Below are 571,660 nucleotides of genomic sequence, written 5' to 3'. Positions count from 1 at the left end.
ACTCCTATAGGAACACTGTGCTCAGCAGAATAAATGTTGCCCTCCCCGACCAACCTTGCCTAAGCTCAGAAACTAAGGAGCATCAGGTTGGTTAGTACTCGGATGGTAGACCAGCAGAGAGTATCAGTTCTGCAGGGTAGATGAGGAAGTTGGAAAAATATCCCAAAACCACTGCTGTATTTTTGCCAAAAAACCCTATGTGGATGTATGCATGGAATCACCAGGACTTGAGTGTGACTTGAAGGAGATCTTACACTACTTGTCACCATACCTTTCCAAGCATAAACAAATCCCTTAAACATATATTAATTCAAATAGCTGGTTACCTTTTATTTATAGTGCATGTGGTGGTGGGGGATTCAGCACCTCCCAATGAATTACTGATCAGTGCTTCTCTAGGCCACACAGCCCCCCTTACAATGGCTCAATCCATTTCCTTCCCTGGACATTTATCCTGATTGCTGCAAAGCCTCTGTGCCAACCATCCACTTCTCCGTGCTTTCCTGCAGCCTGCTTTTCTGTTAGCAAAGTGCTAGTTCCCCCTTGAACTATTGATCAGGCCATTGATTCTGCCATTACACTGCAGCCTCAGGCCAGGAGTGAATATCATCAAAGAAAAATGCATCACTGATTTGCTGGGCCTGCCACTAATCTCTTTACGAAGACAGGGCACTCTTTTTTTTCCACTATATGGTATTTACCAAATTTAGGTTTGTACACAAAGACAATTTTGATTTGGTTGAGTGTGGCTCCTAATGTATGCTCTACTTCACAGAAATAAATAAATAATGTTTCTAAAAGCCATCATTCAAGAGCAATTTACATTCTAACATAAAGATTAGCCAAGTTTATGCCACACCCAAATACCAGAATGCTGCAACCAGACCAAGTTGTTCCATCTTGCTGATAGCTTAATTTGCAAATGGGCTTGTTTTAGTCACACTTAGAAAACCTTAGGAATTCATGTAAAAAATACAATCTGTCAAGTGATCCAAATATGAAAGGCAGCTATGAAATAACTAAGACAGAAGAGATGACCAGTTTGGATAACAGGCAGGAGAAACAAATTCAAGACAAAGCAGGACAGCTGATATAGACCAATATTGAGTCTGCAATTCTGTTGGCATTTATTCAGATGCTCTGATGATGATTTATGAAATGTCTAAAGTTTATGCTGGACACCTATTAAGTTGTAAACATTTTCAACAAATTTCACTTGGTTTCAAGGAAGTATGTTAAGATTACTGACAGAAACAGATCCACACATCCTCCAATTTATGTGCACAATTTGTACATTATGGTTACAATTGCTGTACTAAGTCCATGCTGATGTTGGCTATGTACTGGTCTCCAAACAAGCCTCCCCAAACACTGAACCAATTTACACAACCATTTTATCAACAGCATTACAGTGTATGCTGTCAATGTATCACCATGCCACATGTTACCCTGCCCATCCTGTTTTTGAAAATATTTCGATTTAACTTTTTAATCTATGTCAAAAAAAAAAAAGGCAATGTAAGATGCTTCAATTTATCAGGACTGTTATGTGACTTAACTTTCCCATAGCAGAAAGGTGGTCTCCTGCTCCCAGACTGCCACTCTCTTGAAGCTCGCATTGGCATCAGTAGGTACGCCAGCTGTAGTGCTTACTGAAAAAAGTCACCTCAATTTACTGGTGTTTTGGTAACTTCCATGTTAAGAGTCTAGAACAATACATTTAGAATGCCTTAATAGGCCTGGTAAATTTATATTCTAATAAGTTTATTATATTAGCCCCATTCTACTCTAGCAGTGACAGTCACTAAAACAATAGTTAATTAAGCGCAAAAGCTTAAGGGCTTCAAGCATGCATGGGAAGCATTCCAAAAAACAGGAAGCAAATGCTCAGCCACTGTCTCTGAAGAAAAGCAAGGCTGGGCTGAACGGCATCACGCTGCCCACTGTTTTGTAATGGTTCTCTGATTATTTTGTTTAAACTGTTTGGAAGCCAACTTCAGTTCATCCTGAAACTGAAAGCTCTACCAGACAATGGATCTATTATGTTACCCAGCCACCCCTGTGGTGATAAAAGGCCTTTCTGCATTAGTGATTTCTTGCTGGATTGATAACCAAAGGAATTTAAATTCCCAGGCTAGAGACCATCTTGGCTCAGACAACAAACATCCCACTAACCATAGTTTAAAAGACCAGAATCAGCTACAGAGAACCTTGGGCTTCCCTGTTATCCCCCTTCCTCTTACAAGGAACATTTCATGAAAATGGCGAACAGAGGCTGAGATTAAGCATGCTAACCACAATTAACATGAGCAAGAGCTTGCTAAATAATAAGCAGTAGTTTAAAAACTAGAAGCCATCACTTCTGAACTTCCTGCAGCCACACTGGAGACAGAAAAGGAAGGGCAGCTCTGAAGCCCCAGGCAAGATACAACTGCTCTTGCAGTAAATTCCTTAGAGAATCAACTCTAAATCTCCTTCCTTTCTAGTCTCTTGAAAAGGTTCCTCAGTTACAAACCAGAGGCCTTGAAAGAAAGGCTACCTCCATTCTAAAGTGCAATACCCTTTTTACTTCTAAAATGATTTATTTTCAACTGCATTCAAGGAACTGCCAACCCTTCTTGGTCTCTTAAAGCTGCTAACAGAATCACATTTTCATGCCAGCATCGTCCTAGCCAGGTCCATTTGGACATTAAGTCCAGGAGTTGTGTAGAATCTTGGTTTAACAGAAACTAGATCCAAGCGTTCTTGTTTTTTCTGGATATGTCATCCCAAGGAAGAAACTTGGCTCCTTGTTATCGAGCAAGTTAGAACTGGCTGACCGGGAACAACTGGGTTTACGAAGGCTGGCTTATAAAGAGCACAACCAATGCATATGAATAAACAAAGATCCCCATTTTAGATGAAATTGTTAAATAAGTTATTTCTAGTTTATTTACCCACTTCAAATAGTAGAAGGAAACTATGAACAGAGTGGATGCACTAGGACAGCACTAGTACAGAAAGCCCAAATGCTCAGAATCCTGGCTCCTGCTGTTCCATGTGAATAGGTTCAGCATGATTGACTCCGTGGTCACAGCACCTAGCCAACCCTGGCTAAACTTGGAAAACGCTAAGCAGGGCTAAACCTAGTTATTGCTTAAATGGGAGGGCACCAGACATCCCCAGACTGTAGGCTAGACTGGGAAGTTGGGAAAAAAATCCTGCAAACAATACAAATCATTTCGTATTGTTGCCCGCAAAATTACATATGGACATGTCCAAGTAGCCAGTAGGAATCAAGTTTGACTTGGAGTCTTTCCCTTAAGTGCTTTAGAACTACAGGCTTAGTTAGTCTATTATAATCAGTAGTTAAATAGTAGATTATCTTAGTCAAGGTCACATTGCACGTCTACTTGAATGAAACTTATTTTCACGTTCCATCATTTCTGTCAGTCTACGCTGCACCCACTTTAACTTACTAAATCTAAACTTTTTCAGGTCTTACTAAACACAAAAGAATGTCAACTGCTCCTCGGTACAGAGGCATATGTAGAAGAAAGAAAATAATCTAATAAAATTAATTTCATAACCAGAGAATGGCAAGAAGATTGTAAAGAGTCACTTGCTGAGATGGGCGGCTATAGAAATGGAATCGAATGAATGAATGAATGAATGAATGAATGAATGAATGAATGAATGAAGCCTGTATCTGCATATGTGAGAGTGAGAGGAAGATAAAAGGTGAAATGGAAAGAGAATGGAGTTGATCATAGTAACTTCCTTGAAAACTCTGCAAATTCAGTTTCAACCTATTTGGACCAACAAACATAGAGGCCAAAGTACTATATACTGAGAGCGATATCTGACCTTTCTTGTTTCCTCCTGTTGCCTCAGAGATGGTAGCTGCTTCTTTTGAAGCTTTCAGGGCAAGGACATGTTCTACAGATAATGATGGATCTGTAGAAGCAGCATAACCTCCCTTTTTGATGGGTGCTATGTATCACAGAGTGGGGACGCGGTGGCGCTGCGGGTTAAACCACTGAGCTGCTGAGCTTGCCGATCGGAAGGTCGGTGGTTCGAATCCGCGCGGCGGGGTGAGCTCCCGTTGCTAGTCCCAGCTCCTGCCGACCTAGCAGTTCGAAAACATGCAAATGTGAGTAGATTAATGGGTACCGCTTCGGCGGGCAGGTAACGGCATTCCATGCAGTCATGCCGGCCACATGACCATGGAAGTGTCTACGGACAAACGCCGGCTCTTCGGCTTTGAAACAGAGATGAGCACCGCCCCCTAGAGTCGGACACGACTGGACTTAATGTCAAGGGAAACCTTTACCTTTACCTTTATGTATCACAGAGGTCAACAATACTCCAGGATTCCCTCTCAGGCAAAAAGAGGGAAAAAGAGAGAATTCATAGATGCGGTAAGGAAGAGATGGAAGCAGCTGAAAATGTGGATTCACTGCTTCCACACAATTATTGCAAGGTTAGGAAATCTTGTTGTTCTCCTTTGCATCTACATAACCTAACCACAAAGCAGAAACCTCTGGCAGAACAGATACAGCAGTATACATACGCACAATTCCTTCAGCTGGAATATAAAACCAGGGTGAAGCAGTATAATGCATTTTAAATTAGAAACCCCAAATTCCTATTCATTTATGAAGGTCCCTAGGCAATTGTTAACAAACCACTAGCATTTAGCATCATTATTTGTATTCCAAGAAAAAAGGAAGTTACACATTAAATTATCACAATTTCAACCAGGACAGGTATGTTGCAAGGCTGAAACATGGTCTGAGTCTCTTGGAATGAAAGGTGGAATAAAAACTTAACAAAGCAACACAAACTCTCCAAGCCCTGGGGAGCCCCAGCTGACAAACCATCACTGCCCTAGTGACAAAATGCTATTTATAAATTGCATAGGAAAGAGATTTGCAAACCAAGCATACATGAGAGCAGGGTGAGGAGGTCAGGGCATCTGATCCTCTCTCCTCCTAATACTTTAAGGAGCTTGATTATTCACCTAAATAAACCCTAACCAATAACTAAAGATATGCAATTAGATCGCCAGGAGGAGTGTAGGAACAATCCAGTGTATGGTGCTGTATAATATGTATTCCTTTTGGGGAAGAAATCATGGTAGTGTAATTGGTATAATGAGTAAACCCATCCCCCTAAGGTAGCTGGGCTGGAGAAGCAGAGAGAAGCAGGAAGATTGGCAACAGCAGCATCTCACTTGATCACAGAAGTCACAGATAATTAAGCTTTCAAGGTAGGAAGAAACCCCTCCAAGGAAAAGGGAAAAGACCTCTAGAACACAACAGTCCTTGGAGGGCAAACAAATATTTTCATGCACTAAGAATATGCCCCTGGGCGGGGGTAGAGGGGTAACCTAACAGTGGGAGATTCTATTATTTAAACTGAGTTTAGAGAAAGAATATCCTAGCAGATCAGGGTGAAAATTTTTGTAATTGTTTCTCCGGTGTGTATCTGGAGAATGAATGTATTAACAAGAAAGCCACAAGAGTAACGATGCACACCACAGAAGACCCAAATGCAAGACTGTATATTGATGCCTACATGAAAATGTCAGGAGCTTCTAAGCCAGAATGGGAGAGTTGGAGTGCTTAATGTTAGAAGAAAACATAAATAGAGCAAGTTGAATGTAAACAACAAAAGTGTCAATCCCTGGACAATAGAAAACAAGGTGATCACATAGTCTTCTTTAATCTGATTTGTTGAAAGAGAAAAGGGATTAGGTTATAAATATCAGATGAGTCTTTAGACATGCCCAATAATTGGAGGGGTTTAGACTGAGGAAAATACAGGTAGTCCTCAATTAGCAACTGTTCACCGTTACAACAGTGATGAAAAGTAACGTTAAGACCAATCCTTGCATTTACGATCTTCATAAAGGAATGCTAAAGTAGGATCCTAAGCACAGTTGTAGTTTCACTTAGCAACTGCTTCGCTTAACAACCAAGCTGCTGATCCCAATTATGGTCACTAAATGAGGACTACCTGTATTGTAAATGAATCTGATGGAAAACCCAGAGTGTATGAACATCAGCAGTAGCTTCCCAAGACTTGTTAGTTGCCTTTCCAATGAATCAAGTATTCCAATATGTCCCTTACGCATCTGGCATCCAACAAAAATCAGTCTTCTCTCCCCAACAGAAATGAGTGGGAGTGGAGGAAGGGCAAAAGGCATAGAGGGCATGAGGAAAGAGTAGGCATCAATGAACTGGGTGGATTTTCATCCAGACCTACAGTTACAAGCAAAAAGCAGCTAGGCTAATCCAAACTGATTCAATCAAGGGATCAGTAAACCTTTAATTCAGTTTCTTGCAGGGGCATAAGGAAGGTAAAAAATCAATGGAAGGCCAGAGCTGATCTACCACAGCAGTAGGAAATCTCTCTTGCTGATGGCAATCAGCAGCACGTTTATGAGAAGCCTTGGCAAGACCCAGCTGTTCCTTGAAAAATAGTTGCCCTGCTTCCAGTTCTTGCAGATATTTAGGGATCTGAGGAACAGGAGGAGGAAGGGGTGTTGTGGGCAAGTGATAGGGATGAAAGCCAAAGAATTCTGGAAATGCACTGAGTCATTACATGCAAATTCAGCTAAAGCCAACTGTCCTGATGGTAAATAACCCAGCAGTGAAGATGTTGCCCTTGACTTGTGTTTTTCTGCTCTGTTGTATCATCTGACTGTGGGTGATGGGGGAAGATAAATGGATCTTAACTTCAAGCAACTGATACAAACTTTCCAAACATGGTACCAAGTATACACCTCCATCTGAAATGATATGACTAATCATACCACTGTAATAGAACAGACTGTCAATAAACCACCTCACAATCTCTGGTGCAGCTGGAAGACCCTAATAAGGAATGAAGTGAGTGTTTTGTAAAAAGATCCACAGCAACCAAAACAGAGGCCAGACTTTTAACACTTGGAAGGTCACTAATACAATCCAAAAGAGACAGGATGTTCATGCCCTTTAGAAGGGGGAGGAGGATGTAAAAATCCAACAGGCTTGGTTATTGACTGACAAATGTCACAAGAGAAAACACAGATCTTCCTCATATGAAACCAAAAGGTTAGGTAAAGGTAAAAGTTTCCCTTGACATTAAGTCCAGTCGTGTCCAACTCTAGGGGGCGGTGCTCATCTCCGTTTCAAAGCTGAAGAGCCAGCGTTTGTCTGTAGACACTTCCATGGTCATGTGGCTGCCATGACTAAACGGAATGCCATTACCTGCCCGCTGAAACGGTACCTATTAATCTACTCACATTTGCATGTTTTTGAACTGCTAAGTTGGCAGGAACTAGGACTAGCAACAGGAGCTCACCCCATCATGTGGATTCAAACCGCTGACCTTCTGATCGGCAAGCTCAGCAGCTCAGTGGTTTAACCCGCAGCGCCACCGCATTAAGTAGTTTTAAAATCATCAAAATGTCAGCAGTCTGTGATGACTGAGTTTCAAAACTTTTTTGAGGTCACAAAGAATATAGAGATGACCACTGTGTGGCCATCCCTGTTCCCAGGAAAAAGGGGAAGAAACATCAGAAGGACCCCCAGAAGGTCACCCAGCAGAGCTCACCAATATGGATCCTGTTCTGCTCATTCTTTAAATAAGGAATGTATCTTTCCATCTCCAATAGTAGCCAAACTTAGGCAGTGAGAGAGGGGCAGAAATTCTCTGCTTTCAAGACTGTAGCTTAGTTTGTAAAAAACAAAATACTCAGGTCCACCTGATATGAATTTGTGTAAGCTGCTGTAAAGCTTATATGATTTCCAGATTCCTATGATCAGGTTGGACTTGGATGGAGTGTGCCAAACCTTCCAAAAGATGTTTCCAGTGCTGAGACACACACACAAACACACACACACACAAATATTTGTATTTATATAGCTGCCCATCTCACAGAAAAGTGACTCTAGGCAGCTACATAAATACCCTTCACCACCAAAGGCACGTTATTAAAGGCACTTCTTTCAGCAGGTAAAAGCAATTGGGGATAAAAGGCACAAAGCAATAGATCTTTTCTCCCATCAGTGATTGCCTGAAGAAGGGCAGTCCCTTAGGCAAAGCCTATAGTGTCTATGTACACAATGGAAGAAAGATGGGCGTTTGGATGAGGCAGTCTGGGAGATGAAGGCTGGTTTCATATCCTGGAAGGCTTCTTGTGCCTCTGCGGTGCACTTTAAACAAGCCCCTTTCTTTGTGAATACAGTCAGAACTCTGGTGGAGTCTACAAATTAAGGTATAAAGCACCTATGAAAGTTACAAAATTTCTAAAAAGCACTATCCACCCTTAACATTCTCTAGAGCAGAGATTCCCAAACTTTTCCTGTTCACAGTGCCCCTAGTGGTTCCCACTGTGAACTAACAGTTCTGTTTATTAAATAGTTAAATATCCCACAGGCCCCTGTGAGATCACTGTGGTACCCCAGGGCACTGCAGCATACAGTTTGGGGACCATGGCTCTAGAGCATGCCAGGATAGGAAAGGATCCACATTCATGGGGTCTACCTGAATGCCTTCTAAGGAAATTATATAATGCATAATCAGCCAAGGACTGGTGATTACAGGCACATTTTTCTAGCTTGGCAAACAGCTTATGCTTGAAAAGCTTGTGGCAGAACAATCTTGGCATGTTCAATATGGGCAGATGTGGTTTCAGAAAAAATCAGCATGTCATCCAAATAAATCACATCAAGGGTGGTATTATGGTCACAGAAACAGTGGTGATGGGCAATGCGTTGCCTCCTTGTTTCCAAATACATTAGTAGAAACTGATTATTTTTCTGGTAAAATAGAAGGACTGACTTGCTGACCAGTGGGAATGACCCTTTTAGCACCTGTAAACAATGATCAGGTCATTTCTGAGATGTAATTGACAGAATTCCTTGATCCCTGTAAATTTCAGGAGTATAACTCTGTAGGTAGTCCATACCCATGAAAGTGGGAATACACAAGAAGCTAAAAGAATTGCAAGTTTTCGACAAAGTCAAAAATGATAAGGTAGAGATGACTAGAGTGTATATGTCTTTTATCCATGCTTTCAACATGTACGACACAGTTGGCTGTTTGAGTGGGTAAAGCAAACTGCTGTATCACAGCATTATGAATGAAATTTGTCATTGTTTCTGAGTCTAATAATGCAGAGATATGTACCGCAGAACCATTTTGCAGGATACCAAGCAAGATAAAATTGTTGCTTCTTGGTGGCAAATGTTTTGAGTAATCTTTAGTTGCCAGATGCCTTTCCCCAAGTTCTTGAAAGGATGATCTTCTTTTGTTTCCCAATTCTCAGGCTTGGAACAATTGGGGCACTTGCTAACAACGTTCTTGATTACACAGGTACAAGACTTCATAGCTGATTTCAGGTTTCATAATTTAATTTCATAATTTGTTTAACAGGACAAATTAAAGTGTCCTGAATTACCACAATAAGCAAACAAACCTCAGGCAGTGTTGTTTTTACGTAGTTGACAAGGAAGGTTTATTAGTTCCAAGCTGCATAGGTTCAACCCCAGGAGGGTTGCAGGGGGAGGGAACAAGTGTGGAGAGAGTGTAATATTTTTTCTCCTTCTCATCCCCATCTGTCTCACTCTTCTAGCTTTCCATCTGAAGTCATGCAGCACTGAAACAGCTCCCCTAAAATTGTCTGGTGTGCCCTGTTGCACTAGTTCATCTTGTAATTCAATGTACAAACCTTTCACAAATTGATCAACTAAAAGTTGATTCATTCATTATTTCTGACATTTATTTATTTATTTATTTTATTTATCATGTTTTTATTACCACCCATCTCCCCCACTCGGGGGCCCCTGGGTGGTTCACAATAAAACAGTATAAAATACAATAAAATCAGAATAGTATCAATAAATATACATAGAAAATATAAAAATATTTCTGACATATGCTTGAAACTTTCCTATATACAGTATATGTCCCTTCCCTTCAATGGTGGCACAATCTGTTGATTTCCTGATTAGCAGTAGCAGGGTCATAAAAGGCAGCACTCAGTTTCTGCATAAAATTAGCATACTTATCCATCATGGGAACACAATTATCTGAGAGGAATTTGCCCACTTGGCAATTCCATCTGTAGAGACCAAGCATAAATCCCATTCAAGTAGAATCCATAGGAAACTCAGCTGGTATCAAGGAAATATATAACTCAAATCAAATGATAACTTGGCAAAGGATCCATCAAACATGTCCAGAAAAGAGCTTGGAGAGTGAAGTAACAAGGTGGCAGGAGCACAAATGGGAGGAGGTGCAACCGACAGCCCCTTGTGGTTGCTGTACTTGGCCAAATTGTTGTATCATTTGAGTAACAACATTAGTCAATTGATTGATCTGAATATCTATCTGTTGCTAGTGTTGAAATAACACACTAGTGATCTGTTAAGACATCAGCAGTATTCCCAGGGGTCAGTTACCATGATCTTGGCCAAGAACAGGAAGATAGATAACCTCCTTTATAGTGGGAGTAGATTACTGTCAAACTCTTGGCAACCGAAAACAAGATTATCACATTTTTTTTTTTAATCAGCATTATTGAAAAGGAAAAGGGATTCAGTTACCAAGTATTAACAAGTGGATACTTAACTTTAACACCCAATTTATCTTCTAAGTTCACTAGGGCAGTGTCCTCTTGTTTGTTAACAACCATTTGATAGGTAAGGGTAACATGGCTTATTTCCTGATAGTGGAGGAAAGTGCAAATGTTCTAAGTTAGCAATGTTCTGCAAATTGTTACCCACTTTCTCAGGTTCAGAGAAGCCCACAACACATCTAGATATGGCTATTTCTGGATATGAGCACCACAAATAAGATGAAGGGTATACTGGGAGCAGAGTTGGGAATGGAAACCCATAAAGAGAATTCACAGATGGAACCGTAATGCTGTAATTTCCAGTATGAATGTAAATGGATTCTTGCAAAGAAAGTTCAACAAGGTCATGTTTGCCTTCAGAAGAGCAAGCTTCCAGAAATAAGGGGATTGCTGAAAAGAGAGTCAATTCTCTCCACAATATTTGAATATTCATTTATTCAAAATGAACATTAAGACAACAACTAAATCTTCAGGTATACTAGGGAGAGGAAACTGCTCAGGGAGGCTGTTGTGCAGCTGGATGACAGGGGTGTCATCAATGTGCTAAAATAGCAGAAAAACTGGATTCTTTGTTTCTGTTTTCACTTCTGAAGACATAGAACAGGTGCCCATGCCCAAGCTGGCTTTTGCAAAGGAAAACTGGGCAAACTAAGACAAATGGACATCATGAGAGAGAGAGTCGAACTCAACATATTAGACTGAAAATAAGTAAATGCTTGCATCCAGAACAGTATCCAACCCACAGATTTTAAATAAATTTAATATGAAATTCCTGATCTTTTCATGAAAATATGCAACTTCTCTTTAATATCAGCATCTATTCCCGAAGACTGGAGGTTTTTTAAAAAAGAGACTGAGCAGTGGTAAAGGAAACCATAGGTCAATCAACTTAACATGTTTCAAAGAAAATGGCTGAAATTATCATTATAGAGAAAATAAGCAAATATGTAAGAGCCGCATGGCTTCTGCAAGGTAAATCTTGCCTCAATTATCTTCTAGATTTTTTAGGGTGTCTGTAAGCAAGTAGATAAGGGTGGCCCAATAGATATTGTCTACTTGGATTTTGAAATAGATGTTGACAAAGTCCATCACCTTTTGAGCTGTGCTAACTCAGCTGCCATGGGATAAGAAGACAGGTGTTCTCATAGACAGGCAACTGGTTAAAAAACAGGACATGGTTGTATAAACTGGGGTACCTCAAGGATCAGTATTGCAACCATGTTTTAAACCTTATAAATAAAGTATCTGGAATTATGACAAAGCACTCAAGTGGCTTTTTTTGCTGATGATCCCAAACTGTTCAGAGGAATGAAATGCAACATACTGTGAAGATCTGTAAAAGGAGATCCAAGTGAGGTGAACGTTCTTCAAAATGGCAAGCACAGTTCAATGTAAACAAGGGTAAAGTTATGCATGTTGGCACAAAATATCCAAATGTCCCCTCTTCATAAATGGGATCTAAGCCAAAAGTGACTGACCAGGAAAAGGGTCCTGGGGTCACAATGGATAGCTCTGTGAAAATTCAACCCAGAATGCAGCTACTGTAAAAAAGGCACATTGTGTGCTGGGAATTACTTAGAAAGAAGCTGAAAATAGAACTCCTTATATAATGATGCCCTTATACAAGTCTAGACTGAGATCATATTTAGAGATTATTATGTACAATTCTGGTGATAACACCTGAAAAAGGATATGGGGCTAGAAAAGGTGCAGAAAAGGGTAACAAAATTATTTGGGGGATGAAATACATGCTTTGGATGCAATTGGGATTCTTTACCTTGGAATGGAGGTTAAGGGGAGATAAGAAAGAGGTATGTAAAGCATGTACAGCTTAGATAATGTGAGTAGATACAAGTTTTTCTCCTTCCACAATATTAGAGTTCAAGGCCTTCTGTTGAAATTAGATACAGGAAGATTCATTACCAGCACAAGGACATACTTTTTCACACTTTGCACTGTAGAACTATGGGATTTGTTGCTAGCTGTGTGGCACTGGCAGCTAATTTGGACGGTTTTAAAAGCGGACGTCTCAGCAGGCAGCAGCACCTGGCTGACCTCGTCCAGTCATGGGAGCAAAGTAGGTTCAGGCTTGGTTAGTGCTTGGGTGGGAGACTCCCAGAGCTACAGACTGGAGTGGTAAGCTGAAAAACACTCTGGAGGAAGGCAATGGCAAACCACTTCTACAATGTTGCCAAGAAAACTGGATGGGTATGTGCATAAAGTCACTAGGAATTGAGTTCATGGAAGATCAAGTTCTCAATGGCTCCTAACACTGAATCATAGGCAGCTTATCTTACACAGTATACTTGCAGCAGACCTATCACAGGCAGCAATGACATACAAAGGGAGTTTTAACCTCCAGGCCAGGCCAGTGAGCTTCCCCAATGCATCCCATTCATCACAGTGTAACACAGAATGCTGAACAAGTTGGGTCTATGGCCTGATCCAGCAGGGCTGTTCAAAGATTCTTAAAATAGGGAACAGCAAAATGGGTAGATGTACAGCAAAATTAAGGACCTAACAGAAGAAGAAGAGATCAAGAAAAGGTGGCAAGAATATACAGAAAACCTGTATAGGAAGGATAACAATATCGGGGATAACTTTGACGGTGTGGTCGGTGAGCTAGAGCCAGACATCCTGAAGAGTGAGGTTGAGTGGGCCTTAAGAAGCATTGCTAATAACAAGGCAACAGGAGACGACGGCATCCCAGCTGAACTGTTCAAAATCTTGCAAGATGATGCTGTCAAGGTAATGCATGCTATATGCCAGCAAATTTGGAAAACACAAGAATGGCCATCAGACTGGAAAAAATCAACTTATATCCCCATACCAAAAAAGGGAAACACTAAAGAATGTTCAAACTATCGAACAGTGGCACTCATTTCACATGCCAGTAAGGTAATGCTCAAGATCCTGCAAGGTAGACTTCAGCAGTTCATGGAGCGAGAATTGCCAGATGTACAAGCTGGGTTTAGAAAAGGCAGAGGAACTAGAGACCAAATTGCCAATATCCGCTGGATAATGGAAAAAGCCAGGGAGTTTCAGAAAAACATATATTTCTGTTTTATTGACTATTCTAAAGCCTTTGACTGTGTGGACCATAACAAATTGTGGCAAGTTCTTAGTGGTATGGGGATACCAAGTCATCTTGTATGCCTCCTGAAGAATCTGTATAACGACCAAGTAGCAACAGTAAGAACAGACCACGGAACAACAGACTGGTTTAAGATTGGGAAAGGAGTACGGCAGGGCTGTATACTCTCACCCTACCTATTCAACTTGTATGCAGAACACATCATGCGACAAGCTGGGCTTGAGGAATCCAAGGCTGGAGTTAAAATCTCTGGAAGAAACATTAACAATCTCAGATATGCAGATGATACCACCTTGATGGCTGAAAGTGAAGAGGAACTGAGGAGCCTTATGATGAAGGTGAAAGAAGAAAGTGCAAAAGCTGGTTTGCAGCTAAACCTCAAAAAAACCAAGATTATGGCAACCAGCTTGATTGATAACTGGCAAATAGAGGGAGAAAATGTAGAAGCAGTGAAAGACTTTGTATTCCTAGGTGCAAAGATTACTGCAGATGCTGACTGCAGTCAGGAAATCAGAAGACGCTTAATCCTTGGAAGAAGAGCAATGACAAATCTCGATAAAATAGTTAAGAGCAGAGACATCACACTGACAACAAAGGCCCGCATAGTTAAAGCAATGGTGTTCCCTGTAGTAACATATGGCTGCGAGAGCTGGACCATAAGGAAGGCTGAGCGAAGGAAGATCGATGCTTTTGAACTGTGGTGTTGGAGGAAAATTCTGAGAGTGCCTTGGACTGCAAGAAGATCCAACCAGTCCATCCTCCAGGAAATAAAGCCAGACTGCTCACTTGAGGGAATGATATTAAAGGCAAAACTGAAATACTTTGGCCACATAATGAGAAGACAGGACACCCTGGAGAAGATGCTGATGCTAGGGAGAGTGGAAGGCAAAAGGAAGAGGGGCCGACCAAGGGCAAGATGGATGGATGATATTCTAGAGGTGACGGACTCGTCCCTGGGGGAGCTGGGGGTGTTGACGACCGACAGGAAGCTCTGGCGTGGGCTGGTCCATGAAGTCACGAAGAGTCGGAAGCGACTAAACGAATAAACAACAACATATATATATATATATATATTAAAATATTAAAGAGTGTATAAATTGAAAGACTCCCAGAAAGTTAGAGAGAAAGGAGAACATTATATAGGAAGGATCTGGATACAGTTGCATCTTCTCTCTTTCTTAGTTCTTAACTTAGGGACAGCTACCGCCTGTTGTTCCTCTAAACAAGATACCATTCTCCTTAGCTAACCACAGGCTGGTATCACACAGCCTAATCTGATATCAGTTTCAAGCTCTGGCTCAGCTCAGCCTTGCTAAGCCCTTAATTGGGTTGATCCTCACTCTCTATCCTCTTTAGAGCTACAGAATGAGATTTGCCTTTCTTCCTTCTCCATTCTTGCCAACAAACATATGTTGATAGGGGAAAACATGGGGCTGAGAATTGGATTGCGATATGCACCCTCCTAGGATTTATTCTCTACCCCCATCCATGGGGACCATCTGTCCTAGGTTGCAGGTCCCAGGAGTCTACAGGCTTGGTTGCTATGGCAGCCATTCACTGAATGATGCTTAGGCAGCTTAAGCTGCTACCCCTAATCTGGTAAAAGAGGGAGGGGGCCTACAAGGACCACAGGTGCAGCTGAAGCAGTGATTAAGGACTGAGATTTAAACTTTCCCTCTCTCGCAGGGCCCCCATGGGGAAAACGTTAACATTTATGCACTATTTGGGCAAGAAAGATCAGGTGCCGTAGAAAGCAAGGCAGGAAGTAGGTGAAGTTAAAGTTCTCTGGCTACCGTCTTACAGAAAACTGCTAGCCCAGGCAGTCAGAACTGGCCTAGATGTTTCAATATGTGACTCAATAAAATATGTACAGCATTCTTCCTATGCTTCTTAATATACATAGCAGTTTTGAATACCATAGCTTCTCTCTCTCTCAATTTCATATGACATCCTCTTCATCCACCACCATACAGACCAGTGTTTCTCAGCCTGAGCAGCTTCTAGAAATCCAGACTTCAACTCTCAGGATGCTGGCTGGGGATTTCTGGGAGTTGAAGTTCAGACCTCTTAAAGTTGTCAAGGTTAAGAAACACTGGTATAGATAGACAAAGAGGTTTAAATATTTTGCTTTACGCTTCCATACAGATAAAGTAAATTTTAGGAGAAGGCCTGGTTCTTGATGGCTGAAATCAACAGGATCAGGCCGCAAATTTGTTTTGCTAGCATACCTGAGAATACAATGTTATTTTCCCCAATACTAATAAATCCCAACATGTATCAGTACAGTGCATGTATCTCCCAGATGGTGAGTTGCAGGCAACATTATGTTGGCTTGCATGGTATCTAGATTAGATTTCATAGCTTGCATAGAATAATATAAGCATTCTTGATAAAACTGGGCTTTTGTTGTGCTTGTATTATTTGTGGCCCAAATATGCCAAAACAAACCAGATTGTGCTCACCATTAGCCGGAAATGCTGTATGTGGCATGGATATAACTAAAACAGGTAATTACAGGTAGTCCTCGCTTAACAACCACAACTGGGAGCAGAATTTAGGTCACTAAGTGAATTCGGACATAATTTTATGACCATTTTTGCGGCAGTCATTAAATGAATCATTGTGGTCATTAAGCAAACCACATGTCATTAAGTGAACCACAGGGTCATTAAGTGAATCATGTGGTTCCTTATTGATTTTGCTTATTAGAAGCCTGCAGGAAAGGTCAAAAATGGCAATCATGTGACTGCAGGATGCTGCAACCAGTCATAAGTGTGAATCAGTTGCCAAATGCCCAGATCATGATCATGTGACTATGGGGATGCGGTGATGGTTGTTAAGTGCAATGAACAGTTGTCCGTTTTTTCAGCACTTCCATTACTACAGATGGTCGCTAAATGAACGGTCATTAAGCGAGAACTATCTAGTCTACACCTTCTCTAACTTCCTAAAAAGTTAAGATGTGAATGTCTTGATTGACCAACCCTATGGTTAACCATGGCATGTGAATGACTGCAACTTGAAATGTAAGCAGAATAAATGGTAAAGAATATGAATTAACAAAGAAAATGAAAGAAATAATGTACGTTGTGTCTCTCTGAAACTTAGAAAATGGGAAAGAATGTAACATCTAAACGAAGGTGGTCTGATCTTATAAAATGATGTATATATGCAGAAGTGAAGGTGTAGTTTTAATTATGAATTAAAGGACTAAAATACACTCAAGAAACTATGAATCTGTGTTATCTGGAGTGCTGTGGGAATGTATGAAAGTAGGTATCTATAGATTGGTGATTGCTGCATATTATACTCCTGAGAATGATGATAGTGGAAGAACATGAGTTATGAGAAAAACCATGCAACATTCTGAAATAAAAAACATTCTGAAATAAATGGTGGCATGAATGGGAATGAGAATATAGAAAAAGTTACTGGCCCCTTTCGAGAACCAAGAAGAGATCAGACTGAATACCCTTTGGTGAGTATACATGAATACATTTATCCATTCACACATGTAGCAAAGGCATGAATGTACATCTAAAAGCGTGATTGATTCTATTATTTATGAGGAAATATTGAGGGAATTAGGAAAGGATGCAAGAGTGATATGAATGTGAGCAAGCTCTTCTGATCATGTTCGGAATGGACCCTGGGAAAATTGTAGACATGTAGGAAAAGGAGAGGAGGGAAAGAAAGTGAAAGCAGAACTGCAGAAAAGTAAAATACGATTTTCTGTATGAAAAAGTATGAGAAAAATGCATATAACAATGTTTACTCCAAAAAAAGAGGTTGATAGGAAGATAACTGTATAATAAAGATAGGTGCAAAGACTGTATCAATGACAGCAAGATTTAAAAAAAAACAGAAAACGCAGAAAGATTTCTATGGAAATATAATTTGTTTTAGAAAGGGTGAAGAGAGTTAAACAAGGAACCTCCAGCAGACTGAATGGAATTAAAAAGAGAAGTGGTGAAATTATTTGGGATGAAACTGAAGTGAGGGAATGCTGGAAGGAATATTTTAGAGATTTGCCTGGGAATGATAATGAAGAGTAGCATTCAACTACCAATAGTGTTAGTGCCAAAGGAAGAAACTGAATCATACTGAAAAATTGTAAGGTTAGGGGTATAGATGGTATAACTGGAGAAATATTAAGATACAGATTGTGCTTTGCTTATGGAGTGGCTTTGTGATTTATTTAACAGGTATGTGAAGACTGCACCTGTGCCTAACAATAAGGAAGTGTTGTCACTGTTGTTCTATAAGAGAGAATTAAGGCCGATGAGACATCTAGGACCACATCATCCATAAGAATAGCCCATGCTTTTTCCATCCCATGCCTGGCCTGCCATGGGTCCATATAATCCGTATCCTCCACAGTTCTTCATAGGTGCAGCCCCACCACTTCCTCAACAACCTTCCCCAAAAAGACATGGTGGAAATAGGACAGATGTCATTCATTTCCATTGGTCCAGGCCTAGCTTCTTGAGGAGTTCTTTCAGAGGCACTGGAACCTCCCCTTCATCCAAAGAAGCACTGGCTGCAGCATGGATCCAACTCCTTGTCCCCTCCTTGCCTCCTTTCATCAGCCTAGTGAGCAGGAGTCAAGTCTACAAGCAGCAGTCTTAAGATCACAAAGAACTCTGCCCACCTCCTCAAGATACAGAGCCTCAAAAACTTCCCAGGTAACATTACAAGACATTTCTTCTCTCATCAAAATGGATTCTGTCTATCCAACTTCCAACTAAGAAATATAAAAGTAAGTTGTCTGTAGTGGTAACAGGGTACTTACGAAGTCTTTGTGGTCAAATAAAAAGAGAGGTCAGGAATAATTGGTGTTGAACGAATGTGGATTGAATACAGAACAGAAAGACCAATGAGAAATAATTATGTTGAATAAATAGAAAGAATGAATAAGGACTGAACCAAAAACCAAATATATGGAGGAAGACAAAATGGGTTGAGAGAAAGGGGAAGGCTGAGAAAGTATGGAGTTGATTCTTGAAAAGAAAAGAGATGCTTTAGGAACAAAAGGCAACCTATGAAGCAGTTTATGGGCATGGTGGAAGAAAGGATCATTTGCAAACATAAAAATGTATGGATAAGTATAGTGAATAGTGCTGGTATAAACTAGAGTTAGCTGTATTTATTTTCTCATGCCTTTACTTTCTTTGATTAAATATTTCTTAGTTCCTTTCTGTGCTTTGCATAACAATAGTTGCTCAAAAGGGAACAGCATGATCAGTTGTATTCATGTATATATGAATTAGTATATAATATGTATCAAGCATCAAAAATCAAATTGCTATAAAAAAAATCTATAAAAGACAGAAAAATTGCCCAGATAATTGAAAAAAATAAAGATGGATAAGGCAAAAAAAAAAAAAAAAGCGGGGGGGGGGGGACAGAAAAATGAAGGCAAAAAAAATCCCCATGTACATAGTGAACAGAAAATACTATACTACTTGATTGAATGGAATGGAATTATTCAAAGGGGGAAATTTCACAAACAGTTGGGAGCAGATTCAAAAGATAAGTGAGAGTGGAGTCCTTGCTGCTCAGTTCAACCCTGAGCTACAAATATTCGCTTCGATAGCTGAGAACAAAAAGGCAAAAACAAGATTTTGGATTTCAAAAGAGCAGAATCAAAAGATGGAAATGGAAAGAATGAAGTGTTTTCAAAGACAGGAGATACCAAGAAAACTTAAATAGGAGAAACAAAAGCTTATGTGAATAAGAAACAGAATGGTCTTTCATGCTTACAACTATGAGAAAGATGAAATGTGTCTTTCACTTTTTTACATGAATACAGAATATTTACAAAGAATAAGAAGCCCAAATCATAACAAATGTTTGTTTATACCAAAAATGTACAATAATGAAGGAGACAAGGCAAGGCTGTCTCCCCTTTCCTTATTTTTATTGATATTAGAGCCTTTGGCAAAGAAGGTATGCCAAGAAAACAAAATTTCAGGAATTAAATTAGCAGCCCAAGAACATAAACTGAAATAATGATGTTATACTTACAGTTACTCAGCCAAAGGACTCTTTAGAATTGATAACAGAATACGTACAGCAGTATGGTTTGGTGTCAGGATATCAAATTAACATGGATAAAACTCAAATGTTGATATGGAATTTAACTGAAGAAGAAAAGCAATATTTATACCAAATAACAGGGTGTAATATCACTATTAAATAGGTTAGATGCCTGGGAATCTTCTTCACAATTGCCGTTAAAAATGAAGATTCTACCAAGGAATAATCATTGAAAATAGGGTATTAAATGACTGGCACAAGAAAGTAACCAATTTTATACGGTCTAATAAAAGACTGAGGATTAAATTTAAGATACTACAGGATTTGAAAAAATGAGGCAGTCTGGAGCCCCAAGCTATAAATTGTATTATCAAGCTAGCTGTCCAACTTGGAATATATCACCATACGGTTTGGTCACTTCTACTAAGGAAGCAGCTCTCGTAGAGAGACTGCACAGATATCTTTGATTGATGTAAACAGAGACACCTTATAAGAGATTATGCAATAATAAACATCATATTAAAAGTTTGGGATAAATGCAAGAAAACCATCAGCCCATACTTATCACCTCTCATCTCATTATTGAACATTTATTTTTATGAAGAGGAAAGCACAAAGAAATGTACTCAGTTAAGAGACAGTCAACAGTATAGGTTGCAAGACATATTAGTATTAAGACAAGATGCAATTTTTTTGAGACTTTCTCTTTGGAATAGTTGGAACTATACAATCAGTTTCAGTGCCATCAAAAAAGCAGTATCAGAAAACAAGGGGAAACACTCTGAGATCTGACTGAATTTGAAAACCTTTGCACACAAAATTTGAAGCATTTGTTGGGCCTTATTTATAAACTATTGGTAAAATGTGACTCAGAAACTGAACAAGTTAAAGACTGTATGATTAAATGGATTCAGAATTCAGATATATGCGACAACGGGAATTTCAATGTAAGAAAGACATAAGAGTCATACCGAACCTTATACTCAGAGAAAACTGGTGTAAGATGTTTTACTCCTGGTACAATACTCCAGTACCGACTGTTAAAATGGACAGTTCAATTGTCTAAAAATGGCTGGAAATGTAACAATCAGGCTGAGTCATTTTTCCATATTTGGTGGCAATGCTATAAAGCTCAACAATTTTGGAAAATTCTTTATAATAGAATGAAACAAATTTAAAAGCTGACTTTCCTTTCCTGCCTATTTCTAAATTAAATATTACTCAACTTTATATTCCCACAAAGTATACTGAATTAGCTTTCCAACTGGAAGCACAGAGTATCCTTGCAAAGTATGCTCAGCTCCTTCTGCAGAAAAATGGCTGATTAAGCTAAGGGAGGGTGCCTCAATCTCCAAAATAAATGCATCATTTCAAAAGTAAATCTGACCCAGAATTTAATTCAATAAGGAAACCACTTTTGAATTATAACTCCAGATATGGGCTTGTCTTAACATAAAGTCTTTAATTACTCACATAGAAATGACTGTAATTCTTAATCTCATTTTATGATTTACATTGTGTTGACTATTGTTCTTGGATTTTAATAATGGTTTGTAATCTTTAAAACAACATAGTATATTCAGTTACTTAAAGCAGATCAGTGAAATACTGGAAATTTTAACCTAATTCTATGATGCTTGTAAATAAATACTAATATAATGTAACATTTGTTAATTATATTAATTAACAAATTACATTGTTAATTACATTATACACAGAAAGCACACTGCAGTTGTTGAACATTTTAAGAGAACTGCATCATGCTGAGGCAGGCAAGTATGTTGTTATTTTTATATACTGACTTTTTAATATACTTTTCTCATCACTGATTTTGTATCTGTTTTAAGGAGAATATACTGCTTTGGCACCTATGAATATAAGGATAGAAATATATATTTTTAAATGAGTAAGAAATGGAAAAAGGAACAAATGGAGAACAGCAAGTAATGCACTCAAGGAAATGCACTCAAAAGAATGCAATGCATAATTACTGATAATATTATTTGATTATTAATGTGCAGTTTCCTTTCCCAGAAAGAGCTGTGTTTAAAGTAGTTTACAAAAACAAAGTAGTAGCTTCTGCATTATTCAGCAAAATACTCAGAAATTCAAAACTGTTTAGTTTGTAAACTGAAAGAAAAAGATTATCCACTTGTTTTTGTTCTGTTTATTTGGTCCCTTTGTTTGTTTTGTTGTTGTTTGAATTGCACTTATTAATAGGCATCTTCCATGAAAATTAGAAGAAAACAGTTGTTCTTACAAAAAAAAGAAATCCAATGTTCAGTGACTTCCAAGACTTATGAACTCTAAAGGTTAATTGAATGTGTCATGCATAACAACTGGGAGAAGCAAAAGGCTGTGGGGTTTAAGAAGAGGATTGCCCTAGTCCAAATACCCAGGAGGTGGGATTAGGAATTAGAGTTGGAAGGGAAAATTTAAACTCTCTTCCCATACAACATTTGGAGGTTTCCAGATGACCCTTTTCTTATGTACTAAGTGCTCAAGTTGAAGACTGAAGTACCACCCAAACCTGCAGCTGCTGCAAGTTTCCTACTCCAGGATAGCTGCGGCTCAGAAAAAAGTAGCTGCAAGATTTTGTTGCCAGCCTAGTCCCCACCTGGGTAGTTTTATACCACCTTCCCCAATCTGGCACCCTCTAGGATTGCTAAGATTGCAGTGACCACAACACCTAGCCATCACGTCTGACAGCATGACTGAACATAGTGTTGACAATACGTTGACAATTATGCACACAAGGGCAATTTATTTGTTTGTTTATTAAATTTCTCTGCCGCCCATCTCGTGTACAACAACCCTGGGCAGCTTACAAATAGTAAGAGGCAAGGGCCTCCTTCAGATTGATCTCACTTCAGCTTGGGGAGTATGCTCTGCATTAGTATTACTGAGGGGCCCTTTATGCATTTATGTTCTCATCACATTCTACCATGATCAATGAATGGACCCCAAAAGGTCATGCAGGTATACAGAAGAGGTGTGGATATGCACATAGGGTCTCTCTTGCTTCTCACTGAGTTTTTGGCTAAAGTGAGATCTAAACTGAGGACTTCTTGGTTCACTCGTTTAGCCACAACATGACATTATCATCATCACAATCTCAAGTTGGAGCTGAAGCACTGGAAGTTCAGTTCACTGACAACTTCTGAAAGGCAAAAGAGATGACCCATGGGATCTTTCTAGCTGTGTATGAAATCTAAAGATCCTTTTTATTTTCAGAAAGGAGTTCGATTACAGGAAAGACACCCTTGGAAGTGCAAGTCTCCAGATGTTCTGCTCCAATAATAAAAGAATAGGAGGGATGAGATGGGCCTTCCCACGGATGTGAGTCACAAGGGCGAGCAAGGGTGCCTATACTAAGCAAGGGCTGAGGAACAGCCATGATGCTCTTCTACGACAGTAAAACCAGTCACTTTATCCACCCTTGTTCTGGATCACTAGATTTCATGCTGCTACAGCCTCACTTGGTAGATCAGCTCTGCCATCCACAGAAGGCCAAGGTCACATGCCTTCAAGGCAGAGAGTGCAGAGGCTTAGGCACTGCATTTTCTCTTCCTCCTGCTGTGTCATGCCCAGACAGATGTACCCAGCCACTTGCTAAATGTGACTCTGGCATGTGCCCTACTTGTTCAGTCACCGAAAAAAAGGAGAAGATGATAACAGATTTATCGTATTTCATCCCTATCAGCTCTTTAATTTGGGGTTAGTGAAAGCATTCTCTACAGGTTATGGCAGCATAACCTATCTTATGCCATTTTAGAAAGGGAAAAGTCCCCCGATGGGAAGAGATGGGTAGGGACAAATTGAATAAATAAAATAAATAAATAAAAAGTCCAGTTCCAAGCAGTCACCTACATTTCCTCCTCCATTCCCTACAAGCAACAGGTGGTCAACATTCTCCAATTTCCTACATCCCAAGCATCAGAGAAGCCAATATTCCCCACCTTGCCCATCCTGCCGCTAAACTCCAGAAATCCTGAATGTGATTCCATCGCTGGAGCAGAAACGAGAATATAATAACAAATATAATATTATGTGAGGCGGGAAATATAAAGCAAAGGGTTAACAACATGCACAAAACTACAGAGCGCCAGCCATCACTCCCACTGGCACCTTCACTTCCTTCCCTCTCCCCACACGGAGACAAGCACGGTATGCTAAACAATGCCTGCCCAGCCAGCCCTTCAGGACAATGAAGCATTGAGTGCCCAGGCGACAGGAGGCCCAAGGACTGCCAGCCACCGAAGGCTGCTATTCTTACATGCCTCTGACACGCCCACGCCAACAATGACACACACAGTTCCCTCCTCTCCAAAAAGGGCAAGGGGGGGGGGAGGAGGAGGAAGGGAAGTGTGCACTACTTCAGATCCTAGAGGACTGTGTCCTTTGTGGCTGGGCTAGATTGGGAAGGAATGCTGCAACACCTAGGGTTTCTTTCGTTTCTTTCTAAATGTAACTTATTGTATTTATGTATTTATTGGATCTGCAGTTTTTCTATAGCCGCCCTACTCACCACATGACTCAGGTGTACATCATTAATAACAACAATGAATTAATAAAAACCACATAATAAAACAAAATATAAAAACACAATAAACAAGCACGTAAGTGTTGGGAGAAGATTCACCCAAGAGGTCACACCGCTCCCAGACCCAATGCCTAAGGGGGAGAAACGAGTCTTTAATGCCTTCTGAAAGACAGGCAGGGTCAGGGTTAATCGAGTCTCAGGGGGACTGCGGTCACAAAGGGGGAAACAGCCATAGGAACAGGAAACAGCCTCCTGAATCCTGCTGGCCTGACACCGACTAAGCGACAGGACCCAGATGACATACCAACCCCGTCAGACAGTACTGTCCCACAACCTAGCCCTGCACCATGAGGGGCTTTATAGGTAAAAACCAGCACCCTGAATTACACCCAGAAGCACAATGGCAAGCAGTGCTGCTGCCAGAGTAGAGGTGTTACATGGGCACATGAATGTACAGCCACAACCATCTGTGCTGTTGTATTCTGGACGAGCTGAAGCTTCCAGGTAGTTACCAAGGGCAGCCCCATGTAGAGTGCATTGCAGTAATCCAAATGCAAGGTAACTAAGGTGTGAGTGATTGTGAGGAAGACCTCCCAAGAGGCAGGTGCAACTGACACTCAAGATGGAGCTATGCAACACCCTCCAAGCCACAGCTGCCTCCTGCTCTTTGAGCAGACAGGCATCATTCATTCAGAAAGTATATGGAAGCCTAGACTTCCTAATCTGTAAAAGGTGTGTGCATGAGTAGACAGGGACACCTGAATTGGAGCAGTGTTTTGACTGTTTCAACTGATGAACTGTTTTATAATGTAGCATAAAGTATATCCATAAAAATGTGTGACTCCTCATGCATGATATAGCTACAATAAATAATATAGCATAACATCCAAGACTCCTGAGGACAACCAAATATGCCACTCTTAAGATTGTACAGATGGTACAATCTTAAGAGTGACTTAAACATTTTGATGTTCCCATCTTGCCCCATACCACATTCTGTACTTCATCTTTTACTCCCAATTAAGCAAATAAACGCACCCTTTTCAGAGCACCAAATTTGCTGAAGAGATTGAAATCGAATGTTTCTTCATAATCAAAAATAATGATTGCAGATCAGTTACATGGACTTACAATGCAAGACAAGTTTCAATGTATTAAATCCTTACATCTATCCCTCTCTATCTACTGAGCATCACCCATAACTTTTGATTAACTTTTTGTAGGTCACATTAGTCCTTAGGTAGGCATCATCCACAGATAAGAAAAATCAAACATTTATCTTCCATCAGAATTTATATTCATGAGAACAGGTTTCCAAAATCAATTCCCAGAAGAGTTTTGTCTTGTTTGGGAAAAGGCACAATATATTTTTTTGGCAATGAGTGCAAACTTAAGATGAGAATATTTATCCCTGCATTTGTACATGCAGAGGAGACAATGACATCTCTTAAATAAATGTCATGTTTACTACATTTTTGCAGAAGTGGGAGGCAATATCTTATATGGTCTCATACATATAAAGATTCCACTTTTCCAATCAATAAACCATGTTCTAATTCTTTGGACTGTCTTGTAAAAAAATTCCAGTCTTCTTTTTCTAGCCAAAGTGACTGAACAGAACAAGACAAAACTCCAGGAAATATTGATTGAAACATATTATCTATTTCAATGCAGTCTTTAGGAAAGAAAATATACCAATTCTAATGGTTCTGCTCCAAAACACTTTAAAATAGATTTTTTCTGATGTGGAGTAAGAAATGTTCCATGGAAAAGTAAAACCCTGGACATTTTTCAATTCCAAGTCCCTGGTCATATCACCCACATATACACACTTATGGTAACAGTGATATACCAGCATCACAGCAAACACTTGCTTTACAGATTTCATTTGTTCTACCTAGTCCCTGGGGCAGAACCCCAGCTTCTCAATGCAGAAAGATTCCTAGCTTTGATTCAATCAAGATTCCACCCAACACACCCTCAGCCTTATTACAAGCCCTAAAGTAGAAACTTTTAAAATGTACATACTTAACAGCTCCAGTCCTGGGGTCTTGTGATTATGTGAAAACTCTCACCTTATTTTTAAAAGCAACATCCTCCATTTCTCACCCTTTCTTTTTACAGAGGAAACTCTGAAATGAAATTGCTCTTCTGCCACCATACCCCCACCACCTCCAGCAGCGCAAAATACAGGACATGAATATAGAACTTGATAATAACACCAAGGAGTTAGAAAGCTGGTGCGGGTGACGCCATGAATTTACCATACACTTGGGAGTCCACACTAGACATTTTGGAAGCTAAAGGAAACCAGGATGGAAAAGGAAGTAATTGTCTCATGATCAGAACCAGGGCCAGTTCCACAAACATCAGCAGTTGGGATGCTCAGCCTGTCTCTGAAGCATTGAAATATTACCTGTACTTGTATCATCAAGAAACATCCCATTTCAATGGATGCAGCTGCCAATAAACTTGGATCCCCTCAAAATCTTGCCAGCTCTTGTCTCCCTCAGCTACTGCCCTTGACACAAGTCCAAGTTGTAAAAGGTGCTAACTATTCTGATTAATTCTGTCATCAACAGGCACAGATATAGTTATTCATTAAACCAATGGGGGTGGGGGGGCAAAGACCTGTAAGTTTGGAGTCTGAAAAACTCAACACCCAAGTAAATAGGAGGGCTTCAAGAAAAAAACTGAATCACAGCTTTGGAAAGGACAAACTGAGTAGAAGTTCTAACCCAAGTTTCTCATGCAGGGTGGGCAACCCAAGACTCAATCCATGGTTACATATGGCCCTTGGCCTATTTTCATATAGCTCTTAATCAGATTTCCAAAGTTCCCTAAAGGACAACGTTCAGGTCTCCATCAAGAGTTATTTGCCACCCTTGAATTCCACCCCATCTACCATTTGCATGAGATCAACAACTTACCCCTGGTGGAATATGGCAGGGAAAAATGAAACACCACTCCCTGCACTACCACCTTTCACATACTTGCAAACATACTGTACTTTTCCAGACGGGATCTGTCCTCAACCTCCAAGCACTGCCACTCTTGATTTCTTTTTAAATAAAAAGAAATTGGGGTATATTGCTGCCTTCAATTCCAATTTGCTGAACCCCATATTACAAAAGTAAATTTTCACTCCATCTTCTCAATACAAACTTCCTCTTGTTAACTAGGAAGGGTCTGTAACTCTGTCTCCCTAAGCGTTAACTGTGCAACTGGGAATCTACTGTAGATCCTGTGATCCACAATTTACAGGGAAGCATTTCTAATCAGTTCTCATTTAATTAATCCACAGTAAAAAGATCCTGTGCATGCATTTTTGCTTTAGAGCACTGAAAGTCAAACTACCTGTTCAGATACCCTTTTCCCCCCAGGACACTTTAAAATTAGCCACTTTCACTCTGAAGAATAAACAGCTGCAGGGATTAAGATGTAGAATGTGATTTTCATCCAGGTTGGGGATCCACGGCAGTTTCATGCTGAGAATCACCCCTCACACCAGGCATCTTTAAGGACAAAAACAGCCAAGGTGAATGTGATTTTCACCAGGGAAATGATGCACAACACCTAATCAAATCAGGAGTACACTGTGAATCAAGGTCTCCTGGCTAGCTTTTCTCTACAACTAGGAAGAACATTAAATGTAGTTGATCCTATTTACTTTCTAAAAGTTACCTTCCAGAAAACACCCACCTGCAGAATATGCTTTTTTTTCCTACAAATTTCAAATGAATGCTTTAATTTCCAAGGGCATGATCTGCGCTTCTGGAAGAGATGAGGATGTTACTGCTTAATCAGTAGTGGGGAAGTAGGGAAATCATGTTCTACCTGGATCAATTTTGACCCATGCAAGGTGGCAGGTTGGGACAGTCTGGCGTTTTTAGTCTCCATTCCAAAACATCAGTACTCACAGGCACTAACAGTGGTTCTGGCAAAGTAGGAAGAACCTATTTCTGGCTCATCCTGCTCTTTCCTAGAGCAGACCCAACTGCACTAGTAAACATGCAGAGAACACGACATTTTAGGGGCATCAGTAAGCAGCAGTGGGAAACCTGAACTGTGAAATTAACAATTTCTCCTGTCTGTTCTGGAGCAGTACAAATGCCAGGTTTCCTCTGATAGATCAGTTCGAGGAGTGATCAGGAAAAGAGTAAGAGCAAGCAATTCTTGAGTCTGGCTTATATATGAAGTGTCCACAGGGTCTACATCTTAGTGCCCTCAGAGGAATCTTGGAGGGCTCTTGGCTGGATCAACCCTGTCTTTGTTCCACAAACAAACAAACAACACTCTGAGAGGGTGACTGTCAGACCCTTTCACTCCCAGACCAGATCTCTCAAGAAAGCTCCCTGAGGAACACCAAGATCATCTTGAGAGTCTGATCTGTGACAATGAAATTGTTCATTCTATTGCCTCAATCACAAGCAGCCAATTCACCACCCAAGGCTCTTCCTTGAAAGGACAAAATCCACAGACAATGATTTTACAATCTCATTATCACATGTGAATTTTAAAAAGAGAGAGAAGAATACATCCTTTTTAAATTGCTTTGATCATAACAAGCAGTGCTTATGTAAGAACTACTTCCCCCCCAAAATTGCCTTTTCTTTTTAAAACAAAGAAAAGCATGGATTCTAGCATTCTTCCCAATCCCTTAAGAAGAGAACTGCTCTGGGTCAGGTGACCAAGAAGGGGCTTAGAATGAAGGAGTCAGCAGCCTTCTGACTTGCTGCCCAACTACCTTTGCCATAGGGGCATTTGTTTCTGGATTTTTCCTCCACAGGCCTAATTATGCATGTATGTATTTATTTTATTACTCCAATTTATATAGCTGCCCTCTCATATATATGACTCTGGGCTGCTTACAGCTAGATTCAATCCTTTTTCAAACTCAATGCTTCTTTTGCCAGCTTCTCCTGCCAGATCAAACTTGGCCCTGTGTTGCTTTGTTTTTGGAGAGCAATTAATGTATGTGCACTCCTTTGTAGGCTGATTGAAGAAATGCTACTCCTTCACCTGCATTCCCACACAACAGTACTTCTGAAATTATCATCTGGTCTTGGAAAAACCAGAAAACAAATGCGGTGGTTTCACTAAGAGAGTGGGAGACACAATGTTCTCTTGGTAGCTGACAAGAAGAAGGGAGAGGAACTTGTGGCTTTCACGTGTTCTCCAGATGTAGCAGTCCAGCCTGCTGCTGCTTGGAAAGATAAGTTGCTCCCTTGAAATGTAGTCCCTCAAACCTGTCAAGAGTCACACAACCTCAATCCAAGACCACAAACCCACAGCTGAGGCATATTATTCATAGTATCCTTAGCTTGTCTAATGTGGTCCCACAACTCCAGTAAAGAAATGGCTTTTATCACTTAAATTTTAAATATAAGTTAGTTTGGTGGGCTTCATGAACTCCGTCCTCTTGTATTTTAGTCGGAGTTTGAATCTAAACATAGATAGCTGAGTCATCAACCACAAAACACTGAGCATATAGTACTACCACAAACCATGAAACCTTCACCACGCTCTTCCCATGCAAAGACAGTGCTCCGTCTCTAACCCATGCTTCTTTCACCCTTTTTCCTTTCCAGACACACATAAAAACTGATGGAGAAAAAAGCTACACAATGCCTTTTAAGTGGGAATGCAGAGCCCTAGGTGCTAAAACATTTGTTACTTAACAATCCAGTTTGGAACAATGATTTACAAGTTTGGAATTTCTATAGATGCAAATTCAAAAACCAATCTAGATGAATATTCAGACATTATCCTCTGTCACAAAGGCAAAGCGGACTGTAAACTGCAAGAGCAGCTCAAGGTAATCGGGTGAAGACGGAGATGAAGCAAAGAATAAACACCTTCCACTTATCTTCCTACGGCCAATTTCTGCCTCTGACTGCCATCCCAGGGGCTCTTATTTGGGCACAGACCCTACTGAATGCAACGCGCCATTTATGAGTAGACGTGCACTGAACCTACACTATCAGTATTTAAGACACAAGCACTATAATACTTCCCAGTATGTGCTAACTGAATACTACATGAAAGAGGAAACCAGGGCCTATCTGACACTTCAGATTTGAGTGTAACCGCCATCATGCTAATGTACTAATACACCTTAGCATGGGTGCATACACTTTCTGCAAACTGCATGCTTATATAAACGAACTGAAACCAGCAGCAAGGCTGTACTTTCAATATCCCTGCTTCTCTGACATGCTCACTCACACATGCACAGATACAGCCTTGAAGGGGAAAAAGCCCAATGACACCAATCTCATTTTACAAAGGACATGTCTACATACAGGAAGACTGTTCTGAAATTTCTTGAGAAGCGCTGTATCACATGACATGTGCCAGTTTGAAATAAAACCAAGTTAAATTTGTATGATCAAAGTTCAGTCATCATTACATTATATGCTACCATCATACATGTAGGGGATTTGCACAATGAAATTATAATCTGACCACGCACCTTGCAGTCCGACCAGTGTAACAGGAAGAAGGCTGTGCTAGCATTTCAGCAGCTGGACAGAGAGTTGATTTCTTTTTTTAAGGGACTGCATCTCCAGCTCAGTTGGCAGTTCCCACTGAACAAAGCCTTATTATTTCAAAACTTATTTTCAGAAGGCTTTTGCAACCTTTTCCATAATCCTGTGATTAATTGGTAAGATGAACTGGTTGAAAGCCAATGCATTTTTAAGAATTGATCAGCCAATGCATTTTTAAAAAAATTATTTCCAGTAGATTATTTCCAGTAGATTCAGTGTTTGTTGGGTGATCCTGTAGCTTACACGCCTTCTGCCTACCTTTTTGGTAAGCTTATCATAAATGGTAACTCCACATGCCAATTCCCTGAGATCTTTGGGAAAAGAGCAGTGTAAAAATGCAAAGAGAATCCATTACAAAAAAATTACAATCACATCTCCAGATGAAGACCCCCACACACAAACACAAAATGTGTAGAGTGTACAACTGGCCCCTCATCACCTTGTGCACCTGAAATGCATGTATGTCAATCCAGACATGGTTATGGTGCTATCTAGCTCCTTTTAAGAATGGGGAAGACAAGCTGCTGAGTCATTTCAATGTGTCCAGTACAGCTTTGCAACCATTATATAACAAAGAACACTCTTTCCCTGCCGACTATTGCTGGAAATAGAACTTCAAGTCATGGCTCCCAGACCTCTCGTCCCTGGCTCTGCCGGCAGCGGAGCTCATTTTCTTCCTTGCATCTCAAGATGGAAATCTTGCAGTTTGCATTAGCAGAGGAGGCCAGATGGAAGAGAAGGCATTTGTTCTGCCTATTCACAGTGACAAAACAGCTAGCGGGAGAGAGAAAATAAAGGGAGAGATTGGAAGGCCCGGGAGAGAGGAGGGACGTTCCTCCTCCTAATCTAGGTGACCTTCTGGTGAGCTGAGGGAGGTAAGGAAATCATGGATAGGTTGGAGACCTCGCACATGGGAATGGAGCACCAGTCTCTTCTCCTGCAAAAATGGCCGCTAGCACCTAATATTGTGTGCACAGTATGATGCTGAACATCCAAGGAGACGGGTAGTCTGTGTTACCCTATGCAGCAGTCCCAGCTGCCCTTCTGCACTTGAATGGGGTGTACCTTTAGTAAGTTAAAATGGAGATGTTGTGCCAGGAACAGCAAGAATAATTTATTAAACTTGTATGCCACCCGACTCCCAACGACTCTGGGCCGCTCACAACAATTACATAAAGAAATTACAATAAGATCAATAAAAGGTAAAAGGTGGCAAGCGCAACAGTCCAGATGGAATGAAGCAAGGGGTCTCCCTCTCCCACAGCAAAGGCTTGGGTGGAGAGCCGGGTCTTCACTGCTCTTCTGAACAACAGCAGAGTGGGGGCCATGTGGATCTCAGGGGAAGCTCATTCCAGGAGGCAGGCACTGCTACAGGGAAGGTATGCTTCCTGAGTCCTGATAAATGCCAGTTTAATCAAAGGAACCCAGAGTGCGCCAACCATGCAGGTTTGAATCAGCTGGGCAGATATTATGGGAGAGAGACAAAGATGTCCTGCATCATGGTACAACTGGCTTCCTGAACTTGGCACCTTTCTGTGTGGCTGGTTGTTGAGGGGTGGGCTGCTGCAAATGACCCAAACCAATGGCCATGTGGACACATTGCCACAGGACAGCAATCAGAGTCAGGAATTTCTTGGATTTGAGTGCTATGGTTGTATCTCTGGGATTAACTGCAGGGACAGCAGCATGGGTCCCTTAGATCTAATTCTGTCAATTAGATTCCTTAGATCTAATCCAGTGAGCTTCTAGACTCACTGATGGCAAAATAAGCCATATCCCTGAAAGTAGAAGGTTTGAATGTCAATTTTAGTAAGCTGCTAAAAGCAAAACAGGAAAAAAGTTACTTAAGTACAGCATCGGAGTTGTAGTTCCCTCACGTCTTTTGCAATTGCAACAGAAATCCCATCTTTGCTTAAATACCATGTTCTAGCTCCTGTTACTGCAGACACCAACATAAAGTATTACAAGACTTGTGTCACCTTAAAGTTTAATTAGCTTACTGTGGCACCAGCTCTCATGGACGAATACAGCACACCTTCCACTGGATGGATGCCCCCTTGAATTACACAGCCCTTCATCCATCTGACCGAAACGGATCTTGTCTGATCCAGGAAAGCACATGCCTCATTCAATCTATTCCTATTTAAAAGTGCCACAAGATTTTGCTGTTGTTGTTTTCAGCTGTATGACTCAACATTGTCACTTGCAATTACATAGGCAGAATCAAGTAAAGTAAACATCAGAAATCCAAAGGACTGAGCCACTCACACAGTGGCCTGCAGCGACAGTGTGCCATCATAATCTTTTTCTAGGTTTCTTTTCTTCAGCCATCCAGGAATATATCAAAAGACACCCATTCCAAAAATCAAAGTCCCAGATAGAGAACCAGATATTTAAAATAAGCAAAGTTGACTTGATCAACATATTTGCTGCATTCATAAAATTTGGATTTCTTTGGACATTACAGAATTTGAATGCCCTGGTACAGGAAGAAGTGGTTAGTCTGACAGGAAAGGAGCAGTGAACACTGTCGCTATTAACTCTATTCAGGTATATGTCCTTCCCCACCGCTGCCACTTTTACTACCTTCATTTTATTTTATTTTTGCTTACTGTACTACTAATTGCTCTCTTTCTGCCCTTTGTATACCGTCGCATACCCCAGATTGGAGTAACTTGATGGGTGTGTATGTATGTAAAAAATATAAACACTCATGACTGAAAACTAAGGGAGGTCAACCTGTGGCCGTAGGACTACATGTTCCTCTTCCCCTACTTCTGAAAGCCTTTGCAAGCAAGCAGTTCAGACACTTGGCCAAAGGAAAAGAGGGTGGCAGAAAGAGAAAGTCACTCTCTGTGTGAGATGGGCAGGGAATTAATTTGACATATAAATAAAATAAAAAACAAAACAAAATAAAACAAAGAAGATACTTGAATGTGGTCTTGCCCACAGCCAGCTCCAGCTCACCACCACCATCAGGCAGCCTTGAGTAGAGAGAATGGGTCTATGCTGTGACTGTCCAGACATCCTTCTCCTTTGGGAGCAGCCCCCGTAGACAGAACGCTCTTATTAACCTTCATTTCATTCCGGTTACTTAATATGAAGTCTGGATACACCACATTAAGCAGCAAGCAAGAGAGCACCACAGAGTCCCAAGAACAACAGACCAATCCAGGAGAGCAATTAAATACCAGAAGCATCAAGAGCGTTACAGGCTGCCACCAAAACAGAACAGTGGAGGTCAGCAAGTTTAAGAGATTATAAAGCAATATGCTGGCAAAGACTGCACATAGCAAAACGTAGTCCTTCACAGAGCATTTACTAAAAAGCTTTAGAACACCACACAACTGGAAAGCTTCCTGACCAGGACAGAACTTATTACAGGTAATGATCCTTTGCATATAAAGCATATTACAAATGCAGCATTACCCTTCGGTAAAATAAGCCAAGGTTCCTCTATTTCTAAAGAAATGATGGGACTGATGTCTTTGGAAGGACTCAAGGAGAGTCAGGATGGCCATTCTTTGGGTCTGTTTTCATCCCAAGGTGCATAGCCAGGCCAAAACACCTTGGGCACAGTCTCTAGAACCACTCCAAAAATTGCCACCAACTATAATTTTAATGTGTCAGAAAGGGAAAATTATTACATACGTAAGAAATAATCACACATCAACTTTATGAGAATATAATTAGATTAAGACTTAATGTAAAATTAAAATGAGAATGTAAATAAAATTTAGTTTTGACCAAATCCCTCCTACTTTTACAAATGCAGTTTCAAGTATGCCACTCAAAGAATAAATATCAGTTCTCACTCTAAAAAATGTCTACATCTTCCCTTTTGCTGTAGACCAGTAAATACTAGACCACATTATACAACCTACTGGCTTCCTTGCAGCCATGGTTCTAAGATCTGGGATAACAAGCAATCATCAAAAACTGCTGCTGCCAAGATTCATCATCTGCACAATCAATCACCCCCAAATCAGCCAGAAAACACATTCTCCTAAATAAGGGACAGAAAATCTCTTTTGTAGCCAATTGCTATTTTGGGGAAAGCTGAGGGGGTGGATCCATGTCATACCTGTTGGCAAGCCTTGGGTTTTCTTTCTTTTTTAATGATGACATGCTTGTTTTAAGGCTTAGACTACAGTATTAATCTGTTGCTCTGATGATGGCAAGAAACTGGGCCATCACCATTTTCAGGAATCGCAGCCAGAAGGGTCCCAAAGGAACTGCAGGCTGCCCATCCTGCCCTCAGAGGTCAGCCAGAAACAACCTGAAAGATGTACAACCACACCACAGAGCAGCAAGAAGCATCTAGAAAGCCCTATGAAGAACTAGCTCCCAAGTCAGCTCCTTGATTTTCTGGAAATTTAGTTTCTCCTTCCATTGAGCAGCGCTCCCTTCCTAATGACAGCTTTCTGATATTTTCAAAATTTCCAGCCAGCATGCTTCAAGAAAGCAACAGAGATAAAGGTTACCTTTTCTCCAATATAATGTATCCTCTGCTGTGAATGGATATTTCTGAATGGATGTGGAAAGTCACCAAAAACTACACAATTCATGAGTTTCCATTTGTTACTGTATAGATGCTAAAAGTTCAGGGTACAGGAATAATTTGAAACGTGGAAACATCAATTTAGGGTGGGAAGGCTTCTGAGAAGATTTAGGGGGTACAACCAAGAGGCAAAAGTATATGCCCACAAGGAAGTAATGGTGGAAAATAGCATACGTGTTGATGTAGAAAATCCAAAGGTACACAGCTACCATTCCAAATTAAGCATACTAGAAGCAGAGCTAATCTTAATGTGCTTCAGGGAGCATTCTTCAGTCTCATCTGTAAGACAGCCAAATGGATTCCGGAGCAGAGCTCAACAAATACCATGCAGTACTGTTGGATCTTTTATGCCCCACCAAGGCAGATGCCACCCAACCTCTCAAGAGGGTATGTCAGCAGCTTAAACAAGCCAGCTAGTGTTTTTACCAGAGGCTGCCTTATACAAGAATAAGCAAAGGCAGACTTTTTTTGCCCGGCACTTTTCAGAATGCTAAGAGAGAGGCTAAAGTGCTCATGGAATGCAAAATTCAATCCTATGCCTATGCACTCTCACGTGTCCTACTAACTTAATTACACACTCAACTAAGGACTTACAAGGATTGCAGTCTAGTCTAACTATGAATGAGCCAAGTCTTTTTTCCATGCAGTACTTTTTGGAGTTTGGCATTTTATTTGCAGGATTATCGTTCATTCATACTTGATCTATGTGTCTGTATTCAAGGTTCCCTACAGAACGCTGTCCACTGATCCAAGGGCAGGGTTGTGTATATTCAGCAGAGTTTCTCAACCAGGGTTCTGTGGAAGCCTAGGGCTCCACGAGAGGCCACTAGGGGTTCCCTGGGAGATCACGATTTATATTAAAAATTATTTCAAATTCAGGCAACTGCACGTTAAAGAGGTTTCATTCTTTATTTTTATTTTAAGAGCACTGTTAATGCAGGTATAGAGGCCTACATATGAAATGCATATAATGATTTCTTAACGTCTGGCCTGTATTTGAGCCTGAACGGGCAGGGGCTCCCTGAGGCCTGAAAAATATTTCAAGGGTTCCTCCAGGGTCAAAAGGTTGAAAAAGGCCGATATACAGTATATGGTTGGGTTTTTTTGGGAAGCATTATGAAAGAGCCAAGATGAAGTGGAATACGATGAGACGTCAAGCAACAAAGTGTTTTCCAAATAGAATGTGGATACTTTCCACTCCTCTGGAGTTTTTGTAAGGCTGGGTTGAGCACAAGGGAAAAAAATAAGGGGAGAAGAAAGCAGCAGCTGGTGAAGAAGCCACCACCATTCTTAAATGAATGTATTGAATGAAGTCTTCAGTCTGAATAAAAATTGGGAGACAGAATAAATACACAAATAGGCTGCAGATATTCCAGTGAGGGTTTGCTAGGGGCTGTCATTGTTAGTTTTCAGGACTAACATTCTTTGGAGAATGTCCCCTTTCTACCAGATCCAAGGCACTGCACAAGAATCTGTGGAAAACGAGTCAGGCTCCTCAAGCAGTCGGAGTCACACCCATAAAAGTCCCTGTTGGCAGAGGGATTTTCAGCAATATCAGCCTGCCCTCAGCCACACCTACTGGCAAAGCCTGACAGCTGCTTGGTCCCACCCACCCCAAGCAGCTCATATTAACTAATGGGACCCAGGAGTCCTGCTTCCCATCCCTTTTGGTAGAAGAATAGGTAGGGCCCCAAAGGTCCAATTTCCTGCCACCAAGCTCATTTTAAAGCTGGGGGCTAAGCCTGCGACTTCCCACTCAAACCCAGTTAAAGACACCCTTCCTGTAACGAGCATGTGTGCCCACCCACCCACCCTTCTGTCCTGGCAGCTAAAGGAGGATGCCATTGAAAAAAAGTATTTTGACTGGAAGATCCTAGAGGCCTCCTATATGTCAGCTGCCTTCCCCAAACATCCTTCTCCTCATTTCCATGCTCCCTTGTTTCTCACCCTGAATGATCCAAAACTGGTCCAACAGTCAAACCGAGTGGTATTTGCCAAGAACTGGCCTTTAGGTGAGGTACAGGAAGGAAGACAGGGAAGGACAAAACCTAGAATCAAAGGGATGGATTGGAAAAGGATAGTATTTATATGGTACTAACTGGGAGAAGGGAAATAGGGATTGACAGAAAGATACACCGACCTTCATTCCCATTTGAAGACAACACCTTTTCAGACTAACACGTTATATTAAGAGGCATAAGCCTGTGTGCGCTGCAGCTGACTCCATCAGACCAAATGATAAAAGCTGGTGCCTTTCATAAAGTAGGTGCTGCCAGGCTCCTCCTGGTTTCTGGCTACCAGAGACTAACCCAGCTTTCCCCCTACAACAGCTATTGGGGTCTATATGAAACATTTTAATGCTGCTCTGCACGGATGCCTGTTCTCTGTGACCCATGCTTCTCCTCACAGCACCAGCAAGCTCAGGGAATAAAACCTTCCAGCTCAGCTTCACTCAACCCCATAACAAAGGCCACTGTTAGAATCCAAGCAGTGCTATTTTGTTCCAATGGACTGTATACTGTCCCAGCCCAGAGTTCAAGTCCAACCCAACCTCAATTCACCCTTTTGTAAAACGGAAAAGTGACTCTTCCAGCTGGCCAGGAGGATCAACCCACTAAGGACGTCTAGGTCAAATTTCAGATAAGTAATTTTATTGCTGTTACAATGATGAAGAAAGATGTAGCAACTTAAAGGCCAAAATAAGTGTTATTACTCTGTAGTTTTTCTATGTCAAAAACTCTGTTTTTCTGTGTTAGTGATGATCGGTGAGGCCACCTGCACAACTTCCTCCAACATAAATCCAAGCAGCTCAAGAGGGCCATTTCAAGTAGCACATTGGTAGCTCTGTCAGCCCCATTTTGGAAGAAAACAGCTTCTTCCTCTCCACCTGTGTTGATGCAGCATCACTCAGTCACTGTTTCTCACCCCTTTACAACCTAAGGGAGGGCAGTGAAAAAGAAAAATCTTGGTCCTTCCTGCCAGTGAGAGCGCTGGGGACGTACAATAATGAATGGAATAACCTACCTGCCCCCTTCTGCTAAATCACAGCAACTGAACAGCAAAGGCACTCCGCAGTTGCAAGAGCCCCCGAGTCCTCCCCAGAGCCTCCCTCGCACACACCCCATCCTTCTGCTCAGCAACTTGACGAATCCAGCTCCCTCTCCAGCGCTGGCTCACCAGCTCTCTGCTGCATTGCTGACCCTGTGGCTCTTCGCTCTCACCCCCTTTCCAGCACAATGCATGCAGCTCCTGCATTCCTTGCAGAGAAGAGAACCCACATCCATAGGAACCACCCCATAAGTCCCCCCCCCCCGCCCCACTGCTCTCTCAGCAAGCCCTGTTTCCAAAGGGTGGGGTATACATTGCGGCAAGGGAAAAAAAACAGAGCAATTGCGACAAGGTCAATGCGGCTTTGTGTCAAAAGGGTTTGTTTCTCTTTTAACTGCCCCAAGTATTTGTTAAAAGTATTTGTCTTGCCTCTTGCAAAGGGAGACATTTGGTCATTTTTGCACCCACCCTGCCTGCCAGGCTTCGTGGGGCACAGCCAAAGCCATTCAGGTCTTGCCACCTGCCTCCGAGGTTCCCACCATCACCACCCCATGCCCTGGGTTTTCCCCCACCTCAGATCCACACGTTTCTTCCTCCCCACCCCTTCTTTCACCTTTCCACCCCCTCCCTCCGCCTCATTCCTCCTCTTTGCAGCCACGGGGTGAGCATTTGCAACGGTTTAGTGCGAGCCGAATGGGCGCGGGGGAGGCACTTCGACCTCTCCCCAAGGCTGCTGCCAGCTCCTATTGTTCAGTTGCAATGCTCCCGTCGGCAGACCCTCTCTAGCTTGTGGGGTGGGGCCGACGAAATGGGACCATCTACGCTAAGGAGAAACGGCGGGGCGGTGGGGGGAGGAGGCGGCTTCGCAAAGGAAAGAGCTGGCATTTGCAAGTACGCCGCGACTCGCAACGCATTCGGGAGGAAGCTCCGCGTCCCTTCCCCGCTCGCGCTCTTCTACGGAAGGGCAGGGGCGGCGGCGGCAGCGTAGAAATGCAGGTTCTAGACTGAGGCACATTGCAACGGGATCGGTTCTGGCAGCCTCTTTCCCCCTTTCCTGTATCTCAACTCCAAGCCTCTTTCCCGTCCCGCCCCCGCTTCAATGCGCCGAAGGTGTCGGCCGTTTGCTGCGCCTCGGCGCCTGGAGATGCACGTCTGTGAGTGGGACTGGAAAAGGCCCCCTCCAGCCCCCACTTCCGCGAGCCGCCGCCTCCCTGTCAAGGCAGCCCGAGGCGCTTCGATTCCGCAGAGAAAGCGCCTCACCTGCAGGATCCCGACGTGCGCAAGGCACAAACGGTTGCCCGCGGGAATGTGCGGACAGCCCAAGGCGAAGAAAGTGCACAAAATGACCCCTCGGAGCTCTGCGGAAATGCGCAGCCGGCTGGGGCAAGGTCTCCATGGGCACCCCTCCCAAAGAGACCCTCCCCCAAAGATCTCAGCTGTCTTTCTCCCCTCCCCCTCCCCCTCCCCCTCAAAACACGCAGAGACGGGAAAAGCGACACACCCTAGTCCGAATTTCACGCCGCCTGATTAGGCGTCAATGGGGGCCCTGCTGCTCCTGGCGTCAAGGGGGGAGCAAAATGTCCTTTCTCTTTCCTCCTGGCGTGACCTCGACTACGATGGGTGGAGAAGTGAATGGGCGATAATTTTATCCGCATAACCATTCTCCTTCCCTACCCCCAGCGCGGCAAGAAAAGCCTACAAGAAGCCGACCCCGTCGCGTTAAAAGGGAAGCGGTCGCTCTGGCTCGCGTTCACACGTAACCAGTTCCTCTTCGGCACCGACAACAATTCCGAGGAATCCGCGCTCGCTCTTCCCAGCCCACACGACGCAGCCCGGTTCAGGTGCGGGGGTTAATTCCCCCAGCACACATGCGATTTTCATCGCGGGGAGAAGACGTCCGGGGGGGGGGAGATTTTATGCTACACATCTCGAAGCCCGCCTCGTCGAAACGCAGCGAGGGTGCGAATCTGCTCGCCCGCTCCGCCGCCCCCAAGATCTTGGTTTCTCTCGCCCTTCCAGGCCAAAGAGCCCCACGGCGTGGGGGTGGGGGGGAGACACCCCCGTCTACTCCTCACTGAAGGCATACAAAGGAATGACAGAAACGCGAAATACCTACAGTGACCATGCTGGGGGAGCGCCGGGGTCCAGCCGGGCGGCGGCGGCGGCTCCTCGGAGGACGTGGACTGCTGTACAATCGGGCTTCTTCGTCCTCCCCGGGTGGGGCGGGTCGGAACGGATTGGTCCCGCGTGCGGGAGGGGTCGCTCTGCCTTCCCGATCGATGGCGATCTGGACCCCCCCCAGCTGCAGTGGCGCATACAAAAGGGGGGTCCGCCCGTGCGGAGGGGAAGAAAGAGAATAAAAATGGTTGCGCGGTAACGGAAAGAAACCCGCTCTTGACCAAACCAATTCCCTTCTTCTTGGGGTAAAGGGAGGGAAGGAGGGAGGGAGGGAAGGAAAGAAGGAACCGAAGCGAAGGGGAAATCGCGGGCGTCAAAGCGGGATTGAGGAGAGCGTGAGAAATATCTGGAAAGAAACAAACCAAAAAGAAAAAAGAAAAGAAAGAAAACGCGGGAGGGAGGAGAAGAGAAGAAAACGATTTGGGCGGTTTTTTAAAGGAAAACGATTTAAAGGCAAAGGAATAGAGGAAAAAACGGAGGAGGGACAGACGCAGGCGACCGACCCGCGAAGGAGCACACAATGCTCCTTTAAACGCCCTTGACTATTTACACCGGGGATATTGGCGAGGGGGGAGGAGGGGGATGGGCGGGTACTCTTCTCCCCAGGCCCCCCTCGAGGCCTGTCTTAGGCTGCAGGCAAGGCGCTAGTCCGTGGGGGGCGCGGCAGCTGGGCTCGCCTCTTCGCCCCCGCAGCCTTTCAGTGCCCCCCCCCGCCTGCCGGGCCAGAAGCTTTTATGAACCCCACACCGGCAGAGCCCCCACTCATTGGCTGGCGGATACGAGCCATCGCGTAGCCGCGCCCCTCCCCGCTTCTTTAGAACCCCCCATCTCGCCGAGAAGAAGCCGATAGGGGAGGGGTAATACTAGGTAGAGCCTCATGCTCGGGAGAAAGCGTCCCCCGCCCCAGCATTGCCCCTTCTTTCCCTTATCTTCAGATGCCCCCTGAGTGTCTTAAGAGCATTCGGGTGGGCGTTCAAAGCACTAACCCCCCCCCCCCGTCGCGGGGAGGAGATAAAACCAAGCAAGACGCCATTTAGGGGAAGACGGGGGGGGGGGCGGATCTTACATGTTGCCCCAGAAAGCGGGGTGGGGGGAACGAATGCGGGGAGAAGGACTCTATAATAGAGTCCTGGCAAGCCTGAAGGGGAAGCTGGAGCGCCACATTCAGACGCAGCAAGTGCAGCCATGAATTGCCCTCCGGCGTCCATTGCAAGGGCGGCGGGGATGCTTGGCACGGCAAGCGGGGCTGCAAAATGAGCGGGGCCAGGCCTGCCTGGCAAGCAGACCGAAGGCGAGCAGAGGGCGCAGCTTCAGCACGCCTTCGCTCTTTGGCTGTCGGCGTGGGGTTCTCGGGGAGACACAAAGGCAGCTCCCGCGGAGGGGCACGCTCAGTTGCCCCAAGAGAGGACCTCGCTGATGGGGGCGCCCTACAGTGATTTCCTGATTTTTCTTTCTAGTTAAGCGAATGGAGAAGGAAGATAGCAATTGGGTTGTGAACAAATGTTACACCCATTCCAGGGGAATCAGAAATGAACACGAAACTTAGGTGCCCTCCCAACTGAATTGGGTCTCACAGCTTTTACATTAGGGAGGTTCCATCTAAGCTGTTGAGCGGCACAGCAAATCAAGGCATTAATCCCATTCTTGCATTTTTTCCAACTAGGCTCTAGCTACTTACAGATCAAGGCATTGCTGCTTTATCACTGACCCAACCCTTCTGGTACCCTGTAGCATTATAGCATTATAATTCCATTGAGGGTTACTTGCCTGCAGGAATTTTTCTAGCCCTTCTTGGAGACCCCGGGATTGAACCAAGGAGGGAGTTTCTTCATGAAAGGTCCCATTGGCAGGTTCTGCTCCCTCCTCAAAAAACGGACATAGAAAAGAGCCATCCAGCCTCTGCTCAGTTGGGGAGTTTGTTCCGATGTTTGGCAATGTGAAACATCCCTGTTAACTCACATTAATCACTCAGAACTTGAACATGCAAAAACCGTGAAGGTTGCAGACTTCTTTTATCACAGCAACAGGAACGTGTTGGCTTTCTTTGTAGTACTGTCCCTTTTTCATTTGGCTCTGGAAGTACTACGGTCAACTGAACCACAGTACAGTACTCTGGTTAAACATAGTATACCTAGAATCTGGTGCCTCAGAAACCTGCTGGTAGGCTTTGATTCAGGGTCTGTGTCTTCCGAATGCATTGCTTCTTGCAATTAATTCAATGAGCTGGGCCTATGAATAATTCTAGAATTAATGTTAGATTTGATGAGGGCTTGTTAACAACAATACTTAAAATATTCCAGACTGGCCTAAGTTTTAACTTAGTGTAATCCTCTGAATATTTACATGAAGTCATGTTGTGTTCAATCAAATCTGCTTCTAGGCAAGTGTAGGATTTGTAGGTTCAAATTTATCTTCCTTTTCTCCTTTGCAAAGGTAAACTGTGGGAGCTATTCGGGTTTTGCTCTGGAGCCCTTGTGGTGCTATGCCAGTGCACATAGCAAATTCTACTGAGAACTTGAGCCAGATCCCTATAGTAAGATCTCCATTTTAAGCATGTGCAGATTTCTTGTAGAGTCTAAAATAGAGTCCCTCAGTTTAATTTTGGCTCTTAGTGACTATGCAGACATATCCATGCTGTTTTTGTGGCAAGAGGATTGGTTTACTATTAGCAGACTTCTTCCAGGATATTTTCTCAACTTCCCAGTCTAGCAAACAGCCCTGGAACTTCCTGGTGGTATCCCATCCAAGGACTAACCAGGTCTAAATTTGTTTTGTTTTTTTTCAAAATTAGTCAAGGTCAACAGGATGCTAGGATATTAAATATCTGAAGTCATGTCCTCATTAGCTTCAGTTTTTTGTTGTTTTTGTCCTTGGTGATACATTTGTAGTGTGTAGGCTACATTTTTATAGTGGAAACTCTTCTTAGAGTAGATATATATATTCTGAAATCTGTTTCCTTATAGATCTTTGAATCATATTAATCTCTCATCCACAATTTAATCTGGTTCCAAGTGTGTCTGAAAAGTGCTTGCCATGATCACCAAACCAAATTGAACTGTTTGGACTGAAAAATAGAAACCTACCACCCAAAACCTTCCTCCAAAGAGGAAGAGGGTGAATAAAAACCATCCTGGTTTTGACCTCATACCATCACGTGGTCTTTCCAGTTTTTTCAGACCTGGAACTGAGGTTTTGCTCAGTTTTCTCCTCCATGATAAAAATTGCTCCACAGAAGAGCAGATCTACTTCAATGCAAAGGATGGGGCTTCTGGCTTGTCACATACTCCTATTCCCCCAAATACTAGGAATGGGGCCTAATTTGAGTAGTAATTTAGGAAAAAACAAATAGTCGGTGGCTAAATGTGAAGCCCTTTTGTGCTGAAGCACAGGTCGAATGGCCCTCCTGGTCTGCCACTTCTAAAATGTATATCTGGAAGTACTCCATACAACAAGGAATACTTGCTGCTGCTCCTGGTGGTAGTAAATACATTTCATCAGCTGAGTTCCACTATCAGTGACTTGCTATCATTCATATAGAATTTCTTAAAGGAATGAAGACTTTTTGCAGTCATCATCTCCATTTCTCGCCTGGGGTGGGAAAGGGAATAACCATTCTCGGGGATGCCTCACACCCTAGAGTCCCTCCCACCAGCCTGAATTTTACATTTCTCTTGGATTTTATTTATTTATTGGGTTTTATTATAATTGTTTTATGTGATTTTAATGTTTATGTTTTATGGGGAATTTTATTGTAAACCACCCAGAGTCCCTCTTCTGGGGGAGATGGGCGGTGGCTAAATATGAGTAATAAATAAATAAATAAATAAATATTTCCTGTTCCCCTTTTACAGACAGAACAACTGGGGCTGAAAAAGCAAGATCTGCAGCAGCCTAGCATGTCATTCAGCAGCTGAACTATGATTTAAAATGAGGCCTTCCATCAAGATTTGTCCATAAAACTGCTATAACATGCTGATTCATACCTTTGTTTTCCTTAACCTTGGTTTAGTTTATTCTCACCAAGAGATTGCTGAATTGGAATTGAAGGCTGAATACAGCAACAACGAAAGACATTTATTCTTTCCTGGCAATCATTATAGTAATGGAGGAAGCCCTGGACCCATGAACATACATGCTCTTTATCATATCTTCTTCCAACCTTAGAATAGTCCTTTCTTATTAGTGGGTCCGAATGCTTTGCATTTTCTCATGCGAGCACATACCCCTCGCAAAACTGAACCCAGGAGTTCTACCAGCAACAGCCCCTCAGCTCTTGGGAGACCATTTTGTTTTCAGACGTTCTCTCTCACTCCCTCCCCTGCTTCTAGAAAGTCTCATTAGAGGTGTGTTTCCCTGCTTTTTTACTCCCTCCCACCTTGCTATGCAACACTGAGCAGCCTGTTTATGAGGGATACCACCCATGGCTTTCAGAAAACTAACATCCATTTCTCTCTTTGCTTCCCTGTGGACAGTTTCTCCCCTGAGATCTCATCCCCCACCCCTGTCCCTCCAATGCCTGCTTGCCCCACCAACCTCTATGCAAAGGAGCCCCTCTGGCCTGCCAGGGATTTCCACCCATCTGATACCCCACAGCTGAGCTTCTCCCTGCTAGGAGACCAATGTGCATCCTTCTGAATGGATGCCACTTCTGATGGCCCCTGAGTACTGACCTCTCCCACTCCAGCTTCTCCGGGTCTCTGGCCCTGGTTTCAGGTGGGTGGGGACATTTGAGGAAAAGGTATGGGTTTCAGGAATGCCAGGCATGGCCCCTACCTCGTTTGCACTCAGGAAGTATCGTTCTGGATCTTGTGGACATCTGCTCATTTTCAGTAGTGTTGCCATTTCTAATGGAGGGTGAGAGAGAAGAGAGGAGTGGAGAGGATTACAGCTAGTCCCAGGGGAGAGAGGAAGAGAGACACACACGTACGCATAACTAGGTAACGGTTTGGTATCCACGTCCGGTGATTTATAGCTGCACTGGGCCTATTCCACGGGGAAGATCTGCAAGCCACACAGATCATACTGCAGAGGGAGAGGAACCAAAACTGACTGCCTCCACCCAGTCAGTCCTCCTCAGGGAGTTACTCCCACATCTGAAGAGATGTACAAAGAGGGAATTTAAGCCAGGACCTCATCCTGTGGAAGGGAGCTCCAAGAGGAAATGGACCAGAATAGATTGTCAGCAATCCTAGACCATCCACCAAGGCATCACAGCCAGCCAGGCTGGAGAAAATCACTTTCAGCTGCAAGAAAACCGATGACAATAGTTGCCAAGACGCAGCTGCTCCTAGAGTGAGGACCTGGCAGTCATTTTAACAGCCTGAACAACTCAGGAGCAGAAGAGAATTCCACAGTCAGAGAGACATCATTTTGATCCAAAGGGCCGGGAGTAACAAAGAGTGTGAATGGGAGGGGGACAGCACATTTTCTGCAGCCAAGAGCACGCCCTGTCATGTCATTAGGACCCTTTCAGGCTTCCACAGTGGAGTGTCCCGCCATGGCATGGTAACTCACCAGGCCGATGCACAATTCACGAATAGCTGCAGTTTTGTGATGTGGCCAATGCTTTGCATGTTGAAGGTGTCAAGTCTAATCTCTAGAGTCTCCACCAATCAGGATATCCAGTAAGGAGGCTTAGGAGGAAGGCTCCTTTCTAGAGATCCCCAGAGAGCCAGAGAAGACGCCGTGGCTATACGATGGTTCAGGACCCAACATAGAAGGCAGCTTCATACTATCAAATTTAACCACAGCTGACATTCTCGGTGATTTTGAAACTGCACCCAATATGACTCACTCCAAATATCTCCCAGAACTTGGGTGTATCAGAGGAAAACTGGTTTGATTTTGGATTTGAATGCTGCCCTCATACCTCCCTCCAGCAGGGGGAGGACTTCCTTTCTTGGATCTCCTTCAGGCAAGGATTTAGTGTTACTTGTTCCAGCCTCTAACTTTCCTCCTCCTCCTCAGAATAAAAAACTGTAACAAGCATCACCTTACCACACCTGTTAAATAAAACATTCCCATTTATGTAGCTATAGAAATGCTTCACATAGGAAGTCAATGTTTGGGCTGGCTGCTCCTTTTTCATTTGCTTTAGGGGATGAGAGAGGGAAAGGCCAGACTGGACATTTCATTTCCAGATTATGAGTGGTTTTTGCCCTTTGCACCAGCCTTTGTTTTCTGTCCCACCAGCATGGGACACAGCTACTCTTCTTGAGTGTAAAATGGTTCAACTGCATAGTTACTTTCCCAATGTAACCAGCTTGCTTGGTTTCCTCCAAAAACAACCTTGACTCACAAGGATACTCATAATATGTGAAACAAACAAACAACCCTTTTTATAGTGAGCTATGGCCTTCCCCAACCTGGCAGATGTTGGTTTGCCAGGTTGGGAAAATCTGAGTTACGAGGTTGGCTGTAATTTAGGAACACAGCAAATTAGGACACACCAAAGCCAATTCTGGGAACAAGACCTGCTTTTGCTTAGGCTAAAAAGTCCAGACCATGGCAGAAATGTAGTGATTTTTGACGGATGGCATAACTGCCCTGTCACCTTTGTTCCAGTAGTCAGCACCCATGCTTCTATGCCAGATTTGCACCACTTGTGGACTGCATGCACTCCCCTAATCTTAAGAGATCCCTCCAAAATTTAGAATTCACTTGTTCTTTTAATATTGCAGGAGGACATGGGCAGTAACTGTGTTGACTATAATTAAAATTTAATTTTTAACTTTTATTTACTTTAAATTTAATGATACTCCCCCTGCCAGCTTCACTCACTTTTTGAAGTGCAGCAGGAATAAAACATTCTGTCTCACAATGGCTGTCCACCACTACCCTGTGCTTTCATAGGCTGACAGTTTCCTATTTTTTTATTCTGTTACCTGCCTCCAACTGTTCCAAAACATCCCACCAAGGCAGGACATGAGGGCTCCCTAAATCAAAACATGGAGGCTGCTGCTGCTGCTGCTTCTCAGTTGCCCTTGCAATTTATTCTGAGCATTCCTGGGTTTCTGGTGTATCCCTGCCCCTCTGCCCCCTTTAACTTCTCCTCCTGCTTCATGTAAACTCTTGTTTCCTGCCTCTCACATGAGTTGACAACTTTCCCATTTTGTTCTTCCATACATATAAAAAATATTCAGTGTCTGCCTCCTGTATCCTTTCCTTAACTCCTCCAGCCTTCACTTTTGTGCTGGCATCATTGCTACTCTCATAACTTTGACCCCCTTCATTGGCTCTTACCCAAATACCATTGTGCCTTTAAATTTTGCTTTGGAGAATTTCCCCTGACCATCATAGTTGTGCAATGAAACCCACCAGCCGTGCTTTGCCTACCTGAATTGGAGAGGAAGAAGCCATCCTTTACTTGAGGCTGGGCTGGGCTGGGCTGGGCTGAAAGCCCATACAGTATGTGCAAATAATGTTTCGTTACACTTCTGCAGACTCGCTTCTGTGCAGAACATCTTGTGGGATTTGCTGGAGCCAGTCAGGAGCAATGTTAAAATGGAACTTGTGGCATTAGTTACAGGCAATGGGTTGGGGAGAGAGAGAGAGAGAGAGAGTGCTCAGGAAACTCTACAGCAGTCTTCTCCAATTTACCCTCCAAACATGCAGAGACTTACAGGACAGTCCCCCTCTTCTATGGAGATCCCCTGATTGAAGAAAGCTACTCTGTGTCTTCTAGCTTGAGAAATAGATCTACCACTGTGGGTGAAGTATGCTCTCAAGAACTGAAAGTCTCAAAGTTCAAAGGCATATGGCAGCAGGAGGAAAAGACACACCTCCAAATAATCTGGGGCATTTCCCCCCAGAAACGGGAAACCAGTGCTGCTACGAAGTTTAGGCTATAGTGGCTTTAAGCCTTTGACTTCTAGGAAGCCCCAAAGGATTGACCTAGAGCTCAGTACTGAGAGGTCATTGATAATTCGCAAATAATTAATAATATGCCAACTGCGGGACCAGTTTCTCTAATTTAAAGTATAGCATATTGTATGCAGTGATTCAGAAAACCAGGAGAGCTTACATTTATTTTAACAGTTATAGTGACTTAATCTGAGAACATTTCAGTTCATGGTTTGTACCAAAACAGGAATTGCCAAAGCAATGATCAGCCAGTTATTATAATGTTCTTAAGAGTTACCTCCTTGTGTTTCGGTCTGATTTAGGCTCAGCCAGAATAGGTTTTATTTTCAATAATGCACCATATATCTGACATTCAAACTGAAGCTTGAAATTGTATTTGCTAACCACTTGCAAAACTATAGTAATTAAAAGTTGTTTTAATTATTCAGTGTGCTTCTTCAGTGACTGGATCTTCCTCTGAAGAAGATTCATTTGAATCCTTTTACTTCCAGCAATCATTTAGTTTAATCATTTCCTCATGATTATGAACCAATAATATGCTGGGATGTTTAAGACTAGCACTGTTTGCATAAAATGGGAAGACTTCTGCTCACAGAGCAGGAATACTTCCTGTTACCCTTCTTTATTCTAGAGATCCCTTGTTCACTTCAAAGTCCATTCTGCTCTGTCCATTCCTCAGAGCAGAATTTGAATGCATAGGACATACAAGCAGGAGAAGGATTTATCCCATCTATTCATGAGTGGTTGTACTGATCCATTTAGTTTTTCTAGGTGTGAAGATTACTGCAGATGCTGACTGCAGTCAGGAAATCAGAAGACGCTTAATCCTTGGGAGAAGAGCAATGACAAATCTCGATAAAATAGTTAAGAGCAGAGACATCACACTGACAACAAAGGTCCGCATAGTTAAAGCAATGGTGTTCCCCGTAGTAACATATGGCTGCGAGAGCTGGACCATAAGGAAGGCTGAGAGAAGGAAGATCGATGCTTTGGAACTGTGGTGTTGGAGGAAAATTCTGAGAGTGCCTTGGACTGCCAGAAGATCAAACCAGTCCATCCTCCAGGAAATAAAGCCAGACTGCTCACTTGAGGGAATGATATTCAAGGCAAAACTGAAATACTTTGGCCCCATAATGAGAAGACAGGACACCCTGGAGAAGATGCTGATGCTAGGGAGAGTGGAAGGCAAAAGGAAGAGGGGCCGACCAAGGGCAAGGTGGATGGATGATATTCTAGAGGTGACGGACTCATCCCTGGGGGAGCTGGGGGTGTTGACGACCAACAGGAAGCTCTGGCGTGGGCTGGTCCATGAAGTCATGAAGAGTTGGAAGCGACTGAATGAATAAACAACAACAATTCATGAGTGGAAACAGATTTTGGACTTAGAAAAGCAAAACATTATTGGAAGCCCAAAATAATAATAATAATAATAATAATAATAATAATAATAATAATTTATATACTTCAGAAGAATTTAGCAAGTGGAATGCAACCATCTGATTGAGACAATTACAGTCCTAGTTCTAAGATTCTAAGCATGCAGCCTTGCCACCCTGAGCAGATTCAGGGAGGCAATGAAAGCTTACGGATGATCCAGAGTTACCAAGGAGGATCTTGTAAGAATGCATTATCTAATTCTGCCTGGCAATGAATCATTAGCCAACTTCCTTCAACATCCCAAACTGCAGAGCAATGGTGTACCACCCACATTCTCCACATCTGAAGATAACTAAAATGTTGTTGAACTATCCAGCATAGACCTGTGTGGATGGATAGGCTGCCACAGATTTAAGATATGCTGCAGTGGGAAATATTTCTTCATTTTTCTCCCTCTGAGAATGCAGAGAAAGAGAGGAATGAGGTACGTGGGTCAGCAGTACAGTATGCCATAAGGTTCCACCCAGATGAAAAGCAGCTGGGATTCCTGGACTGTATTTAATTGGGAGAGACAATTGCAGGTTGAAATGAGATTTTGTACTGGAGTTAAAAGAAAAAGGTGGGCAATTGCCTCAATACCATTTCTCATACACCCACCAATACATGCCACACCCCTCTCCCAGAATTCCTTTAGGAAGATGGGCAGCTATATAAGTTTGTTTAATAAAATAAATAACTAAAAATAAACATTCTGCAGCTCAAAATCTATCTAGCCTATTAGAAACATCTACTTTGTGAAGTAAGCAATGAAGATTAACATCTTTATCTTACCACAATGGTTTTACTGTGTTATTACCTTATTATGGCATAAGACTTGATGAACTAAAATATATCGCACTGTACGCACTATGTACTTTCTTATGACGTCACAGAACTCGGCTTAGAAAATATATGTGATTGTATGACTTTACTTAAACTGCCTTTCAGGATACAAATCCTTTTAAGGCAGCTTAAAATATACAGTGCATTAATGAATGACAAAGATAATTCACAGTATTAAACTATGATGATGACAGATGTTTCTTCAGGGCTGTATGGACAACTACCCACTATTTTGACATTTCCCTGGTAACAATCTACAGTACTTTTCCAGAGACATTCTAATGATATCCCAGATCCTGTTTATCCATCTTTCCCATTGCCTTCTCCTCCTCCTTTATTTATTTATCCAGTTTCAAGGCCACCTGACTTCTTAACACCTCTGAGCAGCTTATCAATAAAGAAGAAAAACTGTACATATAAAAAAGAGCATACCTGAGCAGGAGAGCCATACAACCACTATAAAACCAAACTTAACTAATGGGAACTCCATAACCACCCTATCCCAAGACCTGGGAGAACAGCCAAGTTTTTGTGATTGCCTGAATGTCATTAGGAATCCCATTAGGGTGGGAACTGTATAAATCTCTGAGGCAATGTTGTTCCCAAGTACAGGCACTGCAGCGGGGAAAGCATGCTTCCTGGGTTGCACAAGATGAAACTTAAACGGTGACGACACCCAGAGCACACCCACTCCACTTAATTGTACCAAACAGGCAGAATCAGGCAGAGATAAGTGGTCCCTCAGATACTTCTCTCAACATTGCCAAGCATAATATTTTTTTTTAGTTATCATCTACTCATTTTACCTACCCAAAGTATGAGTTTCTGCATGCTCATCATTACTCAAGGAGGCAGTCAGCCTTTATTTTTTTCCAGGATTGATTGTTTGGTACTTCTTGTAATCTAGACTCTTAATAATGGTCTCCAAATCCATACTGTAATTTTGAAGTCATCTATCTTCTTTCTCTTTCTCAGGGTCCAGCTTCGGCTGTACATAGCCATTGGGAAAACTTTGCTTTAAATGACCTGTTTTTTATTGTAATAAAAAATATCCTTATCCTTCAGGATCAGGTTTAAGTGTCATTGCTTCTTTATTTCTCCAGCATACAGTCCATCTTTATGGACAGTATGCTTAGGCCCCCACAAAGCAGAACTATCTACTGCTTTTGCTTCTTTGCTCTCATTATGAATTTACTTAGCATGCTGGTTGGCATTACATTTGTCTTCTTAACATTTAACATTAAACCAGATTTTTTACTTTCCATTTTTACTTTTCTAACAAGCTCTGCTAAGTCTTCTTTACTTTCAGTTAACAAAGTAATGTTATCTGTATATTATGATAGCTTGTTCTGAATACCTCTTGGATCTTTCCTTCTTTGAAATTATGAGAATATTTTTCTGTTTCCATGGTGCCTGTTGTCTTACACACAAATTAAGTGTACTGATGTGTTCCTTACACTGATCTTATATTCTCACCATGTCCTTCAGGTCAAATCTTGTTGGCACACTGATCATCTTTAATTTTCTAAATTTAATCCATATATTTAACAACAACAACAAGATAATCACAGTCTAATTCACAATCTGGATCTGAAAGTGTCTGGACTGACTGGATTGTATATCTCAATCTTCTACTTTCAGTTTGATTCTGATGCTGTCTCAGTGATGTTCAGATTTGGAATACACATTGAAGTCATTGTCAGTAAACAAAGAATTCCCTTTGCAAAGTGCTATTAATCTGTTATGATGTTTACTCAATCCAAATTATCCTGTTATTCCAGGCATCATTTTTCCCCCAGTATTGATGTTCCAATTCCTCATTCATAGTACTACTGTATGTCCTCTCTAGAGGCTGCATTTATTTATTTGTTTATTTTTCAATTTGTTATAGAATTCCTCTTTGGCTATCATATGGACATAGACCCATGTAAAATGCACGTTCATTGGATAACATCTAAATGTACTTGTGAAAGTAACTTTCTTACTCAGTAGCTAGAGGAGTATTTTCTAACCTGCCTGTCTCATTATCTGGCACCCTGGTTTATACACATGAGCCATCCACATACAGTTTCTTTGTCAAAATACTGAAATGATTCACCGTTGTCATTTTTCTGGGTTTGATTTTGGAGTTCTTCTCCTAATTATGCATCTCCATCATGCCTGCAGAACCACCTGCCATTGGCCTCTTTAACCAGCAAAGCTGATCCTATCAGTTACTCATACTTCCACCATAACTGTCTAAAGTCATTGGAGATACTGAGCCTTCAAACTAGGTCAGTGTAACAATCCCTTAAGAGGACTCCACAAGAAAATGCAAGTGGTTCTGGGCTGGTCTTTTTACTCATTTTCTTGTCTCTCAGAATTTGCCCCACAGGGCCACTGGGGACATTGGAACTATGGGGACCTTTTGACATTTATTTATTTGAATTGTATTCATAAGTTTTACTGCTTGTGCCCTCTCTCATTAATAGAACAGAAACCAGGAAATTTGACTCTTATAAGATACAGCCACCTGCTCAACCCAGATTAAAATGCCACTTTCTTAGTTCCTAATATTTTAATTACTACCTATATTTCCTTTCAATCCAGTGAACACAACTGTTAATATTCCCCCTCCCTTAGAAACTCAGAAGAAAATTGTGTAGGATTTGTTTTCGTTACACAGAACCAATTTCAGCACCAGAGACAGCTCCATTAATTTTTTGGTGATGCTCTGCAGTGCTATCATTATCATTATTGTCATCGTCATCACCAGCTTGATTTTCAGGTAATCTGATTATCACTAAGAATAGGCATTCAACTGGTGCAGAATTCAGTACTCCTTTTGCATGTCATTTACACAGTGAAGGCTCCCAAACCTATTGTAACCATGGGATCATAATTAAGCAATACAAGTATTGGTGAAAATATTCCAGGATTTTGACTCTCCTTATTGTTTTCCTGAATAAATAATAGTTTGAAATTTAATTTTATAGCATGCATTTTACATATTCTGATGGATTTCACATGTTCTATTTACAACCACTATTTTTCCTCTTTTTCTTTTTAATGTACAGTTTCTCCTGAAGGAACATACTGGAGCAAGACAAGAAGTCTAAATAAGTTAATACAATTAAGACACTGGTATCAGTCTTACTTCTGAGATTAGAACAACTATCCAGCCCTCATTCCTCATTCCAAGAGTGCATATATATTCACAATTATTTTATAGGAGTTTGCTACACTTTAGCCATAATCAGAAATTACTAGTGCATATGTAACATTGAGTTTGGTAAAACTTCTGAGTATATAAGATACCCTGTTAATATTCTTATTTCCTAGTTCCAAAAGCTTCTCATTGAATTGTACAGAATCTCATAGTTTAAATATTTAAAAATCAGTTTCAATATTCCAATAAATATTTATTTAAACTAATGAAATTTAAGGGTGGAGAATCAGACCAATAAGGATATGAGAGCCATTCATTGCATAATCTATCCATATGAATAGGGGAGGTTTTCATAAGAACTAGATTAATGTGTCTGACTGAGGGTCATGTAGTTCAGCACCTTGTGTAAGATGCATCTGATGAACCCACAAACAGGTCATGAAATGTGGGGGTATATTGCTGTTAAACATGTAGTTTGTGTCAGGGCCAGCCTCTCTTCGCAATAAGACACAGACTCACTTAATGGGTATTAAGGATTTCTGGTTTATTGGAATGATAGCTGACAGATCGAAAAACGGGAACGGGGTAGGTAGTGTGGGGGTGCCCCTTTTATACCCTCCTGTATTGCCCCGGGCTTCCCCACCCCTCAATGCCCCGATCCCTCTTGATGGGATCCTTGATGGCTGCGTGGGCGTTTTCCCCGGTGTCCTCTTTGTCTTCCTGCAACGGTTGAGTTCTCCGGGGCACCATGTGCTCCTTATCTTCACCCCTCTGACGTCCCTCTTTTCAGGTGTTGATGGGATCATGGGTGTGGGTGTCTTTGGGTGCTTGTTTTAATCCCTGATTGGATTATCTTCTTCCCCCTTTTCCTTAATGATCATGATCCACGTTGTGAGGCTCTTTGTGCCTTGCAACGAGGTCATGACATGCTGCCCCCCCAAAGATGTTCTATGGTGCTGGTTTCTCTGGGTATGCCTCATGGAACTGTCTTGTTAGTTGTCTAGCCATGACGTGTCGTGCCTGGACCCACTCTGGGTGTGAGAAATGTTTCCATCTCACGAGGTATTGGAGTGTTCCTCTTTGCTTTCTTGAGTCCAGTATTTCTTTTACTTCAAAATGTTGTTGGTTGTCTATCATTATGGGTGGGGGTGGAGGTTCTTCCGTATGCCATTTGGATGTGCTCGTTGGTTTCAGTAGTGCACAGTGAAACACTGGGTGGACCCGTCTCAAATTGTAAGGCAGTTCCAATTTGAACGTAACTGGGTTGATTACCTGTATGATTTTAAAAGGTCCGATGAATTTCGGTGCCAATTTCTTCGAGGGTTGCGAGGTCTTTATGAACTTAGTGGAGAGGTAGACCCTATCTCCCACTTTGTAGTTCGGTGCCTCCGCCCTGTGGTTGTCCGCATATTTTTTGTACGTTGTTTGTGCGTCTGCTAGGGCCGTTTGAATGATAGGCCAGGTTGTTGCCAGCTGTGCCGCCCAATCGTCTGGTGAGCAGGGCAGGGTTTCAGGTTGCGGCAATTCTGGTATCGGTACAAAGTCCCTTCCATAGACCACCTTAAAAGGGGTGTGGCCAGTGCTCTGGTGTACCGCGTTATTATAGGCCACCTCTGCAAAAGGTAGTAGGTCTACCCAGTTGTCCTGTTGATAATTTATGAATGCCCTCAGGAACTGTTCAAGTGTTGAGTTTAGGATCTCTGTTGATCCGTCTGTGTTTGGATGCCACGCAGTGGACAGTGCTTGCTTGGTTCCGATTAGTTTTAAAAATTCCCGCCAAAACTTTGACGTGAATTGTGTTCCTCTGTCGGTCACCAACCTGTAGGGGGCGCCGTGGATCCTGTATATGTGTGTTAGGAATAAACGTGCCAGCTGCTGTGCGGAGGGGATGGTTGCGCACGGGATGAAGTGTGCTTGTTTCGAGAAATAGTCTTTTACCACCCATATCACAGTTTTTCTTTGGCTGGGTGGGAGGTCCACAATGAAATCCATGGAAATTTCTTCCCATGGCCGGGAGGGGCTGGCTACCGCCTGTAGCAGCCCGTGGGGTTTCCCTCCTTTACGTTTGGTGGTGGCACATATGGGGCAGTTGCCTACGTAGTCTTTTACGTCCTTTCTGAGGTTTGGCCACCAAAATTGCCTCCTCGTTAGGTGGAGGGTTTTTACAAACCCAAAATGCCCTGCAGATTTGTCATCGTGCGCTCTGTGTAAGATTTCCCCCCGCAGTGATTCGGGCACGTACAAGGCTTTCTCTTTCCAGGCGATGTTGTCTTTGAAAGATACATGTTGTTGGTTATTCTGCAACCATGTATCTTGCTGTAGTGCTTGTGTGAGTCTTTGTTGCCAGTTCGGTGAAATTGAGCGTCGGCTCCGCTCGCTCCCCGCCGTTCGTGCTGGCGTGCGCTGATTCCTTGTCTGGCTCCGCGTGACCGCTGGGCAGCCGAGCTGTTTCTCGGTCCATACTGTTCCTACGATGTCGGAGGCTTGCGTGTCGTCCTGTGGCCGTCGGGAAAGGGCGTCTGCCAAGAAGTTTTTCTTGCCCGGTATGAATTTCAGCGTGAAATTGAACCGGCTGAAAAACTGAGCCCATCGCACCTGCTTCGGGCTGAGTCGTTTTGGTGTGCTGAGTGCCTCCAGGTTCTTGTGGTCCGTCCAGACCTCGAAGGGGCAGGAGGCCCCCTCCAGCAGGTGTCGCCACGTTTCCAAGGCTGTCTTCACTGCAAACGCCTCCTTTTCCCATACGTGCCATCTCCGCTCCGTTTCGGAGAATTTGCGGGAAAGGTAGGCGCAGGGCTTTAGGTGGTTGTCGGAGTCCTTTTGGAGCAGGATGGCTCCGATGGAAAAGTCGGAGGCATCTGCCTGCACCACAAAAGGCTTGGTGGGGTCGGGGTGTTGTAACACTGGCTCAGCTGTGAAGAGGGTTTTCAGTCTCTCGAAAGCCGTTTGACAGTCAGCTGTCCAATTCAGTAGCGCCCCCGGGTTCCTCGATTTGCGCGTGTCCCCCAAGCCCTTAGTCTTTAGCAGGTTAGTTAGGGGCAATATAGTCTCTGCCAGCCTGGGCGTGAACCCCCTGTAGAAATTAGTGAATCCCAGGAGGCTTTGCAGCTGTCTCCTCGTGCGTGGGCGTTCCCACGCCAGGATGGCTTGGACCTTGCTGGGGTCCATTTCTATCCCTTTAGCAGAAATCCTATACCCTAGGTAGTCAATTTGTTTTTTGTGAAACTCGCACTTGGAGAGCTTTACAAACAGCTCTGCCTTGCGAAGTTTCTTGAGCACGTCTTTTACCAAGCGTTCGTGCTCACGTTCTGTTTCTGTGTAGATCAATACATCATCCAGGTAAACCAAAACCCCCTTAAAAAGGTGGTCACGCAGGACCTCATTAATTAACTGCATGAATACCCCCGGTGCTCCTGCCAATCCGAATGGGAGTACTTTATATTGAAACGCCCCCAATGGGCAATTGAAAGCAGTCTTCCACTCATCCCCCTCCCGTATCCGTATGCGGTAATAGGCTTCCCTTATGTCCAGTTTGGAGAATACCTTACCCTTTACCAAGTGGGACAAAATGTCCTTTATTAAGGGTAAGGGGTATTTATTTGAAATGCTTGCTGCGTTTAATCCGCGGTAGTCTGTACAGAGCCGCAATGCCCCGTCCTTTTTCTCGCGAAAGAGGACTGGCGCTCCCACTGGAGAGTTTGCTGGCTCGATAAAACCTCTCGCCAGGTTTTTGTCTATGAAGTCCCTTAATGCAGCTAGCTCTCGCTGGGTCATAGCATATATTTTTGGTTTTGGTAGGGGTACCCCCGGGACCAGTTCAATGGTGCAGTCCGTCTTTCTGTGGGGGGGGAGTTTGTCCGCCTCTTTCTCACCGAAAACGTCGGCGAAATCCCCGTATTTGGTCGGCAGTCCCTCTGGCAGTGCTGTCTCTCTGTGTTCCACAGTCGTCGTCGCCCCCCCCATGGCTGCTCGGGGAACCCTGTTCCCTGAAGGTGCTTGGTAACGCCCGTCAGCAAACTTAATCTCTCTGGTTCTCCAGTTGATGACTGGGTTTTGCTGCACGAGCCATGGGATCCCCAGTATGAGTCGGGGTTGCCCCACCGGTGCCACGATGAAAGCCAATTTTTCCTCGTGGCTGCCGAGCCGTAGCGCGGTTTCTCCGGTGTATTGGGTGACCGGGCCCCCTCCCGCTGCAGATCCATCGAGCTGCGAGAACACCAGGTGGTGCTGAAGTGGATAGCAGCGGAGGTCGAGTGCGGCTGCCAGGTCAGGGTGCATGAGGCTTTTGGAGCAACCCGAATCAATGAGTGCCCAGACCTTTTCGGTTTTATTTCTATGGGTGAGGGTGACACGGACGTAGAGGGTGGGGCATTCCTCACTCACCCCTTTGTCGAAGCGCCTGTCAGTGTCCTCCACCTGTCCTTCGGCGCCCCTTAGGCCAGGTGGTTGTCGTTTCCCGCCGCCTCATCGGGGTTGCTTTCCTCCTCCTCTGAACTGTAGGGGCCGTGTCTGCGTCGGTACTCCCCCTTTGCTGCTGGTCGCTTTCTTGGCGCTGGGGTTGGTGCTGTTTGTGCCCTCCTTGGGCTCTCTCTGGGCGTCGTTTTGGGGCATGCGGCTGCTTTGTGATCTTCCCTGCCGCACGTGAAGCATTGCCCTTTTGCGAAGCGTCTGTCCCGTTCCTCCTTCCAAGGTTGGGGTCTCGCCCTCACCTGCCTTGCGTTGGTGCGTGGGGGTCTCACTGTCTCCATCTGTTGCGTTTCCCTCCTTGCGTGGAGGAACGTGTCGTGGGCGTTCTCCGCTTCCGCTGCCAGCTGGATCCACCCCGTGAGGGAGCTGGGGTTGTCGCGGCCAAGTGCCCACCGGAGGACATTTAAGTTGAGTCCATGTTTGAACTTCTCAATCAGTGTCGATTGAGACCAAGTGTCCACTTTTCCGGCTAGGGCTTGGAACTCCATGGCATACTCAGCCACGGAGCGCGGGCTTTGTTTAAGTGTCTCTAGCGCCCTTTTTGCCTTTTCTTGCTCCAGGGGGTCCCTGAAGTGCCTTTCTAGTGCCTGCAGGAATTCAGTGCTGTCCTGCAGCGCCCGGGCGCCTGATTGGCACAATTGGACGTACCAATCGGCGGCCCGTCCTTTTAATTTTATGGCCAGGGCATTGATTTTGCCCCGCTCAGTTCTGAAGCAGGGACCCCATTCTTCGAGGTAGTACCTCGCGTTAGTCAAAAAGAAGGAGAGTTTCGAGGGGTCCCCATCGAACTTTATGCCAAAGTCTTTGGCGGGTGTCCTGGTCTGGCTCCTGGCCCCCTCTGCGTCGTGCCTCGGGCTCTGCAGGAGCTGCTGCGGGTCGGGGTGTCTCCGGTTCTCTTGCGGCATTGGTGCCTCTCTCTGGGGCTCCTCGCAAGGTCGTCGTCCCATCGCTCGGGGGGGAGGGCGGGGTGTTCTCCCTCGGTCGGGCTCCTGGATCCAGGCTCCGCCGTCGCCGTCGCCGCCCGCCGGGTCGTCCCTCCGCCTCTCAGCCTGGCGCATCTCCCGTCGTGGGGTGGGCTCCTGGGGCCGGACGCCGCCGCCGCCGAGGTTGTCCCGCCGTCTCACGTCCGGGCGCGCCTCCGCTCGTTGGGTGGCCTCCTGGGGTCGGGTCCCGCCGTGGTCGCCGCCGTCCGCTGGGTCTCCGCCCCGTCTCGCCTCCCGGTGCGCCTCAGGTCGTCGGTTGGGCTCCTTGGGTCGGGTTCCGCCGTCACCGCCGCCCCGCTCGCCCTGCCTCCTTTCGACCGGGGGTGCCTCTGCGCCGCCTCCGTCGCAGAGTCCCTGTGCCGCCGTCAGCTGTTGGAGCATCTGCCGCACCGCCTGCATCCCTTCCTCCAACGCGTCGAGCCTCTCCGCCGTCCCCGGCTTCCCGCCGAGGTTTTCGCCGCTCCGCTCGCCCTCGCCGTTGGCCGTGGTAGAGGACGGATCGTCCCTCGATCCCGCCGCGGTGCCAGGCGCGCCCTCGCCTTCGAGCGCCCAGGGTGGCGGTTCGTCTCGCGCTTCCTCCGGGGTTGCCTGTGGGCTTGGAGAGGGTCCCCTCGTCTCGCCCCCGGTGCCTCGCGGGCTCCGGGGCGCCGGGGTGGGTCCCTCCCCCGCTGCTTCCCCCCAGCTGGGTCCCATACTTACCGGGGCGTTGCATCGCCCGGACCTCAGCTGCATCCCGCCCTGCGAGAGCGGGGCTTCGTCGCCGGGCGCCGAAGGGTTGCGCGTCCTCGGTTCCTGGTTCTCCATGCCTGGCTGGGTCCCTCACAAACGTGTTGGATAGGTACCAGGTGGAAAAAAATTTTTTGCGGTTCCCGTTTTTATGTCAGGGCCAGCCTCTCTTCGCAATAAGACACAGACTCACTTAATGGGTATTAAGGATTTCTGGTTTATTGGAATGATAGCTGACAGATCGAAAAACGGGAACGGGGTAGGTAGTGTGGGGGTGCCCCTTTTATACCCTCCTGTATTGCCCCGGGCTTCCCCACCCCTCAATGCCCCGATCCCTCTTGATGGGATCCTTGATGGCTGCGTGGGCGTTTTCCCCGGTGTCCTCTTTGTCTTCCTGCAACGGTTGAGTTCTCCGGGGCACCATGTGCTCCTTATCTTCACCCCTCTGACGTCCCTCTTTTCAGGTGTTGATGGGATCATGGGTGTGGGTGTCTTTGGGTGCTTGTTTTAATCCCTGATTGGATTATCTTCTTCCCCCTTTTCCTTAATGATCATGATCCACGTTGTGAGGCTCTTTGTGCCTTGCAACGAGGTCATGACAGTTTGTATAAACAGAAATAAGTCTATTTTTATGTCTCTGATGTGGATAATCCTTTCAACAGCTGGCTAAGTTAGTAGGCATTAGCACATCTTGTGGTTTATGTTTTGCCTAAAAAAGTGCTTCCTGAATTAGCCACCATATATAGTTACCCAAAACGGAAAAATTATCTCTCCTTCCTCCACAAAGAGGATCATTTCATAAACACAACCATGCCCCCTATTACTTTTCTTTGCCTACCTTCACCCCACCTAAAAACTTCCAAGAAGGTGTTCTACATCTTTGTTGATTTTAGTTCTTCTTAGCAACATTTCCAAGTTGTGCCCTTTTACAAAAAAGATATTTCAAACCATACACATGGTCACATGGGTAATCATCTAGCTTTTCTTTTTCATTGCTCCAGCACTCTGAATTACAGCTGACACCATAGTCCCAGGTTTTCTGCTGGGGATAGCCATGACTTCTGACCCCATCGATGGATAGGACAAATCAGGGTGATTTTCTCATGAGGTGTGTCACTTCACAGTGTGTACTGGAGTGTATGGTGCTCATTTTTATATTGTGGTTATCCTGAAATATTTGCATACAGTTTGGGATATTGCTGGGATAAATAAATTTGCTCATTTGTTTGCACCAATGAGTTGCCCTCCATATACTGAACTATCAATCTCTTTACTTTGGTTTTGGCCACAATATCTGTGATGGATGGAAATGTAGAGCAACATGTTTGGACTATGTCATGGAAGGCTGCACTAGCAGCTTCCTTCCTTGAGACTAAAATCTAAATACTTTGCTTTGGGCGAGCAGGAAAAAGTCTACACACTTCTGTTCCTCCCCCCAATTTCCTATCTGCTGCTCCTTAGGTGCTGCATTGGTTTCCATCCTGTGAAACTTGGATGCTTGTGAAAGGAATCCATGTGCCATCCCAGCAGCCAGGGCCTACCTGTCCATATCTCTTGTGGATCCTGAGATTAGAGTGGGAGCAGGAGGAACATACGTTTTCCCTAATGAGGAGGCTGTGCTTGTACCACATCAGAGATTCAGGAATTGGTGGTGACCTCCACATTTAGCTTCGGTAACAGTTTCCCTGACCAGAATAGCCATATGGCTGGATGGGAAATACAGGGATGAAAGGGCTGAAGGATTAAGAGCTGCCTGCAGTGAAGGATGGTAGGATCTGAGGGGGACAGTTGGGCTGTTCAATTTTTTTAGGAAAAAAGCTCTGTGAGCATTGTGGGGATATGTAAAGGCTCTGGTTTATTTTGAAGCGGCACAAGAGTTAAAGACTATTTATCTGGACTGCTTTTAGGGTTTGGCTGATTTCATTTCTCTTTAATGATCTGGATTAAGATCATTAAGGTATAATAAAAAAATAATAAATGTCTATCTGGATGGTTTTGGGTTTAATAGGATTAAGATTATTTAAATTGTTGTATTATCAAGTACAATGGCAGACAACTTATATGTTTTTTAGTTTGATCTTTATTATAGTAGACAAGAATGTAGAGAATAGTAGCAGGAAGGAAGTATTAAATAAATGTTATCTTTGGGGGGGAAGCCGAATAGGAGGTTTATATAATTTTTTTTCTTTTAATATAAGGAGGGGAGTAACTGTATTTAGTGATTCTTACAATGTGTCAATGGAATGATTTATAGAGATAACGTGATTTTGGTTTAATATGGAGTAAGGGATTGCTTATGGAAATTTTTGTATATACTTGCTGTTAAAAGTTGGAAGTCACCTCTTTTTGTAATTTTGAAAAACTTTTCTCTTGCATTTCTACACATTTTTAGTTTTTTTTCTTTTTTCTTTGTAGTTTTTGTTTTTCTGTAGCTTTTATCTTTGCTTGAAACTTAATAAAATTCTTATTTTTTAAAAAAAAAAGGGATGGTAGGATTTAAGAAGAGAGAAATCAAATTCTAGAGCTCTGGAAAACTAAAATGTCACCCTGAGCTCACTCTTGTCCCTGTCCTTCCAAAAACTGAAGTGGCTTCAAGGCAATCTTATTACAAAATGTTACAGTCATTATCATACTTGACATGCAAGGCATGACTGTTTCTTTTGTCCATTATGTGAATATAAATGCTGCTTGAAGTATCGGCATTGTTGGCCATCTCTAGATCCATTTAGCTATGTAAATCTATCTTTTCCCCCCACAGATTATTTCCCCCTTCCCAGCATATTTAAATACATACTACTTTTCCCACAATATCATCCTCCACTTCCCAAATAAAGATGAAAGATAGTTGCCAAGAACGTATATTTTTAATTCTTGTGCTTGTTTCAAATTAATTCCTCCAATTCCAAGAAACCCCCAGTCCCTGACCATCTATCTCACAAAAGGAAAATCCTGGGATCCTATGGAGTACCCCATGGAAACACAGGAAGTGGGAAGGGGAGGCAGCAGGAGTGATGGTCGACTTCATTTCTCCCCATCCCCTGCACATCATAGCAGGAAAGCAAGTCTCACTGTCACAGATAGGAATCCAGTTACCAGATACAGCTAAGGAATAATCTGGCTGCCCAAGTGCTTCTACAGGGAAAGGAGGTCTGAGAACTTTGCCCAGAAGGGGAACTCCAGAAGCCCCCTTGAACCTTGAAGGCTGGATTTGTTAGCTAGGACATTTGGACACAGGACATTCAAGGCTTCTCCCCAGTTTCCTCAGCCAAATCGAAAGCATATAGCACCAGAGATCTTCTTGGGGGAAAGATTGTGGCTGTTCTCCCTCGCTGATATAGGAACAAGTACTAAAGTGGACTGGACTCATGTGAGAATACTAGATTTAGATTTGGGCGACAGAGGATGAACCTAGGAAGCTGTGTTAACCCATTGGTTCAGAGAGTCCCATATTGTCTATTTGAAGGCTGCAGCTAGACAAGGTTTTCAACAGGAGCTTCTCCAGCCCAGCTGAAGATTCTGAGAAGTGCACCTGGGAGGCCCCATGTGCAGCCAAGGCCATGCTTTACACTGAGTTCCAGTCCTGGCCCTCCTTGCTCCTTACCCCAAGCAGCAGCACCTCCCCTACATGTACACCTCACATACTTTTCCACTAGGAGTTTGCCCTTTGTAGCCCTTTCCGAATATTGTGACTGAGACAGGTCTTCTGGAAAATGTTGCTGCCAGATGCTGATGCCTAATGATGTAGCACATTCTCACAGAGCTACTCTGCTGTTGCGCAGGTAGTACTATGGGTTTTTCATCTCAGTGACAGTGAGTGTGTGCAATTTCTTCCAAGTGCCTGCTCCATGTCTGTTCATGGGCCATGCTGCCACCCATGTGTCACCAGGCAAGGGCATGTGTTTGCAAATATATACCACAAACCTTGTTTTTTCCTATTATTATAAATGTTGATTTTCCTCAAATATCCTTTGATACCAGTCAAATTAGACTACAGTTTCCTGTATCCTGCACTGACCAAATCAAACTACCACCAGGTGGGGATGATGGGAATTGTAGTTCCACTCATTTAGTAAGGACCAAATTGGACAAGAACTGGCACAGGCAGCTCTCTTTCATGGCTTAACCTGGAGAAGTTGGTGCTGGAACTTGGACCTTTAAATGCCAATGACATTTGAGACTATCTGATTCTGGGACTGCTGTTTGTGTAAGAAGGATTTTTAAAAATCAAGGACTTCTAACCATTTCTAAACCTAAGCCACATCTGCTGGTGCATCAGATCGTGACTGTTAAACCATTTCAGAAACATCCAATAGTAAGCAATTAGTTGCTGTGTCGTGAGAGATCTACCCATAATCTTTGTTCAGCTAAAGCAGTAGAGTCCCCTACCAGCTGGGTTAATGAATCCCAGTCTTTTAACTTGTTCTTTCAATTATCTGTTCATGTAAATTAACTCTTGAGAAATATTGATGTGGAAGTCAGTGCTTGTGAATGGCCCAGGCCTCAGTGTCCCAGGGATGAGGGGTCAGTAAAGGGTCCAAAAAGCTGCAAAGATCCTTAGATGAGTGGAGCAGAAGAATTGGGAAAGGATGGCAGTGACCACAAGAGGAGGAGGCAAGGGAAGGATGACTCTAGGAGAGAGAGGGAGAGAGAAGAGGAATGAAACAGGAGCCTGAGAAACAAGGGGAAGATCTGCAGAGGCTCACGTATTGATCTGAGATTCCAGCCAAAAAAGCTGTGCTGCAGGCTTCTTGTTTGCACTGCTCAGTGGGTAAGCTTGAATCAGAGGTAAAACATCCAACAAGATATCCCTGTTCTCCTGCAATTTTGCCTATATTCCCTTTTAACATCCGCATCCTTAATGCAGAAGGTGTGCGTGTCACCAAAAGACATCATTTGCAGGGAAGGACATATCTGATGCCCTAAGCTGTGCAAATGAATGAGCCTTCCTCAGTATAGCAGACATTACTTGATTACTGCAATGGAAGTGGGAGTGGAATTATGCTCCAGAAACAGCAGCGTATCTGCTATCGTGCATTGCTGGAAAGGGGTGCCAGAAACGGTAGCACAACACGTAGGAAGGGCTTTGGGCTAAGGAATGTTGATGCATCATCACAAGAAAAAAAGTATGAAATGAGCGGAGTTTTGCCAGGGACGGGTGGCTCCCTTTTACCTGGCTTGCTTCGCCTTCTGATCCTGAAAACACTTTAAGCGATGAAGGGAACGTTCAGGAGGATGGCAATCCAGAACCATTCCCATGGATTGAGCGAGTGTGCTGCACCCTGGATACTGAGCCAGACCTAAATGGGTACGCTCCTTACCAGCACAGGGAAGGGAGGAGGCATGGATCCAGGATAAATATGAGGGTGGGGTGGGGGGAGTAGGTTCCCATCAGCACAGATCCGGCCTCAGCCGAATGCAAAGCAGCAGCCCCTCCTCCGGGGCCATTTCAATTGCAGAGACTCTGGCTAGAATGGCCCCTGTGGAAAAAGTCCAGCACTGGACTTCACTGTCTGGCAAGAGCACCAGGGCCTCATTTCCATACAAAGCTGCCAGGCTTGATCTTCCATTGGCAAAGACGTGCAGTGCTGGCTGAACAGAGGGCTCAGGGAGGTAGCGGCTGCAGCATCCTGCCCAAGCGCAAATTGCAGAGCCCCACAGGCCCTGGGGGCTTGCCACAAGGCAGGCAAATGCAAGGTAGACTCAAAAAAGGGGGTTTGTTAAGGAATTGTTTCCCCCCTTCACTAAAAACAAGCAAACCAAAAAATCAGTCCTAAATAATATTGCTTCATCACCAGTTGGGAGAGACCATTTCAGTGTATCTGTCACACTCTGGAACCATTCCCCAGCAATACCCAAGGATTCTGATGCCTTGAAAGACTGTGCGATTCCATCAAGGCTAGCCGAGATACTCTCTGAATCAGCTGATCCTGGCTTGCAAAGGAGCTGACCGTTGTCTTAGGGAAACGATTTATGAGAGTTTGCAGAACAGAGCAGCAATGATGCCTGATGGGGTCCATGCAAAAGTGCAGGAGGAGCTGCAACCAGCCCCTGATTTGGGGAGGCGGGGGGCGAATATGGAACACGCACAGAATGTGTCTCCTGGTGTATTTGGGGGCCTGAGAGATCATGCCTGTTCTGAAAGGACAAAAGGACCTTTGAGCCTGCAGCAGACTTTCTTAAGTCTTTCCGTTGGTCAGATAGAACCTAATTTATGGAAGAAAGGGGGTGGAAAAAAGAACTGGCTTCACTCAGCAGTGAATTATTTAAATTTTTTATTCAGTGAAATCCTGTTGTTTCTGCAAATGAGCAATAAAAGCATAATATAAATGTGGCTTTGGTGGTTCTCTTTTGCATGAGCTTCAGAGAGTTTCTTCCTCTTCTTCCTTGCTGGTTCCCAGTTCCAAAGATGACAGTTCCAGGAATTCCTCAATACGAATACTCCCCAGAGAGTTGGTGGCAGGGACAGTCCTAGGCTGAGGCCAAGCTGGACTCCTTCCTCAGCCAGTTGTTACTAGGAAAGGCTCTGCAGCCAGCTGCTGCTCTCCTCCCTGTGCCAGGGAGCATGGCCTAACTTCTGGGAATCACCATCATCACCCACATCACATTTTTTGCTCTATTAATATGAACTAAGGATGTTAAGTAGCATCAGAATGAATCAGCAATTCTCGCTCCCTGCCTCGCTCTTGCCAACAAGTCGCTACTGCTTGGCGGAATCTTCCCCTTCCGGCTCTTCTGCAGTGGGGTGGAGTAATCTCATGGAGGTTGTTCTGGCATTGGTTTGAAATCAATCTGGTGAGGACATCTATTTCGTGAGCACGGCTTGTAGCAGCGTTTTGCCTTTATCCTTGCTATCAGTGAAATCATTGATCAGTTTTGTCTGGTTTACTTGCCCAGGTATAAATGGATCACTCTTTTTACCTTTCATGGCAGAAGCAAAATCACTCAGGCCAGCCTACCTAGAGATGGCTCCAAGTGTCAAGAGCACAGCAAGGTCCTAGATACCTTCTCTTCAGACTCTGAATGAACTTCTGGAGCTGAAGGCTACTTTTTTCACTTCAAGTCTTGGCGTAATATCTTTTAAGATTGCATGAGACTTGAGAAGGATGCAGCATCCCATCAATTAATTATGGAGAATTCTGCAAGATGCAGCATCCTCACCTGGAAGACCATGAGGCTGGGGGAGGGCTGGGATGTTGTTGTTTATTCGTTCAGTCACTTCCGACTCTTCGTGACTTCATGGACCAGCCCACGCCAGAGCTTCCTGTCGGTCGTCAACACCCCCAGCAACCCCAGGGACGAGTCCGTCACCTCTAGAATATCATCCATCCACCTTGCCCTTGGTCGGCCCCTCTTCCTTTTGCCCTCCACTCTCCCTAGCATCAGCATCTTCTCCAGACAAAAACACCTTTATTACATAAAAATGATGTTCTTACGAAACATGCAACACTATTGGGAATGTTGATTAGTTTTCAGAACTTGTTACTGAAAGTACCAGCTGAAGAAATCCTAGATAGCAAGCACCATTTTAGGAGTATCTCTTAGAAAAACAGGCTTCTTCTGAGAAGGCACTGCTGTGACCAATATATATTATTCCACAAATGTTCATTCCCTTCCAAACTAACAGATTATTCATATGCGTATAGGTGGAATTGATTAATCAGTGAAGACACGCCAATTCAGATTTCTTTAACTGGTGAATGTTTTCAAAGTAAGTGCCATTAATGCAGCTCAGGGATCCTCTGTTTGATCTTGTCCAGTAAGCATTCAGCACAGAGAAACTACACTGTCCTCCTTTACCAGCCATAACAACAGGATGCCACCTTACCCTGCCTTGATCACCAAAGAATAACAGACACATAGACACATATGCACATACAATCGCAATCACGGGGAAATTCTCTGCCAGTGATCTGATCAGGTTTTGTAAAGAGCAATCTATATCTCTATTAGCAGTTCATACAGCCAGGTGGAAGCAAGTGGAAAAAGATTTTTGGAAAGAGAAAACGGGGGCAGGAGTGAGCAGAATATTGTCTGGCCTTGCCCATTTAGGGCTTGGCTTGCCCACTTTCAGCATTAGATTGCCCTCAAGGGAATATGACCTCTGATTGGGAAGATTGCATACCCAAGCTTCCACTGAATATTTTTCAGAGCAGAGATAACGGGAGATGCAAGATGATTACGTTGTATTTCATAATTAATTAATCAAGGAAAAACAAATAATCATATGCTTGTTTCATACACACCATAACTATTTCATGCACATGTAGCTATTGCATGCCTGTAACCCTTTACTGCTTTTAGCAACCATGAGTGTGTGCACAAAGGAGTGGATGAAGGGTGTCAGAGGGGAGAGAAAGGACACATCTTCTCGTTGGCTCTATTCCTTTCTCATCTGAGTCAGGAAAAGGCCCAGAGAAAGCAAAAGAGGAAGGGGCAGGAGGGATCTCAGAAATCTCATTTGGGCAAAGGGCAACTATGGCTTCCTTCTCTGTGGTTGGCAAAGCAACCAGGTGATAGTGCTTATAATGTGAAGGCATTGGAATAGCAAAAAAAAAATCTGGGCAGTGAAATTTCACTGGGAGCAGTTCAGGCTCATGCCAAGGCCTCCTGCCCTGGCACCAAATGGCCAGTAAGTGATGTTGATGGCTGGTTGGTGGAAGCTTAAAATAGGCACAAACAGCCCTATTCCAGTGTCATGCGCTGCCTACCTCTGAATAACGTTCAGACACTGGGTTGCAAAGCAGGCTCTGGTTTATTTCAGGATAGGTACAACGTTGTTAGAAAAAAGCTGAGAGTGACAGGAGCGCGCCGGTGCGGGGTTTAAATACCCCGCGCCGGTCAGCGCCCCCTCGCTCTCGGTCACGTCACCCCCCTTTGTCCCATGCGTTGCCCTGCCATTGGTTGAGGGTTTCTAGGATCGCCCATCCTCAGGTTTTCATTCTTCTGCTGATTGCTTTCAGCTGGGCGATCCCCGTGGTATTGCTGCTGATGGCTTGGGTGGCTCCGTGATCCGTTTATCTATTGTTTGTTAGCCGTTAGTCGTTGTGGGTTGATGGCTACTTAACTTGTACCCCTTCACCTATTTCCTTGTCATTGTCATGAGTGCCATTGCGCTGATTACTTTAGCTCAACGGCACTCATGACATCCAGGTCCAGATTTTCTGCACCACCCCCATAGCTTTTGCTTGCAGACTTCCTGACTGGTCTCTGCTCAGACCTACTAATATGCTCACCCTCAAAAGCCTGACCTCCCAGCATAACCAATTTAAAGTCAAAATATTTAAATCATGACATTTTGATGCCAAAGCAAGCTGTGGGGAACATAGCAAAACCATCTCTTTCTGATTAAAAAGCACCACACGGGTTTCTACCAAGCTTCCTTCAGTGTAATCTGACTATGGAGAAGGGCAACTTTTATATATGCACACACAAATAAATAATAAATTTATTTATTTTTTGAATATTTTTTTTAAATAAATAAACTTTTATTAGAAATTATAAGAACACTAATAAGAACTACAAAAACAGAAAAAAAGTGAAAAAGAAAGGAAGAAATAACATAAAGAGCTACAAGTGCAATAAGAAACAAAAATAGAAGAAACCAGAAAGAGCAAGATATAAAGAAAAATAGAAAGACATAAAGCAGCAGCTTCCGATATTCTTCACAGCAGGTATAAGTACAATTATATTTTAACCTCTCTCTCTAAAGTTACATCATGACTCTCTTCTTTCTATAATCTATACTTTCTAATAATCAGAGTCACAAATCACCAGTTCATTTTTTTCATTTTTATGCAAAAAGTCCACAAGGGGTTTCCAGTCACCAATAAAGGTAGATATTGTCTTTTCTTTAATCAAAGAAGTCAATTTATCCATCTCAGCAGGATCCGTCAGTTTCACCAGCCTTTCCTCCATAGTGGGTAGTGCTGAATCTTTCCATCTTTGTGCATATAATAATCTCGCCGCAGTAATCATATAGTGAAACAATCTTCCATGATTCTTTTCTGTGTATCCATCAATCCTAAAAGGAAAAGTTCAAATATTATAACAACAAAAAACCACAAATGTTTCATGTAGAGATGTTAGAAGCCTTTAACAGAGTGTGGTTCTGCCCCTTTCCTTAAAAGGGGAGATTCATAAATGACTACTATCTGGATCTAAGGAGGATTTCCTTAGAAGTGGTCCGCTTCATACAAGATCAATGGGGCCATTTTCAGTACAGCATCCACAGGTATTTGAGTGGAAAACTGTACCTCTCCAAGTTAGCTATCTGTATCCATAGGTCGCAGCAATTAAAATAGATCTGTTGCCATCCATGAATTATACTACATCCCAAGTGGAAGCAAGTTAGAATAGAGGCACACTATTTGTATTTGCCAAATGCCCCGCAAAGGCTGCCAAAAGTTCATGGTGGTCACTGCAAGCATAAAGCAGAGTCTGTACCACTCTAATGGTACTGCTAGGACTCTCTATGGGCAGCATAGGAAAGAGGCTATTCCAAGCCTTTTGTTGAAGGAAAAATGGGGACTTCCCATAGGTGTGCCCCTATGGCACTCCTGAACATGCCTAAAATTAATTTTAAGAATGTTTGCTTTTTAAGAACTACTTCCTCTTCCCATTGCCATATCAGTTTCAGTACAAGTACAAAGAATTGAGAGAGCATCAGAAATACTATTTACAGAGTACATTATATTTTACTGATTATGCAAGCTTTTCCTACCCAGCTTTTTGTTGCATTGATCAAAAAGGAGTATGTATGATGCCTGATACAGTACATATAGGGTGGGGTGCGGGGTTCATTTTGCCAAATAGTAGGTCAACTTGGTAAGAAAATAATAGATTTTTGCCATGGTCCCTAATACAGCATAAACTAAATTATGGGCTTTATCCTGAATTTGATCGTATTTTATCTTTTTGCTCTTGTGCTTTCACTTCAGCCTACTAAGCCCGCCCAGTTGTGAAGATATAACTGGGTGCTAACTAAACTCTAATCAATGGAAGGGAAAGCACAGAAGACATTAGGTCAACCATCCAAGGCTTCAATACCAATACCAATTCTTACCAATATCTAGAGAGTAATTAGTTTATCTTCAAAGACCAATTTTGTTTCCATAGGAAAGTTGTAATACCAGATAATTTTATCTGAATCAGTATTTATTTATTGGTGATCAGAATATGGAATGCAAATCAACATCTGTACCTTTATCTTACATTACTGCTATAGAGGTATGGACTGGCAGCAAGAGGACTGGACCCATTCCATGGTCTCATCCTAGCTCTATAATGGAGCAATCCTCCCTCTGCGAAAGATCAGTCTCAATCTTCAGTGACAGCACTTCTTCCATCCCTCAGTATTCTGCTAAGAAAGAAGAGAAAAGGAAGAGAAAAGGTAAGGATGAGAGAAAGAGGAAGGAAAGAAGACTGGATGTGGTGGAAGAGGGATGAGTTGCTTGCCTTCCACAGGGGTCAGCACCTACACCTCTAGCCTGCGGCACCCAACACATCACTCTTGAGAAAATCCAGCCTCAGCTGGACAGAAAGAATAAAGAGTCATCCAATATTGAGTGTTATGGGTTGGGGTAAGGGTTAGCAATGAGTAGATGAAGCAATTATGCTTAAGACAGCCTACGCCTTCCAGCCTACCTCCACCTCCATCCAAAGGAAAAATAGGAAGAGTGCATTAAAACAAGAAAAAAGCAAGTGTGTAGAAGTTATGCTGCTTCAAGTCCCACTGTCTGGGGCAAAAATTAGTTTGCTTCTTTGTGTGACAGATGAGCAAAGAAGCAAGGCTAGCTGAAAGGAAAGCCAGGACGTGAGAATTCTTAGCCAGTGAAAGGCCCTTTACTTTTTCCCTCCCATCATGTAAATACCTTATTTATTTTTTAAGGTGGAGTCCCTCAGACTCAGATTTCTTGAGAGAAGGAAGGCTGAGGAGTTTCTTCCTCCTTCCTTCCCTCCCTTTCCTTCCACCTTCCTCTTCTCTCTTCTACCGCCCCCTCTCTTCCAACAATATCCTCCCATGCCTATGAGAGAGGCTCAAATGGATCAACTGTTTCCATTAGGAATGGGAGAATCCACATTGCTCTTCATGCACACATACTCCATGGGCATTGTGGACAGGAAAAAAGTCTCTGCCTGCCCAGTCACATCTCCTCTCCTGCATGCAGAAAGGCATCACTCCCCTGCTGCTGTGGGCCTCCCATGATTCTATTTCCCACCTGGTACTTCATTTTCACTTCAAAGAGCCACTTGATGTCAGTATGGAACCTCATCAAGGGCAGAACAGGCTCTTATGGGGCTCTGGAGTCAATGGGCACTGGTTACTTATGCCTCCCAACCATGATTAAGAACAAGTGACCATGCCAAATGACTGGCTGTGCAGGGACCAAATGGAGCTAAGCCAAGAGAGGGCTAAATGTGCAGTCTCTTTATTCTGAGTTTATGTAATCCACTCTGACATTTCCCACTCCAATAAAATCTGAAATCATCCAGTGACATGCACAGCAATCTGATCCCCCTCCCAATGTAATAATGCAACTTCCCTATTATTCCAGAACAGTGATGGGCGGGACAGTTAGATCCTTCCAATTGTCCTACTCCAGCATAGCAGTGCCATAACGGCCAATGTGGAGTTAAAAGAGCACTGATTCTCCTTTTAGCCTGAGTTGCCTTAAGAGCCCAAGTTGATCAGGGAGCTCGGGATGTTTCCTTTGTCCCATGATCCAAAAGGCTTGATCTTGGATCCTGCACAGAGAAGAGCTCCAGTCTCTCCCTCTAGTTCCTTCATGGTCCACAGTGGTTTAAGGAGTGGCCTGCAGGATAAAAGTCAGCCTCACCTAGTGGTTACAGTATTTCCCTTGTACAATTCTGTTGCCATTCCTGCAGTCCTTAATGCATTAGGGTGAAATGGCTATCCTAGGCAGCTGACTTTGAGAATCAGTGCAGCTGGCTGGGGGGATGAATTATTGATGGTGGCTAATGACTGGATAATTGAGGCAGAGCAGAGAGCAGCAGGTATCAATTATACATGGGGTGGTGGGCAGCTGGGATAGAGCAAGAAAGGAAGGAGGGAGGAAGGGATGGACCACGAAGGTCAGTCCCAGGTCTTGTGGAGAACATGAATTACCAGAGAACCAGAGTCACTTCTGACATGGGACTACCTGGAGTACATGACTATAGGTTGTGCAAGGATAGCCTGAGTGCTGAAGCCATCAAAGTGCTGCTTTGGCTAGCAATTTTTCAGAGGCACCAGCAAAGCAGCTATAGGTAACCACAGCACTGCATTCTCTGAAACCCAGCAAGAATCTTCTGACTCTCAGGCTTAAACCTGAATGGACAGCCCCAGCCACAAAGGCCCAGAAATCTATAAACCAAGCTCCCTCCACTACAGCTTCCAAGAAAGGAATAGCCTTACCTCAACACTATGGAGACAAACACCCCCTGCTGAAAAGAACACAGCCTCCATGATGTCATAAATGTGGAGAAGTAAGTTACATTGTAAGGGATCATAGATGGAAACATGGAGGTCAGCTAATCCAAATGTCTGCTCTGTGCAGGATCTGCTGTGTAGGATGTTGCCACAACATTCATATAAATGAATGTCTAGGGAAGTTGCCAGTCTAAATACCTCCAACAAAAGAGACACCTCCCACCCATCTTTCTAGGAACTATGTCCTATTGTCAACTGTTTTTTTTTAAAAAATTAGGAACTTTCTTCTGATTCTTGGTCAAAATATGCTGTCATTTTCACACATTGGTTCTGGCCCTGCCCACCTAAATTAACAAAAATTAATTATATTCCATCTTTTGCATTCCTTGCAAATATCTGAGAACTCTATTATGTCTTCCTTTAACCTTCTGTTATCTAAACCCTAATACAGTCATGTGTTTCAATCATCCTTGAGACTTAGTTTCCTGAGCCCTGCGTGGCAGCTATGGATGCTACACTGGAGTTTCCAGATTTATAAAAATGTTGAACACAGAACTGGTTGCATGGCATTCTAAATCTCCTTCAAGTCTGAGCAGAATTCATCAAAAATGTTTCCTTGGTTAGAAAACTCCATCAGCCAACCTAAATATTATTATTATGATCTAGCATGCTGACTCTAAAAGTAAGTGTTCTTAGAAAGAAATATAAAGGAGATTCTGGCTGTTTCATTTGAAATCAGTGTCCTTCAAAGGCAGTTCAATTTAGCCATAAAGCAGTGCCCCAGAAGAAAAAAGAAACATCCCATATGATAAGATCTACATCTAATAAGCCAACATTTTCTGGTTCAGGAGGTTTCTAACACTGAGACAGAACGCATAAAATAGAAGCATTGCAGGACTGATATACTGATTAGGACAGTCAAGGAGTCCAGTATGGGATCTTGGGACAAGCTTATGGAGCCACTTGCATCATCTGTCCCTGGGAAGGTTCCTTTGCCAATGAGCCCCAAGCCATGTGCTGCTCTTGGCTGGAAAGGAACAAAGTACTGCAAAGCTCAAGAAGCATTCACCTATCATTGCCTGAAGCTAGGGGCTAGATTGGAAGGGGAAGGCCCTGCTTTAACTAAAACCTAGGCGTGACTGTCAGACTAAGCATCCACAAAGCTGCCAAGCTAGATCTGGAAGGTAATCGAATGTCCTTCATTTGTCCTCTGCTATGTTTCTACTTTCCTGCTCATTGCCTCCCTCCCCTTCTCTTCTTGCTCTTCCCTGCAAAGGAAATTACAATTGTTATTTATTCAAACTCACCCACCCCCTTGCCTCTAATCTCTGAGCCTGCAGCACTCAGAGTAAATTGAATCAGGGGAATGCTTTATAACCAAGGAAGGGCTCTTGGCTAGGCACCAGGAACTTGGAAACCTCACCACCCAACAGGAGCATGAGAAACCAACATCCATAGGCTTGTCTGTCATCCTATAGGCAAGACTGTGGCTCATTGATTTTGTGTGGCATATTCTGACAGTAGACAGATGGGGAGAGTGCCTCAACAAAGGAGGTGCTTTCTCCTCTCTGTGGCTTTAAAGTAGATGCTACATATATGGTGCCAATCCCAGTCTCTGGTGTGGACTGACTGCCACAGGACAAAGAAAACAGGCATACTGTATCTCTACAGCTCTACTGCAAAGTATCCTGTCTGTTAATTGTGATCACACCTGTACAAAATCTCTGTGCACAGACCCTGGTGGGTTCCCATTTTACAGAGGACCTCTGGAAGATAAAGCAGCAGAACAGATGCTTAGAGCACCACTGGAAGAAGACAAAGAGTAATGTTGACTGCATACAGGTAAGAGCCTTTATTAGGCATTACCTTATAGCAATGAGAGCAATGAAACATGCTTATTCCTCTGCTCTTATTACATCCTCCAGGTGTCGGCTGGCTGCCCTGTTCAGAGGAACCCAACCCTTCCTGGGTCAGGAGGGCCTGGGGGAGTACCTGCAGAGCAATTGTGAGGGCTACTCTCATTAGATAGAGTTGGATTTGCACTGAGTTGGATTCCAGCTTGCAGGTCCTATGGACTTGATTTGTGTTGTGATCTAGGAGGAGTTCAATCCTCTTGTGAAAGGTGAAAGGCCCCCTGTGCAAGCATCAAGTCATGTCTGACCCTTTGGGGGAACGCTGCTTTCGCGACATTTTCTTGGTGGGTGGTTTGCCATTGCCTTCCCCAGGCATCACCTTCCCCAGCAAGCTGGGTACTCCTTTTACTGACCTCAGAAGGATGGAAGGCTGAGTCGACCCGAGCCGGCTACCTGAGAATCCAGCTTCCACTGGGGTCGAACTCGGGTTGTGGGGAGAGTTTTTGGTTGCAATACTGCCGCCTACCACTCTGCGCCACACGAGGCTCACTCATCATCCTCTTAGTCCTAAGGAAATTGACAGGGTCCTGGGCATCATGGGTACAACCACTTATGTTTTAAACCCATGTCTCTCCTAGATGGTCAGGAGAGGGTGTGTGGGTGGATCCATATGATGGTGAACGTTTCCTTGAGAGAGGGGGTGGCTCTGACCCCTCCTCAAGAAGCCATCACTGCATCTATGGAACTGGACAATTTTTCATCCTGTCTCCAATCTTTCCTTTTCAGAGAAGGGTGTTGAGAGGTGGTTGGTCTACAGCTCCAAAGGATTCTGGAAGAAGTTGATTATATGGATTCCTTCTAGTCTGGATTCAGACCAGAATATAGTACCAACACAGTTTTGGTCGCATTTGTTGATGAACTATTGCAGGCTCTGGATGGGCATAGTACATCCATCAGTGGCCCATCTGTGACTTTTCAGCAGCCTTCAGTACTATCAACCATGGTGTCCTTCTGGACCAGCTTAGGGAGTTGGGATGCACAATATTATGGTGGTTCTCCTCCTTCCTCTAGGGCCAGTTCTAGTTGGTTTAGAGAGATGCCTAGCCCTACTTTATGGGGTATCTCAGGGCTCCACCTTCTCCTGGCTTCTTTGAACATCGACATGAAACTGCTGGGTGTGTGTCATCCATATCATCTGTATCTTGATGATACTCAATTATATGGCTATGGTCAATCAAGTGAGGTTGTCAAGGTTCTGTCTGGAGGCTGTGGAAGTATGGATGAGGAAGAACAGGGTTTGGTCCAACCATACCAAGACCAAATGGCTGTTGGTTTTAAGCCCCCGATCATGGGTCTGGAGATGTTCCATCCTTGCTTCTGCACCAGGTTGCACTACTCTAATCATACCCAGTTGCAGCTGTTCATGCATCAGTAGACCCTGCTTGTGGCCACTCATTCCTTAGTCACTTCTCAGTTGGACTATTGCAAAGCACTATACATGGGGCTGTACTTGAAGAGTATCTGGAAGCTACAATTGGTCCAGAATGTAGTGGCATGGGTAATTAAGGACATGACAGTCTGCCCTTGTAGCATCACTACATGGTCAGCATGACTACAAACTGCACTGGCTTTTCATAGGCTTCCAGATGCAATTAAAGGTGCTGGTTATCACCTATAAATCCCTGCACGGCACAGGACTGAGTTATATGCAGAACCACCTTTCTCCAATAGTATCTGCCCATCCCAGATGTTCTGATAGGGTAGGCATGCTTTGAGTCTCTTCCATGAAACAATGCCATCTCACTGGACGGCCTCTTCCACTGAGTTTCCATCTGGAATAATCTAAGGGTTGTCCTTCATCACTGATTGTCTTTTGCTTTTAGCTGATATTGTTTATTTTGTTTCTGTATTTTTGTTCCAGTGGGGTAGCCATATAAATCTTAAATAAATAAGTAGTGCTATCAAAATTTCCAGGGAGCTCCATTCACTAGGACATAGCCACAGTTCAAAGGAAACTATGGGACCAACCCATTCTAGCAGGATTAACAGGACACTCCAACTTAATTTTGTGGTCAAACAACAACCCCCCCCCCCAAGTTTTGTAATGCGGAGAATTAATGTTGAGATCATCACAAGCCAGAGGAGCAGATGCTTCCACCTTCCGGCCTGGTCTATTTCCCATCTTAGTCTCTTGAAAGCTTCCAGCAGATCAGAAGATGGGGAGCGGAAACATCCGCAGGGAGGTGGAAATCATCTCCCATTTTCTCATCCTCTGATCCAATTTCCTCCCAGAAGAGGCAGCGTCTGGTATTCACTAATGGCCCAATCTGTCTTAATTAGCCAAAGAGAGGGAAACCAGCAAAGGAAGGGGAGGTTGCAAATCTCCAGCCTTCATAAAAGAAACAAAGGAAGTGTTCCTCACCCAGGCTGGCTGGAATGTATGCCCCCTGCCTATGAATGGACAGACATGGCACTTTGCAAGCAACAGCCAGCTCCTCATTCCCCCAACATTTACTTTCTCCTTAATGAAAACCCCCACACTAAGTAGAATTAACTTATATTGTAATTTGGATGTAAGACCGTGGACAAGGGGAATGAAAGGCAACTGAATAATGCCCTTGCTTAAAGCCAACAGTCCAGTAGAAGACTATGGGCTTCTAGTTAATGGATCAGATGGAGACTATTCATAGCTTGCAAGATGCTTTGGAATGCATACACATGGGGCACAGAAACAACAATCCTTTTCCACTATTTGCTGAGGTATATAGAGACAATTTGCCTTTATATCTTCCGCGGACTACCTTATCTAATTGCAGTCACATTCATTCATTATGTGTTGTGTGAAGCCCTGAATTTACAGTCAATTTTATAAGTGATTTACAACTGTGTTTTCTGCTTTTACAATTTTTAAAAAATCCATTCAATCATGTCCAATTCTCAGAGACTGCCTGGACAAGTCCCTGCAGTTTTCTTGGCGGCTTTTCAGAAGTGGTTTGCCACTGCCTTCTTCTCAGGGTTGAGAGAGTGTGACTGGCCCAAGGTCACCCAGCTGGCTTTGTGCCTAAGGTGGGACTAGAACTCATGATCTCCCGGTTTCTAGCCTGGTGCCTTAACCACTACACCAAACTGGCTGTCGTGTTTTTCCCATACCTTCTATCATTTTAGAAATCTCAATGTCTCCCCAATTTTTATTTCTAAATTTTTAAAAAATGTTGCTTTGCCATTGGACAGTCACAAATAAGCATTCTGCACACGGTTCAGAGTCCTCTTTGCTAATATCTAAAAAATAACCCAAGAAAAAAGCTCAAGCTCTTCCTTGGGATGAGTGACTTCTTTGAACTAGCTGGCCATTTGGGACCATGGAATATAAATAACCAGATATAACCAACTTGGAGTCTACTCTGTAACTATCTGGGCATCATTCATTGCCCACTGCGGCTCATGCTCATTAGCAGACAGAGGAGGAAATAGCTATGAAGGGAGCATTATTATGTTCTTGAACCTATAGAGCTCTCCCTGCTGTAGCTGTTCCCCCTATCATACAAAATGGAAGGCTCTAAACTTCTCCGCTGCGGGTTCCTTCGACTTCACCTTCACCTTTATTCTCCTGTAGTTGCCAGTGGGAGGTGTTACCCTATCTTCTTGGGAGAGCCAGGGCAGAGAGCGCCTTCCTGTCAGGCAGCAACATGAATGTACTGGTTTACACAGTGGGACCTTCTCTTGACCTGCATGGCTTATTGTATTTGGTATCAGATGCTATTGGCTAAATTGCTCCAATGCAACCTGACCACATAAGTGACTCCTTCTTTTGAAAATTTAAGAGAACGCAAGGTGGAAGGTACAGCCTGGATTATTTTAGTTAACAGGTCAGAGGGGGCATCTGTTAAACCAACTCATGGCAAGAGATCTCTTTTATCTAATTTATTCCCTCTTCTATGAATGGAGGCTTTTGGAATTATTCTTGGTCCCCTAATACATCCCATATGAACACCTCCTGTAGGTGCATATGTAGGTAATTGCTAAAACAAACAAAACCTCACCAAGGGACTCTGTGTTATAACTTTAAACTCAGAATTGGTATTTACTTCACAACTTGATTTTTTTTCAATTCATCCCCCTTGTGAACTCAACACAAGATGTCACATAGCGACACTCAGCATTGTACAGTACTGTGCAGTATTCGCCTGTGGAAGCTTGATGCTTAACCAAAATGCTTCTTTAAGCTGCTTTTTGATGCTTAATCCAAATGCTGCTTTAATCCAAAATACACCAATAGCTCCACCTGCTGGCAATGCTTAAAACATGCAGCCCAGTTGTTCACTAACAATGAGAGCTGCTGTAAGTTGGGCAGCTTTATAAATCTGAATGAACGAATGAATACATGTAAGTTCTGAAACATAGGTAGGAAAAATGCTTACTAATTCTACTCAAAGTCTGTGAAGAAAGTGACTGCCTGAGTTCTCACAGGATGTTAATAGCTTTAGAAGAGTAGGTTAAAAAGCTCTTTAGCAAAAACGTAGCTACAGTTCAAATTTTCTGCAAAGTGAGCTCCTCCTGCTCATCAGTGCATCGTCAGCTCTTCCTTTTATGATCACACACTTCAGTGTTACAGAAGGTGGCCTCCTATGTTTCAAGAGAACGCAGGACTGGAGTGTCCTCTTTTTGGCAATAATGAATCCGAGTGATTCTGTTTCTGCACATAACTCAAACCAACAAAATCTCATCAACGCAAGCATCACTGAGCCGCTCCCACCACGCTCACAAGACACGCTCCTTCACAGTAGAAAGTTCGGCTTTTTATTAGCTTTGCTCAATCGCTGGGCCCTCTTTTTCCCAAGCAAGACGGACGGCAATCTCTCATCTGCGTGAAAAGAGGAAGGTGCCCTGAATGCGAACTGTCAGGATTCATGAAACGCTTGCGGTTGCAAAGGGAGAAAATCCAGGTTGCAGCCAAGGGAGAGGCGCTTTTGAGATGTCCTTGGTGCTGAGAACAGTTCCCTAAGCCTGCATTATTAATGTGGCCTTGTCGGGTAATGAATTATTTATTTAGCACTATTTGCAGGAGCAGCGAGAGGCACCAAGGCGCTTTTAAAATAAAGGGTACAGAAATGATATGGGTTATTAACCTCATCCCTAACTATACTCCAGAAGAGGCTAGAAAACAAGGTGAAGCTTGTAGGATGAAACTGTTTAATTGGGGCTATAGGCAATGACCACGGTACTGTTTTTACTGGCAGTATGTAAACTATTGTAGGAGGTTTTCCAGCTGCACAATAGGTAAAATATGGGATACTCAGGATGCTGAATCTGACATGGGGATTGCACGGCACATATTAGAATTCCTCAACAGTAGCCTACAGAGGCAGCAATTCTTTCCTGGTGGCAAGACTCTGAAGTTGGCCTCACAAGTGGCACAGTAACTCTTTAGGCCTTCCATATCAAGAACCTACCATTAATCTCTCTCCCAGTCCTTTAGAGAAAAAAGTTTGTAGCGTTTAGTGCCTGACAGCTAAAAATAACATGGAAACACTTCTACTTCTTCTTTAGATTAGAAAATGGAGTAAGATTAAGCTCAAGTAACATGTTAGAACAGGGCTCAGCTTGGCTTTATAGTGGCTAAGAGTGTTATCAGCATTGCTCAGATAAAGAAAGAGTGCTTAGAGCCCTTCCTTTGGAGTCACTATCCTGCATTACAAGAAGTGACCTTTGGATCTGTGCCTAACTCAGAAAATTTACTATCTGATGTTGTTCCATGGGTGAACAAACTGGTATCCTTCATCTTTTCCAGCCACGTTACTGGCTGGTAGTATCTGACTACTGTGAAGTTACATCCCCATATGTAGGTTCTGAAGCTCTGCAAAGCCCACTTTAGGGCATAACCTATGCCACCCCCCCCCATATGCTCTCTTTAAAGATGTTTTTTTTTAAAGGGGCACAGTACCAGGCGCTCCTCACCCTCATGTAGTGGCGTAAAGGCTACCTCTGGCCCTGCATCTGAAGTGCTGTTTTATAAAGGGGGGGGATCAAAATGTGGTCCCTTCAATACAGATTGAGTGCATAAGGCTGTCTTCACTTCACTGAAGACCTTCTGAGCTCAGCAAATCTAATTCAGCTCATTTTGCTTGGTTAAGTCCAAAGCACCATATAGGACATAAAGTGCCCATAGTATCCTCCAAGGCCTCCAACAACCAACCTTCTTTCTTGAGGGGTGGGACTTTTCTCCTCCTCCAGTTTGTCCTCCTGGTAGCCTAAAACATATCCCAGGTATCTCAGTTCTGTGTAATCCAGATGGCATTTTGCTAGGTTCATGGGCAAAACAACCTTGAGAGCACACCACTGTACTTTCCATGGAGTACTGTAAATTACAGTATCATCCAGATATACTTCACAGAACTTTCTTCGTTCTGGAGAACCTGTTCCCTCAGCCTCTGGAAGGTTGCAGAGGCATCATGTAGACCAAATGGCATCTTTACAAAATAGAATACCCTTTCTGGCCTTATGAAGACTGTCTTCCCTCTAGAGATAGCCTCCAAGGGGATTGCCAATTATTTTGTATTAAGCCAAAGGTGGAGAAGTACCTACTGAACTTACTTAGCAGATTATCAACTGTGGACATAGGATAACTATCAATCTTCATGACCTGATTTAACTTACTTAGGTCCACAAAAATCTAACCTCCCACTTAGCTTCTGGCGCCAAGACAATATCCCACTCATCAAGAGGATTCAATATTACCGAGTTCCACTATGTGTTGAACCTCCTTCTCCAGGGTGCTTCTTGCCTGTTCAAGTATATGATAATGCTTTTTCCTAATAGGTCTTGCATCTCCAATGCTGATCCTGTGTTCTACAAAGGTAAAGGTCCCTAGTTCATTCAGCCCCAAAATTCATCTCTGCTTGATCCCTGGTTTGCCTGTGCACACACACTGTGCTCCTTTAAGAATTCCTCCAGACCTACCTTTTGCTTTCTTCTCAGACCTGGATCCCTCTGGATTTCAGAGTGATCTTTGCCTGGGTTAAGAGATGCAAGAGGATCAGCCAATTTCAATCAGCCAGCTTCCCTCTCACACCACTAAGTTATATCCTGTCTCCAGACTACCATGATCCTTCACCATTGACAATGATGGCTACTAGAACTGATGGGGAGCTGGAGTGCAACATTTGGAAGGTCTGTCCATTTTAGCACCTGCAGCTCCAGGAAACTGGAAGCAAGAGTCTGGCAGGCTTTAAATCCAGTTCAACAATGACTTGTACATCTTTGAAGAATATGGCAAGAACAGCCACACAAAGGAACCTCCAAAAGTACAACTACCCTAAACTGACAGAAAGGAGCTCTTCCTGCTCATCCCAGAATGGCAAACCCCACACAGAAGCTTGACCCAACTATGCTCTTTTGCCTTCTGACAGTTTCATATAAACCGGTTCTTCAAAGAGGGGTTTTTTTGGGGAGCAGGGAATGAGACGCTCCCAGATATGACTGCTCTCACAGAACGTCAAGTTTCAACTATAGAAAAAAAGATCTCCATCAATTTTCACACAATTTCATAACTTTTAACTTAGTCCTAAGGATTAAATGGCATTTTTAAGGACAAGAGCCACATTTCTTAATATTCAATATAATAAAAAAGCATACACCTATGGCATTAAACTTCAGCAATTCCTTATTTGCAAACAAGACTGTGAATATGGCAAACTATAGAGGATGGGCACAGATAACCAGAATAATAAAGGAACTTGGAGCTGGAGCATGGGTATACCCAGTATCAGAATCTCTGCTCTACAGGACACAAATATTGTGAGAAAATGGGTACAAATGCTAACTCTGGATTGTCTTCCAATGCAATAGCCCTGAAGGTTGAGGGGGAAATGGTTCCTGACAGTAGAACCATGTTTAGGCCAATTTATGACTATCATTCAACCAACTTTTTCGAGAAAATTTAATTAACGCATTATCAGCCAGTAATTTTCTTACACTGTTGTCAATAGATATAAAACAGCCACATGAACTAGGCCTGGAGTTTTACATCGGAAGTAGTTTCTCCATACTTAAATGATATGGAACTGGACCTTTCACAGCTGCACTCCTCCTTCAGATCAAGTATCAGGCGGCTAAAATGTGGAAGGTGCTGCTCATCAGATAGCAAAGTACTGATGCTTCAATTGGGTAAGATTATTCTTGGCTATTGTTTCCACTGTTCTTTCCCCCTTGGAGAAACAGGACAGCTTAGCACCATAATCTCCAGTTATAGGATGATTTGATTTTATGCTGTCCAAACACCCTGAGCACACTGACACTTGCACATCAAACTTGAAGCTTTTTATGTCAGTCACCAACTGGTCTAAAAAAGCTACCCCGTATCATCCTAACAAGAGGGACAGATCCTTGTGCAGTGGGAAGCACACACCATGTCTTCAGCTGTGCATGTGCAAGACATGCCCGCAGCTGGTTTAGGTTACTTGGAGGAACAATAATTAAAATGATTCAGTATCAAGCAGCCTTCTGGTCTGGGTGGCTCTTTAGTTTGTGAAACTTGACACTGTCCAGCTTCTCAAAACGCTTGCCACAGTACTCGCAAGTGAAGTTGTACTGGACTTCTGAGGTATGCTTCTTCATATGCCAGTTGAGAGAAGACCTCTGTCGGCACTGATAGCCACAAATCTCACACCTGTGGAGAGAAAGAGTCATCACTCCTCTGTACTCCAGCAAAGCACTCACAGGCACCATCACTACCACCAGCTATTGCTGTCTATTCAGCATGTACAACCCATAATCAAGTAGAGCATGTATTTTGACCAGCTGCTATATTCCACCTAAAAGCAGCTTCCAACTAAAATGGGAATACTACTTTTCTGAGCAAGTCAGCCCTTTGAAGTAGGCAAAGTCAGGAAACAGGAGTCGCTAAGAGCCTTGGAATATACTTTAATGCAGTTAGGGTACTGTAAAAGAATCCTGAAAGTCTGTCAAAGTCCCTCCCTGTTTCAACTTATACCTAACACAATCAAGGCGGAGTTTTTCTGAACTTCTTTTGCTCACTTTCTATTTCCCCAGGACTCAGATATCTTTTCTGAGATATCTGTAACAGCTCCCTTCCCCTTCGTCAAACTCACATAACCTTCACAGAGCAACAGACTGTATTTAAATAACACAGTCTGTCAGGCCAGGTCACTGCTTTCACTCTGTGGTCATCGGTTTTAGCTAATGCACATGCGTAAGAACAGCTGAAAGTGATCTTCATACCCTTCCTGACAAGTACTGAAAGTAGCTTTTCTTAGTACAATTATTTGGCCTCAAATATATCAGATGTATTAACAGTATGCAACAGTTACTCAGTGGTTCATTCAGGGTTCCCATTTTAAAAAATATTTAGATACTTATTCCCCATAAGTGTTCCCTCCCAATCAGAGAATGGACCAAGTGGCATCTGGTAAACCTAATCAATTAAAAGCCATTGTTTAAAAACCATATTTAGCAGCTATTCAGCCTTCTAGCATTTACAACCAAGTTCTGTTAGCAGAAGAACAACATCAGCCAGACTGAGCCCTTGCCAACTTGCACAAGGAAGGCAACAGCAAGCAGGCTTCAAAGACCTCACCCTAATGCTCTGAGGCTAGAGAATGGATCAGCCCAGACTTTCTAGTCATGCCCCAGGTCACTCACTGGAGCGGTGTCTCTCCTGTGTGCGTTCGGCGATGGACTTCCAGATGGTTCTTCCGCTTGAAGGATTTCCCACAAGTCTCACAGGTAAATTCACGGACTCCTGGGAAGTTCGAGGAATAAAAAGGAAAGATTAGCAAAACACATCAATAACTAACATAGGGGTCTCTGTCCCCCCAAAATGGATGTGTTCTAGGGACATCTTCCAAAAGAATCTTGCTCGAATAAGCAGCCCTGCCATAGGTCCTCAAGTAAACCTTGAGACCCCATGCACAAATTAAGGAGTATAAAGTTGCTTTAAACTTAAGAAAAATAATAGAAAAAGAGAGTCCCCAACCACACTCGTCAACTGAAATTCAGTACTTAAAGAAAACCAATAAGAGTAAGTTTAGTTGTATAGTTCTACACAACTTCCAGGAATTAACAGAAATGCAAAGAGAACAGAACAATGGACTTCCTATAAAGGTTCCTTTTCTACAGTGAATTGAGGGAATCCTGAAAACTGTCTTGCTCTTCCCACTTGCTCCAGTAGGCAGGAGTAAAAGGGATTATATAATAATAATAATAATAATAATAATAATAATAATCCCTAGACTGATAGAGAGCATCTATTCCCTTCTAGTTATGGGATTGTAAAGCAATAGGAGCTCCAAAAAAAAAATCAAGAGAAAAATCAGACAGAATAAAAAAACACAATAGGAAAATAAGCTTTCCCAATGGCAAAACTATTGTCTCCTCCATCCACTGTAGAAAGAGGACCTTCAAATCCAGTACTTCATTTTCCTACAGTAGAGAAGCAGTTCCTAGATGGGTGGGAGATATAATCCTGCAAGACTTAGAAACTTCCTTTAACAAAGGAAGATGCAGAAATCCATGTAGCAGCCTTACATGCATCGCTCGGAGGAGCCTCTGGAACAAAAAGGCTGAGGTGGCTGTGCTGTTTATAGAATGGGCTGTGACTCCCTCCAGAGCAGCAATCAATAATGTTTCATAAGAGGGAAACAGAAGCCTGGATCTACTTTGATAATATGGCTACGGAAAACTTTTGCTACATGTAAAGTGATGTTCTGAAAACAAATCATTAAGTAGTTATAGAAGATTAAATCTTTATTGCTCTGCAAATGTCCAAACTATTCCATGCCCCATTCAGAATGGTCTAGGCTTAGGAGTGGACAAGGTAGAAGCAAGAGAGGAACAGATAAAATACTATCAGACTGAGATATTAAAAAAATGTAAGGGCTGCAAAAAGGCCACGTAACAGTTAATTAAAAGACACATGTCAGTTCTGTAAGTGACAGCATTTTTAGCTTTTTGGCATCTGCTAAAAAGGTTGCTAGACTGGGCAGATAGCTGTATTGTTATATTCTAAAGTTTAGCCAGAGAAACAATGGCTTGGGAGTCTTTTCAACCTAGATAAAAGATTTACAGTATTGACAGCTTCCGCAGATTTACTGAAAAACTAAGCTTCCTAAAATATATCCTCCAAGGTTGTGCATACATGAATTGCGTACCATTCCTTCCTTTAGAGCATTTAGTATATCAGAGAACTGAACACGTCCTCAGACAATCTTCAAGTATTAACACCAAAGAAAGGTGATTGGAGGAGTGCTAAAAACACGATATAACACTACCACAAAAACAATATACATGCATATTTTAATAGCACATAATAGTCTTATCAGATTACAGCAGTAAATTTAATAAACAAACACTATCAAACATTACCATCCCAGGGTCAGCTAACAAAAAGATCCCTTTTTAGTGGACTTAAGCAGTGCCATTAATAATTTCCTTTCTGGGAAAAGTGAAAAGCATCTACAGTCAGCTTTGGGAACAGCTAATGGGTCTCTGATCAATGAAAACACAACCAAGATAAAATTACAAGAGATAGAAAACCTGCAGCATGAAAAAAATGGAAACAAGGTCCATGCACTATGTCTAGTGCAACTGAAAATGTACCCTCTTGGCCGGTGAGGGTTACCTCCACCCATGTGCCCTGACTTCTCCATGAGAAGTTGAAAAATGAGAGATCTTCCAAAATGTCCAATTGCAGCGCTGTTGACGTGTTCCCCCAGCCTGAAGAAAAACACCGAAAGAGAATCCGATCTTTACTTAAGAGTGAGAAAGCAGTGGAGCTCTCAGCGATTTACTATAAACCTGGATTAGGGACATATCGGGAAGGGAGAAATCCCACCCTAGGGACTGCTGCAAATCTTCTACTCCTGCCTCCCGGAACCAGTGGGAGGAGCCACTTTCCTCCTCCACTGTAGGAAAATCAAATCCTGGTTTGGACCTCTCTGCTTCAAAGCTGGGCTACGTGTTGATGCGCAAGGGAAACCATTTCATCAGAGTCACCATATACCAAGATACCTCTGAAGCGATGAAGACATATTGCAGTAGGAAAACTCAGAGGCGACAATATACCTGAATGAATTATCATGTGTCTTCGAAGATGATTAGACAGGTAAAACTTTTTGCCACAACCTGGGTGCGAGCACACCTTCGTCTTTCCTTTCCGATGAACAAGATTAACATGATTCTGAGGACAGAAAGAAATAAGATGAACCTTGTTCGTATAGAGTACGAATTGGAAAGTTCTTACCACTTCTTCACAAACAGACAAACCTACACTAAATTAGAGTAAATCACCACCATTCTTCAGTGTCAAACTGGGAGAAAATGGTTTATTATACCCTCTTGGTTGCATTAAATGTTATTATTGGGTATAATCAGGCCATTTAGGCCCCTGGAGTCTAACCCCATGTTCCACGCAGGAATCCAAATCAAAGCATCCCACCACTAGCAGGGGGCTGTCTAGCTTCTGCTTCAACATATCAAGGGCAATTGGTTCCACTACCAAAAAAAAGTAGCTCTATCACTTTTGCCATTTTGCCTGACTCTTCAGCATAGAATACAATTCAGCAGTCAAATTAAAGTCAGAAGCTCTTTTACTCTACAACCGTAAATTTAATCAATCTATCAGGTCAGAGGAACTATACCTGGAAGCTACTAAGCGCTACATAGACTTGGGTGCATCCTTCATAAGGACAGTGGAACATCTCCAACATGCCATCTGCATCTATGACACGACCTCTTTTGCTCCGCCGCCTCCTAAAAGGAGGAGAAAAACTATTCGAAGGAAAATTGCCATACATTGTCCCTAAGCCACAAAACTATTCTACTACCCTGCTGCGCTCTACAAAAAGTCACAGAACCAAAAGGGCTTTACCACAGCATCACGATAAACAGAGATTGTACAGAATCTTAAGAACACCAGGGCTGCAGAAAAGCCTGGAAAAATAAGATCTGAGACACTCATCTCTGGAAGTCTAGGATAGACTTCCAGAAATGAGGTACTAAGTTCAGGCAATTGATTTGCCTCTCCCAGAAACCTCAACTACCTACCACTTCCTGAAGCTTGATCTAACAAAAATCAAATTAATCTACATTTCTCTGGTTTAGATTATCACAAAATCCATGCTGGACCAGGCTAAGACCCAACTTAGTCCAATGTTCCCAATTTGGAGGTAACATTAAGTCTGAAAGACCAATAGTCCTTGATAGACCTGATCTTCCTAAATTTATCTAATCCTCTTAAAAACCATCTGTGCTTGTGGCCATGCCTTGTGATGATAAATTCCAAAGAACGATGAGGTGCTGCATGAAAAAGTACTTTATTTTGTGTGTACTAAATCGTTTCGTCATCAGTTTAATTGGATAGCTCCTGATCCTAGTGCTGGAAAGTTTCTTACGGAGCACTTCATAATCAATTTTGGTTTTACTATCCAGAACAGTTTAGTATAATCTGCACATTTGGCCAACTCACTGCTTATCTGTAAATTAAGACTATTTATAAACAAATTAAATTGTACTAGTTCCCACAGAGATCTTGAGGAGTTAATTTTTTCTTTCATTTTTCTCTATTGGGAAATTGCCAGTTTATCCCAATTCTGTGTTTCCTATTTTTTAACCAATTAGCAATCCATAAAAGGAGTGGTCCTCTTATTCTATGACTAAGTTTCTTCAAGAGCCTCAGAGGGGTTCCTGAGGGAAGATACAGCTTTGCAGAACCCATGCTGATTCTCCTTCAGCAATGCTTGCTCCTCCGTGGGCTTATTTATGTTTGCATAGATTACTATTACTACAATCTGCTTGCCATGTCTATTAAGCTGAATGGGTTATAATTTTCTGTTTTTCCCCTTGGTCCCTTTTAGAGGTTCAATTGAATCACCAAAGTCTGTTCAGGGGTGTCAAGGTAGAATATTAATCATTTAAGCAATGGTAAATCACATAGCAGCAACTGTGGAAAAGCAACCAGAATCTTCAAAAGTTGGACAAGCTGCATTCACAATACTCTGTGGAACAAATAATAAGCATTTCCCATGCTTATGTTCCAAGAAGTAGCACCCAGATACTTCCCTAAACAAAGAGATCTAGATGGCCACAATCTCCTGCTGCTGCTCACTCACTTTTCAGGCTCCTTTGGAATCTCATAAATAATGGATGACATGTTGTTTCCATCCGTCTCCTCCTCAGGTTCAGGCTCTGGTTCCTGCCCCTCACCTTCATGGGCTGGTTTTGAGTCACAGGATGCTTCTGTTTCTGTTGGAGGATGATGCTCTTCTTTTTTGAGTTTAAAAAGCGCTTCGTTTTCTGCCATCAATCAGAAAGCATAATTGTAAATGCTGAAATACTCTATCTGAAGTTACACAGGCATGTTAGCCAAAAACCAATCACTTCTGAAATGTGTTCCAGCCTAAAATATTTTGCAAGTGATTGGGCAAGAAGGGAAACAGCAAACCAAGTAAGCTGGAAACTTACTGAAGATAAGCTGGAGAGCCTCCATGGCAGGAAACAGAAGGCAGCATCCTACACACACCAGTCCAGAAAGGAGTTTGTACCGCTGTTTCCTTACATGGGTCTCACTCTTGAAGAGAAACTTGCCCATAAAACTAACAAGTACTACCAAAAATGGGACACAGAAAATTTAACATCAAAAATATGCACACACGAGTGCATACATTTTCATGTCCCAAATATGCAGATATCAAATAATCGATTTTATTTTAAAATTAACATTATCCTTCCTAACAAGAATGCTTAATAGTGGTAAACCCTCCAATTCTTGATTTTCTCCACTATTAAGTACTTCATAAGCAATTGCTGATATATTTGTAGTTCAGCTCCTATAGCATGAGACACAAAGAATCACAAATGGGTTATTGCAAGATGAGTGAGAAGAGTACAGATCTGCACCACAAGCCCTCAGAGGCACATCACTTCTTCACCAGAGACTGCACTGACAGCTGGAAGAACATTTACAGAAAAGAATAAGGAAATAAATTTGCATGCTATAGTATGCAGATTGGGATTCTCCCCCCACCCCAACTTCTGAATTTTGAAGCACAGAGCTGGAGGTTCCTGCAGTCCTTCCTCTACAGCAGGAACTGCCACTCTTACAACGTATTAAACCTACATATTTTACAACTGGCCATTTGTGAACAGGCAGCCAAGATGGATAGTAGAAACTACCTTTTTTGGCTTTGATGTATTCCACGCTTTCGGTGCTACTGTGCTGTCCATTCTCAGGCTCAGCCTGAGTATAAGCTGCTACGCCTTCAATCACAGCACAAGGCAGCTCCTCTCCTCCTGTGCTGGTGACATTCAGCTGGATTCCCTCTGCTGTGAGAGAATCATAGCCGGGCCCAGCAATGATGATCACCTGCGAGCCTTGCATCATCCCCTGCACAGGGCAGCTGGCTACTACTTCACCAAGTGTCTCTTGTGAAACATTCTCAAACAGAGTTCCATGGCCTGAACTCATCTGCATGGGCACTGGCACGCATACCACAGTCTCCATTGTCTCTGGCCCATTGAGGGGTGGATTGTGGCACATGCTAGTACCCTGTTCTGCTCGTAAGTTCTCAATATGGTGTTCAAATGGAATATGGATGCCATCCTGCGTGATGAGCCCACTGGCATTTTCTCCTTCTGCATTTGCTGAGGGTTGCTGAACCTGGGACTTGTCCTTCTCATTCTCCAGTTGTTCCTCTGTCTCAGAGCAAGAGTTTTCTTCTGAAGATTCAGAGCTTCCAACTCCAGTGCCATTGGCAACTACAAATTTCAACGAAGATGAGAAAATTAGCAGATAGTTTTGATCTACACAGACAGAGGAATCCTACAGCTAGACTCCCACTTACTCTCCACTGATAGCTGTATCCAGGACTCTACGCTATTCAGCAGAGATGAATTAGGGTATCTAAACACCCGCAGAAACACAGCTGCCCTATTTGCCTCCATCTAAAAAGGCCTCCTCCTCACACACATTGAGAATTCTAGATCACTTAGTAAGGCCAAAACCTTTCAACACAACAAGTGCATATTCTTGCCTTCGGTTTCTTCCACCACTGCTCTCTGTACAGAGACCAAGCATATCAAGCACTGCTTTTGCTGAGAAGAGATGATTAGAGTCATCTTGATTTTCTCTCCACTGTACTTCCTCAACCTCTGTATGAAATGAATATAAACAACAGTATTTTCTGGATGCTATCCTGCAGTCTAATTTCTGTAGTACCTGAAATCAGATAGTCAAGTCAACTAGCCAAGAAAACTTGTTGGAAAAGCAATGTTAGTGTGCTACAATCAGAGATTGTAAATATCAAACTAAAAACTAAAATAATTTCCAGCTGGCACTAGGAAATGTTCTAATGTGGCATTTAAAAAAAAACCTTTAATTTTTTTTAAAGGCACATAACATTATTTGTCACAAACTATCAGAAAAGACAGGCTTGAAGCAGGGAAAAATATGAAAAAGCACTCAGTGTGGTTAAAATGATGCAATATTATACAGACATTTTAATATAAACATTTAAAGACAATAATATCTTGCCTTACAATATTCAATCTGAAAAAAGGAAAATAACTGAAAACTGTAGATATACTAATAAAGCTTAGGAATTCAAAGAGCTGTCCATGATGGGTTAATAACTATTTGTGATGGTTGCCTTAATTCCGATAAAACTCTCAGACTCAAAATGACAATTCAGGTTCTGAGTTTATTTAGAAAAGGGTGCGAACAGGTAAAAAGCTGAGAATGAGAAAAGCGCGCCTAAACTCAAACTAAATAGCATCTTACAAACAGCAACCCAGCCCCTCCCTCACATACAGTTCACCCCACATTCCCAGGTGCTCCTAACGAGCTCTGCTGCTCAACGGGCAAAAAGACCTTGACATTTCAGAGATAGTCTAAACACATTCCTCCTGGCACAGATCAGCACGTCTTCAGTACAAGGCTCGCAGCAGCACCCTCCCAGCCAGGACACATATCAGCACCATGGCAAGCGAACCGTTACGATGCAGAAACACCGGAACGGTGAACATGACACTATTCATTTATTCCAGAAATGAATTTTTTTTCATTAACATTGTGTGGGCCACCTCCAGCTTCACGGTCATAACTTAAATTGAGTTCATGTACTTCCAAAGTGATCCCTGCTTGCCTGGTTTCCAAGCTTAGTTGCACTAAAGAATAACTCAGAAAGCAGCTAGCTATATGAGTTGCAAAAGCTACATCGAAATATTTGCTACATTTAACTGCAAAAAAAAAAAAAAGTCAGATTAGTTTTAACGTTCAGGGCACTCTGCACACTTACCATTGTCACATTCTTCTTCAGAATCACTGAGTGGTTTAAGTGGCGAGTGTAAGTCCTGGAAATAGCGGTGCCCTGCATCACACTGCCACACAGCTGTGGTGTACATCCCAAAGTTGGGATCCAGCTCAGAGAGGAGAGGTTCATATGGGCAGCGGTTCTTGTGATCTTCATACCAGATGACTGTGTTCTTCAGGCAGTTCACATTCCGCCTTCTTCCTTGGGACACGGTAAGGATGGGAAGGAAAAAACGAAACAAAGCAAAGCAAAAAAAGCTTGAGAAACTTGGAACAGATGGCATGCTCTCTCTGAAAGCTAAAGACAGAATCCATCTGTCTTCACACATTATGTAACTTTATGTTAATTCTTTCTTCATTTAGAGAAACAACTAGCTAAATCAATTTCAGTCAAATAAAATAATGCAAAAAAGAAAAGAAAAGAAAAATAGCCTCGAAGGCCCACCTTATGACTTCAGAGCTATTAAAGTAAATATGGTTCAAGCCAACTCAAAGATAGTGTATTATAATTGCTCAAGGTGCCCTTTATTGTTAATGATGATACAAGAGGAGCTTTTTGAAAATACTCTCTGAGTATACTTGTTTACATTTCATCAGAAGGAATGCGTAAATGGAGTTATATTCTACACTTTCCTTTGCAGTATCAGCACTCTGGAGTAGTACAAAGTCACAGAATGCCAGAGCATCACATGATACTAACTGCATCCTCTAGTCACTAAGCTGAGCATTTACTTGACTACTTCCTGAGACCACTTCAGCTTGCACGTGATACCTTATGATGACAGAGCAACCCTTTGCAGGCTGCAACTTACGTAAGAACAGTGCTGATATTTAGGTTGCTTGAAATAGAATATGCATTTATTCCACCTTTTAGAAAACTCAATCCTTCATTCATTCTGTCTAATTTTGGACATCGATTAAGTCCTACATACAGCTGCTTTAGCTTAGGCAACAAAATTACCTATCTGGCTATGATCAGCCCTGAAAATTATACAGTGACCAGTATCAATCTCTCCCATATCTAGTTAACTCACAAGATATGGAAACGTCTTATAACAGAAACCAAAATTCTTGTAAATGAATAAAGAAAAATATCAGTTCCAGTGACTATAAAGCATGACAACTATTTAGTTCAACGGGATTTATTCCAGGATTATATAAGACTGCTGTCACAGTATATCAAAACTGGTCTTTATTAAAAGGTAGCAATATTCCTGCTTTAACTGAGAATTTATAATTTGTATTAAACTAGAAGCATTTAGGCTCAATAAATTCAGCTCTACTCTAGGTACTATTGCAGGCTAAGAAAAAAGCAATACAGATTGGAGCTTTTATTTTATTTATTTATTTAATTTGTCCCTGCCCATCTCCTCCCATCGGGGGACTCTGGGCGGTTTAAAATAAAATAATTGATTAAAACAACATACAGTATAAATATGATATATAAATATAGCATTACTCTTAATAAATCAATATCAAAATAAGAGTAAAAATAAGAATGAAGTCCAAGTGGCAGAAGAATCCGATACAGCCCGTATGTGGGAGGAGTGGTCTAAGATACCAGCCTTTTAAATATGATAAAAGGGTTATTAATAATTTCTTCATTTCACTTTGAACAGACATTACTCATAATGCCAGCTCTAAGATTGTACTTTCAAAAAATTGAGATTTCTGCATGAACAGGGCATGTCATTTTTCTAATTACTGGAAGGATTATTCTCATTACATGTTGAAAATAACAAAATGAACTATCCTTCAATGCTCATGTCAATACATAGAGGCCAGGTTTTTAAAAATCAAACAGCTAACTTAAATAAGCGAACATTTGAATTATTGGGTCAATACAAGAGCTATAAAAGTTTTTTACAAAAAATATGATGCAGTACAAAGATATATATATATATATATATATATATATATATATATATGGATATGGATATGGATATGGATATGGATGTAAATAAAATCCCTGTTGATACTTTTAAAAAGACAGAAAGCAATGTAATTTCAGGGAGTCAGTGTGATGTGTGTCATATGATGAAGTTTTGTGATATGTGACATATGATGAAATTTTCAGCACAAATACTCATTTTGGCATTTTAAATAAAGTTGTTTTAAAAATATTTGAGCCAGTGATATGAAATAAAATCCATAATGGTGTACAACAGTTTCAGTGCGAAGTTTAGTGTGGTCAAATATAGTACAATTAATAAAGAAGTTCCAGGTTATAATGTGCCCATTGATCTCTTGGTTCTTTTTTGAGAGATGCAAGGTGATTACAGCCAAGAAGAATCTTAACTGATTTTTAGTTGAATAGTAAAAATAAAATAAACAAAACACAGACAGCATTAAATGCAAAGAAACTAATACATCTAATTTGGGTTAGAAGTGGGAGAATTTTAAAATATTAGGAGACAAGTGAAAACTAACTATAGTCCATTGGAGTTGGGTGGCTATAATAAATTTGAATACATAAATTAAAAAATAGATTATTTCAAGAATCATTACATAGTAATTTATGCTAATAATTATCAATGTCCAGCCAAATTCACTGAAATTTATTTTGCACAGAACTGCTGACTATTTTTGTATCACTATAAATTCATTCCAGACTTTCCATTAGATTTTTTTATACTTTGTGGCATTCTTTTTAATTTAATTTTAATTTAAGAATTGGCTGCAACTGATTGTCTGCACTTTTAAAGTTAAGAGCATGAATAATGCTTGACATATCAATACATAAATTACACTTACTTTTCTTTCGCTGTGGCTCATAAGGCATCTGTTCCCATGGTTTTCTGCAAGTAAAGACAGCAGCATATCATGGTACGCATGTAGATCTCCAGAAGTGAATGCTAGGACTTGTTTGCCAAAAGAAAGCCTTATCCAAAGGAGGTTCTAAAAGCCTTTCAAAAACCTCTTCAAAGATATTATTTCAATAAGACTGTCATTCACAGAAAGTGGTAAGAAATAAGGAAATTATGTTTCTAAAGCCACCGAACCAAGTTTATATCCTAGTCAGCACTCTATTCTCTAACAGCCTTCATCAGAGCAACAAACAACGAAAAACAAAATTCAAACATGCTGTTGCACTTTCTCAGTTAGAGCAGTCACTGCCAATGACCAACCAAGGACTCCATCAAGAAGTTATCCACTATTACATGATCTGGTATAATTCTTGGATCACCATGCATAATAATATGGATTAGGCTCTAATTTTCACAAACAGTTTTGAGATCTAAATATTACATTTCCAGAGAATACATGCATCCTCTATCATAAAATTAAACTTAGGATATGACTGATAATTTTCAGGGAATGTTTTAAAAGATTTGATAAATTATCCTTGGCTGCACAAATGTAGCTGGGGATAGATGACTATGGAGAATGCAGTATTCATATGTGACAGCCAAATTATAGTACTTCATTCTGAAAGAGCCATATAAGTGCCCTAGCCTGTTGATAATGGGAAAAGAAAAAACCACTGGACGGCAATAATTTGCCAGGTATCCACCTGTTACTAACTACCCATTTCTAAATGAAGTTACAGAAAGAGGAGTTAGGAACATCATCTGGAATCCAAGATGACATAAGAAAACGCCCACTTGCACACTGAACCGTCTCATTCTCCTTTCCTCGAATGCCTTGAAGTCTACTCTAGAGAGAGAGATCTTCTGGAGCAGCAGACTTCGAAGGCACACAGGGATAGCAGAACGAACCGGAAATCGCCCTACGCTAATCCCCGAAACGTAAGGCAATTCTGCTGGCAAAACCGCGCCATCAGCCTCCGTGTGCAGAAAGAGGCCTCGTACCTCTCCCAATTCCTATTTTCGAAGAACCCTTCGTCTTTGGCCCTTGCCTCCTTCGCAACTGCCCTCGGAGTGAAGGCCCGCGCTTCTCGCGCCCCGCTCCTTGTCCGATCACGGAGGCCCCCGGGGCGCGTGCGGCCGGGCACTCCCCCATTCGAGTTAAAAGTCTAGCCATCTCCTCCCTCAGCCCCTCCTGCCGGCTCTCACCCGCGGCGCCTGGCCCGCTGTTCTCGTTCCAGTTCCAGCAAATAAGCCGCCAGCTTGGCGTCACTCCAGCCACTGCGCTGCCTCAGGTCCACCCACGGGCCGTGAGACTCGCCCAGGTAGACCCGCCGCTCGTCGTATTTCTTGCGGGATTCGAGGCGTCGTCGTACCCGGTCAGACTCGGTGAGGCGAGGCCTACCCCGGGCCTTCCGCCCACCACGAGCCTTCCGCCCACCCGGCGCAGTCTCGGCATCCACATCCCCAGCAGCGACCTCTTCTTCCTCCTCTTCCCCTTCTTCCTCGGGCTCCCCACCATCCTCCTCACCTGGGGCTGGGCCGCGCTCCGAATCACTCATCCCTGCCTCGTAACCAGGGAACCCGCCACTCGAGGAACCTTGTTGTTAGGAGCGGGCTGGGGCGCGCGTTAGTGACGTCAAGACTGCGACCACTCGCTTGCTCGCATCCACTTCCGGGTGGGGGAAGCCCCTCGCGCGCGTGGCCTGCAAAGCCGGCCGGGAAGGGTGCTTTGGCCGGATGACTTTCATCAAGGTCGCTGATAAGTCAAGTCTATACTCTTGGAGTCAGGAAGCTGTGTATTTTGGCAGAGGTTGAGCACTGCCGGTAGAAAAAAAAGTGCAACAAGCTTACCTATCGTAGGGGCGATTAGACAAGTTGCAAAGGGTAATGACTCTTTATATATTTTTTTTATATAACTGCTGACTCTGATGGACATTCTTTTGCCAGGACTGTCCTCAATAGCTGTTCTTTGAGTTCTTGTGAGCTTCTGCCTGTGCTCTCAATCCAATCACATCTTTGGTGGTCTGCCAAGGACATTTATTTATCAAATTTGTCACCGCCCATCTCCTCCCACCAGAGGGACTCTGGGCAGTTTACAGCAAAATAATAATAATAAAAAAATATATACAGTAAAAATACAATATCTAAAAGTACAATTACAGTCAGCAATAATTATAAATAAGAATAGAATCCAAGTGGGAAATGATCTAAGTCAGTCCTAGAGTGCACTAGCCATCCCCAAACATGACGACTCCCCTCCCTGCCCCAAGCCAGGTGGCAGAGCCAGGTCTTCAAATTCCTCAGGAAGGCCAGGAGTGATGGGACTAGCCTCACCTCCAGGGGCAAGATGCTCCAGGGGGTGGGAGCTACTGCAGAGAAGGCCTGCGACTCCGCCAGATGGAATTTTCTTAACAACAGGGTCTGCAACATGCCCTGTCTGCATGATCAGGTGGGACAGGTTGATGTAACGGGAAAGAGGTGGTCTCTCAGGTAACCTGGTCCCATGACATGTAGGGCTTTAAAGGTGATGACCAACACCTTGAATTGAACCCAGAAGCAGACTGGTACCCAATGCAGCTCGCGCAACAAAGGTGTTACATGCGCCCTTCTAGGACTGCCTAGAAGGGATCGCCTCTTCCCCGTTACATCAACCCGTCCCACCTGATCATGCAGAAAGGGCATGTTGCGAACCCCGTGGTTAAGAGAATTCTGTCTGGCAGATTCCAGGAGGTGGGCCTTCTCTGCAGTAGATAGCCCAAGCGGCTGCATTCTGGACCAACTGTAGCTTCCGCATACTCTTCAAGGGTAGCCCCACGTAGAGCACATTGCAATAGTCTATATGGGAGATAACAAGGGCATGAGTGACCGTTTGAAGGGCATCCCGATCCAGGAAGGGGTGTAACTGGGATGTAACTGGGTGTAACTAAAAAGTTGCGCAAAGGCCCTCCTGGCCACGGCTGCCACCTGCTCTTTGAGCAGGAGCCATGAGTCCAGGAAGACCGCCAGATTACACACTGGGTCTGTCTGGGGCAGTGCACCCCATCCAGGACCGAAGGTGACAATGTCCCGGCTACCAAAGAGCCATTAACCCACAGCCACTCCATCTCACCAGGGTTCAGCTGAAGCCTGTTGTTCCCCATCCAGACCCCTACAGCCCCCAGGCACCAAGAGAGGACGGTCACAGCATCACTTACCTCACCTGGGACAGAGATGTATAGTCAAGTATCATCAGCATATTGATGATACCTCATCCCATGGCAACGGATGATCTCACCCAGTGGTTTCATGTGGATGTTGAAAAGGAGCAGAGAGAGAACCAAACCGTGCGGCACCTCAGAAAGGAGCGTTTGAGGGTCAGATCTCTCGCTCCCTATCACCATGGATTGGGACCGGCCCTGGAAGGAGGTGAACCAGCGCAAAACCATGCCACCCACCCCTAACTCCCTGAGCCTCCCCAAAAGGATACCATGGTCAATGGTATTGAAAGCCGCTGAGAGGTCAAGAAGAGCAAGAATGTATACACTACCACCATCCCACTCACGCCAGAGATCCATAAGTGTGACCAATGCCATTTCTGTCCCATATCCAGGCTTGAAACCTGACCAAAAGGGGTCTAGATAATCCACTTCCTCCAGAACCCTCTGGAGCTGTAATGCCACCACTTTCTCAACCACTTTCCCCAAATAGGGGAGGTGGGAGACTGGACGAAAATTGTCCAGTACAGTAGGGTCCAGCAATGGTTTCTTGAGGAGAGGGTATACCAACACCTCCTTAAAAGCAGTTGGAAACACCCCCTCCTGCAAGGATGTATTAACCATTGCCTGGACCCAACAACATGTCACCTCCCTTTGTTCCTTTGTCCCTTCCTCCTCATTGTATTGGTAAATTGGATTTCATATACAAAGCCAACTGGGTGACCTTGGGCCAGTCACTTTCTCTCAGCCCTAGGAAGAAGGCAATGGCAAACCACTTCTGAAAAACCTGACAAGAAAATTGCAGGGACTGGTCCAGGCAATCTCCAAGAATTGGACATGATTAAACAGATAAAAAAATCTGATGTTTTTAAAAAAATAAAGTTTGATTTTGTTTATCTCTTGCAAAATTAATGTATTACCAAAAGGGACAGAGGGAAGGCTGAAACCTTTAGTCACATGCCTATAAACCTCGGGGCCAAAAGGCTGCATCATATAAATTTGCTCGTTTTTTTCACATTTACTTTTTTACTGTAAGGCAAAACAGGTAGTAAGAACATGCTGCCACACAGATGGGGGGGGGGCAGGATGCCAGGTGAGGTGCCTGCTAGAAAATAGGTGGTGGCAGCAGAAACTACCAATTCTTACCTCAAGGCAAGGAGGCATGGCCAGGGTGTGTACCCCATAGGGCTTCAGGAAGTGGAGACCATCAGCTGTTTACCCTAAGGGCTCAACCATGCCACTACAACTTCATAACCTAATTCAACGTTATCATTAAGCCTAAAGGTAATGTTGAGACTGTATTCAATTTCCTACCCCACATTTTCTTCAGGTTACAGGAAAGATCAGTCTACTTAAACAAACTCCTTATTAATCAGTGATTTCAGACAATAGAATGCCTATTCCTTTAAAAAGTTCCACCAAACAGCAATATTATGGATTCTACACACTCAGGATCACATTCAGAAATAAAATATCTTAGTATATTAATGGAAAACTATTTTTAAAAGAAATTAGAACTCAGAAATATGAGATGATATAATTAAGCTACAGAGTGAGGTGGAAAGGATCTAATTCACATGGCACACTTAACTGAGTTATTTGGGATAAGCATGTCATGCAAACAACAAAACTAAGTTAATTGACCCAGCTAATTACCATGAGGGCATTAGTTTTAACTTGGGTTGTTTGGGTCTAAACTAATTCTTCTATAGCGTCTATTTGCCTTATCTTTTCTAATGTCCATGATAAATACAAAGTCCTAGAGAACCCCCACAAGAGCAGAGTTGCTCTAGGCATTCTGTTCTTTCTTGTTGTTTTGGTTCTCCGCACCCCATCCCAGCCACTTGAGAGAGGGAAGAACTTTTTTTCCCGAGGTGGCAGAATGAAGAGGCCTGTTTTCCCCGTCCATGGTGGCCTAGCCCTCAATTGTGCCACAGTGGATTTTTACTCCTCTAGGGGAAATAAAAAAAGGCACAGCCTCCCAGCTTCTTTATGTGGCTGGGAAGACTAGCATCATGTCTGCCACCTGACTAATCCAGTCATCCCAGATTGTATGTTGCCAGTACACCAGAGTGAGTAAATTTACTGAGAAAGGAAATCACTGGATTAATTCTGGCATATGAATAGTGCCTAAAGAAATTTGACATGAGGCAGTTTCCAATAGAGAATAAGTTAGATCACAGGAATATCTGTGAACCTGATCCTATGTCCATCTGTTATCAGTTAAGGTTCCAAGGACTTGACAAACAAGTTTGGCAGCAGCAAGAGATGTTCTCCCGTTAGTAACAACACATTAGCTGTCTTTCTTCTTCATGCCATATGGGGAATCTTAGATCTGAGTCCCATTTAGGTTCCTTCTGTTGATATGTTGTTCCTATGTCTTTTGTTACAAAAATTCTATATTCCTATGTTCACCGTTAGACTGTATGCTACTGTAGCCTTAAGGAAAAAAAAGGCCTTGTTTTACTGATGGCCATCTTGGGTTTCAGAAAAGGACAAGCGTACTTCCATATTTTCTTCCTTCTTGTTCCTTGGATTTCTCTCCTTGCTTTTCCACTGTTATTCCAATGCATCCCCAACTTTGGTGGATCTTTCCCCTAACACCGAGGAGATAAATTCTCTCAGATGGAGCTCAACTGAGACCAACTTTTATCTGATTACGAGCATACAGGTAACCCTTTAAAATCCTTCCTCTTTATACTCAAGACTTTTGTTAAATGCTGTATCTGTGAATTATTTTATCTAGCCCTGTTCCTAATTGCTGGTAATAATTCCTCCTGAGTACAAAAGCTCAAGATGTTCCTCTGCCATTGTTCCTATAAGTACCTTTGTTTGTATTGTCCTGTTGATTTTCAAGCTTACCTATTACAAGAAATGTATAAACTTCTCTATCAAAATGCTGAAGGGACAGAGGGTGCAGCAAGATAAAGATACCTGTGCTACACTTCTCCCAATTTTTGAATTTAAAATAAGGTCCTATTGCTTTTCATGCTGTCTGCAAGTAATGCTAATTTTCTTAACAGTTCTTAAGGTCCCACCAAGATTTGCTTGTTAATATGGATAGGAAGAAGGCTTACTGGCCCTAGCAAAGTCCTGCTTCTTTGTAGCTACATTATTTTAATGTTAAAATAATCTTAGTAAGAGGGACTTCTGGGTGAGGATGGCGAGCTAGCATGTCTCCCAACAAGCAGAGATGATGTTGCGGCCACCACCAAAGGACCAATGAGTAGACCGGTCCCACGGAACCTCTCCAGATACCCACTTGTGGTTGACCACTTGTGCTCTGGACAGCTGCTGCTTGTAAGGAGACTGCAGGAGCGGTTTCCCATGGATTTGAGTGCTGGGAAACAAAGGGAGGTCATCATGCTCTCAACCACGGCACAGCCTTAAGGACACTGAGTTCACTAACTTCACTTTCTGATCATTTTAGGAAATTACCTATTCAAGGCATAACAGGAAAAAGGAAAACAAAGAGAGAGAGAGGCAGGCAGGCTTGCCTTTGGTCGGCTTTGGGACAAAATGACAGAAAATGGTATGACATTTGAAATACTCCAGGAGATATTTGAAGAATGGAGACAGAAACTAGCAGCTATGATGTCAACAATGATGTCTGCTTTTATTTCCAGAAGATTTTAAAGAAATGACAGATATGAAAGAGAATTCCATGGAAGATCTACAGGAAAAGAAACAAACTGAAACAAACAAACCTCATCAGATGCAGAAATATTAGAAAATAAAGAAATTGTTGAAATACTGGAAAATAAAAAATGTGGATTAAAAAACAGAGATGACAGAAATACAAATGATAAGCCAAGAGAATGACTCCTTACTGGATTTACAAAAGAGGTTTGCTAACTGTAGTTCAGTTTTCACTGAAACTGAAGTTGTTCCAGTTTGACTGCAGTTCAGATCAGTAAATGCTCAGTACCATTTTTGCATGCATGAAAGAACTACTATAAGCAGATGGTGGCAATGTTGCAGAGCAATATAGACAAATTTAATGGACCTAAAACTGGTTTGTCTAAGTGTCAGCAGTAAACACTAGGAATTCGTCTATTCGTCATACCATTCAATTTTGGTGAACCTGGAGAATTTCCTTATACAAGGCTGGTAAATGTAATGTCTCCTTCAAGTAGAGTTCATCTCCTGATGACTTCTTGGATGTGCCCTTGAGAAGAATAGAGTTACTTCTTTTTTTGTACTGACTAATACATGCAGTACTGTGCAGCAATCCCCTCCAGCACATACTGAAAAGATGGGGAACCCAGATGAACATATAAAGCATGATGCAGAGAGAAGGGGGATTTCCCTCCAGATCTGGTGATCCTAGAAAATGTTAACTATTATCAAAGATTTTTTTTTTAAAGGAAGATAAAAACTAATACAAACTAATATAAAGTAAGAAAAAGAAAGGAAAAAGAAAGAAATCAAAGAGAAAGCTAAAAGTGCAAAAAAAGAAAAAAGAAATAAAAGAAAAAATAGAAAGGAAAGGAAAAAGATACAAAGTAGTAGCTTCTGATCTTCTTTACAGCAGTTACAATTATAAATTTACTTCTTACTCTATGGTTACAACATAACTCTCTTCTCTCTATAATCTATCCTGTCTAATCATCAAAACCCTGAATTATAAGTTCATTTTTTTTCTGTTTCCACACAAAAAGTCTATAAGCTTTCATGCACAAAAACAAAGTTCCATAACTTTTTCCTAACTGTTTGTCCATCAATCCCAAAAGAAAAAACTCTGGTCTCAATTGCATATTAATCTTTAAAACCCTCTGAATCAGTGTATGCATTTGAATCCAGAATTTTCTAGCTTTTTTACACATCTGCTAACATAAAATGTCCATTCTTGTTGTTCATATTTCCAACATAAATTTAAAGTCCCTTTACATATTCTAGACAATTTCTCTGGTGATAGATACCAATGGTATATCATTTTGTAAAACAACTTCTCTTTATAACATAGTATAAATTTCAATCCTTTCAGCCATGTATTTTCCCATTGTTCCATCTGTATATTATAATCAAATTTTTAGCCCACTTTATCATACATTCTTTCACTTGTTCTTTTGCTGTTTCAAATTTCAATAGAAGTTTATACATTTTAGCAATTACATGTTCATCATTTGTACCCACTTCTATTCCAAAGTCAGTCTTGCAATGTTCAAAACCATAAATTATTTTGTCTACTTTAAATCTTTCTACTAATTGTAAATAAGAGAGCCATTGACAATTATATCCCTCTGCCACCAGTTCTTCTCTTGATTTTAAGTTCCCCTTGAAAAAATTCTAGTATCTTGCAATAAGTTAGACATTTGTGAGTGCCTATTATTTCTCATCTATAAAATGCTTCTCATGCTGAGATCCACAAAGATGTTTTTTGGGCACAACCTGGGTTTCTATCTATTCCATATCCTCAATATGGCACGTCTAACAAAATGATTTTTAAAATCCACATTGACCTTGACTTTGTCATACCGCCCAGAGTCGTCGTAATACAAGATGGGCAGTAAAGAAATATGACAAATAAATAAATAAATACTGCAAATATCCATGCTGCCCAAATCTCAGGTCATGTCCACCTAACTCCAAAAACCTATTTCTCAGCAACACCCACTCATTCATCAAACAGCAAGCTGCAAAATACAATTTCAAATCAGGTAAACTCTATCCTCTTTCCTTTGCATCTTGTAGCACCTTATATTTAACTCGTGTTTTTTTCCCTGCCACACAAATTCAGATATATCCTTTCGCTACTGTTTAAATGGTGCGTCAGTTGTCAAAACAGGTATTGTCTGAAACAAAAACATCATTCTAGGCAAGACATTCATTTTTATCACAGAAATAACAGAAATGTTAACTATTATCTACAGAATTAAGCTTGATTGTGGCGCTGACTGTGATGAATTACGTTTTGAACATTCTTAAGGTTTGTTTGCTTAATCTATAGCTATCCAAGCCTGAAATTAAGTATACACGCAAGACAGCTGGAGATTTTATTGTGTCAGATATTATTTTACAAATCCTCCACCATCTGCAATATCAGAAACATATTTTACTAACTTGTTTCTTAATCTGATTTACTTTCCAGGTAACTCGTTGGCTCAAGATGTCCTCAAAGCCCTTGTATAACATGGCTGAAGCCTAAAGCACGATTGGTGGTGTTCAAACTTCTTGTTTGAAGAATTTGGCCTGTGTTCGCGCATTATCCTCCTCTATTTCCTTGTTGGGCTGCAGCTCCTGAGTGCTACTGGTGAGGCGGAATATGACAGCTATGTCGTGCAAAATAGGGTTTGTCTCCTGAAGGCTCACAATCCACTTGGCCAAGGTCACCTTGCTTTCTGCCCCAGCCATACACATGGCAAACACAGGGCCCTCCTCAACTGTGGGAGAAGCACAAAGTACAGTGTCATCACTCTGAGGCAGCCCAAAAAAGATTACAAAGAATTACTGGTGGGAAGTGTTCAGCAAGCCTCAGAGTGGCAAATACAAACACCCAAAAGCCAATTCTTCATTCACCCACAGTCAAAGCCCAGAATACAGCTTACGTTACTTACATGCATGCGATTTATGTTACTTGCAGCTTGTGCGACTTATGTGCGTGGGACTTTACAGAGATCCCAGGTCCTGAGAGTCTACATTTTCATGAGAGAGGCCATAGGCAGGCAGGTGAATGTTTCTCTAAGGAATGATCATGTAAGACAATGGGGCTTAAACTAAGAGCATCCCTTAAGACTTGATTTTCCTATCCTTTCCTAGTTTTAACTTTTGGAGGGATTTCATACTACTTGCTGGGAATGGTCCAGGATGTTTGTTACTTCTACCATACTAAAGATAATACCCACATATACGATGGCTACCTTTATCTGTGTAAAACTCATAATCATCCAGAACATCCCGTTCCAGATCAATGTCCAGATGCATGGGGTAGTAGAAATTCCCTTCTGTGTTAATCACTTCCACCGTCTGTGAATAGAAGCAGGGAAGTAGTATTATTTCTTCAACAGCAAATTAAATGATCTGACCACAACCCCACTATCTCTGGTTAGGAGGAGTGAGTAGAAACCTCGAATCAGACTTATTCCTGTATTCATCTCCATGAAAGCTACATGCATCAAAGGATATGGCAGAGCAATCTGTATGATGTATTTTATTCTACCACTTATTCTCAATTTTCAGCAAAGTTTTAGACATACCCAAAGCATAGTAAAGTGGCTGGTCTCTACTAATCCTGACTGATACTAGTGCTCCAGGTGTTCTTCCTGAGCCAGCATATCCCTTCAGATATGCTCTGAAGTATTAAAAACATTTTTCCTATATAAGCAAGTTATAGCTTCCTGTTGTTTTTTTCTCTGCTATCACCAGGCAAACTGTTCCTTACTAAGCTAAATCCACATAAAATGAGCCTCTTTTTTCCATTTTTTCCTGTAGCTGGAAGCTCCCTTTCCTCTCCAGTCAGAACTTTTGGGATCTCCAGTTTCATTTCTTTTGGCTTCTAAACACTTGCTCTGGAGCATTTCCAGCAGATATTTTGTTTAATGTACTTGATGTTGGACTACTGTATTTAAACAAAAACATATTGTCCATCATTCTGTTGCCCTTCCCCCCTCCCCCCTCACTTCCCAGTAGCTGATCAGAAGTGAATGGAGGTGCTTTATTGGAGCTTCAGAGTGTGCAAGCCATAGCTTGCTCTTGAACAAGATTTCAATCCTTACCTTCCAAAACCACCAATACATGCTTACTTTTCTATCTCAACTAAGACCTTAACACTAAAGATAGCCCTTAAACATTCAGTTACCAAATCCCTTTGAAGATACCCTGTTTAATTATATTGCTTCCATCTCTAAAATTTCTAGGCTGCACAAACTTTATAATGTAGGGATAAATTTCCATGCCCTGAATTGTTTTTTCCCCTCCCCACATGACTAACTCATCACATGCCCATTTAGAGTACAATCACAGTTCATCTTTTTTTTTAAAGTACATTTTGCACTGACACATGCTCACACAACTCCGTCTAGTGCACTTCAGCACAGCAATTACATGCATCCTTCCACATGTAGCTCAATGTTAGAAGCAACCTTTAGAGAAGATAGCAAACATTAATTTACGTGTTCTTCTGAAGGCTCTGCTCTGAGAACATAGTAATAAACACACTTGCTCTTGAGCCATAAGCGAAAGGGGCCTTCAAGGAAAATGGGCTTTTCAGTGTTATGAGAAGCCAGCAGTGACTGCTGATCAGGGCTCTGGATTCCTGAAAGGCAGAGAAGAGCGACAAGAAGAACAGGTTATAAAGTAAAGGTTAACCACCACAGTCATTTTAAAAGATAAACTCTAGAAAGAGTACATTAAATTAAAAATGAGATTCATCATACAGTATATATATCTTTTCATTCAAAACAAGAATTCTCAGCAAATCAGTGATATCTGATAAAGAGTTTAGACACCAGATTCCAAGAGATCCAGGCTGAGATTTCTAGATAATTTCCAAGAGTGTTTCAAATCTTAGATCCTCCTTTCCGTTCACATTGGCTCCTGCCAACCTTTAAGCTGGCAGCCAAAGCACTATAACTTGAAGAAATTTTATAAATCAGTATTTCAGCATTTCTGCACTATACAATTCTCCTGTGGTCTATTCCTAGAAGAGATGAGATAGCTAGAAAATGTGGAGAATTAAGTGTTAGCTATCAAAAAGATAAGCAGAGAAGAACATGCATGCAAAGAAAATTCCTTATTCTCTCCTCTCCAACCAACCCGTTACCATTCCATTTTCAACATTTGTATTTCCGTTCTGAGCTAAAGAATGAGGATTGCACAATCTACCCCAAATGGTTCAGACATACCCATGCTTCCCAAGTCTATTCAAGTCAAGCAATACAGAATGCCTTGTTGCATTCTTATCTATAACTCTTCTTTTTGGATGTACGAACAATGGCTGCTGCAGGGATATTGCGAGTCACACTATTTTTGAGGAGTTTCCTGTTTCCTATGACAGGGAGTGAGGAGGCAGGCAGGCAGGAAGAAACCAGACTGGTCCACTTCCCATATGCACTTGAAAAGAGGAAATCAATCAATTTGCACTGAGAGGAAAACCTCTTGTACAGGAGAAAATTATCTGGTCCTGAAGATTTACAATCAAAGTAAAGAGGCATTTTCTCACCATGGGCTTGCCAGTCAGGCTTCAACCCTTCATCCTGCCCTTCACAATTCCATTTTCGTCGGAGAAAACTGAACCTGCAATTAAATAGCACTGCCCTTTTGTTGCCTTTTAGCCTTTTGCCTTCTTCATTGAGCAGCTGGTAAGATTCTTTTCCTTTCATTTTGAACATATCTAAAGAAGCTCCCTTGTCTTACTTGTAGGTGCAATGGCACCTACGGGAATTGTGCTGGAATTGTTGCATGTTCATTCAGTCCTCAAATCTGAGATTATTTATTTATTAAATTTCTCTGCCGCCTATCTCGCACACAACTCTGGGCAGCTTCTTTTTTTTTTTTTTGGTGCTGACTGGAAGACACAAAAAGATCAGTACCTACGATATGTGGATGATTAATTACTTTTCCAGAGTCCAGAATTTCCGAGTGGGGGATCTGTAAACATTAGGATAGTTTTTATTCATTAGTGACACAAGGGTTAGGAAAGGAGCAATATAATAAATTACTGGAAGCCAGTAACAGACAGAAGATAAGGAGGAGGATGAAAAAGGAGGAGGAGATGATATATGAGTAGAGGAGGAGATGGGTAGATGGGTAAGGGGAGGAAGTATATTTCTTTTAGACTTGCACTTTATACAGGATATTTTCAGATTTAGCTTTTATTTCCTTGAGAGTTCCAAACTTTGGAGCTTTCTCTCTTAAAAAGTTAAGATTTTTGCATTTAAACCTAACTTGCTAAAAGTCTGCTCTGATTTCAGGAATAGAACTATACATTCCACACAAAGCCAATGGCCCATCTATCATAAAAGGCCAGGAGCTCAAGGATTTTGAGCTTTGCTACTAAGGAACTTGAATGTTTTGACACAAAATGGTAAAGGAAAGGTACTACATTCAAAGAAAACACCAGTACTTCAAATCAGTGGGGAAGCTAATCATTTCAAACTGCAAAGTAGATAATCTCCTATACTAGCAGGATCCCAAATTTCTCAGTTTACCTGATATACTGTAACCGTCGCATTCAGGTCGGCTGCAATCCTCTGCAAACTCAACTTTGCAAGTTCGATAGGATCTTCTGGCAGAGGAGTTGGGACTTGGTAAGGATTGATATGCTTAAATTTAGGAAACCAGTACATGATCCTTTGGTATTTTCTTACAGGGTAGCTTTTCTCGCCAAAGATCTCAAGCAGCAAAAACCTGGTCTCCTGGTTTGGCATGACACCTTTAGGGCAAGAGGAAGGACAAACTTGTCAGGGATGGGAAGAAACTGTTTTTTATTTACACATTATTGACACTTAACTAAATATATCTGCAAAGAATGAAGTATCAGTGAAATAAACCATGGACAGAGACATCCCAATTTGTTGGTCCCACCACTGACAGAAAGAGCCAAGGGGAGAAGATTGCTCAGTGAAATCACTAGCACACTGCTCAGAGCCAGGTGCAATTCCAAAAACATCTGAATGCCTTCATGTCAGCAACTGACTTCTGTAGAACCAACTCGTTGGTTCTACAGAACTCAACAGCAAGTACAAATGGTAGTGCTCCACCACTTTCTTCCCATAATTGTTTCATTTCTTCACATTAAGATGAACAAAAAATACACAATATCCCACTACCACCAATGAATTATGTTGTAAAAATCTTTCCAAAGCAAAAATCAGAAAAAACTTCTCCAAGTGACTGGAAAGTTCTCCATTAATTATTATTTTATCAGCAGTGTTGGTCAACATCCTATGCAAAGATTATTCATGTAACACATGAAGCATTTTTTAAATTAAAAGCCGATTTGTGGGGATGGAGGATCCTATGTTTTTTCATATAAATATCATTAAAATTTCCCCACCTTTGTTTATGTACCTACCATAGTGCTCCATCTGTTCAAGCACGTGAACACCACAATCCTGCTGCCTGGGGTAATGTTTGAGCATTTTTTGATAAAAATTTTGAGGAATAAACACTTTCTTAGGGAAGACATCCAAGATTTTGTTGTACACATCAACATCCTTCTCCACTCCAAATTCTGGCATCTTCCTCAAAGCTGCATAGATGAAGTCTACATGACCCTTGCGGCGGACATCCTGCTTGCAGAAGATGTCCACAGCTTCCTGAAATGTAGCTTTAGTTTTTTCATGTTCAGATCTTGCCTCAAAGAACTCTTCAATTTTCACTAAGGACTGGTTGGCAGATTCTTTGTGACGTTTTTCATGAGCCTTTACAATTGATGTGCCAAGAACTGTGCTGGTTTGGATACTTCTCACAGGAACCAACCTGGAGTTCTAAGATCAGCAGACAAAGGTTATAAAGAGATGTAAGGACTACAGACCACTGTATCTGTCATAGTATTGCAATTAAAGAGACTCACATTTTTATGCAATCTCAGAAATTAAGAGAAGTTCTTAGGATTTTTTTGTACCTGGAGAGAAGAGTTTCTCTGTAATTGTAGAAGATCCTTCTTAAGGATGGGGCCTCTTCTTGCAGAGAGCTCCCCAGCCACTAATAATGCCCTCAGGCACTTCATGACAGGCCATCTGTTTTCCAGAATCAGAGAACAAAAAATCTGGGATCTATCAACTCTCTACTACAGTGCCTCCAGAAAAATCAAAGACCTAAAAATAGAAGAAGACGAAATTATGGTTTCATTCAATGTCACAGCACTCTTTACATCCATAGGTCCAGAACTAGTGAAAGAATCCACGGCAGCAGTACTACACAACACACCTGACCTAGCCAAATACACTAGGATTGAAATACCCAGAATCATGGACCTTATTAATCTCTGCCTCACCACCTACTTTCAGTTTGATGGACAAATATACCAACAAATTAGAGGATTACCCATGGGATCATCACTCTCAAGACTCTAGCGGAGACTGTAATACAGCATCTAGAAACTATAGCATTCCCACACATACAACCAAAAGTATGGATCCAGTACGTAGATGACACCTTTGTCATAATAAAAAAAAGGAACAACTAGAGAAGACACATGAAACAATCAACAACATCTTCAAAGGAATAAAATTCCCAAGGGAAGAAGAAAACAAAAACATATTCCCCATCCTGGATAGGAAAGAGGAAAGAGGGCAAGTCTATCAAAAAACAACCCATGCTAACCAAGTGCTCCATTATCAAAGCAATAACCCAACCTCCCACAAGGAGCTGGGTAAGAACATTATTCAAACAAGTACAAATGCACTGCAGCAATCCAGAACACCAGAAAAAAGAACAGACTGCCTATACAACGTCTTCCAACAAAATGGATATCCACACAACTTTATCAAAAAGTGCCTGACCACTCAATCCACTACAGCATAATCAAAACAAGCTATGAAAAGGATAACACTGCCATACATCAGAAACATCTCAGAAACAACCAACAGACTATTACAACCACATGGCATGACTGTAGCACATAAACCAACTAAAGCCCTCCAAAACATCTTAACTAACCCAAAAGAGCCAGTAGCCCAAGAAGAAAAAACAGGAGTCATCTACAACATACAGTGTAAGGACTGTAACAGCCACCATGTAGACAGGCAGAAGACAAGCAAAGCACATCCACGAACACCAACTAGCAGTCAGAAGACATGATGAAAACTCCTTCATCTCACAGCACGTGTACAGACTCAACCATAGTTTCAACTGGGAAACTGTGAGCATCCTAGACCAAGCTAAATCCAAAAACACTAGGGAATTCCAAAAGCTTGGCATTCAGGCAAATCAGCCATGAATAGACACATACAAATAAACCATATTTACACACCATTCAAAAAAGGCAATAAAAAAGCTAAGAAGAAAACAAAAAGACCAGAACACATCCTCTCCAGCAGCCAACACCCAGATAAGCAGGGATTAACACCAGGCAAACAATCAAGCAGAAAACAATACACTAATCACAAATCAAGGAACTACCATGAAGAAAACCACACTCCCACCAAAACTGGCAGGGCAAGCTACTGTATATACAAAGGGAGCAAACCCCACACTCACTCGCATTGATGGTATTACCTAGTTGGGTAATGAAATGCCTGCAAGCAAACAACCAAGCTCAGAGAGCACCAGGGACTCCATAGTTTGGGAAAAGCTAGCTGTACTGAAAGGCCGGAAGCCATGCCCATTAGTTACTCCTGGGATGCAGAGCTTGCTAAGGATAGAAGAAACACATTAATATTCCTTAGGTGAAGGAAGTTACTAGGATATTATTACCTTTCCATCATTCTCATACATACACAGTGTATATCCCTTCCACATTTAGAGACCAACTACATTCTGTAGCTTCCTTTCAAACATTCCAAATTGCTTTGTCCCAAAATTTTATTGTTCAGACATTATAACAAATTGAATTAACAGAGGAACTGTGTTGTTTTGATAACTTATTCCTTGATGTGTGCACTCTATAGTCAAAGTTCATCACAAAAAGTGTTCACAAACCAATCCTGAAGTCAAGCAAAACATATAAAACTATGGAAAGAAAGCAGTCAAAACTTGGCAGGAAAATTCACATGAAGTAGTAATTACAGGTTATCTATATTCTACTAAAACTCTCCTGCTTCTCCATTTGTAACCTTCAGTAGGGTGAAATGGCGCATCATAGGGCAACGATTTTTGAATCAACGTACCTCAAATGGGCTAGCTTAAAGAATGTGTCCAAAATCCAGGACCCATTACTCCCATGGGGTTGAAATCTGGAAAAGTTGTGGCTGCTTTAGTGCAGCCGCACTGCTGCGGTCAGCCACAGTCACATGATCATCATTTCCAACACTCCCTGCCAGCTTCCAGCAAGTCAATGGGGAAGCCAGCAGGAAGTGTGAACATTTCTGAGGTGATGACAGCACCATACAGTATTGTGGTAATAAATAAATAAATAAATAAATAAAAAATAAAAAATAAAATAAAATAAAAATAATATTAAAATAAAATTTAAAAAATATTGTCAGCCTAATTATGCCACGTGGAAAGAGAGGGGGGATATCATGGTCACCAGATGACACCAAATGTCATTGGGAAGTGGTGAGGAGGAGGAGAGAACATGAATCGGATGAGGCCAGGGCCACACGACTCCAGGATCAGTCAGGACAATTAACATGAGGGAAGGAAAGACAGAGGAGGAGACAACAAGAGGCAGAAAAGGAGGAGAGAGGAAGACCCAAAAGAGCAGAGGAGTGCATGTCTTCAGGATGAGAGAACAAATAGCAAAAGATATGAACAAACGGAGGATGAAAGGGCTGTAGGTCTCCAGAATGACAACAAAAGCCAAAGAATGAGGACACAAAAAGAGACGGAAGAGGAAAGGGAAGACCAACTGGAGAATCTGTGGCAAACAGTAATTACTATGAGAGTTCCTCAACACGGTAATACCCATCTTCGACAAGACCTCAACAGAGAAAGAGCAAGGGAAAATGCACGACTCGCATGGCATAATATTTCTGCTGATGTCGGTGCAATGGTCAAAATCTGCCTTCACTGTTGTGCCTTCCTATTCCCTCGAGAAACTGCCAATTTCTGCTGTATGAAGGGAAAGGTCAGGATAGGCAATTTTCAACCTCTACCTAATGAACTCCTTGATTTATACAGCAATGATGAACCTACTGCAAACAAGTTCAGGAAGAACAATACAACTGCCTCTCCTCGTTTGGTTCTCTTGCTATGCATCTTTCTTCTTTAATAAAATGATGTTTTCAAACCAAACCAATAGCAATTCACCTGTGGTCATTCTGTTTCTCTGTTTAGGTAAGGAAATATTTCTGAAACGATGACCCAGTGGGTCACAGGTTGTCTAGTCCTATTTTTCCATGTGTAGCTCTGTTATGACCTACGTCCCCAACTTTAATGATGGAGAAGTGATGTTTAGAGACCATCATTTGCTACAGTATTTTAGGATTTGAAAAATATCAGAATTGCGCAAGACATAGTAGTCCCTGTGGAAGCAAAGGTTGGACTTTAAAGAAGCAGGATAGGAGTAGTATTGACTACTTTTGAACTTTTGTGTTGGAGAAGATCCTGAGAATAGCATGGACAGCCAAGAAAACAAATAAACGGATCATCAAACAAATCAACCCAGAGGGACAAATGACCAGACTCAAATTGTCCTACTTTGGACACATTATGTGAAGACCTAGCTCTCTGGAAAAGGCTCCAGTGCTGGGAAAGATTGAAGGAAAGAAGAGAACGACCAGCAGCATTACAGTGGTGGTGAGGGTGCCATTGGAAGACCTGAAAAGACCAGGTTAGGGACAGATCATCCTGGAGAAAATCTATCTATGAGGTTGCTAAGCATCAAAAATGACTTGATGGTCCAAAATCAATCAATATAGGATTTGAAATCTGTATTATACTTCAGTTTCCAACTCAGTGGCCTATACTGACTCTCATCTAGCTTACATGTAGCACAAATATATCAACACATAATTGCCCATAATTCCAGAAAACTTCCTCGCATTTCTTTTGCCCCATTCCACCTACTTGTGGCTCACTTTCAGCACTCTGGGCTTCAAAAAGCTAGGAAACATTAAATATACTGTAAAACCCAGAGCCAATAGGAAATAAACACATATACATCTTGGTCATAGAGATATAAGAATATATTAAATGTTAACCGCATCTAATGCATGTTTGTCACCCTCATCCGTTGTTTTAACTAGAATAACATGGGTATGGACTGCCACGACTACTATCAGACCTTTTCCCAGAATTTTCCCAGTTCTAGCACGTGCCTCTATCCCCCCTCCCGCAGCTCCTTCTTACTCAGCAGCCCCCCCAACCCGTTCCCTCGAAAGGCGTTCGCGTGCCCCCCTCACCTCCCTCCGTCTGCACCGCCATCCTGGAGTTTCTCCGCGTGACGTCTTCTCCACCAATTGCTCGGATTGGTGCTTAAAGTCCCGCCCCCTCTCAGGCTCCCCCTGTTGCGTTAGTGCAGTCCTTCTTAACCTTGGCAACGTTAAGAGGGGTGGACTTCAACTCCCAGAAGTCTGTAGCCAGCGTTAGCGTGTTCGGGAGGCGCCAGAGCGGATGGAGCGCGTGCGCGGATTCGTTCGTTCGGGCTGTCTTTCGTTTCCCGGCTGGGCTTCCGCAGAAGGAGGGTGGAAGTCCGTTGTTTCTTGGCGGTGAGAACTTTCACCTGGCAGGATTTTTTTTTTTTAACCACTACTAGTAAAGTGGCTTTTGCGGGAAAAACCCTATGCACATTCGACTGTGGCTGGATCCTGGTGACCGGATGGACAAAGGCTCGTCATCTTGACCTGCCTTTAGCAACCATCCGTAACTCTTCCGAGGGCATTCCAGCCACCTCTTTTGATCCCGGCCATCCACCTTTTCTACTGTTCTTCCTTCCTTCTCGCAATCTTAGCTCGCATCATCTGTTTGCATCACACGTCCAAAGTGCAACCTGCAAGCTTCTGTTGGCTGATCATCGCCTCAGAGGAACAGTCAGCCTTTATCTGCTCCACGATTGGTCTGTTCTTGTTTTCCCTTGCAGTAGGTACTCTTCGGGCATATCCAGATAGCCGATTTAAGGTGCTGTCCTCCAGCCCATGAGGTGGCACGCAGAATATCGCCATGAATTTCCATAGTCTACCTGGTCACTCATGGGATGCATAGCCAACCTCATCTGCGCCTCCCTGGTGTGGATAGAGGCTGTCCTGCAGAATGCCTTTTGGAATGCCTTTTGCAGTTGCTTTGGTGCCCTGCATGTTCACCTCTGCCCATCTGCCTGGAAGGAGCTGACAGCTAGGAGGGTGACAGGCTGGGTGCTATAGCAGACCTGTTATGCCAGGCATCCGCTGCCGACCTACCTGTTTGTGAAGGGTTTACCGGCCAAATACTCAGTGCAGTGCTTTTGCTGGAGAAAACCTATGCTGGTGAACTGACATCATTGAGAGTGCCCTGCTGGGTAGGTGCTTGGCCAGATGCTTTTGCTCCAGCACTGGCCTGGCAGTGCTCTGCTTGCATGACCCAGTTGGGTCTGGCAGGGAGGATGCTAGGCATGGCACTGGTAAAAGTTTGCATGAGCTGGTGGGTAAGGTATGGAAAACAGCCACTTGGCGTGGATGCAGCAAAAGCACCCCTGCACCCCTGAGTCATGCGCTGCAGTAACTGATCTACAAGGTGGGGTAACTGGGGTTGCCGATCTCCTCCCATATCCCTCGTGTGACTTGTCAGCGTGTCATAGGGGGAGACGCTGGCTGATCAAACTTGCTGGGCTTCCTCTGGTTCCAGCCAGTTCTTCCATTCTGTGTAACCCCTGAGAGCTGATCTCCCGCTTCAGCCACCAACCTCCACGTGCAACTGGCTAACATGCTGTGGGGGGTCTCTGAGAGGAGAAAATGAAAATGACTTCGGCCACCACCCACCGCAGCAGACTGGAGCAGAGGAGATGTTCTTGCAGCGGCCAAGAGCAGGGAATAGTTGCGGAACAGATCCTGTTCCATAATAGATAATAGATAATAGAAATAGATTATCTGGATTCCTGCCAGATTCAGACCCATCACGAAATTGAAATGGTATGAGTTGTGGATAATCTTCACTGGGACCTCCATGGGGGGAATGTGCCCTTCCAGTTCTTCTAGACCTCTCAGCAGCATGTAATGCCATCAACCATGGTATCCTGCTGGGTCATCTGCAGGGGTTGGGAGCTGGAGTGAGTTAGGGTTACGTGTGGTTGTTAAGTGAGGACTACCTGTACTTGATTATCAAACTGCATGTAAGAAGACTAAGATGGCATCATGCGTATACTAATTTCCTTCTACACTGGCACAGTATGTCATATTAATATAACTTAGCCATGTGGTATGAACCAGGTCCTAATGTGACATGTTTAGTTTTAGGATGCCAATCCAGTGATTATAGTTTGTATCCACAGTTTATGGTTGAATGCAATGGGTGAATCTAGCCAGTTGCAGCTTATTCAATTAGCTTAATTAAACATAGCACAATTTAGCATGATGCACAAGGCCAGTCAGTGACCTGGTTTGTGCTAAACCATAGGTTTTTTGTACTGGGACATCACACAAAATGCTAAACCAAATCCAACAAACCACAAGATGTCTTAGGCAATGTGTGCCAGCATCATAGTAGTTTGAACGTTGGACTGAGATAAGGGTCCCCTATTCAAGTCCCTCTTGAAATGTAGAGTTTACTTGGTGACTTGTTTTCACTCACTTTTTCTTGGCTCAACCTACCACACAAAGTTGTTGCAACGGTAAAATGAGGACTGATCCCACATACCCTGCCATGAAATGATCTCCTTAGTCAATTATGCGATGTGGATCTAATAAATAATCATATCACTGTGTTCACTCACACTCAGCCAAAGTGTACTGTGCTTGTTTGCAGTTGAGTGCCTTGTGTAAACAGAACCTCTGTTTTGATTTGTGACTAAGCAGGTGCCTTGAGCCCAGCTGAATCGATTTATTTAAACCCAGACTCACCATGCAGTGAGGAGGCAGACCGGAGCCTTTCTGTGTGAAAGGGAAGATACCTGTCTGCTAGGAAAGGTGACAAATGTCAGCCCCAAGCGTGGTAGCGGTGCTGAATTTAACTGCAACGTACGTCCGCGAAGGCAGGGGGCGTCCTTCCTGCTCAGAACGGACTCCGTTTACATGCTGGCTGCGTTCGATGGCAAGCCAGGGTCACATGGGGCAAAATGGGGGGTGTTCACTCGAGCCTACATTTGCTTCTATTTAGCGTCGGTCGCTGACCTGAGAGATCGGAGGGAAAGAAAAGCTTACATGCAAACGTGTTACCTTGACTGTGTGATTTACGATTGTCGCAGACTGCGGGGGGTGGGAGGCAGGGAGGTGGAGTATTTTCTCAGGAAAAGGGGAGAGGGGAGAACCGAAAAGGAAAATAAGCAGCCTCGGAACTGAACGTACTTTGTGAATTGTGGAACAGAGCTTTCCTTTCGAATTCGTGGCAGCGCGCTCGCGGGGGAGGGGGGGCAACTCAGTCGCCCCACCCAGATTTTGGCTTCTCTGTTTCCCCCTCCCCGTCTACAGGGCGGGACCCAGCGCGGTATGGCAGCGGTCGATTGGCCGAGGCGCAGGGGGGCAATGATCTGTTGGGAGGAGGGGAATGGCCGTCGGATTGGGGTCCCACCTGGGCAGGCTCCGCGTCGCGCGCACTTGTCGCCCCGGCCGAAAGAGCGGCGCCAGGCAGCTGGAGGGAGGTGAGTACCCCGCGCGGACGGAGGCGCGGCGGGACGAGCTACGAGCTGGTCGCCTGAAGCCCCTCCTCTCCCAAAATGCGGATTGGGAGGGGGGAATTGCTTTGAGCAAAAGGCTTCGGTGGCTTGTCAAGTCAACCCGACCGCCAGCTGGCTTGCTACTTCGCAAAGGGCAGGAGGAGCGTCGGCTTTGCGAGGAAGGAAGCTGTGTGGGTAGGTATTACTGTTATGCTTCTGGAGGTCGCGATCCTGACCGGAGGAGGCACCCCGCGTTTCTGGTCTTGGGGAGTAAGCGTGGCGCGTTCGCACCTTCCCTCGCCATAATTTTTGCGGGGAAGGAACCGAGCGCGGTCGCCCTCCTGTTCAGAGCGGAGAAGGTGCTTGTCCATAGCAGGATGCAGCCCGTCGTGTGGTGGCGGTCGCAGCACAAGCACCCTGGGCAGGGTGTTCTGTTCGCACGTGTATGTGTGCCTGCACAAATAATAAGAGTCGAAAAATGGGACACCACAACTTACCCCCAAGTGTTATTGGGGAAATGTGGCCAGACCAAGTCCAGAGAATTTGGGAAAAGGAACTGCAGCCTCAAAGGAAACTTCAGTGCTTAATTGAGGGCATCAAACCTGTTTAACTCAAGGCATAACTGAGCAAAGATAGATGAACTATAGTCTAAAGGTAGGAAGAAGGAATATATTTTAGAGATCTAGCCAAAGCCTCTTTTTAATTTATTTATTATTTTAGGTAAGGTCAGCAAGGGAACAGATGAAAATGAATGGCGCTGCTTCACCACTGGAAAAGCTCATTTGGTCCTGAATTGGATGAAACATTATCATAATGTGAAAAAGTCCCTGCAGCCTGAAAATGTTGAGGCGGCTCCTGGATGAAGCACACCTGCCACATTTGATGTTAAAAATTTATATCCTATAATTGGAAATGGCCATTTGAAACCACCCAAGCTGAATTATGTAACAAATACAATGCATTCATGAAACAGGACCAATAGCTACAATATCAAAGTTAAAATGACCCAGATGTAGTAAGCCATGTTTAAAGACCCTTCAAAAGGTGCGGGGGGCGGGGAGAGTTCCATTGGCAATAGGCCACTGTCTGAAAAGAGGCACATGTGTCAGAACTGTTAACTGCAGGTTAGTGGTTATGGCTGAGCAGAAGATTGTCATTTCCTATGGATGTTCCCTGGAAGGAGGCAAGAGGCAGAAACAGGCCTACCCAGATGGCCTTGGTGAATGGGGCAGAAGTATATGAGAGGGGAAAGACCTATTGCACTGCCTGTTGCTTCAGTCCAAAGTTTCTTTAGACTGAAGGAAGCTGTATAAATGTCTCTGATCTGGATTGTGTAGTTGGGTGAGTCAGTTCCAGTTTAACCTGAAAACATGTCTTACAGCTGTTTCTCTGGGGTAGTGGCTTTGTATAAGGGCTATTGCTTCAGGAATCTGTTCAGCTTCCAGATTGCTGTGTACACATCACAGTAAGTCATGGTTTGAATTTGCATCAAAGAAACAAAAAATATTTTGCACGTTGTGATATATGAATCCAGAGACTGCAGAGTGCTAGCATATTCGGAGGGCCATTAAACAAATCAGGCTGGCTAATGGCTGTGTTTATCCAGCTGCCTTCTCAGCCTCATCCCAGGCCATACCTTAACTGCAAGGTGGGCTTTCCTGAGGTTAAGACTGTTGCCTGAATTTGGAGCAGCCATCATTTCTGATGTGTTCACACAACACACAGAACTACCCAATCACATTTTAGCCTAGTATATTGCACGAATGCATCTTGTGTGGTTAACCATGATTTATATGTGTATACATGTGTGTATCTCAGAAAATTGTATACATTGAGGAAATCATGGGAAATTAACCATGGGTAAATGCTGTGAAATGCCTGTTGCTGTTGCTGCCTGTTGAAATCCTTTCCATCTGTGATGGAAAACTAATCTCTGACAGGCACTATTATATCATTTTAATAATCCCCAATTTTGGTTTATGTTGCCAAAATACTTATTGTAGATCCAAGTCATCTGTAGACTGTTGAAACAGATTGCAACATGTGAATGCTCCCCATATAAACTACATTTCCCTTTCAAACTTACAGTGTTTCCATTTGAATGGGCTAAAGCAAACAAAATTACCCTCTGCCTGAACAAAAATAGTTAATATAATAAAGACTTGATTATATTGCAAGATACTGTGTTTTTCTGATTTGTACTGTGCTTTGGTAAGGATAATACTGATGCATAGGAATATATTTTATGCCTCAGTAAGTTGAACTGTTTGTTTTCTCTTTAATCTGTAAATCTTTTGAATACCCATATCAGTTTAAGAGTATTTGTTTTGTAACAACTGGCCAAATCTAACTGTAAAATTGGACTGAAGCAACAGGCACCTTCGTTCTGCTGGGAGACTGGTGAGTTTCCTTGTGCAGATGGGCCAGGGGTCCAATCCAGCAGGGCACTGCTTATGTTCTTAAATATTCATATTTAATTGTTCTGGTCTAAAACTATAATGTTTCATGTATGAGGGTTGAATGAGAAGTAATGCCTCCAATAGGCAGTGACTGGGCTCCTGTCTTTATAGCCAGGCATCCTGATTGGCCTGACAGGAGCCCAGTCAGTCCCTGCTCAGTTGCCTGTGGTCTGTGTAGCAGACCACTTTGCCTCCGAAGATGCCAGCCACAGTTGCTGGTGAAACATCAGGAAATCTGTTCTCTGGTCCATGGTCACTAATTCCTGAAGCCCAACACTGCCCAACAGGTGCTGGGCATGAAAATCTACACCAGTATAATGCCTCCCATGTTTATAAGTCACCAACAGATGGTAGAATTGACATATTAGAAGCTCTGATGTGTTCTTTAGCATTTGTTCTTTCACTGCAGTTGCTGTGAGAAAAGGTTGTGTTGCTTTTGTTTGCGAAATGGAAGCCTGCAGTGAGTACTCATCAGTGAACTTTAAGCAATGCACCATGATTGCATTTTTGACTGGTGAAGGAGTCCCTCCAGTGGAAATTCACCACTGAATGCAGATCGTTTATGCTGATAACTATGTTGATCTGACTACTGTGCATCTCTGGACCAAAAAATGTAAAGATGGGAAGCTGATTTGTATGATCAAGAACAAAGTGAATGAATGACCTGTGACAGCAGCCTAAAGTTTCACATGAGAAAAATCGATGAATTGATTAAGGACAATCAGCAGATCACCCAAATGGAAATTGCTGTCAAACTTAGCATTTCACAGGAATATGTAGATCAGATTATTGATGTTCTTTTATATTGGAAAGTTTGTGCAAGACGAGTTCCTCACTTGCTGATGGCAAAGATGGAAGCTTCAAGAGTTGAAATTTGTCTGCAATTGTCATGCTACAAGAATGAAGGTGATGAATTTCTTCATGGCATCATGGCAGCTGATGAAAGATAGGCTCATCATTATAACCCAGAAACAAAGTGTCAATCCATGGAATATCATCACATGGCTTTACCCATGGGGGGGGGGGAGTCAGCAGGTAAGGCATTAGTAGGAAAGCTCATGGTCACCTTTTTTTGGAACACAGATGGCATTAATTATATGGATTTCCTTGAACCTGGCACTATCATCAACTCAGAGCACTACACTGAAACTCTCAAAACTTTGAAAGAACAGTTAAGCAGGGTTCTGAAGCACAAAAAGGAAATTTTGCTGCAAAATACCTCACAAGCCACCCAAGAGGCAATTGCGAAATTGGATCTCACAGTCTTAACCCCTTCCACCATGCAGCTCAGACTTGACGCCACGCAGCTTTCGCCTATCCCCCAAATTGAAGAAATCTTTTGTGGGTATCTGTTTGGCTCAAATCAAGAAGCCGAAAGGACCATCAGACCTGGTTGAAGAGACAGAGTGTGAAGTTCTTTAGTGACAGCCTTAAGAAGCTTGTCCATCGTTGGCAGAAGTGCTTAGGGCAGTGTTTCTCACTTGCTGGCTGGGGAATTCTGGAAGTTGAAGTCCACACATCTTCAAGCTGCCAAGGTTGAGAAACACTGGTTTAGGGAATGGTGGTGTTTATGTAGAGAAGGAAATACAGGTAACGAAAGAGCTCATTTCAAGGATTACTTCCCTGTTTGATCTATTAGGATATCCCTATTTAAACTAAAGTTGTGGTGGTAGAGGCACTGCTTTTCATCCAGCCCTCCTCTGCCTGTATCAGTTCAGTTCAGTTCAATTTTATTACGGTCACTGACCAGCACAAGATACAATTCTATAAAGATATACACATTAGCCTTAAAATATGAACCATCTGATTTAAAATAATTTTAAATTTGAATTTACAAGTTCCAATTAAATGTTAAAATACGTTTAGATCACAATGTAAATGAGCCCCTTAATCAAATTTAAAAACAATCTTATTAATTTACATTATCATGACTAATATTCTATCAAATATAACAGACTGACTGACTGACTGGCCCTCTTCTGCCTGTATCAGTGTAGCTTCTCAAGTGGGGTTTTCTTCGGAGCAGTTGTGTATGGAGCTGTCAACGCACTGACGGGATTGGGAGGCTAATTGAAAGATTAAAGCCTTCTCTTGGAGTCATATTCCGGAGGTTCCTGGGTAACAAAGTGCGCGCTCTCTTACTGAACGTGTCTAATGCTGTGAGTGCTCCATGGCTCTGCATCTCCGTCCAAAGAGGTGCAAAGCCTTAGAGCACGAAGGCCAGTCAGGATAGCCATAGTGCTCTAAGGCTTTGCTCCTGGACTTCTCCCAACAGTGCCCCTTATGATCCTTCAGCTAGGGAGCCAAAGGCTTGATCCTGGACCATTACCTTCATGGCATGTACTCTGCCACTCGAAAAGGGGATTTCTTAACTGCGTTCCCATAACCAAGCATCTGCACTCCAGCACGTTCATTCACTCCACTTATTTATATGCTGCCTTTTGAGTAAGAGTCCTTCCAAGGTGCTTGAAACCATAAATTCTGAAACAGTCCTATTACAGTTTCAGATGTTACGAAACCAGTACAGTGACACAGAGAAAATAGATTAAAAAATTTAAACAGCAGCAACAGTGACGGTTTAAACTGCCAAAATAAAAATGAAAAGCAGCAATGGTTTAAACAATACCCTACTAGCACTGTAATTACAGATACACCTTATTTTAGGAGGTGCTGATGTGTCAAGCAGACATTCCCCTATAAATCTTGAAATTTAGTTGTATGGTCAGCTGGAGTTTGTGGCATGCCTGAACATGAGTTGAAAGAGCTTTGGTCTAGCAGAGTCAGATAAAAAAAGAACCCTGCCTGTCTTTTTGTGCACTTCTACATTTTCCCAGTGAGCAAAGATTAGCATTGAAGAGGCAGTTTCCATAGGACAAACATCTCTTCCATCCTGCAGTTCACAGCCTTGCACATGCTTGTTGTGAAAATCCTTGTACCTTGAAATTCCAATATCTCTTAATAGCTGGCTGGCTTCACCTATCTTGCTAAGCCATAATCTAGTTTGTTTTTGGCTGAGTGGGATATGTGAAGCCATCCAGTGTGGTATACATATGAACCAGCCCAGCTCAGGTTCACAAAATCTTGACTTTATGCAAAGTGCAAAGCCAGGCACATCTGCATTGCCCCCAAGAGAGCCACTGAAGGAATGTACATCAGCCGTCACTGTGCAGGAGGAGGCTTGGAGAATCACTGGGTGAGAAGACAAAGGCTGTGCAGCACAGTCAATCCCAGGTTTTGAGGAGGGGGCTCCCCTCTTTGAGTGAACTATCCTGCTCCATGTGGTCCTCACTTAATGGCTGCCCTGTTTAGCAACAGTTCAAAGTTATGATGGTGCTGAAAAAATAACTTTACAACCAGTCCTCACACTTACAACCGTTGCAGCATCCCCGTGGCCACGTGATTGAGATTCGGGCGCTTTGCAGCCAGTGGCCGTTTATGATTGTCACAGCACCCCACGATCACATAATTACCATTTGCGTGCTTCACAGCTGGCTTCCGACAAACAGAGTCAGCAGAGAAGCTGGCAGTAAAATCACAAGTCACGGTCACATGATGTCTTGCTTAATGACCACGTTGCTTAGCAATGGAGTTGCCAGTCCCAATTGTGGTACTTAAGCAAGGAGTACCTGTACTTGGTCCAGTGATTGTTGCCCATTCTATATAAAGAGGAGACTGACAATGATGGCAACGATGACGATGATATGATGATGATTTCCCCTTGTGTCTGTTACAGCTCAGGAGTTCCTAGAAGAGAGGTCCAGGCAGTGGCAGCAAGGGCCAGAGGTTTTCTCCATTGCTAGCCCTCTGGGGAGGAAGGGGTGGAAGTACTCTGCACATTTAGCAAGAGGAAGAAAGATGAAGGGAGCTGGATTAGGCTGAAGGTTTAGAAACACTTAAAAAGATTTACGAACAAAGAATGGGAACAGCATATCTTTTGGTGAGCAGCAGTAATGTACAAGAAGGCAAACTTTAGAATAAATTTCCTAGGAAAACTGTGACTCTTCCCATTGAGTTTTCAAGAAAAGGGTAGGCAAACCCATCATCCACTGACCAGCAGCAAACAGTTGCACAGCTTGGGAGATGTGTTCCTTGTGAGTGGGGCTGTTGTTTTACCCTTGGGAGCTGGGGGTTGTATGCTACGATGTTGCATTTTAATCTTTGTACACTCAGAGTCACCTGCGTGAGATGGGCGGCCATATAAATCATATAAATAAATAGATAAAATGAATTACAGGGTTTTAAAAAATGAATAGACAGATGGATTTAGCTGTATACTCATTTGCAGCAAATAGTAACACTACACATGCACTTACTCTGAAGTAACATTAAGGAAGGAAGGAAGGAAGGAAGGAAGGAAGGAAGGAAGGAAGGAAGGAAGGAAGGCAGTCTTGTAAACCTGCCAGAGTCATGCTCAAGTGAGATGGACAGTGATGAAATCTGAAAAATAAATAAATAAATAAATAAAGGTGATGTCCACAATCCAGCCTGATTGCTGGTGACTTAATGGACATATCCATGGAGTTTTCTTGGCAACAGCACATTGTGTTTTTTGATTTCCTTGTCTGGCCTATAGCCTTGAGATTCCTGAAGGTCTCCCCTTGAAGTACTGAACGAGCCAGGCCCAGTACTGCTCAGCTTCCAAGCCCAGCAAAGTTGACTGGACTTTGTTAAGTAACAACGAATTCAGTGAGAGTAATTCAGAGGTGCAGGTAGGATGCAGCCTTACTCTCTAGCTGTTTTGTTGCACAGTGGCAGCCTTTTGGAATATGAGCTTTGAATGGGTTGCTCCCTGAACGAGGTGGCTGGCTTGTGAATGCAGAGGGGACATTTCTTGTCTGCAGACGGATCTCTGGGCAAAGATCTTGAGAGCACATTGCAAAAACAAGTTTCAGTGTTTAAACTTAATCTGTTGGCATGAAGAGGTGTGTATCTGTGTGGAAACCTTTCCATTGCAGCCCATAAAGGAAAGTCAGAGATCTGTTTCCTCATACTCAGATATGTATGTTGGCATCCAGCCGGCTTCACCTAACACAGAATCATGTATGAACATATATGCATATAATAGGTACCTATAGGAAGCTCTCTGGTATTCAAGCCATTGTGCCATGTTGCTCAACATTGCCTGTGAACTCCACTCAGATACTAATGTTTTATTCACGGAAATCATCATCCCAGAATATTTCATTTTCATGGGGACTGAGATTCCATATCTGATTTTCTGTGAAAAGCTGCAGCTGGTGTCTAGCAGAGTTCCTTCCCCTACTGAGTAAAATGGTAACCACTTCACCCAGAAATAAACTCACTTCCCAGATTTGATTAAGATTAAAATTTGATTAAGATCCTGAATAAAGAAAGCTTTTGGGGTGGGGGGCAGGGTAGAATGAAGACTAGTTTGCATGCAGAAGATCCAAGATTTATCCTGCAGCATCTCTACTTTAAGGAGTAGAGTCCTTGTTCTTTTTTTGCCCACCAAAAAGTTTTAGCCTGCCAGTGAGTTTTGTGCAGCAATCACTTAGCTGTCTCACACCTTTTTCCACCTGAAATGGGTTAGGGTTAGGGTTATTGATTGATGGTTGACAGTTACCTCTGCAAATTTTGTGCCGACCCTATAATCACAACAAGGATGCCACACCAATTGATTATGTCTGTGGTGGGCAAAAACTTTTTGGAAATGGGATTGTGATACTAGTGGTGGGCAAAAAAGAAACAAGAGTCAAATGGTCCATTCTGTTAAATAATTTCCTCCATTTGTTATCTTTCCTCTAATAATAATAAAAAAAAATTTAGAAGGGGCCTCCCTTCTCTTTTTCCATGTCCTTAGTCTTACATAGAACTGGATTCTTCTTTGCAATATGGTGCTGTGCCTATTTTTGCCCATCTTTTGGCTTGTGTAATGGTTTTTATATATTGTTAGTTCTCCCAACCTTCTCCCTTTGGAATTTATTCAGTGTTCTTATATATTTTTTTATACTGTAGGTATTGTCTGCTGTCCCCATGTTTCTTTGTCCTCATTCCTCTCTTCTGAGAGAATCTGATTAATCATACGTTTGCCACCTTCTTGGGGAATTTGACATTCTGGTTGAGGTCCAGCCCAACACTCCCAGATTCTTTTTCAATACTTCTTTTTTTTCCCAGCATCCACTTTTGATCCACCTCCCCTCCCCAATATGACAAAGCTTGTTTTAGGGAGAGTTTTTCCATCATTCAACTATTTTTTTTCTCCTTTTCATTTTATCATTATGATTTTCATTCCTTGATTCTTCTATCTCTTCTCTCTTTTTTTTAAACCTGCGTCCTCTTTTATCTCTACCCTTAGTTCTGAGGCCTTCTGCTGGAGGTAGGTACAGCAACTCTGTTCTCCCTTCCAAACATATGCTTTTGTCTACTTGCAGGTGCTACTGAAACTCAATGGAGGACTTCACCCGCCTGGGCTACTGCATTGTGGCTGGCAGCTTCGTAGCGTTCCAGTTCTCCTTCTCAGCCCTCAGCCCCCAGCTGTCCTTGTCGCTGAGCCCCAGCTACTCCAGCCTTCCTTCAGTCAAGCAGAGTGAATGGAATTCCAGGTAGAGTGTCTGGTGGAAGAGGTTGGACAGATGGCTGTGAGGTCTGCAGTTCTTTCTCATATCCCATGTAGGAACCTCCATGGAACCTGATAGATTATGTACCATACCTGGTGTGTTTTGCACAGAATAATAGCGTGTGCATGTATATTACAAGAGAGAGTTTGTGTGGCTAGTGCTGCAATCATGGAATAACACTTACACGTTCTCCTCTTTAGATGTGTGTCTACTCTCCATGCAGTGATAGTTGGCCTCTTCTGCCTCTACATCCTTTGGTTTGATGATGCTGTAAATGCCAACCCCATCTGGTAAGAAGGAACAGCCTAGTGACTTGCTTACATGCTTCCTGGGGCAAACGTGTAGATCTGGCAACCTGCTCTCCCTGGCGCACGCAAGAGAGAGAGAGAGAGGGAGAGGGAGAGAGAAGAGGAGGTGCCTATGAGCATGACTGGTTTCATTGTGCTGGGAAGCACAAGGACTGTTTTGTGCTGCAGAAGAATAAGCCTTTGTTTTCCTTTGATTTTAGGATGTGAGGGGTGGAAACAGGGTCACTCCAGGCAAGAGGATCTGAACTGGCCCCGGCACTGGGCCTAAAAAGGTGCATACGCTTCTGCCCAAGCCATTTTTTTAAATCTGTTCAATCGTGTCTGATTCTCAGAGACTGCCTGGACAAATCCCTGCAGTTTTTTGGCAAGATTGTTGCAGAAGTGGTTTGCCATTGCCTGCTTCCTAGGGCTGGCAGAGAGTGACTGGCCCAAGGTCACCCAGCTGGCTTTGTGCCTAAGGCAGGACTAGAACTCTTGGTCTCCCAGTTTCTAGTTTGGTGCCTTAACCACTACACCAAACTGGTTCTGGCCCAAACCATAGTCACTCCCTTAATCCCATTCCACCTGTGCTGCACAGAACTATGCCTCCTTTTTCAGTGAATGGGCTGAGCTGATAGGAGGCTCTAAAGCTCAGAAGGCACTGATAATATTACTTTCTTTGTCTATACCATACCTTATATTTCTGTTCTTGCTCCCCAACTCCTGCTTGATACTGCTTGGCCAGCTTCCTTTTGGTTTGGCTTTGCACATGGCATGGCTGACAGTCAAAGCACTCTAGATTCTGAACTCCTCATTCAAGATTTGACTGCAGAAGGCTCACAGACCCAACTTGACTAGAGTAGTTACTTTAAAATAAAGCCTAACGCAGCAGTCAAAGCATATATGTTTGTCTGTGCTCCAGGGTTTAAATCCTAGGACTTTTCCTTTGACCTTTCCAAGTCAATGTATATTTCACCACTCTCTTCAAGGGAGATGCAGCTGAGAGGTTGACATAACGGTTTTCTCAAGCCTGGGAAGCACTGGTTCCTGCTACACTGACTTCATTCCTACCACCTATGACATTTTGCTTACAAGTGTCTGGAAACTTGGCCTTAAATTAAAATGTCATGGAAATATATTAATGCCTCTGCTATCATCTCTTATGAATTACCATTTCTCATGAACATTTTGAATTAAAGACTAATTTTCTACCTTGAAAAAAGAGGTGGGAATTCTAAGGACATTTGAAATAACAGAAACAACAGAACTAACCATAGTTCAGAACCATGTCATTACTAGACATGGGAGCGAAGAAAGACCATGTGTGGTTGGATCCAGGAGAAGGCAAAAACCATCCTGAGTGTTGTTTTGACAGTTCCAAATCCAGTAACTTCACACAAGTTGTTATTGCATTGTTTACAATAATTCTATTTCATCCTCACCAGGATCTTGTGCTCCTGTTTTATATCTGGGGGGTGGGGGGCAAATGGAGCAGAAAAATGAAAGCAATATTGTAGCATTGTGAAATAAACCTTGCAAGTTTTGTATGTGTGTCATGAAGTCACACACACATACAAAAAGCCAGAACTTCCAGTACAATGCTGCAACAGTGCTGGTGTCATTCTGACAAAAGCAGCAAGCTCCTTTGGATGCTGCCGGATATGACATTTTTAGATAGTGTGGTGTGTGTGTGTGTATGAATGAATGTGTGTGTGTGTGTGTGTGTGTGTATGTAAAAAACCAAAATCATACACACAATTACTTTCCATATCGCCCAAAACACTGTTCTGCCTATAAAGTACCAGCTCTTCTTTTCAGAAAATTCTGGATATTTAGTCTCCAAGTGATCCCTACTTACTATTCTTGCATGTATAGAGAAAGACCGAGAGAAAAAATTGTCCGTAACCAGATCTGTAGCGTGTGTAGGCTGCATGGCCAAAGGGTTTGGATTAAGCTCAGTATTAATGTTTTACTTAAGGTCTGTTTAATTACAGACAAATAAGTTGTCATTGTAGCAATATTAAATTCCTGATTTAAATGTTGATTGGAATGCAACACTTAAATCTGACCTTATTCTTGATTTGTAAAATCCCAAGAACTATCTGGAAGTAGGCAGTGTAACAGTTGGTAAAATAAATGAAATTCATTCTCATTGTAAGCAGTGAGAGCAAATTTTAGTCAAAGACACTTCAAATTAAAGATCTTGTGTGCTTTTGAAGGTATTTTGTTTCTAGTTTGTGTTAATCGGGAATGAAAAGAAAAGTTAAGAATGGGCTTCTCTTAATCCCAAATCCATACTTGGGTATAATATTGAGGGCCAACCAAAACAGTGTACCAGTTTTCCATGATTCTTCATCCTGGACTGCTGAGAGTAATTTGACACCAATAATATCTATTACTGATGGATGCATCCAGTTTACCCTCTCCATCCTAAGACAGACCTGGAACTGTAGCCCCCAGGGCTGAAACATTTGGCTTAATTTTGGAACTTACTTCCTTTTTCTGCATGCCTTGCTTTTTCTAATCCCTTGCTTAATGACAGATTTTGGAGACTTGATTATTCTTTTGTGCCATTTTGCCATCACACCATTATGGCTCCCCCATGCCCCATGGTCCAACATAACCCGTTTTTTTTTTCTTTTATTCATTTGGTAGTACTGTATAGAGAATGCCATTATTAACATTTGTTTTCATTTCCTGCTACAAGGCACCAGAATTAGAGTAGCCACAAAGATATACATAAATTCTTTAAAAAGTATGCAAAATGCATAAGTATTGCATGAATAAAAAAAAGGAAGAGCTAGTAAAGTAAGTATCTGGTCATTTTCTCATTAATGTTTTGTAGTGTCTTACAGCATCATCCAACCATGGCCGCATCAGTTTAACATTGAAAAATATTGCCTCAGTGCTAGGCTGGTTGATGCTAGAAGTCATTTTTAAGGTCATTTCCACCCTAGCCAACTCTGAATGGCTAGGGTGGAAATGATCTTAAAAAGTCCTCTCCATAATGCCATATGATGTTGCCTGCAAGGCTGGAGGGTGGGGAGAAACGGGCATCTAATGAATCAGAAATGGGGTTCCCGTCTCAGTGCCAGAGCTTTGCCTTTTGACATTGTCCTTGTTCATTCATTCTTGCAGGGGAGATCCTTGGTTGGTCAAACTGAATGTAGCTGTCACCTGTGGCTACTTGCTCTATGGTAAGCACCACACCACTGTGTTTCACCAGGTAGGCTAGAGGGTTCAAGGCAGCTTTCAGATTTGCTGGGAAGACTTTCCTTGCCACAGTAATCCTGACACACACCCATCATCTTTCTTTGGTATATGCTTTTCTTTTCCCTGTCTCCCTCTCAGCCAGTGCCCCCAGGAATGCCTCCAAATGAGACCCATTACAGCATGCTGACAATGAATTCTTCCACTAAAACATTTCCAGTGGCTTGTATCCAAAAGAATTAAGTAAAAGCAAAACTGCCAGGAGTGCATGGCTCCCTCCTCTTCTTTGGTCATGGTGCGGTGAGACGTAGGACTCCTTAGAAGGGAGAAAACTTTGCAGTAACTGAGGCCAGTTGACATGTAGAAAAGCAGGGTACAAAAATGGATGTCTAGTCAGCTTGCTTGGTGGTTGCATTTTATCGTTGCACTTTTGTTTTCAATAATTTTGCCACATGCTGCTTTGAACTACTTTCAACTTGGCACTTGGGAAATGCCACGTTTTCAAGTGGGATCAAGATGTCTAAATCAACATGAACCCAGGTACAACTGCCCCGTGATGTGCTCAGATGTTGTATGCCTGTCTTTCCCCTGTCTTCCTCTCAGCCAATGCCTCTGGGAATATCTCCTAATGTGACCCATGATAGGAAATGTACACTGGACATTTTCCTGCAAGTGGGTTGACTTTGACCATTAGAGAGGAGCAACTGGATTTAGACCCAGAAGAGCTGGGTTCAGTATCCCATTTCTTAATTGATTTTATTTTACACACCTTTCCATCCATCGCTACAGTTTTTAAAAATACATAAATACAGTTTACAGATCACAAGAAAGTAAATAAACAAATAAACAAAACAATCGAAAGTTGGTCATGTAGAAGGTATGACAAAATAAGTCAGTTTTTATTTGATATTTGCAAGGGGGGTTAGTGCCAAATAGAAGAATTTCAAGTATAAATATCCTGCAGATTAGAAGGGCCACATAAATAATACATGAACCCTGATGAAAAAATAATTATTAATCCCTCTGTTCTACAATGTTTGCACACATGCCTGCTGTCTTCAGACATTCACGCTGATGGCACTAAGGCCAGCCATTAATCTCCACACCCTTTTCAGGCCATATGAGGTACTTTGCCACCCACCCACCCACCCACCCCACTTCTAGGAGGAAAAAGCAGTTGAAATATTGGCTGCGGCACTTGTGCCCTGATAGGTCACTTTGTCATTGAAATTGGGCAGGACTTCCCAGGTTTTCAACTCAACTCTTGCCTCCTAGTCCTAAAGAGACTGCTAGGGCAGCAAGCTCTATGGCAGCCTTTCTCAACCTTTTGAGGAACCCTTGAAATATTTTTCAGGCTTTGGGGAACCCCCACACATTCAGGCTCAAATATAAGCCAGAAATTACAAAATTATTCATTTCATGTGTAGGTCTGCATATATGCATCAACAGCCTTCTTAAACTAAAAATAAAGAATGAAACATACCTCTTTAATGTGAAGTTGCCCAAATTTGAAATAATTTTTTAAATAAATCTCCCAGGGAACCCCTAGTGACCTCTCGCGGAACCCCAGCGTTCCACGGAACCTGGCTAAGAAACCCTGTTCTATGGTATGTATGTGTGGAGTGTATGAATATGGGGGTGGGGTTACTATCAAAAGAGAGTGAGCACCAGTGTAGGTGATATTCACTTAATTACCTATCAAACAGGATTTTAAAAAATGAATCCAGTTCGTCTCCAGGGAATATCTGATTCTCGTAAAAATGGGACCAGGGCCGGGAGAACGCATCCTGTTCAGCATTCCATGTTTTCGATGCCCAAGAAGGCTGGCACAGGTTGCAGGGCTAACTTTTAACTACTTTGGGAGCAGACTATGAGGTGGACATTGGTTTGTACAAAGGGCTTTTCCCCCCAGCATTTGCCCTGAGGAATTACTTTCTTGTCAAGCCTTTCCCTCAGCCTTTGTTTTCTCATTCAGTCTTGGCTTGGGTTACTCTATTGTCCAGCTGACACCCCAGCTGCCTTCCAGGGGCTCTTCTTTGCTGTGATCTTCTGAGGTTGGTTTTGACTGGATCCTCTGAGTGAGGTTTTGATCTCACATGTTCAATCAGCTGATGAGATCTACTTACACAGCAGGGACTCTCTGTGTTAAAGCAAATTTTGTTACAATTCTTTTTCCCCTTCTCCTCTACGTTTGGTAGGAACAGAGAAGATGGTTTGCTAAATCAAGGTTTGACCAAATGTTTTGTTTGTGGAAGTTTAACTAGTTGAAATTATTTGCTCAGAGGAATTTGTGGAATGCTGAGTTCTTGCTGAGTCAAGGTCTCTTAAGGAAAGGATTGGGGCCTGTGTACGATGTTTGCCAGTGTGGGGGCTTTTTGTATGCAGGATATTGGTTGAGTTGTTCATGAATGAATAGATGATCTCAGCGCTCGGTGTTTGCCATGCACCTGTGCTGCTAACAGCAGCATTTAAAAAAAAGAAATTAGGAGCCAAATTTTTATATCCACACTTGGAAAAGCCTCAACTGCTAAATTCCTGCCGGTAGCACAGCTGTTAAAGTAAAAGAAGCAAGGCCATAGAGGAAAAAGAGATCACCTTACCCTTGTGTTTCCTTTCTTATATACGAAACTATTTTCTGTTTATTTCCTAGTAAATCCTGCTTGTATATGTCTATGTGTTTGCTCTGAATTCTAGATCTGTTGCTGCTACTGCGCTACTGGAAGACGTTGGGGGATTCTCTTTTCGTCTGCCACCACTTGGCGGCGCTATACGCTTATGGATATGTCTTGGTTAGTTCCAGAGTTCTTTAGCTTTTCTGACGGGGGCGGTTGGTTGCGGGGAGGGCTTTATTCTTCATCCTTTTAAAATAAGCTGTGCTTCTTCAAACTGCTTCAGTGCATTCTACTTCTGCAGCTATCCATCACCTCAGCACCCTCCAATCCAACCTCCATGAGCAAACATTTTCTGACATTTGCCACCTGCTCCCTCCCAGTCACCTGAAGGGTGAGACGTTTAACTTCTGTATGTCAATTTAATTTCACAAGCCCCAGACCTGCAAAAAGGAGACCAGATGCAGAGCAATCCTAAGAATGAAGGGACCTAGGTTTGTTATAGAACTGAGATGTAAAGAACAGCTAGATGATGATAAATGCTGACTCTTTGCTGCCATCTGGTGGTCGCCTGGCTTTGTGTTGTCCTCATTCAGAAGACGCTTAAGGGGGACCTTTGGACTTTTAGAGGAGAGGATGTTAGAAGTTCTGAATTTCTGAGGTTATGCAGTTTAAGGCCATGTTCATGTTACAAGGTTCCCTACCAGAAATGTGAGATGTCTGACTTCCTTTAAAACTACATTCATTCATGCTTCTAAGATGCAGCAGGCAGAAAATGTTGCTTCTGGAATCTGCTCCACTGATACATTTTGTGGTCCAGAGGGAATTCCCTGTTTATTAGTAATAAAATGGCATAATAGACACCTAGATCTGAGACATGATTTATTCCAAAAATAAAACCTACCCTAGGTTAATATTTATTTTAGGGCAAAAGCTGTTCCAAGGTGAGTCACAAAGATAAATATGGCTTATAATAAATATTTATGGTGGTCTGTGACAGTAATAAAGATTTGATTTGATATAATACATATTAGGAATAAAATATGAATGAATGAACCCAGCATTTAAACCTCCCTATGCCAATTTTAAAAAATCAGACATCACTTCAGAGTAATCATATAATGTATAAAGCCAAGTCAGGGAAAAGGTTGATTTAATAATTATATTGCCAGGCTATGCCAAAACCTAGGAGCTATTGACCTGGTGCACCACATCACACTTGGGTGTGGAACCCCTAGGGGAAATGTTCTCTCTCCTTGGTGATAGAAGCTTGCATTTTCTGCTGGAAAAGAAATTTGGCACAAGTTAAAAACTGTCCCCACATCGGTCATATAGTTTGGATCAACTATGTTGAGCCCAAATGTTAAGTCAGTATAGCAGAAATTATAACAGTTTCCTGAAATCCTCTTTGATTTCATGAAAGAAAAGAAAGAGCACAGGTGGCTTTGTGAGTCTATCATACAATCAAAACTGATTGAGGCTAAGAACTTGCCTTCCCAATCTCCAGTTGTCTCCAATAATCTCAGAACACACATTTGAAGTTACGGGGTGTGTGTGTGTGTAGTCAAACCAATTAAAATGAAGAAAGAAAAATAGCATATATAAACAGACAAAATAATGTAATATTGAAATTTACATTTAACAAGGAAAAGAAGAAAAGGAATTTTAAAATATATTTCATGTATAAAACCAACAAATTAACCCAATTGCTCAAATGTCCCTTTTATGGGAAGGGAAGGGAAGGGAAAGGAAAGGAAAGGAAAGGAAAGGAAAGGAAAGGAAAGGAAAGGAAAGGAAAGGAGATTCATGCTGACATACTTATCAGCAGTCCTCTACTGTGAATCAGGTGTAGATTTATTCTTATATAGTAATTCCATGCATGAGAGATCCACAGTTCTTGATCTCCTGATAAATTCTGAAAGCTGGGGATCTACCAAGCAGAATGTATGTATCCTTTACTAGCAATGATCGATCTAAAGTCATTTTAAAAATCCTGTGAATTTCAGCCCAAAACGTGTAACAGTAGGGCAAGTCCAGAGCACTTGAATTAGTGTTCCAATTTCTAAATTGCCTCTCCGACAGCAAGGTGATTGCATCCCCTTCTTATTTAACATTTTCTGAGGTGGAACCTCCGAATAGTTCAGTCATCTCATTCCCACTTTAAGATCAAATGAAGTAATGTCACACACTTTAAGGTTATGTTCTACTAGTTTACTCATACAGAATATTCGTGCTTATTATTCAGTAGTTTGCTAAATAAAGTCAAGTTTCATAAACTTCCTTCAGTTTCTTGTAAAAGTGGATAAATGATTTAGGACTCAAAACTGTTTCCTACAAAACCCCTAACAACCATGGAACTTAAGAGGGAGCAATGGCATCAGACTAAACAGCTCAAACAAGTGCTTAAGTTGAATAAACTGCCAATAAACATACTTCCAAATATTTGATAAACCACATTCTGATTTAAGTCAGACAAAAGTTTTAAAAACAGCTGTGCTGAGAAATAAGTTTATTTATCGGCTGTTTTTCAATTGGAAGTGCCCATCATTTCATGGTGAAAGGATCCCTGCTATGTCTGCAGCCTAAACTTCTCTGAATATACTTCGTGGCATTAAATGGTGATATTGAAACTGATCCCTGAACCAAGAAGGAACATTTGAGTGGCAGCTACGTGTCTGGCTGCGTCAGTCATTTTGCTTTTCTTCCTTGCTGGGAGAAGGGGAGATTTGAGATCTCTGCTCAGCACTTTAAAGATTCACTGAGAAAGGCAAGACCTTTGGGATGGCCATGGGATGGTAAAACCAGAATCTGAGATATTTCTTTCTGTTGTTGTAGAGCCGTGGGGTGCTTCCCTATTTTGCCAACTTCCGTCTCCTTTCGGAACTCTCCACACCCTTTGTGAATCTGCGGTGAGTTTGGTGATATCAGAAACGACATGTGTGGATTTAGAAGCTTGCCCAAGAACATGTGCCAGCTTCTTCATAAAGGGGCCCTTGGTCTCTGTCCTAAGGAGGAACATGGAGGAAGGAGAGGAATAGCAATCGTCCATACCCCTTCCCCACTAAAGCCGCAGGGCTGAACTCAAGAATCAGCACCTCAGGCCTGCTGCATGCTCATGTCTAACCTTTTTACTTACTGGTATAATCCTGAGGGTGAGTTTTATGCTGTTGCTGTACTGGAGGCAGTGGAGAATCTGGATGGACTGACACACAGTTGTTTTCTTTTATTTTGTGTTGCCTCAGGTGGTTCCTTGATGCAGCTGGCTGGCCACGTACTTCAAGGCTTGTTTTGGCCAATGGCTTGGTCATGATGGTGGTGTTCTTTCTGGTGCGCATTGCTGTCATCCCCAGCTATTATATGCAGGTGTGCTCTTGGTACGGAACTCCTGAATATGAGCATCTGGGCTTGGGTGTTCAGCTGGCCTGGATTGGGCCAAGCATTGCTTTGGAAATGCTCAATTTGGTCTGGATGTACCGCATCATCCGTGGCTTCTGCCGAGCATTCTGCTGGCCGAAGACCTACAAGGCGGCATGAAGATAGAAAAGTGGTGGGACTTGACCTGGAACACCAAGTTCTGCTGGACAAAGCTGGATTTCCTCTTCCAATTCCCTTAGAAGCCAGTAGCCCTGGGAACAGCTCCTGACTATGTCCTTGGAGAAAGAACTCTAGATTCATAAAATGGGAGCATTTAGTTTTCCATACCATCAAAGAAAGGTCTTGGCCAAATTGACCAGAATCAGCAGTTTGGTTCTGGAGAATGACCCTCGTCCATCTTCTAGTGATGGAGCTATAGAAACACCTCACAGGGCTGGAGATAGGCAGTTTTAAAATGGGGGCATACTGGCCTAGGGATTCCTTTGGCACATATGGGAATGCTTGAGTGGTACAGCTGTCCGCAGTTTCCTCGTTTGGGGGACTCTGCTGACACCACACAGGGCTTTTGAATGGAAATTCATGTAGCTTCAGGTAGCTAAACAGGTGGCATTTCTAATACTTCAGGAATTTTATCCCTTTCAACTGTCAGTCTGTCCATGATGACGATCAGGTACTGCTGCCACCTAGGAAGAAAAGTCTGCCTCTGGGGGAAGAAGAGGTGGGAAATATATCGGGAAGTTGTGTTCCTTTGACTGCCAGTTTGCTAGGGGCTTCTGGGCCATGTTTAGCAGTAAAGTGGAAGGAAAAGACTGAAAGAAAGTGGGAGGGATGAGGGAAGAAATAGTGCCCAGTTATGACTGCAAACAGTGGGATTACCATGACCCAGTGGCAGGATTTCAGGACCTTGGCCAGGAGGACAGCAGTACTGTAAATAGCATCCTTGTTCTACTAAATCAATTGAAACTTGGCATTCCATTGAAGAACTTGCTTATACAAGAGCCGTTAAACTTCTAAAGGCATGAAAACAACAGTTTTAACAAAGTTAGAAGCAAGGCACACTTGCCTCTGCTCAGTGGTTATCATAACGCAAAACTAAAGTGACAGCTGGTGCCTCTGGAAGTGCCAGGAATACAGTTCCCAAAATTCCCATCCACTATGACTGTACCCCCTTTTCACTCTGGTTTCATCCCTCCTTGTGGTTGCAGTTCTTATGTAGGACAATCACATCTTCCCAGCTATAGTTTACAGTGAAAGTTTCTTCACTTCCAAATGTATGCATCAGTTGTAACTGTGAATGCAGCCATGTGGAAAGGTATACAGTAGGTATTACCACACTAGGCAGTTTCCTGAACTTGTTGTTTTATTTCATTGTTCTCTAGCTGGTGCAAGATTCCCCCTCCCCTAGAGCAGTGCTTCTTGCTTTCCCCTCCATGTTTCTATGCCCTTTCTCCTTCTGTTATAATATAGTTGCTTTTCATCCTGATACATGAAAAGACAGCCACCAATACAGAGACAGGATACCATGATGTTGGCTTTGTATTGGATTTGGCAAAAGTGTAATGGTAAGATATGGCATATTTTAGTAATAGAATTCAATGATCAATTTTGAAATCTGTGAATTCCAATAAATGTCAGGGACAGGGGACTTGTTGGAATTTAGGTAGCATCAACATGAGCCTAGAAGATCACCAGCATTGTAGAAAATTCCACAAACCTACTAATGCCTCATGTGCTGTTGCAGAACATCATATTCCACTGGTGTGCAAAGGATATGCTCATGTGTTGCATGGATAGCCATTACTAGTTTTTGAGAAAGATAGGTCTTGTCTAGCTAAAGTCATCCTTAATATCAACAGCATTTAAAGAAAAGGTACACTGTTCTGTAATAGGTGGTAGGAAGATTTGAGTTGAATCCATTAGTCACAGTACAAAGGGCTGTGACTAATGGATTCAACTCAAATCTTTGTACCACCTTTTTTTGTTTAAAGTATATTGATAGAAGGGGAGGTAGCTATTTGTGAAAAACAGCTGTGCTGTGATTGGTGGATAGTTTCCCATCAGCTGATGGTATTTAGCAAGGGGAGGGCAGGAAGACCAGAGGGTTTAACCAACAGCTTTGCTTAATATGCCCTGCACCCCTGGAATCAGGATACCACCATAGCGTGTCAATGCTATAGAGGCAGAATATGGATCAACAGAAAACCTTATGGTTGCATCATTTTTGCCAGCTCAGGGATGAGCGGATAGTAAAGTTCAGTCAAACCATGAGGAAAGACCCTAGATTCAGACACCATGAGATGCTTGCTTAACCTGTTGGTTTAAAAGTTGTGTTCAATGGGTTGGGAGACACTTTGGCTTAATATGTAGTGTGAGCATAGTCAATGAGAGATTTACATACTCAAGCCATTGCTGAAAGAGTCTTGATTATGGAGCTCTAGAACCACTTGACTTCAATTGCATGGCATCCCTGGAACCATATTTGGCTTTACTGAATGCAGTTTTTCCTCAGATTTTAGATTGCTCAATATTCCATACTCCCTCCAGTACAGAATGTTGATTCTTTTTTTGTGATGAAAGCCTTTGACTACTCATTCTTAAAACTACCTTACTTAGATACCAGATCATTATAACTTCTTAGCCCTTGGGTTAAATCCAAGCATATTATACAGGTCTATCCTCCCTTCAGAGCTAAAATCTCCAGAAGACTTGCCTCCACATGGCCCATTGACCTCCCAGTTGGTTTCACTGAGGTCTGCACAGGAGAATTTCCTGATGGATTGGGCTCCACGGGGAGTCTGAGCAAAACAAAACTGACTCCAGGTGCTAAACGCCTTAAATTGTTTGAATAAAAATGTGAGTGCTCTAGGATTATTTCTTAAATTTATATAAAAGTATTTGGTGCTAGAAGATTGAGCTGTGATCTTAAAGAGAAGCTGAAGAGCTTTGTTTCTAAATATGTGCCTTAAAGCAACTTTGCCGAGCGGTCAATGTTAGCCTAAAATAGACTGCCTCATCTTGTCATCCAATTGTGTTTGGACTGGAATTCCCAGAATCCCCAGCAGCATGGCAAGCAAACAAAGAAACAGACAAACAAAAACCACACGCTGCTTGACATTTTTGGAGTTGTAGTCTCAATATGTTGGGAGGCTATCAAGTAGAGAAGGCTATCCTAAAAACCTGAAAAGCCCTCTTAGATTTTAGATCTGCACAGCGGGCAACATACATTATTCTACTCAGAATGGTTATGCCTCATATACAGCAGTGAAAAATGTATTGATTTTTTTCCTGCAGTTTAGGACAATTGAATCCTTGCAATGCAGTGTTTGTAATTTTCTAACCTCTGTATATTAACTGGAATCAATAAGTGTTAATTTAATTAACATAATAAATAATATTAATTTATTAAACTTTCCCCCCCTCTGGTTTGGTCTGACATGAGCATCTGTGAATTGTATTTTGTGGATGTTAATGTTTCAGCTTGGGCTGTGTGGGTGGATGCACTGGCGGAGAAGTGTGCTGCTTGTACCATATATGGACAGATGGATCTTAAAGGCCTCGTCCCGCTGTATTTCACTGAATTCCTTCTTAACATATACCTCATGTAGCCTGCCAGGCATCTGTGCTGTGAAAATGAGAGGAAAGCTGATTCCAGGACAGATGTGCCGTGGCTACTACTGTATTTTGCTCTGTTTTTTCCCTTCCTTCATGCATTACTTCACCATAGCATTGGATTTGTGTTTCTATTCAGAGTTAAGTACCTGTTGTGTAGTAAACTTACACAGTGGACCCAGCCTGGCCTCCTGCCAGATTTGATGCCTACAAGGTCTTGGGAATTTCTGCGCCTTCTGCAACAATTGCGATGGGGCAGGCCGGAAGGAGAGTGGAACTGGATTTGAAACTGCTGGTGGGGGCTGTGGCGCAGGTTTCCAGCCCAGGCAAACTCCAGACAAGATGTCCTCTGTGGCCAAGCTGGTTCTGGAAGGGGATAATAATACTCAAAGCTCAGTTTTCCCTTTCAGAGATTTATAAAATCAGGTGAACTTGGAATACATTTGTAAATTACAGGGGTTTTTTGTCTATGTTTTTATTTGTTCTGCTGTTTTTTTCGCCCTTGTTTCTTTGTGTGTGGTGAGTTGTTCCTTTTTATTTTATGTATGTCTGCTTGGAAATGGACTTTTTTTTTTCCTAAGTGGGCAAAGGGATCACTTTTGGAAGCTACTCCTGGCAATTTAAAGGCAGGGAATGACCTTTGGTTCAACATGCATCCCATCCATAATTCCACTGTAAAGGTGCCGTGAGACGTTCTGTTAATTTTGCTGCAGCAGACTGACATGAGGAAATCAGGAATCCCTGAAAGATCATACTGCAACAATATGGGTCATTACAGACATAGACAGAATCTTTCTGAGGCTTTGACTGAGTTCACATGCTGTCCTGCATCAGGGTTAATTTATAGAATAAGCCAACTGACTAGAGTGCACAGGATATTCAGGTGGAGCAGCAGAGCGCGGCAGAGCGGAGGAACGCGGCGGACCTTTGGGGCAGCTGTTCTCTGGCCTTGACGCCTGCAGCTGGCATTGGAGGCAGCAGGAGCCCCCCTCCCGGTGGAGCAGCAGAGCGTGGCAGAGCGGAGCAGAGGAACGTGGCGGACCTTTGGGGCGGCCGCTGACCCTGTGGAGCCTCCGTGGATGAGGGAGCCTCCCGTGGATTCGGGGAGACCTCTGCTGACCCGGGTGGACCCTGGATGCCTGGTTGGACTCGGAGGCCCTGGCAGATGCCTGATAGAACGCGGCAGTGTGTGCAAGATTCTGGAGAGAACGTGGCAGGCCCTGGGGCAGTCTCCCTTTGTGGGAAACGGTGGACACAGCTTCCTTGGGACAGCGGTGGACCCAGGTTGACTGCAGGAGATCTTTGGTGGGCCTGGGTGGACCCTGCCAGATCCAAGAGACCCTGGCAGATCTGGATGGCCTCCACAAGGTGGCAGAAGACTGGAGGCCTTGGAGGTGGAGTCCCATGGTGTGGACCAGAGGACCGCGGGCCCCTGGGTGGACCTTGTGATCTCTGGCAGGACTCTGGTGGAACACTCATAGACATCGGTGGACTGGGGATTGTCGGGGTTCTAGGGCTCTGTGTCTGGGGGTCTGGGGAATGCCTGTTTGTTAGAAGCGGCAGAGTAGTTTGGTGGGCCCCTCAGAGTGAGTGTGGGCTTACCTCTGGGGGTGATAGTACACGGAGGGAGCCCAAGATTGAATCGGGTGTGTAAAAGTACCCACCGCTGAGTGAGAGACAGGAGGTGGGTAGGAATGGGTGGGGTGCCCCCCTGTGATCAGTGAGAGTGGTGGCAAGGTGGACACAGTGAGTGAGTGGATGGGGGGGTAGGCTCCAACAGCGCCAAGAGCAGGACTGGTGCGCTGGAAGGCCTGCCTCCACCTGAGGTTGACTGAGGTGCATGGGGGAGGGGACCCTTGCGTTATCCCATGGTGGCCGGTGGTTCGGGAGTGGAGGCAACTGGGCCTGGTGACTCTGGGGGTTGTAGGGCGGGTTTCACTATTGAGGTGGTGATGGGCCGGGGATGTTACGATGGGAACTGGAGGGCAGGCCATTTCTGGGGAAGACTCTCCCGGTGTCTGTTACCGGTAGCGTGTTCTGGCCCTCCAGGTTCATACCCAGGTCCTGGTCAGCAGATCCCTGAGGGGCCTGGTCTCTGGCTACTGCTTCTGAACGCCAGGTCAGTCAACAACAAAGCCCCCCTTATAAGTGACTTGATCGCAGAGGAGGGGGCAGACCTGGCGTGTATCACTGAGACCTGGCTGGGTCAGGAAGGGGGGGGTAGCCCTTTCAAAAATGTGCCCGGCTGGGTTTCAGGTATGGCACCAGCCGCGATACCGGGGCAGGGGAGGTGGGGTGGCAGTTGTCCTCCGAGAATCTCTAGTAGCCTTGAGGGGCGCTGCTCCACAGGTAGCCAGTTGTGAGACCCTGTTTCTCAAGTTGGGCACCCAAGAACAGTTGGAAGTGTTGCTGCTGTACCAGCCTCCCTGCTGCATGGCAACCTCCCTGCCTGAGCTGCTTGAGGCCGTCTCAGGGTTGGTGGTGGAGTTCCCCAGGCTTATGGTCTTGGGGGACTTCAACCTACCTTCCCTGGGGCATGCCTCGGATGCGGCTCAGGAGTTCATGGCTACCATGGCAGCCATGGGCCTGTCTCAGATCATTCGGGACCCAACTTGAGACAGTGGCCTCACTCCGGACTTAGTTTTCTTGTCGGAGCAGTGGCAATGTGATCTGAGGGGAGAGGTAGATCTGTCCCCATTGTCATGGTCAGACCACGCCCTGGTGGCCCTGATATTCTCTTATGCTGCCCCCCTCCGCAGGGAGGCAGGACCCATTCAATTGGTCCGCCCCCAGTGACTGATGGACCCAGTGAGGTTTCAGAAGGAGCTGGGGGTTATACCCGGGGATCTACTGCATGGTCCAGTGGAGGTCCTAGCCGCAACCTGGAATAGAGAAGTGGCTGGGGCCTTGGACAGGATCGCGCCTGTGCGGCCTCTCTTGCCCACTCAAACCCGGCACTCCCTGTGATTTACGGAGGAACTGTGGGCTTTGAAGAGGGTGAAGAGATGCCTAGAGTGCCGCTGGAGGAAGACAAAGACTGAATCCGACCGAACACAAGCTAGAGCTGCTATTAAGGCCTACCTTGTGGCGGTAAGAGCAGCAAAACGTCAATATTTCTCCACTCTTATTGTATCTGCAGAATGCTGCCCAACGGCCCTGTTTAAAATTATGCGATCGTTATTAGGTGGGGGGGCTCTGTCTCCCACCTACAGGGCCGTGCGGAGGAATTTGCTGAGCATCTGCAGGGTAAAGTCGCTCAGATTCGGTCCAAGTTGGACTCTAAGCATGAGGCAGAGCCTGGGGAGATGCTGAGGGAACGTACTTACCCGGTTATCTGGGAACAGTTTGATCCTGTTGGGCCTGAGGAAGTGGACAGGATCCTCCGGATTGTAAACGCCACCATGTGTCATCTAGACCCATGCCCTTCCTGGCTTGTGAAAGCAGCCTGGGAGGTGACATGTGGTTGGGTCCAGGCGATGGTTAATGCATCTTTGAGGGAGGGAGTGGTTCCAGTTGCCTTTAAAGAGGCACTGGTACACCCCCTCCTCAAAAAGCCATCGCTGAACCCTACTGTCCTGGACAACTTTCGTCCAGTCTCCCACCTCCCCTTTTTGGGGAAGGTGGTTGAGAAAGTGGCGGCGTTACAACTTCAGAGGATTCTGGATGAAACAGATTATCTAGACCCCTTTCAGTCAGGTTTCAGCCTGGGATATGGGACAGAGACTGCATTGGTCGTGCTTATGGATTATCTCTGGCGGGAGGGGGATGGAGGCAGTGCATCCATCCTCGCTCTCCTTGATCTCTCCGCGGCTTTTGATACCATCGACCATGGTATTCTTCTGGGACGACTCAGGGAGTTGGGGGTGGGCGGCGTGGTTCTGTGCTGGTTCACCTCCTTCCTCCAGGGCTGGTCCCAGTCGGTGGTGATAGGAGATGAGAGATCCGACCCTCGACCCCTGCTTTGCAGGGTGCCGCAGGATTCGGTTCTCTCCCCTCCCCTATTTAACATCTACATGAAACTGCTGGGTGAGGTCATCCGTCACCATGGGATGAGGTACCATCAGTATGCTGATGATACTCAGATATCTATCTCTATCCCGGGTGAAGTAAGTGATGCGGTCAATGACCTTTCTCAGTGCCTGGGGGCTGTGGGGGCCTGGATGGGGAGCAACAGGCTTCAGCTGAACCCTGGTAAGATGGAGTGGCTGTGGATTGATGGCTCCTCGGTATCCGGGAAGTTGTCATCTTTAGTTCTGGATGGGGTTGCACTGCCCCATTCAGAACCCATGCGTAACTTGGGGGTCCTCCTGGACTCACAACTCCTGCTCGAAGAGCAGGTGGCAGTCGTGGCTAGGAGGGCCTTTGCACAACTTCAGGTTGTGCGCCAGTTAGCGCTTTCCTGGATCGAGATGCCCTCTGGACAGTCACTCATGCCCTGGTCATCTCCCATATAGACTACTGCAATGCGCTCTACATGAGGCAACCCTTGAAGAGTATCCGGAAGCTTCAGTTGGTCCAAAATGCGGCTGCGCGAACAGTGATGAGTGCTCCAAGATCAGCACATGTAACACCTCTACTGCGTGAGCTGCATTGGGTTCCAGTTTGCTTCCGGGTCCAATTCAAGGTGTTAGCTATCACCTACATGGCATGGGGTCAGGCTACCTGAGGGACCGTCTCATCCCTATAACATCAACCGGTCCCACCAAATCATGCAGAGAGGTCATGTTGCAGACCCCGTCTGTAAGAGAATTTCATCTGGCGGGGTCCAGGAGGTGGGCCTTCTCTGCAGTGGCGCCCACCCTGTGGAACATTCTACCCCCCGAGGTGAGGCAGGCTCCTTCGCTCCCAACCTTCCGGAGGGGCTTGAAGACCTGGTTTTGCCGCCTCGCCTGGGATGGGAAGGGCAATAGCTCTTCCTGGGGGTGGCTGGTGATGTAGAGTTCTCCCGACGGAATGGAAATCTCCCACTTGGATTTTATATTTATATTTTTATTATTTTAATATTGGTGATTTTATGATGTTAGGTTTTAAGGTTAATTTTATTGTAAACCGCCCAGAGTCCCCCTTTTAGGGGGAGATGGGCAGTGATAGAATTGTGAATAATAAATAAATAAATAAATATTCATCCAAGGATGGCCCTGAGCTCCTTTCTGGACCTTCCAGCCCTCTCTGATTGCAGCTGTCAAAAATCAGTGGTGACGTTTTCTGCATTTTCAAGTAGGAAAGGAAGGTATCCAAGGGGGTGTCAAAAAAGTCAAGATGACAGCTGTCACCACAGACCAAAGCCACTATTTTGATTTTTTTTTACACATATCCAAATGTTTCTGGTGGGAAATAAGGAAAACTGCAATGCAAATCCTTACCAAAGATTGCTTTTTTAAAAAAGAAACTGCTGACTTCAAACAGGAAAAGATAAGAAAAATCTCTGTCTACACAAGTTACTTGCTATTACTGAACTATGGTGGCATTGCCCCTTTTTTTCGGTGGTGCCCTGGCCACCGACCATTGCTTATTTCTGCTCTGAGCCATAAATCATGGTTTATACTTACTATTAGACCAGATATTCATACAATTAAGTGCATTATGTACATATCTATACTGAAACTCTGGCAACTCTTGATTTTTGACTCTTGCTATTGCTGTTCCAGGATTTCAAACACAGGGAAAGAGAAAAATGCTTCTTCAGATCACCTGAGTATCTCTTCTTTCAGTCTAAAACGGCCTGATTTTCAGAAAAAGGAAAATATAGGCTTACGCAGATCAGAATATGATTATCAATCATGGACACTAGGAAAATAATCCAAATGTGTGGTATAGTGGACACATTTTCAGATTAGGACTTGGGAAACCAGAACACAGCTTCATGAAATCCACTCTCTTCAGAACTGTTAGGAGAATAAAATTTGGGAGAAACCCTGCATACCATCCTGAGCATCATGACGGAAGATGGGTTAAAACGTGCATTTTCAAAAAAGAGTTTCTCTCCTGGTTACAAGCAAGGGTAATTAAAATTACCCTTTACCCCCTTCTTTGTTAACTAATGGATAATTTTGGAAAGGGAATTTGACTTTTTTACTAACTTTATCAAACTAATTGTGCTTGTATATGGGAGAGTCAGTAGCGCCTGTTACCGCATTGGTTACCAATAAGTTTCCAGCTGAAATTCAAAATGCTGTTTTTTTAATGGCCTGGCAAGGTACTTGACTACCCACTTCACACAGAAGCAGTCCACCCAACTTCCAGGTCATGTGTCTCATCAGCATCATTTGATTGTCCCCCTTGAGGTGAAAGGGGAATGGTGCCCACAGGCAATGTTTTTCATTGTGGCTCTTGCCCAATACTCTCCCTTTTAATTAGTCTGCTTGCTTTCTGGAGGGCATGGGGGGAGTAAAGTTGGTGTGCTTACTTGTATTCTGTCTGTGTATTGGATTATTCTAAGGTGTTGGTAATGTTTTATACTTTATTATGCAGATTGCCAGGAGATGATTTTGAACTTTGCAGATTAGAAATTCAATATAATAAACACACACACACACATACAGGTAGTTTAATGCATTGTCCAATATATTATTCTTAAATAGTGGGGCAATGGCATTACCACTGATATTTTGGCCACATTAGCTAGTGCCCTCTACCCAGTGGCTGATGCATTTGGCATACCGTACTATCCAGATTTGCCTTTTGGAATGGTGCGTCATCCACATACAACTTAGTACACTGACTGCAATGTGATGGAACAGAATAGTCATACCATGGATCCCCTTTCTGCAAGGGAGATCCCCAAGTGATGAGACCTCAGCCCTCTTCTCCTCTCTGCCCAAACTATGAATGCTACATGCTTCACTGCTACTGGATCACTGCTGCTGCATCCCATTCGGCATGGCCAATGTCCACAGTGGACATTGGCCATGCCAAATGGGATGCAGCAGCAGTGATCCAGTAGCAGTTTTGCTCTCTCGCTAGGAAGCAGTGCAAGCGCGCACACACATGCACACACACACACACAGGGGCTATGTTTACCAAGCTAATAGACAGTGACATCAGCCCATCTACCAAGGTTCTATAAATGGAAATGCTTATTGTTAGAGAGACACCGGGGGAGAGGGGGAAGCTCTGATTCAGCCTCCATGCATCCCAGCCTCACATCATCAGCAAAAATTAAATTCCTAGTAGTTCCCTCAGGAATTGATGAGGCTGTGTGTGCGCCAAGTGACACAGTAAGCTTTGAAGGCTACTGCAGTTAATTGTGTGGGTGCAGTATCTCTCCAATGTCTCTGTCTAACAAAAATCCTTTAACAGGAGATGGAGCATGAGATCTCCCCAGTGTAAAGTGTGCATCGTGTAAGGCATGCTTCCCTTTCTACACCATTTCTGAAGCTGGTATTAAATTAATTGAATGGCTCCAAGAATCTTTTGTCATAATTCAGCCAAAGTTGAAAGGAAGAAAGAAAGGATCTGGATTCTTGAATGGGTATTCAGGGTCATTTGGTGTCTCCAGGGCTCTCTTTTCAGCGCTGTTGGCTTTTCTATTTTTCCAAGCTTTTAAAATATTTTAGCATTTATTTGTTTTTATCTACCAACAGCTGATTTATTTGTTTCATATTACTTTTATTCCTCAAATTTAGTTTCTGACGGTGCTATTTAATTTTCTACTTGTATGATTTTATTAATGTTATTGTGCTTATACTGTGATTTTATTTTACACAGTACAGTACTTAAAGAACTTATTAGATGAGGCATTAAAATTGATAGAATACATGGCATATACCCCACTGATTTCAACAAAATCGTGTTGCGGAAAGATCACCATTTTACAACTTTTCTCATTCATTTTCCATTTTCCTGTGGCACAGTAGCCTTATGAAAATTTCCCTATGTAGTACATTGCCACAGCTTGAAAATTATTATCTTAGTGAATCTTCTGCCTTAAAAAAGACCATGTGAGCTGGCAATTGGATCGGGGGTCCCCCTCCTTTCCTCCTAAAACCGCTGTTAGGATTTAACTCAGAAACTTCCAGTTAATGTTATGTGGGCCTTTTGTATTTGCCTCTTTTTCTTCTGAAGAGTTGATTGAAAAAGTCTTTAGAGGCAGATTTCCTGAAACAGACTTGAAGTATTTCTTTCATATTATTTTTTTCTAACTTTTCACTTCAAACAAACACAGTTCTTAGAATGGGTATCGTAACCACCCCAAAGGTTTTGAGGCATGATGCAGTTGTGAGATTCTCATGAAGATCCCCTACAATCCCATGCAAATCTTGTGATTGTGAGATTTCTCTGAAGATCCCCTACAATCCCATGCAAATCTTGTGATTGTGAGATTTCTCATGAAGATCCCCTACAATCCCATGCAAATCTTGTGATTGTGAGATTTCTCTGAAGACCCCCTACAATCCCATGCAAATCTTGTGATTGTGAGATTTCTCTGAAGATCCCCTACAATCCCATGCAAATCTTGGGATTGTGAGATTTCTCTGAAGATCTCCTACAATCCCGTGCAAATCTTGTGATTGTGAGATTTCTCTGAAGATCCCCTACAATCCCATGCAAATCTTGTGATTGTGAGATTTCTCATGAAGATCCCCTACAATCCCATGCAAATCTTGTGATTGTGAGATTTCTCTGAAGACCCCCTACAATCCCATGCAAATCTTGTGATTGTGAGATTTCTCTGAAGATCCCCTACAATCCCATGCAAATCTTGTGATTGTGAGATTTCTCATGAAGATCTCCTACAATCCCATGCAAATCTTGTGATTGTGAGATTTCTCATGAAGATCTCCTACAATCCCGTGCAAATCTTGTGATTGTGAGATTTCTCTGAAGATCCCCTACAATCCCATGCAAATCTTGGGATTGTGAGATTTCTCTGAAGATCTCCTACAATCCCATGCAAATCTTGTGATTGTGAGATTTCTCTGAAGATCCCCTACAATCCCATGCAAATCTTGGGATTGTGAGATTTCTCTGAAGATCTCCTACAATCCCATGCAAATCTTGTGATTGTGAGATTTCTCTGAAGATCCCCTACAATCCCATGCAAATCTTGTGATTGTGAGATTTCTCATGAAGATCCCCTACAATCCCATGCAAATCTTGTGATTGTGAGATTTCTCTGAAGACCCCCTACAATCCCATGCAAATCTTGTGATTGTGAGATTTCTCTGAAGATCCCCTACAATCCCGTGCAAATCTTGTGATTGTGAGATTTCTCTGAAGATCCCCTACAATCCCATGCAAATCTTGGGATTGTGAGATTTCTCTGAAGATCTCCTACAATCCCGTGCAAATCTTGTGATTGTGAGATTTCTCTGAAGATCCCCTACAATCCCATGCAAATCTTGTGATTGTGAGATTTCTCATGAAGATCCCCTACAATCCCATGCAAATCTTGTGATTGTGAGATTTCTCTGGAGACCCCCTACAATCCCATGCAAATCTTGTGATTGTGAGATTTCTCTGAAGATCCCCTACAATCCCGTGCAAATCTTGTGATTGTGAGATTTCTCTGAAGATCCCCTACAATCCCATGCAAATCTTGGGATTGTGAGATTTCTCTGAAGATCTCCTACAATCCCGTGCAAATCTTGTGATTGTGAGATTTCTCTGAAGATCCCCTACAATCCCATGCAAATCTTGTGATTGTGAGATTTCTCTGAAGATCCCCTACAATCCCATGCAAATCTTGTGATTGTGAGATTTCTCATGAAGATCTCCTACAATCCCATGCAAATCTTGTGATTGTGAGATTTCTCATGAAGATCTCCTACAATCCCATGCAAATCTTGTGATTGTGAGATTTCTCATGAAGATCCCCTACAATCCCATGCAAGTCTCCTCATAATACGTTCAGTGGTACTCACATCCCCACACAAGTGTAGATAGCATTGTAGCTTCTGTGTATGAACTGCAGTGGATGCAGCGCATGCTTGCTTGGAAATAAATTGCCTTGCTCTCAGTGGGATCTTTCTCTGCGTCAATATCTCTACATAACAGGGATTGAGAACTTCTGGTCTGGGGGCCAAATGTGCTTTCATTAGTAATCAGGGCTCTCAAACTGGGAGGGCCACACACTGAAACCTTTTCATGCATTGATACAAAAGTGGTTGGTGGGTCAAAGAAAGAGGAGGAGGACTAGGATGGTATGTTACTAAAATATATTAAATAAAAAAGCTTTCCTGTGATTCAGACCTCCTTGTTAAACAGAGCTGGGAAACAGGCATTTGAGTTTCACAACTTAGCTGTCAGCATTTTTCATTAACAAGATTGAAACGTGGGAGGACGGGTCCACTGCTTTTCATCCGCCTTCTTGTGTAATTTGGCCTTTTTGGTGAGGCTGTTGAGAATTCTTTTTACCTGGTTGTCCAGTTTCTGTATGGGATTGGTGTTCACTGGGGTGTGTTTCTACGGACGCCCCAAGATACACAAGCCAGGCGTACCACTTTGGCCCATTGTATCATTACCAGGGACTCCCACATATAACATAGCTAAAGAGCTTACAAAGAAACTCAGACACCTCACAGAGGAGAGTGAACATTCGATCAACTCCCCACTACAGTGCCTCCAGAAAATCAAAAACCTAAAAATAGAAGAAGATGAGATCATGGTCTCATTCGAAGTTACAGCTCTCTTCACATCCATAGACCGGCACTAACGAAAGAATCCATGGCTGCAGTTCTGCGCAACACGCCAGACCTAGCCAAATACACCAAAATAGAAATACCCAGGATAATGGACCTCATCAACCTCTGCCTTACAACCTACTTTCAGTTTGATGGAGAAATATACCAACAGATCAAAGGAACACCCATGGGATCACCGATTTCAGGACTTATAGCAGAGATTGTAATGCAGCGTCTGGAAAGGATAGCACTCCCACACATACAATCCAAAGTATGGATCCGGTATGTAGATGACACTTTTCTCATAATACAAAAGAAACAACTGGAAGAAACCCACAAAACCATCAATAACATCTTTAATGGAATAAAATTCACAAGGGAGGAAGAAAACAACTCACTACCATTCCTGGACATCCTCATCAGTAGAGGAAATGAGGGTAAGTTAGAAACACAAGTCTACAGGAAAGCTACCCACACCAACCAAGTGCTCCATTACCAAAGTAACAATCCAATCTCCCACAAGAGAAGCTGTGTAAGAACATTATTCAGACGAGCACTTACAACTGCAGCAACCCAGAACACCAGAAAAAAGAAAGAGAACATCTGCACAGCATCTTCCAACAAAATGGATACCCGCTCAACTTTATCAAAAAGTGCCTCACCACCCAACCCACTAAAACCCAACCAATGGAAATTATGAAAAGGATAACACTGCCATACATCAGAAACATCTTAGAAACCATCAACAGACTGTTACAACCACATGGCATCACCGTAGCACATAAACCAACTAAAACTCTTCAAAACCTATTAAGCAACCCAAAAGACCCAATAGCTCAAGAAGGAAGAACAGGAGTTATTTACAACATACAATGCAAAGACTGTAACAGCCACTATGTAGGACAGACAGGCAGAAGACTAGCAGAGCGCATCCACAAGCACCAACTAGCAGTCAGAAGACATGATGAGAACTCCTTAATCTCACAACACATGGACTATGCTCATAGTTTCAACTGAGAAACTGTGAGCATCCTAAACCAAGCCAAATCCAAAAATGCCAGAGAATTCCTGGAAGCTTGGCACTCAGACAAAGCAACCATCAGCAGACACATAGAGATAAACAATATTTACATACCATTCAAAAGAGACAATAGAAAAGCCAAAAGACCAGTATACTCCCTTGCCAGCAATCAACACCCAGATATGCAAAAATCAGCACTAGGATTAACACCAGATGAACCATCAAACAGCACAGTACACCCTAATCAAGGAACTATTAACTCAGGCAATCAACCAAGCAGCAAACAACAGCCCAATCAAAGAACTCCCAAGGAGAGAACAACACCCCTACCAACATAAGCAGGGCAAGCCACAGTATATAAACTGAGAGCAAGGCCCACTCCCTCTTCGCACTGAAGATGTTGCCTAGTCTGGCAATGAAACAAACAAGGCTCAGAGAGCACCAAGGACTCCACAGTTTGACCCTGAGCTACAAATATTTGCTTTGATTATTTGATCATGCCCTGTGGACAACCCTCCCTCCTTCCCTGCTTTCCCCCAGGAGAGAGTTCTTGCTTGCTTGTTTCTAGCTTGTGAGCACATGGTCTCTGCCACTCCCTGCCCAGCAGAGTGACCTTCATGGAAAGACTGCCAGACCTGTTGGACCTCTGCCTCAGCCACCTCCTCCTTCCCTCCCTCAGGCAGCCCCAGCCTCCTAGCCTGTCTCCCCTGGCCAGGCTGGGCCTCTTCTCCTCAAGGCCTCTGCCGCTCCAGAAGCCAGTCCCATCACGCAGCACAAGAGCTGGCCCGGGTTCCTGGACATCAGTGCTGCTCAGCATGAGAGGTGCGGGCTCTGTGGCCTGGCTCAGCAGGCTCTGCTGTTATGAGGAGTCCATTGGGTCAGGCTGAGGATGGCTACCAGGCTAACATCCCAACCCTCTCTCTTCCCAGAATACTTCTGTGTCCCAGCCTGTGTGTCTGTTTATTAATTTGCTTGTTTGATTAATAACCTGCCTTGCATTCAGGAGCTCAAGGCAGTATATACATGAGGCTGCCTCCTCCTATATTCCCCGCAACAACCCTGTGAGGGAGGTTGGGCTGAGAGAGAGTGACTGAACCCCAAGTCCCTATCTGGCACTCCGCACCCTCTCCTTTCTAGGCAACACCTTCAGCTGCTGCAGAGCATTGTTGCAGCATGCAAAAAATGACTCAGGGTCTCCTGTGGTCCACAGGCCATAAGCTGCTGTAAATGAACACCAATTCGAAACCATGTACACGTTCATAGACCAGAATTAATACTCAGGCATATTTGTTTGTTACCGTTTTATCCTGACTGTCATCCAGAAGCTCAAAGCAGCACACATACCATTCCTTCCTCCCATTTGTCCCCACAGCCACAGCCTGGGAAGGAGCTTAGAGAGAAAGAAAGTGGCTGTCCCAAAGCCACCTGATGAGCTTCCACAATTAAGTACGGAAGAAGGTTTCCAGAACAACTCAGAACGGAGGAAGAATGATCTCGTAACAGACAGCAGCAATGCAAAACCAGGAATGCCACTCTGATGTAAGCAATCCGTAATAAATTAGTGTGAATCTGTAACTACCTTTTCAAAGTAGGGATAGAAAAGCTAATGTACATAATACATAGCAAGCCAGGGTGGACAAATATATAGAGGTGAGGATTATATCTCAATTCGTTTACCCAACCCTCAGAGGCTTGTGCTGCTGCCCTGGATTGGCAGGCCCTGGATTGGCAGGCCAACAGGACTGGCCCTCTCAAGATGTCAGCAGAGAACCCCAACATCTGGAGGCAGCCAGATGGACTACCTTTTTCTAGCTGGCTCTCAGAAAAGTGACCCAAAACCAAGAAGCGTAGAAGTCAGTGGGGCTATAAATGACTGGGAAGGTGAAAGACAAAGATGCTTCTTTTACTAGTAGAAATCAACTAGCCCGGCAACCAAATGTTCCTTGTAAGGAAACAGGTGCCATGATAAAAGTTGGAAGTGTTGCAATGTGGATATCAGAAGCAAAGTATTCCTGTAATTCCTGTGGTTTCTGAAATCTATAATACCTTTACAGTATTATATTAATAAAATGTTCCTTCAGCTGTACTAATTGAAAACTTCAGTTGCACAGTATATATATTTTTTACTGTTTTGTCACCTTCACATATTTACTTAGTTGTCCCAGAGTTGATTTTCCCTAATTTTATCCATACCGCTGTTGTCTGCATGCATAAATAATTGGGTTGAGGTTTGGGGCAGGGAAGAATATTCTTTTGTTTTATTTTTCCTGACATCAATCCTGTGATAGAAGCCATTCATATTTCCATTTTAGAGCTGCAGGACCAGGTCGGGAAAATTGGGGATGTGATTTCTCCCAAAACACAAGTTGGGTGGTGAGATCTTCAGAGGAGATATTTCCCTCTGAAGGAAAGAAAGCCTGAAGATATCTACCTGAGGTAAAATTGAAGGCTATGAGGATGTCTAGCATATCTGATCTGTGGGTGGGGAGAGAGCAATGAACTTTTATAGGACTAAAGTTTGTATTATTCCATAGTTGGTTAGGATGAGAAAGAGTAATCATGCTATCATTATGACTAAAATACAGTCTAGGATTGTTAATTACTTTGGTTTATCATGTAACTTTACTTGTTCAATATGAAGCTATTTGGTGGCCTGTTAGAACCACTGAAATGGAGCAGAGCTTAACACAGCTGAGAAGCTGGCACAGAAAAAGAATATTATCTTAAATAACTTCAATGAGCATGTCAGAGAAACACAGGTTATTGATCTTACACACTCAGCCCTCCCAAGCATAAAAAATCACACACTTAGACAGAGAAGGTTAAGAAGTAAAAGGAGTCTTACTGACTTTATTCTTTGTTGTTCTGTTACATCCACCTTCTGTGGAAAAGATGAACTCTCTGTTCTTCTTTTGTCCCTAAACATAATTCACCCTTAGCCCTACAGCTGCCAAGAGCTGCATGGAAGAAAGGGGAAGAATTCTTCATCAAGGCCCGAGCACATGGCCCTGATGAAGAGAGCAGCATCCATGCTGCCTGCTCGATCGGTGGAAGAAGGAGGAGGAGAGAGAGAGAGGAAGTGGGAGTGGCTACAAACAGCTTCCTCGCACATAGGGAGTTTGCATCCAAAAGCAACCATCCATATGCTAATGAGGCATGCTGGATTTGCCAGGACTTCCAACGGAATAACTATCTTTAATTTTGCCTTGAACTTAGGATAATTGAATGCAGAGTGTTGACTAACACTGGAGCCCATCTCAGGAGAGACATTTTGCTGCTTGATGATGGCTCTTCCAGACAGCTTGAGTTGCAAAAGAAGATTCTTCTCCTAACTCTCAGAAAATGTCTTGCTTGTTCTCAAGGGCTGGCCCAACACCTTTGCTGACCGATCAAAGCAATCCTCAGTTCATGGTGTGGGAACAGAGTAAATTGTTGGTTGAATTTTACTAGTGGCAACCAGATAGCCTCCTCCATCTCCCAGAACAGGCTAATTGAGGGAACACATGATGAGCTGCACCATACATCCAGTTTCATCCAGTCTTGCTGGTAACCCCTGTTGTTCTGCTTTGCCGCTCTTGAGTAATGGTTGGATTGGTACTGCTCGTTCTCGAAGCCACAGAATCAGGTCTGTGGAAAAGCTCATCCCTGCCTAAAGCTCATGGAAGATGGAGAGAGAAAGGAAGAGGAAGAGGAAGAGAGAGATTCTGACTTTCCCATTCATAACTAGACATCCTTATTCATTCTTATTCTCATTCATTCCTCATTAACAGGAGCATCAGCTGAGATGCAAGAGCCATTTCCAGCGTCAGTCAGCATCGACCTGAGGACCCATTAATACCTGAAGGGTCCTGCTAGGATGCCTTGGCCCCATCATGGACAAGAGCCTCAAGGGTTCTCAGAGGCCCCATTTCTTTGCAGTTTTCCCATATAAAGGCTGAAAATGTGCAGCCCTTGGCTTAAGGCAAACATGTTTATAAAAGTCCTGTGGAAACTGGCATCTATGCAGGCCCGCGCACTCCTCCCCCCTCCCTCTCCTCCATTCCAGCCTACACAGCCTCCCTGGCCCACTGCTGTTTGCTTCTGATTGTTACCAGATTTATGGACAGCCAAGGGAAAGAGGGAGGGAAAAAATACAGAAAAGCAATGCAAGTGAGGAAGGATACGGGACTTATAAGGCAAGTAAAAAGCAGGACTCAGTCTGCTACAGCCAGATATTTGGCTTGTGAGCTATAGCACTGCTGAGATAAATTAAAGACACGCTCCTAACCCTCCTTCAGCTCCAGGCTAGATTTGCAGAGTTAAAAAAAATTCAGTAGGAGTGTTCAGGGTGAATTAGCTTGCAGCTAGAGCAGGGGGCAGAGAGCCAAGGCTATTTTTTGTTTATCTATTCTTATCATAAAATTAGGGCAGCAAATTTCTCTTTTGTATGCTAGAAAAGTTATGAGGGAGGGGACTATGAACCAGACTATCTGGATTCTGCTACCTTTTCAGTTCTGGTCCAGTAAGGGAGAATCATGCTTGCAATAGAGCTACCAGATCTGGACTGCAAAACATAGGACAACTCTGCTGTATGCCACTGGCCCAATAAAAGGAATTTCTCCCTCTAACTGGCTATTAACCTTGCTGGGAAAAACACTGATATCTGTATTATGCTTTTATTTTATCTGTCCCCTCCTTACAACTGGCACTAAATACTATTTCTGTTGCCATCTAGTGATTGCTTGGATTTTTGCAGCCCAGTTCCCTAGACCAGTTCCTCAACCTTAGCAATTTTAAGATGTGTGGACTTCAACTCCCAGAATCCCCCCAGCAAGGCTGGCTGGGGAATTCTGGGAGTTGAAGTCCATACATCTTAAACTTGCCAAGGTTGAGAAACACTGCCCTAGACTATAATAAAGCAGGTATGTGGGTTACCACATGAGGCAGTTCGCAGAGTGTTCAAGCAGCTGAGCATTTGGGGGAAAACCAGTATCCACCCCTGGGAACTCCAATCTTGCAATTTTCTGAATGGCTATTAAGCAGATCTTGGCTCAGCTGCAGAACAAAATGAAACAAAAACAAAACCCTAATAGGTTGTGGAGATCTGTTTGTGGGGTAACACTGAAGCATCAAGCAATCCAGTGTAACTAACAGTGACTTGAAATATTGCTAAAGTTACTGGAGCTCAGCATCTCTGTGACCTTGCTCTGGGAAGCCTCAGCATGCTCTGCAACCTTGCAGATGCCCTCCTTGCATTCTTTGAGACAGATAGATATTCTAGAAGCAGCAGATGCTGCTTCAGAAAGACTGATTGCCAGGAACCTTTATCACCTTTTTAATTCCAGCATGCTTTGCTTAACTGGGGGCATGTGCACATCTCTATAAGCAATCTAAAAACCTTTAGGAGAAGAATGGAGTTAAGATCCATGTTTTTGTTGCTGTTATTAACTGATAGGAGAGCCAGTATGGTGTAGCCATTAAAGCATCAGGCTAGAAACCAGTTCTAGTCCCGCCTTGGGCACGAAGCCAGCTGGGGGACCTTGGGCCAGTCATTCTCTCCCAGCCCTAGGGAGGAGGCAAGAGGAAACCACTTCTGAAAAACCTTGCCAAGAAAAGTGCAGGGACTAGTCCAGGCAGTCAACAGGAGTCAAAAACTGACTCAGAGATACAAACACACACAAATTAACTGATAGACACATATACAGCATATAAAGCTTTTGATATCAAGAATTACTGATTCAGCAGCTAATCAGCTTCTTCAGAAATTCTCTTGATACAATTTAAGAAGCCCAGCATTCTGCCCCCCTTCCCAATCATCTAATTGTTTCTTTCTTTTTAAATTTGCTCCCCAAGAACAAGAATGCACCCACAGTAGATGCTGGGCAAACCACTTGTCTTTTTGTGAGAAGCTAGTTGCCAGAACCTCCTGTAGGAAGACTAACCACAGAAATAAGAAGAAGGAACATCCTGCATTAAAAGAACATGCATGACTTTGGTGTACATGCACAAGCTGTTATTGAACAGAGTCCTAAATGTACAGAGACCATGGGCTGGGCAAAGAACAGAAGTAATCTAGATCTATTGCCATATGCCATTTGTGCTGGAACATCTATGGCAGGAGATCACAGAAGCCATCTGTTAAATATAAAATGTTCCCTAGGAACCAGTCTCTTTTAGTTAACTCTGCAAGATTCTCCTGTAGTAGAAAACTGCTCTGCACTGTTTTATAAATGTACGCTCCTTTCTTTTTCTCTAAAATTTAGATATTGCTTGCTTAATGCCAGTTAGTTTAGGAAAGGCCACCTTTAGATTTGACTACAGTCCGTATAGCCTGTTCAACCATTTCTGCCTATAGTTTGCACCAGGAAGACATTACTGACATTACGATCACAAAGAAACGAACGGAGACAAATTCACAGATACACTGTTTGTAGGAGAGATGCCTCTACTACAGTAGTATTGGGCATCAGCTGACAACAACATTATTTAATTAACTGAATCTGAATAGTTTAAAGTAGTGATTTTAAACACACCCTTCCATTATTAAAAAGTATTCCAAAACAGGAAGGTTGTCAGAGCACATTTAAGGAGGAAGGTCTGATAAATATCCCTTGGAAGTTACAGTGGTGCCTTAGGGCAGAATTAAAGAACTTGTGAACAAAGCATATCGCAACTCAGGAGAACCGCAAAGACTGCAGTGCTGGCTCACCACATTTTGAAACAGGTGAACCTGTTGTAAGATCATTAAGTCTGGATTTTTAAAAGCTTTAAATTACTCTTAGTTTCAGAGCCATGTGGGATGTTACTGAGATTGGTTTAATAGATAGGTGGACTTGTCAATTGAGTTGTAGGAATCAGGCAAGTACACAATCATATGAAACTATACAATGGGATTTCCTCAAAAGCGTACATTGTTCACTGCAGTGGTCTCTTCCACACCCTTTTTTTCCATATTTCAAACCTTATTTCTCTCTTCACTGGGCATATAGCAACTCCAAACTGTTTTTATCAGTTTCAATGCAATCACGTGTATAGGAAGAAAATCCTATATTAGAAGCTTGCCAGCCACTTTTGTACATATAGTAAAATCTTCATGTTCTAGTTATCAAAAGCCTTAGAGGAAAGAATAAGAATAAAGGAATAAGAATAAGTGACTATTGGAGAACAGTCAAATAAAACAGTTATAAACTTGCAGAATATTTCTGCAATTGAATTTGATATATTCCTCTTGAGAATGAAGTTGCTCTTCACAGCCACACAGGAAAAATTAGAGAAGAGTTCAATAATGATTTCAGCTGAGATGTATATGTCAATGTTTTTCCAAGCCTCTGAATAAGATTGAAATCTGAGAAGTGGATTTGGTGGTCCAGGAAGTCAAAAGACAACTGGGAACATAATGTGAGCAATCTCCCCTATTTTGGTACCCCCACAGATGTGTCGGAGTTCAATTCCCATTGTTCTGAAATTACTCACCCTTTGTTAGCCGAGAATTATGGGAGCTGAACATGTTTGAAGAAAACCCATTTGGTGAACGTTGAAACTGAGAAAGCAGTTGGCTTAATTCCTTTTGCATTCATTCTCCCAATTCCTTACTAAGCTCAAGCAGCAGTTTAAAATTCTGTAGAGGTAGTACAAGGGATCTAAATGTCATCATTTGAAAGCTTTTCTCCATTAGTGATCCTCAGGAGAACCCAGCCCTTTTTCTAGTGACAGGTATGGCACAGAATAATGACATGTTGTCCTGTCTGTGAAAACAGCAGAATAAGACTGCTTGAATCATGGCCTAGAGCAGTGTTTCTCAACCTTGGCAACTTTAAGATGTGTGGACTTCAACTCCCAGAATTCCCCAGCCAGCAATGAAGTCCACACATCTTAAAGTTGCCAAGGTTGAGAAACACTGGCCTAGACATAGGCCAGGCTCCAGTGCACATCCAGTAAGGTTGTAAATACCAGTGAGTAAAGGTTCTTATCTAAGACATCTCAGCTATGCTACATGTGGCATATTGGCTACAGATGCAGCCAATATGAAGTCTTGATGATGTCAGAAAGATAATGGAAAATTGTCAGCCAACGTTCCAATTTGCAAGAGATCACATACTATTTGGACTGACTGAAGAATTATTATGGAGTTTGGTTTGTAGCATATGCAAGTTGGAATATTGAATATAGAATGTGATTAATGATTCCCACAATACTAATTAATAACTAGTATGAATATTTCTGAATATGGTAGTTATAAGCCATAATCTATGTTCAAATCTTCCCATGGTATGAAGCAAGAGTATTGATTTAGGTAGTCATGGGTGTGTCAGGGGTGTGTGTTGGAGTGGGAAGAAAGATGGGTAAAATAAAGTCGCAATACAGAATCCTGTCTTTTTTTTCCTGAAAGGACCAAGAGGGAAGAATTTCTTTCACTGGATCAGAGGCATGAAGAAAGGGGTTTTTGCAGTTCACATATAGTAAAACCCTTAAAACCACAAAGACTGCAGTGCTGGCTCACTGCATTTTGAAACATGTGAACTGCAAAAATCTAAATGACCACTAGATGGCAGGAAAGCATGGTCATTTGCTGTATCTCTTTGCTGTCATCGCTTGATTGTCTCCATATTTGCAGCCCAGATATGTAGCCCTGAAGCTTTACAGGTAGTCCTTTTTTAGCAACCACAGTTGGGACCAGCAACTCAGTCATTAAGCGAAGTGGTCGCTAAGTGGTTTGTAGCATATGCAAGTTTGAATATTGAATATTCTACTGGGCTTACTTACTTCTACTGGGCTTATGATCTTACTTTAGTTTGCCTTTGCTTTACATACCTGTGAAGGCTATAAATTCAAGGATTGTTGCAAAGTTACTTTTCATCACCGTCATAACTGTGAACAGTCGCTATATGAAGCAGTCGCTAAATGAGGACTACCTGTATATCTCTCTGCAGAAAGATAGGGACTATTCTTTCAGCCCACCCCAGCTGACTGATGGACCCAATTAATTTCCAAAGAGGACTTCGGGTTTTCCCTGAGGATCTGGCAGGTATTCAGCTGCGGCCTTGGACCTTATCATCCCTATGCAACCTCTCCTTGTGCACCAATCCTGGCATGCACCTTGGTTTATCTGGCATACACCTCCAATCCTGGCATACACCTCCAATCCTGGCATGCACCTCCAGGAGGTGACACACAAGAAGAGATGCCCAGAGTGCCATTGCAGGAAGACCGGGGGCAAGTCTGATCAAACGTGGGTAAGAGCCGATATTTGAGATTACCTCATGGCAATAAGTGGGGAGAGGCAAAACCTCAATATTTCTCTGTCCTTACTGAGTCTGCCTATAGTAACCCAGCAGCCCTGTTTAGGGTGACCATGTCCCTGCTGGGTAGGGACAGATCACAGGACCATCTGCAGGGCCACTGTGAGGAATGTTCGAACTATCTGGTGGATAAAATCAGTCAGGGCCGCTTGGAGTTGGATTCCAACTGGACAGATCCAGCTGTGATGCCTGCGGCTGAGTCTTGTGGTGTAATCTAGGATGACTTTGAGTTGGTGACTCTTGAGGAAGTGGACAGGATTTTCTGACCCGTAAGTTTGGCCACTTGTTTGTTATCCTTCCTGAGTTGTTAAGGTGGCCTGGGAGGTGACCTGTAGTTGGGTCCATGCTGTCTTGTTGGCTTCTTTGAGAGAGAGGATGATGTCTTTGGCCTTGAAGGAGGAGGTGGTGCACCGTCTCCTCAGGCACCATTCTTGGACCCAATAATTCTGGGCAATTATAATCCAGTCTCCCTTTTTAGGAGAGGTTGTGGGGAAGGTGGCCAGACTGCAGTTGCAGAGACCCATTTCAGTCAGGCTTCAGGCCAAGGTTCAGTATGAAGACAATGTTGATTGCACTTGTTGATGACCTGTGGCATCCATCCTTATGCTCCATAGCCTAGTGGTTTTTGATAACATTGATCATGATATATTCTGGACTGGCCGCAGAGGTTGGGAATCGGGAACACCATTTTACAGGGGCTCTCTCCCTTCCTTTGGGGTCAGTTCCAGTTGGTGTTGATGGGGGGGGATTGCTTCCTCAGACCCTCTTTTGTGGGGTGACAGAGTTCCATACCCTACATGAAACTGCTGGGTGAGGTCATCTACTGTGCAGGGTTTGGTATCATCAATATGCCAGTGATACTTGATTATACTTCTCAGCCCCAACCTAGCCAAGTGATGCTGTCAAGTTCCTGTCCTAGTGCCTGGAAGGTCTGTGGGTTTGGATGGGGAGAAACCAATGTTGACTTAATCCTACCAAGGCTGACTTGAGTGGCTATGAATATTAGGACCCCCAGAGCCAGGGATTTTAATCCTGGATGATGATGCACTTCCCTGTGTCTTTGTACATGTTATGTATTGATTGGTTGGATGCTAACTTGTCTATTTATATTGCATTTTCATTTTCATTTTTTTTATTTATTTATTTATTTATTTGATAATATGAGCTGCCCAGAGTCATACTGGTGTTGGGTGATGCCTAAATCTAAATAATTTAGATAAATAAACAAACAAACAAACAAACCAGAATCACAAGCAATTCTGCCCAAACCAATTCCCCAGCCCACTTTGCAGCAACATTTTTAAAAAAGGAAACTACGGTTTCAGATCCACCATTTCACTAAAGTTGCCATGTCTTGGAATGCATGCAAGAAGGAAAGAACCTTCTTCCCAGCAGAGTACTTTATCTTTTGTTAGGCTTCAGGGCCAGTTGTCAGTGCCATTCATCTTTCCAAATGGTTTGGATGCTGTTCACTGGAAACCACAGCTGCATAAGCAACAATGAAGTGAATAAGCCTTCAGCTGGAGGGTGATTCCAATGAGAACAAGAAATATTCCTTGTGAACCTCACATTTAATCTGTTGGACTCTCCCAATTGGTACTAAAAGTAAAAAGAGTGATGCGCTGTGTCCATTTGTTACTGTTTGTTGAACTTATACTGCATCTTCCTGTTCTATATGAGAAGGCAGACAATGCAGCTTACAAAATATAAACACCATAAAAATTAAGGGCTATGCTTCTGGGATGAACGGAAAAGGATCCATCAGCAGACTTAGATGAAGGCATGGGCAGATGGTTCATGAGCAAGTGGCCTGCTTCCCTCCCTCCCTCCTTCCTGTCAAGGAGAAAGTCAATGCAGAAATGTTCTTCCTATCAGTCCATTTTTCATTACATCTCCGAGGAAAGGGAGAAGAAACCAGAATGGACTGTCTAGAACAGGGTTTCCCAAACTGTGAGGTGAACCTTCCTTGGGGAGGTGCAGACAGAGTCCAGGGGAGGTGTGAAGAACCCTTTAGTTACAATACATCCACCATTCCAAAAGTTCCATTATCTTGTTTTCATTGTTCATTTGTGTTGATTTTGCTGTTCGGATTTTTAGGGGAGGTGTGTACATTAAGATTACACTAAAAGGAGGTGTGATAGCAAAAAATTTAAGAACCCCTGCCCTAAAGAATAGAGTTGTTCCCTCACAACTTTATCTTTCCTCAGAATATAGGTTACTAAATAAAACAACATCATTTTTTATGTTTTTTATTTCTTAAAAAAAGCCCCTCTGCTGCATCTGTGATTTAATAAATAAATGCACACAGCAAACCTAAATTCAGTTACTTGAAAATTCCACCACCACTGATGCACATGGCATAAAAATATACAATGATAAATGCAGTGTGACATTAAATACTCCTTAGTCCATTTTAAAGAGGATGAGGAAAAGAAAATTACATCAATGTGAAGCAATAGAGGATCATGTCAGACTATGACAATAGGCCGCATGCAGTTGTGATTCAAGGTGACATTGTGTGAGGGAAAAGGCCAAACTGCTATGCTGTATCACAAGATTACAAAGTACTGGAAAATATTTAATAAGTAGTAAGTGTCTTGTTCCAATCTCTGATTCAGTGAATCAGAATCAGCTGCTGGAAGGAAGCCTTCATGAGTCAGGCCAGGAGATTCCAGCTATAGATAAAGTATGCTTAGCTGTGTGGAGTATGCTACATTTTTTTGAAAAAGTGAAAAATAGTATGGTTCCCTAGATCTATTATGTAGTTCATTCTTTTTTTTTCCTGTTGTTGTTTCTTGTCCACTTTGTGATTATACATATCCAGACGCTTTTGGGAGGCCCATGAGATGCATATAAAAGGAGATGTTTTTTCTTTGAGCCTTTCCTCACTTGAACTTCGCTGTGGCACAAACATGCCTCAACAGCATCTTTTTTATGCCATGTCCTCATGATGTTGCCTTTATCTGATCACCAGCCCATACCTGAAGCAGCCTTAAGTGATCCTTTCTTGTACTGGTCTTAGTGTTTTCCGCCATCATGACACTAGTTTGCTGTGGATATGTTCTGTTAGTGGCAGAATGTGAGATTATTTATATTTATTTATTCTCTTAAATGATTTATATGGTTGCCTATCTCACAACAGTGCACAGAGTTAAAACCAGTTTAAACAATCCAAACCATAACATCCAAGGTGGCAAACAACAATTTGAACTGATCAGTAAACAACATAAACCAGTTAAGTTTGCTTAACTTCATAGCCCAAATTCCTGGCAGGACAGCCAGGCCTTTAATTCATTACAAAAGGCTAAGAGAGTAAGGGCCATCTGGATCTCCGGAGGGTCAATGTTCCACAGGGAACAGATTAGCTTGGCACTTATTGATCACTTTAGGTGGGCTCAGGCACACTGCCTCCCCTTGAATCCCTGGGCACTGTCTTCCAGGGGTATTCCATTTTGGACAGTGGGAGAGTCCAAAATGGACTTGATCTCTGTTCAAGTCTCTGATCTAGGTAAGCTTGATATTGAATGAGGAGACCTAGATTAGCCTAATAGCAACAGATCAGTGGAGGCGAATAGGAGCGGTCTCTTTCTTTCTCCATGCTGCTTCATGGCCCAATTCTACCCCCACCTGTCAGTTGTTCTTCGGGCTGCTTTTCAGCACAGTTTGAGCATTCTTCTGGAATACCACTAAACCCATGTCCAGCTCCTTTTGAACATGGGAATAGTGTGTTCTGGAATAGCATTAAACCTGTGTTCAGAAAGAGCCCAACTGTCAGCTGATACCAGTGGATGGTCAGGCTCCCTTTGAATATACCCACTGGGACAAAACCAGAGCAAGTCTAGATAGACGGCTAAACCCACCAGTCCAGCCACCTGCTGTGGCTCACTACCTCCTCACCCCAGCAACATCTCAGTTAAGGAGAGTGATTGGTATATATTTTCTACTTACAAATGATGTATGAGGGAAGAGGGAGGAATTAAATCCACCAATCACTGTTCTTAATTGTAGTGAGTAAAGAGGATGGCCTTGAAGGACAGAAGAAAGATCTGCTACCAAGGCAATGATCAGATAAATGAGACTCTAGGCCAAATAAGTGGTTTTTCAAAATGCCCCAGGAAGACTCTTCCCCCCCCTGCCCCCAGTTCTCATGCAGATAAAAAGGGAAGAAGGGAAGCCCATTCAGACTTGCAAGATTTTGTTACTGCAGCTGTTTTAATAAAAGTAGCTTTAGGTGTGCACAGTGTCTGTTTCTTAGTCTAGCGTGCCTTATAGGGCTAACATTTATATGCTCTGTAATCTCCATTTTATTGCAGTGGCCAATGGCTATTGATATATTGTTTATTTTCTAGTTTTTTAAAAGGCAACTATCAAACATTGTAACTTGTAACATTCACTGCATACTAATGCTATACTGTGTGAAAAAAGTTTTTTTTTTTTACTAAATCTATTGCTACAAAAGCTCATTGGATGACTCCATGTTTGAGTATGATAAGAAAAATGGTTATCTACTTTCTTCACACCATGCATGGTTCTATAAAATCCTATCAGGCCATTTTTCTCATTCATTTTTCTAAACTAAGCTAAACTAACTGATTTTAGTGCAGACAACCAAGTAGAAAAACTTTATGTAAGACAAGAGTTCCTTCCCAAATTCTTGGACATGAGTGTGTGTGTTTAATCTCAGAGTATGCACAAGTTGCAATTCAGTTCATATACAGATGGAAAAGAAATATATAGTATCTTTAGGATTGTTTAGATATTACTATATGGGAAGCTGTGGTTCTGAAATCATGGGGAAACTTTGAGATACAACATAACTCATGGGCAAATACTGGATTTTAAAATTAAATTCCGCCATGGCTTTTAAAAGCCTCCTCAGTGATGATTTGAGATTTTAAGTGCTTTGAGTTTCAGCAATTCCATCTATAAAAGAGAAATTGCTGTGACCCATTTGAATCAATCCCAAAGCGTTAGACAATTTGGCAGATGGATAGGATGCTACTAAATTTATAAAGTGAAGCCCAGCAGCATTTCAACCTCTTCAAATGGGCTGTGTTGTGGAAAATCACAGAGCTGAGATGTGTTTCGCTAAATATTGCAACAAGCCTTTCTTCAGTTATGGTTAATTTGCACATCACCAATTATGAAATTTCCTTTTGGATGAAAGCCAGAGGGGTATAGGTTGGATTAGGAATGGGGAGACCCAGGTTCTAGTTCATTTTCAGCCATAGAGGCTCGCTGGGTGATTTTGGGCCAGTTATTCCCTCTCAGTACCATCCATCTCGCAAGGTGGTTGTAGTGAGGAGAACTATGTATACCACCTTGAACTCCTGAATGTCAGGAGGAACATAAATCTAGTAATTTATTCAGAAAATTTGCCTCTTCTTTTGGCTCCCCTTAGTGAATGGACTACTAGATCTCTGCTGCAAAAATCCAGATGACCGTTAGATGGCGGCAATGAGATACAGAAAATCCTTTGTTGCTATGTTTGTGATTGTCTGGATTTGTGCACCCCAGATAAGGAAGCTCAAGGAAATACAGATGTATGAAGGGTAAGCCCTTTATGTGCTAAATCTGAATTCATTCTCTTTTTGCTTTCTAGGAACCCTTCAGATTTTTGTAACCCAGATCGGGTAGCCCTAATTGTTTCTTCCCAGCAAAGGGCTTTTTTGTAAATGGCTGCCCAGTTTCCTTTTCTTCCCACCATGAAACCTCTACGCTGATCAGAGAAGAATCTTTTTCAGAGGATGCTGGTCCTTAGCCTGCCCTACTGGCACCGTGGGGACCATCTGTTTTGCAGAGAGAGTTTCACAGATGTCAGTGTAAGGGTTACCACAAAGAAGTTTTGGAAACTGCTACGAGGCAGTCTTATTTTTAGGGCGTTAGTAAAGGACCATGATAGTCTCCTGTAGCTGTAGGCTGCATGCAAATCTAGGAGAACAAGGGTGCTGGTCTCAAATCAGGTACTCAAAGGGAGTGAGGGTGGGATTAGACAGAGCATCAGGCTCAGTTCACAAGCACTGGCCACGGATTTTCTAGCAGGTCCCTGCCTTGAAAGAGTTGTAGAGGCAAATGGGTGATGACATTAGAAACTGCCAAGGAATCGTTGCTAAAAAACACCATGCTGTTGGTGACTTCCCTTTCAAAGTGGCTTGAGTGTGTTCCTGTTGTTTCTGCCATGACAAATGTTTGGTTTGAATCTGAAGCAGCCTCTATCAGTCCCTGTGGATGGGGGGAGAGTATGGGGAGGGCCTTTCAAGCTTTCTCTTATTAAAAAGGCTGAATGTTATTACACCAAACTCCCCTGATGCCCAACAGGCATCAGGAAGTACTTTCCTGAGTTATCAGCTGGAATTCAGGAGACTCAAGCTGCCTGGATCTAGCTGTGGGAGAAGAACTGGCTGTTTCCCATCCATTTTTTGGGATCTGGAACCAATAGCAAAAGTGTAGACATTCAATACTTGATGGCTTAAACTAGGGCGAAAATAGTAGTATTTATTGATGGGGTGTGAGTGTCTGTGAAGGAGTGGTAAACTGGTAGATAATCCCAGCAATACGCTACTAAATTTTCTTTCCTGTTCATGCTAATTTCTTTAATCTCTTTACTCTTGAAGTTCAGTTTCCACCCAGGTCTAGAAGATTACGGCAGTAATTGGTGGTTTCACTGAATCATGACAAGTGATTAGTCAAGTGCAAGTTGTGTCTTTCTATCTGACTGCTCTATTCTCACTAGCAGAATTAGAGCCTGGTACTTAAATTGTAAAGCTTTTAGGACTACAAACTCAGATGGGATCAGCAGCTGCTTGTTGCTGCTGGAGAAGAATGAGGAGTTAAACTTTGGGGTTTCACATTTTAGTTTGCAAAAGTCTTTTGTTACAAAAACAAACAATGCCAGCTGCCAGAAGAAGAGGAAGAGGAGGAGGAAGAGGAAGAGGAAGAAGACAAAGCAAAAAGAACTGGTGCAGAAAGGGTCAAGGAGGCTTGGCCAGACAGTGCTGCCCTCTGAGTGACTGGATTCTGTTTTTCTAGCTCATTCTTTTGAGGCTTGGATGCATGAAAAGGAAAGTGAGTGGTCTTGGTGCTTTCCTTAGGGAAGCTACTAGAAAGGAGAAAGGGAGGGAACTGTGGAAGACAGGAGGGCTACACAGAAGCAGAAAGTGGAAATGGAGTAACACAGAAGTAGTGGAGCAAGCGAGGCAGCACTAGTGGGGAGAGAGAAGCAGAACTGTGGGTAGGGGATGCTCTGCCAATCAGATCCATCAACATTTCCCCATTTCTCACATGCTTGGGCTTCTGTAAATATTTAGAACCCCCATCCATCAGGGAGTCGAGTCAGCAGCAGAACTGGATGCCCCCCAAGCCCCTCGAGGTGGAAAAAATGACACCATTGCTTCTTAATACCATCAGGCTGACATCAGCATCCTTGGCAGGCGGTGATTGGCCACGCAGCCCGGCCAATGGAAGAACTGCTCCTCAGATAGGAGGAGGGGGAGAGTGCCAGAGCGAAGAGTTTTTAAACTCTTGCAGGGAAAGCTGTGGAGAGTCAGACCTGACGTGCAACACGGAAAGCACAGACCTGCACTGAGCAACACCGCCACACGCCCCCGTCATGTCTGCCACACATTTCAACAGGGGCCCAGCCTATGGCATGTCAGCTGAAGTCAAGAATAAGGTAAGGGTAACCAAGATGCCTTGTGTGTGTGTGTGTGTGTGTGAGAGAGTGATTTTGAGAACCACACCCCATGGAATGGTGCTCTTTAATCTAGGGGATGGGACTAAATCAATTGGATGACTGCAGAAGTGCACTGGACCATTTGCCCCTATGAAAAATCCAGGCATGAAGGTGCATTGTTTTGATGCAGCTCCTCTCGAGCATTGCAACGGCTTCACAGACATTCCCTCCTCTCAGCATCCATGTTTCAAGCTAATATTCTATCCTAATATTAGGCAAGAGTTGGGCTGAGGCGGGGAAAATTGTGGCTTGCCTATGGCTATGTAGAGTGTTTGTGGCAGAAGTAAACTTTGAAGCAGGCATAGAAGGAATAGAATCAGTGAAAAAATTGTTAATAACCATGCGCTGCATTCTTAGCAATCCTATTCTATGTATGGAAGGTTACAGTTATACCCATTTTACAGATATAGAACTGCTTGTTTTACAGATACGGCACAACTTTTGGCCCTTAACAATATAAAAAGAGAATTCTACACATGAGGGCTTTTGATTCTCTGTTTGATGATATTTATGAAAAGGTCTGCTTGTTGAACACTCAGAGGATAGCTTTTTGCCCTATGAATGAGCATTCTGGCCAGTGGAGGTTTATAGTTTTGCATTAAGTCAAAAGTAAAGGCCATTGAATTCAATAAGCCTCACCAGGTAAAGCCCATGGCTTTGCATCAACATATGATTCCAATCCCTGGTCTAGCATCATCCCACCCTTGGGAGTTGTTCCTGAGTATGAACAACATATTTGGAGGGCACCAGGTTGGGGAATACTGGGCACCTGTCACTACAATAGCAGGAGCTTAAAAGAGTTGTTGCTCCAGATACCCGTCTTTTCCAAGGACATCCCCAATTATTATTATTCTCTTTTTGCTCTCCTGATAAATCTTTTCCTTATTTTTCATAGTGGGCAGTGGGCACTTAATTCAAAATAAGTCAGCCTTAGACTGCAGCTCTGATTTCTTCTCTGTTGGCCTTTTTATTGATTTCAAAAATTAATTTCAATATAGTCAAGCTGGTATATGTAGAATCCCAACCACAGCAAAGCATTGACCAGACTGAAACCTGCTTAGATTGAGCTGTGACTTATGAGTTTTTTTACCTTTACAATGCTTGCTTCCTACCTTAATGTATACAGAGACCTCTGTCTCCACAAAATCTCTCCCTGAATCACATCAGTTAATTTGGGAGAAGAGAACCAGCAGGATTCACACTTCTCTTGGGAGCTGATTGATCTCCCTTGCTAGAGTTGTTTAAAAGAAGTTGAAGGTTCATCTGTTGGGGATGCTGCAGTAATAGATTCCTGTCCTAGGCAGGGGGTTGGACTAGATGATCTCCAAGATCCTTTCCAACTCTTACATTCTATGATTTTATGAACATGCTAATCCATAAGTCATGGTTTCCAACCCATAGAGTGGTAACATGGCCTGGCATGTTTAGTGAACCCTGTCGCCATGTGCATGAGGCCTTTCTTGCCTCAGATCGCAGAGAATTGGGAAGGCCAAGACAAAATGCTGGGCTTTCAGTGGATTAAGCTCCTGAGCATGGGGTGCTTAAGGTGGATTAGCAAAATGGAGGAAGCCCAGGAAGCCATGATGTGATGGGACTCCCACTTGTCATCACTGACTCTTGACTAGAGGCATAGTGAAGCAGCCACTTCAGATTATGGGTCTTGAGGTGGCATTTGGTGGGTAGAATGGAAAACAGCCTGCATAGAGCTTACACTTGAATTACAAGGGGGGGAGGCAAACCCCTAATCTTTATGGGGCCCTTAGCTGCTCTTTTAGGTGGTTTCCAGGAGGGAGAATGTGCTTAATTAACATAAAGGAAACTGAGGGAATGGGAATGACTGATGTGGTTATGTCCTCCCCACACCCTTTCTTCCCACAATTGCAAGTGTGACGCAGATACAATCCAGCAGAAAGCTTCCCTGCATAAGTTCGACAGAAGTAAATGCTCTTGTGTCCTTCCTTTCATTTTAAGATTTGTGAGGGAGAACTTCCCCAGGACCGTGACGACTGTGCCCAGGTAATTAGGCAGGAAAGTGATGCTCTTTGTATTTTCTGAGTCAGCAAAACTCACAGCGGACAGCCCTGCATCTCGGCCCTTTGCAGAAACAGCTGCGAGACATTTGGCAAGCCTTCAAGTTAGGACTTGATTACCTTTTGCTGCCTCCCTGCCTGTGTCACGGCCTTTTATCCTAAACAATGTTGGGAGCAAGAGATGACATACAGTATTATAAGCAGGCTTTTTCCTTTTAACTTAGCCTGACCATTTCCGTCTCTGTGGGGAGCATTCATCTACGGACTGCCCTGGAATTAAGAGCATCTGTCCAGCTTTGAGCACAGTAGCCTCTAGATACTGGGAGGGTTGCAGTGCAGACAGTCTTGAGTTGCACATCAAGGGTCCCGGGTTTCAGACTTGGCGTCTCCAATTGACTCCCTAATCGGTCAGGAACCACTCAGGAAGCTGTCTTAGCCCCAGCCGCTGAGCTAGATGGACCATGGCTTCGCTGAGCATAAGACAGCTTCCTAGTAGTTTTTGACCGATCAGGGAGAGCAGAGCTTCTGTTGACTGACCAGGCGGCCTCGCTTTCTCTCCTGGAGCCCTGCCTTTCCCACAAGGGCTGGTTCTAGCAAAAGACCAGTCTCTTCCCTCCCCCTCCACAGCTACTCTCTGGCCTGCGTTCCCCACTGTCTCGCTGGAGTCTCAGCAGCCACAGACTCACCATATATGGTCAGTTTTGGGGTTTCTTTGAAGGCTAGTTCTAAATAAGGGCATGGCTAGGCAGGGTGTACATTTTAACAGGCAGTAGGGGGGCTGCACTGAGATACCAGGTGAGAGAAACCACCATCATTGCTATCACACACACATGTACACATATGTGTGAATGTGCACGCAACCCCCCCCCCCCGAGCCCTTCCCTATCCTTCAGGATATTCTGTAGCCATCAAAACAAAATACTCTTTGTGAATTCTGGAATAGGAGAATCAGGCTTCCTGAAGGAGAAATGGGAATATTGTCCCTTTCGTCCTGTGCAAGTTGGTTCCTCTCAAACATTACCACCTTTAGACGTAATAATATTTTTTCTGTTCTTAAGGAAAAATCAGTATCCTTTCAGGACAATTGTGGATCCTAAAATCCAGGTAGGGTAAAAAAAAAAAAAGCCATTCAGTTTTTAACACTTCCAAACTTTCTTCCAGTTACATAGTTGTCTGGTACCCTGTGCACATATTTTGAATACTTGTATTTTGCTGCAGTCTTAGTCTCAAAGATCTACAAGTAAAGAAGCACCTAACAATTTCTACTGATGTAAGTTGAAATAACTGAATTGTATAGAACTTTTCAGGCAGAATGAAAAGAAATCCACTAAGAAGCCACAGAAAGAGCACTTAATTAAAAATTCAAATATGTTCAGGTCTTTCAAACATCCCTATAACAAGAAAAAACATGGAAACTTGCATACTTCCTTATCATCAGATTGTGATTACATATAGAGAAACGTAAACATTGTGCATCTGAACTTCAAATTAAGTACACATTGGAGCATCCATTTGCAGTAACTTTGGAACACTACCAGACTAGATCTAATTAGTGCAAAGACTAGACAAAAATATCCTCAGATCCTACAAAGAGTTACTACTGTATAGCCTTAGAGGTTGTTTAGAGCTGTTTCCTGTCTCCAGAACCTGGAAAAAGATTGCCAAAATGGAAGTGAGTTATAGTAATAGAACTTAGTAGAACCTGTAGATCTGCTAGTTAGTTGCTGAACTTCAGAGTTCAGCTGGTTTGAAATGGTAGTGCACAAAAGGCAGTTACTTTAATAACTCAGGGAAATGTGCAAAGGAGGTTTTCATCAGTACCCCTAAGAAAATCGGACTTGTATATGTTTCACAGGCACTGCTAGATTGCGCTCTGTGCAATAAATGGAGGACAGAACTTGTAACACCAAGCGTTAGCAGTCTTAACTGCGCCTCTGAGAAAACTTCAGCTCTGTCCAGTTAGGCTGCTACATTCTCAACAATAGCCATGGCTTGCAGAAATCATCTTACTCTACTCTTACTCTATTAATTGCTTCAGGCTTTTCTGCAAAAGTTTTTGTTGTTGTTTATTTTATATCATGGTTTTATATTTGTTGTGTTGTAGTAACGTCTTCTTTTAAAAAATAGTCTTGGAGTGTAAATAAATCATTAAAGAGTATCCTTCTGTTGGGAAGGCAAGAGATGAACCTGGTTGCTGTTATAAAGGGACCAGGAGGAGCGTTACTTACACCAACTGCATAAGGCGTCTGTTCTGCAGCTAAACAGACAGGACTAGGAGGGATTTTTTATTAGAAGAATTGAAGGAGTTCTGTGTAATCAGATTGGGCAAGTATGGAAGGATAGGAATCATCCTCAGCCAAACCAAGCACACAAACTGTCATAATTATTAGAAATCCTTCAATATGTATGGAAGTTTCAGATACAACCCGGAGTTTATCAGGACAAGGCAACAAGCAAGCATGGAATGGTTTATCTCGGAAAACATCCCTAGACCCAAATCTCCTTCATCAGTATCTGATACAGAGAGATATAACTCTTCCTTTTATTAACACTGCAGACTCTAGCCTCCTTACACATAAAACCTTTCAGTACTGCTGCCTTCATTTTACCAAACGTGGCATGATCCTGGCTGTGGAGCAGAAGAAGAGGAAGTATTACTTTTAGGAATGCAATAGTTGTTTCTAGCACATTGTTTACAGTGCTTGGCATGAGGTAAACTGCTGCTATCGGCAACATGTATTTGCTTGATCTCCATGACTTGCAATTGTTTGCATCTGTGAAGCTGCTGTCAGAGATCGCCTGTTTGGAATCCGTCCTGATCCAAATTTGCTTCCCTTCTTAGGTCAAAAGCAGAGTTTAAAATGCAGAACAATCTGTGACAGGGATTCCTGTTAGAACAGTCTCCCATTAACACCATGTGATAAATTCAGATTATCAGTCACACAAGCTGAAGCTTCCAAGAAAATTAGTATTTATTGTCTCTCTGAAATTGCACCCAAGCCTACTTTGTACAATGGGAATATCGCTACAGCAGCTGACCTGAGCAGAGTCCAAAAGAAAGGTTTCGCTGTGTTCCTTCTGCACCCCACAGAAATTAGTACTAATCAGCAATATGTCAGTGAGGGACTATCTGAACCCAGGGATTGATGGTAACTGATAAAGGAAGAAGAGAGAACGGCATTTGGCTTGATAGCTAGTTCCTGCTTGGTATCACTAAGTTGTTAACAGCTATCTTGGGTAAATTGAGAGAATTAAAAAATTAAAACATGAATTCAGATTTAATTAAATATGCTTCTCCCTTGATGTGCCTATATTCCCTATTGCTATCATATCTGGACTGCAAACATTGGAAAACCACTAGATAGCTTGAAATAATTAGATGTTTCTATAGCTCTTTACAAGAATCTAGTAATGACATCTCAGTTTCTGCAGTTCAACTATGGTAGCTCTAATACTGTATTTCCTGTTTTAAAGTGTTGTCAATAGGAGAGCGGAAGAATTACATTCTAGTTATACATTTTAAGCTTGATTTTAGAACTGATCCACTTGCTTGATAGCTGTGAGCTTAGTTATTTACCCAATTAACTATTTTTAGGACACATAATCCAATCTTCAAAATTCCTCCCAAGAATTAACATGCTGAAAGTAGATGCAATTGCTATGTTCAACTTCAAACTGTAATTTGCATGGATCAACTTGGCAGTTGAAACCTGAATTTGGATTAGCCAAAAAACTGGTTACCTAGTTCCAAATAAATGTTTTTAACATCTTTAAAAGCAGAGGCCCATATCTTCATTCTTGGATCTAAGTTTTCCTTCTTTCTGTCTGAACACCCTATGCAAAAATAAACACACCTTTTTCTTCTTCCCTTCTATAGGCAAGCCCCAATTTTTCCTTCTATTCACAGAACCCTGGGTGCACATATTTGCAATTGCAATTCACTTTTGCAGTATTTGCAGAGGGTCATATGAACACATGTATTATTTAATACAGGCACATCTGACAGTTTCTACCCAAGGTGTGCTTTAGAATTGTTTCAGGCACCAGCAAGTTCTAATTAGGAGTTCATGATAGTACCCCAGGGATTTCACTTCTCTTGGTTGTTAACAGAAAGTCTGACTAATGTCCCATCCTTCTAAATAGCCCCCGCCTCCCAGAGTACAACTGAAAACACTCTAGACATTTTAAGGAAAATACAGCTCCCAGAAAGTTTGGAAAGTTCCATGATTAAGTTCAGTAAAGGGCTTGAAAATTCCAGGAATTTAGTGATAAATAAATCCAAGTACAAAATACTTGAAGTATTCAACTTTCTTCTCTCTAAATCAAAACAGTGGAATGAACACTGGTTTAACATGGATTTGATTATTTTTTAACACTTGTGCCTCCAGTATTCTAAGTGTTTGATATACTGTATATCAAAAGATAAAAAAGGTTAAAGTGCATGATACAAAATGAAAAAAAGGAGAGGGAGGGAGGGAAGGAAATAAAGCATTTGACTGAACAACAGCATTTCAGCCAATGTAAGGTGTGATCTTCCTTGGAGGAATGAGGTAGTCATAGGTAAGCATGTTGCTTGTCAGACTTTCAGACCTAAGCAAAACAGTAATCTCATGACATTCAATTATTGCAAGGAAGTGATATCATAACTCATACATAAAGAATTTGTTGAAACACACAATGTAATTTTTTCCATTAATACTGTCCCCACTTCCCCAAATATCAATACAATTGCAGGCTAAAAGGCATGCCAGAAAAAAAGCATTTTGGCAATCCTCTACAGTATTTCTTTAATAGTTTAATTTTTAATGGCTTTGCAGACCATTTCATAGTAAAATTTTAATGTAGAAATTACCATATAAGATGGTAAATACGCATGGATCTGACCTCAATACTATATTTACTTTAACTTTTGTTAAATGAGCACTGGGGGACTTCCACTGAAATATAGCTCCATCCTGATTCTGCAAGACTTATAAGTGAAGGCAAACTGGTTGTACTACAGTATTTTTTCCACAGCTTTTGTGGTTAGTTTATTGATTGATTGATTGATTTGATTTGATTTGTATGGCTGCCCATCTCACCTAAGTGACAGTTAAAAACAACAATCCAATTAAAAGTTGCTAAAATAGATTTCCCCTTCGGCACCTTGGAAATTCCTAGGTCAGCTGCTGCTAAATCCAAACCTACCTGCATGATAAATTCCTACAGTTAACAGAGAAAATAACTTTAGCTGACTCACATGAACAAAATAAGACACACATCAAAACAGAATTCCTAGCATTGTTTTTTCCAGTCTAATCATCTGTTACATATACAGATAACAGAGGGAAGTGCAAGGTTGGTCACAGCAGTGAAAGCTGTTCTAATAATGTAACAGATAAAGTGCCAACACTGTGCTACTTTCCCTCCTCCCCCATTCCATTTCTGTAAGATTTAGCTCTTTCTCTGAGGAATATTACAAAGGAACATGGAAACAAATAAGCAAATATTGACAGCAGGCTACATACATAGTCCTCCATTTGCTAAACTTCCACATAAGTCCTGCCTCTGTCCAGCTAGTCCAGATCTTTGAAACATCCCAACCAAGGATAAATCTTCGTGGATCTGTGACAAGTATGTCCTCCATTTTTCTCCCAAGTTTGGTGAATTCCTTGTAGAGGGGACACAGCCTGTTTGGATTGGCAGAGCTCCCTGGCACCAGCCAAAGGTATGAAGCTGCCTCATATCCAGAGAGAGGAAAGGCCCCAGGAATGCACATGCGTTCTTGTTCTCAGCTAAGACATTTATGCCAAGCACCAAGAATGGAGAAGACCAATGCTGCAGAGGGTTGCTACCAGGACATCTCTGAGATAAAACACAGACTTCCCTTTTGCCTAAGATGAAACAGAACAACTTGCCTTTTCCTCAGTCTCCTAATGGCGACAGTATCATTTGGGGATTAAGGATATTGCTAGGAGAGAGTTATGCCTCTTGTTTATACATTCCTTTCTAGACATGATGCCAGTGGATTTATACTGATCTTTCAACTCCCTTCTGATTCTTCCTCTGATTCACTAGGTGACCTCAAGACTTTCCCTTCTCTGTTTCTAGAGAATGTTCATGCTTACTTTTTAACTCATCACTTGGATTCTACTATTAGAGCATCTGTCTGTGCCCTGTAATTTTGTATTTTGTATGGCACAAGCAAATGTTTATTTACAAATCACTTTAACATTCTCCCTCTCTCAAAAGTGAGGAATGTACATCTGTAACTAACTTTCAAGCTCCAGAGATAGATAGATAGATAGATAGATAGATGATAGATAGATAAATGTGCCATTGAGTCATTTTTGACTCTTAGTGACCACATAGATAGATTTTCTCCATGACAATCTATCCCTAACCTGTTCTTTCAGGTCTCCCAATGGTGCACTTATTGCCATCGTAACCGAGTCCATTCACCTTGCTGCCAGTCGTCCTTTTCTTCTCTTTCTTTCTACCTTTCCCAGCATTAGAGCCTTTTCCAGAGAGCTGGGTCTTTGCATAATGTGTTCAAAGTAGGATAATTTGAGCCTAATCATTTGTGCCTCAAGTGAGAACTCTGGGTTGATTTGTTCAATGATCCATTAGGTGGTTTCCTTGGCTGTCTATGGTATTCTCAGGAGACTTCTCCAATACCAAAGTTCAAAGGTGTCAATACTCTTCCTATCCTGCTTCTTCAAAGTCCAACTTTCACTTCCATGGAGTGTCACAGGGAATACCTTGGCTTGCAAGATTCTGATCTTTGTAGGTATAGACACATCACAGCATTTGAGTATCTTTTCCAAGGCCTCACGGCTGCTCTACCAAGTCCTAGTCTGCAGCTTATTTCTTGACGGCTTGTTCCTTTACTGTTAATAATTGATCCTAAAAGGCAGAAGCTGTCTACCACTTTGATATCTTCATTGTCAATTCTAAAGCTGGTTGTTCTACCTGTTGCCATTAGAACCCCTAATTTTTTCCAGAGAGACCACTATGTGCTCTGGAGGATTCCATGACAATGTTTAAGACAGACATTTATACGATAAATTCTCCAGGCCTGCTAGGCATCTTGGATGACCACATCTTACTTTATAGAGGACAGTCCTCTGTCTGAACAGATGCAAATCCAGTTTAAAAATAATGAACCGTAAGAAGGAAGACCAAGATGCTGGAAGCCCCTGGATAATTAACTGAGCAGGCAAACAGATTATATGATGGTCATAGTCATCACACTATGTTGAGACTTTATGGCATTTTTATCTCTAAATTCATCTGAACATATAGATTACTACATTCAAAAATTATATATTAATGCAGCCACCATTATATTCTGTACTGAACATCCAAGGAATATGACATACAGGAGATGCATTTCAGAAGATCAGTAATGGTTAGCCATCTATCTTTCAGGGAATGTTATTCACCATTATTAATAGTCTCACACCTGAACTGCTTCTCAGGAGCGCAGAACTCTTAAAGAACAAAAAGATTTCTACAACACCACACAGGATCCAGCAGTGCATTTCTGAGGTTTCATGTTGCTTAATTGCTGCTTCTAGAGCATGGCCCTTCTAATCAATTGAGAACTTGTGCAGCCGGGATGGGAGCAGAGGAAAATGGCAAAGGAGGGACAGTTGTGCTTTGTGTTGGAGCCACAGTTTCCAGTCCTTCCTTAGGCATGAAAGTGGTTGGCTGGCCAGCCTTGGATTAGTCCCCATATCTGCAAATCTTGTGAACATTTAGAGTGATTTACATATAACTTTTAGCAGAGGTTATCTAGGGCTGATCTGATGTCACGCTACCTCTGCATCTGCTTTCAAGCTGTGTTCAGCTTTCAATTTCACCTTGTAAAAACAGTTTTCCTTTCACTGGAGGCCATGTGTGCATAAGGGTGTTCTTCCTCAACCACAAGGCCATGCTATTTTCTGCCTACTTTATCTATTGTAACACATAAAGCTTGTGCCTACAAAAATTCGGAATATGATCAGTTAGGTGGTCTAAATTCATTTGTCTGCTTTAGCTACATGCAAAGGTAACTTTATTTATTGGATTTAGATACCGCCCATCTCACTATGAAAGTAGGCGGTTTACAGATAAAAGATCATAAAAACCATTATAAAAAATACAAAAAATGCGAAGTTAAAAGAGAAAAACTGAAAAGGCAGAGAAAGCATCTTCAAACCACCAACCACCCCCAGGGCCGCCTACCACTCTTGGATCCCCAAGCTAGTTGGCAGCGCCAGGTCTTAACAGTCTTCCGGAAGGCCAGAAGAACAGGGGCCAACCTCACCTCTGGGGGCAATATGTTCCATAGGGCAGAAAAAGGTCTCCTCCTAGACCCTGCCAGCCAAATTTCTTCAGCTGACAGGGTCCGTAACACGCCCTTCCTGCCAGACCGGGTGGGACAGGTCGATGTAATTGGGACTTTAAGGAGCTTTCCTTTCTCTCTCCATACTACATATGGAAAACCAATGTGGATTCTTGAAAAGTCTCTAGGCTTCGCTATGTGAAGGCTGACTAAACTCCTTGTCCCTTACTACAGATCATCTTCCAAGCACCACCCAGTTTTGATGGGAAGATTTCGATACTAATTTAACTTGGGTCAAAGAACACTGGCCACAGTTTTGCTGTGCATACCAAACAAGACATGTACAAGTGGAAGCATTTCAATTCATCACAGCATCTTTTAAGAGTATTTCTTCTTCACTTTTTAATCACCCCTACTCTCCCTCATAATGTATACCCTCTTGGCCAGTCTTGACAATATACTAAAGCTGCCATCTAGGCTACTTATTTTTTAAAAATGCGTATTTTAAAAAACGTATTGTTCCCAAGAAAATATCATGGATGTATCCATGAAGATATCAGGAGGCAATCTCAACATGGAGGAGACTTCATCCATTTAGGAACTGTTCCTGTTCATTAATCATGGGTCTCATTGGTTTCTATGACTTTGGGAAAAGATGTGTAGAAGAGTATTCCATGCATACTATACATGCTTAGATCTTCATTGAACTGTTTTGGGCCTTCCCCATTTGATCATGATTTTTTTTTTTTGTACTTCAATAAAGATTTCTCCAAAGACTGCTGATTCCATTCTTGAGGATGAAGCTTTTTAGGCATAAGGGTTCATACCCTAAGAATAAGGGTACATCCAAGAAAGACCTGCAAGAAAATAGGCTCTATTCCTTATTTTCATATTCATGGTCAGCCAGCACTGACCCAATTGATTTCTCTCCCCATTTTTTAAAATTATGTCTTACTACTATTATTATACTTCTGCAAATATTCATGTTTTCATTCCCCTTTTTGGCATGAATGTTTTTAAAATTATACTCTGTGGAACACAAATGTATCTCAAATAACTTCAGGGTATTCTGCAAGCTGGTTTCACTCTGCCACCAAGGATTTCCTAGGCAGGACCTGTATCCTGAGCTGCGTAGAGTCACAGGCTAAATCCTAACTCAGTACCCACAACTAAATGGTTGGATATGCTGCAGTTTTTAAAAATCTATATTCCCAGATGTGCTACGGCTAACGATCATATTGAGAAATTGGAAATGTGGTATTATTCCAGATGTTGAGGAATGGTTGTTGGCAATATGATCTGTTTTGGAAAAGGCAGTATTTTTTACTAATCAAAGGATGCAGCAACAAGTGTTACTGTGGAAGAGACTTTGTGATACTGTACAATAATATTTTGTACTGATCATATTATAGTAGTGTATTCATTAGTAAACCAGTGACTATTAATAAGCATAAAATATAAGGTGGATTTTTTTCTTCTTTCTTTTTTTGTTGTTTGGGGTTGGCTGTTTTCTAATGTTTTTTTTAAAAAAAGTTTGCTTTGTTAATTGTGTATACATAAAATAAGAAAAAAGAAAAAAGGGCTCTGACTAAAAGATAGTAAGCTTAGTCCACCCCACCCAGATTTATAATCAATGCAATTAAGTGTAAGGGAAAATGTAGAGTGTTATCCAAACATTTTTTCAATATTTCTTTTAATCCTTTCCCCCTCTTTAAAAGAATCAGTCATGTATGCTCTTCATTTAAAAAAAAAAGTTTTTACAGTCTTGAGAAGATTAAGAAACATGGTATCAGAGGACTGGAGTCACTTTTGCCAACCCAGTACAGGAGGCATAGTCTGAAGGCCACTTGGCACGAGAGAGTTGGGTACATTCCACATATTCTTTGTATTGCTGAATACTGCTTGCTGCCATAACATCACATTTAGTTGCTGGTTTGTGAGGAATAATAATAATAATAATAATAATAATAATAATAATAATAATAATAATAATATAAAGGTGGGATAAAAAATAAATAAAATAATGGTAATAATATCTAATGAACAAATAAAGATCCAGGAGAGACCACTTAGACAGGAAAAGCCTGCAGCAACCTTGTCTCCCCCACCAATCAAAGCAGAAGTCCCCAGGCTTTTGCAACAGCCAGCCAAGAGCACTGGATGAGAGCTTTCTGAAAAAAACATGGTCAGAAGTTCAAGCATGGCATTACGCTTTCTTTACCTGCCTCACCAATAGCAAATGCTGTTTCCATCAAACCAAAGTCTTACCAGCGAACAGACCATACTGTTGTCGTACTGGCCAGGTCCAGATTCTAGTCCAAACTCTGAGTCAAATTACACTTGAGAGGAACACTTGCCCTTAGTTTCCTGATGCATGCATGCTGGTTTTTGCTCTTTAAATACCCAGCAGCTGCAGGAATTCACAATCTGAACCAAACTTTGACATGTGGAAACACTCTAATCAAGATCCTTCCCCAGCCGAACGAGAAGTCGCAGTAATAAACGTTTGCAGTGAAAAATATACAGGAGTCAAGGAAAGAGAGAAATAACCTCTTTTTTAGGTGTTAAAGCCTGATGCAGATTTCAGCTGCCTGCAGATACTTAAAAGGGCTTTAAAAGGGGTGGGGAAAACCTTTGGAAAATATTCATAATGGCATCTCCTGTAGTTTGATCTTGCTACATTGCTCATTCTAAGACATGGTGATGAAGCAGAAACAAACAAACGAATGAAAAAAATAGCACTGCTCTACTTCTATCCAGGGCTAGCTTTAGCTAAGGCTGAGTAGGTGCTGACCTAAGGCACCAAAGCTTAGGAGGCACCAATGCTGCCTCTCCTTCAGAATCATTCTAAAAATGCAAATCTTCACATTGGTGAGAGGTGGCACCATCAGTCCTGTCTCCTATCCAATGCCACTTCAGCTTGCAGACAGGAGATGTCACACTCAAATGCTTCTTTTTATCTTTCTCTTTAAACCAAAAAAAAATGGGTTGGTTGTTTGGGTTTGGAGGCAGTGGGGGGGGGGGAAGCAATCTCAATTTGTTCCCTGCGGTGTTAGATAAGAAGCCTTGTTTATTTGCTGTATCATGACAGAATGTTCAGAAGCATAAAATGGCAGAGTCCATTCTCTCACCTTAATCCACTGGATACGTAGACCAGGCTCCACTCTAATTTTATCCGTCTCTTTGCATAAATGAAGGGATGCTATTTTTTTCTTATTATGACAGACTTGAATTGGCATGCATTTAAACTTGAAAACATTCAGTTTCTGAAGAGTCTGTGCATAGTAGAGGGGCAGAGGGTCCAAGGAGGTCAAACTAAATTTAAAAATACCAAAGCAAATATACTTAGAGATGACAACCAGGAACAAATAAACCATATTATGAATCCTCCTTGGAGCAGATTCAGGGGATTTTATTCCCATTAAGTTTGTGGTGAGATGAATACTTGCAGGAATAAGATCTCTCTAGTGCAGTGTTTCTCAGCCTTGGGAACTGGAAGATGTGTGGACTTCAACTCCCAGAATTCCCCAGCCAGCCTTGCTTAAAGTTCCCAAGGTTGCTCTAGTGTGTCTCTTTCCCTCCAAATAATCTTGTTTACTTCTGTAAATGCACAAGGTGGTAGAGGCTCTTGGCATTCCCTTCCTTTCTTTTATGGGAAGAATAGCCAGTGTCCTCAGAAGTACGATTTTGAAATTGGGTGTGTTCAGATGGTTCATCCAGGAAAGGTGACAGAAGAGAAGCAGCCTCTTCAGGGGGCTGTGCAGGGCTGTAAGTGTGGAGGATGTTCTTTGTGGAAAAAAAAAACCCTGAGAGACTTAGTGAAAGCAAGCAATCCCATCTCCCTATGCCAAAGCAAGCTAGTTAGTTTTTGTCCAGATTTTAAAAAGAAAAATGAACAAAAAACGCCTAGCATGGAGATCTGCCCATCAAAGAGGCAGTAAGTTGGATCTGATTTACTTGGATCTGTGTGTCACTTTTTATCAAAAAAGCATGTGAAGTTATTGTGTGTAAGTAGCTGCCCTTGCCAGAAAAAGAGAATTGCAGCTCACAATGGGATTTAGCAATTGCAGTGCTGGAAAACAGCTATCCCCCTGCAGGTGCTGTTCACGTTGCAAGCCTAACTGGGTCGTTGGGTAGTTGGTGAAAACTGTGGACCAAGTCAATCTACGAGGGTTATACTTATCCCAGGTGTCGTTGGGGCTAACCCCCCTTTGAGGTCTCCCATCTGCTGTGTCATCTGAACAATTTATTGGTGGGTTAACTTTGCCTTGCTAGACGAAGTCCTAGAGTTGCCCCATGAAAACTGGGCCTCTCTAGACACTTCACCTGCTGTCATTTTGTTTTTAGTTGGTACATGTGTCCTGAAGACGTGCATGCTGGGAGCATGTGGCTGAAGTAAAGGGAGGTGGTAGTGCTTGATCTAAATTTCACAAAAACGGGGGGACAAATGGGATTGTCTGATATTCACAGGAAGAGAGTGGATGATTATGGAAGCCAAGAGAAGATAAGGATTCCAGGCCAGAAGCTCAGAAGGTTCTTGCCCCTCATTTTAATAAGTTGCAAAATGAGGACCCCTAACAAACAAAAAAGGAGATAGCAAATCAGGTTTCCAACTTTTCATACTGGCCTTGCGGTTTTGCTTTTAGCAGCAACTCCTAGCTGACCTTGGCTGATATTACAAAGCTAAACAGGGCTGGTTCTGGCTAGTATTTGGATGGGAGATCAACTGGGAATATCCCGGCGGTTGGCGAAACTGAAAAACATCCGAGAAGAAAGCAGTAGCAAGCAAACCACTTCCATAAAACTGCAGGGCTGCAGTCAGCAGGATTCAAAGTTGATTCAAGTGAACCTTTGGCTTTTTAAAGCTAAACAAGTTAATACTTTCCTCTATTTGCCTCCATGCCCACCCAAAAGGCTTTGTCCCATTACATGTGGCAAACTGTTCATAAAAGACAAAGGAGTAACATCAGCAGAGAGCAATTCTCAAGACAAGAAATTGGGAGTAGGATTGGAGGGTATGTGTGTAATGCTACATACTGATTTAAACAAACCAACAGGTTATTTGGCTAAAGTCTTTTAATAGCCTAATTACCTAATACACACACTGCGTTTTCTTTGCTTCAAGTGATGTTTCATTCGTTCCACATTCCTGCCTCCCACCTGTGCTGTTATTTCAGAGTACCTTAGGTCAGCCTTTCTCAACTTTTTGACCCTGGAGGAACCCTTGAAATATTTTTCAGGCCTCAGGGAACCCCTGCACGTTCAGGTTCAAAATATAGGTCAGAAGTTACAAAATTATTATATTCGTTTCATGGGTAGGCCTGTATATATGCATTAACAGGTTTCTTAAACTGAAAATAAAGGAACTTCTTTAATGTGAAGTTGCCCAAATTTGAAATAATTTTTTAAAATAAATCGTGATCTCCCAGGGAACCCCTAGTGACCTCTCTTGGAACCCTGGCTGAGAAACCCTGCCTTAGATGTTTTAGCCCAAGGAAGTTTCTCTTCCATGAGCCCATTTTTGGGAGCCTCATCTTGAAATAAGAAGTTGTTTGTGTGACACATGTCCACCTGAGGATTATCACGCTGAAGCAGGAACACCTTTGCTCCAGCCTCTTTGCTGGGAGATAATGAAGAAAACACAAATGTCAGTCTATGAAGCTGCCTAATCTTAATCATTCCATCAGCTGACATTTTCAACCTTTCACAAGGCTGAAATACTGTTTTGGATTTTTTTAAATTTTTTTTTGCAAGCCAGCAGGTCACAAACTCTTCAGAGCTGTCTCTTCTCAGGCAAGCAGCCTCTTCCCAGAACACCAGTCAAACTGGGGCCTCAGCTGCTTTGGGGGACTGCAAAAGCCTTAGAAGGAAGGCCAGTACTTGGCTTGCAAGTATATTTCCAAATAAAGTGGCAGACTAGTGCCAAGGTTGCTTTTCCCAGTGGTGTAATAAAAAATAAAACACTGGGGATGTCAGTCCCACAGCTAAGTTTTTGTAGCATTTAACAGATGAAACTGTGGACTTGTGTTCTCAAGGATCACTACCTAAGCTATAAAGAGGCTAAATGGGATTTAGCTACTCTCAGAGTTTCAGTCTGACAGCAAAAATAATATTTTTTGACAGCATGATTCTTTCCCTCTCCTTTTTTTTCTTCCACAGTAACAGCAAAATGAGTGCATTAAGCCTCTGCAATGTGGCCATCTTGCTTTTCAAACACCCCCCCCCCTTGTGAAAATCAGCATAAAAAGAACAAAAATGTCAGTGCAATCCATTACGGAGGGGAAAAAAATCTTAAAGGTGCTGCAGCCCCCAGTTGTAAAAAATAAAAAAAAGTACGTCTAAGTATCTTACTCCCTATTATATCTAGGATCACATTTACTTGAACGGGATGGTAATTTACTCTGCAGTACTTTGCTCTGTTTCTTTCTGACTGATTACAACATTTGTCCAGGAGAGTAATTTGAATTCAAAACTCTGGAGTGTGTACACTAAACTCTTTCTCAGATTAGGGGCCATACCATAACTTCCTGCTTTGTGACAGAAGGTGCGTCCAGCAATGCTGTATTATGGGAATGACCAAACCACATTTTTAGATTTTGTTTTTGTTTGGAAGGTTAAGGAGTTAAGCTGGTGCCTTACTTAAGATCTTACTAAATCTTAAGCCATTTGTTTATCCCTTTATCCCATCACAATGAGAAAAACCAAGCCAAGGGTTTTTAAGGGATGCACATGGGTGCCTTAAGCCAATTCAGGTTTGCTACCTGCTTTCATGGGGCTAATGGCAAAGTGATTCTTTATCTTTTCTCTTGCTGGAACACTAAATCCATAATGCCCTAAGCATACTGACCTTATAGTTCAGCGACATTTTCCCACAATTTCTCTGGAGGATCCTGTTAGCTGGGTTTTGAGTAATAGCTTGTTTTACTAGGTGAGGTCTGAAGGTTTGCTCTTTCCAAAGAAGAAGTTACTCTTTCTGAATCTGCAGAAAATATCTATGAAGGGCAAATTTCAGGTCTTTCTGGGAGCAAGATTTCTTTGCATTACCATTTTGCATTCTTTCTGAGCAAAAGTTAGTCCTAAAGGGAAAAAAGTGGCTGAGTTGTGGGCCTCTCTGGATCAGTCAATAACCTTGGAAAGAAAAGCTTGAAGATCAGTACAGTAACAGACTTACTAGTTGACATAAAGAAAAAAATAGTAGAAACCACCTTTAGGTGAACTGTTAATGGGTTTCCATAAAAAAAAAATCCTGCTTGGGAAAGTTGGTGCTTGAGATAGAAGGAACTGACAAAGGAAAAATAATGATCTCTCTAAAATTTTACTTCATTTACTGTATTCTGGGAAACTACATTTTATTAGAACATGCCTCTGGATACCTTGGAGAATGTCTATATACAGTACTTAACACTTTGCCTAAGTATTTAACCAAGATTTTTCCTGCTGAAATAAACAATTTGGCATTTATTTCTTCAGCAATATAAAGAGACTCTTAGATAATACACAGACACATCTGATGTTTCCTGCGATTAGTTTACACAATACTGCAACATACAACACAAACTAAATAAAGCACAACTATTTGAAAAACACATTAAATCATAAATTGTGGTTTCAACCACAGTAGCTGGGTTCATACAACATACGGAACTTCAAACAAGCAGACTATATTTTGGCGTAACATGTTATGTATACTTAGCATGAAATGTATAATTCAGCTGTAGTTGAGGTTCCAAAATAAAATGCAGTTTATAATACATTTAAGCAAGAAACTTAAATGAGAACTCTGCAGTTGTTGTTGTTATTATTCAGTCTAATAAGGGGCTTCTCTACAACAATCTATTTTTAAATAAAGAAAACCATCCAAATCATGAATAATTACAGTATGATCTTGCAGGAAGAATACACGATTTTAAGACCAGCTTAGACAAAATAAGCAGAATGATGGAATAAAATCTATCAGTGCTGCTTGCCAGTTTGGTCAGAAAATATGTAAGACATTCAGCCTTCATAGTTTGTCTTATTTTCCACTTTTCTTTGAAACAGGCACTATTTGGAGCAATAAAGATAAATGTTTACAGTAAACATATCTCCTACATCATTTATACTGCAGGGCCTTTTGTCTTGGAAAACACCATTGCTGAGATCCAGGGTAGGATATGAAATAAAAATATTAGCTGAGACAGCAATATTGAACTATGGGTTCAGCAAAACTAGCAAAAGATATATCTTGCCTATAAACCAATCAACACTGGAAACTTTTTTCCTAGTCTACCATAACTCCTAGACAGAGAGACTGATTACTGTACTAAATTAATATATTCAGGTAATATAGAAATATCCATAATGTTATTGAAAGGGATAAGTGTATATTTAGAAAAACAAATTTGGAAAATTGATTACAAAGCGTGGAGTGACCTAGAACTTTCACACATGCTATTTCCTATGATTAAAATAGAAGATTTCTATTGCTACAGGGACTTGCCATTGTATCTCCCACATGCATACATGCTGACTAGGAATTTGCTCAGTGTTGAAATATGTGGCTAGTTATTTTTTTAGTGATACTAAAGAGAAAGAGAAGAAAAAGGTAAGGTGTTGTCTTTTTTTATCCTCTCCGTTGCTATCTGTGCCTTATTCTGTGGCTATTTACCCTTCCTTTTTTCAAAACAATAAAAGAATATGTGCTCCCCAATATACAGACAGTGCAGAATGGAGTGGAGTGTTTTTTAAAGTCAGGGTGAGACAGAGTCTCCATCCTCCACAAAGCACTGGTTCCAAAGTACAGTTCAGCACATACACTTCTACAACAAATTGAACTTCTTTATTTTGATAGAGTAATTTTTAAACTGTACTGCATGTTTACTTAATCCTTCCTCATACATTTCCCCCTGTAATCATTAGTAGCTTTTATTTTTAGAGTGCGTAAATAACTGCAGTTAACATGTGGTGGTGGTACAGGTGTGAGAGAGAAAAACTTGTCTTTTAACCTTGTCAGCAGTAGATTTGAAGCATTTTAGATTGGATCCAAGACTTCATCTTAAGAATAAAGCAGTTGAAATCCTTGGAACTTCAAATCATGACTAAATCAGTATCCTGATCAGCTCTCTTTCTCTGTATCATCCAAGTCTGGCAAGTCTGTGCAGCCACTTAACTGCTGCCAGATGAGAGCCAATAAGCTGAATCCCAGCAGAGCTTCTTGCCTGGGAATTTAGGAAGGTCCCTATGATGCATGGGGTTGCAGGTTCAAAGCCTTCAAAGCTACTGAGACACAGCTGGCTTCCATAGCAAGGAAAACTTTTTTCCAGCTCTGATAATTCACAGCTGTGACTGGTCCTGGGCAAGACAGCAGCATAGCTACTAAGGCAGTGCACATTTCAGTAAAGCTTGGAATAAATGCTTTGGGTTTCACACAGGTGCAGCATCTTTGTGCTGTTCCTTAAAGCAACCCATCTTTTGCCAGTCCCTGAAAAAGAAAAAAACAGTTGTCAATCCCATTAAAACCTATGTGATTCTTAACGCAACTGCTACTTTTATTTCAAGGCTCACAAAGACGCCCAGGGGAAAAAAGACAGACTGTTTTGATGAATAAATGAGAGGTGACGTGCTTGCACAGGGTCTGAAGAATTTCATCCAAATAATTTCTGGATTGTGCAGAGCCTTAATGGCTATAGTCAAGATAAGATTCTTGCAATGTGCATATGTGGATTGCTTCTGAGATTGGCCTGAAAACTATAAAAGCCAGTTTGGTCTAGTGATTAAGGCACCAGGCTAGAAACCAGGAGGCTGTGAGTTCTAGTCCCGCCTTGGGCATAAAAGCCAGCTGGGTGACCCTGGGCCAGTCACTCTCTCTCAGCCCAACTCACCTCACAGGGTCATTGTTATGGGGAAATAGGAGGAGGAAGGAGAATTAGGTATGTTCCCCACCTTGAGTTATTTATAAAAATAATAAAGGTGGGATATTAAATAAATAATTAATAAAGCTGCACCATCATAGCTAGAGTGCTAAAGGGAAGCAATCTATTGTAAATATGTATACCTGCTCTGAAAGAGTGTGCTAGTGTGCTGCTGACCTATGTTCCAAACGTCCATGCTGACATAGAGAGCTTTACCCAGCTAGGGCCCTGGATGCCTGGTGGCTTGCATTCTTTCTTACACAGTACCCAGTCATTAAGGTCTGATGGGGATGCCCACTGGATGGTGTGACATTTGCCAAGAATTCACTAGGCAACAACCTGTAAAAGGGTGTTTTCTTTACAAGCATCCAGATCTGGGATTCCTTCTTTGATGTTTACAACTGAAGCAAAGCCTTGAAAAGATCCAACACCAACTAAAATGCTCATCCAACTTTTAATTGAATATATGCTGTTTTTTGTTGTGATGGCTCTTGCTATACTGATTTAGTATATTAACAGCTGTATTATTTCAACCATATTCTAAGTTCCTGCCTTCAGATTAACCAGATAAACTTCTCTTCTTGAAATCAGTATTCCACTTCATTTAAGCCTAAATACAATCCAATATTGATCCATTATTGCTTTCAATGTATTTTCTGTTTCCTTGATTATGCATATGGGCGGTTCTGGACTATAGTGATTATAGTATTAATTATACCCTTTTAAATTCTTGTACTTAAAATTCTTGTAATTCTCAGAAGTAATGAAGTCCATCAAATGAGATGGCACCACATCATGCTTGTGAATGGATCTTTGTTTACTCTTTGGTTTAATATTCCAAAATACTTTGTTTCTCTCTACAGCTAGCACAGAAATATGATCCCCAGCGGGAACATGAACTGCGACAATGGATTGAGGAAGTAACAGGGAAGCGCATTGGAGCCAACTTCATGGAAAGTCTGAAAGATGGAGTCATCCTGTGCGAGTAAGACAACACAGAGGGAGCGGGAAGCTTGTTCCCCAAAGACTGAGGGTGGACAAAGGGGGCTTAGTGCTACTTAGACAGTAGTATTAGGTAGCCCACAAAGGACTTGACATAGTATGCTTAACCTATTCAGAAAAGAAAATGCTTGCACTCTTCCCCCTGGTTTCACAGCATTACCTCTTTTAATTCACATTAATTTCATTAATGACCATCTTTTTATAGATGGGCATTTTCAGATATATGGGGGGAGGAAAAGAAATAATGTATCTCCTTTTAAAAAAATATGTCTGTAAATGTCTGGGGAGGAACATTTTTATTGATATTTACAGCCCATCCTATGCCAAAGGCTCAACAGTTTTGTGAAAGACAATGTATGACTTGCAATATAGATAATTTGAAAAGAAACTTGGATAATAAAACAAGATTTAACAAACTAAATACTTGGCTCCCCTGTACTCATACTCTTTATACCTAAGTATCATCCCCAAATCCAAAGTAATGGAATTAAGGATGCTTTAAATTTAAGAAAGAGGATTGAAGCACTTCGCTTTTGGTGTCTTAGACATAATGAAATTCATCAAGCATGGATTTTTTTTTCTGGTTATTTGGCAATTCTATTTACCATCTCAGCCAACTGGCAGAAAAGCAGATGTACCACTGTTTTCCATTATACTGCATTTGTTTTTATTACTATGAATATTAAACAATTTAAACATTACCAGTATTTGTACATACAGGTCTAAGACTATAATGCCAGCTCTTTATGTTCAAAGCAATCTCAAAATATTTGTAGTAATCACTGAACAGAGATCCAACCTCATCCCCTAATTTTTTTCTTTGTTCAATTAAAAAAAGCATCTTTGAATCTGTATAAAAGAACTGCCCTCTGGGCATTATTATCTAACTTATCCACCCTTGCTAGATGTGTAAATAGCCAACTTCTGTTTCTCCACATTCTGTCTCTCACACACTTATGTGCAGGTTAATGACCACAATAAACTCATTCATTCTCATTCTCATTCTCACACACACACTCACATATGGCTTTCCTTGTCCTTTATAATATGTACTTCTGTCTTCCATTAATATTCTGTTCAGTTGCCACTTGGTTCCATCAAGAATCAGGACTGAAAAAATCTCCTAAACTGCCTAATAAAGACACTGTGCTTTTTTGGAGACCAATTAATGAGGAGCTTGAATAATAAATTATATGATTTCTACTTGTTTGCAGCTTTTAATATACTTAATTTTTAGTGAATGCCTGGGGTTTTAAAACTGAGATTACTGGGCTGCACTGGGTCTTTTTTGAAGATGGAAAAATAGTACAATTTTCTTCTAACTAACCAGTTCTTACTTGACTACATTCCATGGACAAGCACGGATAAGTATTTTTGTTTGGACAGAGATAACCTTTCAGTAGGAAAAAGCATGCATATTGCCACTTCTGAATTACATGGTATTCTTGCATCAAAGTAAATATGCAAAAGGAAGTCTACATGCAGAAATAAAGTACTGTACCCCATACACCTTGGGATAAAATTCCCCTCTTCCCCTCTCTTTCAGACTTATCAACCAACTCCAACCTGGATCTGTGAGAAAAGTGAATGAATCTACCCAGAACTGGCATCAGGTACCATTCTCTCTTCTCTGTTCACTAATTCGTGTTAGTCTTTCAAAATTTCAAAATTCTGCTTTTGTAAGTAGGGCAAAAACAGTAAGCCAGATTCTACATGACAAGTCTTCTACACCATCTATAGATGTTAAATTCTTCTTCCTTGAAGCCTGCCTGAATGTCCACACCAGTGTTACCTTTGTATTATTAAGAAACTTTTACTAAGGTTCATGAAAGAGGTTAGCATTGTGACAGCCGGAAGTAACTGAGCTCTTCTCTTTGCTACGTAGCTGTTTGCTACAAATAGTAATGGATTGGTAATGTAATGAAAGAAATATCTCAACTAAAATAAAAAAGGTTAAAGAAGAAGTGAGCTATCAACAAATACAAATGCATTGGACAGAAATAAGTAGCCATATTCTATATTCTATTTCAAAGCTTGTGAGCAAAAATGTGCAACCAAACACTCTGGGAGGAAGACTGGCTGATAGGGAAGGATGCATTTGGGAGTATGAAGACTAGTCGATGAGGAACGACCTGAACTCCCTTCTCTGCTTCTTAGATCCAACTGCTCCCTCTCAAAAGTAGCTTTTACCTCCAGAGTTCTGCTATACATGTTGGTGTGCAAGTGGAAGTTGGTGTGGCTGTTTTGATAGTAGATATTTAGAGGCACAGGGTAAATACCAAACAGGGCTCAACAATAACATTCATCTTTCTACCTTCCCATCTTTTTACTAGCTGCCACATCTTTGCTGACTCTAAAAAGAGGAGGAAACACTTCTGGCTCATCAGTCCATTCATTACTAGAAGAGCTATGTAGTCTTTATGTTTGCCATTGTACCTAATCCAATAGACTGTTTCATGTCTTGTTCAGATTTGATTCTGTGGATGGCTATAATTTTTTCTCCCCTTGAGCTAAAAATGAACTTTGAGGTAGTACTAAACCAGTCTTCCCCACCTTGATGCTCTCCAGACATGCTGGAATTACAGTTACATGCTGGAGGATACCATATTGGGGAAGACTGCCATAGACCTTTAAATGCCATCATCCACTTGTTAGGAGAACCATTGTAAAGGAAACCATTGCCTGAAAAAGGCTCAGTAAATGATTAGTTGACTCTACTGTTTTGCAGCTGGAAAACATTGGCAACTTTATTAAGGCTATCACAAGATATGGGGTGAAACCCCATGACATTTTTGAAGCTAATGATCTCTTTGAAAATACAAACCACACCCAGGTCCAGTCAACCTTGATTGCTTTGGCTAGCATGGTAAGCAGATTTTACCCATTTTTTCCTCAATGAAACCTGTATGATAGTGTGAAAGTGTTTCATAGATATTATCCCAATAATCTAATATTGGATAACATGATCACCATATTGCAAATGTGGGGGGAGGCCAAGAGGACAGGGTGGCCTAAGATTATGTTTAAAATGAGAGTCTCATAGCTAACTCTTCATTGCTAGAAGAACATGCCTGGCATAGTGCCCTTGATATTCCTTGTTGGTCTATATCTCTTTCTCCAGAGGAATTATACTGATGGGCAGGAGAAGCCTCATTTCAGTATGTACAGCTAATTTCTACCAAGAATCCTTCCCAGAATTTTACATGCCAGCAGTAAGCCCTGAACTATAGAAGTACTAAGAACAAGTATAGAATCTTTTTCCTTTGTAAGCTCAGCCTGATCTTACATACTTAGAATGAAGGTGCTGAGATTTCAGATTGGACATCATGGAAATGCCTCAAGGAAATAATTTGCAGAGTTAAGTGCTGAGCCCCAGGGTTTTTGATCCAATTTGGAGTGCAGTAAGCCAGGAGGTTTAAGGCTGGGGGTGGGGGTGGGGGTGGGGGGGGGACTTCCTGTTACTCTCAAGTCAAATGCAAATCAGGACCTGCCTCATTCTGGGCAAAATACTGAAGGGAAACATCTGATAGGATTTCTGATTCTTGTCACACCACAGGCCAAGACAAAAGGCAACAAGGTGAATATGGGAGTGAAATATGCTGAAAAACAACAGCGGAAATTCCTGCCTGAAAAGCTGAAAGAAGGAAGGAACATCATTGGACTGCAGGTGTGTGGCTTCAGTCACAGCAATTGTTTCCCCAAGATACAGATATTTTGTATCACTGTCTGCAGGGAATAATTTAGGATACCTTGCTATACATTCAAAATTATAGTTTTTTTGTGCAAATGTGTACTGTGGCCAAATATATAATCAGTGTAGCACTTCCACATGAGCACTTTCATCCTTCTGCCCAAATTTACTGAAACAGTTTGAGATTGATCTGCAAAGTTTCTCACCATAGTCAACCTTGAAATACTGAGGACCAGACAATGCTTCCCCCAGCCAACTAATTGCAGAGGAGACAAAATGGTGCCAAACCAGTGTGCCTGCTATTCTTAGCTCATTAGGTGCTAGACTAATACAGCAGGATGCCCACATATGGATCAGCCAGGTGTGCATTAAGCAGTCAGAAATGCTGATGAGAACCATGAACAAACCACTGAAAATTGCAAGAGGGAGAGGAACAATAGAAATTCCCTCCCATCTTACACAGCAGGGAAAGAAAATTGGATGTTAGCAGCCCAATTTCCCCCTCCAAATAGACAGATCCACAAGCTGTTGCTGGAAAAAAAAAAAAACCCAAGCAGCAGCAGGGATGCTTTGCAGCCCATTGCTTAGGGAAGAGAAGAAGAAAACAGATACATTTTTGTCGATTTCATCCGAGAATTGAAACGATTTACTGTAAGCTGGAATCAGAGTGATGTGATTTGTTCAGTCATAGGCACCAAAAATATAGAAGCAATTGCTGTGAAGATATGCCTGTAAAGCTCTTAAGTCACTGCTATTTAAGGGCCCATTGAGTGCTAGTGATATCTGCAGGATCGAGCCCCTTTTGTCAAATTGACAAAAGCAATGTTGTTTTGTAGGCTCCACCACTTAGAGGCATGCATGCGACATTTCAATGATGTGCAAAAGGAGTAGGGTTGCAGTGTGATGCTACTTGCATCATTCTGACCCTTGGCCCCACTCTAAATGCCATTGATGCTATGCCAGCTGAAGCCTGGAGCTGGGATAAGACAAGAATTTCTGCCAACAGACTGGAAACGTATCACTCACAAACCCTTCAGTGCTTCATCACTGGAAACATATTAGTATTTTACATTGCAGCTGAGCTAGAAATTAACAGGCTCAGCTGGCAGATGAAGACAGTGGTGTAGGATATTTAATTCTGGAAAGAATTCAGAAATGGTACAAAGACTGTGTGTGAAGTGCCCTCAGTTCCATTTTATTCCATCCCTGATCTTTCCTCATGCATTTCACTAAAACTGGCATCTTGTTGTCTTTCTACGTATTTATATTTGCCAATGTGATCTTTGCCAGATTGTTCCCAAAAAATTATCTCTAGGAATGTCATTAGTGCTTTGAACAAGAGTTTTTCTGCAGCATTATAAACACTGCTGAATAGGTAATGGAAACAGAAGGCATAAAAATGGCTAATTCTTCACTTGTGATTTACAGTGATACTATAAAGCTGTCTTCACACGGAGTATTTTGATACCACAGTCATAGCTGAGTGGTGTTGTAAGATGATATAAATCACTAGTGAGAAAATGGCCCTGGAAAGGCCTAAGTGACAGAATGAAGTGGGAGCTTTCAACCTATTCATGAAACAGAAACTTGGCAAAGACAGAATGATGAGTCTAACTGTCAATACTGCATTCTTCTTAGATGGGCACCAACAAGTTTGCCAGCCAGCAAGGCATGACAGCATATGGCACGCGTCGACACCTCTATGACCCAAAATTGGGCACAGACCAACCTCTAGATCAGGCCACAATCAGTCTACAAATGGGAACCAACAAGGGGGCTAGCCAGGTAAGAAATTTGAATGGAGAAAATGGGTTACTGGGATTGTTTTGATACTCTTACCTCTATTCTTTCCCTTATTCCTCCACTGGAACACCAACAATTTATTGACAGGAGAATTACCATGACTGCAGAGTGTAGCAGACACACTGCTTCCACTATAGCAGAGTTTCCATGGAGAAACAAAGGAGATAGTGAAAATCTTGAGAAAAGCTTGAGATAGAATGAAGCACAATGATTTCTGCATCTATGGAGACTTACTTAGATAATACTAGGCTCTTCCGAGTTGAAGACAAACAGGTGCTTCAGAGCACATGGCTCCTGTTTGCAAATCCTCAAACAAAGTAAGTCTCTTCCATGCAGCAACTCCAGCGTGGATGCTTTAAGAAGCCACAGATAGGTGCTATGCTCATGTCCTTGCATGCTCCAAAGCACCTGTCTGCCTTTGACTCTGAAGCACTTCAGATCCTATAGCCATTCATCTACATGGCTAGGAAATTCCTAAGGGTTTCAGACATACAGTATTACTGTGTGAAACTAGGTTTAACTATGTTACTGGAGCACTTTTATATAGCTTGTTTCCAGCTTTTATGAAAAAAAAACCCTCATATTTTTTGAAAGGTAGAGTTTCTGTTCTTTTTTGTTTGTACATTATCATTTAGCTTGGGAGCACATGATCGCTTGGCTTTCTAAAAACATGTGAACTGAAGCTGAAGCAAGTTCAAGCTAGGCAAAGACCATTATCTCAAGATAGGTTTGACATAAACAAGTCCTGGCTTCTTCTTTCCTCTAAGAGTAGGTACTTCTAATCTCAAAATGTCCATTTTTAGCTCCTAAAGTTCAAGATAAAGTAAATAAATTGTTGAAGTACGCTAGAAAGCAAATTACGGCATTTTGAGGTGTGTCACATTAGAAAATAAGTATCTTGGAAGGCAAAGAGAAAAAGAAAGCCAGATTTTTTCTTTGGATGGTATATTTGGATTTTCTTCAGCATGGAAGTTTAGTAATCATGCTAAATACTAACAGGCAGGGGTATGTGTATGTGTGTGTAGATCACGTATCAATTATTCCACCCTTTGCAAGCTTTCTCCAAGTAACTACTTTTTACGTTTCTGTTCTTCCCCTTCTTTCCTCTACTTCACCCACCTCAGGCGGGCATGACAGCTCCTGGAACAAAGCGACAAATCTTTGAACCCACCCTTGGCATGGAGCACTGCGACACCCAGAATATTTCCCTGCAGATGGGCAGCAACAAAGGGGCCTCACAGCAAGGCATGACTGTGTATGGGCTGCCGCGGCAGGTTTATGACTCCAAGTATTGTCTCACACCCACCTATCCCATAATTGGAGATGAGGAGGACCAGTACAACCACAGTCATCATAACTTCTACAACTCTGAATAGCCAGCAGGAGTCGTGGGACAGATATAAAATAGAGACACCAGCACTGCAAGGCGCTTCCTAAAAGATCCATCGTCAAGTGGTTATTTTCACCCAGGAATATAAGAAGATTCAGACAGTTCCCTAAATTGCTAACTGCTCACTAAAGACTCCTTAAGCCATGCCAGAGCCAGGCTTCCCCATCACTGAGCCTTAAAGCTTCACCTTGATATCCTTCACGCTTTATTTGACTTATCAACTACTGTCACTGCTTTTGAGCATGCACTAATATGGCTCAAAACCCTCAGGATGGAAGGTCAAATAATAAAAGCAGTAGGCTGAGAGAAGTAGAAACAAGAGAATGAGTCCTCTTAATTTGGCTTCTCAATTGAAAAAAAGCCCTGGCTGCTGTCAGTCTTATTTCCCAGTGCCATGTGCCAGGTGCTGCTACTGTTTTGGATCAATGCAGAAGCAGGCAATGAAGGTACAACTTCTTTGGTAAATTATTAGCTCCTGCACTCCATTTTGTATTCATTAACAGGACAAGCCACTTTTCTGACCTGCTTAGGTAAAAAATAGCAAATTCTCCATATGCTAACTTTGCCAGAGGCTCCAATCACTTCTCTTTCCTACAACACACAAAATTTGTGCAAGAGCACTGGCAACCTGAGCCAGCCATTGACTTCTTGGGAAGCAAACAAGTTATGTTGTGGTAGAAAATGTGTATGGGTGGAGAGTGATTGCTGGAGGCTGGACACACCAGCTAGGCAACCAAACTAGATTGGCTATGCCCATAAATATACCTTAAGATCTGTAGATATCCAATAACAGATCATTTGGAAAGGATGGCAGAATACCAATTTGCAAATTTAAACCAAGCCTCTTCAATTTCTACCTTTGCAGGCAGAAACTCTGTCAGGAAATTGAACAGCTAGCTGCCAAAGAATACAAGCTTCCCTGCAAAACAAAAGGTTTAACCCTTTTTAATTCTTCGTCTAGTCCTTTAACTGCATAAACTTGCTTCTATGTTACATATAGGTATGTCTTGGCGATATACAACTGTTTCTTTGTACTTGCCTTACTTACCTCTCATTAGTCAGCATGCCACTACAGTACCTCTGATCTCATTCATTCCACTCATACCCACACACATATTACTATGCAGTAAATAGTAGAAGTTTGTGTATCTGCATACAATCAAGGAAAGAATTTAAAGGTATGGGTAACTGGGTAAAACTAACAGTAACATAGGTTATGCAGGAACCCAATTTATTTTTAAAACATTCTTCTCCTGATTTATGTAAACAATCATGTGCCTTGTGCAAAGACAGAATCATGTACCATAAAGCCAATACTTCGTGAAGATCAAAGTCTGAGTTATAAGCCTAACACATACACACCTCACTAATCTCACTAAGATTCACTGGTACTTGCCTGTGCATCTAGCTGGGTTTAGAGAAGGACTATCATTTGATTAGAAATAAATCATAGTTGATTAATTATAGAGGTTTTAATCAATTCAATTTGTATACATTCAGATATAATATCACAACTGTTCTGAAAAAAATTGCTCAAAAGAGGTACTTTCTCCTATGTAAATGCAAAAGACTATAAGGAGACATTTGTTAGATTTCTATCCTGCCTTTTCTCCGGGAACTCAAGGAAGCACACTGTACGTAGCATCCTTTCCTTCAATTTCTCCCACAACAACATAGACCTGTGAGGTAGGCTGGGCTGAGAAAGAAACTGGCTCAAAGTCACCGGAGTGAGCTTCTGTGGGCGGGGGTGTTCCTACTCCAACACCTAGAACACTACATCACATAGGTCTCACTTTTTGCTGCCCATGAATCTGTAATTATGCATATTAAAACATTTTTCTATTAACTGATCACAATTTTGTTCAATTAGATTAATAATCTAAACTCTGCACCTGTAGTTCAGGGTTGGTGTGCCTGTCATCTGTATGTATATTTAGCTGAGGAATGGCTGACTTCACTATTTTTTTCTATTGCCATGTTGTCTGGTAATTATCTAGAACTAGTGAAATATTTGCTCATTTTCCAAATCAACATTTGGGAAAATGGCAAAAATATATACTACTGAAAAGCTAATACAGTCAAGGAAAGCACTTGCCTTTTATCTGCCTAAAAATCCACATCCTCCCTACAGTTGCAGGTGTTCTGCATGCTGAGCAGCTAAAGGCACTCTTTCCTCAAAACAAAAAGGTATGTTTCATTGTAATGTTCTGCTAACAAATACTTCTTCATTTAACTGTGGCACAATAAAAAGAAGAAAAAAGAGGGATTTTAAAACCTTGTTTTAAATGTTCCTTAACATATACTTTTGACACGTCTATTTAAAAACAAAACAATATGAAGATGCCATCATAACCCTTCCTATTATAACACGTCAGATCATAAGCCCACTTAGCTTAGTGGTTCTCCAAGATCTCCAAGCAGAGGTCTTCTGTAACCCTTGGATCGAAGGTACTTCAAGAGAAGACAATCAGGAACCTTCCCACACAGAACTTAATTATTCCACAAAACACATGAAAGACAGGCAACGTTTATCAGCCAAGCCATGTTTCCCCAAATAATGTTTGAACCTTTGTATAAGCATCTCTTGTCTAATGGAAAGCAGTCAGCACCACAGAATGTGCTAAAGGCAAAACCGACTAGACCTGTTACTCTTTGTGTGAGATATGAAGCTACATGGTCATGACTGCATTCTTTAAATTGCAGTAGAATCAACCCTTTTGGCAAATGAGCTATTGTATTAAAAGTTTTCATTCCTTTGGAAACCAAAGTCTGAACAGAGAGGGCAGTCTCTGCTCATTTAAATAGTCAGATTTCTGCAGAAAAGGATCACCAAGATACAGCAGGTCTGTAGGCGAGGTTGGGAAGTTTGATATATCTGTGTATCTATCTACTTATCTGGAAAATGGCAATGGCAACCATCACTGCATTGTTGCCGAAATCATCATGGATGTGTCCACATAGCCACCAAGAGTCAATTTTGACTCAAAGGAGAACTTGCTTACAGTATATACCATGCTATATTTGCATATTTGGAATAACTGGGAGTATTCTCAAATCAAATCAAATCATACAGTATGACCAGCAAAATTTAAAAGGAGAAAAGCAAAGTAAAACAAAGAAATGCAATAATATACTACAAACTAATAAGATATATCACATAATATAGCGTTCACTCTGCTATTACTGTATTAATACATTTGTTACCTTAGTGGGGTGAGTCTAGAACATTAAGAATTACAAAGTAAAAGCAAAAATATATATCCCCCGACAAGTTATTAATTAAAATATTTCAAATTTAAAAGTACTTTTTAAAGTAGGGAGTTATTTGTCTGATTTTGTCTTATTTTCATTGCAGCAACACAGAATTTAGCAACTGTACACGTAACGTATGGTTTTAGATCCTGAAGTAGATAGCTCACATAAAAATTAACTGGATACCCAGGGAATTTATCTATTAGGGGCAAAATGGAGATTAACCTGATATCCCTATAAAATTTACAGCGTAGCAGTACATGTGAGATGGTTTCTACTTCCTCTTCACCACATGGGCAGATACCCTCAGCTATATGGACTTTGTTATACCTGCCTTGGAGTAGTGCAGATGGAAGAATATTGAATATATGGACAGAACTGCAAATAAAAAAGCCTATTTAGTGTGCCCTGTCATTGCTGATGTGCAGTTCAAGGCAATTCCCAAGAGTGATCCTGTGAAGACATGCTGTCTCTGTATACACACTTCACTACATAACATACATAGGCCAGGCTCATGTAGAAGATTAAAACAGATGGCTTCAGGTTAACAATGAAACACTTGTCTGGCTGTGTTAAGTAGGTTCAGCTCTGCCATCATGCAAGGCTTTCCATTTTTACTGACCAGGAAATACATTAAAGAACTTTAACATGACAGTCTTTTACCGAAAGGGAGAAGGATTCTACTGTCAAAACTCCAGGGTGAAGCAAATACTGCCAAGTATGTTGTCTACCCACATAGGAACAAAACCACCTAAAAACTGCCAGTAGAGGACACCTCCATGCTTTGGCTGTGTTTCCAATATTTTATATAACAATTCTGTGTGGTAATACCATTAGTCTCATAACAAGCTGTTGATTCAGTTCCATAATGACTTGGGATCCTGGAGCAGAGTTAGACCCACTGGAAAGGCGGATACATTCACATGGCAGCTTACAATAAGAAGATAATGAACAGCTTATTATTAAACAAGGTTTAATGCTAACGTAGGGATGCGGTGGCGCTGCGGGTTAAACTGCTGAGCTGCTGAGCTGTCGATTGGAAAGTCGGCAGTTCGAATCTGCGTGACGGGGTGAGCTCCAGTTGCTAGCCCCAGCTCCTGCCAACCGAGCAGTTCGAAAACATGCCAATGTGAGTAGATTAATGGGTACTGCTTCAGCGGGCAGGTAACGGCGTTCCGTGTAGTCATGCCGGCCACATGACCATGGAAGTGTCTACGGACAAACGCCGGCTCTTTGGCTTGAAACGGAGATGAGCACCACCCCCTAGAGTCGGACACGACTGGACTTTACGTCAAGGGAAACCTTTACCTTTACCTTAATGCTAACAATCACTTAGCTCCATTCAATGCATCCTGAGCTTCCATTTAAAAAATATCAACCCAATGGTTTATACAGGCACTGGAGAAAAGGGTGACCTCTTGGCTGCCCTAGAATACTCTTTCTAAAGTATCAGTAACTGCCTTGGAGATTGGGCAACTGCAGTTTCTTAGATCCATTTGTTCAGTCTGACTCTCAGAACAAACAAGCCCAGTCAGCTGATTTGCCACGAACACACCATTCTATGCTCCCAGGTCCTTAGATTACTTAGTTCTTCCTGAAATAATGAAGAATAAGGTGGGTTACTTTACCCTCACTTTACAAAGCACAGGATGATGCTAATAATGGAGGAGTATATATAATTGGCCAGTGGGGGCTCAATTGTCCAAAATCTCCGAGGCAAGGACAATTAGCATTCACATCTGTTAGGGACGTTAGGGTGCTAGGTAACAAGAACAGTCAAAAAAGGAGAGTCAGGAATGCTCTAGAGTGAGGCTCAGTTGGAGAAGAAACTTTTAGCATATTTCTAGAGAGTTCAGTTAACTGTGATCCTACAATATTTGAAAACTCTGGGTAAATTTCTTTAAGATGGGACCTCTTCTCTTGGGGAGTGAAAAACAGGGTTACCACACCCTTTCGATCCCTGCTTATCGCCCAGTCTTGGCTGAGGAGTAAGCCATAATGGTTAATTTCCCACAGCACACTTTGCTCAGCGTAGAGAATAAAGATGCCTGTGAGTTGAGCTGGACTCCTCCTGACTACATGGACATATTTATTGTGTGTATATATATGACCTCCCTATCAAGAAGAGAGATTTTGCTCTGCAGCATCTAGGCCATACTATATCATACAACGATTACTTACAGTAGTTGGTTATTTGACTTATTGCCTTTCTACTTACTCAAGGCAGCTATGAAAATATGAAAAGTGAAATATAAAAATTAAAAGCATAAAGATTATATGTTGCAATTGGGAGGCAAATGCAACTCCAGAGCATGTGTATTTAACAACCAGAGGGCAAGGTTGAGAAAGCCTTTTTGGGCCAGAAAAATGCACATCTTGACAGCAGAGGCATCTTCCAAAAGGCTTTTCCTGCAAATCCTAACAGCCAGGTCAATTTGCAAAGACAGGGCCATTCCTTTGGATAGTTAGGCTCTAAGCCATTTAGAGCTCTAAAGCTTAATACAGACTTCCTCAAATTAAGCTCAACTCCAGGTGATTACACAGACTTCCCCATGAAGTCTGTTCCCACTGCCTTCTGGATGTTTTCCCCACTTCCTTGTCTAGTCAAGGGTCCTAGTGTTCTCCCTTCCAATTTTGACCTTGATTAGCTTTTTTGAGATCAGCCAAGGCTCACTAGATGCTGTCAATACCTTAAAGTGCATCTTAAAGCAAGCTACTGGCAATTATTGCCTCCAAAATTATATGCAATTTATGCATCTTTTCCCCCCCAATAAGCATGAAAAAGTACAGGAACTAAGCATATCAAACCAGACCTACATTAAAACAGATCATCTAGGAAATCCAGCAAGACTTTGCATTATCTAGTTGCTTTTAGAACTATTATCCCAGCAGAAAATTCAGTTTTCCCACAAATAATCCACTGTTTTTTGGTTTTTTATATCCTCTGCTTTCTTCCAAGAAATTCTGTAAAATGGTATGTTACTCTCAACAAGACTGTAGGGTTGGGTTGAGCTGAGACGGTGATTTAAAAGAGTCCACATGAAACACTCCAGCGAAATGAATCTTGGACAGCCAAAGGAAGCTAAGCATAATGGTTCAGCTATACTGGCTTTGGTGCAGTACGATGGTAGTGGAGCAATCAGCAAGACTTGCAAACCTTCCAGAATTATGTGCAGACATTGGAAGTATGTTATGTACACTTCACAATACTGTACTGGATTCACACTATGGGAAGATACTTGGCAAAAGACCTGGTTACTTGAGGGACCACCTGTCTCCCATTGTATCTACCTGGTGGATTCAATCTTGCAGGGTTGGCACACTCCTGGTTCCTTCAATTAAACAATGCCATCTATCGGGACCCCAGAAACATGCCTTCTCTGTAGCAGTGCCTGCCCTCTGGAATGAGGTTCTCCCCGAGATCTGGATGCCGCCCCCCCCCTGCTGTTGTTTAGAAGAGCTGTGAAGACCAGGCTCTTTGCCCAGGCTTTTGGCAAAGGAGAGTGAGACCCCTCGCTTCATTCCATCCAGTCTGTGGTTTCTGCCATCTTTTAATTTTTTCCCCCTTTTATTGTAATTCCTGTTTTGATTTGTTATGAGCCACCCAGAGTCATCAGGAGCCAGGCAGCATACAAGCTGAACAAATTATTATCTTCCCCCTCCCTAATAATTGCCTGAAGCTGGAGAACATCCTTACTATAAAAGCAAAGAAATGCTATATAGGTATAGCTATTGTTGCTGTGGATGTCTCTGAAGATTAATTATTCTTATTCTCTTTCTTCCCTATGCAGCTACCCTTTTACCTGGGTTGGTTAATTTGGGGGGGGATGGTTGCTAAGTGCAGGTGGGGGATCAATTATAAATGGGGTACCTTATTTTACAGACAATACAATTTCTTTTCTGTCCTGGCCCTGACCTTTCGGAGCATGGTTTCTGGCACATGTACGTAACACATATACATATTCCATGAGTCGGGGAGACAAATTTGGTTTCAGACTGGAGCTAGCAAACTTCGTTTGTCAAGATGAGGTACTATGTAGGTTTTTCCCTGTGTTTATAATTTCTTTCTCTCTACTCTCAGGAATTATCTCAAACTGGGGATTGTCTTCTTTGAGTGATATAATACTTTGCTTTTGACCTTTCATGCAGAAATTAGGATTATGCTTATTTACTTGGGGCATCAGGAATAATTTAATCTTGTAATACTGTCTTACTAGCAATTCACTTTAAAAAGTTAGTTATGGTTCAGGCCTCTTGGCAGACTATAAGTCTATTGATCTTAACTTTCCCAACATAAACATGGGCTGATACATACTGACAGAAGATAAACAACAATTACATAGTCAGTGAAAAACAAAAGAGGAAAAGAATTAGCACAGATCAAGGTAATTTGCACACGCCTAGAATATGCTGGGAAATGAGCACTGTGAACAACAGAGAAGTTGGACTTTGTGTCATCAGCTCAAGCTAGGAGCCTGAATACCTAATGACATGAAAAACTAAATTAGCTTCTACACACACACACACACACACACACATTTTTGTTCCCCTTTTTCTTCAGCATATGGGGCCCAGCATTTTTTGTTGTTTGTGTTGTATTTGCTTTTTTTTCTCCAAGAGAGTCTAGACAAGGCAGTGCATGGAGGAAGGAGCTGTGGCACAATCTTCGGCAGACAGACAGACATGGACAAGGAGATCTGCAAGGTATGTGCCATGTTTGTGTTCCTACTTGAGGACTCCAACTACACCTGCATCAATTACCAACTCACTACACTGCTGGAGGAGAAAGCGGAGGGTCTGGAGGCATAACTGGCCACTCTGCAATGTATCAAGGAAAACAGATTTCTGGACAAGGCAGGAGGAGGTTTGCAAAACGAACACAAGGAGGAAGAGACCACTTCAAAAAAAACAGGAGCCCAGAAGATGAGGGCTGACAGCATGTAACTCAGAGGACCAAGAGATAATCCCTGTTGCTGAGCTGCCCAATTTCAGGTCATCCTCCCTGAACACTTCTGGAGAAGGGTTTTGCCCAGCATTCCAGGAAAGGGAACAAGAGAAGCTCAGGCTTTCATAGAGGTGAGGAATCCAATGGCTATCCCAAAGAGGAAAAAGCAGGAGGTGGTGATGGGTACCTCACTGCTGAGAGGAACGGAGCCAGCAACCTGCAAACCAGACATAATTTTAAAGGAAGCATGGTCTCCCAGATGCAAAGATCCTGCCCTAACTAATCAAACTTACTACTATCTTTTATTTCATGCTGGAACTAATGACACTGCTGGAAGAAACCTAGAAAGGGACTAAGAGGAGCTAGAGTTTGGAGCACAGGTGGTGTTTTCATTCATACTTCCAACTGAATGTTATAACCTGAGAAGGGAACAGAAGATTCTGGAGGTGAACCACTGGCTCAAGGGATGATGTTAATGAGACAACGTTGTGCACTCCTGGACCATGGTCTATGCTAGCTACAGAAAGATGGGAGATCACAAAGAAAGAAAGATTCACAAAGATTAGGAAGAATCTGTTTGGAAGACAGCACTAAAGGGCTGAGGTGCCCATGCCTGTACACCAATGCACAGAATATGGCTAACAAACAGGGAGAACTCACAGTACATGGGGAAGGTGGGGGCAAACATGATATTGTTATCACTGAAACCTGGTGGAAGTCATGACTGGACTATAGTAATGGAAGGTTACAATTTGTTCAAAAGAAACAGACTCAACAAGAGAGAAAAGGGGGTGTCGCATTATACATAAAGAATGACATCAATATGGATGTTTGTGACACGTTGAAAACCCTGCCAAAAGCATCTGGGTGAATATTAAGGGGAAAAGAATTTAAAGATTCTATAGTACCGGGGAGTAGGACCAGAGCCAATGGGTGGAAGCTTCACAGAGAGAGCACCAAGCTTGAAATAAGAGGCAATTTCCTGACCATGAAAGCTATCAAACTATGTAAAGCCTGCTTCCTGGAGGGTGCTCCATTGCTGCAGATTTTCAAAAAAAGGTTGGACAACCATTTATCTAGGATGATCTGACAATTCCTGATCTAGGAGGGGGTCTGAACTACAAGACCTTCAAGGTTCCTTCCAACCCTATGATTCTATGTGTTCTATGAGTTACAGTAAAAATTAGGAAAAGCTGTGTCTAACAACCCAAAAGAGCAGCTTGCAAGTCACAGCACCACAATAACACATTGAACCCCTGCTTTTACAGTATGACATTTTTAAGAAGAAAAATATTCAGTTCAAGACCTTGCAGAGTAGTTTAAAAACAAGGAGTGGGCATCTGCTTCTTCAAACATTATTATATACAGGGGACTTGAGAGCTGTTGTTCATAGATTAATTCAGGTTTAGAACTTATACAGAACTTGATAGAAAAGTGGTTTTAACCTGAAAAAATAACCTAACAATCTACAGCAGAAGTCTTTTAAATAAATTTTAATGCTGAGGAAGATAAACTGGGAATAGGTCAAGATAGCTTCTCTTCCTTGTATACCAGATTCAGACTCAAGCCACTACCTGCACTCCTATATGCATGGACATATGCATTCTAAAATCATAAAAATGACAGTTACTGGGATTTATGTATTAGAAAAAGAAAAGCAATTGAGTGAAATGCTCTGCGCAGAATGTATACTCATTCCACACATGGTATTTTGCTAAAATTAAAATGGTCAAATAAATGAACTAAAGGCATTACAATATACTGGTAAAATTCTCCTATGTATATTACACCAACATACGTTTGTCAGATGATGGCACAATTTCTCAATGAGGCAAGCAGGTTTGCTTCTCTGAATTAAACTTTATTACATAATACAGTTCTCAAAATCCCATGCCCAGTGCCACGGAAGAGACCTGCACACAACTTCTGGCATGTTAAAACAGAGGCAACATGCTGCCATCCTAACTGGAGACACATCAAGAAAAAGTTGTCTTCATGATTCTTGTTCCACCAGATAAATCTAAAAGCTTGTATCATGGGACCAAGACAGGGCTATTTTTTCTTACATTCCATGTATTCTTGCTAACTATACTTTGCAATTTAACATGGCCACAAGGGATACAGTATCTATTTACAATATTCCAGGAACTATCACAGAATGGCAGAGAAGCTTGTGTGGAAGCCCTTCCGTACAAGCCCAACATAAATCAACAAAGGTGGAGCAGCAGCGCTTGAGGCACTGAACCTAAGACTTCAATCTTGAGAGGAATTTCCCAAGCACCAACCTGAATAAAAACTGACCCTTCCCATGCTTGCAGGTCTTTTTTGGTAGTCTTTCGTCTCTAAACTCCACAATATTCATATAAAAGGACAGGTTACTGGATAGGAAAAAAAGGGCACAAGACCCGTTTCCTAGTCACTCCAACTGTATCTCCAACGCATTATGAAACAAATAGCCCCACCCGTGAATTAAGAAACATTGTTTAACTTCCAGTAAGTTCCTCTACAGTTGCTGTTATTGATTGGCTGCCTCACAAGCATCTATCCAATCACTGTAAACATCCACTGGTTCTGAAAGATCTTTAAGGTCAAAGGTCAAGGATAACAATAAAGATAATACATTAAAATGTCTCCTACACTGGAAAAATATCTGAGTTCAGAATAAACATGCAATGCCAACATTTCTATTATTGCTATATAGGCACTATGGAGCAAGGAACAGTATACAATTGTGCTTAATATTTCATAGGATCTTGATGAAGGTTCATTGACAGGTTGTTATTACTGGGTAAGACAGGACATGCAAATATCAAGAGTCGGTTAAAAGCATTTTGCCCCAAAATAAAAACTGGAACCACAAAATTAAGTTCAGATTTACACAGCAAAACAAAATCAAGTATTACCAAATACAATAAACCCTCAGTTTAGTGCACCTCAGAGCATGTGGACAATTTTTTTGTTCATCCATTCCACCACCACTTAATGGACTAATATCCATTAGTTTGAGAGCATATTGGCTAAAATAAGATTTTATTGCAAATAATACCATTTATGTCAATTATATATCTTGATACAAATTTGGATTTAACACACATTTGTATTTAATGGACACTCCTCCCCTTGAATGTTCCATTAAACTGAGGCTTTAGTGTAGGTAAAATCCAAGCACATTTTTCTTAACTGCAAACAATAGCTGGGACAGAGCAGAGCAATTACTTGATACTTGAAATGAATAAATGAGCAAAGGATACAAGTGATAGGGGTCTGAAATTCTTCCAGACATACAGTACAAGATATCACCCCAGTATTCCGAGCTCTTTCCCTGGAACAAAGAACCATATTGTAATTTCAATTAACAATTATCATTATCAGCCTAAATCCATCCACTGCAGGATGAAGGTCTCTTCACTGAAGGTTATAGATCATAATCTACCACACTGGTCCAGTGTTGGTTGGCAAACCAATGTTTTTCAGTTTCACAGTCTCGCTGAGAAAGAGAGTAACTGGTGTAAGTTGGCTTCCATGCTAAAGGGAGAACCTGGGTTTCCCTGCTCTTAGTCTAATATCTTAACTGTTACACCACACTGGCTCTGATTGTATGTATGTATGTATGTATGTACGTATGTATGTGTATCTCCAAAAGCAAGCAGAGATGAATGCATAGTCCACCCAATTTTGGGATGTAGGGTTTTAAGGGATGAAAGGAGTGCCTTAAGTTTAAGGCAACTATTTTCCTTCTAAAAAAACTACAAAAGGGGGGGCGGTTGGCCCATCTATTTAGTTGAAAGACTTGTTGGGGTGCAAAAGTAGTGTTGTGTGTCTTCTTTTTGCCCTCCCACCACTACATTTTAATTATGGAGGAATCTGCTATGCAGCCACAATTTTTAATACAATGCTTTCTGATTGCATAATGCAATGCAAATAGGTCTTATATTGCAGTTAGATATAAGTATACCAAATAAAAAATACTATACTATTAATGCTAACTAGATTACTGTACTACTAACATTCCACACTTTCTCAATTTTAAAACTGCCCTAGCTAGAAAAATACATCTTTCTATGCTCCTGTTTCCAAAAACTTTTCTTCTGAAGACTTAGAGCCCCAATGGCTGCATCATATTGGATTTTATTTTAAACAATTTGTATATAAACAAAAATAAATTTTATTAGATGGTTGTACGCCGCCCTTTTGTGAGATGGGCAGCTGCATAAATTTGATTAATAAACAATAAATAACTATCCAATTCTGTCTGCTGTCAAACAGAGCAGCTCTGCTTTCCCATCACTCATCTAAACAGCTTACATTTTAACGTCACAGGATTTCTCATGGTTACAGAAAGGACATGTAAACTGGGTCTCAAGTGTCCCTGTCATCTTTTTCTTAGGTGGAGGCTTGCGCTTTGACTTCCTACGGCCCATCTTCGCCTGGAGCAAAGAGAAACAAATGTTAAGGAGGAGGATTTGGGGGGAGAAGCCGGGGAAATTCATCAAAAATTCTTCTATCTAGTCCCAACCCTTGTAAGGATTAAAGGAGTAAATCCTAGCAGAAACTTTTGTACAGTTTGTCATCACTGGATAAGTACATTATGATTCATTATCTGCAACAGGTGGAACTCAGAGCAAAGAAAAGATGCACCACTGGAATTAGAACCTGCTGGGCCGTAGCAGAATCCCCTCTGACTGTGAAAAAGGCAGTTTCCTGCTACTGTACAGTGGACAATATTTTGCACTGTCAGATCTCAAACAGACATTTAGGTTGTATGTGGGTGCTACTAAGAATATTGTAATTATTGTGATATTATATTGATGCTGCATATTAATAAGCTGTTCTGGGTAGTTTATTGTATACTGCTTTTGTAACTTGCTTAGATCCATTTTTTAAATTTCAGTGGCATAAAAGCACTTGTACTAAATATAAGGTGTGGCTCCACCCACTTTACGGTCCTCAACCATCCCAAAACATTAAGTATGGCCCCTCAGTTACCAAAAGATTCCCCACTCCCACGATAACAATTTCGGAGAACTGTTTTCAGATAATTTGGTCGCTCCTAAAAATAACAATGCTTAACAGTGAATTGTGTAAAGGTTTCTCTCTCTCTCTCTGAGCTCCCCACCCCCCATGGTTATGGGCCAATAATTATCTTCCTTTTTTCTTTATTACATGCTCTCCAGTCCAGAGAATGGCCCTGAAACAACCATATTCTTGGATACAGAGATTCCTGCAGAGACTATCCCTGCCGCTGTACAGCTGACACTCAACGCAGCTCTATCTTAAGCGGGGAGGAGCGAAGCCGGGAGGACGGAAGCCCACATCTAATTAGAAAAATTAACAGGCCTCCATAATACTTATACGTTGTGGGAAGCGTATATATAGCCGGAAGTCCAGGAAGAGAGAGACGGAGCTGCAGCAGCGGCCTGCCAAAGCAGTACCGAAGCCCAACCATGCCGCTGTCCCCATCTCCTTTCGAAGGAGCAACAGGGTCCAGCGCGGCTCCGGACGGAGACCCCAAAGGAGGAGCGGTACCTCTCTTTCCTCCCTCGGGACTCTTTCCTCTTCCAGCACGAGTGCCAATCCCGGCTCAAAACGTCGCCCCGCTCGCCGAAAAACGCGCGGCTACCACGTCCCAGCTGGTCGCAGAGTTCCCCCAGACCTCGTTTCCAACGGAGACCAGCACTTCCGGCGTTGAGCCCGGAAACGGATATTATCGTCTGCCGCTCTCGCCACAGTAAAGAGAACAGAAAGTGTAGAAGCACGATAGCTTTAATGCGCAAACAACTTCCGGGTTCCCCTGTTCTTTTCGGCGCAGAGAAAGGTTTTAGCGCTGCTTTCAGGCGCTGCAGCTACAACACGGTGGTAAGAGCGGGTTTTTCCTAATGTAGGAAAACCTGTAGCAGTACAGATTTGGCGCTGCTGTTCTTTCCAGGACAGCCCGGCTGGAAAAGCGCTCCGAAAGCTAAGCTAGGCGGTCTCCCAGCCAAGGATAACCTTGCCCGAGATCAGCCCCCGAAAGGATTCATACAGGTGGAGCCAGCCCTGATCCTGATGCAGGATATAGCGGGCTTCAACAGCGGATCACTACTTAAACCCCTCTCCCTTTACTCTTCCTTGCAGAGCTCGGGGAGGCAGATCGCTTTCACTTCCAAACAGTTCCTTAGAGATTAAAAGATCATCTTTTTTCTTATGGCGAATGAACTGAGTTTAAAAGAGTACGACTGCTATCTTTTTGTGTGTTTTTGCCTGCGTTAGAGAAAACGTTGCTGCTCTTCCTGCTGTTTACCCTTGCAGTAAAATCTTGTTTCTATTGAGTTATGTGGGCAATTCTGACTTGCGCCCTTGGTGGAAATCTGTTTTATTTTTAAATAGATCTTTTCCAATGGAAAATATATGCAGTATCCCTCTTTTTCCTCTCTCTCTAGTTTTTCCTGAACTGTCTTGTTTGTTCATTACAAAGCCGACGAAATGACCAAGAAGTGCATCGCAAGGAAGACTAATGTCAGTTCACACAGATGCAGAAGCCTCCCAGTTCAGCATCTGACTCACTAAAGGCCTCAAGAAGGAGGGCAGCAGTTCCGGCTATGGTTGACATCACTGGGACACTTTGAGCCTGCATTCAATTACTGTATCATGGTCATCCTCCCTTTTAAAATCACCAAGAGTGGCCATCGCCATATCCTTTGTTGCTGCTGCTATTTTTGACAGTTATGTATGTGAAAGTAAGAAAGAAGCAGCAACTGTATTTAGGGAGGGGAGGGAGCCGAAGTGAGGATAGAAAAGAAACAAATACGCATCTGGTTCAGCTACGCCAAAGATCAGCAGCTATTTTGAGTTCTCATAAAGTGGCTGCCATGAGACAACTTGCTGATTTCCAAAGCACCTCTGCAGCAAATTGACGAGACAGTTCCTTCCCCCTCTTTCCCTCTACAATTCTTTCCTTGTTTAGGTGGGCCTTTTTTTTCTGGGCAGGTAAGCATACTTCCACCCAAAGCTCTGGGCTGCAGCACTAACTGCTTTTCTAAGAACTTATATGTTTGGCCCCAGAAGCACTTTTGTAAATAAAGATGCTAGGGGTTGATGGTTTGATTTGTAACATGCCATCTTTCCTCTCCTCCTGTGCCCTCCTCTCTCTTCCATTTTCTTTCCAAGTTTCTTTAAAACGTATTCAAGTGGGACAGGGAACTTGGCAAGAAGCAAGGAAAGCATCTTCAGACACAGTGCGGTATCTCTAAGCCAGATATATTAGGCTTGGAGCTTGTGCATGATTTCTTCAGGGTAAGGTAGAGACTGTACAGTAGGTTGTACTCCCTAGATGATGGTGATAACAACAACATTCATTTAACGTGTATGCCACCCGACTCTCTCTGGGCGGCTCACAGCAATCAAACGAGATTACAATCAAATCAATAAAACATAAAAGATGGCAAGCGCAATGAAGCAAGCGGTCTCATCTCCCTCACCAAAGGTCTGGGTGAAAAGCCAGCTCTTCATGGCTTTTCGGAACACCAGCGGGGTGAGGGCCATCCAGATCTCAGGGGGAACCTTGTTCCAGAGGGCGGGCGCTGCCAGAAAGAAAGTGCACTTCCAGGGTCCCAATAGATGGCATTGTTAATCAAAGAAACCTGGAGAACGCCAACTCTGCAGGATCAAATTCACCAGGCAGATGCTACGGGGGATAGGCAGTCCTCAAGTAACCAGGCTGTACGGCATGTAGGGTTTGATAGGTAACAACCAGCACCTTGAATTGCACCTGGAAGCCAACTAGTAACCAGTGCAGCTTGCAAAGCAGAGTTGTTACACTGCTTGTGCCGCCACACTGTGGACCAGTTGAATCTTCCGGGTGGTCTTCAAGGGCAGTCCCATGTACAGCACGTTGCAGTAGTCAACAAGGTGACTAGGGCATGAGCGACTGTGTGAAGGGCCCTTCAGTCTAAGAAAGGGTGTAACTGGTGCACCAGATGGATTGTAGAATTAGTTCTGTTCATGCTGTTCAGTGTTTTTAAATTATATGGATGAGGTAGTTGAGGGAATGCTTACCAAATTAGCAGATGATGCAATACTAGGAGGGGTGGCTAGAACTTGGGAGCAGAGGGAAAAAATTCAGAAAGACTTAAGTAGGCTAAAACAGTGGTGGAAACAAATAGAATGAATATGACTGATATCCAGACCACTCTCTGTGTCTACTGGACTTCTGTGTGTTTATTGGGGCAAGGAAGGGAGGGAATTCTAGTTTCAATTCTTGTTCTGAATCCAGAGGATCAGCTGACCCATTACAGTAGTTTGGGGCTACAGGGTGAAGGTTAACACCAGGAAAGCATGTTGAACATGCAGTATTTATTCTAAGCATGGTTTGTTGAACAGTGGTTTACAGGATATGACAGGATAGGGTTAAGTCATACATCAGAAGCAAAGTTTTTGCTCTATGGAATAAAGAATGGTGGATGCCATTTACTTGTGTCAGTTTCAACTTATTTCACGGCAAATTGGGATTCTTTGGGGAAACATGGAGGAATACCAATACTTTTGGCTGCATCTGTAATATAGTTTCTGTTTGTGTGTTTGTAATGTAGTTGGTATGAGAGCCAGTTTGGTGTAGTGGTTAAGGCATCAGGCTAGAAACCGGGAGACAGTGAGTTCTAGTCCCCCCTCAAGCACAAAGCCAGATGGGTGACCTTGGGCCAGTCACTTTCTCTCAGCCCTGGGAAGGAGGCAAGGGCAACCCACTTCTGAAAAACCTTGCCAAGAAAACTGCAGGGACTTTTCCAGGCAGTCTCCGAGAATCGGACACAATTGGATTAAAAAAAAAGTAGTTGGTATACTTTAAGTGAATTATACCCTCCTCCTATGTGCTTCTAAAATGAATACATATTATATACCCAAATTTAAAAAGATACCCTAACATAAAAAATGAGATACTAATAGAAGTTATATGGGGAAGGAAGCAGATATTCTTTCTCCAGCTGATTCTTCTTTTGAGGAACAGTGGTCTTTGTGGTCATGGAGAGGTTTATTATGAAGCTCCTTCTTCCATGACATTTTTTCTTTCTTTGCATAGGATACTCATCCTTGTCAACATCTGCTGATGTCAGGAGGTGTTGTTCAGAGAGGCTGAGAGGTTAATCCACACTTGTTTGCCATTGCTAGTTACATGGATTCTGGACCTAAGAACTGCTGACCAAACAGTTCTTCCAGATGTTGGATTATAAATCAGCTGAAACATAACATCTGATGTTGGACAACGTTTTATGTGGTTCACTTCTGCTGTGTAAATAATTCTAAATTGTGCATTATGTGGGAGTTCTGGGAGCAGATCTCCCCAAATTTTGTCCTTCTATGAATAATTATAGGAAAACCCTGAAAAGATTGCTAAATACTCTCCTCCCTTGTACAGACACATTTCCATAATAGCAGTTGCAAATGGAGAGCAGAGAGAGAGACTCCCTGCAGTTTTCTTGGCAAGATTTCGGAAGTGGTTTGCCCTTGCCTGCTTCCCAGGGTTAAGAGGGAGTGACTGGCCCAAGATCACCCAGCTGGTTTTGTGCCTAAGGTGGGACTAGAACTCATGGCCTCCCAATTTCTAGCCTGGTGCCTTAACCACTGCACCAAACTGGCTCTGCTTTTTCATATAGCAGGCAAAATAAGCAATTTTAACATGAATGCAAGGTACAATACGCAGTGGGCAATTGGTGTGCAGAGAAAATTTAACTTCCCCTACTCCATGTCTCCCGATCTAAGACATTTACTTTTAAGAAGAGAAAAGATCATCAGATGGTCCAGTCGTGGGAGTGCTCTTTGGTATTTTGATTCATTTGCCATCAGTCATTTTGTTTGTATACCTTGTAAGGTGATGCATTAATACTGTCATATCCTGTAAATAACTGACTGTAAATAACTGTCTAGTGTAAGTAGCACTAGACACCCTTTGTTGATGAAGCTGTTAGAATGGAAAACAGAATTGGCTTCTCAAAACAAGAATAGTACCTTCAGTAGTTTTCTCACTATCTAGTAAAGCATATAATAACCTGTGAAAATACTGAAGTAGGAAAGCAAGTGAACCATAGGTTGATGCAGATACAAAATAAGCTTGAACTCATACTTCAGGTGGTTTTAGTGGCATATGCTGTCCACATTTCTAGAAGTCTAATGTTTATAAAAAGGCAAACAGTAGTGCAATAGCATCAGAGTTGATCCTTTTAATAAAAGCTTTGTTCTGGGCTGTTACGGCAAGCCATGTATGCAAACAGATGCAGGATATCCAGGAAAGTGGTGAAGGAATTTTACATGAAGTTAGCACTGTGTTATAGGCATGAATTACTTACATGCCCTTTATTTTTATCTTGAGAAAAAACAAAACTTTTCTGATGTAGCCAGTGTTATTTCAAATCAATATATCAAGCATGTGAACTATGGCAGGGAACATAAGCCAGTACATATTTTGTATAACTGAAAATCTTTCCCTATGGCAGCAAATTATGGAATGTGAGATCTCCAGAACAATATCGTTGCTAAGGAAAAGACATCTGCTGGACTACTGTTGGCAATGGGATTCTAGACTGTCCAAGCCCATCAGAAATTGTTCCAGACCCAGCTTCTCCAGAAGAAGTATTGCCAGCCCACCAGAAAGAGTGGAGTGACAACTCCTGCATGGCTGCAGGAGGCAGGCAAGCCATCTGTGGTGGCTGCTGTCGCCACAGAGGTAAATGGATGTAGTATATAAATATATAAATTCCTCAAATAAGTACATAAATGAGGCACAGAGCCCCTCTGGCAGCCAAAATAGAAATCGCCAAAGAGGCATGCAGCCCTGTGGCTGGACAGGATGCTATGGTCCTGCAGTGAGCCAAGAGGAAACCTGCAAATCACCAGCGACCCTCCATGCAGCATAGTTTGCTGTGCAAGAAAGGCGTGTTCTGTTCTCCAGTGGAAAATCCTATCCTGCCAGGGCATAGCAGCAGGTTGGCCCCAGAACAGAACCTCCATTGTAAGGGTATGTCCTCCACAAACAGTAACAACCCAGCTCAGAGCTGGAATGGGGACAGAATATGGATGAATCCAAAGAGAGGCATGTTGTCTTTTAGTGCAGCATCTAGGTGGTATATTTTGACATATAAACTACACTGAAAATTGTGTGGAGCAAAACAAAGTTAACAAATCAACTAGAAGTGGGCTACTGGGATTTATTTTATCCTGCAGAGTAGCTATTTAAGCTTGGTGGCTTCTTGGGGAGACTTGCAGGCTTATATTCTAGAACCACTTTGGAAACCACCTCAACGCACCATCTGGAGGATGGTGGAGGAAAGTTTCTCAGAAGATTTGAAAACTTTCACATGCGTTCAGCTCCCATCTGCAGTATTTTGCTGGGATGATTAAGTAAAATACTCTCTTGGCACCAAACATCTGCACACACAACATAACTGAAATTGGATTTTATACGCTCACCCTTTGCCTTTGCTGGATTTTCTTCTCTCACGTTCATTTTTCTTTCTCAAAGGCAAAGCCCCATGCCTTTTACCAGCTACAGAAATCATCTCCCTACCATTCTAATGTGGAAGTTGCCATTTTATTTCCTTTAACATGGTCTACCATTACTTCCAATTAGTTTCTGGGAGGAATTCAGAAGTGCTGTTTTTGAACTTTAAAGCCTGGGTTCCTGGGGAGGTGCCTGTGGACAGCTCCCTTGGTGTTCACCAGACTTACTGCACTGCCTGACTTCCCTCCCTCCCCCCACTTTTTAAAAAAAGGACCCTTCTAATTAGATAAAAATTGACAGGCTGCAAACAGTCCTCCAGTATTATTTTTATCTCCCAGTAGGCCTGTGGGCACCATAAGTGTTTTCAGAAAAGACAAGTGGTGGGTAGCTGCAATCCAGTTGTTTTTTCTACCCAGAAAAAAGAAAAGTTTCCCAAAGGAATGGGAAAGTTGATATGAAGCATCCTCACCATTTTGCCTTCTGGTAAACGCCTGCTTTTTGACTGGCAGGGCCTACCGTGGCGATCATTTTATGACCTGTTTGCAATACAGTATTCCAAATGTTTGGATGACTTTGGGCCAGGGTCACTTATAGCCTAGAACAGTGTTCCTCAACCTTGGCAACTTTAAGATGTGCAGACTTCAAGGTTGAGAAACACTGACCTAGAACAACAAAGTTGTTTCAAGACTAAATGGAGAAAGAGCAGGAAAAATGCCATAGTTGAATGGAAGATGCATTTTCCCCCCTAAAAACCTACACACTCCTCCCCAGTTTTAACACATCTGCAGCCTTTCAAATTCCATGGTCAAGATTCATGAATAAGAGCACCTGGATTCCTTGATGGGAAATAGCTTTCAGGGCACAATTGCTCTTTAGCAGAGAAGCATCTGACTGTAGAATATTGGTGTGAATCGGGAGCTTCTGCAGTGAAGGTACAAGCCCTGGATATGCACATTTGAGATGTTCCATTTTATGATCTGGTTTTTAACTTTCATTGCAGCTATGTTGTAGAATTCTCTGCAAGTTCCAAAAGAACCAGTTAGCTGGATCCGCATACTCTCTTTAAAAGAGTACTTTCCTAAGTTACGGAACCCCATCCACATGCTCTCACAGTCCATGCTTCTCAGAGTTTATTAGCCTTTGTTGCCACAGAGTATTGCAACATCACATTTCCTTGGGCCAGGATGGGAGTTGAGCCCAGCCAATGTGTATTTGGGATGGGTGTGTTATGGCATCTTAGTTGTATGTAGTGGTTGTAACTTGGCTGAGTTTTATTTTTGTATGTTGTTGACAGATGCCTGTGGCTGTATTGTGTAAGATAGGCGGCCATATAAATCTTTTAAATAAATACATAAATACATTTCCCTGAAAGACAGCTGAACAATGATCTGCCTTTCAAATGGGTGCCTACAAAGTCATAGGAAACCCAGCCCATGAACAGGGCTGCAGCGTTTTAAGGAAACCACAAATTTTCTTGTGGTCTCAAGTATGCTACAGCAAAGCCAGAAATGTATCAGCTTGGCTCTTACACATTGCTAACATCATGGCAGGTGGTCCAGAGCTGGTTTCAAACTGACAGTGTCTTCCTGGGCAAGCACTTAGAATTCATTTCTCCTCTAAAGCAACTCACATGGCACCTACTGTGTTGGAATACACCCACCCACCCACACACACACACATTTGTGAACAAAGTCATGTTCCTAAGGCAGCTAATTTTAACTGAGGATGACTTATTAAAAATTAAAGCTAAGTTGATAAGATACAATAGCTTTTATCCATACTGTTATGGAAGTAAAAATTACTTCTTCCATAACAGTATGGAAGAAGTAATTTTTTAATTACTGTTGTGATAGAAAAACAGTCTCCCTTTTGAAATATTTCTCTGCGTTCTTTGAAGACTAATGCATTACACCCCCACCCTTATTGCCTAAATATCACTGATATTCAGCTGGCATGTTCCTAGTGCACCTAAAATGGTTTCCATAGGTTTTTCTAACAATTCCCTTGATAATTGACAATTACAACTGATTTGGTAAAAGTGGAGCTGAAGACATAGGCAAAGACCCAATCTGAGGTTCTAAAGAAAAGCATGCTCCTGCTCCCTGGCATTTTACCTATCTACTAAAATAGGGCAGGTAGAGTTTTAGCAAATTGGATTTGTGTTGTGTGGTTTGTTTATTTATTTATTAGATCAATATGCCATTCTACTTGCAACCAGTTATCTGGGTTTAAGCTTTTATTCTGGCGTTAAGTCTAACTGCTTTTTAAAATTGTTTTCCACTGGACATTTGTAAAAAACATCTTTAGTTTCTTATTGGTTTACCCCTGAAATTCACCAGAACAATTTCTGGGTCCAGCTTCCTTCACTTTTTGTAAACACTGGCCAGCAGTCACACTTTGTCAGCATTAAAATCAAGCTTTGTGGAACAAGTGAAACCTTGGAAGATATTGATGATCTTGCCAAGCAATGTGGAGGAGCATCCACTGCCCAGTGAGTCAAGAATCTGCAACTCCAAGGAACCAGATTTGATAGGCAAACTATTTTTCAGAATATCCTACAGAAATTAAATGAATGAAAAAAGCAAACACTATCCCATAAGAAATTTATTGAACAGTCATTTGCAAGAAAAAAAAATGAGAAGATTGTATTCTCTTGTAAAGCAAATTAAGAATGCCACATGCAGAATAAAATTGAATTCTGGTGGTACATAATAATAGATCTCACAGGAGACTGAATTTTCCCAAATTGTTGGCAAATATATGACTTTAAATACATAACCGCAGCTAACATTTCAAGCAAAATCAAACACAAAACAGGTAAGTCATAAGAAAGGAAGTGATCTATTATCAGAAGTTCATTCACTCACTGTATTTGCAATGCCAAATCATCATTAGTCAGATAATCCATTTAGAATACAAAAAAGTCTCCTGGCCCTTTGGCACATATGTCATGACATTCTCTAAGTTTGCAGCATTGAGGCATCAACACCTTGGGTGGATAAGTGAAGGAACCATTAAGTCCAATGCCTTGCAGAACAAGTGGCTAAACAGTATAATTGCTAACATGATCAAAGCATAAACTCTGGGACCTTATGCTGTTGCAAAGAGGGATGTCCTCCATGCTGTTCTTCCTCAACCATTACTATCTCCTCCTCTACAGGACTTGCATGCAAAGAAGAGGAAACCCTTTGCTGCAGTGCTTCAACTCATACTACAGAGTGCGGGATTGTGAACCTAAAATAGTAGGAAGAAAAAGATGGATGTACAATCCTAAGGTGGCAATGGGGGAAAATGCCAACAAAGCCTTTGCTATTCTTGGACCCAGCTTTATCTCTTCTCAAAAACTTCAAACTGCAGTAGGTGTTATGCAAAGACAGTAAAGTTAATTTCTGCCCTAGTCCTCATCTTGTGGAGTCCCACTATCTTCACCTGAAGCTGACAGCATTTAATCTTTCTTAAATGAAAGTTCATCTCTCTTTAATGTGATCCTTAGAGTTAGTGGCATCATCAGGTCTGATTACTGCTTACACAGTGCTCATGACAAGGTCAAGTTTTACCATGCTGCCGGGACAGACTACATAACCAAATCAAGGAACTGTCCTCACTTTTCTTTTACAGTGTTGGAGGAATGATTACTCAGTGCTGCCCATTCCTCAGCGATTGGCACCTTTCCTTGTGTGTGCATGACAGGGAGATGCTAAAAGCCCTGCCAACAGAAACTGCCTTCCCTACTTTAGCTAGCAGCGCAACTTGCATACAGCAGGACTGTAACAATATCCAGCAAAGGCCAGGAATAAGAGTGGGATTAAGCTCAGCAGGGGTTACACCACTGGCTGATACTGCGAAGTCTTCAGTTCCTATTGTGAGCCTATCCTAAAATGCTGAAAACCTAAACTGTATTACTATTCAGAAACAAATAGGAATCACCAGCCATACAGCAAGTCAGCTGGACCACTGAGTAGTCTTGCCCTGCTGTTACCAAGGAATGGCAGGAGCCACAGGCATACCCAGGGGACTTCAGAGGTTACATTCACTGGGAATGTTTGGAACGTTGAGTAGAGACAGGTTACAGGGTTCCAACAGGAGTGACTCTCAAAATATGAGAAACAGTAGTACACTCTCTAATAGCCACACCCTTCTTACACTTGCCAATTCTCAACCTAAGAAAAAGAAGGGAGGGTGTATGTGAGCCAGAGAAGCCACCAGTGCCCCTCTCTCTGAGTCACAGCATCTAATGCACAAGTTAGCAAGACTGCTGTCTGGTTTCTCAGAAACGTCTCCGCCTGGGCAGTGAAGTCTTGTAGAGTGACTTGCCTTTGGCCTCAATGTAGATGATTCGCATTTCTTTGCCATCAACCTCAAAGTAGGCAAAGCCTCCTTGGGAAGAGGTCTGGCCGTAGAAGAAGCGAAGGTAACCATTTGGGACTTTGTGGAGGTGTTGCTTGGAGTCATCCATGAAGTTTCCTGCTCCACTTAGCACATGGCCTATGCCACTTTTGTCCTGTAGGTACTGTTCAATAGGAGAAAGAAGAAGAAACAGATTTATATCAGGATTACATCACACCATTTGGGGGCATCTTTGCCCATTATGCTGTTGTTGCCCATTATCATTCCTGTGGGGAAACCTTATCTAACTAGATTCCTATTCAGAAAACATGGGTTCAACTTCTAGCTCAGTCAGGGACTTGCAGAATAACCATGACAAGCTCAACCTGATGCCATGGTCACAGCAATGGAAAAAAATATTAGATGCTCCAGCCAGACTAAGCCTGGAGAATAATTGCTGTATTTAATGCTCAGAGTGTGCTGGGTGACACGGCTGTGCTGAAATAGCTTTCAGTGCATGTTAGATGAACAAAAGAGTGGATTTGGGGATAGAGCATTTGACCTTAGGAAATGCACACAGGGAACCTAAGCTCATTCCAGAAAAGCAGTCATGAAGGAAAGACCAGATGAGAACTTTCAAGAAACCAAAAGAGCTGACTAGAAAGGCAAGGATAGGTGCAACACAGAACCCAGGACAAACATGAGAGGATCAAAGATAAGTCAGGGCAGGAGAACTCTGCTTCAGGTTTCCCCTCCCAGTCCACAATGGAAAGCAGAAACCTTCTGCTTGAGATTGTTATAAGAAAGAAATTGGAGAAAAACAATAGAGACTGTAGACTGGAAAGCACATCAGAGAATTTACAAACACACAAGCAGCTTATGAAGAATTTATTTTGCATTTAGTGCCTTCTATAAACCATTTACAATCTTGGTCATCTCCAGAGCAATTATAAGGGAGCCTATTATCCTTCCCACTTTACAGGTTAAAAATAAAAGTTGAAAGACAAGTTTCCTGATGGACCTGGGGCTCAGGCTCAGACCTCCCTTTCCTAAGTTGGGCTTCCTTTCCAGGAAGCATTCAATAGCACATTCAAGCCAGTAGCCTTCCAGATGTTTGTGTGCTACAACCACAACCACCTCAACCAATATGGTCAGTGGGGTACTGGAAGCTGCAGGTCAGAAACATCTAGAGGGACACAGCAGAACTCAGGGATGAGGTTCTTTCTCTCACCTGCAAGTTGTGATCATGGCCACACAGGTAGGCAGTGGCCTTGTATTTCAGCAGCAGTGGCTGAAGCTGCTTGACCAAGCATTCAGTGGGGCCATGCTTTCCCACAGACCATACTGGGTAGTGTCCAGCCACCAACAAGTAGTCATCCTGGGAACTGGCCATCTGTTTGCGGAGCCAAGACAACTGGCTACGGGCCATGCCTGCATTCTGCGGACGCAAGGGCTGCTCGTTTTGGAAGTCATCCGAATTTCCGCAGATGGTCACTGTGTCTATCATGAGGATGGCAACAGTAGTATTGCTGCCAGGCACCTTGAACCTCAGCTTGTAATAATACTTAGGGAAATGCCTGCGTAAAAAAGGTTGGAGGAAGAAGTGTTAGAGGAAAGCAAGAGAACATGCTTCTACTTCACAAGAGCATTGTCAAGATACTCCAGGATCTGCAAAAGGTATACCTTCTAGGTTACTTAAAAAAAAAAGATCTCAGTCCCAACTGGAACACCATAGCAAATGCATGAACAAAATATATTTGCTGAAATTATCACTTTGGATAAGTGATGACTGTCTAGCCGCTACAAAGGTGGTTGAGTTTCTGTCAAGATGGCTGCTCTCTAGCAAACAGGGACTGCTCTCCGCTTGACTGTTATCTGGCAAACAATCAGTGAGCAAGTCGCTTACCCATAGTTTGTGCCAGATGTGGTCAGGCACATCACTTGAACAAGCTCATAATGTGATTTGTTTGATTTTGGCTTAATTGTGGAGACCTAGCCACAATGGTTTGTAAATCACGGATTACAGCTTTGTGTGTTGTGGAACCTGACAACTACAATTTAACAAACCATGGTCAAACAAATCATGACTTAATCCATTCAAGGGCCAGAAAGGGCTTATGACTAATAATCTCTGCTGGAGCCAAGTGTTGTTGTTGTTTTTAAACCTAAGCATGGGCATATAAAGACAGGATATAAAATTGTAGGAGGAATAAGTTAAATGATGTCCCAGAAGCCTCTACAATATCCAAAATGTCCCTTGGCAAAGAGGAACACTTCCACAGCCAGGACATCCATGGGGGAGGCCAGTGACAAATTGTGTACCGTGATGTATGATGCGAAAACCGTGACTGACTTACGTCAGAATGCAAGTACCTAAGAGTAGCGTTTGAATCGTGACATTAATCTGTGTGCTGCCATTTTGATACAAATCTTGGTTGGCTGCAGACATGTATGAGCCAAAGAATTAAAGTGTTATGGCTGAATGAGTTTGTTGGTAGGGCAGGACACAACTGTTCAGTTAGCATAATTGGGGTGTGTGTGTGTCCTGTTTAAGAAGAAGGAAATACAAACTTAAAGGAAGCACACAAGTCTCTGTATACCTTTTGTTCTCATACCTCAAGGATAATAAAGGGATTTTTGTTGTTATTGTAAAAGGGAATTGAAAAGAATTATTCATGCCTTTTAAGAGATAGCATAATCTGGTAGTCATTGATATTTAGTGTTTGGGGAAACAAACTTTTTTTTAATAGTAAGAGCAGTTCAACATCCGAACCAATGCCCTAGAGAGGTGGTAGCCTGCCAACAGTGATGGCGCTCAAGTGCAGGCTAGACAACCATCTCTCTGAGATGCTTTAATAGGATGCCTGCACTGAGCAGGATTGGCCCCAACAGCCTCTTCCATGATTCTAGTATGAATATTCTAGCAGCTAATGCATACTTCAATGCAAGGTAATAGCACTTCTTGCGTACTCTTCCCCCCCCCCCAACACCTGCACATACAGCAACTGCATTTCTTTCTATAGGTTAAGAGACCACAGCCTTACCAACGCTTGGAGATTTTGCTGTAGGCAATCTGGGCAGAGACATTCCCAGAGTGATCATGGTTTCCAGCCACAACATACCAGGGCAATTTATGCAGTGAGGGTGCTTGGAAAACTGATTCAAAGGTTTCCTACAAAGGAACAGGAAACTTTTATCTATCTGTGATCTGCATGGAAGAGGAAGAAATGCTGGTAGAAATGTCAGTGTTTTTCCAGGTATCACAAAAACCGGCAATCGTTTTCGTACAATAGCAGGCTGGGGCCACGTACTGAAAAAATAGGCCTTGACCCAGGTGCTTCTTCTTATCTTTGTGACTTTACAAATTGACAGCTCCATCACACCCCCTAGGAAAAGCTAGACTCTCTGCAGTTGAACTTAGGCGGAATCACTGATCACCCTTTTTCCTCTGAGGTTTAATTAAAGAGAAGCATGCTGCCTTTCAAGAGGTGCATCACTGCCTACAAATCCCTGCAAGGGGTCTTGTCCAGTTCTGCTCGCAAGGAGGACTTGTCAGAGGGCTGAAAAGGAATTCTTTCCAAATAGGAACCTGCTCCAGTTATTTATCACCCATGTCCCACTCTCTTTGAGGTGTTTAGTTGCAAGCAGCCTCTCTTTCAGGCCTGAAGCTGAATTCCCCCTCCCAAACAGCTAGGCTATTCATAGGTATACGAACCCTGGTCAGACGGAGTGGCTGCGGATTAATGGCCTCTTGGCTTCCAGGAAATTGTCATCTTTAGTTCTGGATGGAGTTGCACTGCCCCAGATAGAACTGGTGCGTACCTTGAGGGTCCTCCTGGACTCACGACTCCTGCTCAAAGAGCACATGGCAGTCGTGGCCAGGAGGGCCTTTGTGCAACATCGTGTTGTTCGCTAGTTACGCCCCTTCCTGGAACGAGAGGCCCTTCAAACAGTCCCTCATGCCCTGGTTATCTCCCATATAGACTACTGTAATGCACTCTACATGGGGCTACCCTTGAAGAGTATCTGGAAGCTACAGCTGGCCCAGAATGCGGCTGCGCGAGTAATTTTAGGTGCCCCAAGGCACACATAACACCTTTACTGCGCAAGCTGCACTGGGTTCCAGTTTGCTACCGGGTCCAATTCAAGGTGTTGGTTATGACCTTTAAAGCCCTACATGGCACGGGGCCAGGCTACCTGAGGGACCGTCTCGTCATCACATCGACCCGTCCCACCCGGTCGTGCAGAGGGGGCATGCTACGGACTCCATCTGTTAGAGAGTTCCATCTGGCGGGGTCCAGGAAGCGGGCCTTCTCTGCAATAGTGCCTGCCCTTTGGAACGTTCTCCCCCGGAGCTGAGGCAGGTCTCCTCGCTCCTGGACTTCCATAAAAGATTAAAAACCTGGTTTTGTCAGCATGTCTGGGGTGGGAAAGAAAATAGTTCTTCTAGGGGATGGTCAGCTCCTTAGAATTGCCCTGTTTTGCTTGAGGACACAGAGAGTACCTTAGGCATCTGGTTTTTATTATATTTTAACATATATATATTTTACTGTTATTGGTATTATTCTATACTATTTATATTATATTGTGGTTAAGCGTTTTTATTGTGAACTGCCCAGAGTCCCTCCTTGCCAGGGAGATGGGTGGTGATAAATTTGATAAATAAACAAACAAATAAAAACAAACAGAAAGGAGCCCAGTTTCCTAAGGCAAACCTATTTGCGAGTAAAGATTTGTCCTCTGAGGGTAGAAGTTGCACATTTCTAAATAGTTGAAGAAGGAAGTCCCAGGAAGGGTCACTTGACACCCTTCTTCCTATTTGGAGGAGAAGTTTGCCCAGCGTGCATGCACCTCTAGAGATACGCCTTTTTCTTGTTATCGTTCTCAGTGCACACTGAGCAAACTTTCCCCCTAAACAGAAGTAATTCCTATCATTTGGTTCCTTGTGGCCACAGACATGAGCATCAGCGACTCTTTTCTTCCCCTCCGCCAGAGCAAGGTACATTGCAGTGAGTTTTCCTCATTTTTCAAGCCCATCCTTTGTACTTTTGATTCCGTACTTCTCTCATTTGCAGTCTTTCTATTCTCTGAACACAGGAAACAAACACATCATCCCAACTTCAAGGTTCTTAAACCTTTCATTTTTATCATTTCTATTTCTTCATCCCCAAAACTCTGATCAAAGTGAGCCTCTCCAATCTTTAATTATCTTTACCCCACCGTCATTCCTACATAATTTGCTTGCCTTTTCTATTGATCTGGCAGGATGTAATCTATTTAAATGTGTATCTTCTCTGTATAATTTTATGACATGGACCATGTAGGCTCCTTTAACCAAACTAGTAAATCTTTTCTTTCTCATCTCTTTCTTCCCCTTCTCACTGACCCATCCATACTGCTTTTTGAAACATCTTGTTTGGTGGAGACAATTGGAGGTCTTGATGCTTGCTCCCACTTATGGAACATGACAACCCATTGAATGTTGTTGTTTAAGTTGATTTGGGATGAGTCTGCTTCCCTGACATTAACATGCTTCTGACGATTGACCGTCAGCCAAACATTCCACAAAAGGAGTATCTGTAATGATAGTTCTGCAGTGTGTATAATTCTGAACTTCAAGGTAAGTGTTCTCCTAAGAGCAGGACCTTCCACCTCATTCTGCTTCCCAACGTCCTATCCCTGCCAAAGTGAAGACGTCATGATGCTTCACCATTTCAGTCATCTTTTGTGTTGCCACTCCCCACTATGTGGATAACTTCTTTTTAATTCACCATGGAATTAAAGGCCAGCATGAACATCGGGAGGGGTGGGGAACACTGGCTGGGTTCCAATTATTGTGCTTATTTTGCACTAAAGGGAGCACTAGTTGACTGATGGGGAGAACTCAGCGGTAATGATGAGAAAATTTGTGGGGTGGCATGACAATGCTTCAGTTACAATGGTGCCTGGGTAGAAGTATCCTAATTGTCTGACAATGGTTTATGGAATCATTTAGCAAAGACTTCCTTGAGCATTTAGCTTTATTTTCCAATTTCTGTCTTCACTCCTCAACTATCTTCTACCACCTCATACTTACCTACTGTCTGTGCTATCTGTAGAATGAGAAACATCTACATAGTGCTAGCCAAGTGCTCAATATTAGCCCAGAAGAGGATGACCTTGCAGAATGCCAACTAGATGCACACAAAGATTGCACATGAACCAGGGAATACGTCTAAGAAACTAAGAATTGCTATGGCGCCATACTTAGTGTAGGTATGATCTTACTACATTTTAAAAATAAACTGGCTAAAGTAATTCTCAGTTTCAGGTATCTGAAGTTGTAATGCTATTGCACTACATCTAATGATTAGTTGCATCTCATTCCATCATTCAGAGAGCCGTGATGGTGTTTTCATGCTCCTTACCTGAAAACGCTTGTCATACACATCGTTCACCCCGTTGTAATAAAAGTTGTCTCCAAGGGATAAGATGAAATCAGCACCCAGTGAAGCAACAGTTCGCCCCATCTCTTTGGCCACAGCTGCTTCACGAGCCGTGTAGAAAGGTGCATTGGGGACTCCACCCCAATCTCCCACAGCAATGAAGCGCAGGGAGGCACCAGCATGAAGGCTTGGAAGGACAGCCAAGAAAAACCCCAGGAGGTACAAGAAGCTCATCCTCTGAAAATGAGGGAAAAGATGAAGCCATATTATGTATTTGTATGGTTACATACACATGCGCAAGGGTAGGAGGGGGAATCCCAGAATTATCTGGGAAACTCCAGCTAAGATCTAGTCCTACTTCTGGGTTTACTTATTTGTTAGATTTATATCTTGCAGGACAGTATTTCTCAACCTTGGCAACTTTGAGATGTCTGGACTTCAACTCCCAGAATTCAGCATGCTAGCTGAGGAATTCTGGGAGTTGAAGTCCAGACATCTTAAGTTGCCAAGGCTGAGAAACAATGCTCTAGCTCCTCAAGGGATGGAGCCTGAAGCTAATCCTGCCCTCTCTATAGGTCACCTGACTGGGATTCTGACAGCATGGTGACATCATTCATACTGGACCATCCACCCATCCAAAGAGCACTGCAGTTGTTCAGTTATTATGAGATAAAGGACACAGCGGTATCATCCTGCTCTCTTTCTCCAACTCCATACAGAAGCCAAGCTGGACTAGTGGTTGAATTTTCCCTCCAATAATCCTGGGAGAAAAGCATTCACTAGCTTTATATTCCAACATGTACTATTCACTCCGCAGCACCTGCTACGTTGTGGTCGTTTCTCTCTACCAAAAGGTACAGTATATCTCTTAGAATGGTAATAAATTATGCTAGGAATTCCTTAAGCACCACTCACTGGTTTTTTCTACCAATCATGATAAGCTTTCAGATGGCAATCACAACTGGGAATTAGTCTCACAGACTAGTGGTTTTACTCCTAAAGAGATGCAGAGCACTGCAAGATCAATGGCTCTAGCAGCCAACTAAGTGGTTTTAAATAAATTAAATTGATGCTCTCAGTGCACCCGGCTCATTTTTACAAATATAATTTCAGTGCCACTTCAATGTCACAGTGTAAACAGGTTTAGAGCAAAACATATACTTACCTAACATTGTATTTGTATTCTTAAAAAAAATAACAAAATCCTGCCATTAATCACTCCAAAATTACATTAACTAACTATTGGTAGTTACAGTGCAATCCTGCGCATGTGTTCAGTGGGGCTACTCTTTGAAAGTTGAAATCTTAGATGTGTAATGCAAGGCTAAGCTGAACAGCACAAAAGAAATAACAGCATCCAACTAAGGTTTATTGGTTAAAGAAAGACACACTCACATTCAAGATAAGGGGGTTAATTTTGTTTCAGCAGGGAGGACTTTAAGATGACATAGACACTAAATACTGGCTACATTAATAATTCTACAGGACTCTTAGCCAGCTTCCATGGCTCTACATTGATCATGTACTGTTTACACTGTATTATTTAGGGTCCAAAATTCAAGTTTTCTTTGTTTTTCCACCAAACAAAACTGAAATAAGCAGCTCTAGGATGAAGGCACACAAGGAGAGAATATCAAAAAGTTGGGGAAGAAAATAACAGATTCAAGGTCACACAGCAGGGCTATAGAAGTATTTCTATACCAGCCCCAAATTAGTAATCGTATCTGATTATCAGAATAGATTAATACAGTTGCACACATTCTGAAGCTTGTAGAATTGCTGAAGTAAGGACCAGACACTAAAAAAATGCCCTAAGTCCATTCTTGAATTATCTGTCCTGCTGCCCAGTCACCACAAATAAGGTTGTCCTGGCATTATAGTGTAATAATTGTGTCCATTATGGAAAAAAACTTCCTTGCAGCATTTTTTTTTTGCATTCAGTATTTTGCAAAGTGATCTTGCATTTTCAGGAAAAAAGAACAAAGGCTTTTTCATTATATATTTTTCTTCTCTATTAATACTTTACCAATTTCTTACATTTCCCCACAGACTCACTGGTTTCTTAAACTAAGAATCTCAATTGTTTTAGGTTTTCTGCAGAGGAAAGATTCAGTACTCATCTCCATATTGATCACTGATCTGAGTACATTTTATTCTACCTTTTCCTGGTCTATATAACCTTTGAAAATTAATCAGTAATAACCCAAATATTTGTGAATAATGCCCTATATGTTTGATGGCCCTAAAATACACTATTTTCCATTTCACTTCTAAATTGCACAAAATCTCAAGATGATACTGAAATTTTGAATGCAGCAACCTATCTATCTATCTATCTATCTATCTATCTATCTATCTATCTATCTATCTATCTATCTATCTATCTCTGTATGTAAAATCACTTCCTGAGTGTCAGTACACTCATATACTTCCTAATTAGTGAGATGCAGAAAATAATACGTTAGCTTGTAAGGCAATCTCTAGATTAGGGATCTTAGCTTGTAGAAAATAGTACAAGCATGCTTGGGGTCGACCTGGGCTTTGGTTGTCTGTCTGGAAGACTAGCCAAAACATTCAACCTTGTATTTCTCCCAGCACAGCATTGAACCATTTGCTAAACATTCCATTCACTTTCATGCTTGTTTTGCTTACATCATATACACACATAGTGCATTCAGTAACCAACCTTCAACTTCATAGTTGTGCAAAGCATTCATTCAGTGCTGTTCACTTTATTGTATACTTTCTCTAAACCAAGTACAATAAACATTCTCACTTTCATATGTTTCTCAATGACTCTGACTTATTCAAAAGTGTTAAAAACCTCAATTGACCAGAGTTATCAGGTATGGCTGAGGTCAGTATCTATTGGCCCATCTGTGGATGACCATGTCTGAGTTCATTTTTTATATGGTATTACATGCTTTTTTATATGTTTAGGATTGTATTTTGTTCTTTTTGTACTTTTTAAATTGTTGTAAGCCACCCAGAGTTATGCATTTGAGATGGGTGGCTATATAAATCAAAATAATAAATAAAGACATATGTACAGTATGAAAAATTGCAACTTGGAATGTCAGGTATAAATGGTAAAATCATGAATTAAGTAGAGAGAGGCGTAGTGAATGGTAGTATAAACTACACCTAGCTCCATTTCTCTGCCATGAGACAGAAGGAACATTCTACCTTATATGGTAGATGTGCAAAACTCCCCAAAAGTATTGGATAGGGGCAACATTCAGAGAATCTTAAGGATTAAACTTGAAATGAAACCACATTGCTTTTTAATAGGTATAATTCCAGAACTTATCAATTAAAAAAATGCATAATTTATTAAGATACATATTTATGGCTGCAAGGACAAACTCTGCAGAACACTGGAAAACTCTAACCCTTTCCCCCCTTCTAACGTTTATAAATAATATTATAGTAGACATTTTGGCATTAAGCTCAAAAAATCCATATTTTTTCTTATATAATAAAAACAACTTAATGTATTTTGCTTGGAATCCTTCACCTTTTATTAATTGAGCATTAACTGTATAACTTTAGTAATTTTCTATTTATTGGTAACACCTTTTCTGAAAATACACCTTGTTTTAAATAAAAATAAATTAATTTAAAAAACCCAAAACACTACGGTACTACAACTGTCAACCTTTGCTTTCTTGCTTTAAAACTGATAAGGAGTCAATTCTATTTAGAATGTTTAATTAGTGTCTTTTTAAATATTGCTCTCAATATACATATTCAGAAAGTCTAAGTGTCCCACAATTGCTCATGCCATTGGAAAAGGTTTCCTGCATAACTACATAACTGCATGAGAAAGAATAGGAACTGCCTGGAGAGGCAACCTCCAGGGCTCTTCAGGGAGACCCTGCTTTTAATGGGACAAGATCGCTCTGAAGGACAAAGCTTTCCAGTTATCAACCTCTCTTCCATATTTAAAAATGGGCTTAATTTTGAGAACAGGTGAAGAATAAAACTCTTCCTGTGGCTTTCTTTGCTTCAGCCTTCAAGATCCCTATGCAGTCCCCTGTCCAAATATATAATATTGTTTTAAAAATAAGACTTGCCAAGTACATAAGATGATATGTACTTGGCAAGTCTTTCCAAGCGGGAAAAAACTGAATTATTGTTTTCCAGACTGGAGAAATATTGCATGCAAAGCAAAGTATTCATCATTGTAAATCTGCCTGTGGCTGCACCATTAACCTTGCTGTAAAGCACAAGAATGAACAACTGAGCAAACATGCTGAATGTCATTAATAACTATATATTATTGCAGTAATAACAAACCGACCAAATAGTAAAACCAAATAAATAAGACGGATAAGCGCTAAGAATTTTCGGAGCAGGACATGCCCTTTCTCTCCGAACTCACATTAGCAATGAGTTAAAGAACAGGTGGTATAATCAAAGTATTTTGTCTTATTCCCGAGGCCGCAGTATTCCATACGAGAAGCATTATTGCTATTGCAGTTAAGATAATCTTGAATGTGTAAGATTGCTACTCCGTTTTAAACTGCTGCTTTACTTAAACCGCTGTAAGATTGCTACTCCGTTTGCAACTGATTATCCTTAGCCATCTCCCATTTTAAGATGATGAACCATTCGGGAACCATTTGCACCAGCTCAGATTGCACAGATCTCTGTCTCGTCTGCACGCAGAGGATAACTGCAAATGGGAACCTCATTCGTTTCCATTGCCCTGTATTCATTTGCGGGAGAGCATATACCCCTGAATCTGGAAGGCCTTGAATGAGAGTAAGCATGGACAGACCCACCAATGGAATTGCCCCTCTGGCTGGTTTGCCACATAGTATGTACGTATTCTAGACTGTTACTGTTGCCGTTTGTTTTTCAGAACTCATTTTGCTGTAAAATTAAATTTGGTTTTCTAAGCTTTGCGCTTCCCTCTTCGTATGGCCTGATACCCTCCCTGCCTCTGTTATTTAGCTACGCCGGCATCCCAGTATCGCTCCATCTTCGAGGCCCCTTTTCCAGCTAGGAGCCATCCATCCACCCAAAGGGCATTGCCTCCAGCCACCTGCTGCTGCGGCGGCGTTTCGCTCCAGGAAGAAGGAAGGGACGGCAGATCCTGGCGAGAGAGGTGAGAAAGCCCGCAAAAGAGTTGAGAGAGAGAGAGAGAAGTAACTTCAAGCGGGACGTAAAGCGTCGCTGCCCGCAAGCCGCCCCCCCCCCAATAAGCGAAAGGGACACCTTACGTCCGCCGGTTTTCTTGGCCGAAGAGGCTGGGCGCGCCCGTCCAGGAGTTCTTTCAGCGCCGCTCGCTCCGAGATGTATCGGCCATCCCAGGGCAACTGAAGCGCCTCCGCCGCAGTGGGCAGCGGAGCATTTATCAAGCGCTGGAAACGGGAAACGGGAGTGGGTGGGCAGTTCCCTCCGGCACCCCCCCTCAGGGGAGTAGAGGCGAGGCAGAAAAGCTGAGTGTAACTGAGGAACAAAGCACACGTCTCTCCCCCCCCGCCATGTGACGCTCCCTCCTCCTCGCAGGCTGGGGTTAAAATCGTTCTTTAACCTGAGCAGGGCTGATAAGAGCAGCCGCCGCCCGAAGGCTTTAACCCTTCTCAGGCGCCCAGACGTTGGGCCCGAAGAGACACCACCCTTCAGTTCAAGGGAACCTTGGAAGGAGAAAGGGTGACCGGCGGTTGTGCCCGAACGATCCCCGCGGGGCGGGAGGAGGAGCGGGCTTTTCAGAGTCAAGCTGAAGTTAGACGGCAGCAGTCGCCCCCACCCTAGCCACCAGACGGACCCCCAGCCTGAGGCCTTTGGGAGGCCCTGTGCAGATAGGGGTGATCTTTGGATGTTAAAACATAAACTGGAAAGACTTTTGTGTCACTTAAGGCAAATAAAAGGTCAAATGCTGCTGACACCCCTGTAGAGATAACAACCAAGAAGGTTGGGTCTGGGCAGTGACACTGAATTCTATCTTTCAATCTTACTGGATCCTCTTGAGTCAGACAGGCAAAACAAAGTTGGCTTTTAGTATCTAAAGAAAAAGTGATAGGCAGCCATTAATTATAATACTTAAACAGAACCTGCATACACAGAGGGAAGACCATCAACAGAGTATTGACATCACTTTCAGGCCCTGAGAATCAACTACAGATAGATTATCATACCCTAAATAAAAAAGGAAAATATAAACAGCAGTCTCTTGGAATGCATTAATGGTTACCTAAAGTTTTCCAATAAAACACTCTTACAAAATAGATAAAAATGCAGCGTATCTCTGAGAAGACTTGCCATTACACCACATGCTCAGCTGCCTTCCAGCAGATCAAAAATGGCCAGCAAGACGCAGGCAGGGAGTTGGAGACCTCTGGACATAAGAGACGGCTGTGGGACTTTTCCTTCCCATGGGTTAATGCAGCAGTGCTCAACCAGGGTCCTAGGATATTAAAAGGGGGCCACGGGTGAAAAACATGTAACAGGGCGACGGCATGTGCCAGGAGGGCTATAGAAAAGCAAAGTGCACTATACAGCAAATACTGTCTTGTTGATGCCAGAAAACACACCAGTTAGTGTTCCAGGAGGTCACAGGAGGAAAACAAGGTCTGCGGGGACCACAGGAGAAAAAAGGTTGAGAAACCCTGGTTTAATAGATAAGAGAGTTTGGAAGTAGGAACCTTGATTTGGATTTCACGCTGCTGCAACCCTCCTTGCAATTAGTGAAACACTAATTAGGAATTAATTAGGGATTAATTTCTGAGTGAGTGGGGGGGGCGGAGAGGGGGGGATTGCACCGATGGGTCTCACTTTCTAACACCTCTAGTGAAATAATAATACCTCAGCACTAAGGCAGCAGGAAAAAAATCACTAATTTTTTAAAGGCTTTGTTAGTTGACAAATGCTCAATGTTAGTTCAAATGCTCCCATGCTTGAAGGAATGTTCCATGAAGAACCAGAAAAGGCAGAGATGTGCAGGAAGTGGATTGGGTCTGCTCGTCTTTGGCATGAGGTGCAAAGTTCTTTCATTTTCTTTTTAAGCTACCCATTCTAGCTCAGTTTGCTTCCACTGAACACATAAGCCCATTTGTGACCAAGTCAGAGTCAAAGCAACAAAACATCACATCTTGGTTGGGACACCACATTTAGGAAGAACCTGAGATGCAAGCATGATTCAGTGGCTCACGGTGAAAAAAAAAGCTTGAGATTATGATTTGGTATAGACCTGAGTCAATAGAGAATCTTAGTCTTAATTTTAGGGCAAACCACTTCTAAAATCTTGCCAAGAAAACTAGAGATTTGGCCAGGCAGTCGGGAGGTGTCAACACTGACTTGAAGGTACACACACAGACACACACAATTGACCTTAATAGCTCCTACTGTACAGTCTACAAAGATACACACACACACACACACACACACACTTTGTTCATCAGAATGAAATGGCACTACTTTGAATAATTCACGACTGATTTCTCCAGCAGAATGAACGAATGTAAAGCAGATGATCACTTGCAGAATGACCAAAAGTTTATGTGCAGTGGCGTGATGGAAAATTTTGAAGCTCAGTGTATATACAGCACATAGCACTTGTACAGTGATTAGTATCTGCACAACAGTAGTCTTATGCATAGTGAGCTTAGAACAAGCTCATCTGACCTAGCACGACTTATTTCTGAATCAAAAAATATGAACATATTCAGCCATTATTTGATTGTTTTACCCCTTCTCTATAACAGTCAAACGAAGCTTGGTTATCGCCTTATGGATTGGGTACAACAAGGGATGTGTGTCAGTTAGCCTGGTACCCTGGTACCACTGATGCCTTTGCCCCTGTTCTGAAAAAAAATCTTGGAGCTTTGCTGTCCTCCCATGCTCCTCTATTCCTCTCTGTAGGTGGGGCCAGCAGGAGGTAGAAAAGGAGAACAGTGGTCAAGGCCCTGATTCCCCCTTTCCCAGCTTCCTCCAGTTCCAGGCTTCCACCAGCACCGCCCCTGACCTAGCCAGTCTCTTAGTCATTAAGCATCCATTGCTGCCCCACCTTCCTTCTCACCAATATGCAGTAAATGTCTGCTTCTTGTGCTCCATGTGAAGCTTTACCAACTATCACTTTTTATTGGCTTATCTCTTCCAATGTGCATATCTGAAGGCTGCCCAGGCCTGCATCCAGCAACGTAAGGTGGATCTCATGGGCCTCCAAGATCATCCTCCTTCTCCATCCCTCCTCTACTTGCCTGGTGAAAAGTTCTAGAAACTCTGACACTTATAAAAATTTTGTAAAAAAAAAAAAAAAAAGTAATTTGATTTGGCCTAATAACAAGGAATTGCTTCTGTCATGGGGGGGGGGGGTTCTTTTCAGCAGGTGGCTGTCTTTTCCAGTTGCTTTCATCTCCAGTGCATAATATCCCAGGTAGAGCCCTGTTTGGGGGGGAAGCGCCTGCTGCTTTAAGAGAAGGCCGTTCCTACCTTTTGAGGAACTGAGGACTAGAAGAAAAATACTGTTTATGCGGAAGGCCACTAACCACTACCCTGGCGCAGAGTAAACCTGCTTTCAGCTTCTACGCAATCTGTTGGTGGGTCTTACATCAGTCATTTTTTAATTATTTGCCAAAATAAGCAGATGAATAGCCAGCAGTCTCTTAACTTCTAAAGATACTTTAAATAATTAAATACAATGAACATTCTTCAGATACATAAAATATGCTATCTCTGCTGCAGAAGGGGAAGAAAATGGATTGTAGGGGGAGAGTTGTTTGTTCAAATATTAACATTAAATTGACACCAACTGCCTTAGCAGTAAGCAGCGGCGTATTGCCACCTATCTTCTATCCTTCGTGCCCACATATCAGCTCCAGCCCCTATCGAGAAACATATAACCAGAATGAGCTTTTATCTGTGGCCCAATTGCTCAGTCCTTTTTCCTTAGCTTCCTGCATCATTTTCCTCCTTTGGGTTATTAGTGAGCAAAAGGATCAGAAAGCATCAGATGATAAGTGCTTTATTGCTGCCTTTGTCACTGCACGGTCCATTGCAGACCAGTATAATCATGATACATACCAATCAGATCCCAACAACAGAAATAGCGTGGTTTGCCATGCCAGCATACTGGAGGGAGGTAATTCTTGGGCATCTATTCCCTCAACAAACCCTTACAGTTTGACATTTTTTCCCTGATATGGATCTAGAAGAAGGGATGACATTCTCTTGTACCATCCCCTTCTTTTCAAGGATTCCCTCCAACAAAATGGGTCCAGGGGGTGCAGCCGCAGTGGTGTGGGCAACATTCCACCCATTTTTATGTGATGCGCATTAAAGGCCAGCAGAGCTTCAACTGTACTGTTGTTGACTTTTTTAACCACACTCTGCAGACACTGCTGGACATGGTAGGCTTCTCTCAGTCAGGTTGAACTTCCTGACATGCCTAATCTCTCTGGGTGAAGCTTTAAGCCTTTCTGCCAAAATTACCTCAACTCATTTTAAGGAGTAATTAAAAGGCAGGCCCACTGGATTCCTTCCCACAAGGTCCAGGGGCCTTGCTAGAAAAGTCACAAGTGGTAGCTATGTGTCCCTACTGTCCTGCACAGCCAAACATTAATATAGTCAAATGACCAAATATAATAAGGAGTTTACTTGGCAAACATGATTTAAAAAGGAGCAGCACCAATCACATATACAGAATTCCACATAAAATCAATAAAATCAGTTGCAACTTAGCTAGTTGTACATTATCTGTCTCAGTATGAACCTGACTCTCACATTGGGGTATGCTGTAGAGAGGTTGTTTGAAGGGAAGCGTTTGACCTTCTGCTTAGATCTTATTTGCCAAAAACTGAAAGCAAAAGGTCCTTCAGGAAGGTGAACAATATAAAAATAAAATTAATAATAAGTTCTTAGCCATAGTGCCCAATCTGTGGCCTATGGGATACCTATGGCTCCCAAAACCTCCATCACAATATGCTGAAATGAAGTTCAGTTCATGAAACAGTGACTCCACCATGTTTCACTTTAAAAATGATAAAGGGCTAAAATCAATGCTTATGGCTTAGCTGAGTTTAAGAAATCTATTTTGCTTTAAAACAGCTCTCCAAATTACAAAAACATTTTGAAAAGTTCATTCCCCCCCGCCGCCATTTTGTTACAGTATTGCTCTCTCCCCATCATCTTCAGGAGCCTAAAAATATTTTTTTTAAAAGCGTGGTCCCTGGACACAAAATTGTCTACTCCTGATTTTAGGAAAATAAATGGAACTCAAACTCAGCAAAGAGTGTTTGGTGCAATAATTAGATATACTTCATTTCTGATGTCAAAAATCAAGTTAGTCTGATGTATTTGTTGAGCTATAGGATTGGACTTTTTTTACCCACTGTATTTTTTTAAAATTAACTGTCTGGGTTCAGAAGTATCACCAATACAGTTCCAACATTACAGTATGATCACTCCTATAAGTTGCCAGCAGAAGCAATTAGATAAATCAGAAAGCTTCCAGGAATGGGCAATCTTCCGTACATGCAACATATGTGAGTAAAACACACCTCCCCTCACACTAAAATAGATATAATCTCAAATATGCCCACACTCACAGAGGACTTTTTCTTCCACAAACACACATTTGAAACCCGCTTGTCTTCATAATATTCTACAACATCAGCTATATGCCAGGCAAACTGCAGATATTCTGTATCTGGATTCACTCATCTGGTTTGAATCCCCATCATACAGAGGAGCAGATGCATGCTCACATTTAGAGGCAGTTTATCCAGAAACCTCTCCTTTTGTATTAGATTCAAAAGATAAAGGACTTTTCAACTGAGCAAAAGTTGAGAACCAAAGACTCAGAATTATCTAACTGGAATCCTCAGGAATCATCTGGAGGAAGGATTCAGGAATTCTTGAGACAAAGGGAAATCTATTTCAGGAAGGATAAGATAAAACATCCATTGAGATATGACTGATTGATGATGTGCCATCATCAACTCTTTGTCAATTCTTAATGACCACATAGATAGTTTTTCTCCATGAAAAGTATACCTCCATTTAGGAATAGTTTTCATTTCTTTTTCTGTGAGTTGCTAAGATCTTTGTTGTCTCTGATGTTTATGCAGACTCAGTTATTGTATGTTTGATGCCTCTTGGGACCTTTGAGTAGCAGATCCATCACACTTTGTGGTCTAATTCAAACTTAAATTTTCCTTGATATTTTTTCTTTTTTGAGACCATTTTTAAATTACTTTCTGTTTTGAGCAGTTCTATTTTTTTATCTCAAAGGCCATTCAATGTTTTGCATGTGACTACATAAAAAAAACAAAAGGAATTTTTACATTCTCTTTTCCACACACACACACTTTTTAATAGAGTGATTTTTAATTATTTCTTGTGGGATTGATCTGTCACTACCAGACAATTCATCGCCCCACCATTCATAGGGGGAATTACGTGTGTAGTACAGATGTACCCTCATCTGTACTACATTTACAGACATTTACTGTAGTTTTTCAACATCGTTGTATTTCTCCTCCTTCCTGGAATTGCCAACCATCTATGCATCTGGCAAGGACAAACCTGCCATGCAACAGCATGCCTCAGTTCAACAGAAAAGAAAGACTTCCTCCTTCAGTTGTTTTACAGCCAGAGCTGGCAGCCAGCCCTTCTGGACAAGTAGCAACTTTTTCTTGCTAGGGTTCCATTTCAGTTTGATTTGCTCTGTCCAGATACCAAGTCTGCATGCACATGCGTGTGTGTGTGTGTCTGGTAGTCTCCTTTGTTTGATGGAATATATCAATATAATTTGGGATGATCAAATAAATATGCTAAGGTGAAGGTGGAGGTAAGCAAAGTGACAATAAATCTTCTTCCTCCTAGTGTTTTCCCACAGGTGCAGGGATTTTAGGTGAATTGGCATGTGCCTATTGCAGAGCACTCCAGTGATCTCCCACTGCAACTGTGTTGCATTCACCCTCACACACACTCCCTCATTAATGCTGCTGTCACTTTGCAGATGGGATCCTGAATAAGGGAAGGAGTTTGTCTTCACTAGATCTTTGCTGCTGACCTGGATGGTGGAGGTGCTCAGGATAGGCTCTAGATATTCTAGAATATCTAGAGCAGCCGTTCTCAACTTTCTGACCCTGGAGGAACCCTTTAAATATTTTTCAGGCCTTGGGGAACCCCCGCACATTCAGGCTCAAATATAGGCCAGAAGTTACAAAATTACTATATTTGTTTCATGTGTAGGCCTGTGTGTATGCATTAACAGTGTTCTTAAACTGAAAATAAAGAATGAAACTTACCTCTTTAAGGTGAAGTTGCCTGAATTTGAAATATTTTTTTTCAAATAAATTGTGATCTCCCAGGGAACCCCAAGTGACCTCTCTGGGAACATGAGAAACCCTGATCTAGAGTATCTACAATCTCTAGATAAGCAATGTGACAATAAATGTATAGACAAAATTAAAATGAACCTTTTAATTTTATATAGGAATAATATAGCCCATGATGCAAATACTTATCGCCTCTAGATGCGATGGACTATAACTCAGTCATCCCCAGCCAGCAGTGTATTGCTTGTAAACTCTGGGAGTTGCAATCTAATCCAGTTTGAAAGGGGTATAAAGGTAGATTTAACAATAGATTTTATTTGCCGTTTTAATTTTGTTGTTATGATTTTTTATTTTATTTTATTATTTATTTTATTTTGTGGTGACTTGAAAACAAAGATAGATACTCATCAGCTGCTAGATCCTATTGTATCTATCTGAAGAAATACTGAAGCTACCTAAATAAAGACTAGGCTATATTTGGAAAAGCCAAAATTCCATGAACTGGCCTATCAGATAAAAATAAAATAAAAAATAGGGTGAGAAAGGAGGAAGCAACAAATTCTCACAGAGGACAAGTCATCTTGTCCTGACTGTATTATTATATAGAAGTTTAATGTAAGAGGGGAGGAAGGTGGCCAACCAGTTCTTCTTACTGTTAGGAGTTCTAAGGGGGTGAGAAATATTAATGGCTAAATATACCTCTTCGCTGGTGAACACTGTATAGCTCTAATCCAGCCAAATCTAGGGGTCTGCCCTTAAAGCCTCAGATTGCAGGATGCAATTCCTATGTTGAAAAAAAAAATGAGAGAGAGACTGCAACATCATACAGGATTAGCACTGTAGGGAATCATGGCTTGGCTCCTCCTTGCCCCCCTCCCTAGTTATCCCACTTAGGAGAGGAGGAAGAAGAGAGGCAACAGCACTGTTATGGCTGCTGATGAGGAAACAGCTGATGCAGGAATAGTGGCAGCCCCTTCCCCTCTCCCCACGGCTTCTCCTCCATTGGCAAGGAGGAGCCTAAGCTTGTGGGCCCAAGGTGGCTACCTCCCTGTCCTCCCTGTTTCTGGGTTTCTCTACGTTGCTTGGCCTGCCCTCTTCCTGCACCCCATTTGGACAGCTCCCCAGTTTCAATCATGTGAAACCAATGGGAAGACACCAAGGGAGGCATCAAGCCCAGGGTGGAGGGATCCACATGCTTCCATGAGTGTTCAGTCAGCTGGGTCCTGTGGAGGGGAGAACTGGAAGTGGTTAGCTGCTGGGCAAACTCTCTCTTCTTCTGTCCACTTTGATACTTCCCCATTTGTTGGGTGCTGCAAAGAGGAAAAGTGGGGCTGTTGGAATTTAGTGGAGACATACTCAGAATACTCTTAAAGCAGAGTTGGGTAGTATAGTGGTGAAGGTGTTGGACTACGAGCAGGAAGAGCCAGCTTCTAGTCCACCTGCACCCCTGGGTGACTCTGGCCAGTTACTCTCCCAGCCAAGCCTAGAGAGGGCAAACTCTAGGAGAGAAATGGTGGCAGTGGAGGTCCACTAGTGACCGGAGGGGAGGGATACACTTGTACCTCTTAGCCCTCCTGTGTGAGGACAGCTAACTACTCTTCTAAGACAAGGGACAACCAAGTATTATCAGTGTTATACACCTTGAACCTGAGATGAGATGGTATTGGCTTAAAGGGGAAAGTACTACCATTGTGCAAAATAATTTGGAAAGCAACAGCCCAGCATCTGCCTGCCATTCAAGTGAGCCTGAAAAAAGTGGCTCCTTTGTCGTGCATGAACAGTGGCAAGTGCACAAAATAAAGGGTGAGAGGACTAGGACAAGGCTCCCCCACTGTTCAGTGTTCACTTGGGCTTGAAAATAGTGTTTTGTTTTTTGATTTGGAAATATAGATTGGGTTTCCTTTTTCCAGTTTCAGAGCTGTACATACAACTTAAAACTTTACACCCAAGAAGCTGCAAGGCTTGTTTATTTCAGGCAAAGCAGTGAGATGCAAGTTCAGCACTGCAGGCACCCAACTTACCTTTTAAAATGGGACACTGTTAGTAGCTGCCTTGAACTGCAGCCTGGAATACAGAAGCTGAGCTGCTAAGTCTTTTCCCACCACCATTTTCAGGCCCCTAAAACCCCTGTTTCCTTAGTTTCTGCTCACCAGGCCAAATATGGAAGGCAAAGATGAGGAATAGTGGATGAGGGTAGGTAGGGGAGCACCTCGGCTCTGTATCTGGTCTCTCACTTCCATTTTTTCTTCTTAACTCTTGTGTACAATATTCTTCCTTTTAAAAAGAGATGTGCTAAATTCTCCCCATGACACACTGTTTCCATACCTAACAGAATCTTATGGGCTTGACTCTGTGGCTTGTTGGCAGTAGTGAATCATGGAACAAGACAATTTTCAGCCAGGCTACATCTGCTAAAGAAGTGGCCTGCATCCATTCATCAGGTCACTTCCTGATTAATCCTGAAAAAATATGATTTGCTACGGCCATCTATGCTATTCCTCATCATTGGCCATATTGCTAGGGCTACTGGGTATTGTATTCATATCTTCTAGAGGGCCACCCATTTCTCAGTCCCAGTTTAAATTATCAGAATATTGTGCTTTTTTGATATCTTTATCCCTTTAGGAGATGGACCTGTATATGGCACCACTTGAAGCTCATTCCTTATAAATCAAGTAAGTATTTCCAAGTATAGTGATATTAAAGTTGGAATACTGTATAATAATGCAATTGTAAACAGTTATAAAACGATTTAAGTTTGCCATCATTATAGTAACAGTTAACGGTAGTAACTTGAACCCTGGAAGATGACTGAATGGCAGCAAAGGGCTATAGAAAACTCTAATTCTCTTCTGTCATCTAGTGATCACCCAGGTTTTTTCAGCCTAGATCTGGTAGCCCTACTACACCAAAGCCCAGAGTTTCTAAAAACACAGAAATATAGTGCTGAGGGCATTTACTCTTTTTAAACTCTTTTTTTTTCTTTCTTCTAAGACAGGAGCGAAGACTCAACAGACCCAGCCAACTTGTCTTGACTTTCCAAATGGCTGTGGAGGCTAAACCATTGCTAAACCATGGGTGAAGGGAGTGAAGGAAAATTGGTTCCAAATGATGCATAGTCAACACCAGGACTTGGCAGCTCTTTCAATTAACTACTGAATGATGGCGAAAGAGGAAGAAAAGATTAACTGCAGATGCTGTTGATCCACCCTGGTTTCACACAGAAACAGTTTAGTGGGTCCCCACAAATGGAAAAAGCACAGAGGTGATTTATAGGCTAACAGTATTAATGGATACACAATGAAAGTGAATTAAACATGGGAATATGTAGCTGAGAAGCATCTGTAGGATCAACTAACAAGGCAAGTTGTGAGTGCATACTTCATGTTAATGGGAACAAGATGGAATTAGTAATAATATGGTAGATTAGGGGACAATGGATGTAGAAGCAAATGCCTAATTCTTACTCTGGCCTCCTATGCAGATGCAGATCTTGTCCAAGATGCTGTATTTTTTGAGGACTTTAGTCTAAATCTTAAGCCTATCCCATGAGCAAACAGTGAAAGATGACCATAAAACCATTGAAATTAGGCTTCTCTGTGTATTCCTATTTATTTTTCCATTTGATAGAGGGCCCCAAAATACTCTTTTTTCTTGGTCAAATCTTCAGTGCCACTAAGGGTTCCCTGCTTGCTCCTAACCATGACAACAACATGCCCTGGCAATATTTTTTTTCTTTCTACGTTGTTTCCTGGAAATTGTCTTTATCTCATCACATACCATGACTGAGACAGGCTAGAGTCATCCTTGGTAGTATTTTCTCTCTTGTTCTGATGCTGTCCAACGATAGCTTATAGTGCTTAATATCTCTTTGGCTTTGTCACCCATTCCCTTGGAAAGAAGTCAGGAAATGCAACGAACAGAGGCAGGAGAATTATTGCAATGGGGACATCAGATTTCACACCAGTAAAGTATGTGTGTGTGTGTGTGTGTGTGTATACACACGGACACACAGTCACACATATACATACAGTATATATATACTCTGTGTGTGTGTGTGTGTGTGTATTTAAGAAGTTTTAAAAATGTAAAAATAAAAACTAAAAGTAAGAAGAAAAAAAAGGAAGATATAAAGAAGTGGTTTCCAATCTTCTTTACAGCAGTTTTAAGTACAATTGTAGATTTACCTCTTTTTTTGAAGTTATGACTCTCTTATTTCTATAAGCTATCCTATCTAATCGTCAAAACCGTAGATCCTAAATTCATCTTTTCCTGTTTTACGCAAATGTCCATAAGGGGTTTCCAGTCAGCAATAAATGTAGATATTTTCTCTAATCAAACAGGCCAATTTAACCATCTCAGCAAGTTCCATCATCTTCACCAACCATTCCTCCATTGTAGGTATGGCCAAATCTTTTCATCTTTGTGCATACAATAATCTCGCTACAGTTGTCATATTTATAAAAACAAAGTTCCATGACTTTTTTCCAACTGTTCATCCATCAGTCCCAAGAGGAAAAGTTCTGATTTCAGTTGTATATTAATCTTTAAAATCCTCTGAATCGGTGTATGCATATGCATTTGAGCTCAAAATCTTGTAGCTTTTTTGCACATCCACCAAGCATAGTAAAATGACCTTCTTGTTGTTCAGATTTCCAACATAGATTTGAAGTACCTTTATAGATACTAGATAATTTTTCTGGTGTCATATACCAATGGTACATCATTTTATAAAAGCTATCTTTAAAATTATAACATAGTGTAAATTTCAGTCCTTTCAACCACATATTTCCCATTGTTCCATCTGTATATTATAACCAAAAATTTTAGCCCACTTTATCATACATTCTTTCACTTGTTCTTCTTCTGTTTCAAATTTCAATAAAAGGTTATACATTTTGACAATCACATGTTCATCATTTGTACCCAACTCCATTTCAAAGTCAGTCTTAGAATATTCAATACTATAAATTATTTTATCTACTTTGAATCTTTCTGATAGCTGTAAATAGGAAAACCATTACCAGTTATTTCCCTCTACCATCAGTTGTTCTCTTGATTTTATTTTGTATTCCCCTTGACAGAATTCTAGTATCTCACAGTAAGTTAACCATTTGTGTTTGCCTATTATTTCTTGTCTATAAAATGCTTCTTGTGCTGAGAGCCATAGAGGTATTTTCGGGCTCAACATGGGTTTATATCTATTTCATATTCTCAATATGGCATGTCTAACATAATTTTATTCATTCATTCATTCATTCATTCATTCATTCATTCAATTTGACTCTGCCCATCTCCTCCCATCAGAGGACTCTAATGATTTTTAAAATCCACATTGACCTTGACTTTGTTGTACCACAAATATCCATGCCACCCAAATCTCAGGTCATGTCCTTTTAACTCCAGAAGCCTTCTATTTCTTAGCAACACCCACTCTTTCATCCAAACCAAACAGCAGGCTGCAAAATACAATTTCAGACCAGGTATACCCTGTCTTCCTCTTTCCTTTACATCTTGTACAACCTTACATTTAACTTGTGTTTTTCCCCTGCCACTGTTTAAATGGTGCACCATTTGTCAAAACAGGTATTGTCTGAAACAAAAACATCAGTCTAGGTAAGACATTCATTTTTATCACCAACGTTCTCCCCAACAATGACAATTGTAGTTTGTTCCATCTTAACATATCTTTTTTAACTTTGTTCCATATCTTAACACAATTATTTTGAAATAACATACTATTCATATTTGTCAATGATACCCAAGTATTTTATCTTCTTCTCAATCTTAAAACCCATTTTATTCATTGGTTCTATTTGACCTTCTATTTTCATATTTTTGTAACATCTTTTTCTGTTTATTAATCTTAAAAGCTGCTAATGCACCAAATTCTTTTAATCTGCCCATTAATATTTCAATTCCCTTTAAAGGATCTTCCAGAACCAACACCAAATCATCTGCAAAAGCCCTTTAAGTTTCTTTTTTAATCTTTACTCCCACAATCCCCTCATTTTGTCTTATATCTCTATTCAATATTTCCAGAACTCAAATAAATAAGAGAGGGGACAGTGGGCATCCCTGTCTTCATTTTCCCCAATTATTTCCTCAATACGTTCATCAGGATACAGCACAAACTCTGCAGCAGAAACATTTATAAAGCATAGCAGCAGATTTATATTTTAAACATTTGGTACCAAAAATGAAGCTGGGTCTATCTTAGGGTCTTGGGCTGCCCTAAAATATAAATGAAGGTAAAATATGTGTATATATTATTTCATTCATGGTTGAACTAAACTTCAGCCTATGCATGTTTGCTGAAACAAACAAACAAAACAAAACAAAACACCCCAAACCCTGTATTTGCTTCCAGATAATTCAGATAGGATTGGAGCATTCTGGACCACCTGAAATTCTCGGAGCAGATATGGGATGCAATAGAAATATTACAGTGCAAAAAAGATCTCTCACTGGATCAACTTTGGCTGATGGGACCGTAGTAATTTGTCCACTTTGGAATTGGCCTCTGCCCCTGTGCTTTTGACAGCAGCTTGGTCTGCTGATGAACAGATCAGCATGCAGGTCTATCTGCATGCAGGGAAAAGCTCCACCTGGCGGTTTCAACAGATTCAAGGACCAGGTTGGGCGGATGTCTTTTCCTGGCATGTTGAAATCCTTACAGATATGCAACCCTTGGGGCATGATTAACCCATTCCTGTGGTATCTACAGCTAAGCGATGCCATGGCCAGGCGCAACCGTAACCAGAACCTTATACAGTCACTAGCGGCCCATTCAGCAGACAGTGGTACTGAATAGGCTTAGCTCAAAGTTGACAGTGGGGCTGAAGGAGTTCTCTGAGCTTGGTTTTCCATTTGCAACATTTCATTATGTGAGATTTGTTGGTTAGTTGTGGAATATGTTGCTGCTTCTCCAAGAGCAAAGCACTGAAGGTGTAACCAGGCAGGTAATGCAGCATCTGCAGATGAAAAGCCAAACTCAGAGAACTCCGTTCATCCAAATACATGTGTGAGTAAAACCAAATCCATTAAGAATATTCAGAGGTATTTAAGAGTATTCAGAGTATTTAGTCTGCAGTCTAAAAGGGTAAATAAAATATATTCCGGACACTAAATACTCTGACAGAAAGCCTGAATCCATGCAGGTTTGGTCCTCATGATGGGGAAACAGAAAAAAGTATAGAGAAAATGGGCAGAAACAAAGGAATCCCTGGCTTGCTAGCTCTGCTCCCAGTCCCTCTAGTGGTCAATCAGTTAAAAGGCACAAAGAATGACTTTCTTCTGCAGATGATCTCCAGCAAAATCACTGTATTACACCAGACTTAAATTCCTTGACTCCCTTCCTGAAAGTGAAAAGATTGAGGGCCAACTGCAATTCCCAATGGGGTGCATTCCAGAATTTGGGAGCAACTGTGGAGGGCCTTATCTGCTGAGCTAGATGCCCTGTCACCTTCAAAATGGGAGAGGTGGTGGTCCTCAAATTGTGAGGGCTTACGCCAGTTATGCCTTTAAATATTAAAACCCACACCTTAATTGTACCCAGAAAGCAAATGGCAATCTGTATAGATATTTTAATACTGTCAAAATAAGCTCCTGGTAACATGGTTGGTTTGCCACCTAAGTGTTATGTTTTGTGCCCACTGAAATTGCAAAGGAAGTTCCACATAAAGTGCCTTCCAGTAGGCAAGTCAGGATGTGTCCAAGCCCTGTGACAGTCCGAGCAGCGTAGAGAAATGGCCGTAGTTGTTTTATTTCAAAACTTATTTCAGAATTTGGTTACCAGATTATATTGGCCATTATTCCAAAGCTATTTCTTTACAACCGCTAACCAACTATAACAACAAAAAAGATTTCAGACATCTGTATTTCCTGGGAAGATGTGGTATTTGCAAGTTGAATGCTAAAATGTTGCTTTCTTTAAAAAAAAATTAAAAACTAGAAGTTTGCTGGCAGTAAATTGAAGGCTTGTCATTAAAATTTGAGTGCAGGCTTGCCAGTATCTGAAGTACACCAGATGCTTGATTTGAAAGATGCCAGGACTGCAGTTACAGCTGGAAACACTAATTTGGATGGCACAGGGCTGGGCTGTGGACAATCTTCGGAAAAAACAGCCAATCTACAGCATGCCTCCCATTTTCCAGAGCTGACCCCAAGCACTCAATCCTAAGTAACAGAGGGAAGCTATTTTACACACCCAGAGAGGGCTGGACTATCTAATTCCATAACCTCTCTTGATATAATGAGTTATTATTGTTTGACTGATTTGATTATTGAATAAACCAGAACTGGCTAGATTTGTGCATCACATGAAGCCATTATATGGTTTGTTTAGTTCTTGGCTTGGCATATTGTGTGAATTAAATCTTTGTGCTATGCAAACCATGATTTGTAGTATAGCACAGTCTTTGAATCTAGGCAGTTGTGGTTTCTTTCAGACTCACAGTTAAGCAGACCATGTTTTATTGTGTTGTGTGAATCTTGGCCAGATGGGATCTTAGGAAAGCATTTTTTCCAACCCTGTCAGGACTGAGCATGCAGGGTAGGGCTAACCACTGAGCTGTGCTCCTTCTCATGAATTAGTTTTGGTTTTTTTTTTATAATGATCCAGGCTGACAAATTAACTCCTGAGTGCAATAATTCACTTATGTCATAAAAACCAAGTGCCTGTTTGGGAAAGGAAGACAGGACAACTCTGTTACAAAGAAGGACCCGTGGGACTGAACTCTGTATTAAACAGCTGGCTTCTTCTCTGAATGTTCCAGGTTTCATCTTGTGTCTATCTCATCTTGACATCATCAGGAAAGATGCACAGACAGGATTCTTCCTTGCTATCTCTACCTAACTTCTCTGACAAACATTAGGTGCATTTTAAAATGTTAAATATATTTATATTTAATATAGGTTAAATATATTTAAGCAAGTCAGGCTGACTGTATTTACAATCAGCTGTCCCTATCGCATACCCTTCTAGCTCATTTCTGGTCTGTTCTTGTTGCCAGAGAAGAAGTTCTCAAGTGGATTCAGGTGTATTATTCTAGGTCTTTCCCCCTTTCTCTTCTAACAGACAACTCTGCTGGTTCTTTGTTCTTAGTGTCTTAGAAAGCCAGGAATCTGTCACAGCAGGACAACTGGAGAAGGATCTAAGAGGACCAGCTTTCCAAAATGCAATTGCTGCTCAGTAGCCACCCGATCAAAAGTTTAGAGCAAAAGTTGTTTGGTTTAGGACAATGTTTCTCAACTTTGGCAACTTTACGATGTGTGGACTTCAGCTCCCAGAATTCCCCACCCACTCACCCCATGCTGGCTGGGGAATTCTGGGAGTTGAAGTCCACACACCATAAAGTTGCCAAGTTGAGAAACGCTAGTTTAGGATATAAGTGCAAACGTCATAGGTGCAAAAGAATTCAAAAAGCCATGCCTTTTTCACCACCAGTTCCACTGGAATTTCCGGCATCAGTTGTTTTGACTGATTTTGCACAGATTCTATTATTTTACAGTCCATTCACACAGTCTGGCTCTTTGTAATTCCTTTTTTATATCACTTTGCACAATTTTGTGCCCTTAGCAAATATGGCCATTTCACCGGTCACCATTAATGATAAAAGATCTATCAAATGTCTCTTCATTTACCAGTACAATACATAATGCATATGCATTTTAATTAGCCCATTTTTCAAGTCTTTCCCATTTGCTGAGTTCATGTGCCAGGCAGCCCTCCTTAACCAGCAGAAATCTGCAGTCCCTGCTTTGCCCTGTGGTCCCCTGCCTTCCCTCCAAGGTAATAGGTGACAAAGCTGAGAGATTGAGGCTGCTTTTGGACAGTGACAACCCTTGAGAATGATCTTGGTCAGCACTGGGGGAAATAAAGGGGAAAATAGTATGTTAATGCTTGCACAACTCAGATTGACTTCTGACGTTTCACTCGTGGGTTGGGGGTGACACAAGGGAAGATCATAAGGGCACAGCAGAAAGTCGATGCTGCCAGGGCACATTTGTAAGCCAGAGTTAGATGCAAGTGAGGATCAGCCGTTAGAGACTAAAGGCATCCTTATAGGTCCAGCTAGAGCTCTTGGCTGCCTGATTTGGCTGAAACCTGTAGAACCTCAGTTGCTACAGTTCCATCCATCCCTGAAGGCTGGTCCCAAAGGATGATGGTAAAGTACAGGGTTCACTGTCATGGGCTGACATAGCATACCTCTGCCCTCCACAGATACTGAACTATTATTGCCATTTGCCATGCTGATGGGATTGTGGGGAGTCCAAACATCTGGAGGTTGTCTACCCCCTCGGGAATTTTGGCAGGTGCTGCTTAATCACTCAGGGCTGAAGAAAGTTGCATCTGCCAACATTTCCTCTTCTTCACAAGTATTAGAAACAAGGACATCTGGCATACTGGCATGAGAGAGAGAAAGAAAAGAAAAGAAAGAAGAAAGGAAAGGAAAAGGAAAGAGAGAGAGAGAGAGAGAGAGAAAGAAAGACCAAATTCTATGCTCATTTAAATAGCAGTGGCCATTACTTACATTTAAAGAAAAAAGAAAACTTGTAAACCTAATTATAGAAAGCAAAATCTTCCAGCATAATATGCTTTGTCCTAGCCCTATTCCTGAACCTTAATAGCAGCCTGATACATGAAAAAGAAGGGGTGTGGTTTTTCTGCCACTTGGTCTCTACACCAAGAAAACTGTCACCTATTTAATATCTGTGGGTGCAACTGCAGGACCAGTCTGCCCAACCCACCTCACAGGGTTGTTGTGGGAAAAATAGGAGGCAGGAGTATTAGGTATATTTGCTGCCTTGAGTTAACCAAAAAGCATTTTTAAAAGGGATAAAAATATGATGATGATGATGATGATGATGATAACAACAACAACAACAACAACCAACAACCACACTGACCAGGCCTCTACCTAGCCTGAAGTCAGAGGGAACCCCTCTAAAATATAGGAGGAAACTTTTCTGGACATTGTAAAATTTATATCTGAAGAGGACCCCTATAGACCATAGGGAGATGCCACCTAAGACTTAAGTCTAAGCATTTTCTCAGAGGCTGATTCATGTGGAACTCTTGTTTTAAAATCCTGCCCACCTTTTATACTTGTGATATCCACCTAGTGTTGTCTGAACTGTGAACGGACTATAGCAAATGCCCAAGAACCAAGGAATGATGGTTTGAACCTGTGCATGCTTGAAAACCTGACAAGCCAATGGGACAGCAGCTGGAGCCTGCAGCTGTAATACCTCCGGTTCTCCAAGTCGACAGGAGGTTCTAATCCCCTTCCACAGGGAGGAGACAAACTCTGATTCCGAACACAGCAGAGAGTGCTCTGTGTGATCCATCCTGGGCCAACCATTACAGATGTACAAACCGTGGCCGCTGTAGTGCTTCACAGCACTCTAGTGTGACTCTTGCCTGGACAGGAGGAATGGCAGTGAAGTGTCTCCCAAGTAAAGTGCCCAGCTCTGTAATAATTCCTGAGAGGCACTGCTGTCAGAGGGGAAGATTTATCTCTTGAAGTCTGTCGTATTTTAAAATCAAGTAAGGGTCAGTGGAGTCAGGGAGATCCAGCCACCTGTACAGTGGTCACTTCTGCATATATCCTGTTTGGACAGAGGGCCTAAACCGCCCGTCTTCTCCATTCCCCCCTGCACTAGCCTGTCTCCCCCACTTACGACAGGAAGAGCAGGAAGCAGATGGAGCCGGCTGCTTCCGTCAGACCGGCCAGGTGCTTCCTGCCATTGGACTAGGAGGCAGCCCACGCAGGCCCCCAGATTGCTTCTCACTGTCTCTCTGTGCCTGTGCGTGCATGCATGGTCAAAGGCAGACACATTGCTGTGTGCCTAGGTGCCATGTGCAGAGGTGGGCGGCTGCTTCTGTGTGAATTTAGCATATGGGATATACCAGAAGAAAATATTGTGCATCTGTGGGAAATGCCACTAGAGGCAGGGGCAGGATTTGGAGCTGCACTGCCTGACGGTCAGCACACCTCAGCCACTGGGGTGGCTTCTGCAGAGTCTACAAACTTAGTTTGCCTTTAGAGTGTCACCCACGTCCAGGACCACTGTAGGATTAGAAGAGCCAAAAAACAGTCTGTGCTCCAATAAGCTTCCAGCCTAAAGCTTAACAAGGAAGACCGGCTGTTTATTTACTTCTGCTAAAATTATCTCTTGCCCTTCTAACAATAAAAGGAGAAGAAAACTACCTTCAGACACATATTGGCTGTTACAGCAAAAGCTACTGAGGAGAGAGCCTCCCCTGCCTCACCTCTTTGATTCATGCAAGGAGATCCTTGCTTGGAACTCCAACGACTGGTGGCAAAAATGTGTGGCTCCTAGTCCAAGGCTAGAAGAGGACCAGACCCTCTTCACATCCTCGGAGGTGCTATCCGTGGGTGGGGGTGGGGCCGGGGTATGTGGCACAGCATAGCTCCACAAGGAAAACTGCGTTTGGAAGACTGGGTGGTGCCAGGACTGGTAGGGTTTTCTCATTGTAGGTTTGTGGACACGTCTGTTCCCTCACATTATGCCTGCATGTCCACATTTCTAAACTCTGCATCAACCCCATTGTTTCTTTGTCTGCAAAAGATCCTGGAATCCTCAGTCAACAAAAGCTGGCTGCAGCCGGCCCCCTGTGCTGCTGTTTGCCATAGAGCCATGTCCTCCCCCCACCCCTTGTGGGTTAGCTTACTCAGGTTTGGATTTCTATGATTGCAGAAGGCTCTGGCAAAGCCTTTGCTCCAGGAAAGTCAATTCCAGGACAGAGCAGGAAGCAATGAGCGCGAAACAACTCTATTGCTCTGTGTGAAGTGGCCTAATGGTTCTGAGTAATATTTTCCTGAGCAGTGGCTCCAGGAGAAGCAGGAAGTGAAGACATTTCCTGCCATTCAAGGCTGCCTCTCCCGCTCCGCAGACCTAGCCCTCATCAACTTTCCACATTAATGTGAATATTCTTGGGTAGCCAATGCACCCGCCTTCATCTGAATCCAGGTGCTTTCGCAGACAGCCGTCAAGGCCCGGCTTCCTGTTCTGTACAGCGGCTCCCCAGAATTCTGCAGTCAAAGTAAAATGGTGCTAAATGACTAATTTGGCATATATCTGATAGTTTCGTTTATTTTGTTGCTAACAGCCAGGTTTTCAAAGAGCTGTTTACAAGGAGCTTAGGACCAGTCTTCTGCTAATAACTATTGTAATACCCATGACTGTTTATTGGTAATGGGGATTGTTTCCAGACGGGGTGGACAACTGTTTTGCCATAGATGGCCAAGCTGAATAAAGGGTGAGGGAGGGGCAGTCTTACCTGCCTGCCTTTCTGGGATCCTGAAGCCCAGTGGAGCTTCTCCCTTGTCAAGGTCTCTGGGGGAGTGTTTCGCAACCTTGGCTACTTTAAGATGTGTAGACTTCAACTCCCAGAATTCCCCAGCCAGCCTTGCTGGCTGAGGAATTCTGGGAGTTGAAGTCCATGCATCTGAAAGTGGCCAAGGTTGAGAAACACTGCTCTAGGAGGAAGAAAGGGGCTCTGGTCTCTTGAGGAGGCCCGCTCAGCAGTCAGCCAAACTGCTGCTCGGCTGCTAGGACTGTTAGCCTGCTGGCACAAGGGACACTAGCAAGGACAGTGGGCCCCACAGCGGCTGTACAGGACCTGGCTGTCTTGTGGATGGACATTCCTGTTTTCATTGGCAAGAGTTCCAGGTGGTATTGTCATCATGTGGTCATCCTGCCAATGTTTCCTTCTTTTCTCCTCAATTTTTTGTTTGAATAGGAATCGTTCGATGAGCTAGAGAGTTGTACAACTTCCTCCCCCTGTTGATTCCCATTGGTTTTACGCGGGTATGGTTTCAACATCAGCAGCAATGTACATTGCCCTTCCTTATTCTGCCCATTCCCTGCTAAGAGCAGACAGACCAGTGTTTCATTCACTTGGACCTGCACTTTTCTTTTTAGATAATTATTTAATACCAGCATTTGGGGATTTCAAGATACTTTCAGTTCTATCATTTTCAAATGTATCCAGGACCTGTATTCTCAACTTTTCTACCCCAAGTACCAGGAACATTTCTGTGGGAATGTATAGAGGTAGTTGTTCTACCTACCTATTTTATTCCTTAGAAATATGTCTTCCTGAATGTTTCTATGTCAACCAATTCCGAGAGGGGGAAAGACGTGTGGAAAATAATGCCATTTCTCTCTAGAGACAATTCATTTATATATTACAAACATGGGAAAGTTTTCAACAAGAGATGCTGAATACTTGGGATCATTTTAAAATCCTGAAATACAGCTCAGGTGTATGAAGAACTTGGTATGCATACTATGACTGATGTTTTCAAAGGAATTGGGGTGCAGGGCAAAAGAGAAGTCGACATGTACAGGAGAAAAACTTAAAATGATATCCTCTAACCCTTTGTGTATTAAGTAGCATATTGCAGGTCATGCTCTAACACTATGCACCACTGAGATTTTAATGGGTTCTGCAGTGGTTAGTGGCACTTGCCAAGTGAGTTGGCACAGTATTCAGCTATTAAAGAGTCACATACTTATTCACTGGGGCTGTGCATGTTTCAAAAATGATTAGGAAAACAGTTAGGACCTGACAGGAGCACCTCTCCCTGCCATTAATTCAAGCAGCCCATCTTCTGATGCAGCTTCTTTAATGAATTGATCAAAGCAGCGACGTCTTTTTTTCAGGTTCCAACAGAAACCTGAAAAAAAGATTCCAGCATATTTTATGCTTCTAGTGACATGCCTGTACAAACCTTAGGTGTGGTGTGACATGGCTTCTGGGGGGGGCACACGGTCTCCTTCACTTCAAAATATGCAAAGCAAGGGAGGCACCATCACGCCACTTGCATGTATTTGCATTTGGAAATTGAAATACGTAAAATGAAATATCAAGTGTGCAGTAAGCCAGAAATAAGCAGAGTGAGCGCAGATGACAAGAAGGCCTACTGCTGCGCATGGGCCTTTCCAGGGGGGTGGGTGGGAGGGCTTGTTGGTTGGTGTGTGTCTTGCACGCTCCCTTAGTTCTTTGGGGCACTTAGCCTGTTTCATGCAGGTGGACGAAGCCTCCAGGGAGACAGGGGGTGCAGCGAGGAAAAGCAGGAGGGGGAGGAAACTGAAAGCAGTGCAAGCAACCCAAGGGGTGACCAGGAAGCAACACTCTCTGGCAAGAAGGGGAAAAAACATAAGATGGGGAAAAAACTGAAATGGAGAGGGGAAACCTCAGCAGTTGCTCTCTGGCAAGCGTGATCAGCCCATCCTCCTGCAACTTCCTCAAAAACAGAGAAGGGATGACCTTGCTCCCTTTTATCTCCAGCCCTACCCATTCAAGTCCAACTCACTGCATGTATCTCCAACACTTTCATCTCAAGGCAAAGTGGCCTATCTCTATCTGTCATCTGTCTGTGAAACACGAGAGAAAAGTCGACACTGAAGAGTGATAACATAATTTAAAAAACCTAAATATATTATTGTAGTTAAATGAACTAACCATTAAAAACAATTAACAAAAAAATCCATGGGATAAGTATAAATACTTACGTGTGATTCAATTGTCCAATTGTTAGGTTTTTATTAAAACTGGACCATGTAGCAACATCATGTGTCATCATCTTTTTTACAGCCCCAAGACTTTAAAAAAATGGATAACAAACTCATATCCAGGACCCACTCCTTAAAATCAGGAGTGTCATTTTCTTTCCAGCTACATAGGATGACCATCTTTGCTGTAGCCCAAGCACAATAAAGCCAATGCTTGTCCTAAGATGACACATTTCCAGAGAGGGAGGGAGGGAGGGGAGAATGGTTAATATGAGCACAGACCGGCAGACATAAATTACAAACAGAAATACGATTCCCATACAAACAAGTTAATAAAAATAAATAAAAAGTACATTTACACATAACACAGAAATACAAATAACCAGCTAATAAACAACTACACCTAAAATAGATGATCAACAGAGCCAGATGAGAAATATCAAAGAGGTACTTCAAGAAGCGCCATGACACATTGTGCTTACAGGGGTGTAATATTTAGGGATGGTCTGTGAAAGAGAGTCAGACTGATCTGACAATAACAATGGGAGGTTAAAAGAGTCGGAGCAACCAGAGAGCTGAACAACATCTCCTGCTAAGAGTCCTGTAGGAGACAACAACTGCTAAGTGTCATTGTTAAATGCGCACCAAACTGCAACGTCATCCAGTGTTGCAATTGCTTCTCCACCATAGAGGTACAGTCCCCACTCAGATGGGACATTCCGATACATCCCCTCAGTAACAACATTTGGGAGGGTGTTGAATCTGGTCTTCTGAACTTGGGGACTATTATAGAGCTAAGGCACCTATAATAGGTGCAGAATAGAGGAGTAGAGCAACCCCAAAACACATTTCTGGGCAAAACGGACAGATCCATTTTCTATCTCCATGTCTGTAGCATGCTGCTTCAGTTTGGCCAATACATGTTCATAGCCCATCTGGGAGATTGTGGGCTATGTGGGCTCCCATATAGCCCACAAAACCCCCCAAAATTTAATTTCTCAGGAAATTCAAGTTGTCAACCAAGATTAGAAGAGCCAAATCAGCCAGGAGAAAAGGTAGCTTAAGCCACAAAGAAAAGAAGTGAATGTGGACAGATGTTTCAATTTTAAGTAAACTGGCTTTACAGTGCAGCATCACATTAGTGCAGCAGGGAGCTTGGATCTTAAAAATCAGGATTGTACTCTTTCAAGGGGAAGGGATGACCTGGAAGGGCTCAACTGGACTCTGAAGAGAACAGACCTTAGCTAAGAAGACTTTAAGCATTGCAGGTACAAACTGAGCTCCTGGTTGTAGAGCTGAGGCTGATTTCCACACATTTCGGACAGCATAATCAGCATGGGCTTTATGGTTACCAGGGACGTGACAAACAATACCTGAATACCTTGACTTGTAACTTAGGGTGCTTAGCACACAACATAACCTTGGTTTTGGAGGAGTTGATTTCTAGCATTTCTTCCCCACTGTACTTGGCAAGCATGTAAAGTGCCTGCCTCAGGCCACCCGGCATCTGCAAAAGCCGTACAGTGTCATCTGCATAAAGGATGATGGAGACAGGTTTATTTCTCGATTTTGGCTGATAGAATGCTGTATTTGTTCAATTTGGCTACAAGAGGATTGAGCAATAGATTGAAAAGGATGGGTAACAAAATGCACTCTTGTCTAACGTCTCTTTTGACAGGAATTCCCATGATGTAATCTCTGTACACATTATACCGCACCTTCATCTGGGAAGTCTCAAGAAGTTTACGGATAAGCAACAGCAACTCTCTTTCCATTGAAGAGTTATTCAAAGTCTTCCATAATTTCTGTCCAGAGACGAGACTGAAAGCGCACCTAAGACCAATAAAAGTGGCATAAAGTGCTGAACCAGCTAAGGTGCAGTATTTCTCAACTACTGTGCATGTTGAAGAATTCAAGCATGATCAAGAAGAGAGTGACCTCTGAAGCCTGTCTGCTCCTTGGCCAGGTTGTTCTCACTTTTAATCCAGTCTGAAAGTGTATTATACAATTGCCTGGCATGAAGTTTACCGACAGTAATTGGCAGATAAATCTCTATTCCTTTTTTTATAACCAGGGCTCACCAGGGCTAGAAACCAATAATCAGGAATCCGAGTTCTGCTGACCTTCAGGGTGAATATGGAGGACAAGACAGCGCTCCAGTGCTAGTGTCACAGCCTGGAGCTTTGTAACTGCTTGATTAAATTGGCAATCTCAGAGTCTGACCCAGGAGGCCCTGGGGGTAGCAAGCATTTTTCATAGTCTAACCCCAGTTTTGGGTAGAGTGGCTCCTTCTGTGTGTGCAGCAGCCCAAAAGGATCCTCCCTAGTGGAGGCAGAAGTGGAAAATGGAAGTTGAAAGGTGGAAGGCATCAAGTGAAGAGTTATAAGTTGCCAGAACATGGCTGAATTCTTGGACTGAGAGGCAGATATGTAATTGGTTCCATGTCTCTCTCAGGGCCCACCTCTTCTTAATCTGTAATCATTGTTTATATTCTGTTTCAAAACATTGCATGGAATAGAATAGAGGGTCATTTTTATATTCCCTAAAGTGGACTATAATTCAACCACACATTGAGATCCTTAGATATAGTATTTACTTCCAAAATTATATTAAGAGACATGTTAACTGAAACCAAAACAAAGTTACAGCAGAAGAAGACTTCAGCTCATGTGAGTTGAAGAATCTTCAAATTTCTTACATCACCAGCATAAGAAGCCTGAAGTCCATCCTCTTTTAAACATTATCTGAGGGGTCCAAGAGACCCATAATAATAGTTTCTGTTGAATGAGTTTCATTTTTAAATTGTAAGAAGTGTATCTCACACTTCATAATATCTGGACTCATTGATTATCCATTGATTATCCAAAATCAGATATTATAATTCTTCCTTCCTTCCACAGATCAAATATGTAGCTAACTTTTATTTTGCTTTTTAATACCTTATAAAATCGAATGGTTGGTTTCTGTTCAAGGGCAGCATCTCTTAAAGAAACTAAAATTCCATGTACTTCAGAGGCTGCTAAAACATCTGCATTGTACAGTTTAGTTAATACAAGTTTCAATTGTTTATATTGCCAGGTGTATATTAAAAGCAAGTCTTACTCAAAAAACAGTCCTTCAAAATCTTTAACACAGCCTTAAAAAACAAATGATTTAAAATATTAACCCCTCGTTTAGCCAAGCATTCCAATAAACCATCTTCCCCACTAATTTGAGATTTTAGTTATTCCACAGCGTCAACTTCTCATGTGATTCGGGATCAAATTAGCAACAGCTTACCTAGGAATGCAAAGGAATCTGACCTTTTGATTAAAAGGTGCCCTCCAAATTGCCCCATTCTGCTGATACACAGCCACTAGATGGTGCTAGAGGTGGGTAAGCATAGTAGTTGTCTCCCATACCTAGGCAGATCTCTCCTTCCACACCCGTTGGTCTTTTTGCTTTTCTCTTACTTTTGTTACAGGAACTCCCTGTGGTTTACGTTCCCTGGTGTCATTGGAGAGTATCTATGTAGTGTTCTGCTAACTTTCTTTTCTTTCTTCTTATCTTTTAGCCATGTTGTGAACATTTTTCTTTTATCCCTAAGCACCCATTAATCGCTCTGGTGACTTAAAGAGATCAAATACAAGCACAACTGTCTAACTGAAAATGAGAAGATCACTGCCAGATTCTGAGCCAGGCTGGAAGGAAACCTAAAGAAGTACTTGGAGCAACAATACAGTACTCGGGAGGAGCTCTACAACAGTTGCTCTGGGGACCCTGGCAGATGCTCCTGCTGTACTCTGTGGTGCACCAAGCATTTTTTTCAATACAATAGACGGACTGTTTATAGTTGTTAATTTAGACTGTACTGTCTGGTTTGTGAATTTTCATAACTCTGGAAAACTGATTTGATCCTTGCATTCTGGAGGGGGGGTAGCTTTCTTTCGTTAATCAGCAGCAGCAGCAACAAAACAAAAATTATTTCATCGGAAATAATGTGTGGTACTAAAATATTTGCAGTTGTCATACCCACAGTTGTGGAAAGGCTACAGTTGTAGGGGAAGAGGGCATTGGAGTAACTACCTGGTGATGTTATACATGTATCACTGAACTCTACATTCCTTGATTCTGGACTAGGGTTGCAAGAATTAGTTAGGCTGGAAATAAGTCACTGGAAAATTCTAAGATGAATTAAACCATATGGGCAATGTGGCCTGGCCTCACATCTTCAGGTGTAGATGGATGTGCATCCATTGCCTGATCATTTTTAGAAGATGATCTAACTAACTAACAGGTGCTCATGAGAGGGTGAAGATAGACTAGAGAAGAGAGAAGAGGGACTGCAGGTAATGTTTCATCATAAAGAGAAACTGAAAGTTATTGTAGTCCCATAGCTGGCATCCTGATCTGACTATCTGATTGTCTTGTTCTGTATTTCCTGAATATCTTCAAAAATTTCCACAACCTTTTGAGGCCAGGTAGAATCAAACATACTTAACTTGGCTCAGTCCTGCTGTGTACAACCTCTACAATTGTGCTGTCAGTAACTCCTGATCTGTGAAGTATGGCTAGCATTGTATGCAGGGATCTTGTATACTGATCCCCCAGGTGCCTCTTAATTAGAATAACGCTCCATCAAGCTATTTTCACAAAGTCAGGAGAAGATGGTTCCGTGACAGCAGGAAGGGTTACCTCAGACCATCACCATAATTGCTAAATAACCACTAGTTCTTCTGGGCTAAAGCTATAGTCCTCACCTCTACCTTTGCACATCCCTAAATTTAGTTGAAAATATTTTCATATTTGAAATCCAGCAGCTCAGCACATGTGATTATGATTTTCCATTTCATCATTTGAATCCTTAAACAAGAACGTGTTTTCTCATGTGTTGGCTGAAACTAGCTCTGTTAAAAAGAAAAAAATGAGAGTGGTGGTGGTGGTGGTGGTGGGGAGAAGTAACTTATCCTTTATTTTTAAATAGGAAGAAAATTCATAGCTGTAACTGCACATTGACCAGGCATGGTTGCATATATGGTGGCATATTGTTTTGCTTAGAACTGAGAGAACACTGGAGGAAATTATGCAGCAGTATGGACAGCTACTGAATGCTTCTCCGCCTGCAATGGGTAGTTGAACAGAATACACAGATAAAAGTCCATTTTATGGACACACTGAAGATACAATATCCAGAAAGTGAACTTTTCAGAGGAGAAACCCTACTACTGCTGACAATAATGAAAAGACCTAATACCAAGTTGCCTGTAGGTACTTGGAGCATGCACTCGTTGCTAAAGGGCACACCCTCTCCACACACACAGACACACAAACAAACGAACACGTACAGCCATCTTGACATTGTTAGCATTCAGGAGTTCCAGGAAAAGTTTCTCCAAATAGTTTGTGGTGCCAGTATCAGTCCATGGAAACCTGACAGGATAGCCTGTAATGATAGGTTGTTGAAAGAAGATTGTGCAATGAAAATCGTGTGCGTTTCATCGTGGACTGCCCAGGGTCCCCCAAGTGGGGGAGATGGGCGGTAATAAAAATATGACAAATGAATCAATAGATAAATAAATTGTGGCTTCTGAAACTAGTCTCAGCTATTAAGGCAACAGGTGAGTCCATGTGTGTGTGATGGCTGCTCTCCCTTTTGTGGATTTTCTGTTTAAAACTTGGGGCCAACTATCACCTACAACCTTGCTCATGGACTTTAGTTTTTATTGATTTGCTTAGTTTTTGATAATATCTTTTCAGGGATTGTTCTCAGGACAGTTCTGCTCAGGGATACTACATGTTCCAGTGCAGACAGGGGAAAAATATTTATTTATTTATCAAATTTCAAGGGCACCCATATCGTAAGCAACTCTGGGTAGCTTATAATTAAAGACCCCAACCATATAAATAACACAGCCAACCAGAAGAGCAAAAAAAAAAACCCCATAAACATACCAGAATCACACTGAAACAAAACAAGACAGAAAAACAAAATGGGGGGTGGGGTGTCCTACAATCACCCTGTCCCCAGGGCCTGGGAGAACAACCAGGTTTTCAATGATTTCCTAAACACCATCTGGGTGGGAGTCTATAGTAGATGCAACTTCCTTAATCTGCATGCAGATGGGAATAATTTTTAGGTGACTGACCACCTAGATTGACTGTACCACATTCACTGTCCCTAGTAGTATAAAGTCATACAAATAACCCTTCCATGTAATTGTGGCTGGGCAGAAAGAAGCTTCACCCCACCACTCCATGACAGTCACACAACGATCATCTTCCATGTGAACAGGACTCTTGATCAGCTGCATTATATTATAGTCTGTCTTGCCTTGTGTCACTCACAAGGAATCCAGTCCAAACGGGAAAGCTTTCTACAAAGGTATTAACTTTCCTAAGATGTGCAGTTCTGCCAGTTTCCTTTAGACACGCTATAAATGACACGGCTAAAAGAATGACATCAAAATGGCCTCAGATTAGATGAGTCCCTACCAGGCTAATAAGTTTGTGTTGGTCCATGTAAACATACTTTCTTTACAGGAAGTGCTAAGGTCTTTAATTGGCCATTGATCTTGCTGCCAATGGCTCACGGGCTGATATCCACATTAACTAAGGCTGAAGGAAGTGTTGGCTTTCAACCAAGTCAGTGGGATGCCCAGCTGGAGACAGATAGGCACAGTATCTGGAAGGAACCCTAAGCCAGCAGGCTGGAGGGACAGAACCCGGTTTCTATTCTGCTTCTTGGCTACCCTCACATCCAAGGCCTGCTTCTGGTCGCCAATGAAAGCGCTCCAAGGATTGCTCAGCCACCTCCCTCCTGTGTGTGCTGTGGAGCTTTCAGTGCTCACTGGCCTATGTTATTCTAGCGTGTAGACGCTGGGCTTCCTCTTGTTTGCCTTGCAAGTCCTCTGGCTCAGACTGGGTCGGACTCGGGAGTTTCCTTATCAGTCCTGTGCAGGCAGCTCCTGTGCGGCTTATCTACAAGCTGCAGGACATCCCCCGTCCAAAGAGGGCAGGAAATCTCTCTCATGCAGGGGAGGGGAGGGGAGCAGGAGGGGGCGGGAAGGGGGAGGGGGCTTGGCCCAGGCTCCGTCTTCAAAGCAGCTCTTTCCAGTGGCCAAAGACAGCCTGTCAAAAAGGAGAAGTGGCCACAGGGGGGATTCAGAGGGAACAAGTTGGCAGGAAAAGCTGGAGCCTAATTGATTTGACGTCCCCAACACTACCGCGAGTAACAATAATAATTATTCGCAAGCTCTGGCTGAGGGAAGCAGTGGAGAAGAGAGGAAGCAGCCGCGAATCATGGCCCCCAAGCATGGCAGCCAGCAGCAGCCATGTGGCTGACGTTGAGGGTAAATTCCTGGATAATGCCAGCGGGTTACATCCTTTCCAGACCCTAGAATTGGACCTCAGCACCTCGTGTTTCATCTTCAGGTGGACTCTGGTGGCACCCTCTCTACATGTCCCTCCACCTTGCCATCCAGGCCTCCTTGCAACCAGCAGTCAGGTGACCCTTCCTTTCCCTTTGAAGATCCCCAGCAGTCACCCGGAATATTTTCATCTGCCTGCTCATCAGCATCGGGGACTCAGAGATGTCCGTCTTTGACCTCTGGAAACTGAAAGATGGCTTTGGTCAGGTGCAGTCGGACAGGTGAGGAATGGGACATTGAAGGGCTGGTGGAGAAAGCATGTTTTTGGGCAAGGAAGAGCTTTTCAGCAGGCATCTGATTTCAGGGAAGATTCTGGTCCAATGTCTTCCCATTCGTGGATTCCACATAGGCTGGGCAGTTGGAGCTGTTTCCCTTTCTTGCAATTATTGTTGACCGAAGGCTAAATCTCCTTTTTTGCCAGTACTGTACATAAGGCTTTGCATGTTTTCCTTCTGTGCAATGCTATGTCTTTTTTTCTTTTAGTAGTAAATGGTGTCTGTGTTTTTATAACTATTTCCTTATTGTATCAAGCAATCTACAAAAAGGAGGCTTAGGGCATCTACTGAAATAATATGTTTTCTTAAAACTTTTTACTTCTTTTGATTTGCCTTTTTCTCACTCTCTCTCGGTTTCCTTAAACGCCCAGTTTAAGAAAAGCAGTAGCCTCTGTACGCTTTAGAACATACAACTACAGAATGAAAATTTCACACTCCTTCTCTATAATCACAAGCCAAATAGATTTTGCATTAAAATCTAAATATTTTAAAAATTAGAATAACATCCTGCTGGCAATTATAGCTCTTACACGAGTCTTCATAATTTCCATACATCAAGAGGTTTACAACTTCCAATTACACTTTTCATTTGAATTTCAAACTCTCCTGAATTCTTTTAGTTTTTCTTAGAACGCATCCTTTTTATCATTTAACTTACAGTGATATATCTAATTGGTCTGACAATTACATCCCTTATCATGTCATATCAGCCTCATGGTTTCCTTCCAGGGTGCAGTTTGTAGTAAAATTGAGTGATTTACTTGGTTCAATGTATTTCGTAAGATTAAATTCAAAGCCACAGCTTTTTCAAGAATCCTATCAGAATGACACTCAGTGTTCTTTTATCCGTAATTCTGACTTTCTCCACACTAGTCTACACTGGACTTCTGTCATTATATTCTATAAGATGAGGACCCATATGATCATTTATGTAAGAAGCGTGTTTGATATAATTGCAGAATGATACACTGGTTACAGAATATAATCTACTTTTAAAGATACAGTTGGTATATATACCCTAGAGTATAAAGCTGACCTCAATATTTTGGGAAATTGGAAATATTAAATAGGGAAAGTTATTTTTTTCCCGCTTGTTTTAAGGAAGGGCCTTTACAACCATTGCATACTTCCTCTATGACAAACACTTCCGTGTAGGAAAAAGAATAAAAGATGCCTGTATATGTGACATGTGACATTGCACACACATATCTCCTTTGGTATGAGCACATGTGCTGGAAGCCTGACGATCCTTCTATATGTTCCTTCCATGAACATGGAAGATTAAGTGTGTGTGAAATTGTCCCAAGTGAGAATCAACACACGTGAGAAATGCATACACTGGGCCTTTCTTCTGGGAGAAATTGTAATGCCGTTATGTCACACAAACATTGTTGAGTCTTATGTAATAAAGTATCATTATATACATAATAACAACCATTTTCTGTGTACACACAAACACAAAGAATGTGTTATTTTGTATGCAACTATTCCACACACACTTATATGCATACATGCCTTTCCCAGCTCTCTTAACATCTATGTCTATGTCTATCATCTATCTCTCTAATCTATTTCTCTATCATCTATCATCTGTCTCTCTATCATTATCTATCTATCATCTATCTATCTGTCTGTCTGTCTGTCTGTCTGTCTATCTATCTATCTATCTATCTATCTATCTATCTATCTATCTATCTATCTATCATCTCTTTCTCTCTCTCTCATCAGCAAGCCTCAGGACCACAGAGCATCACAGACTTACTTATCTCTGCTTTACACACTTGAATTTCAAATGGATTGTGGCCAAGCTGTATTTTTATGTTGTAAACAAAGGGTGCAAATTGTAGCTCAGGAGCTTATCAACATCCCTTTTGTAGACCTAGAAACCCACAGAGAAAAGGTAGGGCCAACAATTTGTGCCCCTTTTCACATTTTGGGGATGTCTTAAGGGGCAAAATGGGTGCCTGACACATTATAAAATCTTAAGGTTTCTATTTTACCCCTTGAAATTCCTACACCCCGCCCCCCAAAAGGGCTCCACCTTCCTCCATTTTTGGAGTGAGCCTCTTGATATGCCAGGTAAAGCTTGGAGTAGGTCAGTATTGTGCATAGTTTAATCAGTGCTTTTAAAAAAACAAAAAAATAAGCGGTTGTGCTAGCATTAGCAAAAAAGACTCATAATCCACTTAATTGGAAGTATTTTGATTTTAGTCAGTTCCACTGAAAGTTAGAGAACAAATTTAGTAAAGACTTACCTCAAATTAGTTGTGGATTGACTGTAGTGAAATTCCCATAGTTATTTAGCACTCATAATGTATTACCATTTTCCACTTTGCGTAATGAAGCTGTCCTAATGAAGAGCTGCAGCCCCAGAACTTGTTAATTTCCAGCAAGGCTGATGTTCAGCTTCAGAGTATATGATAACTCATGTATTTCAGTTGCAGAACTGGCTTTTCAAAAAGCACTTTCTGCTTTAAAATTATACGCCTACCCAAATATACACATGTAAAGGGAGCTCTTCTTCCCTTTTAACTCAGAGTAAGAATAGCTTTGAAAGAGCCTTGGATTCTGCTGGTTGGGAAGCCAAGCCCTCCTGATGACATTTGCAAAACTATTTCCTCAATTTTTCAAATATTTTTATTGCCTGATACTGGAACAAAGGGCTGAGACAGTGGCTTGGCATGTGCTTTGTTGTTATTTTATCTCCTTCTTTTCAGTTACCTGCTTTGCAAAATGTCATCCCATCTATCGCAGCCATGAATCAGAGGAGTGGGAAGGGAGAGGCCCTCTAACCCCCATCGCTTTTGTACTGAGTAGCTGATGAAGAATTTGTCCCTCTATTTGTTGCTTCACAATCTATTCAAAAAGTACAGTTTATTTATTCGTGTCAGAAGCATCACAATTAAAGTAAGGCATACTGTAAAAGATAGAATTTAAAATATAAAAGTTAAAATACATAAAAGTTAAACAGATCTTGCCCAGAAATTGGCAACATTAACATTAATACAAAAGTACAGTTGACAGTGAAATTCTGTTATCCATGTACGTGTTTTAATATGCACTCGGGCTGATAGAGTTTTGACTAAAGACTAAGAAGCTGCTAAAAAGGAAGTGGAGGGAAATACTTTAAAATAAAAATTCATTGGGGAAAAATGTAAGCATTCTCTGAACATGCACTAAAACCTCCAGAACTGTACTAGGCATTTTTCATCACTGAAAGGTTAGAACAGTCTTACCTAATCTGTTACCATCCAGATGTACTGGACTATATCTCCCATCATCACAAGCCAGCATGATGCATGATGGGATTTGTAGTTCTGGAAGGGTTGGGAAGGATGAGGTTAGGATGAGCTTATGGCCAAGGCAGGTGCGAACATGAACCCATGGCAAGTCCCCCCATTCACTATATTGTTAGGCACACTCATCATGGGACATAGTCATATAACACTGCTGACCCATTATCTCCTCCCTGCTCAGCTGGCACTGTATGATCCAGGATGACTGGATTAGTTGTGTATTGGTCATTTTTAAGCCTCCAGACTGTCCCAGATAAGGCTGGGAAGTTGCCACATTCTATCCCCCCCCCAACATCATCACCACGGCTACCACTACAAAACTTTGGAGACCTGCCCCAAATTCTCTGGTTGCCCCTTTTCAGTTACGTGTGGCCACAAAGGGGAGTGAGTGAAAATTAAAGCAACAATATACTCAAAGAGGACTGTCTTTGTCTTGGATGAGGAAAGGGCAAGGTAACTTACTGGTCAGAACCAGTTGGAACATTTTCTTTTCTCATACTATAGAGATTTTCTAGGGGTAGGCCTCTTAGGTACCTATCAAAAGGCATTTGCCACCTTAATAGATTTGCTACTATTATTATTAATTGAATTTATGTGCCACCTGACTCCCAGGGACTCTGGGCAGTTTACAAATGATTTAAAACATGAAAACATGACAATAAAAAAAGAAAGAAAAAGAAACAAGAGTAGAGATGGCAGAGTAACAAACCGGGTGGAAACAAAAGAAAGCAACCTAAGCTAAAAGGAGGCTTCAGTCATGCCCACCAAAGACCTGGGTAAAGAGCCCAGTCTTCAGGCCCCTTCGAAACACTAAAATTGGAAACTTTGTGACCACCATGGGCAGCCTATATCTGACTAGAAAACAAGAAGCAGAGAGTCGTGGTCCTTGCCTGTCAAGCATGTGAGATACGTGGCTGGCAGAATGCTATATTTGACATATTTATCTAGTGATGGATCTCTTAAGTCCTGCTTTCCACTTTCTCTCTTCATTAATAAAAGAATCTAGGTAGGAATAAAGCATCTGTCAACTGGCTTTGACCAGTTATCTCTTGTCTCTTGGAGAACAAATTTAGGAGCACGCTCTGAACTAGCTGAACTTTCTGGACTGAAATGTCAGTTGTACTCAGCTTATTGTTTCTTTGGTGGTTATATGATGAATTCACTTTTTCTTGGCCTTCTTCTAAGACAAGTGAGTGCTGAAGAAGAAGCATTATTTTGATTGTGACCTTGCCTTGTCACAGCTGTTACAGGGACTGGCAGCAAATTAAGTGCAAAAGGAGTACCTTGATGAGAGGTGTTGAACTTGTCAAACCTGCCAAATTTGTCAAACACAATTTTTACTTTGGTGCAGTTTGACACTTCTCATTCTCTCCCATAGGAGTTTGATGCTGGAAGAGAACTTAGTAACAAGAAACATAGCCAGTGAACGGGGTTATGTGAATGTAGATAGCTCAGCTGCACTCATCCACAGAGCCATCAGACGCCACACCAGGCGAATATGCTAGTGGGACAGATGTCATTTTAAACAAGTAGATGTCCTATCATCATATGCACTCTGAGCTTGAGGTTCGCACTTGGGGCTGAGGGTAAATGGGAGAACAATCAGTCCCAGGTCTAGTGGCTGGCTGGCTGGCTGGTTAGGGCACTTCCACAGAGCCACGTTGTCTCCCCCCAAATATTCCCCGAAGCCTCATAGCCATTCTTGCAATGGATGGTAATTGTACCCCACGTAGCTGTTGGGACAATGACCCCAAGTGACCTGTGTTTGCTCCAGAGGACCAATAAAGGAATACAAAAATTAGCCCCTAATGATTTCTGTCACTATATGCCTCACTGCATTAGTTTCATGTCTCATCATCTGAGGAGAAAACGTCAAAGAAAGAGCCATGGCACTTGGAACCAGGAGGTCCTGCCCGGAGGGAAGCTGCAGGCCTGCAACTCCTGCAGAGCTGAGGCATCCCAAACTGGAAAGTGGAAGATGCAGGATTTGAGAATTTGGGCAGCCAAGAGAGAAAAAATCTTGGCTGTCAAGGACAACACTACTGCGGCAGTGAAGGGTGCAATGTTGTGGGAGGGGTGAAAAAGCTCTTTGTGGAGGTTTAATTTATACCCTGCATTTTTATTCAACCAGATGACCAACATGTGCCACAGAAATAAAATAAAATAATTACAGCACAACTCAGATAGTCACCTACTTTTAAAGCATTCATCTGGAAAGGCTTACATTTGCATAAAAATGGCATGTGCTAATTGTAGGTTTTGGGGCAAATGTTTCATCACAGTGAGGGCAGAGAGACTGTTATAGGAAAGGGGCAGTGTCAAGGTCTCTACTCTCTCTCTCCCAATGGCTATTTTTAAATCAAAGTTGGATTGGATGGAGCTTCAAAAATGGGACTGCCCTTAGTGAAATAGGATATAGGATCAGCCTAATCAGCAAGTAGATTAGATTTCTTTTCCCTTTCTCAAGGGCTTCATAGAATAGAAAATCCTTGAAGTCCTTACCCTGGATACAAGAATATGCTCCCTCCTTGAGGCTTAATTTACGTCAAGGTTCAGCCTCTGCATTGTTTCCAGTGCCAAGACTTAACCATGGGACAAATGAATAGATGAAAATCATGGCCTTAATCAGTGTAGCAAAGCATGTGGACTTATCTGGGTGAGGCAACAGGGCTGCTGTCAGCCATTTTGGGGTGTCAATCTGCTAGAGCTGTTCCAACAATGTTTGTTGTTAAGGCAGGAGAGTTTCATGAAGTGCCTAGATGACATGGTCATCTTTTCATCATCAAACTGTATTCTATCTTGGCTGTTTTTCTTCCCCTTTGTATAGAGAGCTTCTGCTTAAGCAGAAAAACCTGAATCCTTAACCCTCCTGAGCCATGATACTCACTGACCTTCTTAATTCCCTCTTCAAAACTGTGGAGTTGGTTTTAGCACTCATCAGCTATTCACTACCTACCTCTTTGTCCATCTGTCCATGCAATTGTCCAATTGTCCATTCCATCCAATATCTCTGCACAACACACACACCTACACACATACCAGCAAGTAAGCAAAACAGGAATTCAGAATGATATGACTGCAGTTTTGACACTTGCTCTATATAACACCCCTTTCCTTCTACTCACATTTCATGTTCATGGCTGAAGGAATATTTTTCTTTGCCAGTGCAGAACAAGCAATCTACTTGTAGTAACACTATACACATATGTTTTAAAGGATGTTGTTTTGCACAGTTTGCAGTAAATTGTTTGTCACTTGTGGAATTAATCTGTGGGGGGAAAAAGTTCTGAGGTGCAATCCGGTTCGGTATGAGAAGATACTGTTTCCTCTAGCACACTGAAGCACCAATTTCCCCTCCCACTCCTAGCTTCTTATGCTTTTTCACTTTCTGCTCTGGGGGGCCTCTTAACCACCCAGAGCACTTTTTGTGGGCATGTACGGAGTAGAAGAGGAAGAAAGAGGTAAATACTCACCTTCCAACTGAACAGCATTTTAGCAGGATTTGCACTTTTATAATTGCAAGATTGCTGGTATGCATTCTTTTAACTCACTGCTACTTAGTAAGGCTGTGTGGATATGAAAAGGAACCCAGGCAGCATCTGTGGGCAGCTCCTTGAATGAAACAGGTCCCTTCCTGGAGAACAGCCACACGATCCAGGGAAAAGACACAGGCAGGTGGTCTGGGAATGCCCTCCCCCCATATGCTCAGAATACGCCTCTCACTTTTGAACCTGAAGTGCTGCACCACCCAGTGCTTCAGGAATTCCAGAATTCAGCGGTTTTTTAAAAATTCACATTGTAGGGAGAGAACTTAACGTATATTATGTTGAAGTATGTGGATAGGGCAAGGAAACGATGCCAAGGTGGGTCGGTCAAATATGTAGGAATAACTTCTTGTTGAAATTAGGTCTCCCTGAAATAAAACACAGAACAAGGATATGTTTGGGCCTGTAACTTCTGATTGCCATTACCAACAAAGCATGGAAGAGAAGGCTGTGGGGATCCAGCTTCAAATTCCTGCTTTGCCTCAACATTCAGTTGCAATTGCTCCACTGAGCAGTTAGTGATTGCATAAAAGGGAAGCTGTCTGACCTATTGGCATCCTGGAGTGGCTCTGGGCAGAAGGGCACAGGCTAGGATCAGGGTCTCCCATGTGGTGTCTGTAAGCATTAATATGCCTGTGCAATTCTCTTGGTGCTTCAAGGTTTCCCACTGCACCTGACATTTTTCATTAAAAAAAATGTTGTTCTTTTAAATATAGGAAGCTGCCATATCCCCAGCACCAGATATGTGATTATTTCCAGGGTTATCTTTGGCCCTGACAAGCTTTATGAGAGCGGGCATGACATGAGACCATTGGTGATCAAATGACATTGTGATCAGGGGCTTGCAACTGTGAGACATCTTGTTATTATCCCTTTTGCATCTTTAGACAGAAAACATCCAGTTTAAAGGAGTGTTTGCCACTTCAGGCATCACTTGCTGGCAAAGTATGTTTTGACTCCCATGCAGAGGATTGACTCATCTTGCCCCCCAGCTCACAGTAGCTGCAGGATGGCATCACTGGGGATGGGACCCAAGCACAAAAACTGATGGGAATGGTACAAATTTAGTTTATTTTTTAAGGAGAGGAAGCAATGTCTGTTAGGGAGAGATCTGAGCAGATAGCCAACAAGTAAGCGCTAACTGACAGGCTCTCTTTGCTTAGTTACTGGTCAGAAAGGCTCCCAATGATTGGCTCCCAGTTCTGTGTGAACCTACAGACTTGCAATCTTTACCTTCTGAATCAATCTGTGTTTTAAACCAGAATCAGAAGGCTTTGGGACTTTGATTTTGGTGGTGGTGGCCTTAGAAAACTAGATAGAAAAGGAGGGCGATTGCAGTCTAGAGCTTTCCTTGGAAGAATGCCCTCCTGCCCTAAAAAGAAGAAAGTTAAACTGGGATGAGATGAAAGGCAAGGTCTAGGCCTAGAAGGTCAAGGAGTAGGTGGCAAAAAGTGATCTTACAGTTTTGTCTTCTAGTATTTTGGTGTTCATCTTCCTTCCCTCTCTCATACACATGTACACACATGTACACACATGTACACACATGTACACACACACACCAGCTATTTTGTGAATGAGCAAGTCCACCAACCCTGTCGGTCATTCTGCAGCACCTCCTTCTGATATGCTTTTCAAATGAGAAGGTCTAATTTCACTGGTGAAAAGTGCTTTCAGCCAATCCTAGGCTAGATTGGGGCCAGTAAATGCAAGCAGTGAATCAATGTTTTAAAAAGAAAAACAGTGCCTGCAGATACTCCTTTATAGATGAGGTTATCGAGAGATATAATGGGAAGCCAAAGAAATCTCAAAATATTGCTTACATGAATATCAACAATCCCATTACAAATATATTAATATCAATTTTAGTTCTTCCAAGGGGCCATATTTACAGTATGTAACCAAAACATCACTGATACACTGAAGTGGAAAATATTAGCATGCTTGGACAGACTCACGTTTTGCAGGTGCAGCAATACAAAAAATAGGGGACAAAAGTCCTAAAAGTTGGGGGAGGGGCAGGAAGACAAACAGAGACAGAAAAATCGCAACAAGATGCTGTGTTGCTGCAAACTGCGGCATGTGCATTGTCTATTTGTTGCAGATGTCACTTACAATACATGACAACACAGTCACTGTTCTGGGGAACCCTGAAAACATTAGGTTTATGATGGGAAGTAGAGGATCTCTGAGCAGGATTCCTGCATCCTTCCCAAGCTCCAGTTCTGAAGGTGATCTGCCTCAGACTGGTGCCCCCCAGGTTGTAATCCCACACTGGCAGGGAATTCTGGGATAGCAAGCAGTGATGCCCTTGCCTGGGAACAAGCTTGGGCTGGGGATACTTTCAACAAACTTACTGAGGGTGGAAGGAGAAAGGGCCCCCTCAAGAAAGCAGGCCTTGCCAGGCTCTTGATTGGCCTTGGGGAGGCTCATGAAAAGCCTTCTCCCCTCCCACAAATGCAGAGCAGAAATTTGAAGAAACCCACACATGAGTGTGGCTGATTCTCTCTGCCTGTGGGTGCAACCGCGACCGCTGCGTTCTGCTGCTGAGACGGGCTGCTGCTATCTGCCTCACCATCTCTTCTCCTTGCAGGCAGGGAAGTTACCACAGATCAGGCTTTCATAACCACCTGCAGTAAAAGCCATTCTTCACATGACTGAAAATCACAGCCAGGCTGAACTGAATCCCAGCCTTGTCAGAGCCCAGATCACAGTGTTGCCACACTCACATGTTTACGTTGGCATAAACTTTCGCGGGTTAGAATCTACTTTGGCATGTAAAACGTTGTGATGAATAGGCAGGTATACATGTTCAGGTAGATAAGGGAAAAAGGCTCAGAGTGGATCTGACTGATTGATTGACTGATCAATTGATTACATGGCATCAAGTCATTGTTGACTCTCAGTGACCACATAGATACCCTATGACGATCTATCCCTAACCTGGTCTTTCAGGTCTTCCAGCAGTGCACTCATCGCTACTGTAACTGAGTCCACCCACTATGCTGCTGGTCATCCCTTTCTTCTCCTTCCTTCCACCTTTCCCAGCATTAGAGCCTTCTCCAGAGAGCTGGGTCTTTGCATAATGTGTCCAAAGAAGGATAATTTGAGCCTGGCCATTTGTGCTTTGAGTGAGAACTCTGGGTTGATTTGTTCGATGATCCATTTGTTGTTTCTTGGCTGTCCATGGTATCCTCAGGAGTCTTTTCCAGCACCAAAGTTCAAAAGCATCAATGCTCTTCCTATCTTGCTTCTTCAAAGTCCAAGAGGGGATCTAGCATTCATGAAATTTGAGAAAATTCAGTGAAAGCCTAAATGTATGTAAAATAAAAATAGTGACAATCACTGACAGCAACAGTAATTGATTTGCCATATTAATTAACATTTGAATGGGACAGGAAACTCAAGAAACATTTTCTCTCCTAGGTCAGGCCTGAAGTAAATTATTTGGTTGTATCCATTTTTGTCCCTACACACCACCCCAATGCATAGCTTTAGAGTTGCCTGATATGAATTGTTGCACTAGCAGAAATCCCTTTACTTAAGACCATAAAGAAGTATAGCACTTGGAAGGAGATCATATAATCGGAAGGGATGTTAGAGGCCATCACGTCCAATGCATTGCTCTGAACAAGATCTACTAAAGCACACACAGCAACATGTAGAAGTTAATCCACTGCATAGATTGATTTAGGCTCAAGTTCATGATAGCTGACAGCTGCTGGAATTTCTAAAGGTCCTCTTCTCCTTTGCTTCAGAGGATGAGAGGGTGCTGTATGTAGTTTTTACTACTGAACATCCTTGGGACTTGCATAATGTTATCTTCCTGTCAAGGCTCACCATATACTTGTTGTTCATATCTGGTATTCCATGAGGATTCTGCTACCTTACATGGAATTTGCTCTCTTGAGTCACACCTTGCGAACTTTAAGAAGGTAAGTGAGCAAAGCCCATTCTGTCATAATTCAGAAAACTATTTAGGTACCTCAAGAAATCGCCTTCAGCCTCCTAAGCCATGCATGCATACTTGGAAATTAAGCATTATATCACCTTGAATTCAGGGGTAGTTGCTATATCCTGGAAAATTTAATGCCATAACTGAAGTTCGCCCAAGGTATAATTAATTATATGTATTTTGAAACAAGGCACATAATATTCTCTCACATTAGCATTCTATCCTGGATCACTAACTCTCAAAGCTAGGTCAAATCGGTTGCAAACAGTTGGCCTGGGCAAGGCATGATAGCTAAGTGGGTAATCACACATGATGCAGAAAAAGTGTTTGTGAGTACATGGGGGTGGGGGTGGGACAAGCTTCTCCTTCTCTCATAACACTCATAGAACTCAAGGTTATCCAATAAAGCTGAGTAATGGAGTATTGGGGACAGACAAGAGGCATTATTTGGTTGCTCAACACACAGTTAAATGATGGAATTTGCAGCCACAAGATGTAGAGATAGCTATCAGCTGGGCTTTAAAAAGGGACTAGACAATTCCCTTGAAGTCCAAGAGCATGCCTCTCTGTCCTATTTGCTGGGAAAAAATGTCGACAATCCTCTGATGCCCTTGACTTCCCACAAGTATTTACTCATAATTGGCCATTGTGAGAAAGAGAATCTGGACAAGGTAAGCATTGGGTTTCATCCAGTGTGTCCTTACCTTTTTCTTTTTAGCATATTAACATAGAGGTCACCATATTTCAGTGATACTTTGTCTTTTTTGACTTCTGGAATGCCAGGTTGAGCAGAGCAGGTATGGGGTGCCAGTCTCACTCTCCTTCTGGTCTCTCCCCAGATGAGAAGCAAAGCAAACATGATGGAGAAGCTGAAGAATTCCCAGTCGCCTGTTGATCCTGAACAGCCAAACCTTCCATCAGCTGTTTCCCCAACCCCTCTCCCTTCCCCAGCTGGTGGGGGGGATGATGTAGAGGCCACCCAACCTCCCACCAGCCCCACCTCTTCCTCACCTCCAACGAAGGGGAGCCCTCCCGCTGAGGTTCCTCAAACAGCACTGCCCCCCAATGTCCCTGTCATCAGCTTGGGCTACAGCAAGCCCCCCACTCCTGTTGAGGTCCCCACAACCCAACTCACTGCCCTACACCCCATTCCCAACTTCTTACAGTTCTCAAGTCTGCCACCTGGACCCCCTCCACCATCCTTGCCTCTGGCTGGAGTAAGGAGTCCACTTTTAGCCCCACAATATCAGCCTCATCCCTTTCTCAACAAGTAAGTCCAGAGGGAAAAGAATCAGATTTGGGGGGGTGGGGGCAAGGAAAGGAAGAAATCCTGGCTATATTTGTAAGCACCAACCCTGGAAACAGTGGCAGTGAGTTCATCCAGGCTGTGTTATAAGACCATTACCCCACTTTTGGAAACTGACAAAAAGAGAAGTATTGCAGGTCCATGTCAGCAGCCAGAGCTTCTCTGCAACAAGGTCTCCCAACATGGAATATGTTCAATTCCCAGAATACCTAGCAAGCATTTATGTTCCACACTGGCTAGGAATTCTGGGGATCAAAGTCCAAACACATCTGGAAGGTACAATGTTATGGACAAGTGCTCTCCTGAGCCATACTTTAGGTTGCCAAGCCTTTAAAGTCTCAGGGCAATTGAATTTGGGAGTCAAGAAGGAATCCTCACTGGCTAATGAGGTAGTCTGGTGATAAGTAACAGAAGCTCCTGCAGGGTGGAAACCAGAGAGGACCTCTTGCAAGTGAGAAGGTGAGGACAGTAGCTTAGGCATGGAGCTTATTGGGCTGAGGATCAAGAATAGTGCTAACAGTCGAAGTGTTGATCTCACCAAGCAGTAAGTAGTGCCCAGCATTTCTTAATTTTGTCCCTTTAGTCTGATTTGTCATTTTCATTTGCAAGAGACCCTGAGAGGGAAAGAGATCTTCCACCCCTAATGACATGATCCTGGCAGTCCTCTGCCTCTTTAAGTCTTTGCTTGCTTATAGTTTGGGGCTTGCCAAACCATGGACTCTCTTTACTACTAATGGATGAGTTAACCTAGCAATTTAGGGCACAAGAGGGAAGATGGGTCTCTGATTGCTTTATTGAGTTTTGTGGCCAGGACTTTGAGGGAAGCTGAGCCTGTGAATTGTGCCAAGCTAAACAAAACTATATGTTTGTAGAAATGGTCTAGAAAGGTTCAGCTTTATGGATTATATGCAGAGAGAACTGGAGTGAAAGTGAGCAACAGGAGGCCACTAAGGATATTTCTACATGGCAATGGCTCCATCCAGAGCCATCCTGTCCGAAAGCTGCTAGCTGCATAGGGATGGTTGGCTTGATGGAGTGGTCCCGGCCAGTGGTCCTCAGGAAAATGGTTGGTTCCTGACCACTCTGAATAGGAGAAGAGCAAAGTTGTCCATGTGTCTCAGGTTCAGTTTGAGCCAGTGATTTTTTTAAAAAAATGCTGAGTTTCCATTTTCTTCCCATGGTTCATCCACCGACTGGCAGTGGGTGTAGTGACAGGCAAAGAATCACTGTCCTCTCTCTGCTTGGTCAGTCTATAGAGTCCTTCCTGAACAAGCTTTGCCTTGCCCCAACCTCTGGTGGAGGCATAGCATCAGATGGGCTATCAGGGATATTTTCTACACTATAATGGGGTGACACTCTTTTTCAGAATTAAAATTGGAGGCACACTTTGCCTTATACCCCCGAATATTCATTTTGTGGAATATGATGGCAGCAGGGTGACCAAGATACATCCCAAACAATGGGACTGAGCCACTCACAATATGTGAAGAAACATAACTGAAATAATTGCTATTAATTGGGTAGGTTAATCCCAGGTGTGGGTTTTTGGTTCTCACAGTACAAATGCTACAAGGCTGGGCTTGCAGAGGGAGGCAACAGACCCTTCATAGAACATTGCTGATCCTGGACTTGCTTCAAAGAGACATGAGAAAAGGGGGCAGGTACATACAGGCCTAACTATATGTGGAGCTTTAGGACTAAATAATGTGCTAATAATATCTGTAGCCTATTTTTGTTGGGAATACTTGTAGGTAAAGTTATAAAAGCTTATCTGCATACGTACTTTGAGATGGGGTCCTGATCGCTGTTCTTATCTCTCTCTAGCATCTATCTAGGCAACTCTGGGACTTTTGGCCTCTTCCCCAACAACCGCCTCAAGCGGAGACCAAGCCATTATGAGCAAGACATTACTGAAGGTGAGTGGCCATGGGGAAAAATCGTCCATGTTCCTCTCCTGGGACAGAGCAGAGAAAACAAGCGGAGTGGCACATGTGACAGATATGGAAACAGCCTGTATAAAGTGGCTGTTGATATGGTGGAAGGGGTTCCCAATTCATGTTGAACGTGACCCCTTTTGCAAAGGCATCTTACTCTTTCAGACTTCTCCATGTATCTGCCCAGGTCTTCAACCCCAGAAAGTGGCACGCCGGGTCTTCACCAATAGCCGGGAACGGTGGCGTCAACAGAATGTGAATGGTGCCTTTGCTGAGCTTCGGAAACTTATTCCCACCCATCCACCTGACAAGAAGTTGAGTAAGAATGAGATTCTTCGCTTGGCCATGAAATATATCAATTTCCTGGTCAAGCTACTGAGTGACCAGGCCAGACTGGCTGGAGGGGAGACTGCTGAGACAGACAGCCCCTGCAATGGAACCCCCAGGACTCCATCACCATCAGCATCCATAAAATTGGAACAGTTGACCGTCGAGTCAATGACTGTGTTGGAGGCAGGAGAACCACGGTGATGTCTAGCAGTAACAGACCACCATCACCACCCCATTCCATGCACCTGCAGTGCTGCACCTGGATCAAGCTAGCATCAATTAAAACTCCTTAGCCTGCATATCTGAGAGGACCTGGGGGGCCCTTGGGTCCATCACCCATGGAATGGGCTGCCATAGTAGGGTTATACTGACTTGGGAAGACTTCATTTGTACCCAGGAGTTTGTACTCTTCATTTGTACTCAGGAGTCCAAAAGAGAGGGAGAGGGTGCTGGAGTCCCTTTAACTGAGACATCCATTCATGCCCAATGGAAGCCTCAAAAAGTGGGGACTCTGGGGAATGATGAGGAATGAGATTTTATGTACAATTCCCCGGTATGGGTAGTTTCAGGGCAGCAGGGAACTGCTTGTGCAGGCTAGCTCTATATGGTGTCTGGTTTGCCAAAGACGCCCTCTTGCTCTTGTTGGCTGTGAGAGGAAGATCTTGACGTCGGGCCACACCTTGGCTGGGAGTGGGTGCCCTGGAGTTGCATTTTCAGTTTGCTGATCAATGCTTCTGACTTTTAGCTTTAGCACCGCCCCTGCCCACAAATCTAAGCCTCATTTTTATTGGGCCCCATGTAAATATTTGAACCTGTACAAAAGAGCAAAAGGATATAAAGAAAGGTGGCAAGGTTAAGGGGCTGAGCTCCTAGGCCCAGCCTACTTTCCACCTTCTCATCAAAACAGGGCTCTGGCTGGGCTATCTCGGCAACTTCTTTCTGGATGGGAAAAGAGCTGCTAAAGGATTTTGAGCATTCCTGTCAATGGCTTGGAAAGCAAGGGCTGCGTAACCATACAGACTGTTCTGTGCATCTGCCATGCTCTGCCTGTTTGGGTGTTCAACAGCTCATTTAGGGCTACAGGCGGTGGTTTGTGTGAGGAAATGGGGGCATCCAATCTCATTCAGGGGGGGAGGGCAAGGCTGGAGCTCTTTTTGACAGGCTGACCTTTCTGCATGCCACAAGATTTTCCTTAGCAGTTCTCTCGCATGAGCCCCCACCGTCCAACCCTAGTGGTGTCATTCGTATCAGGAGCATCATCTCCATGGGAGAGCTGGGCCTTAGTGATGCTCCCTGTGGTCCAGGTGTGTTGCTGGGGAGTTACTCCAGGTGCAAGCAGTTAGGAGGGAGTGGATGGTGGTGCTGCAGCAGCTGCTGTGTCATTCCCAAGGGGCCAGTTATGCTGGGTGGGAAGCAGGGCTGGGCTGTCACTGGGAACCCACAGTCTCAGAATTCCTCTCCCTTCCTGGAAAGAGAAGGGCGGTTTGTGCTGAGTCAGTATCCCAGCCTTCTCCACACACCCCGGGCCCCGTGCCAAAACCGAATGTAAGAGCAATGATTCTGGAGGGAAGCAGGCCTAGGCTGCCCGTTATCGGGTGAAGAAGTTTGCTGAAAGGCCTTTGGGGTGGAAAAAGAAGAAAGATGACCATATCTATCCCGCACACACACACACACACACACACCAGCACCCGTTCAATTTCCAGAATTGTGTTCAAAGGGAATTGTTCTCTGCTAATATTTGTTTTTGTTGGGAGGAGGGTTTGTAAGATGAGATTCTTACACTCATCAGTGCTGTCCAGACCAGGAGCTCTTTGGAACCAAAATCTTCCAAGTTTTGTGATGTTTTAAAACTGAAGTCAATGCCATAAACAAAAAGCAAAGCAATGCGCTCAGTGTTGATTGTTGATGCTGCAAAAGATTGCGCAGGGGGCATGCTATGTTCTGAACTCGAAGTTTTCACTTGAAGGGAATGATGAGAGGGGGAAATACACAGGTAAGTAAAGGGCAGGAAGAATAATGACATGCTTGGCATCCATGAGAGCTATCTCTGTATATATATGTAGCGTGTGTGTGTGTGTGAAGGATGGGATAGAAAGGGAAATGAAAAGCCACGGAAGCTACAAAAGTACTGCATCCTGAGGTCTTTCCTCCCAGATCTAGAGCATCTTCTTGTGCTCCCCAATCATCACTAAAGTGCTATAACAACAGCACAGCAATGGTTGGATGAAGCCCCTGTAAGTCTCTAGTGGGGAAGTGGCTTATGTATGTCCATAAGAGCTGGTGTGTTATCCTGCAACACTAAGGACCCAGCAGCTTACATGACATCGTACACATTCCTTGAGCTTGTTCCTGAGTAACTTTTCTTTGGCTACAGCCTACAGTACTTACATGCTAGAAGTTACTCCAAATACGCAGAGCTGAACAGCAATTTGTGATGTATTCCTGTTTCCTCATGTCAGTTTTGGTCCCGTTCCATTTGCTGTGGTTAAAGAGGCTCTCCTTTTGACTCCATCTTCTGGGCTTGTAGTCTAAGCAATGGCTATGCCTTTCCTCTTCTTGTCCACTTGTTTCAGCTGTCCTTCGGTCATGTGATGTTGATTTTATTTTATTATTTATTATTTTTCATATCCACTTATCATGCCATACTGGGTTGCCTCTACATCATCCCCCTCATCAGCTGGGGAAGGAAGAAGGGTTGGGGAAACAGCTGATGGAAGGTTTGGCTGCTCAGGATCAACAGGCAACGGAATTCTTCAGCTTCTCCATCATGTTTGCTTTGCTTCTCATCTGTGGGGAAAATTATTCTTGTTGTAGCCTCCAGAAGCCTTGGGACCAAGCTGACAAGCAGAGAAAGACCAGCCTTTCAGGCCCTTGCATTCACCTGAGCACCTATTCTGCCATGGTTTCATACAAGTGAGTGGTGCATCTCTTGATTTACTCAGACAAAGCACTTATCAATTCCAGTTCCCCAAAGGGTACTAGTAGAAGTGGTACACATGCCTCTCTACAGATGAGAAGCAAGCCGGGAGTGTTAGAGGAGCAGATGTTTTTCCTGCCTGCCATTTCCCTGCTCCAAATCACCCTTTTCTTGAAGGCCAAATACAAGCAAAGCTCAAGAATTCTCTGAGGGAAAGTGGGGTGGGTGAGTTTGGCTTGAGGAAATGGGGGATATTTGGAGATTGAACCCACTTCTTCTGTTGCTTGCTTTGATCCCACTGCCTTCAGAAGCTGCACTCCCTCTTTAAAGATGAAATGTGTAACGTTATCTCATGCAATGGAGGACCACCGCACTGAGTTCCATGCAAAGGGCAGTCAGAAAGAACCAGAAACCCTGCTAAGAAGATGTATCTTTGAATTTGGGCTATGCCGAGAAGCACATAAGAGGATCTCAAGAAAGGATTGAGTCTCCCCTTCCACACTAATTGTTAGTTGCCAAAAATTGGCACTCAGGCAGCTGTTTGTCGCTAAGATCTCCTCTCAAGCACAGAGCCTCCAATCCTAGGGCACCTGGTCCCTTCGCTGCCTGAACTATACACACACTAGGGGGACTGACCTTGGACCATCTATCTTCACATGCTGTTTATAAGCCATAGAGCACTTCCACATGGCTGCCATTTTCACTTCCCAATTCCCCAGAGCAGTTTCCCAATGATCGCAATAATTTTCACTGCCACTGATCTTGCAATGTGACAACCCAACCAAAAATCACTGCCACACTCCAAGCTGCTATAGTAGATAAACAGTCTCACCTTTTATGCACACGCGCACACACACACACACACCAAGGAAGAATAGAAAAAGCCAGGCCACCTGATGCTTTGTAGAAACTCATCTTCTGCTGAAAATAAGGAGAATAGAACCTTGTCACTTTCATCTGTGCTTGTTTGGCCTGGCCAGTTGGGCAGGGGTGGGTGAGGAGGGTAATGCCAAGCTATGAAGTTAGCATTCCCTTGCAGCACCTGAAACTCATGAAGAAGAGGAGTAGCAATGCAAGAATTCCCTCCAGTGGGGAAGCAGCTGAACTCCATGCACTACAGAATTTGTTTCCAGCTGAAAAGCACATTCAGAGTGGTTCTTCTTGCACCAAAGAGATGCTGGTAGAGGATTGTTGATCTGATCCAAGAGACATGCAAACATATGGAAATGCCATTAGTCTTTAGTGATCCATCAAGTCATTGACCAAAACAACAAAGGAAGATACTGTCTCTTTTTGGGGGGGTCCAAATCTACATGACTCCATTGTTCATCTAGTTAATTAATCCAAATAGAGGTGTATTTAATACTTTTATAGCTCCTCCTCATGAGTCTCCCAGGAGGATGCATTGTTATGTATGCCTACCCTCCTGCAATTCAATTCAACTTTCATAAGCACCTTGCATCAGCTCTATGACCCCTTCTGTTACCATCCATCTGGAATACTTGCTCCTTATCAGGTGTGTAAAGCTTTTCATTTATGAGAAAATTGCTTAGGTATGAAGGGTGCTGCAATGTTTCACTTCATGGCTTTTCTCCTTTTTGAGTGGGATGGAGACATCCTTGTCACTCTGTGATGCTACCATACGTGGAATCAGACCATTGGCTCTTCCCATTCAGTATTGTCTATGCTAATTGCTAGCTGCTTATCAAGATCTGAAGCTACCTAGCTTCTTTTAATAAGGGACTCAAGTGATAAAAGCAGCTGCCCCACCATTCACCTATACTATGCATCTTCCTTCTTTAAAAATGAATCTGCTAAGCTTCCTAGATTCCAGAACTGGTAGCCCAATAATTCATCTCATCCAGCACTCCAAACCCTGGTTCACTGGTGGTTTTGAAAAACCTAAGATCTATTAAAAGGAGGCTAAACACCACCCATATCACTGACTTACTTTGAAGGGAGGACAGAGCAAAGTAATTCAGGGATGAGGGTGATATTTGTGTGGCAGGAGCAATCCTTTTCACTATATAGTAAACATTATCATTCTGTGATAACTAAGAAGTGGCACTGACTGAGTTGACATGATGCACTAAGGTCCACTTTGTGTTAACTATGGACTATTAAACAAATCACAGTTGTCACTGAAGCCAGTGGTAAATATGTCACTATTTATTTATTAGATTTATATCCTGCCTTCTGCAGCCAAATGTATTTGTGTGTTAAGCACCCATGGTCATTTGTTTATTTTCACATTTTTAGAGATAGGGATGGCAAGACTGGCCTGGAAGGAAGGATGGCATTTCCCATTTTCCAGGTGAACCATTCCAAAATCTATGACTGCCATAGGGGAAAGCTATTTGTGCCCACAGCATCTTCTCTCCTGAGACAATTAGAAGTTTTAGGCCATGGTCCTGGTGTTTCCATAAGCAAGAATTGGCACCGAAGTTGGTGTCCTAAACACTATTTCATTATGACACTACAAAGAATACAGACCAGGAAGACCACTGCAGCTTGCATATATATATATATATATATATATATATATATATATGCATGCATGCATGCATGCATGCATGCATGCAAACATTTTTTAATGTTTCAGTTTACCTTGGCCTTAAGAAATTGGCAACTTCATTGCAAGAATGCATTATGGAATGAATTGTTGCACTGAGTCTTTTGGAGAATGGCATGCAAGATACTTCCAGCAACTGAAATGTCTGGAGCAGAAGTAAAAACAAGTATGCAACAAACACCTGCCATGGTTTCCTTGACAGTGGTCTACTGAATAGAAATTGGCCAGGTTCATATAACACACTGAAGCATAAACAATATTTTACAAAAGACAATGGCTAGTTTCACACAACACACTCAGTCAAAGCCAAACAACCCATAAGGGATTATGTAAATCCAGTTTTCTGTGACCCTTTCTCCTGATTTATGCATCAATACTGTAAAATATTTTTGTATGCACCAGCCAAAGTAGATTTACATTTGCATCAGAAATTGATTTAAATCTAATGATGTTAATGTTGATGCCTGAAAGCCTTGTTGTGCCTTACATACAACGGATGAAGGCCAAAAGATTGGTGTTAGTGCCAGAGGTGGTCTTCTGGAACAGACAAGTATGCAAGTGTATACATGCCCTGGACAATACATACTTCTATGACCTTAATTAGGGCTACTGTCTTGAGCTCCAGAAGACACCTGTTTGTGTGCACAAACACATACAAGACCTGGTCGTAGAGGTTTTATACATCAGAGTCCATGGCCATCAATCGCACGCTCTCTCTCTCTCTTTCAAGGAAGACAAACAGAGACAATTACAGTCAATAACATTCTTTAATTCAATCAGTTAAAGAAGGTGCTGCATCTATAAACTTTTATTATGGAAAAAATTGTAATTAACACATGCGTATTACACCCCGCTCGGAGAGTGGCACTTGGGGAGGGAGGGGCAGTGCCGAGGGCTGACTGGGACAGGGGCTGGGGCTGGGGCTGGAGGAGCTGACCCACCACATCACGGCTGCTGGTTCCCTTCTTTGGGGTGAGGGTGAGCAAACACTCAGGGGCAAGCTACATGCAATGCAGGCGGGTGAGCAGAGGAGCTGTTCTGTGGACTTGAGCTATCCTCCCCTGTGTAAAACCTGCAGGTGGGGAAGGGTAGAAAGTGATGATGGCTAGCAACCGAGGGGCTCCCGGGAGCCCCCCCGGAGGCAATTTGCTTGCAATCTCTGTAAACATATTTTGTTCACATTTCTGAAGCTGGATGCATAAAGTTTGATCGCTTTCTCTTCCTGTCTCAACTTGTTCGCTGGTGGCAGCAAAGGCATCAGTTTAAGGCACTTCCCTTAATTCGGCTGCAGGGTTATGAGTTCTTTTTGCTTTCAGAACCAAACCAGGAGCAGTAAAACAGCTTCATAAGGAGTGGAAGGGCACTAAAGGGTCAAGGGAAAGAGCTGGAGGCAGCTGCTCTGAAGCATCAGGCTGATATGGGTAGAAACAGACATGTACATTTTGAGTCTGGACTAGGCAGGTGGGACACCTTAGCTTGGCATGCTTTTGGGAAAGCTTGCAAAAGGGCCTCCCTCCTTCTATGGAGATGGAGAGTTGCTCCCTTAATATCCACATAGGCCCAAGTCAAAATTGGGGTTCTTGTTGCAGGGTAAAAGAGCCCTTCCTGTCAACATCCTGAGTGGACTAGGGAAGGAAGTGCTCTTTAGGGCTACCATATCTGGGCTGCAAAAACCTGGATGGCCATTAGATGGCACCAAAATGTTAGTGTTTCCTATATTGACTATGTCTATGCTGCCTTTTAGTGGTCATGCACTAGATCTGGTAGCCCTAGGGAGTACGGTCAGATTCCCTGGCCAGAGAAAAACAGAATGGCATCAGTGGGAACCATTTACCTCTGCAAGAAGTGGAAGACATGACAAAACATTCTACAAAAATTAGGAAAGAAGATTGGGGGAAGAAGCAGGCCTGTTGGGCTTACTTGCCATCTAAGTCGGATAGTTGAACTCCATGCCGTTTGGAAGGGATGCTCCTCCAAGTCTCCATGGGAAATGGGAGCAGGGGTTCTTTCCTCCCAACGCTGAGCCTGACATCCCTTAGATCCTCCCTTTGGGATGGCTACTGAACTCCCAGGATCTCAGGCCACTGATGATTTGCTCTTATCCTGCCTCTTTTATCAGATCACAGCAGCCTCTGGCTAACACGCTGTAGGTTTTTGGAAACCTACAGGCGCATCAATGATGGCTTTTGAAATAGGTCCTCTGCAGTATTCAAAGGCAACAGTGAAATTTGACTGTGATACTCCCTGTCACACTAGATACGGCACCAGCAGGCCCATATTTTTAGTGTTGGGCTGCCCTAGCCAAATATCAAAAGGAGGGAAGGAGGGCTTGATCTGAGAGCAAAGGAGGGTGAAGGTGAAGGGTGCTAGGTCCTCTCCCTGCCCAGGGCACACCTTCCTGCTGGCTCCACACAAGTGCGTTTCTCCTCAGCCAGAAGCGAGCCTTGCAAAGAGAAAAGTGCCTCAGAGAAGAGGGTGCACGGGGATAAGCAGAGGATTAACAGGAGCAGCAGCAGCAGCAGCTGCCATCACCTCTCTACACATCAGCAGGTACTGTGCTGGCAGACATGACACAAAGATGCTCAGTCCCAAATAAACAGGAACTACTCTCTGCTGAAAAATAATATATATATATACCTCTTAGGCACTTCAAAATTTGACCCAAAAGCTGACAGGGTGTGTATCTGGAAGAAATGAGTCTAATCTTGATGTTTCTGAGCAGCTCCTCCAGAAAGCAGGGGAATGGGGAAGAAGGAAAACTGACCCCCCCATTCACCCACCAACACAGACACAGACACGTGATCTCGGAGCCCTCGGCACTTCCCTCCACTGGGCTTCCCATCTCTGCTCTGAGGAAGGAACTGGTGGGGATGGGAAGAGGGAAGCCGATGATTTTTTTTTTTTGCTTTTTTTAAAATATATGTACTTTTTTTGTTCTTTTTAATTTTTTTTTTAAACATTTTTTAATTTTTTTAAAATTCACATAACACAATAAGCCATTCCAATGGAGAAAGCCGAAGAAAGCTCAGGCAAAAATGATAAAACAGTTCGGATTTTTCTTTTTTTTTTCTTTTTTTTTCTTTTTTTCCTATATATATTTTTTTGTTGTGAAGCAATATTGACAGTTATAACATATGGCTACCTGCATTCTGCTAGACACGGAAGAAACTTCAGAAAGAACAAAAACAGACAAAGAGCTACCCTTTATTTTCAAGTGCGGAGGGGTGGGGCCAGGAGTGGGGGGAACTGGAAAAACAGACTGAAAGACACAAAGGGAGGCTTGGGGGCACAGGGAAAGAGGCAAGGGAGTCGGGGATGAGGAGAAAAAGCACACCAAATTCCATTAGTACTATATATATATACTGTACTGTACTCATATATATACTGCGTTTCTTAACCAAGGAAGAAACTTGTTCAAAGGGGCAGGGGTGGGTTGCAGTCTGGGAAGCTGCAGTTTCATGGATCTCAAGGTTTTGCTGCCGAGCGAGAGATGTGGGTCTGAGATTAATGGGAAGGGGGCATATAATGGAGGGTATGAAGAGGGAGGCCAAGTGGGTTGTCAAAGGTACCTTGTGAAAGGAAGGACAGAAAGGCTCGACTGCTCTTCTAAAGCAAAGGACAGAGGAAAAAAGAGCTCCATAGCAAGTAGGGACTGAGGCTCACTGCCAGCCCACTGGTGGCCAAACAGGGGACAGCGCACGCCCCCAAACCAGGAACTGGAGGGAGAGCAAGGAGGGTTTATGGGACAGAGCCCGGCAAGGATGATTGCCCACCAGATGAAATTGCCTTGGGCCCTAAGGAACCTTAACACCCTCCTGGGCTGGCAAGGAACCTGCGGCTGAGCATCACTTGGGAGAAAGGAGCTGAGCAGGCCACCCTTTCATGCAAATGGAGGACTCAGGGATCCATGACAGGGGTTTGGAGAAGCCCAAGTGCAGAAAGGCTGTTGGGGAGGAAATTCCTTTTGCCTTCAGGATTGTTTAGGAGGTGTGCTTCCTTCACCCTCTCCTCGGTGCTGCTAACCCTCTCTTTTGGATGGGGCAGCAGTAGCCAGGCCAAAGAGGACTAGGTACCACCATGTTTAGCCCAAGTATCTCCCTCTTGCTGGTCAAGCCTAGGCTTTTATTGCTTTCCCCTATATTAAGCACATGAATTACAGTAGGAGGGGGTGGAAATTCCTGCACCCACTCCCCAGGCAGAGCACATGGTCCATCTGTTCCAACAAAAGATGGGTTTACAAAGGCACTATGTCAGCTGGCCAGTTAAGCATGTTGAGAGTAAGGCAAAGTCATCCATCTTGGTCCTTCCCTGAAGTGAGAAATTTATCCAGTCAATCTCCCATGCTCTGTGAGGTTGTGGGGTATGATCTGAGTCTGGACTTCTGCTTTGCACACAGATCCTTCTGCCTTGCAATTTCACAATGAGCTGAGAGGAAGGTTTCCCCTCAACAGATAAGGAAGGCTGTGAGAAAGGGCAAGCAGAAGTTACAACTGACTCTGGGGATAGGAATGCAAGGAGTTCAGTGGAAGGGATGCTGGTGAATTCATAGATCAGCTCCTCGTTCCAAAGAGAAGCCATTGAGCAATAGATACATATATGAGAGAAAGTGAAAAGAAGGGGGAAAAAACCCAACATTGCAATTAGGCTGGTTTACAAGAAAGCAGGAGTAGAAATGAAGGCCAAACACCAAGTCAACTGTTTTGCTTAGCTCTTTTTGGGAAAAGACAGGGCAGAAGAACAACACAGAAGAGGAAGATGTGCAGTGGCAGAGATGGAGGGTGCCGAAAGGGTGAAAGGAGCCAGAGAAACACAGCCTATCCAGGATGGCCTCTGTTCCAGAAGGAACCTTCCCCCTTTGCCATGGCAACTTCACCATCACCCATCTCGCTCGGCAACCTGGGAAGATCCATGAGAAGCTGCCAGATGCTGCTGGTGCGTTTGACCGCAAAGCCCGCTGCCCCTTTCAGCTAAACATAAAGAAGGGATAATGCGTGTTTCCTAAAATGTGCTTTATGATAACAATTAATTGGTTCATAAACTATGTATAATAGAGATTTTAATGTATTTTATACTGTAAGAAGCACCAGGTTTTGTATTTTTGATTTTTTCAACTTAGTTTTTTTTAGTTTTTTTCTTCTTTTCTTTACTTTTAATTTTGTAATTTTCTTCAATTTTTTTAACCTGATACAGTATTTTTTTTACAATTTTATTTTTGTGTATGACAAAACTTTTGCCTTCAGCCCTCCCATAAAATGACAAAACTAATGAGGAAAAGGAAAAAACAACAACCGATCCCCAATTATTATCAATCTTTTAAAAAAGGATTTAAAAAATAAACAAGAAAAAGGAAAAATAGACAAATGAAAAAATAAACAGAAAAAGATTTTTTCCCCATACTTACAAAGGTGGGTTTTTCTTTTGTCCCAATTTATTTAGAGTCCCTGGGAACAGAGGACTTTGCAACAAAAATAGATTTTTTCTCTTCTTCTTAACAATCTTTAACATACAAAGATATTAAAACTATGCACTCCATTGCACTTGGCTCAATGCAAACAAAATTGGTTCTTTTAAAACCCCTAATATATATTTTGTTTTTTAAAATCCCCTCCCCCTTTTAAACAAATCTTTTTGTGTATTTTTGCTGCCCATACCTGCAAGCCACCAAAACTGAAATTCCTCCATGTCACCCCTTATGGATTCATTCTCAGGGTTTATATTTACCCTTCTTTTAGGACTCAAACAAGGTAACATGTAAATGGATGGCACTGGTATTCCATCTACCCACTCACACACTACTGTTATTCATCTGTTACCTCTTAAAGATCCCAAGTATTAAATAACTGCTTAAGCACTGTTAGGATTTAAAGCTTCCTTTTCCAGAATTAAATAACAGTAAACTTCTACTCTCCCAATCACCCCCTACCATTTTAAGTGCTGTTCCATTGGTGGTCACCTGCCTCTGGATTCCTGCAATTCCTACTTTTTTTTTTCAGACCTATCCATCTCCTGTTTTTAGGGAACCCATTCTGAGCAATGCTGGGCATTAAGGTTAGAAGCTTCAGGCAATTGAATTAGATTATTGGACTGTTTAAAAGGAAAGCATTCTGTGTCATTCATAAGTGAATGAGCTTACTAAATATATTTAATAACGGAAGGAATGGAGCAGTATCAGTTCTTGTAGGGCTAACATATCTATCTGAGCTACAAAAATCCAGATGGCCACTGCTCTTGGAGGCAATCTAATGGTGGTCTGGATTTTTGCATACTAAATAGGGTCACCCAGACTATTGTGATCTTCACAATTTAATATTTGGAACGCTTTGTATACTTCTTATCTTTGTGCTCAGAAATTGTCAAGCCTAATGGAAACAGAAGCTTGGATATGTTTGGGGTAGTGGGGGCACAATCTTTCTCAATCTGGGAATGTTTCAAATGCTCTTATGACCAAATCAAATAAAATCATACAGCATTTCAAATGCTACAGCTTGAATCATGTTTAACATTAGCACATCTCCAAGTCTTATTATACATTGGAATCCCTTCCGATGCAACCAGACTAGAAAAGGTGCTTGATATTGATATTTTGCAAACAATGTAGTGAACGGTAGGCTGAATAGTCCAAGGGTGTCTTGTGTTTTTTTTAAAGGCCACCAGGGTAGGAACTGTATCAACATCCACAGCTGCAAAATTTATCCATGGCTTAGTGTTCTTAAAGAAACAGATACTAACTTTGGGCATTTACAAAACTGGGCAATTTACAACCTTTCATAACATGGAACGGGATTGTGTTCTAATTGTAGCTGCTGCTTCCAAATTCTGCCCATATCACTGATTTGGCCCCAACTCTCACCCTATGGATACTCAGCTATAGACTAGATGATATTTTTTCACAGAGTTCTGAAAGAGGGATCAACAATCATGGTGTGAATGTTCATTCCAATGTTGCCTCTGGTAAATTATACTTAATTTCTGAATAACATTTACAGAAGATACTGTGAGAGGACCTCTGGTATGACAGAAGCAGCAGACAGAGTGCTAACCCTAGAATTCATGAAATTCAGGTCTCCATTCTTCCTGACAGGAACAGACCTGGTTCACACCAATGACTAAAGCACCAGGAGTGTCATCTTTTTTGTAGCAGCCCAAAAATATCTACATGCAGGCTGCTCACTTCATTACAATTTTCTTCAGAAAGAAGACCTCCCCCTTTGTACAGCAGCTGTCCTGCAGCTGTGCAAGGTCAGGCTCTATGAACCCTCCAGAAGAGCAGGCCTTGGATAGGAGTGTCTGCTGGTGTGTGTACGTATTGGGCAGGGGCGTTCAGGACATTCCTCTGACATGTGGATTGTAGGATAAGCATGGGAGCCTACTGCTGGCAGAGGAGAGAGGCAAATCTGCAGCCCTCAGATTCCCTTCCTTGACCCTGTTTCTCCATTTGGAACTGGAAAATCATTGCACTTGGACAAGGGTGCAGATTCTTGGTCTCACCAGCAGGTCTGTTTTGGACTAAGTCTGCTTCATAAATCCTTGGGATGCTCCATGAATCAACTGGGGATTACTGTAGCAAATAGTAGAAAGGCTTCAGGAGATTCTCTAGATCAAGTTAATTATTTGGGACACAATTTCAGGCATTGCAAGCCATGAGTCTAAATACAATTGCTCTGGACTAATTGCACAGTAACCCGTTCCCTGCAGCACTTTCTGGCCCTTTCCAAACCAGACAATCCCTCACCCCTAGCCTTGCCCATACTCTGATATAGAACTTCACTGTCACCCGGTAAGAACCAGTGATACCTCGTGCAGAGGCAAGCATAGTTAACAGGAACAATGGAGTGGAGTGTGGGAGGTAACTCCAAAAAATATGGCAAAGCCCCTGTCCCCAAAACGCAGCATCCGTTAAGGAGAGAGAGATTTCTACCACAGGTGCTGGAAAAAGAAACAAGAGTGATCATCTCATGGATACACAACAGAAAGGGATGCTGGTTTTTCTCACAGGTTTTGCTGTAGTGTGAGACAAGGAAAGAGGAAAGTGTGTGGAGCTGTGTGACTGATCTGGTGCACATGTGTGCATTTGCACATGGTATACAGATGGTAGTATCAAACCCTCACAGCTACCCAGGAGGCAGCCTCCATTACTTCTAACTATATACAATTCATTTTGTTGCGCTGTGGTCTGCTGAGACTGTTAAGGGTCTTGTTTTTGTTTGTTTTAACAGTAACAACAAAACCCCTTTGTATTTAATTTCTTTGCTGGTGTCACCTGTATGTAGAGGAAGCCAAAAGAAATGCAACAACTCAAGGAGGAAGAAAATGAAGTGGAGAAAAGGGATCAGGAAAAGTATCAAACCATAGTAACAACAGACACCCAGCTTCTCACAGGGTCAAAGCCTAGAGAAGTTGGGGACTCTGCCGAAACGTACCTGTCTGAGCCAGCTACCCCAGCCCTGATGGCCAATTTGGGGCATCACTGCAGTACGCCTCTTTGCTGTCTTGCTTTTTAAAAAATTATTATTTATAAAACAATGAATACTGTACTATCCTAAATATTTGTCCATTTGCAATAGCAGCAAGGATTTTCTTTTCAAAGAGAAACACTTTCCAGTCAAATCTTACTTGTCATCATGAACTGAAGAGTGCCCATATTTCTTGTAACTATGGGGAAAGGAATTCCAGTTCATGCAGAGTAAGACTGGAAATATTTTCCATATAATCCAGACATTTTTTTTTCTGAGATGCAGGAAAAGTTCACCCAGAGCAAGGAATACAAGGAAGCCCTAGATACCAAGACCGGGAGAGAAAAGACTCGGTGCTAGGGTAAGTGTGTTGGCATGCATGTCTGAGGAGGGAGGGGAGGAAGAGAGTTTACTCCTTGCTCTGGAATGGAATTCTGTTTGAGCATCTGGTATTCAGGAGTGTTTCTGCTTTTGCTTTGTTTTCACTTTCAGAGATGCAACATTAATTTGGTTAACAAGGGAAATTATGTTTGGTGGGAGAAGTAATGCTTAATCAAAACTATTTCCAGATCTGAACCACAATGGTGCACTGAATCGGCCTTTCAAATATACTCACAGTAACTGAGTGGAACTGAGAGCAACCATGATCTGCCTGCAGCCTCCACCTATCTCTGCAGGTGTTTTTTAAAAGCAACCAAGGGACTCAGGCCCTGATTAGGCAAGTGCTCTTCGTTTCTTTAGTGTATTCAGAAATCACCTTGGATTTAGGCTAGTAAGTAGACAAATCTCTAGGGAACAGTCTTCTTTTTTCATTCCCCAGCAAACATAATCCCTCATAAATCTTGAGACAGTTTTGGGATTTGAGACTGGTAGATGTGAGTGTTATTCTTTCCCTGTGATGAACGAAGAGAAATCCCTTTTCAAACAAGTAAACAAACAAACAAACAAACCATTGTTTGGGTGGCCAGTCCAGAACTATCTTATACATTACTTTAACACAGAGTTACTTCAGTGTGAGTTGATGAGATTCCTTGAGAAGACAAGACTCTTCTATGCAAATGCAAAATCTGCTTTGGATCAGGAAGGTCCCACGTGATTTTTTTAAGCTTCTCATCTGTGTTACCCAATGTCTCTTACTTTTCTTTGAAGAGGAGCAGCTCAGTGAAGATATAGGTTAAGGACTGAAGATTCTGATTTGCAGGGCTTGAGTGAAAAATTATCATCATCATCATCATCGTCATCACCATCACCATCATCATCATTTTTCTTCACTTGAAGATCCTGTCAGAGGAACCAAGACTGGACCAGAAGACACAAAGAGAGAGGCAGAATTAAAATTGAGACTCTGATAAACTCCTTTCTTTTTCTTATGCCTGATATTGAAACACCCACCAAGACCCGTCCCATGGGTTTTCTAAGCTCTTTGTGACTTTGCTGTCTTGCAGTCTTAAGCAATCTGATAGCTCCCATTATTGGTCCCTCTCTAGGACCCCAACCCCTGATTTCCACTCATATTTCACCATAGTACTGTGCCCATCACCTTCTTATAACAATCACCTAATGAAGCCTCCTGAGACTGTTTCATTCAGACTTGCCATCAAGTATACATTTAATAGGTTGCTACAACCAGTAGCTAGCACTGATTCTTGGATGAATTATATTATATAATTTCATACATCTGTTTTTATCACATGCACACTACACATTTATAGGGATATGCTTCAAACTGTTGGGCAGAACTAGACGGCAAGATAAACATACTACCATTACTGAGAATGGTAGCCCTGTATTTGGTTTGCTTCCTTTCCTCTCTATCCTCTTTAGTAAAATTTGCTTGGATCTTGAGGTCCATGGCTTCCATCCCTCATCATTAAGCATTGCTGGCAGGGTAAAGAATAACAAACTGATGATGTCAAGAAGGCTCAGAATAAGTTTTTATTTATTTATTTATTCATCGAATTTTATCACCACCCATTTCCCCCCAAAGGGGGGGACTCTGAGCAGTTTACAACAAAAACAAAGTTTAAAATTCAATGCCATTATGAATACAATAAATATGAATATAATAAACAGTAAAAATATAAAACGCCATAAAATCCAGATGGCTAAAGATTGTATCTCAACCTGTGAGTATAAAGGGCCTTCTAGGGCACTAGCCATTCCCAAGAAAGACTATTCCCCTTCCTGTTCCAGGCATGCTGGCAAAACCAGGTTTTTAATTGTTTATGGAAGTCCAGGAGCGAGGGGGCCTGTCTCACCTCTGGGGGAAGAATGTTCCAGAGGGTGGGAGCTATTGCAGAGAAGGCCCATTGCCTGGATCCTGCCAGATGGAATTCTTTTACAGACGGGGTCCGTAACATGCCCAATCTGCATGTCTGGGTGGGACGGGTCAATGTGATGGGGATGAGAAGGGTGTGACAGAAGAGCACAGGCCACGCATCTCAGCAGCCTAATATCTGATTTTGTTCCTCAGACTCCTTCATTTAAGAAGTTGAAGGCAAGTTGCTGCTTACCAATTTTATTCCCCTAATGACCCTACAAAGGAGGCCAAGCCCTGGCTGGTTGTTTCCTTGTGTGAGGAACGTGGGTTCAGATATCCCAATAGTAAGAAACCTCTCTGGAACCAGTTAGGTGTCAGTAAAGTATTTCGTTTATTGAAAGATACAGCACCATCGCCCTCTGCATCTAAAGACTCGGTAATTGTATTTCCCCCTGCCTTCTTCTTTTATCAGACCCAAGTCCCTGCCTTCATTTGAAATTGAATATTTACAACTGCCTTTGGTTTTACAACATGGGCTTCAGCAACATTCTTCACTGCCCGTTGGCAGATAACACTTTAGCATTCTGGTGTCAACTTGCTAAGTCTGTGAAGTTTCTAATTCTTGCTGGCTCTGTGATGTTTCCAGCTCTCACTCACATCAATCAAGTCTCCCCACTCCCTCCTTTATAACCCATGACAGAGGAAAAGGCCCAGAAGGGGGGTTTATGACTTCTGGAGCCAAACCTCTGACACCTTGCTTCTTGCCCTTCCAATCCAGGCAGGGAGAGGGAAACCTTACTGGCTGGCATCTGTGTGGATGCGCCTCCCAGAGCCTGCCTTTTCCTTTTATGGATTGTTTCCTCCTCGTTAGTCCTTGCTCTTTTCCTTTGCTTTCCCAGATGTTTAGGCACATGGGAGCCTTCACACCCCTTTCCCATGCTCTCTCCCTTGACACTAATACAGATTCTTCCATTTTAACTGAACCATCTAAATGGATGGTTCAGATTCATAGAAGTAAAGGAGAAGGATTGCAGTTCCCTTCCAATGGGTCTACTTGTAAATTAAAGATTGTTTAATTTACAAAGGGAAAGGGAACCACTGCAGTACAGTGGGCACAGGGTAGGAAAGAAAGGAGAGTATGCTGCAGCCACCCTGGCCAGAAATGAAAAGGGTGGCCACTGGCAGATACAAGGATAGAAATAAGGTGTGCTGGCAGAAGAGGTGGGGAAAACAATGGTAGCCAGGAGGTTTTACCGGACTCCATTCTTTATGGGCCATAGTTAGATCAGCTTTTTTTTTTTAAGAAAGTTGCTGATCAGCTGAGAACATAGCAGCCCAGGCTGAAATGGCTATACAGGGCAGAAACCGGCTGCTAGTGTTGGTGGTGAGGAAGGGAATGAGGCATGCCAGCCACTGTAGCCAATTAGAGCTGGAGATTTCCCTAGATTGGAATAAAGCATTGTGCACTAACCACTCAGATGAGCTTAAGGCTGCTCAGGAGGGAAAACTATTTTTGAAGCAGAACAACAAAATTTAGGTGGGAGGTACATTTTATGTTGAGTTGGGGTAAGTGATGGATAGTGATGTCTATTTCTGCACACAAGAAATGATGAGTGGCCCATACTGGCAATGGGAAAAGCCAAAAGTGCAGATCTGGCCTAGGTGGGAATTGAACCTGGATGACTATAGTCACTCTATTTGGTGTACCCCAACAAACTTGAATTTGGGATTTTTGCCATTGCTAGCCCTTCTGCTGAAATTAGATAAGAATGTCTCCTAGTACCTCCATAACATATGATGTAACTTCTCTCTTTCTGTTTATCTTGCCTTTCATGCAATTGCTCTTGAGACTCTGCTACTTTCATGGAAAATAGAACTGAATGCAATTTTTGAACCCTGGCTGGGGCTGCTACCTTATCAGCAAAAAATGGTAAGTGAGAATTCAGTAAATTCAACTGAAAACACCATCTGATACCTCAAATGCTGTATTTGCAGCTGATAGGCCCTTGCTAGCAGCTGCATGTTATATAATGCAAATTGCAAGATTTCATTTAGAGACGAGGAATTCCAGTCATTGCTGCTGGTGTCCACAATATTTAATCCCATCCGCCCACTTCTGCATGAAGCAATATTGGCCCTGTCTTGCAAAGTCTCTGTAATCCAGGGTCCTCAAAAATGGCCATGCCCTCCAGCCAAAGGGAAAGGCACTATGTCACAAGTGGGGCTCACCATTAGAGACCATATTCTATGCTGTCCCACTTCCTTCCCATCCCATCCCATCCCAGACCTGGCAACTGTCTTCTCCCTCTGCTCCCCAAAAAGCTGTTATAGTCCCAAGCTGACTGGGAGATAAAGAATGTTTTCCTTCTTCCAACCTAGCCAGGGGTTGGGAGGGAAGCTGACATTCTGTTACGTGAAGTCTCTTCAGGCAGTGACAGATTTCCCTGGCATCTGGAAGTTCAAAATTTCTTCTGACTGGAAAAGTCAAGGGAGAGACACAGGCAGTGCACAATCCGCTCTCCGATGGCAGAGGGGGGTGGAGCAGAGCCACACTGTGGACACACTTGCTGTCTGCAATGTGGAGACAATACTGAAGGTGTGGCAAATGAAGGGACCAGGAAGAAGTGGTTGGCTTCAAGTAATTCAGATTCTCTAGAGAAAAAAAACAGCATTGCAAATGGCCACCAGGAGGGGCTCTGATACCACTGCTGGGAAGATTGGAACATTCTCCTTCCATTCTCCAGCTTTCAGTCTCTCCGTCTCTCTGTTCCACCTCCCTTCTGCCAGGGCTCTGCTTCCCCTTGGTACTACACAACAGGCTGGCATCACAGAGTGAAGCTCTCTTTTCAGGATGCAACATCCTGAGGAAACAGTACCTGTTTGAGATCCCCACTGGCCTCAACAGATTTAGTATAGCAGGTACAGGAAGTGCCAATGTCACTTGCTACATTTTTCAGGGCCTGATGGAGAGCAGATGCTCTCTAATTCCCAATCTCTCAATGTGGACTTTATTTCCTTCTCAGAGCAAACACTACTTTAGCTTCTAGCTCCCCTTTTCTCTAGAATCAACTTTCTAAGTCCAAAAGTTCCTCTCTAGCTGTATATTATTGGACATGACCCTGCCAAGATTGCTTTGGAAAAGAGTGGGAAAATGATGCATTTTACAAATCATGGCACAGTTGATGAAAATCCTATAGCTGAGACACTCAGTGAAATACATTTGCCAGATCCAAACTGCATCAATCCATCCTGCCCACACTGAGAACACCATTCCCACTTTGCTCAGGTTGGATATTGAATCCGGGTTCTCTGCTTTCCAAAGTTTATTTATCTAAGTAGGTCCTGCTCCTTTTCACAATGTTTTAAAATGCCTGTTCTCTCCAGCTTTTTGTTCCACATCTTTTCTTCTGCTTGGCCAATCCATATTCTTTTCATAAAATAAGATGCCAATTCCTACACCCTACTGAATCCATGCCAGCCAGTCAGATTGTTGACCACTGTTTATTGTCACAAATTGCAGCCAATCAAATGCAAAATTTTTCCTAATATAAGCTACCAACTGGCTGAGGTGTGCAGTGATGTGAATTATATGGCAATGGTCAAATTACAGAATTAGAAATAATAATAACCACCACCACCATCACCACCTGACATCTTCTAGTAGTGGAGCCGGTCATACAAATGAGAGATTTGGAAACAATCAATCAAAACAAAAATAGCACAATTCTCATTGACTGTTTCTGCTCTGTGATTGGTTGGAATCAGAGACTATATGCCTGGGAAGCCAATCAGAATGTTTTTCTTCAGTAACAAGCCACTCAGGAGTTGTCACTCCACTATGACAACATCTACTTGGCAGTGAGGAATGAATCAATCTCCAGATGTCCCTTCATGTCAGAGCATCATTTAAATGCCTTGAGCTAATTTCTGTAGCTATCTATTATCGCTGCCTACAACATACCTAATCTGCTCTTGCCTCAAGTATGACAGAATCAAAACAAGCTACAGCAGCATCCATGCAAATCTGTAGACCTCAAATGAGTGTTGGTGTGTTACTCAGTGACATCTGCCTTGCAGTGCACGGAGTACTACTGGGCTGTATCATCTTGCTCCACACTGCTCTTAACTAGAAGGCCCTATTTTCTTCTACATATGATGTGAGGAATTTTGTCTTTTAGATTACATACTCCAGGTATATGGCTACTAGAACCACAAGCTGAGAGATAATTTTGTTCATTATATGTTATCCCCAAATTTCAGTTTATGGTCACCATGGAAAGTAATAATGTAAGTTGTCACTCACTTGCCCACTTGTACCCTGAGAGAGACTTCCTTCATTTGTGTTTCATCCTCAGAAGCCAGGGTCCATGGACAGCCAAATACTAATTTACTAGAGGCTGGAATGCACTTCTTATGAGTTGTTGTTGTTATTAAAATCTATCTATCTATCTATCTATCTATCTATCTATCTATCTATCTATCTATCTATCTATCTATCTATCTATCTAATTTATCCCCGCCCATCACCTCCCGTCAGAGGCCTCTGGGCAGTTTACAACAAGTGATTAAAACCATCAGAATAATACAAAAAATAAAATACTATAAAATACTATAAATAGAAATAAAGAATAAAGAATAAAAAATCCAAGCGATGAAACATCTAAAACAGTCCAAGTGTGGGAGGAGTGGTCTATAACAACCATCCCCATGTAACTCTATTCCCCTCTCCACCCCAGGCGAGGCGGCAGAACCAGGTCTTTAGACTCCGCCAAAAGGCCAGGAGCGATGGGGCCAATCTCACCTCCGGGGGCAGCATGTTCCAGAGGGCAGAAGCTACTGCGGAGAAGGTCCTCTTCCTGGACCCCGCCAGATGAAATTCTTTTACAGACAGGGTCTGTAAAATATGCTGCCCAACTCCGAATGACTCTGAAAAAGATACACCACCCCCCCGCCGCCACAATACCTTCTTTCTTTACTGCAGGTTCTGAGGTCCACAAGACCTCTGCATCAATTATCTTCTAGGCCTATCTTCTGACCTGCATAATTTGAACTGCTAGCCCAGTGTTAAATAGGAACTAGAGTTGCTGGAAAGGAAAACTGCACTGGTTAGATTCAGGAAAAGCATTTTCTTTACGCTCAGTTATTCCAAAATTCAAAATGATTATTTTCCTCAATTAAAAGTTCAGAAATATTGCAGAAGAAATAAGTTTCAATAGGGCTCATATAAAATCCACCCCAACCCTCACACTACCCAGTTGTTCATGGATAATGAATTTGGAGGGACCTTTCAAAGACTGCTTGAGGGGAGAGGGCAAGAGATATGAGATCGAACAGGAGAAAGTTTAGGGAGAGTTACCATAGTGGGAGAGCAGATGTTTTCTTTTTTCTTTCTCACTTTAAAACTGCTGCCCTGGTAGAGCAATCATTCTTTTTTATCTTTCTCTTTCCCTTGTTTTGAAAATCATTCTCCATCAGGCTGAAATACTCAGAGAAGAGGGTGGGGGAATTGAACCTGCTGCTTTCAGAAAGTTTTATTTTAGGGCGGGGTCCTGTTTCTGATGCAATTTTAGATATAGTAACCCCCTTAAGGAGCCCCTTTCTCTGCCTTTGAAATAAGGAGAACCACTTGCCCCAACTTGCCCCGTTAAACTGCATCCTAATTTGGGGAAGAATGAAATTGTCCCACTTGTTGACTTGGGGTGAAACAGTATTCCAGGGAAGGTTCATCACAGCCCTTGTTTTCATAATGTTTCAGAAATGTCTTAGAGGAGGTGGTGGTGAAGGTTAGTATGACACCTCATTAGATTTGCCGCAAGCTTCGGATGCATGATAAACTCAAAGCACACTGGCGTTTTCTTCTCAAAGCATTTAGTGGTTCAGGAGGTTCAATAAGACAAGTGAAATTTCACATTGGGATTTCACACATCCCCATCAATTGCCAGAGGAGTATAAGAGCATTTGATATTTGAGCTTTGCTTTGCTTATACCTCCCCAGTACAGTTAAGGTCCTGGTAGATGTCGTGTGGGCAGTTACAGGTATTTATCCACATGCCTGCCTCACTTATGCATAATGTCAGGGGCCAGAGCTCTATGAAAACAGCACATGGGTGAAGGGAGATAAGCCCTCCCCTGCTTTACTGATTCACCTGCCTTCCTCCTCAGCTTGACACTTCCAGGCTTGGGGCAACTGGTAGGGATAAGTCAGAAAAATAGGATAGGGGAGAGGTGGGGTGGGGTGGGTTACTTCTCTCACCTGCATGCTTCTTTTCACCCAATAACTATCTGTCTACTCCCATCCTCATATTTATCAATGAATGGAGTGTTAAGCCAAGGGTCATATCGGCTCTTTCCTTTATCCTTTTTCTTATCTACAGTCTGCCATTTGCTGCCTTGATGAAAAATAATTTCATTACAAAGATGGTGTGAGTTTTGCACTGCTTGCCATGGGGTTTCAGTTTCTGGGTAAAGTTTCACTATATCAGGTATGGTTAGTTACGAGTCATTCCCTGGGTGATGCCGGACAGCATCAGCCATAGTTTCATGAGTCTGATTTGAGCCAATCTATAACACTGGAAGGAGATGACCATCTAATGAGAAATCTACTGGACACTTCAGTCACATTGAAGCTCGTTTACCTGTGGAGCTGGCACAGCCTTACCCTCTGAGCCAAGTGGAGTAGAGATCAGGGCAGTGCTGAGTTTTGCATGCACTGTTAGCATTTAATGAATATTTAACAACAACGACAATAATAAAAGCAGTGTGGCTAGAAGCAAAGGTCTGTTACACCTCACGGGACCTGCAGCTGTTCCTATGGGCAACAGCCAGAAGCCACAGCTGAGAGAAGGGGAACTGGCAGCCACTGTGCGTCTTTCCTTCATCTCTCACTCTTGTTCAATTCTGTCTGTCTTTTTCTTCCCCTCTTTTGTCCTCCTCCATCTGCCTGAATCCAGAGTTCAGAAAAGTCACTGGTTACTGTGGTAACATCTGCCCTCCCCTTGCCTTCCCCCAATAATACTGTAGCCTACCTAGCCAATGGAGCAGGGAATATTTCCCCCCTCTGTACACAAAACACACATGCACACATTAAAGGGCTCTTGGCAAGGCTTAAAGCCCACCTGGCAGAGCCTTGGTTGAAAAATGCCTCTATGTCTCTCAACCATCTTACATATGATGGGTCAGAGCAACTTCTTCCCATCACCCTAATAAGAGTTTGAGGGAAAAAGAAGCACAAGCGCCATAAAGGAAGTAATAGGAGTACATTAAAAGACAGAGTGGGGGCTGGGGTGTGGGGGAGAGAAAGGAAGAAAAATAATTTCAAAAATGAAAGGCGAAACAGAAAAGGAGGAGAAAGCAAGAAGTAGGGAAACTGCTGGCGGAAGTGCCCCTGCTAGTCCTGCGGCTGTGCTGGGCCCTGGTCCAGCCTCGCTCTGGACCATTGTTTCCCTGCCTGGCCCCCCAAGTCCAAGTTCATCTGGGTGTGACATCATGTCTGGTTGCTCAGGGAAACCAGACGGGCCAGACGTGACATTGGTTATGGGATGGGAAGGGGAGCAGACCTCATTCCTGCTCTGCTCTGGCTCCTTCATTCACCGCCAGGGAGCAACGGAGACTAGGATGGAAAGACAGATCAAGCTGAGAGCTGTCTTGTGTGGGACAGGAGGAATGGGGAGAAATCACGCTTGACCGGGAATTCTCTCTCTCCATGGTATACAGCTTTCCTTTGTTGCTCTAACCTTCATACCATCATGACTTTTCCCTTCTGGTTGTGGCACTGACATGATTAAGATTGCCCTAAATAATATGACAACTCAGTCTTTTGTTTCATTGTGCAACAAAACACAGTTATTACTCAGTCATTACATGGTATTCCCTGTTGCACAGAAACTACAAATATGCAGATCCTTCCTCCCTGCCATGTCTTTTTAATCCTCCACTGAGTGTGGCTGGTATGCTCTGCGTACAGGAGTGCTAATGGCACTTAATGGCAACCACTCATAATATCACTGGTGCTGAGCAACACACTCCTTCCTTTCACCCATGCAACTTTGAAAAGAGGGTATCCTTTTTTCCTTAAACTCTGCATTCTCTGAGCAACTTAATCTTGTAGCAGAGCTAGTGTAGCCTATTAAAAATCAGAAGAACAAGTAGCACAGCTCTTCTTCATTCCTGGAAGCAATTTTCTGCTTTGTGAACTGTTCCCCACACCTCTATATGTTGTTCTTCTCCCACACGTCTCTCAGGTTATATTGTTTCCTTAGCACAAGTTCTAGGTAAATATCATGTTGAGAAAACGTAAAGCCAGGATTTCTACTTGCAATGATTATACATGACAAAAACAATGCACCACAAACTCAGTTCATTTTAAGCCACATATGAAAAAAAACAAAACCCTCCTTTTCTTCCCTTAAGAGCGTTATGGCAATGGTGGAGAGAAGCTCCCTGGCCAATCAGGAATGGATTTCTGATCAAAGTCTAACCTAGGAAGTATGGAAACTGGCAACTGATCCTCCAATGCTCAGCACAGATGTCATACTGAGTGGGACAGTATACTAGAGAGAGGTATAATCCAAAGGGCTATAGTTACTCTGGACTTGGAATTGTCCATCCTTCATCCTTGTTTTGCCACAGAGCAATGTCCAAATTCATATATGTATACACCACTAGATGGAGTTTAGAAAGGAACTTCTCTTAGACACAATAAGGATGTGACTCAAAACTTCTTGAGCTGCTGATATCACAGAAGGGGCATGGCACCATGGCATTTCCACAACCAGATTTCTCCTTAGTTTGTTTTCAAATGATGTTACTGTTGGGATAACCTGTTACTATAGACTACTATTTCCATCTCACCTCCGCAGGGGCTCTCTTGTATGTATGCAACTACTTTGCACAATGGCTAAGAGGACCAGTTAGCTACTAGCCAACTGTCTCCAGCTTCCTATCCTATGACTTTACAATTCCAGTGGGAGGCACCAAGAAACCAGCTAGATTATTTCCTTCTTGCCTCGAGGGAAGCTGGATGGGTGGAACAGCAGCAACTGAGAGAAGACATCATAAGCCGAAGTGTGTGGTAGGGGCAGGAAGGCGTTACAGTTTGAAAGAAGGAGGCTCATTGAAGTGGGAGAATAATAATGGGGTAAACAGGACCAGTGCAGCACAGTGCCTGGGTATCTCAATTTTAATTTTTCATAGTGCAAAGGTTTTTTCCAAAAGTGTTTTTAATTTTTTTGGAAATAAATACTATGGATTTGTGTGAAGTGGGGCAAAGCCCACAATCTTCAGTCCTGGCATACATGCATACTTTGACGTAAAAAGTAGATAGGAAATTATGGGGGGGAAATGAAACCTAATGCTGGTAATCACTGGGTACATGGATTTGGAAACAGCGTCTTCCAGGTATGCAGATATATTGCTTGAATGCTTAGGAAGCATTGGGATGTCATTACAATACCAAGTTTAGCATAATGAGAACAAGTTGCATGAATGTCAGTTTCATTCTCTTGAGATAAACTGCATTTTTCACTTTCTGTTTATGTTAACCATAACTTGTTAATTGCTTAAAACAAACCAAATTCATACCACAAGTCATGGGTACTTCTTTAAACAAATAATAGTTAATGTTAACTATCATTAAGGTTAACATGCCAAAAGGTGATGAAATTTAATCAGACATGAAAGCTTCCAAACACTTCCTTGTGACTACACCAGCAGAAAAGTGAGGAGCTGGGGAGATCACGTTCTGCTGTGGCCCCCTCTCAACAAGCTAAACTTAGTTTTGTATTATATGTGAGGTCATGCCAAATGATGATCGACTCTTCCCAAAATATATCCAGATTGGAAAAATTGTGGATAACTATGATTGGTAAGTATGATTAGTGCATACATACTGTACAGTCTTTTTATTACTCAGCTTGTATATAGGGAGTGAAATACATGTCATGATCTACATGATTTTTTTTAATGAAGTGTTTGCCATGTGGATGTAGAACAAACATTCTGCATCAATTTGAAACCAGCAGCTTCAGACCTCTGTGTTCTTACAATAGCCACAGGAAAGCTGAACTTGCTTGTTTCCTGATTCTGTAAGGGAAAAATTAGCTTCAGGGCTTTGCAGCTTCCCCCAAGTAGCTGGGGGGGCTGGGGGCCGGGAAATGAAGAGAAGTGAAGTTGACCTGTGTTTTGTCAATTTCTCCCTTTTATTGGCAGGGAAGGAACAGGTGCAAAGTACTGGGTCACTAGGTCCTTGGTGCCATTTCTTTGTGGAGTGCCAAGTGGAGGTGAGGAGACTTTTGTTGCTGCAGGACCCAAAAAGCTTGATGTCAACTTCTTCTTGTCAGCATATCAAATTGGCACAAAGAAAGACAATCACAGGTGGCTTCTAAACTGCTTCTCAGGGTTGTGGCATGAAAACAATAGCAGTGTAGAAGTCCCTGTGGAGTACACTTGAGCCATACTTCATCTCATTCCATGGTGAAAACAAATGAACAGTAAAGACATCATATCTTCAGAGACAGTGACCTGCCCAAAGGCACCCAATGAACATAGCTGAGCAGACTGATGGGGTCTTCCCCATCCCCCAGACTTGTCACTGAAATACATTCCAATTTGGGAATCTTTTCAAATTCCATCTTAGATTCAGACTCATAAGCCAAAGACCCTCTCTGAAACTCAGTTTCTTGTCTGAAAAATGAAGGCCACAGTTTCTGAAACATGATTGTCTTTAGATAACCCCCCAAAGAGTTCTGGACTTGATGGCACACCCCAACAGTAAACACTTAGATCCCTAATGTTCAATCCTAATTTTTATTCTACCAACTGAACTCCCTGTTATTCACATAGTTAAACAAAATCTGAGGTGATCCACATCCATCCCTTCAACAGAACCACTCCCCTCCCCTTCCCACATAATGCAAGCTACATTTGGGCTACTGTAACACATATACCCCTCTGAAGCTGGTCCCCCTACCTGAGATTGCTGGGGGATGTTTAGAAAGTTGCCGTCCCGGGGTCCGATGCCGACAAACCGGTTGGCAGAGGAGGAGGAGCCTGGCGCTGAGAATGCTAGAGGGGAAAGAGATGTGAGGCCGTTAGGGCCACTAGGTGAGGCTGATGGCATTGATGGAAAAGGATGGGCATGCAGGCCCGTCAGATGAGACTCAAGATAGCAAAATCCAAAGAAAAAAACTGGGCACAATCTTTTCCTCCCCAGAACACCCTCATCAGTGAGCTCAAAAGAATGGAACAGCTCTTAGTTATCAGTGGGGCTTCCTTTGAATGATGATAAACACTTGCTGTTTGAGGAATAGGAATGTAAGGATACTGATTGAAAAAAACAGCTTCACTACAGGAGTAATCCCGACTGTTGCGTGGAGAGCAACTTGATGGAAAATTCAATAAAGTCATACCCAGCATTCCCTGTGCCTTTATTGGGGTGCCTGGATTATCCTATTATACAAGTTTTACTGAGTGAGATGAATGCTGGTGACAATCTGGCCTTTGTTCCATAAACTTCATTTCTCTTGGGCATGTTCTTTCTTTCTGTCCAAAGCCTTCATCTCATGGCCTAGTTTTCTCTTCATCCCTGGAGGTGGCTGGGGGCTTCTGTTATAACTGCTATTAGTAGCCTCAGGCAGCCCTCCTACCCATCGGTGGGGTGGATGGCATTCCAGAACATGCCCATGTATGGGCCTGCCAGGAGATGGAGTCTCTAGGTCTGCATGCCTCCCCTGGGCATAGCACTGTGTGCCAGAAATAACTAAGCGCAGCTCTTCGGCATTTAGTTGGTGGCAGAAGGGGGCAGGGCTCTAGATGAAGCTGAGTAAGGGGCAGGGAATGGACATGGGAGATTCTCTCACTCCCAAGCTGATCTCCAATTTGGAAACCTGTCTGGGGCCAAGATACTTAGAGATGTAAACGTTCCCTGGAGGTACTGCAAACCTCACGGTAATATACACACACACTGGCATGTGTACACAAAAACAGTGTGGCATTTCACTTTCACACTTAGCCTTTGATCACAATATTGCTTGATGGCTAAAGCTGATTTCTCCACTGCCCAACCTGATAGAACATTGATGGGAAGGCAGAAGCTCTTGCTTGCTGAGTTGAAGGCCTGGCTTGTGGAGATGATTTCAGGATTGGCTATAAGAAGCAAATGCTACTCTTTGCTAGCCTGTGGAGGCAAGTTGCATCACATACTCTCTGGCTCTCAATGCAACACTGGAAGCCCATGGGCTAGATTTCTTTTTGTTGACCTCCAGCTACCAAAAAGGATGAAGAGATGAGCTACACAACCAGTAGACTCACATGAGGGATCTGTTACTGGGCTATACTACTTCAGAAGGTGGATGGGGGATGAACTTTACTATTCCCCCTGTTAAAAAGTGCACACTTAACAAAATGGGCTTATGTAAGAGAAATATTCTAGACCTTTTTCTATATAAAAGGAGCTTTATTTCTTTTTTCTTTTCTTTTCAAGAAGGGAGAGCATTCAAATATTCAATAAATTTGAGATGAACAATTATTCTTATTTATCTTCATCACTAACACCAACACCTTACTAGCAATCTGATATGGCTCAGAGTTGCATGAATAGTTTATACTGGTGCCTGCTGATCATGCACATCAGTTCTTAATGACAGTTGGAGTTGGGTTTCAACCTTAGAAGCAGCTGCAGCACCCCATTTCCTTCTTAATCCTTTGTTGGCCACCTTGTGAGAGTGGGAAGATGGCAATCAGCATATAACATAGTTCCAGAATTTCCCTTTATGCCTATAACTTGACACCATCCCTTGCTTCTCATTCCCCGTCCCCCCATCATATCACCAATTTAATGAAGAGTATGAACACTGTGAGAGTGAGTAATGCCATGAGCACAGATGTAGAAAAGAAAAGAAAAAGAAAGGAGGGAAGGAGAAAAAGCAAAAAAGAAAATGGTACTGGTAGCCAATCCGTATCTCCAAAGGGACTCTCTGAAGCCAAGAAAGATGGTAATAATTACTTTATTGGAGAATCTAGAAGTTTTAACTTCTATCCCTTCTATAATCAATCTGGTAGGATTCCCATTTCTGGGATGGAGTCAGGCTTCATATTTGCATAATGCCACCACTGTTCATCAGGAGACACCTGCCTTTCTACAGGTGGGAACAGAAGTCCTAGGTTTCTGATTCCCCACCCCCGGAGTCAAATGCCTGGGTTCTATTTATCATCAAACAACAGGCCACTCTCTGGAAGTTCTGATTCCCAATATCTCCTCCTTCCCCCTCCCTCTAATCAGATTACCTTTCCTCAGAAAGCACAGACCACAATTCAGGGTGATGGGAGAAACCTTGCTTTGGATCTCAATGGGAATTGATTTTTGAAGCACCAGAACATCCATAAACACAACCCTTCCTCACATTACAAAAACCAAATGTCTATCCATGCTTATTCTCAGAATTATTTATTTATGGTTTATTATTGTCCCTTTTTTAAAAAAATCCCCAAATTTACAAAGAAGCCACCATGGCAACCAACAATATAATGAAAAAATAAAAAAATAAAAAATAAACATGTTGGAGCTGGGCAGCTACTGCATCTTTAAACGCTGGGGAATGGGATGGAAGGTGTGAAGGGGTAATGGCAGCTAAGGGAAGGGATCAGATGGGGTGTTTAAACCTTTAAAATAAGCACAAAGCACAAGACTTGATGATGACAACATGGTGCCCCAAGCCCACCTTACAGCTTGCTTTTCCCTCTCATTTCCCATTTGTCTATATTCTATTAACCTTTTTTCTTTTCTTCTTCTCATTTGTGCCTCTTTTCTCCTGCATTTGTTACTATGCACATTCTTCTCTGTTTTTCTTTTCCTTGCCCATCTTTTAGTTTTTTTCCTCCTGCTCTCCTTATTATTTCTGCCCTACTCGACACCTACTGAGGGCACTGGGGTGGGGAATGGAGACTAAGTTCCATTTTGGTTCGTGGTTTGGGTTACACTTGGGTCCACTTACAGGGTGACGTTGGTGTCGGTGCTCCGCCCTCTGGGTTAGTGCTGGTGGATTTTGTATCAGGCATTGGAAGGGGCACTGGTCTGGCCACAGGTGGAGGTGGCGGCAGCAAAAATGACCCCGTGACTTTGCCCTGGCCGCTACCGTTAGGCTGCGAACAACATAAATACAGTGATGTGTGAACGAGACAAGGCAACGTTAAAGATGCAGTATCTGCTGGCAGCTCTCGGGGCTGAGAAGGGAAGGGACTTTAATTTGATTTAAAATACCCCTTTTCTCCCCCTTCTTTCTTCTTTAAATCACACCTCGGCTTTATATTTTCCCTTTACCTCCCTCAAACATTTCCCATGTCCTAACTCTCTTTTCCTTTCAAACATGTATGTTCTGCTTTCTTATTACAAGAGAATCAGGCCTGAGTCATTATCAAGGGATTGCCTGTGTTCCCACACAGTAGGCAAGGCTGAACAATGACTTCTTCATTCAGACAACAAACCAACATCTTAATGGAATTATTCATTATCTCTGAAAATACCTTGTTAATGCCATATAGACCACTACTGTGAGGTATGGAGTGTATTCTTCTGATTAGATTGGCTGCATCCAAGTAAAGTCCCTCTTCCTAGTTTTTAGGTTCTGCAGATTTCACTGCTTAACTGGATGGGCCTATAGGACAATATGTATGCACTGTCCACATATAGCCTGAGCTATATGTTCACCATTAATGATTTTATCCTTTTTTCTCAGCAAAATGCCCACATGGATCTCCAAAAATAGGATGAATCTAGTCTTTAGAAATCAACACAAGATTTTATAGTAGCCACCCATATTTACTTGGATTCTGTAACATTTTGTTTCTTAGTACTTGGGCACAGAAAATAATTTTTTTCTAACCCCTTTAAAATATTACTATTACTAATACTAATACCAAGATTTGAAAACAAACAAATAGAAGAAGTCAAGAGTGGTACCAATTGTTATTGGGGGCACTATACCATGAGGACTTAGAAAGAATTTGGATTGCTGAAATTTGGAATAATGTATGACACCTCAACTACAACCAACAGCACTGATGGGCACCTCAGACAGAATTAGACACTACCTTTACAATTCCCAAGCCCATGGGGAGGGCTTAAGTCATGACAAAGAATGCATTTGGCTATGACACATGATCAATGGAATAACAACTTAAATCCAATTATATCACAGAGCTAATGAGTTTGTGTTAGTACAATATACCTAATCTTCATTATTCACAAGTCTCATGCTAGCAACTTTGGGACAATTATTTTCTTTTATTGGTTCCTTCCTGCCATGGCAGTCTACAAGAAGCAACTTGGATTCTACTGCAAGCAAAATCCATGGAAAGGATATTGCATTAATAATTAGGACTTTAAAGGTATGTGCAAAAAAATGGGGCTTGTTCTGAAGCTGTGGCTTCTCTTGTGATTTTAACAGCCTCTGAACAGAGGTGATAGCTCCCTTTGCCAAGAAGCCATGATTAATGTGTTCCCATGGTTTTTCTGCAATCAACTTGTGCCCCGGACTTCTTGCAGCTTGTAAACCACTGCCTTCCCAAACTTGGCTGAAGTCCTAAGAGGATTCAGAAGCACAAATACCTTCATTTTAGATGGGATTCCAATGCCCTGTGAACCAGGAACCAACACAGGATTCAATCATTACTTGAGTCTAAAAATGACAATAAGGTTCCATAAGCCATCAATATCCAGTTCTGCTAGCATCTCTACTGCTTGATCTCTGGAATTACTTTATTCCTGGAGCAGTGAGGGAGATTTTAACCAGGGTAATTATCCTGAGTGGGGTGCAATGCTGGAGTAAACAACAAAGGATGGTAAGGAACCTTAAAGTGTTAATGAGCCTGTCTTTTTGTAGCCTCAGATGGGCATGGCTAGGGCTGAAGGCTCTCTTCAGACTCAGTGCCAGCTGATCTGCTTCCATACTAGCTCATTATCCTGGAATTGCCATTTTGGGTTCATTTGTTTCTCATGGGAAATTCATCATTATTATTGTCAGATTTCACTGAAGTATTTTTTTGTGTTGTCCTCCTGAGGTTTTTTAAGAATGGATTTGTAGCTTTTGGAGGGAGGAGCACTATAAAATACTTTTGCATCATCATCAAACTTTCCACTTTAGACAGAAAAAGCACTGCGGAGCCTTTTCAGGGTGAGTGACTTTAAAAATGCTACTTGCTTGAAGGTTCAACTTATTTCATTGTATCCTGTTCAGTGAAACCGCAAGATAAATTATGAGTAAGAAATTTCAGATCCTCTGTGTGCATGTGTAAAAGTATTGCTTTCGTTCTTGTTGTTTTTTTCCTTCTCTTGGCTAGTGAAATAAACTATTTTGCTGTAATATATAGGAAAGAAAAAACAAGGATCCAGGAATTCAGTACATTCATATCCTGGATGGGAACAAAAAGCTAATTAAAATAAGGGCCAATTCATAACTGTTCTGTAAAAACTACACCGATCAGAAAACAATAAGATAACAGCCATGAAAAGGAAACTTCTACAAGACATTTTGCAAATAGGACTTACTGGTGCATAAATATTTTAGAAAAGGCCTGGCCATGAAGAAGGAGATTACAGTAAAACAAAAACAGCAGCAAACAGTAACTTCCCATAGGATTTTACCCACTCCTGACTTTCTTGCCCTCCAAAGAAATAGAGATGACAGCTACTGTTCTCAAGAAGCCACAGTTAATGAGTTCCTGTGTTTCTACTGGGATCCATCAATGTGCTCCTCTGGACTTTTGCAATTTTGTTTTTATTCATTATTACAGTAATTTGCAGGCTGCCTACTTGTCAGGCTCAAGGTGGTTTACCATACTAAATGGTTTGTACACCACTAGCACTAAATTGCTCTAGGAACAGAAGCTACTGTGGTCTAACACTTTCACCCCAAGTCGGGGGAAATGTGTTAAAGATAAATAATGATTCTCTTTCAAGACATGGAGGCTGGAATGGGCTGATGTACTAAGGGACTATTGGGGAGGTGTCATCACAACCTTGAATCATTACCTACCAGGTTATAGGGGCTCTTTCAATAGTAGTGCTCAGACTGGGCCAAACATATTATCTAGAGCATATTAAAAGTAACATTTTAGTACAATCCAAGTTACTTAGGTAAGTTGGAATCAAAACAGATTATAAAAAGCTACCCATGCCTCAATTTTCAATATTTAAGTTAATTATTTGATTTCCCCCCCCCTCCTCCCCAAAATATAACTAAAGATCGCAATCTTTGAAAGTCCAGGGTGTTTTGAAAAGTTCTCATTTCCAGGTCCATAAATTCCTCTCTCAATGTTGCAAAACCTAACATCTTTGGATCCTGCCATTCATGTCACCTTCACCAATGTCACAAAGAAAAACATTCTAGAATGTGCTCAGTGCAACCCTCTGGAACTCTCTTGTTCAGGAGCTCTGAAGACTCAAAACTCTTCAGGAACTCATTTGGTAAAAAGGTGTCAGACAGAAGGGGGGTAGAGAAATCGGATGACGGGGGAAAAACCCTGTCTGGGCTACACTTGCCCATTCTGTAGAAGTCCTGTCCCACTCCAGGTCAAACAAAAACAGAAGAGAAGGTTCTCTTTTGAATGTGCTATATTTCACTCATCTATCCTTTTTTAAAACATTCTGGCTTTCCTCAGGATAGTTTTCCCCAGCCTGAATGTTGGGCCTTGTAATTCAGTCTATTTTCAAAGGTAAAGATAAGGTGCCGAGAGCAAGCCAGTGTCAGTCAGACTGCTCTTTCAAAGAAAGAAGGCCCATTCTGCCAGACCCACAGGGCTAGATAACAGTGCTTACTGTACTATGCATTTCCCTACGCCTTCAGCAGGCAGGCAGGCAGGCAGGCAGGCAGGCAGGCAGGCAGGCAGGCAAACAGACAGTGTTTGGGTGGGAGACAGAGAGGGAGAGGAGGCAGAAAAGGGCTGTAAGGCAGGGTTCTGGTGGACTGGCCGGCATCCCTGGGCTGAGGTGCGAGGCTCTTACCTGCCCAGAGCCCTGGCCTGAGCCATCCGAGCATACAAACTGCACAAATTCCTTCAGCGAGTCCTGGCCGTGGTGGTGGTGGTAGCGGATGGTCGGGTGTGTGAAGTAAGGGCTGGACTGTTGGATGATGGAAGTTGACGGGAAGTGCAGGGCCGACGCTGTGGCACGGGGGCTTCCTGGAGAGTGTAAGGACAGATGGACAGAAATAGAGAGAGAAGCAGAGAGAGAGAGAGAAAGAGTGAGAGAGGGACAGAAAGAGATGTCAGTAACAACCCCCATGCCATGCTGCTTCCATTTGACACAGCCCAATAGCTACCTATACCAGTCAAGGCCTCAGTTGAAAAATTATCCCCACATTCTTGTTTTCAAGGCTGTTTCAGTTAAGGATTGTCACAATCCCAACAAGGTGTGATAGTTTCTCTTTTTCAAAAGAGGTTAGCATTTGCAAAGATGTGCAAGCAGATTGAGCTGCATGCATTCTACATCCTGAATTTGCAACAACGATGTATGTATCATACACATGTACATGCAGTAAGAATGGGGTATACATTTCCTTCTGAACATGTATTTATACCTCTGACATTTTTTACTAAATCTTATGGATATCTCCTTCCTCACAAACTACATTTCTTATATACATTATTTCAAAGTGATAACCTAATCAAAATGAAATACAAGTACCTTTATTTTCTTATATTTATGCCTTATTACTATAGTTTCGTCTATTTCTTCTTTCTAATGCCTTCCCTTCTACTCTCATCTTCTAATTCATTAGCTTAAGGCAGCGACCTGTCTTTTCCTCTTAAACTGCTCTATAAAACATAATGTACATTAACTGCAATATATAAATAGCTTCTAAGTCTCACCCAAGTAGAAAAGGGCAAAAGTGCATAACATATTCCTCTCTTTGGGAATTACTGGCACATTAGTAACTAGAATGGAAAGGGAAGAGGGAAACCAGCCAAGGAACCAGCTGTTGTGGACTGGGGATTGACTCCCCTATGTGGCTGGAGTTCCTCCTACACAGCGTTATACACCAGGCAGATGGTGGAAATTGGAATAGGGAATAAGGATGAGAGCAAAGCAGGTATTCAGAACAATAAAATATAGGCTATACTGGGCAGCTAGAAGGAGGGTAAGAAATTAAGCATAGGAGAATGAGCTATAATTCTTCCACTGATTTAGACACCCCAAGCCAATTTTCAATTTGCTGTTCTTGGGCTAGCTGAACAGTAAAAGAAATCCAGGGATCTGAACAAATTGTTCTGTCATTTTCAGAGGTGATAACTGCACGGACGCAAAAGCAAACTGTACTTGTTGGGCAATTCTTTGCACAGGAAGATTCATCAGATGACCCGTATGCAAGGCCAAATCACACATTATAAAAAAGATGCCTCACTTTTTAATAATAAAAAAGACTTTCTTTTTTTAATGAATTTCAGCACCAGGGGAAGGAGGTATATAATCCAATTAAAAATACTGTATATGTATCGCTGTCTGCTGTTTGCTCTACAAAGGAGAAAAAAACACAAACAGCTGGAGAGAAGAAATTTTAACTGGGAAAATGATGTGAGAGGAAGGCCTCATTCCTGCTCCCACACTGTGGCTCAAATGAAATTGGTATTATGGATCTTCTGTATAATGTGTAGTTTGGCCCTTAGATATTGTAACACATTAACATTCCTCCAATCAAACTTTTTTTCAAAGTTACATATCTCAGTTATAGCTCCACCTGTGGTTTATGTCTCTGTGTGTGGTTTTCAAAATTGTATGGCTTTCAAATAACTTTTTAAAAATAATTCATGTGTGTTGAATTAACAACTCCATACACTGCTTCCTTCCTATGAGTTCAGAACTAGGTGTTAATGACAGAACTAGAGAACATGAAATCAGCATTGTGATTCATGAGTAAAGGCTTCTGAAATGTGATTTCTATACTACGCTATAACTATATCCGGGTAGAATGTATGCCTTCCCCAAATAGCTTTTGGTGCCTTTTATAAAATGACTGCTTGTTTAATTACTGTGTCTTTTAGCCAATGGCTTTCACCTAAGCTTGGGATCAACTGTATCCAATGTGTACTTCAAATGGAAGATCAGAAACAAGTTGTTTCAGCCTAACATTTGACCTACTTTAGCTTACATCTGCTTCCTTTGGTATTATGCCTTTTCTTCATTCTGTAATACAGATTACATAATTCTTTAACCCCATTCCTTGGGAGTCCTATACTACCTACTCCTTGAAAAGCTACTTGTTATACACTGTCACTTTCTATCTGAGGAGTTACAGGAAAAAAAGGAGAGAGAAATTAGCCCTGCCACAACAAATGCTTCTATCACCACAGTAGTATTATGCTAGGAGCTCATACATGTGGAGATTAGATGAAGACTCAAGCAGGCACTGGGCAGCATGTGCCTCTCTCCAAATGTACCTCTGATATTGGCTCTCACAAGACAACCTTCCTCTCCAAAAGTCCTACCTATCTTTGACAGTGCACTTCAACTGGCACTAAGTTTACAGTGAGACTGATCCTTGAACAAAATGCCACTGCCATCCATGGCAGGATCCAGAGCATACAGAGAGGCAAGCAAGGAACTCCTCAATCTACTGGTGCTTAAAATGCTAATAGCCCTTTCCAAAACCTGATTGATGCTTCAGGGCAAGCCATTTGACAGTGCAGCTTAGTGGCTCACTCCAGGAAAGAGGCTTGAGGAATGTAGCCTAAACTTGCTTGTTCTATTCCTTACCTGAAGAACTTCATCAGATATGTTGCTACATGACTTAAAATGCCTTCTTCTATTTCTTCCCTCCCTCTACTGCCATACATGTGTGCAATCACTACAGTTCTGTACAAAACATTGGATCAATGGACAGATGCACTATAACATCACTAAAAGTGACATAAAGTCACATTAATCAGGAGTTACATCATCCTTACAGAAGCCAGACACCAAAAACTGTGACAGCATCCCCAAACTTCAAACATTCTGCTTAAAGTTGGCTACAAGAAACATAGCTAAATATCTCCAGCATATACATCTATATCTTGGTTCTTCCCAAATATAAACAATAGTCATAGATATTTGTAAATGACACCTAAGTCCCTATTCATTTCCTGAGCACACAGACTTTAAAAGTTGAATATGCCATGACTTAAACAAGGAAACGGTCAAGCAAGTTATATAGCCTGGTCTTCAAGAAATTATTGCATTTAGGTTTTGAAATGCCAATTTCCTTATGACCCTACCTGTACAATGAAGTAATCTTTAGAAGTCTTTCTTTGGATGACCTCACTGTTGCAACAATGGCAGATAGAAGACAAATCCAGTGCCTTCTCTGTGCTGGCACCTTGGTGGCAAAAATATACTACTATGGTCCTCTGCCTGTTCTGATGGGATTTCAATGGCAGGTGAAGATCTTTTAAAATCCCCTAAGCATTTTAAACTGGTATTGTTTTCTCCAGTGATAGGACTTCATTATATTCTCCCATCTGCTGTTTTTCATTTTAATATTGTTATTTTATGGTATGCGTTTCATTATACTTTGTAGTATTTTATTTCTATTTTCATTACAAGACCATCCGGTGAAAATGACTCGGAAGGGCAGCATATAAATAACAAAAATAAAAATAAGAAAAAAAATAATTTTGGAAGTGAAGTAAGTGCAGCCATTCAGGCTTCAAACAGACTCTCAAAATAGACTCAAATGCTGACTTTTAAAAGATTTTAAGAAATGTACTGAATGTAAGTTTGTCATCTTCACTTTCATGGGCCTTATGGTTCTACTTCAATTTCAGGCATACCTCAGAGAAGCAAGCACAAGTATTTTACCTTGAAACAGCAAGCCACTAGAAATGTGACATACAACTCTCAGTATATCTAACGTAGTCTATTGGTTAGACTTGCCTTTTTTAGATGTAACTTTTAAATATCCTAGTGTATTTTACTAAATATTTAAATGTAGATCCATTCATTCCGAAGCCTCCTTTTCCAAAAGATTCTCAAATGAACATATGAAGCTATCATATATTAAACTGGATCTCAGTCCATCTATTCACTGTTATCAACTCAAACTTGGTGCTGTGGCTTTCAAGTTAACCTGATTTATTGAAACCTTCCTCTTTACATGTCATCTTAAGGATAAATTCTCCAGAATGCAGTTTACAATCAATGTGTTAAGCCATCTTGGCAAAGGAAAAAGAAAGCAGGGGAACAAAAGAGAGAGGAAGTGAAAGAGAGAGAAAGAGAAAGAGACAGACAACAAGAGACCATTGCCAGAACCGAGATGGTTGAATGTACTGACACGCCCTACCAAGGAGACAGCTTTGTCCCTTGCCTCCCACCTTGCCCACAATCCACCCATTCCCCCCCCTAAGAAAATGGCTTTGTTCTCACCTGGTCTGACTCCTGCTAGGACAGGCAGCGGGTGGTGGGTGAAAGCCATTCTCGGGGAGGTGGTGTGGGAGGACAGGGCACTGCAGAAATCCAGCTTTCCTGACTTCTTTAAAGAAGCCGGTCCTGGCAAGGAATCAGGGAGAAAGTTCATGGTTTAACAGATGGAGGAAAGATGGATTAGTAGTTAGCCATGCTCTTTCATTCACTCCTGTGGTCCAACTTAGTTCTACAACAGATCTATGGGACTACATTGGGAATGGCTGCTTTCAATTTCTAGTTTCTCTGCCCATCACTGAACAGGTTAAAGAAGCAGCTCACGTATCTATTCTGCATAAAAGCCAACAATGAAGTAGAAGTAGACAGACAGCATTATTATTATTATTATTATTATTATTATTATTATTATTATTATTATTATTATTTCTACAGCACTTAATATGTACTAAGGGCAATCTCTGTGACTCTCTGGAGATCTTCCATCAACAGTAAATAAAATCTCCTTTGTGTCAAGCTTGGTTCCTAGTGCCTTCATGGAGATATCCACATAGTTATCTAGGCAACATGAAGAAGTGGTTGCCCATGCCCTTTCTCAGGAATTTTTTTTTTTACTTCCACTCCAGCCTACAGCCCTGGAATTCCCTGTTAGTCTCTCATTCAAATACTAAGGTTCAAATATTAGCTTCCAAGCCCAGACTAGATCAGCCAGGTTCTACCACTTGCTAAGACCTGGATCAATCAACAAGAAATTAGTGTTTTGACTCCATCAGATTGCAACACTTCCTTTCCTTTCAAGAATGTATCATTTTTTGCCCCCTCTGCTACTCATTATTCCTTGTCCTGGAGCACATCTGAGCTTGGTATACCTCAGTGGCAAGATGTAATCTGAATGTTTATTACGGTTTTCAAAGACCCTGCACCAGAGCAGTTTCTTGCCTTTGTTCTAAAGCAGTCTTGCTTCAGTGGAGTTTGCCATGAGACTGAAACTGCTTATTTACATGACAACTGCTTCTCTTCCTTTGAATTAACAGTTATTAAACATCAACATAAATCTGTTCAAAGGCTGTTTAAATTTGCCCCACAGTTCCCTGCAAAGACAGATTTGTCCCCTGTCATTTGAGCAAGGCCTTATTTGGGTGTCAGGAGAACTGATAATAGGCTAAAAGTGCAGAAAGTAAATAAAGGACACAGGTACAGAAAAAAAACTTTTAATAATTCACACGAGAACTATTGATATTGATTGATTTCCAGAAATCATTTCACTTCTTCAATGATCAGCACAGCTGAAATAACATAAAGAACCTTTCCTGATGTATTTTCCTGAATCACTTGACTTCTACTTCTCCCCAGAAGTTATTATTTATTTGTTAGATTTATATTCTGTCTTTATTTTGTATAACTCAAGGCAGTATACATAATACTCCCTCGGCTGGGCTGGGAGAGAGTGATTGGCACAAAGTCACCCATCCAGCTTCCATGCCTAATAGAGGACTATTGCTCACAGTCTCCTGGTTTCTAGTCCAGGACTTTATCTACTACGTGAAACTGGCTCTCTTGCCTTGACTGATGCACTTCTTTGAAGTGGTGGTGGTGGTGGGGCAGGTATCATCAAGGTGGGAAGCCAGAGTGCCAAGCACTTGTCTAATGTCTCTAGCTGCAAGACTCACAGGGTTTCCCCCCTCTGAATGTTGTTGTATGTTGTTGTATAAATCTGAGAAAAAAAACAAAACAAGCTATTCCACTTTCTTCCATCTTATATACCAGGCTGTGGTAGGACTGGGCCTTGCTGAAAGGGGAAAGAAGAACAGCCTGCATTTAAACAATTTTGCAGCAATTGTATCACCTTATGACCTCTCACAAGGCCTATGAAAAAATCTCTCAAAAATCAGGCATGGAAACAAGCATTCTGCTCCTGGGAAATAAGTACACTGGACTACAGATTATAATCAAAGAATTGTGTAATGTGTTTATTATCAATAATACTTTTAAAAAAATGGGTTTAATATACTTGTGCTGTAATATACAAGTATCAAGAGCCATTTAAGAAGTTCCACAATGATATATCCCAAAAAATTTAATGTTACTTTAAAACCATTATGGTGGAATTCAGTTTTGACTATTACATTGATGATGGGGGTTGAAGTATTTAAGCTGTATCTTTGTCCTGATTTTCACATTCTTAGTAGTCATGCAGTAGACAAATACAGATAGCAGTAACTGCAACTTTAAATGGGGAAGTTGGGAATGGGGTTTCCATCTGAGAGTACTTTTGCTACAGTTGAAATCGGAGGTGTTAGTAGTTACTGTAAAACAAAATTTTGCAATGGGGGGACAGCTTTGCAATGGGGGTGGGAGAGGAAAAGTGTATGCCAGCCCTGAAGCTGGAGAAACACATGCCTTTTAACAACAAAATTAAGTAAATTAAAATGGCAGGGAATTGCTGAAGGTGGAAGGGGACTTTCACAGCATTTTTTTCCAGTGCTGCTGCATTACTGCTCCTGAAGAAAAGTTTATGGGGTAAGTCCAGTAGCAATTTGTACAAACAAATTACACATTTCACTGAGGGTAATACTTTCTATATATCTGGGTGTCCCCAATAAAAAAAGAGTTTGCCAGAAACAGCAGTGCAGCAGAAACAAACAAATACTGTGAACAAGAAGTGAAGGACAAAAAGACTTCTGTATCCACACTATGTACTGTCCACATAAATTATCAACCAACCGAAAGTAAATCAAGAAATGCAAACTTTAATATTTAAAGTTTAATGTATATTAATGTATATAATGCATAGAGTCCCCCTTTCTTGGGGGAGATGGGCTGTAATAGAAGCTTGAAGAATAAATAAATAAATAAAAAATAATAAAAAATAATGTATATGATGAAATATTTAAAATTTAATGTAAGAGAGTCATTTGAATTGCAAGCTTGAAAAATAAGTGGTTGATGTTCAGAAGGATTCAGAAGTAGCTGGATAAACTCAAGAACAAGATGTTGAACTGTCAGAGAGATGGTCAGATCATTTTGTCTGGCCAGCCATGCATTCAGAAAGCACGACAGAGGTTCAAGGTTCTTCAGGATTTATTACCTTCCCTCTTCAGGCAGCTGTTCAGTGAATGATGCCTCTTATTTCTAGCTTGACTATGTCCAGTTTCAATAGATGCTGCTGTCATCAGCACGTATCTCTCACGATATCAAATTCTCTATTAAATAGCTAGCAAGCATAATCTGCAAAGCTGTTTTTATTATTTATTATTAATTAATATAGCTAATTTTCATTTCTGTACTTGATTTCTTCAGGAGTTGGAATTATCTGACTTTGAGGCCAAATAGGAGAACAAAGAATATTGCTCAACCATGTCTTTTTGGAACAACCACTCAGCAGAGATATTCCTTATGTTTTAAGAAGGTAAAAAGGCATATCCAGCATTCTGTTCCCATAGAAGCCACACAAAACCTTACTGAAACCTTCACAGAAGATATGCCTGTAATAGCACCTTATTAATTCCTGTGTGACCTTATTAATTGCCAGGTGACAGTGAACTCAGTTTCTGAAAGTGGTTTATAATATATCAAAGTGGTACAGATCCATATGTATCAGGAAAATATTACCAGGTTTAGTGGAAGTCAAGATTAGCAGTAATACAACCCCCACCCCCACCCTGGGAGAAGAGGATTTATTGGGAAGTCCACAAAGAGCTCAGGAAGAATTTAACATGCTCAGCAATCATGAAGAGTCAACTGCTAAGAGCTGGACAGGACAACATGGTTAGAACTAGAAACACTATACTCTTTAGTATAGTTGCTGTATGTAACTCTGTTGTTGCTGCCCTGGAGCATCATTGATTTGGTGGCTCCTGGACTCACCCCTAGCCTCCACTCTAATGCACACACAAGCCATTGTTACTACAAGCCATCTGTCTTTGGGTAGTCCACTTGGGTGTGAAATACTATACAGATAGGTGATGCAGCATCAAAGCTTATTTAAAATCTACGCATGGATTTCTTTTGTGTGTGTATTCTTAGAACACTGTGGTCTGATCTTGACTAAAAGCATCCACACCCTGGGAAACAGGATTATGAGTTATAAAAAGCCATCTCAACAAATGTAAAACAGGCAATCTGGTGGTATACCCCTTGAATATTGGGGGACCAATACAGTGCCGCTTACAGAAATGGGCCATTCCTGTTTGTCACTATCTTTCTAATCCAGCACAATCTGGCATTTCAGCAGCAGGCAAGGGGGCCCGAGAGACAAAAGCCCCCAGCCTGTTATCTCATGCCAGCTGCCTAACACCTGATACCTGTGCACAGGGATAGGGAGGGGGGCTGCCAGCCAGCTGTGAACACCTGTCTCTGTCAGACGGCTGGATGGTCTCTCCAGCTGTTCATACAAGCCCTGCAGCTGTGCTGCTTAATTGGTGATTTGTTCAGATGGTTGAGAACAAACCTCAACAAGACAAAGGAGGAGGAGGGAGATGAAAGAAAGAGAAAGAATGTGTTTGAATACAGCCTGTTCCACAGCCTTGAGCCTTCTAAAAGGGAAGACACACCTTCGGGATCAAATTATCTAAGACAACAGGGGACAATGTGATGGGATTATAAATGTGTAACTAAAAGCCCCAACTAGAACAAGCTCCAGGTACAAAACAAGCCCGCTCCCATGATGATTCCTTATAGATCAGCTGGATAATCTTGACCTATCAAATGTTCTGCAAGCACAGAGGAGGTGCACCTTGGAAAGCATTTAGGAAACTGGCTCAAGAAGATACGTGCTATGTGCTGCACTGGAAGACTAATGGGGAAAGCCTGCTCCTTTTAATGGAGCATTCACTTCCTGCTCCTATTCTTTTTCGGAAGCTACCCTAGTAACTTTAAGTACAGCACCATCCAGACATAGCTGCCCATTGCTTTATTCTGACAGCAAGTGTGCAAAATTCACAAGCCTTTTCATAGGTTTACTTTACTAACACTGTATTTCCATAAACATGTGCATAGGGAATGCTCCTTTTCTCCTACGACATCTGACTAGTTACAAATGTATGTGTACACATATGTGTGTGCATTTGTGGGATAAGTCAAGGATATTAATATGCAAAGGTGTTCAGAGGAATAACCAGACTTTCCATGTTAACATATAAAAATGATGTAAGAGTAATGGAACAGGACAATACTGTACAGGATTAAGGATCTTCCTTCCATCTCCGATGTCATCAAAAACTTACAGTAATTCCACTACCTAGTGGGCTACTGATGGAGCATATCCAATCCCCAGAAGACAAGAAAGTATTTGGAAAATACAGTTAAACAATGGATTACTTTAAGTGATGGAAGCTGTAACTGTATACAAGTCAACCTCACCATAGACACTACATGGGCTGATAATATTTCCAAATAAAACAAATTTAGTTTTTGTGAAGAAGATTGAATTTTTAAAATATTTTTTCTTCATTCTAATTGGTTAAAGAATGCAGGATAATTCTTCTGGAATGAAGGAAAATATCTCACTAAGCAAACAGGTGAGTACCCAATCAAATAATAATAAATGTAATATCAGCAAATTGCTATATAAAGTTTACAGCAAAAGTTTTATGCATCAATCAAAATAAGAAGTATATTTTACTTGGAAAACTGAACTCAACTTCCTTGTATCTCAGATATGGTCAAGCCTACTTCTGCAGTTCTTTAATCAGAGAAACTAGGAATTGCCAGAGAGGTTTCCGATAAGCCAGGTATATATCTGGGCCATGGATAGCCAGCTCATTCTAACCACCAGCATCCTATCCTTCACTCCTATTTATTCCACTCATTCCAATGCAGCTAGAACCCATTCATATAGATCCTTAGGACAGCTGATTCCCAGCACTGTAAGAAATCCCAGTATGGACAGCTGCCATGCCTCACACTAGAGTCCACCGCTCAGTCCCCCAAAGTATGTAGCTGTTTCTTCATTCCCATAATCCTGCACACAAACTACTTTACTCTGAACATTAATCCTCTTTCTCTTTATTCATGAAGATGTTGTCATGCACATATCCAACATACAGATGTCGATATGCTGTCATTCACACTCACTAGCTAGCATTTTTTGAGGCAGCTATGTAGATATTTCATTTTGCAAAACTACACAGGGCCATGGCAGATCTGTATTACATTCTTTGAAGTCTATATGAATTTCATGAGAATAATTCTTAATTCAATATGTACAATTTACTATTTATCTACCCCTTTCTTCATGAGGCATCTTTGCCTAATCCCATTTAATCATCCCAGTTTATCCCCCACCTCCATGTAGGCTTAACTTCATTTTGCAACCAAATTTTAAACTCATACTTCACCTAGCCCTGTATTTGAGTATACGTCTATTAAAGGGCTATGCTTCATATCTGTTGTAAGCAACCATATCCCATCTTGTTTGAACAGCTTCCCTAAATAGCTCCTTCCAGTCTACAGAATCCAAAGAGAGCTCTCCTGAAACAAGCATAACTGTCACTTGTCCTATACCTTCTTCATTAACAAAGCATTAACTAGAAAAGATGATCACCATACCGGAAGAACAGATGCAATAGTGGATGAAATCTGTGTAGGCCTAATGGAGATGGTAAATGAAGGGCAAAGATCAGACTAGTCCTTTCGCTTTTGTTTCCCATCTCAATCTATGTCAGTGATGAGGAAAGACTGTGCCTCCTACCTGCATCCACATCATTGGGCCAACCGCTGGACTGGCTGCTGCCAGCTGCTGGGGACCGTCCTGTCCCAGGATAAAACACATCATCTACTGGACTCTCCATTTCGCTGTCATCTAGTGACTTGGGCCGTTTGGTGGAACTGCAATGGGAACATACCACAGAGGCACAGATCATAAGCAACAATATGTCATGAGACATATGGGGTCAGGTGGTTACCCACCCCTTCATGGTTGGGACTAACATTACTACAAGAGATGTCATTTGGTTCCAAGGCTCTTTCAATGGAATCAAAGATTTCTACATTATAAAAAGACTGTAGGGAACCTACCTGCTAGAAGGTGGAGATGTTATTGACCGTCTACCAAGAGCCACTTGATTGATGTTGTAGTAACTGGGACTCTCCAGATCAGCCAGAGAGAAGTTTGGACCAGACGCTGTGGCAACAGGAGCTGAGGGGTAAGAGGCAACAACTCAATAGACTGGAAGATTGGCAGCATAAGAAAAACAAAAGATCAAACTGATTTCCTAAGTGAGCAACTGTGAGTTTCTTGAATTGAAATAATATAGAAAAGGGAGTTGTAAATATGACCAACTGCAGATAGTAATGGTTACAAACACATTTGTACCATGTGCTTTGCAGATTCAGGCAAAACTGAATATTCTTGGAGAAATTATATCCCTCAGTGCTATTATTTCAATCTTAGTTTTTGACATCCGAAGGCAAGAACTACTGCCATGAACATATTTCCTGATTCTCCTCTCTAGCATTATAATTGCAAGTATGTTCATCTTTTAAATAAACCTGCTCCCTGGGAACCAGGGTTGCCAAGAAAATTACCCCAGTTTATAGAGGAGCAAAACAGTAATTTCAACAAAAACGAAAACAGGAAGGAAGGAAGGAAGGAAGGAAGGAAGGAAGGAAGGAAGGAAGGAAGGAAGGAAGGAAGGAAGGAAGGAAGGAAGGAAGGAAGGAAGGTTTTGTCTGTTATCCTTCAGTGTCTCCATTTAATTGCAACACAATTTTGAGTACATCACACATGAAAAGTCTGCATAATTCTAGAAGTTGACAGCAAAATAACATTCAGGAAGGCTAAATTACATGTAAGGAAGTGTGAAGAATGCATCATATAAATCAATGTTTTTATTATTTATTTTAGATTTTTACCTTCCTGTGATACTGTGAGCTCTAGATTGCTGACAGTATCAATAAAAAGATAGAAACATAAAACAGTAAACAATAGAGAAACATGATATTAATATGTATTATCACATTAAATATTTAAAATATTTAAGACACTGAAACATATTGATACACTTTCAATAAGATCATACTTTAAAGATTAGAAGACTATTAGTGGAGAAAGATGGGCCTCCCCTGAGGTTCAAAGTCCAGGCGTAGTCACTGAAAGGGCTCTTTCACCAGTCCTGGTCAGATGGATTTCAGACTCTGAGTTCATATGAGGGAAGCAGCCCTTCAGATACCCAGGTCTCAAATCTTTCAGGGCTTTAAGGACAGTACAACTGTTTCAGTGGGGAAGTCACCTGCTCCCTACGTGCAGTTCCAGAAGCTACAGTATTTTGGACCAATGGTAGTTTCTGAATACTTTTTAAAGTAGAGCATATGGCAATAATCCAGATGTGATGTAATTAAGCTATGTTAATACCTAGACAGATCTATATTCTTCAGGAATGGACATTGCCAACTGGGTAATGATATTCCTGATAGTATCTAAGCCTCCATTTCGCAACTACAGAAAATAGTATTTCAATTAAAAAGATAATGGGGGAGGTATCTAGATGCCACTTTCATATTTCAATTTTGTTCTCAAAAATAGGAAGATTAAATTCAAGGGAAGAAGAAGCCCTTCCTAATGATTGAGCACAACCACTGCTTCCTAGTAGTTGGGCACAACTACTGCTGATTTTTGCCAATTGCTGTGCTGTGCCTTCCTTGTGAATTTAACCCATCAATAGAAATGGCCAAAATCAGTTTGGTGCCTCACACAGAAAATTAATCTTAATTGTGGTGGAAATATCATAGTAAATTAAATAACTGACTATGATTACTTTATCTGCTCACATCATTTAGACCACATTATGATCATAAATGTTCAGATATCTTAACATTGGCAACACTGCATTTCAATTTACCCAGTATTACAAGCTCTTCAAAAACAGTAAATAGTTTATTACACACACACAGACACACAGACACACACACAGAAGGAGAGAAGAATCCAAGTGTTTAAATTATTAATTTTGGGAGAAATTAGAAAACAAATTCTAGCAGGGAATTAATTAGCTCATTAAAAAAAGATTAGAATGCATGTTAAAAATAAAGCAAATGGGTAAATGGAAACAGTATAAATAACAATAGCAAATGAAAAGCTATGTACGTGCCTTAGGTTAACTAAGTCAGAAAACTCAGGCAGTAACTGCAGAAGCATGGTTGGGTTGCAAAGCAAGCAAGGATCATTAAAAGGGAGCTTTGAAGAAACTCCTTTTGAACTGAAATATGGATCCTGGCTTAGACAGTGTTTAAGGTATCCTAGCAGAGATCCCATAAAAGAAGAGAGGTTGGAGATACCATGAAAGTTTTTCCTACTATGGCCTATTTCTTGTCCTGAGAAGAAAGGAAAACAGGCTGACCAAGAGATCTGAGAGGATTTTAGGTGATTTTAAAGCAAAGGTCTTCCTTGCACAGATGTATGGGGGCTTCTCTGCCTAGAGACATCAGAGTTTCTCTAATAGAACTCTCTGTAACAGGACATATTATTGCACAGAACGTATATAGTAATAAAGAGGAACAGGATTTGGCAATGGCAGACATGAATCTCTGACTATAGTTACTAAAAATTAATATCATGGTGTCTTATGTCAGTTTGAGTCGGCAAAAAACAACAAGTTGCACTGCAAGCCCTAAAATAGGCTTTAACAGTTGAACTCCCCAACAGTTCCCCCACCATACCAAAAAAAAACCCCCCCAGGAAAAAACCAAGTCTGGACTCTGCTCATGTACAAGACATGTCCTCCACTAGGCATTATGGCCCTCACAATCTCCAGAAGTATTAAATGTGGCCCCAGCCGCCAGAGGTGATGGGAAAGGAAAATCCTTGCACTGATGGCTACATTCTATTTTCTCAGTTATATAAACTCAAGAGAAAACACACACACACAAACAAATTTAAGGACAGTTAGAGAGTAAAACAAAGCATGACTTCAAAGTACCTAGAGATACCTTCATAAAAAATAGCAAAGAGTACTTAAAGATATCATTCTTGGGACCTTGTTCAGTCACTTAAAATACAGCTGGCAAGCATTGGCTTGGAGACTGGACACCTCTTTAAGTCAATTGGACCTACCAAATTACAATTTTAGATGGATCGACTGAAGAATTATGTACAGCAAAGATACCATTTCCTGATCTCTTCCTCTGTGTACAGAGCTTTCATTGTTAAAGTGTTCCCTTTATTTGAGGGAACTTTCCTATAGTCTGCTAAGCTTGCATCTCATCACTCAGCATTCTCTGCTGAGAAAGGCAATCTACAAATGAATTCTTAGTAAGAACTGATTGCTAATATATGCTTAAAGGTGGGGCTAATTCTGTTCATTGCTATCAGTGCAGGGATCAGCATGCAGTTGGCATTTGTACTGCAGCATCTAACTATACTGATTCAACATATCTGAATATCATACACTTTTCTGCTGGGAAGTAATTTTAATATTCATGTTAGATCACAGAGAAAAAGATAGTTTGGTGGAGGAACTAAATTTTGTAAATTTTCCAAGTAACTCACTGTCAATAAAAAAATCACTGAGCAGCTATTCCATCCTTCGCTCCTTAACAGGAGAAAGAATGAAAAAACACAGGAAGACTACGAAAAGATGACATAGTCTAGATGTCTCTCCTACCCCATAAAAGCTTTGCCCAGAAGTAACCTGAAAAGAAGAGCCTCCATGTTCACACCAAGTTCTCTGGCGAGTTAGGAAGTTGCTCCTTCCTTGCTAAACATGTACCATTTATTAATGCACTAAGTGGTGGAAGGGAGAGGCCAGTGGTAATACTAAGAGAAATGCTGATGAGCTCAGAATTTCTTGCAAGGGATATGAATTTGGAAGACATCTATTTTAGTAATTTCAGATCTGAATAGGCACACACCTATTTTGTTAGATTCAGTAAGCCCACAGAAGCATCTGAGAGCCAGTACAGTCATAATCATGACTCTCACTATCTTGTGCTCAACAGGTTTACAACCTGAGAAGATGTCTCATCACCTTAAGAACACCACAACAATCCTGCAGTTTCAGTTGCCTTAACTTACTCTGTGACACTCTCACCAGCTCTGTAACATTCCAGACGCCTGATGTCACAAAACAGTCCTGGAAAGTCAAATGCCCTGCAAAGAGAAGAAGGCAGACACAGACTGGGTCATGAGGATGGAGTAGAATATGAAAGGCTGTAGCAATTGGAGACTGGGGATGGCTCTAATTTGCAATCTATCTTTCGCCCCTCTTGTGAGTTTTATCTTAACCTCAGCTTTGAATCCCATTCCTTCTACTCTTTCTGTTTTAATCCAAGGCTAGGTTCCTGATTTCAAATCTGCCATATTTTACTCCCACGCTTAGATTTTTAAATCCAACCTTGCTTGCTCCTACATTTATTTCTCAAGAATTCCATATCAAGCTACAAAGATCTGTGTCTCCTGATCATTCTCTACTCATCTGCATCTGGCCTCAGAAACAGACATTGGAGGAAAAGGGGGAAAAAAGACTTCAGTGAAAAGACAAAATGGAATATCAGGATTGACGATTAGGGAATCCAACTTTGAGCAGTGATTCACTCACCATTGGGCAGTGGTTTAATGTCCGCATCTCCTTGCTGGTTTGAATTGTCTGATTGTCCGGATTCTAAAACACACAAGGAAAAAAGAACCTGTCATCAAAACATTGCTGGAGCTGATAACTGAAAATAGAGGCACATGGTTGACAAAGTTGGGGCCTACTGTACGGCATCTTCTACTTTGCTATTTTTCATAATCAATGAAAGGGCTGCTCTAAAATTGATAAACTGTTTCAGAATCCCTTCACTTCACTAGGAAATAATTTGGGAAACATTTGATTGCCATTATCAAACACAGGTTCTTGACATGCTGCTGTAAAATATGGAGACTTAGTAGACAGTTCTTTCTTTCATACTTTAGCCTTACAAGATTACCAATATGGGAGTCAGAAAGGAATCCTCTCCTATACACATACACTTACTAGGACATACTTAGAATTATTGGTATTACCGTATTTACCTCCACTGAAAATAAGAGAAAAGCTTAGTGGATAAGACATTTTGCTTTATTTGTTACGAACAATAAGGATCAATACATTTTTGTTCAAATGACAATCCTGTGTTAAAATATATAAATAAATAAAATGACTGATATTTTGTTTGTCCTTTTATAATATTCCCAAATTCATCTCTTGAAGCAGTCTACCTTACCTGCTTGTCAAATCTATTTCTTGCCCTGCAAGTATTTTTGGCTTGTGGGATTGTTCCAGCTTTTGTATTATGAACATACTATGCAATCTGTAAGGTTAGTATTAATTCTGCAAGCAAATTTGATATTTTGATTTCTTGTGCTAACAGTACTATGAAATTTAAGTGAGGCATATCATGACTTTTTCCTTGGACAAGGGTTAGAACTTAATAGGAAATAACCTTCAAATTCTGATTTATGGCAGATTTCATTGGACAAATGAAATTCTGGAAGTCATACAGCTGAAGGACCAGCTTGTGATCCATTTCAAAGTCTATCATGGTAAAACAGAAATATTGTTCTCTCACAAATGGATGTAACCCACTGAAGACGATCTTATTAAAGATTGAAAACCAAATTATATGTGGAAAAGTTGAAGGATTGGAATCCTGACTTGTTGTATCATTTAATTTGTATCATTCAAAAAAGAGAGAATTGCAGACATGGAAATGAGCATTTTAATCCTACCTCTCTACCTTTCTAAATTAAAAACTTCTCTCTTCTGTCTTTTCTCAAGGCTGTTATTTGTCTCATGGATAAAAATATAAGTATCATACCAATGTTGCAGTTCAATCCAAAGTGCTGGTCTATTATACTTGTAAACCTAAATAAATCTATAGTACAGGAAATCTTGATTCCCTCCCCCACCAAGTTTATCCCAAACTTTTCCAGACATAGTTTCATAGTGATTTCGGAAGTAATCTGAATGTCCCACCAAACAATCTTGGGTACACTGGATATTTGCCATTGTGCCAGATCCCAGCTTCCTCCCTCAGTGATGGCAAAGTTTTGTGCAGCTGGAAGTCAGCACATATGAAATCCATGCTAAACAGCAGGGAAAATAAGCTGATACTGTTTAGATCTATATAAAGTAATTAAAAGAAAGAGCAAACAACAAGTTGATTAATTCCAAAAAGCAGTTGATTTCAATTACTGAAATCAAATGAGACATTGTGGCTCCAATCCTATACCTACTTACTTTTACTAAACCCATTGGAGCTTATCTCTACGTAGGCAAATATAAGAAAGGTGTCCCTCTATTCTAAGTGCAGTTTAATAATTTAATATGCTATCTTTGCTATCTGAAGCAAATAGTAAAATCCTCATAATGGTATCAGAGTCGTAATCATCCAGATAGCCACTAGGTGGCAGCAAAAAGCTAGCATTTCTGTATCTCTTTGTTCTGACCCAGTGGTCAACTGGATTTTTGGAGCCCCAATCTGTTGGCCCTACCACGTCCTCCAAATCCACATGCAGAACTGGATAGATAAAATTGAATCTTGCTGAATCTTAGTGAATGGATACTATCCACAATATTTGGTTTGTTTAGATATCTAGGGCAGGCTGCTCATGGTATTTAGAACTCTGGCCTCCAGCAGAGATGAACATCTGAGAATTTGGGAGATAGAGTTGGAAGTGGGATAGACAACTGGCACCATGTCTCCCAGCATCTTAAGTTTGAAGTAGTCACTTCATTCTACCCAATGGCCTTTTTAAAATCATGGTTTCTTGAATAAGCCACAAGGTCTGGGCATTGTGTAAAGCCAGACTATATGTGATGGTAGCAAACTCATTCCTTTAATACAGTAGCAGGCCTGCATGAATCAAGTGAAAGAGGGGGAAAGCAAAATCCAATTTAAAGAGCAATAAGGTTATACTACTTTTTCTTCTTTTTCATACTATCTCAGCAGTTTGTTCTCTGAAGGGATTCTCCCCACAATTCCAGCCAGGTTCTGATACCAGTTTGGCCAGGAGAAAATCTCCTTGAGGTATCCACAAGCAAGGAATAGTTCATAACATCAACTGGTCAGCTTTGCACTTTGTTCTGCCTCCACCCCCACTTCACATGTATTTGGAATTCATTTAACATCAGTCTGCAGCCATTCCATAAGAAGAGATGATTTAGATTCAGGATAGCTTGAAAAAAAAGTTAATGTTTTATTCTAGTCTTTCTGACTCTACAAAAGAATGGCAGACAGCTGAATGCTGTGTATCCCCTCTAACTGCAAAAGAAAAAGGATTAGTTCTGTGCTCTCGGAATAATCCCCTGCAAATATGGGAGTGACTCCAATATTACCTTCAGCTTCTGCTCCCTTTGCCATGCTGAAGAGATTCCTGATTCTGCGCTCCCAAAGCTATGGTGTCATTTGCTGGCTTCTCCTTTAGTTACATACAGTTCCTCAAGGCCATACGATGGCTTAAATATGGCTCTTCCTGAAGTATTTATTTATCATCTCATAACTCTCAGACCTGAAAAAATCCTGAACATTGAACAGTGCTTGTCCAACCATATGTATTTGCTGCTGAAATATCCCACAAGCACATTAACATGTTAAACTTGGGGGAAATGTGCTTGACCAAATAAAAATGTGTCTGTGTGAAATAAAAGTAAAGTCTTGAAGCCTGCTGGCTATAGCAGCTTGTGGCTAAGAAATTACACTGCAAAACAAGAACTGACTCCTTTTGCCATATCACTTCTCTGATTCACGATGACTTCTGTGTTATGTGGATAAATATTACAGAGCAGCTTTGATTCTGGCAAGCATCACAGAGTGTAAGAAATGCTTTGAGTACTATATGCAAAAATGGTTAAGTGTTAATTTCAAGTACACATGAATGGAAAGATTGTAGAATTTTCTGATAAGGACAGGATCCTAACAATGCCTTTGTACAACTCTATGCATGAGCATACTCGAAATGTCATGTGCAGGGTTAGGGTGTGTCACAGAACCGAAAAGAAATGCAAGAAAAAGAACCAAAACAATTAACAGGATGGAGCAAGATTTTGGTCTTGTTATCCCAGAGGACAGATAAAATCCCTGTATGTGTATATGGAAGAGGGGGATCTGACAGAGGGGCATACAATTCTGCATGATATGGAGAAAATAGAGAGACAGAACTCTTTATCCCATAACACTAGAATTCATTAGATCATCTAAAATCTGATGGTGGGATATTCAGAAGAGATCAAATAAAATATTTACCCAGCAAAGTGAAAGTATAAAATGTATTAGTACAATGTATCATTCTGATAGCTTTAAAAATGGATTTGCAGATGGATGGGGGAATAGGGGTAATGGTAGCTACTATCATCATAATGATATATTATTTCCTTTATCAGTGGCAGTTTATCAGTGGCTTCTAAATACTGATTTCTCTGGAGCATTTGTATTCACATCCCATTTGGGGTTCAGCAGAGCTTGCCTACATTCTTAAAGCAGGAAAGATAATTTGAAGATGCCTATGAAATGTATGAGGATAAGGGACTGAACTTCAGAAATGGACAACAAATTCAAAATCATCTAATATCAATTACCATTTAAACAATAGTTTATAATATATGTCCAAAAAGTTATTTTTAGTGTTTAATGTATGAAAACTAGGGCTATTACTTATCTCAGAAAAATGAATTCAAAGTCAGGAGGTATGGATTTGTTTCCTTAATTCTTCTTATCCTTGCTAGGGTTTCCAGATTCCTGTCATAACTACTTGGAGAAAAATAAAATTTTGGCAGATGGCACTTCTCCTACTTTGAACATGCCAAAATCCCCTCTTTTACATAATCTTTTGAAGTAATTCTATGCTAAAGAATATATAGGGAGCCTATACTTACTTATCTAAACAAGTATTTCCTGCTAGAATTCAGTATGGAATCACTTCCTCTGCTAATTGGAAGATTAACTTTCTTGCCTAATATAAAATGGATTTTTCTGTAACTGGAATGTTTAAAAAAATGTCACATTTCAATCCATATGGAAGATAAGAGTTGTAGATCCCCTTGGCAGAGTCTGCAAAGTAAATTCTGGACAAGGCCTAACTGATCTTTAAGTCTCCTGGATAAAAATTAGGGCTGCCATATTGGGACTGTCAAATTCAAGGTGACCACTAGATGATAGCAAAGAGACAGAGACAACTTGTGATTCTTTCCTATTATTTAGTGGTTTTCTGGATTTCTGCAGCCCAGATATGGTAGCCCTAATAAAAACATCCGTTTCCACAAATCCCTTAGAAGGAAAAGAATATCTCAACAAAAATGCCAGAAGGAGACTTTGTGGGGATTTCAAATGGTTGGCTGTCATGAATGCTTCAGCCCTAGACGACGGTGCTTTAGGACCACCCGCCTCATGGTGTCTGTCCCAACTTGGTGTAGGACGCTAGCTACAGAACTCAGGTTAGCTACATCAACAATGTTGCAAGGTTACCTATATCAGCGTCAACATGAAGCAGAAAGAAGGAAGGAAATGTGCCTCCTGCTCTGCAACAGCTGGGGAAGCACAAGGAAAATATTTCAGAGTTAGTTCTCTCCTCCCCTACCCCCCTTCTCTTTTTACTTCTTTTCCACAGTTGGCTAAGGCACGCTGTTCCCTTCCGGCCTTGCAACTGCTGGCAGCCATTTTAAAACTTGGCAGCCATTTTAGTGCTGGCGGCTAAGCGTGCTCCCACAATGCCGGCAGCAGGCAACTGATGCACAGACAGAGGAGTATGGCTTTGCTTAGCCCAGGGATAGATGGAAGATAAATTCTTAAGCACTATGAGTGAGAGAGGCATGAGGGGCTTGCTTCAAAATGTTTTTCTTTCTAGTTTAAAGAAATGCTGCCACAGCTGACAGCCGGCTGAAGGAGACGGATGGAGAAAAATGGGCAAAATGCACTTCAGAGAACCCTGCTGCATTCGGTCAGATTCATGCATCATAATTGCTTGCATTAATGCTAAGGAATAATCCAAAAGCAACATCAATAAATAGCAGCATATTAAAAGCACAAATCGAAGCAATGTTCAGGACAATCAGTTATTCCGCTACGAGGCATCTCAAAGCAGGACGGCAAAGGCATTGCTCTTAGTGGGGACAGCGAGACAGAGAGCTCTGCACAGGATACGTGGAGAAGTATACAGGGGAGGAACTCTTTCAGTCAACACCAGGGTATTTAACGGCTTTTCAGGTGATCAGCAGTATTCAGAATTAAGCTCAGGAACAACTAGTGAGCAGCGCACCATCTGAAGGGCCAGTTTAATGTGGTTCTAGAGGTTACCAAGACAGAGCTGGCCCTGACTACATTTGTGTTTCAGGAGAGGTATCAACCACAACGGGGGCACAGTACTCCTCCCAGAGCTGCCACGATGAGGTCAGGCCATTTCCCAGTTATGGACTTGGAGCGCAGTCCCATTTTAATAAGCTGTCCGTCTGATTTGTGAACTCTCTTCCAATCAACATCTCCTTCGCTGAACGGAATTTTTGGTACTTGTCCAGAAGTTTTGGTCTTCACCCAGCCCATTACTGACTCTACACTGCAAGGGACTAAAAGGATTTTTCAGCTCTTGAGGAAAATACAAATTAAATAGAATTGAGCATCCTGTGCATCCTGATGGCCCCAAATTTCAAATATTCATAGAATATCTCTTAGGAGCTTCGTATAAATGATAAACTACAATAAACTTCATGTAAATGATAAACTATAATCAATTACAATAAATTACAAACTACAAGTGGAACTTTGCAATAATTCCACAGAACTGAAAAACTATATAGGTACAATAAGGAAAAACAACAATGGCTATAGTATTGGGTTTCTGTATTTATTCTCCTACACATTATAGATGGTTCCTTTATTAAAAACTCTTTACTGTAAAATGCTTGCGGGGGGGGCGGGGTGTTTGTCCTGAGAAGTAGTTTCCCAAAATCAACAACTTCTGACCTCCCTCTGTTAGGCTGCTGAAAAGCCACCACCAAGCTCATCCATCCAGTCTGGACAAAACATCCAAAAGGAAACTATGGTTGTCCTCATCAAAAGTTGTTGAGAAATCCAGGAGAATCAACAGAGGAACACTCTCCAATGAATCTCCCACTGAAGGCAATCCTTGAGTGGCATTTTTGTCCAGAGCATAGACATAGAAAGAGCATAGAGCCAGTCTATTGAAAATCAGCTTAGTTAAAAAAAAAAAAACACCTAGGTATGTTCAACTAGAACATTCATCCAGATGAAGAAGACTAGGAATTAATTGACAGTTACTGTACTTAGATCAGATGGTGAATGAAAGCAGCAGATTCTAGAAAATAGGACCTATTTTTTATATAAGGTTCAGGAGGGCCAGGGCCTAAGTAGTCTCTGAGGCAAGATACCCATAAGCTTCTTCCAGAATCATCCAGCCACTGCTGTGCTGAACACACTACTGATGCAGGCTTTATATCATTTCAAATAGTGGCCATGCAGTACTAAAAACACAACTAGGAGGAGAGGGTACTGTAAGACATCGAAACAGTATGTTCAAACTACTGTAATGTTACATGAATTTATTACCTAATATAAATAAAATAAAATGCTTAAAAGATTAAATAAATGTCAAAAGTAAAAAAAAAAGTTTCCTTTCTCTCAGTACTTTGATGGTCCTTGGGCAGACTGCTGGAACTCAGGAGCAGGTTTCCAAATTATGGGTGGCCTCTGCATGCAATTCCTCTTACAATTCTGTAAGAAAAGGGGCCAGTAAGCAATGTCTTTTAAAATGAAATAAAATGAAATATTAAATTCAGGCAGTTATCCAAAAATAGAGAGGAGCAGACCCTTCAGGAATAGCCCTGGGTATTGTTCAAGTAATACTATGACTATGATGCAACATTTCTGGGTAAGGTAACTAGTTCTGGCTTAATATAAAGACTGGGGGTGAATATACTGTAGGTTGAAATGAAAGTACAGATTCAACTACAGTAGAAGGAGAGGGTGTTCCTTACCAGAAAAGGATATAAAGTCTATTCCCTTTTTTCTTCTTCTAATGTAATATATGGGTTGGAAGTGGATACCTCAGACCAGCCATGCCAGTTGAGAAATGTGATTTGACAAAAGGCTATATTCCAATTCAGGCATCTCTCATTGAGAGAGAGTTGAACATCACTTGCCACTTCTTTGGTCAGAACTTCTATAAAGTTAAATTTAGTCCAGAAATGCCCACAAGGACTGTATTAGAATTGCTGTCTTGGAACGGCCAGGCAAACTATTCCTTCCATGTACAAAATAACAGGATCACCATCATCATAACTCTGTGTCCCCATAACCTCTGTGAGTTTCTACAATTCAAAGTCTTCCATCTGCACTCCATTTTGCCCCCAATCTGACACGAAAAAGACAAATCCCTTTGCCTTCATTGGTTTGTCTGCCAATTGGGGATGTGTGTGTGCATGTACATGCGTGCGTGTGCGTGTATATGTATGTACATGCCATGACTTCCTCAAACTGGCTTAACAGTCTTTTCCCCAAAGGCTGTGATCTCCTAGCCTCAAAGGTGCTTTTATCTAACAAAATAAACCCTTATCAGGAGGCAGCAGCTGAACAAACAAACAAGCCCATTGCCCCAGCAGAAGAAACACTTTGCTGAGCTCTTTATCTGTTCCTCACAGGCCTGATAAATCTCCTTTCTGCCCAAGCAATAGGCAGGGAAAGAGAAAGGGGGCAATCTCACCCAGTCCACAGGCAGTTGCCCCTTCTTTAATAGCATTACAGAAAGATACAGAAAAGTGGTCATGGTTGCCATTTTAGAAAGAGGTTGCTATCTAGGGACTCTCCATTTACATCGGAAAACTACACACACACATTGAGCTAGATGTTTGATTTTCAACAAGACGCATTTCCAAAAATTGAAGAAGAAAAAAAAGTTAGCTGAGGGTGCTCAAAGAGACTGAGGTCAGTGCTTAAGAATTAACCTAGAAACCCTCTGCAGGCTATTTTAGAACTACATCCTTGAACTTCAGGCTTGGCTTGATTCATGACTGTTGGCTAATCATCAGATATTCCTTTCAGGTAGAATAGAGAAAAATAGAAAATAAAAGTAAAAGGAAGGAAGGAAGGAAGGAAGGAAGGAAGGAAGGAAGGAAGGAAGGAAGGAAGGAAGGAAGGAAGGAAGGAAGGAAGGAAGGAAGGAAGGCTGGTTCTAAAATAGAAGGCAAGGCTGGATATTTCCTTTTTATCTTCTAAAACTACTGTAGAAATGGAAGGCTCAACTATGTCCAATGCCTGTTTTTTTTTAAGGTCCTGAACTTCCTCTGCCCATCTCACTGCTTTTTGATTCACACATCTGGCACTGAATGCAAAACAGCCAATGGTAAAGTTACCTCAAAGTGTTCAGCTAGCATTACAGTGGATAAAGGAGGGAAGGAATTGGAATAAGTGGGGCAGATAACATGACCCAGATTCAGCAGCAGTTTAAATGGGGAAAGAATCTTTGGGCTACAACCAGGAAATTCTCTTAAAGGGGAATGGGAAGAACAAACACAAGATTGTTTCCTTCTTCTGTGAGACATCCTTTTAAGCATAAGGTCTTGACATTCTTCTATATGACATCCTTTGAGGTATCATATTCCCCCTCAACCTTCTCAGAACTAAACCTTCCTCAGTCTCAATGGTTTCTAGTCCCCTGATAATTTGCCTTTCTATTCTTTGAGCCTGCTTCACTTTGCTTGGATGGATCCTTTTTAAAATGTGGAGCCGAGAACTAAACACAATACTTGAGATGGGATTTGACTAACACAGAATAAAGTGAAACAATTATTTCCTATAATTTGGAAACTATACCTTTCTTGATGCAATTTGAAGCCTAAAATTACATTTTTACTTCTTTTTTTTTTTGAAGCCATTTCATATGGCTGATTTGATTGTACTGAATGAATATTTAAAGATCTTTTTTGACGAGTAACATTATCAAACAAGGTATCTTCCATCTTAACTTTGGACATTTGATTTCTTTTTCCTCAGTGAAGAGCCTTATATTTGCTGTGTTAAACTTTATTCAACCCATTTCTTTAACATATCAAGATACGTTTTCTAGGAAACTAATTGTCCCGTCTTATTTTATGTCATTTACAATTTTGATAACCATTCCTACCTTCTCTTCAACCAAGTCATTAATAAAAAACTTGTAGAGTACAGAACCCAGAGCTGAATCTTGTGCCCCATCTAATACTACATTCTAATTTGACTACATTCTAATATGAATGCACTTAATTGTCATGTCATGTCATGTCATGTCATCCATCCTACACTACACTAGGTAGATTAATTAGATCTCTAATCAAAATATTATGGGGCACTCTTTCAAATGCTTTACTGAAGTAAAGCTATAACAACTATAGCATTCCCATAATTTGCTAAACAAAGTTAATAAAAAATGAGATTAAGGCTTCTCTATTCTTGACATATCTGTGCTCACCTCGGGTAATAATATCATTGTTTTCAAAGTGCTTACAAATCAAACTTTTTTATTATTTGCTCTAGAGCCTTCCCGGATATTGATGTTAGACTCACTGCTCTGTAGTTCTCTCAGTCTTCCTTTTTCCTGTTTTTGAAGACAGAGACAAAATTTGCCCTCCTCCAGACATTTTGGTTGTTTCTATTATTTGGTTATTTTGGTTTATTGTTTACTTTTCTGTTGTATGCCACCCAGAATCACATTGTTTGAGTTGGGTGGCCTTATAAATCCAGTAAAAACTAAACTAAACTAAACTAAACTAAACTAAACTAAACTAAACTAAACTAAACTAAACTAAACTAAACTAAACTAATCAGGCACTTTATCCCTTTTCTGGGATTTACAGAGGCTAATACATAATTTGGGCAGGCCATCAACAAGTTCTTTCAGCACTCAGGATGCAATTCATCTGGTCCTGGATATTTAAGCTTTTTCAAGGGAAATGAGAAATAGGCTAATAACTGCAACAGAGAAAGGGGTTGACAACACAGCATCCACCAAGTAAATAGAAACATGGCCAGCCTCAGTCTTCAATCTTGCCCCTTCAACCTGTTCTTTAAAAGAGGTCTCACAATAGCTTCTTCTCAGAGAACAGTCAGCCATAATAGGAATGAAATGTTTCTTTTATCTGTTAGCATTTTGCCACCTTTACTGAGAACCTGGGGTACTACTTCTTTCCTTTTCCATTTCTTTTCAACACATCTGAAGAAGTCCTTTTTGGTCTTAACATTCTTTCTCAAACTCAGCTCACCATAATTTTTACCTTTCCTGATAGCATCTCTACAATTCTGGGCAATCTATATATTCTTCCTTTGTGACCAGCCTCACTTGCTATTTCTGTTTAAAATGTTCCTCATCAATCTCACCATATATGATAAGTCTCTAGTTTTGGGATGGTACCCAAACAAGGAAACAAGAACATTGACACATGATGCCTCCCCCCACCAAATTTATCTCTAACAATCTTTTTCAGCAAGAAACATATGCTGAAACTCAGGACCCTGTTCAAGGAGATAATAAGTAACTAACCTAGGTAGATTGTAATGATTTTATTTGGAATTCTGTGTGTGTGTCAAGCCCTTTATGGCTGGCAAACTCAGGAAACAAGGACCACTTGGATTTCTGGAATGATCTTTATTGCTAGTAGGGTAATATAACAGAATCTTGAAAGCCTGCCAAAGCAATTCTCCAGGTCCATTATTCCTAGAGTAACTAAGAAACAATTATTCTGAGCATCTTCTCAGATTTTCCTTCTCCCCTGGACTAAGGAATCTTTTCCACAATTCTGCTCCCTCTTCCACATTCCCAAAATACCAGACATTTCATCACAGTGTGTGATTGCTACCTTCCCTTACTTTCTTAATATTTCCCTTTCCACAAAAAAACTTTTTTATACCTATAGATTTCACTTTGATGTTTTCTCAAGAAATTTCTCATTTAAAACTTCCCCATGTGCAAGACCACATGATTACAGAGCTAACCATGATTTCAGGATTGGCACAAAGTTTATTAAGTTCTGTATTTCTGGGATCATCATCATCATCATCATCTCTATTTTCCTACAGCTGTACTGTTGGAAGATGCCCTGGGTAGAAGGACTAGGAATTCCCCAGCTGGACAAACCAGAGGATGTCAGGAAGTTCATCTTGACTGGTAGCAATATATCATAATTATCTTTTACTAAAGGACCCTTGGAAAAAGGTGATTTTAAAGTATCCCCTTCCTGGTCTGTAACACCATGCTCATCCAAACACATTTTACAACTCCTTGTGAAATGCAACACATCCTGCCTCAGTAGTCTATCATATAGTTCAGTGTTTTTCAAACTGGGATTCCATGAGAGTCTAAGGAGGGAGGAGTTTACTCAGACACAGCCAATTTTCTGTCACTAGACCTTTGCCTCTTGATCAGGGGTTCTGGAAGAGCCTGAAAATTTTTGAAAACCCCTGATACAGGTCAGTCAGATAATGGTCCCCAAAACCAATTTTCTGCTGTCAGCACAATCGTCTGATACTCTAGAGTCTTCCTAGATCTTTAAAGTCCTCAGTAATTGTTCTTTGCAGTAACATTTGTCCCTCGTGGATTAGCCAAAAAAATATAATTATCAATGGATTTGAGAACTTCCGGAAGTTATTCTGTTATATCCCTGGTCCTTGCTCTTGGCAGATAGCTCATTTCATGAAGCAATGGTCCAGTCAATTCACATTTGTTTCAGTTCCCTGAAGAAGTGAGCTTACCACAACACTTTCTGTCCTGGCAGGGCACAGCTGCATCCCATCTGCCCTTCAGGCTATATATTCTGCCTCCTGTTCTGCAATCTCTTTTTCTTCACCTGAAAACTGATTCTTCCAAAAAGAATTGAAGGGTGTTCCTGAATTTTAGAAATGCAGATTATCTTCTCTCTTGCATACTAGGTTTGCCCCTTTGTTTGACTGTCCTTATGGAGTTTTGTCCTCCATCAAATCCTACTGTAACACCTCCTTTCTTTGAGCTGATATCACTAAAGTGATTCAAATCTTCTGTTTGTTTGGTTTATTTCTCCTTCAAGTCATGCTATATAACTTGCACTTGCTTCAGATACTTTCTAGACTGTTCTCTGGCAGGAAGACAAGCATGCCACAAGCACTATAAGGTCACAACTGCAGAATCATATCCATTTGTCTTCACTTCGTTTCATAAGATAATACCTCTGGAAGATTCTTGTAACACATGGGAAACTAAGTTGTGAATTAGAAATAACTTGATACAAGCATCTCTCTCTTCTACAAATTCAAAAAAACATTCTGCATTATGCCCTCAGCCTTAGCACATCTCATATATAATATGGGAATAAAACTACAGTATTCTGTTTTTCAAGACTGTTGCAGATTGAAGTGAGAATGTGAACTTATGAATGCTGACCTTCAGTTGCTTTTTTCTTTTAGTTATAATTATTGTATTTGTTTTAAAAAGTTTTCCCTATAAAATAGCGATTTGCCCCACAATAGAAAAATTACAGAGGACTATATATTTTTATTCTCTGAGCTTAATGGACTTTGATTTGTTTTAATGATTTATACTTGACTTTTTATTTATTTATTTATAAATTTATAAACTCACATTATCTCCTGGACAGTTCGCAACAGATTCAAAATCTGAAACCAACCCGCAGCTCTTGTTCCTCTGGCTGATGGGTTTTTCCTTCATTTCTATTGTCCCAAGGTAAGTAATAATTGGTATGCTCCCACATGGACAGTTCCTAAATACTAGCAGTCAAAAGACACTGTGTAGCCATTCTGTGTTTTCCTGTTAAACAGATTTTTTTTAAATGAAAAGGAAAAAGACAGAGATGGTGGGAAAACACTGTAGAGTTACAAATGAAACACAGTATTGTCTGGACTCTGTTAAAATTTCAGATAGAGAGGATGATTGCAGAATAAAAGTCTTCCCCGGAAGCACTCCTAGTGCAGAGGATGTAATCTGATTGCAGCTGCTCTCTCTCTGGTTAATGGATTAGGCCACATTTACCCTTTGTTGGGATGAAGGTGCAAAATCCCAAAGGCTTTTGTTACACTATCCAGGCCAGAAGATTCTTCTCAGTGGTGTTTTTGAGCATTTTGGGGGGAGTGGAAGTTGGGAAAGAATGGGGTTGATTGCGAGACAATATAGACTCCAAAACATCCTTCGAAAAAGGTTATCATTTTTCATGATTTCCACTAACAAACTGTGTGATATGCACATACCTACACAGATCAATTGTGCACAGAGAACGCCTTGATAAGCATGTAATATTTACATGCTACATGTATGCACATAGTCTAGCTCTCATAAGAACAGTGCACAGGATAGGTTCCTATGTTACTGAAAGGGGTTATGCTGAACATAAAGCCTAGATTACTGGCATGTTTGGTGAATTTTCTCTCATGGATACTTATAGTGCTAGATTTATGGCTCCCATTGCCTCATCCTACTTACTAAGGCTGCAGCTTCTTGATTCCCTTCTTATAGAAAACTGCACTCTACGGGCTGGACACTCAATAAATCAGAACCGAGTGGCGTACACCCAGTGCCTGAATTACAGTCAGAAGGTGGAGGAACACATCAGATGCAATATGCTCACTTCCATCCATTTCAGACACGCAGTTTTGTGCACAACTTTTGTAAATATATGTTTCTTTATGCAAATTTTAGGCATAGGATCAGTATAAGTGGATCATGCCATTTTGCAATTACAGAAGTAGATGGCTGATTCATTTTCCATTCTTAACCATGGCACATTCGGATCAGCACATTTAGCACTATAGTGCTCCATTTGCTTCCTCACCAGAACACAAGACAGGAAGCATAATATGAGTTCAATGGGTTCAATGTTTTAAACAAAGTCTGTGAAATACTAAGATGCTGTAAAATATCAGCTACAAAACCAATTGGAACTCTCTCTCTATGTTATGTTTTTTTAGGTCAAGTTTTTGGATTGGATGCAGTTAGGTATGGCAAAGGGCAACCAAGTCATGGGCCTATTGTACTCTATGACAAATTCTGCTTGGCCAACTTTCTGGAAGCTCACCTCTCCCAGCTGCTTTCAACTGAACAGCCTGTAGTATGGGATGGCACTACCTAACAGACAGCTTTGCCTTACCCTTGCCCTGCTCTGCTTCTTGAAGTCATGCATGGAAGGTAATTGGAAGACCGCCCAGTCATTGCCTGGCTGCTAAGCCTCTGCCTGCCCCTTCTCCTGCTAAGGCACATATAAAGGGTATGAATAACAATGCAACAGATGGGTGGTGTGAGGCCAAGCCCTATAATCCACCCAAGCATGGCGCAGCCTGAAACCCTTCCCTGTTACTGTCTGGTAAGCTCAGCTGCCACCACTCTTCAATGCTAAAGGTTCTGGCATGATTTGAGAGTGAGGAGGAGTCTATAATTATTTATAATTCTCCTGTTTTACTTACCTTGTACTTGCAGATCAATCTAGCAACCTAACCCTGTGCAGTAAATTTTATAAGAGGGTAGTCTTTCGAGGGAAGATGACCCCTTCTCACCAAGAGTCTCTGGATCCTGCATCCTTCTGATATCCAAGTGATGCTTCCAGACCATGCTGCTATAATGAACTTGTCTTGTCTAATTCACAGAATTTTATGGGGTATCTAGAAGATACCTTCACTGAGTTGTACACTTTTTCTGCTTTTCCACTGCCTTTCCTCATTCTGCTTTTCTTTCTTATCACAAAAATTCCAGGCATGGTTAGGAACATGCAAGAATAAGGCAGTTAGGGAGTTATCCCTTGGGAAAGGAGATTAAATTGAGGCTTGTCTCACTTTTTATATTGCAAGACTTGAATCTCCAATGTATTCATTTTATGCCTTGAAGGATATGTCCTTGCCTTCTTTTCTGTGCTTTGCTTCCTCTAGTTCGTCTCCCTTCTACACATTGTCTTTTCAAAACATGTAAATTTGTAAATGCATAAATAAAGTATTAGTTGACATGAAAGTTGACATGGTAACTAAAGCAGCTTCTAGTTATGCAGTCCCTGCACTGCTCTTCACAAGCTAATCATGCAGGAATGAGCAACTTACAGGCCACTTACTGCTTCCATACCACACCTGTGTGCCCTGCAGAACCCTCACTGTGCTGCTAGAATTCAACAGGGTGCTTTACATAAGCACCTGTGACATTTTTTAAAGAGCAATACTGTTTTGAAGTCTAAGGAGGATTTTTGCTGATGTTTAATGATCCCGGCCAGACCTTCTTTTTATAGTTATCCAGGTCCCAATGATAGACTACCATTGTAACTACAAATGGAATTGCAGCTGATAAATAACGCAAATATTATGCTTTCGCATTTTGTACATTCCAGTATGTTCTGCCCAAACCAGTAGATGGGACATAGTTGCTGTCCAACATGGGGCTGCACTTGGTCTCTTTTCCCCAGCCAAGGACCACATTCAGATGGTGGTAAAACTACAAATGGTTTAAATGGCCCCTCTGTACTGTGATATTACTACAGCAATCTATCAAATTTGATTTGAAGTCGCTGTCAGCTTTATGGCTAAATGGGAATTGAAACTTGGGCTTGTCTAACCCTTTGTCCACCATCTTATTCTGGGCCTTCTCACTCCTGTGTTGGAATGCTATCTACTCATTCCATCACTCCTACAGCAATAAAAGGCTACATTAAAACAAAATCAAGCAAGGTTTCACTTTTCTAAAAGAAGGAATGTAAGTCAAAGTTAACACAGTAGTATTAATGTGGTCTCTCCCAGACCCATCCTTGAATCAGCAAAAAGCAATACCAGCATGAATTCTGCTCTCCCCATTGCAGATCCCTATCCTGCCTCTATTGTCCCTGTTTCAGGTCAGTGCAGGCACTTGCCTCCTGTCCACCTTTACGAATGAGGAATCCTATCGGCATGTATACAGCTTGATGCTGTCCTTTAACTGTGTTGAAATAAGAGGGAAAATACTATTTTAATACTGGTGCAGCTAAGCAGCTCTTTCACTCATGAGCTGGTGATGAGAAGAAGGCAACACCCTGTGACATAACAGAAAAAGGATGTTGCCAGGGCATGTCTGTGTCTTGGTTAGGTCAAGTGTTAGGTCAAGGCCCACACTGTTGATTCTCTCCTACTATCAGTATCTAAGATCTAAACAATTTAAATGCTTTTTAAGGTAATATCTAAATCTGGATTTTGACAAGATACTCATTCATTGTCTGAAAAGGCAAGTATTTTCTCTACCCCAATCACTAGACTAGACTTGCAAACTCTATAAATATAACACTCTGTCAAATTCTTATAAAGGTGCAACCTATTTTAATCCTATTCTACCCTCCTTGGTTTTACTTATCTTAACTATGAACTTTCTAGAAAGCCTTATGCTTTTGTCATGTTTTCTATATCTATCACCTAGGAGTATAAACCATATATTGGTGCCCAATAAATGGTTAGTTTTAGAGTACCTAACTCAAAACATATAGCTAGTGATTATGAAATCCCAGAATAATAAACTTTTACATTCTAGTCAGATCACACTAGCAATTATACAAGAGCACCCGCTAGACAGTTGATTATATTTCTTATAATTCCCAGTCACATTTGAGGACAAGCAGTTGGGAAGACTGTCCTTCAATATCAGAGGAAAGCCTGTGAATTGAGCATGAACATAAAGACTAAGATCCTATCACAACAAGCTAAAACAAAACAATTATATTTTGCAGCACCATCACAGAATATTTAACCAATATAACATTTGGCACTAAGGAATATCCTTGCTAAGTTACTATCTTTGCCATAAACCGGTTTCTTCTGTTCCCTTGCTTTAATCTCAAATTATCCCTGCTATAAAGGTTTTCTGTTTGGAAAATATTTTAATTAGTTTTTTTCCTCCTATCTTTTCTAGCCAGACATGACTCAGAACATTTCTAGGACTCTTCTAGGACCAGGGAGATTCAGGTTCAAATCCATCCTTAGCTCTGGAAGCTTTTTGGGTGACTTTCCTTCTCTAGCCAAACCTATCCCACAAGGTTATTTTTAGGGGAAAAACAGAGGAAGGATTATGATGCACACTATGCTGAGCACCCAGAAAAAAGACAGGGTATAATTCTAACAATTAAATAAACAAGAGGCTTAGGGGTACAATATTTCCATTCCCAATGGCTGAATTAAATCTCTTCTTTTCTTGGGCAAGAAACTCTCATAACTGATCATGCCAGCTCAAAGGCCAGCTTAATGATCCATCTGGGCTAAATTGGGTTTTGGAGCTAAAACAATATTCTCATGACTGACTCTAAACCCATACCACCATATGTGCACACGCATGCTCTTCTGTCCAGTGTTTTTCCAGTGGATGGAAGAAAAGCTGAGGAACTGCAGCTGCAAAGCTGAGCTAAATTAATTTAGGATACAGTGCTCTATGACCATTGCCACAATGTGCTAAAGTCCAGGAGTCATAATCCCAACATATCTAGAAATCACTAAGATGGAAATAACTTCCCTACAGAGTTCTAATTCTCTTGTAAAACTGAATTTGGAATTTGGGATCCCCAAGGACTGAAGACAAGGTTGATAAATATTTTGGAACAGCAGAGCTCAGGATTCTGATGCCCAAGCAAGGTAAAGTAAGTTCTTTTTGCTGGGATGGGAAGGAGCCAATAGCAGCAGGGCTCATTCTGGATTCAGGACACAGAAGGATCATCTGGCAGAAGGCCATCATGCTTGGGTCCCCAGAACTGATTGTCCAAGCTGGTTGTGATGCATTCTGCAGAACCATAGCAATATTATCTCTTTGTGTCTCGCACAACCCCATGAGGTTTGTGTATTAACGGGGCAATTGGGAGAAAGATTACGACCTTCAGAGGTAATGCTTATCCAATCCCATCTACTGGGATAAAGAAACACTGGTATTTACTATTATTACTGCATTATATTTTTATCTGGATTCTTATCCTGTAGAATTAGGAAAGCTGTTCTATAGAAAATCTCAATACTCTTGCCCCACCCCTTACCCCTTTTTCTACCAAACTGTCTTGTTCTGGCAAGATGAAAGAGATCTTTTACTAAAAGAAAGCGCTGTTTTTTCTTTGCTGCTAAAACCCCTTTGCCCATCTTTCTCAGGGCACATAAAGAACAAGAAGACAAAAATGCCTGTGTTGGCTCAGTGCCAAGTCCTCCACAGCCAAAGGAAGCTGCTGGCGCTTTGCATCTACCCAACCATTCTGGTTGGGACAGTGATGATTTGGAGGCCTCTGATTGGCAAGGGGACAGAAAAAAGGAGGAGGGGTATGTATGCTTTCTAGACAATACTGGCAACATTCCCTGCCCAGTAACTTCTCCAAACCTAGAGAAAGACTTCCTGGTCCCCAACCCAGTCAGGGATTCTGGAGCAAGTGCTGTTCTCTGCTAGTCAGAGAATGGCAAACTCTGGAAAGAATGCAATGGCAACTGCAAGACATGGCAAAGAGGTAGTGGGAAAAAGGCAGGGGGAAAAAAAGGAGAGATTGATTCCAGGAGAGAAAGTTAAAGCAGGTAAAGGCAAGTAAAAAGAAAAAAGAAAAGCCAGATACATTTCTGCACTAAAAAAACTAAACTGGATGCTCAAAATTTTTTCCCCAAAGAATTTCAATTTCATATGGCAGTAGGTGTGTGTGTGTGTGTGAGAGAGAGAGAGAGAGAGAGAGGATGAGAGAAAGGGAAAGAGAAGGAGAGAGAGAAGTACTGGAAAGATACCACATACAGAGCAATGAATTTTCATACTATTAAGTCTCTTAAAATGATGCCATTATTCAGTAGGCATTTAAGAGAAAAAAATCATTGTATTTTAGTGCAAATATATTCAACGAGAACTTCTTAAGCCTACATGTATATAGAAAAAAACAAAGATATTCTGAAAATAGCACTTAATTTTTTATTGTTATATTCACAATTCAGAAAATGTGAACAAAACCATTTATCATGGGATGCATAAAGGGGATGAAATAAACTTAAGGCAGGAAAAATGAGAAATCAAGGACAATTGGATTTAACAGACTCACCCACCCCTGAATCCTATCCCTTCAATCCTGGGTGAAGCACATTGTAAAATAAAAGCTGCAAATACATAAAACATCTTGACATAAAAAAGAGGGGCAATGAAATATTTGTGCACATATGTGTTGGTGTAAGACAGAAAAAAAATTAGTGGAATTAAGTTTGGGGGAAATTACAAAGTGCTGTAATCCTGGGGCCACTGTTGCAAACAGCTACAGTACTGTACTGGAGAAAAGCTGTCTTACAGTATGCTCTCCTGCCACTAGATGGCATCACTCCCTGTCAGGAAAGTCTCATAATGGAACCATGAACCCAGAGAAGAGCCAATCCAATCTGAGTTTTAAGAAATGGCTTTGAATGGTGCCTTGAATATAATCAAACTGGGTCAAATCCTTGGTCACTGTATATGGCCAGAGCAGAGAAGGAGGAAGGGGGACTCTATTACACCTAACAAGGGATTGGATAGCTTTATTAGTTCAACTGTAATTTCCAACACTGTTGTACTAATCTCTTTAATAGCCAATTGGTTGATTGATCCAAATAAAGTATTACACTGGCTGTTATTTAATCCGAATATAGTACCTTCCTTTGCTCTGTATTTCTTAATCAAATCTGAACTAAAATTGCACCACAGCTTAAAGCTCAAAAATAATAGATCAAGCGAGCACAAATTAACAATAATACTAGACTGGGGCCGAAGGGGAAAAATGTTCCCCAGAATTTGAGACAAGAAGCAGAAGGGAAAATAGAGGAAGCAGCATCTTCTGGATTGCGTCTCTAATTCTAGGAATGTTATAACATTTAGGAAAATAATTATGAATAAATAATAATGAAATAATAATAATAAATAACTTGGATAAGAATTATTGGCAAGTAAGATCTAGTGATGACAGCAGAAGTTGTAAGAGAAACAAGAATCAATCCTCCATTACACGTTCCTATGAGATCTAAAATTGCCATGAAGAAGATGGAGAAAGAAAGAAAAAACGTAACCCATTCTATGGGTGGTGCAAAAAATACTTTCATACTGAAACCTAGCCTTCTTTGCTGCCTAATCATAGCTGGACAGTTAATCGCAAAAGAAGAAAAAGGTATTTGTCTCTTTAAGAGAAGACTTGGCACTGCCCCGGTGCCCGTTGGCAGCCAGGTTTTACGAGCAGCCTGTGCTTGCTGCAGCCATTTGACGAAGGCGAAGGAGACAGAAATAGGAGTGAGATGGGAACATACTGCCAACCGTGTGTTCCCCTAAAATGGCGGCATAGCAACAGGATGGAAAGACCCCCAACATCCTAAGAACCCCTCCCTCCCCCCCCAAAAAAATTTGGTAATAAAAATCAGAAGTCCATTCAATGGGTGTACAGATTGAAAGGCACACCACTGGATGTAAAAGCCAAAATCCATTCAACAGAGAAGTAGATAAAAGGAAAGAACAAATAGTTCAATCTATTGGCAAACTGTCAACCCTATCCTCAAAAGATATTAGGGTAGAGAGGCTATGTAATGTCTCTCAGCCACTGTTTCAATTTTGGGAGGGGGGTGTCTCAAAGTATATTTCTGCATTTTTCAGGGAGACATAGCCAATTACTTTTTCCTTGTACAAATATCAGTCTGGCAACTACCAGCTTGGAAGAAGCTGATGACTGTCAGCATGCTCAGAAAAGGTTTCACACATGATTCTAAAACTGGAATTTCCTATGTTTATAGACTAATCAAAGAACTACACTAAGCTGAAGATGAATTCCAAAGGCTCCCTACTTTCTGACCAGGAGTGATTTTTAAACTTTCTACTTGCAGGAAGGAAACCCTTTTTACGATGATAAGGAACCTTGGCACATTGCAGAGGATGTGAGGGCATATTCTAGAGTACACGTTTGGTTAGGTACTGCCACTGTCTGTGGTCCCATCTTTGAACTGCATGGAGCAAGATCATGTTCTAGAATGCATAGTTGTACTTGAGAAGAAGTAACAGAATTACAGAAGCAGCAGGCATTTCTGTAAGTGCCTTAGAGCCTTGTCTGAATTGTGGAAACAGGTAATTACAAAAGCCTTTCAGGTCTGAATCATGGTTGCTCATCCATGCAGTCACTTTTCCTCTAACACTATTTATTCACAATGGTCCATATGGGTGGGGTGGGGTAGATCTGCAGCCTGGACACATCTGACACAGAATTTAGAAATTGAGACTTGAAGGTCAAGGGTCAACAGATTTGCCACCAAAAACCCCAACTGTTTTTCAGAAGAATAACAAAGAGAATGCATGCCTGTCAACCGAAGGTTTTATAGCAAAACAGATTCAGGAAATATTCATCATGCAATATATAAGTTTGGTCTAGTGGTTAAGGTGCTGGGCTAGAAACCAGGAGTCTGTAAGTTCTAGTCCCGCCTTAGGCATGCAGCCAGCTGGGTGACCTTCGGTTAGGCACTCTCTCTCAGCCCAATTCATCTCACGGGGCTGTTGTTGTGGGGAAAATAGGAGGAGGAAGGAGTATTAGGTATGTTCACCGCCTTGAGTTATTTATAAAAATAATAAAGGCAGGATAAAAATTAAATAAATAAATAAATAAGTCCCTATCAGAATATAAGAATTTTCACATCTTTCTCGCAATATTTGGAAGGAATGTTTGATACTAACTGTAGCATGAACCTCATAAACACAATGGAAATCTGTTGCAGCAGCATCAGAAAACCACAATAGTTTGATCATTTTCATGTTGTAAAATAATGCTGCTCCTACAAAGTACTCTTCCGGTCTGTCTTAAACCTTCCAAACCTTAACTCTTTAAACAGGTATTCCTCCAACCATGTCAAAGTTAGTGCTCCTTGAATTGCTCAAGTTTTATCCACTGGCAGGTTCGTTGATTATTATTACAGAACTCTTTGCATTGTTTTTCTGCAATCTGGTACTCTCCAAAGGCATTGGACGCACATCCTATCATCCTCAGGGTTTACCCCTGTGGTTTGGAGATGATGAGAGTTATAGTCCAGCACCTCTGAAAGTTATTGAGATGGGGAAAAGTGACTCAGACCTTGGGTCCAAGTTCCTCTATCATGAAATACAGGAGCAGTAGACTGAACACAGCATCTCATCATGGCAGGAAGGCAAGCTGAGGAGTATCAGAAAAGGAAGAAGAATTTTGTTTATCATTACAGCTAAGTGCTGTACATAAAAGTAAGATAAAACAACAATACTATAACACACTACAGTCAATTATAACAACACAATATAAAGGACCCTCTAAACTGAAAGATCTGTAATGTATTATAATACTCGAATCTATACATTCACGTTAGGAGGGATCAAAGAATGGGTCAGAAAGCCAGTCACCTGCTTGCCATGCTGCTCTGTCTCCAGTAGTGGGCATTAAGAACAGTTCCAGGATCATTTATTTGTTCTGTATATTTCAAATGTTCATAGTCTGTAGCTGTGTATTGTGAATTAGCTTGATAAATAGGTAAGACTGGGCTAAAGTTCCCCAAATTAATTGAAAATCCCCAATTGTTATTCTCCTAGTAATCACAACATACTAAAGCATGTTGAGTCATTGAGGTTTAATGACTCTACAAAAAATATTTTCTCTTTTGGGTACTACTTGCTACCTGCTCTTCTGGACATCAAGTATCCCCCCCCCCCCAAGTTCTCCCTTCACAGAGTGAGTACAGTAATTGGTTTTCATTCATGTTCTTTATTTACTCCTGGACATCCCTTCCCCACTGCCCCCCCAATTAACTTTATTCAGTTGTCATCTTAGTTCATTTTTTCCCAGCATGGTACCTAAATTGCATGGAGTGTTTTTCCCAATTTGGTTCCACCCTCTTCAAGGTGAAATGTGGTTTTCAGACTGGGGTGTATCTGCAGGGTGTAAGGTAATCTGTAACACCTCTTCAAACCTTCACCCGAGCCGCTATATCACTGGGGCATCGCCAACACAGTATCTGCCAGCAACTATTCAAGATTGGACTCCTTGTTTTAACAAGGCCGGGCGGATGGTGCAGTGAATGTTATTCTGCCTGGACAAAGCAGGAGATCCTCTCCTACCCCAGCTGGGCCTCTTAAAGCATCAAGGCTGCCAACTATCCTGGGCTTGGACAGCACCTCCTTCTTTGTCTCTCAGCTTTAATAAAAGTTATTTTAAAATGTGGTTTCTCTCAGAAAATGAATCAATCAATAAACAGAAATGTGAGCTCTCGGCTTTGGGCTGGAGGGGGGTAGGTGAGGGAGCAAAGGGAAAAATCAAGGAAGGGTGTGAAGGAAAGGTTCTGCAAATGCAAGGAATCCATTTCTCAAATGTTGACTGTGTCCTCTCCCACATGCAAGCAAGCAAGCAAGCAAGAAGAGGGGGAAAAGACAGGGAATGGAACTACAAAGAAAGAAAAGGAATTAACACAAAGAAAAGAGAGAAGTGGCCCTTTAATACAGAGAGAGAGAGAGCTGAGCTTTCCTAAAATACTCACAAGCGCTGAGCTCTGCTTGGGCCTGTTCCAGTCCCCTGCATCTGTTTGGCAGGAGCCCAGCGGGGTTAAGGTTACCCTGAGCACAGGAGGGGCCTATTCCTGCAGAGAGCTCTGAAAACTGGCTCTTGGCGGGGAGGGAAGCAGGAGAGGGAGTCTCACCCGCACACTGAATGCTGCTGGGGGATGCAATTTACTTTGTGCTGAGACAAGGAGGGGAGAGGCAAGACCCAGCAATAGGAGGTAGCTTTGTCACACACACACACACACACAGAGAGAGAGAGAGAGAGAGAGAGAGAGAGAGAGAGAGAGAGAGAGAGAGAGAGAGATTCTTCCTGGCTGTTTTCTCTGTTTCCTCCTCTTCCGCTACCTGGACAAATTTCCAATCAGATCAAGCATCAAGCTGTGGGCATGTACCCTAGTGTGAGAAGGAACAACATTTTTTAGTGCTACTAAGCATTTGCATTTTGAAACCAGCCCAGCATTGCAGACCTTTGCTCATGCATGTGTACATGCCACATAAAGTCTGGAGGAGCCTTACAAGATATACTGTAGGTGTCCTGCTTACATTCATCCTATGTCCTTATCTGCATAAGGACTCTGTGACCATTTCCAGACTGGTCCCTCAACACATTTGCAAAACATGCAAATAGGCGATGCAACGTCAGGACAGTCCTCAGAAAAGGCAGAGCTCCTGTACCTTTAAGAGGACAGAATATGGAATTTCAAGAGAATAGCTTATTTCCTCTCCTCCCTTTATGATACTCTCCTCGCATCCTGCCATCCGCTCTTCTTCAGAACACTAACTGTTTCAGGAATCCTGGTCTCCTTTACACGATGCATGCTGTATTTACTTACTTTAGCAAGGAGCCTGAAACAGCTATTTCAGAAAGCTGCACGCACTCACAGCATGCAATAGCCCATTGTACATCTGTCCCACCAGACGAAGGGGACAAGGGAATGGGAGGGGGAAATGGGAGAGCTGGGAGGCTCAGTGCAAAGGCCCAGGAGGCCTGGGTAGGCTGAAAGGCCCTTTGTCTGCTTTGGCGAGGTTATCTTAGGTAGTCTCAGAATCATGCCTGACCTTCTGTTCCACACTGGAGTCATTTTTAAGAGTTAGCCCGGTTTGAGAGAGAGAGAGAGAGAGAGAGAGAGCCCAGCTCAGCCCAGCCCAGCCCAGCCAGCTGTCCCACACCACTCTCACAGTGTTTAAACTTTCCCAACAGTGACCTACTTTCTGCTGTAATAATAGAGCAGGAAGCTGCAAACAGGGCCCTCACTGCTCTTGTGACAACAGACAATAACCGTCCATGCTGGTCAGGCAGCGGTGGCTGGGATTCCAATGAGCTCACAGCTGTACCATGTAAGGGGATGCAACCCTGGATACTCAGGTGCCCAAAGCCAGTATTTCCACACACTTAAAGGACTAGGAATACCAAGACCCAGAAGTGAGGATTTCTGGCAAAGAATACGTGGCACTTTTCCCAGTGACCTGGTGGGCAGTTTCACAGCGTATCTTGTCAATTGCTGTACTAGAATTCACAATTGGGAGGTCACTGGATGTTGGATGTATTTGCTGCCAAGAGGCCTCTGCTTGCCTGCTGGTCTCTTGGTCTAGTGAGAAGCTCAAGGAGATGAAGCAGCAGAAGAGATGCCTAAAACAGCAGGGGCAAAACCAGAAGAGCAAGCATGGCCAATCACAGGTACAAGTCCATGTTTGGGCCAAAGAGCAGCAAAGCATTGGTACTTCTCTGCATTTCTTTTATAATTTTTATTAAGGACTTTCACAGAAGTAAAAGTTAAACATGAAATAATATGAAGTAAGATTAAGGAAAAGAAAAGAAGAAAAGAAAAGATAAGAAAAGTGTGCAAAGTAGTACAAATTAAAAAAAGAAAAGATATATAAAGAAGCGACTTCTTATCTTTTTTTACAGCAGTTACAAGTGAACTTATTATCTCTCCTCCCTCTTTAAAGTTAAATCATAATTCCCTTCTTCCAATATTTGACCCTTTTTAATCAGCAAATCCATAAATCACCAGTTCATTTTTTTGCATTTTCAGAAAAAACTCTGTAAGAGGTTTCCAGTCTTTAATAAAAGTACTTGTTGTCTTATCCCTGATCAAACAGGTCAAATTTGCCATTTCCGCAAATTCCATCGTCTTCACAATCCATTCTTCCATTGTGGGTATTTCAGTATTTTTCCATCTTTGTGCAGGTACTTGTCTGCCTTTCTTGTGTTGGTGGCATGCCATTCAATGGTCTTGTTCAAGATGACTTGAATGGCCACTTGAATGGCCTTTAGGCCACTGAATCTTTCTGCAAAGCATTTTGCAGACAAAATTGCTCATACCCAATTGGCATTAGATGACTCCTGGACAGAGTCTGATGAAATGGCTGGGCAATACATTGAAGCATTATGAGGGATTCTTTTGACCTGGTGGACTCCAAGGATGTAGACAAGACCCCTGGCAGCATGAGCTTGGCCACCTGTAGCTGGAGCCCTGCCCCTTCTAGCTTGAACTGCAAGAGAGGGAACTGGAAACTGGATTTGGGGTGCTGTAAATGGCTATGGGGGGTACCAGCTGTCTTCAAGAAGGGGATGGTATTCCCATTCCTAAAACAGCCATTCATCACTTCAGCAGTACTGGAAAACTTCCCGATCTCCAATCTTCTGGGGGAGAAGCTTTGGAGAATGTGATTTGGGCTTGGTTGGAAGAAGCAGATTATCTGGAACCTTAGCCATCAGGTTTAAGTCAGGCCATGGGACAGAAATACATATATATATTGAGGGTAGCCACTCAGGAATCCTAAATGGCAGCATGCTAAGTCACTCAGCATCACGTCTGATCTGATCTAGCTTTCCCATTCCTTTACAGCTTCTCATTTCTAGAAATAGAATTCAGAGCTTTGGATCACTTTCCCTTTTCTCCTCTATTTCTAATTCTTAAGTTCAAGCTTCCCATCCTCTGAGAATCTGTAACAACACTTGTAAGGCCAAATATGTGGATGTGGATTTCTGTCTTGTACAACCAGAAGGAAAACCTTTCTGGTATCCTGGGCTTCTCTATTTCATACAAGGCACTAAAATTTCCTCTGATGATCTTATCTCCTGCCCTGTGAGAGTGAAGATTTGGAAAACAGAATCCAGGCCATTTGCTGTCAGGTGCCAACATCCCAGAGTCTATAAGCATCTGCCTGTATGATTTGAACCCAAATTTGAAATAAAGGTCCAACATCAATATATGCAGTAAAATTTCCTTTCCCCCCCGTTTTCTTGATGCGTTCCTGATGCTACTATGTATTTGCCTTTGACAACTCCATTAACCACAGACTGTAAAATGTAAAACAGGCTCCAATTTCCTGCCAGTGGCTGCAATCCTATGCATGCTAATTTGGGAGTAAGACATATTAAATACACAGTCTATCAGCTCAGGCTATATGTGTATTCAGTCAGGCTACATGGCATGACCACACACTGCACATAAACATAGCTAATAAACCCATCTTTAACTGTTTTTAAAAATATTTGACACAATAGTTTTGTGGAGAATGAAGAATATTTAATCCTTTCCCTGCCATTTTCTTTTTCCCCAGGTTTTCAAATATGTGTTTTTCATTCCTGTAATCTCACAGAGGGAATAGTTTTTGTGGGTTATTTAAAGGAGAGAAATGATGGGCAGAGAGAAATGTCAAATACCCACTCTGTTCCATCTCTGCTCCCAAGTGTCTTTTCCCGAAGTGTTTTTCCAATTCCAAAGCAGTTGTCAGGATCCCATTATATACATTTGTTCTAACCAAATGAGTAGTTTGTTCCTATGCAAGGTAAGAAAAGGAGTCATTCTCTTGCCCATAACTGAAAGATTAGATTTGTCTGGGATCTGGAGGAACTGTGTTTTTATATTTAATTGGGGTGGGGTGGGGGGTCTGTACTGGGAAAAAAAAGAGTCTAAAATTCAAGAAAAAATGCACTTACATTCTCCTTTCTCAGCCTGAATTACCTACATGCCCTTCCTGAACTAGAGTGTGCTTGCAACAGAGTTTGGGCTGGACCTCTTCTACCTGGAGCAGCCGTTATACTGACTCTTCATTAGCTCAGGCCCAAAAGGGTGATTTGTGTTCTCTTAAAGTGAATGGGACTTCCAGATTCTTTGAAGAGGGGCAGAGGGGGGGTCACCATAGTATCAGAGACAACTTCAGATGCTGCCAAACAGAAAAGCAGGGACTGTATGAACAGTAAAATAAACATCTCTGAGTAGCCCCCATGGGAAATTCACATGATAAAGAGGCAATTTTATAGAGTAAGGAGATGTGACTCTGAGGACCCAGGCAGAAAACACAACCTACAATTCCTTCAACTTGTGGGCCATGATCTCCTGTGTGGGACATGAGCTGCTTGAGGGGGCACAGTTTTTTTTTAATCTTATTTGCCTCAGGCATAGTAACCAAATTCAGACTTTTGTGTACTGCTAAACTTACAAATTGGTTTTCCATCTGTTTCTTTTTTGAACAGAGGCATAAGGGTTCTATGGAACACCAAAAATACTGTATTCTTTACATTATTCTTTATATTATAGAATGTTATTTTGTTCAGCTTCTCTTGGAAATATTTGTTCAGTTTCCAGCATCTCTCTGCAGGCATGACACGGAATAGTCTTGCATGTTAGTGAACTCCAGTATTTCTATCCATTATTTTAGGTTTCTAGTTTTTCAAGGATTTTATTCGGTGATAATAGAAAAGCTAAAGATGACCAATCTACCAGCAGCACTGAAGGGCTGATAAAAGTTTGCAACATCTTATTTGTGTGAATCAAGCTTTTCTACAGTTGCTGCTGTAAAGAGCAAGTAATTGATAAAAAACAGTACAGCGCGCACACACACACACACAGAGTTATATTTCTTGCCCAACCCTAGCCCCAGGGAAACAATTACTTTTATTCATGGAGGGGTCACACGAATTCATGTATCATTTTGGGAGGAATCAGAGTATTCCTAAGTTTGCACAAACGCTGCCTTAGAAGATTGAAAGAACAGTGTAGAATTCTTGCCTCCAGGGATCCCAAGCTTAAAGGGAACCACACTGATTTACTAGTTACATTCATACGACAAGATAAGCCACAACTATGTACACTACATTATAGTTTAGTGTGTTGTGTAAACTCACATGGAGTTCTGTGAATTCTGGCCTTACAATATTATGAGAACAAGGCCACTGACTGGGTTTATATCTCAATATAAGTCATTGTGGCATAGAGATTAAGGTGTTGGACTAGCACCAGAAAGACCAGACCATGTCCACCCTCAGTCACGGAAGCTGACTGAGTGACTCTGGCCAGTTGCTCTCTCTCCACACAAGGTTGTTGCTATGGGGAAAAAGTGAGAGGAGAGAGCACTCTGTATGTCTCCTTGAGCTCCTGAACAAAAGGCAGGATATAAATCTAACACATAGATAGATAGATAGATAGATAGATAGATAGATAGATAGATAGATAGATAAGCACAGTATTAGCCATGTTTTCTAGCCATTTCATGCCAAATGGTTTGGTGGGAGTGAAGATCATATTGAGTGGGATTATGATGCAAAATGAATGTGGCCACATCGTATGATTAGGGGTGACATTTTCTACTTCTTTTTCCAGTGATTTGTGAGTCATGTGTCTTGTACTTCATGTGTCTTGTACTCCACTTCAGACTAATGCCAAATTGTATTACCAATGTTCAGTAATCTTACTGTTGAATTTTGGGGAGGTCCTGGTTGCTGCTGAAAAGCAGTTTGTGGGTCACATCCAGCCCTAAGTTTGTCAGTTACCCACTCCTGTTCTAAGCTGCAAAGTGGTTGGTTTGGTGTTTGTGCAATTTGTGAATCTGGTTCATGAATCGCTTTACAGTACTGTATATGGATTCAGTATGTGGTTTATTCAACAAACATTGTTGAGACCATAGTTTACCAAGAATGTCTGAGTCACAGCAATTTCCTTAGATCACCTCTGCTACCTCAATTCATTAAAAAAAAAAATTGCCAGAAATAAATTTGCTAGTTGGTTTAGGGATTAAGCAGGAAGTACTTCCTCCTTACTTTAGGAAATGTATGAAGAGATGGGCAATTGTAATTCCACTTTTTGTTCATTTTTTACAATAAATATGCTCTGTACACACACAACAGTATGGGGCTCACTTCAGAGTGTACCTCTCTTTTGTAATACTTCATGGGATCATAGGTGATCACACAATATCATGTGTGAAATTTTGGGGGTGCCCCCCCAAAAAAAGCAAGGTGGAAATGAAAAACCCAGATTTGTTCCGTAAAAGATCTATAGTGAAATCCTTTTTTATCTCTAAGCATGGCACAAAGTCATGCAGACATTATGATTCTTGTTGTTGCCAATTCTCTCAGTATGTGTAAGTTCAACTGGAGAATGAAAAGGGGATCCACACCTACAGTATAGTGGTCGATCAGAAGGAAGGAACTCTGTACAGAAGGACGTCAAGATTTCTTGGTTTAATTCACATTTGTCCTTAACACAGTATTGATTTAGGTTATTTAGGTTACCTTATTACATAAATTAGAAATTGCATATCTCTAAACTGAGTGTCCTCAGGGAGTTCCCTCTCATATTTCAAAGATATTATCTTTTTTATGACTGTGTACTTGTAACAGCAAAACACAGTATAATCTGAGGGTCTCTTTGGTTTCAGCTATGTTCCCTTTGGCCCCTAGAGTGTATTGTCTTATTCAGTTTTGATCTTCTTTTTTGGAAGATGGTAGGGAAAAGGAAACAAATATTCATTGCATTATTGCATCACGTCTATGGAATGCAATGAGCATTGCCACAGAATGTTACAGAAATCAATGGTTAGTTTTTTCATGTCCCATAAATTCATGGTAAGTAATGATTCATTATGATGAACAATTAATGAATTTTAGTTAGTATCCATGCATCTCTAACTTTGGGAAGGTGAACACAAAAGTAGATTGTTTATGGCATCTGCTACACTTCTAAAGAACACACTATTGGGTTTCAAGGGCAAATTATTGAATACAATAACATTCCTTGAACATTGATATTCTACAAAATAGTGGAGAGAGATGGATCTAGCCTATATAGAAGTTGGCCTTAAGAAGTGTTTTTACTGGGGGGGAGGGATTTTGACTAGTGTAATTAAAAAAGATCACAAAAAGTACAGAAGTCCATGGAAGAGTTTGAACCAACAGCTCTGTATTTTCTGAATGATGAATTGAATACATTGTTGTAAGATGTATCATGTTACAAAATATGGACTCAAGGGAGAGTAGAAGAAAGAAAAGGATATCTGCAAAAGGGGAGAAAAAGAAAAACTTTGGATTGAATAAGAGAAGAGTAGGAAGACTGGGAACATAGAAGTACAGATCCCTATATGTAAAAAAATAAAATAAAAGTTGAATATCATGTACAAAAGCTTTGGAGAATCAAAGAGATAAAAGGACAAGAGAAATGTGTTAAAAAGGGAAGAAAGAGTTACTTGAGCAAGAATCTGTAGACATTATAAAGGATGAGTAGAACATGGGCCAGAGCCTTGGAAGGGATAACCTGGAGATGTTGTATTGATTCTCACCAGAAGTTACCCATGACAGCTTTTGAATCATCTACCTTAGGAAACCACTCCAAAGTTGTTCTTCTTGATGAAAGCAACAGTGCTAACATTGTTCTGAAAACTGGATCTACCACTACCCACATGCTTGCACTAGGGGAATCTGAGCATATGAACCAAACGCTTTTTCTATTTCTGATTCCCGCAAATTTGTCCAGTCATTGTGGAGGTTAGTAATCCTTATAATAAAACAGCACTCCCATGGGTCATCTGTGGGTTACCTTAATTTCAACCTGCTTAGGCCTGTCAGAGGTTTCTTTTCATAAGATGATTTCCAGCCCTGGTGTGATGTGGACAGCACTGTCTCTTTAATTCCATGTGAAGGAGTTAAAGTGTGAGATGGGATCCTATTCCCACACCCAACATAGGCAGCTGCCTGAAATTCCCCACCAAGATGTTGTCCGGGTGACAAAACACTGTGGATACAAAATGTTCTGCCAAAACATTTCCCTACTAATTCAATTATGTGGGAAGAAACTTCCCAGATTCCTTTTGCTCCCCTCATATCCTAAGTGACATCACCAGGACTTGTGTATCTTATGGAGTTTGTGTTGTTTTCGGTATTGCTGCTTCTCTCTTTATTTGGAGCAGGTGGATGAAAAGAACAGTTCTATAGAATGCAGGGGGGATGAAGATAAAGCTGCAGACTAGAAGGGCAAGCAATCCCAAAGGCTGCATGAAAAACAGAGCTGGGAATGTTGTGTATGTACATCTAAAAACAGGCTGAGTCATCTTATGAGTCACAAAATATAGACTCTACAACAGGGGTGGGCAACCTGCAACCACAGAACTATAGGAAACCCTCAGGCCTGCATTTTGCAGATCCCAGAATCCCCTCCAGTCATGACTGCTAAAACCCAGCAGGACAGTTTCCCACCATTCTGAGACAAGAAACATAGGATGCTTCACCCTCCAAATTCTTCTGTCTTGCTTGAGTGATGAAATGATGGAAAGGAATAACTGTAGTTATGAATGGCTGGTGATATTGCCAAAGGACAGAAAAACTGCAGAAGGATCTAACATTTCTTCTTTTTTAAAGAAAGCATGTTTTCTAGCCCTTAAGCCTCCATGGATAGCTGGTGACATCTTAGAAGCCGAGCAAGTTATTTAACATTTAGGAGGGTTTCAAGTCCTGCATACCGTAGTTCCTTTGCTACTTTCATAGTTGGTTTACACCTATGAGTAACAGATGCAGAATAATATTATGTAAAAGAAGGATCTCTGCTTGATTTGCATAGCATATAAGGGTTGTAGAATTCAGTTTTCCTCTCACAAAATAGAGGTAACCTACAGAGGAAAAATAGTCTCAAAAACTATTTCTAGAGCATGTAACAATACTGCAACCCAGAAAACTACAGAAATCTCATCAATGTAGCCAATACCTTCTTGGTTCTTAACATGGAGATGGCTGTGTTCATACATTACACTAACCCACACTATGATTTGTTGAACATGCCATAAAGAGGGCAGTAACATTGCTGATGAGCTTGTTATGGCAACCCATGGTTTTTCCATTTTTTTGCTAGTACTAAGGAAAAGAAGGAAGGCAAAGCAAAAAAAAAAATAGTCTAGGAGTAAGCCAAGGAAGAAATACGACTTAAGCCATGGTCATGATTTATAAATGAACAGCAAACTATGGTATTACTTTGGTATCTGCTGACCGAAAATAAATCATGATTTCTTCCATTGGATTCTTCTCAAATGATGCTAAGCTTAAAGTAAACTTTCTCTCTAAAGGACACCATCCAGACTATTGCTGCCTAGCCCTTTCCAGAAATCTTTTAAATTATTATTTTATTTAAATTGTATTCAAATTCAAACCTGCAGGTTCATTTTCTCTTTTAGTTGTCTCTGCACAAATATTATTTCAATTTTTAAAATTTTCTAAATAGTCTTTATTTCATATACAAAGTAGAACTAAAATACTAATTTAGTAGTGTTGCTGCTAGTCAGTAAACTACAACCAAACAGCTTTAATAGCTGAGTGAAAATGGCTTCAAATGTGAAATCCAGTGAAGAGTCTATGTATGTACATACATCTTGCTTGCAGCATGTCTAGCACAGAAATAGGATTTTGTAAAACACACAAAAAATAGGATCTTATATGTGGCTGTCTGCTCATTTCAGTATAGTTAACATTAGTGATTAGTTACCCATACACAGAAGCAGCATAACTTCACAGAGTTGTTTGGGACTAAAATAGGAGAGTATGTAAGCCACTTGGAATGCCTGAAAAAAAGGCCAAATAGAAATCTACTGAATAAGTAAAAGAAATATATGTGTGATATTAAAATTAATCCAGTTATTCAATTATAGTTGACTGTATAAACAAAATGGCAAGTTCCAATGGTAAGTCTCTAATCTGAAAGTGCCAGTGAAGTTTCCTATTTTTTTCCCAACCCCCAAGAAATGAAGAGAAATGGAAAGAAATGTTCCCTCCAATGCTTGCCTTTATCATATTACTGTGACTGGAGAAGTGACAGAGCTGATCGATGAAACAGATCCACTGAAAGAGAGGATGAACAAAGGCGCACATCATTTTGGTTCAAACAGAGCTCCTGCACTCACTAGACAATCAGCACATGTTTTCATAACTGCATATGTTCTACCTTTTTCTTCCTTTCTCGTCATTCAGAAGGATGCAGGAGAACGGATGGCGCTTAACCTCACAACCACCCATGTCTGACCGTAAGAAGAGCTCTGCTGGGTCAGATGAAATGTCCACTAAGTCCCACATCCTGTTTCCAATAGTGCTAGCCAGATGCTTCCGGGAAGCCTGTATCCAGGGCATGAAATCAACAGCTCACCTGCCTCCCCCTCCACAACAACACTTGTCCCCAGTATTTGGTATTCAGAGTTCGGTCAGCACTGAACACTGAGTTCTGGTTAGCTATCATATCTAAAAGTTAATGATAATATCATACTATTAATAACATAGTGTGACCCCAGCATTAATAATTGTGATAATTAAAAAAAGGAAAAAGGCCTGGGAAATTATGTTATAGGCGAAACAATTCTAAAAATGTTGACCAAATTGTTGGTCTAAAGTCTTCTTCCCTGCCCTTTGTTTGTTTTTTTTAAAATCTAATTCAATTGTTGACAAGCCACACACACCATTGCAGCAAATCAGGTATAGATTTCTCCTTCCAGTGTTGTATGGTAATTCTGTCTGTATGCCCCTCCAAATCCACTGTATTAGTGTTACAGTCAAGATCATATGTATCTTTAACATGCAGTAATCAATCCAGACATTATAGGAAGAGAGCTGTGTTAGGAAGCCAAAATGTGTATTTATGTGTATAAATACGTAATGTATATTTGTATGACTCTGGAATATTGAACTTTGAACGTCCTGCCTTCTAAATCAGTGGAGGATTGCTTAAAATCACATTAAATTCTCTTTTTTTTATTCTCTTAAAATAAGGTTAATACAGCAACAACAAAATTGATTTGTGTGTATTGGACACATAATAATTTTTGATTGATGTAAGATTTAAATTGGGATTAGGTGGGTTAAAATGGCTTTTTAACACATTACAATTGTTAATTGATAAGATACTTGTAATTTGTCTCACATCTGCATAACCAACCTGCCTTCATCTCCTGACTCATCCTACTTTCACACCTACATCAGTCAAGCCACTCTTGATATTTGATATAATGAGCTGCAGCTCATGAAAGCTTATGCCTTTTAATAAAATTTGTTTGCCAGAAAAGTTGCTACCAGATTCCTTCTGAGTTTAATCAATCTAGAGTAATATTAAAAATCATATTGATTTCAGCCCAAGTGCAAACCATTAGAGTTAACATTTCATCTCCAGCAGCAAGGGAATCACAACCCTTATTAAACATTCCCTGAGATGCAATAACATTAAAATAGTTTTCTGTTCTATTATTTGAACCAATCCTGCACTGATTTAGAAGGCAGAGCTTTCAAAGTTTATTATTCCAGAATCACATAAATATAACTTTAAAAAATACTGAATTAAGTAAGTACAGTAAAAAGGACAAAAGGTGGAAGCAGAGGCATCTGTTGATTCTCTGAGCAGTACAGCCTTTCCAGACATGATTTCAGGCTCAAAAGATGGCTTATGTAACAGTTGCACAGCAACCTTAGTTTTCAGAAAGGAAGAGAAGAGTGGGGGGAAACACCCATAAGCACTTCAAGTACCTGATATCTTGGGTGGGGGGGTCCTCCCCAGCTACATCCTGAAGGAATTGCTGCTCTGATGTTCTGGGAAATCAGCCAAGGAGACTGGATTATTTTTATAAACCCATAAAAGCACTTGGGATTCAGATGAAGGGGGCCTTGTGTATAAGGAGTAGATGCAAGAAATACACATGGGGGAAGCTGGGTAGAAGTCTGGGGAACAGTGGAGCCCTAGAAGCTACCATCCAACTTTCCCAGAGGATCTTGAGGAAGGTACCTGGTTTCTTTTTCTACCATACTTGAAAAGTCACTCTTTCGGGAATCATTTTATTGTAACTGTATTATTCCTGATTTCTCCTTTCTTTCAAATTCAGCAGCATCTCACTCCCTTCCTTGCTGAATTCACCATTAGTAATCCTGTCTGCTATTTTGATATGTATGTATGTATGTATGTATGTATGTATGTATGTATGTATGTATGTATGAATGAATGAATGAAGGCTGCTCCTGCATTCCACAAGAATTCAAAACAGTGTGTGTATATGTTTGCGTGTGAATGGAGCACATAGTGGGATCATATTAGACTCCACACTTTTGCACTCTTCAATCTTGCAAACTAGACACTAGAAAGAACGAGGATTCTTCCGCGATAGCTCTTTGTAGTGCACAACTGAATGAAAGCATGTACGAAAGAAGGCAAAGAACATTCAGCTCTTGAAAGTCCGTGGCAGGCCTGTGATGTGAGTAGGGAGCTCCCAGATAACAGCCCTTGGCATAGCTAATAGGAGGGTGGCAGACTCAAATTGTTGTTTGCTCTTAATTAAGTAAGCAAGAACAGCTCTGCCACCTCCCCTGACATCCTAAGGCAATAATTTCAGGGGCACAGTTTTCCCCCTCCCTTTTCTGCTTGATTTCTGCAAAGTTATGCTTAGTTCCTTAGCCGGGTTGTGCCCTTGAACTCAGAGCTGGGATACAAAATAACAAAGTCCTATTCCAAATTACCCATCCCATATTGGACCATTAGCGATTAATCCAAGCTCAGAAAGTTAGGACCTAACCAGACAGGGCCCAGTAAATTCCCATTAGCAGATAGCTGCACAGTGGAAAGTCAGAGCTGTTCAAAGTAGAAAAAGAAATGTAGAAAGAAAAGGTGGCAGGACAAAGCAGAGAGCAGAAGCTGCCAAACAGATCATCCACAAAGAGAAAATGCACTGTAGCACAGAACCACGAACCCGAGGAAGTGAATGTCTGTGTGGGCACAGGGATACGCAGAGATAAGACCACCAGCAGGAAACTTGTGTCCCAAGCTGCACTGATCTCTGAACTGCCTGCAGGACAGATTAAAACTTCAACAGAATCCTGTATCCCTGATTTCTCATTATATTCTGTGAGATCTGCAGAGGGATATCCTCTTACTGCACCTGGACCTTTTACTAGGTCCAGGTGCAGAGACAGGTGACTTGGGGAGGTTTCCCTTTAGCTATACGACACTTGGCCAGGTTCCCCAAAGGGTAAGCCCGAGCAGCCTTTGAACCTGCTGCAAGAACTTTCTGTTTGGGGTGACCTTTGGAACTCTGGGTCCCACAGTGTAATTCTCCGTGGGCAGGGTCGCAACTGGGGGGCGGGGGGGACAAGCAGGGCATGTGCCCCGGGCGCCATGCTGTGGGGGGCACCAAAATGAGCACTGGGGGGGCGCCAAAATGGACATGGAATCCATGTTTGCCCCAGGTGACACAGACCCTAGTTGCGGGCCTGCCCATGGGCTTCCTTTTCTCTGGCTCCGCCTGTTCTTTCACTGACGATGCTGGAGTGCCACAGAACCTGGGGGACTGACCATTTTCCGGTGCTTTAGGCCAGTTGCCTTCCATGCCTCCTGAATCTGGAGCTGTCAGTTTCATAGCAACCCTACCCAAGACCCCAGACCTAATTCTTCTAATCCATTTCTCATCAGTTTCACAGTCCATGCAAAAACTGCCAGACTTGATTTCCCCTGCTAATTGAATCAATATACACCAAACTCTTGCCTCATCTGCCCTCACAGCCAAGGTGCTCAGGTAAGCTCCCCTCCCCTCCCCACACAAAGAAAGGCCCTACGCTGCAACACATACAGTAATCATGGTTGCAGACTTGGGGAAAATGGCTAGCTACAAAACAAGTGTTATGCCATCCTCACTCCTTTCAGCAGGAACAGATATCCAGGAAGACTGACATCCTGACAGGCAGCTTTTCCCTCACAACAAGAGTTCAGGTTTGGGTTTGGGTTTGGTTTGGCTTTGTGAAACAGGCAGCTAAGCTCACACAATCAAAAACACAGGAGGGGATGTAGCAAGTAATTTTTCCTCTTTCGGTGTGGAGTTGGGATAATGAAATTTTGTTATGCCAAGAGTTACCACAGCTAAGGAAGCAAGGCACTTTCTTAATGATGATTTCTGCTGGAGGGAAAGTGATGGACTTGTGCCTGTTTTCAGCTTTCCAAGATCCACAGGAGGAAAGAATGTCACACAACCAGTTTCAAAATGCTTTGAAAGAGGGGGGAAGTAGAAACAGTTTCTTGCGGAAGTGCCCTAAGCCAGGAAAAGGTGGGAGGTTTCAAATGAATTTTAATTCTGTTTTACTGTGGATTGTACTATCCTTATCTGGAATCTTCAGGATTTGGCAGTCTACGCCTCTAAACATACATGACGATAGATTTCCTTGCATTGTATCATGTTGAAATTTCATACAGAAGAGGAGATGCTTCAGTGCCTCTCTGTGTTAAAAACTACTGGCATGAGGGATAGAGGTATAGCCTTGATTTCTCCAAGATATATTACGTTTCAGGATGTGGTCTTTTCATCTGGGGAGTGTTCAATCATATATTTTTCAGTTTGGAATGATACGCTTTTCTTCTTCATTTGGATTGTATAAAATGGACTTGGGATGATGACTATACTTGTCAGTGGGCATGACCACTGTCAGCTTTTGGGACATTTGTATTGGTAGAAATGTAAAGAGGGGAAGACAAGCAGCTCTTCTAGGCAGCTTTTTACCTGCAGATTGTCCCACCCACTGGCCAATGTTATAACTTCAGAGCGATCCCATTTCTAATCTTGAATTTCTTCTGCTTTCCCTTGCTTAAAGAAAAGCCTTTTTTTTAAATGTATAAGCTAACATTATAGCCATTCTTCTACCACGGGGAATATTCTTCAATGCTTCTGCAGTTCTTGGATATCTCGCCACAGCCCCCGCCTTGCAGTTCCTATGTTCTGCTTCAAGGTCTTATTTCTATCTCAGACCAGGGCAAATACTGTAACATCTGCCTCCACATTCAATCTTTCCTCCCTTCCCCACATAAAAGGTTAGTGTGTGCATGGAGCTTCCAGTGCCCAGGTGTTTGGGCATTTTTATTGCTGATCTTCCTTCATTTTTCCCCTACCCCCAACCATTCAGAAATGCTTCTGAATAAAAGTTTACTACTCCGCCACATGGTTAAAGCATTTAGAGTCAAAGGGGTTTTTGGAGAAACAGAGAAAGACAAACACATGGAGCATGAGGAGTTCAGACATTATGATTATTTATTTAGTCAGCCATACCTTGGACAAATTTTCCAGCCAAACACTCCAGGCATTTCAGGTTTTGCATCAGGTTGAGAAACCTAGCCAGAAATCTTGAAGAGGTTTAGTGGCTGCAGTGGAGCACAGCAAGAACTTCATGCAGTTATGTGCACAGCAGTGGGGCAACCTAGCTGCATCTGCACAAGCCCATCTGCTTACATGAATAAGATTGTAGAATGGAGGGATCTCCATAGCGTCAAAATGGAAGGGGAGAGGCAACGAATGATAGTTTGTTTCTTCCTAGTAAGATGTAATAAGTAGCTTGTTCATACAATATGATTTAGTAGCATACGGATTATTAGGGATTAATTCCTCAGTTTATGCCTGCGTGCACTATTTACTTTGTACTTTGCTAACTTTTTGTGGCCATTCTAATTAAGGATGAAGACAACAGCTCTACAGTGGAACAAATCTAGAAGAGTGAGCAGAATTTGCTAACAGACTGATCATCTTTCTGGCCTAATGATCCAATTCTTGCTATTTTTTTCAAACCCCAACCCTGAACAAACCCCTCCATATATTTCTACTCACATAAATAAATAACATCTCCCCCGACAGTGGCTTTGCTTTTCCTGTTGTCGGGGTGAACTGGACGAGATGTGGAGATTTACGAGGAGATGTAGTTTGGGGAATGGTTGTAATTTTAACCCACAATTGCAGACTTTAGGACTGGAAGCAATTTTCTTATTAGAATCCCTAGGCTCACCCATCATTTTTCATCTCCCATTTCCCTTCTCCCCATTTCCCTGCTGTGTCCCATTCTTCTCCACACCCCTTAAATTGAACTCAAACCCAAGGATACTAGCAAGATATTGAGAAATCCTTTCTGTGTCATCCCTACCCTTGCCACCAGAGACAGCCTGGTCCTGTTGTTCTTTCAGCCTCTCTCTAACAGAAGGGTCTGCATTTCTATCCTGTTCCTAAAAGTGAGTGTCTGTTTGCTTAGAAGCAAGTTCAGAAGATCTCAGCCCTGCAACCACTAACCTGCCCTTAATGGCAGGGAAAGAGGCAGCTGTGTCACACTGCCATGGTCCTGCTGTGGCCTCCATGGATAATTATAGAGATACCATTGCTAGGTTCACCAAAGGGTACATTTCACCCACAGATGACTTTTCACCTATGTATTACAGAAACATCAAAACAGAGATGGATCCTTTAAGAAAAACACAGTGGTCCAATTCAAGATAGCACATGTGACTAAATAACATTGTAATAAGCTTTAAAGATTCCATTCAGAGAATTTGCTTTACGTTACTGTTTGCTCCACTGTCATCTCTACAGCTCAAGATCCCAGTTTCCCCCAGGAAGACCACCACCTTGCAAAGGACTGCTTGCATTTCCTACCAAGTTTCATGCCTCCCCATTCTTAGCAGGGAAGCTATTGCCCTAACGTTATGATACAGAGCTCCTATTTGCAGCAGTGAAACATCACCCCATGTTTTCTGGCTCTTTTACTTGAAGAATTAAAAGAGAACTAAAATTACTACTGGATTGGCTGAGCTCATCGGATGAATATATCTGCCCTCGGGTTCCACTGAGGCTTGCTGTTTAGGTGGGCTGAAAACTGTATGAAAGAAACAATCTGAAATTTTCAACCTTCTGCTACCCTCTCCTCACCTACATTAGCCAAAACTTCATCTAACTGCATCTTACATCCCTTGGCGACTTCATCATTGCACATGGGGAAGCTTACAGTTGTTCATTGCTGAGAGAAAGATGCTCTGCACACGCTCAAAAGCTCTGCATTAATACTGTATGTTTGAGAACTAAACACCAGCACTAAAATAAACTTAATTGCCTGACTTAATTGCAAAGAAAGGGAGGAAAGTATTCTTGCACAAATTAAGCCTTGTCTGCTTGTCCTCATCCTGCACCTGTGGTCTTCCTGCAATGTTCATTGCTTTCCAATGCCCAATTCTTTCACAGTATTAAACCTGAGCCATCTGCTGCCACTCAAGGTCCCCGTACAGAGCACACAGCTCACCTATCTCCACACTTGCACACACATTTCAAGACCAGTCTTCTGCTACAGTTTCCTGTTCCCTTCTTCGCCTAAAGGCTGGAATAGGGCTCTTTTGGAAGCCAGAGTTGATGGGCAGCCAAGGCATTGGGGAGGGGGGCAGGGGTGGCTTCGGATGAATCTCTGGCTGCTGCAGCACATTGCATTTCCTTATGTACTCAGGAGCAGATTTGGAAAAGTCTGGGGGGGTGGGTAGCAGGAGGGAATTGAGCAGAGGAAATACGCAAAGAATTTGCTTGGCTCTTGGCCAGCAGGTCAAAGTAACAAAGACTTTATTGTTTATATTGGATCCCAGGAGGTACCATGAGGCGCATACAGCACAGGGCAGCTTCCCAAGCCCAACAGCACAAGCCCCTTTGGGGAGGAGAACCAAATAATTCCCTCATACAGTCTCCCCCCGACAAAAGGGATAGGTTTCTGCACCCCCTTCACACACACACGGGGCTAATCATCTTCCCCCATGTGCACAGCCAAAAAGAAGTGCAGACTCTGCCTCCCTATAAGAAAGCCACACAGTGGACTCTGCTGCAGGCCCGTCCCAAACCCCAGACACCTCTGCACTGTGTCCCACTCCCCTCTCCCCCAACCACAAATCCATTTCTTGAGCTGGCTCTCCCAACCTTCTCTCCACAATTGTTTTCTCTCTCCCTCTGCTAGCAGACAGATTCCCTCCCCAAACCCATAGCCACAGCCGCTTTCTCCACCACAGAAAATAAGCTGTCAAACAGATGTGTGCAATGCAAGACATCTGGGGGCCTCAGGCTGGAACAGGGGAGGCCCAGCCAAGGAGCTGGAGAACTTTTAAAGACACCAGAGCCACATTTGCTTCATTGCTGATAAATGCACTTGGATCTTCCCATCATCATGGCAATTCCTGCTTTTACCCTCTGTTTGTAGTTAGAGAAACATTGCAATAAAAGGAAGCGGGCTACAAAGTACATTCCAGAATCCATTTCATCAGCACTTTTCACAAAGGGTTATCCCATTACCCCTCTATCATCCGCCAATGCACATCCTCTGTGACTCTTCCCTTTCTGAATTAGCTATCCTGGACAGCTAAAATAGGCAGTCTCAGGCTCAGCAAAGGATGAGCAGGCTACTTATGTAACTCTGCTTCTGGCATAAGGGTGTGCCACATCCAGGAACAATTGCCTGAGGTCAGGAAAGATGGAAGCAAAATCTGGAGTTGTTCATTCCAAGCCACAGAGTTCCAAAATGGGATCAACTTAAATTAAACGGAGTTTTCACCTTCATAGGAATTATTATTATTATTATTATTATGGCAAAGTGTCATAATTCTCATATAATGGAGAGTCTAAACAAGGCTTCTCCTTCTCAAAGTGCTTGGCAGCCACTCTGCTGCTGCTGCCACTGCCACCACATTAGAGTTTAAAGCCTTGCTTGTCATCTCCTTGCTCTGTAGGTTCCCCAACAGTCCTCATTCCCACAATACTTAAAATCTGAAGTACGAAATTCCTGTTTTCACTACTGTTCCCTGCAGCCGGCAATGGCACAAAGCCCTTGGGTGAGATAAATGTTCAGCTTGGGTTTATTGCCCCAAAGCTTGCTTTCCTCATGTTTATTGCCTACTGACATAGTGAGAGTTACCACAGGTTGTGAATTAAAGAGGAGGCAGAAATGGAATGAAGGTGCTGTAGACTAGCAGTAGTCTATGCCAGCTGAGCACCTTGCTTCTGTTTTGCTGCCCATATACCCATCTAGAGTTCAACAGGGAAGGCCATTCCAAAGAAGATCATGGCAAAATACAAATGCCTGCTCATGGGTCTATTCAATATCTGTGAAACAGGGACATATTGCAGACATATCACACAAGGAAGAGCACAAGGTATTCTTGATTGGGAGCATTAAAGCTACAGCTTTATTATATACAAGCTATGTGCAATGTAGCTGGTTACTGACCTCTACAAGGTGTGAGCAACTAAAGTCTGACTTGTGCATGCAGAAAAATTATATGACAGTGCAGCGGCTGGGTTCAAACTAAAGGTGGGAGGTAACATTTTCAGAGATACCCCTATAGAAAAATGCCCATACATACCACTTCTGGATGCTACCACACTGTTTTATTATATGTTTTTTGAGGGACTGAAAAACAAAGGCAGGAGATGGGTATAAAATGGAAGACTGGATCACTTGGTGTCTTTTTGTAGCTCTAAAAGTAGCTGAGGGACAGCAAGCGCATCAAGGCTTGGTCCTGGGTGGAGGAGAGGACATTAATGTTTCTCCCTACAGCTCTAGAAGTCAGAGAAAAGGTTCCTAACACTTACAAAGGGCATTACAAAGCTATCCATAATGGAAAAAAAGAATGAAGGAAGGATTAGCAGTAAAAACAGACATTCCAAATAGAAAATGACAACAATGGGAGGAAAAACAATAATGAAGCTTCTGCATCAGATCTAAATTGGTCCTGAGCATATGAGGAAGGCCCTGTAGATTCCAAATTCTGTGGACAGTTGTATCACCTAGCTTGTGGTCCATATCCACCTTTGTCACATGATCTATTTGAAGCAACTAGGCACTAGAAGAGAGTGGGGCTGTACTTTTAAGAGCACTTCTCTGGGTTAATTTTTTAATCCAAAAACGTACAGGGAGCAGAACTGTAACCATATCAGTATAGTTCTGCTCTGTGTACTTTTGGGATACAAGGAGATTTGGTTAAAATTGGCAAATTCTTAAGAGGCAAAGCATGACTATGCCTCACAATTCTGCAGAAAGTAGGCTGGCTTTTCTGAAACCCTAGGAGATCTCAGCACTTGCCTAGCTGAGCAACTTCAAGTGGCTGTTAGGATGTCAGTCCCAGAGGGACGAAAGCAAAGGCCAGGCAGAACAACAGTGGGCAATTCTTGCAGGCTTTATACTGGCCACCCAGAGATTCAAGAGTTTGGGGAAGTACAATTAGCACCTTCATCACATCCAGTGCTAATTATCATGTAACCTGCCCTCTGGTTTAAAGGACATAATAATGTATATTTAATCTATAATTATATGGTAATGAGTATATAATTAAACAGTTGGAGGGGGGAAGTGATTTGCTCCAAAGACTGAGAAATAGGATACAAATAATCTCTTCCACCTAGGCTATAGTTGGTGCAGATCAGAGTTTTCAATGACCCACTTATCTCTTGTGGCAATTAATATGAAAGGCTTGCAGCTCTGAGAAACTGAGGTTTAAAAAACTCCATGTTCAAACTGACCTGTGGCCAGCTGGTGGCATTTTCCAACCAATAGCTTTGAGCCATACTGAAACTTTTGGAAAGCAGGAAAGGATCTCAAATCATCAGGCCCAGGATGCCAATCAGATCCTGAGATTCTTGGGGTGGGGTGGGGTGGGGAGGCAAGGGGGTTATTCTGCATCAGCATGCGTGTGACCTTTTGGAGTTGCCTTTCATTGGCCAATAAAAATTTGCCACATGATTTCAGAAAGTTCCTGCCCCACCCGCTGCCCAATGCAGAGCCAGAGATCACTGAGGGAAGCCGTATCTTCTTTAACGCTGCCAGTTTAGGAAGGGAAGGCTAAGAGGGTACTGATGTGGCAGAAAGAGAAGCAGAGTGCCTCTGCTCTATTTTGTCACTGATAGCACTGGTAACTGATAGGCACGTGACTGCTGGGCAGGAACAACAGAGTGCCAAAAGAAACCACCCCTGACTTTTGACCCAGGGCAACTTGTTCTACCACTACTAATTTGCTAATAAAAAAGGAGCTGAGCCTCAAACTTCCTGATCCTCCAAGAAAAAAAAGTCCTATCTCTCCTGCATCCAGCAGGAGAAATCCCAGCAGGGAATGGCAAGGGCAGACTTCAGATAGCCTTAGTCCCTATTGGGTGAAGATGACAAAAGATGAAGTATTTAACTCCACACAGAGCCATCTGCCATTCCTACAATGCAATTATTTTCTACCTGTCACCTTAGTGCATTCCACTCCAGCTCATACAAGTATTTAAAACTTTTTTCCAAAACTTCTTAGCGACACGTTTGATTCTCAAAGGGGTGAAAGGTTTTGACTTGTGGGGGAAAAAAAAAGAGATCAATCAGTTGTGTGAATTCATTCTTGGACAGAAAATCCTTTAGGTGTTCATTTGTACATCCTGGGCAGAAATGGTCTCTTAGCTGAATTCACTCTTCTGGCAACCCAAATTATTTCACCAAGGTTGTACAGAGTGAGAGTCCAGGCTCCAAGCCCACACCTCTGGAACTAGAGATAAGTCATTTACCAGCTCTGAAAGTTCCACGCATTGATTTTTCTACTATTTACCTACTAACCCCTTCTACAGTATGTCAGCACTTCATTATATACTGCAACTTTTCAAAAAAAGCCTATGATTTACATGATGCTGTCACAGAAAGGCAGTTTCCTGCAGTGGTTCTCATATCACTGGAAATTACTGAAGTTCAAAGTTTATGCATTGATTGGGGCAGAGGTGGCGAGAAGCATCCACAGGTGTCAAGTTAAACCAGTGTTACGCTGGCTTTGCACGATGTGTTACCTGTGTGAAGGCGGACAAAGACTTGTTGAAGAACTTGCTGTCTGACATTTATATTAAACTTAATATAAATGTAGATAATTGTTGTGGGTTATATATGGGGAGTAATATATGGAGTATATATGGGGATTCTCTACTTTTAGCTTTTTCCCCTTTTCAGGGATGTTTTCAGGGACTTTATGTGAAACACTCCTGTCATTTGTAGACCTAAGGAGCCCTCAGTTACACTGATTGCCTAAATAGCATAGGGCAGTGTTTGCTATTTAGCCAACCTTGGCAACTTGAAGATGTGTGGACTTCAACTCCCAGAATCCTCCAGCCAGCATGGTTGGCTTGAGAAACACTGGCATAGGGTATGAACACAAGCTTCTCTGGAGTCATATGTCTACATTTCAAGGAACATTTTGCAAAGTTCTGGTTTAATATAAACATGCTGAATAAGAGAATATCTGCTACTAAAGGGCTGAGAGGCAGGTCCTATTCCACCCGATTATCAGTATTAGAAGGGGGAAGTGCTCCTAGTGAGGCTACTGGCAGAAATTGTGGAAACATTAATGGTATGTTGCGGTTTGGCTTGGTTTGTACAGCAACCTTAACTCAAGTCCAGCACCATCTTTGTGAATGAATTTCCTTGAATTTTCCCATCCTTTTTTGCTATACTGAAACAATAATTATTTCGAAGGAAAGCATTCTGAAATATATAGCTGCACACACAGAAGTGGAAAATGTACTGAATGAAGCCCCAAACAAACACCTTTCATTAAAACTAGAAAAAGAACCCAAGAATGCTCTCTAAATAAAAAAAAAAAATCAAGGCTTTACTTGGTTAAACCTAAATACTGTAACCTAAACCTGTGCCCATTATGAAATCTCTATTCCTCCTTCATCTACCAAATTAATTTTATTCTGACTAGAACTTTAAAATGGATCTATAGTTGGTGGTCCTAGCCGCATAAATCATGGTGATAATCTTTCTGCCACTTTGCAATAGCAGAAATGAGGAGTGGAACCCCACTATCCAGTCCTACCTGGAGAAGCCAACCCTCCTTCTGCTAGAATGCTATTCAATACAGAGAGATGTTCTTTACTGAAACCCAGGTAGGTGGCAGCACGTGGCTGATCTCAGTAAGATAAGCCAGGTCAGATCTGGGTAGTACTTGGGACCAGAAAATCCCAGGCTAAAAAGGGAAACCAAGGCATCCTAGCAGAAGGTAATGGCAAACCTCTCCCATATTGTTAAGAGAACTGAATGTCCATGAAGTTACAAGAGCTTGACTCAAATTAAGTTTTATTTTCACTCCTTTGGGGGCCTTAGCAACCTGGCTAACCAGAGCCTAAGAAGGAATGGCCCTGGTACTGTAAGTAGTAGGGATCCCAGGTCTGTTGTCTAGCCTGGGAAGGAAGACAGCATTGACAAAGCTTTCTGTAACACCACCGAGAGAACTGCATGGATGCAGTCATCAGTATTAAGTTTGACGGGGCATTTTTAAGTACAACTGGAGTTAGGCAAGGATCTGACATATTCCCTTATTATGAAATACTTCAGTTAACTCTTCCCCATTTTATTTTTTTCCTCACATTCTCATTTTTCTCTCTGTGGCTAACTGTGCTTGTGCCCATTCTTATAGTGCAGGCTGGTCAGCGATGGTGACAGGATAATTGGCCAGCTGCTAGAGCAAAGTGGGCTTTGTTAATTTTATTGCAGGGCAGTTTGAAAAATGGATTCTTGTTTCAGACAGAAGGGGATGGAAGCATTAACATAAGAACTTTTGAGAAACCCTGCTAGATCAGGCAAAAGTTTAACCTATGTATTTCAGAATTCTGCCTCAAATGTATCTAGAAAGTTCACAAGAATGTACAGGAAGAAAATAGATTTCTTCCACAAACACTTTCTAGCAACTGCTATGTAATGCATGGTGTTTATGATTTAGGAGGAGTAACAGCTATCAATACCAGCAGACATTGATATCGTCCATGAATTAGCTTAGCCTACAGTTGCCACCATCCAAACTGATGATTATTACTGTGTTTGCCAGCACTGAATTAACAATGGGCTGCTTTAAAAAGTACTTCCTTTTCTGAACCTCCTGTATTTAGTTTTAAGGGATGATCAGCGTTCTTATATTACAAAAATGTGAGCTAACCTTTCTCTGTATATTTTCCAGTAAGGAACTATTCCCTCCTGCAGTGGTTCACGCACTGATAGAAAAAAGTGGCAGGGACAAATCATTTTGAAATGAAAGCTTACTCTAGTTAGCTGTTTTTCTAGACATTTATTTTAAAAGATCCTCAGTTCACAACACATATGTTCACACTCACATACACGCATTTCAATTGCGGCCTTGTTGAAGCCATGTCCAGAAGCCATTTCATCTTTTGGAACGGCACTGTCGATTAAATAGAACTTGCCTGCACCTAGTGGATCTTGGCTGATCTTGAAACAACGTGATTGGATCTGGATGGTATCTGGATGGAGACCACTAGCAGATCCCAGAGCCATAGGGTGGACTGGGAAATTCCTTATTGTTGCTAGGAAAAATACCTGTCCATGCAGTTACCAGTAAAGCCTTTATCGTTACAAAATCCCTCTGACTAAACAGGTTTGGTTCATACCTCTGAAGAGGTGTGCTGGGACTTTTTTCTACGTTGTCCAATGCAGAAGGGTGAATATTTTGCCCACAAACGTCACTGAAGCAGGATCTTTTTAGACCCGCCTGAACTGACCTAGTGACTCACAACAGAGTTCTGTACCAATCGAAGCGAATATTTGTAGTTCAGGGTTGAACTCTGGAGTCCTTGGTGCTCTCTGCGCCTTGTTGTTTTCTTGCAGACATTTCACTGCCAGACTAGGCAACATCTTCAGTGCCACTGAATGGCACTGAAGATGTTGCCTAGTCTGGCAATGAAACGTCTGCAAGAAAACAACAAGGCGCAGAGAACACCAAGGACTCCAGAGTTCTGTACACTACACTGAATAATAAGCAACTTCTAAGTTGATCCAACAGAGAGTAACACTCTTATTTTATCAGCATACCTCTGGAGTACTTATCCATGCTGCTGGCAAAACCCTCCCTTTATGTGTTGTGTGTGTGTGTGTGTGTGTGTGGTATGAGTTGATGACACAGCAGTTTCTTTTTTGGCAGGTACTGCCCTGGAAAATGGCAGCAACGTTTTAGGAAGAAGCCAGCAAAATTATCCTACCACAAGAGGGCACTCTCTGTCCTCTCACCAGGGAGAGGTGGGGCAAAGGCACTTGGAGAAGAAGGGAGGAGTGGGAGCGGGGGGGGGGGGGGGTGTAGGGAAGGAATCAGGACTGAGGAAAGGATGCAGGAGAAGCCCAGTGCAAAAAGAGGGAGAGGAAAAGACAAAGAGACAGAGGCCAAGGGCTGCGAAGGGAAGAGACAGGTCGAGGAAGGAGAGAGACAAAAGCCAAGACTGGCAGGTTGCTGGGAGAAGGGATTAGATCAGCCTGATTTCAATGCATCCACTTGTCTTGGATCGCCTTTTATCATCCTGTCTCTTTGCTTCCTCCACCACATTCCTGCAGCCAGAGGGGGTAAAGTCCAGGCCCCTCCTCCCCCTCCACCTGCAGAGCGGCTGTTTCTCCATCCCTGGGGGCCTGTTGACACAGATTAGTCTCGGGAGGTCAGGGGTCAATAGAGAACGAGGCAGGGGTCATGACCTCAACAATCCCAGCAATAATGAGGCACGTGGCAAGGCAGCCAAGGGGGAGAGCGGGGGTGAGGGCAGAGAGCAGGCCGCCTGAACAGAGCTCCTGAGGCACGGGGCTCCTCTCCCGCTGATCCCTGCTTAGCACCTCTTGCTTCCGCCCTCACCTACATGGCACAGGGGAAGCGGGGGTGAAATCCCCACTCATGCTTATGTCTTCTGTGGGTCAGCTGAGCTGGCATTCTTTGATGGCATTACCATGCCTTTCCAGCTGAATTTTCTCCATGCAGAGATATTTCGTATAATCCAGCAAAATGAAGCCCTTCTAATATGGAAACTTACAGCTTCCTAGACTCAGGTGGGCAACAGGATTGTTCCTCCAGCTAACGCAGCATTCTGCACAGGTACAGAATCCAATACACACATGGGGATTCAGTCTCCTGGAACATAGCTAAGTTTTGTTATGCTGCCTGTAAAATTAGGCAGACTTTGATGATCCAGTGACAAACCACCACCAATTATAATGTTTTATCTTGTTTTGTTTTTACTTTATTTTTATTTTTTTAATGTGTTTTTGTTTGCAATTCTGGTCAGGGTCTGTAAGAAATAAATAACTAAATAAATAATGAAAACAAAAAACACATGGGTGTTATTCCACAGTGGTTGTGAAATCACAAAACACGCTCCAATGGACTGGGAAAATCTGAGTTCAAATTCTCAGTTGTGAAACGTGCTAAGTGATCTTGGTCAAATTGTCTTTCTTATTCAACCAGTACATAAGAGTCCTGTGAGAATTTCAGTGGGGTAGGTATGTACAATACTGAGCTTCGTGAAAAAACTGGTAGATGAAATAATGACAAATAACACAGCCCCCTTCCCCCATTTTTTGTAAACAGCCATATACACAGACACACAAGGCATCCCATTCATTCATATAGAAATATACATTCCTTATTCTTGCAGTAGTGGGGGAATTTATTTTATTGTCCCGCCTTTATTGTTTTTATAAATAACTCAAGGTGGCAAACATACCAAATACTCCTTCCTCCTCCTATTTTCCCCACAACAACCCTCTGAGGTGAGTTGGGCTGAGGGGGAGTAACTGGCCCAAGGTCACCCAGCCGGCTTTCATGCCTAAGGCGGGACTAGAACTCACAGCCTCCTGGTTTCTAGCCCAGCAAGAAACAAAGAGACTGGGGCTGTGCTGACATGATAAATTGAACTGCAAACTAGTCAACCACATTTGATAGCAGTAGAGAATATAGGGAATTTAGCAGTGGGATATGTGTGTGTTGGCCATCTGTGCAGCTGAATGGAAGACCTGGAAAACCACATGCCTGTAACTCTCCATGAACAGGGCAACATTATCCTGGCCATTAAGTGGGACACAACCAGATAAATGAAACTGACAAAACATCCTACTCTTATTATAAAATAAAATCTCTTTCAAGCTGAGCTCAAGTCTTGATGGAAGTTTTCATGGACATATCCTGTAACTGACAACTGTAAGAAGTGGTTTGCCACTGTCTTCTTCTGGGATGTTTTTTCAACCTCAGTCTAGCCAGAATCTGAAACCAGATTGTATTCTTGATTTAGTCTGAAACAAATAAGTTATAACTAAAGCTACCAAATCTGAGCTGCAAAAACCTGAATGACAAATTGATGTTAACATAATTACAACTCAAATTCTTTAATCAATATTGGTTAATCTTTGCAGCCATGATCCTTAATAAAAGCCTTAGTAGCCTTAATAAAATGATAAACTTACTAGTTTTTAGTCTCATAGCATACTAACAATATCTATTTAAAAAGTCAGAAGTCTAATAATTTATCCAATATCAGTGGTTCAAGAAAATGTTTAACATGAAAGTTTAATTGCATACAAAATTGAAATGTTAAAATATCTACTCGGAAATATTTTGGTAGGAAGAAACATTAATTTTAACTTTTAAAAGATATCAAAGATTAGTCAATTAGGATATAGCAGAAGACGTTTTGGTAAAAAATAAGATAATTAGTAAATAATTAATAAAAGACTGGTAATAATGATTTGAATCCAGACTGGGAACAGGTGAGTTTGCCTTTAAGATGAGTAATATTGATAATTAAATAAATATTCAAATGCAGGAAGCTCAAGTTATTCTTGGCAGATTAAATAAGGAACTAATTCTAGCAAAATGATGTATGTATATATCTATTTAGTCAAGGTCCATGATTAAGGGAAGAAATAGAATAACTGATCAGCTCGTTTTATGATTCTGTCCCATGGAATGACACAGAAGAAATAATAGACATGTGAGTCTGCTTTAAAAAAATTCTGGGTCCAATTCAATCAAAATAAAATCCATTCATTTCAAGAGGAGAGTTAAGAATATACTTAAGTATCATGCATTAAAATAGGGCACCTCCACTCTGTCACTGTTTCCACCGCCCAATTTCTCAAAAACAGTTAAAAGCCAATTTGTGGCCATTTTGCACTGCAGAAACTTCCCACCTTGGGAAGCAATGCTGTAACAGCTGAAACACTACAGTAAACTAGGAGAGAAACAAGCTGGAAGACAGGCTTATTTCTACCAATGGGAAAATGGACCACCTACAAACTTGATAATGTCTGCGGTGCTTCAATCAAAAAGACTAACTTTCCTGTGCTTTCAGATACCCCATGGCTAAGCCAGCAATAAATCAACAAAGCTTGAAGACACAACTGGCATGAGATCAGACAGATCCAGGGCTGATTCTAAAGTACTGTGGACATGGTCCTCCTGCGTTTTAAAAGCACCTTATTCAATGATTCCTTACTGAGGCCTTAGGAGGTGACAGTGCTAGCTGGCCCAGGCTGATATTGGAAGCAAAGCAAAGTTAGACTGCTGAGGGATTGGATGGGGAACCACCCGGAATTCCAGGATGGCTGGATAGTGGATAAACTGGATAAAATCAACCCAAAAGGAAGGAAAAGGAAACTACTTTTGTAATGCTGACAAGAAATCAGAATGGATGAGATGTCAAATTCAACTCAAGGGCATCCATATTACCATGGAATGATTGAAACTAATTCAGCAATTTCTTTCCATGTTGTTGTACACAAGTAAATTCTCCTCTAAGTTGAGACAATTTTGGATGATTTCATGGATACGTAGTCTTCTTGTTACGGAAATGCTTTACCGTTGCATTCCTCAATGATATACTTTTGACTTCCTGGTCTTCCTTGGGATTTCCTGGTGCTCCCCCACTGAAGAACTATCCAGATAACAGCACCAAGCAGAACTGGAAAGTTAAGCTAACAAGATTGTTATACAATTCTTTCCCAAATGTAGTTAATAAAAGGATTCATTAATTTAAAACAAATGCAAAATTCCCGATATAGTCAGAGATTCGGGGGCTAACATCAAAAGAGCAAGCAATCTCCATTAATATGAAAAAATAAATTAGTTCTTTGTTCATGAGGACAGCAAAAATCTTTTACTTAAAATATTGGTGATATGTCTAATTAAAATCTTAAAAATTTATTTATGGTTTGCTCTGAAACTAAATTAGCAAGATAATCAAGTTAAACATTCTGTGTCTATACTGGTGGTTCAGTACATAGATAAGAAAGGAGGAACTGAGTGGCATGCAATTGAGAATCTCAAAGAAATGTCCAAAAATGTTAAGATAAAAAAAATGCGTATTTTTTTCTTCAAAAACTAATACTAATACATTATGAATCTAATCAGAGCTTTGCACCATAGTATACAACCATACAACCATGCCTTTGACTGTGTGGACCATAACAAATTGTGGAATGTTCTTAGCGGTATGGGGATACCAAGTCATCTTGTCTGCCTCCTGAAGAATCTGTATAACGACCAAGTAGCAACAGTAAGAACAGACCACGGAACAACGGACTGGTTTAAGATTGGGAAAGGAGTACGGCAGGGCTGTATACTCTCACCCTACCTATTCAACTTGTATGCAGAACACATCATGCGACATGCTGGGCTTGAGGAATCCAAGGCTGGAGTTAAAATCGCTGGAAGAAACATTAACAAACTCAGATATGCAGATGATACCACTTTGATGGCTGAAAGCGAAGAGGAACTAAGGAGCCTTATGATGAAGGTGAAAGAAGAAAGTGCAAAAGCTGGCTAAACCTCAAAAAAACCAAGATTATGGCAATCAGCTTGATTGATAACTGGCAAATAGAGGGAGAAAATGTAGAAGCAGTGAAAGACTTTGTATTTCTAGGTGCAAAGATTACTGCAGATGCTGACTGCAGTCAGGAAATCAGAAGACGCTTAATCTTTGGGAGAAGAGCAATGACAAATCTCGATAAAATAGTTAAGAGTGAAGACATCACACTGACAACAAAGGTCCGCATAGTTAAAGCAATGGTGTTCCCCGTAGTAATATATGGCTGCGAGAGCTGGACCATAAGGAAGGCTGAGAGAAGGAAGATAGATGCTTTGGAACTGTGGTGTTGGAGGAAAATTCTGAGAGTGCCTTGGACTGCAAGAAGATCAAACCAGTCCATCCTCCAGGAAATAAAGCCAGACTGTTCACTTGAGGGAATGATATTAAAGGCAAAACTGAAATACTTTGGCCACATAATGAGAAGACAGGACACCCTGGAGAAGATGCTGATGCTAGGGAGAGTGGAGGGCAAAAGGAAGAGGGGCCGACCAAGGGCAAGGTGGATGGATGATATTCTAGAGGTGACGGACTCATCCCTGGGGGAGCTGGGGGTGTTGACGACTGACAGGAAGCTCTGGCGTGGGCTGGTCCATGAAGTCACAAAGAGTCGGAAGCGACTAAATGAATAAACAACAATACAACCATATTAAATATTGAATCCAGGAGATCAGGTATGCTGATAGTCCTCAGCTTAGACTTTCAAAGGAAAATTAGGCAAATTCATGCAAAGGAATTGGTGTCTTTCACTGGAAGAATGCATACACATACACACACAATCATCTTTAGCTCATTAAATCCTACTTCATCATGAAGATGCATAAATTACCTTTCTAAAATGAATAGACCAAGTAATTATGGTCTATTCCTTTTAGGGGAAGATGGGCGGTGATAGAAATGTGAATAATAAATAAATAAATAAATACACAAATACACAAATAAATAAATAAATAAATAAATTGCTTATTCTGAAGTATCAGCATGACAAAAGTGGACCCTTAGGTGTGTTTCTTTCTTGAACAAAATATTTTGTTTCACTTGGAATTTCTATTATTTGTACCCATTTACTTGTACTGTAGATCATGTTCTCTTTGTATTTCAGTCATCTCATTATAAACTGTTTGCAACATTTCTAACAGAAATTAAAGAGAAAAACTGGCTCCGAACATCCCTACCTGCTTCATTAAAAACAAAGAAGTAAGATTTGGAAAAGAATATCTTGCTGGAGAGGAAAGGACACTCTGTTTGTTCATGCTCTGGCTTTGACCACATAAAGCACATACATGTTGCAGCTACCTCTTCATCAGTAAGAAGCTCTTCTGAGTTTTGCTGGGATGCCTTATGTCTGTAGCAGAGGGCACATTTTGTTTCCTGATATCTCCAGTTGGTTGGAAGCATCCTAAGTTGCACGGCTTGGGGATAAAAACTCTCTGCTTGAGATTGGCAGTGCCGGCAATCATAGTTTGAACAGACGGAACTAACAGTTTAAGTCACATAACGCACTCTTTAACCATATACAGGAACTTTTTCATATGGGTAAAGGTACTGTTGGCTGACTTTTTTTTTTAATTAGATACAGGTAGAGCAACACTTTAGTAATTGGTGTGGGTTCTTTTTAAGGCATTTTTATAAACTTCTTTTTAACGTTATTGTGATAGCTCTAAATATAAGTGAATGTAGATCATTAATAGTTAACTGAATTTAATTCAAAATTAAATTCAGTTGGGTGTACTGGAGCAAAACCACCTCTAACCAACCCCCTCCCCCCAAATCTTTCAGACTGGACAAATCTTGGTAAGTTGTGAAGGGCATGTCCTGAACAAATCTGTGGCTGTTATAATAGCCACAGATTAAACACATACTCACTGTTCAAGATAATATATTAAGGGGCATCTGTTCCCAAAGTTTTAGAGATATGGGCACAGCTGTAAGCATAATTGTTCAGACTGTGGTAAATGAAACTATATTCACCAAACAAGGAGTGATATTTATTGAGTAAATGCAATAAGCTACTGGCACACATTTCTGAAAAAAGGGGTATAGTGGAATGGAAGAACAAAAACTTTGCACGCAGGGATTGTGGGCTCATTTCCTAGCATTATTACTATACTTAATCCTTATAGGTTTTTTCCCTTGAAGGACTATAATATTTAATTTAATATTATTAATAATTTTAATTTATATAAATTATATTTATGGAAAAAATAAGCAGAAAAGACTGCTGTATTAAACCGGCTGCCCTTGCAATGGTGGCATATCACATGCTTATCAAGATTCCTAGTAGAATTTCAGATAACAGAATGTCTGCATCTGACTTTGACAAGTTGTTGCCACTCATATGTTAAGATAAAACACAAGAAAACACTGATTTCCCTGGCTGTGCCTCCCCATCCCCTCCCTAATTCAAGCATCTGCCTTAAAATATTTGTACTATTTAATTCAGCAGATTTCATAACATGGATTCAACTAACTGCTGTGCAGTTAGTAATAATGATGCATGAAATCAGCAATTAAGAAAGAACAAGTGCACATACCAGAGCAAGATTACTGAGGACATGCCATATCATGAGGTACAGGAAAAGCAAGGAAAATATATAACAGCTGACATGTATTTACTGAAATAAGAACATAAGTACATGACCCTTCATTGTCACAGTGATAGGAAACATTCTTAAATAAGTGAAGTTGGAAAACTGAGACTTTGAATTATAAATTACTTCTGTTGTTCTTTTATGATTTTTTTTTTTACAAAATAGATTGAAGATTGCCCCATGACAATCTTATGTGTATTATCTTGGAGGGTGGGGAAAGCTGACTACCCAGTTAGTATCCTCTATTATTTGTCTACCTCTTCTCTCCTATTTAAACTGATTCTCGGTCTGCTCATTTTCCTGTGCTGTAGGGGAGGAGGGATCTGTCAAGAGCAATAATATGGAAAATGTTGCTGTAAACTTCCTTCTTATCAAGATAATTGAGAGCACTGATACTGGATGGACACATAACTCCAGCAGAACAGTAAAGTTGGTAGCACTCAGTAAGGTGTATGTTCATGAATTCTCTGACTTTCTCAGTTACTTAAACTACACTTAAAGTCCAGGAAAGGATGGAGATAGGGATTCAAAAAGTATAAACAGAAAGCTATCTTTACTTCTATTCCCAGCATGAATGAATAAATGAATGAATGAATGCTCGGTATACTTTAGCCAGACACTAAAAGGTCTTCAGAATTTTTCTAAAAGATTCAGATGCCTCTTGTCTCATTGCATTGATCACAGCTCTCCAACCTAGGCACATAAAATTTTGAGAGAGCTGTTTGGTTGCCAGGACAAAACGGCTGCCATGCAGTATGCGGTCATTCACAAAATGGTTATGATGAGTGGCTAGTCACAAAATATTCATCTCACATAAACTAAACTGGTGAGGCTAAACAACATGTTGCTCCATGCCAGTAGTGAGGTCTAAGCCCAAAGTCAGAAAATCATCGATTTCCCCTAAACACACACACACACACAACATACAAAGTGCAGATACATTAAACACACACACAAACACACACACATGCAAGTGAAAGACTGCATAGAAAACACATCCCATGACACACTGTTTCTCCATTATTTTGCAATTCATAACCCAATATCCAGGCGGGACAGACGCTGATTACCTTAGCTTCTTGCTAGCAGACCAGGAGGCGGAATTTCAGATAGTGTAGCCCGGTTCAGTATCCGAACTATGACTGAATTGATGCTTAGCCCCATCTAGTTACCGTAACTCAATATATGTCATAGTTCTTCCTTCCCTTTTTAAAATATATATACATATACCACTTCAGTTCCACCATGTTTTATCTTGTTATTACAGTATCTTGCTTCTAGTTGGTTGAATTATATTGCAATAATTAGATCCAATCCTACTAGGACTACTGCAAACAGCAGGCTCATCACAAGTTAGGATAGTTTTAAATTGTTATAGTGTCTTATAGATCCTAGTATTAAATATGTATTTATCTATACTTATTTAGCATAATTACTTACAGCATTTAGACTACAGACAATACTTTTATGGGTTTTTCCCTGGTTTTATATTTTATAGTTTGTAATTCTATGCTTTTATTTTAATTTAATTTAATTTAATTTAATTTATATGATATTTTACTCTTTCTACTTCTGTTTTGGAATGATTGTTATGTTATTTGTTTTATGCTGGTCTACAAGCAACACAAAGGCAAACAAACTTTGACAAAATGTAACAGGTGCAGCATTACCCCTCGGTTCACACAGTCATCCTGCCAAGCCCACAGGCATTCTATCAATACTCTACAACCTAGCCCAGTTCTTCTCCACCCGCTCTGCCTAATCTCATGAAGGCCACAGCCTGGTTACCAAACTCCTCTTGAAGTAATCAGTTCAGATATCTAGCAAGAACAATCTGTCCTACACGGGATGAAAAAAAAGGAGGCAAGAGAGAGAGAGAGAGAGACGTGGATATTAGAAAGAGAATAAATGGATAGCCCCAACCACTTTTCGCTCTGTCCAGATTATTTGCTGATGCTCTGTTACTATGTGCATTAAAAAAGAACCCTCCACAAATTACTTCCAAGGGAACATCAGCTTCAACAACAACAACAACAACAACAACAAAATTGTTCTTCTAGGTATAGTCAAATCTTGAAGAAGCAACATGATTTCTGCAAAGCTAAATCCTAACTTACAAATATTTGGATTTTGGAGATCTTTGAAGATTTCAAAAACTATATAGATAAGGGTGATCTAGTGACTAATGTTTCCTCAGACTGCCAAAGTCCCTCCTGAGCAGAATTCTGAGCAAATTTAGTAGTCATGGGATTATAATTGATTGGTAAGTGGTTAAAGAACAGAAAGCATGATAGAGTAAAAAGGGTCAGTTCTTGAATTTGAGGGATGCAAACACAGAAGACCCAAAGATTTGTACTGGAACCAGTGCTTCAGGTTTGCCGATTTTTGTAGTTTGCCAGTGACCCCAAACGATTTAGTGTTTAAACCAATAAGAAGCAGTAAAGCATTTCAAAAGGATACCTTCACAGTGGAAATGAGCACTACATGGCAAATGCATTTCACTGTATGCAAGTGTGAAGTGTGATGCACAGTGGAACAAAACTTCTAACTTCATATATACATTGGTGGGGGTCTCAGCTGGCAATTAATAATCAGGAAAGGTTTCTTGGAGTTCCAGGGAATAACTGCACAAAACATAGGGCTAGTTGTAATAAACAATAAACAACATTTCATTTTGTCGGGCAGTATCAGAACCAATACCTGTATTTTATTTACTGTAACCATACCTGGAATATTATATAATGGTGTAGTAGGTGGGTTTTGGTCTGATTTAGCTGGATTTATCTCATGTTCTTAAGTTCTTCTGTAAGGGAGAATAAGACTAAGAAACTAACTGAAGGATGGATAAAGGATGGGTAAAGGCAGGCTGAAAGGAGTGGACAGTAGAAGAAAAAAGCAGATTTCTAGGAGAAACAGGATTCATCCCCCAACCATACCATCATTACTTAAGTCCTATGGACATGAGGGTGTATTAGCAGGAAAAAATGCCAGCAAGGAGACTTGTCACACTGAAGGGAGGAACAAAACTGAATTTCACATATTGATTTCAATCAACCAACCAAATATTAGTGTACAGAATCTCATTTCTTGACCAAATTTCATTCATTCCCCCTGCTCCAGTGAAAAGCTCTTATCATAAATACCTGTCATGGCACTCCTAGTTATCTGAAACTCCCAATTCCTTTTCTCTGCTGCACATTTTTTAAGGCAGTGATTTCCAAATTCCACAGATGTTGATTCATCTGCTCTTATAATGCTCACCCTAGGGTTCCTCCCACAGAAAGTCAGTTCCTAAATGCTACCTCATACTTATGTTTTTCTCTTTTCAGTATTCCCACTTATCTCTGACCCACCCACTGCAGGTTTTGTATATGTAAGCAGCTTTGGGCCCTTCTAAATATCTTCCCAGATAATTCAGGATTAATTAGATTTATCAATTGCTCTACCACCACCCTTGACTGTCAAACTACACCTTGCCTATAGTAAGGAATTCAGGCCCCAACTTTCTGACCATCACAGTTCCTTCCCCCTCATCATTTTCTAAACTCTGAAAATTGTGGGCATAATTCTGAGCTGCAAAAGATGGCAGAGGGGACAGCAGGGACAGAACACCCGCCTTCCATTTTTCTGTGAAAATATAAGGTTGGTAACTTCCTTACAAACTAGGGCAGGAAAAAAATCTGTTTTTCTCCTTCCACCTCACCCCAACATACATATTTTCCTCAGAGCTTTCTCTTAAATGTTTCCACATGCTCCATTTCCGTACTTGGTTTTAGTGAGGCTTCCCCTTCTGCACAAGTCCTGGATACAGGCACTTGTGGGGACAGAGCCTCTGATGTGAAACAGGTAGGAATAACACAGATGCTAGCAGACTACAACTTCCATCATCTCTAACCATTGGTAATGCAGACTAGTACTGATGGGAACTGAAACAATATTCCGAGGGACAGAGTTGTTATATCCTGACTTAAAATCAGTCACAACTTCAGAGAAAAGGGCTGTGATCTAGGCATTTCCAGGATCGCATCTCTGTTCTACTTTTGTATTGAATCAAAGTTTCTACTGTTCTGTAAACTATATTTCCTTGCCTAGCACTTTTATGAAGGGCATCTGGGTTTTGCTTTTCTAATCCTAAATCTCAAAAGACATTCTACTACCAAAGCCCTCTCAGCATCAAAATTTATTTTACTAGCTCTGGAAGAATAAGTTGTTGCTATAAAAATATACATCAGTGCCTCCTTTTCCCCAGCTTCAACAGGTGACAGGCTATCCCTGCTCCATCTTCCTACTTTTCCATCCTGTTGAACGCCCACTCTTTGAAATGTACCTATTGTTTTTAAGCCAACCAATTACTTCTCCTAGGCTGGCACTGAGAAAACGAAAAAGTGGGCTCCAGTTGGCAAAGGTATTCTCTCTTGTAACCACCAACCTAACTTCATTTGTGGGGGCATCTAGAGGAGATCCTCTTTGGATGACTTAAGGCAGGCACATATGGAAGGAAAATACTCAGGGCTTTAGAGATCAGCATCAATAATTCTGAATAATTGCCAGAAAAAAATTGGTATGATATTTGACCAGTCTCAATTAGTAATCTCACTATCTAATTTGGACTAAATTGGAACTACATTCAAAGGTTAACAGAGTATATAGATGATGCAAGACTCTTTTTATCAAGAAATTTACTTATTATGTTAAACTATTAAAAAGCATAGTGATGGGCTAAGAGGTACAAGAAAATCAAGAGGGTTGCACTTCCTCTTTGTGTTAGAGGTCAACCAAGAAATTTCTTGTCAGAAACCCAATAGAGGTAGTCCTCATTTAATGACCATTTGTTTAGTGATGGTTCAGACTTATGACGGTGCTGAAAAAACCAACTTACAACTGGTGCTCTCACTTAACAACTGTCGCAGCGTCCCTGTGGTCATGTGATCACAATTTGGGTGCTTGGCAACTGGTTCACATGTATGACTGTTGCAGCATCCTGTGGTCATATGATCACCATTTTTGACCTTCCTGGCCAGCTTCTGGCATGCAAAATCAATGGGGAACATGATTCACTTAACAACCATGTGGTTCACTTAATGACCACTGTGATTTGCTTAATGACTGCCACAAAAAGGTCATAAAATTGGGTCAGATTCACTTAATGACCAATTTGCTTAGCAACCAAAATTCCAGTCATAATTGTGGTCAGTAAGTGAGGACTACCTGTACTTAAAAGGCCAGTGAAAATGAAACTAGAAATTCAACTTAATCCAAAAGTGTCTGGAGTAGCATTTTACCCAAAGAAAGGAGGGGTGTCCAAATCCTTGTCTGCATCCTCATCAAATTATCTACAACATATTCTAGGCACATACTAAATAATAACAATTTATTAAACTTGTATGCCACCCAACTCTCAATCATTCTGGGCAGGTCACAACACCCTGCAACAGCAACGCTAGGAAGAACTAGACCTCTCTAAAGTCATAGGCCTCTGATCAGATGTAGTCAAATCTAGAAATTGAGCTCTCTGGATATCCCGGTAGATCTAATGAATCCTCCGATACTGGCAAATTCAGCATGGTGGCAGCAGGGAGCAAGCAGCAGATGGAAACTCCTTCAGCTATCCCTGCCGTCCTGTTTAATGATAGGGGGGTGGTAGCAGCAAGACCCTGACAGTGCTGACAGTGCTGTGGGTGCCCTGTGGCTTGGGCAGCCTCTTTGGTGGGGTCCTTTTACTGATGTAAAACCTGTGCTTTGTATGTGGAAAAGGCAGAAACGTGAAAAGAAAAATGCATCTGTCACCGTCATGTCTACTTTGGCCAAAATTTCATTCTTTTAATTAATGACTGTACAATATAAGTATAACTCCCCCAATTTTTTACCTTTCCCAGGATCAGATATGGGTTCTGCTCAATAAACTGTGATGGAAAATTGCACGCTGCTTCTGTTAATATTAAGATGAATAGATCATATTCCTCTACATTTCAGCACTGGAGCTGACACCCAGTCTCTTCTGTGAAATGGTGGTTTATAACTCATTTTGGATTTGGATTAAGAGTTTTTTGGTACTTTCCACTCCCTGCAGATGCTTACCTGGTAGTCCCTTTCTCTGGATTTGGCATTATTTACTTTTTATACAGAATCTAGACATCTCGTTTTTATAGTCCAAGTCCAGTGTTTTCTGTGTTGCCTTCGGTATCCTTTTTTTCACAATAGGTGGCCAAACTTGCCACCTATTAGAAATAAGAAACACAGCAACAGCCGACCAAGGAGGATAGACTCTTTTTGCAGTTCTTATGCATTTAATTAAAACTTTGCTTGCAAACCCAGCCTAGCATATGGGGTGGGGAAAGTGATGTTGTATGGGAAGACTAGGCTGACCATACATCCCGTTTTGAATGGGAGGGTCCTGTTTTTTTAACATTTCTAGACTGTCCCATTGTTTTAATATAAATGTCCATTTTGTCCCGTTTTCTTAAAAACCTTACTTAAAAATTTGAAAGTTCCCGCAAACATGTCAGAATGCAGTCTGACTTTGAGTGGAAGGAGGGGGAGCTCAGCAGAAATGGCGGGAAAAAAGCTGCAGAGCTGAACCCGGCGGGAAACCTAAAAAGAAAAAAACAGGATCAGCTGATAGGCGGTGATCAAAGGGTGAGCTGATTGGCTCCTGCCTTGAAACGGCGGGAAGAAAAGAACATAAAAGCACACCCAGAGGAGGAACGGCTTGTCGGGGACAACCATTCACTAGACTCTCCAGCCCAGCCTTGCCTCTTGCAAACAAAGGAATCCGGAGATTCCCAGCACGAGAAAACCAGAGAAGTTCCTGCCTGCCAATCCAGCCCATCATCCAGCCCTGCCCCGTTTTGCCATCCCAATGTCCCATTTTTAACCCCATCCCATTTTGCCATCCCAATGTCCTATTTTTGTCTCAAGGAAATATAGTCAGCCTAGGGAAGACTGAATTAATAATTTCTTAGAGCTTTTTTTTCTATAGCAAAATATTATCCTAACTGAAAATGAAAATAAAGTATTATGAGGCAAAACAGCTTATGTTGCCTGGAGCAGAAAAATGAAATCCCCTTTCTACCCCTCCTCAAGGGTCAGCATTTTAAAAAGTCTCACTGCACTGTTTATTTACTTATTTATATTTATATATCAAATTTAGTCACCGCCCATCTCACTCAGAGAGTGACTCTGGGTGGTTTACAATAAAACAGGAATAAAATATTAGTAAAATACAATAAAACAATAAAAGAGCCAGTTTGGTCTAGTGGTTAAGGTGCTGGGCTAGAAACCAGGAGACTGAGAGTTCTAGTCCCGCCTTAGGCATGAAAGCCGGCTGGGTGACCCTGGGCTAGTCACCCTCTCTCAGCCCAATCCCCCTTACAGGGTTGCTGTTGTGGGGAAAATAGGAGGAGGAAGGAATGTTAGGTATGTTTGCTGCCTTGAGTTATTTATAAAAATAATAAAGGCGGGATAGAAAATAAATAAATAAATAAAACAATACCATAAAAACAGCCCTCTTAATAAATAATATATTCCAAGAGATGGATGGTAAAAAGTTCTTAATTTAACAATGATTCCTGGTTTCAGCCACTTCTTTAAAATGCTGTCACATGGATAAAAATTATTAATGAATAAGTCCTATCATGGAAGGTTGATAGTGGGAGAAAGAACTGTCAGATGGTCCAGTGCAGTGTGGAATCTCCACCAGTTGCCACTTTCCATTCATTATGGGAAGATGCTGCCTCAGAATCACTACTTTATCGTGGCAGCCATCTCTGTTAGCTTGTGATATCTAGTTCTGTATCCAACCACAGACTCCCTTGGTGTTGGCCCATTGAGTATGTCAAATAATATTGTGGAAGAGAATGTAAGAAATCTACAGAAGTCCAACGCTTAATTTCCACTGTTTCTTTCCCGCATTTCACACTACTGTTTCACCTTGTATTTAGCACTGAATCCATTTTATAATGACATATAGCCATGGACCAAATTGGTATGCCTCAGTCCTACTGGAAGAAATCCTAGATCCTCAGTACTCTTCTATTATCCCTGCCTTGGTTTTAGGAATTATTTCTCAGGGTAACAGCACAGAAAATAAATCTTGTACTAGCTGTCTAAAACCCGATTCTAACTAGTCAGTTCAAAACCTCTTCTTTTTTTAGGCCCAGCAGGTCTTGCCCTCTCTTCTGCTTTCATTTTATGGAAGACCAGCAAATGCTGTCAACCAGACACACGTCACTGTTCCCTCAGGGGTGCCACAGGTGTTGACTTGACATCTCATAGGGAATTTCCTGAATAAATATATCCTTAACAACACTATACTGCATTTTGTTCAAGCAACGGGGAGGCCCTCTCATTCCCTCCCGCTGCCCTGCCCTGTGCACCACCATTCAAGCAGCATGCTGTTTGGAAGACGGACAGCATTGGACAGTTAAGGGGAACTGCTTAAACAACGTCCGTTGCTCATTCATTCTTCCCTCTTACTCCTCCATACGTAAGTCTTCCAAGCCCTAGAACAAATGGTTCTTTAAACAGTTTAGGGAAATAGTAGAAGCAAGGATGGTTTACAAAGATATAATGGCATGGAGAGGCATATTGAATGGTTTCATATTGCTAGAGTTAACTATGTTTCCTTTCCTTTTCTTATATATTTACAAGTAGTCCTCAACTTACAATGGCAACTGGAACCAGAATTTCCATCACTAAGTGATGCAGTTGTAAAGTGCAACTACGTTGCTTAGCAACAGCAAGTCCTGGTTTCTGTCATTAAACGAATCCCACGTCGTTAGTCAAGGCAACTTCCTGCCGGCTTCCCACAACCAAAGTCAGTAGGGAAGCCAGCAGGAAGTTGCAAGTCCCAGGCCAGCAAGCAGGTAAGTGGCTGCTGCCAGGTGGGGAGGGAGCGAGGGGGTGCGTGGGGGTGTGGGGGAGGTGCAGCAAGGGACAGGGAGGGTTCGCAAGGGTGCAAGGGGATGCAAGAGACATGTGGATCGGGGAAGGTGTGAGAGAGTGTGAGGGTGTGCATGAGAGACATGGGTCGGGGAGGGTGTGTAAGGGTGTGGCATGGGTCAGGGAGGGTGTGGGGGGGTGCAGCAAGGGTTGGGGAGGGTGCGTGAGGGTGTGAGGGGGTTCGTGAGTAGGGGAGACTTACTCCAGAGACTTGTGACCTTCCTGGCTGGCTTCCCCAAAGTCTTTCTGGGGAAGCCGGCAGGGAAGGTTACAAATGGTGATCACATGATCACAGGGCACTGTAACCAGTCGTAAGTGGGAACCGATTGCCAAGCATCCAGATCATGAACACATGACTACAGGGGTGCTGGAACAGCCAGAACTCTGAGGACCGGTCATAACCACCATTCATTCAGGAAACAGTCGCTGAACAAATGGTTGTAGGTCAAGGACTACCTGTGATTTCTTTGGCTTGCTATTTTTTGTTTTCTGTGCTTTGCATAACGCTTATTACCCTGAAAGGGAATAGCATAATGGATATATACATATATGTACATATTCAACATGTATTGTTCCACCCACTGAAGCATGATCCCACCTAGTTCTTGTCTATCTCTGAGAAGAATTTTCTAATTGTGCAAAGCATATCATTCTTTTGTCAAAGTAAACTTTTTAGAAAAGTTGTATCTTCAATGATACAGCCTGTAGCTGAAGAGTTTTGAAGCTGAGTATAGCTGAAAGTGTAGTAATAAATATGAAGATATAAAAAATGCTCTGAAACTGAATACACTTTCTGTTCAAATCATTACCATCATGTGATCACTTTTTAAGCAGTGAGTCATTCCACAGGAAAGCATTTCATTCCATCTAGTAAGAAAATACTGATGACTTATGATATCTTTGCATATTTATTAAAAACAAATATTACCATTTTATATATTCATTAAATCCTGCTTTTCTGTCCATATGATATTCATGGTGGCTTACAACAATTAAAAATAAAAATAATGAAACATAAAACCAAGACAATTAAAATAAGTAAAATTAAAATCAGTGTAATTAAAATCAATTAATTAAAACCATGGTGGAAGAGATGAATTTTTGCTATTATCCTGAATATAGGGAGAGTGGGTCTAAACACATCTCCTTGGGGAGCCACACAGGAGAAGGCCCCTTCCCACACTCTAGACAGATGAGATCTAGCAATAGAGGGATCTTAAAGGATGTCCCCACTGATACAAGTAACCAGACAGGTTTATAACAGGACAGGTAGTCTCATAGTCCAGATGTAAGCTGATTCCAGATTTAAAGGTTAATATCAGCACCTTAAATTATGCCTGATGGGCAACTGGCAACTGGTACACATCTTTCAGTACAGGGACCATAGTATTGTTGTATCTTGTGCAAGTTAGCAGCCTAGCCACTGCATTTTCTACCAGCTACAATTTCTGGATGCAGTAGTCAAAGTGGGTTGTAACCTAGGCATGGATAATTGCTGGTAATCCTAAGCAGCTCAAGACATTTGCATTCTGCTCACCAACCACAGTTGTGCAAACACTGTCTTTGCTACTGCTATTACTTGCAAGTCTAGTGACAGCTGTAGATCAAGGAACAGTCCTCCTGGTGAACCTGCTCTTTCTGGAGGAGTGCAACCCCATCCAGAACAGGCTTCATCTCAATCTCCATGTCACGCCTTTTCTTTAACAACAGTACTTCCATCTTATTTAGATTTAATTTCATCTTGTTCTTCATTATCCAGCCCATTATCAGACTTAAGCAATACTTGAAATAAGAAGCAGTAGAGCTGGATGTCATCAGTATACTAATGGCAGCCCATTTCTTCACTCTGAATGACCCCATTTGGTAGTTTCATGCAAATATTAAACAGAATAGGGGACAACATAGACTCCAGTGGAACGCTAGACTCTAGGACTGCTGTTCCCAAACAGGGCATCACAGCAAACTCACAGGGGTACCACAGGATATTTTATTACTCCATAAATGGAACTGTCTTAAGTGTTTGGGAACTGCTAGGGGTGCGCACGGTGAACCGAGAAACTTTGGGAACCTCTGCTTTAGCACAATGATCTACAAGTGAAACAACAGTTCCCCAGAACCACTTTTTAAGAATGCCCTGACAGTCATGTATGAATGGGCAGTTGTAGAAATCAAAATTATAAGTGCATACATACATACATACATAGGCAGAAAATTCCCCAAGAGCATTCAGGAAACTATTCAGATCCATCAGCTCCTGAGTCAGGCCATTGTACCTGAACTTCCGCCCCTGCAGAGGTTTACAGCAGGCCAATCTAAAACTCATCATGACAATGGAGTTGCAAGTTATTGTGGGGATAAAATGAAGGGAGATCTCCTGTAAGCTGCCTTGAGCTCTTGGAGGAAATGAGAGAGAAAAACAAATACATAAAATAAACAAATGGCTCTTTCACTCTCAAAACACCAGGTCTGCTGAAAGACTACTAACTCCTGCATACGACTTGCTGGGTGCACTAAATTCAGATACTAAAAATGTGCAGAGCTAAGAAACTGCTTATAGCTGATGAGCAGAGTAAATAGGTTGCATGGGCAACAGCAAGTGACTTTCATTTCCCTCCCTTTGATGTTCCTTTGATATAAAAAAAAAATAGACCCCCACAAATGCTTTATAGGTACATGTTAAATATGCATACAAACCTTTCTTTTGCTTCTCTGTGTCTGCCCAATTCAAAGTGAAACAGCTCCTCGGCTGCCTCTCTATCCCTCCCACAATTCTGATGGGTGTGAAATTCCAAGGCTAGAGAGCCATCAAGAAACATTCAGCCCTTTTTGTTGTGTCTCTGATTACCCATCAAGTTTGTCAGGCAAAACCACAGCATAAGTTTTCATGCTAATCAAGGCAGCCAAACTCATAACAATACATAAGCTGGTGGCTCAGCTGGTAGTCTCATTTTTTTGCCAAACCTGCAGGCAAAAATGGACCCATTGCAATGCTAACATGCTGCAACTTTGTTTTCAGTCTAGTAGCACTGCCAGGCATTATTAAGCAAATGCTCATAAATTGCTCTGAATTGTGGGAATATATATGAGAATTGCACCATAAAGATGTGCTATACGGAAGGGGCAGGTGATCCTGCTTCCCATTGTTCTAATTAACTGTTCCTCAGATCCTGCTTGCTTCATGTCTTCTTTTGCCTCCTTTCCTTGGCCCACTGATCCATTCGTTCCATAGCTCATATTCCAAATGGATGTGTCCTTATGCAATGAGCAAATTTCTTACTTGTTTTTTCCACTGTTTGGTGAAACTTTTGATAATATACACCAATTGTTTCTCAACTCCTGTCGCTCAGTTTTATGTCGGAACAGCAGCTGCCCTGATTTTGGCTCTTTTCTATCTGCTCACAATCATTTGCAACCCATTTCTATGTCAAGTGTTCATGTCAAGGGCCCTTGAAGCACAATTGTTTGTTTCCCTGTTTCATTCCTCTCATTTATCAACATGGTGATTAGCACTCATTGGTTGGGTCACTCCATATGTGCTGAAGAACAACTTAAGTAATAGTTTAATTGCCTGGTTTTGCTCATCTTGTAACTTTTTGACCAAAGAGAATGACATTTCTTCAACTACAGAAAAGATGAGAATATGCCCTGATGGTTGCTAAGCAACTTTTTGATTCAGCAGCTTTGGAATGTTTGTCAACATTGGAGTGCAATGGTATAAATTTTGCAAATAGGTATGAGATGATGAATATGATTGGCTAGAGATTCCAATGAAAGAAAAGATTCAGGGTTAGGGTTAGGGTTAAGGTTAGGGTCCCTCTAAGCAGAGTTTCTCAGAGTTCCGTGGAACCCTAGGCTTCGGCGAGAGGTCACTAGAAGTTCCCTGGGAGATCACAATTTATTGAAAAAATTATTTCAAATTCAGGCAAGTTCACATTAAAGAGATTTCATTCTCTACTTTTAGTATAAGAATTCTGTTAATGCATATATATAGGCCTACACGTGAAACAAATACGATAATTTTGTAACTTGTGGCCTATATTTGAGCCGGAATATGCAGGGGTTCCCCGAGGCCTGAATAATATTTCAAGGGTTCCTCCAGGTTCAAAGGGTTGAGAACGGCTGTCTCTAAGCCTTTTATGTAGTCCTGGAAGACAGGAATGTGCATTCCCTCTGGATCATGTCTGCCTGGGGACAGAAGACCTTCTTAATGTATCTGTCTGGAAGCAGTTGGAAGACACAACCATATCACCTCTTAATTTAATCAAAGCATGTACCAGAATTATTCTGGAACTACTCAGAAATGTAGGGTCACCCTATGCTATCCACTGCTCCTGTGTGCCATACTGAGAATTACTAAATGCAAGCCAGCTATTATGGGTTAACACTGACTCCAAAGAAAAGCAACATCTGTTCAGTAATCCCTCTCCTTAAAAAGCAATCTTATTTGTCCAATGGAATCTACTAGCATCCATCCCCAACTTCCACTGTGGTCTGGGTTCTTAGTGGTGATGGAACATAATGCTTTTAGTTGGAGGCAGTGGCACCTGCCAATGAGCTCTAAGCTGCTCCACCTCCAGAGGGGGATGCATCTGGGATTCTTTGCTACCTCCATCTGTACAGAGACCAGTGCCAAGGATGTGGTACTGCCCCTCCCTGCATACACTGCCTTTGCTGTTGTCATCCTCTTTGGAGTCACCAGGCTCACAGATGGCCTGTGGCTGAGCCCAACAGCTGCTGCTTGGAGGTTTGGCAAAGCAGAGGAGCATGTGGAGATCAGAGATGAAGGAGTGGTAAGAGGAGTGATGAACGAATGGCTGTGCAATAAAATGTGGACGGCCTGAGGTAACCCACGTGCCGCTGAACAGAGGAGGCAAGGAGCAGAAAGATAACACAAAGCTAGGCTGCAAAGACTCCGATGCTAATAAAATGCCACCTAATGAAAACCACACCAGAATAGAATAGTGTCTTTTTCACACAAATATACTACTTGGTTGTCAATGTGGTGACTCGGCTGAGAATACAGATACACCGAACCTGAAAAAGAATGTATTTAAAAGTAGGGGAACAGGAATGTCTGCTCCAAAATGTCATATGCACCAAACAATACAACTAATTCACTGAATCTGTTGCTAATGAAAGTCAACAGAGAAGTGGCATAGGAAATTAATGCTCAGATTTCTTCATTGTTATTTTTTTATTTATATTGAAACATAAAACTGGGAGAGAGAAAGGGAGAAGATGCTACTCAATGCAATGGTAGCTGGAAAACGGAGAGAATCAGTACCATTTTCGCACTCAAGACAGCCCCAGCTGCTATTTGCATTATTGGAAGAAAAATAAAGGCATTTATATTTTCTCCTGTTGCAGAGTTAATAGCAGAGAGGATAGGGTCCCAAATATCACAAGTCGCATACACTCTGAATCCCACAAATAAAAAATAATTAAAATGCTGGGAGATTATCATATCTTCCATATTATGTGTAGACTGAGTCTGAAAATATCTGTTAAGTATTGTACAGATGCTTGCATCACACCCTATTCCCTAGTAGGATGACTCCCACTTGCATTTTGGCAGAAAAGTAGAGAATATTCTTTGGCAGGCTACCTAGAGAAGGGCTACATAGCCAACCACCACTTACTTTTAAACCCACACCTTTTCCCTTTCTACAGTGCTAGCTCAAACCATTAGCTGCCAATAGGTAAAACCAATAGTTTTAACAATAAATTTGAAGCTGCTTCTTTACTGTCAAAGGACCAGTGTAGTAAAAAAAAAAAAAAAAACCAAAAATATAAGGAAACTTACAACAGGAATAAGAATACTTTCTAGAACTTGGGTAAAGGATGGTGTAGGGTATGTGACTTGGGTGAATATTTTCACGGAAGTGAAAGAAGAGAGAATGTCGACTTATTCAGGAAACTGTGTGATCAGAGAGCGCTCTGCACTGCATACTCCCTTACAGCCCAAGATTACCCACCCCTGCTGTATCTGGGCCCTGATTTATTAGGAATTTTCTAATTCCCATGTTAATACCTTCAAGGCATTTCAAATAGCAAATCAATGGCTAACTGTCTTAAAGTACATTAAGTACACTTCTTACAATCTTATGGGATTATAAGATTAACTCCCTGAAAAGTGTATTGCACACACCTTTTAATTATTTTTTTTAAAAAATGGCTATCAACTTCATTGTGCTAGAATTGTAAAGTGATGAAAAGGATACTTACGTCTATGATTTTGGTACAGTATGTGCCAATTTGTTAATTGTTAATACAGTTTTAGGAAAAGTAATATGATATAAAGATTTAAAGGTGAAGTTTGGAATACATCTTTATATAAAAAACTCTGGATTTTCCAAGATGGGCGAAACCAAAAAAGATTATTATTTTTTAATGGAACAATGGTGCCACCCCAGATTTAAAAATTTGGTTTGATTATACGTGTTCCATCTGTATTTAGGAACTGACTCAATATTATGGAAAGACTTGATCAATATTACCCCCTGTGGTAAAAACTGAGCTGTTTTCCAAATGCATGATATATGCTTTTTCTTTTTTCTGTTTGTTTTTGTTCCTTTCTGTATGTTAAAGCAAAGAGAAAATTAAAAAATCATCCTAGAAAAAAGAAAATGAATCAAAAGAAAATAAGTCAAATAAAATGCAGCCACAGGCTTGAGAGAACAATGGCAGCAAACAAGCATGACAAAGATTAACATTATTATTAGGAGGGGGGGGGGCAATAACAAAAGCACAAAATTGCCTTCCACACAGACGTGCACCCACAAACATGAGTGAACACCTGGCATGACTCAAGTAAATGGCTCCAACCATTTCTATCACAGAAAAAAAACTGACCAGTACATTTTGGGAAAGAGTGACTGTGAGAACTATGCATTATTTATCCTCAGCCTGCTCCCTAGATGGAAAATTTAGCACATTTTGCACTAGTTGGTTAACATATGTTCCAAAAGAGAGAGAGAAAGCGAAGATGAAAAAACACCCTTCACCACCATTTATACACATTGTCTTTTCAAACAAGAAAAATACCCTTTTAAAAAGGAAATTTGAAGGGACGCAAAGAGGAATTGGGCTTTGGATGAGCACTGCCTAGCAGTGCGTTTTAAACGCCTAATCGCCACGTTGCTTATGGAGCAGAGCATCCGTCCTAAGCCACAGAGAAACACAAGACTCATAATAACCACTTTCAGCTTGACTGGTGGTTCCTTTCTGCACCTCACTCCCTTTCATACAGTCCTCCTCACCAGCCTTGTAATTACTTCACCACAGCATTCTGCTCCTAACAAGGAGATTACAGTCCTAGAGGGAGCATAACATTAAAAAGAGAGGGAGAGGTGTAGGAATGAGAAAAGGCACACCTAGAATTTAGTATTTTCCCATTCTAAATAAAAAGAGAGCTCTAGGTTTGGGCTGTCAGTGCTTACTCAAAAATGTGCTTGAAATCTTGGGGAGGGGTGAGGAATGGAAAACCCCCCTTGATGACGTCTTTCAAGGGGGTGGGGTAAAGCCCTTCAGCTTTTCTCCTCCCTCCCTCAGAAAATAGCTTTCCCAAAACAAAAAGCATCACCGATTGGAATCCAGGTGCATGCATATTCATTTTATATAGAGTTAGCTAGCAGTAAATAAATACAGAAAATGAGGCATTATCAAGGACACACCAATCAGGCACTAAACTCTGTAAACTAATCCATAAGTTTCAAGGTTTGTGTCTGTGTGCGCATATATAAATGCCAGTGGGAATACATAGCACTGTTTTTAGCACTGCTTCTGAACAGTGAGTGTTAAAGAAAAGTTACAAACAGAATTCTGTGCCAAATTGAGTTAAATATGCCCATTATTTAAGAGGACTGCAGGGCAGGTACAGGATACAGCATCATATACATATATTAGCAAATATACTCATGTATTATTATTATCCATGAACTAGCCCTGCACATATATGCATTTAAAAAATAATTTAGAACACATTATTTACATAAGTATTTATGCAGCTGTGGCTATGTACTGTGCCAGCAGCACTGAATTTCATATCTACAATTCACTGGTACAGGTGTCATATTTTATATTAAAGAGTAGATGTTCCCATGTAAAAATACCTAATGGAATAACAAGCCTGTTTCTTTGCTTTTTCTTTTAATTACAAAGAAGAAATGCTTTAGTTCTTTCTTTCATTTTCTGAGGAACAAATACTGTAACCTCTCCCTCTTTCTTGACAACCTTTTATGGTTAATGTATTTGTAAAATCCCTAATAATTAACAACTCCTTGTTAACCTAAACATGTTGTTACCAATGTCACTAAGAAGCAGGACTTGTAGATATCAGATTTCCAGAAAGATGCATTGTTGGAAATTACAGCTATCTCAAATTTCACAAAATACAGTCATGCAAGTGTGTCTGGGGTAGTGCCAACTGTATTTTTTAGAATGAAATTTTTACAGAGCACTATGGAGGGGGAAGGAGAAAACAGGAATAATTAAATGGCCAGAATCATAATGTTATAACCCTACAATCTGAAACGTGGCATTCAGGGGAACCCGCGTGCCTACAGAAACATCCAATGTCACCTGCCAGCCTCCCTGCCCTACTTTACGGTTTAGATTTTTGTGTTTTAATTTAAGAAATGTGGATCCAGGTCCGCAACTGGGGGGGAGGGGGGCATGTGCCCCAGGCACCGTGGGGGGGGGGCGCCAAAATGAGTGCTGGGGGGGTGCCAAAATGGGTGGGGAATCCATGTTTGCCCCAGGTGACACAGACCCTAGTTTCGGGCCTGTGTGGATCAGGCATGCTAACACAGCATTTCATCAGCCTCCAGCATCATTAGTTTCAAGAATGTCTACAAATGGGTTTCATGGGCTTTCTTAGAAAAAAGGATGGATAGTTGCAACCTGGTGCTTTAGTCAAAAGTACACTCACCTGTTCACAAATAGCCCAAAGGTAAGCAGAGACAGTATAGAGCATTCTGCTTGAAGAGGTCTAGAAGTTATGATCTAATATTACTGAGGTAAATCAGTGCTTTCTAACTAGTTATATCCCTCATTGCAGCTATTTTGTCAATTGGCAAATCTTCTCTCCCAACATCCATTCTGCAAGAGCATCTACAACATGTCTTCAGAAATTCCCAATGTGCCCACCAGTGAAAAATATTGTGAATCCCTGGTGTAAACAGTACAAAATCAAGCTGTTAATAAGGTAAGGTTCGTGCATGTGAAACTTGTCACATGGAAACACCTTGGAAGGATACCACATCCACAAAAGTTGCTGTGTAGTTTAAAAAACTTTCCTGACCACTGAAACTGTTTTCTTTTTAATTATGTTCACATATAAAATAAATTAATGTGGCAAGCTATTTCATCAGAATAATTTTGCACATAAGCATCCAGTAAGGAAGAGATAACTTTCAAAGTAGCCTCTACAAGGGAGCCATTTGATGTGTCCCAAGACATATCTGAATATAAAACATGTATATCTTTATTAGACAGCATCAATACACACTTCACATTCTCTGTGTCCAGAGGCCCAAATCAACCCAATCTACTCCCTTGCACTGGGCTTCAGTCATTTCTGCAGCTATACTTCCCAGTCTGTGACACACCTGCACATTTTTGTTGCTGAGGCTCAATATCTCAGTGATCCTGGGGAGTATGCACACAGGGGAGGAACAACAAAGCCACACAGACTCTACAGCAAGGCACTTGGGAGCAGTGCTGTGCATTATTCCCCATTTTCAGCGTGACTTGTTCCCCCAAACCAAGCAGAAACTAGGTACAGTATTTATTTATGAATAGATTGCCTGCGATAGATGCTCCTAGTGAACCCTGGTGCTTGCTTCTTTAAAACTTACACCCTCACCTGCTCAGAGCACCCTGCTTTTTTTATTTATTCAGTGGATGTTTATTTAACATAATGTTTAATCATTATGTTTATTTAACATAATGTTAAATCATGATTTTTTAAACAAAGGTTCGCTGAACAAATTATACTGACTGGGTTTGGATATAGCTGCAAGTCAAAAATAAACAGACATTATGGACTCAGAAACTGATGTTATGTTACCTTAAAAAATAATGTGTGGATCAGATCTGTCTTCTCCCCCCTCCCCAACCCCCAGATTTGCACTTAGAATCAAGTCTTAGTTACTGAGCCCTGTACTCAGTTCACCATTTTGTAAAATGGATTTCCACTGGAAAAGAAACTTGTGGTTTCAGAGGAACAATTTTCTATTGTGTTGACTGTGGCTCAACATACTGCTCTGAATTCCATTTGTTTCTAAAGTCCTTGCCTGCACTCCTCACCCACAACAGAAAAGCTAATCTATACAAAACGTAACTCATTAAAAAAATAGCTAAAAACATGTTTAATCACCTTGGCATTTATAGGGTAATAATTTCTCCAGGATCAAAAACAAAAAGTAATTGTTGCAATGTCGTTGCCTTGTTTTATGCCAGATGTATTTCGTGTTGATGTTTTATTAAAATATTGTTTTAATAGGGTATTTCTGTTTTTTTGTAGAATGGAGGAAGCAAATGAATAATTAATTTTAGGATTACAGTTAGGATTTTATTTTTTCAAAAACTTTTGCATTAATATATTTTAAAGAAAGCCAACTTAAGAACATATTTATATAGTTTTTCTTTCTCAGCTTTTGTATTTTTCAGACCAATCTTGAATTAAAAACTATTTTAACTGTTATTTGTCATGAAGTATATTTTCTCTTTTCAGAACAGCTATACTGAATGTCAGCTGAAAAACTGACAATAAAATGGCTTTTTAAACTTGAAAAACAATTATTTTAATCGGAGGTTTTGATGGGAGAACAAGGACTTAAAGAATTGTAACTGCTGAACACATATCCTGCAAACATTCAGATTTGCAGGTTCACAGTAACGAATTCTTCAACATGATCTTAGCAGACACAAATAACGTGGAAGGACCAGGTCACACGTATGAATTCTCAGTAGCCATCTTTGCTACAAAACAGCAGCTGCAATAACAAACATGGCTGACAGCTTCTTATGTGTTCAGTCCAGTCTATGCTAGCAGCCAGGTATCTTAACACAATGAAATCAGGAATTATTTTTGTAAATGCTAAACTAACAGAAATTATTCAGGATAATATCAGGTCCAAGATAAAAATATCAACTCCTTAATTCCCATTTATTGTCTGCTGCAGACACAGATACTCCATGCTTTGAGGAGCTAGAGTTTCAACAAATCCTATGATAACCTAATCAGTGATGCAATTCAGGGACAGCTAAAACACATGTTCATGCTATATCTGAAAATTAGAGATATGAATATGGGAAGTGGGGGAGCAAGACACATCCTCTTTATTCAAACGTTACACAGTAGATGGGACTAGTGTTCACAATTCAACTTCATCTAACATATTTATGTCACCAGATGTGCCATATTACAGGGCTAATTGATTGCTGTCATTTTAGACTGTTTAAATTCATCAATAAAACAATTGCCCTGTGTTGTACTCAGCGTTCAACTGGAGTACATTTTTCAGTTCTGCAAGCCATATGTCAAAAATTATTGATAACTGGACTCAGGTTGTATGCCAATCATTGCCCAGTCATAAATATCCCCCTCTGGAGGCGAGGTGCTTAAAATAGTGGTATCTATGCAGCCAGATGTCTTCTTGGATGAAATTGATTATCTCCAACTCTTTATACTGTGTTCAGCCTTGGTTGCCCAGATATATGATCTTCTCTGGGAAGAAACAGAGAAGTCCATCTCTTTTGATTCTGCTTCTCTTTTTTTTTGGCAGCTTTTTATTCTGCCGAATGCGGTATTCTTCTAAATTATTTCTGCTTATTAGTCCTGCTTGCAGGGATGGATTCAGAGAGTAGTACCGGTCAACTTAATGTCTATACAAAGCCACTGCAGTGATCATCAAGAGTTTTGCAATGAGGTATCATCAATATTCTGATTATATTCAATTCTATTTCTCCACAACACCTGAAACAGGAAAAACTGTGAATGTTCTAATCAGTATTTTGATACTGTAATGTAGTGGATGAAACCAATTAATTTCAGAGAAAACTAAGGCTTTACAGCAGGGAACTGGAGGAACTGGAGATTTTGTGTTCTATATGAATTTGCACTTGCTCAAAAAGAATAGGTTTATCCTATTCTCTCCTGAAGTCATCACCGACCTGGTAGCACCTAATCAAAACCATCATTATTGTCCATGGAGGTCCAAGTTACTTATGTGGCCAGAAATGCCTATTACCAGCTTTATTTGGCATATCAGCCACATCCTTTCCTAGGCAGGGGAAAGCCTGACTACTACAGTCAATGTATCAGTAGCTACACGTTTAGATTACTGTCATGTTTTCTATGAGGACCACCTCTGTACTTGGCCTAGATGCTGCTGATGAAAAATATGATGACCAGGCACATATCACACCAATATTGAAGCAACTACTTTTGTTGCTTCAAGGGCTGCCCTTGAAGAGCATTCCTAAGCTTCAGCTGGTGCAGAATGCAGCAGTACAGGTAGTAAATGGCGCTGGTTACTCAGCACATGCAACAGCACTACTCCATGAGCTACTTTGCTTGCCAGTGTGCTTCCAGGTACAATTCATGGTGCTGGTTGTCACCTTTAAAGCCCTTCATGGCTCAGGACTGGGTTACTTGAGGGACCATCCATCCCCAGTTGTTTCTACTCATCTGGTCAGGCAGGATGGAAATACTTTGGGTCGCAATGACCAAAGAATGCCAGTTGGTGGGGCCTAGAAGACGTGCCCACCGTATGGAACATTCTCCCTCCAGAGATCAGGATGGTCCCAACTCTGCTGGCCTTTCCTAAGGCCCTAAAGACCTGATTCTGTGCCTGGGGCCCCAAGTGTGTACAGGGACCTGCTTCTTGGTTATGTTAGTGATTTGGGTTGTGGTTTCTTGACTGCCTTTATTTTTAATTTCTATAATGTTTGTTATTGTTTTTATTCTATTTTAATTCTGTTCACCACCCAGAGTTACCTGTTGAGATGGGCAGCCATATAAATTGGATAAATAAATAAATAAACAAAATAAACTACACTGGCTGCTGATTAAAGATTACGCTTTTAATATATAAGCAACAGGTCTCTGATAGGTTGCTCTCTCCATTATAAACTTGGACGCTAACCAAGATCATAAGAGAGGTCTTGCTGCTTATGGCATGACTTAACATTTTATAACTCATGTTGTGGTTTCTCATAAGCACACCCTGTTTGTGGTGGTATCTAACCTGAAATGCTTCCTCCCACCCTCCCCTGAAACTTCAGGAAGAACCTACTCTTATATCTTTCCGATTTCTGCTAATGGCTCATGTGTTCCCCCAGTCTTCCCAGTATTAATGCTTCAGGATTCTTTTCTCCTTCCCTCCACATTTCTGGTAATTTTTTAATATCAAAAGTTTAAATTTACTTTTTTCTTGAATTTTTTTAAAGCCACTTTGTTTTGTTTTTTTAAAGACAAAATACAGTATTATAATGTACTATAAAGATATCAAAACATCAAATTTCAGAATTATGAAAATGGAATGTAACATAAGGAGAAGCTAAAGGTAGCCAAGAATAGCCAGCAGAAAAAGAAAAAAAAAAAAGAATAGATTTTAAAAAAGCATTTGCTGAGACACTTGAATGACACAGTATCAGAAAAAGAAGACTGGGAAAGACTGTTATCTTCCCTGTGGAGCAGATAGCAAACTTTCCTAATTGTAAGATCTATTCATCAAGATGGATTCAAATATCACACTTAGCTCTGGTTTGTTCAATATGCTTCAAAAATAACACTAAGTCATAAATTATGGGTCACAAACTTCAGTGGCTACATTCAAGCATCATACTATTGGAACCAAACAACTAGATTTTGAATTAGTGCAATGTGCTAAGAAAATGACTGTAAAACTGTGGCTGATCACAGAGAAAACTCCACCTCCTTAACCTTCTAAGAAGTAGAATGTAACAGAGCGCATCAGTCCCAAAGGTCTCCCTCCAAAGTTTCTCCTATGTGGGATTTGCTGTTTATTTATAGCTTCGGTTTGGGCAGGTAACAAAAACAAAGAACGAAGTGGAAACAGCACAGTATTATTATTGAAATGGTCACATCCTTGGTCTGTACCAGAACTTATTCAGAGAAGCTCATATGAACACACCAGTCTTCGCTTACTTTCTCACTTGTCCCTCATATACCCGAGAACTTTTGCATGAATGACAGCAGCCAAATGCCTCAGCCCACTCAGCCTGTCTAGGTGCAATGACCAGGGTCTCCAGGCTTCTCAAAGGACTTGGGCACCCATCATATTCAAGCCACAGATGGTGCATCAGGCATACATGGAGGGCGGAGGGCAGGCAATTGCTCTACTGAGAACTCTCCCGAGGTTCGGTTCTCAGCTCACCTCTCAACTGGCAGCTAAGAAACCTGGGGAAAGGGAGCCACCATTAAAAAGCTGTGGTGAACACCTGCTTACAGCTACACAGGCCCTTCAGAGAGGAGTGCACCTTAAAAGCCCAGGAGTACCCAGGCTGGCTATAAACATAGGAGCCTAATGAGAGATTTTACACAGGCATGTGTCAGCAGCCTTTGCAAACAGAAAAAATTACTGGAGGGACAGTCAGCAGAGGAGATGAGTTTCACTATCTGGACCCAGCCCTCTTGAATCACACCCTGTGTTTCCCCTATCTTCTCTGAGTCTGCATTTCTGTTTTGATTTGGAATCCCAAGAAGGAAAAAGTGAGTTGATTTGGAGCATCTCATGGTCAGTATTTCTTCTGTTCTTCCAATTCCTCAAAATCAACTATACCTAACTCTTTTTGAAAAGTCTTCAGGCCCACAATAGTCATGACAACATTTAACATCCATTCTGGCCTGAAGGATGAATCTGCCCAAGCATGCAATACCGTTTAAATATCTGCAGTTTTCCACTGGCCTCATGTATGGATAGTGCTTTGGATCAAATTAACTCTGGACAAGCATCCTAGGAACTGCATGTCCACAATGGACAGGGCCACAACCCTAAGTCAGAGACCCCAATGCACTTCCATGCTTTGTATACACTTTGTCTACTCACTCACATATACAAAGTCTACTTAAATTCACAGACTAATGTTCACTAATGTTTCCACGATACACCTGGTGGCTCTGTGGATTGTATCACTGCTATAAAGAATCCCCTTGTATATATTTTCATTTGTCCTTAAGGGCCAAGAGTGCAAAGAAAAATCTATACTGCTTAAAATGATGATCCCATGTATGAATCCATTATAAGAAGTCAAAAGGAACATCTGCATTCATCCTTCAGGCCAGAATGGATGTTAAATGTTGTCATGACTATTGTAGACCCAAAGACCTCAGAGCATCAATGAAGACTCCAGAATCAGAGGAAAATGCTGTTCATCTTACTAATGGCTTATTTATTCAAATTTATAAGTTGCCTTAATTGTCCAAGCAGCTCTAGGCAACATAGTTTTAGTTACAGAGACAGTGAAGCCTGCATGTGGTAATACTTAACAGGTAGAAGTGATCCACTAAGGAAATTAAGAGACAGAAATTTTAAAGGAAATGAAGTTTTGAAGCCCCATATCTGCACAGGTCTGAAGGGGGGGGAAAATGGTTACTGGGCACTAAAATCTCAGCCTCCTATAACATTCCTTTAATTTTCTCCAAACTATTGAAAACGTTACTATTTTGGAGGGTCACCAATACAATATGCATTTGGCACTTTCAACAATGCAGTAAAAGAAGCAGCAGGCCAACTGGTTACTGAAAGGAATGGAGGAAAAACCAAGCCCAGTCTTTTACTGTTCTTTCTCCCAAACCGTGTAGTTTTCTAAAAGGATTCCAATGCTGCAGAGCATGCAGAACATTTCACCCATTTTCATGAACGTCTCTGCTAGGAACCATGTTACGCAAGGACACGGTCTTCTGCCTGCATATTTTCAACTCAGTAAAGAGACATTCATGAAAATGGGGAAAATCAAGCTGGTTAAAATACAACATTCATTGAAAAAAGATTTTTAAATTCATGTTACTGCTCAAAAATCTCCAAATGGTATACTCTCATGGAGAATTAAACATGCACACATAAAAGACAATGACTTTTCTTAAAATTATTTAACACAAGAGGTACAAACTCTATAAATAGCAAAACCAGTAGAACAGGAAGAACATACATCTATTAAACTTTGTACATTTGTATGGTTAAATATAAATATTACTCAGTTATCGTTACACTAGAGAAATAGGGTAGCACAGGTTAAATCTATACCTATCTGTTCAGAAGTAAACCTCAAATAATTTAGAGAGGTCTACCCCAGAGAAAGGGTGTTGCAGTTTTAGGATGAAATTCAACTAAAGACCTTCTGCTGAAAGAAGATTTCTGTCAGCACAACAGAGGGGTGACTGCCCCCCGGCAGGCTACATATTCTGAAAATATGGAGACCTTACAGAGCAGATTGCTATGGCATAGAGGAAGGTAAAAGATGAAGGAGAGTCCTTTTATATTCGGCAAGTCTATTGCCCTACCACAAAATAGGACATAGCACATTATATAAATCCAACCACTACTGTATGCTTTATTGTAAAATATGCCTGAAGGCTTAATGTACTATGTAAACTCATCCAATTGCAGTTTATTGAGAAATGCGTGGCTTAGTGCAATGTGATCTTAGACTATACGAAGATTACTGTTGAATACAATGGGCTGCAATCTCACACATAGTTATACCATGCTAAGTCCCTTTGCAATCAAGAACCATGTATCTGAGAAAGCATGCCTGGGGCTGCATAAATTACAAAAGCTCAGTTCAAATTTTGTTCCATCAGCAATACATTGCCACCCACACTCTGAGTTTTAATTTCAATCCCAATCTACATTATGGGCCTAATAAAAATAAAAGTAAATAAGAAAATTTATTGCATATATCTTTACTTAAAGGAAGTATGATAAAGCAAATAAATTTGAATTATGGAGTGTTCTGTGTTCCTAAGTAACTAAAGCTTGGCTACTAAATGCAGTGATAGCAACACATGATGAAAGTAAGGCGAGTAAGTGTGAGAATAAATGGAATGCTTAGCAAATGGTTCAGCAGCAAGCATGGTACAATGTACACAGATGTGTGATGTTTCGGGTATTTATGATAAATATATAAAGAATGCTAAGGGTGATGGTTGAAGTGCTTTGGGGATAGGATTCCACATACACTCTTTATATGGAGACAATACTATGTTGTTGGCTGAAAACTCAAACGATTTGCAGCAAATGCTGGACTATATGATCCAACAGAGTATGGATCTGCAAACTAATGTATCAAAGATCAAGGTACTTGTGTTTCACAGTTAAAATGGAGTGAACATTTGGAAATTATTCACAACTGGCAGAAAAAAACAGCAAAAAAAAGGATGAATTTCTGCACTTTGAAACATTTGTCAAAGATGGGGAAATGGGTGGAGAAAGTTTAAGACGTGTAAACCCCAGTAAAAAGGTAATGTGTAGTATGCAAAGAATGATTGTTTGCCTGTTCGTCAAAAGAAGCTAAAATGCCTAAAAATCTGCCCACTTTGTTATATGGTGTGTCAGGAGAAACAAAGCAGTCGTGCAGGCAATGTATGCAATAAATGAATGCAAATTGAATACAAGAAGCAGTTACAGAAAAATAGTTTTGGTGAAATGACATCCATTGGGGTACAACAAGTAGGAAGTAACAGAACCAATGAACAACAGTATGAAAAAGGTATGTTGGGATTGTCTGACCATACGGAGAAAAAGAATGACGACTGAACAGCAAGAGGAATAGCCAGAAAAAGAGGTGAGGACTCTGAAGAACAAAAGAGAATATGTTAAGTTCTGTAGAGATGTAGTGGAAGCAAGGATGGCTTGCCAAGAGAGAACGATATGGAGCGATATAGAAAATAACATTGCTGTAATCCAGATTTCAAACTCTGTAATTGTTTACACGGTTGCTGCAAAGACGACTAAATGATGAACATATATAAAGCATTTTGAACACTATTATTTACAAACTGAATTAGAGAAAAGAATCATAGGAAAAATACTTCATTTAATTCTGGCTATACTTAATGAACATGCCACTTCAAAATTTTTCAGTTATATGTTAAATAATATTTGTCATAAAACAAAGCATTATAAATATATAATAAGAAAATTGCTCAATAATTGAACCAGTTGTGGAAGCAATATTATCGTTACTTGGTAACATAACCCTAAAAGTAATTTAAATTAAAAGAATTTGCCCTGATGAGAAGCAGAGAAAGAGATGCTTACAATTCCCAGTAACTGATCAAACAATAATAATGGGTTAAAAGAAGCTACCAATGAGAATATCTTATCAGATTTGTAAAGCTGTCCCTCTCACAATTTGTAACTCTGGACAGTGTACAGCAATTAAAAATTTTAAAACAAAACCAGGAAAGAAAAAAATACTATACAAATCCAAAATAAGCGAAGAAAAACAACATATCATCAACATATCATCAAGGCTGCAATAATAATGCTTCTCATCCTGGAATGGGCTCTTCTAGTGCATGGGAGAACCATAGAGCCAGGTCTACAGCTCTGTGGAAGGCCAACTGGGTCTTCCACAAGAGCTTCACTGAGAGACAGTTCCGCTGATCCAAAATGGTCACAAAAAGAAAAGAAAAAAGAAGAGGAGAGGAGAGTCACCTACAGTCATAGAAGGTACCTCCTTTACTATCAAGCCTACTTCACATCCCTGATAAGGCCAGGAGTGCCAATAAATGGACCTGTTTTGCTCTTAGTTTTTTTTTCTCTCCCCTGCAGCATAGGTAGACTTTCAAAGGCCTTCCTCTACCACCCAGGGATTCCTCTGAGTGGCAAATGAGCAGGCAACAATGGAGAAGCTGCAAAGTGAGAAATAGTACAGCCCTTTTGGCCCAATCATGATTTAGCTCAGAGTACACAGATTTACTGAAATTTATGGGAGCTAGGTAGATGAAAGTTGAGACATATTATACTACGCTTCAATTTATTCCAAACAAATCCATAGCCAGTAAAACCCAGGACCTAAATTACGCTGGTAGATCAATACAGTTATACAGATTTGAGATATGATTGGGGCAGAGAACTGGCTATTCAGAAGACCTGACATGCAACTGAAAACTATGGACACTTCGGCAAGACATGATTAATACTGGAAGGGACACTTCATAGCATGCCCCCAAACACAATTTAACTCCTTATCAAGACAGCCAGGCTCTTAGTTCACGTCTTGGTTATGTTATACTTGGATTATTGTAACGGCCTGTTGGCTGGATAACCTGAGACCTCACTCTGCCCTTTGATTCATGTCCAGAATGCTGCTGTTCGTACTATTCTGGATGTTCCTTGTTTTGCCCACTTCTTTTTATTACCAATTGGTTGGAGATTCAAGAAAGATGTCAGTATACATACTAATAATATGAGCACACCCAGTTATTTGAAAGACTTGCTAATGACTTATGTACCTATTTATTTGACTCACTTACAAGACCAGGGTCATCTGGATCTATCGAATAATAAAATAGCTGCATCAGAGTTAAGAGTTTTTTCTCACCTGACTCCGGTCCTTTGGCATAGATTTCCATCAGAATTACACTTGAAATTGGATCACTTAACTCAAAAAAAACAAAACCCTAAGAACATTTATTTTCCTTGACCCCCTGTGAAGTTGTTTTAAAATACACAAATGCTTACTTAACACTTTGAATGCATACAGGTTAGTATTATTGGATGTCATGGGCCTTTTAGTTTAGAGGCTCCTTATTTTATATTATGATGTTGTAATTGATTGTAGTATATTATTACATCAATTGTTGTTTTATTTTATGTCTATAAAGGTAAAGGTTTCCCTTGACGTAAAGTCCAGTCGTGTCCGACTCTAGGGGGCGGTGCTCATCTCCGTTTCTAAGCCTTAGAGCCGGCGTTGTCTGTAGACATTTTCCGGGTCATGTGGCCAGCATGACGACTCGGAACGCCGTTACCTGCCCGCCGAAGCGGTACCTATTGATCTACTCACATTTGCATGTTTTCGAACTGCTAGGTGAGCAGGAGCTGGGACGAGCAACGGGAGCTCACTCCGCCGCGCGGTTTCGAACCGCCGACCTTCTGATCGGCAGCTCAGCGGTTTAGCCCGCAGCGCCACGTCTATAAGCACATAATAATTAAAGCTACTACTACTACTACCGTTCAAGGAACAGTGAGTTAAAAGGAGTGAAAGTTGAACTCTGCTATTCCATCAGCTAGTAGACTTCACTGGAAACTTGAGACCTTTATGAAACACTTTGCATCATCACAGAGGCCCCTAGAACAATGGGAGAAGCACATACGTAGAACCCAAATGAAAGCCTTTCTGCAGATCCAGTTCCAAAATACTGTATACTCTCTTTTTATTGAATAATTCATTTACTCTCTCTCTTTTCTTTCTCCTTTGAGAAACCAGAGGTGGGCTTTTCAAAAGCTTTGCTGCCACCATATTGAATGGTTAGTATGACTGGCAGACTCTGAGTCTAGATCTGGACCTCAACTCCCAGAATTCCCCAGCCAGCCATCCTGAGGTCCACACATCTTCAAGCTGCCAAGGTTGAGAAACACTGGTCTAGACCAAAGCAGCTTGGGTCCTGTCACTTAGGCAATGTCATTGGTTGGCCCTGACCTTCCCTGCTGTTCAAAAGGCATTAAAGAGCTGTCTCTTTCCCCATGCACTGGGTCAAGGAGAGGCACAATCTTATTGGCTGATATTTTTCATGATACTTTATATCCTTATATTTTCATGGTGTTTTTTTAACTATTTATTCATTGTGTCATTTTTTTATATGGACTTAATTGTTTAGTGATTATGTATGTCACCCGGGATCACGTGAGTGGGTAGCTATATAAATCAATCACACAAATAATGTGTTCTGTACTCTGGAACCTTTGAGAACACCTCCTGTGCCAGTCCACCATTAGCTAAAGTGAGAACTGGCCATTGGCAGCACTTTTTCATGTTAGGAAACAGCAGAAAATGGTTATGTAATTGGTTACAACTGTATGCAGGTGTTTGCCTGTTCATGCAAATGGCCAGAGTGTATTCAAGAACCTATCTCATCCCAGGTCCCAATTCTGAATAGATCTGTAAGTAGTTTCAGCCCTTTAAAATGAATTTTTTGCACCATCTGTGTCCCTAAACGCTCTTCAGAGAATGCTTGCAAAGGGTTTGTTATTGGATTGGGTCCAAATATGTCATACTTAAGGGTGGATACACTGATCTCTAATTCAATTTTCACTGATTTCACGAGGCCTGCCATAAGTATGATTAAGTCTAGATCCAACTTACTATATTTTTACTGTCATGGAGAAAGAGAAGTGAATAGGATTTTCTCGCATCAGATTTTAAAATAGCCTAGTTGGCTTTGGGTATTTATGTATCTCAGAAAGCAGGTGGAAGATGCACTGCTCTGCCCCAGGAGGGCAAATTGTTGAAACCTTTTCCAGCATCAACTCATCACACTATCGCTTCTTTAGCAACTTAAGCAAAATAAAGAAGCAAAACAGTCATCTCTGCCACTAGTCTCTTTGAATCTTGACTTTGGAGTTTTCTAATATAGTAGTAAAATTGGCTATATGCAGCAAAGTCGCTTTCAATCATCTACTCACAGCTCAAGAGAATATGCTGAATATGTTTCAGATTTCTCCAAGACTTCCTACATTTTTTCTACCCAATAAAATAAACACCTCCATCTCCACACCTTCAGTGTAAGGGGTCCTTGTGTCTCTACTTTCTTCTATCAGATTTTTTTTTTAATTCTATCATATATAACGTAGCCAAATTTTGCATAACAGCATGGAATGTATGTAAACAATTAAGCTTACATTAGTAAGCAGTGCGTATTAGTGATTCCTTTTCTAATTTGTATTTTAATAATTCTTTTCTGTTATCTATGATTAATACCTCAGAGTTTTAAATTTTATACAATGATTTATGTCTATATTGTCAAATTATTTTATTGTAAGTTGAATATTTACTTCCCTTTTTAGATTTAGGTACTGATTTTATTCAGGAATGTTAGCTTTAATAGTATGCACTGCTGTATTATTTATTTTATTCTGTTTGCTCACACCATATTTGTACATTTGATTTTATTGTACTCTTTCTTTCTTTTTTAATGCTGGTCACTGACCTAAACTAATAAAATCTATCTATCTTCTCCCATTTAGCAGTTATCTGCTGAGGAGCAAACCTGAGATGTTACAGATGTAAAATATATGCTTACTACTGAGCTGTGGCCCTTCCCCGACACACCATTGATATAAAACTGAGAATGAACCGAAAATACCCCATCAGCACAGACCAAACCAATCCTCTCAGCCTCAAATTCTTTACCCTTATGTCAAAGCGGGAAGGAATGTTGGGATCCAAACTCTGCAAGGCTCTTCTTTTTTGAACCAGAGCCTTGCCCATGCATAGAAGAATGGGCAGGACTTTTGGCTTATAGGTGGCAATGTCATTTCTGCCTAGCATGCAGCAACTCCCATATTTAGCAGAGCCCAAAATATCTCCTATGACTATGTGAGCTGAATAGAACTGAGTCAGAAAAGTCCTGACTTAGTTGGAACACCTTACTTTCTCCCACTCAGATCCTCTCTCACCACTAGAACAGGTTCTGAAACCACCATTTATAGTCCTATGAAATTTGCTTTTAAAGAAAATTAATTTATTCTTATTTTACCAGCATTTTGAAACATCTATTTTTAGCCCAATGTGCTAGAAAACACTGTGTGTGTGCAGGCACTATACATCCTAAAATGTATTTGATATGTGTGCATCTCTACATGCTGGCAGCTTTATCAGACTTACAAGCAACATTATAGATGTAGCTCTATAATTATTACAGCATAGGGACCTGTATTATTACAGCGTAATCCATAGTTTACATAACAATTTAGTTTATTCAGGAGCAAGACTCATTGAGATTCAGTCATTCTTTAAAAAGTGAATTTGGCAGACTTCTAGAAGTTGAGGAGATGACAGGAGTTCTAGTTTAGTACACTGTAATTTGGCCTATAATTGTAAGTCCCTAAAAATGTCACTTCTCTAACGGTGGATGTAATCTAATTTTTGTTAAAAAAAAAAAAAAGTGCCAGCACATGTTAGTTTATCCATCATCCATTGAAAACTGTTCATAGGACTAAAATGTTGTCAAGAGTAATTAAAAGTAGTTGTTAATCACACATATAAAATAGTTGTTAATCACACACACAAATTCCACTGAACCGATTGTAGCTTATCTTTAAATGCTTAGAACTAGAATGTATCAGAGGCAAAAGGGAGCCCTACAATGGAATCACTGTAGTGGAATTTATGCAGCAACTTCATGCAGACCTATTGGAATGAAGAAAAGTTTGTATGAACTTTAGTATTAGCAGAAGTGCTTGGCAGAAAATACACAGAAAAGGCTTGGATTCCCCACTTACGTTTCTTTAACATATATACCATGTCCCTCTCCCTGAAGGGCCACTCAGAGTAACTCACATTAAATTCTTCAGGCCAGATTTTTTTTAAAAAATCACAAGCCATTAAAAAGAACATCACAATATAGGTGTCCACGCTTTGAAAACTATTCAAAATTAGCACATTAGACTTCACCTAATCATAGCACCTCTGCTATTCATTATAGCAGCTGTCTTTTTCCAGGCTTCTATTCAACACACACACACACACACAAACACACACGGGAGATATGTGGCTGCTTTAAGAGTCCCTAGGCAAGACAGAGGTGCTCTGCTCACACCATGTCAAAAGCACTTCTTCCAATATTTTCAAAGCATGCACCGTGTAGTGTATGCTGTGTAGTGAAATAACAATTAGAAAGGGTAGAATCCTTTTGTTCTTCTCATGGTAAACATCACTTCAGTACCTTTTTTTAAAAAACAAAAAAATCGCCGGCTCAGACCTAAGTGCTAACCTGACATTGCCATCAGCTGTGACCACAAGTGCCTTAGGTGAGTGATAGTGGAAGCAATATATTTCTTGCCCAGCAATAGTCTACACATTTCTCCCATTGCCTCTTCATGGAGAATACATTCCTCCTCCTGGTAGAAATGTAGCAAACTTAAAGAAAAGGCAAGATAAGCTAGATCACATGAAACCTGAGACCTTTATGAAATGCAGTAATGATATGCTGCAAGAAAATCATTTTATAAACCCTGTATCTGTCAGATACATGCATATAAGTTGTTATTGCACAGATCAGGTGTCATGATCCATCAAGTCATGGTTTGGCCATCATGAAAACGCTCTTTGCTTGCATAAGCCCATTTTCCTCACAAACATAAATTTCCTTCCTCACATCCTGACCTGTGCAATCTTGCAATGACATCTGATAAATTTTAAATTCTGATTGGGAGATAATGTTTGCACTAATCATATGAGAAACAGATCCTGAGAAAATGAAAGGAATAGAGTATACTTGACTATGAAGCTTACTCACAGTGACAAAACCACAATTGCGTCATATCTGATCCAAGTTTATATAGAGAATTCAAGCATTCAAAAATCAAGTTTTCAATGCAACTCTACTATTTTTAGTTTTTCGGGACAGTATTTTCCACTGTTCCACAAGTCTGTAAAAACAATGCTGGAAGGGTTTTTTTTCTGAGATGTACGTAAAAACTATGACTGTCTTTGTAGGTACGTTGCTATACCTGGGAATAAGCAATGGCAATACGTTCTTTCTTGGTTAGGATTGTGGCACAATTCTGCCATTACACCAAATCTCTCCAAGACTTGAATGAAGGTAATAGATGTGTCACTGCATGCTTTTAACACTAGGTAATCAATTAAATATTTACCAGAAAGATGCACAGAGAAATTGCATAATGTGTTTAAATCATTGTATGCATTGCCATACCAGTACTGAAGTATTATTTTCCCCTTTGACACCACCCAATTACAGCCTCAAGGTATGTAAAATCTGCTAAGATTTGTGACAGAAGTCAAGTGAAGGCAATGAATGGGAACAGGGGCACTAGAAGATAGAACAGGATTGTGAAGTATTGTTTTCTATCAGCTCAAGGATGGGTGGATATTGCTATAACTCAGTAATTGTGAAGGGCCCCTAGTGGTAACTAGGGCTGTGGAAAACATTTAAAAAGAAAGTTTTAGCAAAACCTCCCTCTTTGGAGCATTAAAATAGCTATGTCTTTCAAAGGCTGCTTTGAAGACTTTCCCCAGTTGTTTGTGTGTGTACATTCATGCACAGCTGCTTCACTAGCAGCCCCCACAACAGACCTTCAAAGGAGCACACTGCAGCTCCCTGACAATGTAGCTGCTGTAATGCTACAAACACAAATGCTTTGCAGAATACAGCAATATCTATCTATCTATCTATCAAATTTCATCACCGCCCATCTCCCTCCCAAGGAGGGACTCTGGGTGGTTCACATGCTTTGTGCACAGCCCTTTCAGGAGCTTGGCACAGCAGAAGTATCAGTACACAGAACCTTTCGCAACTGTTGACACTCACGCATTCTTGCAGGGTACATACACTGATCTGTGCACTGTGGGAGAAGAAAAATGGCAATTTCAGGGAAGGTCTTTCTTAGGAGCTTTTTACTCATTTCTTACCAAAAAAAAAGTAAAACAAAAACAAAATCCAAGCCCCTCTTGTGCTACTAGTAATAACTAACGTCTAGTCTTTCAAGGAATTGCCCTAATAGGGAGAAGCCCAGTCAAGGACGCTTTCCTGGACCAGCTTTGTACAAAACCCATCATTTTTGGTGATGGGACTGGTCCCTGTATGTGCAGCATTCCAGCAGTAAGTCACAACAGGGAGGGAGTGAAGGAAGGAAGGAAGGAATATAGATCTCCCAAAGCTGCATCACAGCAGTTAAAAGTTGACATTCATTGCTGTCTCCTCACACTTAACTGCCTCTGTTGGCAAACTGAGCCTTCAGACTGATGAAGGTAATAATAGGCTAACAAAAGAATGGAAGCTTCATCATTTGATATTCTGAATCCTAATGCCAGAGGAAAAGATGAGAAAAAAGCTAATTCAGCTCTTGAAGCAATGTTGGGTAGCCAGCAGCCTTGAAAACCTTCTCCTGCAGCTCTCAAATTCTACCCAATCACCAAGATTTAGGGGCAAGTTACTACTGATTATGCGAGCGGAAAGCCAAAGAACATAGATGTATTAGGCCCCATAAATGAAAAAAAGACAGGCTAAAAACCCTGGCCCAGCTCTGTCTGCAATGTAAATGTGGCACTGCCTCATCCCCCTGTGGCCCTTGGCCTCCGCTTCTCCTCCCCAACCCCCCAAAAAAGAAAAAAAAAACTTGCCTGCTTTTATTTAGGGAGTTTGCATGGTCTCCCAACATGCTGAAGAAACTGAAAGGACGGCTTTTCTTTTCTTTTTTTTCACCATTTTTTTCACATTCTTAAAATGAGTTTCCTTTGTTTGGTATTTGCCTGTGTGCCAGGACACTCTTTAATTAGTCATTTGTGGTGTACTGACTTTTCCAATTTATGGATGGGAGAAAAAAACCTGCCTGCTTTGGAAAGAAGTAATTCTTAATGGGCTTAGCTGACTAGCAGAATGTCTGCTTATAAATCTGTATTTCCCCATCAGTACCAGGTACAGGTTGAGTCTACTGACTCGTAATTTATATCCTAAGAAACTCCCCTTAAACAGAACCACAGGACAAGGTCAAATCTTTCTCATGAGATATGAAGCTACCTTATAGAAAAGTAGATGAATTAATCTAATCAAGTACTGTCTTTGTAACTGGCAATCACTTCATACTCCTTCAGGCTGAGATCTGTCTCAATTGATCTTTCTAAACCGCAGTACAAAGACTGAAGAGCAGCATCAACAAGTTCACTAAGTACAATGGGAGAATTGGACTTCAGTCTCTTTCTCTCCTACACTATCCAAATTGGCCTCTATGGAAATGCTCCTTGCATGAGGGGGAAAGCTCCCTTTATTGCCAATCGTTATAGTATAGCCTGAAAACCTGGAACAACATCCTCTATTCAGTCAATGAAGCCTCAAAATGTCTAATAAGAAAATTGGGGCCATTTATGTATAAAATGCTTGTTAAAGATTGTGCATCTCTCAAGATAGCAAGAGAGCAATTGAGCAAGAAAGAAAGAGAGAGTGTATGCAGGAATTAAGTGCAAATAGCAACAGTTGTGCTGAGCCTAGGGGTTTAAATGTATAGAAGTAACCTAGCAGTGATCTGCACAGAGGTAGTTGCTATTTGATGAATGGCAGAGTAGATGATAATCATGAAGTAACAAGCATACAAAACTCAGGAGAGCCAGTATGGCACAATGAATAGAGCTATGGGCAAAAGGGATGCAGTCTCAACCTTCCATTTAACCACTGAGCCCCCATGGAAGTAGTGGGGCAGCCTCACCCATTTTCAGAAGGGTGCTGTTGCCATTATTACCATAATAACAAGCTGCAGTCCAAGGAAATTCCCTTTTTTTGCACTTGGAGCTGAGTGGATAATTCCTTTCCTTTCCTTCTTGTAATGGCATTTTTCTAATATGAGCATAAGGATTTCAATTTTTTTCTAAGCTCTATGCAAAACAGCTGTCTCAAAGTGAGAAGCCAAGTCAAAACCTATTTTCCCCCTGTAACAATGCCAAGATTTAAAGAGGGAACTCATATATTTGGGAAGTGTTTTTGGAATTTGGATTCCACATACGAGTTTGCTGACATTATAATTCTACAGCAGTTGCTCTTCTGCAAGAATCATAACATGGTGGTGCTGGCTTTTCAAACCTTTATTTTTGGATCAAAATGTCTGATAGAAAAAATGGTAGTGATTAAATTTAGGGCCGCCTACTTTTTTGGTTTACTCCAATATTAAATTCCAAGATTTTGTTCCAATTCAATCACCGTTAATATGGAGGGGAAAAAGAATTCCCACAACATTTGTGCACTTAAGAAGACTAAATATATTGGACATAGAAGCCACCATGCTCTGCAGTGTAGTTTTACTTCTGAAGCATTCAACAGAAGACAGACTAATCTAAGCCATCCAGTATATGACATGCGGTGTATTTACCTGAAAGGAAGACTACATTTCCACAAAATACTTTACCTTTATAACTGGAGGGTTGTCTTAGATGCTCTGGAAATATAGTAATAAAGGCAGATGAACTTTTTTCTGATCTTCTGTGCAGGAGGGAGGGGGTATCATCTTAAATTCAGGATCATTTTCCTTTTGGGCAAATATGGCAACTGAGGTCTTTGGTGTCATCTTTTTAAAGATACATGAAACATCACAGGAAAAACAGCCTGCTAGTTTGTAGTATGTAAAATACATATTAACTATTTTCACTGTTAAAGATTCAAAACCAATTTCTGACCTCCTCTCCTATATATATATATATATATATATATATATATATAAACAAAACAAAACAAAACAAAACAAAACAAAACTGGAGTTCAACACATTTTCATATTCTTCCACTTGCCTTTTTTTTTTTAAATCTAGGGCAAGTCAAAAATCCAGCCATTTCAAAAATCCAGCTGTCAAATTTCAGAGGCATGACCCCCAGATTGGTTCCAAAGGGTCAGTCATATGATATCCACAGGTTGCCTATCCCTGCACTCATGGAAAAGCACAACTTGCATTCAGGTCCTTTGTCACAGGATAGAAGGTTAATAAGAAACACAGAGGGAACCAGGTTATTAACCAGGTTAATAACAACCAGGAGAGTTTTATAGTTATTGTTCCCCACTCCCCGCATCTCTTTTTTATATGTGAACGAGGTGAAACCATGAAATAGACAGTACCTGCTACTCTTTTGCTGGTCATTGACCGAATAAGTAAAATACATATACAGTATACTCTCACATCTCCTGAGTTTAGTCTTAAATCTGGACTGATTTGAAGTCATGGCTACATAAATATCGCTATCACTGAAGCTCCCGCACTAAACTAAATCTCTAAAGTTGCAAAGAGCCTGTGCCAGCTAAACACCTGTTTCACCAACCAAGAAGGTAAGAAAGTTCCCTTAATTCCTATAAGAGGTATTGTCATAAAATATTTTAAACAATTATTTTCATTTTAATAAAGGAAATATGAATTATATTCTAGCCTCTCCAGCCAGCTGGGTGTGTATGGTCCTGCAAGCTATCCCCCATATCTCTGGGTAAGAGTCGGCCATGCTATTATTGCTCAATACACCCCGGCAGCCCCAGACTTTTTAAACTGAAATTTGTGAAGATTGTTGTGCTGAGCATGTGTATAACTACACCATCATCACAGATGCAGAAACTGATTACTACAAGAATAAGTATCTCAACATTACAAGATACAGTAGAGAGTAACCACTTTTTATCCCTGGTTGATCTGGAATAAGAATGTGATGTAACAAGTTACATTTTAAACCAAAGGAACCATCTTAAAGTTGGAGGACAAGCAGCATTATCTCCTCTCCTCAGTTCTCTCAGATGTCAGCAAGCTTAACTGCATATCCTACACTTTCACATCCCCTCCAAAATGATTAAACTGTTGTCTGCACTGTTCCCTTAGGATAAGGTCAGCTAGATCATTAAACAAATGATAATGATGCAGCTTTATAACAAAACAAAACAAAGTAATAAATTGACTAATTAATTAGCTCCTCCTTTTGCAAGATTACATTGTTAGCTTGGTTGCTAGATGTTTGAGACCCCATCCCTCACACCCCAGATTTCAGGCACATTTATTTCTTTGTAATTCCTTTTCTCTTGGGAGCTCAAGAGAATACAGAAAGGCCTCCCCTCATCTTTTCCCCAACAACCCTGAGAAGTAGGTTCAGCTGAGGAAGAATGACTGGCCCAGGAGGGTACAGTGCTGAAGGAGGGGAGCCAACCCTTTTTCTGCTCCCTGTGAGAACTCTGCCTGACCATCGAAAGGAAAAGGCCATCAGGCACAACCCGGGTGGGTGTAAGTCCTCCAGTACTAACTCAGAATAGGGCTAGGAGGAGGAGGAAGCAGGAAGGGAAGAGACAGCAAACCATGCTGCTACACCCCCTCCCTCTTCCCCAAGGGGTCATACTGCATCCAAAGACAGCAAAAAGTTACGTCCCTCACTATGAAGCCTCATCTCTCTCGCTCTACTGGGTCTGCTCAGCTGAATCCACACAGAGCCAACTCTCCCCGCCTCCACCTGCCTTGGAAAATGAAAGCAAACAAGAACTAAAATAAGGCTTTTATGGTGTGGTGTTTATACTGCTGGGTCCGTGAAAGGACCTTTCAAATCAGACAGCTCAGTGGAGAAACAAGAGAAATTTTGCTGGATAAATCTTAGCAATTGAACAGACTTGGAGAATTTTTGCACCAGATGTCATGGTTATTTTCTCCCTCCCCACCCCCATTTGACCCTGCCTGAAACATGCTGCATATCCCACAACATTTAAGAAATGCAAGTTAATATATATATTTTAACCTCTGTAATATCTATCCAGAATTGCTTCATAACAATTGCTGGAAAATTCTGGGTCAAGCTAAAGCATTCAATAAAAACTGAGTTTACTCATGAGAAAAAGAAGAGCATGCCCCCAGATGAACCAGCTTGCTGAAACATTTGGGGGAATGAGATGTGAGGCTAGATTGGACTAGATACAGGAGGTAGAAGGTGAGCAGGGAAGTCTGAGGAGCACCCTGTAGAGCAGAAGATCAAACCAGAGCAGAGCTCCAGTTCATTTGATACATGGTGCCTGGGAAAGAATCTTGATGTACTTGCTGAGGACCAGTCTTATTTCTCACCAACCACTTAAAACAACATGGAGTCCCTTTTCTGTTGTTGGTATGCCGCTATAATAGGATAGATATAAAACTTAAAGGCACTTGTATTACATTTTTAACTAATTGATGGCCACAGAAAAGGATGGATTTACAACCTTATTTCAGTGTTCCTAAAATATGCTGTATTATGTGTAAATGGACATGTTCCGCTCAAAGTGCAGTTTGGTTCCTTCACTCACCATTTTAATGCCTTGGCTTCAGACAGATTGCACAGAGTACAGAAGATCTATTCATTCTTTCCCAAGATCAATCACTCTGCAAAACATTTAAACACCAACTCCAGGAAAGAGAACAACCTTCATTTACAACAGAGGGAGAGAGAGAGAGATGAATAATCAAGAGTTCTTGATCTCCTTAATACCTGTGTAGGGCATACAGATAATCACGGATGACATTGTGCACCTGATGCTAGTCACAACTAACAGGATGGAAGTTCACAAGCCTCAACCTGGTTCAGAGCAAGATCTATGCGAGGAGACATGCAAGCTGCAGCATTTCCAGGAACTGACACTTCAGAAAATAGGTGGGGCAGAGAAAAATGTGCCCAAAGCATGGGGGATGGGAAAAATGCCCGGGTAATCTAGCCAATCTCTCTCTGCTTGCCATAGGAATGGAAAACAATTCTTTGCACCTGAGGGACTGACACAGTTTTTAAAATAGGTTAATAAATTAAGACTACAAGAGGGAGAGAGAGACGTACTGCATAGAAGACTAACCAATGTTATATTTAAGCTTTTGTGGATCAAACCCACTTCATCAGAGTACCTGTCTATCCACATATGACTATTTTCTTCATTACCATTATCAAAGCTACTTTGTTTCTTTGTCACTTGATTCCCTTTTCTCCTTTCCTTTTGCCACATCCCATACGACTCTACGTATAGTCTTTCTTAGAGACATGTGCTCCACTTATCTGATGGTGGGCTTGTTTAGTTTTGTTTTTCTGCACTTCAAAAAATGGACATAGCTATTTCTTTGCAAACTTAATTTTTCCTGATTCTAAGTCTACATTAGTATCCACGGATTTCAAAAGGGATGGACACCCACAGTAGCTTTCCTGGAAATTATGAATTGCAATTGATTTTCTCAACTGATACTGTTTAAAAGTTTGTTCAACCTCAGTGTCGTAATTAGGTAGCATATCATTCAGCAGACCTAATTCAGCACTCACATTTGTACTGTAGTTTTTCAGTTATTATTTTTAGTGTGTTTCTATTATGCTTTCATATGTTGAATTATCTCATCACCTCCATTTCCCCAGAACTTAATCCAGAAGTCTTCCATCCTTCGGTCCCCTCTAACTGCCTCTCTGTGTACAGTCAAGAGCTTTTCAGAGAGCTGAAGATGACGCTGCAGAGCTATCTTTGTGTTTGGGACACACTTACTTTTTTTACCTCATAATAATCTCTAGACGAATTAGTTTTCCCAGTTCTAAAACAGCACCTGTTTAAAGCCAAACTGGATACACACTTCCATTATTCCATTCATGTGTACATTCTGGTGTGTCTGTTTGATAAGGCTCCTGAATTGTACATTCCTTATCACTACTACACTGGGGCACTTTTGGAAGTTTTTCGTAATAAAATATAAAAGAATGAAGGCATGTCCAGATAGTTCCACATGTTTCCCTAAAATTAAATAGGAACACCACCCCAACAATGATGGGATTCATAACTACCATTCAGCAGTGCAATGCCCTTCCTCAGTGGCATTATTTAAAACAGAATTTGCTCAAGGAATTATCTGTTTTTCTGTTGTAGAGATACTTCACTTTCTTGGCACTTACACTAATACTGGAAACTAAATTGGTTTTTCCTTAACTAGAAGAACAATTACAACTTGGAATGCAATCTTAAGGTGCCCTAATGCTGCTCAATCTAGAATTACTGCAATTTTAATTCTTGTACTTGCTTCTTCTTTCCAGAGTGAATTCTGCTCCTGGAAGGCTGTACTTCATCATCTTTTAAAGCAAAATTTACCAATCTTTCTTTTTTAAACAAAGACAGGACGATCACATCCTGGTTACAGTATTCCACCACCCTCAAATTCACTGTATGTGAAGTGAATAATGTACTATTTTTGAACATTGTATTATCTGTAATATTTTAATCCAATTTTTCAGAGCTAGACGGCCAAGGCTAAAACACAACAGTCACTTCCCTATCTTAAAAACACAACTTCTCAGAGCAGATTTCAGGCAGCTGGAACAGTCTACAGTATGCACTCACTATACTTAGCTGGAAAGGTAGATACTCATGTTTTCCTGAATGCTGAACAATAAACTTCATTAGACATTTCTAATGTCTAGAATCTCACTAGTGCGAGATATCCTTCCTTAGCTATGACAAAGTTGTAACTCACCATCAGCCTACAATGTGGGAAAAGGCATGGCAGCCTTTATGAAGTTTACCGTTCATATAAAATATTAGAAGAGGATTATTTTTGTAGCCAAGAAGTAACCTAGCACCAGATTGGTGGTGCCTTCCACTTTTAGGGGAAATTTGATGTACTCAAGGCAGACTTCTTCATAACAAAATAAAGTAACAAAGAAGAAAAGAAAACACCAAAGTGGTAAGAATAGGATATACATCTGGCATTGTACTTGGCGAAGCGTACTAAGTTCTGGATCTAGTAAAGGTGCCTAGCTGTTTTCCAAAGCATGCCTTCACTAAGGGAGTTACAATGCAAGTTGTTTTTTTAAAGGAAATAAAGGAATGGACACAAATCCTTAGAAACCAACATGACCTATAATAAAACAATGATACAAGTTAGCGTTTCAATGTACGAACTTTTGTCAAATACATTTTATAAATTTTCATACCACCAAGATGTACCCAAGAAAGTGAAAACAATGCCCCCGAGTATCCTGACTGGCAGGGATGATAAATGAATTGGCCTATTGGTATTGAGATCATATCTGTAAGGGTAAATACTTTGGTTATGGTTTTCAAATGGGGTACAGTTGTAGGTTTATACAGGTTATACAGGTTATAGGTTTATACATGATTGTCCCCCTACAAATAAGATCAACTGAATCAAAAGCAAATTGCTCTAAATCCTAGTAAAGTGCACTATTTTACTAAGTTATGCATCTGCAATTAAGATCAAGCAACTGAGTAAATAGTCTCTCCTCCACACCATAGGAATGATGTTCTCTTATTCCCTTTTTCATTCTCTTGTGCACAATTAACAAGACACCAATGAAAGAGCAGGACTATCACTTGCACATACACATAACCTAATGATGTGATATTGGAAAGCTGAGATCTGAATCTTCCATCTATTCTTAAAGAATCCGCAGTACCTATGGGAGGACCCTGAACTGTATTGGGGCTACTGCACTTTCCCATTTAAAATCATTCTCCAGTCCTATTGCTATTTATTCTATGAGGAAAAACATATAGATCAAGAGGTAAAAATATGCATTATTTTTACAGCTAGGAGACATTAATAAATCATTAAAATTTTATCATAGAAAGATTTTCTACATATTTTACATATTTTCTTAGCAAAGACCCACAACAATATTTAATACTACTGCTGCTATTATTGTTTAAAGTGTTATTTTTTATTAGGACATAGATAATACTGCCACTTTTTAGAATTGAGCTTCATGCCATCTTGGCAACAAGTCTTCCCAGACCCATACAGTATTTAATGTTTTTTCCTCAATAATCTGATGATTGACTCAGATATACACTCAGATAGTCCAAGTGTTGTCCAGAGAAAGAGAGTGTTGATGAAAAGGAGGAATATTAATTTAGCCTATCCTGCATCATTGATTTTTCCAAGTCTGCCCCAAGGTTGTTCTCCTCTCCTCTACAACTGGACTTACTTCTGGTCCAGGAGCAGGGAAAAAATACATACATACATACAAAACAGGCAATCAGGGGAGGGGTGATAGCAATCTCTCACAGTGACTTTTCTCTACAAATATCCCACATCCCATTCTCACATTTGCCATATGAACCTCCTTGAGGTTTTTTCTAAAAAACAGAAAGGCCAAATAATAAATGAAATATTATGGAAAGCACTGAATTAGGAACTATTCTCCTAGCATGCAGTTCTGCCCTTTCAGTCTGCAAAAATCTATATTATTTACTGCCTATGCTACTTATTGCTATCTTTATTTAAGAGCTGTACAGGAATAAAGCTAGGATAAAAAAGGCAGTATAGTGGAGCAGGCACCATTCAGACTTTATTCAACTTGGAATTCTAAGGCCAAACACAGAATCCATTTTTAAAGTTTGATAGGCTGTAAAATCTAGCTTCTTCCACTGGTAAAAGGAATTTTAATAAAATCTCTATCTCCCATCTTCTCTCAGTGGCATGAATTACATTTCTTGTTGCACCATACCTTTTCTCAGTCTTCATTATTTTACTTAAAAGATTAAACACTTTTTCTTAAAATTCAGTGTTAAGAGAATCTTGACTTGCAAAATAATAACATGCATATTATTAATCCCATCAAATATAAGTAACCAACCCATTTCTTGATGAAGTCTATGATATATGCATAGAGAAATTTAAAACTGGAAGAGAACAGCTTACACAGACAGCTATTAGTCTGTAAATAGCTTTAGGGTTAGGTGGCCTTCCTGACTCTGAAGCTTTTCACTGGAGTAGGGGAGTGAAGAATATGGCCTATACAATTCCACTGTGCATACACACATGCACATCCATGAGAATGCAAGCAAGATTATTAACACATCGATCGTTTAGAGATTAAATTACATCTTAGAATGTTTTGCTTGGTTTACTTGCCAACATCTGGAGAAACTATTTAATCACTAAAACATAAATGATTAATCGCCAGAGGTGATTTAGTTTCTTCACCTCAAGAATTTGCCCAACCTTTCCATACTTGACTTGGGATATGTAATGCTTGGGATTTATCTTAATATTATAAAGCATGATAGAATCTACTTTTTCAAATTCATTTTCCTACACTTTTAGTTGTGCTTGTGTGTGCTACCTTGTTCTGGACTGGAAGAGGATACAAACCGATAGGTGCATACTCCGATTTACACAAATGTGTCTCCACATACAAAAATGTTTTGTATAAAAAATAAAATAAAATAAAATAAAATAAAATAAAATAAAATAAAATAAAATAAAATAAAATAAAATAAAATAAAATAAAATAAAATGAAGTTTTATGGGCCATGCACAGAATTTGTAGGTTTGTACATGTTATGGCATTTGATTCCAGGCAGGAGGAGAATAGGGATTGCTCTGTGCTTAAAATGGATCTGTGTGAATTTGGCTGGGAAGGTGATGGGGCCTAGTTTTGTTGTTGCTTTAATTAGAGTGGGAAAGGCAAAGGAAAAGCACTTGAAGAAAAGGAACAGAGGAACACTGTTTTTTACTTGCCAGGCCTGGAAGTGCCCTGAGCTGTGCAGAATAGATGATATGAGTGTGCCAGTAATGCCATCCGCAGGCGCTGAGATGAACCTCCTGACATTGTCCAGAGGCTGCAGGACACACACTGGGTGGGCATATTCTAAAAAAGGAGAAAAGACTCCTGACAATATTATTAGACTGAAGCTATAGAAACACAGACTGGTGGGGACACATAAGGTGGCCAGAAGGTAGACAACTGGATTTAACACAGAAGAGTTTTTCATTATAGAAGGAAAAGTGTCACAAAGATGGAAGTAGCATCCAGGAAAGCAAGCTGGATTATTGTTGGACCCCTGACCTCTTAAAAGCAAATGGAAAAGAAAAGGAAGCGAGAAACAGTACAGTAGCAACAGAAGGAGGAAGGGGAAATTTGGAGTAGATCCTTTTGATTACAGCAAAAAATAAAATCAGAAATATTCTGCGGCCAACCAATTTAGATTTCAAAGACTGAAGCAAATTAGACATAGGGCTAAAAATTAACCTGGCGTTTCTGTTTCAATTGCAAGAAATCAAAACTAAAAGAGAGCTGGAAAAACAGATGAAAATTAAATGCAGCATGGGCATGTGTGCATCTACACATACCCACAGTAAAGTCAGGCTGAAAAAAATGAGGCCATGAAAACAAAAGAAAAGGGTTCCAAACCACCCCTTCCACACTTACTCTCCCTGGAGAAACTTGTTCCTGTGTGGGACGGCAGACACTAAAAATACATTTATTGCTCTAATGCTGCCATACTATTTGACCAGGAGAGCCTATCTGTACATTTGCCGTTTACCAGCTGTGGGCATGCTGATACATTAAACTGATCCAACAAAAGGAATTAGGAAGAAGGGCGAAAATCAAGCAAAGAAACAAAATCTCACCCCAAATAAATTTCTCAGTTTGCCTTCTAATTAAATAAAGCCTTTTCCTCTTTATTGTTCTGACATTTACATAAATATTCTTATTCTATGCTCACTACCCCACCATCCTCAGCTTTCAGCAAAAGGGGTTTTCTTTACCATAAGAAGTTACAGGCATCACAGGTAGGAAAGAAGCAGGAAATCAAGAAAGACTACTTGACAGAAGGACTTTTTCAAATAACCAAGCATGGTGGAGTCATCCTAGTGCATTTCTTCAGTTAGCAATTTGCTAATTATGGATTAAAGAAAACATACAGAGAAAAGCAATATTTTGGAGAAAAAGAACTGCCTATAAAATTAAACACAAAAACCAAAAACAGTAAGCGGTGTTATTTGTAGGACCTACCAGGAGTGTGAACAAAATACGCCAAGTAAAGATCCAGTTCTTTAATTGTGACTCCAATGTGGTGTGGCTGGACGCAAAGGCCCGGGTTTGAGCACTGCGGCGACTTGTATAGCCGCTCCCCGTCAGTACTTTCAAGAGGGATCCCTTTGAACAAGATGACCATAACTAGGTCCAGCCTCCAAACCTTGTCAGCCTGCCTCAGGCAGTCAATCCTGCGAATTTTGCCTTTCTGGTCTGGGTTGGAGAGGACACAACACGGTGCTTTCTTGCCCGTGATGGTCAAGACAAAGTCCTCACGAAACTCTGGACGGATGTCCTTGCGTAGCTTGGCCAGCAGTCGTGATGCCCATTTCTGCTTGATCTCAGGCTTTTCACCAAGTAATTCATCCTTCACGGCACGTTCCTCATCCTTTGACATTCGCTTCTCGTGCTTCTTGAAGTACTTTCGCTTCCGAGCTTGCAGGTTGAACCATGTGTAGGAAAAGGCACGGACGTGAGGAAGGAGAGCTTCAATGAAGGGGTGGAATTCATCCTGGGGAGAGCAGGGTGAGAAGAAAGGGTGCAAAACAAAGAAGGGGAAGATCCATTAGAATAAGGAAATCAGGAGGGGGGAGCATCACTCTTAACATGAAATTTATAGGATGGGAAAAAAAAAAACCCAGCCAAGTGAGAACACATAAAAAGGCAAGCTCAGAATGTGATTAACCCAGCTACAAAATAAACACAATAATAGAAGAAGGATGACAAGCAGGAATTTTTTTTGGGGGGGGGAGAGAAAACAGTGGAATTAACATTGTTTCAACAATGCCATTAGAATGGACATCTAAAAAAAAACAATCAGCATAAAGTTATGGAAGTAAAATTTTGGCTTCCTTTAAAAATAAAAGTACTGAAGTTTGTTTAGCCATGTAGGAATTAAAGACAAAATCAGTTCTGATCCCCCATTCTGAATCCAATGCTCTAAATATTTTCTACAAATTCAAATAATTTTAGTGGGCCTTCTAACTTTAGTTTAAAAATAAAAATTTCCCTACAAATAAAAGCATCCAGGAAAAAAAAGTCAAAAATGGAAATAATTACCATTGCTCTGTCTCATCCCGGCGAAGCTAAGCCCCCGATTCAGAAATTCTGGGCTCAGAAGGCGGACGATATTTTGGGTGTGTGGGGTAGAAGGTGAGGAGCGGAGAAAAAGGAGGAAAGTAAAACTGTACGAAGGAAGTGCGCAAAAGAGTGCTGGATATTTCTTAAATTAAGTGGAAAACAATTGTGGGCTGCATTCTTCACTACAAACCATTCACCAAAATGTTCAAATCTTGTTTAATAAAAAGAGTGGGGAAGCAAAAAGGAAGGATTAAAAATTGAAGGAAGGCAGCTAGGAAGGGAAACCTCAGCCAAAGGCAGAAATAAATCAACATCGCTCTGCCTGTGCCACATGCACGAAATAGGTTAAAAATGCCAAATGGCTGTTGAAGAAAATAGTAACAACAATAACAGCAATAATAATGATAAAGGGAAGAAGGCAACAAAATTTTAAAAATAGGAAGAACAACAACAACTAATCGGACGGAGGAGCTGAGACGGGGGAAGAATCTCTCTCAGCGTTGGCAGAAACGCAAAGATGCAACTTAGATGTGGCTCCCTCCGCCTGAGAATAGGGGGGATCGCAGGTCTAGGGGAAAAGGGGCAGACTCCGCTCTGGGATCAGCTGTGATCGGCTGCTGGCAAAACCCCACTGCTGGGGTATGGGGGATTTTGTTGTTGTTGTTTTCCCCCCTTTTTTCCTTTCCCTTTTTCCTCTTAAACTCTCTGGCTTGCTTGCTTTCTCCTTTCATGCTCAGTCCCCAACCATTTGCCTTTGCCAATGCCAGCAGAAAAAAGAGAGAGAGAGAGAGAGAGAGAGAAGAAGGATCCACCTATTTGGCAAGAAGACCTATCGTGGAGCAGCCAATGGCTGCATCAAAGGAGAAGGGAGGTGGAGGGGGAGGTTGGCAGAGAAGGAATCAGGGAGGGGGTGGCAGAGAGAGACACAGAGAGAAAGAGACTGTGCAGTTAAGAGACTGAAAACAATTTGCCAAATCGACAAGTTCGTATCTCACGAATAGGCAAAGTCCAGCAGCAATGGCATTTTTATTGGCCAGCAGATTTTGGCTAGAATACAACCTGCAAAATATTTTAAATAAATAAATCTCCTAGGATACACCCCAAACTCACCCCCCCCACACACACACACAGTCCCACAGGTCTCAGAAAAAGCAGCTGTTCTGTCTTTCTCTCTCCATCTTATTCTCCTTCTGTCACCTCTCAGCCCAACTATTTCTACAAAAAGATCTGTTCAGCTATAATACTCTTTAATATCCAACTAGATTTAGCTTACTTTTTTCTCAGTTCAAGCAGTGATGGAAAGTCATTGTCCTCTGCCCCAATACATTTCTTTGTAAGTTCCTGTTATCTATCACAGACCTCAGCCAGCCAGCCTCTGTCTTCCTAGCAAAATGGGGATTGTAGCAGCCCCATATCTTGCTGTATCTTTCCCCTTCTTCTGCCATTTCATTTCAACATTTTCCAAGAGCTTCAATCCTTAGCATTAGTCATCAACCATTCAATTTGCGATTCACAGTAAATGGACCAGCATTCCAGATGGATTTATTCCCTCTAACCCAAAATCAATAAATTAAACATGACAAACCTTAAACATATTGCAAAGATGGAACTATCCTGAAAGTTTTTCAAAAGCAGCTATTTTAAGATATTCTGTCTCAACACACACTCTTTTTATTGCCTGACTTTTGATTATGTTGCAAGTTTAAAACACAGAGTACCAGAAAAGTTGATTAAAAATACTATTAATTAATTTCAGATAAAGATCTCAGGGGGGAAAAAGAAAAAAGTACAAAGAAAGAAAATAAAAATAAAACGTGTAATGAAAAGAAGATTGAGAAAAACAACTCGAAGAGGAAATCAAAAAGATAAAATGGAGAGCTTTAACGATGAATTAAAATATGGGCGGAAAGTCAATCATCATCATCATCATCATCATCAGCCCTCCAAAGCTTTTGCTGGACTTTCTATATGGGAGCATTTAAGAGAAGACTGGGAAATCATTTTTGCTTTACTGTAACTGAACCTGGCTCACTTATTCTTTTGTTCAGCCCATCCATCCTGTTAGCACCTTACCATCTTCTAACTAGGGTAATGATAACAGAGAAGATCAATTTATAAACAAATCAGGGCATTACTCATTCCAAAGCAAAGGGAATACATTCCTCTCTGTGCTGCCGTAGCTTGAGTACTTTAAGTCTTCACTGTGCTTGTGTGAGTGCAGCCCCTGATGCACCAAATGCGCTAGTGAGAGGTAGTCCTTGGAGATGGCATGAAAGACAGACCTGTGCTTAGCCTTTTGTAATGCCCACTGCCAGTTCCAGGCCTCACTGCCAGCTTTCCAGCAACCAAGTAGATGGCCAAATCAGAGCTCCAGATTTACATCTGCAAATCATAAGTGGAGGTTTGCCCAGCTTAGCTAAATGGGGGGGGGATGGGACAAATGGCTGCTTCTCATTTTTGTCCCCCACCCACAAATCTGGCATTAGCAAGTCCATTAGGGCAGGGTACAGGACCCTCCAACCTCTTCTCATTCATAAATAGATCGCTTGCTTAGGAAAAACATAGGCCGCCCCACACCTCCCTGTGACCTTAGCAACAAAACCTCAGAGGACTGTGACCAGCTACCTGAAGAACCTGCCCCTTCTTCTCCATCACACAGATTAAAGGTGAGTGTGCAGGCAGGCAGACAGTTGAGGTGGAAAACTTCTATCCAGGCACAAAAGCTTGGAGATTAATTTTCCGTATCTGTGTCATGAGGGGGTGTATGTGCAAGTTGAAGCATAAGAAAGTAGAATAAAGAAGATAAAGGAAAAATGAACTCCTGCCCTTTTCTCTCTCTCCTCCCTAGCCCTCCCCTCAAACATTTTCAAAATAAGTTGGTGAAATTTAAAACTCATTTGGATCTCTCACTTCCTTGTTACCTGGGAATGCAGAGACTCCCAACTTCTTATAGGCCCAAGATTCTTCCTTTAAAATAGTGTATTTCTTTTAACTTCTACGCAACTAATATAATTTTTGATTTAAAATAAGATTTGATGTGGAACTGAAATATACTATTCCTCCCTGTAAGAAAGGCACTGTGCAAAATTAGATTTTAAAACTAACTTTAGGGACACATAGGAGAAGCTGCAAAGATCAAATGATAAATATTAAGCCAAATGAAGAAAACTGAGAGAACAAACATCGCAAATTTACTTACTTATTTATTTTATTTTTATCCCACCTTTATTATTTCCTTCCTTATGACCAAAACTAGTCAGATGAGAAGCTCAACTGAGCACAAGATAGATGTAAAAAAATTACAGCTTCTTGATTCTAGGTCAGTTCATATTCAGGTAGTTAAAGCCAGGAAATAATAAAACTAGTAAAGCAAACGTGCTACCATATTAACCGCTGCTGAAAGTATCTCATCCTTGATCGTCTTTTTTCCCCCTCAGAATAGGAGTACCAAGATCCACGTTTTATTCAATTTTTGGGCTGGCCATGTGCAAATACAAACAAATGCAAGTGCAAGTACAAACAACCCAGGCTTGAATTCCGTGCTGAGGCTCCTTCAAACATTTTTACCTTGAACAATCACCTGAACTGATAATAGGATTAATTAGCCCTAACAGTATCAATCTATGATATGATGATAATCAGTCACAGCGAAAACTCTGATTTACTCTTCGTTACTTTTCCGATGCATAAGTTACATTTGCATGTGATTTAATCATTATCTTGCATCAGTATCACACTTCTATGGAATTTACAGAGGTAAGATGCACATGGAATTCCATACTGGACAGGCAAGCCATAATGTTATATCTAGCATTTTTTATTCATAAAAAAAAAAAGAGAGAGATAAAAGTGACAACAGCACCTTTTATTTTGCTAGTACATCCAGGTTAGTTTGAATACCGCTGTGGTATTTGTTGTCATTTAATCAAAACAGAAATAGAGGCTGCAGATGGAACAATGGAAACATCGTCAAGCATCGGCACCCACTGTTGGTGATTACAAAGGGAGCTGTTGAATGTTCACACTAGAAAACATTTACTCTTATTTAAGGATTTTGTGACAGAGAATGCTCACTCTGGAACAGCCATATTAGGGAAATTCACCCAATATCATAAAACCTTATTGTGGACTTAATCCATCATATATAGTTGCTTTATAACTTCTATTCAAATCAGTGAAGTTCCTTGTATCATCCCCTAGTTTCCAGTATTAAGCAAGAGAAGGGAGCCATGCAGGAGAGGTTGTCCTCTTGAGGTCTAGTAAAGAAGATTATTTTTTCTTGCATAATTATGCATACTGTGGAATAATAAACTGGAACAATATGACTGAAGAGAAAATGTGTGTGTCACTTTCTCCATCTGATAAATCAATAAACAAGCAAGGAGAAATAAAATAATGAATAAACCCAACTAGAAGATACATGGTGCCCGTAGAAACACGTATATTAAAGGGAAAGAAGAAAGAAGGGTGTATATAAAAAAGGAGCCACTCTAAAATCCTGGGGAGAAATAGATAAACTAGAGGAAGCTGTTGAGGATGAAGGCTGAATAGGAAAAGTTAGCCTTAATACCTGAAATGAGAGAGAATTTAATGGGTCTCCCTGTGTCCTTTCACCAAAACAACAACAAAACATGTTTTTATCTTTGCCATCACAATTTAAATCATCATCACTACTACCTGCATTAACTGAAGTTCTTAAGGGAATCTTCTAAGAAAGAGTTTATTTCAAAACATAGTTTTAAATGCTGGTCTGGGGGTAGGGGATTCTGCAAAGTCTGGGAGAACTTTTATACCAAAATTCTATATATGTCTGCTCAGGAGTAAATCTGAGTTCAGTAGGACATGTACCTAGATGAGCAGCTAGAGAACTGTAGAACCTAATTACTTCAAATAAAACTTTCCAACTCTTTGTCTATTTTCTCCGTGTGTGTGTGTGTGTGTTTATTTTTGTCTTTTCATTTTTGGAGGCTCTCCCTCCCTCCCTCCCTCCCTCCTTCTCACTTTCACTCTTTTCTAGCAAGAGGATCAACTGTAAAGCTTTCTTGGGGTTGTCATAGAAACAGTCAGTAGCACCCTGGCAAACTACTTCCTTCGTGAATGAATAGCACATAAATTTCCACTCTCCACAGGGCTAGCGAGATCTACAACATATTAGCCTGTGGCTTGCTCCTGCCGTTTCCCCCCCCCCCCCAGCGCAGAAATGAGAAAGCTTTTGCTAACAATGAGTCAGTGGGACTTTATGTCCATCTTGGCTGGGCTCCAGATCGGGGTACAAAATTTAAGGTGGATACATCTTTCCAGAATTATGATATACAGTATTTTGCAATATATATATACCATGATTTAGGAGCAGAGTTATATAAATATACAAACAGACAACACAGATTAAAGTAACACAAATGCACTAGAAGCAAACAACAACCTCAAGCATGGGTTGGGGCAATTAACTTATGCTTTGTTATTGCCCAATAGACAAAATAGTCTCCGAATATACATTCTTTTTAAAAAATTGTTCTGTATATTGCACAATGCTTGCATGATCCAACCTAGCTTCTCAGTAGTGCCAGTTCAGCTCTTTTAAACTAATCATCAAATATCTCCTACTTATGTTTCTCCAATATTAACAGAATTCATTTTCACAACTGTAGGAAATATTTATTATGTACATCTCAGACCTTTGGCATATTATACAATAAAATCTCCAGACCAATATTAATCCATATAATAGTTATATCAGTTGCTTTGCTTCTTCATTCTTCTGAGCTAACACTTAGAGTCTGCTTGAAAAGTTTTTCTCTCTCTGACCTGATTTAGCACAAACAAGGAAAAACTGCAGTAGACTCCACGTCCTAACGAACTTGAGTTAATTAACGCTGCGAAAGAAAGAAGCTCTCTCTCAGCCTCTTGAATCATGGTTCACTACCCCTTTCAATTTTCTATCCCCCCCCCAAAAAAGAAAAAAGTGAGGGGGGAATTGCATTCAAATATTTTTCCCCTGTCTGAACAGGGAAAATAAACAATGTACAAAATGCAAAGGAAGGAACAGCAGTACTGGATAAATCTATGCAAGAACATGCTATAAAAATACTAAGAACAGTTATCTCAATAGTTTCACCTTATAGACACAGGCAGAAGGATGAGTAATGGAATGGGCAAGGATAAATGAATTAAGCAAGTTTAATAAAAGGTTCCATAATTTAATATTAAACCAAGCAAGTGGACTTAATGGAAGAAATTGTAGGAGTCAGGAAAATCTATTTGTCCTTCCTTTTCTCATTTCTATCGTTCTAATAATAGAGATAAAAATAAGTAGATTCTTAATTTCCAGGTAATTAATCCAGTCCTATCTTCCGTACTTAACCAGATCCCCATTCAATACCTGGATTAAGAATGCAAAATTGAAAGCATTTTTGATTACAAACTTACTGAATAAAATCGTTCAACTTTAGCCACGAGGGCTTGACTGTTCAGCAAAAGTATATTTTATAAAAATTAATTTACAGTATAACCCTATAAACCCACAATGACTACAGCAGAATTAAGAATGTGATTTAAAGACTGGCTTCTCCAGCAGATGAGTATTCCAAACTAATTCAAAAGTTAAAAAACATTTGATAATGCCAGTACAGTACACCAGTGTTGGTGTCAGTGGCAATCCTAAATGTTTGTGCTTAAGTAAGATACCCAGAGGTTGACATAAAATTGTAGAAACACTAGTTATCAATTATCAGACCAACATAAAATTCTACAGAATTGAGAATGTAAGCCCAGCCACATGCACTGAAAGAGTACTGGGCACGCAGCAAGAAAGAAGGAAAAACATGGTAGTACCAGCAAGCAAAGCCAACTATCATTGTATTTGCTTAGCTTTATCTTGTGCTCGTTAATTTTATGATAGGAAATGTTCTCATTATTCAGTAGTATTCCCCCTTTTCTCCCACCCCCATTTACTGTTTATTCAAGTACAACTTAATTCATTTTGCAGTGAAAGGTGGCGGCTTACTTCGGTGCCTAAAACAGGTCAGTGTGTAAATTTGTGGTATGTGAAATTATAGAGTTTGTTTCCCTTGTTTTGTTTTTGTGGCACAGTTTGGCTTGAACAGAGCCTGTTTTCTAAAGACCACAACCAAAAATCGCAAATGAAATTAAATAAGCAGACAGAGCTTTTTATCTATGGCTGTACAACTGAACACTCGTATAAGCCTCCTGGGCTTCCTGTAGATATTATTCTGGATGCCAATATCATTAGAAGCTCTGAAACATTTATGGCAACGGCTTTTTCAGTCAGACGGGCCCTCAGGAGGAGCCCAAGATTGGGATGAGACGAGCACACCAGACAGAAAAGTATTGTCTTACTAAGAAGTAACGGCTTGGATGGGAAGCTACTAACTCACTTGTGAACATGGCCTGCAGGTGATCATGAGGAGTAGGTTATATATAATACAGTTTTAGAAAGCAAAAGAATTCCATCCTAGTAAGAGTGGAAACATCTAAGGGCTATATTGTATTTCTTTTTTCACCACAAGAATTAAGATTTATATCAGAAAGTGTATTTTTAAAAATGGGCATGATTACATAATCAAAGATATACAAAAAAGTCAGAACAATATATGCAGCTATTTAACACACATCTGAAACTACTTTTAATGAAAATAAACTTAATTTTCAGTAAATAAATACATACATACATACATCTTTACAAACATTGTCTATGGACAAATAATTATTCACTGGAAGCAACAGGTGCAATTTTCCTTTTACTATTGTTCATAGCATGATCTCTGAGCATTAATTTATTTAATATTTTAACTTAATATCTGTAATCAATGTATAAATATAATCTAAAATTATATTCAAATATGGTAAAAGTAGACACAGTTGCAGTTTTGAACACCTGATTTTGATATTTCACAAACTCAAATCTACAAGTTCTGGATATCTGGAACATAGTATATTTAAACACAAGAGGGAGAAAAACACTAAAATTAAGAATAGCTTCCCACAATATTCCTTCACATCCTCATGCCCCATGATGTTTTCTGATGCACATGAAGAGCACACCATTCAACCAACTTTCCTTATCTCAACCATTCAACCTTTGGACTCTCATCAAGCAGTTCCCAGATGGCCTTCAAATAGGAGACAGTTTCAGCTTGTATCCTTCTGCAGCTGCTTTCAAGGCAAACAGGCCTTTAAGTGGTCACTGAGAAGGTGAAGAAAGAGCTGTCCCAGTTGGATACATTCAGGCTGCTGACAGAAAAAGAAATGGAGCATGGAAGCATCTGTTCATTCCAAGTTCCTAATTCTAACTGCAGCGATCTTTCTAGACCAATACAATTCATTGGCAGCATTCAGATATAATACTAATTGGACTTATCCAACTGATAGTGCCTGCAACTCTTCACTATTAGTATGACCAATGGGTATGCTGTCTCAAGTTCAGAACTATAGTCTGACATATGGAGAAAATGAAACCAGGATTGATAAACTATGGCTTATTGTCACATGAATGAGGCTCACTGGTTTCACCCTCTCCATTTTGTGCTCTGACACTGCTGCAAGGACAGAATGCTTCTATTTATAATTAATCATAGATTACAATTATAACTGAACCTAAATAAATTGTGGTTCATCAACTACAGTTTACTGAAAAAAGTAAACTTCATAGCATGATTCATCAAAGAAGCCTGGTTTAATATACCATTGTTAAGATTAACCACAGTTTAGGACTTGGCCAAAAAGCTAAAGTGAAGTTAACTGAAATTAGAAACAAATGCTTTCAATCTACTTTTTGCAGATGTTCTGGAGGAGAACAGAGGGAAGATCTCAGGAGCCTGTTTACACACAGTAAGCATAAACTTCATAATTTTTAAGAGGTTGCAAAATGTATTCTCTTGTTATTCTTTGTGAAAAAGTAGGTAGTATCCACATAATAATAACCTTTTAAAAATGTTTTCTTTTAGACTGAAATTGGCCAAAAAGTGTATTTTATGGGGTTGTTTGATATTTACATGTTTAAACATTTTCAAAAGGTAATTAGTCACTTTTTGTGAGATGGGCGGCTATACAAATATGATAAATAAATAAATAAGTGCATCTATGTGGATATTATTTGCTCTTTCACATAGAATAACAAGGAAATAATATGTTTTGTAACCTTTTTTAAAAAAAAGGCGAAACTGCTCCAGATAGCAGATGAGTCATAATCACTGTCCAGTTGGCATCTGTAACTATTGTATCAAATGATCATACATATAAATGTGGGCTGGTTTCAGCATTTCAAGATTACAACTACAGAAACCAGTATCAGCTGACAAATCACTGTGCAGGCACTCACAACAGTTTTACAATCCCACCTGCAAACCTCTGAAATGCTCCAATCTGCATATAGACTCTGTGTACAAATGGTAACTGATAGAAATGCCATATCTGTTTCTTATTCCAATTACTGATTACATTAAAAGGGGAATGAAAAGGGAGGCGAGACATCAGGCACCCACTATTGCAACATTCTGCAACAGCTTGGTATCAGAAAATGTTTTAATGATATAACATGTTTCTAAAGGCATCTTGGCAACTGAACTCCACAACAAATAGAAAAGACAAAAATATAATAAAATATGAAATGTCTCAAAATTAATCTCATGACGACAATAATATAATGTATGCTGGGAAGGGAACTGAAACACTGAGCAATATGCATAATGAATACCTTTTCGTTAAGCACCTGATGAGGCTTGTAATCTAGAAAAGCCAGATAGAAATAAAATATGTCTTGAAGGTTACATGTGACTCTACACTGATTTGTTGGGACAGTAGGACAATTTCTCCACTGACATTTCCAGATCTTTTTGCAAGACAATCTTACCAGCAGATTTAAGTAAGTTTTTGCCTTATAAGAATGCCCTCAGAAATCCAACTTCTATATATATTCTTACTCTGATAATCCTATAATTACTCATTTTTTCCTCAGAACCGAAAACTTGCTTCTCAAATACAACTCATTACCCAATACAACTCTGTCAAGAACAAAATGAATGAAATCATTGTGTGTAACAAAGTTCCTGGGGTTTCTTCAACTGAAAAGCTGCTCAGATTGGTGAAATATATTATGGCCAGAATCCAAACATGTCTCCCAGAATTGCTGGGCCTGCTCCTTCATATCCTCTTATAACTCCTAAATTTACTCTCTACAACTTCCAGAGCAACTGATAGAGCCTCCCCACTACCTGCCCCAGATTATCACAGTGGTTTATTTTATTTGCCTGCAAACAGAATCATGGATGCCATCTTGGACACCAAGGATCCAGTTATGAGAGCAGGCCATGTTAACTGAAAAATCTGAATCACTGTAACCATAGGAATTGGCAACAACAATAATAATTTAATATATCTGTACGCCACCTGACTCTCAATGACTCTTGGCGGCTCACAACAATCAAACAAAGAAATTTAATAAAATCAATAAAAATTAAAAATAAAGATAAAAGATGGCAAGCGCAATGAAGTGAGGGGTCTCATTCTCCCTCATTGAAGGCCTGGGTGAAGAGCCAGGTCTTCATGGCTCTTCTAAACAACAGCAGGGTGGGGGCCATCCAGATCTTGGGGGGAGCCTCAAGCTTGTTAACATATCAAAATTATATCCCACCTTTCACTGAAAGACATCAATGCTCTGTTCTTCATGAGCTCACAAATATACAGAAATGTTACCTCAACAAAAAAGTACATATTAAGGCAAATTATGACAGTCTGCAAAGTTTAACAAATCTATGTAGTAAAATTCATTTTCCAGGTGCTAAAGGTGCTATAGGAAAGCTTATGTTCCTAAACAGCCTCATACTTAGTAGATATTTCCATCAATAACTGAAGACCTGTGAACATGATGATTTTCCTCACGGCATGCCATGTATATATTCTTGTTAGGATTCTACGACACTCAGCTTCCCGATACCATGTATTGACTCTTCTCTACAACACATCTTTTAAAAATAGTCTGAAATGTTATACCCTCTGGGGTAGCCATTCCTAGGCTAAGAAGGGCCAGGCAATTGGTGGGGTTCCGGTGAGGAGAAAATGGCGACAGGCTGAGTTTTAGCGGAGCTCTGCCAGCTAAAACTCTCAGCGTGGTGTTAAAAGTCGCTCCAGATAATTAAAAGGGGCAAAAAGTGACTTGGGTGAAGAAGCGAACGAAAGGCTAACGTGTCTTCCGGACAGCTGATTTATGAAGACAGCGGTCAGCTCACGTTTTTAGTGAACCAGGCAATCAACTGGGAAGCGTTAGTTTCAAGCTGTAGGAGCCGTGACTGAACGTCTTAATTTACAAGACCACCTCACCTCCTTAATGAATCATTTACAGAACTAAAGAGGAGAAGAGGCTAATCATAGCTATAGAGACACAGAGGCTCTTGGTGAGTTTCATTATTTCGAGACATTTGCTAGAATTATGAAGGGATTTAAAGGACTACTACAATAAACAGGGATTGGATTTATTTATTAATATAAAGGAGCCATTTTCTAGTGACTTGATTTGACTTTTTCCTTACATCGTGGAGGATATACAAAATATAAAAACTTGACTTAAATATTGTATGAACTTAAGGAAACATGAATACTAGAAAGCAAAATAGAAGAGGTTCAGGGTCAGGAGAAAACGACGGAATACGTGCTATGTTCGAAGAATTTTCTTTGAAGACTTCCCAGACAATTCTTCAAAATGTGACTCTAATGTTGGAAAAACGTTTTGAGGACTTTGAAAAGAAATTGGAACAAAAATTAGAAAAGATGAATGAGAAAATGGAGGGAGAAATGTAAAAAGTGACTGAAAGGGTGGAAGAACTAGAAATAGTAAGAGAAGATGAACTTGATAGAATAGCATTGTTAGAATTAAGAGATAAACAGCATAGCGTAAGATTTAGAGGCATACCAGAGGGGAAGGAAGAAGAAATGGAGGAAACAATAATACAAACATTAGCAAACTTAATAAATTGGGAAGAGGATAGGATGGCAGAAGAGATAGAAAAGATGTTCCGCATAAATTCAAAATATATACATATCCATCAAAAACCTAGAGATGTTCTAATTGAATTTTCCAGAAGAAAAACAAAAGATATGATCTTGCAGGCACATTTTGAAAATAGGATTAGAATTAAAGGGAAAGATATAATTGTACTTAAGGAGATACCTATACGAATATTGAGAAAAAGAAAAGACTATGCAGGTCTGACAGAGATACTGAAAATAAATAATATTTCATTCCGTTGGGAAAAATTAGAGGTGGTGAGTTTTACTTTTCAAGAAAGAAGGTACAAATTAAATTCGATACATAAAGTAAAAGATTTCCTGGAAAGACACAGAAAGGAACTAGAACAAAATAAGACAAAAGAGAAAAAGATACAGAGAGAGGAGTTAGCTATGAATTCTAAGGAATACGAGGAGCTACTGGCGTGATGGTAATAAAATATACAACTTGGAATATAAATGGAGCTAATGCTCCACAAAAAAAGAAAAAAAATCATTATTTAAAAAAATTAAATCATGATGTTATTTGTTTGCAAGAAACGCATATTAAAAAAAGAGGTAAAATATTTAGTGAACAAAAAGTTAGGAAAAGAATTTGTAACAGCTAATGAGAAGAAGATAAATGGAATTGTATTATATGTGAAACCTTATTTGAAGCTAAATATATTATCTTCGGACGAACAAGGAAGATATATAGGGATTGACTTAGAAATACAAGGGATCAAAACAATTGTAGGTGTATATGCCCCACATGAAAATAGAAATAATTTCTATGTGAAACTAATGGAGGAACTATCAATGTACACATACACAAGTTGGATATTGATGGGGGACTGGAATGGGGTTACAATACCATTGTTAGATAGGAAATCAGAAAAACCAATTAAAAATAAACAGGGAATCTCCCAAAATCATTTTTTGAATTAATGGAAAATTTAACATTGGTGGATTCCTGGAGACATAAAAATGGATTAGTGAAGGATTATACATTCTATTCAGAAAGATTTAAATCTTTTTCAAGATTAGACATGATCTGGATTTCAAAGGATTTAGCAAATAAAATCTCTAAAGCTGAAATTTTACCAAAAACTTTGGTAAAGACACTTTGAATTTGCTACTAAACCAGGAAAATGGCTGGCTTATAAAATAAGGAAAGATAGGGAGAAGAAAATGATTATTAAAATCAGGGAAAATAATGAAGATTTAGTTGATAATAAAAGAATCAAAAAAGCATTTTATAATTTTTTTCCACATTTATATGAAAAGCAAGAAATTTCATTAGATAAAATTGAGGAATACTTAAATAAGCAAAATCTTCCCAAACTCTCACAAACTCAACAAGTAATAATTAACAGTCCAATATCAAATCAGGAAATAATAGAAGCTATAAAGAAATTCAAAATAGGAAAAACACCAGGACGTGATGGTATATTAGCAGGATACTACAAACACTTTATAGAACAAATTATAAAACCATTTAGAGACTTATTGAATTCGATTATAGATGGATCAAAAATACCAGAGACATGGACTGAAGCTAATGTAACACTTATACCAAAAGAAGAACAAGACCCAACTCTAACCAAAAATTATAGACCAGTATCATTGTTAAATAATGACTACAAAATTTTTACTTCAATATTAGCAGAAAGATTAAAAACAATCCTACAAGAAATTATTGATCAAGATCAAAGTGGTTTTTTGCCAAAAAGACAATTGAAAGATAATATATAAACCATGATCGACATTTTGGAATATGCACAACATCATAACGAATGCCAAATAGCTTTAATATTTTTAGATGCTGAAAAAGCATTTGACAATTTGAATTGGTCTTTTATGATTAAAGTTTTAGAGAAAATGGAATTTGGGAAATCATTTGTGAAAGGGATTGAAGCAATATACTCAACACAAAGAGCTAAGATTATAGTGAATGACGAATTGACAGATAATTGCAAAATAGAAAAATGAACGAGACAGGGATGCCCCCTATCACCTCTCTTATTTATTCTAGGCCTAGAAGTCCTGAATAGAGATATAAGAGGGGATGGTCAAATAAAAGGAGTAAAAATTAAAAAAACAAATTTATAAATTAAAAGCATTTGCAGATGACCTAGTATTTATATTGCAAAATCCCCTAGATTCTATAGAATATTTGTCGAAGAAATTAAAGGAATTTGGAGAAGTGGCAGGATTTAAGGTAAATAAACAAAAAACGAAAATGTTGAGTAAAACATGACTCAAAAACAAGAAATTTTAATAACTAAATCAGGTTTTACAATAGAAAAAAAGATTAGATACTTAGGAGTAATATTATCAACAAATAATAATATATTATTTCAAAATAATTATGGGAAAATTTGGAAGGAAATAAAAATTGATATGGAAAGATGGGGAAAATTACAACTATCTTTGCTAGGAAGGATATCCATAATCAAAATGAATGTATTACCGAAGATGCTATTTCTTTTCCAAACATTATTAATTCTAATTAATGAAAAAATATTTAAAGTATGGCAAAAAGATATCTCAAATTTCATTTGGCAAGGAAAAAGACCAAGAATTAAATTTAAATTATTACAAGACGCTAAAGAAAGAGGAGGGTGGGGGTTACCAGATCTTAAATTGTATTTTGAAGCTTGTTGCTTTCTGTGGATAAGAGAATGGTTAACGTTAGAAAATCCAAAACTTTTACAATTAGAGGGACATGAACTGAGATTTGGGTGGCATGCATATATTTGGTATGAAAAAGTAAAAATGAACAAAGAATTCAGAAATCATACTATTAGAAAAGTATTATTGAGGGTTCGGGATAAATATAAAAGTAGATTATTACCAAATATACCAATGTGGATATCGCCACAAGAAGCTTTTGCAAGGATGGAAAGTTTAGATGATAAGATAAAACGGTTAAGATATAAAGATATAATAAAATATGAACAAGATACACCTATGCTAAAAACAAGAGAAGAAATAGAAGGAGAAGGACACCGGGTGTCATTGGTTCACATATATGCAGTTAAACGAATGATTTAAATTAGATTTAAAAAATTATGAATTTAAAAAAGAAAAAACAGAGATTGAAAAATATATATATAAAAATAATGAGCATATTATTACAAAAATGTATTAAATGTTATTACAATTAAATCAAGAAGTCGAACAAGTTAAAGAGTGTATGATTAATTGGGCAAGAAATTTTGGATATATTTTATTAGAGAACTGGGAAAAAATGTGGACAAAGGGATTAAAATTTACTTTGTGTTATAATGTAAGGAAAACTTTTATAAAATGATGTACAGATGGTATCTAGCCCCACAAAAATTAGCAAAAATGTATAAAAACATTTCTAATGTATGTTGGAAATGTTCACAAAAGGAAGGAGCATTTACCATTTATGGTGGACCTGTAAAAAAGCAGAAAAATTCTGGGCACAAATACTTGAGATGATTCAGAAAATTCTTAAGATAGAAATTGTAAAAAAAACCAGAATTATTTTTATTAGGTATAATGGAAGAGGATTTAGAGAGAAAATATGGTAATTTATTATTATATATGATCACAGCAGCTAGGATTATATATGCACAATACCGGAAAAAGGAAAACATACCAACAATAGAGGAGTGGGTGATGAAAATATTGGAGCTAGCACAGATGGCGAAATTAACAATTTTAATAAAAGAAAAAAATATGAGATTTAAAGAAATATGGCAACCGATATTAGATTACCTGTATACAATCGAAAAAAGTGAAGATAATGGGATTTATATATTAAAGAAGTAAATAAATAGAAATAATAGTAACTTAAGGAAAAATAACGATAAGAGAGTTACAAAGATAACTATTTGTATATCTATAGCTACGAAAGTCGGAAACCATGTTTTAGTATGTTGTTATTCTTATTGTCTTACTTGTTTATATGTGTATGTGTGGTGTTAGGTGTATTCTAGAATGTTATGTATGTCGACAATGTTTTATGACTTTGTATTCTATTTTAACGAATAAAAAGTTTACTAAAAAAAAAAAAAAGAAGGGCCAGGCAATTGCCTTTCTCTCCTTGCAGGCAGCATTCTCTAAAAGGCAAATACAGCATGTTCTCATTCAGGCAGGTATTTGGCCTTTACATTGGCTTGTCTGCTGGGTATCTGTGTGTATATGAAATTGATTGGTGTTCTTTGTATTTTTTTACTGATGTAGTTTTACTTGATGTTACTTGCATCCTAATAACTCTGTGAGTGGTTAGAGCTCTGTGTTTCTGTCTTGATGTTTATTATTGTTAGTTGCCATGAGGATCATTTTCACTGGTAAGACAGGATATCAATTAAACCAGCAAACCAATCAATGCTGTAACACCTATTCCAAAATAATGATTGGATGTAAGGTAGCCCTGTTGCTGAATGGAGAAATCTGCAGAGGCAAAACAGCCCATCTGCTGATCATATTTTAACAATAAGGAACTGGAACTAGATTGATGTCCTAGCTTTCCATGGTAGAAGAAAGCAGCACTAGAAACCCAAATGCTCTTTCTAAAAACAATTCTTCTACAAGGAGACCAAATGTAGTCCAGCAGCCATGGGTTAAAACCTTAACCGTTCTCTTTTTGCAAGTCTAAACACACTGTAAAAGCAAGCAGCTTTTAATTTCAAGCTGCTAGTATGAAGCTGCTGCTCTGCATTCAGCTTAGACAATCATAAACTGTACAGGCGTGCCGTGAACCTCCTATCTGTTGCAGTGAGACAGAAAGTGGGGTTGCAGAGCATGCCCACATCTGAAAAGTGATTGCCATCACCTTGGTGTTGGCTATAGTAACTGTAGCCTTTAAAGTTTATTGAGTATTTCAAAGTGTGCTGCCTTTGCTTTTCTTATATATGTTTTTTTTTCTTCTAGCTTCCCTAATTAAACTTCTCCTTGAGAATATTCTGTTTTGCCTCAGGGATTCAATAATTTTGACTCATATAAGAATCCTGCTGCTTGGTTCTGCATTGCCAATATATAAAATAAGAAACAGGGAGTCATCACCAGTTGTCAGTCCTACAAACAAGTTCACCAGGTACCATTCACTTGCTAAAAAGTAAATGCACGGTAAACTTGTGGCAGCTATTTTGATCTTGGATGCCATTGTGAAAGTTTGCTATATTTGCAACACGTAACAAACCATAAACTTATCATACCAATGGTGGCCCTAAGCATGCAATTGAAGCCCCACCCTTTTTTTATACATATTGCATACAACACACATAAAAGGGCTTTGATCATATGGTTGAGGCCACCATCTTGATTTTTTTGACACTCCCACTGCAGACCACCCTGTAGTTGTTGCACCTGAAATTATATTTCAGTCCTGAAGCTCATTTGCCCTGGCCTACCAATACTCCAGATAACATGGCTGATTCTGTGCATTTAACAGAAGTTGTATATATGGAAGTAAACAGATTAAGGTCTTTTTTAAAATTCTGTGTAGCTAAAGATTTACTGCATTCATATATTTGTATATATGAATCTATGTTTTGGTTTAAATTTATTCCCCTATAGATGAATGCCATGGTTTCTTTCCTAAAGACATATATGGAGCCAGAATTCCCCTGTTTAGATGAAATGAACTAGGCAGAAATGCCACATTGAAAATGCCACAAAGGGAGATGAGTCAATGGGTGGAAGGAAAGCAGGAGGGCACAGCTAAAGCTGGTTTATGAAACCACAGATGAAGTCCTAGACTCAGTCACTTCCAAGAAGTAGCGCTTGCTGCAGATTAAGTTGCTGTTAAAAACTTAGCAATCCTGTCAATCAGACTGTCCAGAGAAACAACTCTACTGTACGCTTAAATAAAAGCATGAACATATGGCAGTGGTTTCTGCTTTGCTCTACCAAACCTGCTGAGGACAAAAAGAAAAGGTAACACCATTTTCTCTAATCTGGGAGCCTCCAGAAATTCCAATCTAGGTCCAGCCAGCATGATAAAATATGATAATGGGAGCTGTAGTCTAAACCACTTGAAGGGCACCAGTTCATAAATATGAACAAAATTCCCATTCAGGATTCACCCTTTCCTTCCTATTTTCCTGACATAAATTCCTTTCTCACAGGGGACAGTTATCTGCATGGTATGGAAAGGCCTAAGCATTCCTCCCCACCACCTCCGACAATTCCAATCCACATTCTGTTCTCTCTACCCACATTCTATCATCAAATACTTTTTTGAACCAAAAAAAGGGAGATCCTGTTTATTCAGCTCTTGCTATGCGTTTCCAGTTCAACACTGAGCTTCATTGCTGAATGGCAATTTCAACACTGAACTCTCACATCTAAATCTGAGGTCATTTCCATGGCACTAGAAAGCCAACGTTTTTCTCTCAAAACAAAATGTCAGGTGCATTATAGCATTAAAAAAGGGGGAACCTTTTGTACTTCTGGGTATATTTAAAATAATTATCTGAAACAGAATAAGATTCAAATATTGTCTTCTCAATCACCACCCTCTACTCTTGCTTTGGATTCTGATTCTGTACTGAAAGAGCTTTCCTGAAGCAAACAGTATGCATTACACTTTTGTGCTATGGAGAACAAGGATGAGCCCAGTTTTAAGGTAAGCAGAACAGGAAAGCTAAAGCAATCAAAAAGTTGAAAGCGGTGAATCTGCTTAACTAGCCAGTATAAGTATTCTAGGCACTGGCATGCAAGTAGGAGTGTTCGGTCATCAAAGCATATCTGAATGTTTCTGCAGGAGAGCCAGAAGCCAGAGGAGAAGGGGTAAAAAAAAAACTAGGGTTTGTCTCTGATACTCAGGTATCTACAGTAGGAACCTCTCTCCTAGTAGATGGTTTGTCATTTGCTTACATTGCCTGAACATGGGCAAGTTTACTCCTCCCACATGCCTCTCACTTAAGGGAGATAAATCCTACTTCCTGTCATTAAGACTTAAGAAGTATATTATTCTCTCCAGACTGCAAGGCATAAGCTTTCCCCAAAATGCTGAGATTACTCCTAGTTCATACTGAAGCCAGGCAACATTTGAAGAGCCCTCAACTCCAAGTATCATACTGTTTTCCTTTGAATGCCTATTTTCCTGCTTGCCAACGTTCTCTTTAAAAGGGACCTCTTAGCTATTAAAAAAAAAATCAAAACTACCATGCCTCATGTTTGAGAGATCCACAAATTTGCTAGTGGCAAAGCTTCTTGGATACATTTAAACACTGCCTAAGTGGCAGCAACTGCAACAACAGAATTAATTATTTTTGTTGAATTTAATCTTCATATCCTTTCGCTTTAGGGCACAGTTCAGCTTCTGGAACCAAGACCTGCAGGTTTCTGCCTGAAAAGCCTTTCCCATTTTTGTTTTTCTTGTTCCCTTACAGCCAAATACCCAAGTATGAAATCTATGAACATTTAAAAGTAAGATGCTAGAAGGCACTTATCTTCATTTTTTAAAAATTTTCTTTTTATTATCCTACCTGAGGAAAATTTAAGGGAAAAATCAAAAAGAAAGACATCGAGGGAATCCTGCAAACACATTCCAGATTCCTAGGTGATGAGAGAAAGGAAATATGCGGCTCCAAATTCTTTCAAGAAGAAAATTTTACAAGAAAAAATGCAGCTATATTTAATATGTCAAATTTCTATGTCTGCATTAGATTGTCCCATAACAATACCTTAAAAAAAGAAATACTTCCAGCGATGAATTTATATGCCAATAATCAGACCATCATACTTGTGTTTTTTTTAAAAAAAACTACAGCCTTTGATTAATTTTCCGTGATGCATTCCATGATGCATTCCTCATTTTCTTGACAATAGATTCTATGGACAAACTATTCATCTCTGAGTAGAGAAAAAAACAGCTAAATTATTTCAGAGAGATCCTGAACTTCGTTATTTTGATGGTTGAAATAGCAAACATATGTATTATTTATTTTTCCTAGTTATGTGGAACTGTTATAAACTGCCTTGACTGTGGAAATATAAGTAACTGAATTTTTAAAAATGGTAGTATCTTTATTTATGGGATTTGAAAGAATATTCCATCTTTAATAATGGGACTGTTCATATTTATTTCAGATGTCATACCTGCATATACCACCATGTCTGAATTGAATATTCTTCATTTGTTTAAATATTTGTTTGTTCTGCAAAAAAACCACCAGAGCTTCTTGCCACTACTGATTGCCACTTCAATGCATTTCAATGAATGCATTGAAGATCAAGACACTGAAATTTAAATTAAATGTAATTGTTTGAATGAGGAAACTAACATTTTTAGAAGTGAGAAATTCATTTTCACATCTCTTAAAAGCAGAAATGTCCAGAGGGTGGCAAGTGACAAAATGTGTTCCATGGACCATGTTGCAAAAAGTGCAATTTACATACTGTGTAAGGGCAGAGTTTCCCTCATGATGTCTCTGCACAGATCTTTGACATGCTCTCAGTTTGCTGCAAGTGCCTACATTTGAAAGTATCTTCTTCAAGTTCGAATTAATTATTTATGTTTTGTTTAGTGGGATTTGCTCCTCACGGCTTTCACTGCCTAATTTCATGATTCTCATCATGTGACATACTGGGCTTGTATTCTAACCTGCTGTTCTCAGCAGGGACGATTTCTTCCAATTTTCCTTTTTGTTTGCAGCCCAAAACATCAACTAATATAACTATTAGTTACCGTTAGACAAGTCTTACCTACCTGTCTTACTGTGAGATACCACATGGAATGAATTTATTTATGTATTTATTTATTTATTATTCAAATTTAATTACCGCCCATCTCCCCCAAAAGAGGGACTCTGGGCGGTTTACAATAAAATCAAACTACAGTCATAAATGTTAAAATCTCATAAAAATCAAACACATTACAATTATTATAAAATGCAATAAATAAGTATAAAATCCAAGAGGCTATAAAATTCCAAGCTGGTGGGAGGGACTCTAGGGTGCGAGCCACCCCCAAGAGTGGTTACCCACTTTCCCGCCCCAGGCAAGATGGCAGAACCAAGTCTGATGAATGAATGCTTATGTAGGGTACCTCCCAGCCCCTGAAAATGCTCCACTGCCTCCTCATTAAGAGAATGCCTACATTTGAACATTCTGGTTAGAATGCAAAGAACTTTCACGTATTGAATGGCCAATAGCTATATCTGCACATTTTGAGAAGTTAGAAACCCAAACCCACTGAGTGGCTTGTTCTGGTTTTCTGTTTAAAAATCTTGTCTGAACTACTTTTGCCAGCTGGGTCCCAAGTAAAACTGCTCCTTGGCCAGTAAACAACACTGAAGACTGGAAACACAGAATGGAAATAACCTGATAGAAGGGCTAGGGTTGGGGGGAGCTCCAACTGATTGTCAGGCTTAGCCCACAAACTGCAAGATTCTGCTCATTGGACAGATTCAGCTGGAATTTTATTTATTTATTTATTTTATTTTATTTTATTTTATTTTATTTTATTTTATTTTATTTTATTTTATTTTATTTAGTAAATTTATATGGCCGCCCATCTCACACGAAGTGACTCAGGGCAGCGTACAACCAATCAATTCAATGTCTTGACTTTCTAACAGACTCTTAGAAAAGTCATTATAACTAATAGAGATTTTCCTTTAGAAAAAAGGAAAGGTATCAGGACTGATTTTGACTTCCAACAGATCAGTTACACAGTTTTTTTTAGACTGAAATGGTATACTAAGTTTATTTTATTCATTCATTTTCTATCCCACCTTTATTATTTTTATAAATAACTCAAGGCAGTGAACATACCCAATACTCCTTCCTCCTCCTATTTTCCCCACAACAACCACCCTGTGAGGTGAGTTGGGCTGAGTGAGAGGGACTGGCCCAAGGTCACCCAGCCACCTTTAAGGCCTCAGGCAGAACTAGAACTCTCAGTCCCCTGGATTCTAGCCTGTTGCCTTAACCATAAATAAAATACAATTTTCTTACACCAACTCTGTTACAGCCCTAAGGCCAGACACAGTAAAATTATACAATAGTAACAATCTTACATTAATACATACATACATACATACATACAAACAAAACCAATTAATATACTACAATCCAAAATTAATTAAGAATGAAAATACTAAAATGAATTGAAATAAAATACTATGTTAAGAAATTCAAAATCTAAGTGATGGTGCGGCGTATTGTGCAGATGGTAGCACAAAACTGGGCAACCTGGGAGGGTATTTTTGGGTCCTTGTCCAAAAGAAGTAACATTAGAGAGAAGTCACTCTCCCTGTCTGGAAATTTCTTCAATAATGGATATATAAGGATCTATCTAGAATCCTTATATAGGGAACAATATGACATATGGCTTTTCTTACACCAATATAACTGTGGGGGGGCAGGGTGTGAGCTAGACCAGGGCAAGATCTGATTTTACCAAATTATAAATACTGTATTTGGTAATGAGGTATTAATTCACAAAAAGCTTTGTCTTGATATTCTTTCCCCATTCTAGGAGGAAACAAGACAGTAACTGGCCTTCTCTGCAGCAGCCCCAGCCCTTGGAACATCCTTTCCCCCGGAAGTGAGGTTGGCCCCCTCCCTCCTGGACTTCAGAAAACAGCTGAAGACCTGGTTTTGCCACCAGGCTTGGAGTGGAGAAAAGAAGAGCCATTCTTGGGGCTGGCTGGTTCCCTAGTCCTGCTGGGACTGGTCTTATCCCCTTATGGGCTGAATTAGATCTGCTGTTACCTGGATTTCATCGTATTTTGTATTTATTGATTACTGGCATTATTTATGATTTTATTGAATTTTAAATTGTTTTTATTGTGAACTACCCAGGGTCCCATGTGTGGGGGAGACGGGCGGTGATAAAAATCTGATAACTAAATAAATAAATAAATTCTATCAACTAGGGAAGGATATAACTTGTTATCAGGCTTTGTGAATAGGATGCTTAAGCTTCCTTTTACAGAGAGACTGTATCAGATAAGGACAAGGCTCAGGTAAAAAATTTAACAGCAGGAGGTCAGAGGTCAGTCTAAATTTCATCCTCCAAAAGCAATGAGGAAGAGGGAATTGTAGGATTTTCGGATAAGAGGAAAAATAATACAGTACTCCTTTCTCTAGCTCTAGAAAGAAATGTAGTGTAGTAGGGATTTTCAATGAAAAAGCAAGGTGGAAATGCCTTATTGGCACAAATGGATTGTTGAAATTGCTAATTTTAAAAAAAAAAGTAATTGAAAGAGCTTTGCTGCAACACACACAAGTCACCCATCTTATTGATATACATATCTGCAAAGGTGTAGACGTATATTTAGCACACAGAATAATAATTTCACTATATGGTTTACCTCTTGAAAAGAAGTCAGATATTAAAAGCAGTTTAGGGGAGCGAACAGAGAATAACTTTAGCAAAGTTAGGTCATCCTCGTTTAGCAACCACAATTGGGACTGGCAACTCGGTTGTTAAGCAAAGCAGTTGCTAAGTGAAACCATGACTGTCCTAACAGCCAGGAAACACACTGAGACAAGGAACTGGTCTCTAATATTTATTGCTAGTACTTAACAGGAATCCTAACAAACTGAAGAAGCGTGGGAAAACCCAGACATATAACCCCCAAGGGTTAAGGCGGTCCCGATCTGTGTCTCTTTGAATGGCTGACCAATTCCTCAGTGCTACGCATGCGCTTGACAGTCTGGATGGGAGCCCCCTGCTCGCCATCCTTACTCATGACAATGACTGTGCTTATGATCTTACTTCAGCTTTCCTTTTTCATCACTACTGTAACTGCAAACGGTTGCTAAATGAGGCAGTTGCTAAATGAGGACTACCTGTAACCGTCAAATAGAATTCAAAGTTGATAGTTAAGCCAGTTTGGTCTAGTAGTTAAGGCAACGGGCTAGAAACCAGGAGACTGAGAGTTCTACTTCTGCCTTAGGCATGAGTGCCGGCTGGGTGACCTTGGGCCAGTCACTCTCACTCAGCCCAAATCACCTCACAGGGTTGTTGTGGGGAAAATAGGAGGAGGAAGGAGTGTTAGTTATGTTCGCCGCCTTGAGGTATATAGAAAAATAATAAAGGAGGGATAGAAAATAAATAGCCAGGATACTTTTAAATTTGAGGTTGTAGGGCACAGGTTATGGTAAGAAATACATTGCCTTCATGCTTATATGGCTTCTTGGAAACATCTGGCTGGCTACCGTCAGAAAGGGAACACAGATCTAAATAGGACTGGTCCAACACAATGCTTCTTATGTACAATATTCCCACCTGTATCCGTTTCAGAGTGAGAAGAGTCTTGAAAATAGTACCTAAGCCAATCCAATTTCCATTGTGCCTCATATTATACCATACCTCACTTTCAGCAGTTGTTCAGATAACTCCAGACAATGAACCAGTATAGCTGTATTTCCATCAAGAAATCTTGGGACAGTGCTTGACAACAACCTCAAGCCAGAGATACCAGTCTTTTCATTCCCATCCTAAAGATTTATTTGCCTCTACAGTACTCAGAACCACTTAGTCTAGTCTCCAAAATCTGAGTTTTGGATGCTTTGGGACAGACACTTGGATAAATGTATAAGTTACTAGAAAGCCAGTTTGGTGTAGTGGTTAAGGCATCAGCTAGAAACTGGGAGATTGTGAGTTCTAGTCCTACCTTAGGCGCAAAGCCAGCTGGCTGACCTTGGGCCAGTCACTTTCTCTCAGCAATGGCAAACCACTTCTGAAAAACCTTGCCAAGAAAACTGCAGGGACTTGTCCAGGCAGTCTCCAAGAATCGGACACAACTGAATGGATTAAAAAAAAAAATACTATATACTACTGTATATAAGAAGTGTAATCCTCTGGGAATATGGAGATATGTGTGGTGCAAGAACCAACATTTCCTAAGCCCTGCCAGCTTGAGGTATGGCACCAGTTTTTCTCTCCTCATCCCACCTTGAAAAATTACATTATGTCCTACTGACATAATGAAATGAGAACTAGAGCAGGGGGGATGCTAGAAAAATGGAGGGGGAAGGTTTCTTTTGTACCATGGGCATCCTCAATTCTTCATTCATGACTCCATAGTCGTCATAACAGCAACAGCAGAGGAGCTCTTTGCTGGTCCACTAAAAGATGGGCCTTTCAGGCCAACAGGGAGGTTCACAGACAGTGGTGAACAACAACATAGAGCCTTCACCCACCCTCTTGGAGACTATACAACTAATTCATTTAAACATTATATAAACTTGATCAATGTTAGTTCTACAGTGCAGAATTACTACATATTTTACATAGAGTTATTTCTGCTCCATCTTGAGTTTCAGGACAGAGAATACTTTATATTACACTGAAGAAGAATAAAACATTAAGCTAATAATAAAAGTATCTAAAATAGGCATAAAACACAATTTAACAATATATTTATAAAAGCATATTGGAATAGCTTCAGCTACAGTAATCTTCAGGCAAGGGTGGTGGACCTGTAACCTTCCAAATATGGCTGAGTTCTCTGAAGCCCCACCACCACAGCCAACAGTGAATCTTGCTCAGAGGGCAGTTCAGCAGCATCTAGAGGGCCAGGTTCCCATTCTTGAAGTAAGTTTCATCTTGGAAAGCAAAACACCTTATACTTTCTTCCATAAAAAGTAGTACTACTCACAGATATGCCATGATATACAAAACTGAGAGTTGGATTATATTCATCCTTTAAAATGTATTTCTCTGCATTCAATGAAAAATTAAAGCTTCTTCTTAAACCGCTTCACATTACAGAAATGAACTGGCCCTCCAGACACTAACTCAGTAATTCCGATTCAAGAAACTGGATGCAGAGAGATGCTTGCCAAATTCAGCCCTCAGAATTTGCAATGTTACAGTTTCTCCCATCTTTACAGCACCATCATGGGAAAAATCAATATAAATCAGAATTTTGTCTTCAATTGTCAGATTTCCCTCCTTGCTGTATAAACTAGAAAGAGATAATCCACGGTACAAGAATTTAAAAGCTCTGACTACTAATATTTATTAGAAGTAAGGTTAAGATTGCAGTATAAGAATTGCAGCAAGTACCCACTTTCAAATGAGGCACATATATGAATATATATTATACATACATACATACATACATACATATATATATATATATATAGGCAATTTATGGTGGCAAAACCCTTGTACTGGTGGTCCTTGTTTACTAACCACAATTGGGACCAGCTACTTGGTTAAGTAAAGCAGTTGCTAAGTGAAACCATGACTGTGCTTATGATCTTACTTCAGCTTTCCTTTGCTTTACAGACCTGCAAAGGTCATAAATGCGGGGATTGGTCGTAAAGTTACTTTTTCATCACCATCATAACTGTGAACAGTTGCTAAATGAGGCAGTCGCTAAATGAAGACTACCTGTACATAGATGGAAGGAGGCTTGCCTCTTTTGTGAAGGAAGGGTGTTCTGCATCTGCTAATTGTTTTGGTAACTACTTTTGGGGAGGGTAATAAGTATGAAAAATAATTCAAACATCAATACAGATCCTCACAGAGGAGTTACCAGGCTCAGAGCATTACTCAGGAATAATTTCAACCAGACCGATACAAACTTGTAATCTCCCACCTACCTTGTCAATTTTACCTCCCACGCCCAACTCTCCTATGCAGAAAAGGTATATATCATGGCCTGTCTAGTTGGGTGAGGAAACAGGGGTCAGCAGACCACAAAAATAATACTGGCGAGCTGCACTTTTTGCATTCCTAGTATAGTTAAGTAGACTGATAGGCATGAGAAACAGATCAAGCACTTGTGAACAGTCAAGTTTGCATCTCAGGTCAGTTTCAAAGATAAACGTCTTCAAGCATTTCTGGTTACAGTACTTTCCTACTCATTTCATTAATGTATGTGCTTTATCAAAATTAATATAACCCCAAGTAAATGCTCTTGTTTACTGAAGCACCCTTACTCACCCTAATCAATACGAAGCAAAGTTCTCCCCAAAATAGAGGAGATAATATCGTGCACGATCATACCCGTTTTGGGGAACTATGAATTAGCTCTGGTGAGGAACCATTACTCTCTTAGGCTTTTAGCTTCTGGTAACAGGCAAAATTGAGAAGGTGGTAAGATGGATAGATACAGAGTTGCAATAATGGCAATGCATCAGCATATGTAAGCAAGCAGGAGGGAGGGGGGCACTTTAAGAAGGAGGGAAAAGGGGCAGGACTGAACAACGGCCAGGCAGAGAGAGAATAAAAGTATTGGATCTTTACCAATAACAGCACAACCTTATGCTGTGCTTTAAAATGATGGTACTGTGGAAAAAACATCTTGAAACAGAATGCAAAACCAAACAGTAACAAAGCAAAGGATGTGAGAAAGCCTCTGTCTCCTCCTTTCATGAATATCAACAGATTACATGAAAACGGTCCGATTACAACCATATTTTGCCCTTTCTCACATCATTATTACGCTACCTTCTCTGTATATCACGGATTAAAATCTCTTCAATAGCCATTTATGGAGATACAAGATTTCAATGGAAAGCTGAACACTATCTGCCTTATTCAGAGTGAATAAGAATTAACTGGACAACACTGATACACAATGAAATGCATTGCACAATTATGTCTTTAATTGACCACAGATGGAGCTATTGCTCCATTTTCAGTAGAGCTTTTTTCCTACAGTAACAGAACAGTCTGATTCTTACCTAAAATAAAAAAGTGCCTAAACCAGGGTTTCTCAACCAGGGTTCCCTGGGAGATCACAATTTATTTTAAAAATTATTTCAAATTCGGGCAACTTCATATTAAAGTGGTAAATTTCATTCTTTATTTTTAGTTTAAGAACACTGTTAGTGCATATGTATATATATACAAGCCTACATATGAAACAAGTATAATAATGTAACTTGTGGCCTATACTTGAACTTAAATGTGCAGGGATTCCCAGAGGCCTGAAAAATATTTCAAGGGTTCCCCCAGGGTCAAAAGGTTGAGAAAGCTGGCCTAAACACTCACATGATGTATGATTAATCTACTCCTGGGTGTGGAAGTTAGCGCAGGAATAGTAAACTAGCATGGTTAATGTACTTAAAACTGAGATGGGATCACAGTCTAAGCCTTTAGTCCATTCACTCCTGTGACATCAACTTTCTCTTCATCATTTATCTGTATGGCTACATTTATAAGTAAGCATTTTGTTGACTTTTTTCTGTTTAGAGAAGAATTACAGATGAGCTGGGTCTGGGTAGATTCCAGACCACCTGCAATTTCTGTTTTAAGTTTTGTTTTTTTTTAAATTTCAGACCAGAAATAACACATGAATGAATGAATGAATGAATGAATGAATGAATGAATGAATGAATGGTACATTATATCAAATATCTAAATAAATATACCTCAGGTATATATATCATGGTTCTAGTTCCACCTTAGGCATGAAAGCCGGCTGGGTGACCTTGGGCCAGTCACCCTCTCTCAGCCCAACCCACCTCACAGGGTGGTTGTTGTGGGGAAAATAGGAAGAGGAAGGAGTATTAGGTATGTTCCCCGCCTTAAGTTATTTATAAAAATAATAAAGGCGGGATATTTATATATAAATAAATATATACATACATACATATATACATATATACATACCAATCCTGCTACTAGCAAAATTAATGTACTTATGCACATTATTGTATACATAGAAATAAGAGGGATATAAAATATTGCAAACATTGAAGTTGAGAACAAAGTTTAGTAAGCAAAGATTGATTATCCAAAAAAAAGCTGCAAATGGCCAATGACCTTGACTAGAAAGAATTTTGCACCTATACTATGGAAGACAAGTAAACATGGGTTTTGTTTTGTTTTTTGCCTTAAGAATAGTACAGATTCAAAAGTTGCTAAAACTCAATTCCAAAAGAATTATAGTATTGTGGAAAAATTAAGCATCTGGCCTCACACCAGAGAAAAGCAGAAAATGTTTATGTGGCCTCTATCCCCAGTGACTCCAGTACAACAGCTGTGTGAGAACCAAGACCCTGTTCTCCTTAGGCAGACTCAAACCAATCAGAGAACACAGGAGGCTACAGCATTTGAACATGAGACTCAAAGTGCTGCTCAACCATCACATTTTAGGTTCTTGGGGTTTACTCTGCTTATATTTACATTTGCTTTACTTTGTCTGGTCTTTCTCTGCTCTCCTATCAAATAAAAGTTCTGTGTGCTGTAGCTGCAATACAAGGCAGGATACTTGGATTGACCTTCATCTGCTCCCTTTCTATACCTGCCATCATTTTAATGTTTTGCAAATCTTTTATAATTGTCTGCTTATTACAAAACTGCACAGCCCTTGGATACACAGTCCACAAAAGCAAGAAATGGAAGAAATGCTAATCAGAAAAGAAAAAGCAGGAGAGCACAACTGGCTCCAAATTGCAGGGTTTTCATCCCCACCTAATCTTTCTGGGCAGCCAGCTGAAACAGGGACATTTGTCTGTCTTCAATTCTCAGTGTGGTAATGCCATACCAGCACCAATTCCCAGCTGTCTTTCACAGCAGACAACGCAGAATCAGAATTAATACCTAGCAAACCTGGTGTAGACAAAGCCGGAAAAAGACACAGAACAGTAGACTCCAGTGGGCCAGTCCTGCTCCCCCAGTTATAATCCCTGCCTTCTCCTTTGTCTCCCTTGTACTCACGTTACACCGCTAAAACATACACACAAAATAGACTTCAACAATTTGTTGACCCCACTCAGAAGCTATGCCATATGATAGAGATGTCCTTTCAGTCATAAGCCCCAAAACAATCAGGAAGTTTTTAGTGAGACTCAACTAATAACAGGACTAGACAGAGATGAATAGTAATAGAATGAGTAGAAATAGAGGCAGAAAGTTTATATTTTATGCAGCATGTGTGCATTGTAGTCTAATGTAAAAATAAAATCCAAACAATTGCATTATTTACAGGAAGTTTTCCTTCTTAGATGCTTGCCCCGCCTGGTTTCTAATCATGTTACACAAAGTTTAAGGCAATTGTTGAGTAAGTCAATAGGATGCAATCTATGGGAGCTTTTTACAATGCAATGATGTGATCTCCCAGTACTATGTATGTATGTGTGCATGTACATGGGTAAAAAAAAATAGGGTTGCAAATGATTTGGGAGAGCTGCTTTGGAACATGCGGAGCATTAGTGCAGCATGCTTTTATAGCAGCTGTATCTTTTATTCAGACTTCCACAACTTCCACAGAGGCCTGAAAAAGGCACCGTTGCTTTCAGAAGTCCTTGTGTTTGTGCAGCTACAACCCTAACATGACTCCTTAAAGCAAGGGAGTCTGCTTACAGACTCATGTGGAAGCCTGAAAAAAGAAGCAACTGCTTTAAAGAGATTCCGCAATTGCTTTCTGAAAGCCTTCAGAAATATTTTGAAAATATGTTGAATTGTTTTGAAAATATGCACAGGCTGAATATATATTAGCTACTTTTCATTTCAACCATAATCCAAAGGTAGGATTTAGTGCATTTTATTGAAAACTGAAAAATATTCATGGTTTTTTTCACATGCAACGCTCTTTTACTTTTCCAGCATCAAAAAACTGGAGGCAATATCAATGTCAGGTAGAATATACATTCTGCTTTGAAATTACTTTTTTCCATGGGAGTTAGAGCTGCAAATAGAAGACTCAGCTGGAAGAATAGGGAGGGGTAGGTTGGCAATTACTACTATAATGATCAATGTACATCTTATGTTAATATACATTCATCACAGAAAGTAACGTTCATGGATTACTTCTCTTAAACATAGTAGTTAATTACCAATTCTGACCAAAGGCAACATTGATTATATACTTTTGTAGAAATCTTACAGAAAAAAAGCTTAAGAAACTGGAAGATGAGATTGAATTTATTCTAAAGAATGCCAGAAAATATTATGAGATAACTACTGTACTGGGGATTTATGTTGAGTATTTGTAGGTCATTTTTATGTTACTTGATGTGGAAGTTGCTAACTTCACTGCCAACATCACAATTTGGTATCTGCCACAGTTATTTTCAGCACTACCTGACATTTTTATAATTGAGGTACATTTTCAGATAAAGAGAGCAAACATGGGTGCTGAAATGATATATCCAAATAATACCAATGCTCTACAAATGGTCAACATTGCAATGTCATGTGCAACGTTGTATGGTTAACGTCAAATCTCCTCTTTAGCCACATAACCAAAAATGAACAAAACTATAAATATTTAGACATCTGTGATCAGGTTTAGAAAGGAAAATCTAACAAAGATACCCTGATAAAGCATGGAGAAATATTTGAAATATTAGCTAGCCTAAAGCTGCTGTCTATAAATATGATGCTAATTCCTAAAAAACTAAAACCAGCATTTAGAAACATTAAAAAACATATTTTCAGAATTGCCAATATTTGTTAGATTTGCTTGGATTTCTGTGGGGGTTTTTTTTTTTTTGGTTCTGTTTTGATTGTTTGGAGGATTTTTGTCAATTCAAGATATAAATAGACTGAAGCATCTGTTAACTTCTAGGTAGATAATGCTATCTGAACCTCTCTTTGAACCATTCCAGCTAACATGGAATGTGTTAACTGGTAATGAAGCGAAATAGCTCCTCTCATAATAGTCCTTAGTAGTAGTAGTAGTAGTAGTAGTAGTAACAGTATTTAATTAAAAATAAATAACAATAATAAAACTAAGTAAAATAAACACCTACTGAACCTAAAATGAGTGAAAGGATGTCCAACTAGCACCTAATCAATCTTGTGGTTTCTGGTGGGGCCAAGTACTTGGCAGGAGCTATCACACAAGTGGAAAGGGATTAATATCTCAGAGGCTCATCAGCATCTTTTTTCCTTATCACTGTTGCCTTACTTCCTTTGGTTCTATGAATTTCAATAAATACTCTGTTTTGGAGTGGCATTCTAATGGAGTAAGTTTGGTTCCAGACTCCTATGTAATTCTAGTCAAGGGTAAATAGAAAGACATAAACACAAAAAAGCCTCTTATGCCAAGATGAAATTTGAAATTTCATCTTGATTTGAACCAGTGCATTTTGTGATGGAGCCACAGCAGCAGCATTGATTTTTTACTGCCTACCAAGTGCTGAATAGGTAATGTAATTTCATTTTTTCATGGGGGTAACTGAAGTAAATAAACAGCTCTACCATCCCAGAAGTTTATCTGTGCATGTGCCAATACAATCAAAGAGGCCATTCTTAAGCAGGTATCAATAGTCTTTTTCAGATGGCCTGGCTCTGATTTTTTTGCAAGAGAGTGATGGAGGTGTCTTCTGGGATGGTTAGGTTCGGTAAAGGCCTAGGGTGTGTGAGATACAGGAAGAGGCAGATAGAAGATAGATATTTACTTTTTACTCTAGGCCAGCGTTTCTCAACCTTGGCAACAGTAAGATGTGTGGCTTCAACTCCCAGAATTCCACAGCCAGCAGAGTGTTTCTCAACCTTGGCAATTATAAGATGAGTGGCTTCAACTCCACAGCTTTGCTGGCTGGGGAATTCTGGGAGTTGAAGTCCACACATCTTACGATTGCCAAGGTTGAGAAACTCTGTTCTAGGCAGAAGCAATCAACCCCATGTCGTCTCTTTGGTATAGTGCCTCAAAAATTATTAAAAAATCATTAGTCTTGCTAACTAAATTATTTGTCTTACTTCCATGTCCCTCTGACTACCAAGAATTTCTATGGAATTTGTCTGATCAATCAGGGCTCTAATTTTACGCCCTAATAATGCAGCTGAGTGGAGCAGCAAAATGGATTGGGCTAACTCAGTCTCTTGGCATACAGACATCTAGAAACAATCTTGCCTTTAAAAAGATAGATGATAGAAAATGTTCCAGGTAACCAGATGTGAATTAACAAACTCTAATACACTTTGTCTACCCTGTCACACGTACGGTAAGATGTTTTAAAAGTGGCAAATGAGTATATTGCTTCAGTCTTCCAAGGAGAAGATGAGAAGGTAGAAATTAGACTGCTGTCCTTCCACCAGCAGGGAAAGACATTTTTATTCAGACAGACTTCTGGCATCTAACTTGTTCCCTGAAGTGGTGGATGCTCCTCTTTTTTTCATATGCTTTTAACTGCCTTATACATTTGATGTTTTAATTACAAAATTATATGATTGTGCAGTTACCTGCCATCAAGTAGAAAGGTAAGATATGAATTTAATAAATACACCTGAATTCATAGAAGACAGTTATTCCAGATCAATTAATATGGAGGGGAAGAATGTATTCATGTAGCAACATGGTGCAATATCTACCACTACTGGCATTAAAAAAGAGAGCGAGAAAGGTCCAGATGCTGGAATTTCAGGATTTTTATATCTCTTATTTCTAGACCACATCTGCACAAATGGCTGCTTGTTTGTGGTCTCCTGAGGAAATTTAAGGTGCCCATTGTTGCTGTCCTTTCTACCTCTTTCTAGAAAGATCTCACTTCGCCCCTTATGATGCTCTTATGTTCACTAGCAGCACTGGAACGATCATGGCTCCATTCCTCACTGTATTCCAGTTGACTGAATTGTTCACACTGCATCTTTTAACTGCACCAGCCAGGGAGGGGGGCAACTTCTAGGAAAGTCGTGCTGATATTGCGATGGATGGATGGATGGATGGATGGATGGATGCACACACACACACACACACACACACACATGGAGTATATATCCACTTAACTAAAGATTCTCAAAGGTGGATGAAGTTGTACCCACTGACTTCTCTTTCAATATCAATGTTTTTGGGGTTCAAGTGAAAGGAGATCTATATATATACAACAGACAAGAACATTCGGGGCAGGGCTAATAGGCACAATCCTGTTTCCTCTTTCAACAGATTCATGTTCAGTAGATTCAATAGATTCAATAGATATGGAGGGGGAGAAATATCTGCAGTCCCTCACATGAACCTGTCTTCATTCATAAGTGGCAGCATCACCAGAATGGCCTGGCAACCACAGTTTTAGTCCCAGTCCCTGCAACACTGGCCTTGCCTCATCCCATTGCCGTGATTTATGCAACCTTATGAGCCGTATCTCAAAACAGAGAGGGCAACTCCTCACTATCCCTCCCAGCAGCAATTTATATTGCAACAGCAAGGACTGGGTTCCACCAGGGCTTGGCCTTTTTATATGTAATGCTGCCCTTCTTCCTGCACTCAGAAGTGCATGGGGGAGTCAGCGCACATTTTCTGGCCTATTTCAGCAAACCATGCCCATCGCCCTTGTCTCAGAGTCCCTGCCAAGGCAGAAGAGTAAAATACTTGCCTATTGCTGCTATTCAGCTCAGCCAGAAGGCATAATTCCAGATAGAGAGAGACAGACAGAGAGAGACAGAGAGAAAGAGACAGAGACAAGAGACAAGAGACAAGAGACAGAGACAGCGACTGAAGGAAGAAAATGGCAATGGAACTACAGCTGCAAAGAGACCTATGGCAGTATTGAAAAAGAAAGAGACTATTGTGATGTAGGTAGTGTAGAAAAAAGAAGTGGGGGGACAGAAATATAGACATATATGTTACTTATCTGAAGGGCCAGTCTGGATATGAATAATCTGAGAGGTTTATCTATGGATTCAGTATCTCAGCATTTGAATACCCTTTAATAAGAATTCTGATATATCTCAGATACTTTATTCAACTGTCTCTGAGGCTGCTTTCCCAATTGGCACCTAGCTGTTGTCACCACAGGAAATTCTGCTTTAACTAGAGGTCAGAACTGTAACCAGTCACAGCACGCTGATCATCCCTCCTGCACCCCACAGCCAAGCATCTGTTCACCAGGTGAGCTTTGCAAGGAGCAAAACTATCTGTGGATCTTAAACAGCTTCTTTTTCCATCCAAGGGCAGTGTCCAATCAAAAAATGTCAGTACCCTTAGAAATGAGAAGGATAAACATATTTTTCAGATTGTGGGAGGGAGGTGACCACACAATTCCATTTTCTTAGATGGAGAGGAAAAGTACAAACCACATTTGGTGAGGTGGGAGGCAAATTAACCAGAGGCAGATGTGGAATTACAGAGGAAACTACTGTTACTTTTAAGTAGGCATGCATTGAGGATTGCAGCCTCATTTTCTTGTGTACAAATAAATTTTCTCCCCCAATTATTTCTCTTTAAAACCTTATAATTATTAATACAGAACAGAAAGTGAAAAGAGGCATTATTGTGGGAACTGAAATACCCTATTAGCAAATCAAAATTTTACATTTGTATTAAAAAAAGAAAACGGTGCAGTCTCATTAAGGGTTTGCATTGGGAGCTTTATGTATAACGATCTGGGGTGAAGGTTGCCAGGTCTGTGAACAACATTCTAATATTCGAGCTGGTAGACTGCAACACAAAATTAGTATTGTTGTTACTAATTTCTGTCACAATTCTGGTATAAAACAATGTAACTATCATTATCGTATTCCTCATTCTATATGTCACATCCCCTATTTTACAGATGGATGTATTTATTTATTTGAAGCGTTTTTGTGTTTCCATTTTTCCCCTGTCCCTAAGAAGCAGGTATATATTTTACCAGAATACACCAAAATCATACACAACTGAATGAGCCAGAAATAAAGCATTCTCAAGACTTTTACCCTTTCAGAAATGTTTGTGTCACTACAACTTATCATCTTTGTATGGTTACATGGGATGCACACTATTGTTCCAAAGTAAACAAAAATCCAGCAAGAAAAAACCAAGAAGGCCGGACAACAGAAGACAACGTAACACTGAGGCAAGGCCATGCAGCAGTGTAGATGGTGAATCCGTAGGAACAAAAAGTAGTAGACTTCCTTGATAAAGCTCGCACCAAGCTGGGAAGATGACAGGGCCATGGACAAGAATTAGGCATGCCTGCGGAACTGCATTTTCTTGCAGCAACCCCAACAGTCTAAGCGTAAACGGGGGATCTTAGAAGTTTTTATATACCCTTCTCTGTCCTCCTCACCTACTACTTAAGTCAATTCTTCACAATTCAATGTCACTCTTGGTTGGTCCACTGCACTCCTGTAACTGGGCTTTGAGGTTTTGAAAAATCTAAGCAAACCAGTATGAATCTGGAGTGTTAACACCCTGAAGTTTGCCCAAATAATTCCTTCATAGCACTCATCTTGTTTCTGATCACCATTCTTACATTCCCAAAGACTTACAACCTGAGGATCCATTTTGCAATGGAATTCAAAACATCTACATAAATGTTCTATCAGATGAAAAACCAAGGTCATTTTATGAGGAAGAAATAAGAGATTAATTTATTAGCCTGTGTTTGCTTGATTATTGGATTGCTAGACTTCTATCTCATCTTTCGTTCAGAAGCTCAACTTATCAAGTTAATGCTTCATCAATGTTTTCAACACTTATCTCTACTTCCTATTGTTGGAAGTCCTGGCAAATCCAGCATGCCTCATTAGCATATGGATAGTGCTCAAGGATGCAAACTCTCCGTGCTATTGAGGAAGTTGTTTGTTGCCAATTCCTCTCTCTCTCCTCTTCCTCCTTCTTCCACCGAGGGAGAAGCAGCATGCTTTTGCAGCTTTGTCCATCTTGGGCCTAAAAGCCATGTGGCTGCCCCTTTTCTTCCACGCAGCTCTTTGCAGCAATAGGGCTGAGACTTTAGGGTGTATTAAGTTTAGAAAGAACAGAAGATACAAGGAACTTCATTTTCCACTGAAGATGGATGTAACAACAATGAATGAAGTCAGTTTTTACTTATCTTTAAACCTATTATGTCTAAGCATGTGATTCTTTATGCTTGGGAGGGCTGAGTCTGTAAGATCAATAACCTGTGTCTCTCTGACATGCTCATTGAAGCTATTTAAGATAATATTCTTTTTCTGTGCACAGCTTCCTGTGCTATGTTAAACTCTGCTCCATTATGTGGTCCTAGGTGGCTACTACATGGCTTCACCTATCAATACCTCTTATATAATATTTCATGGAAGCAGCTATTCAATAATTAAGGGCCCAGCAAGCCATTCCTGCTGAATATTCAAATTTCTCATGACCTTTAATCTTCTGGTGGCTGAAAATAAAAGATGTCAGCTTAAGATAAACTGGACCACACCATATACATGATCCAGAGTTTGAGGTGTTAGGCAGTGGCAGTCTAAGAACTGGACAGGACACACAGCTGTGCCTTCATGTCACTGTTTGGCTACAGGTGTGGAAGAGTGTGGAATCAACAGGGCCATAATTTTATGCCACCTTCACAACTTACTGTTGAGTTTATGGGAATAGGTTCTCCAGTTCTGACACTGGTTTTCCCTTAGAATCTACCTCCAGCTCAACAATACAGAAAAGGGACATGACCAACCTTTATGAACTTAACCCACAAAACAGGAGTGGGGTGGGAGCCTAAATTAATAATGCTGACTAAATGCATTTAAGAGTAGCAGAAAGACCAAAAGATTAGCGGAAAGACCAACTGCTGAATTATTCTTTACCAAATGGAGTCTAGACACTTGATAAGGACTCTTTTTTTGTGTGCAACTTTATAAGGAGACCTTTACGAACAGACTTCGAGTCACTACAACTTTAACAAGGGATAAAAAGAAAAGGGAAAAGGAAGAAAAGGCAGCTCAGGGGCAGCCATGAGATGAAGTAATGGAGAAGTAATTAGGTGAAAGGAAAACTGCCCACAGCTTGTTAACAAATGCTCAGCCCTGACTTGTGGTCAGCAGGGAGAGTGCTCCAGCAAAAATAATCCTACCCTTATGGCTCCCTGCCTTCTTCATCCTGCAGCCGTTTTCCAGGTAAAGGCCCTGTGCATGCTTTGGGCCATCCTGCCAAAGCCAGCCAGGCAAAACTAAGATCCATGGCTTTGAGTTAAGAGACTCCTGAGCGCAGCTCATCGGCCTGTGTTTCCTGCTCTGGCAGTTGCTCACATTGGGAGAAGGGCCAAGGCACTCCATTTTCTCTCTGCCTGGCTTTCTCCCCCTTAAAATGGAGCTCACCTTTACAGTATATTTGGCACTTCACAGGAGAAATGCAAAACAGAGTTCGAAAGACAGATGCTGGGGGTTCTACTGCATGCAGTTATCAACACTGATTCCTACATAGTGGGCAGGAGGGAGAAAAATTTCCTGGACATCTGGGAAACCAAACAGTTGGGACAACGGGACAACCCGTATTTTAGCTGCCAAGGTCTCCACCCAGCCAGCGTGGTTGAGTGTCAGAATACTAGACAGCCTGACTAGGGAGCAAAATCAGCAGCCAGCTGCGCAGAGAGAGACCTTTAAAAGTTTCAGCTTCAGAATTGTGGAAAGAAAGGCTTTCCCTTCCTTTCCTTTCCCTTCCCTTCCCTTCCTTTCCGTCTAAATCATCCTCAACTCAGATCAGCATTTCAACAGAATTTATTGTTTGTTTTGAACAAAATGGCATTTCATAATCAAAACCAAACCAAAACACAAGGTCATTTTGCTGTGAAATGTGGATTCAAAACAGAAGGTTTTATTTGAACATGACTTGCCAGCAAATTGAAATAAATTATTTCCCATGGAAGCACTGGTTTCAATGCAAATGCATTTCTTTGTAGACTATAATTCAGCATGAAAATGTTCAGCTCACTGACACCAAACTAGTAAAAGACCAGACTAGTCACTAGCAGTATTGGGAATGAAACTGAAACCAAAGCTATGCATATAGAGCATACAGTGAGGAGAAAAAAAAACACAAAATATCAGGGGATTTTTAATATATCTTTTTTTTTATTCTGAAATGTCTTGCATTTTATTTTCTGTCATGTAAAGGGGTATTTAGAATATATTAACCCTGCTTTAAAAATATAGGGGAAGTGAACAAAAACCTGGCCATTTCATTTCAGTATAGCAAAAGAAAAAAAGTTTACAAAAAAGGAAGGAAGGAAGGAAGGAAGGAAGGAAGAAGGAAGGAAGGAAGGAAGGAAGGAAGGAAGGAAGGAAGGAGGGAAGGAGCAATTTCAGGTTTCTCAGCTAGTATTTTGTATCAAAGCCTGTCTGTGCTCGGCAATGTCTTCTCCTTCCTTTCTGCAAGAAATGCAAAACTGACAAGGTCAAACAAGTGCAAGTTTTCTGCTAAATCAGTCCTAAGAGTATTTCACTTCAGAGAAGATCCTCTGACTATGTTTAGTGCCTTCCGCCCCATCTATTCAATTGCTACAGTCTTAACATCTCACCCTCGCTGATGTTCTGCTTGAGAGTGAACACACCAAAAATCAGAAACGTGGGTTTATGTATACTTGAGAGGTGTGAGAGCTGACAAAAGCAATTCCTTGCTCCTTGTAATCATTCAAATGGTAGAAATAATGCATTATCCTGTCTAACATGTTATACTCAAGAACTGAGTGCCCATCTCCCTACCCATGCTCCTGTCTACACACAGAAAATCAATGCAGAGTGATTGTTACTGAAGTCATACATGTATTCAGCAGAGATGGGCCCACTGCCATGAACATAGATGAATAAGATGTATGTAACAAAAGTAGAGCATCGTAAGGAAAAGTTGATGCCCACAAAATGAAGACCGTGTATGTTCGTGCTGCCTCTGAACGGGAGTCGTTGTCCTTTCCATTACTTGCAGAGCAAGTGCAAGATTCAAGCAACAGGGCCTACATCCATTCCCATCTCCATATGGGTGAGGTTCCCCACTAAACCCTGCTTCCTGATTGGCTCCAGCAGCCCGCATTGCTGCCTCACACTGCAGCATTAGTCGGAGCCACATTGCCGAATCCACAGCTGTAGCCTTCCGGCAGAAAGCCAAAGACGCAACTGCGGAAGGACTATGATGTTCTGCCACTCCTAGAGGCTGAAGCCCACCCCCTTCATAGCCTCTTGCACCTACTGAGATGTTGCCCATCTCATCAGACATGCACACAGACACGCTTACCGCTTCCCCGCTCCTTCCCCTCTTCCCTGCCACCCACTTTTTGTTGACTGCAGATTGGAAACTAAAAGCAGCCCCTCTCCAAATCCATACTTCTGCCAACACCCTCCCAATATTGCCTCATTTTTCACAAAGAATAGGCGCTTAATTTCCCTCTCCTTCCCCGCCCACCACCCCAAAAAAGAGAATGGCAAAGTTTCCTGCAAAGTGTTGCCCCTTGAGGTCAGGACATTGGCTCTAACTGAATGCTGCCAAAGCTGGAGCCAAAATGCAAAGGGTGGGAGTAAAGAGGAAGATATTCATCAGGAGCCAAAAAGTGGTCGGCAGCAGAACAGGGAAGGAAGGAGGGAAGGAAGGATGGATTTTGGGGGGTTGCAACTGTCTCTTTTAGGGAGCACACTATCCATAGGGAGGGGGGGAGAGAGATTTTCCACTCCAAATAGGGAGAAAAACCACAAAGAGGAGCAAGGTGTTGTAAGTGACCAAAAACAGCTGTGCCTATCTTTTTCCTCCTTGAGCCCCTGCCCAAGGCAATCTGGCAGAGCACACACAGGCTATCTGGCACATCCAGCCCTGTTTTGCATTGACTTGCCACAGAGTTTCTTTGTTGCCTATAGGTCTTCTAAACATTGATGGTATTTGCTGTTTGGGGTGGTAATATTATACCTAACACTGAAATTCTTGTCTCAGGACCACAACTTTATGATTTGGTACTTGTGTGTATCTGTATATATGTGTGTGTGTACACATACTTTTTTAAAATCATAGTCATTTTTTTCTACCAGTACTTGAGCAAAAGGGATTAAAGGATGATATCCATTTTAAAAAGGGTCCACTCAGAAATTGTAGAATACCTGGCTCTAATAAATCTGGGAAAATTCTACAAAGCTACCTGCATACTCTGACATAAAGGCAAAACGGTAGGACTGTATTTTTTATTTCCATTGAGTGAGAAGCCTGAACAGTAATTATGATTGTATTAACGTGACCAATCTAATTATGGAAGTTACAGTAAACTCTCAATTTAATGGGCTAATGGGGAGAAGAGGTGTCTGTTAAAACAAAATGTCTGTTAAATCCAAATGGGATTTTATGCATGCGTTAAGATGGTAAACAGGATTTTACATAAATGCATTTTTCATTTTTAGCCAGTGGTATATGGGATTCTTATGCAGCAGCAGCAGCATACATTCCATAGGCAGATTTTGAAGTCCGCTAAACCAAGGGTCTGTTAAATCAATGGTTTACTGTAGCGGTATATGCTGATTACATTGTTATAGCTTTATTTTTTGTGAATAATGTGTTTTGGAAAAGGAAGTATGTAATTATTCCTATTACTATATCTCTGCCCTCGAAGACCCCCATCCAAGATACAAGTGAAACAATACCTCCTGGATATCAGAACAAGAGATCTGCAGGGCAGAGAACAATCAAAATACTGACTTGTTTTCTCTGATGCTTTAGTGTGATTTCTGCTCCTGCTGCAGAAGGCAGCGCATTAGCAAGCAGGAAGATACTCCAAAATCCTGTCATATACATACCATCCGTAGTGGATGAGAGGGTGATGCCTCCTCTCCAAGAATCTATCAACATTGTGTAGCATAAATAGCAGTTTTCCAAGGAGATATACATTTCATCAAAATCTGGATTTTTAAATAAAGTGGTAGAGAAAATGAAACAATAACCAGATCCTTCATAAATCAAAGTATAGCTGAATTTTGAAAGAAAATTTCTTAACTTTTTAAAAAAGATAAAATACTTTAAAGAATCAATTAAAAGAGGATAGTGTTCAATTTTCTCTTGTTTTATTTATTTTTTTTAATGGTGAACACTTCCCACCAAATATCAGCAACAGACTCCTTTGAAAATCTTCAAATCGATAGATATTTATTTAGAAACTTTACATTAGGGGAAAAAAAACATGAAAATCTGTATCTCTAAAATGTGAATAATTATAAGCTTTAGGGGAAAAATGAAAGTTTCATTTTTATTGTTATTTTCATGTATTTTTAGTGTTTGTCTATTCAAAACTACCACTGCATTCACTGGAACTGATTTCTTAGTATATGTGCAGAGGATTACAGCCAAATCCTTTCTCTTGCATTAGAGCAAAACAGATGTATGACTTGCTCTTAAGCTAATTTGGACAATATTGAAATTAAAATAAAATTCAGGAATTCAGACTCTCGTCTGCTGCAGACAACCTCATGAATCTGAAACAATAATTTGTTCATTTTTACATTTTTCTATACTACTGTCCAATTATTAGTTGGTGACGAATGATTTAAAAATCACATATCCCCATTAGAAACAACCCTCACCTCTAAAATGGCAACACCATTAAAAAATCAATAGCAGTCAAAATAGGTTTTAAGAATATCGCCTGCTAACATTCACGTAGGTGAGAGTTTTTGAGACAAACTGAATCTGTTGAGGCATACTCAAGAATGTCATTCTCTCAAAGGACAAGGCACCTGGAGCAACACCTCATCCATTTATTTTAAAAGGTGGGAGTTTTAAAGTATTTTTAAATCATCCAATATAAAAACAAACCCAAAAACATAGTTTAAGGGTTTGTGATTGGGGGTCGAAGGTAGAACTCCATGGACTGTCATTCTTTAGTGCTGATGGATTCTACTTATTTACTGCTGAATTCCAGTGGATCAGGAGTTTCTATAGGGATGCTGAACAACAAAAGAACCACCTATTTTAGAAAAAGAATCAGAGGTCTGAATTTCCACTACAGCTTCATAAACCTTTCTCCTTTTATCGAACTCCTCCACTGTGTAATTTCCAGTATTTTCTAGTTGGGTGATTCTTGCCAAGCTGGCTCCTTTACTGAATTTAAGGCCCCAAACATATCTCCAGATTTATGCTAGATACGAATGTAGCATTCCTATCATCAAGAAGGCCAACAAGCATACCTACATGCCACGCACAAACACATCATCTGCTAGGCCAGTCAACCTTTGCCATATTTGTGGTTCTTACGCTATTTGCTTTTGCTTTTTTGGATTTTTCTTACCTGTATTTAAAAAAAAATATCAGCCATCCAGAGTCACTTAGTAAGTGGCCATCCATATAAACTTAATAAAATCAAAAAATCATAAATCCAGCCCTCCTGCATGTTTAAGTACTCTGACTTCTCCCACAATGTATATGTGACTCCAAGGGATTGGAAAGGATGGGGTCTCCCTCCTCCCCAGGGGATTCCCCATGCCCTCAAGTGATCTCCATTCTAGCAAAGCTGAGCTTTGCTGTCTGTAACCATCTGGCTAGAAATCCCATGGACTCTTCTGGGTCTGGTCATTAGACTAGGAAAACTGGGGAACAAACAAACCATCCTGTCCAAGCAATCCACTGGGGCCTTGCTGGTACACAGGCATCCTAACCCTCCCCCATGTATTTAAAACAAAGCCCCCAAAACCTTACAGGAATAACCATATCTTCTGGTGTTTGGCCTCCAATTTATCTTCAGAATCAAGACAGGAATATGCCCCAAAGAAAAATATTTTATGAAGAGAAAAGTAAAGTAGTATGAGCTGACAGCAGAAATGGGCCCAGAGGGTAGGATGATCCTCTGCCTTATCTAGTCTACAAGTCCCTTGCTGTGTGCATAGGGATAGGTGCACACAGATACATGCAAATGCGCTCACACTCCATTCCTTTCATTACAGAAAGAGTATTGTGCTCCTGAACACAGTTTACCCCCTTTACCTTGCACTCATAACCAATATTTCTTTTTATACATAATGGTTTTGGACTTGAAGTCAAGAGGCTTCAGTCCATCACAACAGCTGGGTTTATGTGATAATTCTCCTGTATAAGCCCACTTGATAAATTAAGTCTCCAAGTAAAGCGCTGCAATTCTTCATCCAAAAATACAGCACAAGCCAACAGAAGATGGAGTCCTGGATTTTGGAATTCTGAATTCAAGATGAACTGGTTAAATGTTGGCCTCCGTTTCCAAACTGTAAAATGGGAATAAGGGAAATCACTGTCAAAACAAATGAAGGAGAGGGCTGAGTTTGTCCAGCTGGAGCTTTGGAATCAGAAGAGCTGTTAACAAATACATCTATCGACGATCCCCTTCCTTTGTCAACTATGGAATACTCCGTGTGTGCCACTAATTAGAGAAGAGGGATCATTCTCTCAAGCAAGCCCATGTGCTGCACTGCCTTAATTATCAGCCAACAGTTTTAGCTGCAGCTTTAAATTAGTTCCACACGATGCTCCTCCACCCACCCAGATGCAGACTCTGCCCGAAGCTTGCCAGATAAATGCCAGGAACGGATAAAGCAGGGATTGGCAAAAGGCAGCAGTGGCTTCACTTTCTTTGGGTGGGAAGATCCAACCTCAGACATCTATACATCACTCTGGTTATCCACCAGCATTTGCAGGTACAACTTCTTCTATAGTGGACAAAGAACTACTGATAAGAAATCAGTATTATGCATTCCTTTCAGTGGGCATGCTTCCTCTTAGATTAGGCCTCTTGGGCATCTGTAGAACATGCAGTAGGAACAAGACCCGTTTGAAGAGGCTGCATTGTCAGAAAATAATACATGCTGACACTGGAGGGAAGAAATAGATCCCAAAATCATTAAATGCTAGGTCCACAATATTTTTATCTTCTTACATTCAGTAACAAAGTTTTCGGTGCAGGCAACATCTTTGAGCAAAATTGTACACATGCAGTATAAAACTCAATTGTTCGTCAAATATTTTACTTCTCAAAACATTTTCTGTTCTTTAGACTTACTTATTTATGCAACACACTCAACAGTCTTTCTGTGAAGTCATAAATATAGGTAGATATGCAGTAGGTACATACAAACTAATAATGTAAACAAAGAGAGAAATAAAATTGCTAATATTATTTAGAATCAATTTTACATCCTCAAGATCTAGAGCATAATCCACAGAATAATCTTTTATTTGAAAGACTATTATTTCAATATATTTCTTAGTATTAATCATACCATTCTTGGATTTCAAAAGTGCTTTCTCTGATGAGATTAAATATATGAGATTTTGTCAGATTACAAACATATATCCATTCCATATTCAGAAGAAAAATGACTCAGGAGATACTTTCCTTTTATTTTATGCCATAATATACTGAATGTTTCCTTTATATTTTCATTGTTTTGATTTTGTCATACATTGGATTAAACCTGAGCATTCTAACAAAGATTAGACATTTCAGTGTACATTCATCAATTCTGAGGGAATTTACTACAACTTAACTGAGTAAAGATTCTGCTAGGAGCAGATTATAAATGTATAGCAATCAACAGCTTTCCAGTTTCAGCTTTTAGTGCACTTTATGTTTTTAAATATTTGCTAAGCATAGGTATGAAGTGGAGGTGGTATGTGGAACAGTGTTAAAAAAAAAAGGAATTATTTCCTTTTCTCCTGAAGGAATCTTATTAAGAAAGCCTCCACTATCATCATAACATAAATCCTTTAACTCTTTTTGTATCCTGTTTGTAATTACTTTAATTAGTGTTTTTTAAAAACATTCTTAAGTGATTAACAATTCTATTTTAAATACACTGTTGAATATATAGGATTTTGACAGAAATATTCTTTGTCTCCTAGGTGGAACCCTGATGTCCTTGTGTAAAAGTGATTCAAGAAGAATTTTTAGAATAGAAAGTAAAAGTTGACCATGTGTCTTGTGCATTTGCGTTGCTCTGTTTGGGTTGGCAAAAAGTTGTTATTCTACCAATGTAGGATCTAGCCCTGTGGATCCTGCTCACCTGCCACACATTCTTATTTGCCACTTTGTGCAATCTGTGACTACAGTACGAGAGGTCGTGTCAACCAAACCATGTCTGTGCCCAAACAAATAAATCCTGAAGTGCTGTTCATTCTTTCAGTTGTGAGCAACTGCATAGGTCACTGGGTCTGCTCAACACAAAACTCTCACCAAAAAGGAATGGGCAGGTTTTCCAAATCAAGAATCACAAAATGAATCCCAGGCATCTCCAGGCAAGGTCATCAAAAGGCTCTGCCTGAATTAGTGCAGAACCTCTGCTATGAGAGGGTTAGGGCTCACTGGCAGAACACTCTTTTGCACACAAAAGGGTCAGTTATTAAGCAGGACTGGGAATAGCTGCTGTCTGTCAGTAAAGACCGGTCTTCCCCAACCCTTTAAATGGATTGGACTACAAGTCCCAATCTGCCCAGTGACCCTAAGCAGTCATCAGGGAGAAGCCATTGCAATAACCAACACCATATTGGCATGGCAGCCTGGAGAAGGTGGCACCCTGTACACCCTAGTACCAACTACAATGTTGTCCTTCACAGGGAATGTTGCCATTGGCACTGCCCCATCTGGAGAGGGCACTGGCAGCCACAGCTATTGCTGTATTAGATGGGGTTTGTAGTTCAAGACATTCAGAGAGCCCCAGATTAGAAAAAGGCTGTTTTAAACACTAAGCTGGATGAACGAATGACCTGACTGAATATGCCACATCAAGGAAAAGAGTCTATTTGAAATCATCTAATCATTGGTAAACATTGATGCTGGAAAAAGGAAAATTTTAAATATGAGTTTTAGTCAAAATTAGCAGGCTATATATAAAGATTATGCTTTTAAGACATTGTAAGTATGACTTTTCAAGATGATGGGTGCTGATTTCATTTTAAAAGTATACTAATCTGCTCTCTAAAGAGATTATATTTTTATTATGCCAATCATCCCTCCCCCACTCTCTTTTTCTGGCCAGCTTGCCTAAGACTCTCAGCAACATTGTGTGCTCCCCCAATATATACACACACAGACACATACAGAATCACACTTTGAGGATCCAAAGAACTAAGTCAGGAGATACAAAGGATTCTGTGGCTGTGATAAGCAAACAAGTACACTCTTTCTTTATCCCAGGTTTAAATCTATTCCAAACTCCCAGTAAGCTGAAATCAGTCTGTTGAAATCCTGGAGACATCTTCCATCCATTTACCCAAACATCAGGATTAGACATCCCCTGGCCCATGTGGACAAATGCCACGCTGTTAATTTTGGGTCCTGAACTCTCTCACTGGGAGTCAGGAAGGCAGCCCTGTATATTTTGCTGTATCAAAAGGCGCCTAATCAAGGACAATGATCACAATAATCTAAAACAGTGATTAGGAATTTCAGAGCTACGCTCGCTTTCAAGGCCCCGATTTATATCTTGCCTTGGCATTGAGGTGGAAGCTCCTAAAATGGGAGGGTTCATCGTCCCCCTGATGATGGCAGCATATGGAAGAGTAATGCATAATGGATGACGGCTGCAGACTTAAGAGTGGTTTCCTCCTTCCCCAATGTATCCAGCAACATTTTCTCTTGGCAAACCTCAGTACAGTACAATTTAGACAGAGGGATGGAAACAGAACAAGTCCCCCATCACTTTGAGCCTCCAAAACTAGAGGCAATCAAGAAACTATTGACTGCTTGAACATCACCAAACTTTGTTTTGGAATAAAGTTTGGAAAAAGAGAAAATACACACAAGAGAAGTTTGAGAACAATAGGAACATGGAATGTCAAGAAGACAATATGATATCCAGCCGAACTGTCACTGTAAGACAAGGAATTGTTAGCTAAATAAATTTACAGGATATGAATTTAATGAAGATTACTTGGGCCTGGGATAAGCCGAAAGCTTCTTGCCATATTTGCTATGCACTTGGGAATATGACCTCATGCTGCATAAATGAGTTATTTGGAGAATCAGAGCTCAAATAAACAAGTCTCCATGCATAGTTTTTAGGCATATGGGATCACATTCTGCCTGCCAGAGCCAATACCAACTCTGTGGAAGCTACTCTAAAAACCAGGATCCATCCATGAAAATACGTATGAAATTCCTTATTGCACCAGGCCAGCAACCAACTCAGATAGAAAAGGCAACACAATCCTTTACACAAAAAATGTATACATCATGTGCATATTCGGGAAGTTATACACAGATGCCTGGGATGTAGGAAATTGCAAGGATGAACAGCTTTTCGGGGTTTAGGAGCAGCACTCTTTTATCCTCCACTCAGAAGGCTGAAGTACACAGGATCCCTATCATACACAGATGCACATAATTCTTCAGGTTGTGACAAACTAAGATCTTGGGCTGCGGGTGGGAGACTGGGGACTCTGATTAGTTTAAGCCTTATACTCTAAGGATTCACACATTAACATTATCCTCAATGTATTGGGAAACTGACATTTTCCTAATGAATGATGCAAATCTGGCTAGAAGCAGCTCTAGGAACCACAGAAGTAAATAAATAATGAATAAGGAAAACAATAAAAAGGTTAAATGTTGGAACATGGGTTGCTATCCATGATGTTCCCATATGTGAACTTTGCTTCATATTTGTATACACATGCTATACAAATACCTTGATATTAGCTTCTATTTATATAACTACATAAAAATAGGGGGAAATGTAGGCCACCATATAGTTTCACTTCATGGGTATATTATCAAGTGCACATGGATGCTCTTTGTGTACACATGTCTTACTTCCTCTAGAGGTATTCTATTAAAACTCGAACAAGTTCCAAGTTGTGTAGGAGACGAATTGTGACAATCCTTGTTTATGTTGTTTTAAATGGCAAAAACCCATGAAAAATATAGCAAGCAGGGCTTATTATACTATGAACAAGAAGGGTCACAGGCAACATTATAGTGGAGCTACACAGTTGGAAAAGCCTGGTTCTTTGGACCTTCAAATCTGTTTTTCTCCCACAGTTTGCACCAAACCTGGTTTGTGCCGTAAAGGCCCCAAGTAAATATGTATTACTGAGTACTCATACATGTTTTCTACAAATTGCACAATTAAGTACATTGTTCATGAGCCATGCATACTGCAATGTTAACTGCACACTGATTTATTAGCTATGTGTATAGGTTACACAAAGAGATATAACTGCCCTGGGCTGTTCACTTTTTCCTCCAAAAATTCAGGCACTGAGTTTTAATATTGAAAATACAGGGGGAGAGTTGAAACAGGAACGTTCAGAAGAGAAAATAGCTAACAATGGAGGTGCAAATGTAAGCAGGAAATATTCCACAGAAATACTCATTCTAAGCTACTGATATTCATTGTACAAAAACAAAAATCTATTAAAAATTATGAAGCCTTGGTTCATCATTCATATAAAAAGAAGTTGTTTACAGTTTACAATTAAGTGTCTATTGATAGCCCTAAACTGTGAAAGTTTATAAATATCTTAATGAATTGTTTGTAAACTCACCTGAATGCTCGTCTCAACACTGCATAAATGTTTATTTATAGCCTCCCTAATTTCAGACTCTTTATTGCTTAGTGTATTGTTCTGTTTTGCTTTGTATTTGTGTGCATCTTGATACTTTCAATGTTCCCTAAGGGAAAATTCCTTACAACACATAACACAAATGCAAAAATTATTTTTGAATCTTTTCCTTTTACCGAAAGATTTAAGCCAGTTTTCTCTGCTTTTTCCAGAAGGATCTCTAGCAAAACTCTCTGTGAGAGCTTGCACAAGTGACTAAAATTCATGGGTTACTAAGACAGTATAAAAATTATTCTTAGATGTATAAAGCATCAAAGGAATGGGGGAAAGAAAAACATTTCCATGTTGGAGGTTACAATAGAATCATTTTCTAGATTTGGTCAGGCTGCACCAGGGCATTACATGGCCTCGAAGCTGTGAAAAGCATTTTAAAAGTAATCATTCAGAGATCTTTCGAGCGGAGTTTGCAGACACAAGCAAGAGAAAGCAAATAAAGCACCCACAAAATCTGTTCAGCAGCTACAAAGGTAAAGCAGCTAACTGCAACTTTCAGGAATTGAAGATTTAGATGTGTCCATATTTCCTATGGCAGTCTAATGCAGGCCTTTCTGATACTCAGCTGCGGATAACCTGAGAAGTAGTTAGGCTGAAGTATCTCCAGCAACGCCAGAAAATCTTAGATTTTTGTATCACAAGCCATCTCGTGAATAAGAACCAGGGAAAGTAATCGGCTGGAGAGTATTAACTCATTTGTTTTCACTGTTCAAGTCCCTTGCTGGCAAACAAATGCTGTCTTTTCTTTCCAAAACTTTAAAAGTGGCGGGGTGGGGCAGGGGGGGGGAGAGAGACAGAAAGAGAAAGGAGAGAGAGAGAGAGAGAGAAGTTAATTTCACTGTATTTCAATCAATTTTTAGTAGTGAAGTATCGGAATGGTGGTGAGCAAATGCCAGTACATGTTAGTTTTAGGTGTCTGAACACTTTTCAATATATTTTCTGTGTGTACTATATTTTTAAGGGCTCAAATTAAGCAGATTACACATGTGAATACCAATGCCATTTTATATGTGCCTCCTCAGAAATATACCTCAATAAATTCAGTGTGCTTACTTTCAGGCATGGATACAGAATTGCAGTAAAAATGTATACAATATGATCCAAAGGAAATGTATATAAAAAGTAATTATGACTTTCCACCTGATTCTGTCTTTCACATACATTTCTTACACGCTTTAGTTATTCATGGAGAACATCGTGTATGTTTGTACAATATGCACAACTGACACCTACATTAAATAAATAATATATACCTTATTTTTAATGTGTTGATATCTGCACAAAAAATAGAAATGCATAGATAAAATGTCACTTTAAAATATGGAATAAGTATACTCATGTCATCTTAGGAACTTGCATACAGATGCCAATATTGTTCAAAGGACAAAGAAAGCTGGCTGTCAATTTCTCAGTATTATTTCTGAGCCCCGTTATCCTAAGTATGAAATATTTGTGGGCCTGCACCCATCCAGATAGTTCTACAATACTGTAGTGGGATAAGTTTGTACAATGCTTAAGACTGCCAAACACTTGAAATACCATCAGAAAGAGGTGCCACAATATTAATTGCAAGCAGACTTTGAACAGCAGCTGTCCGTGTCTCTCAGGTTGTCTACCACAACCGCTTTAAGTGGCAATGATTTGGTGCTGACCCTGCAAACTGTGTACTCTGCCATTACAATACTCATCAACTATTTGCACAAGGCAGTATTGTATCTATGCAGGTTGTAGTTACTGACCTACGTACTGAAAAGTTTCATGGCCAACAGGCAACATAACATCAGCAATAATATGTAATATATATCTTATCAAACCAACTCCCTAACCATTCATTCTGATTTAAGAAACCCGTTTGTTTCTTTTTATTATACATACATGTATACATATACATATAAACATCACAGTTAAAGTGGTGCTCTTGAAGGCCCATTCAGGTTTTTTTGAATGAAAACAAAGGAAGGAACACATACTATAATTTTAGATGTTTCAAAAAGCACACTAAATACGCAGGCCCAATTCCTACCCATTTACATTCCTTTGCTACATACACACCAACCATAAAATTCTCCCTCTCTCCACACACACACACACACACAAACCCAACAGTCTACATGCCATGGTTGATCCTATCTCCACAACCTACTTTGATGTTCTAAGCAATCTGATGTAATTGCAGAGCTAAAATTTCAACTATTTTTCCCTAAAAGACCACAATCTTCTTAAAAGAATACAAAAGAGATCAAGTTTAATGATGGACTGCAGTGGAAGTGTCAGAGTCCAGTGTTTACCACAGAATAAACGAACCATTTCCATACCAACGGCCACTTCAAGAAGTGACTCCTATCACGCAATGATGCCAGCATATAAGACTGGCTGCCTGAGACACTAGGGCAAGTCAAAGGCTATGGAACCGAATTTGCCATTTAACAGAATCAGAATCAGATCCTGTCAGTATAAGAGAGAGTTATGTTTAATCTGAGCAGAAAGGATCAAGCTTTTTATTAACCTGTTCTGGTTGGAGAGTCATCCTGCAAACCCATGGAACACTGAAAAAGTGGGTGCCACACAGGAGGATGGAGAAGAGGATAGGCGATTTGGATGGTTATCATGAGTCCCCGCAATAGAAACAAAATACCAGGCCTAAGAATTGTAGTAGCAACAACAAAACAATCTAGTTCGAAGAGTGAAAAGGAAAATGCTTCCGTTATCTACTGAGGGCATTTGCCATGGATCAAGCCAGGTTTGTTCAATTCACCAGACACAAATAAAAGGCAACTCTTTATAGGAGCACAAGATTTTCCCTCTCAGAAGCAGGAATGAAACTAGACTCTACTTTGGCATCAACCCAAGGGCAAGACAAAAACAAAGAATTGAACACCAAGCCACACAAGGATGCCCCTTTCCAAAAATGCCTCCTGAAATCCACCACGAACACTGGCCTTGCAAGATATATAGGCAGGCACTTTCTTGTCTACCGTCAGCCAGAGTGCAAGCTAAAAAATCACGAAAGGAAGTTGATGGTCTTTATAAAGCAGCACAATATGAAGGCCACATCTACCACAAAAATATGTATCCTTCCCTTAAATTAAGAACTATTAGGGTAATAGGTTTTAACCTGTGATTGATCTTCAGACTTTTTTTCCCAGAACTAGTTTTTTCCCATATGGGGCTTTCATATATGTTTAAACACTATGTCTAAATAGTATCTAAAATTAAGTCTGCTAAACAGAACAAAACCCATATTGAATTATTTAATAAATTGCAAAAAATAGCCTCCAATCACCTCAGTTTTTTTAGAAGTTAAACCGATAAACTGAATAAAAGACAAGTAGCCAGGCTGAGGCTTAGAAAGGGGAGAGGCTACGAATGCTCCACATTACTGTCAAGTAAGACGCTCAGGACTGTACCTCTATTTTTTTGGACTTAAAAAGAAAAATAATCTGTAAAGGCAGTTATCATAAACTTTTAGCTCAGTTCCTAAATTGCAAGCTTTTTAAATATCAACTTATTTTACAATATTTTGTTACTGTATCATTTAAATTATAAATTCATATTTTATTATTCACATACTAATTCACATGAAATTTAGGAGTACCTGTATCATTAGATTATTTGTTTGTTTGTTTGTTTGTTTATTTATTTAGTGTATATAGCCGCCCATCTCAAACGTGAGTCTGGGCAGCTAACAATAATAAAAATCCATCAGAAAACACCGAAAAGTGTTTAGATCTAATAGATCTACCATTACAAATATTATTTGGGTAAAGCTAAATAAAACCTGCATTACTTGTAATATTAAATACTCTGTAATAGAAAATACAAACATAAAATCAAGTATAAAACAGTACAGGATTCAAGTCACTAGAAGGAAGACCGTGCATACATATTCATTCATCTGTATATGTTATGTGTATGTACATAGAACTAAAAGAAATATGGGGAATTTATTACATATACTGTATGTGTTCATAATGCAAATAAACGTAATATATTTATGTGCATTATGAACACAATATGCAGAATGTTGGCAGACCACAAACTCTGACACTCAGCCGGTCAAACTTCAGGCTTCAGCCACATATTAAATTTTACAAACTATGCTTCATCTGTAATACAATTGCTCCAAGGAACAGGGGTACTTGTATTAACAACAAATGGCAACTGCGGCTAAAATCCCAAGAAACTTTGCTGGTACAATAACTACCCCACTTTTCAAAACTAATATTCTCCTGCGTTTCACTGCTCAGCAAGAGTGGAAAAATATTTTTCGTGCTCAAATCACACTAATTTTTCCTTCTCGCTGCAAGAGAGATTGTGAGCCATCTTCACCACAAAATCACCAGAGCAAAAAGTGAACTTTCAGCGCTATGGCTACCTAATCCAGACCGTTCCTGTTCTTGGACCCTGCGAGGACCTAAGGAACTCCTTTTCCCGCTCCCACCAGCCACCCCCCACCCGCGAGGGCTCGCGCAGGCACGGCAGCTCGTGCACGGCACAGCTCTGCCCAGGTCCGCACCTTGAAAGGGCTGCCCGGGGCTGGCGCTGACTGGAGCGTCAAGAGGGCACCAATTCTTCCAACTGCCCCGAGTCTGACGCTTCACACGCGCGCACCGGCATGCGTTTCTAAAAAAAGGAGCGGGGGGGGCAGCTACTCCTTGCCGCCCCACTTGTCCTGGATAAGACCTTTCTCATAAGCAGGCAGGATTTTCAGAGATAGTTTGGGGCGCTGCAAAAATCACTCCTTCCTTCATTCCAATGAAAGGAAACGATACATGTGTGGCAAACGATACACGTGTGAATGGTTGGCCTGCAGTTACTGGCGAAGCTAGGGCGGGGGGTGGGGAGGGCAGAGAGGCAATTCCAGCACGCTCCAAACGTAATGGGACGGTCGTCTGGAGACTTTTCGCCCACTCGGGAGACAACCTCCGCGGTGGCCGCCTTTTTCCGCTCTCCTTTCGAGGAACCAGGGACGTTGCGCGCAAAGAGACGCCGGTGGCCCCTGCCGCATCTCCCCGCCTGTCTCCTCCCGAGCCCCGCTACCTATCCATTATCTGTCAGAATCCGACCGATAGCCCCGGGCGGAAAATCCCCGCGGAAAGGATGTCCAGAAAGCTGCCACGCCAGCCCCAAAGTTGCCGACAGGGGAAGAGGGAATTGTTGAGGGCAGGCGGTGCCGGCTGACGGGGAAAGGTGGTCGCAAGAGTTGGGCCAACTGGTTTGCAAGCAACTGGGTCCGATCTGATTCCGGGGACGTTGGGGAGGGAAAAGGGGGCGGCTAATCTAATACTTTGGATTCTTGGAGTGATACGATTTCTAATTTGATCTCTTTTCCCCCCCGCAACTCTTGTCCTCACTTCGTGTGTCTCAGTACTCCCCAGTCACCAAATCTGTTGGCTCCAGAAAGCACCACCTCTATATCCGAATTATAGAAATCTTCGGAAGGGATTTATTTCTCCCCTTCCCCCAAGACAGACACCCTCTCTCTTCCACTCCCAAACGTCGCCGTCCTCAGACCCAAGTGCGGAGAGCTCCAGAGCGCTCCGCAAGTCCCTGCAGGAACTCTGACCTCGGCGGGAGGTTAGGGTACTTGGTTGCATCAAATCCACCTTTTTTTGCGAAACACAGAAAGGGAGGAATCCGCCGCCACCGCCGCCAGCCCCAAGACCACGCAGGGCAAAAATAAGAGAGGGTCCCCGAAATGGGGGCTCCCCCCTTCAAAAGGGGGTGTCTGACTGTTGCTACTTTAGACCTGAAAAGGCGCCGATTTTTTTTAATATATAAAAGCGTGACAAACTTGTATGCAAAGAGAACCCACGTTGTCTACCTGAGCCTGTCCAAGAAATAACGGTGGTAGAAAGGAGCAATTATTTAAAAACAGAAAAATATATTTTTTATTATAAAGAGTCTCTAACTTTCATCAGAGAAGCTGCTGGAGGGGAGGCAGAAAAAGGGAGAGAACCACATCAAGACGGGGGCTAAAACCAAAAACATTATTATCCCGGTTAGCGCACCGCCTTTGGCTGGAATCCCCTCCCAGCGCAGAGCGGCCCCCTCCTTTCTTTAATCTCTTTCCTTTCCCCAGAAGACCCGGTGCCCACCCAGGACAACCTCTGATGTGGAGCGGAAAGGAGCAAACGTTGAAACCGCTCCTGAACTTTAGAAACTTCTCCCCTCCTCCAACCCGTCAAGGTACCCCCACCCATCTCCCCCTTAACAGAACAACCTCGCCTTTATCTCCCCCACCCCCCACCTCTCCAGCCATAGCCTCATCCGCGCCACCGGCAACCGAGCCTGGTTTTCTACTCTCTCTCCTTCCGCACCCCCCCTTAATTTTTTTTTTGAAATAAATTTGGGGGAAGCGCCATTTTCTGATCTCCTAAACCCATGTGCAGTGAATATAACAAAGAGCTTGGAAAGATGCCACCTCTCTCTTTCCTCTCTCTCCCTCTCTCCCCCCCACCTTCCCTCCCTCTCCCTGCTCTTTGCAGAGGGAAAGGCGCGAGGAATTCTTTCTTCCCCAGCAAAACCACGCAAGAAGACAGAAATAACCCTCAAACCAGAGGCGGCGGCGGCGACAACAGTGGCGGCGGCGGCAGCAACAACACTGAACAAATAGGCGAACGGGCGCACTGAGAAGGCAAAAGGAAAAAGGGGAGGAAGAGAGAGAGATAAAAAGCAAAGCAAAACACAAACAGAAACAGCAAAAGAGTTTGGGTCCGTCCCGTAAGGGAGCAACCCCGCGGGAGAGACGCGCTCCCCCTCCCCACGCCCGCCGCCGCCGCCGCCCTCCCACGCCAGGCCATCGCCGAGCTCGGCTAGTTGTTACCTGGGTCAGGCAGTACGGGGAGTACATGGTTACTTTTGGACTTTGCTTTTGCGGGATTGTGTTCACAAGGCGACCAGCTGCATAACTCGGGCTGCTGCGGCTCCTTCTCGCGGTGCCTCTACTCCATGCTGGTCTGTAACCCCGCCTTGGAGCTCTGAAAGTGAAAGTTTAGACAAAGTTTGGAACGGAGAACACTTTTGCCTTGAAAAAAAAAATGTTCAGCCTTTGAGCTCCCTCCCACTCAACCCCCTCCCGCCCATGCACGCGCGCGCGCGCACACACACGCAGCATTCAGAAACTCTTCTCGCTTGCTAGCAAGTTTTAGATTCCTTTGAAGCTGATATTAATAATCTCCAAAGACGAAGAATGCCATCTAGCCAGGATCTCTCACCCCACACCGCCCACCTCTTCCCTTGGTGGGGATTCTGCGCTAGCAGGGGATGGGGTGGGAGTCTAACGGACGTTTAAATAGACGCATTTAAAAAGGGGGGGGGGAGGAAGAACGTGGCACCGCAGATAGAAGCTTGAGACCCCGGCCCGATTTAAGGTATTGATTTTCACTGGGCATCAAAATGCCACCCCCGTATTTCAGTGGGGCGAAGGTGGTGCCAGTCAATTGTGCTGAAAGTCACTCGCGCTCTGTATGACATTCCAAGGGACGGGCAGCCGCCCAGCCCGCGCGCGCCCCCACCCCCGTTCCCCGCAGCCCGGGCTGCATGAAGGAAAATCCGTTTCCTAAGAAGTTTCAAGGACGGCCTAGTTGATGAGGATCCGGAGCGGGATGTGCCCCGTGGCCGCCTGCATTCCTGACGGCTCCGAACCGAAGTCTGTCCCAGGCGAGACCTGGAGAGCTCAGGAAAAATTCCGCTCCCTCGAGGGCCCTGAAACGGTGTCTACACCGGGGTTGACAGGGAGCGGGATAGAAAGGCTGTGTGGATATTGGGCAGAGAAGGCAGTTTCAGGGTTCTGGAAACTGTTCAGCCTCACCGACTCAAGGTTTGAAACAGGCAGCCAAGTGACCGCTGTGCTTTCCCGAGAAGCCTTTTGCTTTCTGGCTGAACTGTCGCCCGGTTCCGAGCACCAACTCCCAGGGTCTTCTGGCACTCCCTCGCCCAAGGGCCCCGCAGCAGCTTTGTATCTTAACGTGGGGCCTTTCCTCAGAGGCTGAGCAAGCGGCCGAGGAAGGAGGCCTGAATGCGCCAGCAGCAGTCACGTCGGAAGCGCTCTGCGACGGTGGGGGAAAGGGCGGCTACTTCTGCCAGCCATTCTCTGGAAAACCTTAGGTCCACTCACCCGCCTCGCCAGCTGCAGGCAGCTCTCCTCCGCAACCCCTGAAAATCCTTGGGCGGGAGCAGGGAGGCTGGAATTACCAGGACTGAGCGACGCTTCACCTGGGAAAAGCCAGCTTAAAGGGCCTCCTTTGTCCGCCAGCTATCTGCCTCGGAGGGGAGGGGAAGAGGCTGTTCTGCCATTTCAGGTTCAAAAGTGCATGTTGGAGTTCAGGGATGGTTTTCCTTCCTTCGTTCCACTTCATTTTGAAGGCGGGGTGGTGGGGAAGAAGGAAAGGCCCGCCAGCGCCACCGCAATCCTGATCTATCATGGCCCTCTTCAGAATCGCAGCCAATGTGCCAAGATTCAAAGGGGCAACCTTTTTTTTTTGCCTTTGATTTCAACAGGCGGGCGATCCAGACAGCCCGGTCCTCTCTATTTTTCTCAACGCTAGTTTGCGCTAGTTTGCCGTTGCCATGCCAAGATCGAGGAAGGCCACTCGTTCGGCTTCACTGGGCCTCTAAGCTGCCTTGGGAGCCAGGCCTCCAGGTTCACTTACAGCAGGCTGCGCGTTCAAACCGCTAGAGACTCATCCGCACCTTTCACAGATGATCGTGGCAGGAGCGGGACCAGGAAGAGGGAAAATAGCAGAAGATATTCTCTCTCCCCCCCCTCTCCCCCCCCCTCTCTCTCTCACACACACACACACACACACACACACACACACACACACACACACACACACACACACACGGTACAGTTTCAGAGAGAACCCCACCATGAACCTTCTATCGCTTTTATACCAGTTGAATTATCAGGACTTCCCCTATAACTGGGCTTTGAGGTTGAGGATCCCGCTGTGTTTGACATGTTTAGTCGTCCTCCTCCCTGCCCACAAATGGCAGCCAAACCAGTTTAGCCTTCAGGGCCCAGTGTAGAGATGGCTATGAAAGAAGGCTCAGACCCCAGCTCTTGCCTATGCATCTGCCTCTAGTGTTACTGGGGGGAGGGGTGTGTTCCATCTAACATTTATTTTATTTATTTATTCATGGATGTGAACTGCAGGGGCAACCCAACTGAAGAGTGGTCTAGTGGCTAAGGCATCAGGCTAGGAACCAGGAGACCGTGAGTTCTAGTCCCGCCTTAGGCAGGAAGCCAAGTGGATGACCTTCGGCTGGCCACTCTCCCTCAGCCGTAGGAAGCAGGCAAGGGGAAACCACTTCCAAAATCTTGCCAAGAAAACTACAGGTACTTGTCCAGGCAGTCAAGCCTGACTTTAAGGCACCAATACAACTCCATCAAGTCCCTAGGACTGATTTGTAATCAGAACAAAGCCCTGGCATACAGGCCTTCTCCTACCCCTAGGGAGCAGTGTTTTCAATCCAGTTCTCTTCAGGATAGACAGAAAATGCATGAGAAAAGGAACTGACCTTCGGACAGTTCTCCAAGGACACTTCCTCTAGAGCACATCTAATTCTGGGTGATGTCATATATAAATTAACCATCATTGAAGCTATTATAATGCAATGTTGTTGTTACATGTAACCTGTAACATGCATGTAAGTCCCATGTGATCACTGCAATTATTGATTTATTTGTTTATTTTTATTTATTTATCAAATTTGTCACCGTCCATCTCCTCCGACCGGAGGGACTCTAGGCGGTTTACAATACAATTATGTTCAGGATTGCCTCCTTAATCTTGAGTTTTCTACAGCCCTGACGTGAGCCTTGCCCCACCTACTGAAATCTTTTCTTTCACACTGAAGCTGAAAGCAAAAAATTGGAAGCAGAGTTATAATGCAACGTTGTATTTAAAAACAGTCTAGACACCAAATACAGTAAAAAGCTAGTGAGTTTTACACAGGGCGCCTAACCTCAGCACAAATATGACCCAACCACCTTTCCACCCCCACCCCCACCCCCACCCCCATTTCATGATGTTGTCTTTGATTGCCACCATATAGTGGGCTGTCCTTAGCTGTGCCAGTGTTAGAATAGTATTCTCCTCCTTACCCCAACACAGGTTTTGTGGTGAATAAATCTTTTGTGCTTCTTCAGCCATGACACAATCAAGTAAGCTTTAGGGCACTGTTGTCTAGTTTAGGGAGGTGCTGGGCAGGCACACCTTCCCCTCCAGTCCCTGACCATTATCTTCAGGCCCATTCTGCTTGGAGCAGTAGAAGGGCCTAGTTCTTTCAAACAAGCCTCCCCTATGCCTGCCAGGTCTTTAGGTCAATACAAGGCTCAGAGACTTGGATCGTACTGCAGAGCAACTGACCAGTAGTGGCAATGGCAGGCAGAGCTGCACATAGGAGTACTCTCTCTGTCTCTCTCTCTCACAACACAACTCTCCCAGCACTTGTCAACTGTTGTTTGAGCTGCTTTTGGTCACAAGTTTAGCACTATTCCAACACAGGACTATTCTGTGCCAAACCAGAACAAGTTTTAACCAATTGCTAAACCAACTGGTTTAGTGATCTGTCAAAACACACCTCCTCTCCCAGCCCTAGACCATATCATGTTAAGGAGAGAATTGGGGTTTTCCTGCCAACCAGTGACCATTAGCAGGAGGGGATGGAAACAAAGCCAGGGGAATCTATTAAACCCAGTCCTTAGTGGGTCCTGTATACATAAATAACAGCAGCATCATTTGCTAGTACAGGTAGTCCTAGGTTAATGACGGTAATTGGGATCAGGAACTCTGTCACTAAGCAATGCGGTTATAAAGCATGAGTCATGTGATTGCATCGACATATGACAGCAGTTTGGCAGTTCCAATGGCAGTTGTTAGGCAAATTCCACATGGTTGTTAGGTGTGACATCACATGATCAGCATTGGCAACTTCCTGCCAGTTTCCCCATTGACTTTGCTTGTGGGAAGCCAGCAGTGAAGGTCATAAATGACGATCACGTGACCGCGGGATGCTGCAACTGTTGTAACTGCAAGCTGGTTGCCAAGCACCCAAATTGCAATCACGTGACTGTGAGGATGCTGTGATGGCCGCAACTTCAAGGACCAGCTGTAAGTTTTGTTCAGCACCATCGTAACTTCAAATGGTCACTGAATGAATGGCTGTTAACCAAGGACTACTTGTATTGTACCTGCAGCAGGATAGGGAATGTGTTTATTTCTATGCTGCTGACTCCATGTGGATGCCTGACAATAAAACCATAAATATAATTAAAGATCACCCCATTAAAACCATACTAGAATCCTTCCCTATGCCAGAATAGTTCATCAATCCAAGGATATCCCTAGCTTTACCAGTGTTAAAAATACTTTGTCCTTTATTCGGACACCATCCAAGGGCACCTCAAGATGGGTAAAAACTGTTAGGCTTTGTCACACGTTACCTTGGAGGGAAGTCAGGGAACTGCAGTGACTTGAAAAACAGGCAGTGGATCAGTAGTGGGGACAGCCATTTCATGCCAGTAAATTTTTCTGTCAACTCAAGGTTCATACAGAGCACTATAACTCTGCGGTGGGGAATGGCCCTTAGAGAACCTCTACAAGTCATTATTGTTTTAACAGTCCTGCTAATTAGCAATGGAGTTACTCATCTTCAGTCAAAACAAAATTGGGACAAATAGCTTACCCTTTTAAGGGCAGGATTAGAACTCAAGGTGTCACAGTAAATTAGAATTATTTGGCTGGAACAAAATTGAAATACAAAATAGTGCAAAAAATGTTAAGGACCTGAGGGTAGAAAAGGTCTACCATGCAAGTTATAGAAAAACCAGGAGCTTGATACTCTTTGGGGGAAAAAAATCCAGAAGCTTTTTGTACAAAACAAAGCTCTGTATCAAAAAACCAACAAACCATTATTTACTTGAGTCAGCATGGATCAAATTTACCCTCCCTTCCCCACCCCCTGCCAATCCATAAAATAAAATGTGCTCATCCACAGGTCTACGAGTTAAAGGTAGTCCCTATCCTAAATTGTATTTTGCTGCTTGCCAAATACCACATATGAAAGAGCCCTAAGAATGGTTAAAACCTAATGATATGTCTAGGAATATGAGCCAATTTCCATAGGAAATTGGATTAACAGGTAACTTCATAGAGGAATGGGGATTATGGGGGTCTTTTTAGTATGGAAACAATACAGGCATGGATAAATGTGAATAGTGTGGTAACCACCTGCCTAGAATAAATTTGGTGGACATTTATTATTTATGAGATTTAGAGGCCATTTGACTCCGAAATGACTCTGGGCAGTTTACTTCAAGTATGAACAATAAGAAAAACCACAAGGAAGTCCCATGTGTTGGCCAAACACACAAAAACATCACCAACAGGGCTCTACCACCCCACTATCCTGAGGCCCGAGAGAACACCCAAGTTTTTCAATCCTGGAACATCATCAGGGTGGGGGTGACATGGATCTCTTGGGGGGTATCATTCCAGAGAAGGCACACTTCCTGGACCCCGATAGAAGGCATTGTTTGATTGAGGGGCCTTCAAGCACACTGGTTCTTTCTGATCTCACTGGATGGGCAGAAACCATGGGAAATAGATGGTCTCTTAGGTAAACCAGCCTTATGCCATGAAGGGCTTTATGGGTGATAGCCAGCGCCTTGAGTTGTACCAGGAAGTCCACTGGCACCTAGTGCAGCTCATGCAGCAGAGGTGTCACATGTGCATACTGAGGCATGTCCAACACAGCCCACACCACTGCATTCAGGACCAGCTATAACCCTCAAATGGTCTTCAAGGGCAGCCTCATGTAGAGCGCATTGCAATATATAGAGTTGATTTACCTATCCTTTAATTTGATCACATCTAAACCTTACATTTTTCACTAATACACCACCACGCGTTGGGCTAGTTCTCACATTTTGTGCCACTTAGGGTGGGGCTATTTTGTGGGAAACTTGAGTTGCTACTTTACAATCAGATTTCCAGTGTGATCGTCAGAAGAATACATCCTCTGCTGATTACATATCCATTATGGAGAAGAGGAGAACCTTAAGTATTATGGGAGGAAACTATTCACTCCTTTAAAAAGAATAACATACTCATTCTACATTTCTGGATAACAAATGTGTTTGGATACAAAAGAAGTCATATTCTCAACTGAGCAAGTGGAGGCAGATGGATGCAGCATAACCTCTGTCCACTAACTTATGCAAAAGGTGAGAGATGGGAAGAGGAATATTTGTTCGTTTTTCTTATTTCTAGGCTGCCCAACTTCCATGTCAATTCCTTTGTGCACCTGTCTACAGAGGCGTTGACCACAGTTCTCGCTGAGTAATCATTTCTTCACGTCTTGTCCTGTGCTCTAGAATGGGCAATACGTTCTGGAACATCAAAAGGCAGGAGTTCTGTCCACTTCCCTTTTGAGAAAGGGGTTAGAGCCTTTGCTGGGTCTCCACTTTGGCAAATGCAGCTAAAATGCAGTGGGAGGAAGAGTGAGGGAGTCCATGGGATCAAAGGCTAGGCTGGGGACCTGACACTGATGTGGGAGACCAGGCTTGTTCCTCAGGCCTTTAGTTGTCTATCTTTACTTTGGTAGTCAGATGTGGGTGCATAGTCTTTACCCTTTTCTCTAGACTGGGCAAAATCGCCTGGCTGGTAAGGATGAAAGCAGTGACATAGCAAACAATTATTATATTTTTCTCAGACATCAAATATTCAACAAGATCCCAATCCCAGCCCAGTCCAAGAGAGCGTGCTATGTGCTTCAGCTGCCCTGGCTCTCTCCCTGGTTTCACAGCCCTTGCTGTTCATCCACGTGGCAGGCAGTCTAGTTGTTCACACAGCAGCAGATGCTCGTCACTGCCAAGTCCCACATCCCATGGCTGTTTCTACAGTCACTGCAGCCTTGCCGGCTTCCCATTCCTTTATTTATTTAGCTCTTTGCTGCTGTTACAGATCTTTTGGGGAGCATGCTTTGTCTTTAATTCAAGCTTCCCACTGCTGGGTAGAGCCACAAGGAACTTATTCTAAGCTGCTCCCATCCGTCACCATAGGATTGAAGGAGATGGCATAGAAAAGAGATAAGCACTAAAAGGACTTAGATTGGGCTTGAATCTGTCTCAAAAACACTTTCACTCCCAAGATTACTAGCACTAGCACTCCAAGATCACTAACAGGACAAAAGATCTCTCCCAGCCAGTGTTTCTTAACCATAGCAACTTTAAGACGTGAGGAGTTCAACTCCCAGAATTCCCCAGCCAGAATAACTGGCTGAGGAATTCTGGGAGTTGAAGTCCACATGTCTGAAGGTTGCCAAGGTTGAGAAATACTGCTCTCGGCATTCTCCATCCATTCTGTGAAGAGTCACTATACAGATGCTGGAGTCTTATTAAGTCTTTTGAGCCTGGGCTCCACCTCCGAAGAAAAGGACAACTCCATTAAGGGTCAAGATAATCCTTGCTGGGGAGGGAGAGGGAAATGAAATGAATATGAACTCCACGTTTTCAAAACAACAAATGAATTTTGTTCATTAAAATGACAATTAATTATTTTTTTTAAAAGCCCTGGTGAATATTCAATTAAACAGATTTGGTCTTCTGGCATATTCACTTTCATCCTTCAAGGTCTACATGCCCTTCTACTTGGCACAATTTTTCTGGAGAAGGTGCATTTCACTACTCAGGTTACTACAAAAAGTCTATGATATCAAAATGATATGGAACCATCCCTTGGAGATAATTCCAGCCTAAGAGCAGTAGAGTTCACAAAGCCATCTCCTTCACACATGTTGGTCTACAACTTCCAGAATTATTCACAAGCACGATCATTTGTAGTTCAACATATCTGGAGGATATCTCATTAGGAAAGGGCTGATCTCCCAACATGTTCTCCCAACCAAAGCATTGATTTGCTTTCCACTAAGGAAAATACAAATATTAAACAGCAACTAAATCATATTTGCCATTAAAAATAAAATTGGTCAGGAGTTGTAGGTAATCCTCTGATCATGGTATCTGTAGGACACACATGAATGAAAGCACATATTTCTTACATTCACATGTTTTCAGTTTAGAGCACAAATTGTTAGATTTATACTAAAAATACATCCGACTAATGTATTTATTAAAATGATGAATTTGTGTGTGGCTTGTATACTTGAAACTGCAGTTGGAGTTGACCACACTGAACATTTCCTTAAAATAGTTTTAATCCTGCTCTGCTTTTCAGCTAAACCAAAGCATCACATAGCAATTAAAAGTTAATGCAAAAACTTGTCTGCATGTGAGATGGGACTCAGCTGAACTGGATTTCGGCATAAATGGTACCTGTATGGCCTCTGAGATGGCAACAGGAGGGAACAAGGAAGGATACTCAGGTTGTGCTAAATCCATGAATGTGGCTATACATTCCCTGAAATGAAACAAAACAAAACAATACAAAGACACCCCCCTACATTTTAAAAAGTACCATGTCGGAGATAAGGATTTTGTTCTAGTCTGTCTGGTATGTTTGCTTTCTGTAAGCAGGGATACTTTTTTATGTATGCAGGAACATTCATATATGTGAGGGAAGGAAGGATCAGCAGGAAGTATTCCCTGTCGTATGTTTGGCTTCTGATGGCTCTAAAAGCCTTCTATAAAGATATAATTAAATGCTTTTAATTTAGGACAAATAATTATATATCTTCTGCTACTGCCTTATTGTCCCTCAAATGCCTTAGAATTCACACTAGAGGAATAACATGTCAAGTTGCTTGAGACAAAAGATTAGACCAGGTAGCTACTCAAAAAGCGGCAAAGATTGTGTTATAATCATCTTCATTAACTTGCACTCCTTGAGATGTGCTGGGCCTACAATTCCCCAAATTCCCAGTCATCAGGTCCTTGCAGGCTCAAGTCACCTGGAGGGCACCATGTTGGGAGGTCTTAACTCTCCTGAGGAACCAATTCACTTGCTTCTGAAGACCACAGAAACACGTAATTCGCCACAGACTACTCTGCATTCTCTTCTTGCCAGCTTGACAGCAGCCTCAGTTCCATCCCCACACAACTGTCTACCACTCCATTACTGGGAGCCATCAATCACCAGCAGATATAATGCAGACCCATGCCAGGGCACAATTCCAAGCTGGTCTATGAAATGCACAGCCTCCTATTCAAATTATCCCTGATATCTCCTCTCCATTCCCCTCCAAATGGACTGCAAACAATCCCTTCCTGCCCCCCTCCCCACACCTTGCCATGAGATGATCCAGTAAATAACTACTCAAGAACTTGCTGCCAGAAAGAGGGCAGAGTAGCCAATTCTACCTCTCTGAGCAATAGACTGCTACCATAATAGGCTCCCTCTCTCCTTCCCTCCTGTCCAAACAAGACCTTATCTTCTACCCTGCAATTTGCTTTCATGGAGGTCGTTTAGAGCTTCACACAGTTAAAGTAAATGTTGGTGAGTGTTGGTGATAAGTTTGGTTGGGGTGTAAGTAAGCAGATCCCAGAAATGGATCCATGAAACATAAATTCAAACCCCACTACCATCAGTGACTTTCTCCTTGGCTGTAGGCAAAATCTGTGCCTCACAGGGATGCCTACTCTCCCTGCTATCCTACAGGGTCTTACTTCGCTGGAAGGATGGCGATGGCAAATCCAGGAAAGAAGGTACAGCACTTTGAGAGTGGCATAAATATGCTAGTGAACTGCTGTATGATGTGGCAACTGTATTGGAAGAGCTGGTCTTTATCTGTATATCTTGAGTAACAGGCTAAGTTTTAGACAGAGAAGTAGAGAAATAAAGATATAGACAGCCTTGTCCTCAAAGACAAAACATTATATATAGCATGTTTTTCCATCCTAGTGTCCTCCAGAAGTGTTGGATTTCAAGTTCCCAGGACACATAATACAGTCAAAGCAATGTCGCTTTTCATAAGAGCAGAGCTGCTTGCAAGAGCCGAGTTTGTTTTTGCCACCCTCACAGACAGTTCAACAGAATCTAGAATTAGACTCTGGGCTAACCTGCAAGTAAGCAGAAGACGATGGATGGAAAACAGCCGCAGGCAATCCAAGTGTTCCTCCACAAGGGATCTTGGGCTGCACTTGTCAGACTGCAATTCTCTTCTCTGGAGCACCTAACAATATTGCTGCCCAAATAGCATTTGTGTTGTTGTTTATGTCATTGCTGTCTTTCTACTAAAAAGGCCAAATTTTCCACACACATCAGAAGAAAGCTACAAATAAACTGGAATAGAATGAAGGCTCAGTTTATCATGCTTTAGGGCATGAAAACCTGACAGTGTAACTACAGCCCTGCTACACTCAATAGGGTGTTATACCCATATCTTTATATAGCAGTGGTCTTTTCTTGAATGGTGGCTCACAAGCACAGTTCTGCCCATCATCCTGGAATATCAGGTGCCAAACACAAAGCTGAACTGTAGGTCCTTTGCCATCAGCTGTTAAAATTGTCATCCCGGATCAGGTCATTGGGTTATTAGCCCAGTACTTCCTATTCTGGCAGTGGCATTTGACAACATCAGCCCTGTTATCTGAGATAATAAATTATTGTTATTATCTTTACATTTTATTTTGTTAATAAATTGTTATTGATTATCTTTACATTTTGTTTTCCCTCCGTGGAGCCTAAGGCAGGGTACCCTGTTTTTCCCTGGCCCATTTTATTGTCCCCACAACCCTGTGAGGTAGGTCAGTGGCTGGGTTCACTCAACTCACTTCACCGAGTCAATTAGACCCATCACCTATATTTATGCAGTATGCTAGTTTGAATACAATAAGGTAGGCTTTAATCTTGGTTACATTTCCTTAACTAGGATGTGACATACATTACCTATGGAACATGCTGAAAGGCCGTGGGTGATTAAAGAAGGAATAGGAGAAAGAAATGCAAGTATAAGCATTTATAACCTATGCCATGACTGAATGACAGCTAATGAGGGCTTGTGCCTGGTTTCCGAAAATTAATGTTTTTGCTGCCAGCCTGCCATAGCTAAGGCTTGGCAAAAGTTCAGTGATACAGGACCCACCGTTTAAAGGAGCCCTTCCTAACCTGTTCCCCCCAGCTGTGCTGGATTACAAAGCCCATCCTCCTTAGCCAACAGAAATGACGATCAATGCCCGTGGTGGAGAGAAAAGGGCTCAGTTCCAAACCTGCTCCACTTCACCCACCTGATCTTGCAGTTTGGAAGAAGTCTTTCCTTAGCTGGCAAATAGAAAGACGTTGCAGATGGGCAGCTTGCATTTCCCTCCCTCTGGAACTCCGTAATATCCAGTGGCTGCTTATTAAAGAGGAAATGGGACTTATTTAGCTCTGCCTAGCTGGAGCGGCAACTCTATGTCACCTGCGCAAGAGACAAGCAAATAAGGGAGGCAGATGCCACTTTGCTAGAAGGGAAGGGAAGGGAAGGGAAGGGAAGCTTTTTATTGCCATAAATAACATTTGAATCCATTGATGAGATCTGCACCTGGAAACCTAACTTACTGGAACTTTTTTCTAAATGTCTTCTCCCTCCTAAAATTGTTTTCTGGAATGCCAATCCCGATGTCAAGGGAAGGGAAAGAAAGGACATGTTAATACAGAGACTCTGCAAACCAACATTCTTGTTCACCACAACTGGTTGGCTCTTGTAAACAGAGCCACTGTTTCCAGAGCCCTTGGGCTCTGGCACCCAGTAATGCCAGGCAGGGCTCCTAAACCCAGTATCGCCAAATGCTGAAGGTAGGATGCCCCTAACCCCAGCTCTTCATAGGCTATGCATCCAATCGTTCTCTCCCCAAACACCTTGGCTTCCAAATAGAAGGGTCAGTCAGGAACACCCCTCCCAACCATGTGGGGTGCATCTGGAGCCTGGAAACCCCTTTCCAAGTCCCCCCCCCATATCTTCTTTTCCTTTGGGGTGAAATAAAGGCAAGACCATCTGTGCAGCCCCCTTCCTCCCCACCCAAGCTCATTTCTCTGCCAAACCTCTGATGCCAAGGTCTGCCTCATTGTCCCTGGACCTGCCAGCTTCAAGCTGCACTCTCAGACACCACTGGAGCCATATCTCCGCCCCGCTCCCTGAGCACAGTTTTGCTGCAGCAGGAGGGGCCTTGGCCCCTTTATTTATTTCATCTTTTTTTTGGTTTGGTGGATGAATCGAAAGCCCTCGTGAAAGCAAATTTGGCAAGGCCCAGAGTCAGTGTAGTCAGACAAACATGTCTTTGCCAATTCTCTTCATCCTGAGCCGTAATTCCCCGCAGCCCCCACCCCACTTCCACACTGTTCCAGCCCTTGACCCCTTCCCCTTGTCTCCACCACTCACAACACAAAATCAGCCTCACTAAGAAGGAAGCCATTTTAGTACAGGCTGGCCACATATGAAGCAAGAGAGAGGCAGAGCCAAAGTGGGGCTCTCGCCATAGCAAAGTTGCTGGCAAGGGTTGGAGGGTGTGGGGAGAAAGAGATGGCTTTGGCATTGCAATTCCAGCAGAATTGCTCCCTACACAGAACATGGTTGCCATTTCTCACCACGTGGCAGAGCAAGAAAGCAGTGGCCATACTCCCAGGTAGGGGAAATTTTAAACTGAGGCTATGGCAACCTGCCCAGCCAGAGAAAGAGAATGGTTGTCCCTGGTGTGCCATGGAAGATTTCATATGTGGAACCAGCAGGATGGGAGAGGGAAAAAGTCCCCCTCCCCACCTCCAGATGTCTTTTGCATGCAGGTAATGGAGGAACTAGCTGAGACAGATACAGAGGGACAGAGGGGAATAGTATTGAACCAATTTCAGCCATTTGTGATCAACCAACAGACAAAACTCAGAGTTGTAATACTTTTAGGCTCAGCAGCTATGGAGCTTCTTGGATCATTTCCACAAAAACTGAAAAGTGCAGTCCCATCTCCTCATCAAAGGGATCCTGCTTTGAAGGATGTATCTTTACTTAAGTTATGCAAGGCAGCCAACTGAGGTGATAAAGGGCATTGGACATCTTTCTTCAGCCCTGAGAAACTCAAGTATACCCTAAGAAAGAATATGGCTTTGCTAGGCCCATCACTTGAACACAGCAGAAATCAATGGTGAACAAGTTACAACCTCTGTTCACTATGAATCTGCAAGCCACCCAGTACCCATGGCTTTGCTCTAAATTAGGTCCTGCAGAGCAATCTTCAATCTAGACTCAAAGCAGGGGTGGGTACCTTTTTTGGTCAAGGGCTGCACTTGGACTCTGAGGTGTGCATCAAGGACACACTATAGTATGTATGTGGGTTGACAAGACAGCAATGAGAGTTGCTTTAATTAAATCGTGATTAAACTTAAATACATTAAATTGAATCAACTTAAAAAGGTGTCTACGTACTTAATGATTTTGTCCTTCTGTCAAATGTGCCAGTTCAGCAGCAACATTTGGAAGGTTCTGGAAACTTGGAAGGCTATAAACAACTCTGGGGCAGAACCCTTGTGCTGAAGGATTTGTCTTTGCATTGGAAGGGAAAACTGCAATGTGGGTGGCTTTACCTGAAAGGTAGAGAGCACTGAGAAAGAGGAAAACTAAATTTCCTCTGTGACAGGGAATATGATCTTAAAAGAAAAGGGGATTGAGACTGGATGGTTCTTCTTCATAAGATGCAGCTGAGAAGGAGAAAGGAAGGAAGCTCATGGTGTGCTTGGAGAAGCCATCCTCAATATCCCATGGCTGAGAACAGTTTTTCAGCTTTCTGCTCCTGCAGAATCTGGAGCAATAGAGAGCAGAACCTGAACCTTTAATAATTTTCCAACCTGGTTCTAACTGTGCTTACTCAGAAGTAAAACTGCACTGAAGAAAATGATTTATTTTGTTTATAAGGTATGCTTAGAGGGCCAAGTAAAGATGCTTCTAATCTGCACTGAAAACAAGGCTGGCAACCAGCAACACACCAGCAATTTGTGATCTTATTCTACTATGCTTGCTGCATCAAGGCCTAGCTGGAGAATACCATCAGTTTTCATCCAGACTGTGATCTATTCAGCAGCAGTCAAGAAATGAGTGGAACAAGTGTGCTGATGAGTCACTGTTACCTATAAAGACAGTTTGACTTGTTCAAGGCATCTAATTCCCAAGTACTGTAATTGGATATGGAATACATGTTTCTTAGTTGGAAGCTCATTAGAGAATTATAGATTCTGTTGCTAATGTATCAACTAGTAGCAATGACCTTGGGGGACTTCAGTGTACATGTTGAGACTTTGGGGTTCTCAGGATTTTGTGGTTTCCATGGCAACTGAATATTTTCCCCCAAATGATCATGTAGATGTGATCTTGTTGATTGTGCTGGTCAAGAAATGGGTTGGCTGGCGTTGAAATGCCTATGCTGTCATGGACCTTCTGAGGACACAGATTGCCATTCCTTCCCCATCATTTTATGCTTCTATCCAACAACGATAAACTTTCTGCTGGAATTGAGACTTTGAGGTTGCTATCTGTGGATCTTGCCTTTCTCTTATTTTACCATTTGTCAATATTCTCCAATGTTCTTCTTATTTTAAATTAGAGTTAGGGTTAGGGCTCCCATATGATGCCCTCTAAGTGTGACAGACTACAATTTCCAGTGTCTTCTCTTCAAACTCTCTTCCCAATGCCCATATTGGTAGATGACAACAGAAATTGTCGTTTAAGTTTCCTGGAGATACCTAAGAGGGAGGAGGTTGCCTCCGTTATTTTCCCTATGGTAATTTCCAGTAGAGTTTCTTTTCTGATCATCTTTTCCTGTCCCAACAGAAAGCCTCATGCTTTCTGTTTATTTCTTGACTATTAAAGCCAAATTCTAGTAAAGCAGAGTGTCACACTTTCTACCTTTCTTTTCCTTTCTTCTGTGTGTGTGTATGTTGTTTTTGTTCTTTTGCATATATCTACTTCATTTATTCAACCTCTTTCCACCATTTTAGAGATTTGGGATTTTTTTTTAACCCTTGACTCATCCCTTCTCTGTTGTTAGATCTTGTCACTTTTGCTTTTATAAGATCTATAAAGTTGTACATCTGTCTCTTTTGACACAACTGAAAACCAGTCTGCTCATTCATGATTTCTCACACACTCCTGCAGTCCTCTGCTGCTTGATGTTCCTGCTTCTCTCTCTCTCTTTGCCTTGACTTTTTCAACTCTTCTGGCCTGCTGTACCTAGGATTACCATCATATTATTTGTCTTTCTCACACTCTGTTGCCTCCTCCTCCTCGTATTCTACTTAAATCCATCCATTAGTTGTTGAAAGTATTTCATTCTCTTTTATCATTCTGCCTAAGCCTCCTCCCATTCTCTTTGTTCTTCTGATATTTATGTCAATTATATATCCAAGATTCCATTCCCTGACTACATCCATTCTCCCTTAATGCTTTTGTATCTCTTTTAATTGACTTTGGATCATATCTAAAATACAGATTTTAAGATTTTTCACCTAATGTATGTGAAACATACTTCTCCACTCGTGTTCACCTCTCCTTGTCTCTTTTTGTAATTAGGCTGAAGGCAGAACCTATGTTTTATTTTTGTCATATATGTTCTATATAAAGCCTGTATCTTTGCAGTAACTCTAGAAATAAATAGGATCAGGCAGAGTTGGTGAGCTACAGATCCTTCATGTAAACGATATCAACTGTCGGGACCCAGGAAACCTGCCTTTCTGTCACCGGTGCTCGCAGAGATTTATTTATTTATTATTCAAATTTTGCTACTGCCCATCTCCCCCAAAAGAGGGACTCTGGGCGGTTTACAACAAAATTAAGACTACAATAATAAACAACCAAGGTGTCATGAGTACTGATGGCGAGCAGGAGGGGGCCTCTATCCAGGGGGGAAAACGCATGCGTAGTACTGAGGAGTTAAGCAGCCATTCAAAGAGACACAGATCAGACCCGCCTTAACTTTTGGGGTTTATCTGTCTGGGTTTTTCCCACGCTTCTTCAGTTTGTTAGGATTCTGTTTAATGTAGCAGTAATAAACACTAGAGACCTACTCCTCGTCTCAGCGTGATTTCTGACTATTAGGACACAAGGTCTTATAAGATCCTTATGTCTCCCACTGTAGCAACATTTAAGAAGTCCCTGAAAATCTAGCTGTTCCCCCAGGTCTTGGGTTAGGGCAAGTGGTGAGCCCCTTATAGGACAGATATACATGGCCATGTTTCCTATTGTTTTACTATCTTTTAATCTTGTATGCTGCCCAGAGTCTTATGGAGCTGGGCAACCTTCTTCATCTAATAAATACATAAACACAGCAAATACACCTATAAAATCAGGTATGGGAAGTACGGTAATGACAGAAGACTCCAACAAATGCAGAAAATGTGCTCTGTGAGATCTGCCCTTGAGAAGGCTTCATATGGTGTACAGTGATTGTGTGAAACCACTATCTTGCTGATGATCTACTGTGCATAAAAAATAAAAGTTCAGAGCAAAAAGATTCTATTTTTATTTTCTGAGACTATTTGGAAATCCAGAACCTTTCACCAAATTTCCACTCACTGATATTTATTTAATAACTACCTATTTTGACCCTTGTTTGGGAAGGGAAGGGAAAGAAAGAAGAAAGAAAGAAGCTAACCTAGACACACTGTGTTCCAACCCGCTTCTTTCATTACAGAGTCTAGGTGAAAGGTTCACATGCATTTCTTAAAGATTCAAGAACAGTAATGTATTCCATCTTTCTAGCTTCCTTAGATGTTATTGCTGTTTCCAGTATTGTGCAAGCAGGATTCTAAAATAATGACTTTTAAAAAAAACAAAAATCCTTTCTAAAGATACAAATGATTTCAGTTTACTCCTAACGTGGTAAGCAAATAATTTTATTGTTAGCCACCACAGGCATCTTCTCAGACACAAACGGAAAGAATAGTAGTAGCAGTAGTAGTTGTAATAGAAAACTGTATTACTTCTTTGAGTTCAGGAGAAACACACACATAAATAAAACCAGAACCTCAAAAGATCCTATCAAACCCAGACAAGTGTCTCCCAGGAAAATAGCCGGCAATGCAGCGGTAGCCCCCTCTAGGGATATACAGTATCAGCATATTCATCAATTCTGCCCCTAAAGTTCCAACTAGGTGAGTCCAATGGCCTGGCTAAGTCAAGCAGTAGAATAGGCTGTCTTCAATAAACTGACTACATCTGGCTTGATTTTTAATTTACTTTTGTTTTTGTTTTTCGTTTTTCTTTCTAGTAAAATGCCCCATGTTAACCCCCAGTCTGTCCCGCCAAACAACTTGGGTGCTGTAGTCCAGCCACAAACTTTGGCCAAAACTAGTTAAAGCTACCTGAATGTTATGGTTCTCTGAGAATGCCAAACTGCTATAGAAGAACTCCGGTTCTTAGGAATTAGAGCTCTTCTTGTCAGGCTCCCTTTGCTCACCTGCCATAAAGCACTGCAAACACATGTCAGCTTACCTGTCAGCTTTGCAGCTTCACAAACAGACAGAAGGCTTCAGCACATTCCTTCTTGAGCTGTTACAGCCAAGGCTGAGCCAGCCGCGCTGATAAGACACCTGGAATCTAAAGCACTCTAACGAACTAACGAGCTGGGAGGGGGGAATTCAGGAGTGAGAAAGAGCTTGTTTGCAAGACAGGGAGGAGGGGTTAGATCAGAGGGAATGGATCACTTTGAATGTTCTGGCACCAAAACCTTATTCAGGGCTTTGCAACTGTCTTGTGTCAATCGGATTTTAATGAAGAATTCTTTAAGCTTCCTAAAGGATTGTCTTGAGAATTTCTAAGGTTAAGATCCTGGTACTGGGACTGTCACACCTCTGTTACTTTTATGAAGCTAGTATCTAGCCCTTATCATTGGACTAATGCCTCCCGAAGCTGGAGAAGGGTCTGAACAAGATTTCCAGTTACTCGAGGTCACCTTTAACTTACTGCACATCTCCTTGCCCCAATTAGAAAAAAAGTATGCTAAGCAGCACTGTGACTGCTCAGAACCCCATAGATCTGCTCATACTGCCAGCACCACACTCAAATAGCCTCAAATAGCTTTTAGCCAGGTCTTAACATACCCGGGGCAGTTCCGTTATATGGACAGTTCAACTATAAAGCCAACAGTGAAATGAATGTAAATTCACTGTGTTAATAAGGCACCCACAGGCCGTGTGATCATGGAACGGTTAGTTTGCTTCATATAATTTTCTTTCCAGCCTGAGGTTTACCATGCAACCTCCTAGTCTGTGAAAAGCCATATGTAAATCATTCCAGTAATCAGAGAGAGGTAGTCCAACTATACAGACAGACTGAGAACATAGCAAGTTGCTTTATCCTCAATTAGATAATTTGACAAAGGTAACTTCACTGACTGGCAATGGCTGGCCTAAGTTTATTTCTCAACATAGTTGGACATGCCAGGGTAAGAACCTGGAACTTTCTGCATGTAAAATATGTGTTCTACCATAGAGGGCATTTACACATTAGGGGCTTTCCCACACTGCAGCCTTTAGCTACCTGTCTCTCATGCTGGCAATGGAGCCAGTTTAGGAAATCCCTTTCTGGATTTCAACCTCTTGCTTTGCTTTGACTACGGTGACCGTCTGACCGGGTTTACTACAGCCCCTGACTGGGGAATTCCCCCAGGAGAGGAAGGAAGGACGGACCACAGTTTTACCATTTTTCCTAGTCTAGAAGAGAAAATTGCAGAATTCTTGCCAATTTCATTTTTTAAAAAAAGACAGGTCCATCCTTGCACTATTTCAGTATAGTTGTAAAGAAAAAAGAGAGCTTTTCACCATTCCATTGGTGAACTTGTAAAAAAGATGGCAGGGCAGGGCAGGGCAGCAACCAGTGACCGGAGGGGGAAGAGGTGTTCCCACCACAGGCTTCAGTAACCAGCTGGAGTGGAAGGGTTTGCCCACAGGGAACTTAAGCACAGCAGAGAAAGTCTATTTTTGATGCAGGGCCAGAAAACATGGGCAGAAGTTGCATTAGCTGTTGGCTGCGGGTGGGTTGAGGATGACATCATACATTCCTGCCATCCAGAATGTTGGATGCCTTGTGTTGGGAGAAGCTGGAAGCATGGGCCTGTCTGAGGTGTTTTACAGATGTTTTTCTTGACGCAAGATCTGCAGCAGCACAGGGCAAGGCAGCGTGACAATAGCTTTTGCTTCTTTTTCTCACCTTTTATAAATGAAGATAACAGTAAACCGTTTTCAAACTGTTTTAGATAGATTGGGGAGTGGAAACAATGGTGGTATGAAAGTCCCTGAGCTACAGCAGCTGCCTAGATGGGTACAGTTCCAATTATTCCTCACGTGTCAGAAGCAACATGTGAGTCCATTCCCCTGTATTTCTTCAAGAGATCCAGGTTTCCTTTCATTAAATGAAAAGGCAGCTAGCAAGCTTGCTAGCATCATGGTTCACGCTAGAACATCCTTGGTCCATCCCACTGAGGGCAATACAAATCTTTGAGTTTGACCCTATACTAGATACTAGGATAGGGAAGACAAAACTGCAAAATATTGTTTTCCAAGTGCATCTATTTTTTTTAACCAATGGGGGAAAGTTTGTGTCACTCTGCCCTTTAGCCAACAAATGCATAACTTTGTTAACTGTCACTGAATGAACAGTGCAATATTAATATTTATCATATGTTAGACTTAGGATTTCCTGCACTGCTCTAATTTTCATTACTAATATGTTTCAGGATAAAGGACTCTATGACATAAGCAAAGGTTTTAATCATTTCCTTTCATTTGGCATTTGGTTCAAAAGTTGACTATTTCCAAAACAGCTGGAGGTACTTGAAAAGTTTAATTCTGCTTTCTAGGCACCCTCCAGATGTGTGGACTTCAACTCCTAGAATTCTCAACAATGCCCATGCTGATTGGGGGATTCTGGGAATTGAAGTCCATACATCTAGAGGATGCCCTGGGAACAATCTGATTCACAATGATACATATTTTCTAACCAAATAGGCCTACTGAGACTTCTCCATGTTTTCCATCCAGAAGAATGGTTCTCAGTAAACATTATTTTGCCTTTTTTTTCTAGACTGATTTTTAAAATCCTTTAGATTGCCTATTCAGTCTTTTTTCATTAAGGTTCAGATCCTTCACAGGGAGCTCCAAGACAAGTCCTGAAACTTGCACTGCCATTGAAAGCAAAAAACAAGTTAGGACATATTATCACATGGTGAAGCTAACATATATAAGACAACAATGAACCAAGTCACTGTATACATATGACAGGTACGCAATACATTTAGGACTTTATTTCACATAATACATTAGTCATGGTTTCTTGCTTTCATTTTAATAATGGCATCCATAAAATCAATGCTGTAAATTATCAGCCTCTGCCCAAACCAGTAAAGCCATCCCCTCCGTTAAAGGTCATTAGCATTTTTAAAGGCTAAAAATACGACAACCAAGAAGGCTCTCGACTGGCTAAGTTTACTTCAAACTATTTTACATGCATGCAGGAAAACACAGACGAGTAATATCATCCACATCACTTAGGGCTATGGTGGGGAACTTCTGTCCTCCAGACATTGCTGGGTTCCAACTCTCATCACTCCATATGTGACTAGCCAGTGCTGGTTCAGTGATATGGGGAAGGCCACAGATTCCCCATCTCCAATTTGTTGCACTGAATGTCTGAATTGTGACTAGAAATTATTAATCACGTGGTTCCTGAACGGAATCTATTAATCCTGGCTGTTCAGAGGAATCCCTATCAAGGGCTCATGGCATTACTCCTGTGCTAGCTTTATATAGGTGTGGATTGAAATGGCCACTTTCTCTTTTAAAGAAGGCAGCTGCTCTTGACAATGAATGGTCCAGGAAGGCTCTAGGCTTGTTATTCAGGGTATTTAGCATCGACCCATGAAGCAGTTGACTCCCAACAACCATTTCAGCATTTTCCCCACCCCTTCGATGGTATCAAAAACCCTGAGAGTGCCAGGAAAAGTGAGAGTTTCCTACTCCACACATATATCCCCCCAGCACAAAAATAGCACAAGGGCAGAAAAAAAAATCACACTTTAAAACAGCACTAGGGACTGAAAGAAATGGAATGATGATATCATGGCATTGCAAAAATAAGTGCAGTTGGGTTTTCATGGTGTTTTGGAAGTGTAAAGCCATCTAAAGGCTTATACACCTTTTTCCATGATTGCCTTGTTAAAATCAGTAGGTATTCATGCTGATGTGATTGTGTTTCAGCAGTACAGTCCCTGGAGTTCAGAATCTAGACTACATCTGGCCTGCAGGTTACTCATCTCTACCTGATATAGGCAAGCCAGTTTCTATCCCAAAGCTGTTTGAGAAACCAGATAAAAACTGATTTCTATAATTAGTTTCAACTAAGAGAGCTAGGATGGCTTCCTGACCACCAGCTCCAATACCTCATCTAAAGGACCATAATCTCTATTTTCACCTAAATATTTACTATCCAGGAAAGAAATATTGGGGCCTTATAGCAAAAGTGTCAGCTCACCATGCAGCATGAAAATTTCCATGATACCTATAATTGAAGAAAGTTATAGAAATAAGATGGCAATTATATATATATAGTGCCAATATTATATCTAAAACTATGGAACAACTATCCTTTTGATACTGTACAGCTCAAGCCATCTAGTTATCAACAAGAATACTGGAAAAGTTGTAAGAAGTAGCAACCAAAATTATTAGTGGGCTCAAGCAATTTCTATTCAGGCTTCTCAGTTTAAAAAAAGTTTTATACCATGGTAAAATGTCACAGCAAAAATGGAAAGAAAGCAAAGCTCGGTTAGTTTGGGACACTTACATGGGACAGCACTTTGAAGGAGTTTAATGAAAGCAGAAATTGGTGCATGCAGCAAGACGTTTAAACTTTTTGTTTCACAGGGAAAGCATAGGTAGACTTTGGTTCAAGTAGAAGAATCATCTTGAAAATATTTTTTTTTCTTGTTTTCACAATACTAAACTGAGTTTATATGGGCAGAAAAGAAGAAAACTAACAGATCAAGCCTCTTTTCTCTTTGCCATCTTATTCCTATAACTCCCATCAGTCCCTACTTTGACTAAATCCGTTTCTTCAACTCTCTGATTGTTAGGCTACCTTTAGATTTTTCTCAGATGTGACATCAAAAAGTCCCAACTTTTGAAAGACCCCAAAGGGGCATGGTAGAAAACTGGCAAGGATCACAATTCAGAGGATCTAAGCCTTTCTGGCGTTCTGCCCCACTTTTAAATACTGGGTAAAATTAGACCTCCTCTCAAGCTGATCTAAATTTATTCTTTCCCATTACTTACAATGGAAGGTATTTTTTAAAATTCTAAAACAAACAAACAAACACCAGGAAGAGCAGCAAACATGTTTCCTTCCTGTTTCTGCCATGGTGACCTGTTGTTGGCAGGTCATTTGGAAATGTAAGAAAGCTCTGACCAGAGCATAGGAATGCCCTGCCAGAGGGATTTTCCTTTAAGCCAGTTTGACAGTTCCTTTGATAATCCAGTGTCAATTATCGTGGTTTATGGTCATGTGTACAAGTTTATCACACATCCAGAAATGAGCTTGTTTGTAAAGAAATGATGTAACTGCCTGAAAAACATCAGCTATCACAATGCCTGTAAGCCATTCTAAGAAACCTCTGCCAGATCAGTATAAAGAGCCATCAAATTTACTGGAAGAACCCAAAATTGGTAACAATGTTTTAGTTGATTCTTTAGATTTTTTAAGCATCTAAAGCAAATATGGTCACATACAGGCCAAGTAACTCAAAACTATCTGCACAGCTGGAGGAGAAGGAAAACTACAAAAATCACCCAAGAAACGGGGGGAAAAGACACAAGTCCTGGTGTAGAGACAGAACACTTCACACTAAATGAAGTGATAAAAACAAGCACATGAAAAGTGCTCTGCTTACTGAGATGAGGGGTTATTCTGCTCAACATCCTATCTTCTAGATATCGTTGGCCCATCAGATGCCCCAAGAAGGTTTAAAGCAGAGCAGGGAGAAGAACAAGCTGCTGAACTATTACCATGGTAAGTGGTCATCTATACATTTCACATTTGGCCTTTGCACCTGCAAGCACACGCGCACGCACACACACACACACTGCAGTCTTCCATAGCTGACATATTCCACTGTGTAGGCCTAGAAATAAAGCTTCCAGTTTCCCCTTAGTTCCCCAAAACTGATACAGCAGTCCTGGAATAAAAATACTTCTCATATTAGGGAATTGTAAAGGAAGAGATGAATTAGAAGTGTGAACGCAAAGATAACTGCTTAGAAAATCACAGTTACAAGCAAGCAACCTTCATCATGGTATCTGTCCTATCTTAGAGTGAAGAACCACGCTGAGACGGTGACTTGGTCTCTAGTGTTTACTGTCCTACTCTACTAGACAGAAAATCCTGCCAAACTGAAGGACCGTGGGAAACCCACACAGATATACCCAAAACTGAAGGCAGGTCTGCTCTGAGTTTCCTTGAAAGTTCAAAGCCTCTAAACTACACATGCGTTTTTCCACCTGGATAGGGGCCCCCTCCTGCTCACCCTCAGTGCTCATGACAGTATTGGTATATAACATCGAATCTAAGAGAGTAGCAAGTTTACCTCTAGGAGGTTGGCAGGTGCTCCGGGAGATGAGCACAGTAGATAACAAAGCTTTTCCAAAGAAAATACCCACCTAGGCATATATGTCAAGTCTGCAGTACTGCATGAACAGCTGCATAATCAAGCAGGTCATTCCCTGTCCCTGGAATGACCTGCTTGATTATGCAGCACTGTAGCAGTGATACCACTTTCACAGTGTGCCCCTGAAGAGAAGCTGCTGGGGCAACCTTAGCCAGTTGGTAACGTAGACAGATGACTTCTTTAACATTTTAGCAAATCTGTGAGGCGAAATATGTATGTCTTTCTTCAGGCCTGAGTAACAAGTAAATATCTGCAGAGAGCTGTAAAGGGATTTTGTGTATACAGTAGAAAGTGTGAGTGCTTTAAATATATCTAACTAATGTAGAGAGGAAGACAAAAATATAAGAGGAAGTAAAGATTTATGTAAAAGTTGGATGACACTTTTGGTTGGAAAGTAATAACTATTTATTGTTTGTTTATTATTTATTTTTGGGTTTAGAAGACTAGGTAGCTTATTTACTTAGTTTATTGGATTTAGAAAGCCACCCAACTCTCTAAGACTCTGGGTGACATACAATCGTAAAAGATAATATGTAAAGCAGTAAAACTAGTCATAGAACTACCTTTTCTGGAAAGAAGCACAGGAATGAGTGGCCTGCTTTAAAAGCCCAGAATACCCCTGGCCTTCTTGGTGAATCCAGTACCTTTGATAGTCAACCATTCTGAATGAGCTACCCATCTGGTTCAGGAAGCATCTGTAGGAACTCTCCTAGCTGGAAAGAATGATGAGAAGAGTCTTCTGCTTCATAGTTCATTGCAAGTCCATACACCATTTAGCAGTTCCTGAAATTTTGAGTCGCATCTGTTGTGAATTGGTTTCAGAGTAAAAGACCACTACAAACTGTGAAGCCAAAAAAATCATTGGACAGCAACCACTTTTAGTAGTCATCACTGCCTCATAAGACTGTCCTCATTCACCACCAGGAATATCTGTTGCCCTGGCAGAAAGATCTTTGCCATGGTCAAGTTCAGTTACATTCTTCCATGCCTTCAGGTGTTTGGCTAGTCTGCCCAAAGAGGGAGAAGTTCTACTGTCTTGGCTGTGATGTCACAGGCACCATAGTTCAGTCCCAAAGCTTTGTGGAAGATCTGAAAGTTGCTTCTCATAAGGAGATGACAATGTGCAGAGACCCATCGAAGTCAATGTTTGTATCACTGGCATTGCTTAAGTGGACCCAGATTCATGCTCATATAGCATGTAGTTGTTTCATTTTTGCATTCTGTCCATTGAATCACATTCTTAAGGCTAAAAAAATCTTCCCACCAAAGGAAAGGTTCTTCATACAAGCATGATAAAAGTCATAGTATATACTTGGCAATACAGTATTGATTTGTTGTTTAGACAGCTCTGGCTTGAAATACTGACATGAAGAATTTTTTTATTAGAGAAAAAGAAAGCAACCATCTCCCATAAAAAGAGCTGATTGCCTACTAGATAGGCCTGATAGTTTGCAATTCAAAAGAGTAAGGGTCTCATAGTATAGATTCAGTTGCATCTAAATATCACCCCTCTCTATCAACTGGAGCAGTATGGTTCCATGAACAGGATTTTCTTTAGGTTGCATCTACTACAATAAATCTGGGGATAGTATTGAAAAAGGGTTAGGTTCCCCCCCCCCCATTAGTTGTATCAGTTTTCTATTCTTTAGTTAGTTGGCATCTGTTGCATCTGAAGGCCCAGAGCATTAGCAAGATGCTAAGTTCAGTGATCCTCTGGACTGATCTACCAATTGATACTTTTAAGACGTTGAGGACCAGTAGTATCTTCTGGTTCTGGCTGTAAACCTTCCCTTTTTGAGGGAGAACAGCCTATCTGCACAATTGGTTGATAAAATGATTAGCTACTTACTGTTCTGCAGTTTCTGTTGCAGGCTTCTATAGGGGAATGAACTCAGCTCTAATGTGGAAGTAGCTTGTGAGACTTTACTGTTCTGGTTTGTGGAAGCTTTTGCTGATATACTGTAAGTGGTTGGGAGGGCAGTACTATGGATAGTGCTAAGGTAGTAAGTTGAGGGGTCATTGGAGTTTTCATCTGAGGCAGTCTGGATACCATGCATACTGGCTCCAATCTCTTGTAGCACAGTTAAGGGAAACAACTACATCTGTAAGAGTGTGTCATTTCAGCTTGGTAGGGACAAGGTCAAATCCCTGAGTTGTAGACTGATAAGCAGCTCTAAACCATTCGCTCCATCCAGATCCCATGTTAGTGATTTAGGACAGCTGAGAGTGGTGGTCCTCTGTCACTGTATCAGCCTATGTTAAGTATGAATAGTTAGAGCTAATCAAGAGTACACTGCCTATGGCAGATAGCCATTTGGACAGAACTGCCAGAAAGGCAACAACGTAATTGATTGGTTTATTGCAACTAAAAGAAAGACTTTTTGTTGTTACTGTTTTATACAATGGAGGAAAAGAAGATGATGGGAATGAGAAAAATGCAAAACCCAGCTCCTTCCTAATGGAGAGGTTCCCAGTGATGTGATCACTTTAGAAATGAAAAAGCAACTGAAATACTCAGTTGTAAAAGATTCCAGTGGCACTTCCTTACAGGTACAAAACTCAGACACCACAGTTCAAGAATTATGCCACCACTAAGTAATGTTGCTTCAGGCACCTCTGAAATAACACTTTGCAAATGACTGAAATGCACCAACATTTTGAAGGCAGCATTTAATTTATTTTAAATGTGAAATTACCTCCAAATTAGAAATTACCTTCTAAATGTGTTAGAATTAGTTTTACTTTGGTACACATCAAGTGACTGTCATGGTTCATTTCATTCTCTACCATCAAATTCCCACAGTTAAAGATAAGCCGTATCTGTTCCTTCAGTCTGTTAATTTGTTGCTGAAAATGCTTGAACAAGGTAAATGTATACATTTCATCCCCAGAACCCACCCTGCTATGGCTTCCTATACTGTTATTCCAACTCTTTGGGGCCTTGCGCAGCACTTCAAAAGAAATCTCAGAGCATCCAAGTGCAACAAAGGTAGGAGACAAACATTATGTGGACCACTAATAACCTGGCCTCTGATCGTGAAATATTCAGTGGTGCTGTCACAGGCAAGAGACTCTGGGGCAAACTTAGCACAGTTACAGCAAGGCTGAATTATGATACTGTGTGAAACAGTGCCACTTCACACAGCTGCCTCATCTCAGATCACTGATGTGGTGGTTCAGCTCAAAAAAACCCAATGGACTCAACCTAGACGCCTCCAATCAAAGCCCTGAGATGCGCCCTTTCACTCTGACAGAAACGTCTTCTGCACCTTTTCAAGACTTTGCACAAGCCAATTGGATTACCACATATGAATGTTATATATTACTCAAGATCTTCTAAGCAGGGAAGGAGATGCCCATAAAATAATTAGGCTTAGCATCTACAATTACTTAAGTGCATGCTCACAAAGCTGATTAATATTCAGCAAAAACTATAACAACATTCAGAGGATAGTGAATTAAAATTTGTTAATAAAAATTTACACAGGACTTTAGGGGAGCAAATTTGTTTCTGCTCAAGTGTCACAATATGGAGCTTGCATTCTTGGCTATGATACCTATCAGCATCTTCTCTACTTTATTAATCTGCCATCTAAATCTTCTGCAAAACCACAACCTGCTCAAAATGCTAATAAGAACATTTTCATTCTGCTTGCCTTTTTCCCCTTTGCTTGAATGATCCTAAAGGTTCTGGACACATGACAATACCCAAAAAGCCAATTAAGACAAGTAATCAGATTGAAACGTAATCACAGCACATTAGCACCCTCACATCAACATGGCTTAGCTGCTGCCATCAGAAAAGCCAGCTCAAACACAAACATTTTATTCTGGAAAATGTTCAGGATCAGACTTCCTGAGTCTTTAGAGGAAAGGGAGTAACCTTGCCCATGGCTTGCCAACGGGAACCATTCCCTTCTCATCACAGGGCCAGCCCTAGACATTTTATTGCTTCACATGATTGTGTTTTGGGGCTCCCTGAATAAAAGATACAACTGTACAACTGTGAGGGTGCAAGAGAACAGGTTTCAATTGTTTTTTAATTGCTCCCCAAAAGATTTAAGAAAGGAGAAAAAGGTTCATAAAAACCAATTCCACTAAAGAGACTCAGTTTTGTCATTCATTAGTGGCCGCCTGCTGTACCTATCCCAGCACACACATGCTTTGCACAACTTTCTCAGCAAGATAGTTAATGGAAGAATGTAATGGGTAAAACTAAGAATGGTTTGTGTGAGAAGTGACACCAGAAACAAACCATGGATCTGCTGATATTCTATTTATGAAAAAGAATGCCCTTCTTCTACATTACATCACTGCTATTTCAAATGTTAAAAGACAGCATTGATCCACAACTTTACAGTCTATCACTTGGCAGCACCAAAGAATGAGTGTGTGTGTGTGCACCAGGTATACTGGACTGAAAAGGGAACCTGAAATCAGCCTCACCCCACAGCCCAGCATATGGAAAACACTCTAGCCCTCCTTTTTCCCCCACCTCCCTTCCCAATGTTATTTTTAGGAAACCTTTCATGAGCAAGACAGAGAGAGTAAGGGAATAATATCAGAACAGAACAAGGAATAGCTAGACAAAGGAAGCCACACAAGATTTTAAAATGGAACCTTATCCAATGCCTCAGTGGAAAGATGAAGTCTGATTCTACAATTACTACAGTGATGAGGAGCCTGTAAGACCCCAAAGAACCAGCTCAATGTACAGATGGGAGCTCAAATGGCACACTGACAGGAACATCCTACGCAGCACAGAATTGAGCCTGGAGTCCCCACGTTCTTTACAAAGTGCAGCATTTCTGAGGACCAGGAAAGAATGTTGCACCTTAGCATCCTTGACCACAGGGTCAGGAAGCTCATGGTAGTCAGCTCATTTTTCATAGGATAAGCCACTGGTCCAAGCCACTGGTCCATTTCCATTTAAGGAAACCTGTGAACTGGCTCTGGATCTGTGCAACTGCATGCTGCCAATTTGTTTTGAGAACTGAGATGATTTTTTTCCCCCTGCTGGGCTGCACTGCAGTTTATTTCAAAATGGAGCCAAGCAGGCCTTTCTATTCTTTTGACAAATTGGAAGCTTTGTTGAATCTGTGGGTGGCCTGGGTCCCCATTTTCACAAACTCTTGCCTCATCCTGCCTCCAATGTCCTGACTAGAAGGCCTTTTAAAGGGAAAGGTGCTTGAGAGCTTTGCAGCTCCCCTTCCTAAAAAAATTTTGTTTGGCAGATGATCAAACGTACAAAGCACAGAGTAAGGATTTGGAGAAGGACAAGGAATGACTTTATTTCCCTTTTGGAGGAGGTATGAAGGAATTTTTGATTCTCCAAGATCTACAACAGCTTAGGGAAGGCCAGCACTGTGATTCTTTATTCTGTATTCTCTCCACTGCAAGATCGTAAGCAGTACAAATGATCACAAATCATCTTCAAACTATTTTTAAGATTAGGAAATGGAAATAGTGGAATTCTACAAGTGACCTTTAAAAGTAGTTCTTTATATATTTAATACCAATTAAGAGAGCACAACAAAAGTCTTCTCCCTAACACTTGCACTTGGAACAGTATTTCCCACAAAAATCATACAAAACCCAAACATGAGGGTGTCCTGAAAGCTATGTAGGACCCATGTATGAAATGCTCAAATACTGGGATGAGCAGGGATTCTTTCAGTAATTGATTAATTTTTCGTAACATTGAGTTTAAGAATATGTATCTGTCTAGTCCTAAAGAACCAGGGCACTGTCAGGATTTTTCCCCATAAACCTAGCTCTGACTCTTCTGCTAAATTTTAAGTAGTTCATTTAAGTGATCAAATGTTTACAAAAAAAAATTCTATTTCATCATACAGCAATGATCTTTGGCACAGACCAGTACATTTGACATAATTCTATACATGCAAATTTGGCATGGGAATGAAACAGAATTTGGACTCTGAGATCCAAGTTTGACTGCTTTTTCGAAAAGATTTATGTCCAACTTTTGTGGCTGTGGATACTTATTTCCTGCTGAAGGCAACAAGGCTCACTGATGAGGTCCAACGCTCTTTGCAACCACATATCTCTCCGATCTTCCTAACCTGTAGAATTAGGAATCCCTCCCTTAACTCTCTTAGGCATTCCGCTACATTTTTTTTCAAAGGTAATATATCCAATCTCTACCTCCTCAAAAAAACATTAAAGATGCACACTTCAAATATCAGGTTAAAATCAGGAATGCAAGTCAGACAGGCTTATGCCCATACTTGACTATAGTTTGATCTGCTACATTTGTGAAGTAAAGTCTGGAAGTTCTTGACTTTACAGTGAACATCCTAGATTAATAATTAGAGATGCCTCTACTATGGCTAAGGCAAACAGATTGCATATTGATGCTTGCAGACAGGGTTTTATTTCCTTCATTTGGTTATTTTCAACATTGTACAGGATTACATTTATATGGGTCTCTGCACAAAATGGAGTCCTATTGTAATGTTCTACTGAACAATACACCCTTACGTTGACTCTTGAAACAATATTTCCCTAAAAATAGTATCTGGAACAACTTCTTTCAGTTTCCTGTCCTAATTATACCTTCTGAAAAAAATAGAAAAAAATAAATAATTTCTTCCTCTTTTTTTTTTTTAACTAGGTAATGAAATAAAGTTCACCAACTGGTATACGTATAATATAAGAATTATACAAATTTGCTGCATAGTCCAGCTGCTGTAAAGTCTCTCGCAAAGTTATTCAAACAGGCTCAATTACAGTTCACAGAATTCAGTTTTTGGAAGAATGAAGACAGGTATTTGGATTCTGGCTTTGGTCCAATGACTTTTAAGATATATGCATTATCCAACCAGTTAAATATTCTCAGGTCTTACAAACCTCAGTGAGAAAGAGATCATAACTTATTTAAACCTCTCCTGTGGAAGTCAAAAGACTTAAAAGCACTTGAGTTGGCAGGATTATGACCCATGAAGTTTTCTTTGTAACGTCAGTTGAGTCTAATTGCTGATACATTGCCTGAGTTTAAAATAAATGTTCTTCATGTTATTTTTTTAAAAAAAAACATTTAAATTCCATTTTTTGTTAATAAAGCCTCAGATGGTTTTGAAAATGGTATTATTTTAGTTTTACAATTAAACTATACATTTATAATTAAATTATAATTAGTTAGCATGCTGGCTTCTAAAACACCTCTGTTCAAATGTTTGCTTGCTACATGAGAATCAGAACGCTGAATTCAGCAAAAGTATAAGGATGGAAAAATGCCAAAACTGACTTATAGTACCTTTTTTAGCCCTACCCTATGGTTGCAAGTCCAACCTTCATTTTTAGAAGAACTTCCTAGCTGAAAATCATGCAGATTCATTTCCTCTTCCTTCCCTGCATTTCAGGCTGATATATTCCATCATTCACCTGCCTTTTACTTGCAACAGAGAACAGAAGCAACAATTTAACCATGAAGTAAAACTATGGCGCTCAAGAACAAGAAATGGGCCTATCTCTATTATTATGAGCTTCAATTGAAATGTGGCAGTTGGCCTAATATGTTATAAGACCTCATCATCCAAATACTTTTTGAACAATACTTGCTGATTGTGTTTAAAAGATTGGGTTTGCTGAAATCATTATTCTTCCTTTCATCACCTCCCATCCCCACCCCCAGTCCCTGGCTGAGCTAGAGACCAACAGATCCTATTTAGTGAATCCAAAAATATTTTAAAAGAATACCATTTGTTAGTTTTAGATTTAAATTCAGGGGTTTTTTTTTAATCACTTGGCTGGTAATAGATGTTTCCATTCTCCAAAAGTAAGACTTTTAAAAATAATCCAAATAATACAAGTTTATTGACTAGATCTGCAGACCTGTGTTTCCTCTCACATTATGCCCAAAACATAATTTTTGCCCTAGTGAAAACCTCATGGTCAGTAGCAGTCAAGTCCTATCTGTATTTATCCAAATGTTCCCAAGACCTCGCATATCAATAATCTTTCTGCTTTTTTTTTCAAAAGAATTGTTCACTTCACGCCATACAAATTATTAACTGGACAATTTTCTAAGCATTAAGAGCTTCACTACTCACATTCCAGCAAGCTTGATGTCCCCGCCTGCTCTAAACAAATGCCACTGATGGAGCATGGCTAAGCTATCTAATTTATAATGGCTTTTCAATATTTCAACCAACGACTTGTGACTCGTATCAATATTTGCTATTAGTAGACTGTTCGCCTAAAATGAGACAATTGCTTTTCTAAGTCACAACCCATTAAAAGTCTAACTACACAAGACGCTGGAAAGTTCCTCCACACCTGCAACGAAATGAACATGGTTTGCACAATACGCTCTTTCCAATTGCTCCTTTATTTCCACAAGGCCGGAAGGGCACAAGAGTATTTCTTGGTGGATTGTGCCCTTCCGTTTCTGGTTTTCCAAGCTTTTATGTATTCTTGATGCTGTGTTTCTTTTCTTTATAAAACTTTTTTTTTCCCAAGGGGGTAGGGAGTTGGAATAATTCTAAACCAAAATACTTGGCCAGAGAGAGTTATCCCTGTAAGTGATAGGGAACACTGGAAAGAGAGTACAGTATACTATTGCTAGAATAAATCTAGGATGCTATCAATAAAAAACAGAAACAAAGTCCTCCGTACAAACCAGAAATTCCACTATGAAATGAACAAATCAGTTATTTTATAAAAATCCATTTGCAGCTTTTTAAATATTCAAATCAAAAGAGGAAAAATGGCAATGAATAATGTTATATAAACCACACAAATATATAAACCTAAGATTAAAGTATTTTGTTAATAAATATACACCTGCATACACACACGCACACGCACACACACGCACACAAACATACTTTATTCACACTTCAAAAATGATTTGTTATGAGGTATTTCTTATTTAAAATAATAGCATTTCCTCTCCTATAAAGTCGAAGTAATACTTTTCACTGCCATGAATCAGTTCCAAAATTCATAATGTTGGTTTACTTTAGAAAACAAATGGAAAATCGACTACCTTCTCTTACCAGAGCTAAAAGAGTCCTTTTTTCCAAAGCTGACTCCACCACCACCACCACCACCACCACACTGTTATGGTTCAAAAACAAAGACTGGGTTTGCTAGAAGCTGTTTCTGTCCAGAAGCTGCTACGCAAAAAGTCGCTGGTATTCTCCAAACTGCTGGTTGCTAAAATATTGCCAAGAGATGTGGGAGGGGGGGAGGCTTTCTACTGTGTTAAATGTCCAGGTCTCTGCAAGTCTTTTGAAGACTCTTATGCATAGCAAGTAAAAGCGCTCTCAAAAAATTCAGTTCTGGAAATGAATAGGCAAACAAGCACGCTAGATTGTTTCACGGGAACCAAACTGACTTCAAGCCAATTGTTTTCACAATTATTTTCCCTTTGGAACAACTGCGTTCCTTCACTGAATCCTCACCACCTCAGCACTTTGAGCCCAATCTCCTGTTGCATCTACCTATGCTTGCTCTCTTCTCCAGGAAAAGAAAAGGCTCTTTGATTTAATATTTTTGTACGTTAACGAAATCAAACATACAAATATGAAATTAATCATACTGAAAAATGGGACCACACCTAAAAAAATATTAAACAGCCAGGTGACAAAAGCTGCCCCCACCAAAAAAAACCCCTTCAGCTATTTTATTTTAAAACCATTCAAACAGTTATGCTAAGAGAAGCAACATTTCCAAGCAAGTTACCCAAAATGGCATGCAACTTCTATCAGAGGAAATAATGTTTAATAATTATTATTTGCATCACGATAAATTAGTAGGCTTGGTAGGCATCTGCCTTACCAAGCAATTTATTCTTGACTATTGTCAATGTCCTTCTCTTCTTCTCCCTCTATCACACATACGCCATAGGCCCTAGATTAGGAGTAATAACATGAGATGAGGACAATGGCCATGGAAAGGGGCCATGGTGAACATGCCACCCAGAAAACAGCCCTGCTGACCTGCCTTCACAAAAGAACTAAGCACGGCTACACGCAACCCCTTAGCCTGGAAGGACTGCCACGCAACATGCAGAAACTCCCTAGCATGACAGTAAGAGAGGCAAAACGGCAGTCGAGTTTAAGCATGAAATTAGGCACTCAGGTTCAAAAAAGTGGGAGGTTATGTATATTATTATTGAAGTGGGGCTATGTAATGTGGAAGCATGGAGAACAACATGATCAGAGGGCTCTGAAGGCTGAAAATTGACATGCGTGAATCTGGAGAGCAGGCTTACCATATTGTATGTATCTGTATTTAGATCAAGGAAAAGTGGACTCAGATAAGAATCATCAGATCAAGAACTTGTGGGAGTAGATTTGATAAAAGTTCTAAAGATGGCCTTATTTTAATTTAGGAATTTAATTGTACTAAGGGTAACCCTAACCCTAACCTTTTCCTCCACTTTTAGGATTCTGTCACGGGTGCACCTCCTATTGGCAGCAGAATTCCCACTTCACATCAACATTGGTGCTGAAGAAAGTGGGAGGTGGTTGTGGCAACCGGGTGATGTAAACCATCCACCCATAGGCTTTGGGTTGACTACATCCAGTACAGTATGTAGAAGACTGTATTCTATTTGCAATCCCCCTAATTTACTGATGCATGAGCTTTGATGGACAATAGCGAGTTTGCATATAATTGTTTTTTTAATGTAACCTGCATGGCCCCCCTACTTCATGGAGATATGCCCTACACATAGTTTTTTTTAAAATGAAAGTGACCCACTGCTAGGATTGCTTAGTGATCCATTTGAAACCATTAACACCCAAGTCACATCCATCAATTTTTCTCCTCCTTGGTCCCTATTGTGTGGTCACTAAATGCCCTGCTCATCTTTCTATAAAGGATGAAGTATTTCCACAATACTACCACCTTTTCAAAAGAAAAGCAAATGACAACCTTGCCTTCTTATTTCTTAAGCCTAACCTATTTCCAAATACCTTCTTTTCTACACAATTTTTGCAGTTTGTATGGTAGTTACATTCTTGAACTGGACTGCACACAAAATACTAATTCTTGCCAAAGGGGAGGTGGGATCAAAAATAAACGTTTGTGACTCATGGGGGGGGGGGGCTTCCTCAGGAAGCTCCTTGCCCTGAAAATGGCAAACATAAAGTCCTTGCATGTCTGTTGGAAGGGCAAAGCTTTCCCTTCTTTAGAACCAGCCCTTATATGTATATATAAGACAGAAACTAAATTCAGATGTTCCTGTTTTTAAGTTAAAATTCCTGGCGGCAGAGAAACTATCCACTGACTCAGGTCTGCTTTTTCCCAGCACTCTCCGTGAGATCTGCTCACTTCCAAGCCAAACCCTGCACACCCGTATAAGCAATCTTGTGTCACTCAGGTTTAAAATCCCATGCGCACTGGCTTAGAAATAAGCTCATTAAACCTGATGAGTCTTAGTTGTGACTTTGTGTAAAACAGGACCGGAAAACTGCAATCCTTTGTATGCTTCCTCAGGACCAGAGCCGCTGCTGTTGCGGCTGGCAAGACCTTCTGGCCCTTTTGGGCAGGGAGATTCTGAGCTCTGCCAGGCCCCGGCACCATCTGCACCTCTAACCCCTTTTCTTCTGCTCTTCACCACGGTGTCTTTTCTTGCAAAGAAGCATGCAGCTAATCTATAGAAATAAACACTCATCTGCAGGCTTAAATTCAAAGTACTGTCTTCTGCCCAGGCCAGCCTTGCTGCCTCACTTACCAGCAGGTTGAAATGGAGAGTGTACACAAAGCTGTTGCTAGCTGAGACATCAGGCAACTATTATTCCTGAACTTCAAGCAAGTCTTGCTTGTGTGAGGGCTGCAGAACACTGCCCTAACAGTGACAGACTAAAACAATTAACAGCACCGAGAGCCCATCTACCTCAATAGTAGGCCCAACTAGCTACTACGTGGAATGGCTGAGGACCATCTTATTTTTTCATGAAATCCAAGAACTGAGGGCCACCCGCATGACTAGCAGCAAGGGTGGGGCTGCTCAATTCCTCTTCTCCCAGCCATTTTTTTCTGCTCAACATCATCCCCAACTGCTTTCTATCAGCACAAGAAGAGCATCTAACTTTTCCTTATGAGTGAGAGGTAAGCATTTTTGAATGTGAAAAGGCTATTTCCCAGTTAAAACAACGAAGAACTATAAGAGCTCCTCTGTACCCTGCAGATAGAACAAATATACAAAATTAAGTGAGCATCAACTTGCCAAAGAACAGTGGGTGAAGGGGCAGTCTGCTACTCTCCCAGTGTTGCAGGACTACAACTCCCATAAGCCCCACTAGTAATCAAAGATGATGCAGCTTACCTATCCCCATCATAAAAACATTTCGTATCTTTTATCTTATACAGCACAATCCTCCACAGACAGTCTATCGCTTTTTTCATCCAAAGAGACAACACTATACTATCCAAACTCTTTCCAGTGGCCCAGAATGATGTGTGTGCATACAGGTACACAAGAAAACTCCCACCACACTAGTGTTCAGTATATGTTCACAATGTAAGCAGTAACTAAAACTGAAGGTATTATAACCATGCCCTGTCCCACCAACTTTCGATGAGCTTTGATTCAGCAGAAGCCAAACGTTAATGTTCCTTCTAGAATCAGTCTGAGATGAACCCTGAATGAACAAATATGGGGCACAGATGAGGCACTTAGGAAAAACTCTTCTTTTGGCATGGTCTTACAGTGATGTTCTTTCTTTTCTTCTTTTTTTAAACATTCAGCTAAACCCTTTGCTCAGGTTTAAAAGGTTGCAGGACAAATCAGATTTCACAGAAATGGTTTATTCCCAAAATATAAATCAAATTCCACAACAAGTCTGCCGTCTTTCCCTATTGACTGACATTCAGCAAAATGAGTAAACGTCTTCCATTTTTGCACCGACTGCTGTAGAACTTCAGACAAGTCCTTCTGCAATTCGTGCATTATATTTGAACTGCATTTTGTTGGCAGTGTTTTTACTAGCAAGTAGCCACACTGTTTAACTACCAACAATCATTAATAAATCAGGATGTTGATATTAATAATAATGGGAATGAAGATATACTAGGTGAATGCAAAAGTTCTGTTTTCAGTCAGTACCCAAGCCTATAGCTATGGGTTATGATTAACAATAAAATAATTTGACCATTCAACTGCTGTAGCTTACCACAGTGTTTCACACAGCAGTGAGGTTCACTTTACCATTATTTTGCAGGCTTCACGGATTGCTCAGGTAGCCATACTTCTAGCCAAAAAGCAGCCAATCAGCTATCTCGCTCAAATACAAGAGACTTTTACAGTCTTGTTCCACTGGTAAGATGGGTAAGATCAGGTGCTGTATTTACTCAATCATTCAAATGGGAACCACTCACTCCCAGCGTATTTAGTTTCCTTCTGTATAATCTTTTAATCCACTACCAAATATGCTGACTATTCAGAGTGGAAAAGGCTATGGCTTGGCCACAGCCACGTGCTTTCTGCCTTTAAGTTGAAGGCGGGCTCATCCTGCTGTGACATTTTTCATGCACAGCAAACAGAAAGCCACCACTGATGGCCTGGCCCCATTGTCCATGACTCCTCAACAGACCTCCTGGCCGTACAAGCCAGTGAGAATGTCTCTTCAGAAATAAAATGACAAAGGCAAATAAACCTATCTTGCAATCTGAATTTCAACACAATAAATGTCAGCATAAACGCGTAAAAATATTCTTGCCCTCCTCCGCGTGCAGGCCTGTGCAGGGCATCCCCCCCACCCCGCAAAGCCGCTCCGGCTCACCTGGCCCAGAGAGTCTTTACGTAGTGGGGCGGCAGAGGAGAAAGAGACCTTTAGCAGAACGTGGACAAATGTTTTGCCAGCTTCTAGTTGACCCAGAGCCCCACAAAATACTCAGGAGCATTTCCTGGACGCATTCGGTCGGCGTCCATGAAATAACACCCACTCTTTTGCGGGCGCAATCAATCTCTCGAGCAAAGCCGGCCTGTGGCAGCTTGGCTGAGCTCTTCCATCAGAGTCCGGGGAAGCGCAGTTTGCTTTTCCGCTTCCAAAGAGAGAATACTGTAAGGAAGATCTGAATTCAGCCGTCCTCGTAGTCAGGCCTTCCCCTTTCCCCTCAAGAAGCAGCGCCAGTTTGGAGCCACCTCCTCTACCACCTTGCAACCCTTGGATGGAATAAAAGTTTTACCGAAAAAGAGGCTACAAAGAGAGCCTCAAACGGCTGCTTGGAGGCACATCTTTCCCAGGCGCCCCTCAAAACCAGCCACAACCAAACCAGTCTCTCTTGCAGATCAGAAGGAACCAGCCACCGATCTGGAGAGCCAAGAAAAGCCTCTTCATAACGCGAAGTGGGGCCCTCGGTTCTCCAGTACCAGCGTTGGTGCTTTCGGCTTCCCATTCATCGCGTGGAGCGCAGGAAAATTTCCCAGCCTGTCTAATTAGGGAACCCCTTCCTTCTTTCGAGATGCGTCGATTCTTGGCGGATCTCGTTCAACGCACACACAATTTCGCCTTAAAAGGTCCAAGGTGCAGTGCGCAAACAAACGCGCGTCTGTTTTCTCTCCCCGCCCTCTCCGCTTCCATTTTATTTAAAGACGCCTTTACTTTTCATTCGGCGCAAAGAGCCGCGCAAACGATTAGAAGTCAAACCTTCGATTTGCCCCAGGAGACAGTTCCGGACTTTACTGCCGCCCCGCTCCCGAGGCTGCCTCATTTTCTGGCGCGAGGCAAGCCAAACCAAGCTCGCAAAGATCCCCGGGCCGCCGCTCTGCCCGGTTCCAAAGGGGAGCCTGTTTATGAGTTCAAGGGAGTTAATCACGCCTCTGCCTCATTTAAATCTATTGTTGGTGGCTCAGAAATCCCACAGCACTCCAGGGGAGACACTCTGGCCGACGGAGCCCTCCGTCCTTTTTCTCACAGACACACCCTCTCCAGGGAGGCCTGAGTCCACACCCCATCCATTGGGCCGCTCTCTCCTGCTCCTCGGACTGGACAGGAATTGTAAGCTCCTTCAGGCAGGGACTTTGCTCTTCCTTGATACAGCTCTATGAATGGCTGTGTAGTGTTGCATATACAGTAAACAACAACGGGGGAATGGGTGCCCCCCCAACCCGGCACATGCCTAAATCCTGGGCAGCGTATACTCTGAGTAAGGAAGCTTCTCCAGGAACAGAGGGACGGATCCTTTTCGCAAAGTTGGGCTACTACCGCCGCGGAACACTGAAGCGTCGGGAACTGTCCCCGCGGGGGAAAAAAACCCAGCAGAAAGCGCAGTTCTCAAAGCCAGATTTAGAAAGAAGCGGGGAAGGGGGACGGGGAAAGGCAAAGCAGGCAGGGCGCCTAAGGACTGCTTGAACAGACCCAGTCTCTGGCAGGCAAGGAACCATGTGGGACGGCGGAACCTTTAGGTTTAGCTAGCTTGTGTGCCTGGCGCCGGTCGGGATCGTGGCTGTGCGAAAAGGGGGCTCTCCGGGACCCGACCCCCTTCCCAAAGAGGTTGCCTTTTCCCGCTCAGTTGCAGAGCAGCGCCCGACCAACCAAGAGCACAGCGGCTTCCCGACCCGGCCGCGCGCCCCTCACACCTTTCCACAGCTACCACCACCACCTCCTCTCTGCCACCACCACAATTAAGACATTAATTAAAGCCCACGCCCTCATCTAGAGGCTAGCCCCGAATGAGCTTCTCATTTTGTCTATTACTTTTCAAAGTCGAAACCGCTGGAGGAGGCGGCGGCGGCGGCAGCTCTGGCAGGCCGAGCACAAAGGCGTGATTGTCCGCCGCTGCTTTGGAGGGAAAGTATTAATCAGAGAGGAAATTATTGATTTCCACGGCACGTACCGTGACGGTGGAGAGATTTTGGCCAACCATCAGAATCCCATATATATACACGTACATAGATACATTTGTATTTTTTTCCTCGGGGTTAAAAAAATAAAAATAATAAACGCGAAAAGCAAAGCACCACCGGAGCAGGAGGACAGCGAAATCCTCTCTCCGCAAACCCTTCGGCTTCTTGCTGTGGCGGCAACGGAGCAGGAGGCGGTGGATGAGGCAGCGGCGAAAGAAGCACCACGTGGAGCTCGGCAAAGGCCCGCAGCCGAAGAGCGAGCGAGCGAGCGAGGGAGCGGGAGGGAGGCGGCGGCAGAGTCCGTGGCGGTGCAGGCGGGAGCAACTTGGTAAAGCACGACCCCCAAAGACCCCAGAACTTCGCCCGGCGCTGAGAGGGCAGACGGGAAGGCAGGCACCGCGGCACCGACCTGGCCGCGTCTAGCTTGCCGAGCTTCCCTCCCCGCTTGGATCGTGTTTTACTGGAGCGGCTGCTTGATTTGGAAGGAGATTGGCCTCCCAAGACTGGAGAAATGCCACCTTCTGTGCCGCCGGATTTGCAACACTTCCAAGCTGGAGCAGTGCACTTTAGCGGAGGGGAGGGTGGCAGGGAGAGAGAGAGAGAGAGAGGCGGAGGGGGGAGAGCGCGAGAGGGAAACGGGGGGGGGGGGAGAGACGTGGAAATCGAGCCTTGCTGTGAGTTTGGGGGCTCCCAAGAGTTTCCTGCCCTTCGTGGCCTGTGCTGTGCTATTCCATTCGCGTTCGCTTGTACCCTCTACCCTCTTTTACTCCCGGCCGATCCGTAATCCCAGGGATCGGTTTCGGAGTACTGCTGGGTGGCACACCGCTAGCGGGGGGCGGGGGGGCTGAGAGGGGCGGGCATGAACCGCGCTCTGGGACGAGTTTGCTAATCCCGTTACTACCGCCTTCGAAGTTCGGTCGAAGCAGCGCCTGCCTTGTGCAGACGAGGGGCTGGGCTGGCATACGGGTCTTGGGGAGTGACTGCAGATCGAGGGATCGGAGACCGGAGGCGTCCATTGGGCACGATCTACTAAAAGAGGAGGAAAGAAAGAGCCGGGAAAAGTCGAACTGAAAGGGGGCAGACGGAATGGAAAGCGGGAAAGTCCACCGAAGATCGGGCTGCCGCCTCGGTGGATGTCGGCGAGAGGAGCACGAGGGTCTGCAAAAGTCGGAGAAAAGGAGGTTTCCCCACCCCCACTCCGGTCTTGCTTTGTGCACTCCTGAGACAGTGAAAGGCAGACACCAAAACTTCACTCGCGGTTTGCGTCCCCCCCCCTTGGGTGGTGTGAGCAGGAGGGTGGGATTTCATAATTAGGTCGCCCGTCAGAAAGTTTGAGCCAGACCAAACCAGGCGCAAGAGAAGTAAGTCAGCCCCTTCCTCCAGCGCCATCCGTTCATTCCCTCCACCGTAAAGCTAGGCCGGCCCGGCTTTGACTCGCCGCTGCCACTGCCGCCCAATCCCCGATTTGGCACCTTCGCGAAGGAAGAGGCGGGAGGTGGCTGGAGCGGGGATACTTCTGCGATCCCGGATAATCTGGCTTGTTTTGGGTTTAATGAGGCACCCCCTGCTTTCTCTCTGAGCCTGCCCATATCGGGGGGCGGGGGCTGCTGAGCGCAGATTCCGTACCACGAGCCCCCTCCTAGCGAACAATGAAGAGAAACTCCGAGGGGCTGGGAAAGGGGGGGCGCGCTGGACCTCGGGGAGATGAAGCCTTCTCCTCCGCTCTTCCTTTGCTCTTCAAGCATTGCAAACTAAAGCCGCAGACCTCTTCCTCACATCCTCCCGCCATCTGTATCCTGGATTCCCTGGCCCTAAGGCAAGCACGGAGCAAAAGTCTGGGGCCAAGGAGAATTTCGAGCGGCCGGTGGCAAGCGTTCGCTTGTACCTTCTACCCTCTTTTACTCCCGGCCGTGCGCCTCGCCTGGCTGGGAACGGAGCAAAGCGCTGCTCCGACTGCTCTGTCCCGCCAGCAGCCTGCTTCTTTCTTGCAACTGAGGTGGAGGGCTGGGGGCTCAAGGATTACAGGCGGAGAACGGGAGGGCCCCCACTGAGGGCGGGGGGTGACATTTTGCAATGAGACCGACCGACGGAACAAGAAGCGCCTGCTGCTTCCCTCGGTGCCTACCACTCGCCGCCGTTCTCGCTCACCCCAAAAAGCGCGCGTCCGCCAGCTGAAGAGCGCTTGAAGTCGTCACGTGGACACTATGCTAATCGAGGCAGGTGACTCATAGGTTGGTGAAGGGGGGAATGTGCTCGGCTGAGCTCGCCGCAATACCCCCCCCCCCCCGCCTCCGTCTCGTGAGAATGCGCTCTTAGAAAGGTCTTTTGCGCCTCCGGATTGCAGAGGCGGGGAAAGTCGATTCGAGCGGTAGAGCCTCAATCCTCGCGCATTTCCTGGGAAGTAAGCCACGTTGAATTTAGTGGGACTTATTTCCCGAGGAAAGACCCTGGGGATCGGCCCCTGCGTTCGACTGAGAAATTAGTGGGTGGATGTGTCACGAGAGCAGGGGAGGGCTTCTCCCGCTGAGTAACTTCCACGATTTATGGAAAGAGAAGGCAAAGAAAGAAAAACTTTCCGGCGTTTGGGAAGGTCTCGGAATCTTCCTGGTAAAAGATATTTGGAGGTTTATTTTTAGCCTTCCAAATACACATACCCAGAAACACACATAATTTCCCTTTCATTGTTCTTGCCTTGCTTAACTTTGCAAAATAAGAGTGGAATTTAGAATGCGCGCACGACGTGCTGATGTGCTAGGACTGGATTCTGCCGACTGCTGACAGGATCCCTATTTTCTTCTCGTTTTCATGCTCCACCCTAAATGAAGGAAAACGGGTATTTTTGCTGAGTAAAGACCAAAGTATTATTCATGAGCTTTTCTGGAGGAAAGAACTCTCCTCGAGCCGAAGGCGGCTGATTTTACGGTCAGACGCTTGATTTCCCCTCTTCTTGGTTTGAATTTCTAAGCAAATGGCTCTAAAGAACCCAAACCGTATGCCCACTCCAGTTCCTGAAATGGAGCCTTTAAGAACCCACCACCACCACTTATTAGTATTATTAGTATTATTGTCGTCGTCACCATCACCCTCATCTAGGTCTTTCAGATTTTCCCCAAAGGTAGGTTCCAGGCTGAAGATGGCGCCGCCTGCATCGGGCCGGGGCGAACGACTGTCAACGGAGAAGTATCAGAGACTCGGGCAAGGATGAATCGGCAGTGGCGGATGAGCCTATTTTCTTCTCCTGCGACCGCGCCTCCTCTAGAGCCCCGAAACTTGCACCAGCTTTGCAGGCTGTGAAGCACTCTAGTCTGGATTGAAGGCGAGGATGCGCTTCGCGCAAGTCTTGCCAGTCGCTAAGCGAGCCTGCGCCCCTTCCCTCTGGCAAAGAGGACGCACCGCCTTCCTTCGAGTTGTTTTAACTATTTAAAATAATTTTGTACTGGTGTCCATACAAAAACGGGCAGGCAGAAAACTTCAAGCGACCAACCAAATAGTCAGAGCTGACTTCACACAGCTTCCCCGCGCCTCTTCTGGAGACCGGGCGCGGCGCGGGGAGGGGGCGATTTCAGCCTGTTGATTTCGGATCTCCTGCTGCCTTTTCTACTGATGGAGGCTGGGATGGCCCAGGGGAGCAGGAAAGCGGCTTCTCCCACCTTGTTAAGAATTAACAGTCTAGATGCAGTTCAGCAAATTTAGGTTTGCTTACTTGGGAGTAAATCCCCGATGCTCCATAGGGTTTAGTCCCGCACTGAGACTGTAGATTGCAGATTTCAGGTCCAGCTGACCTCAGCTGAGAGACCTAAGTAAGATTTACTTGTCCCACTGAAATCAACGGTGCTCAAAAGAGGTTCCGCTTGGCCAGCTCCAGACCTCTATTTTTTCTTCCACCAGTAATTGCACCAACAGAGGGAACCGTTTTAACTTCCATTTCAAGGGCGTTGGGGGGTTGAGGCCCGGAGACCCATTCCCAAAAGCCTTGCAGGAGGCGGCGACTTCCAAGAGATGCGCCTCTCTCCTGCGTGCCCTCGCTGAACGTCGGCCGGGCTGGCGGAAGAGACCTCTCTCCTGGATTCTGCCTGGTGGGGCTTTTAACCACGCAAGACCACATTGCAGTCCCATCTTGTTTCCATGTATTAGCTCTAGATAATCTCCGTTACAACAAAACATTTTGGACAAGCAACGTTTGAAGTGAGAATCCAAAACAGAGCCTTTGAAAAGTTCAGGGTGACCAATTCCACCGTCACTCTCCCCCCCCCCCCGATTAAAATAGGATTGTCGTGAAAAAGATCCTGGGCGATTAATTCCAAACCTTAACTAAGAGTTAAACAAACTTGTGCGAATTGAAGAAAAGGTACCTTTGCTGAGTCCTCAAACTCCCAAAAAATCAGACCTCATAACTAACTAACCAAATAAATAAATAAATAATCAGTTGCCCCTTGCAAATCTTTTGAATTTGAATTTTTGTGTGTGCTTTAAATATTTCAAGTTCACATGAGAAGAGTTTACATAGCATTATTGGGTGGTCGGTGTGACGAGACTGCGGACCTTTTTCAGAAGAAAGTACCCCAAAGAAACCCGATTGTCCCTGGTAAGAGAATGGATCTCTGAGCGCCGCATTTAGTCTAGGAATTCCAAACCATCGAAAGCCACCGATTCCAGAGAAAATACTTACCTTTTCCCACCCCTCTCAAAGCAAAGGCGATGTTAACAAAACTGTGATACTCTAATTAAATCAAAATTAAGAAGCAATATTTTATCGGAACCTTTGTTTTTCTGCCCAAATATGCATATGTCCTTTTCAAACAGTGCATCCCACGTCGTTCCTTGGACGCTGTCATTTCTTTTAAAACGAAATCCTCCTTTTTCTATTTTTTCCGATGAAGTTTAAACACTTAGACGAAAAGAGGAAGTGGGGTGGCTGGGTGGACGCTTACAGGGGGATGGAGAGGCATTGCCTTGCTTGATTTATTTTCAAGTAAGCCTCCCCTGGTTCCCGTCGGCAAAGCAGTTTATTTATTGTGAAGGTGTTGCTGTCCCTCTCAACGGGGCGAAAGGGCATTGGGTTTTAGCTGCTCCGAGTGGAATGAACTGGGGGCTCCCGGTTCTAAGAAGGAAGCCCCGAAACCTCCACAGACAGAAGACGCGGGACGGGGGTGGGAAAGAGAGGCCGCGAAGGGCCTCAACTTGGTTGGCGTTTATTTTGAGGAAGCGGGTTGAAGGTGACACAGGTAACGTTTCCAGAGAAGTGATAATTAGGAAAGGAAAAGAAAGAAGGGGGTGGATGGGCGCTACTTGGAAAGTAAGTTGTGAAAGGGTAATGCGCGGCGCAAAAGGGGTCCAACAAGCCCGCCTCTTTCTCTGCCTCGTTTCTGCAGATTCCAGCGGCTTTAAAACCCTCCCGGCCCGTCTGCCTACCGAGTAAGAAAAACTCAGCCCGGATGAGACCCAGCTCAGCCTCTCCGGCGGCAAAGCGACCCGTTGGCCGCTGTTGGACGGCACGCCTGAAGCTGGGACTTCAAAGGCACAGGACCCGGGGAGACGCTAGCCAGCACCCCGCGCTTCAGCTGGGAGCCTTCGGCGCGGGCCGTCAGCAGCCGGGCGCTGAGATGACTCCCGGGGGCTGCAGGCCAAGAGCACAGGCCGCCGGGGCCATTCGCTCAGCAGCGCTTTCCCGGCTGCTTTCGGCCTCGCCCCCGCCCCCTCTCCTTCGGCGGCCCAGAAGCACTCCTTCCATCTCAGCCAGAGCTAGCAGGCGTCCCCGGACGCGGAACGTCGGGCAGCCCTTCTGCCTTGACCTGCAAACAGGGGCTGTTCCGTTTGCGTTTGCTTTGAGCCACTTCTCCCAAAGGGCCTCTTCTCTGGGACGGAAAACGACTCCGCTCCGGCCGGGCTGGGCTTGTCCAAAGAGGAAAGAAAGAGGGCCACTAGCCTCCGGCAGCCTTGACCGTGGCGAGGAGAACTTGCTGGGTCCTAGATGTGATGCGGGAAAAAGGGGGTGCAGGGAGAGTGGAACCGGCAGCGGGGAGAGGGGGCGCGGAGAGTGGCCGCTGAGCCAAAATCCTGAGGGTCATTGCCCCAAAGGCAGCAATGCCAGAGGAGCCCCGGAAGGTATCTGCATTGTTTTTTTGTCTTTGAGAGAGGGGAGAGGAAGGAAATCAGGCAGGCGTTTACTGTAAAATCCTGGAATATCAAAAACCTGTATCAGTGACGGTTGTCCTGTCCTTCCTCCAATTAGGCCATTTATCCTCACCAGAACACTTAGGGATAGGTTACATTTGAGTATTCCTGGATTGAAGCTACCCCTTCTTCACATAACACACTTAACAAGGACCATCTATTCTGAGTTGCTGAAGTTTGGAGGACCCGTAGAGGGCAGCAACGGCTCAAGCTTATTCTCTTTCCTGCCATCTAGTGGTCATTCGAATTTTTACAGCTCAGATCAAGTAGCTCTATGCGTAACTATGCAGGTTAAAGGCCAATAGGCCAATGAATTGCATTTGCGCAACAGTTTAAGCTTGTTTAGGGCTAAGCATGATGTGTGTGTGTGTGTATGACTTAGCGTGTTTTGCAAATACAGGCTGTTGCGTTAGTTTATGGTTCAATGTAGAGTGCGAACCCAGAAAATGAGTTAATTCAGTTTCAGGGTTAAGTATGTTGAGTGGATGCAACCAAATACTTCGGGGGGGGGGGGGAATAGGAATTCAGATGTAAATCCAGCCTAGAGAAGCACCTTGTGTGCCATTTATGACATGATATGATTGAAAATATGTAATTCACATTTGCACACTGACCACATGGCACACATGATGTGGATTCTAGCAGATGCCTATGCCCTAGGTTTATAGCTGGCTAGAGGAAGGATGGCTAACAGCTCCCAGGAAGCCTATTAGATTTATGGAACACAGAGCCCAGTATTCTCAGGCTGGAGAATGCCAATCACCCTTGTAGGATACTTCAGAGAGTTTAGCATTTAAGAAGTGAGGGACCCCTACAAATGGAAAGTTCTTGCATGAAATGAGCCTTACTAGTCACCATTACTAGTGACTACAGTAGTCCTTGACCCAATACTACATAGGCACAGTTATCAGCAAGATAACGGATTTGGTTCCTGATTGTGAGCCTAATGGCTGAGAAACTAATATTTGGTAGTCTATATCCCCAGTCCAAAATGTTGACATGAATTGTGGCTGAACCAGAGGGCTTATTTTTTCATATTTCTCTAAACTGGCCTTTCTCCCTCTGTATCTCTGTATTAAGGACATAGGATTGGACCCACAAGTAAAGAATTCAGAAGTAGCTGTAGTATTTTTCCTCATATGTTTATTGTGTTTATCTATATTTAAGTTATTAGCAGTATAATCTTATACAAAACTACTTAGTTCTGTTTTGAGGTAAGTAAGCAAGCTGTGCTTGATGGTTGGAAATGACACAGTGAGATTTTTCCTCATGGCTGAATTAAATTGCTATCCATTTGGAGCTGGAAGGAGTCTATACCAGCATAAATTTTGCTGTCCCCACTGATGATCTCTATCTTGTCAGGCAATGGCACTATCCTTATTTACAGGGTACAGGGCATATACAAGGACAAGGAATGGTGGATCCCCCCAGCTTTGCTTCCCTCTTCTCCCACCAAACATCACCAATGGTGGGGAAACATTAATTAATTATCCTCCTTAACGTTGGATAGTGCTGCGCAGGAGGTGAGTTTCGACCAATGGCTAGTCCAGTGGATTTAGCTATGTGTCCAAATCTACTGTTTTTGCATAAGTGTTTTATGCGAGTGCATTTAAGGACTCCTTTTTATATATGGGTTTAGCGCTATTCCAGAAGAACGTTAGGCCCATGTTCAAAAAGAACCTGAACATCAGGGGACAGCTGGTTCTTTCTCTGTCCTGCTATACTCTTCAGCTCCCTGCTGCCACCACTGGTCAGTTTCTGTCCTGGCTGATGCAGTCTTAGAACTGGGGAGAGCCCAGTTTGAAAAAACTGTACTCTCTCTTGGCCCCAAACAGAATAGCCCTAAAAAATTGTACCTGGCACCAGAGAGGGGTCACATCTACACCAGCATATAGTGGCCAGTAAGTGATCCAACCTTCTAAATGTCACTCAACTGACTGAAAGATTAGTGAAATCTGTTTAACCTTTAACCCCAGAACAGCTAAGGATGACAAGCTGCCTCTGGTATGGGCTAGGAATGAGAGAAGGCAAAGTCATGAGGATACAGCACAGAAGAGAGATTGCCAGGGCAAGTCTGTGCAATTATTAAGGGCAAGTGTGGAAAAGCCCAATAAAGAAGTAAGCAACTAAGCTCTCTCAACAAGCTTTTCCTGTTGAACTTCTGGTTCTTCTATCAGAACCTATACAGAAAGGTTGTAGGGGTGGATAGGAGGATATTAATCCTCTTTTTAGTTCTCCAGTGGTCAACTGGGTCCTAAGATGGAAAATCTCCCTATTCGGTGATGGGATATTTGTCTTGAGTGCACCCTAGGCAGCAGTGCAAATTAGCCCCTAAAGTTCCTTTAATATACTGGCAAGTATTAAACCAAGTTCACTTTCATGTCTGAAGATGGAAAGTTGACTGTTTGCTTATGAGACCAAGGGGGAGAAAGTTTGCAGCCTTTCATTGGCTCAGAATCTGAATCCTCGTACAGTAGGACGTACCGCTGCTGAACACTATTACAGAAGACAAGGAGAAAATCTCAGGCTTCTCCTTCTCCTAATTTTTTTTACTGTGACTTCTTCAGAAACAAGAGACATGGGTTTTCTTGTTGCAGCACTTTATTTGATTTATATCCCACCTTTCCTCCAGGAGCAAAGGACAGGATGCCTAGAATTCCCTTCTCCATATTTTTCCCACGCCAGCCTGTGAGTCAACTGGGCTGAGGCAAAGTGACTGGCCCAAAGTCGCCCACCGAGCATTCATGGTTAAGGGTGGATGTGACCTATGATCCCAGATCCTCACCAAATGTCTTTACCACTACACCACCCTGAAAATTTCAGAATTCCCTTATAGGCAAAGGTTTGTTTGTGAGGAACAAGCTTTTTTGTGCCAAAATATTTTTCCCTCTTCCATGACATTTAATGACATAATCTGGTACAGCTCCTGCAGCTCCAACAGTGATTACCTACACAATCCTGGTTGTGGTCAAAAGAAAGTGGTACAGACTACTTCAAGCTATAAATCATGGCTTGAGAAATCAGGTAGAAGTCCTTGACTTAGCTCCCCCCCCCTTGAGTTAGATTTTTTTCTTCATAGGCTGTTTTGATGGTAAGACTCTTATAGTGAAAGAAGTGAAGGAATTCTGGACAGTTCCAATTCAGATTACCGAGAGAAGAACCACACTAAATAGTTCTTCCTTTTGCACTAGATTTCTTTAAACGATCTATTGTCTTTAAAAATGAGGGCATTAAAAAAGCAACAGCTAACTTCCACCTAGAACCTGAAGTAATACTGGCAGGACCTCTATCACCACATCTACCCTGATTGTCAGACAATAATGTACACAAGTCCAAGCAAAAAGCACGACTCAGCTTTCATCGGGAGAAACAGTGTCCCATGACATAGTCTGGAATTATTTGCACCGTGTGAAGTCAGAGGTTTTCAGATGTAGGAAGTAGTATGGGTGGTGTGAAAACCCCGAACTGGACAAGCCATAAAAGAGTGTCTTACCATCCCACTGCCATTCTGATCTTAATACGGAGGATGTGGTCCAAGACCTGTAACAAATTCAGGTTCCGTCTCTTGAGTCTCACCAAAGCCACCGTGCTGCTTTAGTAGAAGCGGGCACTGCAGAGCTGTATGAGTGGGAACTCATACCCAAATGGAGATACTTCTTCAGCAAATAACTATGCACTCTGTTAATTACTACTTTCCACCTAAAGAGAGTCTTGCTCTGACAATTGGTGCATCTATCTCAGCATGCTAAGTTTACCCACCAGCGGTAGCTCTGATGCTTCCCAGAAGACCACAAGTAGGACAGGGAGACCACGGCTTTCTCTCATGGTTTATCCATGTTACAGGCTATTCGTACGCCAAACACCTAGCAGTTCTGCTTAACAACTCCTGATATACATAATCACTCATGAAGTTATCTCTTTCTCTCTTTTTAAAAACTATACAGCTTTGACACATTATCTTGCAGCAGCCAGTTCCAGAAAAGATGAGTGGTGAGAAGAAGCACATTCTTTTCTTTGCCCGGTTACAGGTACTATTTCAGGAGATGGCCATGAATTCTGCACTTAGAGATGGCAAGGCATTTCCTTCCTGCCACGCTATTCACAATTGCATAAGCTCTACTACCTATCATTAGTCATCCTTTATCAGATGAAGTATATCTAAAGTAAAACTCCCAAATGCTTTTCCTCACAGCAATCCTCCATCTTCCAGATCAGTTCAGGGGCTTTTATCGGTATAGATTAATCTGAATTTATTTGCAGTGACCTTTGGGGCTTTAACAGTTCTGCTATTTTTAATCCACCTCCTTTTGCAGTTATTGTATCATATTAAATTTTCAGTTAGGACTGAAAATTTGGAACTATCCACAAGTCCTAAGATTCCAGTCTCACTTTAGCATTACTATAATTAACTATAATAGATGTATTAGATTGTTGTGTGCATGTGTGTCTGTTAAAGAACACTTGAACCAGGCAAGCTATTAAGAAATTCAAAACAGTGTTGCAATGCCTGGAATTTGTTTGCGTGGGACTGTGCTCTTGTGCATCTTGTAACCATTTTTTAATTTCATGTTGGCATTACTGGACCAGCACCCTTCTGTACAAATTTTGTAATTAAAAATTGCAATCAGGTAGCAAGGCATTTAGCCAAATCAAACTTCACAAATATCATTTGTTTCCTCAGAAAGAAAAATGTGTGGGTTTATACACAATTTTTTGAGCAGCATCTTTTTATGAAGTAATGCAAACAGATAGGAAATGTATGATAAATCCTGAGTTTAATTCTTCACTGTATCTCTTTCTTCTTTTTCTTCTGCGACAACCTTTTCCACCATGAATGGATAGGGAAATCAGCCAGCTCCTTGCTTCCTTCTTTGGGGAAGGTTTGGGCAACCGTGCTGGCAAAGGGGAATCTTCTGTTGCTCTTGTTAGGGCCTACCCAGTGCAAACTCTGGAGGATATTGTTTTGTTCCCAAGAAGAAGTGCTGTGGATGAGACAATTGGACACATTTGATTTGCCCTTTGTCTAAAATGAAAGGGACGTGATTGGCAGTTATTCATGCTACCTGAATGTCAAGACTGTATGACTATAATATGCACGACACACCAGGTTGTCTGTGAAGACAGTTCAATCCACGCTAATATTAATAGCTTGGCTAACTTTCAGAAAGTAGCAGAATTTCTGAAACTAACTCTGATTTGATCCAGCAGGAAGAAAGATTGCATCGGGCTCTTGTATTGTGGATTTGTGCTGCACCTGCAAATTGGAAGACCTAGTCCTTCAGTTCTTGTTGCCACGAAGTCATAACGCAGCTTTTGGGAAGCCAGCCTTCGTCACCCACCTGTTTACAATACTGAAAGGCCAGCAACACAGGTTTTGCCTTATTGATTCTATTTCTGGACGGGGGTTTCAGACTCTGGAGCACACAGGCATAGTTGCTTCAACTAGATTTGTGCAATTGGTGCTTGTTTCCACAGCCATCTTTAATGGGGAGCCTCTGAGATTCCCAGTTAGCAAAGTTTTCCCTAAACCTAGTGTTTTAACTGCTGTTCATAAGATAAATTATCAGTGCCTGTGAACATCCTATTCCATTAATGGTTAAAGTGACTATTCCCAATATACTCTTCATTTCTTCCTGTTCCCATGCACTGGGGTGCACTGGGATACTCTACCTTGGTTTCTGCTACTTCTCAAAGGCTGGGGAAGGGCTTTTTCCCTTTGTCCTCAAATTATTGTGTGACTTCGTTTTGTCCCATTTCTTCTTTCAGGACCAAAACCAAAATGCCGTGTGAAAAAAAAGAGGGCTCACCCCCCCCTCCCCCGTTTTTAAATTAGTTATTTAATGGCATGCCCTCATACCCAAAGTCTGTCTAGATGTGGGAAGGAATTCTCCTCCAAATCGTACCAGTGTACAATCGCAGCTTCCTCCTCACCCTTGCACCTCTGTAAGGCATGTGCTTTGGCTTATTTCCAGAATGCTCATGGCCTTTATCTTCTGCACAGCATTGCCTCGACTGATGGCAGTGCAGGATGCTACCTGGAAGACACAAGTGAGGGGGTTAAGTAATGCTATGGTTGTTTTTGATTACATAATTCAGAGAGGTGGCTGGTAGAAAACTCCTAAGGTTCTGTTTTGTTCTTAGTATATGCAGAAGAGAAAATAAGGTAAGGTGATGTTAAGAGAAAAGTGTGGAATATATAACAGGACATGGCCCAGTTACCTCCTTCCACAATAACTGGGCACCTGTTCTGAAACATTTCTCCTGACATATTTGCTTGCAATCCTGGAATGATATCCTGTTTCTGAGTACTTATCTGTTACAGTTGGAAGTCCTAAGCATGTGTTGTAATGTGTAAATAATAAACACCCTTAAAATTCCAATATGAGTAGGACTTCAAAACAATCATTGGAGTCTACATGTGGTTTTTCCATTATCTCATCAGAGGAGGTTTATTACTTAGCAACCACAAGGACTAGAAGTTATTAAAAGTTTTAAAGGTTTTATTTTATTCTTTTATCATGAATCTTACGATTTACAGTTCCAAGGAACTCAGAAAATGATGAAATGTAGTGTCTTGATCACAAAAATATTAGGACATCATGGTGTTGCTTGAAACTATTTTTCTGTGCCAAGGAGAACAAGACACAGAGATCTGTAATTCTAGCCATGGCTCTTGGCTTTTTTGCCTTCATATGTTTCTGTTCCACACTGTAGATATTTTGAATCTACTATAATCTAAAACCAATATGACAAGTGGTGGGAGAGGGAGAAGAACCCATCAGTTTCAGCCACAAAAGGGTTAATTTAATTCAGTCTCAATGTTAACTATTGAGTCTAACATTTGCAACAGAAAATAGATCAATTTGCAAAAATGTGGCCTCTCTCCCCACCCATTCAAATTATCTGTGGTCATGGAAATGTCTAACACTCTCCTCCCAGCTGCCTAAGCATGAAATTAATATTAAACTTTGGGTTTGTATATATGCATGTCCCTCATTTGTGGATTGCAAAATCAAGTGATGGATTGATTGTGCAAGGGAATCTTCACAGAAATAACACAACAGAGACCATTTTCATGGTACTTCAAACATTATTCCTGGAATCAACTGCTGTTCATCATCATGTAATCATGAAAAATGTAATTCTGCTTATTTTGCACCATTTAATCTACTTTTGCAAGGTCACTGAAACTTTATGCTTCATATCATGCACAATTGTACTGGTCAGTGACCGTAAGAAAATCAATTGAATTGAATATCACGCACAACCTGATTGTCTCTGCTATCTGAGATTTCATCATGTATTATCTATGCAGTTTCCACCCTCTCTCTGCAACCATGAAGGCTAGAAACCTACTTTTAAAAAATGCCAAGGTTCTTACAAGGCGGCCCTGGGTTCAGTGTCAATTTAGCTTATGTAATCATGGGGTGCGCCTAGGCCTGCTTAAGGCTTGGGGCTTTAAAGTCAGTTCTCAGTCATTTTACACTTTTTCATAGAAATCAAATCATGGCTATGTCTTTACCCTGCTTTCTGGGTGCATCGGTGCACTTACCCTTAAAGTCGTGGTAGGGATCTCTGATAGCTTCTAGCTCAGGATGAGAAGCATCTCCAGAATGGCAGAGAAGAGAGAGGATTCCAGTGGCTCTGGCGAAATCTTAAGGAAGCCTACGAGATCAAATTGCTGTTGGAGGGGACCTTGCCAACCCCCTCTTCTAGGGATTCCTCCGGACTGCAGGGAAAGAGGGGGTGTGGAAGAGTACACTGTGCATAGGCTCCATCTAGAAGAGAGAACGGCTCTTCTCTAGCACTTGGCACCAAATACGTTCCTAAAGAAAGAGTCCTGGGCTGATTTCCAGAGCTTCCATGTTGCTCTGCTGGGGCAACCAGTGGATTTCCACAAGCCACACACCCCGGGGCAGCTGCAGTCCTCAGCTGCTGCCATGAGAGAACAGGCGGGTGTTTTGCTTCTTTCTTCCAGAAGGGAAGGCCCTGGAACCTAGACCTCCTCTGCTAAGCAAAAAATTAGCCCCATCTCCTGGAAATGTGTGTTGAAACAAATAGCTGAGGTTGGAGCATTCTTGTATTGACTCTACAGGCAGAAGCATTTGCAGGAGCGAATACTCGCTAGGACCGGGATGCTTTGGGTCTGGCAAAAGGAGGGGGAGAGAGATGTAGCAGAGGATAAAGTTTACAGTTAGGAGTGCCAGCTGAAAATAGCAGAGCTAAAGTCAAAATACAATAGTTAAATTAGATATTTCCAAGAAAGAATAAATAGAGGAAAGTCAACCCAACTAGTATTTCCTTATTAATTAGTGTCAGTGGTGGCTTGTGCCTCTTGGGACCGTTAGGGCAAAAGAAAGACCTGCTAATAGTAGCAGAGCCAAATGATTCTAGTTTTGTTCTGATCCTTTTCACTGGCAAAGACACGTGAGCACTGCTGTCGCCTAAGGGGACTTATTAAGAGTCTCTTCCTTTGGTTCAACACCTTTTCATGCTCTCATAATTGATTCTAGGAATTGTGGGAATGGGGAATTGGCTTTTTCACCATCTTTTCTTACCACCTCCATATTCTACTCATGCTTCTGCTCCAGAGCAAGAAAAAACGGGGGCCAGGGCAGTCCCAGGGGCGCACGGTCAGGTCTGAGACAGGGGCAGCCAGCATCCACGTTCCACACAGGCCCAGAGAGAGACAGAGAAAGAGAGGACTTCGTTCAGAATCATTTACTGGTCAGGGGGATGCCCTGTTTTTATCTTAGTTGCTTAATGTGCAGCGTGATGGCTTCCCCCCTGCTTAGCCATATCAGGTGCAGGATTGGGTGACTGTTGTTCTGGTCTCCCTCTCATCTCAGTTTGAGAAGCAAAGCAATTCCCATGCCAGATGGCTTCAGCAAAAAGGTCTGGAGGGGAATAGGAACAGGGTCTGGGCTACTGTGCAGAGGAAACTCCAATAAAGAAAAAAACTGAAACTAACTTGAAAGAGGTTTTAGATTTCTGGGGTTGGGTGGGGGGGGAGAAATCCCTTTATCTATGGCATCCAGATATTGTGAAAACTTTTCTAGATTCCAATAAAAGCAGTCTTTGAGCATCCTGAATAGGGAATATACTGCTGCTTCTGCTAATGACCCAGGCTCTCCTCCAGGACAAGAATTCTAAGCTAGGAACTGTCTTTTGGGCCTGGAAATCTGCTATGATTCTCTGCTGACTGGCTTATGTTGGGCATATTCAATTTATTTTACCCCTCATTAAAGAGGGGTATTAAAAGAGCCAGTTTGGTCTAGTGGTTAAGGCTCCGGGCTAGAAACCAGGAGTCTGTGAGTTCTAGTGCTGCCTTAGGCATGACAGCTGGCCAGGTGACCTTGGTCCAGTCACTCTCTCTCAGCCCAACTCACCTCACAGGGTTGTTGTTGTGGGGGAAACAGGAGGAGGAGGAAGGAGTATTTGGTATGTTCGGTGCCTTGAGTTATTTATAAAAACAACAAAGGCGGGATAAAAAAAAAATCTAAAAAAAATCCAAAGACTTATAAGAAGGTTTCATGGTCTCTCCTCCCCATTATAGCTTGCGCTTAACCTTTTAGAAATAAAGAGCCTCAACTCCTTGCAGTTGGCTCAAAATTAAGTACACAGACTGACACACACACACACAACTAAACATTTAAACAAAAATTAAAACCCTTCCGCAGGTACTGAGCTTTATTTCTTACCTTCGTGGCTGCAACAAAAAAAACCCCTCTACCTTTTCTCTCTCTTCATTAGGATGTAGCAGCAGGACTTTTCCCAGCAAAAACAAACTGCTTCTCTTGCAAAAATCAAAGTAAAAGCAGGAACAGCAGCTCCCCAGCCTAGCACAACCATACTTATCTGTACCTTTCGGGAAGGGTGTACTTGTTACACAAAAAATAGCTGCTCTGTGTGTCATCTGGGATTACAGATTCACCCAGGAGTCAACCTAAATCCCACCACTAGGCAGGGAAATGCAGATTCCAGGATGATTGACAGCAAGCTATTCCCATGTATAAACAGTGAATGGTCAAGTCAGAATCTGCAGGTGTTAGATGAGTAGTCGTGTCTCCTAAGTACAGTAGTGGTTATAAGCAAAACGCATGGTCTGGGTTCATTTCATTTAGTAAAATTAATCTATAAAATCCTGCCCAAATATATGGAACATTGGGACACACCTAAGGGCTCCAGAGCAGATGAGCCTGGCCTGAGCATCTCCTATTGTGAAGTATTGGGTCCTCCCTTGTAGATTGATGGATAAGATATTACCAGTAATAAAAACTCCTTCTTTGCTACTCATTTAAATGTGACTGTAATCCTGGATTCTCTCAAACTGGGTGGGAATCGTCTTGTGCAGTAATGTGCATTCTCAACTCTTTCTCCTTGTTAAGAGCCTACCAAGGAGCAACAGAGCCATTTTGGGCACGTTCTATAGAATTAACACCTTACTTCCATAGAGTGCTATGCTGAGTAGAGGGCTTCTTTTCCCTGGTTTACGACAGGACTAGCCTTACGGACTAGCCTCCAGGGATGACAGTATAATCTTCATTTCTTACACCTGCTCCACAGGGCCCTGGAGGGTAGTTTAGATCTCCATCACCTCACACTCCAGAAGTCTAACCTCTTACTTCATATCACATTTCTAACCTATCCACTCTTCATCAAAGAAGTCTGTAGTGTGAGCCTGTAGTTTTCCCCCCATTAAGTCAACACTATCTCAACATAACTTCAAGGCGTGTCCCCCCCACCCCTCCAGTTGAGTATCTGAGATTGTCAGCCATCTGCTCTGGGCCCTTTTGGCTTCTCTGGGGATTGGTCACTGAAAGAAAAGTCAGGCTAAAGATCAGGTATTGCTTCAGGGCACAGCAAGGTGATGGCCCTGCTGGCAAACATCCAATAGAACACCTACAATAATACTAGGAGCAATTGAGGCAAACCCATTTGTTTGCAAAACTAGATCAAAGCAAAAGCCTTTAAAATATTATAAATCTTTTTATCAGTTAATTAAAATGTATGTTGCTAAATCCATTTAAGCTGTGGTTGGGCTTGGATGTTAGCAATGTCTTGTAAGCAGAAATTGAAACTGAGAGCTGCATAATGGATGAAGGCGGACTAGAAATAATAGTTTAGACTGGTACTATAGTTACAATAAGTCAATGAGTTGTTTTTGATGAGGTCCAGCATTCTGAATTTTATTTGAATAAATGTAAGTACTGAAATACGTTTATGAGGACACGTGCACTTTTCCTCCAATCTGTTGGCTTCTTGATTTTTCAAGGTTGATATATTTCCTAAATTGTATTATTCTGAACACAAGGTGAGGAGAGAGGGGAAAAAAGCATCTTTCTACCTGGAGAGCAGTCTAGGGCTCAAAAGTTGATGGAGGGCTAGACATTGCCTGTGATAGTCACTGCACCTAAAGGGCAAGTGTTTTGAGTGCAGATACTATCTATCCAACATAAGGATGTCTGCCCAAGTTAATTTATAGAAGACAAGAGGAGGGCAGTGGTTAAGACACAGCTCTCCACATCTTCACAAGGTTTCTCAAGTATGGATTCCTCGTATCTGAGGTTTGTAAAGTGTGGCACTACTGTGAAAAGCTGTACTTTAAGAAGAAACAACAAAAACAACTATGTTACCCATCAAGTAAACCACATTTGCAAAATAGTATGCAAGCTTTTGAGTTGTATATCTTGCTTGATGGAACTCAAAGACTTGGATATAATTTTCTAAATCTTATGGCTAAATAAAAGTATTTCCTTATTATGATTTGGATTTAATATAAAGGGGGGGGGAGAGAGAGAGAGAGAGAGAGAGAGAGACCAACCGAGGGACAGACAACTACAGCCTCTGAATGAATTCGGCTGGTGGACCCCTTATCCCCACCCCTCTCTATAGCTCTCACCACTGATAGGAAAGTGCCTGTCCTATCCTGAACCTCCCCAACCCAACATCCCCACTTTACTGACTGTCTCATCAGGTGATCCATTTATGGTGTAATATAAGAGCATTGTGTTGTTAATTTATTATGCAGATCATAGTAGGGGTGCTTGGAAAACTCAGTTTTCTATACAGGTAGTCCTTGCTTACTGGCCATTCATTCAGCAACTGTTTGAAATTGTGACAGTGCTGAACAAGTGGTACTTATGACCGGTCCTCAAAGTTCTGGCCGTCGCAGTATTCCTGAGGTCACGTGATCATGATTTGGGCACTTGGCAACCTGCTCGTACTCATTCATTCATTCATTCATTCATTCATTCATTCAATATATATAGCCGCCCATCTCAGACCAGTGACTCTGGGTGGCTAACAATAATAAAAGCAATCAAACAATTAAAACAACACAGAAAATTAAATATAAATACAGCCAAGAGATCTTCAAATCCATCGGTGTCAGCACAACCATGAAACAGGTCCCTTTGCACACTCGGGATCCCAGGCCCAGGCACACAGGCAGGTCTTCAAGGCCTTCCGGAAAGCCAAAAGGGTCGGGGCCATCCTAATCTCAGGAGGGAGGATGTTCCAGAGGGCAGGCGCCACCAGGGCCGCAACTTGGGGGCAGCAAGCAGGGCATGTGCCCCAGGCACCGCGCTGGGGAGGCCCCAAAATGAGCATTGGGGGGGTGCCAAAATGAGCACTGGGGGGGTGCCAAAATGGGCACGGAATCCATGTTTGCCCCGAGTGACAGAGACCCTAGTTGCGGGCCTGGGCGCCACAGCAGAAAAGGCACGCCTTCTGGTCCCCACCAGCTGACATTCCTTGGCTGACGGGACCTGTAGCATGCCCACCCTGCCGGACCGGATCGGACCAGCAGAGACAACTGGGAGAAGACAGTCCCTCAGGTAACCCAGTCCAAACCATGAAGGGTTTTAAAGGTGACAACCAACCCCTTGAATTGCACCCGGAAGCACACCAGCAGCCAATGCAGCTCCCAAAGCAGAGGTGTTACGTGTGCCGAGTAGCCAATACTGTTTACAACCTGGGCAGCTGCATTCTGTACCAGCTGAAGCTTCTGAATGCTCTTCAAGGGCAGCCCCATGTAGACCGCATTGCAGTAGTCCAAATGGGAGGTCACGAGGGCATGAGTGACAGTGAGTAGAGCATCCTGGTCCAGGAATGATGGTTGCAGTGCCCCACAGTTACATGATTGCCATTTGTGATCTTTCCTCCTGGCTTCCCACAAGCAAAGTCAACATGGAAGCCAGCAGGGAAGGTTGCAAGTCGCTCTGGTAAGTCCCCCTGGCCTTCCTGCACTTGCGACTCACCCTGCTAGGCCATCCACCCTCGGCGTTCCTGCACACATGCTGCGCTGCAGCATCCCCTCCCCTGGCCTACCCCAACTCACACATGACCTGCGAGGGGGCCCCCAGAGTGTCCCCCAGCCTCTCCCACCCCTCTGTGGCATCCCTCCACCTCGCCTCAGCACTCCCACATTCCTTACCTAGGATTCCCACCACTTCCCTTTAATGATCTGCGTGTCTTGGGGTTACAACTACAACTGGGACTGCCAGGAGCGTCATCGCATGTGATGTCGTGCTTTACAACTGCACTGCTTAGCAACAGCAATCCCAGTCCCAAACCTAGGGACCACATGTAGAAGAATATTGTATTGGTTATTTATTTATTTATTTTGTACAGCATAGCAGAATGCAGCATTGTTGCATAAAAATCACAAAGCAAAACACCCCCTCCCTAATTACTGGGACTTGAGAAACAATAAACCCTGTCAGCTCAGCCATAAAAACTTTAGAAGGCCACAGAACTAAAGCCGGGCAAAATGCTAGGAGGTGAGGCAAGTCCAATATAAGATAAACCCATACAAGTAACTCTCTAGAAAGAAACCATATTTGTAGAACAGTCTTTGTTCTCTTAATAAATCATTGTTTTTGTAATTCTACCTTGTAACCTCACTAAACACATGGTGTGCTGGTATATCCAACCAATTACTTTGCTGTAACCAACCATTTTTTTAAAATCCATTCAATTGTGTCTAATTCTTGGAGACTGCCTGGACAAGTCCCTGCAGTTTTCTTGGCAAGATTCTTGCAGAAGTGGTTTGCCATTGCCTCCTTCCCCAGGCTGAGAGAAAGTGACTGGCCCAAGGTCCCCCAGCTGGCTTCATGCCTAAGGCGGGACTAGAACTCCTGGATTCCTGGTTTCTAGCCTGGTGCCCTAACCCCTACACCAAACTGGCTCCATGTGCTGGTATATCTGACCATATGTATATTCTAATTTGCACAATTCTTTATAGAGGGGCTGCATCTTTACCCTTTCCAGCTTTGCTTTGCTGTCTCCAGTATCACAATAAACCATTCTTGTTTCAGTGGATGGGTGCACTGACCTCCCTTTTAAAATGAAAGGAAAATTGGAGAGAGAAATTTCTCCTGTATTCCCCAAAACGAAAGTTCATGTTTTGAAGATCTTTGAAACTTCATGGCATGAAAGGAATTCTTTCATACATTTCGGTAGAAATACATTCATCTCCAGATGACATTATTGCACGTAAAGTGTGTTTTTCTTATTGGATGTTACAGAACTTCTGTTTTTGGGAAAGAGGAAATGTATTAATCTCTTGATGCTTTTAAACATAGTGAAGGCAGGGGAGGAAACCACCTAGGAGGCTCTCCCTTGCCACCCACTCCTTAACTCATGCCCTCAACAAACCTGGTCACTCTGAAAAGGTCTACCAGATCTAGGCTTCAGAATGGGAGCAACCACTGGAAGTTAGCAAAGAGTTTTGGGGTTCTATATCTCTTTACTGCCAAAAGGAGCTGTAGAAAAGAAGCCGAGTGGAAGGAAGTCAGGCACAGCCACTGCCTTTGTTTTATAGAAAGGTGATCTTTGAACATTCTTATTTTGCCCTATTCTAGTCTTCGTTTTTGGCTTCCAAATTTAGTTCCAGGAAAAAAAAGAGGAATGCCTGAATCCTTTCTGGTGCAGGGCCCTCTTTTTTCTCTTTCTCTCCCCTGCCCCCTGCCCCAACATTCTACCGTTTCCACCCTTAATTTCCTACTTGCCTTCCCTGCCTTCTCCTCTGGGAGGTAGCAGCCCAAACACAACAGGGTGGTATCTATTCAGGCAAAGAAGTGTTGGAACAAGAATTCCAGGAAATGAAATGTAACAAGGAATTTTGAGTGACAGAGATGGGGGAGAACTTACATTGGGGTTATAATCTGAAGGGATTGCCTTAGTGCCCAGAAAGCCTTGCTTACACCCCTTACCACAAAAAGCAGATGTTGACATATTTCTATCACAATAAAATGTCAGAATATTTCCAAATTTCCAAATTTCAAGGGGCTGAAAGCTGGGAAGGGCCCTGAGAGAAAGTGGGGACACAACTGCATTTTGTAGTGTGTATATGAATATGTGTTTTGGAGTGGCAAGAGATTACAACTAAAAGAAGTCTTTGGATTCTCTTCCTCACCCCTCAGTCCAGCTCTGGAAATAAAGGAGTTTCTAATAGATTAAGATGAACAGAATTGTGGGGTCAAGATTTCTGGATTTTGACCCACAACAAATACTTTTCCATTGCTCTCTGCTTTTTGAGATGTTGTGGGCCAACCAAATATATTTCCAGGAATGTTCAGCCTCCAGATGACTGGCTGGCTGGCTGGCTAAATAAATAAATCAGAAGAACTGAAGTGGCAACAGCAGGACAATCTAGAAATGCTCCTCACTCCATCCCTGCTCCATGCCTTTGCCACTCAGGACATCAGGCCAGGCATGCTGCTGTATCTATGCTGCCCTCTACTGATCTTTCCACAAAAGCACTGAGGGGTTAGACCCAAGTGCTGGTCTTGGCAAACCAAGCTGCTTCTTCCGAGGTGTGAGATGGTCATGGGACATTTTGAAAAGGTTGAGATGTTCATTGCTACATCTTTGCCTTCTAGTTACTTTTCCCATCATTCAGTGTTCTGACCCCAAGACCTCCTCTTTAATTGTACAGTATTTGCATCCTTTCAAGTTCCCCTGTTAATCAACTTAGTAAAAATTAAGGTGGGTGTGATTTACGACAAACAATATATTTAAATTAAATAATGTCCTATTCCCTAGTTATCAAAATAACCTTACTGCACTGAAAGAACTGTCACCTCTGCAAATTCTAAGGTTGCAGGAAAGACTGTACATTTGCCCCAAAATTTCATACTGGGCGTGTCATACATGGTCCCTTCCACTAGCAAAGATCATTTACTGGTCTGGTCCAAGATTATCTATTTATTTTCATTTCTATTCAGTTCATTTTTATCCTGCTTTTTACCCAATAATTGTCTTTCAAAGTATCTCATAGCAATAAAATAAAAAAGACACATCTTGCCTTTATAGACCTATAATGCTAGGAAAAAAGGTGCATAAAAGTCAGGGAGTGGAAGGAAAGAGAAGCAATAGTACCTGAAGACCAGAAGAGAATAGTGAGCAAAATGGACATATCCAGTCCAGCTGGACCAATTTTCATTTGCAGGAAAGCCATTGGTGTCTCCCATTCCCTTAGATGAGGCCCAAAGATGTTTGCTTCTGCAATTCCATGGGAAGTTGGAATACAGTGCTCTTTCTGGCAGGGAAGGAGAAGCGATCCGCTCATAACTGTTTTTTCTCTGAAGGCTAGCTTCGTGCCCCTCTTGTCTGACCCTGTTCCTGAAAGACAGCAGGTGCCATTTCCTAACGTCCCTACGTTTCTTTGGTTTCTGGCAGATCTCAGGGTGTGCTGTGCCTTCAACAGGACTACTCAACTGGCTGAAGATCATAGGAGTTGTAGTAAAACTTATCTGGGGGATGTCGGGCAAAGAAAGAATCTCACTGTTGTGATATCTCATATTATATCAGGGTCTGTTACTGCCTGTTCTCTATATCAGAAAGACCACCCAACCTCTTTCACAGGGAAGCAGGAAAGAGTATCAGTGGGCTTGTTTGTAAGCTTCCACCAGAAGACAAAGGATTTGCCTCCTGCACAGGGTCATCCTCATTTCAGTTCTGCTCGCTTGCAAAGCTCTGTGGACAGAGGACTTACCAGAATCAATTGAGGGGAGAGGGGCGTAGGGTACAGTCTCTCCCTTTCTTGTCTACCTCTCCTTGTTTTACTTCCTACACCCCAGCCGACTCGGCAGCAATCCTGCCCGAGAATTGGCCCCCTGGATGAGGCTTTCAGAACATCAGTAACTGCTTAACTTCTGGTCTGAATTCTGGAGTGTTCAGAGTAGCAGCCAAAAAGTGGAATATACATGTTGATATGAATAAACTCTGAGCATAGACATCCAGCTCAAAAGCAGCACTGAGAATGTGGAGTTGGGCTAATGCCAGATTTCTGGGTTCTATTATGTCTACAGGAATCTGGAAAATACTAAAGTCTTAGGTTATTAACTAAAGTAAACTCTCTTCCTACATTGAGAAGATACATAACGCAGGAGCTCTGGCTTTGATCTAATCTTCAGCCCACGAGGTCTTTCCTGTCCAAAGCATCCTAGCCCAGGAGTCCTGGATCCTAGCTTTCCGCCTGCTAGTGGGTCTTCTTCCCCCTGGAAAAAAAGGGGAAAAAACTGGCAGGACTTCTGTACGTATGGTTCCAGTAAGACCTGAACCCCCAAATATTTAGATTGCTCCAATTATTTCTTGGCTCATCAACACCTTCCAAGAGCCCTTTGATCTCCTCCATGCAGGATTCTCTTCCTGCTTTTTAAACATATTCTGTACAGATATGCAGTGCAGTTTAAATGTCTCCTTTAAGGAAGAAGTTTGTTAGAGCCATTTTAAAGAATTCACAATATTCTGCTGAATTTCGTACAGGAAAATAGTTTTGGCATGAAAGAAACTGGAAACAATAAGCTTTAGTAAAGACTCAGTGAAATGGCTTGGGGCAATTATTATTATATACAACATCATGGTGCTTCTACCATTTTCCCAACATATTTGCACTTTCTGATGGATAATTTGATGATGAGTCCCACATAAGTAACTGTGGATAATCCAGCTGTAGCATCCCCCAAAAACCTGCTTTCAGTATAAGCATCGCTCAGGAATTTTGGAGGAAAAGAATGAAGTCAACGTATTTATAGTTTTCTTAAGACAAATAAAATGGCATGAAGGAATAATATGCACATTCTAGAGGTTTCCAGAATACTTCATTATTCAGTCTCCATCTCGAGACTGATTTTAAGCTCAAAACTTCATGGCAGAAACACTGGATTTAATTTTTGGACTTTCTTCCTCAGCATTTTCTCTTTGCAATATCTTACGTGATGGAATGTTCTGGAAAACTCCAAAGCTTCTACCCCTTTTTGTGCCATTTCTGATAAGCACAAATTTGTGGTCCTGGTAAGAATATTGTTCTACTACAAGTCTCGCCTTTTTTTTCTTACTGACATACAATAGCTATCATCATTTCTTATGTTGATCAGAATAGTGGTTGTCAAATTTTCTTCTCTTAGACACAGTTCATGTCAATCGCTAAGTGGGTGTGGTTGGGAGTTCATTACTGCATGTAAAATGGGAGTATCTGCTATCTCACCACTTACACCAAAAAATTCCTGGAGAAGGTCTGTAATGATGAGCAAGACCAGGGAAAAGACTAACTGATCTTGTAACTTAGAAGCTCCAATTAGCTTCCAAAGAAAGAGTCCCACTATTTTTAAACCACTAGCCAATAACATGCCTTAGTTTGTCTCCACCCCAAAGGATTAAGGAAGTTCTCTTTTTAATTTATGACAGTTGTAACATGAGAATGACACCATGCCAACAATCCTCTGCAGAATCAACAGATGTCTGAACAGAGGGGACCCCAGGATGCTCGCGCGTGCCTGCTCTGCAAGCTTTTGCAATCGGACGGCTGACATTCCAGGGCCCTCAGGAATGTGTTGGGGTGGAAGAAAGACTTCCAAACTATACATGATGCTCAGACGAAAGCAGAACATCAGCCATTGTTTCAGTAAATGTTCCCAGCTGTTTTTTGTCCCACTTAAACAAAAAAAAAGGCAACTTGGGATGGATAATCTTCAGCAGAAAAACCTGCCAATATGATACTTCTCTTCTTTTTTTGCAACTGGCAGTCCATAGCTGCCATTTATAGAACAAATAAACAAAACCAGTGACAAACTACATACAACTGATCATCATTCATCATTTAGCTCTCACTCCATGAAAGCATCCAAAGAGGGGTGCTCTGTGTGAGGAAATGCGAGGAACAGCTTGGGGAGCAGAGCTAGTGTGAAGACAAAACATAAATAGTAAGTCCTGGAGTAGAAACCCAGCACTAAGTACAAAAACAGAGTTGGGGCTGGACCTCCTGGGCCTTGAGGAAGGGAGGCTGAATGACACCTCTTTTGCTCAATAACGTAGAAACAACGTGACACGCTGCTCCAGTTCCTTTCATTGCAACAGTGCCCCCTGCTCCTTCCTCCTCTTCGCTCCCACTGTTTATATTGCCTTGTAGCAATCTTTGCCCTTTCAGGAGATGACTTTCCCCCTCAGGGCCCTAGCCAGCTCTGGCTCTTGTGAGCGTGCGATCCGGCGTCTCCCTCCATCTCCCACACTGCTTCAGTGAATGCGTTGGGAGGAGGGCTGGGCCTTGTAATTTATTAACAAGCTGGCAGTTGGCAGGGACTTAATCTCAAATGGGACCCGTTCCCCGATAATGAGGCAAAAAGGTGCTGTGATGATCACACACCACCAAGGTTAGGAACCATGTTATTATCGACCAAGCATAAAGGCCAGAGTAGGGGGGATGCAGGAGAGGGGGAAGAAAGCTGCTTGGCAAATATGGGGGGGGGGGATGAATCACTTTCCCTTTCAGGCTGTGAAAGGGCCTATAAATAAATCTCAGAGAGACCAAAATAGCTTCCTTTTCTCAAGAACCTTTTGTTCAATGGGGTTAAGGAAGGGAAGTGACTTCACCCTCTGTCGGAAGACATACGCCTATAAATATGGGGCAAAGAGGGGGTAGGGAGAAGGGTGATAATTTCACATTGCTTAATTTGGAGGTGGAAAAGAAGCCTTTTGCCTGGAGATTGTACAGCTCTTTAAAGTTCTCCAACTTAGCAAATCCCATCTTGGGGGACTGATGGAGCTGCTGCGTCCATTATAGCTGAGATAAAGAAATATAATGACCAAATGGATTTGGTGACTGAAGGCCACACTGTGTATGACCTGAGGCCCTCCTGACCAAAATAGACTTAAAGAAGTTGTGTTGGCCTCAGCCAACGGCAGCACCCAGCTGACTTTCTTGGCTTGAGAGCTAAGTATGATCGGCCCTGGTCAATACTTGGATAGGAGACTCCCAGGGAATTCCCAAGGCTCTAGGCTAGACTAGACAGTTGGAAAAACATCCTGGAAGAAGGCACTGGCAAACCACTTCCATGAGGTTGCCAAGAAAATGACATGGATTTGTCCATGAAGTCATCAGGAATGAAATGCAGTTCAAAACAGACTTTACCTTTAGTTGGGTTGGGAAGCTAATCAGTCCAGGGTTGTAGATCTGGGGAAGATGCTGTTTAATTCCTTGCCTCAGTTCTCACAATACCCACATTGTTTCTTCTTTCCCCTTTTCACTTAGGCTGTGGATTGCTGGGAAGAGGAGGGAGATTTAGGAGAAAAGGGAGCAAGCAGAGGAAGAGTAAAGCACATCTTCCCCACTTTTTTGGACTGCTTTTTAAAAAGGCATCAGGAGACCTGGATGGATCAAGAATCACCTCTGCAGGATCGTATGCAAATGTGGCCTTGAAACAGAGATCCCCAACCTACCTCATTTGTATGGCCCACCCTGCTACAGAGTACAACCACCTGGCACTCTTGCCAGGCAAACCCAATTCTGCTCCCTCCTTCTGGTCAAGACGCAGGGGGGTGCAGAGAACTGTGGGATTGTTCAGTTTGGCAAGAGTGGCATGTGTGAACCAAAAGGGCATCAGGTGTTTTGGAGGTTCTGTTTGCCTTTCAGTGATGAGAATTGATGGACACAGAAAATTGCCTTCTACTTTACTGACTAGAATGGGACTGGGATGGAAAAACATCAGCAGAATCCAAGGCCCTCGTGGCTGGGGGAAAAGGGAAGCTAGTGGGGAAGAGTGGCAGCAGCGGCAGCAGCAGCGCCTGGCAAGCGGTGGTGGTCTCTCTGGGCTGGCAGATGGGATGGCTTCAGGACAAACAACCACTTAGCAACAGCACTAAACTGGGGAGGGGACAGCTGTGATCCCTGGCTGCCATCCTCTGAGAAACACAGCAGCTTGGGAGGGGAAAGGGGGATGCAAGGAGGGGCAAGGGGAACAGGGATTACAGAGTCACTTTAATTTGTCTTTCCATCTAGAAAAGAGTTTCAGCATGATTCCCTGCCAAAGGAAGGGAGGAGCTGGCCCTGGCAGCAACGGGGTGGGCTGTTTAGAACTGATGTGGGCTTGGCCGTCCCTCCACAAGCAGATTTTTCTGGCTTCTCACAACTGTCTGCAGATGTTTGCACAGGCAGGAAGGAATCGCCTGCTGTGCCAGAGCAATAGAGAGGTAGGTAGGTATGTAGGTAGAGGGGGCAGGATCAGGGAAGGTGGGCTTGGGGTGTTTATTTAATGGAATAGATAACTCCCAAGTATCACTTCTGATTGAGGTAGGCAAGGTAGAGATCATCTCGCAAAAGTTAAAACAGCAACAGGTTGGTAGTTGAGAGCACCAGTCAATGGAGAGACATGAGAAAGAATAGGGGAGCAGCATGGGTGTTGTAATGGGCAGAAGGAAAGAAGGTTTGCTTCTGAGAAGGTGGAGAAGAAACCATTTTGGATACTTGAGTGTGGAGAGAGTGCCCCCATAAGTATGCTTTCTTCATAGGCATCTGCTTTAATAAAAAAAAATATCTTAGGTGGCTTAAGAACATCATTCTGTCCACCTCTTTAATCCCTCCCTTAACAGATCTGAGAGCAGTCATAGCCCTAAGGATTTATCCTAAGTCTTAGTTCTACCTAGGATTTAGGAGGGTGATTTAGGGGGTTCTCTCACACCAGCATATATATATAAAAATACATGGCTTTTCATTTGTAATCTTGGTCTAGAGGTAAAAAATCCTTTCCTCATCAGTGATAAACACATAATGATAAATTATTGAAAAGTTGATGCTTTCTAATAATATTCCCAAATCCCTTTGCAGGTAGGTATAAAATATTCTTCAACCACCACCTGCAGTACTCTTGCAGGCTACTGACTGGGTATGAATTTAATGATCTTAGGAGGGTTTACACCAATCAAATAACAAATATCAAAAAACAAACAGCAGCAGAACAGAGAAACAGGAACAGGACTGCCCACAATCTAAAACCAGTAATCAGAGCTGCCTCTGCATTCTGGCCAAACAGCAGAAGATCCATGGATGCTGCTGCGGTTTGCCCTCCCATTACCTGACTCAGATTTCACTTTGTGGAGGGCCCCACAGACACTGATGCTACCACCAGCACCATGCCAAGGGTGGTTGTTAATATGGGAGGGGGCAAGGGGGAGAGAAGCAGACCTTAGAGACCCCACTAGGTTGCGTCTTGAAAATTGATATGATCCTGGAAGCTGTACAATAGCTGTTCATGGTTTTGTTTTGTGTGGTTTTCCATGTATTTAACACAGAGGAACCTCTACCTGGACTTTTTCCAAAAGTCACAGTATTTATACAGTTCAAACCTGGAGTCTTTGCAGTGGACACATTAAGTTGTGTAGGGCTTAAAAGAGGCCTTGCCCGTTCCTCAAATAGCTACAGTACTACAGGACAGGACATGTGCCTATCATAAAACCCAAATTAACCACAAGACAAATCGGTGAAGTTGCCTCTGCCAGCATCTCATTATTAACCTTTATTTTACTGTTATTAACTTTTCTGCTATGGGTCTTGTGAATCCAAGTGCGCTTTTGAAAAGAAAGGAAAAATGTAGAGGTTGATGTCTGCTGCCTTGCAGAATGGCATTTCTAATTTTTCACAGTGTTAACATTTTCTTTTTTTAAAAAATTGAAAATTATAGGCCTGGGGCACTGGTGGGTATCAAGTACCTACAGATACCACATTGGGGGGGGGGTCTCAGGTTTACTCATGAGTGACCCTGGTCTTGAAAGTAACTGGATGGAGTCTCCTCAAATTCCTATTTCTTGGTTTTGATTTATCCTTCTTTGAAAGAGATAGGAGATGAGATTCACATTACACCCTCAATAAATAGTTTGCTTAACCATGGTTTGCTGTTAAATATCTAATTCTTGAGATTGTGCTGCCAAACTTTCGCAGCACAGTGACTAGTTTTCAGTGCCACCTTTTTTTAGCCCTTGTTCCTTTTTCTATTTTTTTGCAAGGATGAACACATTTCTTTCGACCTTAAACCTGTTGACTGCACCCAAAAGGGACAACATCCACAGTCTTACCAAGATGCCTTTGGTATTTTTTTTTCTTTTTAAATATGTGCCCCTGCTTCTCTGGCCAAATAAGATTGTCTGCTACCAGGGCTGCAACTACAGTCTGTGTCACCCAGAGCATTCCGCGCCCATTTTGGTGCCCCCCTAGCATTCATTTTGGCACCCCCCCAGCGCAGTGCTCGGGGCACATGCCCCGCTTGCCCCCCCCCCTAGTTGCGGCCCTGCCTGCTACTGCACTAAGTCAAAACCAAAGAAATCACATTATAGGTGGTAGTTTGCTATGTGTGAATCCTACCTACAGTCTTTGGCCATGTACCGTAGCTTCTTTGCCCTACTGTTTATCGGGTTGAATCTGTTATACAGGCCCTTGGCTATTGTATTATGATTATTTTAATTCTGTTTTTGCTTGATTTATAGAGGTTTTATGATTGGGTTTTTTCCCCAAAGAACAAATACTTTCATTGATCAATTTTCGAACAGATATACATGCTGTGCCCTGGAGATTGTGGTTTCCATGTTGACTGTTTGTGCAGATAATATAAGATGTGTTGATAAAGGAGCGGGAGGCAGCCTAAAACAATGGCTTCTGTGCTGGTGAATATTTGGCTGCAGTTGGTTCTGCCAGTTTCCAATGGGATCATCCCTTTCCCTCTGGTCCCTGACTGCATCTTTTGGCTGCATGGGTGGCTGAACCCTCAGCTCTTGCAGCTTCCATTGATAAACAGGGTGGTCAACCAGACTACCAGTTTACCCAAAGGCACTAAGTAGCCTGTTACAGATACCATGTCTATAGAATCTGTCAACAAAATAGCCATACTGCAAGGGCTTCCTCTGTGAGCGTTTTTTCCCCCCGTTTCATTAATATACTTGTAAACAGTTTTTAAAATGACTGTGCATTTGACCTGCAGACCCAGGAAGAAGTTGACCTACCTGGGCTGGCTGGGCCACTGCTGGTGGTCCCACTATATTCCCAGGCACAACCATTCAGCAGGAGGGGACAGCGTGCATGTTTGTAATTTGGGTTCCAGGGATAATTTTAGGGGCTTTGTGGTGAGATCCTGCCTTATAAATGCCCCATGAGGAGCAATAACATAACATTGAACAACACTTGCAGTTGTCATTTTCTCACTCAGCGCATCCAATGATCCACCGCAGCACTATGTGTGTCTACAGCACTGTGGAGAAAACATAATTACTAATTCTGAACAGGACAGTTGGTGGCTTTGTTCACAATGGCTTATGCTGGCCGGGGGTTGGAATCTGACTGCCAGTCACAGACCTTGGACTCTGGCACACGAAGGCTGAGTGGATGGGGATGCACAGCAAATCCTTTCTAGTGGTAAGGCAAGGGTGCATTTGGGGGGCAACCTGATGGAAAGCTTCATGGAGTTTTACCAGCACCAGCATGAAATTAAAGCAGGGCTACACAGCTGTGTGATGGGAACCAGGCCCTTGTTCAACTTCTAGACTCATATGGTTGGAAGCCTTTTACAACAGTTAGCTTGGATTTCCTATCACAGGTGCAAAATGTCTTGGATTGGCTAAGTGGGAATTAAATACTGTAAGAATTGTTGTCCGCATCACAGAATTATCAATCATAAGCCTGTTCTTTTGGGTCATTGCTCAGTTGTAGAGCTTCTGCTGTTATGAGAAAATAACCTGACAGCAGGTGATCATCAGAAATGTTGCAGAGAAGGGAAGTGTCACCCCCTCTTCACTGGAGGCCTCAGCAGCTGCTATTTATCATAAAAATACATGAAGCATTAACATGCTTCATGTCATAGGTACTTTGGTTCTCATTGGACAGCTGTACTGAAGATCCAGAAAATCCCTTGTGCCTGTTTCCCCTTTCCGTGACAGCCTATATCTATAATCCATAGCACAAAGTATGATATAGGCTACATATAGGGTGCCATTTCTCGCATTGTGTTACAGCTTAGGATTGTTCACTTCCTGAGCATCCCTTGTGCAGATGTGCAAATTTGTGGAATACTCGTAAGAATGCTTTGTGAACACAACTGCAAAATTCCCCCTATAAGGTTTTATTTAAAACAATGACAAAAAACAGTGGGAGACATATAAAACTTGCCGATGCATTTCTGCAGTAACACAGCTATTCCAGCGTATCTCTGAGGTATCTGGATCTTATGCCTGCAAAACCCGCAAGGGCCCTAGTTGGGGGCAGGCTAAATGTAGATGATCAAGCAAATTGCAAATAGTCAGAGCCAGCTGCAGCAGAATGAAGAGGCCACCTGTGGGGTAAACATGCCCCAAGTACTGAAACAGTCAGCAGTGAAGATCTGAGATGTAGAATAAGATGTGATTACAGTCTGGTGTAAGCATGAGTAGATATTAATTGCAGTTCTACATTCAAGCGGTTCCCCCCATGCTCTGAACATACAATTTTTCAATTTTATTGAGATGGAGGGCGGGGCAAGGAGGAGGGAGAGATTGGGCTCAGCCAGCCACATTAAAAAGCTATCCATCCAATAGTCTTGAACTGGCAGAAAGGTTTGCGGGCATAACATTTTGTTATTGTTTCCATGGGGAAAAATAGGAGGAGGGAGCACTATAAACAAATATTATTCCAGAATACAACTTGGAAATATTTTGCCTGTAGGGAACTTCCAGAGAGTAAAATAGCCCTGGTGCAAACAGGGCTATTTTAAGGAGTAGTTCCTCCGAGCATCAGAATTCTGCAGGAACAAGTGAAGCTGCGATGGTGCTATCTTCTCCCTGATACTTGCAGCAATCTGTACTCTTTTGTCTGTTGGACAACTGGCAATAAGTATGGTCCCTACTACTGCCTACATGCTGCTGTACTGTGTAGCTATGTTAATTCCCTGTGTTTGAAGAAATGCCTACCTGTAAGATCTTTGTAACCGGCAGGTGCCTCAACACGTAGCTATGCCTCTTACAAATTCAGTTGGCATTGCTTGAAAAAAAAAAGCTTTGGAGTTATAGTGTACACTAACTTCTAATGGAAATGTATCAGTCATTTTCATCAGTGATATCATCAAAGTAAACAGTAAAAATCCATGCCATCAGGTCACAAATGTTATATGACTTGTTACCAAATCCCACCAGGAAATGCTGCTTGTTGGGGCTAAAGATAATGATTAACTTAGCCCTCTATCTGATTGCATTGATCTCTGGTTACCCTAGGAGCTCGGCTGTATTGAAAACCTATGTTATGAAGCAAATGCCAGTTTGAGCAATTTTACAATAAAGAAAGGCCTAATAAATTTTATTTTTATTGAGTTGTTTAAATCAGCACCTTAAATGCAGGGGAAAAGGACTTTTCAAAGCTACATCCTGCTTGCCTGATTTTTTTTCCTGAAAGTTAAATAGATACATATATTTTTGCAAATATAAAACTGGAATAATACCTATACTTCCAACCCTCCAGCAAGCAATAAAAACTGAACATAGAGAACAAACCCTATTTTGAGTCTTTCTAAACAAAATTCAGAGCTAGTGAAAATGTTAAACTGCTGTGTGCAACAGGTTTAATTACAGATCTGCAACTGAGCAGAGACACACCCTCACGATGACTGCAGACTTGTGCATGCACATCCTGCAACAGGATGTTTGTTTGTCTGGACATGCCCAGACAAAGGAAGTACTCTGGGCATATGCAAAGTGCATCCTTCTTACTACTACTCTGGGCATGCCCAGACAAATTCTGCAAGGATAAACATCTGTCACTTAATAAAGGGGATCTTGGTGGCACATCCTGGCATGTCTGGGCAGAAGCATGGCCTTTTTTCAAAGACCATGGCAGCTGATTTGTTTGACGTGGGATGGACTGCTGAGCCTTCAAAGCAAAGGGATAGGAAAAGAAAGAGGTTCCACACTCTTGAATCACAAGGCCACTTTGAGTAGGAGTTATCCTGTAGGTTCTGAAAACCAGCAAATGGCAAGTATAAAGTTTAAGAAAGGTAATACTTCAGGTTAGTTCTTAAACCCAACACCCTGATTGTTCTTTTTGGAAACAGTGAGGTCTCAAGCTATTAGCATGACACAGATTCCGAAAGCCTATATCACAAAAGTCCTTAGTCTTTGCCTCATGGGTTGGCTATGTGACTAAGAAGAACAGGTTGACAGCTGCACCGAAATAGAGCTCATGAAAAGCTTTTGCTGCAGACTTTCTAGATCTGAGGTCTTTTGGATCATCATCAATATTTCAACCAAGCTGGATCAATTGTATTTGACATGGGACACTTTTGTTGAAATGGCAACCTTCATAGGCTGTGTTGAGGAGGATGCTAATCAGTTTTCAGAAATGTCAAGCACTGGGGCCAAATTGGTTGTTAGTTTGAAAAAGCTGGTACGTCAAATGTTATTCCTGTCAACTACCAGAAGATGTTAACATTCTCTCATTGAATTTTATGATAAAATGTATTTATATATAAATCAAATTCTGTTTTATTTCTTTTGCTAACCTGGTTTAACCGTGACAGTCTGTAAAGCAGACAGATACCATTTAATCAAAGCAAAGGAAGGTATTATACAAATCAGCCTTTCTGGATCTGACTGGCTTGGCAAAGGTGTTAAGAATTTAGTCTGATATGACCACTTTGTGATGTCCACAGGAGGTATAAAGGCAGGAACATATTTCAGTAGGAGATTTTGTCTTATTCAGCTGCTTGTACCATTTCACATCTAAGAACTTTTTTGAGATGGATATAAATAAAATGAGTAAATTTTACGACTACTTTTTTTGAGAAGTAACTTTGTTAGAAGCAAAATAGTATTTGTGACCTTTCTTTTTTTTTCCTTTAACAGAATGAAATATCTGACTCACAATGTGAGAAAGCCTATGATGGTAATCCATTTTCACAGAATTACAGGCAGACCTCAGAGATATTGCGGGTTCGGTTCCAGACCACCTCAATAAAGCAAATATTGCAATAAAGCGAGTCACACAAATTGTTTGGTTTCCCAGCGCATATAAAAGTTATGTTTATACTAGGTGTTGTTTATTCGTTTAGTCGCTTCCGACTCTTCGTGACTTCATGGACCAGCCCACGCCAGAGCTTCCTGTCGGTCGTCAACACCCCCAGCTCCCCCAGGGATGAGTCCGTCACCTCTAGAATATCATCCATCCCTGGCTTTTTCCATTATCCAGCGGATATTGGCAATTTGGTCCCTAGTTCCTCTGCCTTTTCTAAACCCAGCTTGTACATCTGGCAATTCTTGCTCCATGAATTGCTGAAGTTTACCTTGCAGGATCTTGAGCATTACCTTACTGGCATGTGAAATGAGTGCCACTGTTTGATAGTTTGAACATTCTTTAGTGTTTCCCTTTTTTGGTATGGGGATGTAAGCTGATTTTTTCCAGTCTGATGGCCATTCTTGTGTTTTCCAAATTTGCTGGCATATAGCATGCATTACCTTGACAGCATCGTCTTCCAAGATTTTGAACAGTTCAGCTGGGATGCCGTCGTCTCTTGCTGCCTTGTTATTAGCAATGCTTCTTAAGGCCCATTCAACCTCACTCTTCAGGATGGCTGGCTCTAGCTCACTGACCACACCGTCAAAGCTATCCCCGATGTTGTTATCCTTCCTATACAGGTCTTCTGTATATTCTTGCCACCTTTTCTTGATCTCTTCTTCTTCTGTTAGGTCCTTGCCATCTTTGTTTTTGATCATACCCATTTTTGCCTGGAATTTACCTCCGATGTTTCTAATTTTCTGGAAGAGGTCTCTTGTCCTTCCTATTCTATTGTCTTCTTCCACTTCCGCGCATTGCTTGTTTAAAAATAATTCCTTATCTCTTCTGGCTAGCCTCTGGAATTTTGCATTTAATTGGGCATATCTCCCCCTATCACTGTTGCCTTTTGCTTTCCTTTGATACATTAATTTTGCAGATAGGTACTTCTTATTGTATCATACAGTCTAATTGCTGCAAATTTGGCAACCAATCTTCACCTGTGTATTCTTGCGAACATTTCATAATTCATAAGTTTTCTTTAAATCAACAAACATACCATGATGCTTCTTTCATACATTTATACAATTAGCGACTTACTGTAAAGCAAAAATGTCCACATCTCCAAGCTAGGCATTCAACAACACAGCACTTCCCAGATTTTGGCCATTGTCATCTCTTGCACCCTTTCAATCAGAATTCTGTCAGACACCTTCCCTGGCATTTACAAAACTAATCCCCTTATGGTTTCTATATTCATGCTGGCTATCTTTCCCTGTCTAAAGTGAAACAATAAAAGCCTTCATTCAATTGCCAGGCAATCTTCACAAACACATCAAATAAGTTGCACAAATATTTCATAATAAAAACACATCCTTATTTTAACATTTCTCCAATTATACTATCTACACCTGCAGTATTATAGTTTTTCAACTTTCTCACAGCATTTGTGACTTCATTTTTTTCTTGGACCCCAACATTTATAGCATTAATTGCAATTCCACTGCTACTCCATACAAACTTCCAGCAGTCTGTCCCTTCAATTTCATCTCAAATAATTTCATCACTTATATTTTTAATTTCATGCGGTCTGATGGAGGCTTTCTCTTTAGCCTTCTTTAGTTTTTTTTTTATATTCATCAAAATTCCTCTGCATTTTTTATGCCTCATCCAATCTTAGTAATTTTTTGCTTCTTTAACTATATATTTTGCAACTTTTTTTCCTCAGTACATACATTATGGCTGATCTTTATTTTCTTTGTATTCATTTCTTCATACTTCCTTTGTTGTTTATTTGTTCAGTCACTTCCGACTCTTCGTGACTTCCTTGACCAGCCCACGCCAGAGCTTCCTGTCGGTCGTCAACACCCCTAGCTCACCCAGGGACGAGTCCGTCACCTCTAGAATATCATCCATCCAACTTGCCCTTGGTCGGCCCCTCTTCCTTTTGCCCTCCACTCTCCCTAGCATCAGCATCTTCTCCAGGGTGTCTTGTCTTCTCATTGTGTGGCCAAAGTATTTCAGTTTTGCCTTTAATACCATTCCCTCCAGTGAGCAGTCTGGCTTTATTTCCTGGAGGATGGACTGGTTTGATCTTCTTGCAGTCCAAGGCACTCTCAGAATTTTCCTCCAACACCACAGTTCAAAAGCATCTATCTTCCTTCGCCCAGCCTTCTTTATGGTCCAGCTCTCGCAGCCATATGTTACTATGGGGAACACCATTGCTTTAACTATGCGGACCTTTGTTGTCAGTGTGATGTCTCTGCTCTTAACTATTTTATCGAGATTTGTCATTGCTCTTCTCCCAAGGATTAAGCGTCTTCTGATTTCCTGACTGCAGTCAGCATCTGCAGTAATCTTCACACCTAGAAATACAAAGTCTTTCACTGCTTCTACATTTTCTCCCTCTATTTGCCAGTTATCAATCAAGCTGGTTGCCATAATCTTGGTTTTTTTGAGGTTTAGCTGCAAGCCAGCTTTTGCACTTCCTTCTTTCACCTTCATCATAAGGCTCCTCAGTTCCTCTTCGCTTTCAGCCATCAAAGTGGTATCATCTGCATATCTGAGATTGTGAATGTTTCTTCCAGCGATTTTAACTCCAGCCTTGGATTCCTCAAGCCCAACACGTTGCATGATGTGTTCTGCGTACAAGTTGAATAGGTAGGGTGAGAGTATACAGCCCTGCCGTACTCCTTTCCCAATCTTAAACCAGTCCGTTGCTTCGTGGCCTGTTCTTACTGTTGCTACTTGGTCGTTATACAGATTCTTCAGGAGGCAGACAAGATGACTTGGTATCCCCATACCACTAAGAACTTGCCACAATTTGTTATGGTCCACATAGTCAAAGGCTTTAGAATAGTCAATAAAACAGAAATAGATGTTTTTCTGAAACTCCCTGACTTTTTCCATTATCCAGCGGATATTGGCAATTTGGTCCCTAGTTCCTCTGCCTTTTCTAAACCCAGCTTGTACATCTGGCAATTCTCGCTCCTTGCAGGATCTTGAGCATTACCTTACTGGCATGTGAAATGAGTGCCACTGTTTGATAGTTTGAACATTCTTTAGTGTTTCCCTTTTTTGGTATGGGGATATAAGTTGATTTTTTCCAGTCTGATGGCCATTCTTGTGTTTTCCAAATTTGCTGGCATATAGCATGCATTACCTTGACAGCATCGTCTTGCAAGATTCTGAACAGTTCAGCTGGGATGCCGTCGTCTCTTGCTGCCTTGTTATTAGCAATGCTTCTTAAGGCCCATTCAACCTCACTCTTCAGGATGGCTGGCTCTAGCTCACTGACCACACTGTCAAAGCTATCCCCAATATTGTTATCCTTCCTATACAGGTCTTCTGTATATTCTTGCCACCTTTTCTTGATCTCTTCTTGTTCTGTTAGGTCCTTGCCATCTTTGTTTTTGATCATATCCATTTTTGCCTGGAATTTACCTCCGATGTTTCTAATTTTCTGGAAGAGGTCTCTTGTCCTTCCTATTCTATTGTCTTCTTCCACTTCCGCGCATTGCTTGTTTAAAAATAATTCCTTATCTCTTCTGGCTAACCTCTGGGATTTTGCATTTAATTGGGCATATCTCCCCCTATCACTGTTGCCTTTTGCTTTCCTTCTTTCTTGGGCTACTTCTAGTGTCTCAGCAGACAGCCATTTTGCCTTCTTTTGGTTTTCTCTTTCTTTGGGATGTATTTTGTTGCGGACTTCTGTCCATAGTTCTTCCGGGACCCTATCTACTAAGTCCAGTCCCTTAAATCTATTCTTCACCTCCACTGCATATTCCTTAGGAATATTAGTGAGCTCATATCTAGCTGATCTGTGGGTCTTCCCTATCTCTTTAGTCTGATCCTAAATTGTGCAATAAGAAGTTCGTGATCCGAACTACAGTCAGCTCCAGATCTTGTTTTTACCGACTATATAGATGTCCGCCACCTTTGGCTGCAAAGGATGTAGTCAATCTGATTTCGGTGTTGTCCATCTGGTGAAGTCCATGTATAAAGCCGTCTCTTAGGTTGTTGGAAGAGAGTGTTTGTTATGCAGAGTGACTTGTCTTGGCAAAATTCTATCAGTCTATGTCCTGCTTCGTTTCGTTCTCCCAGGCCATGCTTACCTGTAATTCCAGGTGTCATTTGACTGCCCACCTTAGCATTCCAGTCTCCCGTGATGAAAATAACATCTCTTTTAGGCATGTTGTCCAGTAGGTGCTGCAGATCCTCATAGAACTGCTCTACTTCATCTTCTTCAGCGTCTGTGGTTGGGGTGTATATTTGGATCACTGTGATGTTAGATGGCTTGCCCTGAATTCGAATTGAGATCATTCTATCGTTTTTTGGATTGTATCCAAGCACTGCTTTAGCCACTTTACGATTAATTATGAAGGCTACTCCATTTCTTCTGTGGTCCTCTTGTCCACAGTAGTAGATCTGGTGGTCATTTGATGTGAAGTGGCCCATTCCAGTCCATTTCAGTTCACTGACGCCCAGAATGTCTATCTTTAATCTTGACATCTCACCAATAACCACATCCAATTTGCCCTGGCTCATAGATCTTACATTCCAGGTTCCAGTGGTGTGTTGATCCTTAGAACATCGGATTCGCCGTTCACCACCAGCACCGTCGGCTGCTAGCTGTCCTTTCGGCTTTGAGCTAGCTGCATCATCACGTCTGGGGCTAGTTGAACTCATCCTCTGTTCCTCCCCAGTAGCATTTTGACCATCTTCCGACCTGGGGGTCTCATCTTCCGATGGTATACCGACATATCTCTGGTTGTAATACTGGGGTGGGCTGCCATTACCTTCCCCAGGGATCGCATTTAGTCTGACCTCTCTGTCATGACCTTCCCGTCTTGGGTGGCCCTTCACGGTTTAGCTCATGGCATCACTGAGGTGCTCAAGCTCCAGCACCATGACAAGGTAACGATCCTTTGCTGAAGATGTTTATACTATACTGCAGTCTATTAGGTGTGCATTATGTCTACAAAAATGTCCATACTTTAATTAAAAAATACTTTATTGCTAAATATGCTAATCATCATCTGAGCCTTTTACTGTTGGAAAAATGGCACCGATAGATTTGCTCGATGCAGGGTTGCCCCAAACCTTCAATTTGTAAAAATATTTTTTTAAAAAAGCAATATCTGCGAATCGCAATAAAGTGAAGCGCAATAATAAAATGAGATATGCCTGTAAATATTGGTAGAACTTCAGGTTCTTTTCAAGTATTTCTGCAGTAACTCTGCCCTCTCTTATGTCACTTTTCTTTTTTTCTTTAGATTGTTTGGATGATCCAATCTTTGCAGCATTGGATGTTATGTGGGGATCTCTAGATTCCTACATTCAGTGCACACATGGAAGATGAGAAGGTAAACATATCTGCCATGTTTTATCCAACTGCAAACAGATTTAAGGAACCAGGTGTGTAAATGTGTTACTATGATTTTACTGACGTTCTGTAAGTTTCTGCTGTTTCATCCAGACCCATCATGCACAAAAGCACAAATGAGAGGTGGAGGATTTCCCGGGTGTTCCTTGGGCTGTATAATCATTACTATGGAATCAAAACATCAAGAGCTTCCTAAGTGAATGCTCTTTCAGTGAATTATGTCACACCATCTACCTGTGGCTGCTAATACCACTGTGGTACATGGTAACAAAGCAAAAGTGTCATGTAGTGGATGGGGAAGGAACAAAATGCAATAAATGGCATTGTTTTGCCATTCTAAGTTCTGCCTCCAAAGACACACAGCTGACGAAGGAAGGTTTGTGAGGATAAGGTACAGTGTGACACAGGCAGGGTCTGCGACTAACTCCCACAAAATATGTCAGAAAATAAAGTGGGCAGGTATTATCAGGGCCGCAACTGGGGGGGAGGGCAAGCAGGGCATGTGCTGGTGGCCTCCAAAATGAGCCCTGGGGAGGGGTGCCAAAATGAGCACTGAGGGGGCGCCAAAATGGGCGGGGAATCCATGTTTGCCCCAGGTGACACAGACCCTAGTTGCGGGCCTAGGTATTATTGAAAAGCTGAAAACATGGCAGTGCATTTATTTATGTTTTCTGAATTAGCTAGAAGTAGGGCATTGTTACAATTTTAAACATTAACAGGAGTCCACAGGTGAAATTACATCTATGCCATGGATATGCAGGAGAAAGAGGATGACGAAGAGGTGACGAGATCCTTCAAGATGATCCTTGAACAGGTCCATGTTGAACTTTTGACACAGGGATGGGAAACCATTATGTATTAAACTGCAATTCTGAAGATTCAGTTTATTGACCATCTGTTTTTTGCCCCTTAAATTAAGCAAACCCCCCAAGGCTACAGGTTTTCAAGGCAGCCAGGAGTATTTCCCCCATAGTTCAACACAAAGGCCAATTGAGATTATATGGGACCAATCCCTGTTGCCAGGTATGATGGACTTGACACCATGATGCCTGATGAAAGAGAATTTCTGAGGTGATACGTTGCTAACACAGGCTCGGAGTTTAAATGAAAAGGGCCTTGGCATATTACTGCAGCTAAGATATGGAGATATTGAGAGAGGCCTGTAATCATTTTAGGGAGCAAGTGATGAAAATGACATAGTGCAAATTTCTCACAGGCACAGAAGAGGCAGTTCCTAAGGAGACTGAGATTTGCTATATTGAGGTATGTTACACTGGGATCTGTCTGAATGGCCCAGTACCATTTCAGGTATTTGGAGAAAAAACAATCACATTAGCATGGCTACCACAAAGTCACAAAAAGATTTTCCACCTCTTCCATGCAATGATTGATGTACATGCCTCAAAAGGAGAACCTGGATATTCCACATGCATTGTAAGGGGGTGAAAAGCAAGTAGGTAATTATTTTTTGGATGGTTTTTCTGTCAATGGCACTCCCATGGCTTTTGATTTTAACCAGGTTTTTCCCTCCCAACAGTTGCCCCATCTGTTATTGTGCAAAGGACTTCCATGGCATGCTTGATTTAACATACGAGGTTCCATACAATCTCAGTAGGGTTAAAGAATACCTCAACTGTCAGAGTTATATCATTCACAGCATCTGGAAACACAAAGTGGGTGCCAAGTTGGTGACTGATGCTTCCTTGAAGCAGTTTGTAATTGGGAAGAAGCTTCCGAACTCCTGGAACCCATAAGATGCTCTTTTTTGGCAGTAGAACAAATGCTGCATGGCTATACTACATGCCAAAACCAGAACAAATCTTGTATCTCAGTCTCACAGTTTGTATCCAAGTGAGTACAAGAAAAAGGAGGTTGGTCATCTGTGAATAATCTATCAAAATTTGGGGGACATACATCTTTTTTGGGGTACTTGCTAAAGTTGCTGCTGTTGTTGTTGTTGTTATTATTATTATTTTCATACACTGCCCATCTCACTATGAAAGTGACTCTGCTACATTATAAAAGTGACTGTTTAAAAGTTAAAGTGTACCTGCTGAGGAGCCTCTAATTCCCAGCCTTATCCACCAACTGAGCGTCTAAGTTATGTTTATTTTCCATGTACGCTGCACAGAAACACAACAGATCATTTTGTGTAGCCACAGTGAAGTGAGGTCCCTGTTTGGAACATGGTATACCATAGATCAGATTGTTGCTTTAGAGAAAGGTATTGCATTGCTGAAATCTATGAAGTCTGGCATTTTGAAAGAAAGACAAGTACACTATTTTCAAAATATATCATCATATATCTCAGAGAAAGCAAGAAGCTAGTGGGTACCCTGATGGGTGCAAGACTGAACAGGATAAAGACTGGTACATTCCAGATTAGAAAAAGAAGGAATGCCCTGCTTAGGCATGAGCGTATCAAAGTGAACTCTGCCAAAAGAAAGATTGATAAATTATTTTTAAACTTATTGTGAGGAAAGTTTAGATGGAACACCAGCAATGCAACAATGTCCACAGTGGCAAACCCAGAATAATTTTTCGAATATCTTTTTATGCCCTACTATGAAGTGTCTTCGTGTTGAGTTTTTTGACACAGGGATAGATATCATGTCATGGAAAACAACCAAAAACCACTCCACCAAATCCTTGGGTACTAATGCATTCATTGCCTGTTTTACTACAGCTCATACATAGTTGGAAAAGTGCAGGCTCCTGAACAGTTTGGGTAAGAGGTATCTGTATCACAATATCAATTCAGTCATCCTTATCAGCAGGGAAGGGGTGTGGACACGGCCCTTGGGAAATTATTTAGGACAACTGGCAAACAAGATCTCACACACAACATGATCGCCAAGCCTGTGTAAGCAGGTCCAAAAACTTACATGAAACTTTATCAAATGGAAAGTGGTGCTAGTGGTGGCTTATACTGAATGGTGCTAATTGTGACAGATTAAGATTTGGTGGATAGTTACTGCTTGTCTGAGGAGGGAGGGTAAGAAAAAGATAGTGGTGGAGCAACCCAGAAATATGGGCACTTTGAAAAACTCTAAAGGTGGTATACCATAAAGAGTGCCAAAGGACAAAGACTACTATCTGCTACCTTATTAACTATGATGGTAAAACCTGTACAGTTCGTACATCCTTTCTACTGTAAGTGGGTTGTCTAGTTCTGGAAAACTATTTTTAATCAAACAACATGGAACATGGTGATGCTGGGTTGCCTCAAAAGCCTCAAAATTTTGTATGGTTTTATGGTTGTTTGCAACCTTTGTTTAAATAACTGCTTAATATATTTCCATATATTAAGTTTATGGAAGGTCTTCTATCTTCTTTTGAAGATGAGTTGTTTCCACCAAATGAAATGAATTAACAGTGGTAGATGATCTCATGCCCTCAGCCTTGATAGTAATCGAATGGAAAAGGCCTTTCCGTAGTATATACATTACAGACACCTGAGCATTATTCTTCAAAACTTGTTTTTCCAAGGTAAGAAAATGAGACTGGTCACTCTGAATTCCAAATACTTGTTCTGTTGCCTCTGTGACAGGTGTACCCCACTCACAAACACTACTTTTTAGAAGTTTTCCAAGATGCCACCCACAATCCCCACAATTACCTTTTGTTAAATATGGCAGCCACTGACCTGGAAGCCTATGAACTGAGAACAGCCTCTTTCCACCTGGCTGGCCATTTGTTTACACTATGAATGCATTCACTGTTGAAGAGGGTGCAGAGAAACTGGGGGATTTCAGAAGTGTTTGTAAAGTCTGGACCAAACAGAGGAAGGCCATTTTATGCAATACTAATAACGAACTGGTGGAGGCAATAGCAGAAATAGCCCTGAGCATGTTAAAAGGAAATCTTCCTCTGAAACATCTCAGTTCTAAATCTTAAAGCAAAAGAAATGGGTCATTAAAAAGTTGAGTGATAGAAAGGCCTCACTCAAAAAGAAGAAGCAGATCAACAAGCAGACTGGAGGCTTGATTGAGCCCTTACTAATGCTGCTATTCAGCTGCCGAGCAGTCTATTTACTGGGCAAACCATGGACCATGCTGAGAAAATGTATCTGGTGCCATGTCATCAGATGGAATAACCATGCAATAGAGTGCCTCCTATAGGACAATGACCACTAGCCGACTGAATGAGATGCGTGCCATTCTTTGAACAGCAGATTTGTCTGAAGATGACAAAATTAAACTCTCCAGTTCTGTGCTGCAAAGGTTTCTAAGACTGACCAGACAAAATGAATCTGAAAATGGCAAACTGAATCTCATTTATCCCCCTCCCAACCAGAGATGCTCTCCAGTTAACCACATCTGATACCTCTAACATCCCCTGTAGAACTATCACCACTACCAGCATAGACATGATACTGCAAGAGATCCTAAGTGGCATAAGCAGACGTTGCAGAAAAAAGCTGAACTGTTGCTGAACAAAATGAAGGAGCATCAGGACATTTCAACCTGGAACAATAATGGTACTTTCTTATACAACAATATGCCTATTCCTGGTACTAATATTCAAGTCTTAGTGAACAGGGTGACCCAGCACTGTACCCTTACCAAGAAGAAACCTAAAGGTTTAGATGAATTTGTGAATACTATGGCTGAAGTGAATGTTCCAGCATCTGTGATGCCTTTTTGCATCTGTTAAAGATCACGTGGAAAAGCCCAAAGAGTTGCAGCAGCTGGTAACCCAGACCACTTACAACTACTCCTTCCAGACCCCAGATGCTGAATCCTCAAAGTATGTTCAGGTTTGAATGAATACAAAACACAGTGAGAAAAAAAGTTTTATGTCCTCGCCTTTATTTTGCAATAAGGCAGGCACCCCTACATACATTAATACCAGGTGCATAGTAAGGCTCCTGAAGCTGAAGAAAATCAAAGCAAGTCCAAGAGTGCCAAAGTATGATCTAGAAAACATCCCACCTGAATTTAGAGATCACCTCAAAAACAGATTCGATGCACTAAACACTGATGACCGAAGACCAGAAGAGTTGTGGGAAGACATTAAGAACGTAATATGCAAAGAAAGTGAAAGATCATTAAAAAGGCAGGAAAGAAAGAAAAGATCCAGATGGATGTCAGATGAGACTCTGGGACTTGTTCTTAAACACCGAGCAGCTAAAGCTAATGGAAGAAAGAGTGAAGTAAGAGAGCTAAATAGAAAATTTCAAAGGGCAGCTCGAAAAGATAAGGAAAAATATTATGACGAAATATGCAAAGACCTAGAGTTA

The 571,660-nt window shown here is 41.7% G+C and overlaps 8 protein-coding genes and 1 long non-coding RNA gene across 26 annotated transcripts; 3 read left to right on the top strand and 6 right to left on the bottom strand.

The window, feature by feature from the left end:
• Positions 1-82,947: 82,947 nt before the first annotated feature.
• Positions 82,948-97,108, bottom strand: ZNF653 (zinc finger protein 653). 3 transcript variants are annotated; one of them, XM_063294421.1, is made up of 9 exons: positions 96,685-97,108; positions 95,423-95,466; positions 92,655-92,870; positions 90,535-91,116; positions 89,472-89,655; positions 88,002-88,113; positions 87,427-87,541; positions 85,006-85,105; positions 82,948-84,013 (listed from the first exon to the last, which is right to left on the bottom strand). In XM_063294421.1, exons 1-9 carry the CDS (start codon positions 97,035-97,037, stop codon positions 83,836-83,838), a joined length of 1,884 nt encoding a protein of 627 aa, XP_063150491.1. In that variant the 5' UTR covers positions 97,038-97,108; the 3' UTR covers positions 82,948-83,835. The 3 variants fall into 3 exon arrangements, with proteins under 3 accessions (XP_063150491.1, XP_063150493.1, XP_063150492.1); XM_063294423.1 differs by having other exon boundaries at positions 97,007-97,097; XM_063294422.1 differs by having other exon boundaries at positions 83,846-84,013; positions 84,979-85,105.
• Positions 97,109-104,654: 7,546 nt separating this feature from the next.
• ECSIT (ECSIT signaling integrator) lies at positions 104,655-114,805 on the bottom strand. 2 transcript variants are annotated; one of them, XM_063294419.1, is made up of 8 exons: positions 114,623-114,805; positions 110,239-110,431; positions 109,687-110,101; positions 108,821-109,044; positions 108,203-108,260; positions 106,784-106,926; positions 105,533-105,638; positions 104,655-105,055 (listed from the first exon to the last, which is right to left on the bottom strand). In XM_063294419.1, the coding sequence occupies exons 2-8, from the start codon at positions 110,341-110,343 to the stop codon at positions 104,838-104,840; spliced, it is 1,269 nt and encodes a 422-aa protein (XP_063150489.1). In that variant the 5' UTR covers positions 110,344-110,431; positions 114,623-114,805; the 3' UTR covers positions 104,655-104,837. The 2 variants fall into 2 exon arrangements, with proteins under 2 accessions (XP_063150489.1, XP_063150490.1); XM_063294420.1 differs by lacking the exon at positions 114,623-114,805 and adding an exon at positions 114,288-114,456.
• A 2,826-nt stretch (positions 114,806-117,631) lies between these two features.
• On the top strand, positions 117,632-138,419 carry LOC134490997 (TLC domain-containing protein 4-B-like). Of its 3 annotated transcripts, none has more exons than XM_063294416.1 (7): positions 117,632-117,987; positions 126,854-127,024; positions 127,240-127,329; positions 130,465-130,523; positions 133,231-133,325; positions 135,981-136,054; positions 136,388-138,419. In XM_063294416.1, exons 2-7 carry the CDS (start codon positions 126,870-126,872, stop codon positions 136,677-136,679), a joined length of 765 nt encoding a protein of 254 aa, XP_063150486.1. In that variant the 5' UTR covers positions 117,632-117,987; positions 126,854-126,869; the 3' UTR covers positions 136,680-138,419. The 3 variants fall into 3 exon arrangements, with proteins under 3 accessions (XP_063150486.1, XP_063150488.1, XP_063150485.1); XM_063294418.1 differs by having other exon boundaries at positions 117,632-118,197; XM_063294415.1 differs by lacking the exon at positions 117,632-117,987 and adding an exon at positions 124,934-125,170.
• Positions 138,420-168,571: 30,152 nt separating this feature from the next.
• Positions 168,572-197,220, top strand: CNN1 (calponin 1). Its single transcript, XM_063294463.1, has 7 exons — positions 168,572-168,722; positions 189,874-189,995; positions 191,559-191,625; positions 192,741-192,878; positions 193,569-193,679; positions 195,342-195,488; positions 196,631-197,220. Exons 1-7 carry the CDS (start codon positions 168,660-168,662, stop codon positions 196,880-196,882), a joined length of 900 nt encoding a protein of 299 aa, XP_063150533.1. The 5' UTR covers positions 168,572-168,659; the 3' UTR covers positions 196,883-197,220.
• A 9,718-nt stretch (positions 197,221-206,938) lies between these two features.
• On the bottom strand, positions 206,939-296,799 carry ELOF1 (elongation factor 1). 2 transcript variants are annotated; one of them, XM_063294466.1, is made up of 5 exons: positions 296,794-296,799; positions 210,620-210,639; positions 209,399-209,520; positions 208,345-208,415; positions 206,939-207,673 (listed from the first exon to the last, which is right to left on the bottom strand). In XM_063294466.1, the coding sequence occupies exons 3-5, from the start codon at positions 209,512-209,514 to the stop codon at positions 207,609-207,611; spliced, it is 252 nt and encodes an 83-aa protein (XP_063150536.1). In that variant the 5' UTR covers positions 209,515-209,520; positions 210,620-210,639; positions 296,794-296,799; the 3' UTR covers positions 206,939-207,608. The 2 variants fall into 2 exon arrangements, with proteins under 2 accessions (XP_063150536.1, XP_063150534.1); XM_063294464.1 differs by lacking the exon at positions 296,794-296,799 and having other exon boundaries at positions 206,942-207,673; positions 210,620-210,799.
• Positions 219,154-232,789, bottom strand: ACP5 (acid phosphatase 5, tartrate resistant). Its single transcript, XM_063294414.1, has 5 exons — positions 232,540-232,789; positions 227,294-227,548; positions 223,931-224,058; positions 222,118-222,463; positions 219,154-221,070 (listed from the first exon to the last, which is right to left on the bottom strand). The coding sequence occupies exons 2-5, from the start codon at positions 227,543-227,545 to the stop codon at positions 220,828-220,830; spliced, it is 969 nt and encodes a 322-aa protein (XP_063150484.1). The 5' UTR covers positions 227,546-227,548; positions 232,540-232,789; the 3' UTR covers positions 219,154-220,827.
• On the bottom strand, positions 255,154-258,706 carry LOC134492473 (uncharacterized). Its single transcript, XR_010067444.1, has 3 exons — positions 258,430-258,706; positions 256,869-256,971; positions 255,154-255,369 (listed from the first exon to the last, which is right to left on the bottom strand). It is a non-coding gene; the product is annotated as an uncharacterized LOC134492473 (long non-coding RNA).
• LYL1 (LYL1 basic helix-loop-helix family member) lies at positions 262,239-282,269 on the top strand. Of its 4 annotated transcripts, XM_063294460.1 has the most exons (6): positions 262,239-262,777; positions 265,549-265,647; positions 273,536-273,604; positions 274,464-274,894; positions 276,755-276,846; positions 277,052-282,269. In XM_063294460.1, exons 4-6 carry the CDS (start codon positions 274,464-274,466, stop codon positions 277,393-277,395), a joined length of 867 nt encoding a protein of 288 aa, XP_063150530.1. In that variant the 5' UTR covers positions 262,239-262,777; positions 265,549-265,647; positions 273,536-273,604; the 3' UTR covers positions 277,396-282,269. The 4 variants fall into 4 exon arrangements, with proteins under 4 accessions (XP_063150530.1, XP_063150531.1, XP_063150532.1 ...); XM_063294461.1 differs by lacking the exon at positions 273,536-273,604 and having other exon boundaries at positions 265,549-265,644; XM_063294462.1 differs by lacking the exons at positions 265,549-265,647; positions 273,536-273,604.
• NFIX (nuclear factor I X) lies at positions 283,432-487,130 on the bottom strand. Of its 9 annotated transcripts, XM_063294455.1 has the most exons (11): positions 486,946-487,130; positions 429,901-430,432; positions 327,315-327,377; positions 326,792-326,866; positions 322,798-322,918; positions 322,472-322,608; positions 315,787-315,909; positions 311,392-311,567; positions 307,385-307,532; positions 304,363-304,457; positions 283,432-292,435 (listed from the first exon to the last, which is right to left on the bottom strand). In XM_063294455.1, the coding sequence occupies exons 1-11, from the start codon at positions 486,970-486,972 to the stop codon at positions 292,421-292,423; spliced, it is 1,512 nt and encodes a 503-aa protein (XP_063150525.1). In that variant the 5' UTR covers positions 486,973-487,130; the 3' UTR covers positions 283,432-292,420. The 9 variants fall into 9 exon arrangements, with proteins under 9 accessions (XP_063150525.1, XP_063150517.1, XP_063150518.1 ...); XM_063294447.1 differs by lacking the exon at positions 307,385-307,532 and having other exon boundaries at positions 486,946-487,126; XM_063294448.1 differs by lacking the exons at positions 307,385-307,532; positions 486,946-487,130 and adding an exon at positions 430,981-431,948.
• Positions 487,131-571,660: the final 84,530 nt, after the last annotated feature.

Source organism: Candoia aspera, chromosome 2 (genome assembly GCF_035149785.1).
Source record: "Candoia aspera isolate rCanAsp1 chromosome 2, rCanAsp1.hap2, whole genome shotgun sequence".
NCBI lineage: Eukaryota > Metazoa > Chordata > Lepidosauria > Squamata > Boidae > Candoia > Candoia aspera.
This window is presented reverse-complemented; position numbering and strand designations above follow the sequence as displayed.

Coding starts and splice junctions, on each gene's coding strand:
- NFIX (XM_063294455.1), bottom strand. CDS start 486,972: ATGTACTCCCCGTACTGCCTGACCCAG. Junction 322,919..326,791: donor GCTGGTGAGAGTGTCACAGA/GTAAGTTAAGGC, acceptor CTTACCCCTCAG/CTCCTGTTGCCACAGCGTCT. Junction 311,568..315,786: donor CCTAGCAGGAGTCAGACCAG/GTGAGAACAAAG, acceptor TACACTCTCCAG/GAAGCCCCCGTGCCACAGCG.
- ACP5 (XM_063294414.1), bottom strand. CDS start 227,545: ATGAGCTTCTTGTACCTCCTGGGGTTTTTCTTGGCTGTCCTTCCAAGC. Junction 224,059..227,293: donor TGTATGACAAGCGTTTTCAG/GTAAGGAGCATG, acceptor GTTCCTTTGTAG/GAAACCTTTGAATCAGTTTT. Junction 221,071..222,117: donor GCCATGATCACAACTTGCAG/GTGAGAGAAAGA, acceptor CCTATTGAACAG/TACCTACAGGACAAAAGTGG.
- LYL1 (XM_063294459.1), top strand. CDS start 273,485: ATGTTATCTTCCTGTCAAGGCTCACCATATACTTGTTGTTCATATCTG. Junction 273,605..274,463: donor ACCTTGCGAACTTTAAGAAG/GTAAGTGAGCAA, acceptor GTCTCTCCCCAG/ATGAGAAGCAAAGCAAACAT. Junction 276,847..277,051: donor TGAGCAAGACATTACTGAAG/GTGAGTGGCCAT, acceptor GTATCTGCCCAG/GTCTTCAACCCCAGAAAGTG.
- CNN1 (XM_063294463.1), top strand. CDS start 168,660: ATGTCTGCCACACATTTCAACAGGGGCCCAGCCTATGGCATGTCAGCT. Junction 168,723..189,873: donor CAGCTGAAGTCAAGAATAAG/GTAAGGGTAACC, acceptor TTCTCTCTACAG/CTAGCACAGAAATATGATCC. Junction 192,879..193,568: donor TGATTGCTTTGGCTAGCATG/GTAAGCAGATTT, acceptor GTCACACCACAG/GCCAAGACAAAAGGCAACAA.
- LOC134490997 (XM_063294416.1), top strand. CDS start 126,870: ATGGAGGACTTCACCCGCCTGGGCTACTGCATTGTGGCTGGCAGCTTC. Junction 133,326..135,980: donor ACGCTTATGGATATGTCTTG/GTTAGTTCCAGA, acceptor CTGTTGTTGTAG/AGCCGTGGGGTGCTTCCCTA. Junction 136,055..136,387: donor ACACCCTTTGTGAATCTGCG/GTGAGTTTGGTG, acceptor GTGTTGCCTCAG/GTGGTTCCTTGATGCAGCTG.
- ZNF653 (XM_063294421.1), bottom strand. CDS start 97,037: ATGAGTGATTCGGAGCGCGGCCCAGCCCCAGGTGAGGAGGATGGTGGG. Junction 95,467..96,684: donor CAGCGGGCCAGGCGCCGCGG/GTGAGAGCCGGC, acceptor CTTTACTTGCAG/AAAACCATGGGAACAGATGC. Junction 84,014..85,005: donor ACAGGAGAGACACCGCTCCA/GTGAGTGACCTG, acceptor TTCTCTCCACAG/GTGTGAGATTTGTGGCTATC.
- ELOF1 (XM_063294466.1), bottom strand. CDS start 209,514: ATGGGCCGTAGGAAGTCAAAGCGCAAGCCTCCACCTAAGAAAAAGATG. Junction 208,416..209,398: donor AAATCCTGTGACGTTAAAAT/GTAAGCTGTTTA, acceptor TCTTTGTTCCAG/GGAAAGAGCTCGGAATACTG. Junction 207,674..208,344: donor ATTTCAGACCCCTATCACTT/GTATCCTTTGCT, acceptor TTGACCTTAAAG/ATCTTTCAGAACCAGTGGAT.
- ECSIT (XM_063294419.1), bottom strand. CDS start 110,343: ATGAAGTGCCTGAGGGCATTATTAGTGGCTGGGGAGCTCTCTGCAAGA. Junction 110,102..110,238: donor AGAGAAACTCTTCTCTCCAG/GTACAAAAAAAT, acceptor TGCTGATCTTAG/AACTCCAGGTTGGTTCCTGT. Junction 108,261..108,820: donor CGACGGTTACAGTATATCAG/GTAAACTGAGAA, acceptor TAATGTTTACAG/ATCCCCCACTCGGAAATTCT.